We start from the raw sequence: 576,716 nt of genomic DNA on the forward strand, positions 1-576,716 counted from the left end.
TGAGGGATAATCATCTTTTGCTTAACTTTTTTTCACACCATAATGATATTGAAGGTTATTGATGATGAGTCCTGCTTTCCCACATGTTGAAGTTTGAACATTAGAGAAGCACACCGAGGCAAGCATATGAAGCAGAGTTTATTTAAAAAGGGGTAACACAGACTTCTCCCACGAGGGAGAAGGGGGCCATGGCTGGTATCCTGGTATCCCCAGAAGAGAGGTGTTCTGCCCTTTTTGTATGTCCTAGGCTTCCTTTGTTCTCCTGCCTTTCCCCCCTTGTCTTTCTCCTTCCTGTGAAAGTGACTAGGCTCAGGAACTGCTTGGTGGGATGGCTAAAAAGGTGGGAAACAGATGGGCTGAAGGGAGAAGGGCAGAATGGAGTAGACAAGGACACATTAACAACCTTATAGCTGCTCCCTGTAGGGAGGGGAAATTCCTGGGACAGGTTACCTTGGCAACAGGTTGGAGCAGGAGCAAGTTCTTAATAAGATCCTTCAAGGGGCAGTCTCCAACATCCCAGACTCACTCAAAATTGGCCTCCTTGACCCGACCTGACTCAATTTACCTATCTACATTGACTGCCTGTCTAATTCTGGCTTCAATAACAATATATAGTTGCAATATTTGATCCCATTAATTATCACAAAAATGACACTAAAAATAAAGGGTTACTTGATTGGGTTACTTGATTGGGTTATCTCACCATTTTTTTTAATTCTTTTTGCTTATGGTTTTATAATTAACTAAGTTTAAAAAAAGTAAAAATTACATTACTTACACTGCCAATCAATTTAGGAATAAATTAGTTTTATACTTTAAAGTGATTCTCTGGAAGAATGAATGTAGCCGCCTTTTACTGCAATGAAGATGTTCCCAGGAATCATCTTTTTTTCACTGTGAAGCTAACACAAGATGTCATTATCTTGTTTCTCAAGAACACATGGATTCCTTAAATAGGAGCTATTTTAAAGTAACTCTTATTTGGCCGCTGAGATTGTATTACATTCCAAATCTTGCTAATGCTTCCTCTCCCAGATTGAGTCCCCAGTCCCCATATTGTTAATGAATGACCATATTGCAGGAATCTTTGAAGACCCTCAGAATTTTGTTTTATTTAGGGTAAATTTCACACAATAAAATCTGTTGTTTATTTTGAACAGAAATAAGAATGTAGCCCAATTAATATAAAAAATAATGTATAAATTCCCAAACAGCCAAATCTAATGTCAATTTGCATGCTCAATCATTTCAGGAAAGGAAATTTTGCATTAGAGTGAATCATATGCTATTTTCTTTCTCAGTATTAGCATTCAAGTTGAGCAATTTTTCCCAGATATATGTTATAACCAAGTTTCTTTTGTCCAAGAATTCAGAAAGAAGGAATTTTGTATTTTACGTTACTTAAAATACCACCCATCTGTAACTAGATCTCTCAAACTTTTCTGCCAGAAATGTAAAATGGTACAGTCCCCTTGGAAAATAGTTTGGCAGATTCATAAAATGTTAAACATCCTCATCATACAACCCGGTAATCACACTCTTGAGTGTTTAATCCCAGAATTTAAAAAAAAAAAAAAGAGTTTTATGGATATGAAAATCTTTATACAATGTTCTTAGCAGCTTTCTTTATAATATTCCAAACTAGAAACCAACAAAATGTGCTTCTGTGAGTGGAGGTACTAATTTAAAAAAAAAAAAAAAAAAAAGCCATGGTACATCCATACAATGGAAAATAACTCAGCATTAGAAAAAATAAATTATTCATGCAAACAGCAACTTCTCTGAACTGAAGGACATAACATTTTTATGCATATTTTAAAAAAATCTACATATGAATGACTTCATGGAGTTCCTGAAAAAAAGTAAATAAATAACAGGGATGAAGAATTCATCAGACAGAAGTTTCCAGGAGTTGGATTTGGTGAAGGATGGTGCTTAGTAGCGCTTGTAAACAGACTTTCTTGGTAATTTGAAACAATCTGCATCCTGACTGTGGTGGTGACTACACCCTATGACTTTTAAAAGAATGAAAATTCCCACTGTTGAAAATCTGTAAAAAAGAAGTCAAATATTCACCCATGGTTCAAAACAGTTTGAAACAGTTGATGAGCATAGTCTTTAATCCAAACAAAAGGTATTTCAAAAATGTTAACCTATATAGAGCTTAAATGGGACAGACATAAAAGAGATCAGAAAATATAACAAATGTGATACTATGGGACATTGAATGCTATAATATATACAGAATATTTAATCTAAATGCTGATGTTTAAAATGTAAAAGTGAACTATTCCAAAAAGTGTTGTGAGCTTTAGGACGAATGTGTTTAGAAAGGTATGTAGGATAGAAATGTAAAAATCTTAGAATTTTTTTTTTAATCTACCTCATAATTGTTAAAATAGATGTTAACAAAATTCTCAGATAATTATACATTAAAACTAAAATATTTAGGTGTATAAATCCAGAATCTATTAAACCCAAATTGTACTTAAGGGCACAATGCTAAAAGTAAAAATATTTAGTATTTAACTTTAAAAACAGTTTAGTTATTGATGAATGCAGGAGTTTTAGTCATTCTCATTATTTAGTTTTTAATCAATCCAAGTGCATGTTCAAAATCATTACCAAAGATTATTAAATGTGTTTTCACTACTTTTAATTAATCATTAATTGCTTTTGAGAAATGTTTGATTTGGTGAAAAGGATAGTTCCTTTACTTGAATTTTATTATCAGCAAGTGGATCTACTTTTGTCTGTGGTAATATTTTTCCAAGGATAACCCCACATAGATAGGCAAATCAAGACACCAGGTTAAAGGAAGCCACCTTCTACCAATTGTTTCACTTAAAGAAAAGAAATATGAATATTTAACAGAAATATCACCAAACATAACCAAACATGATGATGAAGCCAGAATTAAAAGAGGCAATCAGTATAGATAGCTAAATTGGGTAAGATTGGATCAAGGAGAGAGGCCAATTAGAGTCCAGTCTCTGAAGGACTGAAATGCTAATACCTTCAGAGTCCTTCCTCCACCTTTATCTAGATAACCTGCCCCTGCTGCAACCTCTTGCTAAGGTGACTTGTCCCAGGGATTGTTGCTCCCTACAGGAAGTTATAAAATTGTTAATTAAAGTACCCTGGGCCCTCTTCCTGCCCAGATCACTCCACCTTGGCCCCTCCAGCCCATCTGCTTCTCACCTTTTTGCCATCCCTCTGAGCTTCTCTGGGGCCTAGTCACCAATGTACACAGGAAGGAGAAAGATAAAGGGGAAAAAAGCAAGGGAACAAAGAAGCCTAGAATTTATTTAAAAAAAAAAAAAGACAGAATGCTCTCACTTCTTGGGATACCAGGATGCCCACTATGGCCCCCTTCTCCCTCCGAGAAGAAATCTATGTTATGCCTTTTTAAATAAACCCCACTTTATATGCTTGCCTCAGCGTGCTTCTCTAATGTTCAAACTTCAACAAGTGAGGAAGCAGAACTGGTCATCAATAACCGGCAGTATCAATGGGAAAATAACCAAGCATGATATGGTAGAAAGCACGATATACAATAGCTATAATTACAAAACAATTAGGTGAGAAAAGAAACCAAATGGGTTATCAGTCTCTTTTCTCTACCTACTTTCTCTTTCCTTTGTTCTCTCTCTCTCTAATTGTCATTTGTACTTGTGTGTTTTCTGCTTTATCTTTATCTTTATATTTATTTTATTTGACAAAAATAATGTTTTTTTTACCATTTTCTCTACATTTTTGGATTTTGATAAAAAATACTAATATTGGTAATGTCAAATAAAAACCTACTTTGTTTTCTCCATATTGTTAATAACCTGGATTTACCACTGAAATTATTTTAGCTCTCTTTGAATATAGTTGTGTTACAGGGAACCAGATATATGAATACCTCTCAAGACTTAGTAGCCATATCTGCAAAAAAGAAGATGATAATCGAAGTTGTATTAGTATGCTAAGGCTTGCCTAACAAAATACTGCAGTCTGAGAGTTGTAAACAAGGGAATTTTTTTTTCTCACAATTCTGGAGACTGGAAGTCCGAGATCAAGGTATTAGCAAATTTGGTTTCTCCTGGAATATCTCTTTTTGAATTACAGATGGCTGAATTCTTGCTGTGTCATCACATGGCCTTTTCTCTGTGCATGTCCATACTGCTGTCTTATAAGAATACCCATAATATTACCTTTGTATTTTTAATTACCTCCCTAAGGTCTTGTTCTCTAATTTTAGTTGAATTGGTGGTTAGGGCTATAAGACATGAACGTTGAGAGCATAGACTCAGTCCATAACACAAACCTTGCAAAATTTTTGTTGAAATGTAGATATTTTTGGAAATATACCTGATATATACAAATTCTCCCTCCCCTCCAAAAAAAGAAGCAATGTTAATTGTATTTTACTTTAGAGAGTTAAGATGCAATGGTAAATAAGTTGTATAATTGAAAGATTAGTAAATTTATTACTTAACTTGCAGTGTATATGCAAATAATCCAGAATATGAAAGCCTGAAACAATTACTAATTTACCTCGTGATTTTGTAGGTTGACTATTTGAGCTATATGATTTAAGAAATCCAGGCCAGTCTTGGTTAATCTCAGATAGACTAGTTCAAGTATCTGCAGTGAGCTGGTGGACTGGGTGGGACTAGGAGTTTTTTGATGGTCTTGTCTGGAAAGGCTGAGGTGAATGGGGTCTCTTTCCATTTAGCATGTAAGATTAAGCTTGTCTACATGTATCAAAGGATTCTAAGAACAGCAAGAGAACAAGTTCTTTGTGCAAGTTGTTTTCAAATCCAAGCTTGTTTCTTTTTTGCTAATGTTCTGTTGGTCAAAGCAAGTATCATGAATAACCCATATTCAAAGGGAGAAGAAATAAACTCCACATGATAGGAATATCTGCAATGTCTTGATGTGAATATGCAAAGACTGGAAAGAGAAAAATTTGTGACATTTTTAGCAAGCAATCTTATCTATTGCAGAACCTCTGACCAATGGTCACTAAGGTATTGAAAAATGCCTAAAGTAATTAATCATGATGCCTGACCATCCTGTGTTATGCTGAGACCAGAGATGTTGTGTTAATGAAATTACATTCTTCAACTATTTGGTTTGGTCAAAAATAAACACAACAATGGGTCCTTGCATAAAAATATTATCTGAAGATTTTTCAACAAAATATACTATCTCTCTAGTTAATCCTCTGGCTTTTGGCACCCATTGCCAAATAAAGTATAACAGTAGATTGAAAATTTAATGATTTTGAGAGTATATATTTAATTTATATTAAATTTCTAAAAACCTAAACTTAGGATATTGTCATCTACATACAAAGCTCTACTAGTTTTAAAATAAGATTTTTTTTTTTAGGGGTTGGGGGTGGCTACTGGGATTTGAACTGAGGGGCACTCAAACACTGAGCCACATTCCCAGCCCTATTTTGTATTTTATGTAGAGACAGGGTCTCACTGAGTTACTTAGTGCCTTGCTTTTGCTAAGGCTGGCTTTGAACTCTCATGATCTTCCTGCCTCAGCCTCCTGAGCAGCTGGGATTATAGTTGTTGTGTACCACACCTGGCTAATAATGCTGTTTAGATTATTACATTTTTCTTCCTATTCTCTATTTATTTTATGATCAGTAAATGTCATGTTGCCTCATAGAAGGTTCAAGTTCCAGAATAGAACAGAGTTACATCTTATTTTTTTTCTTTGTTTTAAAAGTGCTTCTTGAAGGCAACACTCACAGGATATAGAAAAAAATGTGATCAGAGTGTTCATATTGCCTTCTTCTCTTGGATTAGAAATGGATCTCCAAATTCTGGAAGTTTTTTTATAGATTTATCACTTGTATGTAAAATCAGAAAGCAGAAAACATGTGTATCACTATCCCCTCTGGCCAAGGTGGCATTTAATGCCATCAAAAATGTTTATAATGTTGTACAACTACCACTTGAATCTAGTTCCAAAACATTTATACCACTACAAAGTAAAACCCTATACCCACAGATGAGTTTCTTCCCATTTCCTCTTATATTCAGCCTCCAGCTACTGCTGATGTACCAGAGCACCTATATGTGCTACATGTGGGTAACAAAGAAAAGTATTCACACTCTGTGGGAAAATGGATCAAGACCACTTCTGAGCATCAACCTGCTTCTGAGGAAGATTACACAGTAGTTGAGAAAGATATAGGAAGTAGAGAAGCTCTGTGGATGTTATCTGCAAGCATCACATTCCTGCTTGACTACCAGTTATATCTAATTCCCAAACATTTCCATCGCTACAAAGTGACATCTGCCACCCATGGATCAATTTCTTCTCAGTCTGCTACAGTCAGCCTCTTGAAACCACCAATTTATGTCTGTCTTTATGGATCTACCTGTTCTATATATTTAATAAACATGGGATCATAAAATATGTAACCATTTATTATTTGATTGTTCACTTAGCATGATAAGTTGGAGGTTCACCCTTAGTGTAGTATGCGCCATATTTATCCTGTGTATTAGGACTTCATTCCTTTTTATGTCTGAAAAATATTTTATGGATATGTCAAAATTTGTTTATCCATTCATCTGTTGTGGAAATTTGGGCTATTTCTACATTTTTAAAACTATTGTTGGGCTGGGGATGTGGCTCAAGTGGTATCGCACTCGCATGCATGAGGCACTGGGTTCGATTCTCAGCACCACAATAAAAACAAAATAAAGATAATGTGTCCACCTAAAACTAAAAAAATGAATAAAAATAAATAAATAAAAAGTGAAACTAATTTCTCTAAAAAAATTATTGTAAATAGTGCTTCTATGAATATGTGTTAACATGTACTGTTCAAATACCTGTCAGTTCTTTTATATATGTACCTAAGACAGCAGTAAGGATCATATTATAATTTTACATTTAAACATGTGGTGAACCACAAAAATCTTTTACTGTGACTAAACCATTCTGTATTCTACAAGATCTTTTCATATTTTAATAGTTAATATGAAAAACTTTGAGAATATTATTGAAAGAATTTGTGTGAAGTAAATATGACTTTAAAAAACTACTAATAATGAGGTTAATGATCATTAATTACCTCATATGACTCACAGAATAGAAGTTAAAGTTGCATAACACTCAGATATCAAACTCTATCATCTCTACATCTATTATCTACCATTCATTTGTCTATGTATACATAATATTTTTGAAGCTAAAATAGTAAGAAATTTGCTTCAGCACATAAACAAAATCTACATTAACAAAAATTTGCATCATAACACAATGATACTGAGAAAGTGCCTAGGTCTTGATTAAAAGGCATTTTAAAGGGCTGATTATAATGTTTTATCTAATTTTCAAAGGCAAATTTAGGAAATGTTCCTTTAATGTAAAACAAAAATTTTGATTCTTGAACACTGATTTTATGGAAACACACATAGAAGTTTAGGAATTTTGGATTTATATTACATCTTTATAAATGTTTTATTTAATTTAAATAGTATGATTTCCTTTTTGCTTTTTCTTTAATAATAGTTTTTAGTAAACTACTAAATTTTTAAGAGCAGTGACAGTATGTTTTTCTAGAGTATGTACAAACTGATAATGAAATTTCCTATTTTCTTGCTCATAATATGAAACTCTGTTCACTTTTTCTTTAAGTTAAATGGCATCATAAAATATTTCACAAATATAAAACTGTTTACTAAGCTAATAAAGTAATTAGTTTGATTAAACTGATGGTCAAATCAAGCAAACAAATACTGTCAACACAATCTGTGTATTAACAGGAAATATTCATAATTTCATACAACTTGTGTCCAAATGCAGTAATTTATGTAGATATATTCCTGGCCAGCCATGAAAAACTAAACAACTCTTTGGAACATGCTAGAAACCAATTAAAAGATAAATCTGACAAATATTAAAGAAAATAAATCACAAATAAGAACCAGATTCACATACATTAATCTACTTGTAAAAGATGTGCCATTTAATCTTAATCTGAAAACATAAGTGACAAAATAAACCAAAGGTGGTAGACAGAATAAGAGCCCAGAGAATCCTCCATGTCCTAATCCATTCACTGGACACTATTACCATATTACCCTCCAAAGCAAAAGGGACTTTTAGATTTAATTGTGTTAAAGACTTTGATTAATCTGCATTATCTAGAAGGACCCAATCAGATCAGTAAAGGTCCTTCATCTTGGGAAACTAGGGAGAAGGAAGTTTGAATGATGCTATGTGGGAAGAACTTGACCCACCAGTGCTAGCTTTGAGGATGGAGAAACAGACCACAAGTTGATGCATGAGGAGCTTCTAAATACTGAAGAATTAAAAGCCTCTCCTGGCTCCTCTAGAAAGGAAGGCTGACACCTTGATTTTATCCCAGTGAAACCCATGGCAAGCTTAGAATTATAAGAATTATAATTATAGAATTATAAGACTAATTTGTGTAATTTGTTGGGTCACTAAGTTTATACGAATTTATTACAGCAGCAAAAGAAAATGACTACACCAGAAATAATGGCAGCAACTTAGGAATAGAAATTCTAGTTGTGCCATTGAGCTGTTGTATTTATTACAGAACTGATTTATTTCTACTATGATACCACCATAAAAATAAGGGCATCGTGATCCCAGATTAGCCCTTATAAATAAATGAGCCGAATAAGCAAACTATGGAAACCTCTGTTAACCTAACTAAAACAATGAAAATAATTTTAGATGTAATAAATGGTACAAAATTGTATCCATGACAACTTTGTGCTAGGTTGAAACCATCAATTAAGTGATTTTCCAAATAAATAGGTAGTTTTATATACTGTACAGGGAAGTCAATGAATCAGTAAATGAGAATAACATAGAGAAACTTGCAAAAATGTTTACTGTCACTGATGAATTATTTCTTTTCACCAGAGAACAAATTAATTGGCATTTTATAAGCTCTTTTGGGTTATATGAGATAAGAAAGTACATAAATCATAATATTAAAAAATATATATGCAATCCCAAAATGAGCAGACCAGAAATAGAAGCATGAATTAACAAATTTAGTACAGTAATTTTACAAAAATTGTATAAAGACATTCAATACAAACAAATTACTTAAAGCAACTGACTACATAATTGACTGAAATAAAGTCATTTTCTTCTGAAGTAGTTTGACTAACATTATTGAATGAACAAAATATAAATTCCTCTTTTGAATCCTCATTCAAAATATTTAAAGAAAAATATACAAAAAAGAATGTGTCCTTTATGAATTTATTTTCAACAAAGGGAATTAGAGTAACTTACTAAATACTAATTTCTATTAAAATTAGCAAACCTGGTAGGAAGTCTCTTTTCATCATTATTTCAACATGTACTTTTGAAAATTACACTTTGTTCATTTAGAATGAAGCAGAAAAAAAGAAGAGAGTAGAAGTTTCAAAGTTCATTAACTCTTATATATATATATTTAAAAATCTCAATGAAATAAATTGATAAAAAACTTTGCTTTAAAAACCCTAAGTACATGTATGAAGACACAAACAGTGTGAATCTACTTTGTGTATAACCAGAGACTTGAAAAATTGTGCTCTCTATGCATAAAATGAATTGAATTGCTTTCTGTTGTCTTGTATAACAAATTAGAATAAATAAGTAATTAAAAAATATTCAGTGCTCCAGAGCACCTATACAAAAATAAATAGGTCTGTTGAGGTAAACAAATATGTGGTTAATACTGCCAAACAAAATAACAATAAAAATATTTGTTTTCCATAGGTAAAGGAATATATCTTTTTTAAAAATACAAAATATATGTAGAGAAAACTATGCCATGATTCTTGCTAAAGTACACAAGCTAAGATTTAATTGATCTGTTGCTTTCATGTTAATTTAATTCTAATAATTAGCCTATGGAGACTGTCTTGCTAGTCAAAAATATGGCTACTAATATTTACTTATTCTTAATAGAGGTAACAGAATCTGCCAAGAAAACTGAAATAGATTTTAAAGAATAGTATAAAATAAATCGTATTTGTCACATTCTCACTAAAAAGAAGGATACAAGTGAAAGTATTCTTAATGATGATTCCCCACTATCTTTGATTAGAAAGTTCAAGCAGTGCTAGGCACAGTGGCCACAATCATAATCGCAGCAACTCAGTAGGCTGAGGCAGAAGGATCACAAGTTCATGGCCAATCAGCAAACTATAAAGGTCCTTAGCAATTTAGTGAGACCCTGTCTCAAAATGAAAAATAAAAAGGGCTGGGGATGAGGCTCAGTGGTTAAGTGCCCTTTGGTTCAATCCCTGGTATTTAAAAAAAAAAAAAAAAAGGTGGGGTGGGGAGTAAGGCTAGGGACTTAATTAGCTCAGTGGCACAGCATCCCTGGTTTTATGCCTTCTAACTAAAAACCAACATTGCAACTCCTATATGTGATGGACAGAATTTTTGTCCCCCCCAACATTCATGATGAAGTATTAATCCCCAATGGGACAGTAATTAGAGGTGGGTCTTTGTGAGGCAGGTAGTTTTAGATGAGGCTAGAAGGTGATAACCTTGTATGAATCAGTGGACTTTTTAAGAGAAAGAGGTGATGTGATCTCTCTCTATGCAGACAAGAAGAAGAGACACATGAGAACAGAGTGAAGGTGACTATCCATCAGAAAGAGCCCTCACTAGATGCAGCATAACTGGCATGTTATGGTGGATGTCCCAGCCCCCAGAACCGTGAGTAATGTATTTCTGTTTAAGCCAAGCCACACAATTTATGATATTTGTTTGAGGAGTCTAAGCTGACTAAGACACTCTGGGTTATAAGCTCTCCTTGGGAAATCATCTGGAAGATGTATTCTCAGCCCTTTTCCAGCTCAGTCAGTACTGCAGGCCAGCCCTGTTTGTTAACAAGATTCCATCTCTTTGTCACAATTTCTATAAACAATAGAATATAGGAAAAATCATGACATCTACAACATCCTCTTGTTGATATCAGAACCTTTCCTACCTTTAGGCCAAGGTGTACCATGTTTTATTTCTGATGCTGGATTGCACTCTCATGAAATCATCTAAGATTGTGTTAATATTGGAGTTTAGTTTTTCAAAACTTTTCCAAGACAGGAAAGGAGGAAAATTATTTTTGCCACTTCAAAAAGTAAAAGCTTCCCAATTTTCTGACTGGAAGAGTCCCAGGGTTTCTGAATTAATAAGAACTGGGAGAGTGCATAACCTCCTTTTCATCTTTCAGGTCATCAGGTGACATTATGGACTGTGAGTGGAACTCAATTTCTACTAGCAAACACGCTTGAATTTTTGTCAGATCTTTACAATGGAAATATGCAAATATTTCACAATTTTCAACTAATAAAATAATTCTATTTTCAATAGTTAACATGATAACTGAAACTTATTTAACATTTAAAAAAAGAAACAATTATTGTATGTGATTTAAAGTAAATACTAGTGAAGGTTTATTTTGTAGTGTTCTCTTCTAGGACACTCTTAAACCAAAGTGGCAAATTAGAAGCCTCAGGCCAACTCCACCAAATCCACCTCACCATTTGTTTTTATAAATAAGTAGTATCAGAATACCAACTCACAAATATGCTACTAGATTGTGTGACAGTTTTCATGCCCCAACAGCACCATTAACCTAATTGATACAAGAACCACATGACTGGCATAGCCAAAACTATTTATAATTTGGCCCTTGCAGAAAAACAAAATTGTGCTGACCTCTGATTTAAATGATATCTGGTATTGAATTCAGTGATTTTACAAAAGTTAATGATATGCAACCACATATTTCTTTACACCTAAATACAATAAAAGCAGATGAGTACTCCATATGTTTATCAAATAAAAATTGCTAAAAACAATCTCATATTTCTACTGTTTTAGATAAAAGGTAGAGCTGTCATTAAACGCAGCATCAAGAAACACTGTCAACAGTCTGTTGCCATTTTGGTAACATAGTTCAAGTGGGTATTAGTGATAAAAATGACTTTAAAAACCTGAATTTTTAATAATTTCTTTACATTATAAATAAAATGCATGAGGACAAATGTCAGTTCAAAAGGGTACTGTTGTGTGCATTAATAAAACTAATCTCCAATAAAACTTTATGGAAACTTGCTTGCTACTGATTATGTTTTTATCATGTAAATTTAAGGTATAACAATAGTATTATGACTGGATATACACATCCACCGAGAAATGCTTACTGTAATTAAGCAGTTTAATACAGGCATCACCTTCTCTAATTACTGCTTTATTTTTTTCTGGCAAGATCACCTAAAATTCACTCTCTTAGAAAATTTTCAATATGTAATATAATTTTATTAATTATAGTCCTCCTACCTGTTGAATGTATCTCTCCATTTCCTCCCCTTCCTTATCACTGATGCGCACCATTGTACTATCCATTCTACATATTTGACTTTGGTTTTTTTTCTTTTATTTTTTAAAAGATTCTACATATAAATGATTTTATACAGTGTTTTTATTTCTGAATCTGGCTTATTTCACTTACCATAATGTCCTTCAGGTTTATCTATGTTACTATTTTTTATCTAGTGTTATCAATCAATTATCTAAATTACAGTGATTTCTTGTCCTGTAAAATGGTTTGGTCACAGCCAAGTGTCATCCATATTATTGACTGGATATTTTAGTAAACTTACCACTTGCTCGAGAATACATATTAATGATATTTCAATATATTGATATTTTACATGAAAATTGGCAGACTTACCATATAGACAAAATAAAAACAATTAAAAAAATAAAATTAAAATTATTGCCCTCGAAGCTTCTCTTTGTTTCAAACAGACATAAGTAATGTTAGGGAAATATTAAGAGGTAATGTCCAAGATTTTTTTGTTGGTTGGTTGGTTGGTTGGTTTTTTGTTTGTTTGTTTGTTTTTGTTTTTTGTTTTTTTGAGGCTATGATGAATGGGCTAGTTTTCTTAATTTCTTTCAGTGGATTCATTTCTGATGTGTTGAAATGCATTTGATTACGGATGTTGATTGTATCCTACTACTTTGTTGAATTCATTAATTAGTTATAGAAGTTTTCTGGTGGAATGTTTTTGATATTCTAAATATAGAATGTGTCATCAGTAATAGAGATAGTTTGAGTTCTTCTTTTCGTATTCATATCCCCTTAATTTCTTTTATCTAATTGCTCTGGCTAGAGTTTCCAGGACTATTCTGAGTAGAGGTGGTGAAAGAGGGCATCCTTATCTTGTTCTGGTCTTTAGAGATAATGCTTTCAATTTTTCTCTGTTTAGAATGATGTTGGCCTTACGTTTAGCATATATAGCTTTTCCAATGTTGAGGTATGTTCCTACTATCCCTAGTTTTTCTAGTATTTTGAACATGAATGGATGCTGTATTTTGTCAACTGAATTTTTCAGTATCTATTGAGATGATCATATGATTCTTGTCTTTCAGTCTATGGATGTGATGAATTATATTTATTGATTGCCATATGTTGTACCAACCTTGCATCCCTGGGATGAACCCCACTTGATCATGGTGCACTATCATTTTAATATGTTTTTGCATGGGATTTGCAAATTTCATTGATAATTTTTTATCTATGTTTCATCAGGAATATTGGTCTGAAATATTCTTTCCTTGATGTGTCTTTGTCTGCTTTTGGTATCATGGTGATACTAGCTTTATAGAATGAGTTTGAAAGGGTTCCCTCCTTTTCTATTTCATGCAATGATTTGAAGAGTATTGGTGTTAATCCTTCTTTGATAGTCTTGTAGAACTCAACTGAGAATAAATCTGATCCTGTTTTTTCTTGATTGATAGGTTTTTGATGGCATATTCTATTTCATTGCTTGAAACTGATCTATTTAAATTGTATATTTGGGGCTGGGTATGTGGCTCAAGCAGTAGCACTCTCTCCTGGCAAGCGTAGGCACTAGGTTCAATCCTCAGCACTACATAAAAATAAAATAAAGATGTGTGTCCACCGAAAACTAAAAAATAAATATTAAAAAATTCTCTCTCTCCCTCTCTCTCTCTCTCTCTCTCTCTCTGTCTCTCTCTCTCTCTCTCTCTCTCTCTCTCTCTCTCTCTCTCCTCTTTCTCTCTAAAAATAAATAAATAAAAATATAAATAAATAAATAAATATATTGTATATGTCCTCCTGATGCAGTTTGGTTAGGTCATATGACTCTAGAAATTTGTTAATGTCTTTGAGATTTTTCTATTATATTGGGGTATAAATTTTCAAAATAGTTTCTGATTATCTTCTGTATTTCAGTAGTGTCATTGTCATATTTCCTTTTCATCATAAATTTTAGTAATCTGAATTTTCTCTTTCTTTTTTTTTTAGTGTGGCAAAGGGTTATCAATTTTATTTACTTTTTCAAAGAACCAGCTTTTTGTTTTGTCAATTTTTTGAATTTTTTTGTTGTTGTTTCAATTTTACTGATTTCAGCTCTGATTTTAATTATTCCCTATCTTCTACTATATTTGGTGTTGATTTCTTCTTTTTCTACAGCTTTGAGATGTAATATTAGGTCATTTACTTGTTGACTTTCTGTTCTTTCAAAAAGCTCAATGTGATGAACTTTCTTCTTAACATTGCCTTCATAGTGTCCCAGAGATTTTGATATGTTGTGTCAGTGTTCTCATTTACCTCTAAGTAAGTATGTCTTTAAATTTCATCTCTGATTTCTTCTGTTATCCATTCATCAATCAATAGTATATTATTTAGTCTCCAGAATTTGGAGTAGCTTTTATTTTTTTTTTATTTTATCCTTGATTTCTAATTTCATTCCATTATGATCTGATGGAATGCTAGGTATTGTCTCTATTATTTTTGTATTTGCTAAGAGTTGCTTTGTGGCCTAAGATACGGTCTATTTTAGAGAAGGATCCATATGCTGCTGATAAGAAAGTGTATTTGCTCCATGATGGATGAAATATTCTATATATGTTCGTTAAGTCTAAGTTATTGATTGTATTATTTAGTTCTATAGTTTCTTTGTTTAGTTTTTTTTTTTTCTTTTTTGAAGATCTATTCATTAGTGAGAGAGTTGTTTTAAAGGTACACAGTATTATTGTGTTGTGGTCTATTTGATTCTTGAAATTGAGAAGGGTTTGCTTGTTATACATACATGCTCCATTGTTTGTGGCATAAATATTTATGATCATTAAGTCTTCTTGATATCTAGTCTCCTTAAGCAGTATGGATTTTTCTTCTTTGTCCCTTGTGACTAAATTTGGCTTGAAGTTCACTTTATCTGATATGAAAATGGAAACCCTTGCTTGTTTGCAGTCCCTGAGAGATTTTTCCCATCCTTTCACCTCCAGTCTGTGGATGTCTTTGCCTATGAGGAGAGTCTCTTGGAGACAGCACATTGTTGGGTCTTATTTTTAAATCCAATCTGCCAACCTGTGTCTTTTGATTGATGAGTTTAGGCCATTAACATTCAGAGATATATTTTGCATTTCTGGTCATTTTGGTTTATTTCTTATTTTTTAATTTGACCTGGTTTCTCCTTTGATTGTCTTTTCCTTTAGTGTAGTTCCTCCCTTTGTTTGTTTTCACTTTTTTTCCCCATTTCCTCCTCATGGAACATTTTGCTGAGAATATTCTATTGTACAGGCTTTCAAGTTATGGATTCTTTTATCTTTTGTTTATCCTGGAAGGTTTTTATTTCACCTTCAAATATGAAGCTCAATTTTTCAGGATATAAAATTCTTGGTTGTCATTCATTTTCTTTTAGAACTTGCTATATTTTGTTCCAGGACCTCCTAGCTTTGAGGTTCTGGGCTGAGAAATCAGTTGAGATCTGAATTGGCCTATATGTAATCTGACACTTTTCTCTTGAGGTCTTTAAAATTCTATCCTTATTTTATATTCTAGGCATTTTCATTATAATGTGACTTGATGTGGGTCTGTTGTAAATTTGTTTATTTAGGGTCCTGTAAGCATCTTGTATTTAATTTTCCATTTCATTCTTCAGCATTGGGATATTTCTAATGTTATTTCATCAAGACTGTGCATTCCTTTGGTTTGTATCTCAGCACCTTCTTCTATCCTGATAAATCTTAAATTTAGTTGTTTCATGTTATCCCATAATTCTTGGAAGTTCTGTTCATGGATTTTTACCATCTTCTCTGGGTGGTCAACTTTATTTTTAAGATTATAAGATATATAAGCCAATCCCCCCAAAACAAAGGTCAAATGTTTTCTCTGACATGCAGGTACTAATTCACAGTAGAGAGAGGGGCTAGGGAAAACTAGAGGTACTTTAGGCAGAGGAGAGTGAAGGGATGTGTGGGATTAAGAAGAATGATAGAATGAATTGTTACTCCATGTACATATATAATTATATCTAATTATATAATTATAATTATATATAATTGTTACTCCATGTACATATATAATTATATGACCAGTGTGATTCTAAATCATGTACAACCAGAAGGATGAGAAGTTATACTCCATTTATGTACGATGTGTCAAAATGCATTTTACTGTCATGTGCACAACATTATAACAAATTAAGAAAAATAATAATGTGAGGAGCATCATTATCCAAAGTACATGTATAAACACACAAATTGGTGTGAACATACTTTATATACAACCAGAGATATGAAAAATTGTGCTGTATATGTGTAATGAGAATTGTAATGCATTCCATTGTCATTTATTTTTTTTAAATCATTAAAAAATTAAAAATAAAGAAAAATAATAAAATGAAATAAATAAGAAAAGAAAAGAGGTAATGCTCAATGGAGACTTTAGTTTTTAAAAACACACACAACAACAGGGCTAAATATGATAGTACTTTATGTATTTAGTGTTCTTTCAGTTTATTTCCTGGAATAGTTATTAAAAATAAACATTTTTTTCTTAGTCCATGCTATGATTTGGATGTGAAGTGTCCCCCAAAAGCTCAAGTGTGAGAAATGATTGGATTGTGACAGTCTTAATCCAATCAGTGAATTAATCCCCTGATAGATATTAATTGAGTGGTAATTGAAGTGGTAGGGTGTGATGGAGGAGGTGGAAATTGGGGGCATGATGTTGGGGTATATATTTGTATCTGGCAACTGGAGACCCCTCTCTCTGCTTTCTGATCGTCATGTGAGCTGCTTCCCTCTGCCACACTCTTCCACTATGATTTCAGCCTCACCTGGTGCCCCTGGGAATGGAACTAGTAATCTAGGGACTGAGACTTCTGAAACCATGAGCCCTTAAATAAACTAGTCCTCCCCACAGTTATTTTGGTTAGGTCTTTAAGTCACAGCAGTGAAAAAGCTGACTAAATCAGTCATCTGTTTATACAAAAGTCATATTCCTATGATTATGATACCCCAGTTAGTTACTGTGGAAATTATAATGATATTAGAAACTGATTATGACTTCCTAATGAGTCAAGCTATAGAACCAGGTTAAACATACAAGCAATAAAAGTAATGTGTTTTCACGCAAAGTCTTGAGAATTATTGAAGAACAAAGGGAAAGAGTAACAAGGAAATGGAAAGATACAAACAAAAATAATGAGCAATTATATTCTGCCTACCAGTGTTCCCCTGCAGTTTCAATCAATGTTTCTCCTTCTGCTTTCTGTTCTAAATAATTGTACTTGTTCTGGTAAATACATCCAGCATGATCCAAAACAGCTGTGAGTACTTTCCTGTGACTAATTAATTAATTTTTACCCTTTTTATTTTACTACTTTATTGTTTTTATAATATTCTACATAAGCTTTTGCTGGGCCAGTCTTGCAGTACCCAAATGATTTCAAGAGAGAAATTTTCTATGGAGTTCAAATATATTAAAGAGTCTCATCTCTGAACAAATACTCCAAAAAAGGAAGAGGCATGCATAGTGGGACATCGTGCGACTTAGGCAGATTTCCAAGCCTCAGATCTACACTCTGTAAAATGGGCATAATTTTTTTTTTACCTGTTGCATAGAGCTGTTGTGGAATTAAATGAGACAATAAATGTGTCAAATAGCTAGAACAATGTTCACCAAGTGCTCAGTGCACAGCACATGTCAGCTATTATAGAAGTAAACTTGGAAATTGCATGTTTATTCAAACAATGCAGCAACCACCAAAATACTTCAATAACCCCTCTCTAGGTTATTAAAAAAATAGAAACAGCTATGCATTTAACAATTACATATCACAGTTTAAAAATACTCATAAGACCAACTTTTCTCTGCAGCGTTGAGGTTGAGTGCTGTTGGCTGTTGCCTGTTTCTTGAAATCAAATCCACTTGGGAGGAGAGCTGCTTGGCAAAAAACAGAATCTCCCCCTTGAACCTTCTGTCACGGCAGTGATGAGGCAAAACGTGCAAGGAAAGCAGACCCCATGCAGGTACTGACAAGAAGCCTGGTCACCAGTTGAAGTTCTATAACAAATCCTCTCAGTTGAATACAGGTGAACTTTTTAGAAAAAAACCTTGTGTTATATAAATCTCTACTGAAGACAGTTATTGGAATTAAGTCTACTGAAACCAACTGCACTCTATTTGCACAGCCATGCTAATTAATTCTAGCACGTATAAAACATATTAACAAATATTCTTAACTAAAACTAATCTGTAGGAAATTATCACCACCTTTGAGAAGACTGTAAGTAGGGAGCCTTCATTGTCCACCGTCAGGGTTTCTACTCACAGATCCAGAGTCTATGAAAGTCTTCATTATTATAGAAAACCAAAATCTTGCTAGGCCAACTTCATATTCAAAACCTGTTGATATTTTTACATAAAAGATAAAACTTGATCTTCATAGCATGCATACAAGGCTGTTTCTCATCTCCACCTTGTCTTTGTACCACACACCCACTTCTCAGTGCTCTTCTCCCACCCTCATCACTGCCCCATACTAAAAGGCTCTTCCTCTGAGGATCCATAATAAGAACCACTGAGCTGAATTAATTTTGTACATATCTGAGGTTACATCAGACTCACTTCTGTCTCAAAGAAGATAATTTTTGTGCTTGCTAAATTATATTTAATAAGCATTTATTCAGTAAAACAATTTAAGTTTTCATATTATTTTCTTAGTCATGAGGTATTTTCCAATAACCTGCCTAAGATTTTCTTTTAAAAATTAAAATGTTTTTCTTGCAGTTTGCCATTTAAGGAAATGTAGAATTAAATCAAGAAACATTGCACACGTTTTTCACATAGTGAAAGATATTGCAGAGAGACAATATGTTGTTGTCTTCTTATAACCATTCATAGCACCTATCATAGAAATCTGCATATTAGTAGATGTATAATAAATTTTTGAATAACAAGTGTGCTTAGAGAATTTCTTTTGACTATTTTGTTGGAGTGATGTAAAAAAAGACTTTTAGAGTCTGAGATTCTTATCTCTTAAGTGTGTAGTAATTGTTTCTTTGCAAGAAAATGTGAATACTACAAAATAATTGAAAAAAATATATTTGTATGTACCCCAACGTGTTTAAACATGGCCACTATCAGCAAGTACTATGTGTGGAAAACTTGATAAGTATTTCAATTTATTCTCCTAAGAGTTTGGGCATCCTTGAGCTGTTATTTCTCTAGAGAGCAATAGCAAAGTGGGCAGCTGCTACTCATATTGGGTACATGTAACAGCTTTCCCACAACTACAATACAAGTTCCTACATAATTGGATTTTTGGATGAGGTGACAATTACTTCCAAGTTTTCTGTCAGTTATTCTCTGGGGTGTTATTCAAAATACTGTATATAACAACTGGCACGATAAATGCCAACCAATCAGAGCACACACACACACATTCAGAACAGACACCAGCCATAAACAACCAGTAAAGCAACATGGCTTAAACTCACTCTGGCTGTGCTGGAATTCTCATTAAAAGGAGAAACCATTTACTTTTTGAGCACCAGAACAAAGTTTCAAAATACACTTTACTAAATATAAAAGGAAGAAAATTCACTCTGGATTCTCTTCTCTAATTTTCTTTTGTCTTTGAGCACAATATTATGCAAAGAACCATTATTGAGGCAGAAGTTGAACTGGAACTGCAAAAAATTTTAAGCATACTTCCTTTTGAGCGTGTAGAATTTTAATAGTGCTTATAAAATAGTGCATGTGAAATATTAACAATACTGGCTTCTACAGAGTGTGATCACTTGGCTAGTAAATGTCAGTTACAGTAAAATAATGTTTTCTTTGGGAAATTTTGGCTTTATGCCACTAGTCCTGTAATTTCTTTCTTATATCCCCACCTGTTTTTGTAAGTTGAGATAAATCATTAAGAGACTTTCAGTTCAGTTTCAAAAATATATAGTAAGTGCTCTAAAACTTCCAATGTTGCTATTGCTACTGTTGTTAGTTTTTTGTTGTGGTGGTTTTTTGGGGGGGAGGAGGGTAGAGGGCTGTTGACAACAAGGTCACAGATAGGGCAAGGTCAAGATAAAGCTATCCATAGAGGGATGGTATGTCACGAGATTAATCAAGCTCCCTTCCCTGGCCTGTGCACATCTGCACACTCCCTCATTGTAGTCATACCTGGACAATAGTTTATACATCTGACTCCCTGTCTCTTTTTTTCTATACACAATTAGGATGCCTCCATCTTTTTTGCAAGACCAGACTCCCAATTAAAAAGAGGATTTTTCCAAATGCTTATTGTATTTTATTATTATCATCAAACAATAATGATTTCAAGTGTTCTTATTTCTCCTTTTACCCTAAATGCTTACTTTTCAACAAAGATCTGATGAAGACATAGGAGAAACCTTACTTCAAAAACACCTTGTGGGTATTGAGCTTCACATAAGGTAACAAGCCACAAGAGAAGGAAATGTTCACATGTAGACATCCACTACCCTATAATACAAAAGGCCATATATGTTTTCTTTTTTTATAAAGGAGAAAGAAACTTCTAGTATATTATGCATTAATATGCACATGATATTTGTTAAGTTGAAATTTCTGTTAATGATAGGCGAAACCTCAAGTCCGGGAATAATGCCAGCTTATTTCGACTCTTTTTATTGTGTTTTCATAAGAGAGTTCTAAGAATAACTGAAGGAATATATTGTATGAAAACAGCCCTATTCAATTTAGTTGAACATTTTCATTTTTATTCATAAAGTTCTTCTTCTTCTTCTTCCTTTTTTATTTTTTCTCAGAATAAAAACTGTGGGTTTGGACCCATTATGTTTATTTTATCACTTTTAATGCAAAGATTATTACTGTAATTTACATATTTCAGTAAGAGCCTAAAGCTTCCTGCTGTGGTTTTTTCGACCAATGTGCTACAAATTAACCACCCAGCTACATTAAAGTAAATGAAAAAAAAAGTTAATTCTTTTCAATATAAGGAAAATTATCTGCCCACAACACTGTATAATTTCTTCGATAAGATTCCAGAAACAAGAAAATAGAGTTTTATGTAAACTACATTAATGTTTCAGTCCCATGCAGACAGTAACATAAACCTGAAGAAATGTAGTCAAATCAATATTGATTACTGAAATGAAAGCAGTAACTTTGAGTCTGTGAACCATGCCAAACTGGCAATAGAAAAAAATGTGCACCAATATTTTGAAGACTCAATAAGGCCTAAATCATGTAGAATTTATTAGCAAGTATAAATGTTCTTCCTCATTCCCCACTGGTGGCATTAACTTGGGGAACAACTGGTCCAGAACTTCAATAGAGAGTTTCCACAAGGAAGCAATAATTCAGTAGCTGGGTTCAGATACCACTACTCAATATGTACCAGCACAGTAACAGAAGTCAGTAATGCTTCGTAACTTGACGGGAGTCCCCAGGTCACTCAAGTGATCCTCCTGTCCAAGGTTATGCATAGGCTTTACCATGACAATGGAATGACAACTTCAAGGGTCAATAACAGGGACCCTTCAGTCCAGATACCATTTCTGTCCTCCATTTTATTCATAATCCTCATTGTTTGTTCTTAGTTCATTCTATACTGTCCCTTAAATTTTATTTTGATCTGTTTCCTTTTGAAGCCAAAATCACTTGGTTAACTAGTATATAGGATATAGAGTAGTTAGTAAATTATTAGCTAGTAATGTAAATGAGAGAATATGGAGTAGCTAAAAGAAGATAGAATAACTAATATTTCAATAACTTTTGGCTTCACATGTTCCCTAAGAATCAATTGTTAACATCAACATTATTTTAATTTAGCTAGCTAATGATGAAAAAATAGTTGATCATTTATTACCATAATTTATAAGAATTAATACAAGGTGGATCATAGACCTATCCTGAAAGACAATAAACTTTCCAAAAAAAATATTTTTTTAAATAAATTTGATGTGAATTAGTAAGCAAGGCACAAAAACACTAAACTCATGAAAGACTGACATATGAAAACTTCATGATTAAACTGAGCACTTTTATTCATCAGAAGGGACCATTATGAGTGAAAAAGAACAAGTCACAGAATAATAATAGATATTTTCAATAGTATGTCCAACAACAACAAAAAATCTTGTCTCCATAAATAAGTAGTAAATCAATTATGTAATGATAGAAAATATTTTAAAATAAAACAACAGACATGAAAATTCTGATTAGACAATGAAAGTATATGTGGCTGTTAAACATATGTAAAAGTGTTTAACACCATCACTCATTCAAAAAAAGCAAATGATAACCATAATATACTGTCAATAGGTAACTACAGCAGTGGCTGAAGTTAAAAGAATGTGATTTTTTATTGTAAAGAACTTTCCAAGAAATAGAAACAAAAGAATAAAGAAATACAACAGAAAATAAATATAGTTCCAGATACAGATATATCACATATATCTTTGGAAGAAATAGCCTAGAAATCTGTATGTACAAAGAGATTTATTATAAAATACGGGATCAATTGATTGTGGAGACTAAGTTCCGGAATCTACCATCTACCGTTTGGAAAACCCAGAAAGCTGATAGTACTTTTTTAAGGTCTGAAAGTGACAAGAGTAATGTTGTACGTTCTAAACCACATTTGAGGTCTTGAGAAGTTAAAGAACTGAGGGCAGAGAAGACATTTCTATCAGCTAATACAGTGGACAGAGAATGTCCTTCACTTTTCTTCTTTACAGGCCATTAACAGATGAGATAATGATCAGCCACACCAGAGAGAGCCTTCAGTTTTATTCAGTCCACCAATCCAAATGCTATGCCTTCCAGAAACAGCCTTCAAGTTATAACCAGAAATAATGTTTCAACAGATATCTGGGCATTCTGTGGCTTAGGTGAGTTGACACATAATATTAAAAATCACACATTCATCCTTGTCAAATTAGCACTCATCTTCACGTCCTTACACCAAACCTACTCTCCAAATAAAGACATAACACGGTTAAATCTCTTTCTAACATGATATAGCTAACCAAAAACACACCAAGCCCTCCCTAAGAAGTGATGATAAAGTCCTGGAGTGATACTAACCCTTCTTGATATATCATAACCTCTATACTATGATGCAAAACTAACTTTATACTTTAATACTAGAACACAAAGTCAGCATATTCTGTTACATGGCATACAAGGAAATGAGAAAAAAGAATACAAAGATATTTGAGATCACACACACCTTGATTACATAGTTAGTTATGTGGTTACAGCTGTCACTTATACTACCATCTTTAACTATTGATTCTGTATTCCCTTGACCTTCAGCAAACATCTTAGCCACTGGTGGCTCTTAACTTAGTTGTGTGAGCCAAACCCTAATTCCTGAGGGATCAGAGCCATAGTAGTCCTGCCCAAATTAGAGTGGTGTTGTCCTTTTTCATTGACCTTAATAACAGGGTATGGTTATTCTAAGAGATGCATTAGTATTGAGGGACTTTTTGCATTGTAGATGTACTCTTCCTTATCTCCATTGTGGACCAGAAGTCTAATATCTTTTTGGCAGTCTGTATCAATCAACCCTATTAACACAAAGAAAGAGATTTAACCGTGTTATGTCTTCTTCAACAGTGTCTTCTTCAACTGTTCATTTAGGTGCATGAAGATTCCCAAATTCTAGGTATCAGCATTAACTTCCAGGTAAACCAAATTGTTGCATATCCTGGTAGAAGCATCCCTCACCTTGGAAGTAAGACTTCTAGACATGTAGATTATAAGTTCTAGGGAACAGGCACAAAGCTTGCAATTGAGTCACTAGTAGTAGTAGTGAGTGGTACTTCCTTCATTTCTAAACCCACTCTTCTTAAAAGGACATTAACCCATGATTAAGGCTTCCCATATAACATAATTACCCCCCAAAAGCCCCATCTCCAAACATCATCATATAGAAGATTGGAGAGCAAAGATATGAATTGGTTTAGGGGAACACAAACACTTAGTCTATAGCAAATTCTAGGCATTGGTTATAAGCAGAGTAATGTGTAGTTGTCACACATTGATGGTGGAAGTGTACATGGATTGGTAAACAATTTAGGAAAGTGTTGGGCAGATATTTCAACAGATAAATAACACTTACTTTATGATCCAGGAGCTAGAAGCCAGCAAGATAAATTAATGCAAGTGGGTCAAAATTAAAGAAAGCCAAACAAAAAAAAAATCAGTGTGACCCAAAAGGTTCAGAACACCTGTATTCCTAAGTCTGAAATGAAAATAATGCACATATCTACCAATAATAAAATGGGTATATAAATCATAGTTTGTTCATATAATGGAATAGTAAATAGTAAGGCAAAAACCACCAAAGTTCCTGTATGCATAACATGGATCAATCTAACAGATATAATATTGAATGAAAAAAACCTAGACACAAAATAATATATAGGACTTGATTCCTTTCATAAAAAGTTCAAAAGCAGGCAAAACCAATATGTGGTAATAGATATCAGAATAGTTGTTTCGGGGTATTATAGTCTTGAAGGAGGCCTGTTTCGTAAGTTCTATATCATGTTAAGTTAGTCTAGGCATCAATCAAATATGTGTACTTTATTATATTTAGATATTTTTCAAATTTTTAATAAACATGACTGTGCTTATTCCTCTAAGAGATTAATGTCTTGATCTTATACATGGTTTCAAAATAATGTATAGCTAAAATACCAGTGTATGTCTTAACTACATAAACTTTCCTATAAAGAACTGAGCTAGAATCTTAAAAAGGAGATGTTACTATTTTTGCTTACATTTGTCGCACTCCTGAAAGGAACTAGGCCTTTCTTATTTTCAGAAAAATAAATATTTTAGGTTCTTTCTATGCCTCAAATAAATCTTGAGGATGTCCTTTGAAATAAAATGATGCTTATGGAGTGACAATAATGTTATTGCCAACCAACTTATTGCAGATTGCAATGAATCCTTGTTAAGAAGAATGGAGAAGGATCGATTATTGAAAATTAAATGTACTTTCTCTACCTGTTGCAATTAATCTAACATAACTGAGCTTGAGTTATAGATTATTTATTTATATAATAAAATAGGTTATTTTGGGAAATAATGAAAAATAAGGTAATTATTTAGAAAACTATAACATTATCATGGATGAGGCTTAGTAATAAGTGGATAAAAATGAATAAATTGATGACTATATTGATTATTTAGAGACATTTCCATATTAAATTATGGACACAGCTATTTAAATGACAAATTAGATACTTTAAATGCCTGTCAAGATACATGAAAAACACGCAAATACAACATTACATAATTCTTATAGTTTATCATATATTTATTGAATGCTCATGTGTACCAGTAATTCTTTTAGATTCTGAGGATATAGCTAGGAACAAAACAAATTCCATGCTCCAGTGGAGACTTCAGAGAACTTACAGTTCTTTCAATGTTTTGGGGCTCTATTTTCCTGCAGTGAACAAGTGATGAATCATAAACAAGGAGAGAAAGAATAAAACTGAGCTTTGGGTGCTGATGACATAATGCTCTATTAACCTCATACACACGTGTGTGTGCACCTGTATAGCCCTAGGGCCGTTCCTGCTAGTCTGCTTTCATAAACCACATTTACTAAAAAGAAAAAAGAAAAAAAGAAGTTTACTTGCTGCACTTTCCCCAGAGACAAGCAACCCTACAAAGAAGATATTGTTGTTACAACATTGATGCAACATTACAGCCTGATTTCAAAGACTGAAAGTGCGTGGAGAACAGCTCTGTGTATCAACTGCAAAAACAACTTTCAACATTTATATTTAAGTCCTACCCAATCTTCTAGCTCACTCAACCTGCAGTCACTCAACCTGCCTTTATCTGAAGATGTTTTTATGAATTACACTAAAATTTGGTATTGGTCATAAGCAAAATATGTGCAGTTTTATGTTTCTGTTAACATTTCTAGGCAAAATTTTATTATCGTCTGCTGGACTTGGTTTATGCTGAAAAGACTAGTTGCCCATAATAGGCAAAATGAAGTACTCCTCTAGTAGTTTCGGTGGTGATAATGGTAGTGTTAATACCAAAAGTAAAGTATGTCTTATTTATTGTTTGACTTCATGTTTGTGTCCCCACAAAATCTGTATGTTAGAGTATTGACTACCAATATTATTTAATATAATGATCCTTGGAAGTGAGGCCTATAGGAGTTAAGTAGGTTTGTGTCAGATCAGGAGGGAAGGGCCCCTTTGAGCTTTGGGTGCTGATGACATAATGCTCTATTAACCTCATACACATGTGATATTAGTCCCATGGTTGGGACTAATAACCTTACAAAAAGAAGAAATATATTTTCCCTCTCTCTCCACCATAGAAGGACATAGTGAGAAACAGCAAAGTGTGCAGGTGAGGAAAAAGACCCACCAGTAACCAAATCTGCCCCTTGATCTTGGACTTCCTGGCCTCCAGAAGTGTAGGAGATCCATGTCTATCAGGCAAAACATCCATTCTGTAGCATGTTGTTATAGCACCCCAAGCTAAGTCATGTGTTAGAGTCTTACTATATGCCAGACAGATATGAGCTAATGACTTACTCTGTCCTTCAATTTATTTAATAAAACTGTTATTATTGCCAGCTTACAGATGAAGAAATTGAAGCAGAGATTAGTAACTTGCTCAAGGTTACTCATTGGCAGTAAATCTGAACTCAGAATCTATTATCTTAATCACAACAACATGGTGCTATCCAGCAAGTTTGTGTTCTGTTGCTTTTCAATTAAAACCAAAAGCTATCACAAATAAACGACCTCTAAAATCCAGAATTATGTATCTCAATCGAGCAGCATATAATCAAGAATAGATAATGATATGATTTTTTTTTAATGTTAGACAAATAGCCTTATTTTGGAAAGAGAGAAACAATTTCAAGGATGATGTTATGGAATTAAAATATTTTATATGTCACTTATGCACTTTCAGAAATGTGCATAAGTAAAAGAGACTTACATTCATTTATTAATCTTCTCATTCACATATGTGAATAAGACATCCTGCTCATATTTTACAAGATCTATAATTAAACAGGAGGCTAAATTATTTATTAAACAAAATATATGTACTGGCATCAAAAAACCAAAATCATGTTTTTTAGTTAGCTTTTTTGCTGCTGTGACTAAAAGAACTGACCAGAACAACTGCAAAGGAATAAAAGTTTATTTGTAAGCTCACAGTTTCAGAGGTCTTAGTTCACCGTAGGCTGGCTCCATTCCTCAGGACTCGAAATGAGGCAGGACATCTTGGCAGAAGAGTGTGGCAGTGGAAGCAGTTCACATGATGATCCAGAAGCAGAGAGAGAAAGATTCCACTCTCCCTATCCAGAATGTTACTACCTCATAGCCATGCCCCCAATAAACCACTTCCTCCAGCCACATCCCACCTGTCTCCAGTTACCACTCAGTGAATCCCATCAGGGATTATTTCACTGATTAGATTAAGGCTATGACTAAATAATTGCTCCTTCAAACCTTTTTGCATTGTCTCACACGTGAGATTTTGAGGGAAATCTCATATCCAAACCATTGTACCATGGTTTAGAAAAATATGTAAACTTATTAATTAAGAGAGGTCAGATAAAGTTTCCAGACGGATATGATCTTTAAATTGATATTGGACAATCAGTTTCATTTACAAGTCAAGGATTTATTAATTCAAAAATTGGAGGTTGTTGGCTAATAGATCATTAAAAAAATTTTTCTGAATTTTCAGGATGTGATTTTTCTTATATAATACTGAAAGAGGTGACAAGATCTAAGATAACATAGATAATATATAAGAAACAAAATATATATTCAATAATATTGATTTAATATATATTTTTAAATATATAATGATTCTATACATACAGTTAGGTATGTATATTGTTACATACTTATAATTATATATAGTTATTATATATAATGATTAGATATATAATTGTTAGATATATATTTTATAGATTTACATATGTATAAATTTCTGATACATACATATTTACATATATGTATTTATTTTATACTTTTATATATTTGTTTATATGTATAGATTTATTAGCTCATCGAATTTTAAAACTGGTAACAGAAATAATGTTGATCTATTCCTTGTTTAAACAATAATTAAACCTCATCAATGAATATGTTGATCGATTATTATTAAATAATATATTAATATTATTGTTATAATTTTAATAATAATAAAAACACCACTATTATGAAAAACTGTAAGGTGCTAATTTGAATTTATTGCATTGTGCACTAATTCTAATTGCAGTGACAATCAATCAATCAATGATAATCAATCAAGCCCCTTAGAGACTGAGAAACAGAAAATTAATATCTTTAAAGATTATGTTTACCCTTATATATGCTTGGACAATGAATGATATATTTTAAATGATATAATATAATTGAATTCAAATAGAAAATATTCAGCTGCTACAACATCCTGTCTGGTAGAGGACAGCTTTTTAAAGTAAGGGTACAAATGGATGTTAGTAGCTAACAAAACTGGTATTTAGATGTAAGTGGCTACAGTATAAAATGTAATGTGTTTTGTTCAGTAATGTCAATGTTTTCAATATGATAGAAATTGAAACTTTATATCTTTTACAATTACAAGGATGAATTCCAGATTTTTCCTTATAAATATTTAAAGGAGTACAATAGTTATAAAATATTTTATAGGTAATACAAATTATTTTAATATCACTTATCTGAAGAATGAGGGCTGATCTATGAGATACTATCAAATAAAACTATGGCCATAAAGACATAATGAAAAAATATATATATCGAGTCAAAAATAAAAAGGCAAAAGAGAATAAGTATTTTCAGTAAAATATTTTAATCTTCAGAAAATGCTAACCATTTTCTAAAACCTGACACTTAATATGGCAAAATGAAGTGCCAGTGTAGGTTTTGATGCAAATGTTTGAACTAATGAGTAGTTGAAATTTTATTAAATCTAGTATTATATTTAGGACAAGATATATAAAAATTATTAAGTCAAATGATACTAAATGTCAATAAGGTCTAGATCACAATGTACATGCTACATATGTAGAACATGAATGCTGAAAAGCATCTTCTGAATGTAACTCTGTATCATTCAGGGTAGTGCACCACAAGCATTCTGTCACTCTAGGTTGGAGTTGATGCATGAACTGTGTTAGACAGCAAGACAGAATTGTTTTCAATGCAATCCTCAGGGAGTCCTTCAGAAAAGGGAAAACAATGATTTTGAAGGTTCATTTCAGTTCCAGCTGGCAGAAATCTTAAAGGTTATTCTATTTTACTCATACTACACAGTTATTTAAATGTCTCCATGTGGAACATGTGAGAGGAGTGTATATTTAGCTACAATGGAATTTTAAAAATGTATTTATAGTGGCAAGGAAAGAGAAAAACTAGGAAACTTTGTGTTGAGTACCACTTGGACTATGTCACATTAGCATTCTTGTTTTACAAATTTTTACTGTATTTTTGTTAAAAGATTGAACATCAAGCCTAAGATATCTAGATCTATCTTAATTGAGCAAACACCCACTTGAATATCTTCTATTCTTTTTGTATTCAGCCAAATGAAATATTTATTGTTTGGGAGCATCATTCTGCAAGTCTAAATTCATTTTGTCAGAATAGGTTTAAAGATGAGTTTAAAAAATATTGAAAGATGAGGAAATTATGTAAAAATAAGCCATTGATTTGAGAAAATTCAGTTGTCAAAAATGACTTTCTTCATAAATTGTCCCTTTAAATTAGTACAACTTAAGAAGAACATAAGACTTCAGACTTAAATTTTGTTAAAATCTTCCAGATGTAAAATAACTGTCAAGTCTGTAATATCTAAATAGCTCATTCTTAAACAAGAAATCTTTCTTTTCTTTTTTTTTTTTTCTTCTTTTCAAAAAGTCTTTTGAGTACTTCACCTGCATAAGGGACATCAGTATTCTATTGACAGGGACAACTTAAAGGACAGGGAACTTGTGCAGTCTTACAAAATCCCATGCTTGTTTTAATGTTCCATTGCTATCATTTTGAAATGCAACATAATTTATGAACAAGTAGCCCCAATTGTATATTTTGCGCTAGGCCATAAAAATTAAGTGACTGGACTTGGCTGATATATTTGAGTGAAGACAGACAAATGTATTAAAACAAAACTCTTGGCTATATAAAACGGGTCTTGATGGCTAGTACACTGATAAAAAATTTGGCATTATTCTTAGAAAAAACACAGAAAAAGAGAAAAATAACAATTGAAATATTTTGAATCATTCCAATAATAATATTCAAATAAATGTCATTTAAAATACTTTATTAAAATAAGATTAGTATAAAGGATTGCATATTGGATGTTTGGGGATTTCAGGAGGTACTTGAATGTAGTGTAACTAGCTTTCTATGAAGTTTCATTTAAAAACACCATCAACACATCAACTATAAATGCTCATAATTACAGAAATGGCTTAAATACAGAGCATGTATTATCTAACTTGCCTTCTTACCCTGTGTCCTCATACTTTCCTGCATAGGACAGTACGCTCAGTAGTACTTTTAAATTCAAGTACTTTGGATTTTTAATTCTATTGGAAGACCACTGGAATTAGTTTTGACTCACACATTCAGATGGGCCTGAGTGAAACTCATCTATCCATCTATTTGGAGAAATACTGATCTAACTATCATCATATCTGTCTCAGTCCATTTGTACTGTTATAATAAAATATCACAAATGGCTACCTTATAAACACACAAAATTTATTTCTCCCTGTTTTGGAGGCTAGGAACTCCAAAATTCAGGCAAGTTTGGTGTCTGGGGTGATTGCTTGCTTTCTGGTTCAAATGTAATACCTTCTAGCTGTGTCCTCACGTGGTAGAAGAGACTTGGCAGCATCTACTCCTGCCTTTTCTATAACGGCAATAATTCCATTTATGAATGCTCTGCCCCCATGACCTAGTCACCTCACAAAAGCCTTCCCCCAGTGCTATCACTTTGGGAGTTGGATTTCACAAACAAATTGGGGGAGACACATACATGCAGGTCACAGAAGTATCCAATAGGATTAAAGCTCAAGATCTTTTCCTACCCGTTCAACATTCTTAGATAAGCAAGAAATGTTTTTGAAGAAATGTTTTGGATAACTCAACATTTTCTCTTGGAGAGAGCCTGCATCAGGCTTTATCAAAATTCCCCTTCAAAGCATGGGAGCACAAAAACCCTGGAATAAAAAAGCCAGATAGGTAATATAACGGGGAAGCTATGGTTAAATCTAACATAAATATTGGAGAAGTTACACTATCTACTCTGACGGAATTAGCACTGGAGTTTAAAGGAAAGAAGTGTTTGGTTTAACATATTTAAAGGGATAGAATTAAATGAGGAAGAAAACTCAGTCATATTGCTAAGTATTTTTTTTTTCATTAAGGCTGTTTTGATTTAATATGTAACAATATTATCAAAATGTGTATTTAAAATTTTGCATTTATGAAGAAAAGGCATTATTTAGAACAATATGAATGTCAAGAATCCTTTGGTTTTTCATATGTTAAGTGGCTAACATGAAATTTTACCATCAAAAAACTGCCATGGAACCAGTACACATTTTTATGTGTACATGTGTAACTTTTTCCTTCCTTAGCATTTAATTTTAACTAACTGGATTATTTTAGGTATCATCTTATTCAACATTTGTAATGAAAAATTTGCTTTTTAATGAAGAATCTGTATTCATCATAACAACAGAACAAAAAATCCTTGGCAAGTTTTTTGTTTTTTTCCATAGAAAGAAGCCTAGTTTTGTTTTATACATTTAGAAAATTGTAAAAATGCAAATTACAGAAACTGCATTTCAAGAATTTGAAAACAAAATAGCATGCAATTGTTCATAGAAAAAAAATATCAGATGTAGTGTCATTGTAATTCCTTTTAAAATCAACATTTTGTGAAGGTTTGTTCTTATAGGAAAATTAAGGAGTAAGCGCACTACAAATATAATCAATGAAATTATTGTTATTTGCTGTTTGGTAAAAATGAATCATGTTTAAAGATTATATAGCTTCAGATAATGTACTAAGGGTAAGAAAACATTTGACATGTAGTTTCAAAGTTGATATCAAAATTGTTAACTAGTAATAATTATTAAAACAAAAGGTACCCTGGTGATGTAATAGAATTGATAATCTACATCAAATTTCACATTAACCAGAATTTGGAAATACCTTGTTTGTTTGCTAATATTTATATGTTACCTTTTAAGTAAGAAAAAGTCCTTTATCAGTAGTAATTTGATAATCTGCACAAAACAGATATTTTAATGAAAAATTATAAACAGATTAAACTCGAAGAAAATTGTGACTACAAAATTATTTTATGGTTTATTATCCCAATTAAAAATAGAATCAAACCAAGTATTATTTATGATTGTGTTTTGATTCTAGTTGTAGATCTAATGACATGAAAAATGTTATTTCCCTATAAAATCAGTAACTTGTGTCTCATATGTACAGCCAGAAATGTATATGCCGCGTTACTATTGTGAAATATAAAACAAATACTTAAAAATTGACTACTTTTACCATGTCCTTTGAAACACATGTTAGCTTTGACACTTGAAAGCTGAGTAATTCCAGTGCTTCCTTTACTATGTGTCACACCTTAATCTATCAGGCAAAAAATGTAATTCAAATGAAAGTCTATGAGATTCTGGAAAGTTTAATACCAAATAGTTCATCTATATATCAGCCCTGCCTTGGTTCTATCTGTGTTTTGTAGCAGGCAGGGGATTATCTATGAGAGAAAAACAATAATAGTTATATTATTACTCTTTTTATTATTATTGTTATTACCTAACTCAGGACATTATTCTGATTTCAATACTTTGGCCATTGATCTATCTTTTTTTATTCCAGGATCCAATCCTAGGTATTACAAGTCTGTTCTTTAAAAATTGTGTCCCATATCTTCTACCCATTTCCCAATTGTGTTTATTCACTTGTTTCTTCTGGGCGTGAACATTTAAACACCTTCTAAGTGGTACCCTCCCTTCCAATAAGTTGTTATGACTTCCAAAGAAACTCACCAAATTGTCTACACCCTGGGTCTTTGCTGACCCTATGTCTATGTTCTCAACTGTATCTTATATATGCTATAAGGCCTTTCCCTATAAATATCTTCCTCTATAAATACCTTAAAAAGTATTCTCTTCCCACCATCAAATTTTACATTTATTATTTTTTTACAAATCTATAAGAGGAAACTTTAACTTCTAATGAAATTCTAGCTATGTCTTCAACTTTTTTTTTCTGAAAATTTCATTTTACAATTCATCAATATTTTCCTGGAAATTTCATCTTATACTTCATCAATATTTAAACTTGAGCAATTCAATTATTCATCCTTCTCCTAGAACCAATTTCTGATACACATCAGTGAATTAATTTCTCCAGTTACTCAAACTTAAAAATTTAAAAACATCTTTCATTTCATACTTTTATATGTTTCTCATGTTCACAAATCTCAAAATTCTATCAAGTTTTCCTTTAAAAGTGTCCTTCGTGCAATCCTTTACATTTCTATTGACCACAGTAACTTGTGACATTTCGGGTTACTGTTGAACATTTGTGAAAGTCTCCAAACTTGCCTTTCTTTATCAAATCATTCTTGAATAATTAATAAATACTCATCAGAGTATTTTTTCACAAATCTATTTTCCAGGTTACTTTTTCACAAATCTCTTTTCCAGGTTATTCCACAATTAAAAATGTTGAAGGAGTTTCACTTACTGATATAGGTCAAAATCTGAACTTTCATTTGCACTAAATGACTGTTTAACAGAATATGACTTCAGTGTACTGTACCAGTGTTCTCCTCTGCAGTCATCATTCTATCCCTACTGGGATAGTCACATACTGAGATCAAGATCTGTTTTTTCAGAGATTGCTTTGTGAAATGGAAACAAGGAATTCAATGAATTTTGACAATAAAATAATCAGGATATCAAATAATAATAATAACCTTTTCAGAAGTATGAAAATTATTAGATTTACAGAATGATTGGGAAGTATCCATCCAAGGAATACTACTGAACCTCTGTCAATATAGGGTCTGTAGCATTTTGACTTGGGGTATATTCCCATTCTTCCTCTCTCCCCACATCAGAGATATGATAGGAATGAGAGATAATTAGTTTACAAGCAACAAAGATAACTGATCTTCTCTGAAGCTCTGTTGAAAACCCATCCCCAGAGTAGTGCCAATAGTGGCACAAAGCCGAAAACTATCTGAAAAAGGTCTGCATGCCTGGGATTTAATATGGGGTTCAGCTCTGCAAAGCAAACACACATTCTCTCCCCAGAACATTACTGAAAACATTTTTTTTTCTAGTATCAACACAAAAACCTAAGATTGTGTGGTTAGGACAGACAAGAGCCTGGCCAAATATTCAAAGGAAACCACTGAATTTTGTATTTTCTCTACAGTTTTGTCTTTTCCAGAATGTCATACAAATGGAATCATTCAGTATGCAGCCTTCCCAGACTGCCTTCTTTAATTGCTTTTTTTTTTTGAGAGAGAGAGAGAGAGAGAGAGAGAGAGAGAGAGAGAGAGAGAGAGAGAGAGAGAGAGAATATATCTTTTTTGAAGATGGACACAACACAATGCCTTTTTTTTTTTTTAAATTTTTGTGTGGTGCTGAGAATCAAGCCCAAGTCCCACCCATGCTAGGGGAATGCTCTGCTGCTGAGCCACAATCCCAGCCCAGACTGGCTTCTTTTACTTGGCAATATGCATTTAGGTTCACTTATACCTTTTCATGTCTTGATTATTTGTTCCTTTTGATTGCTGAAGAGTTCCCCACCATATGGCTTCCTGTGGTTTGTTTTCATTCAACTATTGAAGGAAGTCTTGGGTGATTCCAGGATTAGCGATACTTTAAAAACCCATCTGCAGTATTTTTGTGTGTGCACAGATATTTTTGCATCAATTAGATAAATATCTGGGAGTATAATCATTGTGGTAATTCTATGTTTAGCATTATAAGAAATTACCAAACTGTCCTCACAATAGTTGTACCATTTTGTATCCCATTGTCAATGAATACTACATATCCCGCATTCTGTTCCTATGTACCTTCATCAGTAGTTGTTATTTAATCAGTATTCTTTTTTGTTGTTGTTCACCATTTTGATGGGTGTGTGGTTGTATCTTATTGCTGCTCCTATTTGCAGTTCTCTAATGATAAATTATGTTGAGCATCTTTTCATGATTATGTGCTTTCTGCAAATATTTTCATAGAGCACTTATTCACATCTTTTGCTCATTTAAATTAGTATTTATACAGAACAAAATCCCTCCCATGCATACATAATATGCCAACTCCTGAATCCCAAAACACATAACTTTATGCATGTGATTAAGTAAAAGATCTTGAGATAAAAAGATTAACCTTAGTCATCTGGTTGGACTCAATGTAGTTACAAGGTGTTAGAGTCTGTAAACAAGTCAAAATAACACCTGGTATTTTGCCAGGGGAATGTTAGAGTTCATAAACTGGATGGTGCCTGGCAAAATGCCAGAGGGAGTGGTTTGAGAAGTAACAAAAGCGAGCCATTAAGTGTGGAGATTCCTTATTGGTTAACTGATGTATCTAGTTTATGCTAATTAAGATAAGCTGTGCAAAATGTATAAATACCTCTGTTGTCCTACAATAAAGGGCTTCTACTCCTGCTGTATCAATGTACACAAGTTGTTCGTCACCCCTCCGGTTATTTTGCTGCAGCCCGACTGCGGCAACAAGGGACCTTGAGAAGAGGCAGGAAAATCACAGTTAAATGAGGGGATGTGATTAAAGAAGCAAAGATAGAAAACACAGGGCAGAACAGCCTGCAAGAAGCTGAAGAAGGAGAATGTTTCTCCTTTAGAGCCTCCAGGAGGAATACCCACCTGCTGGTCAGCCTTGGACTTGAGACTTCAAGAAAAGAAAGAGTAAAATTTTATTGCTTTAACACATCAAATTTGTAATAATTTGTTGCACTAGAAACAGAAACTAATACAGGTTATTTATTTTCTTATAGTAGAGTCTTATGATCTCTTGTATCTTCAGGAAGTTTTGAGTTTGTAAATATTTTCCCTATATGTGCTCTACATTTTGTTCTCTTAACTGTGATCTTTTAGTAAAATACAACTTGACTTTGTTTTCAGCCATCTTAATATTGGTATTGTATTTAAAAACTCACTAAAAAACTAATCATGTAGATTATTTTCCTGTGTTCTTCTTCTGGAACTTTGTGGTTTTGCATTTACATGACTTGAATAATCCATTTTGTTTAACAAGTACAACATAGGTCTAGGCTTGTTCTTTTGCATGTAGAAGCTCAGTTGTTCCACTAGTATTTGACTAAGGACTTTCCTTTCCCCTATAAACTGCCTTCCTATTTTCATCACTAGACCACATTTCCATGGATTTATTTCTGGCTCCAATTCTCATTGGTTAAATTTTGTGAATATTTTTTTTCCTGGTGTGATGCTATCTGATTTCCACATCTTTCTAGTAAATCTGAAATAAGACTGGAGTTGAATTCAACCTTGTTCTTCTTCAGTATTAATTTGGTTATGCTAGGTCCTGTGCTTTTCTATATTACTTTTAGAATTAGCTTGTCAATGTTGCCTGGAATTTTACAGAGGTAATGTTGAAATCATACATCAATTTGGGAAAGATTTATATTTTATTGGTACTGATGATGAACACAAAATAGCAAGCACTTCACTTATTCACATCTTTGATTTATTTTATTAGCTTTGTTTAGCTTTGTAGTTTACTGTATACAGGGAGAACTTCAACAATATTCTGTTAAATTTATATGTAAGTACTTCATTTGAATACTATTATACGTAAATACCTCATGTGAATATCGTTCTAAATAGTTTAAATTTTGAGACAGGGTCTCATTAAGTTGCTTAGACCCTTGCTAAGTTGCTAAAATTGGCTTTGAACTCAATATCCTATAGTCTCAGTCTCTGAAGTCCCTGATATTACAGATATGAGTCACTGCCCCTGGCTTAGCTCTCTTGCTTTATAAAAATTCTTTTTTTTTTTCTGTTCAGTTTTTCTTTTATCTTGCTGAATAATCTCTACCATGATAATCTCCTATCAAGTTTGGTCACAAAAACAAAAAGGGGATAACCCTGAGTAGTGATATAGATACATTAATTTGCTTCACTATCATTACTTTTATGCTCTCAGTATGTACTCCATCACATCATCTTTTATGTTTGTTTACATACACACTTAGGAGGAGAGGGACAGAAGAGGTACTGGGGAGTGATACTGGCCAAATTATATTGTTGTTTTTTTTTGTTTATTGTGTGTATATATAGATATGTAATGACAAATGCTAAAATTATTTAAAGCTATAACATAATGTATACAAATTTTTATATAAAATGTATGAGGGGGAAAAGTAAATAAAGTAATAATTACAAATAAAGTAATTTATACAATAAAAATAAATAAATAAATGCAAAGTGAATTCAGGGAATTGAATAATGTTCAATAGTTAAGGCAAGATGATTCTGCACAAAACTTTATTTGCACTAGTGTTTACTTTTAGATAATAAGTCAAGGATACAAGTTTAAATAAAATGTAAAAATATGCTATTATACTTTTCTTTGCCCCTGAGGCCACCAAATACTCTAAAATACAACTATGACCCATGTTGCTTGGAGATGCAGAAGGGGTTACGAGTTTTGTGTCTTTCATAAACAAACCTCTTCCATCAACATTGAAATCTAAACCACATGAGATTAGATTATTAGGATGAACTTTAATCCAGTTGGACTGGTGTCCTTATAGGAAAAGGAAATTTGAGCACTCAGGACGACAGGAGGGTACACACACCTGTGTGTTACTGTCTGAGTACAGAAAGGAAAGTCCATGTGAGGTCATACAGAGGGCCGACATCTAAGCCAGGAGAGTCCTCAGAAGAACCAATCCTGTCAATAGATTGACCTTGAGATTTTTACCTTTAGATCTATACGAAATAAATTACAGTTGTTTAAGCTACCTGATCTGGAGCACCTTTATACAACTTGATCTGAGCTGTACAAAGTATTTTGTCCAAATTTACAGAAATAGGAAATTTAGCATATCTATAATCAGTCTGTAGTCACACGACTCCAAGCTGGTGTCCTCATCATAAGAATCTTCAGGCTTGTAGGAACTAATCTTTTATGTTACTATAGCAGCCAAATTCTTTAAGGGTATTCTATATTAGGTACATTCTATTTTAAATTCTTTTGCCATTGGGATTTTCAGAAATTTATAAATGACTCATATTTTTCATAGTCTACGTATATGAAACAACCTTGCCATGATACTGAGAATTTGATCATAGAGCAAACTCTAAGATGTATGTTGAAGCAAATATAGTATTTATTCTTCAGGATATTCAAGAAATAAAGACAATTTTCCCTACCAAAGGAATCAACAGAAAAAATATCTAGAAAAGATAAAACAAAATGCAATATAAACATATTCATATACATATACACACATAATTTTAAATATTTCTATGAATATATAGATATGTATATAACATATATGTATATATACTATGTATATATATTTGTGTATGTATATATAAAGATATAAATACAGAGATACAGCATTAATGTCAATGAAATGTTGAAACACTTTATGAATTGCAAAAATATACATATTTTAAACTGTGCAAGGAAATAAATTGTTAGTTTCATTTTCATTATTCTTGTTAATTCAAATATTGATGACAAGAATATATGGTGGGCAACATCTCAGATCTGACTTTGCATATATTTCATCTTTATGTTTTATTATTTAATCACAGATCTACTTTATGTGGGCTATAGGATTACCAGCAATCTCTGGGACTACAGTGTATGGTAGAATAACTTAATCAATTAATGCTAGAAATAAATTAATTATATAGAAGCAGAGGCAGGTGAAGCTAAAGAAGGAATCAACAAGAAAAAATATCTAGAAAAAATAAAACTAAATGCAATATAAACATGTGTAGCTTCAGATGACAGAATTATTTTAAATAAATAAAATAAATACCCTAAGAAAGTACACAAGGCATTGTTTGAATTTAATCCTGAGGTAGTAAGACTTGATTTTTTTTTCAATTAAAGCATTGAAGTTTATAATTTTTATTTTTTTATTTTTTGGGGGGAGGGGATGTCTATAAACCATAGTCAATATTATTTTACAGATATTAATTACATTCATAGTTTTGATGCGACATCCAGTTTGCCTGAAGATTTCCTGTAGGAAAATCTTCTACTAATGATTTTATATGTCCTTGTAAACCTGAATAACTTCTTAAATTTGACCACTGAACTATGCTTAAATTAGTAACCAGAATATCTTCCCAATGATGATATTCTGTTGTAACCAATAAAACATGTCAATGAGGAATATTCTGTGTGCATGAAATCATGTGTGCATATGTGTGTTTGTGTGTGTGTGTGTGTGTGTGTGTGTGCATGTTAAAGTGTCTCCTTCTTGTCATCTGCTAACAGTATACCTCTTCTGAAGATCTGGAGAAACCTTGTGGTTCCTACAGAGAGAGCTTGCCAAATCCTCCAGATTTTATTATTAACAATTAGAACAACACATCAACATTTACTATTCTAATTGTAATGCATCTGGGTTTTTCAAAGACCTCTTCACTTATACCTTATACTTATTCATTTTAAGAGCAAAAAAAAAAATGAAAACCCAACATGTATCACTCTTTTTTTTACACACTTTTGCCAAAATTGTGATTTAACAGTAATAGAATTTTCAACAGCTAGGCAATTTCCTCGTTTTTATCCCAAAGTCACATCAAGTGAACCTGAATCCATGATGAATGTCTACATTAAAGCTATCATTGCTAATAGTATTCCATATCATTTGTCTTTGGTTCCGTGGGACCAAATTACAATCACCACATGACTGTAGCTTATCTTGTGATTAATGATGGTTTTACTAAGTCACTGACAGTGAAGCTTCTGGGAGGAAAATTGTAATACGGTTTGAAATTTTAAATTGCACATTTAAAAAATCATTGCCTAGTTTCAAAGATATAGCTAATTTGTGCATAATAGGGGGTAAAATTCTACTCCTTCAAGCCTTGAGAGAAAAATTCCTCAAGATCATTATTCCAAATTTTAAAGGTTGTAAGATGCTATAAATAACAAAACATTTCTAAAAAAGACTCAAACATCTCTAAGAAAGGAAGCTGAGGCTTATCAGATGAATAAAATTTGAATATTCAAAGAAGTGCAGAGATTCAGAAAGAAATCCAGTAGAAAAAAAAAGTTTGGGCAATATATTGAAGAATATTCTGTATGATATATTGTAGATTCAGAAAACTGCTCTGCACCATTTCCTTGAGAGTCATCAGCGCACATCTAAGTCATTAGTGAAGGAATATTATCAGCATCCATTGGACTTTTGATGTTTTCTTCTAAATTACCTCAGCTTTGGAACTAATATAAATTTACATTATTACTACTGGGACTAATTGGCACTGGTTCAGTTTAAGCAAAGAGAGATTTTTAAATTCATTTTGCTTCAGGAAATAGGTGGCTAATATCAGGGAATTCATTTTGATTGCAATTTTATCTCTTTTTCTACATGAAATTCCAAAACCTTTTTGCAAAAATAGCCACACTTAAGTTCCATGATAATAGACTATTTGCAACTCAAATGCCCATAAAATAATCTCAAAACTCTGAAGACAAGTCATAAATGGCTTTGTTGTGTTATACTTTGGTAAAAATAGAATAGAGAAATCTGAAATTCCATTTCTAGCCCTTCTAAAAGTCAATTGACCATATCTTCTATGATTGAAATGGTCAAAATATGTCCATCTTTCAAAAGCCCATAATCATCCAAGTGACTGCAGCACTAACAATACAAGCTCAGATTGTTATGTTATTTCTGTGCTTTTCATGCTAGGTTAGCTATAGAAAAATATTTTTTGGTAGTGTGTTGATTCTCTATGTGTACTTGGACTGAAATATTTCATCTATTGCTTGACATGATAATGACTGAATAATAAGATTATTGCAAAATTGATATTCTCTTGACATTATTGTTCTCCACAGAAAAGGGTCTATGATTATAGCTTCTGTTATTAGTGAGAGTCATCAAAATGTTGGGGGCTGTGTTGTTAAATCTATGCAAGTGATCAATCCTACTTGTGCTCACTCTGCTGTTTAGAAGACTAATTATTGTAGCAATATTAGATGATTTTAATGTGCTAAAAGAGCTTAATGAAGACCATTAAACATTTATTAGAAACATATTTGCCTCTATGAACCTCTAAAACAAGGATATTACTGCATTTTAACCATTTATTTCTTAATGATACTGCTGACATTAATTTGTTGGTGCTTATGAATTTGTTTGATTTTATTAATCAATATAATCATTTAATGCATTATTCCAAATAACTAAAGAAGATGGAATTAATGATGTAGACTGTATAAGTGATGAAAAAAATTCATACTTTACTTTTTCAAAGGCCAAGTTAGAGTCATATGCTAGGCAATTACTCAAAAATATAATAATATACAAAAAAAAACAAGAGAAAAAGAAAAGAAAGTTAATCTATTAAAGCACAGTCTCTAGTATGGCAGCATAAAGGGATCTTTGGACACATATCTTGGTGAAACTGCTGACTATTTTCATAAAGGCCAAAAAGCACAACCATTTAAAATATCAAGAAGTGCTGCCAAGGACATATAGCCAATGAAAATATATTCAAGGGAATCTACCAACATTCATCAATAACAGTGAGAGTCTGGGGTATTTAAACCAAGAATGCTTCCTCTCTACCTCTTCCCAGCTCAGCCAGTGGGAAACTCCACAAACCACTGTGCTTCCTGTCCTCACACCACCTGTTTGGAGCCCTGCCTTCCCAGAAGGGTTGGGATGTTCAATATTTCAGATTCTGCCTGACATGTAACTGAGTCTCATTCTTGGAAAGTGGTGGGGACTCCATCTTTCTATGTAGCTCCTACTGATGTGAGGAGACTCTCTTAAGAGTGTGATAGCACTGAGAATATTGGGGTCTACCACCATATCCCAAGCTCAGAGGAAGTGGTTTCATGCTAGGGAAGCAAATTCAGTAGACCTAGTACTGTTGTTGCACTTCCTCCACCCAGAAGTCAGAGAGAACAGAAATGTTGCTCAGAGAGGAATGTGTTATTGTCCTACACCCAGTTCTAGATACATGGATCAAAGTTGCTTTTTTTTTTTTTTTTTTTTCCTTCTGGGAACGGTGTGTTGAGCAGATAGGAGGTAGGAAGAGAGAAGAAATCATAAAACAAAGTTCTGATCTTTTCCCAAAATAACTGCAATAAGATGTGGAGAAATTGGAGTCTCAAAAACAGTGAAAACTGTGTTGAAAGGAAACTGGCAGGAGATTCTTGGATTCATTAAAGCTGAAGTCCAAACAGTTGGTTGGCTCATTTTCCAGAGAACATATAAAAAAAGACAGAAGGTAGAATCACTCTGGGGTCAGACCAACACTAAAATACTACCCTCTGGAGCTGGTTATTCAAAGAAAATTGAATATGATTGTATCAGTTGTATCAGTCTACAGAAAAGTTTATGTCCCAAGGCATTGTTGTGAGAAATGTGGAACAACCACTTAATGGCGCAACCAACTAATGGAGCTCAATAGTAATATGGAGTCTGCCAAAGAATCAAAGAAAGCAATGCGAAAGCAATTGTTATCCCAGAATGACTCTTGGTTCTCCTCCCGAAGAAAGAGCAAAGAATTAATATTAATGGAATAAAAATACTTCACAAGAATAATATATCAAGTCTCACAAATAATATATCCAGTCCCTCAACAAATAAATAATAAAATAAAAATAACAAGGGGGAAACACAAAGGGATAGCACCAAGAGTTGCTATAATGCATTATCCAAAATGTATAGTTTGTAAATGTCTCTAAGTGATGTTCAAGAAATAAGAAAGCATCATTCAAAAAAAACTGAAAATATGATTCATACACTGAAAAAGTAAACATAACTGTAAAAGTAACCAGATAAAACATCTATCAAGAAGGATTTCAAAGAAGGCATTATAAATATATATAAGAAATAAACAAAAACATAACTAAATATAAAGGAAAGTCTGATGACAATGATTCCTTTAAAAGAAAGTATCAAAAGACAAACCATTTTTAAAAGTAACAAGTGGAAATTCTGAAACTGAAAAATGCAGCAACAAATAAAAAATTCACTACATGGGCTCAATAATTGATTTGAATTATCAGAAATAAGAATTACTAAACTTATAAATAGATGAAATAGAGGTCATGGAAGCTAGAATAAAAAGGAAAAAATAAAGAAAAATTAACAGAGCTTCAGAGATATGTGGGGGCACCATTAAAACATTAACATATACATAATGAGCCTAGCAGAAGAAGTAGCAAGAGTGACACAGAAGAAAATAGCAAAGAAGTGATGATTGAGCTTGATGTAACACCTGTTATCCCAACTACTACAGGGGCTAAAGCTGATCTCAAAATCAAACCCTGTTTTGAAATAAAATTTTAAAAAGATTAGGAATGTGACTCGGCAGTAGAGCACCCTGGGTTCCATCCACAGTACCATAGCAAAAAAAAAAAAAAAGAGAGAGAGAGAGAGAGAGAGAGAGAGAGAGAGAGAGAGAGAGAGAGAGAGAGAGAGAGAGAGAGAGGGAGGGAGAGGGAGAGGGAGAGGGAGAGAGGAGAAAAATAGGGAGAGAAAGAGAGACAAAGGGAAAGAAAAGAGAAACTCTTGAAAATAATAAAAGGAAAATGACTTCTCACAAAGAAACTCCCAAAAAATGAAGAGTTAACTTCTCATCAGAAAAAATCAATGTTAGAAATTGGTGGATTAATATTTGCACAGTTTTCAAAGGAAAGAAAAGCAGAGTGGGAGGTGGTAACAAAAACCAAGAATAGTATATTCACACACAAAAAAAAATTTCAAAAAATAAAGGTGAAGGATACTTTAACAGATAAATAAAAACTGCATTTGACATTGGCTAATCTACTTTAAAAAATTCCTAAAGAAAATTCTTCAGTCTTAATAAAAGTGATTTCAGACAGTATTTTGTTTGTTTGTTCTTCTTTCTTTTCTTTATTGTGGTGCTGTAGATTGAACCCAGGGCCTTCCACATGCTAAGCAAGTGCTGTACTACCCAGCTACATGCACAATCCTCCTCCGAAAGTATTGTGAATCCATAAAAAAGTAAATACCATTTATAAAGGTACTTACTTTATTATAAAAGTCAGTGTAAGTTCACATTTTTTTAAACTTTTTTTTTCCTTAAGTGATTTAAAAAGTAATTGAATAAAACAATTTCAATGGTACAATTGAAAATGTACCATGGAGCCTATGCCTTATAGATATGTAATATATTATCAATAACAATACAAAGGTAGTGGGTGGGGCAAATATTGGATTACAGAGATGACCTTATGCAGTAACTTGAATCCTTAGAAGAGAGGAAGAGAATCAGAAATGATAAATAAGACTAATATAATAAAAGCTATAAAAGAAAAAGGAACAGTGACCTTATTTCTTCAAATATTACTAATTATATCTATTCAGTGAATTAAAATAAAAATTCTTAATTCTTGGTTTCATTTGCAACATAAAAAATGCTTGGAAAAAAGTGGGTTATATTAACTCAAATTAATAAATTGATGGCCTTATTTATCATCTTAAATAACAAATAATTTGGTAAAACATTTTATATATTGACTAACTAGACTTCACTTGATGTATTACAATCGTCACTATAAATTTAAAAATGAAACCTAGCTTACATTTGTGAAAATCAACAATTGAAATAAGCTCTCATAGCAAGTGACTTTGATTTACAAAATGTAGCATGTGATCATTTCACCTCTGTAAATTCTATAATTTTAGCATATTAGCTCTGTATTTATATAGCATAAGCAGTATTTTTTTATCTCACATTAAATGAATGATGGCAAGAATACATTTTTCATGTATGCAGATTTGACATTGCAAAAGTAGTTGAGATGACAGAAAAATTATGTGTTATACTAGTCACTTAGCTCATTGTTTTGCCCCTCTAAAGAGTTATTAAACTATTTCACACATATAAAGATATATAATACTTAATAAACATCCAAGGAAGGGAAAATCACCAAGAAATCCTTACCAATTTGTAGCCATTATTAGCAATAAAATAAGTTTAACACAACCTAAATGAATCTATCATTGAAGTATTTTTATTCATATACAAAAGGCTTCTTGATATTATATTTATTCATTACACTATAGTATGATTTTCCTAATAAAACAATTTTAATGTGTTAAATAATGAGAGGTCAGAATATCAAGATACAGTTTTAAATGCAAAAAAGCATAATTTCTAAAATTATCTTACAGTTTATCTTTTGAGATTCAAAGCACACAAAAAAATATAAGGTAGAAGGTCATCTTAAGAAACACTATACATTATGCCTCTCTCTAAATCATAAGTTGCAATTAGAAGTTGAGATAGTTCTAAATGTGGAATATCATATATGCTTTATAAATGTCTGATATGCTTCATGCTGTTACATATAATTTCTTACTTTCCCATTTTGAAGCCAATGAAGTAGAGCAAATATGAAGAGTAGCTACAGTTCAGTTAAAACTCATTTCTATAAAAATTTGTGTAGGGAGAGTGTTCTATATTAGTTGTATGTTGAACTTCCAAAATTTAACTTTCAGAATATTACTCTGGTCTTCTGCCTTCAACTAACAGATGTTTGAAAGACATTTAACTCATAATAGTATAAGGTAATCTTTGTCACAGTAAGGAGTCAGCATAAGAACATCCCTCAGGAAGGAATATTCCAGATCTCTATTCTTTTATTTCTCTTTAAAGCAGATTTTTCTTCTTCTTTTTTCCTCTCATTTTGACTATAAAACACCTTTCTATCACTTATTTTGCAATTCATTTTATGTTTAAATGAATAAGGGAAGTAGATTAATGTCAAATACACACACACACACACACACACACACACACACACACACACACACATGCACATGAAATCAAACACTCAAGTACACTACTCTCCCACCCTGGTCTTCCTTTACAAAACTTACAAATAGGTTGCTATTTTTCTGAAAACTCCTGTCTTCTGCTCAACCTTTAAAAGAAGACTCCTCAAAGGACAGAGCTTCCTTCTACCCTGCAACAATGTTTATTGCATTATTCCTTCATTTTAAAAATTTGTAGACGTTATCAAAAATTTTTTATAGTTTTTTGGTATGCAGATCTTTCACTTCCTTGATTAAACTTATTCCTAGGTAATTTTATACATATCAATGAGATTTCTTTTTTGAATGATTATTGTTAGTACAGAAACACTATTGATTTTTGACCACTGATTTTATATTGTGTAATTGTATTATATTTGTTGATTACATCAAATAGTGTTTTTTGTTACAGTCTTTGATATTTTATTCTGTATAAAATCATGTCATCACCAAACAAGACAATTCTACTTCTTGTTTATCTCTCCGGATGTTTCTCAGGTTTTTCTTTTGACTAACAGCTCTTTCAAGGACTTCCAATATTATGTTGAATAGAAGTGGGAAAGAGAGCATCCTTGTTTTGTTCCTGGTTGTAGAGGAAGTTTTCTACTTTTCATCCTTAAGTATAATGTTAACTGTAGGTTCTCACATTGGGCCTTTATTAGTTTGAGACACATTTCTTCTACTCCTAATTTATTGAGTACTTATCATAAAAGGATGTTGAACTTCTGTCAAGCACATTTTTTTAAAATCTAATGTGATAAACAGATGGGTTTGGCCCTTCATCCTGTTAATGTGATATATCACATTTATTAATTTACATATGTTGAAATATCCTTGCAACTCAGGGATAAATCTCACTTGATCATTGTAAGTGAAACTTTTAATATACTATTGAGTTCACTTTGCTGGTATTTTATTGAGTAGTTTTATATTTATGTACATCAAGAATATTGACCTGGATTTTTATTTATACATAGTCTGCTCATCTGATTTTGGTATTGGAATGGTGCTAGTCTCATAAAAAGAGTTTGGAAATATTTTATCTTAAATATTCTGAAGAAATTTGAGAAAGATCATTTTTTTAATGTTTAGAATTACAGATATTCATAACTTATCTCTAAAGCTTCATTCTTTATAAAATAAAAAGTAGAATGATTTTCTTTAACAGAAAAAAAGAAAGTTGATTTTATTGTGATTGGATCACAAAAAAAAGCATTGTGAAAAACAGTGATACATTTTAACTAGCATTTTATGTTTCAGAAGCTGTAAGTAACAAACCTTATAATAATAAAAACTCAAAGTTGTTGCCTTCAGCAAAAATAGAGAAAATACATTTATCCATAATATTTGTCACCATTCTTAACTCATAATCACTTTAAGAAAGTGTTGATGCTGATCTATGTGTAAAGATTTTAGATTATATAATGAAGTTCATAACAAGGAAATATAGAGCCAGGAAGACCAGGGTCTATTTTATCTTTGTTGACAGGCCCTTAATGTGGATGTTGTGATTAAGGAAAACCTTGAGGAAGCTACTTAAGCTTGTGTGCCTGTAAAAACCAACTGTAAAGCTAAAAGGCAGTGGAAGAAGACAGCAACATGGTCATGAGAGGAACTTCTGCTGTGTGTCTGGCATCCTAAAAAGTGAAAAGAAAGGGAGAAGATAAGGAAAGATGGAAATGGTATGGATTTGAGTGAGCACACTGAGATGAGCTAAAAATGTCCCGTAGTTTTATTTATAAATTTTTAAAAAGATGCATTGGTGAGGTAGAGGAAGCTAGGAGAAAAAGGAAATAGATATTTTATTGGTTTGCCAAAAAAGAATACACAAGGAACTCCTGCCCCAAATGCTGTGATTCTGCCCATCAGAAGGAACAGGAGGCTTTTAAAGAGGTGACTCAAAGTCTACATTCTACTTGTTCTGTGTTGGAGTTCTAATTCACTAGTTAATCTGGGAGACAGCCATTTCTGAGATCTTCTGCATTACTTCATTTCTATGGAGGGTGTGTACTCAAAGACAGATAAATCTTCCTCAAATAGAGAAAGGTAATCCTATCTCCCTGAGGTTAAAAAGGAAGAGAGATTAGGGATGAGCAGGGAAAGTGGAAGATAAAGAAACATGTCATTGTAAAAGTTGCAGTGACTGAACAGCAAGGTCTATATTCAAAGCATAAAGTGGACCACTGTTACTTTTCCCCACTGTAAACTTCTACATTTCATTTCTAGGGGAAAAATGGACAACAATATCTCCAAGATGCTTCCTGTTGAAAGAGGGTAAAGTTGGAGGAAGTAACCCAAAGTCCTGTTTCCTATCAGGTGTGATGTGGACAGTAAAGGGTATTCAGCATCAGAGCAGTCCAGAGGTCCACAGTGGCATATGGCAGGTGACTGGACAAGGCACACATAGGGCAGGGATCATGCTAAGATAATAATAAACAAGAGAGCAAAGCATTACTTTTTTTTTATTGTAAACAAGTAGCACAAAAGAAATTAGTATTTCAGCTGGTCTCTGAAAATCATAGATAGTAACTCATAATCATATGAGTGAAAAACACATCGAGTTTATCAAAGTGGGAGGTTAGGAAGATTTCTAGGTCTATGAGATCAGGCTGAAATTAACTCAGGACAAACTTGAGAATCTAGAGTCCTTTGTGGTTATTATTATTGGGCAATCCCACCCAAGAACCCTTCCTTTGGAGTCTCCAGCTTTTCCTACTTTTAGTAGGGTTGAAACAAGTGTACATGTTGTAATATTAAAAAGAAATTTTGTTTTTTTCTTTTAAAACTCTATGTAGGACTGTGCTTAGGCAATACTCTCCTCCTAGGTGTTTAAGACCAAGTTGGTCAAAACTGATGTTCCTATCTACTCAGCTGAGATTCCTCAGAGATCACTCTTGGGGACATGTGTAAAGCCTCTTGGCTCCTTTAGATTTCCTGTAGCAGTGATGCCACCTGCCAGGATGGATCAGAGCTTTGCTGACCATATATGGCTTTTCTTGTCAACATTAGGGACATTTCCTCTTCATTAACCCTCTTCTTTGCAGAATGTGCATTGGTTGGCTTTCTGTTCTTTGGGGTCCTCCCCAACTCCCTGATACACTGACCTGGTTACTCACCAGAGTTGCAGGGTCTGAAGATGTGTTCTGTCATTCTCTGGCTCCTGAATGACCTTAGAGGGAAAGGGCCAAAATATTGACTGCTTTTTCCTTGGCCTTTCCTTGACTTTGGTCTCCAAATTTTTAAAAACCCTATACTCTTAATTTTTCCCTGAACTCTATCTTTGGTAGTCTATTCCATAAAATTGGTTTGAAAAACAACTTCATTCAGTATTAGGAATAAGAGGATCTCTGTTCACCTCACTGATTACTTTTTTGCTGAGAAGCAGCTTTTTAGTTTGAATCCATCCCATTTACTAATTCTTGACATTAATTCTTGTGCTATAAGAGTCTTAATAAGAAAGTAGGGACCTAATCTGATATGATGGAGATTGGGGCCTACTTTTTATTCTATTAGACACAGGGTCTTGGTTGTATTCCTAGGTCCTTGATCCACTTTGAGTTGAGTTTTGTGCGTGGTGAGAGATAGAAGTTTTATTTCACTTTGTTGCATATGGATTTACAGTTCTACCAGCACCATTTGTTGAAGAGGCTATCTTTTCTCTCATGTATGTTTTTGGCATATTTGTCTAATATAAGGTAACTGTAGATATGTGGGTTAGTTTCTGTGTCCTCTACTCTGTACCATTGGCCTACCAGTCATTTTGGTGCCAATATCATGCTCTTTTTGTTATTATTGCTCTGTAGTATAGTTTGAGGTCTGGTATAGTGATGCCACCTGCTTCATTCTTCATGCTAAGGATTGCTTAGCTATTCTGGGTCACTTATTTTTCCAGAGGAATTTCATGACTGCTTTTTCTGTTTCTATGAAGAATATCATTGGACTTGCATATCGGATAGAGTACCAATCTCTAGGATATATAAAGAACTCAAAAAGCTAAACACCAAAATAACAAATAACACAATAAATAAATGAGAAGTACCTGAACAGACACTTCTCAGAAGGTGATATACAATAAATAAACAAATATATGAAAAAAGTTGAACATTTTAAGCTATTAGAGAAATGCAAATCAAAATTACTCTAAGATTTTATCTCACTCCAATCATTTAATGGCAGCTATTAAGAATATGAACAAGAATAAGTGTTGGTGAGGATGTGGGGGAAAAGGCACACTCATACATTGCTGGTGGGACTGCAAAATAGTGCAGCCAATATGGAAAGCAGTATGGAGATTCCTTGGAAAACTTGGAATGGAACCACCATTTTACCCAGCAATCCCACTTCTCTGTTTATACCCAAAGGACTTAAAATCAGCATACTATAGAAATACAGCCACATCAATGTTTATAGCAGTGCAATTCACAATAGCTACATTGTGGAACCATCCTAAATGCCCATCAGTAGATGAATGAATAAAGAAAATGTGGTATATATACACAATGGAATATTACTCAGCAATAAAAAAGAATAAAATCATGACATTTGCAGGAAAATTAATGAAGTTGAAAAATATAATGCTAAATAAAGTTAGCCAATACCCCCCCCCAAATGAATGTTAAATGTTTTCTTTGATATAAGGAGGCTGAATCATAGTGAGGTTGGGAAGAGAAGCATGGGAAGATGAGACAAATTCTAAATAGGGCAAAGGGAAAGGAGGGGAAGGAAGGGTGCAAGGGGTGTAAAACTGAGGGTGGAGTGAGATGTACATCATTACCCTGAGTACATGTATGAAGACAAAAATGGAGTGAATATATTTTGTATACAACCAGAGATATGAAAAATTGTGCTCCATGTGTGTAATATGAATTGTAATACATTTTGCTGTCCTATATAACAAATTAGAATAAAAAATAAAATTAAAAATAAATGGAAAAGGAATAAGAGGAGCAAAATATTCATAGGTGGGAAATCATTTTTTAATAGATTGAGACAATTTTTTATTAATTATGTAAAATAAACCAAAACTTTATAGAGAAACAGATTATTATTTAAATAATATGAATTTTTAAAATATGCATAAAGGGGTAAATGATAGCTACTAGAGAAATTTTAATAATATAAAATAGAGCTTCATTAACAAGCTTGCCTAAGCCCATATATTTTCTCAGATATTTCTTTACACTTTCAAGAAACAAATAATTTCTTTCTTACATACATCTTTTTCTTAGCATGACTGAAATTTTTCTAATTTATGTTTAATAATTTATCAAAGCATAATCTATTGACAAACAAATGAACCTATTTTAAGTTTGTACAGTTTGCTTAATATTCACAAATATTTTAGCCTATGGTAATCTCTACCATTAACATATATTAGAAATCAAAAGCTTATTAGATATATGGCTTACAAATATTTTTTTCTTACATTGTAATTTGCTTTTTCACTCTGTATATGTCAGTTCACATCTATAAGAATGGATATTAAAAAATTTAAAAAAGAAGACGAAGAACACAAGTGTGAGAGAAAATGTACAGATTTTGGACCCCTTACACAGAGATAGTGAGAATACAAAATCATGTGGCTGTTGTAGAAGGCATTATGAAATTCTCTCAAAATATTAAAAAGTACACCTACAATGTGATCCAGAAATTTCAATTCTGAAATTGAAATCAGGATCCAAAAGAGATATTAGCACTCCCATGTTTATTAAAACAATATTTACAATAGCCAAAATGTAGAAACAATCTAAACATCCATCAACAGATGAATGTAAAGAAAATGTAATATATACATGAGATGGAATGCTCTTCAGACTGAAAAGAATGGAAAATAAGCAATAGAAAACAGCGTGGATGAATACTGAGGCCATTATATTAAGTGAACTAGGGTAGTCACTGAAAAATAAATATTTCATGATTACACTTACATAAAGTATCTAAAAGACTCATATTCATAGACTCCAATGATAAAATGGTGGTTTCCAGGGACTGGAGGAAAGTAGGAAATGAGTAACTAATCAATGGGTACAAAGATACCATTAATCAAGAAAACTAAGCTCTAGAAATCTCTGTACAACACTGTGCCTATAATCAACAATAATATATAATTCAGTTAAAAATTTAACAGGTATGTCTAATGTCAAGTGTTCTCACCATAATAAAGTAAAATATTTTTTAAAATCAATTAACTATTATTTATTGGCATACTTTGTTGAAATCATCTATGTATCTATTCTCATATCAATACCACTATATTGACTACTGTTACTACACAGTAAATCTTAAAATCAAGGATTGGATGTTTTCCAGCTCTGTAGATTTATTTTAATAGCAAAGTTTAACAGTTATTGTCTCCTTTTCCATTATCTCCTGCATTTCTTCAATTTATTTGTCATATTTCCCTGTTTTATCACACATCTAGGTACTTGGTGCTTTATATAGAATTTAAAGTTTTACGTGAATTTAGTTCTCTAATTCAATGCTGGAGAAGTTTATTTAGGCAGTTAAGTAACTTAATAAATTTGATCTTTTTGAGGATTGTTTTTTAATTTTTCTTATAATTCCAGTCTAGCTATTACTATAGGATTATTTGAGCCCTAGAAAAAATTTCCTGCTAGATCATTTATTGGATGCCTTGACTGTTCAACGACACCACCCTATTTTGGCTGCTGACATTTAAGTATCTCTCGGCCACATGATAACTCTAACAACTATTTGGATCACAGATCTTTAGCAGTTGTTTCTTGTCAAAGCTTGCATTGTTTTACTATATATGCAATAGATGGCAAGAGATTCAAGGATACTCAGAAGCAGACTCAAAGATTTCTCTGTATAGTTGCCCACTCTAGGCACACAGACCCATAAATTCTAGCTGTCACAGCATTCTTAAAGTCTCATCTTCTCTCCTCATTTCTGTCAAATACTTTGCATCCGGTTTCTCCTCTATGTGCAAAAGTCCAGAAAATTTCTCCAAACAGAATGTAAAGCTTTTTCCTTTCTTTTCAGGAATTAATAGTCCTTCACTGCCCATGGCGTAATGTGGGAATGTGTTTGGCCAAATCCAAATGATATTACCAAAATAAATCAGAGGTCAAATTTACAAATGAATGAATTCAATGATCGGAAACAAAGAAGTGTCAAATTATTTTCAGTAATATATTAAATAATGACACCCTAGAACCAAATTTATTACAGGATCTCCATAATGATTCAGTGCATCATGTGTGTGACTCAAAGATGAGAATACTTTCAGTTGCCATATAGCTTCCAATAAATCTTCAGTATATAGTTAGTAATAAAATAAAACTCTAATATAATAAAACATATGCAGTTTGAATCAAAAGTTAGGTAGGAGGATCACAAGTTCAAGACCAGCCTGGGTAACTTAGTGAGACCCTAAGAAAGTTAGTTAGACCCTATCTCAAAATTTTTAAAAAAATAAATAAATAAAAATAAAAGATCTAGGGTTGTAGCTTAGTGGTAGACTTCTTTTGGGTTCAAATTGCTGCCCTCCCCCCAAAAAAAATCAAATCAAAATTTAGGATCACAAAATAATAAATTAAGTTGTGAAATAATTTGAAGTCAATATAAAAATAATAAAAAATGCTTACTATCATTACTAACATTTACTGTTTGTCTAGCACTGGTTTTTAAACACTTTTTGGAAAGAAAATTACAGAAACTCTTGGAACTTTCTGCAAGCATTTATTTATTTTAATTGATTCACATGAGAGTGATAAATGGCAAAAGTTAGTAAAGTCTAAAATTCAAAACTTAAGATATAGAAATTAACTGTTTTGAATTTTGCACCAAATAGTATTTTGCTACTACTATAATTACCCAAATATTTGTCAATATTTTATCTTCTTTTTCTGTTAGTTAACTATCTGCTATCCCTTTTATATTTAAAAAGAGAAAGAATGTTATTTTTTATTGTCATAACTACAAGATCAGAAAACCCAAAAACCAATAGTATTTAATTGTGGGAATGACATGCCATTCCCTAAGAAAAATATACACAGTTTTCCCACGATGGAGCACCCAAATGAAGTTGATGAGTTTTTTTATTTAGAATGATGGGAGAAGTTTCTTCCAGGATAAACATATGTAGTATACGGCACCAGTCAATTTTAATAAGACAAAAAACAAAAGTGTTGTATTATAGTAAATACAATTGTAGTCTTTGAGAATATCCATAGAAAACTAAATAAGAAATAAAGAGAAGAAAAGATCAGGGAGAAAGGAGTGATGAAAGGAAGGGACTGAGAGGGAAAAAAAAAAGAAGAGGCGTAAGGTGATTTGTTGAAAAGGAGAAAAAAAGTACAAGTCTAAAATTTCATTGAATGCATAAAAAATGAAAATACATAGGTAAATATATATTACTGAGAGATAAAAGCAGACAAAAAATAAAGTTTGTAGAATTCACATGAGGAAACAAATGTATTTCAAATTTTTTAACAAAATTAAATGCAGAATAAAACTAAGAGAAGAGATAGATGAAAGATGACATAATCAAGGGAAGCTGCATTCCAAGCCATACCATAGCCCATATCCAAAGTAGCAGGTACACACAGCTTCTCAGTGAGATGGGGGAAAGAGAGATTTCACTAAAATTTAATATTGTACTTTCACAATGGCTTTGGGACACAGAAATTTGGGTGTAATAAGCAAAGAATAAAGACTACAGCAGACATGACTGCTGCACTGGTGCCCAGAGTGACAGTGTCAATTCACCGTAGAGGGAGAGAAAGCACATATTTGTCCAGAAAACACTGAGATAAAGAATGCTGCCTTAACTTAGTTGATGCAGAGGCTGTATTGTGTACTGGTGCTTGAAATGTGTACTCTGTATCTCAGCTTGCCATAGAGAGCTGAGGTGGAGCTATCGTGGGATGAGCACACTGGAGTGGTGGCTCTGAGATCAGAGCAAACATTGCCACAATATCTGGGCAGGTGCCTAAGGCGTGACTTAGGGTGTGCGTGGAGGAGTGTGAGTGAGAAAAGGTGCTGAATGAAATACACTCAGGGGGACTCTAATTGAAAGGGTGAAGAAGAGCCCAACTTGCTACTTTGAATTTGGCAGTTCATGTGACCAGCTGAAGCAGGCCAGGAGTCTGAGTAGACAGAGGTGAGTACACTCAGGGACTAAGTCTGAGAAGGATAGCAGTGTATGGAGAATCAACCAATCTGCACCATGACTGGAATTCTTGGAGGTTCCTGAGATCCAGGCCCACATTACATTGACTACCATAGGGGCAGGCCAATCTAATCCCCCCACACAAGTAGCATTCAACAAAGATACTCGCGGTAGACCAGAGCCCCATATGTTGGAACTCCCCTCACAGAACTTTGCATAAGTTCTACCATGGGAGTGCATCAAAATGGTCTGAATAGACAAAAAAACAGTTGACAGTACTTCCTAATCCATCTACGTAACATGGGTGAAGGGAAACTGAGTCATATTAAACAGCTTTAATATGCTGCTGCTTCTATTGACAGCTCAGAGAGCAACACGAAAACAGGAAGGGGTCAAAGCCCACCCTTTGCTCTCTCTATCAGTATATAAATCAAGAAGAACTGGAAATAAAGAAAGTTGGACATGGAGAGTGATCACTGAATCTGGTCAGCTACTTTGAACAACTCAGTGTAATTGGTTAAGATGTTTTTGTTATTGTTACTGTTGTTTTGCCCATGTGTGTATGTGTTTGTGTGTTAGGGTCCGTAAACAAGTCAAGATGGCGCCTGGCACTTTGCCAGAGGGAGTGGTTTGTGAAGTAATGCCAGCAAGCCATTATGATGATGAGGATTCCTTAATGACTGACTGCTGCTGTATCTAGATGGTGTTGATTGAGTTAAGCTGTGTGTAATTATTAAGATAATGAGGATTCATTGATGACTGATTGATGTATCTAGATTATGTTAATTGAAACAAGCTGTGTATTCAGTTATGTATATATATACCCCTGCTATCCTACAGTAAAGTGGCTCCCAGCTGTATCAACCTTCACAAGGTGCTTGTACCCCCTCCCTCCCTGGCTATTTTGCCCAGCCAGCCAGGCTGTGGCATTTGTGTATGTATGTGTTTGAATTCTTGCTGTGCCAATTTGTTCAGGACATGTATACATACACTTATTTGTTTCTATTTCTCCCATTTTCAGAATTTTTAAATGTAATTATATTTGTCTTGTCTTATCTTTTGAGGATCTGGAGTTTTGAATTGTATACTTTGGTTTGGATTTGTATAATTTTCACTTATTTCTCATGTCTCTCTTTCTCTTTTCTCTTCTATTAATGGCCAAATTCTATTGTTCTTTCTCTTGCAATGATTACTTTTTCTATTTTTCCCTTCCTCATATAAACATCAAATACTACTATGTCTCCTACACTGCCTCCATCCACTTTCAGAAATTATAAACTCTTCTATCTTTCTAACACATTTTATTTCCCCCTATTTGTTTTTACCACTATTCATAACTAGTTGGCTTACATAACTCCTTTCCCCATCACAACTGCTTATTAGCACTTAATAAGCACTTATTAGTGCTGTGGGTGATATAGTTGATAAATGTTTTTAGCTTTAAAACCAGGTCTTTTTTATGGCTACTGCTAACAACTGGTGAAGCCACCATTCCTGGAGTTTTTTTGGTAGTAATTAATATTGAAGGCTTCATAGTAGGAACTGAGTATTTTTTTAAAAAAATACTGTGTAATGTTTGCAACATTAGTTACTATTGTTTATTTGCCCTATTCTGTGAGGTGCTGGGAGCCTATAGGGAAAGTAAAAGTTCATAAGTTAAATACTCTGCTGCTGAACAAAACACAACCAAAAGACAATACACCTTTCTCCACACATAAATCAATGACACTACATCTTCAGCCATACTTTTACACAAAGAATGCAAGAGACAAAACCCCAAACTAATAATTAGACTATGTGATTCTCATCTCATTCAAATTGGGGTAATTATTAATATACTAGACAACACAGTAGAAACCTGCTATTGAATTCCTAATGTAGTTCATGGTTATTTGTTCTTGTTGTTTTTTTTCTTAGTATCATTGTTAAATTCTGACCCCAGCATAGTTGGCAAATAATATTACAGACATTAGAGTAGACAGCAGATATTTATCATAAAATTGTACACTTTTTGCTAGCATTACTGCCACTCCTGGATTTCTCCTCCCTCTAAGAGGGGCTTGAAAGAAATTGGCATGCTTCAAGATTATAGAGTAGAGATCCTGCAGCAGAGAAATACATTTTAACCAGACAACAATGATTTTCACTTTTCATACAATCTGCTTCACCTGAGCCCTGATATTACCCCAACTTAAAGAAATGAGAAGATAAAAACTCCAAACCAACAATAAGAACCCAAGGAGGAACAACCACAGAGAGACCTCAGGTCCCACTCCTTGGCATCTATTCCTAAATTGAATACAAGAAGAAGTCCCAGAACAAATAAGATGACACACAAAAGGACATGCATAAAAAAGAGGTAGGGTAATTCACTTCAATTGATGTGCAACTCTAAGACCTCTGAAACAGGCACACCAATATCCCCCCAAAATTCACAATCCCTAACAAAGAATCACACTGATAGTAAATGGATGAAAGTTCAGAGAGACATTAATCCATAAATGGAAAAATATATAGATCCAGACCATAATATAGAAGAAATCTGGGACAACATTAAGAGTCCAAACCTGAGAATCATTTGGATATAAAGGACTATGGAGATACTAACTAATGTCATAAGAAAAATTTTCAATGAGATAGTTACATAAAATTTGTCCCATATCCAAAATGAGATGAATAACCACATACCAGAGGCTTGTTGGACCCCAAATAGGCCTATTAAAATGAGAAATTCACCAAGACATATGGTAATCAAAATATTTAACATAGAGAATAAGGAAAAATATTAAAAGCTGCAAGAGGAAAACATCAGGTCACATTTCAAAGGAAAACGATAGGGCTCACTTCTGATTTCTCAGTTCAGACCCTAAAATCAAGGATGTCCTGGAATTAGATATTTTCAGCTCTTAAAGAAAACAACTGCCAGCTAAATTTACTATACTCAGAAAAAGGCAGTTTCAATTTTGAGGGGGAAATAAAAACTTTCCATGATGAGAATAAGCTAAAAGAATTCATGAGCATCACGCCAGAGCTACAAAGAATATACAAAGTTAAACTGCACACAGAGGAACTACATATCAATTCCCAAAGCTCCCAAACAGAGAAAGTTCAATAGAATAATATCCCACTAAATCAGAATCAAGAAAAGATAAAATATAGCAAAAAACCAAAATTACAGGAAACCATAAACATATCCATACAAATGCAAAATGTTAATGCTCTCTACTCCACAATTAAAAGACACAAAGCAGCAGAATGGATCATAAAACAAAATCAAACTACATACTGTTTACAAGAGACTCAGCTTATGTAAAAGGATGGTAAAAATATTCCATGCACATGGACCACACAAAACAAGCAGGAGTAGCTATTCTCATATCTGACAAAGTAGATTTCAAGCAAAAATTAATCAGAAGAGACAGAGAAGGCCACTACATTCTAGTAAAGGCAACAATCCAACAAGAAAGTATAATGATAGTTAATATTTATGACTCAAATATCAATGCACCTGTTTTAGTCAGCTTGTGCACTGCTGTGCCTAAAAGATGTGACCAGAACAATTGTAGAGGAGGAAAAGTTTATTTGGAGGCTTACAGTTTTAGAGGTATTATTTTGTAAAAGGTTGGCTCCATTTCTCTCAGGGCTTGAGGTCAGACAGGATATCATGACAGAACTGTGCGGCAGAGGGGAGGAGCTCACACAGTGATCAGGAAGTGGAGAGATTTCCACTTTCCAGATACAAAATACATACTCCATAGCAATGTTTGCAATGAGTCATTTCATCCAGTCACACACCACCTGCCTCTAGTTACTCAGTTAATTCACTGATTAGGTTAAGGCTCTATCCCAATCATTTCTCCTCCAAATCTTCTTGCATTGTGTCACATGTGGGCTTTTGTGGGATACCACATCTACACCATTACAGCACCCAATTACATTTTTTTAAAAGTACTGTCTAACATTAAATCCCACATAGAGCCCAGCACAATAATACTGGTTGATTTCAATATACCCTTATCATCAATAGACAGGCCATCAAAACATAAAATTAGTAAAGATATCTCCAACTTGAATAACTTCATATATCAAATGAACCTAACAGACATCTACAGAATATTCTACCCCAAAGCAGTAAATTTGCTTTCTTCTCAGCTGTGCATGGAACTTCTTCCAAAATAGATCATATTGTAGGCCACAAAGAAACTCCTAGCTATTACAAATATATATAATCTCTTGTATCCTATCAGATCATAATTAAATAAAAATATAAATCAAAAGCAAGAAAAATAACAGAAACCACATAACACAGAGAGATTAAACAACACTCTCTTGTTTGACGAATGAAGCAAAGAAGAAATGAGAATAAAAATCAAGAAATGCTTAGAAAAGAATCAGAACAGAGAAACAACATACCAAAATTTCTGGGACAGTATGAAGTACTTCTAAGGGGAAAATTTATAACAATGAGTGCTTACATTAAAAAATTAGATAGACCCCAAATAAATAAGCTCATGCTACGAACAAGACCTTAAAAAAAGGTGAAAAAGCTAAATTCAAAACTAGTAGAAGACAGGAAATAATTAAGATCACAGCCAAAATCAATGAAATTGAGAATAAGAAAATAATACACAGGACCAATGCAATTAAGAGTTTGCTCTTTGAAAAAAATAAATAAAATTGACAAATCCTTAGTAAAACTAACTAAAAGAAAATGCAAGAAGACCCAAATGAACAAAATCAGAGATGAACAAGGAGATATCACCAAACACCCTTCTGAAATCCAGAGGATTATCAGAAGCTATTTTGAAAATTTATACTCCAATAAACAGAAAAATCTGGAAGATATTGACAAATTTTTAGACACATATGACTGAAGCAAATTGAATCTGGAAGCTATAGAAAACCTAAATAGACCAACATCAAGTAATTCAATGAAACAGCAATTAAAAGCCTTCCAAAAAAGAAATATGTGTGTGTGTGTGTGTGTGTGTTTTATACGTATATATGTATATATGTGTGTGTGTGTGTATTATACACACACACACGCATCTCAGAATTTATTAATCCATTCAATTACTGAGAGGAATCTGAGTTGATTCCATAATTTAGCTTTTGTGAATTGTGTTGCTATAAACAATGAGGTGTGTCTATTACTGCAGTATACCAATTTGAGAGCTTTTGTGAAAATCCCAAGGAGTGGGACAGCTGAGACACCTTTTTCCCAACAAGCCCACCGCATTTCATATTGTTTGTATTATTGGTCATTTCCACTTTTACTGTAGTGAGATGAAATCTTAATATAGTTTGATTGTCTTTCCCTGATCCATTACCTTTATGAATTTGTAGAAAGAACCAATGAATTAATAGATGAGTAAAAGGAAATCTAGTAGAGGAAGGAAATTGTGAGAAGGGAGGGAGGACAGGGAGGTAAAAGGAGAGGGAAGAGGGGATCATGAGCTGAAATCAAATTCAAGGCCTGTATGAGTCTGTCAGGGTGAACCTGACTATGTGTATAACTCTAAGCTCTTACAAAAAAATTACAATTAAAATTTCTTGTAATTTGACCAATTGAGTCTACATTTCAGCTGAAATGATAAAATGAAAGAGTAAACCCAATCATTTTAAAACAAATTATTAAATAGTTCTAACTTTCTTTAAAATAAAATATAGCTGATAATATTGCTGGTGCTAGAATAGACAAAACTATAAATGAAGAAAGATAAGATGATATACCCTATGAATGTATAAGGAACAACTATTTATTTTTAAATTATTTGCATAAATGTATTATGCAAAATATATTTTTAGATTAACTCTACATAGGGAAGAGGAAATGATGTGTTTGTGCAAAGACTTCTGACATTAAAATGTAAATACTACTCATTTAGACTAATAGAGAAAAATGTTCAAGGCATATGTCCCTTATCTTAATTTTTATACATAAGCAGTATTAACGATCAATCAGTAAGCATCCAAACTTAGTTAAGAAACACAAATTAGTAAATCATGAGAGTTAAAATATAATTGGAGAATAACAGAAAAATATTCTGGTTTAAAAAAAAAGTTAGTTATTAAAAATATTCAGGAAGCATAATGTGGTTCAGTTCATGGGATTCATAGATGAAGAGCCATGAGAATGAGTTCCAGATTTGACATTTACAAGATAAGTGAGCTGATTTAATTACTTTGTTTCATTGAACATCCATTTCCACAAATGTTTTTACAAAGGTTAATGATATAATGCATTGTAGAATTCAACATAAGTTCTTTTATATGGCGTGCTTTCACTTAATGTTTGCTTTTTTAAGCATATTCAATTATGTCTTAATGATTTCATAAAATGATAATAATGAATCATATTCATCTATGGAACTAAAATATTCTTATAATAATGCAAAAGTGAATATGGGAAATCAGTATTCTCATATACTGATAAATATTTTCATTTCTAAATATTTATCTTAAGATACAAAAAAGATAGGTAAATTGATTTTAGCTACAAAAACATTTATTGATCTTTTATGTATTATTTTTTTTCCTAATTCTAACTCTATTATTTATTCTATGTGTGATGTTGAGCAAGTTAAGATATCTTTATATGCCACAGCTTCTTCATATAAGAAATGGAGATAGTAATAATGCCTGGTGAGGCTTTTATTATTTGTGATCATCTGAAAATGATTAGTAAGCATTAGTTATTATTTCTCTGGTCAATGATGATAATTACTATTTTTGTTATTCTGAATTACCCAAATTAAAGTTGTGCAATTTAAATGATTTAGGGGATATTCAGTGGGATGGGATTATGATCCATTATCAAATAAGGTGATACAGAAAAGGTTTCCAAATCATTCCCTAAGGAAGCCTGATTCCACAGTGCTTCTCAGGAGTTTGAGGTGGTGCTGGCAGTGAGGTCAGGTTGTCTCACTTCACCAAAACTGGGCTCTTTAATGTAGGACCTGTTCCAATTCCACTTCTGATGTGTTTGTGCAAAGACTTCTAACATTAAAATGTAGATACTACTCATTTAGAGTAACAGAGAAAAATGTTCAAGGCATAATGTTAAATTTTAAAAAGCAGATTTCAAAATATTATACAATCCGTTTTTAAAACATGAAGTGGACACCATGGATGGTTTTTAAATTTCCTATTATGGTTTTCTTGTTTTTGGTCATTCTGTAATATATGCTGAGCAAATTACTATATAAATAAAACACACACACAAAAAAAAACATTTCATGAAGTAGAAAAGAAATATTCCGCAGAAAATATCAATAAAATAATTTCATCTCTTTTACAATGATGTAGAAAAATTACTCCATATCACCATCAGAGATTTGCAAAGATTTGTAGTCTGCTTTTATATACAAAGTACATTTCCTTAGTAAAACATAAGCAGGCATATTGGAATTAATATAAATTGAAATGAGACAAATATTTTGTTCTAATACAAAGTATTTTATTTGATAGCATACTGTGAGACAAATTTCTTAATTACTCTGAGCCCCAGGTTATTTAGTTATAAAATCTGGTTAAAAGAAGTGATGTATGGGGTTAGAGGGAAGGAAGATCATTTAAATAAAGATCTCATTCATAAGAGACACATACAAAAAGTGATTAATTTTTCTATTCAGGTTATGTACTCATTTAACTTAAGTGATAGAAACTTTTAAAATACTCAAATTCCAATATTTGTTGTGGAAAATAACTCTTTTAAAGATACTTGACCCTCGGTTGGTAAAGTGTCTGCATAAACTTGGCATGTTGTGAATTTTTACTTTGTAAAAGGAAAAATTATGTTAATTAAATAGCAGTTGATATGGAGAATCCAAGGTGTACCTACTACTGATCTTTATGGATTTTTTTTCCTTTTCTGTTTGATCACTTCATGGAAAGCTTCCTGTGTTACTAAGAGATTGCTATTTGCATTTTGTATAAATCTGTCTTTGTTAATATTTTATTAGTTGCTATTTTTAGTTTTAGTAAAAGATCATTTCTAGCTCTTTTTTTTTTCTCCAGGCTTCTGAAAGTGGACTTTGCTGCAAATCAAAGTGCTTGGGAAATCTACTGGTTAGGTGCATGTTAAAAATGCTCTTTAAAATAACGTGTTGAGGGCTTTCAGCTTCCAAGTAGTGGCCAGCCTGGCGCACAGTGTGTTGGCAGAGGCCTCTACACCTGTTTGGCTCCTTTGCTCTCTTGCACTCTCTTCCCCTTGTTGGCCACCCCAGCTGAGTGGTGACATTTACTTTCTGCTTTTATTACATGGCAAATAAAACCTGAGCTTAAAGATAGATCCTTTTATTATTTTAACACGAGTTAAAAAGATGTTGTTTGTACAGCAGTTCACCACACCTTTCGCCCACATAGAATACATTTAAAAATCTAAACTATGAATGAAATAGCTTAATTTCTAAACTGTGAAATAGTCTGTAGTGTGTTCTATGAGTGATTATATCTCTTAAGTGCCCTATTATTGACTAGGTGTGGGTCACTGCTCGCATTTTGTTGTTGTTGTTTTTTTGGGGGGATAGTTGTGTTTTATTCTTATAACATCCTCTATGAAGTATTTTGAATCTCCTCATTACAAATCATAAAACTGAGACTCAAGTCACAAACTTGAACATAGTTACACAGCTGTTGTTTAACAGGACTAGAATCCGATCCAGAAATTTATTATTAAAAAGTAAAACAAATTTCAATATTGAACTAAATTTAATAAAAATCAAAGTTCAAATAATCATATTAATGAAAACTATTTTTCTAACCTCATCTCTCAGAAGTAATATGTCCTTTAGTTTTTCAAATTCTGGTTATAAAAATTTGCACTACTGATGATTTTCACAGAACTATACCTAAAAGAGAGCCCTTTCAAGAATTAATTTGTTAGAAAGAAAAGAACATCATCTGGTTCATTGGGTTTTAAATTTTTTAAAAAAAAATTTATTTATTTATGTATTTATTTAGTGCTAGGAATTGAATCCAGGGGCATTTTGCCACTGAGGTACATCTCCATCCTTCATTTTCTTTTCTTTCTTTCTTACTTTCTTTTCTTTTCTTTTCTTTTTTTTTTTTTTTTTTTTTGAAATAGATTATCCTTAAATTGCAGAGGCTGGAAGAATTTGTAATCCTCCTACCCTAGCCTCCCTGATAGCTGGGATTACAGGAGTGTAACCACCTTACCTGGCCTCAAGAATCTCATTGTTTTAAAAGAGATAGGGAACGTATTTTAAGTGGAAATGCTTAGGGTTATTTATTTATTTTTTGACAGAGAAGTAAAGTGGTTTGTTTCTCTGGCATGTCATCCCTTTCAGATTTCTTAATATTTAGTGATGCCCACCCACAACCTGGGACTAGCTGGAGTAACAGTGGGTGTTCACCTTCCTAATAAACTCACGAAGGCACCTAGAGTGGCTGAGTTCTTATTATTCTTCAATAACCACTAAAGAAAAGTTGGATCATGTCTACATTATTCATTTTTCTCAAAGACAATAATTCAAGAATCATATTTAAGTAAAGTAATAAAGAGTGCTAAAGTGTTATCTAACAAAATAAGAGGCAATTAAGTTGTGCTCATTAGAGAGGACACTGGAAAATAGCTCTTCAACTGGCATTTTCTATCCTTCAAACTAGAATATGATTAGTTGCTACCAAATTTAGTGGGTTTTATAAGCATCGCTATAATCACTTTAGAAAAAAATCCTTTGGTCTCTTGAAAGCAATAATGTATATTAAAAAGGTGATTTGGGTATTATATATGCAAAACTCATCATTACTATAAAAAGACAATTAGCTTATTTAAATATTCTGGATAAGGGTGAAGTGAATATATTTGGGGTAAAAAAACCACCATAGTCAACTATATTTGCAATTTTAATAGCTTAAATTTGTTCACTTAATTATTACTAATATGATTGGCTATGTTAGACAGAACTTCTTGATTTTGACTAGTACTAAGCAAATGAAAATCTTTAAATTTTTTTTAAGTTTTTCAGTAATATAGATGCCCTGAATGCTGGTAATTTAACAATGAGTAACCTTACTTAAAAGTTGGTTGTATTGATTTACTTCCTTTGGATGATGGTTTTGCAGTGTGGAAAAGTAAGAACAGAGTTTATTGTTTGTTTAACTTACCAAGGCATATGATAAAATAAGATAACCAGATCTTTGATAAAACAGACATTGGCATATGAGGTTTGATTTCACTACTTGATCATATCAACTTGGAAACTGTTATATCTCCCTTTTTTTTAAAAAAAAAGATGATCATTACAAGTTTATCTCTGTGTCTTATTATTCCTAGGGGCACAAGTTTAAAGGAGAGACAAATACTATTGACTGTCCAATGATCTGCAAATTTGTTAAATGTTTTGAAATCAATTTATGTTCTTAAAGTGGAGTTGCTTTTGATAACAGGAAAATGTAAGTTCCCATTTTCATATTTTCACTACAATTGATTGAATTATTACTTGGTAATATTTTCTAAATGCCACATAACATGTGAAAACCTCTTCACCTCTACATATGCCTGGGAGTTTGCATATTCTCAGTGAAGTTGACTGGTTGTATTTAAATGTGAGAGCTAGTTGCCATAAGCCAAAAAAAGTCAAAAAGAGAAATGCTTAAGGAAGAATGGTTAGCAAATTTTAAAAGAATGACATATACTCTAAAAGACAATAGTGAGTACCAAGGTATAAAATGGGGACAAGGAATGAAGTGTGAAGAAAGATTCATTCAGAGATTGAGAGTGCAAGTGCAACAGATTTTCTTATTCCTCTACTCGGATCTGTCCTTTCTCTTACCTCCCTTGCCAAAGATAGATTTTCAAAATACATTTGAAAATTCATTTTCTAAACAACTTGACCTACATCTAAGACCAGCCCTTTGTCAGTAATGAAGCTTCTACTTTATATCATGTATTAGGACAAAAGCAAAGAAAACCAAGGCAAGCCAACATGCAGCTAAATTAAACTAAAGTAGATTACATAAATGGCCTAAATTATCTGAGCTCCAAGATTAAATTTGTTTCTATGACCTAAGGACTTACTGTGTGTCAGAACTAGATAAATATCTTGTATTTTTTAGATGTTGACTAATTGTCCTAAATCCTACGTTTAGTCCTTTGGTTTTATAAGTGTGAAATGAAACTGAAAATACAGTGGATATATTTCCAAATTATTAAACCAAAAGCTATTTTTTTTAAACCAAAGACCTTGAAGAGAATGAATTAAACATGTTTTGGGGAGAATGATGTGAGTTGCAGACATCTTTATCCAATGCTATTTAAAAGGGTCTTGCTTGCAGGAATTACATGATAGGAACAACACTAAAAAGAGGTTATTTTCCATTTAGATTTTAGCCTTAAGTTTCTTTTCATGGACCTTGCCTTGTTCTGGAGTGTTCCTGCTTCGTATTTCACATATGCCCCCATCAACAGCTTCAGAATTTGATCATTCCTATCCTGTTTGGTAAAACATTACCTCTTATTTATATTTGGGAAATGTGTAGAATACAGTAGGAAATTTCACATTTGGGTAACAATAAAATTCATAGAGTAATATTTCATGGTACAATTGGAGGAGAAAATTATTTTTAAAGTATAGTAGATGAAAATCAGATCTCTGATTTGTTAATTATATTTTGATCAAAGAGGATTGTTGTGTATGTTATAGTCCATGACAAAATGTATTCTTTAGAAGAAATTTTAGTGCTTTTAATTTTCCTAAGTAATTATTTTTACAATTCATGTTGAATTATTATGATATTCTTTTAATCAATAAGGGATCCATCTTTCAATATAATTACATTTATTATATGTAAGATAAAAATGGGACATTCTTCTCTGCATTAGTTTTGATTGGAAAGCCCAGGTTTTATCATTAATATTTTTATTAATTAAGACATTCATTGCACATTCATAGAGTGAATGTTACTCTTATAATTTACTCTAGAATCCATAAATATTAATTGTTTTGGACTTCTTTAGGTTGTGACTAATTTATAATTCAATAGACAATATGAATTTGTAATATATAAATTCTAAGGTTTTATAGCTTATTGTAAATAGGGTAAATAAAAGTATAACATAAATAGAATTATGGAATACTGCACATGTTTTGTGGTAACAATTTCAGAGAACTGAACTAAAAATAGATAAAATTATATAGTGATAAAAGCAGTGTGAGTGTATGTCATATGATAAATATTCTAGCAAAACTTTTAATGGATGAATGATTAGTTAGCTAATTATTATAAAATTCAAGTCATTGAAAAATCTTCTCATTCGGTTTGCTTTGCCAAATTGATATTTCTTTTAAATACTTAAAATATATTCCATTCAGTTTAGACTGGGTAACTGTTGGGAAATGACCTAAATAGATCTTTCCTGTGAAAAAAAATAGTAAGGCTCTCATTTTTATTTGGATCTACCTTGAGCCATAAATAACATTCAAATCTGGAGAAATCTTAAATGAGTTAAGATTTTATACCTTTTAATTTTAATAGGACTAAGAAAATGAGGAAGTGCCAAGGAGTAAATATAAAATAAGGAATTACTATTCTTTTTATTTCCAGAGTTTGATGTGTTAGTTTTTAGAGTATTTATTGAGCATTCTACATTTTTGTTAAACTTAAAAAAATATATAAGCATATTGGGTTCATGACCAATTCATGACCATGTTCTGCTACTTTATTGTAGTCCTGGAGCTTGCGTTTGCGTTGGCCCCAAGAAAAGGACAAATTACCTCATGGCAAGCTGTACAAATAAAGCTTTTACAATCATTTACAGAGCAGTGGGGGAAATTAAGTCATTCGATAGCACATGGTCTTTGAACTTGGCAAAATTGAATAGAACTTGTAGTATAGCTGTTAATATCATGATCAGTTCATTAGAAGATGGGTGGATTTAATTTTTATACTATATATATTAAATACATAATAAAGAGTTCCACACTCCAAATTATTTTTATTGTATTTTATGAACATAATTAAATTGATTGAATCTTCAAAGAACTCCTGATGTTTTAAATTATTAGATGTTTTTTGAAAGCAAGAAAAAAAAACAGGAGACTGAGGCAATGGGTAATGATATCAATTGTAACTGAAATAAAGGACAAAATGAGAATGTAAAAGTGAGAAAATACTACCTAATAGTTTTAAATTTACTTGTCATTATGCTTTTTAAAAATTCTTAAATATATGTTATATTAATATTCAATTTGAATTTTATTGGTGGAGGGAAATGTTAGTATTTGATTTGAAAATGAAGTTTAATAGCATTTCAGGGCTAAAGGTAAAATAATTTTTTTACATCATTTTGTTTGCATGTGATATTGGAAAAACTAATAACACTTTGGATGAAGGAATATTTTGCTTTTTTTAATCTGAAAAAGGGTACTTAGATTAATTAAGTTTAAAAACATGAGGAAAGAAAGCCTTAATTATATTTTCTTTCAGTGTCGACTAATGTTATATTTTGTTGCTTGCTTTTTGTTTTTTTTCATCATTAGTAACAACAAAATAAAATAAAATGTTTATTTTTAACTTGTGTATGTTTATTTCACAGATAACAGAGACAAATAAGATAACCAATACTTTCTCTTTTTTGCAAGAAACTTAAGAAAATTCAATCAGTAAGAATGTGATATCAGTAGAAGGGAAATAAGCCAATCAGAGATGTAATCTAACCTAAAAGTATAAATAAGCCCAAAGAAGAGTTGGGTGGCCCACTCATGAGGGAACAAGCTCCTGGGAGTGAAATCCCTGGAAAATGCTCCATGTGCTTCCTGGTCTTGCTTTCGAAGTGCTATAATAAATTGCTTTGACCACCCCAGAGCAGGGCTCTGTAAGATGGGAGGTTTCCCTGACTAGGTCATCTGTGACTCCCTTACAGGCAGCAGTTCATGCACACAGAGCTTCAGCATATGGAGCAGGGAAGTCCTCTTCCCTGGTGCCTTGGATTCCCTCAGCCACTGCTCTCGCACACATATAAAACACACAACATGATTTCAGTGAGTGAAAATTATGTCCTGTAGAAATGGCCAATTAGAAATCTTCTGTGTTTTGTTGCTCAAATTCAATGTCTTTTGCTATATACTTATTTGTAACTGTTTATCACTGATGACTGAATGACAAATACAGCATCCTTTCAGGATTTTGCTAAACCATGGAATCTGAGAACCTATATCTGCTAACAGTAATATATATACATGGGATCATGTGAGAAGGATTGTGTGTGTGTGTGGTATAACTAGAAAAAGGAATGTTGAAATATTCTTAGGAAAAAGATTTAAAGCAATGTAATCCTAAACTAAATAACAATATCATGGCTTTATTGATATTACTATGAATTCAGAATAAATGAATACTCTTTTATCTATGATTTCTAAGACTCTGCTTTATGCTTAGCTAAAACAGAATAAAAACATCTGTGCAGTACCTGTGTTGGTATCTTCTCAACCTCTTGGCCTCATTTTATGCCTGTTAAATGGATTGGTTGAGAATAACTAAGTGGATAACAAGGCATATAAAAAAACATTTTAAAGAAATAGAGGATTTATGGTTTAATGAACTAAAAAGCTTTTCATCATGAAAGGAAGTTTTGAAGTATGAACCAGACTTGACAGAATGAGTGAATTTTACCTAGAATGAACATGAACAAAGTCAGAGGAGGCAACCTATGAACTGTTCTGTGTGTTACTAAATTGACCAGTTGGATGAGACAGTCAAAAATTGACAAAAAGGGAATTTTAAAAGGCCATATTTGGATGGCCTTCAGAATAAAAAGAAGGGCAGGGTATCTAGAGAGCAATAGATTTTTTATGGAAGAATTTTCTGTTAGGAGTACAGTTGGGTTTACTTTTTAGACAAACTATCTAGGGAAGATATAAAGAAGATTGGATGGGACACCAGAGTGGCAGGAAAATGGGAGACTGTACATAAATGAGTAAGAGTCACAAGAACAAAAACCTGTGCAATGGCAATTAAGATGCCAAGAGTAAGATGAATAAGAATAAGATGAAATGGACTTTGTAAAAGCAAAGAGTACAATTTGGCAACTGGCCCTAAGTGGTGAGTGAAAACGAATTGTGGCATAAGTCTCTGATGGTTTTAAAAATGAGCAACTGAAAAAATGACACTGGAATTAATCCTAAGGAGGTGGTTGGAATTAGGCAGGTGAAGAATTTCTTTCTGAACATGTTCAATATGACTGTCTACTGATAAACCACATGGAGATATCCAACAGGAAAACTGACATGAAGGTCTAGAGATGAAACCAATGTTTAGGACAGTCACTCATTGGGAAATAATTTATTTCAACATGATTCTTACCATTGATGACATGACAGTGCTTGACCTTCCCCAAGAGAAAGACTAAGCAAATGAGGGATTGTTCAGCCCCATGCTCTAGTTGCAATTTTGTATTTGTTAAGAGTTCCCTATTAGGAGACCCCTACTCCCATTTCCTATACCTACTTACTCCCAGCACTCACTATGTGAACATGCACATGTGTACACATATGAGCATTTTCACCATATAATATGCAAGTATTGCATTATCAAAACCTGGATAGGAACACAGGGTCAGAACGTCAATCTCCATTAAATTCATACATGAGATGATGGACACCATCACATCTATCTCAGGCAGTATTTTGCTTCTTCAGAGAGAATCTGACAGCTGTTGTTGAAAAGAAGCCTCACTTCCGCTCGTTTCCTTATTATGACATTCCAATTTTCTTCCTAAGACTTTCTTCCAAGTTCTTGATCTGAACCCTAGAAATTTGCATATAAAGTTCCCTGGGCAGCTATAGTATTGAAACAGCTGCATGATTACTCCAGCAATCATTCTTCCACCTTTCAACTCTTAGAGCACCTGCATTTTTGCTCCTCAGGCAGCACTTTTGTCATACCGCCTTGCAAAGAACTATCTGTGAACTAGTCTTATTGCTGCTACTAAAATTGCAGACAGTGAGAGGGCAATAACCTTTTTCATGCTTAGCATACAGAAGGGACTTAAAAATAGTACATACTTGACAGTTGAATAAATTGCTAACTGAAAGAACAACTTTATCTGTGAAGATTTTTTAATTGTTTGACATTGTTAAAGTAAACACAATCCATTAGATTATTCTCTGAGCTTCATCAAGGGCATACAAAAGTCAAATGGGATTCACTCTTCCAAGAAAATTGAACAGAAAAAATTGCAAGAGTTCCAATCTTTCTATGGAAGATTGTCAAAAGGCATATTATTTCCTTTTGAAGTTTTAAATAGATTGTGAAGAATAAATATTTTAACACTCAAATGAGTGTTCATAAATGATGTGTAATCTATCATATATAGAGAAAAATGATAGGAAGATCAACTATCTGCAGTGGTAATTAGTTAAACAGCTTTAAAAATACAGTGACACATCACTATGGTTCCTTTTGTGCCCTTACCAATCTCAAACCTTCCTTCACCAATCTCACAAATTTCATACGCGCTGTTTCCTCTAATTTGCGTCTTTCATGACAAAGATTTGTACTTCTAGCTAAAGTATGGAACCAACCCTGGATAAAGAAAATGTGGTATATATACACAATGGAATGTTATTCATGCTTAAAGAAGAATGAAATTATAGCATTTGCTGGTAAATGGATGGAGCTGGAGAATATTATACTAATTGAAATGAGCCAATCCCAAAGAACCAAAGGCCAGATGTTTCTCTGATATGTGGATGCCAATTCATAATAAGAGGGGAAGGGCTAGGTAAAAATAGATTACTTTGGATTAGACAGAGAGAAGTAAAAACCAGTAAGGGGGTATTTGTGAGGGGGTATGGGAATACTAGAATGAATCAGACATTATTATTCTATGTGCATATATGATTACATGATCAATATAACTCTATATCAGTGTAACTCTAGAATGAGTTACTCACTCATTCTGGCTATCATGTACAACTAGAAGAATGTGAAGTAATACTCCATTTATGTGTTAGAATGCATTTTACTATTATGTATAACTAATTAGAACAAATAAAAAATTAGAAAATATTTGTACTTCTAAGCAAAACTACATATTTGAATTGTAAAGAAAGCAACTACAAAGTATGCATTCTGCTGTAATTTTATTTTTCATATTTATTGTTCCCAATGCTCATTATATTATTGAATATCTATCCATCTATTTCGCTTCTTTAACAAATATTGACTTGTGTTTTTATTTTAACATATGTAACTATTTGGATTGTTTCCAATTTTTTGCTATTTTCTATGCTACTGAGAATATTTTTTCATTGATCTCTAGGTGAACGTATATAGGAGTGAAATTCTTGGATCACAGGTTATGAATGTATTTAAGTGCCATTTTTCCCCCAAAGTGGTACACTTATCTCCATTTCCAATAGCATCTGTGGGTTTTAGACATGGACATTATTTCACGTCCTCATCAACACTTGGTATTGCAGATTTTGTGTTTGCCAGTTAGTGTGAACAAAATGGCATATCACATTATGATGTGTATCATGTTGCTGATTAAAAATCAGATTGAATATCTTCTTATATGTTCACTGGGAATTGTAGATTTGCTATCATATGAATTTCTTGTATATACATTTTCTCATTTTTGTGAAATTGTCTTTATTTGAGTTACTCATTCTAGCTATTTACAGATGACTTATGTATGTTTCGTATGGTTGCTTCCAGTTCATTGCTTTCTTTTGCACCACACCATAGTTTATACATAATGCCATTGAAATAATCAGTGAGATTGATTAAATTGTTCTCAACTTAAAGGTATTTTTTAAATTGTCAAAAACAATATTATAATTTTTATCTCTCATATATAAATACATATACAATGTTAGTCAGAGGATCACTTTTCTTAGTAGACAACCAATTGTGCCAGCAGACTTTGTTTGATGTTTGTTCTTTTCAATTTATCTTGAATGAAACTTTGTTAAATCAACTGTTCATATACATATACACATATGTATATATTTTAAATGGTCTGTACCTCATATAGTTTTTCTAAGTGCATCAGCATCATATTGTTATCAATTATAACTTAATAATATTTTATGATAACCAGTATGACATATATATTCCATTCTCCATTACCATGTTGTGTTTTAATTTTAAGAGTGCTCCACTACTTTTCCATATCAATTTAGAGCCATCCCCTCTACTACCACTTGCAAAAAATAATGAAGAGAGAGGAAGAAAAATAATTCTTTAGGGGATTTAACTGGCAGTCATTTGAATTTATGAATAACTTAGGGTGGAAATGAGAACTGACTTATTATCTTATTATATATCATTTTCACAATTACGTTTTTCACCTGATGAGATAGTAGTCCATGAATGTAATTGATTTTTTTACTATAATTTTATATTCTACTGCTTTGAAAATATTGCTAAAATTTCCCAGTTACTTATAACCATCTAACATTTTTTGGGGGGAGGGGTTTATAGATAATTATATCTTCACATAATGACAATATTTAATTTTTGTTTTTGTTTTTATTGCCTTTAATACACTGGTTTAGGCATCTAACACAGTGTTGAAAAGAGTGATGAAATCACTTTATCTAGCTCCTGAGTGCTTTCAATGTTATTTCATTACAAATGTGTGCCATGATCATATTGGTAGATAACTTCGAAACACTAAGTAGATCCTCCCTATTTCTAGATTAATAATTGGTTCTATTATGAATAAATATTCAATTTTGATAAATATTTTCTTCTTTTATTAATATAATCAGTAATTGACAACACATTAATTTATCTATCTAAATTTTAAGATTTGAACATAATGTATAATCTGTTATGAAATACATTTGGTTTACTAAAATTTTATTAAGGATTGTTCAATATATTCATGATAATACTGTGATAGCAAGAAAGCTTATAATAAGCTTCTCATGTTTTAAGATAAGATGTCCCCAACTTTATTTCCCATAAATATTTTGTTATACTTAACCTGTAATTTCAATGTCTGTTATTGATCCTTGCAGCTTGTAGTCCAGCAGTTACTGTATATCATAGTTTATTATATATACCATATATCTCATGCTATATTTGACTGGTGTAACAAGTGGCTGGCAGGCGTTGCTGAAGGCTTTATTATAGTGCACACCTCATTTCTGTCCTTGAGGGGAGAGTAAGTTACCTTTTACTGAAAATAAGACAAAACAAAACAGATATGTATTATTGTGTTCTGCATATAAAAGTGAAGTTCCACTAAGTATATCTTTCAGGCTCTTAGTTGCAATTATTTGAACTAGGAGTATACTTCACCCAGTACTATTGCATGCAATTATTACTACTGCTGCTTTACAGTAAATTCAAAGCTGTCACTATCCTGGACAAACTGAAACATATTATCAACCTACATCTACTTTATTATGTACTAAGCACTGTTGTAAATACTTTTATTTCTATTTTTTATTCTAAGGACTTTTACTTCATTGTCATAGAAACTCTTATTTAGGTACTATTATTTATCCTATTTTATAGATGAGAAAAAAATGAGACCTAGAGGGTATCTTAGCCCATTTTGCTGTTATAACAACATATCTGAGATTGGAAAATTTATAAACAGATGTCTATTTTCTCTTAGTCCCGAGACTTGGAAGTTCAAGATAAAGACACTGGTAAGACTGGTGTTTGGGAAGGCTGTTCTCTGCTTCCAAGATGGGATGTCTTTGCTGTTCCCTCTGGGGAGGAGGAAAACTGGGTCCTAACATGATAGAGAGGACAGAAGAGGAATAAGGGAAGGACTCCCTAGTCAAACCCCTTTAGTGTTGTCAGGACATCTGATCCCATTCATGGGGACAGAGCCCTCATGACTCAGTCCCTTTCTACAGGCCCTCCTTCTTAAAAAGTATTGCACTGAGATTTTCAACATGAATTAAAATAAATAAATAGATAAACTACACCAAAACCACAGCATAGGGGTTAGGTACATTACCCAATGTTTTAGGCATTACAGATAGGAGAACTGGGAATACTTAAGACCAATCAGTTTTTGGATTTTATTCTTTCAACTTCTACTATTTTTCATGCATTTTCCTTCTACTTTCTGTGGGTGTATTTCTATCTTATTTTTTCTACTTTCTTGAAAAGAAAACTCAGATTATTGTTTTGAAATCTTTTTCTACAAATAAAATATTTAATACTGCAAATATTCTTAAACTTGAAAATTATAACATTTAAAATTAAAAGACTCATAATTGCCTAGTAATGATTATTCTACTAAAATAATATTTTAATAATATTAATATAATAGATAAACAACTCATATATAAAATTTTCTTATTCTTACAGTTTGATAATTTAGTCTTCATTTGGCAGGAGTATCAGCTATGTTTTAAGTCCCATCAAAAGCATATCCATAAAGCCAAAATGATGAGTCATGAAGACATTGGAATTCAATATATGAGTGTATAACTCAATAACTTAATTATCAACAAATGGTCAAAAGGTACAAACTCTGTGTGTGTGTGCACATTATGAAGGTGAACACATTCTAAAAAATCATCTGTCTATGGGATTTTCATATTTCCTATGCTGTCTTCCTCCCTCCACCCAATAAAATCTATCTTTGAACTTGTAGGAGTTACTAACTCTTATTGTGAGAAAAATCCTTATAGCCTTTACCTACGTGTTCAGATTCATCAAACTATAGTTCAATCTGTCATCCTTTCACGTAATCTAGAATTTTTGCTTGTTGATATCTGCCAGATATGTGTCATAGGCTCAAGAACAGCCCTCAAATATGTTCACACCAGGTGCGACCCTTTATGTTCAAAGGGTCTTTGCTATTGAGATTGAGGGTCTTGAGACAAGGAGATGATCCTGAGTTAATGTGTGGTCCCAATGGGATCAAAGTGGTCTAGGAGGACAGGAAAATGCCAAGTGGTGACAGGAAGATGGAAGCTGAAATAGGAGAGACCTTCTGAAGAGTGAGAAAGTGGCACGAGCTGAGGAATTCGTCAGCCACTCAAAGCTGAAAATGCCAGGAACTGAATTCTTTCCCCAGAAGAAATGAGCCCTACCAACATCTTGCCTGTAGCCCAGGGAAGCTAAATGTGGACTTCATATCTCCAGAACTTTAAGAAAATATATTTATGTGATTTAAACTACAAGGTTTATGGTAATGTTTATACTATCAATAGAAAAGTAATAGCAATGCCTTTGCTAATATGGCTATTTATTTCCGGAAATGAACTCTAGTAGTTACCTGATTAACTGTTGCTTCTCCCATTTCCTCCTTAGGGAAGTCTTTAATGGAAGGCTTAGGTTGAGAATAAGCATTCCCCATTTATCTGCTTTCTTCTTTGCAGCGTCAAGCCTTTCCATAGCACCTGCCCCAATACATTGATGTTTGAGCTTTGAGTTTTGACCCACGTATAACATAAGCTCTCTGAAGGAAAAGCCACAGTCTTATTTATATTTTTATTCTTCAGTCACTAGAATACACTCTGAAATAGTTAAAGTAAATTTTTGTTTAATTGATTTTTGCATATAGGAAAAGACTTGTGAAAGTCTTTGCGAATCTCTGCTTTCATTGACAATTTGAAACTGCTCTAAGTAAACCAAAACAATTTACAAAGAAATATGTATAAGATATATATGCATATATTATACAGATATTATTATAAGAAATATTCTGATTTTCAACAGATATTGAGCTTTTGAATTGAGGATAGATAATTCATATGCTAGATAATCTGTGGAGAAAGTTCAGGGTATGTACTTTTTTTAAAAAAAAATATTTACTTTTTAGTTGTAGTTTGACACAATACCTTTATTTTATTTATTTATTTTTATGTGGTACTGAGAATCGAACCCAGGGCCTTACACATGCTAGGTGAGCATTCCCCAGCTGAGCTACAGCCCAAACCCCAAGAGTATGTACCTTTGATTGAGGTGAACTACAATGATCCTAAGAGTTAGAAAGAGTATTAGAACTGCCAAGGACAAACAAGACCAATTACAAGAATGCATACAAATGAGATATTCTATTGCTGCTTGAAAAAAGCATTCTGAGCCTCATGCAATGCCCATTATTTTGTTTTGAGTTCTGATTTGTTTTCACTCTGATGAGAATAGACCACAAGATGCAGTTACTAAATGATTTAAATATGTTAATGTTTCTGATGGTTAAGGAAACAAAAATGACTAAATTAATGTGCCTTATGTATATGTGTCTGTATATATATATTTATATATATACATACATATATATATTTATATGTATATATAATGATTATATATGTGTATATATATATATATATGTGCACATATTTGAGGGCACTGAAACATTTAGAACATGCTTACATGATAGAATGTTTCTAAATGCATTTTGGTTATATGGATACATGCAGGAAGATCTTAAAGGATACGAAAAAGGGTTTAAGAGCCCTGTTTCCCATTTTCTTACCCACACATTATTAAAGGTATTTTGAACTGATATTGTCTTTTGAGTTTCTAATATTTGCCTACACAGGCATTCTATGACTGTTTCATATTTAAGAAGCTACAATAGAGGGCATTGATTTATCTGAATATGTTTCAAGATATCTTATTCTCAATACTATTTTAAATGTATTGCACATAAGTTTTTACCCTCGTTTCATCCATAAAAGCCATTTTGTTAAAAAGAAAAGGAATAGTTGCAAAAACACCACACGATAAAAATTTAGAACATCAAGAAGAAAAAATTTCATCAGAAACTGCAAAAGATTCTGTTTTGACCTCTCAAGATTATAGTCTAACTTTGGCCATATTTATAGAATAATGTTATATTTCTTTGCAGGTTCTATGATGTAGAGTAGGAAGAGAAATACAATTACACCTCAGTATTCATAGTTTGCACACCTTGGCTTCAACCAACCTCATATTGAAAATAAAATGCTTCTAGTACTGAACATGCATATATATATTTTCCTGTCAATATTCCCTAAACAATGCAGCATAGCAACTATTTACACAGTATTTACATTGTATCAGCTATTATAAGTAACCTAGAGATACTTTCAGGAATACTGAAGAATGTCTGGAGGTTAAAGAAAATATTGCAGCATTTTATATAAAGAACATTGGCATATACAGATTTGGGGTTTTGTAGAAGTCCCAGAACAAATCTCCCCACAGATACCAAGTAACAACTGTATGCATTTTAGTATAAGTTTCCAATTTAGTATAAGTTTCACTTTTTCCTAGAATTCAAAATGAAAAGCAAAGAAACAGACCAACAAATATTTGAGCAGAGACTGAAAAGTTGAGTAGGGTAAGAGAAAGAGTGGGTGGTGGATGAATGGACTCAACTCCATAACCCTGTTTCCTTGAAGTAGCACATGCAATAACAGGTAAAAAAACAAAATTGTGTGAAAATTTCAGCATATCTTTCTGTTAGTGCTTTGAGGACAAAGGAGAGCAGGCATGAAATTGACATCTACAATTTTTTAAAAATCTTTTTTAGCTGTAGGTGGACACAATACCTTTTTTATTTTTTTATTTTTATTTTTTATGTGGTGCTGAGGATTGAACCCAGGGCTTCACACATGCAAGACAAGTGCTCTACGGCTGAGCCCCAGCCCCAGCCCTGACATCTATAATTTAATGAAGCAAGTTAAGGAAAAAGTGATGGGCCTATCTACTCCTGGATGCAGGAGGAGGGTTTTCATTGATGATTCCAGGAGTAACAAGGTCCATTTTCCCCTCCTCAATAATCCATCACCCACATTCCCCATTCTCACCCCACTGAGTTTTCAAAACTTATTGCTTCAGGGGTTTTGATTGAGGAGAAGAGGCAAAATTTCATGGAGAGAAATGAGTTCGGCTCCAGACTTCGTGTTAAAAAAGCAGGTCCCTAAAATGGCAGGAATTATACTTTAAAACCCAGTGTTTCAATATGAAGCACAGAGATAGTTTGAAAATTATACTGTATAATTTATGTGTAAAGATAGTCCATGGCATTCTCCAATCAGAGCTTCAGTGTCTGAGAGAGTCTGAAGTGACACCTTCTCCTTTAATTCCTGGAATTGATCATTTATGTCTTTTGGATATTTTTCTGTGTCAGAATTAGCAGAGGTGTATCACTGTCAAAGAAGTAGCTTTTGGTTTCATTCTCTCCCTCTCCCCGTGTTGCTCTTCTGCCCCTTTCCTTACAGTAGCATTTATTTCTGTGTTTCAATTTTTTTCTTTGACCTTTCTTTAGTTACATTTTACATAAATTTCCTAGTTATTTGAAGCTGCATTTCACATGAATTTTCTAGTTATTTGAAATGGAGTTCAGGGAGTTTTGAGATTTTTATCATTTCCTAATGTAAACATAAGTTTTCCCTCTAAGCACTGATTTAATTAAATCCCACAAATTTTTGATGCATTGCATTTTCACTCATTTTCTAATTTCCCTTAAGACTTGCTCTTTAAGTTATAGATGGCATTTGCTAGAGCTACCATTATAAAATGCCACGACTGGATTGCATAAATAACAAAAATGTATTTTCTTACAATTCTGGAGGCTGAAAATCCAAGATCAAGCTGGTGGTTGGGCTGGATTGCTTTCCTTTCCTTTTTTATTTTTTGGCAATGGAGATTTAACCTAGAGTACTTAACCATGTACCCATCTCTCCTGCCCTTCCTACTGTTTACTTTGTGACAGGGCCTCATTAAGTTGCTTAGGGCTTCACTAAGTTGCTGAGGCTGACCTCAAATTTGCATTCCTCCTGCCTCAGCTTCAGGCTCCTGGGGGATTACAGGTGTGAGCCACCACAGACTGGGTCAATTTCCTCTGAGACTTCTTGCCTTGCCTTGTGGGTTGCAATGCTCTTGAGGCCACTTCCTATGTTGTCCCTTTCTACACACACACATCTGTAGTGTCCCTCTGTGTCCTAAGTCTTAATCATTTCTTATAAAACCACTAGTCATATTTGATTAAAACACACCCAAAAGCCACCACTAACTTAATTACATCTCTAAAGGGTTTATCTCTAAGATCAACTACATTCTCTGGAAGTTAGGACTTCAGTATATGAATGTTGGTGAAAACTAATTTAGTCCATAATATAATTTTTTTAAAAGATGTGTTCTTTGGTTTCCAACTAAATGTAGATATTCTTATTTCTTAGTATTCATAGTTTCTACTTGAATGCACTTAATTCCATTATTATAATACAGTAAACTTTCATTTATCAATTTTCATATTTTAAGCACTCAATTCTTAGATTATTCATATATTTAATAACTTCATATTTTATTGTTCTTAAAAGTGTAAGTTTGCTTTGTTTGATTGTGCCAAATCTTATTCAAGGTGGCTTTCTGTCCTATGTGTGTGTGATCATTTTTTAAATGTTGCTTTTGAACCTTGAGAGATCTGGAGATCCAAGCTGAAGCTGCATCTCTGCAGAGAGTGGTGGCCTGGGGGTCAAGGAGTGCGTGCTGCCAATCTCTTCCAGTGTCTCTACCTTACTTAAAAAAAAAAAAAAAAAAAAATGATTCCCAAGAGTAGTTTGTCAGATTCATACTGATACTGGCATTTGTTTTCAGAGCACCCAACTTACTGTTTTTGCTTAAGGCTCTGAGTTGGTGTCCATTCAGAAGTTTTCTGAGTTGTTTTATTTTTTATTTTTTAACTTGAGGATGAGGTTATATTCTTACTTCTTACATACCTAGTAGTACATTAAGGATAAGCCTCACACATTTTGTCACTAAAACACCTTTCTGGGTCAGTAGTCTGCCACACTTTGAGGGGAGGAAATACTTATTACCTCAGGGTATTTGCACTTTTGTTTTTTCTTTTGCAATGACTTTCACCTACAAACTTCCCTTTCCTCCACAGACACATGCACACACATCTCATCTCCCATATCCCATGTTTCCAGACCTTTCTCACCATCTATTCTAGATTAGGTCCTACAATTGTATGTTCTCATTGTATCTTTTCCTTCATACTATGCAAAACTACTAAAAAAATAATATGAAAATGGAAGTTTTTATCTTTTTGAGATCATTTTATCCTCAGTGGACCCCACAGCTCTTGTCTCTATAAGTACTATTAAGAATATACCTGAAAGGAAGTGAACAAAGAAATGCAGTATGTGACAACAAGTAGGTGAGGGTTTGATTTTTTTTTCACAGTACCAGATGACCTCATCAAAATGGGGTGAATATATTGAATTTGATTTATATATTGCATTTATAAATCACTTAAGTTCCAGTATGACTGGAACTTAGAAGATAAGACAAGAAGACAAGTTCACTTAAAATCTAATTTTGAGTATCTGAGCAGCAATTGAAATGGGGAATTCAGATGTAGAGGACACATTCAGGCGACTCTGTACGACATGAAAAGATATTTACCTTATTACAAATGTTTTTTGCATATAGTTCCTGGAGAAATAGATACCTGATTTGTAGAGATTTAATAAATAACAGATATAAATAGTTACTATAAATAATAACACTGATTATCCTGTGTAATCAAACCCTTCACCTGCTGTGATATGCACTGCATTTATGCAGATCAGCTGTAGGCCTTTCATCCATGAAATTATAGAATGTATAATGTGATGGGCCATGATATATTCAGTGTAATTGCTTATTTATAAAAAGAGCTATCAACAGCCCACTTTAAATAAATTCAGAAATCACCGTAGGGCATTTAGAAATGAATATTTTATATGACATTTTAAAAAGATTATGAGCATTTCTTTGAACAGTAAAATTAATGGCTGTTTGGCTGTTTAAACTCATCCAGTGTAGACTCAGGATAATAGCATATAAACTGTAATTACTGTATTTGTGTTTTAATTAGAAATAACCATCTAAATTACTAGTAATGCAATTTTTTAACTAAAATATGAATAAAGGAAAAACAAATTAATAAGTGTTAAATTTTTTTACAGGTCTTTTTAGTATATTTTTATGATAATTATGTCTTTATTTATATACCTATATACATTCCTACCTGCACACCAATATTTTATTACAGTAACTTTAAAATTATATCTTGACAAAACATATATATATATATATATATATATATACACACACACACATAGTTTTCTTTTTAATTTTTTAATATTTAATTTTTTTTAGTTGTAGTTGGACATAATACCTGTATTTTATTTATTTACTTTTATGTGGTGCTGAGGACTGAACCCAGGGCCTCGCATATGCTAGGCGAACACTCTACTGCTGAGCCACAACCCCAGCCCCCTAGATTTTAATCTTAAATATATTATTAAAAAACTAATTGGGAGGGGCTGGGGTTATGGCTCAGTGGTAGAGCACTTGCTTGAGGCACTGGGTTTGATCCCCAGTACCACATACAAATAAATAAATAAATACATACATACATAAATAAAATAAGGGTATTTAAAAAATGACACTATGTTAAAAAAAACTAAAGTTTTAAGTAGGCTCAGAAATAATGGATCTTCTGTGTCTTTGATTTTTAGTGTTAAAATAAATTTTATTATAATTTGAGATACATTATAAAGTTAGACTTACTCATCACATCCTCCAATTCCCCAAATCAAGGTGAGAGAGCCCCAAGAATAATGATCTTCATCTAAAATTAGCTATAGAAGATTAAATTGGTTTCTCACTCACAATAGTTATTTTCATAGCAGAAAAGAAAATGTACAATTAAAAATTATGAAATTACTGATAATGAAAATAGGTGTTTGCATAAAAATAACTTACTATGCATTGATTTAATAGCCCCAGAGGGCCACAAAGTCGTTTGTGCACTCCTCTATATTATCCGGACAAAAATTATTTTTCATATATTCTTCTTCTCACGCCTTCTCCATGTTGACATTTAAACATCATTAAAGTAGTACAAGATGAAATTTTTACACATTTTAAATTTTCTATTGCTTTTACTCTCACATATAAAGACAAGACTATCACTCACAGAAGTAAACCAAGTTCTACAAAGCATACACAAATAACCTAACACAATGTTGTCTGATCACTTTTAGTCAATAAAATATTTTCTACAATTAGAGAAAATTAGAAGCTTTCTCTAAAATCAGTGGAAGTAATTTTTTTCCAAAGTAGGAAAATCATGGAAAATTAATTTCACATGATCAGGCTAGGCCAGGAAGGACAAATTGAAAAAGAATTACCAAACCTATATTGTTTAATTTTATTTCAAAACTAATGTCGGGGCTGGGGATGTGGCTCATGGGGCTGGGAATGTGGCGTGCTCGCCTGGCATGCATGCGGCCTGGCTTCAATCCTCAGCACCACATACAAACAAAGATGTTGTGTCCTCCGATAACTAAAAAATAAATATTAAAAAATTCTCTCTCTCTCTCTTTCCCTCTCACTCTCTCTTTAAAAAAAAAACTAATGTCAAAGATCAAGCATGAGTATAAAATAAATATAAACTTTAAATAGCATGAAGCTAATAGTCTATTAAGAAGGGTGTTGGCCATGAATATACTTACATGAGACTCATTGGATCTATTCACATAAGATATGGGAATTTTAAAAAATAATAAATTCAAATTTAGGCAATATTTAAAGTTGTAGTAGAGCTTTAATAGCTAAATTAAGTTGTGAAATAATCCCATCAACAATAATAAAGATCAAACCAATCTAAAGTGAAAATACATATAGAGATGATGACTTTTTCAAATAGACTTTTTCTTTGAAGAATAGGTTTACAGCAAAATTAAAAAGAAGGGACAAAGATTTCCCATATTACCACTTTGTCAACATGGACTTCCCGGCTCCAGCAGGGTATGTTTGCTAGGATTAAAGGAACTACATGGACATATCCTCCCACAGAGTCCAGAGTTTACCACAGGGTTTACTCTTCCCATTATACATTCTGTGAATTTGCAGAAACGTAAAATGTCATGTATTTTCTCTCTCCCTTCTCTAACACACAGCAACAATTGATCTTTTTTACTGTCTTTATACTTTCATCTTTCCCAGAATATTATATAGGAGGATCTACGCAGTGGATATACCTTAAACATTTGCATCTGAATGAGAACGGACTTTTGAAATGTGTAGACATTTTTTTCTTAGGTAACAAAAAGCTTGAGTATTTTGATTTTATGAAGACTTACAAGATTTCCAAGTTTCTGAGGAACTGGCAAGGGGATACAGTCCCCTCTGTCTCTATTCATGCTTCCTGAGACACTCTGTTAACTTGGGAATGGATACATGTATACATAACAAAGAAAAAATGTAAAAGAGATATCTTCTCCAAATTAAATCTTCAGTTTTTATTTCAATTTGACTTCTCTTTACTAAATGACACCATTTTTATGAGTGCAGTAGTAGATAAATTAATTATACTCTATTGCATTCAACAGAAAAGAATATATGAAGATAAGTAATTTCAAATTTTTAAAAATAAAGAACAAAGTAATTTTATTTTTATATATAACCATTAAAAACTATATATAACACTTAAAAAATCCTTTAAAAATTTCCTGAATTTTGAGTCACTACATTATATAAATATAATTGAGTTCAATTTATGATACTACATTTTTATACTTAATCTGTTCTCAATTATTACAGAATCTTAAGACTTGTATAAAACTAAAAGGATGCATTTTATATAGTGGAATGGTGATGCATTTATATTTTAAACATCCAGAGTATGTTTCTCAGTACACTTATTTATTTGTAAATTTTATTTGCATTCTATTTCTGGAAAAAATATAGATAAAAATTATATTATTAGATGGTTGCTATTGTAATGACATCTAAGTATTTGAAATTTATTTTTGTTCTTGCTTTTCTTTTATTGTAAAGGCCCTTTATTGTAGAGGGCCTTAATGTTAAAAATCAGAAAAACTATACGACATCACATTAAAAAATGCCTCATTTTTCCTTCCTATTAATGAAATGGAAAATTTCTGTGATGAATAGGAGAACAATACATATGGTGGTCAACATGATACTAAGGAAGTTGAAACATATTTTATGACCAACCAACATAGAAAGGAGATTTCTCATTACATATTCATATGCTTTGTTTTCTGGTTTAGTATTTACTTTACCTTGATATTTCTATGTGCTAGAGGAACACAAGTGGCTTGCAAAGGAATGTACGTATGAAATGAAATTACAACTCCCTATCTCTCTCTCTCTCCCTCCCTCTCTCTCTCTCTCTCTCTCTCTCTCTCTCTCTCTCTCTCTCTCTCTCTCTCTCTCTCTCTCATATACACACACTCATTGCATGCACACACACCTCATGGGGATCTATGGGATATGTAATACTGTTTGCTCTAGTTTATTTTGCTTTACAAAAGCTACAAACTGCAGAGAATTAGATGAAAAGTGAATGTCTTTTTCGAAGCAAAGCATTTTCCCTCAGGACAGATAGGAGGATATTCTAAGTGAATTATTAACCGAAAAGAATTTCAAGAACTTCTTTGCTACCTTGGGCAGGAAAAAGAGGAATAGATCCTCTCCGTGGGGAAGGAGAGTGACATCCCACACATCTCAGAAGAAAAAGTTGTTTTATTTATATTTTCTGAATTAGACAAAGGGAGGTCTTGAAGTCAACTGTGATGAATTGTCTTTAAGAATCTCTCTCAAATTTAGGATTCTATAAATTAAAGAATACCTACTAGACATTTGTAGGGACATGATATTAACACTGACAGGATTAAATGAAGAAAAAAACTCTGTAGTGAAAATTATTAAAAATAAAACTGGTTATGGAGTAAAGATGTGAGAGCAGCACAGCTACGAAGACTCAAGAATGACTGAACAGTGGTCTCCATTCATATAAAAGCCAGTTATATATAGGACAATATTATAGGTCAGAAGTTCCTCATAGTCATGGATATGCCCTAAGAGTTTAGATCAAAGGGGAAAAAAACGTGTCAAAGTGTGATCAAACAATGGAGCAATGTTTTACAAGTATTTACAGAACCTATCAGCAGAGGCATTTAAAAATATTTCATGTCAAATTAGTTTACAGTTTTACAATGTACAACTTTCCACAAACAAACAAACCAACAAAATGATTGCATTAGAATAAGCAAACTCCAAAAGTTTGCAAAATAAAGAAAATGACATTTAAAAAACATTATAATGATGTTTTTTCAAAAGAAAATTCTAATGAAAATCATGTGTTTTCAAATGCATAAAAATACATGAGAATTGTTATTCATAATATAGGAAGTCAATATCTGTGCAGATAATAAATAGGATTACACTTCCAAATAAAGCTTTTAGTTTGAGAAAGGTCTACCTGTATACAGAAGATGATGGGAATGCAGGGTTTTTGCCTTTAATGACAAAATATGAGCTTAAAAAATGAACTTGTTGATTTCGTGAACAGATATCAGCAATGGAATCAGAATCATCATTGTAATTCTGGCTTTTCCAAAACAATAAAAATGTATAAAAATTAAAGAAATTAAAGTGAAATTAAGAAATAATTAAAATGAGGGCTAAAGACATTTATCAGAGGTAAGGGCACTTGCCTGGCATACAAAAGGCCTTGTGATCAGTACCAAAGAAAAGTTACTTTGTAATGGAATATTCTTATTATAAAATATTAGAAAAAAGTAAGTTTAATTTTTTGTGTAACTACAAGCTTAATCTATGAAAATAGACTTTCCAAATCATTAAATTTAGCATTTTTATTTTAATCATATTTTCCTTATTCTCTGTTCCTTGTTATTTTGTTATTTTTCAAAGCTATACTTTTAATACATTTATTTGGCTCAATTGAATGATTTTAATATACTATAAGTGATACCCTATTTGCAAGGCTTTTAATTGTTTAAAAGTTATATTTGTTTTTTAGATTTTCTGAATACTAGAATTTCTCTTAGAAAAGAGTCTGAGAATTTAATTAAGATAGCAAAGTTTAAGATATTTTTCTCTTAATTCATGGAACTAAAAATATTTTTAAATATCGTACTAATTGAAAATGTTCTGAAAGATTTCTAGATTTTTGGACGAGCCATGTCCTAGGCAACAAAGAATATCATGTTCTCATTAAGTGTTAATAGATGAAAAAATAATAATAAAAATAAAAATTTCTTTTGATTATAAAGGGTTTTCAAATTATAAATCCTAATTTGACTAAGAACAATCTCATTAGATGATTTAGATGATTATATAGAATAGCCTGTCTTTGTTATTGACACATTAGACTGAAAATAAAGAAATCTGTAAGTATTACTTTATAAGGGAAAAGGGCCTTCTTTATATATTGGTCCATTTTAATCATATATGACAATACAATCCATTTTAATATAATTATACAAGCAGGAACTGTATCTTTTTCTAGTTAGAATCCTATTTTTGTGAATGCACACAATGATTAGATTTACTGTTATCTATTTATATAGGTACATAGGGGAACTACGTCAAATTTATTTTTTTTCAAGATTTTAAAAAATTTTTGTTCATAGTTTTTCTACAATTCCAACTTGTGTCTAAGTTCATTGCGCTTCCACTGATGTCTGGACCTTGATCACATCAATACTAGATAAGTGCCACAGAATCTAATGATCCTTCATTGTTGTATGTGTGTGTGTGTGTGTGTGTGTGTGTGTGTGTGTGTGTGTATAAATTTATATATGACAGCAAAATGCATTACAATTCTTATTACACATATAGAGCAGAATTTTTAATCTTTTCCTGGTTATATACAAAGTATATTCACATCAATTCGTGTCTTCATATATGTACTTTGGATAATAATGATCATCACATTCCACTATCATTTATAACCCCATGCCCCCTCCCTTTTCCTCCAACCCCTCTGCCCTATCTAGAATTCATCTACTCCTCCTATGCTCCCTCTCCCTATCCCACTATGAATCGGCCTCCATATATCAAAGAAAACATTCAGCATTTGTTTTATTGGGATTGGGTAACTTTATTTAGTATTATCATCTCTAACTCCATCCATTTGCCTGAAAATGCCATGATTTTATTCTCTTTTATTGTTGGGTAATATTCCGTTGTGTATATATGCCACATTTTTATCCATTCATCTATTGAAGGGCATCTAGGTTGGTTCCACAGTTTGACTATTGTGAATTGTGCTGCTATATACATTGATGTGGCTGTTTCTCTGTGGTATGCTGTTTTTAAGTCCTTTAGGTTTAGACCAAGGGGAGGGATAACTGGGTCAAATGGTGGTTCTATTCCCAATTTTCCAAGAAATCTCCATACTGCTTTCCATATTGGCTGCACCAATTTGCAGTCCCACCAGCAGTGTATGAGTGTTCCTATTTCCCCACATCCTCTCCAATACTTATAGTTGTTTGTCTTCATAATAGCTGCCATTTTAATTAGAGTGAGATGAAATCTTAGAGTGGTTTTGATTTGCATTTCTCTAATTGCTAGTGATGATGAACATTGTTTTATATATATGTTGATTGATTCTATATCATCTACTGAGAAGTGTCTGTTCAGGTCCTTGGCCCATTTATTGATTGGGTCATTTGGGTTTTTGGTGCTTAGATTTTTTAGTTCTTTATATACCCTAGAGATCATTGTTCTATCTGATGTTTGAGGGGTAAAGATTTGCGCCCAAGATGTAGCCTCTCCATTCACCTCATAAATTGTTTCTTTTGCTGAGAAGAAACTTTTTAGTTTGAATCCATCCAATTTATTTATTCTTGATTTTAATTCTTGAACCACAGGAATTTTATTAAGGAAGTTGGGACCTAATCCTACATGATGGAGATTAGGGCTTATTTTTTTCTTCCATTAGACACAGGGTCTCTGGTTGTACTCCTAAATCCTTGATCTATTTTCAGTTGAGTTTTGTGCATGGTGAGAGATAGGGGCTTAATTTAATTTTGTTGCATATGGATTTCAGGTTTTCCAGCACCATTTGTTGAAGAGGCTATCTTTTCTCCAATGCGTGTTTTTGGTACCTTTGTCTAATATAAGATAATTTAATTTTGTGGGTTAGTCTCTGTGTCCTCTAGTCTGTACCATCATTGGTCTACCTGTCTGTTTGGGTGCCAATACCATGCTGTTTTTGTTTATAGTTTAAGGTCTGGTATAGTGATGCCACCTGCTTCACTCTTCCTGCTAAGGATGCTTTAGCTATTCTGGGTCTCTTATTTTTCCAGATGAATTTCATGATTGCTTTTTCTGTTTCTATGAGGAATATCCTTGAAATTTTGATCAGAACTGCATTAAATCTGTATATTGCTTTTGGAAGTATGGTCAGTTTGAAAATATTAATTCTGCCTATCCAAAAGCAATGTAAATCTTTACATCTTCTAAGGTCTTCTTTGACTTCTTTCTTAGGGTTCTGTAATTTCCATTATATAGATCTTTCGCCTTCTTCAATGATTCCCAAGTGTTTTATTTATTGTAAATGAGGTAGTTTTTCTCATTTCACTTTCTGAGAATTTGTCACTGATGTTCAGAAATGCCTTTGAGTTATGGAAGTTGATTTTATTCGTCTATTGAAGGGCATCTAGGTTGGTTTCAGTTACTTTACTGAATTCATTTACTAGTTCTAGAAGTTTTCTGGTGGAACTTTTACCATCTTCTAGGTACAGAATCATATCAACAGCCAATAGTGCCAATTTGAGTTCTTCTTTTCCTATGAGTATCCCTTTAATTTCTTTCATCTAATTGCTCTGGCCAGTGTTTCAAGAACTATGTTAATTTTTCTCCATTTAGAATGATGTTGGCCTGGGCTTAGCATTGATAGTCTTTTTGATCTTGAGAAGCTGGTGTGGGCGCTCTGGGGTGGATCTCAGCTCCCGCCATAGTCTGCTGATCTCAAATTTATTTCACTATCTTTTTTTTTTTCTCACTCCCCCTCTCTACCTTTATTCCCCTTTGTCAAATATACTGAACTTCTATTCTTCCCCTCTGGCTATGCTTATTGTGTGTTAGCTTCCACATACCAGCAGAAACATTTGACCTTTGTTTTTTTTTTTTTTTTTGAGATTTTTTATCACTCAGCATGATGGTCTCCAGATCCATCTGTATACTGGTGAATGTCATAAAGTCATTCTTCTTAATGGCTGAGTAGTACTCCATTGTTTATATATACCACATTGTCTTCATCCATTCATCTGTTGAAGACCCTCCTAGGTTTGCTTCATAACTTTGCTATTCTGAATTGTCGTGCTATAAACATTGATCGGGTTGCATCACTGTGGTATGCTGACTTTAAATCAGGAAAAAGGGTCTTTGCTGATGTGATTAAGTTGAGGATCTTGACATGGAGATTTTCCTGCATTATCTGGGTTATGACATCCTTAATAAAACGGAGGGTAAGGCAGTTTGACACTTAAAAAATTACTGCCCGCAATGTGAACAGAGTACTCTAAGCAGAGATTGAAGTGAAGTAGCCAACCAGTCAAAATCAACAGCCCCCACAGACTCAAGAAGTAAGGAATGGTTTTCCCCCTAAACCTCACAAGGAGGACAGCTCTGACTATACCTTCATGTTGGCTCAATGAAAATAGCTTCAAACTTCTCTATTCCCAAACCGAGAGATAACGACTTTTCATTATTTAAACCACCAAGTCTGTGCATCTGTTACTGTAACCACAGGGAAGTGACACAGGAGTGATTGTCACTGTTAAATTTTGCACAATTGAAAATGACCTACTATACATTAAATTAAAAAATGGAATTAGAAGATGTTACTTTGATTTTTTCTGATACCGTTCCTCATGTTTACCTTTGATGAATGTGGTGGCTAATTTTGGTTGTCAACTTGAGTGGACTGATACCTAGAAAGTTGGCAAAGCATTCTGTGTGTGTTGGTGAGGGTACTTTCAGACAGGATGACATGTAACCAATGGCTAGCTGGGAAGACCCACCCTAAAAGGGGCAGCACCCTCTGATGACTGCAGGTGTGGGAGGAAGAAAGGGGAAGTGAGTTCTCCAGAGAACTCCAATCCTCTAGTGTGGCCATGTTTTTCTGCTGTTGCCACTGCACACACTTGAACTCAAGTTCATCAGTCTTTGAAGGCACACTTACACTGGCAACTAATGAGGGGGATTTTAGTTCTTCGGTCTTGGACTAGGGCTGCATCCCCGACCTTTCCCTTGTTTTGAGGATTCCAGCTTCTTGTATGGAGTGGCTACCAATTTCTCAGTTTCTCCAAATTGCTGATGGATATTGTGAGGCTATGCAATACTAATCATGTGAACCAATCTAATAAATTCTCTCACGTATATTTTCTTGGTTCTGTTTCTCTGGAGAACACTGACTAATGAAGTATTGAGAATAATGGGTTGCTGTGGCTTTAATGTTTTATTGATCCAAAATATATGTTGAAGGGCTGGGGATGTGGCTCAAGCGGTAGTGCACTCGCCTGGCATGAGTGCGGCCAGGGTTCGGTCCTCAGCACCACATACAAACAGAGATGTTGTGTCTGGCGAAAACTAAAAAATAAATGTTAAAATTCTCTCTCTCTCTCTCTCTCTCTCTCTCTCTCTCTCTCGCTCTCTCTATCTCTATCTCTCTTTAAAAAATATATATGTTGAAATGAAATAACCACGGAAAAGTTACTAAGAGGTGGGACATTCAATATGTGATTGGGCCATGAGGTTTCACCTTCAGTGAAAGGTCCTCTGCCTTCACATAACCCAAAAAGAAGGCCTTTGACAGACACCGACCTCTCATTCTTGAACTTCTAGAAGCTGCAACTGCAAATTAACAAATTTTTACTCATTATAAATTACCCATTCTCAAGTACTTTGTTATAGCAGCAAAAAAACGGACTAAGAGGTCTTATAAGACGCTGGGACAATCACTAAAAGCTTAAGAGATAAAATTATGCATCAGTAAAACAAGGCCAAGAACAAATTGTTCACCTTGAATTAAGAGGAAAAAAGGATATCCACTTCCCAAAGCAATTTCAGAATGAAAAAATATATAACATTGAACCATAAATGTGAGAATATACTTCCTCTGTATTTAAATCTGAGGGGTTAAAAATTCTGTATCATGTTTGTTTTATGAAAATATAAATTTAGTTCATAAACATTTATAACATATAACTTGTGCATATTGTTTTATGTCATATATAGCACATCTTATATAATCTATGAAAATCATTTTAGTTTTCCATAGAAAAGGATATTGCATATTTTTTCTACTTGAAGCAATTATAATAATTTCTAATGAGAAAAACTGCTATACATAGAAATAAGAACCTAAAACTTTTTGTGTCAAGAATATATCTATGGAGCTGAGATTGTGGCTTAATGGTATAGCACTTGCCTAGCACGTGTGAGGCACTGGATCGTATCCTCAGCATCACATTGAAATTAATTAATTAATTAAAGTTAACAAAAAGAATATATTTATGTGTATTCATTCAAGTATCCTCCCTTAGAGAAATTTCTTGTTTATTTTTCTCTTTTCAAGGCTACAAAACAAGCCACTACTAAGACTGATAGAAAAACACTACATAAAGTATGAGATAGCCTGAGATTCTAACTCAGATTTGATACTTTTATTTAAATTTATTTTTTAGTTTTGCATAACAGTAGAATATGTTTTGACATATTTGTACAAACATGGAGTGCATCTTATTCTAATTAGCTTCTCAGTCTTGTGGTTCTACATCACATAGAGATTTACTTTGGTGTATTTATATTTGTACACAGAAAAATTATGTCAGAATCCTTCCACTATCTTTTCAGTTTCCTGTCCCCCTTCCCTTCATTCCCATTTGTCTAATCCAATGAACTTCTATTCTTCCCTCAAACCTTTGTTGTGTGTTAGCATACACATATCAGAACACTTGACCTTTGATTTTTTTGGATTGGCTTATTTCTCTTAGCATAATAGTTTCCATATCCATCCGTTTACTGGCAAAAATCATAAAGTCATTCTTTTTGTGGCTAAGTAATATTCCATTGTGCACATGTACCATATTTTCTTTCAGATTTGATACTTCCTCTTTACATGAAAACTTGGCAACCTTGATCTTTCAGAATTTCTATTGGAGATCTATAAAAATGATAATAGTTTTGTACTTGAAGGATTACAGAAATATCAAATTATTTTCAGAACTAATGGATTCTAAAAGATAAATATCATTGTAACAGACTACTAATATACTTGTATACCTGGACAATCATCTGTCAATTAATTATAAGGTAAGAAAATAACCATATGTCATTTTGAGTTAAATCACACATACCACATATTTTATTAAAAAAAAATCTCTTTATTTGCAAAACAATAATGATTCTTCTTTGAGGAAATGAAACATGGCAATCTCAAACATTTTTCCTAAAAATATGCTAAGTAAAACGGTATTGCAAAACTATACTTACCATTTTAATACATTGTGACTGATATGATAGAATATAGATATAAATGCAAATCTTGTAACAAATCATTATTTAAATGCACCAAAAATCTCTGTATGTAATAATGGAATCTTGTTATGTCAAATGCTTTTCTTAATTCAATGAATAATTTGTTTTCAATGTCCTTGGGTCTGACAAGACTCTTACAGCAAACAGCACCCGGTAAAGCTTCTTCTTCCTTCAGCAGAGAATAAGCTTTCCCTCTGCAGAGAACAATCTTTCCCTGGGTGATATCCTGGTGTCCTTCCTTATCTATTCCGTGTTATTAATATATTTGCTAATTCTCAGTGAAGGCTTGAAATCCCCCTTTATTGCTTTTTGTTTCTCATTGCCAACATACTCATACTCAACATTTTACCTATTCGTCTGCATTGTATATTCTCTGTGTTTTCTAAATAGAATACGATATTCAGAGACAAACTTAAATTTTTTTTGGGGGGGGAGGCTGTTGGTATATCTCAACAATCAGCATGAGACCCTGGTTACCTTTGCTTGTTTCAAGTCCAACAGAGTTGGCACACAAACAGCTTTGAATAAATAAGTGAACTCATGACTGAATACATAAGTGGAGAGAGAGTAGAAAGATTGAAGTTTAGCATAAAACATTTGGCTAGTAAACATCAAATAATAATTCTGCTATGCTTAGCTCAATTTAGGGTGATAAAAGGTAAGAGTATTGTAAACATTAAAATGTTTTATAGTGTTTATAGTAACTCAGGTGTTTATAATAACTTCTATTCTCTTTCTTACATATGACATAGATACCAGATAATTTTTCTAAAATTAAGAAATAAGCAGATATATAAATTACAATAAAGTATAGAGAAAACAAAAATCTTTTTACTGTCTTATATAAATACATGGATAATTCTTTAAGGAAACAAATGTATATTTTGAAATAATTATTGGATTTCCAACAATATAAATATTAACAACCAAGTCAATGTACATGGATAGGGATTAAATGGGATGAACTTTATGGAAATTTTTATTTTGTGTTTGTACCCTCTTTTTTCAATCTTTCCTTCTATTTCTTTGGAAGACATACACTTTAATCTTGTTTAGCAGTTACCCTAGAAATTTTAGCATGAATCTTTAGTCTATTAATATCTAATATTAATTCCTGTTTTAATTTCATATTATATATTTCAAAGAACTCATATAGAGATAAACGGAACTATGTTTAAAGACTCCATGAGATGTTCCTTTTATTATTATTTTATATATTTCAGATTGATTTGGATTTACTCTCATTTTGAGCATTTATTTAAGATTTTTTTAAGTGTCAGTAAAATCAAACAAGCTTGATGATAACATATTAAGCTCATGAAATGAAAAAACTGGATTATTTTCCTTTTGTTTAATGTCTTTTTGTTTATTCATGGTTAACTTTTTTTTTTGGCCTGAACAAATATCTTTATTTATTTTTTTTAGGATATTTGATGGATATGCAATTCTACAAGTTAGGTATATTTTTTTTTCAGTATTTTGATACCACTCTTTCTACTGGCTTCTCATTTCCAGTATTAATACAGCAAAATCAACTGACCTGTGAATGAATATTTTTTAATGTTTTCAAGGCACTTCTTTCTCTCCCCTCTTGCTCTTTTTCTCTCTCTCACTTTGACAATGATGTTTCAGGTTGCCTTTTTCTTTTGCTCTTAGATTCTTAGGTGTCTGGAATGTTTAAATTGTCATTTTCCAAAAATGTATAAAATTCTTACACTGAACTATTAAGTGGTTTTTTTGCTACATTATTTCTCTCCCTTTCTTAAATCAATTAAATAAATGTTAAAATTTGTTACTGAGTATTCTGTTTCTCTTAACTATACTTCTTTACTTTTCAACCTTAATTTCAGATTATACTCTGAGTAATTCTCAATGACCTATTTCTTAGTTGTCTTTCTAGCTATTTCTAGTTTTAAGTGTCTTTATCCATTGGATTCATGACCCTTGGTGTTTTATTTTCCAGTACTAGAATAGAAAACAGAAATTTGGTACTTTTAGAATTCTTTTTTGCATGTTCTTTGAAAGACACAAGCAAGTTTTTTTTTTTTTAATGTAGCCATAGAAATGAGAATTGATATATCTTCTCTATTGGATACAATCAAGGTATAATCTTTTTAAAATAATATTATCAATTGTGTTTTCTATGTCTCATGATGTCTTGTTTCCATAAGACCCTGGTTACCTTGGCTTATTTCAGGTCCTTTATTTTATTTTAAAATATATTTTAATAGTTTTAATTAATAATGTGGTATGTTTTCTGATCCAGCAAACAATGTTTGTTATCCCCATAGATTGTTCACATGGTTTTGAAAATAAAACATTGGGAATAATATTTCTCACAATGATACCAAAAACGACTGATATTTCTCCATTAAGGACCTTGAATACTAAATTAAGTTCTTTGATATTTGTACTGTGGACAAAAGCAAATCATTAAAAAATAAAGAAGATCATAAGTGACCTAGATTATTTGAGAAAACAGTGGCATGGAAAGCAGTTAGAAGATTAATGTAATTGTCAGGTGCAAACTGCTAATGTGTTGGACTCACACCATGGCATAGGAAGGGGTGAGGAGAGAACAACTTCATCTAAATTAAGTCAGCAAGGTTTGTAAATGCCTGAACATATGTTGGAAGAGAGAACAAATTTAAAGATAATATTAGATTTTTAGTTAATGTGTAGGTTTTAGACTTAAGAACAGCAGGCTTGATGATAATATATTTGGTTTGTGTTTCTGCAAAATATGTAGTTTCAGATGTTCAGCAAATGGTGGAAAATAATGAACTAAAAAATGCAAAATGCAGTTACATGCAAGACCAGTGCATTTTAGAAACAAATCAGTACGTAAAAAAACAAAAAATAAAAACACATACAAGGCTGTATCCAGTTTGACAGTGTAATTAATAAATAAAATTTGAATTGATATTTTGTTTTAGAATGCCTAAATAGGTTGGAATTTTTTTAAATGGAGTAATAATTATAATAACCAAGTTAGTGATTGCTTTTGAGTGGGAAATTAGAAAGGTGGGTTTTGGGGAAAGCATAGATTCCATTGAATGGGTAATATTATATATATATTGAGAAGGGGAGCTTCCTAAATATTGTTTTATTAAGATGATTAATAATAGTTTTTATAGCACATAAAAACCACATGTTTTAACAGTATATAATTTAGCTCCTAGGAAAATATTTCATCAGATTCAAATATTTAAATTGAAGCATAATATAAAAATGTGAATTTTACATAAAAGTACAGTATATGAAATTTTATTTAGAGGCAACAGAGAAGAAGATAAGGAAGATGATACAATATCCTAAAAATTCCAAGTTGCCATGGGTGACAACAAGAATCAATAAGTGAAGACATGAAGAATCTGGTGTACAGGAAGTAAATTTTATCTTGACATGAAGTTAATAGAAATACAAGGGTCTGCAAAATAAAGCAGAAACATCAAGGTTTGAAAATGGGACGTTTGATTTTTCAACTAATAGGTATGCTTTTGGGCATATCAACTATATTACATACTTTGAGTTTCCGGAAAGCGGTACATAATTGGAAGAACTCCTGAACATAGTGATAAAGAATCCCATATTTATGAGAGTATTAGTCTTAGTAGGGCTGCTATAGTAAAGTAACACAAACTAGGTGGCTTAAATAATAGGAATTTATTTCTCATGGTTTTGGAGCCTGGCTGGAAGTTCAAGATCAAGATGGCAGAAGGGGTGGGATCCTGTGAGGGCCTCTATCTTTGATTTGTAGATGGCTGCTTTCTTACTGTCTCCACCCACCCTTTTCTCTTCTCAGTACACATACATATTGGTGTGCACATGACTCTGTTTTGTGTTTGTGCATCTTAATCTCTTCTTACGAGTATACCAGTTCAATTTCATGAGGGCCCACCCCAATAGCTTCATTTAACTTAATTACCTCCTTAAATAACCCACTTCTAAATGTAGTCACAATCTGAGTTACTAGGGGTCAGAGTTTCAACATATGAGTTTTGGGGAAACACAACTCATCCCATATTAATGATCTTTTTTTCAGATATGTCAAGACATCTCAGAAAACTCGCAAATGTCATGATACTTAAAGAGTATAAATAGTAACCTTTTCACTTCTCTTCTTTTTTTCCAACATGACCTGGTGACTCCTGTCTTGTACCAAGATCTTTGTTCTTACTATTGAATAGCATTCAGTGTATGTGACTGGGGGTGAAGTGTGTGTTTAAAGCCAACTTTGACAGGTGCTCTGGAGTCTCCAGAAGATTACTTGGTAGTTCAGTACACTGAATCCAAGAAGAAATTGTACATCAATTACATTGTGATTTTAAAGCCTAAAAATACAGCACAATTGAGTCAAAATAACTTCCCATTGACATGTAAAGTATTGTGTAATGACAATCCAATTAAACTATCAGTGGAGAGAGTATTTATACCAACTTGGCTCAGATTATATAGAAATGCAATTTAATTTTGTTCAGAGCCTGAACAGGAAAAATAAATGTGATTAGAGATTAATGTGAATTAGCTGGTAATGTTCTTATACAGGAGGTGAGCCAGAAAGACCTGATCAAGAGCTGCAGAATATTTAATAATTATATAAGTATGTATATGAGTCCAAAGGTTAGAGCCTGGGGAGGCTCTTTCTCAAATAACATGGACTTTCTGAATGTCACAGGAAGATTTGGTCCTGGATTCCATCTGGGTGTCATGTGTCAGTTGCTGAAATGAGAAATCTGAATGCTTGTAGAGAAGGCTTGGTACCTGAACAGGACTGATGGAGGAATGTGCAACATGACATGGTATTTTTAGGTACATTGCATGTTAAAATTATATAGCTTTTTTACATGCAAAGCCACCTTAAAGGATTTTATTATTCAGAGAAGAATGATTTTCTCTCCTCTTTCAGTTGAACTGTCATTTGAGTCTGAGAACTAATGCTGACCACTTGACAATGTATTGGAACCTATAATCTAGTCTTCCTTTCTTTTCCATTATTTGTCGCTGTTATTTTTATCTTCTATATTATTTTTCAATGTGACCTTACTTGATTTATTTAATTCTTCTTCAAATGCTCTTTCTGCATCCTGGTTTTCTCTCATCACATTATTTAGCACATCTATGTCCTATGATGCGTAAAATATGGAAAATTACTAAGTGAATAATATATATATATATATATATATATATATATATATATAATTCTAGTTTATAAGAAAGACATACGCAAAAAGAGAAAAAAAACTGCACATTTGTAAGCATTATTAAGGAGTCTTCCAATTAAAACTGCTAAACAAAAAACAGTCTCTGTACATTTTCAAAAAGAATGTTTTTGATATATTGATATATTGATTTTCTTAGCTTTGTTCACATATGTTAATTTCCTGAAATCTTGCTGCTGCTCCACATCATATCCTGTGATCTATATTTTCTCCTTTCACATGCAGAACTGTTATGCAAGCCAAGTTTTATTATTTTCATTTTGTAAATTAGGGACTGAATTCTGGAAAGCTTAATTAATATGGCCAAGCTGACATGGCCAGACATAGTCTAACTGGAAAAAATAAAAAACAAGTTTGGTAACCTGCTTCCTACTTCTTTGGTTAGATTTTAAGGATTTAGCTTTACTTACTTATTTGGTATGTATTGAATCTTCATTAAATCAAATAATTGGGGCAAATTCAAATGCATTCATGAAATCCATCCTTTATTTTTGTTCCTTTAAAATCGTGAATTTATAGAGGTAAATTGACACGAATCAACCCACAGTATGTCCCCTTAACTCTCCGTACCTCAAAAATAAATCTCCCCTTTAGAGCTTATTTGCTCAGGGATAAAGAAAAGAAGACAAGAAAACATAACATTTTAAGCTGAAATTTTTCTGTCACTGTGTGTGTATTTTACACAGTTGAGTTTTTCTAGGAAATAAAGCAACACATAGATAGATTTTGTATGTCTAGTGCCTAGGAAGGTGTTATAGGTTTTTTACTAAATGCTTATTGGGTTGAATCAACACTAATAGGAAATCAAAAGAAGATAAGGAGGAGGAGAAAAAGATGAGGAGAGAAAGATTTATGTGTATACATAAGATAATTGTTTCTAAATTCTATAAATACAATGCAGAAAGCTGTCGTGCTAAATGCAAAATGATGCTAATCACACCATCACCGGTGCTGTTTCTTGTTTTCAACTCAGCCAAGCAGCTTTCAAAGACAAGAACAGCTTCCTGACTCCGAGGAATGAAGTGTGGAGCCAAACCTTCCCAAGCACAATGGTCTAATTACACTGAGCATCTGACAAACACCAGAGACTTCTTACACTAACCGAGCAAATAGTCAGTAAATTCAAAGAGGGGAAGGAAAGGGTGCAGAGAGTGTGGGAGCAGAAAATGAAAGAAGCCCTGATCTCTACATAAGCCTCAGGGCTTTGTTGTTGTTGCTCTAACATACTGTAGAATTCACATCGTGCCTTCTTGGAGCCTTATATAGACATGGCACCGTTTCAAAAATAGCCTGTGCTTTTTTAGACCTTTAAAGACATCATCAATCATTGTCTTCTATGGTAATGCTTCAATTACCCAGGAGGAAAAAAAATACAGTAGCCATGGAAGTGACGTCCTGATGTGCTGAAAATCTCAACTAAAAAAGGGCAGTGTTTGCATATTAGCAATGTAAGCAGTGCAAGAACTCTGATGAACCATTAATAAGCCTCTCTCATGCTTTCTAAGTATTCAGGAAATGTGCCGCCTGACAGGCCAGATCTTTATAGGATTAGCTTAATGGTTTGTCACTTTCTGCATTGCTTGCTGCCCTTCTGCCTTTTCTATGCTGAACAATATTATACTGAGCATTCTGTGTGGCCCTACTAGTCCACTGTTTCACCATTATAAGCACCTCCATTTTAGGCACCTACAGTTCACCCATGTTAAATGACAGCCAGCAAAAATGAAGCCCTTGAGACATCACCCTCTACACAAATCACATTGCTTTCTTTTTTTACTGCCAAGGTGGTTTCAAATTGGCCACTCCCAAGTGATCACCCAGAATAATGATTACCCAGGGGTGCTGCACCCTCGACTCCACACCATTTGTATCTATGGGAACCAAACACATGCAGCATCAGCTTCGAGAGGCACACAGGTGCAGCTTGTTTGAACTCAGTTTATGCCAGGCTCCCAGATGGTAGCCAAGGAGTCACATGTGCTAGAAAAAAAAAAAAAAGCCATAGGACATACACATTTTTATCACAGTGAGATGCTTGTGTGTCCCTTCTGCAGAGAAAGAAAGAAAGAAAGAAAGAAAGAAAGAAAGAAAGAAAGAAAGAAAGAAAGAAAGAAAGAAAGAAAGAAAGAAAGAAAATATGTTTATTTTTAAAATAGCAATCTTTCTACAGCTCCTTATATGAACAGAATATGTTTAGTGTCCATTGGAAAGGTTAACTGTGGTTTTGAATTGAAAATGAATTGAAATATTGAGAGGACAGAGTTCATCTATTGATATTTTTATTGATATATTTGAGCTTACATACTAAATATATACAGAGCTATTACTTTCAATATGAAAGATTTCACACTGCAATAAGCCTGTAATTAGAGTTTTCAGATTATCATCTGTGACTGCTTTATGATAAGTACACCAATTCCCCTGAAATGTTTGAGGTGCCGACTGCCCGCACCACTGATTTTATGAAGGTCCATAATCTGTGAATACCATTGAATTTAAACTTGCTTTATACACCATGCAAAACCCTAATATATGCCACCACAAAATCACATTAGATCCTTACTCCTGAAGAGACATACACACATTATTTATGGCACTTCGGGGTTACTTTTCAATTGTTTCAATTTGCCTCAAGGGATTGGTAATGGGATAAAGAGCTTTTCACTACTCAGTCACATATTATGATCCTAGTTGGAGTCTGTAATGACCACTAATGCTTAGTTTGAGAATATTGTTGTCTGCAATCCATTTTCTCTTTGAACCTCATACATTTTAACCTGTATTTTGAAAATTACAAAAATCTATTTTTAGTAATAACCTTTGAACTTTAAGGATTGGCTGGAAAATTGTAAAATGATGAGTTACAATATTTTAGACCTTGATTTTTTTTAACTATAAAGAGTTAAACCACATCACACAGGCACATATATCATTGGAATTGTTTGATGAGACAAAGTTAACCACAGCTCAATATCTACCCCAGCACTTGAGCCATGAACAGTCATAATTCTGTACTAAAAGGTAAAATACTCTCTGCCATGTACTAGAACTGGTTTTGAATAACATTTAAAGAAGCTCATATAGAAGCTCTAAAGAGCTTAAGATCTAAAAGTCAAGGGGCATCTATATAGAAATAGAGATTGATAGCTATAGCTTTGTAGCTGTATATATATTTTTTTTTCTCTCTAGTCTCATTCTCTTATGAATTTGGGATTCATAAGCAAGGATCTGATGGTAGAAAATTCCAAGGGTCTATGAACACCATTAAATATTATACAAATAATTACATTTTAAGATTTTCTAATGCATTACAAAATGCATCTAAATTATTTTCACAAAGTACACAAGCTTTCCTCTGAATCATTAGAAAGGGTGCTTTATGGCTAGATTCAATCGGAACAGAAAAGGGAACAATTTCTGACCAGTAGCCTATCTCTAGGAAAAGGCAACATTTTTAATACTAGACTAAGCATTTGCCAAGATACAACTGGCTGGTTGAAAAGTGATACAATATGGCTTCCATGGCATTGCATCTCTTCATTCCACATTCCACCTCAATCAGCACTGGCTATTAATGGAGGAAAGATCAGATGGAAGATTAAAGTGGGGGCAAAAGAAGATGAATGTTAAAAGAAAAAAAAAAAAGATTCCAGAGACAGGCACACATGGAAGATGCTCTAATACATAAAAAACACACCATAGAATATACAATTGATCTAATCTGATCTAGAAACTCAAAAATAAAAAAACATTATAAATCCCAAGTGATAAAGAACTGTGACTCACTGCTACTACTTGTCTCATGCACCTCTGGGATGAGAAATGGACCTTCATCCAAACAAAGTGTTCTTCTCTTCATTACAGCAGGGGCTTACAACTCATTAGAGATATTCAGCTGCTGAGTCTCTAAGCATTCATTTCTAGATACAGGTTGGCGGGAGTGTGGTTAAGTAGAAGTGATCAAGGCAGGGAGATAAGAAAAAAAAAGCAATCAGAGATCTGAAAGTCCTTATAAAAATGCGTGAGCAGATTTACCAGCAGCCATTCATGACTCAGGGATATTGAATACAGATACTTTGTTGACTTTGAGGCTATAGTGAGTTTTTCACCCTAAAATGTGATTATACTTTGCCTTGAATTACAGTCATTTTGAAATAGGTAACATTTTGAAAGAAATGATGGAAGCGATAGACATTATGTTAAAATGAACATACAAGTACACACATGCATGCACGCGCGCGCGCACACACACACACACACACACACACACACACACACTTCGTTTCCACTTAATTGCACTATTCCTCTTTTCCCCCACCCCTTTCCAACTACTATATAGGCTTTCCATGATTCCTGATTTGAGAAAATGGTAAACATTTCTCTACCAAATTCTCCAGTGTGAAAATAAACAGATTTATGTAAGCGTATCTATTTTGTTCTGCTGTTTAGTGGGCAGGTAATTTAATGGCTTATTGGTTTCAATGGAACAAAAATGTACTTAACTAATCATTTATTCAAACTAATTTTCTGGATAATAGTCATGAGTCAATTTTTAAATTGTAAATATTTTTTAAAATCCATTTAAAGCAAAATTAGTTTCTTTATAAGTAAAGAGAGAGAAAAGGGGGATCTTTCCCTTGGTGCCAGGCATCTAGGAACACCTAATAAACTTTTAGAGGTGAGATGCATAGTACTGAACTGTCAGAACCCACAAAGGTCAAGAAAGCCAGGATAATGGTTTTTCCAGGGTCATTTCCTATGCCAAATGTTCATCACCTGTTAGATTTTATTTTGTTTCTTTGGATTTATTGCTTAGTTTTTGGTAGATTGCTTTTTGAATCATATTTTGATAATGAGAGAATTAGATTTGTTTCCTAGTTTAAATATTATCCATCTGTTTTGTGAAACAAATTGTATTAATTCACATTTCTCCCATTTGAAAATTAGATTTACTTTTTATTCTGCCATTAACAAATTAGTTATCTGAGAAAACTAAAAATCTACTTTACTGTCAGTTGAAGTTTCTGTTTTGAAGACAGAATGTGATCACTGGCATATTTGGTCAAATACTTTTACCTCTTTGTTTTCATGAACATTTATGAAAGTAAAGAATACAAGTAGATAACTTGTATATTACACTATTTAAAGAGAAAATTTTTGCATTACTTATTAGATCCAGTAGGAACACACACATTTAACAAATTGAGGTATCTGAAATATTTTTTCTATATGTATGAGATATAATTTGAAAATATTATTGAGTAAATACCTGCAATGTCAGGCTTATGAAACAAGCAAACTTTACTATATTTTACTTTTAAAACTGGTTTTATTATGTTTGTAAAATGTTCAGTATTAAGGCATAGATTACCTAACCTGAGATATATAGACATAAATTATCCAGTGAGTGAAGATTATGGTAGGCACTCTGGTTTGTCATACCAAATTCTGGAGATGGTTATTTTTACTCATTTTTTTTGCTTCCTGACTCTCCATAAGACAAACTTTATACTTATTTAAGTGCAGGTTCCCATCTCACACTCTACCAACAAGGCCATCTAAGAAATTATCTTCAAGCAAAGCTGATTTGTCTAGTATTTTAACAAACATAAATATTTATTGTTCAAATTACCAATAAACTGCAGAAGAAGTTGGCAATTGCCACATACCAAAGAAAGTACATCTTTTCCTGATAATTTTAATATTAAAAAATTTGTTCATCCATTTTTTTTCTAGAAGCAATCTATACACCGCCTATGTAGCATTATTCTTAAGCAGTATACTTAAGAGTAGCCAACCTATCACAATTATAGCAGTGTTTGATTATATAATTTATTCTTATTTACTGCATAAAGTATCATATTTACTATACTAAATATTAACTTTAAGTATTATCAACACTTCAGTGGAAATATCATTATCAGAAGCACAATTTGTTGGGTTTCGTAAAAATAAAACTATTATATTCTAATAATTTCTGAGTTCATGGGGCTTTCATAACATAAAATAATTTCATGAAAATCTATAATCCAGGATCATCTTTTTTGTGAATACACAAAACAGTAAGAAAAAAAATCATATAAGTCTACAATTGTATATTCACTGTTTTAAATCATGAGAAAAATTCTGAATTAAAGACACATTCTTATTTTTTTCCCTGTCCACTATTGGCTATGGTATTTGAATATGTAAGAAATACATTTATATTTAAGAATGTAATTCTTACATTTATATTTTTCTTCTTAATATGAAGGCATGTATGTTCAGTTATCTTGAAGGAAAAATTATCAAGGATTCCACTACCAGAGAGCAATTCTATACATTTAATTTGAAGCTTATGTCCATAAGCTTTAATCAGCTGAAAAATTTCCTAACTCAAAGGTTCCTCTCTATATATTTTAAAATTAATTTAACCTACTTTTATTTGGACAGGAGGTAGGCTAACACCCACAATTCTGATAAAAATTTACCTATTGGAATATCTGGTGAGCATACACATGTATTTATTATTTATTATTTTTAGTAGTAAAGACATCCACTGAACATAAAATAAATCAACACTGGTAACAAAGCTGATTTCTTTCTGATTTACAACTAGGAAAAAAACACAGGAAAGAATCCAATTAAATAATCAATGTATATAAGCCGTGAAATAAATGAGCCATGTTTCCCATTTTAAATCATTCAAAGCAAAATTAGCTGAGGTAAAAAGCACTTTTCAAATATTTTAACTTCTTATTTTTTTTCTAAACGTGTCACAAGTGCAAAATTTTAGTGTTTATATAGTTTCTCCTCAGGATATTAAGCAATATCTTCAGAAGTACAGTTCATAGGAAAATAGATTTTTATACCTTCAAGGTGAAATAGAGACAAAGATGCTTAAAGGGAATATTGGCTACAACATGGTGCTTAAAAACAATGAGAACATTTATTAAGCTAATATTTAGAAATTTTCTAAACAGCATGTATTATGAAAGTTTGAAGTTCATCAACTAGGAAAACTTAAAATATGTTAACAACTTACAATATTATTTTAGCCATAGTCTTAATAAATGTTGAAGATAATTCAGAAATTATTTCTCTAAGACATTATTAGAATTCTTTTAGGAGACCTCAAACCAAGGAGTGATTTTTAGTTCTGGAATTTTGAATTTTGGGAGAAATGAAAGAAGGTTGTATAAAATCTAGAACTCCATGAGAATTTATTTACATCTGCCTTCACTTTAGGAAGGTAGGAGAGTTTTCCAAGCAATTCTGGAATATCAAGTAGTTCCAATTACTAATAATTTGGAATGTGCTTTTAATGAAATGCATATTCTTGCATATAATTTAGAAATTGATTCAGTTAATTTGAACATTATATGTATGCATTTGTGTCATAATATTCAAATTAATGTTTCACATTTTATAACTTGTACTATTAAAAAGAAATTACTCTAGTAAAATAATATTTATCTGCACATTGTTTGTTTGTTTGTTTGTTTGTTTATTTATTTATGGTACTGGGGATTGAATTCAGGGGCACTCAAACACTGAGCCACATCCCCACCCCTATTTTGTACTTTATTTGAGACAGGGTCTCACGGAGTTGCTAAGCACCTAGTTATTACAGAGGCTGGCTTCAAACTCTCTATCCTCTCTCAGCTTCCAGAGCTGCTGGTTTTATAGGCAAGCGCCACTGCACCTGGCTTATTTTTTAAATTAAAGATTAAACCAATCATTTTAGATTATGGTTACATTTACATTAATATCTTCCCTCATTGATCTTGACAGTAATATGACCCTACACTGCATGAAGGTGTTCTTGAAAATGCCAGAAATTTTATTTATCACAAATTATGTACATGGCCTCTTCCTCCAGCCAATTCATTCAATTTCATATATAACATGTACACACTCTGCAGAAAGCTGTGCTTCACACTTCTTAAAATAGAGTAACTTTTACCCGGTGAGTTTACTATTTTACACAAGAGGAAAGTTATCTACCTCCTCCCTCTAAATGTAATACAATGTAAATGTAAAAAGAAAATGCAATGCATCATTGTGTGCAAAACAAATAGCACAATAATTTGTTGAGAAGGAAAAAATATTTGTAAAGTATAGTATTTGGTGTGATCCTTGTTTGATATTTTATATACAATGAAACATACAAATATTAAGTGTACATTTCAATATTTTCTGTCCACCTCTTTGTGTGATCACCAAGACGATCAGAATATGAAATATCTGCATCCTCATTCCTTTGCAGTCGATGCCATTACTCTCAGTGACAAACATTACATTGTGTTATTTTGAGTTTTGCTTATCCTTGAACTTGGCATAAATGTAATTTTATCATACACTAGGTGTGCTGTTACATCTTGGTTTATTTCACTTCAAACCTTATGTCTGAAATTCTTCCATGTAATAGAATGGATCAACAACTCCTTCTTCTAATTGCTGAATAGTGTTTTAAAATATTCTTCAATTGGAGGACATTTGGGTCCTTTCTATTTTGGGACTATCATGAAAAAATATTTCATTAATATTCTTCTATAAGTAGGTTTGTGTATATGAGTAATCATTTATTTATCTAGAGTGTATATATATATATATATATATATATATATATATATATATATATATTCTTAGAAGAAGTATTGTAGACTCACAAACTAGATATATGTAAATAATTTTCTAGTGGGTTAATCATTTCACACTCTTTCCCACAAGATATATGACTTCTGGTGGCTCTACATCATGACCCCATTTGGCATTGCTGGTGTTTAATTTTCACCTGTATAATATTCCCCTGTGATTTAAATTTGTATTTTTCTGATGACCAATACTGTTACGTGTGTTTATATATCTGCAAGATATATTTTTGAATCCTCTGTCAGAAAATAACTGAAAAAATACAGGCAAATATAGAGCATGGATAAATAGATGAATGGATAGATAGATGACATATAATACAAGAAAAGAGATAAATGAGGACAATAACGTTAGGGACACAAAAATCAAAAACTGTGAAATCCCCAAACACACACAAACACATACCCCATGATTTAAAAAAAAAAACTATTAAACTGATAGTACTGCTTTCCACATGTTGAAAGATTAAGAAATGCCTTTAAATTATAATAAAGTAAGCATTTTTTTCTTAAAAAGCCATATATTTACTTGAGGAGGAGGATGACTGACAGATTTGTGGTTATTAGGAGTTGGTAGGAGAAGAGTTATCTGAAATTTGATGGAAAATTGTAACACAGATGTTTGACTAACTGCAAATAAGGAACCTTAACTGATGGATGTTGAAGATGTGTGTGTGTGTGTGTGTGTGTGTGTGTGTGTGTGTGTATGTTGCATATGTCTGTGTGTCTGTATATATTCTGTGCATTCTGTGCATTCATATTAGGCTCAGTTCAGCTAGGCCTACTTTTTCTTTCATTTCAGATAGAGTTTGTTACAGAAGAAATTGCACACAGACAAAGGCAAGATTTTTGTAATGCTCAAATTGCTCTGCAATATACCAAATGTTTTGGAACAAATCCATGTTTTCAGAACAAGCATTAGAACAGAACTGAGTGCATATTCCATTGAATATAATTTCCAAGACTGACAAGGAATCAACAAGAAAAAAAACAAACTTGGGTTAATTGAGTTAACTGATATAAAATCTTTGGATACCTAGGTAAGGATTGGTAAATATTTTTTACATTGGTAAAGGGCAAGACAATAAATATATACATGGGTGCAGATCTTTGCTGCAGCAGTGCTTCTAAAGTATTCATAGATAAGGTGATCATGAGTAACTGCAAATGTGTTCAATAAAATATTACAAAAGTAGAGGGTAAGCAAAAGTTTTTAAATATTTGGATTCTTTAAAATTTTTATCTGTGGAGAGCTACAATTTTGGGAGGTATTAATAGAAAAATGTGTGTGTGTGTGTGTGTGTGTTACGTATAGTGGGATATTAAGCAAGTTAAAAAGGGATGGATGAGGGCTGGAAAAAGTCATTTTATATCTTTTTCATAAACTTTCCTAACCTGCTAACATGCCTCTGTGTAATACTAACAGTTTGCATTGTAGCTTTCAGTTTTCTCTGTGTATAGAAGTTTACTTTTGTTAGAATTAATAACTGATAATGATCGGGATAATACTAGGAAAAATAGTGATAGAAAAAGACAAATTTTTATGAAAGGTAATCAAAATTGTTTTTAAGGATAAGCAAGAGAAGTTTTAATCTAAAATTAGTCTTGATTTGTCCAGAACATAAATGTATATACTTAAACAAAAAACTTGAATGTGTTTAGCAAGTAGAGTGCTTGGGGAAATGTAATTTGGCTTTTCTTGATTTATGATACACGAGTCTGAAACAAGATTATGAAATATGTTAAAAATTTTAGAAAAAAATGTTCTTGTTATGAACTAATTTGCAAGATAATTATGTTAAAAATTAGAGAAAGTCATGAATCATTTATTGCAAGGAACTGTGCATCCAAATTTAGAATTTGTCTTTCTCTTGTTAAAGAGTAAATTGATCTTAGAAAGCTTGCTAAGACTGGTGAAAAGTATTCTTTGTATTCTGTGTAACATGTTTCTATCACAGACTCCAAATCTTACCAAAATCATTTTCTTTATTAGGTTCTTGATTATTACAAACTATAATAATAAACTCTTTAATAAAAGTCTTACACTCATATTAATATTTTGCTTATTTTAAAATGTTATTGGCACTGAGATTGAACATATAACCAAGATATTATTTCCCAGGTGTCCTTGAGCATACTTTAATCTAGCAGTCAATCTCCTGACAATTCTTTTGATTTTACCTTCTCAAAATTAGTAACAAAACATAAATAAATAAATGAATTCATAATGTTTTTTACCTCAAAAAGTATATTTTATATTTCCCAGAAGACTTCAAGAAAAAATTAATATTTAAAATATTTTACTTTATAAAATAGAGATCATAGAAATATATTTACTTGATAGTCTCCATGTTTTGTTATTACCTCAACACTATTAAGATCTATATAGGAAGAACTTCTAACTTAGAATTCTCAGCCTACTCAAGGTAATATTGTTAATATAAGTATTTCAGAGATTGTAGGTTTTATAGGAAAGATCTGTACATTTGTTGATATCTATAACATACTTATATTTAGGCTTAACTTTTACCAAACACTTATAAGATAGATATATATTATCCTCCAACAGGGAAATGTACTCTCTTCCATCCTGATATATCATTTACTGCTATAATAAGTTAACCAAAGTCTTTTGGTCTCATTTCCAGACAGGTTGCTACCTACATCTGATGCTAGCAGGAAGGCCCTGTTGTAATGCAGATTGGAAGGTCAGGTGATCTCAAATAGAATGCAGATTGAGACAAAAGTATCTAATTTTATTAAAAATATATAAAACAACCTCACAAAATGTACTAGGGAAAATTAAGTTGACCTACATAACTTTGTAAATGACTGATTACTGTATTATTAACGATGAAAGAAACTATAAATTAGAACTGGTGATGAAATTGTTTCCAATAAGTGTATGAGTTACCAATTTTGGAAGCATTGTATATGTTTACTGGAATTGAATCAATAAATAAATGCATGGTGGATGGCTGGAAGTGGGTTTCTCACTGTTGAAGTAGAAGGTTAAAGATTATTAAGGCAGAAGTCTAAAATGTTCCAGGCGGTGATGGATTAGAGTTGGAGAAATCAATAGGAGTGAAGTTTACCTCCATATAAATCAAGATTGCTAGTATAGAAATATTTAATTTATGAATATGTACACGAGAGAGTATACACACAAATATTTTCTTGTTCTGTCAACTAATAGGGCAAAGCAGCAGTAATATTCAGTAGCTATGAACATAGCAATTGACCAAGTTTCCACTACTAACAACATTCTGCAATTCAAGGAATCAAGGGTCCTTGGATAAATGACTGATTTTAGAACTGGATCAGGAAATGTATAATGGGCTATGGATAAATCTATGGTGTCTAAAATTAAGAGAAGTTGTAAATAATATGCACAAATGCACAATGAAGAGGCTCTGTCAAAGGAACAAGGAACCTATTGTAAAGGTCTTAGTGGCCAAAGTTGTAACAAAAAGTAATCTAATGTTGAATTATAACTCAAAAAGTAAAACAAATGTAGATAATTCTATATAGATAAAAATATAATTGAATAAATAAGTACATGGAGGAGAACACACAAATTTATCATGCAAAAAAAAAAAAAAGTCCCAAATAATCCATGAAGATGTCTGCCCTCAAGAAGGCTGCCCCAAAATTTCCTGTTATGGGCTTCCATTCAATGAACAATGTATAGTTTTGCAGTGAAAAACATGAGATACTACCTCAACCAGATTATCAAGGTCAACATGAAAAGTATTATGTAATATTAAGAGTATATACTCTTGATTTTGTTATATGTTGAGAACTGCACTTTTTCTCTGAGATCATTTGTATATAAACTAATGACTCTCATGTACCTATGAGAAAAGTCATGTCTGGGGGATATTTTATAACAATTGGACCAAATCTCTCAATTGGACCAATTGGCCTCAATTCTCACAAGGTCATCAGAAATAGAAAAGGTCAGACAAATCCATAGTCACAAGAATTCTAATTAGACTAAATTTTATAAGGATACTGGATATAATTCTGCAAAAGAACATTGGGCAACAACTTAGGACATCTGAGTAAAGTATGTGCATTATTTAGCTAATAATAATATATCAATATTGGTTCATTACTAATGTAAAATCAAATGTTAATAATAAGGAAAACTGAGTGTAGAATATACGAGAATTCTGAATTATCTTCTTAAATTTGCTGTAAGTCTCAAATTTTCCTAAAATGAAAGTTTAGAATTTGATAAGACATAAAAAGAAAAATTCAATACCTCTTTTGTGCTAGTTGATAGAACAAATAGACATAAATTAGATTAGAGAGGTACTGTACACATGACCAAAATATTTAATCAATATTTTTAAGAGAGTCCAAGAAGAACAGAATAAGTGTTCTCTTAAAAATCTCTGAAATATATACCAAGATATACCATACCCTGGTCCTAAAAATCATGCTTAATAAGTTTAGAGGATTTGAAATCATTTAAGTGTGTTTTCTGATTAGAATGGAACCAAACTAGAAAAATATTGTAGAAAAAACAAAAGCTTTGCCAATATTTTAAAACTAAGCATAATACTCATGGATTGAACAAGTCTCAAGGACAACCTAAAATATATTGAGCTGAACAAAAATCAAATCATAGCATATCAATTTTTGCTTAATCCAGCTAAATCAAGAGAAGGATGTAAAGGCACTAACTACTTAAATTACAAAGAAAGAAAAAAATTATATGAATAATACTAACTTAGGATAAAAACTGCAAAATAAGTCCAAAACAGACAGAAGAGTATAATAAAGATAGGAGTAGAAATCAATAAATCTGAAAATAGAAAAAGAATAAGTAAAATAAGTTAAAAATGTGTTCTTTGAAAACATAAATAAAATTGACACAACTTTAGCAAAACCGACAAAGAAAATGATGCAAATTACTAATAGAAATCATGAAAAATCTAATATCACTTCTAAATTTTAAGACATGAAAAGGATAACAAAAAGATATTATGATCACATTTATAGAGGTAAATTTGACAACTTATATGAAATGGACCAATTCCTCAAAAAACAGCTGACCCAACTCAGGGAGCTGTTTTTGCATTTTAGGGGAAAAAAATCTAGTTGTGTGGACATAAAGATAAGATAAAAATTGAATTTGTAACTTTAAAATGCCCCCAAAGAAATCATCATGCCCAGATAATTTCTTTAGAGAATTATATTGAACAATTAGAGTAGAATTTATATGAATTCTACACAAACTGTTCCATAAAATAGAAGAGGAATAATTTCCCAATTCATTTGATGAATCTCTTATTATCCTGAACTCCAAACTATACAAAGAGGGTAGAAAAGACAAAACAATGTTCCCCCTGAATGTCTACACAAAATGTATTAACCTTGTATTAATGAAAAAAATCTCAGAAAAATGAAGATACATAGTTATATACCATGACCAAGTGAGGATTTTTCCAGAAATTAATAACTGAATAAGTGTTCCCTTAAAAATCTGTTCTATTGAAAAGTAATCAAAATAATCTACCATCTTAACAAAAAAAAGGAAATACCCATTGATACAGAAAATTAATGTGACAAAATTTGCCCCTTATTCATTAAAAGAACTCAAGGAAATTGATAATAGAGAGGAATATAGTTAACTTATTAAAAACAACTACGAAACTCCTATACCTAGTAATGTACTTAATTATAAATGACTGAATACTTTCCCCTAATGAAAGGCAAAAATGTATTACTCTTTTCACACACCAATTAAACACAGTTTTCAACATTCCATCCAGTTCCATTTTGCAATCAAGTAAGTATAGGAAATGAAAGGACTCCAGATCTAAAAGAAAGAAATGAAATTATCACTATTTTAAGATGACATGATTATATGCACAGAAAATTCTAAAGATTCTAAATAACAAAACAAAATTTAAAATTGCTAGAAGGAACAACTGAGCTAGGCAATCACAGCTTACAATATTAGTCTACAAGTAACAATTTTTATTTCAATGAACATGTGGACATAAGAATCAAAAATACAATATCCTTCACGGCCACTCAAAAGAATTGAAATATGTAGTCATAATTTTCTGTAAATTTACAAAAATGACACAAGAGATGAAAAGAGAAGCCACAGACTCATATGAAATATCTTTAAATCATATATCTTCCAAAGGATAACTATCAAAAATACTCAAAAACAGCTGTGACTGTGGTTCAGTGGTATAGCACACTTGCGAGGCACTGGGTTTGACTCTCAGCACCACATAAAAATAAATAAATGTCTATCAACAACTAAAAATATATTTTAAAAAAATATTCAAAGAACTAAAAAACTTAACAGGAAGAAATTTAAAAATTCAGTAAGAAATTGGGCAAAATAAATGAACAGACGTTTTACTCAGTAGGACATGAAGTTGTCAAAAAGTACATAAAAAGATACTCATCATCATTATTCATTAGGCAGATTCAAATTTAAAACATAATTATGTTGTACCTGCTTGAGTTTCTCTAGTTATACATATTGACAATATGAAATAAAGATGCAGAGAAACTGCCACTCATACACTGTCCATGGAAATATAAAACAGTCCATCATTCTGGAAAACAGTTTGACAATGTCTTAATAAAATCACATATGCCAATACATAAGAGCCAGTAAATGCACTTTTGGACATTTACCCCAGAGCAATGAAAATCTGTATACATAAAACATGTACACAAATATGTTCATACTAGATTTGTTTGTAATGCCCTAGCCTGTAAATAATCCAAGCTCCTTCAGTTGATGAATGATTAAATAAACTGTAGTACTTTCATGCTATAAAACATTACTCAGCAATACAAAGAAACAATTCACATGACGACTTAGACAAACCTCTAGAAAATTAATCTAGTCAAAATTCAATCTTTAAATGCTTACATATCTTATTTTTCATTTTATGTAGCATTCCGGAAAAGACAAAATTGCAGAATGGATGAAAAATTAGTGACCAGATGTTGAGCAGGGGACATTAGTGGGAGGGGCTTGATTGTTGCCATAAAAGATCAGTGTGCAGAGCTGGGCAGGCACAGTGGCACATGTCTATAAGCCCAGTGGCAGGATTCTGTGTGAGTTCAAAGCCAGCTCCAGCAACTTAGGGAGGGCTAAGCAATTTAGTGAGACCTCCAATAAATAAATACAGAAAGACAGAAAAGAGAAAGAAAGAAAGAAAGAAAGAAAGAAAGAAAGAAAGAAAGAAAGAAAGAAAGAAAGAAAGAAAGAAAGAAAGAAAGAAAGAAGGAAAAAAAGGGGAGCTGGGGTGTGGCTCAGTTGTTAAGTACCCTTAGGTTCAATCCTGATAACAAATAAATAAATAACACATAAAGTCAATGTGTGGGATAATTTGGAAGATGGGAAAGTTATGCATCTTGAGTTTATCAGTGTCCATATCCTGGTATTGATATTTTACTATAATGTTTCAGGATGCTATCATGGAGAAGATGAAAGCAGAAAATGATGCACAGGATTTTTCTGCATTATTTCTTCCAGTTGTTTGGAAAATTAATATTTATCTCAAATAAAAAAATAAAAGTAAAAGTAAAAAAGAATGCACAAGAAGCAATGGTAAAAGGACCTAAAGTAAATATTGAATATGAGATAATTAAATCACTTCAGAATCATTGTTATATTCAAAAGCAATATAACATATTTTAGCAAAGTACTAATAATCTAAGCAAAAAAATGGGGAAAAATTAAAGATGGAGGAAAGATAACAGTGACAAAAATGCTATTTTTATGTCACTATTCAATAATTTATATCAAAGTAGCTGAAATCTCATTATGAAAACAATTAAGAGATAAAATTAATCTTTTTTCTTAACAATAGAAAGTTCTTTAGAACTTTTATTGTTGGAAAACAATAATATGAATTTATCATTCTCTTCAGCTATGCTTAAGATTGTTTTTTGTTTACTATCAATTTGAGTAAAATAAATTATAATTGTTAAATAACATTAGAGTATTATTGTAATTACCACAAAATTCATGTATTTACTTAGAAAAAAATTTAGCACTAATTTAATAAAATGCTTAGCCAGATTATTTCTAGATGCTTTAAAATTGAGTTATCATTGTTTATTTGTTTATTATGCTTACTTTTACCTTCTGAATTTATATTAGCACACTTTGAAAGTTAAACACTGGGAATGTTCATTAAAATTATGTTTAAAATTAATTAAAATATGCATTTCTATTATGTAATACTTATAAGGTGAATTAAAGTAGATTAATGATGTTAGTTGGAAATTTTATGTCTTTTTCCTACCAAATAGGTTCCATAAAATCAATAACGTATTATCTTCTCTAGATCATGAAAAATATACCATATAATATAATTTTAGCTTGACATAATTTTGCAATAACTTCAATTACCTGCCAAAATATCAATCATGATGCAAATAAATAAATGCAAAGTTATACTCATATCATGAAGTAGAACCATAACTTATGATTATCTTGCAGTGAATGTTCTTAAATTGTCCTCTGGTTTTCATCAAGTTCCACTGAGATATACCCCTATGGAGGGTAAAATATTACATATTAACATTCTTTTAAACAAGAAAAAACGAGCACTTTCTGAGATAAATATTGTTTAATGAGTTATATCACATTGTTAACCCAAAAATATTTTACATATTACAAATTCATATTATTCAGAAAATAATGTGAACATATCTGTAGACATTGAAATCATTTTTCTCTACATTAAGAGTTAAATTTTCTAAAAAGTCTTTTTTAACACTTCTCAGAAGAAGATATACAATTAATCAAATAAATGAGAAAAATGTTCAATTTCTCTAGTAATTAGAGAAATGAAAATCAAAACTACTCTAATATTTCATCTCACTCCAGTCAGAATGGCAATTATCAAGAATACCAGAAATAATAAGTGTTGGTGAGTATGTGGGGAAAAAGGCACATTCATACATTGTTGGTGGCACTGCAAATTGGTGCAACCACTCTGGAAAACAGTATGAAGATTCCTTAGAAAACTTGGAATGGATCTACCATTTGACCCAGCTATCCCACTCCTTGGTCTATATCCAAAGGATATAAAATCAGCATGCTGTAGTGACACAACCACATCAATGTTCATAGTTGCTCAATTCACAGTAGCTAAACTATGGAAGGAACCTAGATGCCCTTCAACAGATGAAATGGATAAAGAAAATGTGGTATATATACACAATGGAATTTTACTCAGCATCAAAAGAGAATAAAATTATGGCATATGCAGGTAAATGGATGGAGTTGGAGAATATTCTGCTAAGTAAGCAAATCCCAAAATACCAAAGGCCGAATGTTCTCTCTGATAAGTGGATGCTGATCCAAAATGGGGGCGGGGAGAAATGGAAGAACTTTGGTTGGGCAAAGGGGAGGGAAGAATGGGGAGGGTACTTGGGGGCAGGAAAGGTGGTGGAATGAGATGGACATCATTACCCTAGGTTCATGTATGACTGCACATATAGTGCAATTTTACATGGTGTACAACCAGAGAAATGAAAAGTTGTGCTCCATTTATGTACAATGACTCCAAATGCATTCTAATGTCATATATAACTAATCAGAGCAAATTTTTAAAAATCAAAAATTTAAAAATAAATACATAAAAATAGGTCAATAATATTAGTTATTCTGAATCTGAAAATATTAATTGTGAAGCGCATATGCATGACTCGGAAGTGAGAGTATATCATGAAATGTTAAAAATCTGTTGGAATAAAATTGTCACATCAACCTATTTTTCTTTGATAGCTATAAGAGCTAAAAGGCTTTGGTGGCATTCCAAAAGATGGACTTTGAAACCCAATGAGCATTGTCTAATGAACATGGAGCCTCTGCACCTACTCATGTATGATTAATTCTGTGAACTCTAATTACGTATAACATAAAATAAACATTAAAAGCAAAAAAAAGCCTTTAAGAAATATATATATATAAATATATATGGATTTGATTTGATGGTTTGTAATGGAGTTTTAACTACTTTGATATACTTTTAAATATTGAAAGTTTTTAATGTAAACCATGTTAGAGATTTTTCTTTTTTAATTGTGTATATCTCTTATAAAATAAAATTAATGAGAAATATAGGATATGAGAACATAGTTATTTTAGTTCAAATTTTCATTATTTATCTAGTCCCTGATAAATATTTATTTTTTAAGCCCACGTATTTTGCCATTACTTTTAATAGGTAAATGTTCACCTAAACATTTAATATTGATGTTTAAGATACAATGTTATCTTAACATTTAGTACATTTTAAATGTGGTTTAGTAACAACACAGTTATTGCTTATACTATTTAATATTCTTTACAATTCATTTATATGTAGTCAAATGGAAGTCTTTGTATCAACTTACTGAAGGATTTGTGTGAAAATCTATTACTAAATAAACTTCTCATATAATATAAGAATCATAATTATTTGCCTGTGTTTCTCTTGAAGATATCTATAGAGCACTTCAGAGGAGGCTGTAAAAGCAGTGAGTTGAAAAAACAACTCATTTGCAGGTATATTTTCTTAATTATTTAACTTTTGCTATTTTATTTGACTCACTTCTAACATGGGGATAATAAACTTTTCTTACAGTGGCATATGATTTAAGAACCAAAAAAGATTCTTGTAAAAACACTTAAAAATTATCTCAATATTAGTTAAAAGCTTACTTATGATGATAAGTCCCTGCTATTGGCACCTGGGATGCTAAATAAATTAAAAATAAATATGATTCTACCTGTTTTTTTCACTTTATTGTTTATATTATTTCTCCTTTTAGGGGTATTTTCTTTTTTAGTACATGATCAAATATGCTAGCAGGTCAATTTTTTAAACAGGTAAATTCAGTACTACAGAACCAGAAATGCAATTTTGTAATGAATATGATTTTTTTTTTAGTAATTTTACCCTTTATGTCTTAATCTACCCAAAGTTTTAACAAACTTTATAAAATTTGCAGGTGTAGCAATGAAAATGCCATTTTATCACATTTGGAATTAGATTGTTGTAACAAGAGGAAATGAACAATGAAGTAGAAATCAATATCAATCACCAAATCTTTCAGAATTTACATGAAATTATACTCATCTAAAGTCATTAGTTTACTGATCAGTTCTTATTTATTTATTTTTGTTTAATTTCACTTGAGAGAAAAATAGAATTGAAAAATTAGCCAATGTTCAGTTCTACAATTGAGTTCAAAGAAGTAAGAATAGTGAATTATTCATAATGTAAAGAGGAGTTTCTGCAAGGAAAAATTATAATTAAGTTTCTGAATCTCTAGTACCTACAGAGTATATAAATATTACATGCAACAAAAGGGCAAATCTTATCTAAGAGATGCCATTGCATCTTTTGGATACAAAATACCTGTAGGTCAAAGCATTCATTTAAAATGAATGTTTTTCTTTCTCAACAAAATACTGAAAAGACTGATACCATCTCTTGCACTTTTAAGCATCATTATCAGTTGAAATCCAACATAAATTAGATTTGCAGTAACAGGTAAAGCACTGTGGTTAAGTCTAACATGTTACACCATACACATTTTCAAAGAACATTAAAAGTTCCCCAATAAACAATTTTAACAATTCTGGTGTCTGATAATCTGTTTCACTGATTTTCTATGTTTTCTTGATTTTCCGAACTAATATAACATTTTTCTTGTAACCATGCATCTACTTATTGATTATAAGTAAAAAGTAATTGAATTATCTGTATAATTTTAAATTACACAGGTCTTTGTCCTCAAGAAGTTTGTGACTTACAGAAAGAGACAAAATTTATTAATTTTTTAAAATTATTTGGTACAAAGGATTAAACTCAGGGGTGCTTTACCACTGAGACACATTCTCAGCCCTTTTTTATTTTTTATTTTGAGACAGGGTATCTTTAAGTCGATTAAATCCTCACTAAATTGCTGAGGCTGACCTTAACCTTGAAATTCTCCTGCGTCAGCCTCCAGAGCTCTTGGGATTATAGGCACATGCAAGAGATAGATAATTTAAAAAGGTAATAATGAGACATGCAACAGATGCATAGATATCTGGGCAAAGATCCATGGAATTACAGAGAAAAACAAATTGTAAAAGCTTTGGTGGTCAATGTTACCTAAACACTGTGTAAATTTTTCAATATTTAAGAAATTAGTCAACAATAACTAATAAGTTTTAGTGTAACTAAAACTGCAGGTGTATTTGTGTGTCTGTGTGTGATATAGAGTGAATGTACTCTATCCAGCAAGTGGCCATCTTTCTTGGCCACTTGTGTTGGCCTGAGTTACTGACTCTACTATAAAAGATTTCATTATCTCTTTAGATGTGTGCATTTCTTCCCAACTTATCTATTTTGATTTATTTTCTCTTGCTATAAGAAAATATCCAAAATTGGAGAATTTACAAAGAGAGAGAGAGAGAGAGAGAGAGAGAGAGAGAGAGAGAGAGAGATTGATTTTGAGTTGCACTTCTGGATCCTGAGTAATTCAAGACTGTATATCCATATCTGGTCAGTTCTCCTACACCCTTGTGCTGCCTCAAATCATGGAGGAAAGTAGAAGGTCAACCAAACACTGTGGAAGAACGCAAAAAGACCTAACTTCTAAGATAGCTAACTAATCCCATAATAGAGGCATTAATCCATTTGCCTCCCAAACCAAAAAGCCTCCTCCTGGACCCATCTCCCAACACCTCTGCATTGGGGACCCCACTTCCATATGAGTTCTGGTATGGAGAGACTATATTCAAACTACAGAATTTCCCATAGCCAGTTTATAATATTCTGATACTTCAACTCTCTGCAGCAAAATCCTTTAAAGAAAGATGTTTAATGCTTTCCTTCAGTATTTCAGGCATCACAGCTCTCTGTGGGCTTTTCATCCAGAAAGTCGTCTTGGCTCTAAAGTAGACAGTATCCCTGTTCCTGTGCATTGCCTGCTGGCCTCACCTCATAAATCAATGTATAATTTTATTCTTTTTCTTGCAGGTATTATCTCTATCTAAAACTATACTATACCCTAGTGATTCTCCTCTTCACTTAGTTTTTAAGTAGTTTTTCACTTAGTTTTATGAGCACAGGAGAATAACTTAAGATCACAGTCTCATTTGTAACCAAAGATAGGACCTCTCTCTCATTTCACAAGGTCATTTCATGAGAGAAGGAGATGATTAAATGGACCTTATTGTAAAATTATATTACATTCCTAAAGGAAAAAAAAGTGGGATGGTTTATTAATCTTCTCACCTAAAGTTCAGGAAAAGCACTTTAGTATTAGTGTCAAATGCCTTTATATTAAATATGACCATGCATATTTTATGAAGTGTTGTATCAGTAGATCAAAGACTACAATATAAAAACATTACAAAGATATCCATTCTAAATTAACACAGAAGAGAGAAATAAGATGGGCTATTTGAACATGATGAGGCAGTCCACAGGGTCTTCTGTCTGACATCTTCAGAGGTCTTCGTAGGGGAAATCATGGCAAATCATGAACCCTGCAGTGTAAAAACGAAAAGCAAACCAAGAGCAGCCGAGGAAGAAAACTGCAGTCATATTACCCCAACAATACTGAATAAAGTAAAAGCCAGAGTTTAAAGCACATTAAACCATGAGAGAGGTAACAACTTGTCTCAATAAAATACAGATGCAGGATGTCTGGTAAAAATTGGGTAAGTAGAAGCATATTTACTCTATTATTCTCTGTGAAATACACTAAAAACAAGACTAATAGAAACTACTTTTTTTAAAAAAATAATAAAACATGTAAAAGGTTTCCTGAAAGAAAGTCAAAACATAAATAACCCTCTTTTCAATATAAATTGCCAACATTATGAAAATGTTAATGTACTATAAGCTATTATTAAATTCAATGAATTCGTCATGAAAATTCAAATCAATTGTATAACTCTTTTTGCAAATGATTCTTATATTTCAAACACAAAAAACAACAGAAGATAATCTGAAAAGAAAGATTAGGCCAAACGTTTGTCCAATCTACCATCACTGGCTCTCCCCAATAGTATTTCTTATAAACAAACAAACAAACAACAACAAAAAAAAACCTTGTAGCTCATCTCATATTCCATCTTTGCTCTTTCTTGGTCTCTCAGCAATCTATTCCACTACCATACCACAACTGGACTGTGAACATTAGAGTAGGGATGCAAACATGCTCATCATGCATTAATAAGAATAACAGCAAGGTGGAATACAGTAAGTGTAACATGATTTTTATGAGAGATACATACCTGTGCATACACACTTGCACACACACACACACACACACACACACACACATCCAGAGGCTAATCTTGGTGTGTTTTCCAAGAGTCAAAATTCAAGTGTTATCCTTCAAAAACCAAGCAAGTGTTATCAATGTCTATGGAAGCTAAATTAAAAAATAGGAAGTGGTAGCTGTGAATTGTGGAATTGATTTCATACTTAAATGCATTCAAATTCAATTTTCAAAAGTTTAAAATATCATGTTGCCTAAATTCAACAGTGATTTGCCTAGTAGTGGAGTTCTGGTAGAGATCTTCATATTCAGTTAGAATTGCTACAAGTCAAATGAAAAATGTTTAAGAGAGACAAATACTTCAAAGTGAAGGTAAGATGGCCAAAGTTAACTGCAATTTATATTTTATACTTTTCTGTGCAAAAGTACACTTTTTTATCATGAGCATATATTGTCTTTTTCTAAAGAGACTAGTACAAATAAAATCATAAAATAAACTAACTAATAAAGTTTCTTTGCTAGTATCTAAAATACAGCATATATTTTAAAAATAGAGAATATTTACCTCAAGACATGCTTACGCCAGCAATTATATAACTGCATATATTTTCTGCATGTTCTGCTAAAATTTAGATTATAATGTTTCATATGACATGTAAACTTTCCATACTACATGACTTTATACATATACTTGAAATGTGGTGGTGATTAACTTGGAATATTCATCCCTCTGCAGTCCTTGATTTCTGCTACACATGTATTCATTCTTCTCAAACTTGGTCAAGACATTCACTTAATTTTCCATCCCCCATGGTGAATGATGGTGCTGAATTGCTCCCTCTCCTGCAGCACTTCCTTCTTCTGCATATTTTGATTTTGTGTGTATCACAAGGAGTTAGTTAGCATTTCAGTCCAAAAGTTCCTTGAGAGCAGAATTAATACCTTATTTTCCTTAATAAGAACTGTGCTGTGCAGAATGCCACAAACAAAATTGTTTTGTCACAAATTTTATTCAAATGAAGTGAGATTAAAAACATTTTATTTCAGGGCCAGTCTGTAAATCAATCCTAGAGCCTAGGAAGAGGGTAAAAGCTGCTGTTTACTGAGGGATTAGGATGGTATTTCTTAAGCACTGGATAACTATTGTCTCATTTAAAACTTCCACAAACCCTATAGATCATTTTTCAGCTTATATACCATATTAAGAACTCAAGTGTCTGAGTTATTAAATTTCTTGGCCAAGTTCTATGATATAGAACTTTTTTATGATATCATGGGTTAAGATTTGAGCCCAGAACAAACCCTATCTGGAAATTAATCTGAGACTCAAGAAAACGTAAGCTGAAAATAATGCTTGTTATATCATTTTATGTTTAAAAAAATGATGGAAGGAGTGTTTTCCTCAATTGTAGGAAAATGAAGATCTTGAAGTAATAAGATTGGAAAAGGGACAGAGAAGAAAATACATTTAGGTGATTAAAAAACAAGTAAAAAAAAATCTCAATGAGTAAAAATGAATGTGGTTCATAAGGTGATATATGAAATGTCTCAGCATCATAAAATCTACTATATTAATTAATTAATTATTGGGATATATAGTGGAACATAATTATTGGAATATATATTAGAATTATATATATGTATGTGTGTTTGTATATACACACACACACACACACACACACATTATAGTTTGCTCCAGAAGGGAATATAAAAAGATTAGCAAACTGGATTGTTGATTGGAACATTCTTAAATATAAAGGGAAATAAATCCAAAAGGACTAAAGAGATACAAAATTATACTTTTCAAGGAAGAGCATCACAGGAGCCCCACAATAGAAATCAATGTGGACAGTTTATAAATATTACTTATTAAAAAAATGAAACCTTTAAAGAATCATAGAAAATCAAATGTCCTAAGGCAAGTTGAATGAGAAAGTAATTTAGTAATTTAATTCTAATATCAGAAAAAGAAGAAAAGACTTGAAAAATTGGCTTCATTACAGAACTTTAAATATCAGAAATACGTATTTTAAATCAATGGAAGTGTGCAAATAAAAATCTGAGGCCTTATGCTTGTCTGAAAAATGTAGGTAAAATGAAGGAATAGTTTTTAATCTTCATGGGATCACTAAAATTAAAAGTCTCATTAAATCACAATTCTCTTAGGTTTTCAAAAAGAATGCATAATATTTTCCAGAATACGAATTCATAAACTTGAATTGGAATCAGGGAATTCTTCTCCCTGTTCTAAATAGGGTTACAACTACATCTTCTCTGTCCATAATCATCTCAATTGGATGGTTATTGTCAATTGTGAGGTAGGCAAAAACTTTATTGCCACGAGCTGCTCATTGTAAATATAAAGACATATAAAAGAAAACTTGGAATATCACTAAGATGTATACTTATTTCCTCAGTATACTTATTTGAGAAGAAAGCATCTCCCGAGAAAGGCAACACTCTATACTAAATGACCTGCCCAGGGCCTTATGGCTCTTGGTCTCCAAGCTGTTTAGCAGCCTGTGTCAAAAAAATTACTTGTTTCAGTCCAATTTCTCTCAATTCAATAAGCCCTAAGCCTCTCAAAACAAAGTAAAGTTAAAATGATTTTCAATTGCTTTGGACTAGAATGTGTCAGGCCTACATTTCATGGACATCAATGGAACAAAGCACTCACCCTTAAACCTTTCTCCTTTTCTCATTAATCAAAATTCCAATGAGCTGATTTCTTTTTTTGTTTCTAATCTAGAGGAGAACTTATGAGAAATGAGATTTTTCTGACTCATGACTTTCAGCTAAGTACTCTGGAGATATATTCCAGAGAAAAACAACACAGCTAATCATCCCACTTAACTCTAAATAATGTGTCCTTGATTACAGATGGTGTTCCAGAAATCTGGCAATCAAGATGCTTGAGAGAAATGAGAGTGTGGCTTTCCGCTCTGGACTCTCTTTCTTGGTGAATGACTGTTCTTACTCTGGTTTATTTAGTCACACATCCTAATATAAGTTCATTGTGTCAGAAAGGTAAAATCACAAGAATTAACGATGGAGGATTTCACTTACTCAGCCGCCTGTCGCCACCTGTCAACTTTCTACCCATTCATCACCTAGCCTGTCACACTTGACATAAGCTTCTGAAGGGCTGGGCGAAGGGAAAGCAGGAGAGGCTGGATAAATGTCTTCATGATCATCTTTAGCAATGTCAGTAGCTCGGCGCTCTCGGTATTTTAGATTTGCCTGTGACAGCTTTTCCACTAGCGCCGAAGCTGCATTCCAAATTGATGTTTGTGGCGGCTTGGATTCTAGGCTAGAGCCATGCCTAAGGCAAGCCAAATTCTACAGTTTGATACCAGTAAACAATATGATCTATCTTTGTGTTTATGTGGATTTGCTGGAGTGGAATGAGGGAAGGATAACTTCAAATGACAGTTGCCACAGGTGATTAATTTTTTTTTTGTCTTTTACAGATTTATTCTGCCTGCTCTAATTTAAATTGGTGTTCATAATGATCCTTTCATTTGGCATAAAAGCTGAAGAGATGCTTTCACTCATGAAACAAATGAACAGGCAAGATGCCATGCACAAAGATGACAACCGAGGCTCCCTATAAAAACGGTCCTGTTATGTGTTTCCTCTTTATTGATGCTCACCTGACCAGCCCATTTCTGAGCAGGAAGTGCAATTGCAATGCACCTCTGAAACTAGAATTGGGAGGAAAGGGATGCTCCTGAGAGTTAGGGATGGAGAGGGGCAGCCTGGGGGCTTCAGGCAAAGAGCCTAAGCTGAGCCCAGAGGACAGAAAACACATTGGAATCAGGGAAAAGTAAATTAACATCATTGTGGCTCAGTGAACTAAGGAAACAATGAATGAAGACTACTAGAAAGGGAGAGCGTAAAGATAGGACAATGCATATGAGAATATTTTAAAAGTTATAAGGCACTGTTCAAGAATTAGTTAAATGTTACTTATAATTCTCTCATATCAAAGAGAACCCAAATGACTGATAATTGAGCCTTTAACATTGACCTTGGGAATCAGAGAGAATACAAAATCTCATATTAACTCTGCTCTGCTTTGTATGGTCTAATCTTAGTCATCCTTTAGGTTTCCATTTTGGCATATATGTAAACATAAAGCAGTAGGATTAGTATATATCAAAATATTTAAGAAACATAAATTTAGAAAAGTTGGTGGCATAGAAATGAGCAACTTTTGAAAGTAATTTTAGCCATCCCATGGGGGAAAAAAAAGGAAAGAAAGAAAGAAAATAGTACAATGCTAAATAAAGTCTCTCAAGTATGATGACTGCCCAAACCACAATTCATTTTTATGAGCTATGGAATAATAAATTGTTTTTCCTTTAAATGAACAAAAAATCTTCTCATATTAAAAATTTTATTGCAGAAATAGCCTTAGAATTTATGATTACAATAGAAAACACAGAATTTTTCACTTTGTTCTTACTCAGTCAATAGTCAGGGGCTGTACTGTGATTACCTGACATACATTCAAACAAATGTGAGCTCCCACATTGATCTATTGCTCTCCGGGGAGCAAAGCTCTCAGAGGCTCTGTTTCTGAATAACAAGGTGAGGGTGAGCTGATACAAACTTCCTTTGAAAGAAAATGTCAGCTATGAAATAGAAAAACAACAGAATTCCTTAGCCTTCTTTAAAAGATACGCAGGCTTGAATTTTCTAAAGTATGTCCTATAGATAAATACTTTAAGAAAGTCAGATGAGGAGATATACACAGGTGCTAACTACCCAATCAATTCTCCCAGGAACAGAAATATGGATAATTCTAACATGTATCCAAAAAATATTTAAGATTTGCAATCCAAAGCTGAGCAATGACTTCTTTGTTCTAATCAGACAGTACCTTCTCTGTTCCCTGAGGCAATGCCTGACATTTATTCAATTGGTAGAAACCTACAAATGAAAGGCATATAGGAAATAAAACATAAATCAATTACTTTATATTCCCTAAAACATTATCCATCTTACACCTTATAACATATTAGCTAGACAAACATTTTAGCTTATGAACTATCTACATCCAGCTTGTCACTTGTCCAAGCCATCAGCATACATTCAATACACGGATTTGGGTTTTCAAAGCCCTTCTGATCATGAGTCTAGTTTTAAAATTGTTAATGATTTTCCCTGTGTGTTCACGTATGTGCGCGCACGTGTACACACACACACACACACACACACACACACACACACAAAACCTTTTTTTGGTATATTCTGATATCATAGCAAATTTTTAATCTATAGTTTTTATTCATTTCCCATTTAGTCTCTATTAAGTCCACAATCCAGTTAGACAAAAAAAAAAAAAAAAAAAAAACAACTCATTTTCTTCCTAACACTCCTTGGATTTTTTTTTCTCTGTTCACACTACTTTCTTTGCCTAGAATGTTCTTGCTCTTCTTCCAGCTCTGTCTCATTGAAATTTTACTTACCCTTCAAGTTCTATGTCAAAGATCACTCACTTATTTTTCTGCATGAAAATCATTTCCCAGACCAATATATTAAAAAAATAATGTTTTGTCAGTTATTTTTTTTCATCATTGTGACCAAAATACTTGATGAGAACACTATAGAGGAAGGAAAGTTTTATTTGGGACTCAGGTTTCAGAGGGCTCAGTCCATAGATGGCCATCTCCATACCTCTGGGCCCAAGCTAAGGCAGAATATCATGGCAGAGAAAGCATCTCAGGATATGGCAATCAGGCAGCAGCAAAAGCACTCTAATCACCAGGGACAAAGTACAAACCCCTAAGGCTTGCCCCCAGTGACCCACCTCTTCTAGCCTTCTCCCTGCCTATACCAACAGTTATTGCCCAGTTCATTCATATGAGTGGATTAATACCCTGCTTAGATTAAACCTCTCCTAGGTTAGATTAAACCTTCTAAACTTTCTTGAATTGTCCTACACATGAGCTTTTGGGGGGACACTTATCTGTAAACCATAACAACACCTAAGAAGACTCAAGGATATGTTCAAACCTAGCAATGGTTTTCAATACTAGAAGGCAAACTGCAATCAGAATCTGTGAAGGGTTTTCACTGGTTAAAGATTTACAAACCTCAAGTGCCATTCCACATTGGCAAAGAATGCTTGCTTGTTTGTTATCATTTGAGGAATGGCACTCTCCAGAGCCTGCAGAAACCAGGAGTTGGCACCTTCCCTACTTAAGGCCCAGATTCTTAACTCCATGGGCTTCCAGTGCATTTTATTAATTTTTAAACAGCCAATTCTATTAAGATTTTAATGGCCAAATATTTTCATTGCATTTCATTTTCTTAAGTGGATTACCATTCCTGGAAAATTGAGGGCTCAGGAAGTCAGAGGGATAGGTGATGAAGCAAAGATTTTGCAGCAATATTATCCAAATAAGACAGTGTTTGTAGGAGGGTTTATAGGCACAAGAATTTGGAGCAGTTTATCTATAGATGAACCAAATGATATAATCACTTGGTTAGAGTTTTAGACAGAGATGATTGCAAATGGGGGGGGGGGAATCACACACACACACACACACACACACACAAACTTTCAATTGAGCATAAAAGCATTAAATGAGTATTTGTGAAAACAACGGAAATTGAACCTGGAGCTATGTATATTAACCTGCTTCTCAGGTATAGATCTGAAAAAGAAAACTAAAGCATAATAAATATTCAAGTGCAGGTGTCTGTGGTTCTGTTTCTTTTTAACTACATCATAAAAATACTTTAGCTTTGTTTTTGAGAATCAAGGACATTGTGTGAAATAAATTTTATGCAACTTTATTTTTGTTTACTATCTAGGTTTTATAATATGTGTTATAGTCCAAAATTGATGCTCATGTTTGATACGGTGAGCCTTACTGCATTTTGACTGAAATTTTCTGACAACCCTCCCAAAGTGAGTTGAATGGTGAATAGGGGACTAAGGATGTGACTCATTTTCTAAATTTTTGTTTTCATCAAATCTAAAAAGAATTTTTCTGTTTTAAAGAAAATTTAAGAAGAAAAGATCTTGAATGACATCTATGAAAAATATGGAACATTCAGTAAAATTATGTTGCAAACATTTTGGATGTGTCCAGCTCTAAGCTGTAGGAAAATATTTGAAAAATATAAAAACATTAGTCCTGAAAGCAGACATCTGACTGTGACACATGACTAGCATTTATTCTAAATTGTACAAGTTATTTTGAATTACTAAAGCAATTGTAGTCCATTCAAAAGATGCTTTGGAATAAGATGTTCTGAAATAAGACAACAGAGTCCAATATCATTCCAAGAAAATTAATAGATTGTCTAGTAAAGGGAGATTTCAGTAAATACTAGGAAACATAAAATATTAGTATAAGAAAGGGACACATAAAAATGGATATTTAAATGAGCTATAAAAGGTAAATCCCCAAAGCTTTTAAGGGAAAGAAAAAAAAAAAAACTTCCAAAGCATAAAAAAATGAACAGCAATCAGTGGAACTAACTGCTGAGATTCTAATAAAATAATTGATAAAATTAGGTGCCATCATGGCATCTGGGGAACTGTTTTGTCATGGATATATGACTAGCTTAAGGTTAAGAATCAGTAGCCACTTTTTTAAACAAAGAAGTGTAAACACAAATGTTCCTTTGAAAGCAGTGCCAGTATATGCCTTATTTAATGTTTTTACAAATGATTTAGAGGAAAAAGAGAAAAAAAAACTAATGTCAAAATTTGTGGGAGACTTTTCTGTGTAACACCAACATGGTTAAAGCTAAATCCTCAGGAATATTTTGTAATATGACCTATAAATAACAAATTAATTTTAATTGGCAGCACTGCATTTATTCTGTACCTAATGTACTTGTGTGTGTGTGTGTGTGTGTGTGTGTGTGTGTGTGTGTCTGTCTGTGTATTGTTTTTCCTTCAAAACTTCAGGCAACTAAAATTTCCAGAAAGCCAAGGAGACTGAAAAGTAAGGCAGCATGAAAAGGAAAGTTTAAGCCCCTCTACTGAGGCTCTGAAATAATGAATTTCCTTCTGATTAAGTCTCGCTTCCTGTTTATACACCCACCTCTTGCATCTTCAGTAGATCATGCATACAGTACTCGATCCTTCAGTTTAGCATTAGTATTTATATTTACTGATAGCCCATGATGCAAAATCAATGAACATGTTTCCATTTCAAGGACAACTGCACTTACGTATTCACCACTGTTATCTTCCAAAATTGGAGTAATAATAGCTACAAAAATGAAAAAATCAATGTATTTTCTGTGTATATTTGCATAAAGTTAGATCATATATACACAGAATAAAGATTTTTTGCAAATTTATGAAGGACCAAGCCCTTAAGAAATAAAGCACTAAGGATAAAGGAAGAGAAGAGGCAAACATTAATGGAGAAAATTCAGATGAAAACCTGTGTATGTTATAATGAAGCATAAGCAATAAGATTTTAATGCAGATTGACAAAAATTATGAGCCAAGTGTATGGCAAAATGGCAAATTATTTTTGAAAGCAAACAAACAGAAAGGAAATCTTAGGATAATTCCATTAAAATCAGGCTTAGATGCTGGGCTCTTAAAATTTTAATAGTTAATAAGTATTAAAATATAAATATCTTAGTGATGTGAAAAAGGATGAGTTTCCTTTTCTTGAGAAGAAAGACATTTACATTAATAGTTAACAAATAAAAAAATGAACAAAGGGTTTATTAATATGAAAATATTATTAAACAACAAAAAATGGAAATGACCAAGAGATGCTTTTAGTGATTGAATGAGGTTGGGGCTAATAAGGAAGGGGACAAAAGTATGATTATAGTGTGCTGTGGAGATTATTATTTAATTGCAGATATCTGGATTTCTCAGTAGCATTTGACAAAGTTTAGCATTCACCTGGAAACATTATGTTTGCCTGACTTCAGAGACAGGAAGCTTTCCTGGTTTTTCCTCTAGCACTGGACACTCTTGAAGTTCTCTTTGTCATTACCCCTTCCTTTGCTGCTTTAGAAAAGTCTTGGTTTCTGCACTTTATTATAATGGTTTATTTCTTGCTTTTTTCTGCCTCTGAACTTGAATACCAATTGTTTCATAACCTTTATAACCTCAAATGTAATTGAATTATATAAAAATATTTCACTGTATGATATGTAATAAATGGGATGGAATAAAATAACCCCACTTTATTATATAGGTAAATATGATAAAATTAGAAATCTGGTTTAATCACTAAAAAGAAAAAAAGAAAAGTCTTGGTTTCTGTGACCTGGGACTTCAAACACAGCTGCTTTTCTTCTCACTGTATGTCTTTCCCCAACCTTCCACTGATTAGCTTTAAATGTTATGATTGTGGATGACTCAAAATTTTAATTCCAGATTTTTCTTCTCAGTTCTGCCATGTACTTTTAACATGATCTCACATCATCATTAGGATGTCTCACAATTATCACAAATACATCACTTGAGAGATCAAATTCTCATTGCCTCTCATCTCCAAACATTTTTCTTTCTGATCTTCCCTACCTGATCAGCGAACTCTACCTAAACTTCATTGTTCATGGTAAAAACACAGAATATTTCTTGAAACCAAACTCCTAATCACCCACCTTTGATCCATGCCTACTTGTGATTTTATATTAAAATGTCCTCTTATCTTATTCTGAGACACTTGCACTGTTTAAAAAATTCTCCTAAATTATATTTCTGGCACTATTCCTGTCTCTCTAATACTTGGCCTTATCAGAATCAAAACTGATATATATATATTTTTTTTTACAACATAAGTGTTAAGGAGTGTAACTCAGTGGTATACTGCTTGCGTTATACATGTGAGGTTATGTTTTTTATTCCAAGCACAGTAAAAATTACCTTAAAAAAAGATTAAAAAGACTCAAAAAATAAGGATGCCCATCTTAAAAAATATAGTAGTCTTAAAATAAATTAATATATTAAACATAACTTGCAAAGTTCAGCTTGATATGAATTATTGTTGAAGACTTATTCTTCACACTCTTTTACATTTGAAAGAGAATTAATTTTTTTTTTCAATTTTTGGAAAATATTAAATCCTTTTAGGCTCAAACCATCTTATTACCTCTACCTGCTGTTACATACTTCTGTCCAATCTCCCTCCCACTACCCTACTCAATCTACCACCTGTCAATATCTGCTCACCTTTCTGGTATTAGATCCAATTATTTATTCATTTATTTAAAACTTAGAGATCATCCCTACAGTATTCCCATGGAATTATACATTACTTTTTAACTACTTTGACGACATTTTTAGACTAGTATTTCATTCTATTTTTCATAAATATTATTTAATTGTTTAATCATCTATGGGAGAGTGGAATCTGACTCACAGCCTAGCCCCCATCAAAAGAAAGTACAAAGTTTTCTGAGATGAGAATTACTTTTCCTGATGATTCCATATTATCTAGCATAGTACTTAATAGATGCTTACAGTATTTTAAATTTTATACATTTATAAATTCTACTTAATGTGCATCCCTAATATAATGGAAATGTGCTAAATCAACAGATCAGAGTAGTTCAAAGGAAGGTATTTCCTTCATAGATTTATGTTAAATAATTACTGTTCCACATGTGAACACTTAGATACAAAGTCAATTACTTTTTCATATAAAAACAATAATTAAATGAAAAGCATTACTTCGAAGAAATTATAAAGGCTAAACTATAGATAGATGAATGGTTGGAGAATAACCTGTGATTTGATTTGATGCAGCTGGGGTATTTTAATCTTTAAAAATTAAAACATTTTAATTATAAAATGATACATTTTCATTCTTACTGAAATTTCTTATTCTGTGTAACAAATTCAATTATGTTTGACTTAACTGGAGTTTTAAAGACATTTTAGTCTATGACCCAGATTAGTTCCCATTTTCAATGATTTGAAAAATCATTGTGGAAAAGTGTGTTTCTGCAGCACCCCCAAATTTTCTGTGTTAAGGCAATTAACACAAAATACATAATTTTTAGTTTAATGTTCAATCTTTCTTAATAACTATAGGATCTGGGAGATAGAAAGCACAACTTTCTTACTCATTATTTTATTCCTAACCACTATCTAAGACAGTGCTTGAAACACAATAAATATTTCTTAATTTAGTTAACATAATTAAGTAGGGAAATGTGGTTCTAGTTTCTTAGGGGACATAATTTAATATAAATAATGCCAGAGCACAACTTAATGTAGTTAACCGTCTCTAGCATCTCACATACAAAGAAACATATAATTTATAATTAATAATAACCACTAAAGTTAAATTTTATAAGCAGAGTAGAATCAGGTATACATATTACTGTGAGATTCGACAAATGAAAAGGAGCAAGAAAATAACATGATTCCATTCCCTGTTTCCTTCTAAAATATCAATTAAATTCCAGGCCAACTTACATATTGCAATTTCAACTTGCTTTGTAAAAATCAGAGAGATATTATCACTTTAAACGATTGTTGAGAGAGATCGCTGAGATTGAAAAATGTCTAGCATTATAACATAAATTTAGATGTCTTAAAAGACCCAAACTTTCAGTTCAGTACACAAATAGTTCTTGTATCCTTACAGCTGCCTAAATGGGAATGACTTAGGGCCAATATTAAGAGTAAAGAACAAAGCTAGGATATAAATACTGCTATAGATAACACAGAGATCCACAAAACCCAGTAGTGCCAAGATTCAGATCACGGAGTTAGAGGTAAAAATCTTATTATCCTCTATCAAATGTTGTTTGTCTCTCCTGGCCTTTTAAATCCTGCTGGGTGTGTCAGATGACCCCTTGAATATTGACTTCTGCTACCAGAAGGAACTGAAAGTGCTGCAAGGAAATTTGCCCTCAATTTTGGCAGATAGGGAAATTCCTACTAGATTTTCAGATTAAAGTTAAGATTAGTTTCCTTAAAATCAGCAAAACAATGCAAAAAAAAAAAACACAAAAAACAAAAAACTCAACAGTCCAAATCTGTAACAATAATGTAATTAGAAGCAAATTAACATTCAAAAGAAATCTTTAGAATTAACACACTGTGCATTGCATTATTTGGTTAAAGATTCATTTTGTTATATTGGCTGTCACTAAATCTAATTACCAGCATGTGGAAAATAACTTCCTTGCCAAATCTGTCAAAATTAGCTCAGCATATAACAATATAAAGACTAACACTGTACTATTAAACATGAATATGAATGTCAATCTCAGAAAAAAACAACATGCTAGACCAATGATGCACACTTGCCACTAAAACTCAAGAGAGTTAGAATGTAAAAATATTTCAAAACTTTGTTAATATGAACTCCCTGATGTTGGTATACACAAAACTACTTTTTAGTGCAGAGGCATACACATACAAATGCACACACACACACTTATCTATATATATATATCTATATGGGTGTGTGTGTATTCACATAAATTATGTCACTTTTTGACATAACATAACATATTATAAAATTTATCAGGTGTAAGTTTTGAATGAAATTGAATAGTTTGTTGTCTTATAAATATTTAGAGAGTCAATTGAAAAAATATGTTATTGGGATGTCATAATGTTTTGATTGTACTATAATAGAGAAATATTGTTTTACTTCTACTTAAAAACTGAAATTATGAAATAAAGCATTGTTCATTTTAAAAAGAATAGGAAGTACAGGTAACAGTCAAGTAATAATGCACAAATATCACTTATAAAGGATATATCAACATGCAAAATATATACTGACAAATTTTTCAGTTATAGTTTGCAAGAATCCATAAGCAAATATTTCTCTTATTTTATTGACCTCAACACAATGAAACCTGTTTCCTGAAGGTGTATTTATATTCTTAGGCAAATTATTTTTAATTCTTGAGGCTTAACCTTAAATTAGATAATATATGTGAAAGTATTTATATGTTTAAACTATAAAGTGTTCTACAAGGGAAATTGAACATAATATCCTTATCCTTGAAAGGAGATGATTCTGGATGGTTCACCTGACTCCTCTATCATGAAGATTCCAGAATTCTTCCCCTGACACACACAAAACTTTATATTTTATAGAATGCAAATTTTCCTCAATTGGAGATTTCTGGGATGTTGAAAGAGTGTTTGATAATCCCAGTTGCATATGTGCTTATAGAAATTTACTGAGGCACTACTGTTAGGTACTAATCATATAATTAGTTTGGTAACTCTTCAAGACATTAAGATTTTTAATGGAAAAGATGTAACTGAATTTTTTAAAACATAGACTTCAGTTTCCCACCTGGCCTGTTTCTGTTTTGTTCCTGCAGGGTGAAGTTTCCTCAAACTCCCCCAGGCTTCCTGTAAGAAGTGTGGCAAACCCTGACCCCACAGGGTGACCTCATACAGGAAGAACAAGCTGGTTTTCTGGAAAACTGCTAAAGCTACAAAGAACTGTGTACTATGACATGAGTATATTGAGTCCAACTGCAGGTGTAAGATGCTATTCAGAAATGTAGATGTTTCATTTTGTACTGGAAAGAGATGATAAAAAGAAGGGCCAGGATTCAGTTTCAAAATCATTCTTTGTTCTGTTATGAAGACAGAATTTTGAGGTTATGTTCACTTTGTTTGGTTGCATTTGCTCTTTCCTGAGGGAATAAACTAGAGCTATCAATAAATGCAGCAACCAAAAAAGAAAAAAAAATCAATCCCAGTGCTATGACATGCCTATAATCCCGGTGGCAATAGAGGCTGAGGCAAGAGGATTACATGTAAGATGCCAGCCTCTGCAATTTAGCAAGGTCCTATCCCAAAATGAAAAAGGTCAGTGATGTAACTTATTGGGTTAAGTGCCCCTGGGCTAAATCTCCATTACCAAAAAGAAAAAAAAAAAAGGAAGAATTGCCAATTAAACTAAAGCATTTTAACAAGAATAGACCCAGGGGGAAGTTTGAAGTAAAAAAATCTGTTGATAATAGGTCTTATTCACAATATTTATTTTTTCAGGTATCATATGTATTAGAAAGGCAACTACACTTTCTTCCAGTTCTTTATCTGAAAAAAAATGAAGTACTTTCAACCATATACAAATGTGGGAATTGTTATACCCACCAGAGATCCATGAGATTTTATTCATCCAAAATGATTTTAACATTCATTGTTATTAGTATTTGGCAGTCAGATCCATTAGAACAGACTTTGTAGCATAAATTAAATTTTTTAATTGCATGCAAACTTAATGTGTTGTATATATTTTTAATGAATGTTTATTTTAGAAGACTTTCACATTCATAGAAAAGTTTCAAAGACAGTACATGAAGTTAGTTCCTGTATACATCACTATGAGTTTTTCCTACTGTTTACATCTTTAATTACTATGGTAAATTTATCACAACAAATGAATGATAAATGATAAATATTAATGAATCAATATTGATTTATATTAGTAACATATGTGACTACAATAATATATAAAGGTATACAATTAATGAATCAAGTTTGGGAAGGGGTATATATCCCCCAAAGATAAACTTAAAATAACCCTTTTACTCTAAACTTTTTAAATTTGGATTCATCAGGGCTTAGTGCTGCAGAAAGGCACATGTGTCCAAAAAATGTACATAAGCCCAAGGTACTTTGGAAGGATATTCTAACAGGACAATGGAAAGGTCCTGACCCAGTGATTGTCTGGAGTCGGGGTCTGTTTGTGTGTTTCCACGGGGAGAACCGCAGCCGATTTAGATTCCAGAGAGTTCACGTGGGCGGCGTGCTTCATAGGTTCTAAAAATAAAGTTAGTTCCTGCTTGAATCTTCAAGTGGCTCATGATTTGTGCCCAGTCAGACTGCGGCACAAGTTGATATGTATGTCACTACTAACTACTAACTATAACTATATGAATATATCTAGTTAGCTATTATTATAATTGCCATAATTAACTAAACCTCAAATTTTATTCTAGTTTTGTTAGTTTTTCTCTACTGTGCCTTTATTTTTTCAGGATCTTATCAAGAATACCACTTTATATTTAGTGATCATGTCTCAGTGAGAAGGCCGAAGCTCCCCTAATCTATGTAATTTCTCAAACTTTTCTTGCGTTTGATGATGTTGACAGTTTTAAGGCATGTTGGTCAGGTACTCTGTAGATTTTTTTTTTAATTGGAGTCTTTGATTTATTTTCAATAAGACAGCAGTTATAGGTTTGAAGTGGAAGTCTAAAGATGTAAAGAACAATTCTCAACACAATATATCAAGGGAATGTGTAATCAACTTGACCTATTACAAACGATGCCAACATTGATGATGCTCAGAACTGGCTAATGTAGTATTTAACGAGTTTCTGCGTTGCAAAGTTACTTGTCTTTATTTTCTTTATTTTCATGCTGTATTCTTCAGACACACACAAACACACACACAAATCACTAAGAATATACTGTAAATCCACCTCCTTAACAAGGGAGGATATTTACATAAATTATTTGGAATTTCTTTTTTTAGAAAAATTTGTATTTGCCTCTTCAGGTACTGATTTATTAAGTCAGTGATATTAATGTAAACATATATATTCATTTTGCATTTTTTATCATAAGTCAATAATACATCACTTGCTTATTTGACTTAATGTTTCCATTTTGGCCACTGAAATCCCTTACAGCTGGCTTCTGTTGACTTCTGTGCCCCTTTGAAATACCCGAGTTGTTCTGATCATTTGGGAATGTCCTCACTTACTGACTTTTTGAGATACACCTAGGTTCATTTTTTATATTCCTTCATCCAGTCCTAGAATTGGCAATTTGTCAAAAAAAAAAAATCCTTGTAGCTTTTAATGAAAATTAGTATTAGAAACAAACATGGAGTGCAAGGTATATTGTTTGATACTCTGTTGCTTCTAGGTGCTCTCAGTGAGGACAGCTAGGAATTACGTGTATGAATGGTAGCATATATCCACACGCAGAATTGTTTCTGCATTTATCCATTTCAACTTTTAAGCTCAGCAGGAATTCCCACTTCCACTTCCACACTGAAGCTGATAGACAAACATGTGGCTCACTGTAAACTTCCTGCCTTGATTATCTATAAATGTCCACTGTAACAGTGAGAAAGCTGGTTCACAACATTCCATATTCATTTCTCTATGGGCCAAATTTCCAGTATACATTTACCAAAAATTCACTATAGTTAACCCATACTGAAGTTCATCCTATCATGTCCCACCACCACCCCCCCCCGCCGAGACTGTGCTTTTAATGTAGTTATATCCAAGTTAATTTTGTGAAAGATGTAAAATCTGTGACTGAATTTTTTTTTTTTTTGTAGTTGGACCTCATTTGTTCTGTCAATATTTTTTTACTATCCTTTCTTCACTAAATTGCTTTTAGGACTTTTGTCAAAAATCAGTTGACCATACTGTGTGCTTCTGTGGCAGAAGCTCAGTTTTGTTCCATTTATCTATGCCTCTATTCTTTGATCGGTGCCACATTGTCTTGTCCAGTGTAGAGTTGCAGAAATTCTAGAAATCAGCTACAGTAAGCTTACAACTTCGTTCTTCTTAAGCTTGTGTCTTCTTTGCTAGGTTCTGAGAATTTCCATCTTAATTATAGAATCAGTTTTTCAGTACCTATTAAAAATATTTTTACTCTAAGATCAGAAAAACAAAATCCTGAGTTAGACTTGGGCTTTCTTTACAATATTGATCGAAAGGTTGTAGCCAGTGCAGTAAAGCAGACAAAGAAACAAAATTTATCTAGACATAAAGAAAAGAAGAAATCATATTTATGTGGTGACTACATGTTTCTACATGTAGAAAATGCAATGAAATCTACCAAAAATTATTGTAAACAATAAGAAAGTTTAGCAACGTTGTAGGATTGAAGATTAATGTAATAAGTAAATTGATCTTTCTTAGAGTTTATCTATTTAGTGTCAAAAAATAATCAGAAAGAGAAATTCAAACATAAGTTTCCTTAAGTAGCATAAATTTAGACATTTAGAAATAAATCTGACAAAAGATGTACAGAACCTATACACTACTATTCATGACCTCATATACCTGCTATTAGAATTGAATTTAAGGGCCTGAATATGTAAATTGTTCAGAAGTCTCCGTGTTGTGAAGAAATCATTTATCCATTGGTTTATAAGATGTGTAACAGGCAATACTATTCAAAATTCTAGTAGAGTTGGGGAATGAACTATGGATAAAACTATTGTTAAAATTTCAAAATAATTAAATGGAATTTATGGAGCCAGATAAAAAAGAATCCATACTTGTGTGATTTCATTTCTATGAATTTTACAAAATATAAACAATTGTTCATGATCCCCCCCCCAAAAAAAAAATCAGTAGTAACTTGGGCTGAGAATGGGTGGAGAGGAAACAGTGTTGGTTGGCGAGGGGATTTGAAAGTGAGGGAAAAAAAACCTTTAGAGATAATGTAATCCATGGTGGGTTGACTCAAGGTACTAAGCTCTGTGGCTGCTCAAGTTCCATATATAAAATGGTGTCGTATGTCCATATGGCCCACACACTTTGAAACATCCTAGATACTTATAATAGCTAATGCAGTAAATAGCTGTTATATTGTTTAGGAAATAATGACCAGAGGAAACACCTGTATATGTACAGTACAGACACAACTATTTTCTTTTTTAAATTTTATCAGCAGTGGCTTAAGTCCATCAATGTGGAACCCATGGATACAGAGGGCCAACTGTATTCACCATGTTATTTGTGGTGACTGATTCGTTGGTGCATGTGCATGTCAAAATTTTCTAAGTGTACATTTTAAATATGTTCCCTATGCTTTTCATTAATTATATGACAAGCCTCAAAGAAAATGTTCCCTTTCCTCAAACAAAATCTTCCCAAGGATAAACATGATTAAGTCTTACCTGTATCTTAATGAATTTACCTGTATCTTAGTGAATTTACATATATATTTTATATACACACACATAAAATATTTTATATAAATTACATAATACTTTGTATTATTTCACAGTTTTAAGAAATAACCAATGGAAAATAATTCCTCCAAAGTTCAATATACTGATGAATCTCTATTTTGTGAAACTTAAGCAAGCAAGACTCAGTGTCTGTAAAAAGGCCCACCTGAGATCATCCTGAGACCAATTTCAGAGCAACAAACACAAGCAGAAGCTAAAACTATGGGGGTGGGGTGAGCAGAAAAATGGTTACTCACCGAGGAATAAAAATCACACAGCTCTTACACTGCATTACTGTGTTCTAGATGAAAAAGAACCAACAATTATCAACCCATGTGAATACAAATTTCAAATATAAAAGTACAAATTCATTGGAACAACTGCCCAAAGCAGGGGTCTTTCTTAGAGTTTATCAAGTAGTTGACAATTCTAACAAGAGCACTCTTGGTAGTTTGTGAGAAGAAAATAAGTTTTCAGGCAAGGACAGATCTATCTTGAAACCATTGAAGCTTAATCAAAGTCCCTCTTTTGCAAGTAAGTTTCAGGCTCTGCAATCCTGGATTCATGCTTGATCGCAGAGGCTTAGACAGGAGGAATCAAATTAGAAAAATAAATAAATGAAATGCTAGATTGTGAAAACTTTTTTAAAGAAGAGGGGGCAAAAGGGAGGGATGAGAATAGCTTTAGGGGGTCATCGAGGCAAGACAACTCATTTAAATAAGGGCTGCAGCAAACATGCTTCTAGGAAATCTGGAAAGAGATAGCAAGAAGGTGAAAAATTATTGGAAAGTGGGAATAATTTTTGGAAGAAAGTTTCAGAGAAGACAGAAGAGGATTTGATTAAAAGCTCAGACTGAGAAATCTGCCTTCATCAAACATATGCATGCTTTCCCCCATCACCTTTCTATTAACAGTCTGGAGAGAACATTGGAAAGACTGCTGATGTTCATTTTCTTGAGGGAGTCGAGTTGAGGCTGGTCATGCTGGATGGCTTCATTTTTCCTTACAAAATGCCAAGAATGCCATCTGCTAATATAGAGGCATTTTTCAAAAGGCACTTTCCTCTGGTGTGTAATTTATTTGTAACACATTTGGGAATCAACAATTATGTTGCAGAATCAACCTGGCATATATATTGTGATCAGTCCTGAAACAGAAAAGTTCCCTCAATGTCTCTTGATTTTAGAGATAAATAGATGGAAATGATTTTAAACTGGCCAGCAGTTCCTCATCACAGTCAGAAGAGGATCAGTTATTCAAGATCAAAGGCTTCACTGGGCCAATGAGTTTTCCTCCACATAATGCACACAATTTTTATAAAATTTCATTATCTTATTTTAATTTATGTATTACCTAAAAAGAAAAATTGGAATGTGGGAAAGAACTAAATAAATATACGATGAAGTAACCAAAACACCTTGAGGAAGGTAAATTGTTTAAGCTGAGTCTTAAAGAATGAGTAGAATCTTCCTAATAAAATCTGATGTGATTCACATTTTTATAGTTAAAATGTTTTAATGTACATGACACTTTATTTAATATATATAAATAAATAAATAACAATCACCATATATAATCACTACTTCTTTAAAATCATTCTCTCTATACATTATCACTACATATGTGTGTGTGTGTGTGTATATATATATATATATATATATATATATATTCTATTGTAAAAGAAAATAAGAAAAAGAAAGAAATGACATTGAGACTCAGAAAACAGTGGTCTAATTAGTGCATATTCCCAGTGTTTTAAGCACTCTAATAAATGTTCGTGATGCCAATGTAATTTATGTCAATTCCATATTCTGGACAATTCACTTGTTAATGGAATATGGTTAGAAGCATTAGAAAATGAAAACAATGTAATAGAGTACCCTGAAAACCCAATCAGAAATTTGTAGATAACTTCCTTTTGTTACCCTGATAGTTAAACATAAATTTTAAAAAAAAAAAAACCTCTTAATGTAGTGTTTACATCACTATAGTATTCTGTTTTATTTTATTTGGACAGCTACAATACCAAGATAGTGATGATTTTAAAAAATTAAGGGAAAATATTTACAATATCAACAAAATTTTTTTTTGAAAAATGAAGAGAGATGTTTACATTGCTAGCCAATTCATTTTCTACATATTCAATTAACTCGGAATCTAATATATCTGAAGTTATGCAATGTACTTTATGAAGTTAATTAAAGCCAACTGCATATAATAATTTGAAAAAAAAATACCTGAAAGAAAATCATTCATCCCATTATGAAAAATAATGTCACAATAGGAAATAGAATTGTGACTGACTTCTTAAATTATTAAACAAAATTTTCTGTAACAAAGAATTCATTTTGTAGTTATGTGACCATATTCCAAGTTACTTAATTTCTCATTTGTGTTTATTCTCTGTAGTGTATTTTTGCATTTTAGGCATATATAATGCTTTGTCTTTCATTAATTAAAAATAGTAATCCTTGTTTCTTCCTGTTTGCACGTATCTTAGGCATGAATATTAGAAATTGAATTATTGTTTGACACAAAAATACATGAAATAATTATTTTAAAATAATTTCAGCCTAGAACAATGAAAATATGGTATATTAAAATATGTTAAATGCATACATAAAAACTGGATTATTTCATTTTAATGCAAATGTGCTCTATAGCAAAACAGCTAGTAGCTTTTGGCTAAAATTCAACTTATTCCCAAGCCCAGAAGAGTTTATTTGATGATAATTTATATATGCCTCAAGCTCATCACTCCCATCTATGCAACTTTACAGTACACGGCTCTGAGTTTATAATTGAATGATGTTAATTTTATCAACAGGAGAGTCTCTTAACAAGTTGTCTGAAAACAAAGGTGTGCAGGAAACATAACTTTCTATATTTAACTTAATTTTTTAAATGAATTTCAGTTCACAGGTTGTTGAAAACTTTTCATCAGTTACTTACCTGGCTTTACTTAGAATTTCCTATGAAAATATATAGTGCAAAGGAAGAACACAAGGTCCCCATGTGGCCATGTTGTCATCATTTGAATTTTTCATTCTATCATCTGATACTGGGTGGTCAGTTTAGAAATTATTCTTATTTTTTGATCCAAAAGTCTTTTTACTATGTGTAACTATTTTTCTCAGGTGTTTGGAAATATTTGCCTCTCCCCAAAGTGCTGAGTAATGAGAAACACAGCCAATTCTTAATAAGTCCTCTCATTCTACCAGTGCAGGGGGGAATAAGTGCTTCAACATCTGTTGCGACTTCACCTCTCAGTCCCTTCCCACCTGCATAAGCAAAGCAAAAGGAATCAATTAGAAGAGAAGAGAGTAAAACAATTTGAGCGAATGTTTTAAATTGCTATTATTTCTAGAAACTCAATCAAGTGTTGTGGCTGAATTCAAAATATTCCTCAAAACTGAATATTTTAACAATTTGAATACATTAATTTTTCCTTCTCCTGGGGGACCCATCAAAAAGTCTAAGCAGTCAGAAGTAGCATTTCAGTGTGCATAAGCCACATAGGAGGATATGAAGACATGGGCTAGGTCCTTCTGCACTCCATGAGGATACAAGTGGGTGGGAAGGCCTTCTCTGGAGCAAAAGTCAGTTCTGGGACTGAGGCATTTCTGCAGATCCTTAGCTAGCCCAGAGCACAGGAATTCATGGCACTTCCTATTACTCTTGGCACTGCTCGCTCTTATGGTATCCAGTGAACAAATAAAGCATCACGCATGTAAGAGGGCTAATAGGTTTCAGTTGATGTCAGAGAGGGAATCAAAATTTCAGTGACAGCTGCAACTTATTTTTAAAATGGACATGTTTCTTTCTCTTCCTCTCTCCGTGCTCCTCCCTAACCTCTTACCCCTCCCTAATCTGAGGGGAAGCAGGATTACCTTTCTTCCCCATCTAAAGCAGAGTTATGTGTCCTTGAGTACAAAGCTATCATAGGAACAAAGTAATCCTGACTTTGGGGATGGCACCAGAAGGTCTGAGAAATGACCATCTCCCAAATTAACAAGTGAATTAGAACTCCAACAGAGAACAAGTGGAATGTAGTCTTTGAGTCACCTCTTTAAATGTTCCCTGTTTCTGCTAATGGGCAGAATTCACAGCCTTTGGGACAGGAGTCCTCTGTGTTTTGTCTTTGCTAGCAAAGCAATAAACCTTCTTTTCCCCTTTTTCTAAAAAAAAAAAAAAAAAAATTCAGTGACAAGTTATCTAGAAAGGTATTTTAAAAAATCCAGTTCTGAATTAGGTAACCAGAGACTAGAGTCATGAGCAAAGAGAACTTCCTAAAGGCCCAGGTTACCAATTAGAGCATATTCTGGGACCATAGCTGTAGCTGCTTGGAACTGTCTGCCTGACTAGAACTCTAAAGCCTCAAGTGTCCTTCAAATAAAAAGAGGTCGAGAGCAGAAAGAAAGGTGGAATAGCAGCAGAGAAGGACATTACTCAAGGAAACAAATTCCCCCTTTTGGAAATCTTTCCAAGACCAATGTAGCTGATGGGGGCTGTTAGAAAGAACAAGGAAGGGAAAGTGGGGTCTGGAAATGGGAAGACAGGCACCAATCTCTCCAGTACAAAGGCTTTTGTTCTTGCTCAAAAGTCCATCAAAATAATCTCCTTAAAGGACTCTCTCCTACTTCACTTGAAACATAACAGATATGCAGCACCACCCTGCAGATGGGCTCTTACCTGTGTGAGGTCCTGCAGAGAGGCCCGACCACTACTTGGACAAGTTTTCCAGGCACTCTTCTGCTTGTGAGTTCCAGATTCCCTCAAATGACTTTTGTTCACTGAAGCCATAACATATCAATTACCCAATATATTTTATTTTATTTTTCTAATATTACTAGTTTTATTTTTTATGGCAACAGTAAATTTTTGAAAGTTAATTTTTTTTCTTTTTTATTAATGTGTATCTTCAAATGGAGTATGTATTCCAATCATTTGAGAAATTTTTATAACTTATATGACTGTCACATGGATGATAGGAGTCAAGAGATTCTCAATCAAGTAGGTGACTTTGAGAACATACTGTAGAATTTCTAGTAGGATGCCCCTATTTCACCTCTAAGCACACTCGCACTGGAAAACTGCAAATTAGCATAAGGAGAGGCCGTGAATGCTATTGGCCATCCTTGGACTTCCTGCTCCCTGAGTATCACTAGTATCTTCTGAAATACTACTTAAACTTTCAACCTCAAATATTTTGTCAACTAAAACTTTTGGTGATTTTTGTGTGTGTGTGTCGTGTTTTAAGAACAAGAGATCTAAGGCTATTAGTTCAGTGACTTAACATAATAAATGCTGAATAAATTTGATTGTCATTTTTGGTTACTATTATGAATTGAAGGAATTTCAACAGTTTTTATACCCCCAACAAATTATCTACAAAATCTCCAGTTGTATCCGTAGTTGGTGCTAGTTCATTATGTGAATTTATTAGATTCTTATGTCAACTAACTGCCTAGGTTTTATTGTAAAAAAGATTAGGCCCTAGGAGGCCAGATTAGATATGAAAGACTTGGTTATCTAAAAGGGAGGAACTGAAGTGAGGCACTAAGCAACTGAAAGAAATCCTGTCTCAAAGTAATAAAAAGGGCTGGGGATGGGAGTCAGTGGTTAAGCACCCTTGGGTTCAGTCCCTGGTACCAAAAGAAAAAAAAAAAATGGGAAGGAATTGAACACAAAAGGGAGAAGAGAAGGTGTCAAGTTGGAATTTGTCACTTTATAATTTGGTCTAAAATTAGCCCTTATAAAAAACTAGTGGCTTGGGCCATTCATAGTAGCAACAGGCACTGAATGTTTCCTCTATTTTACACACTGAGATCTCTTCTACTTTAATGGCATTTTGTGACAAGACAAGTCCACAGGAAAAGATGACTCAGAAAACCTGTTAAGGTTGACTTTCTCATTGCTGCATTTCCTGTTTTCCTTACAGTTGATGTATTTTTGGCAGAGAGTCATGTTATAAACTGTCTGGGGCAGTTGTTTCATGATACTGCATTAAGTTGCTAAAATGAGAGAATTCTGAGTTGCTGAATGACTAAGCAGTGTTTCATCCTGAATAATGATAGACCTACTAGACAGCTGTAACTGGATTTTCCATTGCTTTCCTGACAATAGAGTAGGGTTATGGGGTTGGAAATTCTCTAAATAGATATATACACCATAAACACTTTAGTATTGTTTATCTTCTTCTCAGTGCTGAACTCCAGACACCTAGGATATCATCTTTAGTTAGCTAGTTAGTTGTCTTTGTAGGAAACATTAGCTGTAGAATTTCTTAGCAAGATATGTATCTCTTTCTAGTGGTATGCTGAATTGAAAAAATGAGATAAAGCTATCTTGCAATTTTAAAATTCTTTTTCCTATTTAAGAGAAATAGTTTTCTCAAAAGAGAAACGCATTGCATCTCAGTCTAAAACAAAATATTATGGCTGACAAAAATGCATTAAAATATGTCTATGTTGCTAGAGATGTCCTTTAGAGGTAGGCCTCACATAGGTGAGAACCTGGTTCTATCCCCAGTACAGGAAATATAAATAAATTAGAAAATGAGTCCACATGGCATAGCAAAAAGAATTTTAAAACAATAAAAAAATCTTCATTTCTACCATATAAAATAAGTGTTTCTATTTATTGATCTGGGATTTATTGCCATCTGATCAAAGTACCAAGAAAATACATTTGCATTAAGTACAAGATCTTAATAAAAGTATCCAATAATTACAGTGTAAATTACTCTATTATTTTTTATCATGTGGTCTATGTGAATATACCTATTTCTAATTAATATTTGCTTATAAAATAAGCAGATAAATAAAATAGATATTTTCACAGTAGTCTTGACAACTTCTATTAACTGCTTAAAGTATTTTAAGTGTATTTTATCAAGTTCTGCATGCATGAGGAAAGTTTTTTAAGAATCTACCATAGAAGACTAAATGACAACTCAGACATATGGAGCTTTACTATATAGACTTAAAGCAAATTAGTGACTTTCATATTGGCGAGCATTGGTGGAATTTGACATATGAACTTAAAATTCTGCAGTTATTTACCTTTGTTTCAATATGTATTTTATTAGTTTCTAAAGATACCAAAATGATATTTCAAATACCTCTCCAAGCTGTAATAAAAGCAATCATTCAGCATTCTGCATCAAGGTTTATGGCTTCATCTGGGCAACACTTTATTTTTACTAATGCAATGTTAAAATGATATTCCATTTAGAGATATATTTTCTGTATTCTATATAGAGCATGTTCCTGAGATTTTATAAAAAAAATTTATGATCTCTAAATTGGAAAACAAAGGATGTGCTAAAATTTTCTCTGTAATTTGCTCTTGCTGATATCATGAAATTGGGTTTTATTCTAAATGTTGGGAAACTTGTTTTCTTTTTAAAAAAATGGAATTCAATTCACCTAAATTATTTTCCCCAAAAGTTTAAATACAAAATAAGACAAAAAAATATTAGCAGGATGACAAATAAAACCTCTGTTGACCAGATTTCAAATCCCACTCTGACATAAATGCAGTATATTTACTCAGGAAAGAAAGTAATCTTTTCCTGAGCTTCAAGTTTTTTCATCTGTATTATATATGTAATCATTTCATCAACTATGAAATTGCTATGAATATTGAGAAATGGCCCATAGTAGGACACTCAAAATATGAATGCAAATATGAAGAACTTAAAAAAAATACTTGCAAAGCAGCTTGGGTGAATGTGCTTTATAACTCATAGCTATTTTTGTTATTGTACTATTATACAGGCATTACTTACAATTAAATATTTTATTTTACTGCACTGTTCATCATTCTCCTTACTTTTGCTCTTATTCTTCCTGGGAAAAATTTATAGCTTCTATCTTGCAGATCTTTTGGTCTCTTGCTCCCACACATAGCGAAATCACTTCTAGTCTTTTGTGGAACATGACTATTTTTATCAAAGCAGCTTATATTCCAAGAATATTTATTTTAATGAGTTACTTTTTCAAATGAGTTATTATTCACACCATTTAGCTTTTATAAAGTTCTTAGAACCATGCCTGGCACAGAGGAAGTGTTATATAAAAAGCGATGTTAAAAATATATATGTATGTCATCTTTCTACTTACGTTTTGCTTTTTTTTCCAGTTTAAAAAAAACCCTCTTTTCATTTATTTTTACTTTCTATATGAGAGAGTTTTAACTTACGCTTGATGTTACTTTTGTCTTCTGTTAAAGTTATATTTGATTTTCATCACAGATATTTCTGTTTGTGTGCAAACCTTATCATGAACATAAAAAGTACTCTTCAAATTACCATACTGCATCAGTCACAAACTTTATATTCAGGAGTATACTAAAACCATCTCACATTGGTGATAAGAGGTGATTTCTTCCCAACTCTTGGGTTCAGTGGCCTCACCTCAAAGGTTTCAATTATCTACAATTGAGGAATTTACACCATAGAAACTGGCAAATTGTACAAAATGCATGACTTTCTCAACTTATCACTCTCATTCTCATGCTCTTCTTATGCACTTACCTTTTCTTTCCCTTTATGGAAATTCAGTTAAAGATTTGCCAACATATTTCCATTAAAATGTAACCTGAAAAGCCTGCAAAAGTATAAATAATAAATAAATAAAAGACACTTATTGGGATACTATTTAATACCATAGAAAAGAAAGTGGTCCAGGTTTTCTTCTTTTTATTCAGAAATGTACATAATACCTAACAAATCAGACTTGAACAGTGAGTATTGAATAAATGCTGCAATTTGAAAAAATAGATATGTTAGGCAGAATAACAATAGCTAATGTTTCTTGAGCACTTATTAAATGCCAGACACTACTTCAACTGATTTACAGAATCTTCAGGAAAATGGAATGAATTAAACATTAATGTTTTACTTAATTTTGCCTACAGAGAAATTAGGCAACAAAATGCTCAATTGGAGGTTTATGAACCTAATCTGTAATTGATATTACTTTATACTTGCATATCCTTTCAGGATGACTCAAGATATGACTTTCCTTGAAAATTTGGGCTATGTGGCTGTGGTCCACTTTCCAATATGGAAATAAAAAAAAAAAAACCAGAAATTTAGATGGTTTGCAGGAAGCATCTCTATTTCGATGTATCAGATCTTTGCTACTTTCCTCTACCAAGGACTGTAATTTTACACCTGGTTAATATGTCTAATTTTTGTGAGGTTTCTGGTCTCCAGAAATAGTTGGGACTATAATTCCTGAAACAATACTAGAAAGTAGCTATAAATTTTATAGTCAATATGATAAAATGATGAAAGTTAAAGTTAGGTCGATTTATCATCATTGTTATTATTGTTTAAAAAATTAAAGTAGTCATGATTTTTACATACTATTATATGTATACATTGACTTTGTATATGAATGTCCATCTATATTTGTACACATACATAAAGGCCGTCATTTTATAACTAACACAAAATATACCCAATAATACTTGTAGTCCGTAATTTTATAACTAACAAAAAAAAAGTACCTAATAATGCTCTCAGATGGATTAAAAAAGCATTTATTTGACAAACATATTTTCATCTTGGCACCTGCCTCCTCATGAGCAATCTGTTTCCATTGCATCCAGATCCCCACTCTCTTATCGTGGTCCAGGCTTCTTATGTATGATGTTGCTACTATCTTTCCTGAATGAACTTACTGGCTTTGACATGGTTTGTAAGTCTGCCTATCTATTATAGACATATATATCTATCTCATAGCAAATACTATTATAATGATATTGATGTTACTTGTTACCAAGCAAACATTACAAAAGGAGCCAATCCTCTTTCCTTTCAGCAAATGCAACAGAGAACATAGAATGACATCATCCCATTAGGTCCTTCAGCAATGGGTCAGGGCAGTGGCTGTGAGACAAGCAAGAACTCCTGCAAAATAGACATGACATTTTTGAACTGGAATCCTGACAGTGGCTTCTGACAGTTGCATAGTTTTGTCTGCCTATCACCAACAAGGGAATATTGTGGGCTGAGTATTTTGGAGGAGGAAAATCTCAGCAGATCTTCCACCCATGGTGATTTTCTAAGACACTCATCAGTTACTTTTAGTAATGGAAAGAAATAATGATCAGAAAATGAGTAATGAGAAGGGTTTATGAGTACTTTAAAGGGCATGTAGAAAGCTTCTGACTGTATCCAAGCAAGAGATATTTACTATATATCTAAGCTAAAGCTTTAAATAAGTAGAGAGACATTAATATGATTTTTCTTATTCTAAAGTGCTGTGTCATTCTACAATCTAGCACCTAGACTCACCCAGGCCAAACCTCACTAAACTATTATTTTATTTTTACCAAGAGCAGTCAGTTTTGTGTCCTGGGTAGGATCTAATACAAAGATTCTCAGAACAATGGTCAAGAAAAGCCACGCAGTAATTGCAGAAGGTTGTTGTCATGTATAAAAAGCACAAATTCCTCAAGTTTGCTGTGATTGGAGAGACATAGCAGATTTATTTTTAGACACTGTGACTCATGGACATGAAAATTATGTACTGAGGCTAGTTTGAGAGATATTTTTTAAACAATCATTTAAAATATGTAGATTGCAGTACCTTTTTTTAAGTCTTCTTTTAAATTTTTCATAGTGTTCCCAATGTGTTTGAAAGCTTGACTTGGATGCAGTGTGTTATTTATAGGTATGAGTCATCAGAGCTGTGAAATGGTTAACATGCAACTAACTAACTTACCCGATAGTGAGAAAGTCACCAGGGAAAATCTGGTTTCCACAGAACAATGATTCATTCTAGTATTCTCTTTTATAAATATATTAGCAAATTACATGTTATAATAAATCATGACTTCTCTGTGTGCCCACCTACACACACACACACACACACACACACACACACACACACACACACCAGCTAGTGATAAAATAATAGGAATACCATTATTATCTGTTCATTGTCTTATTACTTGCCAACATATTCAGATGTTATACATGGCCAGCACACATGAATATCTATTTGCTTATGAAGTTGCATCAGAGATGGTGACTTAAATTAATTCAGCAACACTGGCTCCCTAAAGAAAAGCAGAATGATCAAAGGGCACTTCCTGTTTTGTTTATAAGTTAATATGATAAACTTCATGCCCAACTGCTTCTCTATACACTCAATTATATACTACTTTTACACCTACTCCCATGTGGACTCTAAGTGACTTTTCTTTATTTTATAATAATATCTATGATAACTAAATTGATTCTGATATGATAATCTAATTAATAACTCAAAGCCACTAAAAAAATCAAATATTAAGGTAATACTAGTTATCAATAAAGATCAGTCCTAATGAATGTAAGTCGGAATTGAATTTTTAAAAAAATTATTTTTCAAAGACAGAGAGAGGGGGGGGGTGAGAGAGAGAGAGAGAGAGAGAGAGAGAGAGAGAGAGAGAATTTTAATTTTTTTTTTTTTTTTAGTTCTTGGCTGACACAACATCTTTGTTTGTATGTGGTGCTGAGGTCGCACCCATGCCAGGTGAGTGCGCTACCACTTGAGCCACATCCCCAGCCCTGGAATTGAATTTTTTAAATAAATAATATCAGCAGGGATACAAATGAAGTATGGACAATTATTAAAAACCCAATAAAGTAAATAAGATGTGAGTGATTCCTTACCATTATGCCTCCTGCTTTTTAAAGGGCCCATGTGACAATTGTCTCCCTCATAGCATTCAACTTCCATTAATGGTGGGCTCACATGGCATAGGTGGCTATTCTCTTCTGGCTCTCAATGCTAACAGGATATAATATAACAGAACACAGATGACAGAATAGAAACTAGAATCCCAGACAATGTTTTCATGACAGCCAAGAATAAAATAAAGTTGAAAATATCACTCATTGTTTTTTTCTGTTTTGTTTTGTTTTTTCCCCGGCCACAAAAGAAATGTCTGAATTTAATTACAGAAGGAAAGAAAACAATATAATGCAATGAGTTATTTTTGAATTTGCTATCAGGAAGTATTTTTACAAAGGAGATTTTAATTACAATCATTTCAGTGTAGATTCATTATGCATGCCCTCTCAACCTCATTTAGAGGGGTCGATTCAGTTACTTTTTGTTTTGCAATATATACATATTTTTCTCTTTTACGGCACGTTAATCTCCATGTCAACCCCCAATTTTTTTGAAGTAGCCTGAATACAAATAAAATAAATGCATGTATTCATTCACATGAACATTACTAAATGTATCATTGCTAGTAAGTATGTATATATTATAAGCTAGTTACTTTTTATAGACATTTATACATTAACTGATTTAATCACTACAAAACCTCTATCTAATAGATAACTGGTTTTGCTTTTTTTATTTACCCCCTAGAGGAGATAAGGGGTGTATGCAACTTGTAGGTATTACTGAAAGAGTACATTACAGTGTTCTCATATCAGAGCCAGTCTTCCTAATCTCTCTGCCATGCTGCCTTAAGGTAGCAAGGAGAGTTTATAAGCTGATTGTATTTTTACATGCAGAACAAAATTAGAACTTATTTCTTTTTATCGATCCACATATCTTTATTAACAAACAGCCCAATAAATTGACTAAATAGTTTAAGAAAAGAGAAATATATTTTCATTGAGCCTGGTTGTTTTTTATTTTGGTAAATATTTTTAAATAGTCCTATATAAAATTCTGCTTGGTATATAAGTGAGTGAATATGAAGAGAAATGCCTGAAAATAAACATATGTTATAAAGGTAAATTGACACATACATTTTATTTTTATAAATGTCTTGAGTACTATCATAACTTTAAGTCATATGGGGAGCTTAGATTTTTTTTTAATTCAAAAATTAACACAGAATGAAAAACATTCTAAATAAAATGTAATGAAAATACAGATATCATCCTTAAATACTTGGGTCAACCATAAGACGGATTTGTCAACTTCTGAGAATAGAAAATCAGAATGTCCCTAGCATCTCCACAGATAGACCATGCGTTTGTCATAAACGGGAATGAGAGGGTCCCCACTACATTCAGTGAGTCGGGTCACAACCACTAAAATGAGTGAAATAAGGATTATAGGATTAAGGAAGGTAATTAAAGGACATATAAAATCAACTCCATATGTACAATATTATAAGGAAAAGATTAATATTGAACTAAAACTAAGAACCAATGGAGCAGGGAATTGAAAAACAAAAAGTGGGGCAGAGACTCAACAGAGGAAAGAATCTAGAAAGAGGGGTGGAGATGAGGAAAGAAATTGTAAATATTATATTTTGATTATAAAAATTCATTCCTCAGAATGAAAATAAAATATAATTTAATCCCCAATGTACACTCAGCCTGTAAGTATGAGGTCAGAAATCTTTATTTTGCTTTTTATTCTGATTTTGCAGCTCTCCTTTGGCCATCCAAAAGAGTGACTCATGCATATTATCCTTCATAAATTTATTTTGGTGTCTTTGTTTTTTTATTCCTCTCTTCTTCTTCTTCTTCTTTTTTTTTTGAGAGAGAGAGAGAGAGAGAGAGAGAGAGAGAGAGAGAGAGAGAGAGAGAGAGATTTTTAATATTAATTTTTTTAGTTTTCGGCGGATACAACATCTTTGTTTTTGTATGTGGTGCTGAGGATCGAACCCGGGCCACACACATGACAGGCAAGCGCGCTAGCGCTTGAGCCATATCCCCAGCCCATCCTCTCTTCTTTTTAGGGCTAACATGTTAGTATCTAAAAAGACCATGGAGAGCAACATGACAATCAAAAAGTTCTTGCTACAGGTTATTAATTATTCCACTTTTAACACTAGCTAAAGGCATAAACATAATACTAATGACAAGAAAACTATGGTGTGATGTGATGTGTCATTAATATGATGAAACATTTTATTGTGAGATTTTTATATATCATTAATAGGATTTAATATATGGATTTTACATGTAAGACCAAATATTTGTAATTTCTCTGGACAGGAAACAGTTGTATAGTTCATCTTCAAATATAATATTGTAGATATTTCCCACATGAAGGGTTCTAGCCCAAGAAAACAATTTGCTACTGCTATTGCTCTAATCAGAAAAGAATTGAAGGTACATGATATTTAGTATTTTCATACTTCCATTAGAAGTTTTAATGATTAAATTCTACTTCAGATTCAAAATTCCCTTAAGTATGGATAGAAACACAACTACAATTATGTAATATTTACCTATGTATAATTTATGAATACATTTACATTGCATTTTTTAAAATTTTGGATATTTATGACTCAATTGATGATTTCATTTCAAGTATGATAAACAGTGTTGACTTCAAAGGTAAAATTAGCAAGGCCTGGTGGTGCATGCCTGTAATCCCAAAGGCTCAGGATGCTGAGGCAAGAGAATCTCAAGTTCAAAGCCAGTCTCAGTGAAAGTGAAGCACTAAGCAACTCAGTGAGACCCTGTCTCTAAATAAAATACAGAATAGGGCTGAGGATGTGGCTCAGTGATCAAGTGTCTCTGAGTTCAATTCCTGGTACCTCAAAAAAAAAAAGGTAAAATTTAAAAATTAATTACCTTCATAAAGTAGCTTTAAAATTCAACAGATATTGTATGTTAAAAATTAAAAACATTAATTTTTAATGAGATCACTTCATAGATTTTTTTAAAAAAAATATGAATTGATAATGTTGCGTCTTTTGAAGAGTACCTTGACTTTTTACTTTATTTTGATCCTAGTGATATCTCTTGGGTTTTCCCTCAGTGAAACCATAGAATATTCCAAGTCACACGTTTATCATATTCTTAATTTTTAGCATATTATTCAAAGTGAGTGATATATCTATTTATATATTTACACACACAAAGAAAAATTAATTGTTCTTAGGACAACTGAAATACCTACTCATCTATACTGCCTCTCTATTTGGAATTGTTTGCAAAGATTCACAGAGACCTCCACCAACCCTTTTATTTGCAAAGGAGAAGTCTATGCAAATATGGATTTTATGGATCCTGAGAGGCCTCTGACAACACTTGCAATCATCTTGAGTAAATTATCAAACACATTGGACATCTATAGAAACGCAATTAAATTTCTTGTGGGTCTCTTGAGGTTTGTACTGAGTCCTGAATCCAGCAAGTATTTCTTGGTTTAGCCAGTTAGGAGCTGATGTTGTTATTACTTGGAAAAATTACACTGGTTTTATAGCACCTAAGAGGTTTCACACTACATTCTTCAATTAGCACAAATGTTGAATTAACAGAAGAATCAATGGAATAACTCATGTTGACTGATCTGAATTTTACTTTATCCCTTTCAGGATTTTTGTATACCAGTGATACCAATTATTTAGTCTTGAAGGTGTCACTGTGTTTCTCACCAACTTCATATCCTTAAGTGAACTTGGAATAGTGAAGGTCTGAACAAAGTAAAAAGTAGTAACGTGATTCTTCTAGAAAAGGGCATATAGAAACCACTCATATTTCACATGCAGAAATTATTTTCTTCAATCATCATTCCAGCCTTTCTTCAATCAGATGTTTGCAGACAATTGAGATTTTCAATCCTTAATAAGAAGAAATAGTCAGATATTCTGACTACACATCTTAATTTTTCATCCACCCTTGAGAATTAGGGAGCTCTAAATCTATCCTTCTGTTTGGATCTGTGTGATAAACATGCAAAACTTTGTGTTTATGGGCACCTTAGCTCTGATATGGAGAAGATAGGGCATGTTTGTTCTTACAAGTGGTAATAATGTCACAAGATATGCTTGAATAGTAAAAACTGCAGGTATATACTGGTGATAAATTTGATAAATACTTCAATTAAATTAGAGAATTCAACTGATATATATTAAAATATACATTAAAATTTTTCATGAAAGAAAAACTGAAATCCAAAAGATATTCTAAGCTGGTCATGAAATATTTTACCATCTGAAATAATTATTCATTTTATTGTCGAATTAACTCCTGCTAATAATGACAGTATGAGTAATAGAAAGATAATTATGATGGTAGTGTTGTAGGGACAGACTAGGCATCAAAGATAGTAGGAAACAGTTTTAATTGGCTGTAGCCAGGTCCAGAGGGTACAGCTTTTGCTGTAATCAATTAATATCCTGAATCCAGAGTTCAGGTAGTTTCAGAATTTTATACCCAGCATGTAAGGGAAGGGGCTCCGAAGTTCACAGTTTACAGAAGTTCACATAAAAAACGGCTTTTTCTTTCACTGCTTCAGGCAAGTTAACCCTTCAAGGACAACACCTGAGAAGGGGAGAGCTTCTTCTCTTCCTTTCCTCCCACTGACAGCTGTTACTATGGAGCCCAATTGGTAACTTTTATCTTAGAAATGTAGACATCTCTGTGAAGCCCCAGCTCAAGGCCAATGGCCTTGTTTAAAGGATTTGTCTTTTTCTTTAAAATCTCATTTTGAATTTGCAAACACTCTTCTACAACCTACTATACTGGATGCATGTTTGTGAAAAACAAGTAAAGGGGCTTTCAGCACCTGGAGTGCAGATTTTTTCCCGGCCAGAGGCCAAGTAAAATAGAGAAACAGGAAAATAGGAAGTTTAACTACATTGAACTTTTTTGTTGTTGTTGTTGTAGAGACGTTTTTGCTTATTTTCTTAAAATCAATTATGGTGAAGATTTCTGGAGAAGCTTAGTTAAGATTTTTTTGTGTGTGTGGAGGACGGGGGTACAACTACAATTGATACTATCATTTGTTGAACAATTGCTACAAGTGAGCTAACATCCTAAATACTCACATGCATTATTACATCTCAGTCTCTTCACAAGGCATTTCAATTCCATTTCAGAAAAAAAGAAGATCAAGTCTTGGAGATACATGTGGATAAGAACAAAGGTGGAATTTGTAGACAAGTGATGTTATTACAACTCCTGAAATCTTAATCATTATACTACAATGTTTATCAGGTTTTTTTTCTTATATACTTGATAGGTCCAGTTATATACCTTAAAATTTTTTCATGAAAGCAAAACTTTTTTTTTCATTCTTCTTTTATTTTCCCCTAACAAAACAGAAGGGTACTCTTCAGTGGCTTTGCATGGCACAATATCTTGGCTCTTCTATATAAAAAGTCTATTTAGTCACCAAATGTGCTGCCTTTCCTGAATTCTTCCAAGACAAGGAAGTAATTGACAAAATTCTCATAAATCTTTTGTGTACTGTAACTCATGACCATTTCTCTTCTTTGATGTATAATTCTTTTCTATAAAGAATATCAGACCACAGAATCTTGCTTATTTTGATCTCTAATGTCAAAAACATTTGTTAGAGAATTTCCACTGAGATCTATTACTTTTAAATGGTTTTGAATTTTAATCCCTGCCAAGGCAAATGAAAGATTTTCTATTTTATGTTTGAAGATATTTTTATTGTTATTACTAAAATAGAGGTACATTTTGTTTCTACAAAGTATTTGGTCTTAAAAATCAGCATTTTTAGTATAAAACAAACCTCATTCATATTACCTTTCTTAGCCTTGAAATATCAACCGTTTTTGGAGGAGGTAGTATTTGCGAAAACAAGCTTACAGATTTCTCTGTAGGAATATTCCAGATGGCAACACATATCATATGCAAATTCTTCTTTAATATGTATTCCTTCATGCTGCTTTCTAAGAAATTAAAGTACTGTAATATTTTTGATAACCTGAAAAAAATACTTTTCCCTTTTATATATGTCTGCTGAACTGGCTAAGAAGCTGAAGTTTTGGGCTAACCTGGTCCACTCCATTCCTTTCCTAGGGCTATGACCCTGACCCTGATCTTGGCCTTATTCCTTTCTCAGAACCTTCTCTTACTTTTATCTGTTCTTTTCTTCATAGTTCTTAAATTCACTGCTCTCAAATTCTTAGCAACTAATACTAGCTCACATATTTTCATCCCCATAAATTACTCTTTCCATAAAATCTAGTCTACTTTTTTTCTTAACTTGTTTTGTTTTAAAATTTTCTTGAGATAGCATCACTTCTATATGTCAAAAGAATATCCAAATATGAGAAAGTCTTAATGAGTGTTCCATATAAGCCAGTTACCCATTTGCTTTCTGATAATTCCAATCCCTTCTCCTCATACACATACATACACACACACACATACTAAAAGTATAAATTTATTTGAAATTAAAGGGAAAAAATGAAGGCTGAGACACTAGAAAGATAATTCTAAGTTACTGGTCCTTTAGATATCCAGTATATAATTTGAACTTGAATATTTCAGTATAGAATTTGAACTTGAACTTGAACTTGATTTTATAGCAGGTAAAAAGAAATGACTTGGCTTTTATTTCCTTTGGAAAAAAATCAAGATGGTACCACTAATCCTCTGTGTTCTTAGGTGAATTTAATATAGCATTATAAGGTCCTTGCTTACCATCTGGATGGTCATCTAAAATGACAGCAGCCACTTTAAGGAAAAAGTTTCACTTTCCTGCCCAAGGGCCTTTCTGAGAAAGGCTCACCCTTCCCTCATACCAATCCTTAACTGCCAGCATTAGGACCCTCCCTTCTCTGATCCTGAGCCTCCCCCATAAAAGTCCCAGAACTCAAGCCTATTTTGCCTCTCTCTCCTATAGAGAGATGACCTATATTTGTCAGCTCTGAGGAATAAACTCTTGTGTGTATGTCTGCCTGGTCTCAATTTTTTCATTTCTCGCTCACCGGTCTCTCATTCCTTGCTTTCCCTTCAAACATCAGTGAATGTATTTTAAAACGTCTTATCTTGTAAAGCTTAATATAATTGTGACAGGTTTTAATACTCCTTTTTTGGCTAAAGAAAATGGTTTTATAAAAAATATGATTTTTGTATATTATTTTATAGACATTTTCACTTTTTGTTGTGAAAATTATATAATTATCCAAAAGTTAAAATAAAAGATATAATGAAACTCCACACAGTCGTTATTCAATATTTAAAACTATGGAGTCATGGTTAATTGTCTGCATCTATAACTTTCTAAGCACAACTATTATGAAGCAATTTCCAGCCATCAGAGCATATCTGTAGATATTTCAGTGTATAATTTCATGAAACAAAAAAAATTTTATAAACTTAACCATTTCCAGATTAATTGAAATTCATCAACTAATTTCTGTTCAATTTTTCCAAATTGTATGAATTTTTTTTTAACAGCTTGCTTGATCAGGACATAAGTAAGATCCATGCATTTCAACAGGTGGATATACATCTTAATTTAATTTAATCATCTCATTTCATCTCTATTTTTTATTTAAAAATTTTGCTCTTTTTAAAAATAAGCAAATAATTTGTTTTATTTCTAAATTTTATTTTATTTATTTCAGATTTATTTACAGTATTTTACAGAATCTTTAATGGTCTTTAAAAACGTTAGGCAAGATTAAGTCTTGGAAAGAATGTGGTACCTTGCCTGCCAAATGGTAACTCCCTCATAATCACTAAATACAGTAAATCCCTCATGAATATGAGTGACTGTTATGGCATTCATAGTGGCGTAATTGGCATTTTAAATTTTATCTACTCAAAATCAAAACTTACATTATCTACTGATATATCCCATGGCTGAAGAAAAAATTTTGATAGAATTACTTCACTTTATTGAAAATCATTATGGAGTACAAACATGTACCTAGTAAACAGAGAATGGTAAGACTTTTGAACTAAAATCATCATTTTTTTCAGCTGCATTCAACCATGAAGTTTAAGTTGCTCATTTTTATTTCTGTAACACAATTTGATGGAAATGAGTCATTATATTCACTGTAATATAACTGAAAATTTAAAAGGAATTCGACAGTTTTGATGTCATCCTTTATTTAAGTCCTAGTTTTTCTTTGTATGCATCCTGCCTACTACCATTGCTCATCAATCCTTAGATTAAGAAAGAAATGAGTAAAATTTTCAAAGAGAAACCAATAATGTACTTTGGAATTAAAGGATTTCATCTGGAAAGTAAGAACATCAGGGAAAGTTGCCCAATATTTCATTGATAATGGAAGACAGTTATTGTATCAGCAAATAGCAAGTTTATTCATTCATTTATTTGTATTCAATGAGTGTATGCTGTGTACCTGCTACTTTGTCCTGGTGCCAGGAGAAATCAAGAATACAGTGAATTGATGTCATCCTTGACCTTCACTTTTTATGATACTGTGAATAAATAAGTAGGCAATAACAACACAGAGCTATGATGTGCAATGCAGAGTGGTATGGAATCATATGGAAGGAGACCTAATGTATCTTCTAGGGGTCAAGAAAATTTGCTTAGAAATAGTAGCATCTATGCTAAGTCATGAATTGTACAAAAGGAGCTGGCCAGTTAAGGTAGTGTGGTGACTTTCAGAAGAAGCATTAATCTAGAAAGAGGATGAAGCACTTATGAAAGTGCAGTGAAAAGAAGGAGCAATGTGCATTCTAGAAACTGAAATGAAGTCAGTATGACAGGAGTGGGAGGTAAAGTGGGAGGAATGGAGATAACATGGGTGAGATAAGCAAGCCAGGGACTCTTTAGGGCCTTTAAAAATCATTACAAGAAAAAGGATGATTGCCTTTTTTCTAAGAATAGGAAACAACTCAAGGTTAGAAGCAAGTAGATGACACAAAATAATCTCATAATTATTTTAGAAACATCACCCTAGTGGCTCATAGGAAGTAGAATTATATGTAATCAGTAGCAATGTACAAGAACACTTATATGTCACAGTACCCCTATAATTTCTTTTTTGTCTATGACAGTTATTTCCACTGCTTTTTATTTCTTTTCAGGTGAAGTATTTTCTAGTTTGAATATCTTCATCTGTGAATAAAATACTATTCAAAGATCAAGTAAATAGCTTTTTAATTAGTTGGTTAATATTTGAGGTGAATTTTTTATGTTCGGGTTATAAGAAATAGATAGTAATTATGAAATTACTAGACTTTCTATTAAGATGTAGAAAGATACAGGAGAATTAAATTATTGTCTAACAATGAAAAAGATAATTTGCAAAAATATAATTTTTTTGAAACCTTCTGAAAGCTGAGGTTACAAGGCCACCAAAAACACTGAGTTCCAAAATGTGACATATCTCTCCTAAAATGAATAACATATATTAGCTCTTTCATTTTAGACATACATGGAAAAAGGAAATGATATCACAAAGATGGGTAAAATGAAACCAATAAAATTTTAACTAAATAATTTTGACTGTGGACTAATATATTAATTTATAATAAAACAAAAAGAGATTTTGCAGTGCATTCAAACTCCTTTCAATAGGCTTCCTCCAGTGAATGAGAAAGACTTGGGATGGGCTGGACATGGGTAAGAGTGCCTATAAAAGGTACAGATATACAGAAAGTGACTACCTATCACCAGAGTACATGCAAAATATATCAACTGCTCTTTGGACCCTTTTGATATTTGTCAAAGTATGTTATATGCATGTATAAATATGCCATAACAAAACTCATTATTCTGTATATACAAAATACGTTACTAAAAATTTAAAAGAAAATAAAGAGAAGAAAAGTTAATCAACCCACTAGCAGATTCATAGCAAAAATAGAGTTTCAACGTATGTGTAATTAGAGTTTCAAAAAATATAAAAATATTCCTTGTTCTCGAGTTCAGACAAAGATGTACTGTGTCTGGGGAAGAATTGGAAGTAACATCTACCTGCCACGGAAAATGAGTAGGAAGAACTTCTTGATGCATTTTTTTTTTTTATCCCCAGTGCAAAATATGGTCTGCAAACCCTGGGGAAGAGTGAGAGAAGTATCTTTTGTAGAAATGAGTTTGGATGTCATAGTGGGAAAGAACAGCAATGTTGAAAGGCCTAAGGTGAGGCTGGGGAAATATAACTGAGACTATTTTAGGTCCCATCATGAGCTTAGCATGAAAAAAAGCATTATAAAGAGCACAAGAGCAGGAAAAACACTGTCTGTGACATCAATGAATAATAACTAATAAAAGCCAAGGTTTTAGTATCACAATTAAATATGCTTTTGATCAGAGGTCCTTCCACTGGACACAAAGTTGGGATCCATCAGCCACAGGACAAATTTGAGGCATACCAAGTTAAAAGTTTCTATCAAAATTCCAAGCTATTTAGCTACTTACTATTGCCAACACTCCCTCTGCCAACCACAATAATAGCTTGATAAAAGCAAAGGATAGTCTATATTGGACACAAATATTCTTGACCTCAGTTTCTATTACCCTTCTATTTTTGATGACCAGAAACACAATTTAAAAATATATGGATATGTCAAGAAAATAAAACCATAAACTTAATCAAGAAATAAAGCAATCAATATAACCAGACTCTATTAAACCTTAAATATAGAATTTATTAAATTGGGTTTTGAGAATACAAATCATCAGCATGTTAATATATTCAAAAGGTAGATAATGTTCCTAAATAGATTTGGACTTACAAGAGCATAATGTAAACTATATAATGTCAACTGGAAATGCTAGAAATGAAAATATATGATGCCAGAGAACAAGGATTTCTGTGATGAATTATAAGAATCTAGAGAAAGAATTAAGGAAAGAATCAGAGAAAGGACTTGAAGTCAAGAAAATAAGAAATTTACAATTGGCTGGGGTTGTGGCTCAGGTAGAGTGCTTGCCTAGCATACATGAGGGACTGGGTTTGATCCTCAGCACCTCTGTAAAATAAATGTAAAATAAAGATTTTTTTTTTAATTTACAACTTGAAACACAAAGAAGGAACAATTCAGTAAGAAATTAGAGAACAGAATATTCAACATATGTATAATTAGAGTTTCAAAAAATATAATGGTACAGAAAAATCAATGATCAAGATTTTTTCCAATATTAACAAATGGCCTCAAACCACAGACCCATGATGTCATAGAACAACAGCAAGATATACAAAAGAAAAAAAAAAAAAACAGAAACGCTGTAAGACAGCATAATGAGACAGAGGCAAATCAAAGAAAGTCACTTAAATATAACATTTATGTCATTGAGTGCCAAAGATAACAAAAATCCTATGGCTACTCAAAAGACACAAAAACAAAAACACAGAATTTCCAATAGGAATGGAGACAACCAGATGTCCACAGAGCAATACTTTTAAAACATCGAAAGAAGAAGAAACTATTAACTGAAATTTCTATACTGAATATTCTATTTCCAGAAATAATATCTTGCAAAAATAAATGTGTGAATATATAATGTTAAAAACATTTTCAGATATTCAAAATAAAATAAGTGGAGGGAATTTATTTCCAACACACTTAAACTACTAGGTGTATTTAAGGAAGTTGTTCCAAAATAAGAAATACATCAAATGGAAATATGCACTTCTAAAAATGAACAGGTAATACTGGAATGTGCAAATATAGGGATAAATGTGAATTTTAATTTTCCTAATTTAAATTACCTTTAAATATAATTGTCTGTGTTAGTTTCCCCAGACTGCAATAACAAATTACCATAAACTCAATGACTTGAAATAACAGGGAATTGGACTGGGGTTGTGACTCAGTGGCAGAGTGCTTGCCTTGCACATGTGAAACACTGGGTTCAATCCTCAGCACCACATAAAAATACATAAAATAAAGATATTATGTCCATGTATAGCTAAAAATATATTTTTAAAAAACCAAGGGTTTGTGTTCTCATATACATGGAAACTAAATGTCAGAAGTTTTGGTAGAGCCATTCTACCCTGCAAGATGCTCAACAAAGTAAAACGATATTGGGACTAGAGTTGTAGCTCAGTGGTAGTATGCTTGCCAGGCATGCACAAGGCCCTTGGATCAATTCCTAGTGCCAAAAAATGAAACAAGTTAGCAAGTTAATTAATTGAGAAAGAATAAAACAACTTCACAGATATTACTAGAACATTTGGATATTTGTAAAAAAAAAATAGGTAATAAGTTGATAAATAAATAAACAATAAGTCTGCCTTATCCTTATACCATACTATATGATAAATAATTCTAAACTGGTTTAAGATCATGAGGCAAAACCTAAAATATCAAAAATTCTAGCAAAATAAAAAAAAAGTCTGGGGCTGGGGTTGTAGCTCAGTGGTAGAGCACTTGCCTAGCACATGTGAGGCACTGGATTCGATCCTCAGCATCACATTAAATAAATAAAATAAAGGTATTGTGTCTATCTACAACTAAAACATATTTAAAAGAAAAAACAAAGTCTTGACATTTTTTTTCAGGTTGGACACAAAAAGCATTAATCATTAATAATGATACTTTAATAGCACTAAAATTCAAGCATTTTAAGAAAACTGTAAATGAAATGCAAAACAACCAATAACTTAGAAATATATTCACAAAACACAGGAGCAAGAAGTTCTGGTATGCCACTGCAAAGCAGGGGGATTTTAGATTAGAATAATGTACTATACACATCAAAAAAACTACATAATTTTTTTCAAATTTTCACTGTAAAAAATGATAAAATTTTGGGAAAATTTAAACATTACATGACTTCTCATGTATTAAAATATCACATAATACCCCATAAACATATGATTTTTAGTTTTTATATTAAAAATAAATTTAAATGAATAAATAACATGTATGTGATATCTGATTGAAAATAATATAAAAATATTGTGTCCATGTATAACTAAAAATATATTTAAAAAAAAACAGGGGTTTATGTTCTCATATACATGGAAACTAAATGTCAGAAGTTTTGCTAGAACCAAAATTTTTCAGATACTTCAGAAAATAAAAATACATTTAATCAAATAAGCACAAAATGAATGCTCAACATCAAAGAAAGATTTAAACTAAACTCACAATAAAACATCAGAAAGAGCCTGCTACAATAGCCAATTTTAACAATCAAACCAAAGAGAAAATACAAGTCCTTAGTGAATATGAAAAGTCATTATGACATTCATAACTTGCTAGTTAGTATGCCGAATTGTACCACAATTGTGGAAAATAAAGTAGTAGTTTCTTATAAAATTAAATGTGCAATTTTCTTGTGGCTGGATCACCAAAATACTGAAAATAATTCAAATAAATGTATGGATAAACAAATTGTGTTACATTCATTCAGTACTGCTGGAAATTCATAATACTGCTCAGTTTTAAAAAGGAATGACCTACTGATTCATGAAGCTATGTGGCTGAATCTCAAAAGCATTCTTACTAAAAAAGGCCAGACTCTGGTAAGCGATGCATATTTGATTTCATGCTCCTGACACTCTTACAAAGACGAAACCCATAGGCCAGGAAACAAATCAATGGTTACCAGACGCTGGCATTATGGTGATGGATGACTTCTAAGAGGCTCAAGAGAATATTTTGGAGTGATGGAACTATTCTATCTCTTGATTGTGATAATGATTACATTTGTTTATAATTAAGAGAATTAATTTTATGTCAGTAAGCCTGATATGGATTGAATTATGTTGCAATCCCCTGAACTCCTATGTGGAAATCCTAACCTTGAATACCTCAAACTGTGATTTTATTTAGAGATAGATTTTTTTGTTGTTGTTGTTTTCCAGAGATAAAGTTAAAATGAGATATTTAGAGCAGGCCCTAATTCAATAAGATCTTTAAAATAATAATATTTAATATTTATTGATATTTAATAAATAATTGTTTTAATTGTAATAAAACATGAAATTCTGTACATAAAGACATACATAGAAGCAAAAGAATGTGAAGGGACATGGGGAAAAGAAGGCCATCTATAGCCAAGGAGAGAAGACAGAAAGAGACTCTTTCTTCAACTCCCAGAAAGACTGATGCTACCTACTTCTGGCCTCCAGGACTATAGGGCAATAAATTTCTGTTGTTGAAGCCACTCAGTGTTCAGCATCCCTAGCAAATTGATACACCTGATGTTTAAATAACATATTATTAAATATTTTTTATTCCCACAATTTAAAAATAAAAATAATTACTTTTATAATGCAATCATTCAATTAAGGGTATAGAACTTAAATATTTATGCATACATAAAGAATGAAAAGAAAGCTATTTAATTAAGTATCTTTTATATCTTTTTTATTAGCGTTAATACATTTGAGTAGGTTGGCTCTGTAATATCATAAAAATTTCCTTAGAAAGATTTTCACAAGGTTTATATGTGTTGTTTCACCCAAAACTTTGCATTTGTACATTACCTAAGATTTTAAATACTCTTTTAATTGTTACTCTGATATTAATATTCAACTATGTATACATGTCTCACTTGGTATCTCACTTTACATCTTCTTTGTAGAGATCAGCTCTTCCACATGCTTAGGATTCCACAAACATTGCCAAATACTCTTTAAAAAGGAATGTGGAAATGGAGAGAAAGGGGATTGCAATAGGAAAGATGGTGGTGTGTTCCCCATGTTGATGCAAGTTGAGCTCCCTAGACATGCAGTTTTCTAAAGGAAAGAAGGGCTTCTTCAACTCAGCTATGTGTAGGGACTTTAAAGGAGACAGTGGCCAGCTATATTCTTTGATTGGTGACTGGCTGTTGGATATGGTAGTGAATCTAAAAAAAAAAAAAAAAAAGAAGGTCTACTGTTTGATGAGATGAAATATATGTTGCACAATTATGAAAGTCAAAACTCACTACAATTAAAATAGCACTAAATCATATTCTGGTCTTAGATTGCTATATGATTACCAAACTTTTTAAGATCACTCAGACAAAAAAAAAAGGAAGAAGAAGTAGTAGTCTTTTTTAAACTGACAAGTTTAAACACATCAGTCATAATTCTCCAACTTGGAGCCAGGCCTAAGGGAAGCAATGACTGAAGAGTTGAGCATAATTATCCATCAACGTTTTAACCTTAAAATGAATTTCTGCAGACATGTTTAAAAAATTTGTTCCACGTCCAGTGTTTATAATCATAATTGCACTAGAGGCCTTTAAAAAAAAAAACAAACTAATGTAACCTTACTTAATACATTTCTTTACATTGCTGCTGCCCTCTGTAATTTTCTTAATGAATGAATATTTAATTATATTCCGTCTTTATCAATTTTATATTGAGTACATCTGGAGGTCATGTACTAGAACATTTAATATTCAATTTCAGTTTTGAAAGCATATTAAAATAAATAATTTAAATGAGGCTTATTTTCATATATTCTAATACAATTCCATAATATATACAGAAAGTTGGATGGCTTAGCAGATATTGAATGCAATCTAGAATTTTCCACTTTCGGGTCACAACTTCTAAACCAACAAAATGTTGTGGAAATTAAACTTGATGTTGTGAGCTAATAATTTTGTTTGTATGTATCTATTAAAAGTATTAGCTAAAATAAGAAGGAATGCTTCTCAAGTCTTTGAAAAATTTCCCTAAAAGGAGGAAGCCTATTATCTGAACTTCCCGGGGGGTGGGGGGGGCAGGGAATGTATTATTTAATTATTATATAGTTCAGATCTACTTTTAAGTAGGAATACTCATATAGTATAAACTTGCACACACTTTCCCCTGTGGAGAATATAGATATAAAAGCAGGGGGGAAAATCCTCTTAGTGCTATTTTCCTACTGTATACCCATCTCAGGCTTACTTAATATCCCTCCTCATGGCAAATATGCTTCCCTACAATCTTTGCAATCCCAAGATGCTACCTTCACATTTGTCTAGGGTGTGTTTATGGTTTAACAAGAGGATTTTGTTTTTTCTCCAGACCCTGTGTCTTAATTTAAAAGGAGATATCAATAAAAAGGAATATACTCTCTTTGCTTTCATTTTCTGAAAAATCTACTACTGAATACCCCTTGGTTGCTTAGAGAATGAATGGGTCACACAGACCTTCTGTATATCTTCCCTTTACAAAGTTTATAATATAGACAAATTAGGAAAGGATTTAAGTTAGATGTTAGAGTAGCCAGTGTTAATAAACCAGAACAATGAAGTTACATTCTCAGATGTGATTGGGATTATATGAAGGACACAGAAGACTGTTGAGTGTAAAATTAGTTGCCTTTTGACAATGTGAATGAGTGCAAATAATGCTATCAAATGTGGGGAGAAAAAAAAGGCTCTAAGGAGGGACAACATAGTAGACTTGAGTCAATATTAATACTCAGGAAATGACAGTAGCAGCAGAGGTACTATAGCATGAAATAATCAAGGTTGACAGGGCTCAGTTCAAGCAGTGTGTTGTACTGGTCATAAAGCTAAGAGACAAATCTGCAAACAATGATAAGCCCTGAATACAGTAGCTGCCATCATTATTGACAGAGTGGTCAGGGGTTTAATTGGTGACCTAGGAATTACTAATTGGGCATTAATCTTTGAATCAGTCATGTTTACTTATAGAAATGACTCTTTGGTAAGTTGTTTTTTTTTTCTCCTCACAAAGCCAAAGAAGCTATGACTTATTACTTTAGAAGATAAATCTGCTTAAATAGTTGATTTGGCTTTCCAGAGGACAAAAGCCACCAACTCCACAATTAGAAAGATGGCTTAAAATGTCAAGAATCCTGGTAAAGTAATACCTTTCCTTAAATTGACAGTGAGGGGTGAACAAGAGAGCCTGAACCCTTTGCTGAAAGCAGATTTAATTGGCAGGGGTCAGAGAATTTCACAATAATATAGAGTTCCTTAAGGATGCAAAAAAATAAAACTAAAAAAAAAAAAAGTATTCTGAAGAGGGGAGAAAAACCGCCTAAAGTAGGTCTAGGGTTGTCAGTGTCAATCCTCTCCATCACAATCTTGCCTAGGGCTGGTTCTGCCAAGACTAAAGAGATAATGACATCTGTATGGCATATTCGTAGTACTGTAGCATTTTAGTTTACACCTTGGTAAAAAATAAAGAAAGTCTAGGCTTCTTTGTTAGGAAAAAAAATGGAAGAGAAACTAAATTATGTGTTTGTTGTAACACACACATTTCTGTACATTCACTATGTGTGAAATAAATGCTCATTAACCAAAATTCATTCTGAATTTTTTCACTAATTTCCAAATGGGGGAAAATGATTTTGGTTTCAGATCCAGTAGCTAAATCCCAATTGTATTTAATAGGATAAAACATTTTTGCTCCTAATAGAGAACTCTGGGTATTAATAGATATATTTTTTGATTTAAAAAAAAAATCTTTACTCCCTGAGACTTGGGAAAGGATCTGCTAGTTTTATACATATATTTAAAATTTTCTTATTAAGAAATATTTTCAAATTACTACTCTGCTTTTTGAAGAATATCATTTGTGAACTGTTTATAGTATACAAATACATTAAAATAAAATATTAGAGTCTGGACAAAATTCTAAAATATTATACCTGCATTCGGTGAACACATTATAATATTAACTGGATTTTGCACATTGATTTGAATTAGCTGATAGGGTTGTGATAGATTCAACACTGAAAAAGGGCAGATTTCAGTTTAATGTGGTTTGTTACTTAGGGAAGTTTTCAAAAGCATCCACTCTGAAAATTTTATAGTATTCTATCATCAAATATTATTTTTAATTACATATTTCAACATATTTCAAAATTAGCTATTCTTTCATTTGTCTTGAAAGCCAAGAACTCGACACCAGCAACTTGCCTATAGATTGGCTTTTCAGGCTTTTGTGTCTTTGGTGACACAGGCTCTTGAGTCATTCATTGGCTCTCAGTTTCTGTAAAGCAGTTGAAAAAGTTTTACTGTGATTTTACTGCTATGATTCATCTACATTATGACACATTGTTATAGTTCATTGAGTTTGCTGTAGTAGACACCAGGCAGAGAGTAGCCTGTGGTTCATTTACCCATTGTGCCCTGGTGGGCGTGCAGGTTATTTCCAGGTTTTGCTTTTAGACATTTCTTGACAGGTCCTCATATGACATATGCAAGGGTTTCTCCTGGGTACATATTTCAGAGTAATAGAGCATATAAATATTTAAGGAAATAGGCACTGCCCAACTTCTTAGTTTCACAAAGTTAAACCCCCAACTTTTCCAAGACTTACCAAATCAACAGTAATTTAATTCAGAATTTTTAAAAATATTTTTGGCACTTGGTTTAACCTAATATTATCAGGGTCATTTCATTGTTAACACTAAAATGCTGTTACACCTTTGATAGTACAACACATTTGATGAATTTTTTTCTCATTCACTTTAAACTTTTTCCGCCAAACTTGAGAGCTTCCTAAGTTTACTATTTTTAGAGACTTGTCAGAAATCATTACTTCAGAATTAATGCTTGTCCTTATTAGTGGACCAACTAGTCAAATCATAAGTTTGGAAAAAAATTCCACTTTATTCTTTAATTCACATGTACCTGTTAACATGCAGTTGAGGAATACAAAAAAAGGAGACAAATAAATCCCAGAATTCATCTTATTAAAATTATGTAAAATAGTTAAATAAAATTAAAGTGATATTAATTTAACATAATTAACTTGGGTGAATTTTATATCATATCTCATTCTTAATTTGCAACAATTTAATGTAATGAAAATCTACAAATATACATTATTTAAGAATCAAAGCAAATGATAAGTATAATCTTGCAGGAAATATCTTTATGTTTATGTGTTCAGCTCTGGCATTCAGCTTCAGGAAAAAATTAGATAAGAATAACCTCATTATTTTAATTAGACATCATGATCAACATTTTTCTGTGTATTTACTAGAAGAAAAGAGACATGCTACTGAAAAATAATCAGCCTAACATCTACTATTAAAATTTAATTTGTTAAGAGGAAGTAGACTATATTTTAGCAAATAATAATTAAAATGAAGTAAGATGATGATTTCCCATAATTAGTACATTTTTCAAAACAGTATTTGACAAAATAAGCCTTTACTACAATATTGAACAAGGCATATCACATCTAAAATAAATAGTACTTCCCTGCAAGATTTTTCCATCCTAACTTTGAAAAATGTAGAGTCCAGAATAACATTTTAACTATGTTTAAAAATGTAGAGTAAGTAATCTTATTTTGTTGGATAGTTTAGATTCTTTTCTTTCCTCCTAATGATGCATATTAAGGATGGGTATTGAAAATAACTTTCAAGTATTGCCTACATTAAATATGTGAATAAAAGTCCTTTTTAAACGTTTATTATTTCTTACTGAAACTCACTTTATATAGTTCCTCAAGACCAATGCATTCTTTGAAGATAGTAGAGATTTGGCAGAGATAAAGACATGAAAATTGCCATTAAATCTATCAATCTCTTGTATATCTGATTTGATAATATTCTACAAAGAACAAATGTATTGTTCTTAATTTGTCATTTAAAAAAAAAACAGAAATAGTTATAAGATAGGGAAACATAAGAACTACTCGAGTGAATTAAGGTCTTAATGAAGCTATCCATGATATGAATAGTAATTTGAAATGTCTGATGAAATGAATGAGTAGATATTTTTTATATGAGTATTAATTAAACTAGGAAAGGGCATTTAAGTAAAAAAAGACAATCAATGTCATGCTAGGAAAGAGTAACATTATAATAAATAAATTAACTCCATGATAACCATCTATACTGATGTTCTTAGAAAGAACCCCAATATGAAGATCACTACTTAATGACACCACCAAGGTAAAAAAGCATCTTACTTATTTCTAGAAAAAATGAAATGACATTTCATATTTCCTTTCAAACCTAAATCAAGATTTTGCAATAAACATCATAAAGGCAGAGGCTAGAAAACAAAGATAGACATTATCTGGAATGGTTCATGCTGTGCTCTGGGACAGAGTGCTTGCACTCAAGGTGACCTGAATCTCCTGTTTGTTTCCTCAGTAGTCTATTATGTAAGCTCCCAGTATTCTGGCAGTTTTTCTTTCTTTCTTTCTATTTTTTTTTTTTAGACAAAAACATCCAAATTTAGATAATAGATTTTAGGATCAACCTAGCCTAATCCCTTCAGTTCAATATGACTTTTTTTAGATAGTACGGTTCAAGGTTGAATGACAATTACATAGAAATGCCGAGAGAAACAGAGTTCTAACATAAGAAGATGATGTTCTTAAGCTTAATATCAACAGCCCACACACCTACTAAAGTTGTGTTTTTGCAATGGTGGGTTTATTCCTGAATCTGAAATGATGGGTAATAAAAATGGCCAAACTGGAATCATTTTTTTTTAATGGAGGAAAAAAGAAAAGATATTTCATAGAAACTCAATATTGAATTTGCAAAATTAAATCTGGTAATTAGCCTCATAAAAGTGATAGGCTGTCTATTGAATTCCTACCTTCATATTTAAGGGAATAAGAGGAAAAATGCCAGAGCTTTTCATTCTGCCATTTAGTATAGAGTATAGGAATGAATTACAGGATGAATTCACTCAACACTAAGTGTGCCATCATGTATTAACTATTTAAAGTACCCTAATGCTTGTCTTCAAGAAGTTTAAAGTTAAGTAGAAGAGACAGACAAGCAAAGAAATGTAATATAAGGTGCTAGGTGCTGCAAAGATGTAAAGTGGGGAAACAAAGAATAATCTTCAAGTATGTCAGAATCTCTCTGGAAATACATTTGATCCTTCTTGACTTTAAAGAAGTAAATAGAGTTCTGTATTTTTAGTTCATGAGCCAACTTCTTTAATTCTAGCAATGGAAACACACAAGACCTCCTCCCTGACAAATGTTTGAATCTTAAAGCTGAATGTAATTGTCATCTATTTTTGAACTTTTATAAACTATTTGTGGAGAAAGGTTTTGCTTCTTGATGCAAAGCCACAGGCAACAGCAATTCACCACAACTGCTCTCCCTGCTGTCTGAGTTCTTTGAATGAGGCATTGTGTGAAATTCCGACCTCATTAAATCTGCTGTTTAGCTGCACTCTGTGCAGCCACTGCAATTCTGCTCTGGGTCACCCTCCTGCTTGTGAAACCATTTAAGGCAAACGAGATGCCTGAACCATGAGGTGTAACATAATACCAAAGTCAGACAGTCACATTCTTTACTACTTAAGTAAATTTCTACACTCTTTGCTGATCAAACTAAATTCCTGTCCCGTTTTTATTTAGTAGAATCATTCAGACAAAATGTTGCTTCCTTCAAATATTAAATAGTATTGGAGGGCCATATAGTTAAAGCACAAAAACTTATTTCATCTTACTAGAATCTAATGGTATAAAAATTGGAGCTTAGAAGTTTCCCCTGGCAAAGTGGATCAATTTAATTCAAGAATAGAAATTGCCTGATGACGCTGTTAGGACAAATTTAACATAATACTTTTCTATATGGCACTACAATTTCAGAGCAGAAAAGAATCACCCTCAGAATAATTTTATTCTGCTCTAAAATGGCCTGGCCTAAGAAGTCAGTGTGTGTGTGTGTGAGTGTGTGTATGTGTGTGTGTGTGTGTGTAAGAAAGAGTAAGCATGCATTAGTAAATAGATGGGGAAATACATCTGTTAGAATTGAGACCACATTCTCATTTCATATGATTTGACAGTTCTTATGTGGCAGCAATCACTGTTTTTTCTACCTACCTTGGTGACAGTCTCAAATCAATCAGTGACCTAGATAGGAAAGATTTTATACCCCATTACCCAGGCCTTCAGTCATCCCACTTGTGCTGTGACCAAACTGGTTTTCAATTCCAAAAATAGACTGCTGTAGAAGGTGTGAGATATTCCAAACAGAGATAACAATATGGTCAGTTTGGAGTGGGCCTGCAGATTCTTTTTTTTACAAGTATCTCTGATACATTTTTTATTTATTCAAAATACCTCAACTATGTACCCTTCTTAAATTTAAAATAGTTATATATTTGACCTACATTATCAACCTGTTAATATTCAACGTGGAAGCAAAGAGTGAATTTTTAGGAAAGACTTTCTTAAGCTTCTTAAAAATATGTGGGTGAAGGGCCAATTTTGTCATACTTTAGGATGATTTGATAGTATGACTGAAATAACAACTCAGAGTGTTTTGCTTATTTGTGTTATCATATTAAAAAAATCCATGAAAATTAGAATGTATCAAATAAAAACAGGAATGAATAAATTCAATATGTCCACATACCCACCTATCTAAATCGGTTATTTGAAAATATCAGTTTATGAGACATTATAAAATATAGGACAGATTTTAATATGAAAAAAGGGTGAAACAGATGATTAGAAAGTCGTAGAAATTGAGGAGTGTTTAATTTTATGATGATTTGGAATGAGGAAATAAGATCATTTGTGGATTGAGTGAGGAAGATCAACCTTCAATGTGAGCGGACACCATCCAAGAAGCTGGGGACCTGGGTAGAACAAAAAACAGAAGGAAAATTTCCTCTCTCTCCCTCTCTGGAATTTGAACACTCTCCCCCTTCTGGTTATAGATATCAGAACCCTAGTATTTTCAGGCATGGTGTTCCAACACTTCATCAACAGTCTCACAGGTTCTCAGGTACTCCACCTTGGACTGGAAATTACACTATCAGCTTCTTTGGTTCTGGGGCTTCAGATTTGGAGCAGCCTACACTAATGGCATCCCAAGGTTCCAGTTTTCAAGAAGACTTCATGAGATTTCCTCATCTCCATAATTCTGCACAACAATTTTGTAAAGGCAAATTCCTAATAAATATCCTGTCATTAAATATACACATATATAAAACATATACATATAAATATATAAATAAATATATATTATATACATATATATTATATACATGTATAATATATATAGTGTCTTAGTAGGACCTTGATTAAACCAATGTTATACAAGCAAAGCTATAAAATTCAATAAACTTTGAATAAGTCTTTCTAAAGAAGATATCTGCACCCAACTTAGAGTGATTGAATTATTACAAATGTTAATAAACTGGATGTAATCATAGAAGAAGGAAATACATAATATCCATTCTTTTATGAATAGATATATATTATTAAGAAGACATTATATAAAATGTTATTTTCTAGGAAATATTGAATGAGACTTAGATGATAGCATTGTTTCAATATATGATGATTTTTCTGCCCATTTAAAATGCATGTAAGCATCAAGATATTTACAGAATTGAATTAGCTTTCGTTTTCTCATCTCATGAAAATCTAACCAGTAGTCAGAGAACTCCTTGTTAATCAACCGAGGGAAGATACAGTTTTCATTACTTTTCTTTTACAAACAAAACTAGATAAATAAAGCATACATGTAGAAACAATAATCAACAAACATTTTTTAAGTTTCATTATTTCTGGGCACTATTCCATGTATAATATAAATAAAAGACCATTAAAATGGTGTCACTGTCTGCCAGTAGCTTATGACCTAGTGGGTAATTCTTAAAATCAATAATCATCATATACCCGGGTTCAATTCTCAGCACCACATAAAAATAAAGGCATTGTGTTGTGTCCATCTACAGAAGAAGATTTAAAAAATAAGTAAAATACTTTTAAAAAATAATCATCATCATATAAATGAGCAAGTGAACAACAGTTGCACTGGATGCAATGATGGTAAAGAAGATGAAGGGTCAACTTTACACAGTAGAAACAGAAAATGGAAGTATAAAGAAGAGCCCTGAGAAGAAAAAAATTGAAACACTCAAAAAATGTCATAAGCAGATGTCAAGATCGCAAAGTTAGAGAAGGAAGAGAAATAGATATTTCTTGTATTCCATTTTTATATTTTGTGATATCAATCCCATATGTACAAACAGTCAACTTCATGAAACCAAGGTAACAGTATGCAACAGTGCAATTCAAACTTCTAAAACTCAACAGAAAACACATTTTTAATGGAGGAAGACAATACTGCAGTTGCCGAGTTTCTGTTCTCCAGACTAAAAGGCTCAGGAGTTACTCCAGTTGAACTGGGCTAACTGGGCTGTGCAAAATAACCACACAAGAGACACAAATACCTTTTACTTTGGGGTAGCTGTGACAGCTTCTCTGGCCTTAAGGGTTCCTAGGAAGAGAGAATGAGAGCACATGCTGACCCCTTTTACTGAGGAGAAGCTATTCAAATGAGGCAAGGGATCAGGTTTCAGGGAGCTGAGTCTATCTTCATGATTCATGAAGTCTATCTTCAGCAGGTTGACTGACACCTGGGTAGACCACACCAAAGGGCACAGTAAGAGAAGGGAACACACAGGAGGCACTTCCATGGAAGATTCTATCCTAAACAGGGCAAGGGGTTATATTACAAAGGAACAGGTGAGCATAGCTCCACCCATGGGGTTGTAGCAAGACACACCCATGCACGAGACATTGACCCTCCAGCCCAAGAATGGTGGGGAAAGCTCTGCCACATTTCTGTGACCGAGCCCTTCAGCACCCAGCCAGGGAGTGTGACTCAGTCAAGTGCAAGGTTGGTCTCCCACATGCAGTATCTCACTTTTATGTGGAATCTAAAACAGTTCAACTCATAGAAACAGAATAAAACAGTGGACACCAGAGGTTTGGAAGTGGGGAAAGGTGAGATATTTGTCAAAGGGTATACATTTTCAATCATGACATAAGAAAGTTCTAGAGATCCAATATACAGTGTGGTAAATATATAATAATAATGTTGTATTACATACTCAAAATTTTCAAAGAAATAGATTTAAAGTGCTCTAACTCACCTCCCCACAAAATTTAAATGTGTTATGTGGTGAGAGAATGATATGTGAATTTACTTACCTGCAGTAATCATTTCATAAAATGTACATATATTAAAATATTCATACATCTTCAATATGTAAAATTATCATTTGCCATGATGTCAATAAACTGGAAAAATAAAATAAAATAAATCACAGATTATAGGTATCTTTATAAGATCTATTAAATATGATCTACTGATAATAGCTATACTGAAATTCTAGAAAATATGAAGATAAGGAAAAATGAGTCCACTGTCAATGCATCAATTGATAGATAAGATAGATGATAAATAGAGAAAGTTGACTAGTAGACACAGATATACAGAAACATGGGTAGGTAGATTACAATGCAGCTCTCAGTTCATAAGATTTAAGCAGCCTCTACAAGGTTCACATAAAGCCACAGTGACCACATTCTATAAACAAAGAGAACTAATAAAGGGTTTGGCCTTAGCTTAGAGGTTCTCCTGCCATTGAGTAATTTTCCTATGCCATATACTTAGCTCTTGTTATGACCTAATTATGCATAATTCTTTTAGAATAGGATCATTACAACTGTGCTTATGACAATCTCAGCAACCATTTAAAGACATTCACCAAACACACATGTGGCTAAGTAGGGAAATGAAGTCTGTATCCAATTTGATAACCACAGAAGAAATACTGGAATGAAAATATCCTTTGAAAACAGTATTTTGGTTTACCCTAGTCTGACCCAAGATTGACACAAACATTGCATTTTTGAAATATTTAAAGAAAAAACAAATAGTTGACTTTGAAAGCATCATGCCCAGAAATCGCATAGTCTAAAACAATAAGAATCATTCAAGGAAGAATAATAGTTTTATTGGATTCTTAGTTTCATCAAATACGCCTCAGGAAATGGAAGAGTTTATAGGGGAAAAATAGTCTCCCCACAAGATTAAGGGAGCTTAGCAGTGAGGGAATTATATTTTGAGAATTTTCAACAAATTTGAAACATAGGTGCATGTTGATTTGGTAATAAGTTGATGATTGTCTATTTTAGTATCTTGGTTAGTTATCTGGTAGCATGATCAGATCAATATGTCTGTTAGGTAATCTGAATGGACAGAAAAAGTGTTCAATTACTGTAGAATATAAAACTTTCAATCCAGTTAGCTATTTCTCAAGTGATCATCTTTGTAGATCATCCCACAAAACCATCATGAGTAGTGATTCTCCCAATTATGAAAGATAAATAAATGAATGAGTGATGCTTTCATTACTTCTTTTATTTAACTGACAAAACCATATAAAATCAAAATATCATTCAGATAAAGTTAAATATCTAATAACTTATATGTCATCTAGTAATATAAAGTTCTGTCAATGTAAAGCCATAGGAACTTGAGAGAGGCAAAAATATCCATTTTTTCTGAATTGTACTTGTTATCCTCAGGTTTATTCCATTTTTTATTTAATTCTAACAGTTATTATGATGAATGATAGAAGTTAATGTTAACAGCTAAAGATGAGGAGCTAGTTAAGCCTGAAGGTTCTGTTGTGTTTGGAAATTCAACACACTTGACTACTTTGAGTCATGAATATGTACAAAAAGATTATGAAAGAAATATTTGAGTCAATAGATATAGTTGTTCTTATTTGAACATTACACAACTTACATATGTTTTGAAGCATCACCTGGTATCCCACAACCACATACAATTTTATATGTCAATTTAAAAATTAAAAAAAATAAAGAAGATAAAACTTTGATTATAGCATTGAAAGTTATCTAGAAATAGGTGAAAAAAATATTGACAAACTTCTGCTAACAATTGAAGTTGGGCGATGGACCACTGGAGTTAATGTCATCACATAATTGTACTTTTATATGTGGTTGAAAATTCCTACAGTTAAGGTTAAGAATGAATGAAAAATTCTTTAAGATAAATGCACAATGTAATAAAAAGCAAAACTGAAAACCAGGGTTATTTTTTTAATATTATTAGTGTCAAAGAAGTTTTTGCACAGAATCCATAGTTTAGTTGATTTTGAACATTTTGGCAAAGAAATCCTCTTTTAAATAAAATAGAGTATAAATAAAATAAATATAGTATTGGATAAGTTCATTTCACATGAATAAATTATAATGCTTTCATTTTCTAAGTCATTTAAAGAAAACTTCAAAAATAAAGGACATAATATAGAAATCTAGGCCTTTTCCTTCCATAAAACCCAGGAAAATTTTCTGAAGACCTCAACCTACAAGCTTAAACAGATTGGGGAAAAGAAAAGAAGAAAATTTGGAAGTAGAAAGTATTAAGTTAAAAAAGAAATTATACCAAATTATCAGACCTGCAAAAGCACAGTCAATGTTGGAGAAATCAAGAAGAAACTCAGTTTAATCATAAACCTCCCAACGCTGAGAAATTGGCAACAAGGGTTTACTTTTTATGTTTGGTGCAGTAGGGGCTCAAAAGTGATATGATTGAAGGCTGTAAAGATGAAAAAACATGCACTGGTTTTCTTTTTTAATCTTTATTTATTTGTTTGTTTGTTTGTTTATTTATTTTTTATGTGGTGCTGCCTGCCTACAGCTGCCCGCCAGCAATCTTTGCTATTCCATGGCTTATGGATCTATCACTCTCATCTCAACCTTCATCTCCAAGTGGTGTTCTCCTTGTCTGCATGTCTGTCTCCAAATTTTCTTTTTTTATAAAGACACAAAATAATACTGGATTAAGGGTCACCCTATGACCTCATTTTGACCTCATAAAGACCTATCTCCAAACACAGCCACATCCTGAGATACTGGGTTTATGATTTCAACAGATGGATTTTGTGGGAAAACAATTTGTCCCCTAACACTGTGCGTTCTATATTCTTTCCCCAGTCCATGAAACTGGTATATTCTTTCTGCAGCAAAAGAGACAAGGCTCATACTATGGGTAACATAATGATGAATGAAGTAAATAAACTGTATTCTGATTCAGTATACTTTGAACTGTGTGTAGCTCTTCAATTAAATAAGCTCTCACTTCAGACTTACAGAAACTGAGAATTTATAGTAAAGTCTTATTTAAAGGAATTTTCTTGTTTGGGGATGGAAGGTAGGTATAATATCCAAAATACCTGTCTCAGATAGGTATTCCCTAAGGAAATGCCTTGTAACACAAGGTGCAGTGGCATCTTATATTACAACTTTAGAATAATTTTCAGTGAGTGATAGCTTTAGAAATTTTACTATTCAGTTCCACAAGATACTGAGTTGATTGATGCAAATTATTAAACTTTGGCATGAAACATCTGTGTATCAATTATGTATTATTTGAGCTTTTAAGATTGTTAAAAATAAATATGCAAAGCAAAATTCAAAGGAAATCAGTACAACCCCTCAATAAACATACAACAATACACAGGAAAGAATTTTAATACCCCTGATGGATACAAAATTATAATCATTGTTTTTGTTCATTTCAAAAGAGATTCTTCATTAATACCTAAGAAACTGTATACCATGGTAACTCCTTCTTTCATCATTTTCTTATCTCCTTCTTTCTTACTTCTCATCTACATTCTCTCCCTCCTCTTTCTTCTTCTATATTCACATACTTTTTTGAGAATCTTATAAAAGCTATAGTCCCTCTCTCTAGGAAATGCAATTATGCCCTTTTACCCATAGATACTCAAATGCTTGCATACAATCCTCTTTAATTCAGTCTTACCTCAATAATACATGCTTTTATGAGATGCCTACCTAGTAATAAGTGATCATTTTTGTGCCCATAAAATAGAGTGAAGCTAATTAAATTTGTAGACAATAACAACAAAGAAAAAATCAAAAACATGTTTATTAAAGGTTACTTAAAATTTTTTCAACAGAGCTGTTGCTCTGAAAGAATTTGTTCAATGCTTTCTATTATGAGATGCATATTTGTGCCTTCTGAAATTCATATGTTGAGCCCTTAACACACCTACCCCCGCCCCCCCTCTCTTTTCTCTGTCACTCTCAAACTATAGGAGGACCTAGTTAGAAGGCAGCCATCTGCTGTACAGGAAGACAGGCTTCAGGAAGAGCCAAATATGATAATGAACTGATCTCGGATTTTCAGTCTCCCAGACCATTAGAAAATAAATTTCTAGTATTTAAGTGACTCACTTCATGGTATTTTCTTACAGCAACCTTCTTGGACTATTTTATCTTCTAATACTCAATATTCCTTCCAAAGTTTGAGGATACGTGCCTGTGCAACAAATGACTTCTGTGTGAAATGTATATAAATTTGAGTCAACAGATTAAAAGGGCTTATCCTACAACTTTTGAAATTCTAAATTTCTATTGTAATAAGCCATTAGATTTGTGGTATTTTGTTATGGAAGCCCAAGGAAGCTAAACAACTATGTTATAAAATAGTATATAATAAAAAATTATAGCATATCTTTCAGAATATGATTCTACTAATAACAAAACATAAATTAACCACTGGAAAAGATACATTGATAAATAATAGCAGTATGTGGCATATAATAACTAGCTTTCCTTAAAAATGAAAAGAAAAACAATTATTTGAGGAGAGTACTAATAAGTGCAGGTCAATTGATAACATTTTTTATTATAAACATTTTGTAACTAATAATAGATATTTGTATGTCATTAAATTCATCCATTTTTATTTTGTAAGGTAAATATCATTTATATCAAATTAGAAGCTGAATGAATATTACTAGCTATTCTTTGGAGATACAGCCACAATATCATGCTTAATTTGTTTTGCAACTGGTTTGTACAATTCATAACCACATCTTTTGAACCAAAGATTTTTAATGTACACCATGTTAAAAGGGACTACAAATCTTTTATAAAAGAATAAAAAGGACCCTTCATAAGAGTTCTTTGATCTAGATAATATCAAATTCCTTATTTTAACATAAGAAATTGTTTGCATGCATATAATTCTTCCCAATTCATGTGCAGTTTTCTAAATGCCCCTGAGGCTATGATGAAAGCTGAATAGTTCAGAGGTTTTAGAGATATTGGCACTTTTTAATTTATTTTAAAAATGCAGCTATTTCAACCTTCGAAGTCCTCATCTCTCTTATATTTACAAGCAATCAATGGTACTTAAGCATTGTAACAAAGTTTCATTTCAACCATACCAGGAGATATAAAAGGAAGTTGGGGCGCTATTACAGACGTGGCGTTCCAGCTTGACAGGCACACATAAGCCCTTGCACACATAAGCACAATGACAAGCAGGGATTGGAAGTTAATTTAAGGTTCTTTGTTCATTCTTCATTCAGATCATTTTAGTACTGAAACTCAATTTATTACCTAACCTTCATTTCAATATAGCATCTGCTTGCAGTAACACAAACACACCATGTGTTTTTTTATGCTTCTTTAAAGCTGTTTCCATAATAGAAAAGAAAAAAGAAAAAACCTCTAACTATATAATAAAGAAAATGATGACATAATTAACATTCATCTGGGCTTTATGATGAGCCAGGCACTGTTCTAAACTCTTTATGTGTATTAAATCAATTAATACTCATACTAACTCTGAGAACATACAGATACAGATCTGATCTTTCATTGGTGTGTTTCCTTAGCATATTTCATAGTCATTCATGTGCTGACAGAGCAACTCAGACAAAAACAGACACATAGGAAATATATAATTCCTTATCTGTAAGGAAATCTGCAGCTGGAAATGTTTTCTCCATTGCCAAAGAAATGTTGCATCAATGTAGAAATGAAGTGAGAGTCTCGATATGTTCATATGCACTGGGCTTCTTGCTACATGAACAATGAAGGTGACAGTAATGTGTTGGAAATGTAAAAACCTAAAATTTGACCTTGGCTGTACATCTCTCTAATTGTAAATAAACTTAAAGTTATATCAACAATACCTTGGATAGACCTCTGTTTTCTCACTTTACAAATGAAGAATAAGGTTATAATTTTTTTCGTTTTCTAAATGAAAAACATTCATTCATTTGACATTTGATATGCAGTAACTATGACAGATGCTTGAAATACAATGATAAATGAGATATTTTCAGGGTAGTCATTTTATAAAAAAAAATCTTAGTGCGTTATAGGTGGTATACTCCATACCTCACATATTTAATATATATAATTTAATGAATTTGGACAAAAGTATTTAAGGATTTCAGGAAAAACCACCTCAAAATATGCTTCCCTAGCATTTTGACTATTTTGAATTAAAGGCACATGAAAAATAACACAGGTAAGAAAAACATTGTAATCCCTCTTTTTCTCCAAAACAGGAGATGAAATCCCTTATGTGAGTGCTGCCCTCCCCCTCCTGAGAACAAATAATTTTTTTTTCCATCACAGATAGGCAACTGAGGCCAGGAGAATTCGGTATGAACAGAATTTATTAAAATAATTCTTATTTGGGCTGAGGATGTGGCTCAAGTGGTAGCGCGCTCGCCTGGCATGCGTGCAGTCCGGGTTCGATCCTCAGCACCACATACAAACAAAGATGTTGTGTCCACTGAAAACTAAAAAATAAATATTAAAATTCTCTCTCTCTCTCTCTCTCCCTCTTTAAAAAAAATGATTCTTATTTTAATTGCCTCTCTGTTCAACCCAATATTAAAACAATTAGGTTTTGCCAGTACTTTGGGTCACATAAAACTTGCATTAAATAAATTAATATGCTTTTCTCCTGTTAATCTGTTCATGATTATATTGTGTGTGTGTGTGTGTACATACATTTCTGGGGATTGAACCCAGAGCCCTCGTATTTGCTAAGCAAGTACTCCACAACTGAGCTACAGCCCTTAATCCACTTTATGCAAAATTAATTTGCATGCCCAAACCAAAACCTTAGAAAGTGAAAATTTGTCTCTCCTCTAACATGCACACATCAAATCATCAATACAATCAAGGTATAAACAGATCCATCATCTCTGAAATCTTCCTCATGCCCACTGTTTTTGTAGAAATAAAACAATATGAAATTTATTCACTTAAAAATGTTTTAAGTGCACAATGTGGTGTTGTTAATTATAACTGGTTATGTTGTATGTCAGATCTCCATAGCTTATTGGTCTTACATAGCAAAATTCATACATATTGAATAACTCCCCATTTCCCCCTCTTCTCTACCCCTGGCAACTTCTCTCTGTTTCTATTGAGTTTGACTATTTTAGATACTGTGTGTTAGTGGAATCATGTAGTGATTGTCCTCTATGACTGAGTCAACAGAATGAAGAAGCAACCAATGGTGTGGAAGAAAATATTTGCAAACCATGTATCTGATAGAGGGTTAATGTCCAAAATATATAAGGAAATCCTGCAACTCAATAGTAGATTAGCTAGTAACCTAATTTTAAAAGAGCAAAAATAAGTTTAAGAGATATTTCCCCAAAAAGACGTGCCAATGTTTAATAGTTATACCAAAAAAAAGAGATACTTAACATTGCTAATAATCAGGAAGCTGCAATCAAAACCACAATGAGATTCACCTCACACTTGTCAGAATGGCTACAATTTTTCAATATGTTTGGAGTTTGTTATGTAAGATGAATAAGTTGTAGAGATGTACTATACAAGATAAGTCATGGCAAAATGTGGAGAAGTTGGAATACTTGTACCCTCTTAGTAGGAAAGTAAATCGTGGAACTGTTATAGGAAACAATACAGACGTTCTTCAAAAAATTAAAAATATTTATCTAACTTGCTCCAGCAATTCATATATATATGAATGAAATTAGGATCTGGAAGCAGTACCTTCACTATCATGATTGTGGCAGCATTATTTATAATAGCCAAAATATGCATGCAATCAAATGTCCATTGATGGACTAATGGATAAAGCAGGTGGGCTATGTACACAAAATTTAATATTATTATCATTATAAAAAGGGCAAACCTACCATACAAAGTATCATGGATGAACTTTGAGAACTTTTGCTAAATGAAATAAGCCAGTCCCATGTAGTAGTCATATCCTAAATTTAAACTCAAATGATAAATGCTATGGCAGAGACAGGCCAGTTGCTGTGAGAAGCAAAAGGATTTCATTTAAACCAGACTAGGGGAATTATGATAGTCTTTCTGAAGGGGATAACTATAATTTGAGCCTTGAAATTACTTAGAACTTAACTCTGTTTTAGATAGAAAAATATTTCAGGCAGAGGAATCATTGTATTGTTAGGTAGGGAGGAAAGAAATAGCTGTTTACTTGAAGAATACATGTAATCTAGTGCTGTTTACATACAGGAAATAACCTGGAAATATAGAAAACAGAGGTTAAGAAAGTTAGTGGGAATGAGATCATAAAGATCTTTATATGCTGTGCAAAATAACTCAGAATAAAGAACTATTTCCCATTATGTATTCTCACGTGAAAAAATGATATATAATATGTTACAGTTTTGAGAGAAAATACAGATTAGTGTATTAATGGCTTACAAAAATTCTGGAGTAATGAAATTTATTAAATTTGAACACATTTCCCAAATGTGTTTTTTAAATTAATTTGACTATGAAAAATTTTTAAGTAAAATCTTATTGCAAAATGCCAAGCATACAAATTAAAAATGTATAGTTTGTGTAGGTTAATAAAAAAGAGAATTTATTACCCTACTTAACACCACAAATATTATTCTTATTCTGATTTCAAATGTCACATTAGATTTTTCTTTTTAAAAAATGTATGTGAATAGACTGGTGTGGTGGCACACACCTGTAATCCCAGTGGCTCAGGAGGCTGAGACAGAAGGATCACAAGTTCAAAACCAGCCTCAGCAAAAGTAAGATACTAAGCAACTCAGTGAGACCCTCTCTCTAAATAAAATACAAAATAGGAATGGGGATGGGCTCAGGGGTCGAAGTGTCCTAGAGTTCAATCCCTGCTATCCCCAAAATAAAAAATGCATGTGAATGTAAATTTGCAATCAATTCACTTATAGCTGGTTTCCTTTTATTCAAATATATTAAATTATGGCTAAAATGGTTAAAAATAGTCAACCCCTTTGCATTACTCTTTCTTATTTATTGTATGAATCCCACTCTAGATACTCAGTCTTGTTCACAGTTAAGAGACATTATAAATACTGGTATTAATCTATTTGTAATTGTGTTTTGTTGCACATATGTGCACGGTTTTGTTGGTTATAAACCTCAGAGTCAAATTGCTGCATCAAATAATGACATATCCACCATTAATAGATACCACTAGACTATGTTCTTTTTCAGCACTATTTCAGTTTATTCTTCCAACAGGAGTATGCTAGAATTGATTTGCTGCACATGTCTGCCCACAAATGACATCATTATTCTTTTTAATTTAAATCATTCTTGAAGTTGTTTTGAAGTATTTTTAAGTGTTCAATTTGCAATTTGGCTATTTGGATATTTTCTTTTGAAAAAAAAATGTTACTTTTATCTCTTGATCATTTAATAATTAAATTGCTGATTTATTTGGCCAATTGTCTTTCTTCTATTTTATTAATTTGTAGGATGACTTTTACATTCTAAAGACTACTAGTTTGCTAGTTATAACAATTACAAAATTTTGCCTAGTATATTGCTCAAAATTATATTCTCTTATTGTTATCTTTTTTATTACTACAAATATTCATTTAAATTTAAATAGAGGAAATTTAAATAGAAGGTAAGATAGAAGTCAAGGTATATTGCTATTACGTATATCCAATTAATACAACACCATTTTATTGAAAAGAGTATTCTCTTTCTCTTCTGATGAATTTATTTATTTATTTTTTTTGTAAATCAATTGTCCATGTTAGTATAGTTCTGTTTCTGGATGATCATTCTGGGTTTTTATTTATATTTTCACCTTTATGCTAATACCTCTACATTGTTCTGATTTCTGTGATAACAAAATTATGATATATTAATTCTGTATTTATTTAAAAAGCTAATGAAAATGAAGATAAAGGTAATTAAAATATTAATGAAAAAGTTAGGAAGAAGGGTATGATTTCTTGGAATACATTACAAAGTTACATTTTAGATAATTATGGAAATGCAAAAAAACCTCCAAGGTTGAAATAAAAATAGAGAGAGGGAGAAGAGAAAAAAAATATTTATCCTAATGTGCCAGAGCATTAAAATTCTGTCAGTAAGTATAAATCTGAGTAACGTGAAGCAATGCCTGCTACATAAGGGGCATTTCAAATAGGATTCCGGGTAGAAGAGATCTATATTTACCCTCCATATCCATAAAAAAATAAGCTTTCCAAGTTTTATTTAAAGATCAGGTTAGTTACACTTGGCACTTTGTCTCTCTCTCTCTCTCTCTCTCTCTCTCTCTCTCTCTCTCTCTCTCTCTCCTTCACACACACACACACACACACACACACACACACACACACACATACACACACACCAGACACAAATATCTCTAGAATTTTATTAAAATGGCATTTTTATTTCTTGTTCTTAAATTTATAAAATCATATCCTTTTAATTATTCTATTAATATTTTGTGAGCTTACCTACAAGTTCTTGGACAACTTTTTTAGATTTATAATATGCATTTGATATACCTGATAACATTTTAGGTATATAAATTTAAATACCTTTTCTCTGACCCTTCTTGGTGGTATATAGAGATGACTCTTCAGATTGACCTCATAGCCAGTGAATTTGCTAAATAGGTTGATTCATTTTAATTATATATGTTATTTTAGTCAGCTTTTCCTCTGTTGTGACCTAAAGATCCCAAAAGAACAGTTTAGAAGAGGAGAAGTTTATTGTGGGGCTCACAGTTTTAAAGGTCTCAGTCCATAGAGAGATGGCTTCATTCCTCAGGGTCCAAGGTGTGGCAAAACATCATGGTGGAATTGTGGCAGAGAGAAGTGGCTCAGGACATGACAACCAGGAAGGAGAGAGACAGAGAGAGAGAGAGAGAGAGAGAGAGAGAGAGAGAGAGAGAGAGAGAGAGCGCTAGCTCTACTTAATTAGGACAAAATATATAGCCCAAAGACACACTAACAGGGGCCCATCTTCTACAGTCACAGTGTACCTGCCTCCATTTACCAACCAGTTAATCCCCATTGGGGATTAATGCGTTCGTTCCATTAAGGCTCTCATAATCCATCATTTCACTTCTAAACATGTTAGTTCTTTTGGATTTTTCTAAAATCACAAACTCTGTGAATAAGAAGAGCTTCGCTTCTTCTGTTAAATCCTTTTACATTTTTGCTTTCTATTGTTTTATAGAACTATATAGAACCTAGAATAAAAATGTCTAATGGAAGTGATTATGCCAAGTATTATCGACATATTTTTATTCTCAAAGGAAGTTTTAAAATTAAGTTAGATGATGCATGCAAAAGAACATTTAAAAATTTTTTTATCAAATTAAAGAAATCCCTCCCTTTGTCTAGTTGGTTAGGAATTATTATCATTAGTGGATATTTAACTTCATTAAATAATTGGTCTGAATTTTATGATGATAATTATGTTATTTTTTATTAATGTTATGAGTTATACAATTAATTAGTTTTTCAATGTTAAAAGAGTTTTCAGTTTCTGGAACAAAATAAATGTTATTATAATATGTCCTTTTAATATTATTAGATTTCTTTGGACAACATTTTTTGGAGGAAGAGGAGTTTTCTCTTTTCATTTTTAATGAATACAACACATATTTCAATTACATATTTCCTTCAAAATAGTTTATAGTCTCACATTGTTTAGAAAGCTTTTATTTTTGTAACCAAAATACTTGACAAGAAAAACCTAAAGGGGAAACTTTTGTTTGGAGATCACAGTTTCAGTCCATTGACAGCCAACTCCATTTCCCTGGGTCTATGGTGAGACACCAGATCACTGTGGATAGACCCAGTGACGGAAAGCTTGTCAGCTCATAGTGGGGTTAGGAAGCAGAGTGAGGAGCAGGGAAGGAGTCATGGAAGATACACCTATCTAGGGCATGCTTTCAATGATCCCTCCTCCAGCCATTCCTCACCCCACTACATTTATTACCCAGTCATTCAAACTATGATGGACTTATTAGGTTACAACTCTCATAATCACTTTACTTCTCACAATCTACTTCTCATGATCATTTTACTTATGAGCATTCCTTAATTAACACAAAAGCTTTTGGGGGACACCTCAAAACCAAACCATAACATTCCACCCTGGCTCCCAAAAGCTCATTGTACATTTTACTCTGCAAAATGCATTTAGCTCATTTGTATAAGAGTCCCATTGTCTTAACAGTTTTATCATTACCCAGAAGTCCAAGTCTGAAGCTTCATATCCTTTCCAAAAGGTAGGAATAAGAGACCCAGAATAGCCAATGCAATCCTTAGCAGGAAGAGTGAAGTTGGTGGTATTACTATTCCAGACCTTAAACTATACTACAGAGCAATAGTAACAAAAACAGCATGCTACTGGCACCAAAATAGAACTGTAGACTAATGGTACAGAATAGAGGACACAGAGTCTAACCTACATAACTATAGTTATCTCATATCAGACAAAGGTGCCAAAAAACATGCGTTGTAGAAAAGATAGCCTCTTCAACAAATGGTTCTGGGAAAACTGGAAACCCACATGTAAAAAAATGAAATTAAAACCTCTATCTCTCACCATGCACAAAACTCAACTCAAAGTGGATCAAGGACCTAAGAAATAAACCAGAGACCTTGCACTTAATGGAAGAAAAACTAGGCCCAAATCTTCATCATGTCGAATTAGGCCCTGAGTTTCTTAATAAGACTCCTATAGCACAAAAATTAAAACCAAGAATCAATAAAAGGGATGGATTCCAACTAGAAAGCTTCTTCTCAGCAAAAGAAACAATCAGTGAGGTGAATACAGAGCTTACAAAATGGGAGCAACTCTTTACCACTATTAGAACACTAATCTCTAGGATATATAAAGCATTCAAAAACCTTAACACCAATGATAATAATAATAATAATAATAATAACCCAATCAATAAATGGGCCAAGGAAAAGAACAGACACTTCTCAGAAGGTAATATATGATCAATTAACAAATACATGAAAAAATGTCCAACATCTCTAGCTATTAGAGAAATGCAAATCAAAACTCTAAGATTTCATCTCACACCATTCAGAGTGGCAGCTATCAATAATCAAACAACAATAAGTGTTGACGAGAATGTGCGGAAAAAGGCACACTCATACATTGCTGGTGGGACTGCAAATTGATGCAGCCAATCTGGAAAGCAGTATGAAGATTCCTTGGAAAACTTGGAATGAAATCACCATTTGACCCAGCTATCTAACTCCTCATTTTTTACCCAAAGGACTTAAAAACTGCATACTACAGGGATATAGTGATGTCAATGTTTATAGCAGCACAATTCACAATAGCTAAATTATGGTACCAACCTAGATGCCCTTCAGTAGATGAATGGATAGGGAAACTTTGGCATATATACACACAATGGAACATTACTCAGCATTAAAAGAGAATAAAATCATGGCATTTGCAGATAAATGGATGAAGCTGGAGAATGTAATGCTAAGTGAAACAAGCCAATCCCAAAAAACCAAAGGCTGAGTGTTTTCTTTGATATGAATAATGGTGATGGAGAGGAGGGGAAGCATGGGAGGAATGGAAGAATTTTAGATAGGGCAAAGGAGAGGAAGGAGAAAAGAGAGAGCAAGGGGGTAGGAATAAAGGTGGAATGAATTAGACATCATTACCCTAAGTACTTGAATGAAGACACAAATTGTGTGAAAATACTTTGTGTACAATCAGTGACTTAAGAAATTGTACTCTATATGTGCAATATGAAATGAATTGTATTCTTCCATCATGTATAAATAAATAACTTAACAAAATAAAAAAAATAATTTAACAAAAAGGAGGAGGAGGAGGAGGAGGAGGATCAGGAGGAGGAGGAAGAGGGACAGAATCAAAACAAGATTGAAACTCAGTCAGAGAAACAGGTCCCATAACTTTGCATAGAACATCTAGAACCCATGACTGAGGTGTACTTTCCAAAGGGTATGGGCATACCTACACCATTTCCCTTATCTGTTAAAATGTACATGACTCTCTTGGAGCTTGGCTATCTCTACAGTGAGGAGTTTTTTAAATAGATAATCTAAATTATTGGCATCCCTAAATTCCTGTGGTCTCCATTCTAGCCTTGGCTTTACCTTCATAGCATTATGCATTACCCTCTCAGCGTCAGCCTGCAGGGATTCTGACCCTGCTCCAGTTTGCCTAGCCTCCCAGGCCTTCCTTTGAAATCTTGGTGGAAGCCTCCATGACCCTTTGATTTAAGCATCCTGCCTTCCAGTAGAACTAGCATCCATGGATGACACCAGAGTCTGCTGTCAGTTCATATAATATCTGGATCACTTGTACTCATAGCTGCAGTGGCCTCTGAATGGCTGCATGGCTCAGCATGGTGAAACTCCTTCCTGACCACTCACCCCACATGGGCAGGATTCTCTCACTTGAAGCAATTTTCTGTTTTACACCCTTAATCCTGTAGTTGATACACTCTTGCAAATTCCTGATGTGCCCTTAAGCTATATTTCATTTTGTCTCTGAGCAAAGTACTTAGCATATTTTTAGGGGCTACAATATTTTTAACAACCATACCTTTCTTGGCTCCAGCTTTACATGCATTTTTTCTGTTCAAACTGCAAGTATTTAAAATACTTTAGCTCTATTTTCTGCTCTTGATTCTCCAGTAAATCTGCCTAAAATTTCCCAGCAATATCCATGCCACTGACTGAATGCTATATTTTCTGGAAATTTCCTCTTGCAGAGTAATTAGTCCATTACTTTTAAATGAAGCCTCACAGAAAGTCTCAGGACATGGGAAAAAGTAGACAACTTTGCTGGAAGACAAAATGAATAGTTCCTAGTCCAAGATTCAATAAAGGCCTCCTTCTCCACTAAAAACTCATTGAGACTCATCCTGATCTTAATGTCCATAAGTCCTATCAGCAATACTTAGCTCATCTTCTGAGTTCCCACCAGAACTGCCCATTAAGCTCCACTTACAATACTCTAAAGCTTTCCCAGCTTGTATCTCTAAACTTTTCTGCATTCCTCATTCTAACTAGCTTCTAGTCAGATTAGTCACAACAATAACCCCACTCCTGGTAACAAATTCTCTCCTAGTTAACTTTTTGTCACAGTAACCAAAATACCAACAAGAACGATTTAGAGGAGGAAAAGCTTATATGGGGCTCACAGTTTCACAGGTCTTAGTACATTACCCTGGGCCCAGTAGGAGTCAGCACATCACGGGGGAAGGGCCAGTAAGGAAAGCTGCTCAGTTCACGGCAGAGTCAAGAAGCAGGTAGAAGATGCCACAGAGAAGATGTACTCTTCCAGGGCATGCCCCAGTGACCCACCTATTCCAGTCATGTCCCACCTGCCTACAGTTATTATCCTATCAGTCCATTCAATTTATGATGTACTGATGAGGTTACACTTCATCCAATCCAATCTTTTTACGTCTAAACATCCCTATGTTAACACAGGAGCTTTGGTGGGGGGGGATACCTCACATTCAAATCATGGCATACATCTTACATTTAATTCTTCCATGATTTCAATACTAAAGAGTTACAAAGCCAGAAGAATAAAAATAGTGGGCTACGGGCATAATACTAGGCAAATGGGTCCATAGAGTCCAGAAATATATGCACATATATATGATATATTGATTTCAACAAAAAGTGCCAGGGCAATTCATTGAGAAAAACATTATTTTTAAAAAAGTGTTTCTGAGAACTTGAAGTCTATGTGCAAATATGAGTAAACAAGATAAATAGTTAAAAAGAAAGTGAAGACACAGATTGCAAATATCAGGAATGAAACAGGAGATAACTATAAAAACCCTTCAAAATCAAAAGGATGAAAAAGAATAGTATAAATAGTATAATCCTTACACACATAAATTTGAAAAGTTACATGAAACATTCCACTTACTTCATAAGACACTACCACAACTTACCCAACATGAAATAAATAATATGAATAACCTTATTATAATTAAGTAATTTAAATCATAATTAAATACTCACCCCTCCAATAAATCTCCAGTTCCAGATGATTTAACTAGAGAATACTAAAATTTTTAAAAAGAATTAACACCAGCTGAATCAACTTTTCCAGACTCTTAAAGAGACATTTCTTGAAACATTTATAAAAACAATATTACCTTAATACAAACTAAGACCAAGGAAATTTAAAAAAATTACACATTAATATATTTTATAGAAATTGACCAAAATATTTAATAAAATATTATTTAGTAGAATTCAGCAATATATAAAAATATTATACCCAATAATTAAGTAGATTTTATTACAAAGATAGAAGTCTATCTTTGCTTAGAATTCTACTTTAAAAAAACTATGGAAGTCTGGCACAGCGGCTTACTCCTATAATCCCAGCAATTTTGGAGCCTAAAGGAGGAGGATGACAAGTTTGAGGCCAGCCTCAGCAACTTAGTAAGACCCTGCCTCAAAATACGAAATAAAAAGGGTTAGAGAAATAATTTAGTGGTAAAGTGCCCTGGAGTTCAACCCCTGGTACAAGAAACAAAAACAGAATGGGCATCTTGATTTAGGCAACAGAAATTTTATTTCTTAAAGATCTGCAGCCCAGGAAGTCTCAGATCAAGGCAGGTTTGGTGTCTGGCGAGAGTCTGTTTCATAATTTATCGATGGTACCTTCTCACTGTATGCTCACCTGAAGGAAAAGGCAAAGCAGTTCTCTGGGTTTCTTTTGCAAGGGCACTAAAACTGTTCAGGAGGGTGGATGTAATGACCTCAACAACAACAACAACAACAAACCCTCTTAAAACTGTTACCTTAGGATTTCAAATTTCAACATGTAAATTTAAAGGGCACACAAATATGCAGACCTTAGTTAAGTCTGGTTTGATACTTGAAAATCAATCAATACAATCTAGTATGTCAATAATCAAAAAAGAAAAATCATGTGATCATATTAATTGATACAAAAAAAATGATTTCAGAAAAATCCAGTAACTACTTCTGATTAAAGTTTTCATAGACAGATTGGGATAGAAGAGAATTACCTCAATTTTCTTAAGAGTATGAATAAAGAGACTGAATGCTTCCTTGAAAATTGGAAAAAGGCATGAATTTCTGGTCTCTTTACTTGTATTTTACATACTACTAGAAGTCGTAGTGACCCCGATAACACAAGAAAAAGGTCTACAGATAAAAAGTAAGAACTAGAACTCTTTCTATATTCAAATGACATGTAGTTCATATAGGAATAAAAGGAATTTACAAAAACAGAAATGTGAGTTCAATAAGGTAACATAATACAAGATAAAAATATGAAATCATTGAATTTCTATATACTAGCAATGAAAATACCACATGAAATTAAATGTATAAAACATTTAAAATTATACAAGAAAAACAAAACATTAACATAGGATTTATTTGCTGATAAATACAGAATATGATGAAAGAAATCAAAGAAAAACTTGAATAAGTGGAAGACTATATTTATAGGATGGAAGAATCAACATAATAAAGATATCAATATCCTTCAAATTGATATGTATATTTAATACAAACCTTATAGAATTAAAATTGTTTATAGATTTAGGCAACATTATTCTAAAATTTACATGGAAAACAAAGGAACTAGAAAAACAAAAACATTTTTGAAACATAAGAACAAAGACTCAGTTTTTGAATTTAAGACTTACAGCTATGGTCTACAAGTCTATATGGCATACAAATAAATGCAAAACTGGAATATCAATAAATATGAGAAGTAATTTACTGACAAAAATATGGCTTAATCTTTGCTACTTTTACCAAAATTAATTCTCACTGGATAACAGATTGATATGTAAATCTCAGATATACAGGCTACAGTTTGGATAGTGTCTCCCAAAGCCCATGGGTAAAAGGCTAGCTCCCCAGACTGACACACTGGGGAAACAGGAAAACCTTTAGGAGGCAGAGTCTGTTGGAAGTTCTTAGGGCCTTGTGGGACCCCCATGCTCCCCCTTTCTCTCTAGTCTTCCTGGCTTGTGAACTGAGCAGTTTTGTTCTGCCACATGTTCCTGCTATGATGTCTCAGAGTAACAGAGCTACTTGCTCATCAAGTGGAACCTCCAACACCATGAGCCAAAATATATGTTTCCCTTTATATTTTAATTACTTTGAATATTTCTTTATAATTTCAGAAATTAAAGTAAGATGGTACTAAATGTATATATAATATCGATTTTTCTATAAATGTATACCTATGATAAAGTTTAATCTATGAATTAGGCATAGTGTAAGATTAACAACAATTAAAATACTAAAGTAATTATAATGAAAAAAAATATTGTCTTTCTCCCTCTTTCAAAACAACTAATTATATTTTAGCAAATTCAGCAAATGACTTTTTTCTCTCTCCTTATGAAGCAGTTAACTTTCATTTTATTCACTTTAAAAAGCACTTTAAGTCTTCTCTTTGGCATGCAAGATTTATCCACATAACTACTATTTTGCTTTGGGGCCAGTGTTAAGTAAAACAAATGTTACCTGAACACCCGTACTGCCACAGTGCATTAGTGGATTTGATGACCAAGATACCTACTAGGTGACTAATGGGTGAATAAAATACCCAGCATGGATACACAGGACAAAGTGATGATTCACACCTCAGGCTTGATGGCACAGGGGCACAAAATTTCATCCTGCTACTTAGAACATAAGCAAATTTAAAGTTGTGGATTTTTCTTAAAGCTGGGCGCAATGGTACATGACTGTAATCCCAGAAGCTGAGGCAGGAGAATTGAAGGGTGAAGTCGGTACGGCATCTTAGCAGGACCCTGTCTCAAAATAAAAAATGAAAATGACTAGGGGTGTAGCTCAGTAGTAAAGCACTCTGAGTTTAATCTTCCATATCATAATTTTTTTAAATTATGGAATCTTTTATTGCCAGAATTTTTTATTAATATTTTGGACCAAGGTTGATCACGGGTAACTGAAACTAGCAAGTAAAAGCGGATTCAGGGTGATTACTATATAAACTTAAATACTTACAACTCAAGAATCAAAATTCAGATATCCTGCAGACTCTAGCTCACCAAAATAATAAACATCAGAAATTGAATTATAATTAGTTAAAACTAAAAAGGGAAGAGAAATTATACCTAGTCTTTTTAGCATTTCTTTTTTTTTCCTCTTTTTTTTTTTTTTTTTTGCTTGTTGGCTAATTTATTCAGTTATTGCACTATTCTTTTTCTGCTAAGTAATTAGCAGGTCACATTAAAAAAAAAAAAGACTGTTTAACAGAAATGCCTACTTCATTTTAATACCTTCAGGATCATTATCTTTGCTGTGACCTCAGTGTTTTTAAAACAATTTAGAGTCTTTATTTATTCTAAAACATATAAAAGATGTATGGTAATTTTAAAGCTTAGAAATAAAAGAGAAATTGAACATGTCTTTTTTAATAGCTGAAAGTGCATGAAATTAATTTGACTGATATAAATGTGTGCTAATAATACTTCTTCAATTTGTGTGACAAATGCCCCTAAATAATTTATACCAATAACTTTGTTCTCATCTACAAATAGCTAATCCTGCTTACCACATTTAAATCTTCATTACAAAAATATGCTGCTCATTATATGTAGATACGTATGCTGGATGATATGGACCAGTAAACATTTAAGAAAAATAGGAAACCTTCCAAGGTTTATGGTAATAAGTATGACATATGTTGTAAAGAAAAGAACTAGATGTTTGGGGACCTGTACATTAAAACACATTTAAAGAACTTTTTAAAATTTAAAATGAAAGGGAACAGCAAAACTATCCAATCTAGTGATACCTGTTTGTATAATAAATCTGTAAAGAAGTACATGCCAATGCTTCAAATATAGATTCTAAAGTTTTCTACACCGGACATTCAAAGGGACATTCTGAATGTGATCACCCCAACAAATGTTCTCAGTGACTTCCCTTCAAGTCCTATCCTGGAAATCTTCATCCCTGGCCAAGTGTAGGATTTATAACCTGTCAGCCCTCCCTTCTTTAACTTATCCCTGTCACTTTCCCTTCCCATGCTACACAAAACCTCTGCTAGTTCAAAAGTACCTATGAATTCAGTGTAGACACTGTCATAGGCCTTAGTTCCTATACCCACAAAGACACTGAGCACAAATGCTAGTCTGGCCACTTGGAAGTAACTCCACACCACACTTTGTCTGATTCTGGGGAGGAGTCTACTTTATCTCTTGTCCACAATGTAATGCTTTTATTTTTCCTAGTTGCACTCAAACACATGATTCTTTTTAGTGATTTAATTTAAAGATGTCAGAATTTTTAAAATTATACATATATTTTGCAAGTCTTTTTAAGCAGCTGACATTTGGGCCCCATTCTACCACCCCAGATTCCTATGTCATTCTCCTCTCATCCTGTAAAGTCTGAATACAAGGCTTTTCACTTGTCAACAGTTCCTAATTACCCCATCTATTTAATGCCTCTCTACCTTAAATTGCATATATCTCACTGTCTAAAATATGCTTTACTGCCCTCAGTTCTACACCAGGCCAATGTCTCATTAAACTAAGCCAACACATTATGTCTCCAATCTAAAGCAACCATCTATGATACATTTCCTTCCACCTACTCAGAAACTCTTATCTCATTTACATCTTCATCGGATGGCACTTTACATCCTCTTCTCTTTGTTTGAGGAGACACTATGACACACTGAGTAAGACCGCTGGCTATAGAATCAGGTGACTGGATGGTGATTCACAACCCTAACGCTGATGAGCTGTGCAACCTTGAGCCAGTCCCACAAACTCTCCATTTCTCAGTTTCCTCATCTTTAAAATGGGATAAAACAATGTATGGACCATTTTGAGCATTAGAAAATATACACAGAAAAAGTAGAATTGTCCTTAGCACAAACCCAATACTTTGCTTATTATTTTAGCTAGTTGTAAATATACTTACTTAATTTTTTTATAACTTCTAGGAATAAGGAGCGATTTTATTGTCTTTCTATCATCAATGGTTATTGCCTAAATACAGATTGAGTAGCCTTTATCAGAAATGTTGAGGGCCAACACACTTGGGCTTGGAGATTTTTTTTATTTGATATGTGTTCATAGGAGATATATAAATAAATATACACAGTAAGCTATCTTAGGTGTGAGATCCAAGTTTAGATGTGAAATCCATTTGTTTCCTATATACTTTAAGTACATTATCTGAATATCTTTTTTTTGCAATATTTTTAATGTCCCTGTGTTTCAACTGTGACCTATCATATGAGTTCAAGTGTAAATTTATCTATGTATGGCTTCATGTCAGCACCAAAAGGGTTTCAAATTTTGGAACATTTTAAACTTCGGAATTTTGTATTGGAATGCTCAAATTTTAGTGATAAATTCTCAGCAAAATTATAATGGTTTTTCACTGTGTTGTCAGTCTGTATTTTATCAGAAAAAAAAGGTATTACCCCAAATATATAAAACTCAGGTCAACTTAATATAGTGAATCAGATCTTTACAAATCCAATGGAAAGGCAGAAAAGCTGATGCTGGAGAGGTTTTTTTTATTTCTAAATATATAACTCTAGCTATGGCTCATATAGTCAGAAACTTGCTATTGCTGCCCAGAACCAACCTTTTAAGGAATTAGTCAGTAATTGTTACAGTTACTGTAGAGGGTCAACATGGAAGTCTCTCAGGGAAATTATTGGCCACAGAAACATGTCTATGTCTTGTCTCTGTTCCAAAACATATGTGAGTGCAGTTCAGGGATGGCCATAGAAGGTTTTGGTGAGTACTAATTACCTGCCAAGTTGATTCAGACTGCTATATCCAAAATACCATAGATTGGTGATTCAAATTACAACTACTCATATCTTACAGCTTTTTAGACTGAGGAGTTCAAGATTAAGACACAAGTAGACTCAGTATCTGAAAAGGAACGGATTCCTAGTTCACAGGCAATTCTGTTCATGCTATGAGCTAATGGAGCAAAAGGGATGGGGAATTCATTGGGGTTTATTTTATGAGGCCACCAATCCTATTCATGAAGATTTCACTCTGGGGCCTAATCACCTCCAAAAATTTCCAGGTCCTAATAGCATCTCTTTTGAATAGTATTTGAATATGCATTGGGAGGCATAAAGGTTCAGTTCATAAAATATGTGTATATGTGTATAATGTAAAATTTGTCTTTTGATTATCCCGGCAATGCTGAAATACCAAAAGATCTCAGATAGTTTGACACAATGAGTCGGCAGTTGAGTATCATTATTAATTATAATAATAACTGCTAGGCCTTTCCTCCTCCATTGCCACCAAAATAGTTACAATCACCCATCAACAGCATTCAAGCCCCAAGTCCACACAATACCATTTTTAAATTCTATGAGAACCCATCTTTCCTTGAAGTCAATGGCTAAGTGTTGAAAATAATCAGAGACGCAGGCATAGATGAGAATGCCCTGAGTCCACTTTGTTTTCAGATTTTCTTGTTGTGTTCTTAATTTTTTTTAGTGAAGTCTTCATCCTAGATTCTTTATACCAGAATTTTTTGTCTGCCCCTAACCTTTATTGCTTGTCCATCATAGGATCTCTGGAGTTAACACTCAGGAATCCTATCTTTAGACTATCTCCAGCTCTCTACTGGGCCTGAGTATAAAGTTCATGTCAGTTGACTCTGAATATTTGTTTTAGATCTCCTGGTCACAGCCAGTACTGCCTATGGTAACATCTGCAGTCAATCAGGATTCTTTCATTTGGAAGTTGAGTTTCCAAATTCCCTTCCCATTGAAACTCTAGGATATTGGCATCTGTTCACATTGAGTTTCTGAATTTTGTCTCACACTCTTGTACTTGCTAGTGTAATAAAGACAAAAAGTGTGTTTAGTGTGTGAGAATTTACATCCCACTTTGTAATAGTACTTTGAGTTATGAGTAAAGAGAAGAATTAGAAGCATATTAGAAAGTCTAGAACAATTTTCATCAAAGAGCAGAGGGAGAACTATAAAAATAAGTATAGAAAAAGCAATGAGACCCATGTGGGTAGAATAGTTTAAGCACAGAGAGAGAGAAAATAAAAAGACAGTCAAGGACACATGCCGTGTCGTCCTACTCGAGACTGAACATTAACAGGTCTACGGGAGTCTCCACTTAAATATCAGATGTATCATGACATGTAATATCATTTCATCCTTTCAGAAATTTGAAGAAATATTTTAATTGATATTCAACTTATTTCATGTCAGACTTCATTTGAATGGAAAGCACTGCTGATATGGTATAGAATGGATCTGCCTCACCATGTTTGCTGAGGCGTTAGGTGGACACACATTTCAGTATTACCGGAGCAGACCAATTTATCCGCCGCTTCTATTTTTTGTAGATCCTCATTATACTGGAGATGTTTTGTTTCAGTAATTTCCTTGCTGAAAATGGTCAGAGCTATGCCATTTCCTTTGGTGATGAACATTACTATTATTAAAGAGTGTTTTTTGTGGATGTATTATGTACTATGTTGATCAGTGTAGGCATTTTGAGCATTTTATAACCACAAGCCATGATTATTTTGTATAAGGCATTACATTATTCATGAAGAAACTTTCACTTGTCTAACAGCAAATCTGTATGTTTGTCTATTGAGAATTTGTCTAAGAGTGGAAGATATATGTAAGTCCATATGCAGTAATGAATTGTATTGGCCACTCCCACTAGAAGAGAACACATGTGGTTCAAAGGAAGTGAATGAATGCTTTCTGTAACCCTGATCTCCTTCACAAATAAGGGTAGAACTTTTCAAATTCTCTGAATCATTATCTGTAGTATAGCAAGTGAAACATAATCTTGAAGTCATTCTCAACAGGATACATATACTTCAGACACATCTACAAGATAAATAACTTTAGCTAAGCATATTTTATATAACCACTAAAGTTTGTTTCATGCCAACAAAGTCAAAAAATTCAATAGCTCTCCGGACAAAAATGCATTTATATTCATAGAGTTGAAAGGGATCAAAATAACCCTATTATTATAAATTTTGCACAATCTGAGACTAAGAGGATACAAGCCATCTTCTCAATGTCATGAAGTAGATTTTGGAGACAGAATTCAGGACTTGTGAACCTGAGTCAGTGACTTATTACACAATATTTTGTCTAAATTAGTAGGATTTGGAGAGTCAAAAATATTAAAATTTCAAACCTATTGGTATATTTTTCCTAAATTAAATGGTTTAATATCTAGAGTCTTTAATTTTCAACTGTAGGCATGTTTAATTTGAGACTTTGAAAAAGGGTTACTTACACAGCAATCAGAATGATTAATTTCATCAGTATTGTAAGAACATGTTCAATTTAAGTTAATTTACACATGACTTTGAATGCTTAATCTAAAAGAACCTTTAAAGGAAAACTGAAAGCATATTAATTATATCTTAAAATCAAATACTTACTTTGAAATTTTTAATTATTACTAATGCATTTAGGGTATTTTTTTCAAAAACTGTGAAGTTCTATTAAAAATGCAAGCAAACTCCTCTAACAGAAAATGCTTACATGATAGCTAATGCAACATTTTAGTCTCATAACAAACATCTATGTTACAAATAAAGAATTTTTATTTATTAGCCATTAATGTGCCTTAAAGAGAGTTTGGGGATTGGTAAGTATTATTAATTATTAATTATAATATATTAATTATCATAAATAAATAATATAGATTGCTAATTATGAGCGCTTTTTTAAAGATTTCTTTTGTAAAAGGTCCACATCAAAAGGTCTTAAGTAAAATAGTTCTATTTGATACTGATTTCTTTTAATACCATCATATGTTTCAGGGTGGAATGACAAATTTTTGAGGTTTCACAAAATTATTTTTACTTACAAATATTTACAGCATAAACTATACCAAAAATGAACTCAAAACTCAACCAAACTGTTTTATATCTCAATTCCATCAACTGAAAGTCATTAATATCTCTCTAGTCAAGGAGGAAGCCAGCTTCATTTCATGTACCTGTGCTCATGGCTTCTCTTCCCTTTTGTATCCCTTGCTGCCCTACCTAGATCACCGGAGCAGCTACACTGCCTCTTTTCCCTTTACTTTGTTCCTACTCAAAAAAAAAAAAAAAAATGGAGAACACTTCCTCCTCTGTGGCTTGCTGCTCTCTTTAGTTACAAAGGTGCTTGATTAATATTTGTTGAGTATAAAAAGAACAAGGGAACAATTATATCTAATTCCCAACATTCCCCTCATGCCTGACCTATATCATATCACACTTTTAGCAGTAACTATTCTTAAAAGAAAATGTTATGGGAAAACACAAAATAGAAAAATAAATGCAACAAGTGCTAATGAAATAGATAAGATGTCCAAGACCAAAAACTGGTTTCTCTCTTTCCCACAATGGTTGTCCCAGTGCTCCCTCTGGAATTCTGTGGAACTGGTGTGAAATCATTCAGTTCAGATAATGAAAACACAAACCAGAGCCTGGGAGATATGTATTCACAAAAACATATATCTGATAGAAGAATGTTATTCAAAATATACAAAGAATGCTTAGATCATGATAATAATAATAAGAAAAACAGGTTAAAAATTGGGCTAAAGACTCCAGATACCTTGCTAAAGAAGGTATACAGAGATCAAAAAGCACAAGGAAAGATGTTCCATATCACAAATATCTGAGAAATATGAATTAAAACAAAAGGGAAATACCACAATAAACTTATTAGAAATGGCAAAATCCAGAAGACAGACAATATCAAACGCTGGCAAGGATGCATAGAAATAGGAATGCTCACTCCTAGCTGGTAGAATTGCAAAATGGCACAGCCTCTTTGGAAGACAGTTTGTCAGGTTCTTAAAAGTCTGAACATGCACAACCATACTTGACACAGCAATCATGCTCCATGGTATTTATCCAGTGAAGCTGAAAACACATCCACATAAATTCTGCACACAGATATTTTTATCAGCTTTATTCATAATTGTCAAAACTCAGAAGCAACCAAGATGTTCTTCACTAGGTGAATGGATGAAGTGTGGTACATTTAAATGATGGAATATTATTCAGTGCTAAAAGGAAATGAATTGGGAAGCCATGAAAAGAAACAGAGAAAACTTAAATTCATATTTCTAAATAAAAGAGACCAGTCTGAAAAGGCTGCATTTTGTATTATTCTGACTATATGACATTCTGGAAAAATCAAAAGTATGCAAATAGTAAAGAAATCAGTGGTTGCCAGAGATTAAGTGATAAGGGCAAATTCGGCGGCATAAAGGATTTTTAGGTAACGATCTACTTTGTATAATACAATAATGATGTCACTATATGATTATCCAAACCCATAAAATATAAAACATCAAGACTGAAATTTAATATAAACTATGAACTTTGGATGAAGTTGATATAGGTTCATCACTTGTAACAAATGCACCACTTTGGTGGAGAAGGTTGATCACGGAGAAGGCTATGCTTACATAGGAGCAGTGTTTATGAACTATTTCGGTACCTTCCTTTCAACTTTGCTGTGAACCTAAAACTGTTCTAAAAATTACTCAGCTATAAAATCTCAAAATGAATATGCAACTAATAGGAAATTTTAAGTGCCCTGCTCTCAGTCACAAAAGGGTAATTAACAGTGCCCCTCTAGATAAATCAGCCTCATGCTTATTGACACTTATATAATGAAAGCTGGAAAAGGTAGAATAATAGGAGAGATTTTGAGGACAGCCTCATAAACAAGTTCTGGGAAGCGCCTGTTCAACATCCTTTCATTTATGGCTGTTCTTTTGCTGAATGGAACAGGGTGAGAGGCAGGCTTCAGAATGCATTTCTGATTCTCCTAACTTGATGATTCCTTGACTGTGAAGATCCATGTTCTACAGTATCAAAAGACAGCACAGGTTTTTATCTTGCCAATGTCACTGAGATAGCACCTGTGACTTTCTCTCCCCCTTTCAACCTCAAGAAGGACAGTTTTTCTCAGGTCAAATACATTGAGCACGAACTTTTAAATGCTAGCACATTGTTACTTTTGCCCCTATCAGACATACTTCAGAATAATATAAGAATAACTTTTCTCTTAAGGGAGCAGGGTTTGATATTGTCTAGATAGATGAGTGCATTAGGTTAGTAGTTTACTTTTGTGCATTGATTAGTATTCTTCTTGAGAAAACAACCTTGACTCTTACTCTCTGACCTAACCAGATCCTCTCAATTCAACAGGAGTATTCATCAATTACCCTTTACAACAGGAGTCAGATTCCCAAACCAGTGTGTAGTGTGGTCTGACAAGAAAAAAAAAATAATAACAATAACTCAGTGTAGTTATAGCTTGAGTTGTTCCTGCACATTCCCACTTATCCTGAGAGCAATACCTTGGACTTTTTTCATCCCTATACAAACATCAAACATGTAATCAACTCAATACTGAGATATTGATTCAGGGGCAGAGGAACTTCATTTCAGGTGAAATCAAAAGATTGAGTACACAGATGCACTTTTGTGTCTTATGAGGTATTGTTACAATGAGGAAAGATGCAAAATAAAGCTATTACAAAGAAAGCTAGCTAAAACAATACTATGCCATTTGTTTGTATGAGTAAAATTCATTCACTATCAACAAATATTTTCTAGTCCAGAAAATTGTGAAGATTCTCTTTAGAATTTAGACAATTTGTCAGTGTTTTGTTTTAAAGTCATATTTGCTGTTCAGAGAGATGGGCATCATTTTTTTCCGCATGAATAATTACATGTCTGATACAATAAATCAACCTTCCTATTTCTGCTTTTCCTAAAACTTGTATAGTGTATTGACAGAGAGAATGGAATTTACTGACTTTATGTATTCTTCTAGGACAGGAAGACAATATCAAAAGATCACAGTCAATATCAAATTGAGAACTGAATAGGCTGACAATGTAAGCAGGCCACAAACATTAACACTAAGAGTGTGGCAATCAGATACTACAAAATGAGACTCTCTTATTCTGTTCTAGTTAAATAACAAAATATAAAATTCTAAGCTTCCCAATTTATGTAAATATATTTCAGTGCATTTCGTATATTATGTCTTTTAGGCTTTCTTATAATGTAAAAATATTGCTAATAAAGCTTAAATGTACAAGTATTCTAGTATGCAGATTTCTAAACCTACGACATTCTGATTTGTGTAATAATAAATATGTTTCTCCACAGGCTTTGGCATATTCATGAATGTGAAGAGTAGACTGATATATTTTTAGAATAAAAGCAACCTGAGATTAGAAAACAAAATGATTTGAAGCCCCAGTCGCTCACCCACACAGGACCACTGGCCACTGCTCCCACACAGGACCTGTGGCAGCCACTCTTGTATGCACCTCCATCCACCTACATGGGGCTCCCCAGGTCACTTCCATCTTGGGACACTTCAACCACTGCCATAGTCCCCTACACCTAGAAGCCTGCACCTGGCAACATAAGACAGGGTCTGGAGACAGCTGCCAGCCACAACACTGCACACCAAGAGCTGCATCTCTGAACATGCTGCCCAACGCCACCATCTTGTAGAACCTGACCTGATACCCCATCTCTGAAAACAACCGCCTTGATCTTGGGACACCTTTGCCGCCATCTTTATTTGGGATACTGGCTGGGCCACAGAAAGCAATATTAAAATACCTATAGTCCCTAACTCTCCCCTCTCCCCCACAGCCACTAACCTGGATCAGTTAGTCCATAGTTGCAAAGCCTGGTCCTGATCCCATACAAAACAGCTCTATGAAACAGGACAAAACAGCTCTCTGCAACAGGGGTGCATCCCCTTGAGTGTAGCCCACAAGACCTCCAGGGAGAGAGGTTTCTGATTGGGAAATAGAAATGGAGGGAGTGAGTGAAATACAGTTTAGAGACTAAATTAGAGACCAGGAATTGTGAGGTCTACAGCAATATAAGGAGATAAGATCAGGTGCACACATCACATGAGCAAGTCCCAAAGGATATCCTTGGGGTGCAGTGCCCCATCGGGAACCAGCACAGACCAAATTGATACACAGTTGAGTTCTACAAGATTTTCAAAGAATAACTAATAACAATATCTTTCCATGAGGCCAATATCAGCCTGATTCCAAAACCAGACAGACACATCAAAGAAAGAAAACTTTAGACCAATATTTCTAATGAACATAAATGCAAAAATTCTCAATAAAATTCTGGCAAATTAAACACAAAAACATATCAAAAAGATAGTGCATTGTCAAGTGAGCTCATCCCAGGGATGCAACATATGGAAATCAATAAGTGCAAATCATCACATCAAAGACTTCTACTATGAAAACTACAGAACACTAAAGAAAGACATTAAAGAAGACCTTAGAAGATGGAAAGATTTCCCTTTTTCTTGGATAGGCAGAATTAATATTGTCAAAATGACCATGCTTCCAAAAGCACTATACAGATTAAATGCAATTCCAATCAAAATCCCAATGGCATTCTTCATAGGAAAAAAAAAAGTCATGAAATTCATCTGGAAAAATAAGAGACCCAGAATAGCAAAAGCAATCCTTAGCAAGCAGAGTGTGAAACAAAGTGGCATCACTATAACAGACCTTAAACTATACTACAGAGTAATATAACAAAAACCAGCATGGTATTGGCAACAAAATAGACTTCTGATTTGTGTAATAATAAATATGTTTCAATGGTACAGAAGAGAGAACAGAGACAAACCCACAGAAATACCAGACAAAGGTGCCAAAAACATATAGTGGAGAAAATATAGCCTCTTCAACAACAAATGGTGCTGGGAAAACTGGAAATCCATATGCAGCAAAATGAAATTAAGCCCCTATCTCTCACAATGAACAACTCAAATTGGATCAAAGACCTAGGAATTAGACCAGAGACTCTGAACCTAATAGAGAAAAAAGTAGGCCCAGATATTCATCATGTCAGATTAGGCACCAAATTCCTTAACAAGACTACTATAACTCAAGATATAAAATCAAGAATCAATAAACTGGATGGATTCAAACTCTAAAGCTTCTTCTCAGCAAAAGAAACAATCAGTGAGGCAAAGAGAGAGCCTACAGAATGGGAGCAATTTTTTACCACACATACATCAGATAGAGCACTAATCTCTAGGATATATAAAGAATTAAAAAATATTAACACACACACACACACACACACACACACATACACAAAATGAAATAACCCAATCAATAAATAGGCCAAGGAATTGAAGCGACACTTCTCAGAAGATGATATACAATTAATAAATATATGAAAAATGTCCAATATCTCTAGCAATTAGAGAAATACAAATCAAAACTATGCTAAGATTTCATCTTGCTACAGTCAGAGCGGCAGCTATTAAAAATATAAACAATAAGTGTTGGTGAGGATGTAAGGAAAAATGCACATTCATACATTGCTGGTGGGACTGCAAATTAAGACATTCAATCTGGAAAGCAATATGGAGATTCCTTGGAAAACTTGGAATGGAACCACGATTTGACCCAGCTATCCCACTCCTCAGATTACATCCTAAGGACTTAAAAACAGCATACTCCAATGATGCAGCCACATCAATGTTTAAAGCAGCACAGTTCACAACAGCCAAATTGTGGAACCAACCTAGATGCCCTGAAATAGATGAATGGATAATGAAACTGTGGTATATATACACAATGAAATATTACTCAGCATTAAACAAGAATAAGATCATGGCATTTGCAGTTAAATGGATGGAGTAGGAGAATATCATGCTAAGTGAAGTAAGCCAAACCCCCAAACCAAAGGTCAAATGTTTTCTCTGATATGTGGATGCTGATCTATAATGGGGGCTGGGGAGGGGGAGCATGGGAGGTATAGAGGAAATTCAGATAGGTCAAAGAGGAGGAAGAGGAAGGAAGGGAACATAGGAGTAGGAAAAATGGTGGAATGAGATGGACATCATTACCCTAAGTACATGTATGAATATCGTTACCCTAAGAACATGTATGACGACACAAATGGTGTGAAAATACTTTGTGTGCAACCAGAGACATGAAAAATCATGCTCTATATGTATAGTATGAGTTGAAATGCATTCTGTTCTCATGTATACCAAATTAAAATAAATAAATAAATTTATAAAATAAAGAAAAAAGATATGAGTCTTATGATATTCAATGGTTTGCATTAAATGTAAGACATAAGTTACCATATAATATATTCACAATAATGAATACTAAGTTTAATAATATGAAAAGAAAATACCTAAATGAAATAAACAGTGAAGTTTAACCTGAAGTCAGGTGAATCAATGCCTTGAAGATAAAACCAATATAGATTTTCTAGGCATATATACATGTACAAAATAGGCAGTCACTTGGTATCCATTTGCTTAATTCTTTCATGTGCCTAACACATTTGTTGGTGTGATGAGGCACAAAAGATTTTAGTAATGGTCATTTACCAGATGGATTTGTGAGTAAAAAGTAAACACGTCATGAAATAGTTATTAAACGACAATATTTGTTTTCACACCCACAACACAAACAGTTTTTATTTATATTCAGTATTTATTATGAAAATTATATCCTGTGTACAAATAAAAATGTTAGGAATTAGGACTGCTTACTATAAAAAAAGATTCAATAAGTTGATAATTTTATTTCTATTCTATAGTATAGGGTATTGACTTTTTAAAAAGTCAGAAAATAGTTTACATATTTTTAATCAACAAGTTTTGTATAATCTCCTTATCTCTTCCTGTGGCAAACTTATCAAGATGGAAAAATGCTATACACCAGTACTTGAACATACTGTAGGAGCAAACAGAAGAAAATATGAAAGAAACAAACAAACAAAAAATTGGCAATTTCACCTCCATGAAATTTCTAGAAGTCAAGTGGTGGGGAGGTTGTCAAAATATCCCTTCCAAAATGTATGATAAGTTGTTGCATCTGGTCCCTCCTATTTCCAAAATAGAACAATACATAATGGGCTTCTGTGGATTTGGGAGCAGTGTTCTATTCATCTAAGTACGTTGCTCCACTATCCACCAAGCATCCTGAAAAGCTGCTAGATTAGAACAAGGCCTAGAACAACAGGAAGGTCCACAGCAGGTCCAAACTGCAGTGTAAGCTTTTCTGCCACTTGGCCCATATGACCTAGCAGATCCAATGATGCTTGGAGTGTTAGTGATAGACAGGATTGTTGTCTGGAGCCTCTGGAAAGCCCACACAGGAGTCTCAATCCCTTAGGTTGAAGAGTAAAGGCCTGCAGATAAACATTCTTTTGAGAAAACAGCTCGTGGCTTGCTACTCAGCATTAATGGAGACTGAACTTCTAACCATTAGCCACCAATTTACCATACAACTGAGTTGCCTATCATGAGCCACAAAGTTTCATCATCAAATGTAAATAATACTTTTCCGTGAAGGTTCCAACAGGCCATGAAGATGAAAATAAGTTGCAAGGAGTGGTCAAATTGGCTGTGATCCCTATTTCTGCTGCATTACCTTCCTCCTCTAGCCTGCAGCTACAACCTCATGGGGATTTCCACTGATCAGTGGGCAGATAAAGAGAAGAATCTGGCATCATTTATAGATGGTTCTGCATGATATGTGTGCATCACCCATAAGCAGACAAAGGCAGCATTGCATCCCCTTTCTGGAACATTTCTGAAGAGCAGTAGTGAAGGAAGTATTGACAGCAAGCAAAACTCTGAGAAACACATCTGGTTGTTTACTTATGCTATTTGATTTTATGTATCAAATTGAAGTGGTCATAGGGTGACTGGGTACTTAGCTAAAAATCTGGCTGTCTGAGAAGGTGTTTCTGAGTAAAATTAACAATTCACTTGACAGATTGGTTAAAGCAGATTGCCCTTTTCTATGCAAATGTACCACATCCAATTCAATAAAGACCCTAATTGAGGAAAAATGGCTCAGTTAGGGAAAATTCACTCTCTTTACCTGATTCCTCAGGTTGGAATATTTATCTTTACCTGCCATTGGACTCAGAGTAGAACTATGTCATCAGCTGTCCAAGTTTCTAGCTGGCTGACGGCAGATTCTGGGACTTTTCAAAAGCCAATTCCTTTAAATAGTAGGTACATATAGAGCAACACACACACACACACACACACACACACACACACACACATACATCTATATATCCCCTATTGATTCAGTTTCTCTAGAGAACTCTAATGCAATATGCTTCTGTGTAAACAAAGCTAAGGTTAATACTTAGAAAATTGAATTGGAAATATATACTTCCTTTCTTTGATTTTTTAAATCAATTTTTAATTTAAGAAAATCACAGATGTAGAAGCATTCATAAGTTCTCAAGTCCTGAGCAAAGGTTGTTCTATTTGCCTGCATTATACACCATCATAAGTTTCTTTTATCAATCTAGTGCCCTTCCTGTAAAGGTTCAAAGACTGATAAGTGCACTGAATGCTTTTTAAAGTGACTTTTTTTCTAAAGTGTTTTGGCCAAAATGTTCTTCATTGATAAAGATACTTAGTTTTAAGTGCTTTTATTTGGAGCATGAAACTACCATCCAATATATTTCAAAACATACACAACTCTTCAAACATACCTAAAACACGATTATTGTCATAACATGTCATAATGTCAATGGTGCCATTCTTTTATTTGCATCAATTTTGTTTTATTTATATCCAAGTACAATTTATATGGTATGAAATGCACAATTTTTAGTGTATTCTTGAATGGATTTTAGTAAATATGCAATCTATGCAACTACCATATAAATCAGGACATAGAACAATTTCTTCACAACAGAAAATTAACTCAGGTCTCTTTCTAGTGACTGCCATCTAAAAATCTTTTATTTCCATCAGTAAGGATTGGTTTTACTATTTTAAAAATATTACTAATTAAATTACTCATTTTCTATAATTTTGTATCTCACTTCTACTCAACGTGTTTATATTGTTCTTAAGATCTATAATTTATTTTCTTTTTATTGGCAAGTATTAGTCTATGATAAGAAAACATATATATTTATTCTTCTACTGATGAAGGGTTGCTTTGCTATACCAGCACCACATGTGGAAAAGAATATCAACTATTGAATTCTTTTGATGTTTATATCAAGAATTAGTACACTACAATTTCACTTATATCCAAAATTGAGCACAAGGGACTATATGAACCCCCATTCCTAAAATAATTCAAATTTTTAAAAATCCATGAAAAATGGCTTACTAACAGTTGGCAGAAGGTAACACAGTTATCTCCAAGAAGAGATAAATAAACAAGCCCTGGAACTCCTGGGTTTTGTAATCTATAAGTTAGAAGAAAAATTGGGGCATTTAAAATAGATACCTGGAACATCTAGATAAGGTTCACATAGAATTGTTAAAAAGTACAACTTTTGGAAAAACAAAACAAAACAAAAAAACTGTGAGAGAAACATCAGTTTAGAAACTGAAACAGAAAACATTAGTAAACTATAAAATGTAGAAATAGAAACTATGCAAAATGAAATAAAAAGACCAAAAAGAAATTTTAAAAAATGAAGAGTCTACTATGAGCAGTAAACTAATTATTGAAGTCTTTGAGATACAAAAAAATTTATAAAATATTTTTCAGTCTATTGGCTAGAATTCCCAAATTTGATAAAACTAAAAATCCACTTATTCAAAATGGTTACAATAAGCCCCAAGTACAAAAAGCACAAATAATTATATTTAAAACCAGATATAAAAACCTATATATACAAATTAAAATATATAATACAAATTAAAAGACAGAAAACAGTATATTTGAGGTTTAAAGAAAATTCTAGAAAAACACATTTCTATACCCAGTTTTTTTTAAAGAAATACAGGCAATGTAAACATTTTCAGTTACAAAAAAATGAAAGAATTCATTACTAGCATATTTTTTAACAATTAATATTAAAGAAAGATTATTCAAACAGGAGAGGAATTATTTCCAAAGGAAGGGTATATCATCACCAAAGAAAAGTCATTAAAATGTAAATGTATCAGTAAATGCAAAATTTCTTCTTATGTTTCTTTTTATTACATGGGAAATTTTAAAATATAAGTGGGATGATAATAAGTGAAATAATCTATGTAGCCACTAAAATAACTAAACAAAGAGTTATAGATAATAAGGTAATAAACCAGAAAATTGTTTTTTAAATACCATTTAATCTAAAATAGAGCAGAAAAAAAGAAAAAGTAGAACAATGATGAAATGAAATAGCAAAATGGTTACTAGAATATAACCTTACCAATAATACATCAAATATAATTTAAAGTACCCAAAATAAGTGACTGTCAGATTGAATAAAAACAAACATACAAAACCAAGAACCAAAAATATAGCCCTACATACTCAACGTTAATATAAATAAATAATTATATCAATAGTAAGAGAATGGAAAAATATGTCAGGCAAATAGTAATTGAAAAAGGTGACATATTAAAATCAATAAAGTTCAGGATAAAGAATATTACACATGTTATTAGTGATCATTTCATAATTATAAAGGAGTCAAAACATCAAGAAGACAAAATAATATTCATGTTTGTCTACCCAATTCAGAGCTTCAAAATAATCCTAAATGTTAATAACCCTAAATGTTTATCTAATAACAGAACTTCCATATACATTAAGCAAAAAAATAGCATAACTACAAGAAGAAATATAAAAACCAACAATAGTAATACATTTTTTAATCAAATATTTCTCAATAGTTGGTAAAATATGTAGGCAGAAAGTCAGTAAGGATATATATAACACTTTCACATTATTATCAAACATATTCAACTAAATTATATGTGTAGGACATGTCACCAACAAGAGTAGAATGGTCTTTCTTCACATGTGTGAATGGGACACTTTGAAAAGTAGAGAACAATGCTAATACATAAGTCTCAGATATTTTAAAGTAATTCTAATGACAGAATATGTGGTATGACCATAATGGAATTGAATTAATAAGCAATAACAATCATCATATCAAGAAAATTATAAAGTACACAGGTTGAGTCACCCAAATTGATCTAGGGAATCATAGATCAATTTGTTTAATTTCAGTAAACTTTTTTTAAGTAATTGACAGACTCATGATGCTAAGATTTGTAAAAATATGCAAGAAAATAGAAAATATTAAAAACAGAATCTTTGGAAAGGAAAACAACAGCAGCACAAAAGCACCACATTTCAAGTTTTATTTTAAAGCTAGAGTAAAAAAAATAGTATGGTTTTAGATTTAAGGTAAATACTCAGCAAAGGATAATTTTATTATTTACTACATACTGTAAGAATTAAATGGTAAAGAATAATTCTCCAACAAGTAATGCTAGAATTATTAAATTACGTGGAAAACAAACACAAATAAAAAATTTGACATTCATATACATAAAAATATCTGCAGATAGACCTTAGCACTAATTTAAAACCTACCACTACAAAACTTCTAATAGAAAACATAATGAGAAATCCATGTAACCTTGGATTTCACAGCAATTTCTTACATTAGAAACAACAACATGAAATTCATACCAAGTTGAAAATTTGAATATCAAATTGAAAAATTGTACTTAATCAAAATTAAAGGTAAAAAACACCTCTAAAAGAATAAGAACACCTCATAGCCTGGAAGAAAATACCTGCAAATTTCATATCCAATAACAGATTTCTATCCAGAATATACAAAGAATTTACAAAACTCACTAAAAAGAAAATAATCCATCTCATTTAAAAACAGACAAAGATTTGACTATGGATAGAAAGAATGCGCTATATAACACAAAAAGCTAGAAGAAATGATTTTGGATGTTTTCAACACAAACATATGATATATTTGGGGAGATAGAATGTTTATCCTGATTTAAATATTAGATGATGTTTCAAAACATCAACTAGTACCTCATAAATACATTTATGTTTTTATGTATCAGTTAAAATAAATCTATAATTTAAAATGCTCAAAGATTTGTATAATTCATCATACAAAATATATGGTTAACAAATTATGAATTAAAAAGATACACCACATCAAGATTCATTGGAGGAATACAAATTAGAATTGCAAGGACATATCAGTATATATCAGAAGTATTTAAAATTAAAAACTGTGGTATCAAGTTTTTACCTGATCCATAACTGTCCAGGGTATAGATCAATAGAAACACATAAACCATTCCTGGCAATGTAACATATTATAACCAATTTGGCAAGCACTCTGGCAGTTTTTAATAATTTAATATACACTTACCATATGTCTCAGTCATTCCACTCCAAGGAATTTATTCAGGAGAAAGGAAAGTGCATTTTTATACAAAGTGTTTCAAATGAATGTTCATAGAAATAATCTTCAAACTGGAAAAATCCAAACAGCAATCAAAATATTAATGAATAAGACAATTGTGATATATCTGTGGAATAAAATTTATCCAGAAAAAAAATAAACTATCAATCCATACTCCTATGCAGATGATCCCCAATATGATTTTGATGGGAGAAAGCAGAACAAAAACAAAGCAATCTCATTTAGATAAAATTCTAGAAAATACAAACTAATCTGCAGTGCCCCCAAACGGAGATGTTGTTGACTCTAGATTGGATGGGTCATGGCCCTTGTGAAGGAAAATGAACACAATAAAGCAAAACATTGTTAGAGTCTGTAAACAAGTCAAGATGGCGCCTGGCATTTTGCAGAGGGAGTGGTTTGTGAAGTAACACCAGCGAGCCATTAAGTGTGGAGATTCCTTATTGGTTGACTGCTGTATCTAGTTTATGTTAATTAAGATAAGCTGTGTGTAATGTATATATACCCCTCCTTTCCTACAATAAACAGCTCCCACTCCTGCTGTATCAATGTACACAAGTTGCTTGTCACACTCCCCCCCTCCCCCGGTTATTTTGGTGCAGTGCAGGCGGACTGCAGCAAAACATCTTATAATTCTGAGAGTGCTTGCCATGCTCATTATCTTTTTTTTTTTTTTTAAGATAGACACAATATCTTTATATTTATGTGGTGGTGCTGAGGTTCGAATCCAGTGCAAGGTGCAAGGCAAACATTCTACTGCTGAGCTATAACCCCAGCCCTCATGTTCATTATCTTGTGGTGGTAATGTTGTGATGAAAGCTTTATAGGAATATAGTACATCCAACTCTTAAAATTGTGCAATTTAAATATGTCCCATTTATTTTAATACAAGAGTGCCCATTAAAGCTACTAGATGAAATCCTAATGGTTTAATAAAATAATCATTTATTTTCACAGAATCCAACTTTGTGAGGTTCAGGTGATTTAAACCAGATCTACTGGATAGATCTGTTTCACACTTAGATGCTAAACCTGATCATATCTAACTAAAAGTCTGTGGGTAGCATTGAGTGGCTGTGCTTCAGATGCCTCTCATCCACTTTTTACTAGCAGATTCACCAGTGTGGATTCTTCTTATGATGGAAGCAGAAGTGAAACAACCGAAACCTCTTAAATCCTTGACTGGAAATAGTATACAGTTACTCTTGACTCCGTTTGTTAAAGCAAGTCACATAATCAATTTCAAAGTCAAGGGTAAGAAACATGTTCCATCCATTATGAAGGTATAGTAAGGATATGGTTGCAGGTGTGCCTGAGGTTATTGAGCCAATAAGGCAATCAAATACAGATAAAAGATAAGGCATTTTTTCCCAAAGGAGCCAATAAATTCAGAAAAGTACTTCAAAGAAACAAAATCAAATTTCTCTTTTACTTAATAACTTTTACTTTATTATGAGCTCTCATCTTCTGGAACAGTATATGATGTCTAATCATAATGCTTCGATACTAAATTGAAGTTTAAATGTACTTCAAGATTGGTTTTGTAAAATAGATTGTAATGAAAATAATTCTTGAGCATATTATTTTAAAATAAAGCCCTTGATTCTATGAAAAACAAAAATAGAAAATATCCTCATAACCATCTCAGTTAGCTCTACAATCATCTCAAATTAGTCCTCGGCTATTATTGCTATAATGCAAAACTGTTGAAACTCTGAGATAGATAAATTTCTCAACTATTATATTTTTCTAGATTGAAGTCCTCATGAAGTTTATTACTTTAGAACTATTTGGAATGAACATTTATCTAAATATCCTTCATGTTTTCACATCTCCCCCATTTCTTCATAAAGTATCCAAGATTATTTAAAGGTGATTCATATGTACATAGATTTGGGGAAATGTTAAGAGGTATTACTCATCACCATGTACTGGTAATTCTGCTGACTAACACAGCTGCCCACATGGCGTCCTAGTTAGTATAAGAGGAAGTAAGAATTTTGAGTATCTCTTATCTCAAAACACTGTAGTTCAATGAAACGGGTAACTGAGGGGAACAAGTTACATTTGTCAAAGTAAGTTAACAATTTCTGGCTTTGTGTGCAATAATTGTTTCTCTGAGGTGAAACGTGTGGTTTTGGGAAAATTTCAAATAAAACAAAATTCATTTTTCGGTCTGAATAGAAAATACTGCAGCAGTCTTTCTTAGAAGTACAGCCATAGCATTCAAACCAAAAGGACATTTCTTTCTTCAGCATTTGTAAGTGCTTACTGACAACAAGAAGAGAGACTAGGAAAACAAAAGATTGAACTACCTCATCTTTCACATCTGTGTGATTTTCTCTATTAACTCTTCTTTAAAACTGGCTAACTGAAGAATGACTTTCATATACAAAACCAAGTCTGTGTATTTTACTCGGAACCTGCTTGTCAAAACAATATTTGTTTTCTGGCCATTAATGCTGCAGAAAACTGAAGAGGGAAGGAAAATATGAGAGCTTAGAAAACATTCATTACTCGTCCCACAGGCACAACTCAAAAGAAGGTAAACATAAAATAATAATAGTTCTAACCTTGCAGATTGAACTGCAGTAGAAGAGACCAGGCTGTGAGCATCCCACATCTGTCCTTTTGATCTTATTATTATGTGGTGCTGAAGGAGAGAAAGGTCCTGCTGGTAGGGAAAAACAGATCATGGAAGGAAAGGTAAATGTCAAGGAAGAAATAAAGTTAAAATAGAAAATCATAACCAATGGTAACAACATTGGTTTTCAGGGAATGCCAACTTAAAAAAAAAATCAGTTGGAAAACAGAATAAGAATAAAACAGGAGGGATGAAAATGAAGGGGTTACAAAGATCATTTCTCTACAGCACACAGAAGTGCTAACTTGCCAATTCCTTGACTTTTTGGTGGAAAGATATTTTAGAAAAAGCATATCACATGTATAGATTCATGTTTCTCATAAGGATAAAGTGTGTATTTAGAGATCTTCATCCTTTGTCTTTTATTCCATTCATTGAACTATAGTTGGATATTGGCTTATTTTTTCACACGTTGGTTTTTATGCTGATATCTCCATACAGAGGTCTTTGTACAGTTATTTTTGTGTGCCTATTAATTTGTAAAAGAGTAAGGTTTGAATGGAAGGTTCTGAACTGAACAAAAAATACAATCTCCTGGTGCAGGACCATGATGACAACATCAACTAAAACCTCTGAAAGCCCTACCTCCCACAGGCACCTAAATTGAAAGAAAGGCTTGATGTCGGGCACATTGTTTGTGTCTGTTTCTTTAATTAATAATAAAGATAAATCAGAGTGCTTTAGTTCTCAGACATAACAGATAAGGGATTTTATTCAATATGTTCACACTGATGCCCTTGGCATTTACTGATTCATCATTGTTAATTTTCTTTACTCTAAATAATACATGTAGTATTTTAAAATTAGACAGGCATATACTGTAAAGTGTTAAAATGCAGGTTTTTTTTTTTCTGTGTGCCAGAAAGAGGAATTGGGATTGTTCACCTGGCCAGGCTTTGCCCTATGGGTTCATGATAGGACCATTTATATAATGTAATGTAAGACTACTTAATGACATGGGAGAAATTTTATAACATGTCATATATTGGGAAAATAAAGAAAGCTAAAATATACAAGTACTTTAATCATATTGTTTTCAATCAATTCAGTGTGGGTGTGAATATACAGAGAAAAGAAATAATTGAAAAATATCATAGCTAGCTTAATACTTTATTTTCTAGATATTAATAAGAGGAGCTTATATTTTCTTCCTTGTTTGTTTTCTATAATCAATCTGCATGGCACTTGCAATATAAAATTATATATGTGTGTATATCTATATCTACATCTATCTATATATCTATATCTATATCTATATATCTACTGATATAGATATTGAACAGCAGACCATCTTTTCCATTAGGCTGCATGTTAGACTCTCATGGGAAATATTATTAAGATTTTATACACTGCAAGGATATGACTTGCTTTTAGTGTCAGAAGTAATATCTCACCTACAGCTCTGCCTGCCTTACCTGCATTTCCTTATTTTCCTTGCACTGTCCCTTTTTCTCTAAGCCATTCCACATCCCTCAGACTGCCTTGGTGGAGCTCCTTCTGCTGCCATCATTATTATTATGGTATCACCACTGTGTTCATATAATTATTATTAATGATCATTATTATAAATCTCTTTACTTATCAGAAACTTTGCATATTTTAGATTGTTCCTAGAAATATAGTAAAAAATTCATGAAGGAGAAAATAAGAATTCAAAGAAAAGGGAAAAATGGTTTTAGAAGGAAAATTCAGTATGTAGCTTTTTATTAAAAAAAAAACAAAACAACGATGAAAGAAAATTATTAATAGCACTAATATTAAAAATGAATTATTAGATTTATAATAATAATAGAAAAAATTCCTGTCCTCCAGGGTTTAAGAAAAATGATGCATTAATATTTTAAATTTAAATAATACATACATATTTTAAGATGAAAGTATAATTAAGATAAAAGTGATTTTTAAGTAACCAAATTAAAAAGCAAACTGTCATGAAAATAAATGGAATCACAGAATAAAATCACAAACACCATTAACATATTTTATATGCTCAAAATATGCTGCCTGATAAATCTTGGGAATATAAAGGTTTTCTTTCTCCTCCTCCTCCTCCTCCTTCTCCTCTTCTTCCTCCTCCTTCTTCTTCTTCTTCATCATCATCATTACATTTTATAGATGTGAACTCAAGGCAGGAAGGTTATGCCCTTACCTGGAGTCCTGTATCTGAAGGATCTAGAATAAAAAAAAAAATGAAACTTGTGATTCTGTCTCCATAAATGTACTTTCAAATATGTTTCATATTATTTTCATTGGTCTTATATTCCCAGGTCAGAAGACACATTCTTTAAAATACCATTCTCATCATCTAGCATTCCTGTATCTTATCCCTATATTGTATATTTCATTCATTGATCTTGACGTATATGTTGAATATCTGGACTGTAAGTTTCTTGAATGTCACTCTCAAAGAAATCCTAGCTCTGGAGAGTCAATGTGTAGGCAGAAATCTAAATTAAATTTGTTGTTGTTGTTGTTCAGCTAATCTGTTGAAAACTGTCCACTGATGACTCCTATTTCAACTTAGTATTACAGATTTCATTCCATTTTTCTCCTTTTCCCTCTCTGAAAGTAAGAAATCTGGCAATGATAATCCTCCTTATATTTATTTATGGAATCATCTCCTCTTTGAGTACTTAATCTAGTATCATATATCTATCTCTCCTTGTAGATGTACTCATCTAATCAGGGCTTCTATTTGCCACATAGTATCCTCCCATTACTACCTTGCATGAACACCATTTTTCCTCATTGAGGCCCAGCCTTCCAGAGCCAGGTTACTATTACACCTCTCTTCCTATTCCCAGGTGTTATGCTACCTTCCTTGACACTACCTAATGGTTGTTTGACAAAAAAAAAAAAAAGAAAGAAAGAAAGAAAGAAATATGGGGGTGGGAATGTGGAAGAGAGAGGAAGAAAACAAAGGATGCCTTTTATTTTTAAACATTTGTGGTGTATAGAATATTTTTATGGTTCTAGGGCTTGAAACTAGGATCACTGTATCACTGAGCCACATTGCCTGACCTTTTCCATTTTCATTTTTGATTTTGAGATAGGGTTTTGCTGGTTGCAAATTTGCAATCCTCCTGCCTTATCTTGCCAAGTCACTGAGCTTATAGGCATGTGACACTGTACCCCACTTACACAAAATATTAACTAAAAAAATCTGTATTTAACATATTTAAGAAAAAGGACAAATTACAAAATTTCTGAAAACAAATTTTGGAACACTACAGATAATATTCTATGGGCTACTGTGAATACATTTTAAAACATGATCAGAGAAGAATTCATAATTTTAACTATTTGTATCAATGAGCATGGAGAAATAATATTAAGTGAACTAAATACTTAACTCAAGTAATGAGAAAACGTATAATAAAGGAAGCTCAAATTAAGAACCAGGAAGAAAATGATAAAGATAAGATCAGCAATTAAAGAAGTTAAAAACAAACAAAAAAAAAAGTGGAATTAACTTCTAAATTAAAAAATGTTATTTTTGAAAAAAAAACCTAACATTTAAAAAACTACTAAACATAAATACACAAAATCAGAAATGACAAAGGTGGGTTTCTAGAAAAAAAAACAGTAAGAAATATTATAAGAAGACTTTTGCAAAATTTCAGACACATTTAAAACCTCTGTGAATGTATACATTTCTAGAAAATATTTATGATATATCAGTGACTCCAGTTGAGGTAGTGTGTTTAAAGGGATCAGTTTCCATGGTAATAGAGAAATGTATCAAAGAACTATCCACATAAAAGATAATATTCAAATAGATTTATATGTAAATTATTTAAACCTTCAAAGACCAAATAATTCCAATGGTCTCCTCCTTTTCTTTTTAACAATGCAAAATTTGTGGTAGACAGAATTCAAAATGGTTTCAAGATTCCTACTTTCTGAGAGGATTCAAGATGGTGGATTAGTGAAAGCTGCATTTGCAGTTGCTCAATGAGTCAGGATTCAAGCAGTGGGAGCATGACTTCTCAGAGAGGTACATAAAAGAGGAAATTCATTGAAATTCAATATTAGACAGTCAAGTCTCTTAGAGACTTAGAAATTTGAGTGCATTGGACAAAGAACAAAAAAGATTACATTGAAGCCAATCTGTTTCTCTGCTCACCACAGAGGAAAGGAGTTACACAAACTGAAAGAAACACAATGGACAAATTTGGCACAGAAAAACATGTTGAACCAAAAATCAGTTCATGAATCCAGAGGCTGCACAGTGAACTGATGTTTGAAAAGTGGTCTGTGTTTTTCAACTGGCAATGGAGATTTGAGGCAGGAAATCATCTTAAAAACAACAACAACAACAACAACAAGAACAACAAACCCACTGTGCTTACTGCCTCAGGAGCCTGGGAGATCATAGCAAATATTTTCATATTGTCCCGTCTAGAATTAGGCACCAGCCCCAGCCTAAGAGTGTATGGAGTGGTCCGTGTAGACAAAATTCCAATCAACAGTACTGTCCCATTCTATTCTACTTTATACTGCTGAGAAGGGATGTTGGAAGTTTCTTTAAACAACTTGTATTAGGCCACTCCAGCTGGCAGCTTGGTGAGCCACATGGAAAGAGGAAGGGTATAAAAAACCTCAGTCCTAGTGCTCATGTGCATCTCTCTCTCTCTCTCTCTCTCTCTCTCTCTCTCTCTCTCTCTCTCTCTCTCTCTCTCTCCATAGTATAAGAAACAGAAATCAAAATAGTCATATCAACAGTTTTGACCCTTCAGTGGAGACAATTCTTTTCATTTTTTCATTCAGAAATTCTTTTGTTCTCTTTTTCTCTCTCCTGTTACTCACCTTGGTTTTTAAAAATTATTTGTCTCCTCCTTCTTTATAGCTATCACTTGCTAAAATCACTTCTTCTTTCTCACTGTTCACTAAACATTTTAAACTTTCTCTTACCGTTCTATCACATTTTCTTTCACTTAATGAGCTGTTTTCCACGATCTTTTAGAACTACTTGGTTTACATAAATCCTGCCCCTACCATTCATGTTGTTGCTGTTATTTGCACTGTGGATGGTCTAGATGACACCTGCTATTTACTTCAGTGCCAGATCTAGTTCATGGCTATTTATTATTTTTGCTTTTGGACATTGCTGATCCCATCAGTTCCTATTGGTAATTAATGTTGCAGATGTCAGTTGGCCTTGGGTATTTATTTTAATGCGGTATATTCTTTGTTTGTGTTGTTGCTATTGTTTGTCTCTCCTTTTTCTATGGTGTGCTGGGAATCTACTGAGACATTAGAAGTTTATGGAATGGAGACTTTGCTTCTGAGCTAAATCCAGCCAAGGGATGATACACGTTGTTCCACACGAGATTAATCATGCTCAAACTTCAGTAATACTTTAATACAAAGAAGAGAAAAGACAAAACCACAAACTAAAAATTAGGGCCCATATAGGAATGGCCATAAGGGGCCCTCCTCCTTATATTCAACTAATGGACAACTCACAGAAAAAATAGAAAATATTAACCCAAAGACTGTGATATCATACCTATGAGTGGTCTCAAGGTAGATCACTCTTTATCCTTTAGCAAGAGAAGGCTGTACCCTAAAAAGGCTTACATATAAGAGTGAAAAAAAATCCATTCCAACAGAAGTATAAAATCCAAAACAGATTACAAAGAACTACCAAAATAAAATAAAATAAAATAAAGGCAGGGAGGACATGATGCCTCCCAAAGTACATAACTCACCAGAAAATGACTCCTCTAAGATATCAAAGTGAAAGAAGTTCCAGATACAGAACTCAAAAGAAGTTTATAAAAATGATGAATGGATTCCAAGAGGACATAGGAAAAAACAGCTGAACGGATTAAAGAAGTCAGTGTAGACTATGAATGAGAAATTCACAAAGGAGATGGAGTTATTGAAAAGGGATAAAATAGAAATCTTGGAAATGAAAGACAAAATAAATCTAAAAAACAGCTTCAATTGAAAGTTTCTCTAACGAAAGGCTAAAGAGAAAATTTCAGAGCTGGAGGACAAAGTAGGTGACCTCAAACCTTCCAACAGCATAAATAAATAAATAACCATGACCAGAATATACAAGAACTCTGGGATAACACTGATACTAAACTTAAGAATCATTGGTATTGAAGAAGATTGAGATATGAAGGTTAATGACATGGATAACCTCTTCAAGAAAAATTTCCAAACCTTGAGAATGAGATGGCATTCAGATACAGGAGGCATTCAGAACCCTAAGAAGACAAGATCTAAAAGAGTTTCTCCATGACACATTATAATTAAACTGCCTAACATAGAAATCAAGAATACAAGTTTTAAAATCTCAAGAAAAAAATTGCCAGAGGTAAGTCAATTAGAAATATTACAAATTCTCTTCACAAATTCTAAAATCCAAGAGGGCTTGGAATGGTTATCCAAGGCCTGAAATAACATAGCTCTGAGGCAAAATTGCTGTACCCAGCAAAGTTATTATTCAGAATTTACGGTGAAATAAAATCCTCCATAGATAAGCTAAAGCTAAGAGAATTCATGACTAATTAAGCCAAAACTACAGAAAATATTTAAAGAAATAATACACACAAAAGAACTCAAAAACACACTTCAAAACTCACAAATGGACAAATACCATTTGAAGAGTAGCTAAGCAAATGAGAAACAGGACCAAATTAAACATTAGGAATAAATAAAAATGGCAGGAATTGATAAAAATCTGTCTATAATAATATTGATTGTAAATGCTCTCAACTCTAAAATTTAAAGACACAGTCTGACAGAATGGATCACAAAAAAGGACCCAACTCTATGTTGTTTGGAAGAGACTCTATTCACAGGCAGACATTCATAGATTGTAAGTGAAAGAATGGAAATTGAAATACCAGGGAAATGGACCGGCCACTCAAAAAAGCAGAAATATCTACTCTCATGTCTGACAAGGTAGTGTTCAAGCAAAAATTCATCAGAAGTGACAAAATAAGGTTACTTTATACCAAAAAAGGGAACCTTCTAACTAGAAGCTATAATGATAACTTTATAACTTTTATGCTTCAAATGTTGGTACAACTAATTACATAAAACATTAACTACTCAAATTAAAGACTCAGACCACAGAACAATAATACTAGGTGATTTAACCATAATTCTCTCACCAATAGATCATCCAGGTACAATTTCAGTAAAGGCTCCTCAGATTTAAAAAAGTATCATAAATAAAATTGACTTAACAGATATCTATTAACTATTTCATCCAACAATAACTGAATACATTTTTCTCTCAGTTGCCCATGGAATCTGCTCATGAAATTGGAAATCACACACACACACACACACACACACACACACACACACACACACACACAAAACCCAAAAAACAAAAACAAAACTAAACTAAAAACAAACAAACAAAAACTACAGGAATCATGTAAATACATGGATATTGAATAACAAATGCAGGGGTACTTTACCACAGAGTTACATACCCAGCCCTTTTCATTTTTATTTTGAGACAGAGTTTCACTGTTGCTGAGAGCATTGCTCAATTGTGGACCTCCAACTTTAATCCTCCTATCTCAGCTTCCTTAGTAGCTGGGATTATATGGATGCACCACTGAGCCTCTATGATCAATATGTATTTCAAGGATGAGTGAGGTTAGTAAAAATATATGGATCATGGGAGATATTTAAAAATTTTTAGACTCAAGCAAGAATACTGATACAATATAACAGAACCTCAGGGACACTATAAAAATGATTCAAAGAGAAAAGTTTATATATAAGTGCCTACACGAGAAAAACAAATAGAAGGACAGAAATGATCGACATCACAGCCAAAATAAATGAAACAAAGAATAATAGAACAAGACAAAGGATTAATGAAAATGAAGGTTTGGTTCTTTGAAAAGATAAATCAGATGGGTAAATCCTTAGCAAAACTAACTGTTTTAGTCAGATTTTTTTTTTTTATGCTGTGATTAAAAGACCCAACCAGAACAACTGTAGAGGAGGTGTAGTTTATATGAGGTTCACGATTTCAGAGGTCTTAGTCCATTCCTCAGGTGAGGCAAAACATCACAGCAGAAAGGTATGGAGAAGTGAAGCTGCTCACATGGTGATCAGAAAGCAAAGAAAGATTTTAGAGGGAATGCCTTCAATTTTCTCCATTCAGAATGATGCTAGCCTGAGGCTTAGCATAGATAGCTTTTACAATGTTGAGGTAAGTTCCTGTTATACCTAGTTTGTCTAATGTTTTGAACATAAACGGATGCTGTACTTTGTCGAATGCTTTTTCTGCGTCTATCGATGATCATATGGTTCTTATCTTTAAGTCTATTGATGTGGTGAATAACATTTATTGATTTCCATATATTGAACCATCCTTGCATCCCAGGGATGAATCCTACTTGATCATGGTGCACAATTTTTTTGATGTGTTTTTGTATCCGATTTTCCAGAATTTTATTGAGGATTTTTGCTGAGAGTATTGCTCACTTGTGGACCTCCAACTTTAATCCTCCTATCTCAGCTTCATTAGAGATATTCGTCTGTAGTTTTCTTTCTTTGAGGTGTCTTTGTCTGGTTTCAGAATCAGGGTGATGTTGGTCTCATAGAGTGAATTTCAGGAAATAGAAAAAGAGCTCCCTCTTTTTCTATTTCCTGAAATCTGGAACAAGACAGGGATGCCCTCTATCACCACTTCTATTCAATATAGTTCTCGAAACACTGGCCAGAGCAATTAGACAGATGAAAGAAATTAAAGGCATAAAAATAGGAAAAGAAGAACTTAAATTATCACTATTTGCGGAAGACATGATTCTATACCTAGCAGACCCAAAAGGGTCTACAAAGAAACTACTAGAACTAATAAATGAATTCAGCAAAGTGGCAGGATATAAAATCAACACGCATAAATCAAAGGCATTTCTGTATATCAGCGACAAAACTTCTGAAATGAAAATGAGGAAAAACACCCCATTCAGAATATTCTCAAAAAAAAAAAAAAAAAACTTGGGAATCAACCTAACAAAAGAGGTGAAAGATTCATGCAATGAAAACTACAGAACCCTAAAGAGAGAAATAGAAGAAGATCTTAGAAGATGGAAAAAATATACCCTGTTCATGGATAGGCAGAACATCATCAAAATGGCAATATTACCAAAAGTTCTCTATAGGTTTAATGCAATGCCAATCAAAAGCCCAATGGCATTTCTTGTAGAAATAGATAAAGAAATCATGAAATTCCTATGGAAAAATAAAAGACCCAGAATAGCAAAAGCAACTCTAAGCAGGAAGTGTGAATCAGGCGGCATAGTGATACCAGATTTCAAACTATACTACAGAGCAATAGTAACAAAAACAGCATGGTACTGGTACCAAAACAGGCAGGTGGACCAATGGTACAGAATAGAGGACACAGAGACTAATCCACAAAACTACAACTATCTTATATTTGATAAAGGGGCTAAAAGCATGCAATGGAGGAAGGATAGCATCTTCAACAAATGGTGCTGGGAAAACTGGAAATCCATATGCAACAAAATGAAACTGAATCCCCGTCTCTCACTATGCACAAACGTTAACTCAAAATGAATCAAGGAGCTTGATATCAAATCAGAGACTCTGCATCTGATAGAATAAAAAGTTGGCTCTGATCTACATATTGTGGGGTCGGGCTCCAAATTCCTTAATAGGACGCCCATAGCACAAGAGTTAATAACAAGAATAAACAAATGGGACTTACTTAAACTAAAAAGTTTTTTCTCAGCAAGAGAAACAATAAGAGAGGTAAATAGGGAGCCTACATCCTGGGAACAAATTTTTACTCCTCATACTTCAGATAGAGCACTAATATCCAGAGTATACAAGGAACTCAAAAAATTAAACAATAAGATAACAAATAACACAATCAAAAAATGGGCCAAGGACCTGAACAGACACTTCTCAGAGGAGGACATACAATCAATCAACAAGTACATGAAAAAATGCTCACCATCTCTAGCAGTCAGAGAAATGCAAATCAAAACCACCCTAATATACCATCTCACTCCAGTAAGATTGGTAGCCATTATGAAGTCAAACAACAACAAGTGCTGGCGAGGATGTGGGGAAAAGGGTACACTTGTACATTGCTGGTGGGACTGCAAATTGGTGCAGTCAATTTGGAAAGCATTATGGAGATTCCTGGGAAAGCTGGGAAAGGAAGCACCATTTGACCCAGCTATTACCCTTCTCGGACTATTCCCTGAAAACCTTAAAAGAGCGTACTATAGGGATGCTGCTGCATTGATGTTCATAGCAGGACAATTCACAATAGCTAGACTATGGAACCAACTTAGATGCCCTTCAATAGATGAATGGATAAAAAAAATGTGGCATTTATATACACAATGGAGTATTACTCTGCACTAAAAAATGACAAAATCATGGAATTTGCAGGGAAATGGATGGCACTAGAGCAGATTATGCTAAGTGAAGCTAGCCAATCCCTAAAAAACAAATGCCAAATGTCATCTTTGATATAAGGAGAGCAACTAAGAATAGAATAGGGAGGAAGAGCATGAGAAGAATATCACCATTAAACAGAGGGGGGAGGGAAAGAGAGAGAGAAGGGAAATTGCATGCTAAAGGAAGGAGACCCTCATTGTTATACAAAATTACATATAAGATGAAGTAAGGGGAAAGGGGGAAAGAAACAAGAGAGAGAAATGAATTACAGTAGATGGGGTAGAGAGAGAAGATGGGAGGAGAGGGGAGGGAAGGAGAGGGGGATAGTAGAGGATAGGAAGGGCAGCAGAATACAACAGACACTAGTATGGCAGTATGTAAAAAAGTGAATGTGGAACCGATGTGAACCTGCAATATGTGTACGGGGTAAAAATGGGAGTTTATAATCTGCTTGAATCAAATGTATGAAATATGATATGTCAAGAGCTTTGTGATGTTTTGAGCAACTAATAATAAAAAAATAACTGACAAAAAAAAAGAAATTTAAAAAAGAGAAAGAAAAGAAAGCAAAGAAAGAGAGAGTCTCTGCTTTTAAGATATACCCCATAGCCATGGCCCAATTCCTACCTCCTCCAGTCACACTCTACCATTTCAATTACCATTCAGCTAATCCCCTATCAGGGGATTAATTCACTAATTGTAATAAGACTCTTACAACCCAATCATTTCTCCTCTGAACCTTCTTGCATTGTGTCACACATAAGTTTTTGGTGGACTCCTTACATCCAAAACATAACATCAAAAAAAAAAAATTAGAGAAAACCCAAATTCATATAATTAGAGATGAAAAGGAAAAATCACCACTGGCATCACAGAAATCTGCAAGATCATTAGGGACTATTTTGAAAACTTATTTTCAATACATTAGAAAACCTAGAGGTAATGAATATATTTGTAGGTGCATATATATGCCAAAGTTGAATCCAGGGGAAAGAAAAAACACAAACAAACCAATAACTAGCAATAAGATAGAAGCAGTAACACAAAGCCTTCCAACAAATCAGGGCCAGATTAGTTCTCAGCTGAATTCTATCAGAACCTTAAAAAATAACTTGTAATGCCAATGTTCCTCAAATTATTCCATGAAATAGAAAGGAATCCACCATTCCCAAATTTGTTCTATGAAGCCAGTATTACACTCATGCCAAAACTAGATAAGTATACATCAAGTAAAGAAAACTACAACCAATATCCCAAATGAATGTATATGCAAAAACTCTCAATAAAATAATAGCATACCATATTTGCCATCATATTAAGAAGACTGTACATAATGACCAAAATGGTTTCATCCCATGATTGTGAGGATTTGTTAACATATGCAAATCAACAAGTGTGATTCGCCATGTGAATAGAATTAAGTACAAACATCATATAATCATCTTAATAGATATAGAGAAATTCAATAAAATTCAGCCTCCACTTATGATAAAATCACTGAAATAACTAAGTATAGAAGGAATTTACCTCAGAAATATAAATGCTATCTATGACAAACTCAAAACCAATATCAGAGTAAATGGGGAAAAACTGAAAGCATTTCCTTTAAAACTCAGAACTAGACAAGAATGCTCATTCTCACCAGTTCTAATCAATATAGTTCTTGAAATTCTTGCCATAGCAATCAGATAATTGAAGGAAAACAAAAGGTTACAAATAGTAAGAGAAGATGACAAGATATCTATTTGCTATTACTTGACTCTATGTCTAGAAAACCCAAAAAACTTCATCAGATGACTTCTAGAGCTGACAAACAAATTCAGCAAAGTAGCAGTCTACAAAATCCACATATAAAAATAAATAGCTTTTCTATATAGCAGTACTGAATCTATAAAGAAAGACATCAGGCAAACAATTCCATTAACAATAGACTCAAAGAAAAAAAAAACTAAGGAAAATATTTAACCAAGAAGATGAAAAACCTCTACAATGAAAATTACAGAACACTGAGTAAACAAATTGAAGACACAAGAAGATCAAAAATTTCTCATTTTCATCAACAGGCAGAATTAATATTGTTGAAATGTTCATACTAGCAAAAGCAATATACAGATTCAATTAAGTCCCCATCAAAATACTATAATGGTATTCTTCATGAACTAGAGAAAACAGTTAAAATTTCATTTGGAAGAATAAAGGGCCCAGAATAGCCAGAGCAATTCTAAGTCAAGAAAAGCAATGCTGGAGGCATCACACTACCTAATTTCAAAACACACTACAGAGCTATAGTAACAAAACTGCATGGTACTGGCATAAAAACAGGCACATAGATCAATGGTACATGATAGAAGACACAGAGACAAACCTACACAGATAGAGTCACCTGTTCCTTGACAAAAATGTCAAAAACATCTATTGGAGAAATAGCAGCTTTTTAAACACATGGTGCTACAAAAACTAGTTCCGTATATGTAGAAGAATGAGACTACTCCTTATCTCTCACGCTGCACAAAATTCAACTCAAAATGGATGAAAGACTTAGGAATTAGATCAGAAATAGTTCAACTCCTTGAAGAGAATTTGGGGTCATCACTCTAACACATAGGCACAGGCAACAACTTTCTCAATAGGACCCCTAACGCTCAGGAAATAATGCCAAGAAATAATAAAAGGGATAACATCAAATTAAAAAAAAAAAAAAAAACAACACTACTGTATAGCAAGGGACACAAAGAATGTGAAGAGAGAACATATATAATGGTTAAAAAAATATTTTGTTAACCACTCTTCTGACAGAATAAATATCCAGAATATATAATGTCATAAAAAAAAACTTAACATCAAATAGAACCACTCCAATTAATAGATGGGCAAAAGGACTAAACAGACACTTCTCAAAAGAAAAAAATATAAAGGAATAATAAGTATATGAAAAAAATTATCGATACCTTTAGCAATTAGGAAATGCACATCAAAACTACACTGAGATTTTATTTAATTCCAGTTAGAATGGCAGCCATCAAGAATTTGGAAAGATAACCTGATGATTATTATTATCCAAAGTACATGTATGAAGGCAGGAATTGGTGTGAATATACTTTGTATACAACCAGAGATATGAAAATTATGATCTCTATGTGTAATAAGAATTGTAATGCATTCTGCTATCATATATAAATTAAAATAAATAAATAAATATAAAAAAGAATTTAAAAAAATAAATAAATGCTGGAAAAAAATGTTTTTAAAAAGGGTACATTTTATGCTGTTGGAGAAACTGTAAATTAGGACAACCCCTGTGAAAACCAGTACAGAAATTACCTCAAAAGAGTTGGAATAGAAAATCACTGTATGACTCAGTCATACCACTCCTCAGTATTCATCCTAAAGTTGGCATATTATAGTGTTACATGAATACTCATGTATACAGCAATTAAACATAAAATTCTCAATTGCCAAACTGGGTGTCCATTAACATATGAATGAATAATGAAAATATAGTACATGTACACAACAGAGTTTCATTCAGCCATAAAAATATTAAATGATGTCATTTTCTGGCAAATGGATAGTACTCAAGAATGTTAAGTGAAATAAGCCAACTCAGAAGATTGAGGGCTACATGTTCTCTCTCGTATGTAAAAGCTAAACAGAAAAAAAGAAAAAGAAATTGTAGGTGGGGAATCTAATGAAAAATATAGAGGTTAATGCCCAGAGAGAATGAGGACCAGAGGAAAAAGAGAAATAGTAAGAAATGATAGTGTTCAAATTATATTGTTACTTTGTGTACTTATATGAATATGTAACAATTAATTCCAACAATATGTACAATTTTATTAAAAAATTAAAAATATGGTAAAAATGTTTGACACATTCTGATATGAATTCCTAAGATTTATTTTGCCTGATATGTGAGAAGAACTTAAAATATGAGGAAATAGCACACCCCTGGCTCTTAGGTTGTATAGCAAAAGGAGATCATCCTAGGTTGGTCAGATCCAATCAAGTGAGTGTTTTTAAAATAGTTTTCTCTGGCTTATTGGTGGTGGAGGAGACAGAGAAGAGTGTTCTTGTTTGCCTGAGAGAAAAAGAACCAACTGCTACGTTCTGAATTGCTCCTGGGAACCACGCGGAAAGGAAAGGAGCATTTTCTAGAAGTGTGATCCAAAAAATTTAACCAGAACATGGAGAGCATGTAATAGGGTCATAAGAAAATGATTCTACTCACAAGTATAAGAGCTTACAAGCAGCTCTTTCCACACCTATGCCTCCAGATGCAGCGGACTAACTTGAATCAGGCTGTTTTGAAATCCTGAGATGCCAACCCAACTAAAATGAGCCTAAATTCAGACTCTCAGAAGCTATGAGATAATTAATTTGTATTAATTTATTGTTCAGAAATAGAAAACTAATATTATGATGAAATATATGAAACAAATGAGACAAGATGACATTCCACATCTCCAAGTGTGAATTTCTAAGAGAATTCAATACATAGCATCACCTAAATAGTATTTCTGCCAAAGAAGGTTTAAACTAAACCTATGATGAAAAACTAACCAGATGAATTCAGATTGAGAGATATTCTCTAGAACTGATTGTTGTTTTTTTTTTTAAAGGTCAATATCATAAATAACAGTAATGGGGAAAACGTGCTATTTTAAAGGAGATAACAATGGCGCCTCAGTTATATGCAATATGCAACTAAAGATTTGAAATTCTAAAAAAGACATTTTTGAGATAAATGAGTAAATTAAATTTGAGTCAATGTTTTAGTTAGCTTTTTGTTGCTGTGACCAAAACACCTGACAAGAACAATTTAGAAGAATAAAAGTTCATCTGGGCTTTGTGATTCCAGAGGTCTTAGTCCATAGACAGCCAACTCTATGGCTTTGGGTCCAAGGTGAGGTAGCACATCATGGGCCCTGGAGGATAGCAGCTCAGCACATTGCAGAGTCATGATGAAGAAAGAGGGGGGAAGGGGCCACAGGGAAGATGCACTCTTCCAGAGCATGCCCACAGTGATATGCCTTCTCCAGTCATGTCCCACCTACCTAAAGTTACCAACCAGTTAGTCCATTCAAACGAGTGTGGACTCACTCTACAATGGCTCTCATACTCTCATCATCTCATCTCTGAATATTCCTATGCTAATAGGAACTTTTGAGAAACACCTTATATCCAAACTATAACAGTCAATAAGTTATGTTTTGACTTACAGATTTTCTAAGTATGAAAATTATGCTGTAGTTATATATGAGAATGCTCTATCTTAGGCAACATGTGATGAAGTATTTAGGAATAAATTCGTATACTACCTGTAAAATTTCTCCCAAATAGCTGAAAAAGGAGAAACAAATGTGATTAATGTTTAATAGTGACGAATCTAAAAATGTGTCTGGATGTTATTGTAATATTCTTGCAATTATGCTATGGTTTGGTATAGAATTTCTCCCAAGGATGTACATGTTGAATGCTTTGTACCCAGATGGACACTATGGAGAAGTGGTAGAACATTTAAGAGGTTAGGTTTAGTTAGAGTTCTTCTGGTTATTGGGTATATCACCCTCAAAAATACTGGGACTCCAGCTCTTTCTTCTTCCTCTTTCTCTTTTGTTCCCAATAAGAGGTGACTTCCTCCACCATGTACTCTCCACACCATGATGTCCTGGACAGCCACACGCCCAAAGTAATAGAGCCAATTTATCATGGATTGAAACCTCACAAACTGTGAACAACAACAAAAAAACCCTTTCCTTTTTACAAGTTTATTATCTCAGGTGTTTTGTTAGACCCATACAAATCTAACACAAATTATAATACCCTTTCTATGTGTTTGAATTTCAAATTTCAAAATTACTATATAAGGAATGGTGTTTGCTGATGGTTTCAGGGATGTCATTCTATATAAAAATATTTCCATTATATTTCTGGCTCACTGTAGGATTTTTTTTTCTGTAAGAAATGATGCTAAATTTGATAATATTTTGATTTTGGCAGTATAATCACTTAGCAATTTTATTTTAAATCATTAATGTAATAAATATATAATTTTTTAATATTAAAACATTCTTAAATTTCTTGGAGAAACCCATTTATAACTAAAAAGATTAATCTGGAAAATTGATATGCTAGTGTGTTTTACTATTGCACCTTATTCTCAAGTGATATTGGTGTCTGATTTTCAATTTTTCTCCTCATATCTTAATTCATTGTTTAAAATCAGAATATGAGAATTTATTAGAATTAATAAGATTCCCATAATTTCTTTTCTGTTTTTCTGCTGTGTCCACAATAGATTGTGGTAACATCAAAAACAATGTCTGTACTTCTTTCTTTTTTGTACCAAAATTGCCAAGTTGACATATTTCTTTTAATAAAATTTTATTGAAAAAAAAAACAAGAACAAGGTACAAAGGATAGAGAATGGAGATTGAAAAGACTGTTGAAGGCTCATTTTAATAATGTAAGCAAATAGCTTTACTGACAGAGAGAAAGAGAAGAATCGACAATTTTTAGTTTCCTCTGCTGAATAAATCAATATGATACAAATGAATAGTTGAAATGATTCCAGGATTATATTTTAGGAGTAGTTCAGTAACAATAAATGGTGGGCTTTCACTAGTTGTATTTTGATTTACAGATTCTTTCACTCAAAGTTTATTTTAAGGGACTAATTTCATATTTTACTTGATAATACATAAAAACAATTTCTTTTGAGTCTCACAAAATCCTTCTTATGTAAACAAGGCTGACATTATTAACCATTTTATGGATTATATAACTGAGACAGGGAAATTAAAGGATTGTACCAAAGACACACAGTGAAGAAACAGACGGTTTGGGGATGTTTGTGTCCACTTCTTTCTTATGGGTTGAAAAGAGTCCTTTCATTCCCTCCTTCCAAATTTATGCTCTAGTCCTAACCCTTAACTTGGAAAAAGGGACATTGCAGATATAATTAGTCAAACTGAAGTTATATTAGAACAGGATGATATCCAATGTAATTGGTGTCCTTATAAAAAAGGAAATATGTACCCAGAGAAGCCCACAGGAAGAAGACCACAAGAAGAGAAACACAGATGAGATGATCCTTCAGCAAGTCAAGGAATGCCACAAAGTTGCCTGCAGGATGATAGAAAAAGGGGAGAGGAAGCTTCTCTCTTATGGCCTCAGGAGGAATCAATCCTACTGACATTTTATTCTAGGCTTCTAGCCTCCAAAACTATGAGAAAACAAATGCTTGTTTTTAAGTGACTTATTGTGGTACTTTGTTTGGCAGCTCTAGAAAATTAATTCACATGTCTTGCTGTACTTGCATGTAGGAAATTATAATGACCAAAATTAAATAAGCAATGTGTTGTGTGTTTCTTCTTTCTACTTCACTAAAGTTTCCTATATGTTGTGATTATTTTTAATCTAATTCCACATGCAGGAATGATCTAAACACCGTTGAAAAGCAATTTAATTTAAACTTTAACTCTCAGCCAGATATATAAACTTTGAATTTACAAGGGAAAAATCTCATTTGACCTTGTTCTCTACAGCAGCTATACTGTTCCCATAACAACATCTTCTACAAATAAGATTATAACAGATCATGAATAATCAAAGTTTACTTTTATCATTCAGGTATTTGAAATAAAAACAGAGCAGTGATTTTATTTATGTTGATATAAAGTTACAATAATATTTTACACATTTTTAAGCATATTTACATGTTGATATTAAACAATTATCCTTTTATCTGAAATTAAACTTAACGTCCACTGGTTTGATTCACACCCTAACTATGTCAACTAAATAATATCTGATTAACAGAGTTCAAGTACATGGAACCAGAAAAAAATCCATGTAGTCATAACAAAACCTTTAGAAATGCCACTGTAGTTGGTATCAGATAGTAGGGGGAACTTAGTATATAATATAGTTGGCTAAAACACAGTATTTTAATGCTTCAACAGCTGGACTGATATCAGGATCATCCATTGTTATCCATCAACCAATTTAAATGAGGCATTTCGTATTTACTTAGAAGTTATCTATCCATTGTATATACACGAATAGAGACAAATTAAGAATACTGAAGTCCTTTACTGAAGATGGAAAGTTCTGATACCTCATTACTTCATAAATAATATAGTAAGGGTACATTTACTCTCAGAGCTTCAACATGTAGTTTTACTTTTATGGGCATTTTTAGGATATATTAGCTTTCTGCACGTCATAAAGTAGAATTCCTGAATTTCAGACAACATAGTGTTTTTCTTTGCACTGACTATTCTCTTGAGTTAGGATATTTGTCCTCCAGATTTTCAAATACCTAGTAATTACATCCTATTCCACTACAAGTTAAAACAACACTTTTAACTAAACTTTCAGCAACCAGTCTCTATGAGGTAGGTCCAGGCACATTCACGCCATTAATCACATAATTTTATTGTATTTCATGCTTAACTTATTAACTTTATTTGACCTTCTATTTCCTTTTTAAAATTGTTCCAATTAGTTATACATGACAGTAGAGTGCATTTTGACACATTGTACACAAATGGAGCACATTATCTCTTTCCTCTAGCTATTACATGGTACAGAGTCACAACAGTCATGTGCTCGTACATGTATGTAGGGTAATAATGTCTTTCTTGACCTTGTCTTTTCAATCTACTTGTTTGGTATATTTCTGATCTATTTTTATTTACTTTTAAAAAACTACACATTTTTCTACTAGAACCTAAATTTCATAAGAGCCAATGTCTTGTAATTCAGTGTAGTATTCTCTGAACTGAGCACAGTGCTTGATGAAAGATTAATGTCTTAAAAAATTATAATATTTCTGATATGCCTTTGAGGTTGGCCCAAGAAGTGACAAGTTTAAGGACTTCCAGTCCTCCTCAGCCCAAGGGTTAAAGTGTCATTGTTTTGACACACATAAAATTCATTCAAAATCATCCAGCCAAACAACAGAGTTTGGGAAGCTTCTGCTATAGGTTCTCAAATCCTGTGGACCTAGACTGAAGATGCTATTATGTAATATACAAATGGCAGATCCTGTGCTTTAGGTTGCTGGTCAATACAAGAAAATATCTACAACACAGGAGTAGAGGAAAGAGACCAAATTAGTTTACTAATCAGAAGCTATGATAGATAACCAATGATATGGGAGAACATTAATATGCTTCACATCACAGAAGTTTGGTATGGTTTATATTTTTTAATGCTTTGTTCCTTATGTCTATTCCCAAATAATTTATATTACAGAAAGGGATAAATACAAAGTTTTAAAAATTTTATTATTATAATGATTATTATTATTATTTATTAATATAATTTTCATACTAGGAATTTAACCCAGGGTCACTTTACCACTAAGCTAAATAAGCTTAGTTTTTATTTAGCAATAGGATCTCAGTAAGTTTCTCAAGGTCTTCATAAGTTGTTGAGGCTGGCCTTGAACTTGTGATCCTCATGTCTCAGCCTCACGAGTTGTTACAGATGTGTGCCACAGAATCCAACTTTTTTTTTAAGTGTGGAATTTTAAAAAGTGTGGAATTTAACATGCCAACATTCAAACTAGCAGGCCATAAGAGAGTAATAATGAAGATGAATTTGGGGGTAAATATAAAATATTCACAATTACAAATATTATTAATTAAAACACTTACTAAAGCTTGATATACAGGTTGTACAGATTATAGCTTCTCCAAGTCTTACATGATTCAGAGAAGTTTTTCAGAATCAAACCCTAGCAGAAACGTGATTATTTTTTATATTCAAGAGAAAGAATTCATCTGGAAACTAGAAATCAAAGTTTGCAGTCCTATTTTGTTATTTTCATAATTACTTTGTTTATATTTAAATGATGGTACAAATCTGAGATACAATTAGACATCACAGTTTTTGATTTGAGAACTCCCCTCTATTTTTAACCTGGTAAGTCATCACTTTTTCATCTTGCATTTTGGTCATTGTCCAAGTGATATTCCTTATTTAGTAAAATCACATCCTCTTGCTGGATGATTTTGCCATTTATAGATTTATTTGAACATTGATGAAACACTTTTGTTATAAAAATGTGCTTCTTCCTAATTAACTTCATGTTGAATTATTCACATTCATCTTGTTGAATGTTCCCCTCTGATCTATGTTACATTGCATTAATGATTTTGTTGCAAACAACAAATATGTTTCTGGTATCCATTTAGAATATTTAAATGCTAACACTACATCTAAACAAAAATGTCAATATGTTAAGTTCAGATTAAGTATAATGCTAAGCATGGAAGAGATCACCTATATTTAATGAATGAATGATATTACTTATTTTTGATGATTTTAAGATATATAAGAAAAAGAAAATTAACAATTTTTAGAGTATGGTGGAAAAAAAATCCAAATAACAAGCCACAGTTCTTCTTTGGAATAGAGGAATGAGGCAAAATTTACCAGCAGCTTCATAATCAGAATGCCAGTGAATACTGTAGGCTATATTCTGTGCCTAAATATTATGAAAACATATCATAAATGTCTTCCTTTATGCATTAAATATCTTAGAATATTTCTGACATATTTTTTATTTGATTCTGAATATTGTACTCATCCTTGAAATGAAAAATTGTAGTCTCTTGCCCCTATGCTCTGTAGTAGGCAGGATTCTAAGTCAAACACTTATATCATCCCCTCCCATGGCTGTTGGCAGCACCTGTCACTTTCTACTGTCCAGCAAAACATGACCAAGTTATAGAGATACCATTCTAGTCATTAGGATACACTATATGGCAAAGGTTATAGATGGTTATTCTCAGACTGGAACAAGAGATCTTCCTATAGGCGATGAAGAACCAAGTGTCATGTTGTCAGAGAGGATCTGTGAGAGGGCCATGTGACCAGGAATAAGGAGCTGCCAAGAGTTAAGAGCCCCAGATGACCATCAATAAGAAGGCAGCAACTTCAGTCCTACTATTACAAAGAAATAAATTCTGTCAACAATTTTTATGAGCTTGGAAGAGGAACAAGATTTCCAGAAAAGAATGTAGCTCATTCAACCCTTAAATTGACACCCGCCTAAGCAGAGGCCTTATCTGCACTATGCCTAAACTTCTGACTTTGGGAAACCCTGAAATAATAAATCTATGTTGTTTTAAGTTACTTAATTGTGCTAATTTGTTATAACAAATAAAAAACTAATGTATGGTACTTTTTCTATATATTATTTCTACTTAGAATGACTCCCATCCTTTCCATGGCTTCTGTCACACCGAATCCTACTAATCTACTGAACTCATGTCCCATATCATCTCTCAGAAAATTTTTGTCACCTCTACTACAAAATAAATTAGACTCAATCCCTTCCTCTTTCCACTGTCATCATGGATACTTCCTTACATTTATTTTAATGGGTTTTCATATAAGGCTCTTACGTGTAAGAATTATGCCTTTCTCTTATCTCAGGCCCTTCTCTAATTAATTAGAATTCACTGTGCTCCCCAAATCCACAAAAGTGGTCTAAATTCCAAATCTTAAATCATCCTCAATCTCCCAGCTGCCTCAGAATCACACAACTTCTGAGTGAATTCCAGAACAATTGCATTCAAATCGGGATGGGTAGGGAGGCTCTTGACCTGAATAATCGTTCTGGTATTATATAAGTACATTCACCAGGCATTATAAATACATGGAACAGGCTGGGGGGAGAACCTAAAGAAGAAAAAGGTTTTGGCTCATGGCTTTAGTAGTTATTCTGGGTCCAAGTAGTTACCACCAAACATCATGGCAGAAGAGTGGCAGAGGAAAGCAGCTCAGGACGTGGTGGCCAGGAAACAGGGAGAAAGAAGAAAGTGCCAAAGGGAACTTGAAACCTTCCAGGTATAGGGCCATACCTCCTTCAGGCACTCCCCAGTGTCTACAGTTACCATCCAGTTATGCCATTCAAACTAGTATGAACTGATTAGGTTAAAGCTCTCATGGTCTAGTTATTCTCTAAATATTCTGGAATTAACACAAGAGGTTTCTGGCAGGGGGTATCTCACATCCAAACCATGTCACATGGAATTAGCTAAATTGTGATGAATTGACTTACTGTCTCATTTCTTGGTATTTCTCTCCCCACCCCCTCCCAATCTTTTGGGAAGGCCTGTCACCCTGTTTTTGTCTGGTTAAGACACTCATTGTTGCAAACTTAACTTGCAAGTCAGTTTCTCTAAAAAACATCACTCACTCCCTAAACCTTTGACTCTACTTAACAAAATATAGTGTAAGAGACCAGAATGTGCCACTCTAAAATATGCTACCTTGGTATAAGGACCATTTGAGCTGAAGTAAATAGAGAAGAAATGGATACAAGGTAAACTCTCTGCCTTCCTCCTGTTGGCTTCAACACAGGACATAGATTTACAAAGTCAAAAGTATTCCCCCTCTCCACCAGCAAGGGCAAAGGTTGGCCATTAAAGACTTCTTTAGTCTGTTAGCATCCTAGAGACAACTGGAGAAGACTCTGTAATCAACTCCCTTATATTTGCCTTCCCACAATTTGATGACCCTAGACTCTCAAAGTCATTTTACTTTGTCTTATCACTTCTTTAAAAATTAATTGTTCTTTCCTGAAGATACTATAGAAACCATAATTCCTACCACTTCTTTTTTGAATTACTTATGCCCTGGATATTTCTCATGTATAAAGAACATGTAAATCTAAATAAACTTCTATTTTCCCTATGTTAATTTATTTTATTTTTTTTTTTACAGAGGTCCAACTCAGTGAAAAACTCAGAAGAGTAGAGAGAAAATATTTTTTCCTCCACTACAATATCATTAGCTATTCACTGATAGGTATACTTTCCTAGTTACAAATGTACAGCTTGTATCAAATGAACTTTTGTGTCCCACATCGGTATGATAGAACATAGGATATTACACATTTTTTTTTAAGAGAGAGAGAGAATCTTTTTTTTTTTTTTTTTTTTTTTTGTAGATGGACACAACACAATGGCTTTATTTTTTATGTGGTGCTGAGAATCGAACCCGAGTCGCGCCCGTACTAGGCGAGTGCTCTACCGCTGAGCCACAATCCCAGCCCTGATATTACATTTTTTTTCTAAATGAAATGTGAAATAAATATTAGAGTAACTAATATAGAGTAACTCCTGAAAGCTATAGACCTATGACTTCAAGAATATTCCTAAGTGGGAACATTCGAAATAGTTATATAAATAATGACACAGAAAAGTGAAACAGCCTGTGAGGGAACCCCTCTCCCATTCTCAAGAAACATTGATATTTGCCACATTATCACCCTCATTTGAGAAGCCCTGCCCACTGGACAATTATTGTCAATGGAGGTTTGAAATTCTCTAGGTGTTTTGGGGAGTAAAACAAGTTTGCAGACAACCACCATGAAACAGTGAGGCTAATTTCCTTGCATTCCTCAGAGAAATTCATCATCTTACCATGTTTATGATCCTAGATCACAGGCACTGGCAAATTTCTTCACCACAAGAAAACTACAAGCAAATTAATGAGTCAAAGAAATACTTATGTTCTTAATGTCTATATGTACATTCAAAAGTGTTTATCTTTCATGTATTTTGTATTTTATGTCAGGAGCATGTTAAACAACTCTTACATTTCAAGATTACATGAATAAATAACAAATTTAAAAATCTGAAATATAATCAAATTAATATTTGAATGATACATTATGTGGGAAATATTAAGTCAAATCTCTAAACATCAGCCATGCATTGCTACTAACATCAACAATTGTTACCCTCCTGTAAATTTCTATTTTTTTTAATCATAGGATTAATTTTAGATTGAGTAATTGTTATTTTTTCACATTCTTGAAATAAACAGATATACAAGTTAGTTGATAGTCTCTTCAGTTTCATTTTTTGTCATTTAATTTCTTGAGTCTTAACTGTATGTTATCATACTACAGTTAGAATGTTTAAAGAAATGTGTCTCTAACCATATACTTATTATAAAGAATATTTAAACGTCTATTTTTTTCTATTCTGATATTAATATGACATAATACTCCTTCACATTAGCTGCTAATTAAGGATCTTTACCAATCTTTCAGAGAGCAATTATGGATAGTCATGAATGGGTATAAAATGAACTACCTTTTATCTCTCAGTGATTGCACTGGTCAGTATAAAGAACTCTGTAGCCCTGTATTCGATAGAACTGGGTCTCATAACATAGTCATTTCATTTGGCAGATTATAATATGGTGTCCTATTAATGTTGGCTAGATTTCAACCAAATGACTATGTAGATGTAAAAGACTTAATAACCTATTAGCAACTCCATGATTCATCCAGTCCCCCGGGCTTGTTTCTAATCATAGCTTCTAATATTACATGTAATATTAGAATGTGCATATAAAAAATTTAACAAATTGAAACTTGAATGGTTGAAATATATACTAGATAAAAGCTTTCTTTCAGATTACTATTTATTTTATTGTATTTCCATAAACCTATAAAATCCATTTGTTACATTTAGCTTAAATATATATATGTATACACACACACACATACACACATTTTATAACTAGAAAACTTATTATGTTTTTAAGTAAAGCATGTTATCTTAGAATAAACACAAATTGGCTTGTAAAAAGTGCAGTCTAGCTAACTGTGGCTTAAAGGATTAGTATATATTTATATTACCTCTAAATTCTAATACTTATTTCTGAGGAGCTTACCAAGTATGATAGCCAGGAAGATAGGGAAGTAAAAATAAGCTGTGAAGGGCTTCCATCCTACCAGAGACATATCATTCTGTATGACAAATAGAAAAAAAAAAAAACATTTCTATTAACATCTCAACATGAATTAACACTCTGAAGAATCACCAAAAATAGTTTTAACATGAAAATAATATTGAATGTTGTAAACATATCTAAAAATATCTTATTAAAACATTCAGAGACTTGAAATAAAATTTGAGAAACACAATAAAATAAAGCTGTTCTACTTACCTTTATCCATTGAAAGTCAAGTTTACTAAAAGTGAAAACTAGTGGTAAATATAGAAAGAACTACTCATATAAGCTATTATATTATTCAATGCTAAGAAGATGAAATAGTCCATTTTAATGAAACAGCAAAGGTATAAAAGCTGTTAACTTAGAAACAGACTCTGAAATTACTTTGTTTTTTTTTTAATACCTAGAAATTAAAATGATTTACTATGAACGTGTTTAATCAAATTAGATACTTCTATGGTCTTGTCGTGGAGACTGAGAGGAAAATACTCTATTTTTTTATGAGAAACACATAATTCATAAAAAAGTTATTTACTAAATCATTGAATTCTATTACATAAAACCAATTTATCTTAAATATTACAGATTCAACGTTGCCTCAAGCACAAATTTTATTCAAGTATTCATGTGGCTCTAGTAACAAGTAGACAATTTTTGCATATGAAATAGTCTTAAAATTAGAACAATTGTAAGAGAAATTTAGAAACGCTTAGTAACAAACCCTGGAAATAGCAAGTAATGCAGTTGAATTTATTTGAGGGAAATAATGTTTTGAGTTAGGTATATTAATATATAAAATTGCTGACAATTAGAAATAAAGGTGACCCCCTAGTTAAATATTTTGGGTAGATTTTGATTTATGAAGATTGCCACTGATAGCCTGCTTATAAATATTGAAAAGTTATAAAAAGAGAAGACAGTATTTACTATTTGTATTACTTTAATGTTTATATAAATGTTTTTCAACAGAATCAATATAGTTTAATCATAATATTAATACAAAAAAATTAATGTGTGTTAAAATAAGGAATATAAATACCTAAATAAGTAATATGTGATCTTCTGTTTAACTTAGGATCACAATGTTATGCTAAATAAACACATCTTTGAAATGACAATGAACACTATATTTACCTTAGCCAGAATTACTCATTGAAAGATATTTGCTCTTCAATACAATATTTCCTGTGGCAAATTTTAAATATTCCACACAATTAATTTCCCTTATATAAGTGATTTTTCAATGATTTCAAGGAATGGCAATATTTAAATACATGCACCACTCATAACTCAAAAGTTATTTAAATCATCCTTATACCTCTCTGCTCTTGAAAGAAAAATCAAATTTCCACTCGTCCCCCCATAGAGGCAATATTGATATCCAAAATATGTCAATCTGTTAATTCCTTTTTGGGGAAGGATTAAATACAAAATTACTGTTAGTATATAAAACTGTTTCAGAGTAACAGAGAAAAGTTAGCCTGGATATATAGTAGAAAATTGATAAAATTAAAGAATAAAAGTAAATTTTTCAAGTGTGATCAATGAGAAAGTTGATTCAATGGCCATCATTCTCCATGGCTGGATAGCCTCAAGGATATCTTAAGCGTAGTGTGATACAACTAAATAGGCTGAGAAATTGTCAAAGTTGTCCTTCTCATAATGTAGGGCAATAAAAAGTAATAATAATAATAATTTTCTGTCTTTCTTTTATGTTTTAGTTTATCTAACAATAACACTACTTAAAATGTACAAGGTAGCTTCATTTTGATAGTATAGGCTAGGATATGCAGTAGTAATAGTTATCCCCAAACAACAGGAACTCAATACAATAAAGGCTTACTTCTTGCCTATGGAAAGTTGACTGTGATTCTTGTCTGCTCTACAAGGCAATTGTCCTCTATACCCCCAGCAAGTCAAGGATAGTCAATTCAGGCTAATAAAGTCTCCAACAGATTTATATGACCTCCTTATTTGGTAAGAAATTAAATACCTTCACTTAGCAATGACATAGGTCTCATAAGGATTAATCAATTCCCTAAAAATTAATGAGGTAAAAACAACAAATTTACCAATTTAGCAAATAAAAATACACTATGGAACATACTTTTATTAAAAAGTTTTTTTGTTTGTTTTTTTTTTTTTTTTTTAGTTTTCTGATACACTTACATGGCATCCTGTATTTTATCTGGAAATCCTACCAAAAAGCCTAATAAAATGTAATATCAGTATATTCTTTTTTCATCTTATTATAATATAAATGGTAAAAATATCACCAGAATGTTCTGCTATTATCTCTTCTTCTAATATGAGCATTTCTAATTATACTTTGTGTTCAGTTTTATAAGCCAAAGAGTATAAATTATGTTGCTCTATTACATTTTCTACCCTGGCAAATAGAGAAGCCAAGAATGGATATATTTTGTGGCTTAAATGCTTGTCTCTTTCAATAATGTGATTTCAGAAAAATATCCACTTTCTAATAAAAGAGCGAATATAACACATAAAATTTTCATTCTTCATGAGGTGAAACAGTTTAAGTGAAATATAAGAACAAGCAGATCATAACAATGTAATTATTTTCAAGCAGTTTTTGTATTATTTAATAAAAACTGCAATAGCCTGAAAGTGAAAACTAAAAAGTACTGGGGTTTTATTGTTTGTTTGTTTGGTTGACTGTTTTGTAGTTGTTGTTGTGTTGTTGTAAGTGCTCACCAGGCAATGACTTAAGTCTGTAGAAAACTTGACTCATTAATCAGTAGGACAGAGTCAAGGCCATAGATAAACAAGATTCAAAGGGAAAGCATCTATTAGATTACCTTGAAGTGGTTTAGTTACTTTATTTCATAAAAACATTCATGTACTTTCTCTTATCTTCCGAGAGAAAGTGAATAAACACAAGAAAGGAGTGGACAGGACAGATATTTACTTCAGTTAATTCTTGTATTACTATCACATATTAATTAAGAACATATTTCCCACACAAACCAACTCACCCTCTTAATACCACTGGTTCATTTTGTGTATGTTGTATGTATGAGACCTAGAGCATAGCAACCCCAAATGTGAGTTGTCAACCTGAGTTCCTATATCAAGTGCTAATATTTCACAATAAGATACATACATCAGTTAAGAGTAAATATGTAGAAACTTTTTAGAAGATTTTATGACTAATTAAATATTAATGCAATATTACTGTATCTAATATTTTTTAAATGATAAAAATATATTTAGGTATTTTTGCTTTTTGTAATTTCATTTTCTAATAATTACATAATACTAAGTAATAATGAATTAGATACAACAGATAACAAGTTTTTAAAAATATTTTTTATATAGTCTGAGAATCACTAGTCTATTGTATGTTCTTGAATAGGCAGTGAATTTTGAATTTATAAATAAAAAAATTATTATTTAAAGAATAAACTATTTAATTTTAAATAATATGTAAACATATAAATATGCTCACTTTCTATAACATGAAAGGACAAATCATGTAAAGGAGAAAAACAGGAGATACTGAATAGATCTCCACCAAATTTCTAGAGATGAAGATTAGAATATCTTAAAGGAAAAACAAACTGTATGAGACAAATTACAGATTACATTCTGAAGTAGAAGATATCAACAAAATTGAGCATTTAGAATTAGAAAATTTCCAAAATGAGGAAATACAAATTAGTATTAAAAGAAATATGAAAGCCTTGATGATAAGAACAATATATAATGGTGAAAAACACATGTAATTTGATTCCTAGGGGCAGGCGATGAGAGGAGAAAGGAAGGCAAATACTATTGACAAACTGATGATTAAATTTTTAGTTGTTTAATTTACAGATATTTCTCTGTACATATTCATTTGCAAGAATCACAAGAGATCACAAAGCACATTATAATATGATTACTTAAAACAATAACAAGTAGAAAAATTATAACATGGGTGAAAATAACACATAAAAATAACACAAGAAAATGAAAATAATTATAGAAGATTTCTTGACTGAATCTTGGACTCAAAAGAAAATGGAGCAGCTTTTCATGTCACTGGAAACAAAAGAAATCAGAACTAGTTTATTCTAGAATTCTATGCCTTTTGAAAGACTATTTTTAAAGAAAGGGAATTTTTTTTCAACAAAACAATGCATATTACTCATTAAAAGCATTTCAGAATATTAGAAATATATAAAAAAGTCCTTCAAGAAGATGAAAAACAATTGAAATTCTGATCCATTCAAAACAATGAAGTGTGTTAAAAATGTTATTTATAGGATGATTATAAAAGATATATCAGTCTTTTTTCATCACAATAGTATTAATTGTTGAAAGCAAAATATGACACCTAGTTACTATGGAGTTCAAAATATACATAGAACTTAAGTATATAAAAACAGTACAACAAATTTAACAAAAAATGGAAGTGTATTATCATGCTTATTATACTATCTATAAAAATTGTGTCTTTTGAAAATGGACTGTGATATTATAAAAATATACCTTATAAACCCTAAATCATGCAGTAAAGCCAGAAGTAATAAATAAAACAATGCAATAAATCAATTGAAATTTTAAAATACTCCATAAAACCAAAAGAACACACTAAAAGAGAAAAATTGAATTGAATAAAATAATAGCACATAGAACACAAACAAAAAGATATTACTTTTAAGTCCAAAAGTATAAAAATTACAAATATATTAAATATAAATGGCCTAAATACTCTGGTAATAGGCAGACACTGACAAATTGAATAAAAATGCATGATAAAGTTTGAAATTCACTGAAAAGAAAACATAATTTAAATATAATGATAAAGATATATTAAAGTATTTCAAAAAATCAAGGGTTGAATATTCTCCCTGATAGAAGGATGCTAACACACAACAAGGGGAGATGGAGAAAAATAGAAGTTCAATGGAATATACAAAGGGAATTGAAGAGAAGAGAGGGGGGATAGGAATAGAAAAAAAAATTGAATGATTCTGATATAAGGTTCCCATGTGCACATATGAATACAGCACAGTGAATCTCAACATCATGTACATTGGCAAGACTGGGATCCAAATTATAATAGGATATATTCCATGCTTGTATAAATATATCAAAATAGATTCTACTGGCAAATATACCTAAAAAGAACAAATAAACAAATAAAAAAGTATAATATGCAAACAATAATCAAAAGAAAGCTAAAGTACTGATACTAATATCACACAAACTACTTTTTAGAAAATGTCATAGCATTAGGAAGTAGAAAGGGAGAATTTCTGATAAATGTTTATTGATTCTTCATGGAGAAAACTTATTTCTAACAAGTATGCTTTAAACTATTATTAATCAAACAATGAGTAAAAAGAAATCCAAAATTGAAGTTGAAAATTTCAACTTGTCTCTCAATAATTGATAAAACAGACACAAAATTAATAAAGATATGAAACACCAGAGAAATACTGTCAGTTGACTCCATTGATATTAAGATGACATTCACCCCAAAATAGCAAAATGTACAATTTTTCTCCTTATGAACAGAAAATTTACCAAAACTAGCCATTTTCTTGCCCATGGAAAAAAACCTCTATTAATTTAAATAATTTTAATATGAAGAATATGCTTTAGGATTACAAAACCAGTAAATTAGAAAACAATAAGAGAAATAGACCCAAAATTTTCCAAAAATTTGCAAGTAAAAACTGTGGATACCTATTCCAAACTATTACTCTGAGGAAAACAAATCTTTGTTCCTGCCCCAAGCATTGTTATGCAAGTAGAAGACTGTGGATACCAATCCAAATTATTACTCGGAGGAAAATAAATCTTTGTTCCACCCCCAAAACACACACACACACACACACACACACACACACACACACACACACACATATTGGGAAAAGCAAGCTATAAGAACAGAGAACCATAGTTTTCCATAAGAGAATTGAGTACCTATAAGAGAACTGAATGTCTATAAGCATTGTCAAAATAAAATAGAGTGATTTGGTGCTAAACAATTAATAGGGTACAACAAATTAAGAGGGTGAAAAAAAATTAAGATGGTACAAAAACATGAAACTCCATGAGAACAACAAACAAACAAGTTTAAAAGCTAACTATCTAATAAAAAAAAATCAGGAAAGAGACTGTTAAGGAGTCAGAACAAGTTTCAAATTTGGGGGTAGTTTAAAAATTAAGAAAATGGAGATAAAGTTTTGGAAAATTGTAAGAAATTTTATCTATAGATGTGACCTGATTTAAATGTTTGTTCAAATTAGTATGGTTGCAATTCATTCAACCCCCTAATATCTTGAAATTTGAGATTTCTGGATTTTATAGAACCTGAAACTAGAAGGTTTTTTTTCCCCCAAATTGTTAGAAATATTTTTTTTATTCTAATGATCTAGGTTTAGTAAAGCTCACCTACTACTTCTTTGTATAATTATCCACCTTCTCAACTCCCTTTAACTGAGTTCAAGAAATAATTTGATTCAACTAATTCAAAATTTTATAAAAAGTTTGTGGGTTTTTTATTAGTTTGAATTAAAATTAAATAGACTTCAGTACCACAGGGCTTCTTATGTGTTAATTATCTAATAAAATTTTTAAAATGTATAAGAAGTCATATAATACAGCCTTTGTCCTAAATATTTAAATCTTCCAACCTAGTTTTAACAATATTTTTCAGGACAGTGTTTGGGATGAAGACTAATCCTGAAATGTCTTTCTTTGATATTCACAACAAGATAATAAGAAGTTAAATATCTAAAAATTGTTTATGTTAATGCAACCATGAAACAATGAAATAGAATTAATGATTTTCTGAGGTCATTGAAATTCTAAAAGTGATATTCATTTGTGTACATGTGTATTCATAAATATATCATTCACACATACGTGCATATATAGTCCCCTTACTGAAATTCATATTTAACCTAGAATTATTCTTCGCCATTTTCATTAATGAATATTACAATTGTAAACTAAACCTAAATTCTTGATAATAAGATATCTACTTCTACAATAAATTGTCAGATATTATTGCTCTAATGACAAAAAGGAGAGAGAGGAAAAGATGACAGGGTGTGTGTGGGGTCCATCCTCATTTCTCCTAAGGAGATTATATTAATTGACAGTGACTCCCCAGAAGAGGTTAACCATATCTGATTTTGCTTTTCCTTTCCATTGTATTTCTAATTCAAATGGCACTTATGTAAATATTTTTATTCTGTTATATTCCTTGTGAGTTATTTTAGACTTTAATCATGGTGCGATTCTTCAGTTCATTTTAAAAGGATGCTTAAAATATCTTTAGCAGGATTGTTCACAATACACTGCAGTTATGAAGAGTGGACTAATTCTAAAAATTAAAAAGAAACAGTTAATATCTCATATTTTAAAATGTCCTTCCCCTTTCTTTGTCCTCAGGGTGAAGGCGTGGAAAGGCATTATCAATGTTGCTACTTATCTGTACTCCTAAAATACTTGAGTGCTTCCACTTTCCCTAAAATCTGAACCTCGTGTTTCAATCACTAAGTAATAAATGTGTGGGGAGATTCATTCTGGTGCTGAGCACATAATCCAATCAGTGTAATGATTTTTGAGAAAGAAGGGAGCTAGCTGTGTTCACATCTCACTGCTGTAAAAAATGAGATAACAGAGGTATCTGCTGGTAGATGAGCGCCCTGGAGGTACTCAGGGCTCTGCAACAGGCAGAAGGGGCTGGGTGCACTGCAGAAAGAGAAAAGTCTGTCTTAATTTGTACTTTACCCTCTGGCTTCAAATCCATTTTAAAAATGGACTGAAGCAATAACTAAAGGGATTCGTACCCCCCCAATAAAATCACCCTTTTGAATGACAGCTTTGCTGCTTGGGGAAATTTTACCATAATTCAACTGTTTCTATAATGAGGGGAGGCAAATGTAAACTCGGATACCTGGACCCAGCCATTGAACTTAGATAATTATTTCCCAATCAAAAAAAGAACATCCTGTTTTTCTTTGGCATGCTCTGGTGTCTGTTAGCTCTGCTTTTTATAGCTTTAATTGAAATTTCATAATCACAGAGTTCAAATACAGAACAGATTTGAGTCAGTACTCTGGAACAATATCATTCCCTTAGAGCACTTTTTTTTTTTTTAAGAAAAAAAAAAAACTAAAGCTTTTATTAGACTCTGTGTTTCTCCTGCTTCTCTGTATAAGACACTGTTACTCTAAGGATTCTTGCTATTAAAGAAAAGCCTAAGGCTAAACTCAATAGGGAAGTGAGTGGAAGAGGCAGGTGAGCTCACCCAGCTTATGGGTTTAGCCAGTTTATTGGAGAATTTAAGAGAAAAAAAAAATAGAAGGAAAAACACTTGGGATTCAGCAAAAGCCAAGATGAATTTGGACCAAATCTATTGTGAAGTGATGTGTGTTTTTAAAAGAAATGTAATCCATGTTTCTGACTCATTTACAATGACCTTATCAAAATGTCATGTAATGAAAGCTATTCAGAGTCCAATAATTCTTTTGAGCTTCTAAATAGCATTTCAAAACATTTTTCTAGTTTGATTATAAATGAACTCAAATTCTAAAAGGTCCACCAAGGTCAACAAAATTCTCAAGAGTTATCATATTGAAACAGAATTTAAACTTGGTGATTTTTTCTTTTTTTCCTGAATCATTGAAATAGTTATGGGATGTTTAATTCAGTTGGAGACTTTGGATTGCATAATTACAGACAATCAAACAAAAATCAAGAAGAAAGCTCCTAGGAATAGATTTTTTTTCTAAGTTATTTTGTATATCCATTATTCATTTTTAAAAATTATCAAAAATGTCTTCTAACTTTCTTCTTCTATACCATAAAAGGAGTTTCTTAATGTTTCCCTGGTAATAAGAGGTTAGCATAAGATATCATGTTGCAGTGTTGGTGTCCTGATAGTGGTATATGTGTCACATTATACATCCTTTACATTAGTCTGCTGAGAAACGCAGAAGGTCAAGGATGAAGGTTATTGTAGTAATAATTTAGTTCAAACCTTGAGAGTTCAATTGTGAAATTGCATTATAGGAAAGTTAAAATTTTCTGCCCAAGAGGACATTAATATCAAGAGGCAGAACTAGTCTGCACTGACATAAAGATTTTCCAAATGCTTTTAAAATGACTTGCACAACCTTTAACATGCTCACCTCTCTTTATACGAATTGTCAAAATCTGCTACCTCTGTGGTCAATAATCCACAGGGATTGTTTAGCCCAAGACCTGATGATTTCTTGGTTAGAATATTGCAATTTCCTTATAACTGATTCTGTGCTTCAATCCTCCTTCTCTATGATCTCTGTCCACCAGCAGGAAGAGTGACTGCCATATCTGGCCAACACTTCTTGTAAAACCTCTGTCAACATCAGCTGGTTTCCCTACTTGACTTGGATATAAGTCCTCAGTGTGACCTATATAAACCTATAGTGGTCCAGATGCTGGCATCTTAACTGCTTCAGTTATTGCTAACTGAGATGTCATAACATTGCTTCTCTTGCTCTTCCCAGAGTCACCAACCACACTCCATGACTTTGAGCTTGTTACTCCTCTCACAGGAAGTACTGTTCACCCAAATATCTACATTACCCACTCTCTCATTTAGGATTCTGTTCAATGTCACATCCCCACAGGGATGGTTCTTCTCTTGTTCATTTGAAAAATAAAATAAAAGTTGAATTATTCTCTCTGCCTCTGCTTTGTTTAGTTTTCTTCCTGGTACTCAGCACTAACAACACATTTATGTCTCTTTGATCAATGATTCATTATCTACTTCAGTTACTGGACTGTAAATTTCAGGAAAAAGGAGGTGAATTCCTCCAGCATCTCAAATGGTACATAATACATGTGTTCCTAACCATTGTGTTTCTGTTGGAAAGTGTATCTCAGTAGACACATGGGGGTATTCATATGAATATGTTTAAGTACACTTTTCTCCCTTGGAGCAAGTGTAGTTAATATTCGCCCACATGACCACTAAGGCCAATGTACTAAAACATAGAAGATGATTAATAAAAATTATTCTTCCTTTTATACTTTGAAATCAATGGAAAATCCATCTCCATATATCTATCCATGACTCCCAGTCAGGATTTCCCTTCTAATCCTTTCTTACCTATTAAGAAATTAATTACTGGTCTTTCACTATTCCTAGCTGTCAGCCCAATTTTGTTCTTCATGGTTTTGTAAGTGTAAGAACAACAATTACAAACATCTGTTATGAAATCAGAAGATGCATATAGTTTTTACTAAAATGGTATGCATTTTCATACAGTACTCTTCAAATAAGAAAGTAAAGTCTCTAAGTATTGGAAGTTCACCCCAACTTTTTCTACCTTCTGTACAAACCTCTTGCTCTGTAGTCCTCGATGGTTTCTGTGTCTGGCCTATCAAGAAAGGTTTCTGGAAAAGACTGGTGTTCTTATAGCATACAGCTAAAATCTCAACAATGCAATTATCATATTTCTTTAGCTTAGTTTTAAAAGTTATTAACCCTTATAATTTTATTACACAAAATAGACTGTTATTTATTACCAAAAGGAATCAAAATTGTTCCTCAAATTTCCAGCAATTAAGAGCAATGAAATTAACCTTAAAGGTCAAGGAATTTCTAGGAGCTGTTTCTATAATTGTGATGACTTATTGTACCACAAAATATTAAGAAAGATAAGAGGAATTGATGGTGATGATGCCATGTTATCAACAAAGGACTTTCTCACAATAACATATTTTTACTATTTATTCTTTCTTAGTTCTCTGTTATCTCTTTGGACTTAAAACTAGGACTAAGTCTGGTTAAAAACTTACTATTATTAAGGGCAAAATGTCTAGTACATTGAAAGCTGAATAAAGAATAGTTGATTTTCTTACTAAAAGGATAGATAGATAGATAAATTCTGTTTGTAACCATCAGTTATTCAAATATAATTACTTTATGAATAAAAATAGAAAATTATGAGATATACTTCATATGTTCAGTAGAAACATACATGCTCAAAAAATAGTTGACATTGCAATTCCATTTTCATAAGATTTCAAACCTACATATTCTCTCTCAGTTGTGCATCAATGTATTAATAATGTTTCCTGTTTAGTTCTATAATAATTACAGGAAGAAAAGAACTTTGAAATAGTAAGTTCTGAGTTTCCTACAGGATTACTTATGAGGTTGAGAAGGCTGGACATCATAACCATATCATTAAACATATAGACAACAGAAAGCAAATACATAGTCATTCCTTCCATCATTCATCCACAGGCAGAAAATTTGAAGCTCTTCTCTATAAGATCAAATTTCTAAGTAGCAACAAATATTTTTGGATTATTTCTCAAATAACAATATTTAAGGTCAAAATTTTCCAACTTTCCACTACAAGATTCTTCTTAACCAGTTTAAACAGCATTTACCTATGGGATATTAGCATACAAAATCACCAACAAAGAGCAGCTGGATGTCAGCCAGCTACCAGTTTGGAAGCAATGCCTAGAGCAATTCACTTTTGTTAGTTTGGACATGTGGAGTTGATGGATGATGGCACTATACTTGAGCAGCTGGCTATGTAGGAAACTGAAATAAAACTGGTCAAAAAAACAGAAGATCTTCCCTCAGAATACCCAGAAGCACAATTTACAACCTAACTGAATTTCTAGAAAACAGAAAGAGCAAAACAAATTAACTTTTGGAATAATAACCACAAAGTCTCCATGAGCCAAGTTACACACAACTAAGTATCAAACACAGAAAGTTATCAACTTAAAACCACTGCAGCAGGGTACACCATCCATGCCTAAACAACAAAGGCTCAGAAGATGTCATGAAGACTCTTTACACAGGTGGATAAATTAATTACAGTCTTCTAATTCTTCCTAGAAGCAGACAGGCTGATTATTAGAAAGGAAGAGAAAGCCAGCAGCAAAACTAGAGAGAAAATACATTATTATAGCTCAAATTCTTTGTTCTTTTTTGTTTATTTAAATATAAGCCTTTGTTAAGTTTAACATGCTAGATTTGGCTCTGATAAGGTGAATTTATAAGGAAATATTAGATTCCAGATTTTCAAAGTAAGTGCAATTCTCTAAATTAAGCCAAGGCAGCTGTTTGAGGTAGGAACCATACTTGGAAACTATGTTATTTATAACAATGATTGAAAAGTAGAATGTTTTCCAGAACATTTTGGGGAAAAAAATTCATAGGTATTTTATTATAGAGTTATAAAATATAGAAATCATTGTAAATCACTTTTGAAACTGTAATATGGTATTGAAACTGAAAATTTCAAATAGGATAAATCTGTCTGCAGTGAACTAAAACTAGAAGTAGATGACATTTCAAATATGGTAATGAGAACATTTTATTAAAGGGGCTATATGGAAAGTTGTGAATAAGCTTAAGGGAAACCGATAAGAAACGGGGTTAACAATATTGGGAATGACTAAAAATACTTGGCCTTGAAGAAGAATAGGAAGGAGAAATTCCAGGAATCCAGGAAAAGCACCTGTACAAAGAGGGCCTTACAAGCTCAATCAAGCGGAGCTGTGACATTAGGTACAAAATTACAAATGCTGTGCATCAGAGAGGGGATCATGGACACAAACACACTGCCATCAATGGAACAGACGGAAGACACGTAGGAAAGACTTGGTTTCAGGTAAGTATCAAAAGCTATTTAAAAAATACAGAAAAATAGGTCACAACCAAATACTCTGTTTCTAACATAGACATTGTTGACTTTCGAGTTGAGTACTTAATAATATATATATAAAATTCTTAGTCCAGGAAAGACCGGTTCATTCTCCTTCTTTAGTAAATTATTGACTTCATAACAGTTGTTAATGTCATTTTGATTTATCCCGAGTGGAATGTTTGGTATTTTATCAGCTTCATCAGTGGCAAAATATAATGCTATATGTATTTGTTGCAATGTGTGTACAAGGTGGGGACAGGAAATAATTATGAAACAAATAGTCATGAAAAGTAGTCCAACTATTTAAACATGAAATATGACAGATATTAACTGGAGCCAAACATTGTAAATGTAGCTTAGGCCCTGGCAAAATATTCTTCATCCTACTTTTTCTCATAACATCAAATAGTATTTCTTCAATGAATTTTCTTCTTAAATTTATGATAACTTACTGTGTAATAAAATTATAAATTACAGTATAAAATATAAATGAATAAATCTTTAAAAAAATCCCATTAGTCCTTTTGGAATTTTTATAGTTATTTTAATTTGTTGTTTTGGTTTATGTAAAATCAATAATCATAAATATTGAACTCAATAATATAAAATTAAGTAAAACAATTTATAAAAGTTACATTGATTTTAAGTAGTAAGAAAATATCAACATACAAAAATAACTATGCTGTTCCAATATCAAGATATAATAAAGCAGAATATTCAGTTGCAAATAAAGACAACTTTGAAAATAGACAAAAATCATTTTCACTATAAATTGATTATTTTGAAGTTCTACTTTGAGAAAGATTGAGTACAAATCTCATCAATGTTATCAAACTAAGTATAGCTAAAACACCTAGACCTTATATTTTAAACATAGGAAGACTAAAAGTTTGAGAGAAGAAGCAAGAGGGACTGGGAACTACAGAACCCTAGGCACAACTTAACCATGAGTTCCAGGGTTTTCAGTTAGCCACATGTGTCCAAGAGTTAGTGGTAGAAAAGTGGGTGATCAAAAGCATCGGGTATAGAAAAAAAAAAAAAAGTGCTTCCATAAAACTTTGCGATTTCAAATGAAAGGGCCTGGAGTCAGCCAACCAAGACAGAAAACTACCAAAGAATAAATAATCTACTCTAGTTAAACACCACCAAAAAGCCAACCCTAGTGCCACCAGCAAACCCTAAATTGAGAACCTGGACTCTGTCTTTACAATACATTCTAAATTTAAGACGGGAGTCCATAAGAGAAGTCCATAAAATACACTAGGATGGATATGGGCTGAGTTATATTTTCAAAAAATTATATGCTGAAACTATAATGTACAGAAATTCAGAATGTTACTGCATTTGAAAACCTCAGAATGTTACTGAATTTGAAAACATATATTAAAATGAGATCAGTATTGTATGTCCTAATTCAGTATAACTGTTGTCTTTATAAAAAGAGACGAGGACACAGAGGGAGAGACAAGGTATATATTCACAGTGGGGCACAGAGAAAAAAGAAAGCCATCTATAAGTAAAGAATAGAAATCTCAGGGTTGGGGATATAGCTCAGTTGGTAGAGTGTTTGCTTGCATGCCCAAGGCCTTAGGTTCAATCCCCAGCACACACACACACACACAAAAGAGTAAAAATCGCAGAAGAAAAAAATCCTCAGAAACATGAGAAACTAGACTTTTAACTCCGAGAACTGCAAGATAATAAATTTGTTGTTTAATTCATCCACTTTATGGTATTTTGCTATGGCAACCTTAGTAAACAATTCAGAACTTTTATTCTTTTTTGAGATCTGAGTCATTCCCTTCCTCATCTAGAGCCTTAGAAAATGTAAGAAATCCACTTTGCAAGGTAATGAGCACCCACTCTTCTTTCCCCAGCAGAGTAATGTCAAAGGGAACCTACAGAAATGAAAAACTGCTCAGAAAGAAGAAAAGTAACACTCCCAATCAAGGTCCCATGGACAGCAGTAATGAGGTACTTCTTACCCTTCTCACCGTGGTAGTACCAACGGAAACCAAGTATGTGACTCCCATATTCTCCCACTCAGCAATAACAAGGAACCCTATCTCTTCAGTTGTCAATGGAAGCTGACTTCCATACCAACTTGACAATAAAAACGTGGAATAATGCCTTTCTTAGTGACCAGTGTCAGAGAAAGCCAATGGAAGCATAGAATTTAAACAAGAACGTACCAGAGTCTCATAATAAAATACAGCAAGTGCTCAGGTTTAATTTTTTTTTTAAATCACAGTGACAAAAAGGAAAATATCAATTTTAAAGAAAAAATGCAATCGATATATGTCAGCACCAAGATTTCAGAGATTTTAGTACTATCTAGAAAGTATTTTAAAGCAGACATCATAAAATTCTTAAATAAATACTGATAAGCACTTATTTGAGAATGAAATATTATTTCAATTGTTTCATGAAACAAATGAAAAAACTCTCAGTAATGAAATGCATGCAACATGTAAAGAATAATACAATTGAAAAGAACTGAAAATTATAGCATAGGGACAGATTCAATAGGAGAATGAAGGAGACAAAGGAAAGAATAAACTGGAACATAGACTCTGGCTAAATTTTTACCATACACATTCAAATTAGACAAGATTAAACTGAGAAAACTAGACAAGATTAAACTGAGAAAAATCCATGCTAAAACGCAATGTAGGCAAACATGTGAAAGCTAATGAGAAAAATAAAGATCTTGAAAACAGAGAGAAATACCAAAAAATTTTACACCAGAAATAATGGAGATCAGGAGTGACATAATATGTTTCAAATGCTTTAAGAACAATAATGTTAAATCCAAAATTATACATCTACCTAAAATATCCATCAAGTAAAAACTGGAAATCAAATCATTTTCAGATGAAAGATAAACCAAGAGAATTTGAAGTCAGTGAATGAATCCTAAATGAACAGATAAAGCAAATTTCCTAAAAAGAAAGAAATGATCAAACAAGTGATCATGGAACATCAGGAAAAAGAAAAAGTGAATTCAGTAAAAATGTAAGAAAAAACATTTAATTCTCTTGATTTTTCTAATTTATATGTAATGGTGGAAGCAAGAATTATCACACTATCTGATGTGAGTATTCATATATGTAGAATAAACAGATAATACATTGTATTATAATGAGGAAATGCAGAAAGGGTATAGAAAGTTTTCTACACTTTACTTGAACCAACACACTTTGACAAAGTTATATTTACACACACACACACACACACACACACACACACACACACACACACACCATAAGGCAACAGAATCTATTAGACATTCATGGAATACTTCACTCAACATCAGCAGAAAATAATTCCTATGGAATGCCTGAATACCAAGATAAACCATCATGAGCCAAAAGTAAACCTTAACAATACTTTAAATAAATGAATCATTCCTCTGTTTTGTACCTTAAATACAAAATGTGAATAAAATTAGAAATCAATAACAGAAAAACAAGAGGAAAATCTTCAAATACTTGTAATTGAATTATTTAACATTTAGTAAACCAAGAGTCAAAAAGGAATTTCTCAAATAAATAACAAAATGCATTGAACTGAAACAAAAATGAAAACAGCATATCATATGTTGGATGTAACTAAAGCAGAAGTAGAGGGCACTTTATAGCACTAAGTGCTTATATTATCGAAGAAATGTCTCAAATCAATAATATAGGCTCCTACCTTAAGAACCTGGAAGATTCAAAGTAAATTAAAATCAAGCAAAGAAATGAAAATATAAATATGAGAACAGAAATCAGCATATTAAAAAGGAGAAAAATAATTGAAAAAATCAATCAAAGTTATCTCTTTGAAAAAAATAATCTATAAATTTGCTTGACCTCTAGGAAGATTGACAATATATATTTAAAAAGACACAAAATAAGAATATCTGGAAAGATTCTGCAGATACTACAAATTCTGCAGGCATAAAAAAATAAGAGAATACTGTGAATAATACTACCCACAATTTGACAGTTTAGGTTAAACTAGTACTACAAAATACATCATATAAAAAATCTCCAGGGCTACATGAGAATTATATGAAATATTCAAAGCAGAATTAACACCAATTTCACTCAATCTCTTAACATGGAAAAGGAAATAGTTTTAAATTCATTTTGTAAAGTCATTATTGTTCTGATACCATAGTCAGGAAAAAAAAAGCAAAAGTAGTAATGAAAAAGAAAGAAGTAACGCATAGACCAATATTCCATATGAATGTAGATTCAAATATCCCTAACAAAGTACTAGCCAACAAAATTCAGCAATATGTAACAATTACATAGCATGACAGAATAAGGTATATTCCAGAAAAGTAAAATTACTTTAATATTCAAATTTTAATCCATATAGTTCATCATATTAATAAGCTTAACAGTAAAAATCAACAGATCTTGACGTTTGTCACAGAAAATCATTTTAAAAGTTCACCATCCTGCCTGGGTCCAATGGCACACTCCTATGATTCCATAATTTGGGGAAGCTGATGCAAGAGGATTTCAAGGTCAAAACCAGGCTTGGCAATTTAGTGAGTCCCTAAGCATCTTAGCGGGGACCTGCTACTGCTATGAAGAGACAATATCCCAAAGATCCTTATGATAATAAAATAACTCTGAAGAGCAAATATTACACATATGATAAAGTGACCCGTGTACAAGTATACATATCCATTATGCTAACACCATTTCTTGGTTTTGATATTTTGCTATAATCGTATCCAATTGGGGGGAACTGGATTGCTATAAGTCAGATTTTTTTTTTTTTTTTTTTTTTTTTTTTGCTGCTGTGACCAAAAGAGGTGACAAAAACAATTAGAGAAAGAAAAGATTATTTGGGGACTCACTGTTTCAGAGATCTCAGTCCATAGATATCCAACTTCATTGCATTGAGGTGAGGTGGTGAGGATGAACATAATGGTGGGAGAATGTGGCAGAGGAAAGAAGCAGGGAACATGGGAACCCAGACAGCAGACAGAGAGAGCTCTCTACTCAACAAAGGCAAAATATAGACCAGAAGATCTGCCCTCAGGGAACAGGCTTCTTTAGCAACACCCTACATGCCTATAGTTACCACCAAGTTAATCCCATTAATGCACTGGTTAAATTAAAGCTCTTATAACCCAATCATTTCATTTCTAAACTTTCTTTCATTGTTTCACACATAAGCTTTTGGGAGATACCTAATAGCTAAACCATAATATGGATGAAGCACAGATACAAAGTCCTTGTAATCATTTTTGTATCTTCTTATAAATTTATAGATATTCAAGCCTATAATCACAGTTTGGGAGACTGAGGCAAGAAGAGTTCAATCCCTGCTACACCCCCTCCAAATATATATATATATATTTCTTTATAGACTATGAATCAGAATTCAAAAGTAGCTTTTTAAATTTTGTTTTGGTACTAGGGATTGAATCCATGGATGCTTAACCACAAATGAAAAATCTGAGCCACATCCCTGTCCCTTTTATTTATATTTTAATTGTACAACAGGGTCTCAATAAATTGCTTAAGGCCTCACTAAATTACTGAGATTGGCTTTGAAATTTTAATCCCCCTTCCTCCGCCTCCTGAGTTGCTGGGATTCCAGGTATGCACCACCATACCCAGCAAAGAACAGCTAATTTTAGAGCCTGAAAAATATTAAAAGAATTGGCATCCCTAATATTTCAGAGAAATTTTTAAAAACTTTAACAATTTTGTGAAAGCAGTTTATCCCAAAAGCAAGGATTTAAAATATATATATATATATATATAATATGTAAAATTAAAATGTAGAAATCCTATGGAAGAAAGAGAGGGCAACAGATGTTTCTTTGTATGTTCAATAAAAGTAAAAGTATATATGTCCCAGGGAATTATATTGTAAATTAACAGAAATTAGGTAATGTGTACAACTGTCTGTCTTAGATCAGCAATAAAGGTAACTGAATAAAATTTCAAATATAAATTGTTATAAGATGTACATTGAAGAGACACACAAAGAAACCTCTCAGGTTCTAATTTTACAAAATGCTAAAAATGGCTTCTGTTGATCTAATGCAGACACATGCAGGTAACTAAAATCCTTGAATCTTCTACCTCAATATAAAATGTAACATAATATTCATTTCCAGATGAAATGAAAAAGTAAACTGCTTTCACTAACATCTCAGAAAAAGCTTACCCAAAGGTTAGATTGTGCTTTATAAAAAAATATTTACATAAAACTTCACTTTAAACTTTATTAAACTTAAACAATAACATAATTAATGTTTCTCTTAATAGTTTGTAAGTTCCTTGGGGAAAGATTAGATAAATAGATAACACATAAATAAATATAATATATAATCATATTTATTCATGGATCCATATATAGATATGTAACTCATTAATGGCTAATTCCTGATTCTCAAAACAATGAATTATGCAGTCTATACTACACTCTTCATTTAACAGTTGAAAATCTGAAACTTATCAGTTGAATGCCATGCCCAGGGTCATAAGCTAGCTTTGTAAAACAGGTTAAAAAGTGAAGTTGAAAGGAAAAGGATATAAATGAGGTTAAAAGAAAAGCAGGACTAGAAATTTAGTATCTGTTATGTGCAAGTCAATGCATTTGCTGCCCTGTCTTTTGAATTTAGAATGATTAGAAATATTAAATGGCAGGAATCATGCCAGTAAACTACTACAAATAGTAATTGTTCTTTCCTATGTGCAAATTTGTGGGGGTGGGGGAGATGGTTTGGGTGTTAACATATCATCAGAAACAAGTGCTGGTTATTTCTGTGTTATGTTTCCTATTTCTTAAAGAAAAATTCTGCACTTGGCTTACTTTCTCCTAATAGAGTAAACATATAAAAAAGTTTTATATGACTTAAACGTTGATAACTAAAACTTAAATGTGCCCCACCTAGAACCTGGAAAATATAATTATCTTTCTACTTTTAAAGTGAAGGTACAAAATGTCAAGTTAAAGGGAATTTTATTAGGTGCTAAATGTTCTGTCCTTTACAAATATCAACTGTGTATCATGATTAACTCATATAAAATGGTCAAGAGTTTCCAGTGTCTGAGTGAAAACTGAGATCTTTGAAAATGAATTCAGGCAAATGCAACTCAGCAAAAGGAATTGTGCATGTAAGAATTGGTGACCTAAATTCTATTCTGTCATCCCCAAGGTCACAAAGAAAGTTTCATGGCAAATATAATTTGGCTTTCTAGGACTCCTAGCTTCTCAATTACACACTGATAGAATTTTTGCTTAATCTTTCCTGTATGACTCCATAGGGTTTAATGAGGCACAGGAGGACTGAGGAAGTAAATTATTCTCCATTCATCATGCATTTATTCACTCATTAACATTTACATTCATTTGTTCACCAAACATTATTGAGCAAAGTATATTTGCTCAAAGATTAATAAGGCACCATCCAGTGACATATATGCAAACAGATAAGCCCCATAAAGGATGGAAAAGCTAACTCTGAAGCAGATAGAGAAGGCTTCTGATTTGAAGCTTCATCCAGGATCTAGAATATGGTATCATTTATTATTCAGTCCCATAGGCAAGGCATTTATTGAGTGATGAATTTATGACAGACACTAGGATATGTGAGAGAGATTTTTTAAACTAACTATAAATAGTTCTCTACCACAAGGAGTTGATGGTCTATAACAAGTAGTGATCAGTTACATATAGGAACGTAAGCTTCTACAGAGGCATACATTTGGATCTCCTAAACCAGACTATGAGTCAGCGATCAGGGAAAGTGCTGAAAATGTGTATTAGGCCTATCAGTCAAGGATAGGACTGTTTTAGGATTTAACATTCTCTTGGGGACTACCTTTTCTGCCTTATCAATCCACAATCCAAGTAGTGTTCCATCCTGAATTTTACAGGTGGATATAATGCCTTAGGCAAAGCCCATAAAGTCACTTTCTCCTAGCAACAGTGATGCTTCTGAAGTGAGCATACAATCCAGGTCTATAATCCCAGCAGCCCAGCACACTCACTAATTCAGGAATGAATGTAGGAACAAAAGTAATTCACACACAGGGACTCTTAAAATGTCCACAGGTGTCACCCAGAAGAATCTCACTTCAATCTATTGTATTATAGAGTCAGCTCTTCTGGAGTTTATCCTACTACTTCATAGAACTCGTCACTGATAGTAAAATGGACAAAAGAGGAACCAAGGGATGCAGTGGGCCAGAACATTTGTGGAAGATCACAAAAAAGCAATTGACATAAAAGAAAACGTGGATAAATGGATAACTCAGAGAGCTGCAGGAGACAAACATCTGTCCCCCTAAATATTAAGACAAAATAATTTTCATGGTTTGAATGTTCCCTAAGGCTTCATGTATTAAAATTTAACTCTCACTGTAATGTATAAAGAAGATGGAACACTAATCTAACTGCAGTATTTAGTAGTGTTATGGTCATTAGGGTAGAGTCCCCATGATTGAATCCAGGTGGTTTTACAAGGAGAGGGAACAAACAGATACACATATAAACCTCTCTTCTTGTCTCTTGTCATAGGATACACTGTGTCACTTATCTACCAGCCAGAAGACCATCACCAAATGAGGCCTCTAGAACTTTCACTAAAGCAAAACTTCAGTCAAAATAAACCTCTTTTCTTTATAATAGAGTTTGCCGTATGTATTTTGTTATAACAACAGAAAACAGACTAATGCAGTGATTTTAGAAGATAAAAGTCAAAGATTATTGTTCTGGTTGGGTCTTTAATGTCCCCCAGAAAGTTCATGTGTTTGACAATGCAGTAATATTCAGAGACGAAATGATTAGATTATTCAGAGTTGTAACCTCATCAATGGATTAAACTATTTGGTAGATTAATCATTGAATGGCTTACTATGTGGTAATCATAGGTAGATGGTCATGGCTGGAGGAAGTAGGTCCCTGGGGGTGTGCCCTGGAGGATTACATCTTGTCAGTGGCTCCTTGCTCTCTCTCTTCTTCTCAGCTGCTATATAAACTGATCAGCTTGCCTTTCTGCCATGATTTTCTTCCTCACTTCTGGCCGGAAGCAATGGAGCTAGCCTACCATGGACTGAATCTCTGAGACCAAGAGCCCCCAAATAAACTTTTCACCCTCTAAGTTGTTCTCATCAGGTATTTTGGGCACTGTGACAGATAAAAAGCTGACTAACACCTCTACAGTGTAGGAGAACTTTTGGCAGAAGGGTGATCAGGTGGCTTTTGAAAGAGAATTCCATTAGACTGAGAAATGATGAAAAACAAGAAAACAGGAGTCAGATAAATGAAAGAAAGCACCTTGAGCATCATCCAAAAAAGGAAAATGAGAACAAAATCTCAGGTGAAAGGACAAAAATGGTAAGAGGAGAGATGACCAATATCATAGAGTAGAATCAGCAGTACACGGGGACAGAGGTTGAAAGGAACACAGGGTGAATACAAGTTGTCTCTTAAGAGGAAGAATTACAAATGAGGTCAATCATCAAAATAAGTACAAGAAACAGAACAAGGTTGGGTGGAAAAAGATACTGGGTTGTGTTTTAGTAATATTAAACTGAGTCATGTGATTTACATAAGTAGAAAATTTCAATAGATAATTTAAAAAATTGTGGCAGGAGATGAAGTTTTAAAATATTTTACAAATCATCTTAAATAGCTATATATGTAGATGAGTTAAAATGGGATAAGTATGTAAATTAAGATGAGAAAAGTGAGGATGCAGAAAAGCATATGAAAATGCACTCATAAACCTGTGCTTGGGAAGTTAAACAGATGAGAAAATGGTTCAAGGAAGGAATAATTGATAGTTTTATGTTTAGCAGAAATGGGTTTTAAAGAAAAGGGATAAATAAGTAAGCATTTTATTTACAGTTAAGGTGCCTTTGTTATTCTCATAAAAATTTATTGCAGACAGGTGTGATGGTACACGTCTGTAATACTAGGATCTTGGGAGCTGAGGCAGGGGGTTCACAAGTTCAAAGCCAGCCTCAACAACCTGGAAAGACTCTTGTCTCAAAATAAAAAATGAAAAGGACCAGGAATGTAGCTTAGTGGTTAAGTGTCCCTAATAACATGATACCAAAAAAAAGTTGTTTTAGTCAAAAGATGCCCTCAAAATTAAATCAAGAATAGGGGAGCAATGATGGAAATAGAGACATTACTAGGAAACCAAGAGTTTACAACAGGAAGACACAGTGATTTGATAGGACAGCACAGAAAGATTTGGTGTTCCTAATGTGGGATGGATATATATATATATATATATATATATATATATATATATATATATATATATATATATATATGCTTTATGCTGCCTAGAAGGATACAATAGGAAAAAATACCCCTGTAAAATTTGGGAACGAAAATATACAGTTGATGAACAGGGTCAATGATGAAGCAGAGAGAATAAACCCTAAAATACCATATTACAGGAAGGAATTAAGGATGGAAAATAGGGAATGGGACTAAATAGACTGGGCCTAGACAGGAAGGTGGGGATAGCCTTGTATTGCAACGGAGCTGACAAACATGTTGAAAAACAGAAAGGCACAGGAACACAGGGAATTGAAGACAGTTCTCATTCAATGAATGAATTTAATGAGTGAGTGAATGAAAGAAGGAAAGATGTGCTATCATAACTAGAGATTTAGGCACAACTGGTGTTCCAGGTAAACCAGTGAAAGGCATTTTATTTTGTAAGTGTAAAAATGAATGCAAAGATGCACAAGAATGAAAGGTTTTCCCCGTTTCTGTCCAGTAGTGTGAGATTCAGAGCTGAGTACAGGCTAGGGTAAGCATTGAAAATAAAGCGGAAGAAAATTTCTAAAGATGAATTGTAAAGAACTTTGCATGTAGATCTAAGAAATGATTTCTTTCTTTCTTTCCTTTTTTTTTTTTTTAACCTGTGCTAAAGGATCTTTAATGAGGGAAGGGACAGTGTCAGATTTCTTTTAAAAAACATTATGTGAGCAGCTAGATAAAACTGGTAAGTTTAGATGGAGAAAAAAGGCTGGATTCTCCAAGCACTTCTTGAGACAGAATCCACATTTGATAATGGAACTAACGTGTGTTTTAAAGAAAGGAATTGGTAGAGCATGACTATAACAGAAGAAAGAGGAAATTGAAGAAGGTATATATTGAACCAAGACTCTCTCCAAAGCCCATCTGGATTCTTTGCTCATGTGAAAATATACTCATTGAAACAGTCAATTCAAAACATAGAACTTAACTTAAAAAAATATTGGAAGTAGTTCTAATATTCCAGACTGTGTATAAAGCACTGGTGATGCAGACTCAGTTCAATTCCTACTTCCCAAAAGCTCTGTAGCCTTCTAGGAATAAATAAGGTAATAAATAAGAACAAAATGGTATGTTGAGGGCAATATTAGAAATATGCATATAATAGTGTGAGAGTACAAAAGAGAGTTCCTAACTGTTTATGTGCATGAAAAAATGTCTCCCAGAGCTGAGTCTGAGCACAGACTGCAGTTTTTATAGGCTGATAAAGAGAGGGTGTGATAAGGCGAGCTCCAGGAGCGGAGACATCCCAGTTAACAGCAAAATGCCTTCATAGGTTAGAGGGAATTAGCAAGCTATTGGAGGGTTTATTTATGGAGGAATAGCAGGATAAAAATCTAGAAGGTCAAACATAGTGGATATGAAAGGTTTTTTAATGCCATACATTTCCTATTTTCTTTCTATCATCTCAGCCTGTGCATATTGCTATAACAAAACACCTGAGGCTGTAAAACTTATGAAGTACAGAAATTTATTTTCTCCTTTTGTGGAAGCAGGGAAGTCCAAGGGCAAGGAACTGGCAGATACAATGTCCAGTGAGGGCTCTTCTCTGCTTCCAAACTGAGGACTTTTGCTGCATGCTCACATGGCAAGAAGGGTGTTTTAGTCAACTTTTGCACTACTGTGACTTAAAGATTCAACAAGAAAAATTTTAGAAGAGGAAAAGTTTATTCAGGATTCAAGGTTTCAGAGGTCTCAGGCCATGGACAACTGGCTCCATTCTTCAGGGTTCCAGGTGAGGCAGAACATCATGGAATAAGAGTGTGGTGTTGGGAAGGAGCTACATGATAATCAGGAAGCACACAGAGAGTCTCCACTCGCCAGGCATAAAATATATTCCCTAAAGGCACACCCCCAATGACCCACCTCCTCCAACCACACCCTACCTGCCTTCAGTTAATCCAGTAAGGTGATTAATTCACTTACTGGGTTAAGGCTCTCATAACCCAATCATTTGTCCTCTAAACTTTCTTGCATTGTCTCACGAGCTTTTGGGGACACCTCATATCCAAACCATAATAACAAGGAAAAGGCAAAATTATCCTCACTTCCATGTAGTCATAGAGTCCCTATTTCCACTCAGGAGGGTTCTGCTCTCATGACTTAATCACCTCCTAAAAGGCCTTACCTATTAATATCACATTTATGGTTAAGTTTCAATATACTGGGGGGAACATTTAGACCATGGCACCTATGATTATTATGATAATAATATTGAAGGTGAAGAAGAAAATTGAGATGACTATAAGCAGTATTTATTAAGTACTGAACATGTGCCAATGGTTATTTTGCTACAGATTTATAGAAAGCAATTCATTTTTTTTTCTCTCAGTAAGCCTATGTGAAGCTCAGTACTAAGAGCATTGAGAAATAAAAAAAGATGAGACACAGAGAGGTTGAAGATATTGACTAAACTCACCCACTCTTAAGTGGAGAAACCAATATTTGCGGTCAGGCCATCTTTCTCTGTTACATTAAAAACTCAATCATGCTGATCCTGTTGAATACAGAGGAGACTTTCCAGAGTTTAAGTAGATGACATCACTGACTTTTTTATTTGTAACAGTGACCTGTATAGTTGAAAGGATGACTGAAATATTGGAAAGTGGTTATTAGAAACCTGTTGCAATAGCCAGGATGTCAAACCTGAGAATATCACTATGCTTCCTTACAGTCAGGGCAAAAAACTGCAAAGGGATTTTGAGAGTTTTTCAGACACAAGAATTAAGCAGAATTTGTTGATTTGTGGGAGAAGAGTTATTGATGTCAGGGTACAAAAGAAAATGAGGATAGTATTTTTATTCCAAGGTAGGAAAGAATAAGTATGTATAATAAGTATGTAGGAGACAACCAAATAAAAAAAAGAAAAAAGAAACCCCAAAACAGGCATATTATCGATGACTGGCCTTCAGACCCCCAAGAAAAATTCATTAGAAAACAATTAGGGAGTAAGTGAAGTCTCAGGAGAATGGACTTAATGTACAAATTTGGGAGTTCTCAGAAGAGAGCAGGTATTTGAAGATATAAATGTAAACATAATTCCATAAGCAAGGGTAAAGAATAAAATAGTGCTTAAACAGACCACTGTACTTGCAAGAAAACACAAGATTTAGGAACACACACATACACACACACAGGAAAGAGATGTCCCAGACACCAGAGTTGAGCAGGAAAACATCAGCGGAGCATAGGTCTAAGGTTCTCAGGATCCTGAAAAGTGAGTGCCCTTTGGGATTGGCCATGATGATGTTTCCAATTACCTTAAAGAATGCCTTGAAATGCACTAGCTGGAGATACTGTCCATAGTCAGCTATTAAAGTTTCTGTGACCGGCTCAGTGCTGTTGACACAGAAAACTTGATGACTGATTCACAAAGATGACAACCATGTGGCCAAGAGACCAAGAGACTATCAGAGAATGTTCCCTCGAGCCTTGCCCCCAGATGGAGCTGTGTGCTCATCAGTGGAGCAATGAAATGGACTGACGTGGGAAGGAGGAGAAAAGTTCTCCCGAACTGACCATTTGAAAGTTGTTCAAGATGGTATTTTCTTTAGAGGTCAGAATCCATGCTTTGTTATAACATGAAACGTATTAACTAAAATCCTACTCTGTGCCTTGCATTGACAAATACCTTTCTGTACTCTCTCTAATGAAAAGGGAAGGCTCTCAGAAGGTACTAGAAATCTACTCAATAATTGCCCAGATTTAAATTACTTAGAAAAAGTGATCAATATAGAGTCTCTCCTCTAATATGTAACCCATGGAACATATATAACTTCAGGAGAATTTTAGTGTTTTGAAATTACCCATCTTTTTCATATGAAATGGAAGATTGAAACTGCATTTATAAAATGCCCCTGGTTTCTGCAAAACAAATGAGAAATGATCTTCTTTGTTCAAGGTCACACATCGAATTCAATTAGGTATTTGTCTTTAGGAGGATATCCTTAAGCTTGCAGACTTGCATACACACATTCAAAGAAACTCAGAACTCAAAAAAAAAAAGATTTTTTTTCAGAGCTATTAATTTTTCATGTGAAATTTTGATCTTTAACCATTTCTTTTATATTCGCTACAACTAGATCTCATACTTATGTCTGTCTTTCCCTTTCCTCACTTTGAAATGGTTGATATATTTCCATGAAAATGACATCTTTGTTCTTTAGAAAATCATCTCTGGCTTTTTCTCTGCCCAGAATTACAATAATCCTATATTTGTGACATCTTAATCACCTCCACAGCAACCAATTGTGAGGTTAGAAACGGAGGATTAAAACTTCAAGTGGAAAATAAGAAGCAGGAATTGATGAGCTCTTAACACACCAAGATTTTTTTTTTCAAAATAAATATCCTGAAGAACAAGAAAGGATTTTCAGACAACAACTATGAAGAATATAGAGAAAATACAGCAGAACTCTTTTATCAAAGTTTTCCTTGGTGTGTCAGCAGATCCTTTGCAACTGACAGTGCTGATCTAAACGTTTCGATAATAATAGAAGTGTTAACCGTGGTAGGAACAAATAATATTAAACACTGTCAACTGTAACATTTCACTTTCACTGGTCTGATGCAGTCACTGCAAAGAACAAAATGAGACAGAAACTTAACTATTGAGTCATTGGAAATGAGCTTCTAGTAACAATATCAGCAGCAGAAATGCAGATGTTAAAAAGAAAGAAAAGGAAGGGCAGATGGAAAGAAAGGAGAGAACAGAAGAAAGGAGGGGGAATGAGGCGGGGGAGGGGGGGACAAAGCCAATCATGACCTCGCCTATGTCAGTGACAAAAAATTATTTTATATGATATTTTATGTATGTGATAAAGTACTTCAGCAATTTGTATTATTTAAAAATAAATTCTCTTTAAAATCCATAGGAAACATGTTGGCGCCATCTCCATTTTGCGTGGTGAATTAAAAACTCACCTATTTACTCAAGAGACATATATGGCCTTTAAATTAAATGTCTCAGTTTTGTCCTAGTAGAACCCATGGAATCAATCTCATAAGATTAGCATAAATTGTGGTTTAGCAATGGTATATTAACTATTTAACGTTTAGCATTATATTATATTACATAAGCATTGCATTAAACTCATTACAAAAATGTGTACAGTAATATTCTCCACAAATATATTTTAACATTTTGTTTCTCTTCATTGTACTCCACATTAAACTTTTTAAACTTTTTTTTTAGATACACATGACAGTAGTGTGGATTTTGACATATCATACAAACATGGAGTATAACTTCCCATTTTTGTAGTTGTACATGAGGTGGATTTATACTGGTTGTATATTTTTATACGAATGTAGGAAAGTTATGTGTGACTCATTTTAGTGTCTTTTCTATTATTTAATGTAAAGTACAAAAACTTGGAATACAAAGAATGAAAGATATATTCTTAAATATATGGATATAAAGCTTTCATTATTTTCCTAGTGTTATTGTCAATAAATAATATTTTGAGCTGATTTCATGTTTTATATATTACATATATATAATCATATATTTATTTATAACCATGTATTATATAAAATCATCTGGTGATTCACACATTTTCTACTCTTCACATTTCAAAATCTATATATTTTTAAAATTAGCATGTGTGCAGTCACCATTATCTCAGACGATATATAGTGCCATCTAACAGCACAAGAGTTTCATTGCTGCACATGCCTATTTAAGGTAACATAGTCTTCAAATTCAATGAAGATATTTTCATGGATATTCTATCCTAAACCACAAGTATATGATAATAAACATTATAATTGTGTACCTCATAGGCTTCTATCTATTTAATATTTGTCTGCATCTTTATGATATTGAACATTTGCAATTGGGCATATTTATTAAATTTCTAACCTCATGTCTTTAGTAAAACCAAGTCTTTCAGGTTATCTTTATAAGCATAAATAGCAACCTTTGATTGAATTAACTTATGATTGATGTTCCTTCCACAAACAACAAATTATCTAAAAATCAAAATGAGAGGTGGGATTTGAGATTTTGCTTTTAGAGTCTCAAATTAAGGACAACTTGTTCTTTTCTGAAATGTGTTTAAGCAAAACAAAGTTTCTAGCATAAATGGTTAGAAGAATGGAGAACCTAATAAATAGGAAAATGTAAATATAAGACTAATAAAATCCAGAACAAGCTTTCCATCCACAATTATAGCCCTATGGACAAGTATATTACAGAGTTGGTCCTTGCGTCTTGGCTCTAAGCTTTTAGTCAGAAAAAACAAAAAGACACAATCCTAGGTTCATAATTTATGAAAAATTAATATAAACCATAGTTGGAGAGATGCCCTTTTGAATTTTCCGGAAAAGGATATGTTTCTGATGACTTTCTGCTTCATGGCATACATACATTATGACATGGCAGTATCATCATTACTGACTATGGCATTATAATAGGTCCTTCCGTTTGATTGTGTATAAATTGGCTGATCTCCTGAGACATTCTTAGGACTGCCTTACAATGTAGCACTCTACTCAAGCAATCTTGCATTCTCTGAGATTCAGAGCTCTGACTTGAGGTCACTGAAGATAGAACCTAATGACTTCAGCTTAAGAGGTTGAATAGTTGCATTCTCCAACTGCTCCTCCTTAACTGAACCTCTTCTATGCCTGGCAGAGGTGAGGTTAAGACATTGTTTCCAAAATATTTGTTTTCTTTACTCCAAGCTTCTCCCTGATGTCCACTCACACACACTGCTAAACAGACAATGGCTAAGCACAACCAGTTAGTACTGTGAAAGCTTGAAAGCTAATCTATTCTGAAAGTATCTAATTTGGGTGGAATTTCGAGTTCCCCAACACAAATACCACAGAACTGTGTACTAACTCTCTGAATCCCCAAGCTCCTTCAGAAATTTCAGCTCCCCATCACATAGGTCTTGCAGGGGGACAGCCCTCTGAACTCAGCCCTGAGCCCTGAGCCCTGACCCTGTCAAGAATGTTAGGGGTCACATACCAGATGTTGCTCATCAAATGGCTGAAATGTGATAGTGACTTGCTTCTCACCTCACATCACATCACATCACATGATGCTCCTTCTAAAGCCACAGCCACACGTGCCACCTTTACCTTTTATGTGAGTCTTTGTTATTTTATCCCTATCTGAATGCCCCTGATGCTCCTGCTTTTAAAAACAAAATAAAACAAAAGCATTAAAAATGACAACTCTGAAAAGAGTATCTAGGTAAAACGTGCCACAAAAGTCAAGATACTGGAGACTTCCCATCCATAGCCTGTGAAGGTGGGTACATGCTTTCTGTCCTGTTCTTGTAGCATCAACAAGGCTGGAGTTAGTCTGAGATGCTGCTGTAAACCAGTATTTCTAGCAGAAGAGCAACTTAGTCAAAGAAGTCACATACAGGCCTGAAAAAGTTATGACCAGGCAATGATGTTGTGACTTTGAAGATTAGGTGAGAGGAGAAGCTGAGACGTTTCAGGTACTTACTATGTTTACACACACACACACAAACACTCACACACACAAAAAAAAAATTTGGACTGGAGAAAATTTGCAGATAAAATTTTAACCAAGAAAGAAATAATATCACCAATAATAGAAACAAACAATATCAGGAATCAACTGATAGTATACACTGGAAAGGATACAATAGCAAAGAAATGCAAATTGAGAGTTGTGTAACTAAATTGGTAGACTATAGTTTTTAAACACTCAAGATCATAAAAGACAAGAAAAGACTGAGGAACTGTTCCAGTCTGAAGATGATCCAAGACCAAGAAATGAAATGTAACTCAGCCATGACCTGGCCTCTCTTTCACAATTTCCTCGGGCTCCCTGATGGAAAACTGCTCAAGAAGTTCCTATATTAGTCAGGAATCTCCAGGGGGACAGAATCCATAGGAGAAATATATATATATATTTTAAAGAGGAGATTTATTATAATGGCTCTCACAATTGAAGGTTGGTACAGGCCATGATGGCTGGCTGTAGGCTAGAGAAGCAGTAATCTGAGAAGTTGCACCTCTCAAGAAACTAGAAACCTCAGAATAGGAGGCAATCATCAGGAAGCAGCAATCTGAGACTGAGCACCTGCAAACCTCCAGCACAGTTGCTGATTTAAGTCTACGCCCAAAGGCTGAAAAATGTGGAGTATGATGTCACAGGGGATGGCAACAACAAACAAACTCAAAAAAAGACTGAATGTATGGACCATCTTCCCCTTCTGCACCTAGGCATCTAGCCTAAAGGGCAGTGCCTCCCCAATTCAGTGCAAGTGTTCTCTACTAATTTTTCAATCGACAAGACAGCTGTCTCTGGGAACACACAGTCATACCAAGAACTGTGCTTTGCCAATTTCTATGTGTCTTTCAATGCAAATTGCAAACCAAAATTTACCACCACAGCTCTCCATTTCTGAAGATCATGCATTTCCTTTGGAAAAGATCTAAATTTAGGGGAAGGAATGTAATTAGTCAGCTAAGAAGTTCCTACAATTGCCTCACTCCTTTACAATTGAGGAGTTATTGGAAGCAATGCCCCACGAGAGCAGTCAGAATTGAAATATAAATGAGAACTTTCAGTTTTAGCTATGGCATTTGAAGACCTCAGAAATCATAACTCTTGATTTTACAAAAAAAAAAACAAAAAACAGAGCTGAACAATTTTGTTTTTATTAGACCCATTAAAAAACTGAAATTGCTAGACAAATTGTCACCCACCACACCTGTAAAAATCAATGAATCCACAGTCACATATAAGATTTTTACTTGCCTGAACCAGAAACTGCTACAGCCATAAATTGGAAGAAACATGTAAGAGATTACACACACACATCATTTCCATCTCAACTAAAAGAAAAAACACCAACAAAAAGAAACACTTGTGAAAGGACACAAAAGCACAGAAAATAGAGGTTAATTAATAGATCACACAAAACTTTCCCTCACCTTACTATAATTACAACAAAGATCTTGGTTAAAACTGCATATTACAGAAGTGCAAGACACAAATTCTCTCTGAGAAGCACTTAGGGAAATTCAAAGTCAAGAGAGGAGACAAAAACAAGGACACTAGAACAGTTGGAAGACTCTGCTATATACACTTATATAGTTTGCCATGTAGTTATAGCAAACATTGAACAAAACCCAACCACTATGTAGATCAACACATCACAGGAATATGTACTTCATTTTCCATACTCAATAAAACATGTCCAATTTCATAAATAAATACATAATATGTCAAACAGTAAGAACAAGTGCAGTCTGAACAGTCAAACCAAACTTCAGAACTACCGACTCTGACATGTCATACATATTAGAATTTTTAGACACATAATTTAAAATATCTATGATTAATGTTAGGAAATTTGTCACAAAAAGTAGACAACATGCAAAAAGAAATGGTAAGAGATAACTCTAAGAAAAGCATGAAAATAAAACAGAATAAAGGACTTTTAATAGAAAGATTCCTTTTGATGGGCTCATGAGAAGACTGAAGAATCAGTGATTTTAAATATAAATCTTTAGAAATATAAAATATAAAAAGGAAAATAGGATGGAAACAATAGATCACAGCATCAAAGAACTGAGACAAATTACAAAAGATGTAAGATAACAGGCAAATGAAATTTTTATATGAAAAATCATGGCTGAAAACTGTCCAAAATTAAGGAAACCACACATCTGCTAATTTTAGAAAGCATCAAATGAAACAAATACAATCAAAACTACACCATGGCATAGCACATTTGAAACTGCAATACACCAACAATAAAGATAATATCTTAAAAGAATTAAGAGCTAGAAAACACTCTATCCATAAAGAAGCAACAATAGAAATTACATTGCTGTCAGATTAGAAAAGAAAATGTAGCCAAAAAAATTGAGCTGCTGAAAATTTAACAGAAGTGAGAAACAAATCACCAGCAGAGTCCTTTGCCCTAAACAATTGTCCTTCAGAACTGAAGACAAAATAAAGACTGAAACAGATTTCATCATCAACAGACTTGACCTACAAGAGGTGTTAAAATACATTATTCAGGCAAAAAAAAAATTGATATGAACAAGAGAATCATAAACATACACACCAAACCTCAGAAAAAAGAAAATACATGAAATAAACTTTTCTATTTATCTTATTATTAATTGATCTCTAATACAAATATAAACAACGGCAGCAGATTGGGTAATGATAGCATATAAATAAGTAAAATAATAACAAAAATGTCAGGCGATTTGAAAAGGTAATTAGGCATACTCTGATATGATATGTACTCAATGTACTACACATGGAGTACATATGAAGCAGAATAAGATTTTTTTAAAAGTAGAGTTAGCTTATTGAAATGGTATAATAGTAAGATACATAAGCAAATTCTAGGATAAGTTTTAAAAAAATTAAAGTGGTTAAATTTAATATGCTACAATGGAAGTGATAAGAAAATATAAATTTATTCAATTAAAAAAACACAGCAGGGCTAGGGCTGGGGCTCAATGGTAGGGTAGAGTGCTTTCCTCGAAAATATGAGGCACTGGGTTTGATCCTAAGCACCACATACAAATAAATAAATAAATAAATAAATATATTTTTTTAAAAAAGATCACATTATATTTAAAAAACAACAACAGGTGAAAAAGCAGCTTTTGACAATAAAAATATAAAACATTAAAACAGCTGATATTAAATCAAATATATCAATAATTGATTTAAGGATAAATAACATAAATATACAAATTTTAAAGAGAGATTCTCAAAGGAGGAAAAACAAGCTAAATTCATGTTGCAAATTGTTTATACAAATTTTAAATGCGAACACTTTGATAATTTAAAATTAGAAGGATGGAGAAAGGTATATCATTCTAACACAAATCAAAATAGCTATTTTAATTTGACTTAATTAAAAGATCACGATAAAAGAGTTGGGTATAAAATACTGGCAATATGTATATGCATTCCTTTTTTTTTTGGTACCAGGGGTTGAACCAAGGGTACTTTAACCACCATGTCACATCCAGCCCTTTTTAAATATTTTATTTTGAGAAAGAGTCTCATTAAGTCACTCAGAGCCTGGCCAATACTGAGGCTGACTTTGAATCTGTGATCCTCCTGCCTCAGCCTCCCAAGCCGCTGGATTTACATGTGTGTGCCACTGCACAGGTATTTACATATATTTCTAAAGGAATCCAAAATGTGTTTTCACCTCTGTGTCTAAAAATATGAAGCAATAATAGATACTTTTCAAATTAAAAATAGGCAAAATGGCAGTTTAGTTGGAAATCTCAACACTCACCATCAATGATTGTTAGATCATTAACAATACAGTTAGTCTCACTATTATTGCCAATTGGATTTAATTAACATTTATAAAAATACCATGTATAAACATTAGAAAACACACTCTTTTTCAAATCACTTAGAATATTCACTAAGACTGATCACATTCTAAAAAAAAAACAAACCCTTTAACAAAATTGAGACTACAGAATTCATGGTTATGGACAAGATGAATTAATATAATAAATATGTCATTTCTATCCAAAATAAATTATGCTTTCAAATTCATTCCAATAAAAACCCTGACAGGGATTTTATTGTGATTTGGCAACCTGATTCCTAAATGTGTATGATGATATAGTAAAGGGAAAAAATAGACAAGACAATTTTAGAAAGAAAATCATAGCAAGAGACTTGCCTTAATAATATCAAGAGTTATTATGAAGTCCATGTAATTATGACATTATAGAATATAGACACAAACAAAATAACTGTAGGACAAACTAAGAAGAATGAAGCATTTCTCCACTTATGGAACATGGGATATATCACACTTTAATGAAATACTGTATTATTCAATAAATGGTCACAAAAGGTAGTTATAGTTGCAAAACACTGAAATATACTTGTATTTCTTCTTAATACCACACATATAAAGCAACCAAGGACAGATGAACTGTAAATATGTGAAAAGTAAATCTTTAAAAATGTAGGATAAAATATAAGAAATAATTTATGACATTGAAATAGAAAGGTTTATTAAATTAAGTTATATAAAAATTTAAAATATTGTGCAAAAAGATTACCATAAAATATATAAAGAAGATACAAATGAGGAAAAGTCTCACCTACTCATAATTAAAATATCATTAGTATATGAAATAAAGCACTCCATATCAATAAGAAAAAGAGAAATATGCTGTTTTAACAATGAACAGAAGACATAACTAGATAATTTTATGGAAGAAAATGCTAATGATAAATAATTATATAATTGACCATGATAGCAATGAGGGAAATGAAAATTAAACAATGATAATTTCCTCTACTCATAGGATTGGCAAAATTCTTATCACCAAACATAGGACAACCTGAAATTATATCTAATGTGGATGGGATAACAAATTGTTCATCCACTTTGGAGATTTGGAGCAATGTTTTGTGTAGTTGAATATGTACAAACTCTATGATCTACCAGTTGTATGTTCACAATATAGCATACATAGAGAGGACATTAACTATGGCCCTTGGGCATAATCTGGTCATGGCCTTTGAGAGAAAAATAATTTTTATATTTTTAAAGGTTAACATTTTCAAATTATTCACATACTACATAATATCCTAATGTTGCTTCTTAGCCAAGAAAACTTACAATATTTAGCATCTAGTCCCTTAAGAAAAAAAAAATTCTGACCCTTTTTCTAGGGAAACTCTCTTAACTAGGGAAATTTGTACAGTAATGTTCACAAGCATTATTGTTAACAATAATAGAAAAATGGAGACTTTCCAAATATCCATTAACAAGCAAGTAGAATATATAATGTTTTGCTAGACTACTATAAGCAGGGAAACAAATGGACTCAAACTTTGCATGTAAAGAGATAAATTTTTCATTACTGTACAATAAAGGTGTTACAATATGTTTCCATCTATATGGAATTTTAAAAGCATGAAATATAAAACTATTTGACAATATACATGCACTTTATGTGAAGTCACAGAGATATGTATGAAAAAATAAAGACAAGTTTACCATCTTTTACTATGAAATGAAGACAGGCAATTACAGTAAAATAAACATGTTGTTTCAACCATCTCTGTTACATATGGTTCTAAGTCACATTTCTCAAGACTAAAGATCTGAAATTGATACGTTGCTATTAATTAAAGGCATGGCTTTTGTTTGATTTTACCAGTTTCTCTCTATTGTCCTTTTATTCTGTTTGGAGGACCCAATTTCATATGCTCGTAGCACTTAGTTGTCCTCTCCTTGGTCTCTCCTGGCCAGTGACAGTTTCTTTTATTTCTCTTGGCTCACAACAACCTTGACAGTCTTAAAGACTGGCCAGTTATCCTCTACAGTGCCCTGCAATCAAAGTTTGACATTTTCCTTGTTCTTAAACCAGGGCTATGTGTTTTGGAATGAATATTATAGAGGTAATGTGATCTTCTCTGCTCCTCATTTAAGGGGCACATGATGCTCATCTGGCATCACTGATTCATGTAGTTGGTTAACAAAGTTTTTCATAGGTTTCTCCTCTGTACAGTTACTCTTTTTCCTTATCATTACTTTGTTCTTTGGAAATGAGGTGTCAGTGAATCTCTCCCACTTTCAAAGCTGGAGGTGGGAGAGGGTCATGTATACAGATAATTAAGCTCCACTTCCTGGAACTGGAAGTACCTAAGAGTACACAATTCTTCTTTAGAGAGAAATTATATAAAAGCACCAGAGTTATCATATGCTTGAATTGAATACTTTATGGCCATTAATTAGACTTTGCTATACCAATTGTATGCATATATTAAATCAATGATGTTAATCAAACTTTTAATCCTTATGGAGAATTTGAAGTAATACAGTGTTAGAAAAAGGCTGACATACTCCTGGGTACAATAACTGACCTTACCGGGTATAGAGTTTTTGAATGGATGACATTTTTAAGTACGCTTGTTATTATTCCATTTACATTTGTTTAGTTATATATATATTACTAAACAAATGTAAATATATATATATATATTTGGTTTGATTCTTGTTGAGATTTTTTTCCCTTCCATTTAGGGTAATACAGCTCACAATACATTAGATATACATATATATCACATTGCATTTTTTCTAATGTATTTTGAATGCATTTCTTATTCACTACAAATAATTTTTCTCATGACTGTTTCACCTAAGATTATGTTCGTAAGCATAGTATGAAAAAAAACTGAATGAAAATTTTCAAAATTCAATGCTATTTGATGATCAGTGGGCCAAACTCACAAACTGCATCCTACTTTAATTGCAGGTATTGGAAGGCTCATAAGTCTTTTACTGTCATATGAATTGTTTTTGTTCTATTGTGCTGAAAAAGTATTTATTTTCTGTGTGTTATTTAGATATTTTATGTATACACTCAGAAATCTGAGGTTTCTGTTTATGGAACAAACATAGCCTTGAAGTAAGATATTAAGTTACCTTCTCTGACAAATACTTGCTTTGGATTTTATGCAACCTAAATTAATCCTGTGTCTTTTTCCTTATTTGTAAAATGAGTGCAATAGAAAATTCAAATGGTAAAAAAAATTAACAAAGATGCAAGGAAAGGGAACTCCTTGTCTATCATTGGTGGAAATGTAGACTGACTGGTACAGCCATTATGGAAAACAGAATAGTGATTACTAAAAAAAAAAAAAAAAAAAAAAAAAAAAAAAAAAAAAAAAAAAAAACCAAATAGGACTGCTAAGAAATAGAACACAACACAGCAAACCCTCTTCTGGGATTTCCTATACATGCAAAGGAGAGTAAATTACTACATTAAAAGGATATGCTGCACTCCCATATTCATTACCGTATCATTAATATTATCTACAAAATTAAAAAAAAAAACTAAGTCTATGTTAGATGATAAAAGGATAAGAAAATACACATAAACACACATGCATATGCACATGCTGCCATTATACACACACACATGTATAGCAGTTTCCATACGTATATTACAAATATTGCAGTTTATATATGCACATGCACATATACACACATATGTGCACATAGAATAAAATATCTATCAAAGAGGAGATCCTGCCTTACCATTTGGCACAATGTGGTTGAAGCTGGAGGATGATCATACTAAGTAAAAGAAGGCAGACACAGAAAGAAAAATATTGTAGGTCCTCATTTAAGTTTGGAATATGAACCCCCCCCCCAAAAAAAAATTGAGTACTTACTAACTTTTTAGGATTGTTCTAGAGAGAATTTTAATACCTGAGAGCACCAATTGCCAGGCAAGGCAAACAGTGGCAATTACCCTATTCTGGGCCTCCCTCTTTCATCTAGTGAATTAGATAGGACCATGCTCCAAATCCAGCTGAACCACTTACTTTCTCTTTGACTTTGGTGTCCTCTTTTCTAAGGAGACAGTATGCTACTGTTTATCATTGATGGAATAATTCAGTGATGAATCTCACAAGCACCTTGCAAAATTCCTGGCAATGTGACTGCCCAGTACTGTTTTTTTTTTATTTACTTCCTCCTCATCCAGAACACAAACTAGCCTTTTGTGTCCTAGGGACAATTCATGATTATAACTTTTCCCTCAAAAATGTGGCCAAGGGCAGGTTAATAATTACTAGGATCTCTTAAAATAATAAATAAAAAAAGACAAGGCAGAACTAGCTTTATAAGCAATATACTCAAACCATGGCCAAATCCAAGAAGGCTTGGCTTGGCATGCCAGTAAAATTAGCTACTTATTTTGCTAATTTATGTATGTTCTGTCTGCTCAGAGAATATTAAAGTGGACCCTGGGATTAAAGTAAGTTTCAGTCCTAGCTTGTCCACTTAGAGGCTATAACCTTCAGTAAATTAAAGCTCTTCCCTGGGTCTTAGTTTCCTAATCTCTAAGTAGCATTAGTGATACAATTTCACTTGGTTGTTTTGTAAGAATTAAAATGTGATACAATGCAGGGCCAACATATGTTGCCATGTGCGATACATAATTAATGTGTTTGGTAACTCTAAGAATTTACACATGATTGATGATGCTACTGAACTGTTTTTTTATATTGTATCTGGCTCTTTCTATACAACATAGAGTTAAAGGAAAATGATCGTAAGACAAGTTCCTTCAAATTTTGTTTTTGAGTCTTCTCTTCCAACAAGAAGCTTCAGGTGTTGCATCTCACCAACCCCTCTGCCTGGAGCATTGTGGGCAGCATTCACGGTGCCCTGGCTAACTACCAGTACACCAGGAGGGAAACTGGCTTAATTGCCTGGATTCTGGCTTCACAAAACTGCTTTCACACCTAAAGCCTGAGCAGCTCACATCTGTGGCTGTCAGGCTTCTGCCTTGCAGATGAAGAAATCAGCTGTGCCTGGTCCTCCCAGGATACCCAGGGGGTCCAAGCCTTATGCATAAAGTCAAAACACACAAGCTAATTTCCATATAGAATACAAATAACCTATTCATTTAATAAGATAACTCCTGAAATTTACTGCCTGTATTATTTTAAGCTCCTGTGTAGGTAATTACAATCCTGCTTAGGAAAAATCAATGAAACCATTAGATCAAAACCAAATTTCTTTCCTTTTATTTGAACATGTGTCATCTTTGGGCACATTCATAGTACTTTTCTTAAATACACTCACCCAGAACAATTTTTCTCTTTAATGTTGAGATAATTTGTGGTTTTACCTCAGGCTACATGCTGTGTGTTTGTATGTGTGTGTATGCATGCACACACAGATGCAGTAGAGGGCTGGGGAGGAGGAAGGACTTATCAGTTTTTATAGATATAGGTATATTATTCATTTTATAGCTATAAAATGTATATTTTCATTGTTATTCCATCAAAAGGATCACTATTTGTTCATAAGATGCAGGAATCCACAGGAAGCTATGCAATAAAGCACCATGGTTGACTTCCCATCTAAGAGCACCACCAGGGTTCTAATAATGACAATTCTAGTGGTGAGACTTTAATTACTCAGCTATTGCTCAGTGTAGCAACTGTAAAAATGGAAGCCAATGCACATGTTGTGCAATCTTGTAAACTTTCATTATTACCAATTAGAGTAGTTTTGTACTGTTTCAGTTTATCTCAGTGGCGACTACATTTCCCCAGATTTTTCCTCTTTACATGATTATGAGATAGGCTTTGTCACAAGACATATTTGTGTGATATGTACAACACAGAAATACAAGTAAAATAATAGTTCCATATCAGTTATCTCTCTAAGGGGCAGTACAAGGTGCCATGACCATAACAGCTCAATTCCACTGACCTTCTGGTTCATTTTGTAGACCTGTGCTTGCAGCTCCTGGAAATTCACCTGGATTGCCTAGTCAAACTTCTTGGATTGCTGGTACAAAAATGCATGCATCTTTGTGGCTCCCCATAAATATTCTATTAACTTCAGTGAATTGACATTTACTTCCAAACTCATATCTGTAATCCTAAGTGTCAGGGTCTAAATAAGAGGTTGAATTTTGAACTCAACATAAAAATTGTAATCTCTTACTTCTATCTTCACAGCTTATGTTCATCTGTGTTACATCATCTCTGGATATAACTCAAATGTTACTCTGTATGAAAGGTTATAGGGAAAGAAAGTAAAGAGGAATGAGATTGAGGGGAGTTGGGGAAGAAAGGATATGGGGAAGCCCTGAGAGATGAAATCTACCAAATTATGCAATGTACATGGGTGAATATACCCAAGGAATCCCATAAATATACATATACATACACACACATATATAACTACAATGTACTTATTTAAATGACAATATTAATAATACAAGGGAGATAAATATAGTAGAGCAAGAAGATTAGGGGGATAGAGGAGGAATTATAATGCACTGATAAAAATGACATTACAGAAAAATTTTATGAGATCAACTCTTCTGAATTCAAGATTTTTGAATGTTTTTCAACGTTGTGCTTATGTAATTTAGGCTACAAGTTCACACTGGTGGTCAACAATGTCATCCAAAGTATGACACTTATTATTAATTTATAGTGATATTGAGCTCCTATTAATGGTCACTGTGTCTCTTAATTTTTGTTGCTGTCGTTGTTTTAAACACAGTAAAAGGGCAGCTGTCACAAAGCAGTGAAACAGAAATCAGTAATGTTTAATTTGTAACCATTTAGTCAAGGCCAACCTTCTACATAAGTATATGAGATAAGCTTTTCAAGTTTAAGCTGAGAAATCCTCCCACCCCGACCTTCAGGTGGTTAGAAAAATATTTTCAGAGCAGCTATATCTTCAGTGCTCCTGTGCAACAATGTCTTCTTTGTTATCATTAACAATGCATCATATTTGTGAAGGATATGTGATGCCTGAAAATCCCCAGACAAGATGCACAACACACTGGATGAAGTAGCTCTATGAACTGTTAATTCCTCAGGGAAATTCTTTTTTTTTCTTTTTTAAAATTTTTTTCTTTCTTTCTTTGTTTTCTTTTAGTTTTTTTTTATTGGTTGTTCACAACATTACAAAGCTCTTGACATATCATATTTCATACATTAGATTGAAGTGGGTTATGAACTCCCAATTTTACCCCAAATGCAAATTGCAGAATCACGTTGGTTACACATCCACAATTTTACATAATGCCCAATTAGTAATTGCTGTATTCTGCTACCTTTCCTATCCCCTACTATCCCCCCTCCCCTCCCCACCCATCTTCTCTCTCTACCCCATCTACTGTAATTCATTTCTCTCCTTGTTTATTTTTCCATTCCCCTCACAACCTCTTATATGTAATTTTGTATAGCAATGAGGGTCTCCCTTCATTTCCAGGCAATTTCCTTTTTCTCTCCCTTTCTCTCCCATCTCATGTCTCTGTTTAATGTTAGTCTTTTCTTCCTGCTCTTCCTCCCTGCTCTGTTCATAGTTGCTCTCATTATATCAAAGAAGACATTTGGTATTGTTTTTTAGGGATTGACTAGCTTCACTAAGCATAATCTGCTCTAGTGCCATCCATTTCCCTGCAAATTCTATGATTTTGTCACTTTTTATTGCTGCATAGTACTCCATTGTGTATAGATGCCACATTTTTTTTTATCCATTCATCTTTTGAAGGGCATCTGGGTTGGTTCCACAGTCTAGCTATTGTGAATTGTGCTGCTATGATAGCACAAGAGTTAATAACAAGAATCAACAAATGGGACTTACTTAAACTAAAAAGTTTTTTCTCAGCAAGAGAAACAATAAGAGAAGTAAATAGGGAGCCTACATCCTGGGAACAAATTTTTACTCCTCACACTTCAGATAGAGCCCTAATATCCAGAGTATACAAAGAACTCAAAAAATTAGACAATAAGATAACAAATAACCCAATCAACAAATGGGCCAAGGACCTGAACAGACACTTCACAGAGGAGGACATACAATCAATCAACAAGTACATGAAAAAATGCTCACCATCTCTAGCAGTCAGAGAAATGCAAATCAAAACCACCCTAAGATACCATCTCACTCCAGTAAGATTGGCAGCCATTATGAAGTCAAACAACAGTAAGTGCTGGCGAGGATGTGGGGAAAAGGGAACACTTGTACATTGCTGGTGGGACTGCAAATTGGTGCGGCCAATTTGGAAAGCACTTTGGAGATTCCAGGGAAATTCTTTATAAAAATAATTTTTAAAAATCCAACAACTGGTATGGAAAGACTGATGCGCAGCACAAAAATGTTTATAGGTGGGGAGAAAAGATGAGTTGAAATGGACATTTGTCACAGCCAGAACAGTAGATATAGTTGAGCACTGAAGAGACAGTATCAGATTAGAGGTGTCTATTTTACAGATACAAAAGTGTTTTTCAGATAAACATTTGTTCTTCCTGGTAAGTCATGGGGAATCCTTGTCTCAAAGTACCCGGTAATAGTGACAACATTTTTTTTTCTTAATTTATGTTAGATATTTGCTTTATCAGAAGTTTAAAAGATATCTTTACTTTCATCACTGATCGCTCAAAAGGGGTGTACCAAATTTCACAAGGGAGTTGAAGACTGAGGACACTCAGGGTGATGGCAATATGTGTGTGTGATGAAGGAGTAAGGTCATTGAAATATTTATATAGCCATAATCAGCCACGAGAACTTCTCATGGGAAAATTTCTTCAATAAATCCATTGTGTCTTCTGCTAGATTCTTCTTCTACACCTACATATTCTCTTTTCAATTTACAAACTCTTCATACTTCCCGGAAAGCAATGTAGCTTTCTGATAAAGCTCTGACTGTTCCTCTTTAAGTAGTAGAAATGTCACTCTTCCTTACTTCTTTAGCTCATAATAATAAATATTTTAAGTGGGGTTTAGTGACATCTCAGTGAGTCATAGGGTAATCTAGCATTGAATATGCAAGAATGGAGAATAGCTTTCAAGGAATGAATAAACTCTGATTTAACACAAAATTCTAACACAAAATTCTACTTTTTCTGGCAACTAGTTTGATCTCCTTTGGATGCATTATTTTAAAAAATTTTCACAGGAAAAAAATAAATTTATTAGGCTGCATTGTTTTAAAATCTTTTAGTAAATTCTGAGACTCCTAATGTTTATGCTGTGACCAAAATACCTGACAAGAACAAGAGGTGGAAAAGTTTCTTTGAGGGTTCATGCTTTTAGAGTTCTCAGAACATCACGGCAGAAGTATGTGCCAGAAGAAAGCAGTTGGGAACATGCCACCAGGAAGTAGAGAAAGCTTGGATCATCAAGGACAAAATATTTACCTGAAAGGTACCCCCCAACCAGGGACCCACATCCTACAGCTATACCTGACCTGCTTACAGTTCCCATCCAGTTAATCACTGTCTGGGGATTAATGCTCTGATTATGACTCTCATAACCCAATCATTTCACCTCTAAATTTTCTTGCATTGTTTCACACGTGATATTTTTAGGGGACACCTCATAACTATACCATACCAAATGGATATGGATGTGAAAACACTTATGAGTATAGATAAAAGTTCAGATACATTTAGCAATTACTGAAGAAAAATGAGCAGTATAATGTTTTCTACATTTTCAAGGCTCTACCTTTTGGAGCTCAGAGAGGCTCAAAATTAGCAAATTCCAATTATACTTGAGTACTACAGTGAAACAAGTTCTAAGACCAGGAAATAATTGAAATTCTGATCATGTAAATTCCCTTAAACAACTGCTAAAATAGTGAAGAACATCCCAGTGAAATTTCCTCATACTTGGACGTGTAGGACTTCTTTATAATAAATAGCTCCTGAATTTCTGATTAATATAATACTAAATCTGCCATTAAAAAATTTCTAACCATGTACAAAGAAATTCATCAGCTTTTTCCTAATTTCTTCTAAAACAGAGAAGCAAAATCATTAAGCATTTCAGGAATCCCTGAAACAAGGTTAAAAACAGAATAAGACTTTTAAAAAAATTACTCTGAAATAAATAAGGTATTTTAAAAGAAAGTTTTATATATTTTTTTTCAAGAATGTATTGAATTTACAAAACAAGAACAAAATTATGTGAAAAGCAATACTGTGGGACAAGATGATTTCTAGAAAAATATAGCACAAAGATAAATTTAAGAAAACTCCTTTGAAAACAGATAAAAAATATTGAAAGTATGAGAGCTTTGATAAAATGTACAATTAATACAAAAGTACAAAAACTCAATTAATATTATTTTCAGCAAACTAGAGATAATGGAATAGTATCAGGGAATATTTTATAAATAAAAATAATAAAATACTGTTTTTTTTTAAGAACATGCATTCATATACTAAGGAATCTATTGAGTGTCTATAGTAAAAGGAGTGAAGTAAAAACCAAGAAACAAACAAACAAATCCACCCAGTAACACCTTGTCAAATTTAAAGAGAATAACTGGGCCTGTACAAAAATCACTAAAAAATAATTTACACGTTGAATTTCTTCTCAAGCTCATACTTGAAAAGTTGATAAAAGATCTGAACTGACACATTTTCAAATAGGAGTTACAAGTAGGAAACATTGGAACAAGTGCTCAATATCATATTTCACTTGGGAATTTCATATTAAATGAGATAGCACTGTATGCATATTAGAATGGCGAAAATCTATAAAACTGTCACATATCAACTGATATTGATGTCATAAAGCAAAAAGAACTCAGATTTAAAGTTGGTAAGAATTAAAAAGTCATCTCACTTTGGATGAAAATTTTGCAGATTTCCACTACACTAAATATTGTCTTACCATACAATGTAGCAGTAGCACCTCAAGGTATTTTTTCAATTGTGTTAAAGGCTTGTGTCAAAAGGATGCTCAATTTTACATCTTTTATTCAATATAGGACTGGAAGGCTTATCCTGAAAAATTATACAAGAGAAAAAGCTAAAGTACATTCATCTTGGAAAAGACCAAAACAAACTGTCACTGTTTGCAAATGCCATAATCTTATATATAGGAAACCCAAATAAGCCCATTAAACAAACACACAAAACAACAACAAGAACAAACTATTAGCACGAATAAACAAATTCAGCAAAATTTCAGGAAACAAAACAAAATCTACAGTCCATAGAAAGTTATCTGAAATTGAAATCAAGATAGTAGTTCCATTTGCAATACTTACCAAGAAATACTTAAGAATAAATTTAACAAAAGCAAATGACTATATGATAAAAACTATAAAACAGTGATGTAACAAATTGAAGAGGACACAAACACATACAAACACATATACAAAATGGAAAGACATCCCATGTTCATGAATTGGAAGAATGAATATTGTTAAAATGTTCATTGTACCTATAGCAACCTACAGAGAAAATTCAACCTTTATAAAAAATAACAATGACATTTTTCATAGAACTAGAAGGAACAATTGTACAATTTTTGTGGAACCTTAAAAAAAATTCTAAGTAGCCCAAGTCACCTTCAGTGAAAGGAGCAAAGTGGGAGACATTACATTAACTGACATTAAAATATACTCCAAAGCTGTAGAAACATAGACCAATGGAACAGAATAGACATCCTAAAATTAAAGCCATATATCTCTAGCCAATTGATTTTTAGCAAAGTTACTAAAAAATACATTGAAGAAGGGACAGACCTTTCAATAAATTGTGATTAGTAAATTGACATTTGCATCTGGAAGAATGAAAGTGAACACCTTTCTCTCACCAGTTACAAATATCAACTAAAAATGATTAAAGACTTAAGATCTGAAACTATGTAACTACCATCAGAAAAATTATGAGACATGCTTCAGGAAACTGGAAATTGTAAGGATTTTTAGATAAGACCCTAAGATGACAGGAAACACAAGCAAACAGATAGTACTTATCAAACTAAAAAGCTTCTGCATAACAAAGGGAAAACTAAAGTGAAGAAACAACCTATAAGTAAAAAAAAAAAAAATTAGAAGGAAATATTTGCAAACTAAATTTAACAAGAGGTTAGTATTCAGAAGACCTAAGTAACTAAAAAACAATAGCCAAAAATAATTAAGCAAATAACATCACTGAAAATTTGGACAATAGACCTAAGTAGACATTTTCTCCAAAGAAGACATACAAATGGTTAATGGGTATATGAAGAAAATACTCAACATCACTAATTATCAAGGAACTGTAAATGAAAACCACAGAGAGAGATTATCACACAAGACTGGCTATTTGAAAAAGACTAAAGTTAACAAATGCTAGCACAGATATAGATAATACAGAATCTTGCAAACTGAGTATGGGAAATAAATTATTATAGCCCTTATGGAAAATGGTATTGATATTTCTCAAGAAATTTAAGATAAAAGTATCATATGAGCCAACGGTTTCACTACTGGGTATACATCCATAAAAAGAATGAAATCCTGTCCTTTGTAACAACATATATTGAGCAAGAGATCATTAGTTCAAGTGAAATAAGCCAGAAAGACAAGTATCACATGATCTAACTGATACATGGGATATAAATTGATCTCATAGAGTTTAAGACTATAAAGATGATGAGCAGAGGCTGGGGAGAGTAGGGGAAAGGGAGAGAAGAGAAACATGTTGGTCAATGGGGACTAAGATTTAGACAGGAGTAAAACGTTCTGATGTGTTATTGCACTCGGGGTGATCACAGATAATAATGGCATGCTCTATTGCTGAAAAAGTGGAAGAAAGGATTTTGAAAGTTTTCATCATAAAGAAGTGATAAATGCTTGAGGAGAGAGATTTTTTTTCTGAATTAAACATTATATAAATTATACACATATTGAAACACCCCATAGTACCCCATAAGTAGATACAACATTGTGGTTTTGTGTTTCAGTTTAAAATTTTTAATTAAAAAAAAAGTTCACACAAAAATATAATTTTGTCCAAGTATTGTTGACTATAGTGATTTTATTCATAATCACCATTTGTTTCGGCAAATGTGAGAATTAGACAAAATAAAGCATGGCACAAGAAACTAAAAATCTAAACCTAAAAAAAAAAATGTAGTGGGGTTCTAGAATATCAATAATAGAACAGGACTAGAAAGCTTAGGGTCCACAAGGGAGGAAGGACAGAAGTCAGTGGGAAGGAATTAAAGAAAAACTCCTCTAGGCTGAGAATTTTTAAAGGAAATGGCTAAACAATGAAGACAAACTAAATAAGAAGAGAGAAAATACTACTGTGCTCTTCAGGAATAGGCAGCCCTGGGAATCTATTTCCCCACCAGAACTACAATTGCTTTAGCAAAATATGTCTAATATACAACCAGACAAATGAGAAGTTGTGCTGCAATTATGTACAACTAATCAAAATGCATCCTGCTGTCATATATATCTAATTAAAATAAATTAATTAATAAAAATTTGAAAATACATCTAATATAATATGTATCTATTCTGGAACCCAGGATTCTTTTGACTCTCATCACACAGAGTACAACAATCAAAAAGATAATGAAAAAACATAGTAACCAAATATCAAAAAATCCTACATAATAGAAAAAATCCAAACTTACTGAATAAATTACTGAATAAATGAGGCATTAAATGTTTCGTTTCCAAAAAAAACATTTAAAATTCATACAAGAAAAAGGAAAGTGTGATGCATTTAAATGAAATAAAATTAAAACAAACTGCATTTTAAAAGACTTGATAGCAGATCAAGTAGACAAAGATGTTAAAATACAATCTTAATAATGATCAAGAATCATGAAAGATATAGAGAAAGGTCAAAGAAAATATGAATATAACAGAAATATCAGTAAAGAGATAACATGAATATAAATTGAAAATAAATTATTGTGCTGAAAGTGACAATAACTGAAATGAAAAGTCATTAGTGAGATTAAAAGGCAAATTTTAGAAGGCAGAAGAATCAGTGAGCTTGAAGATAGAAAATTGTTTAGTTTGAAAAAGAGAAGGAAAATGATTATAGAATAGTGACGAGAGTCTAATATACCTAACAGAAAGGTCCTTTGTTACTACTTGGGCTGACCTGCAAGAAATGATCAAAGGAGTCTTGCAGGGAAATAAAAAAGGACACTGGACAATAACTTAAAGCCATCTGCAAAAATAAAGGTCTCAATAAAGGTAAATAGATGGGCAATTATAAAAGCTAATTTTGTAACATTGTAAATGAATCCACATGTGGTTTTCTATACAATTTAAGAAACCAGTGCATTTAAAACTGTAATTATTTTATATCTTTTGTACATAATTTATAAAGATGCAGACTTGTTACATCCACAATTGAAAAATGGGAACAAGATGAGAACATTCTTAGCTGGTACAAATTCAATCCAGAGTGCTAGAACTTTAGGATGCTAAATGTAATTCTCATTATAAAACATGAAGAAAATATCTATGGGATGTACATAAAAGAAATAAGAATGGAATTTAAAACATTTTACTTAAAAATATCATATAAGCACAGAAGATGATGGTAATACAGAAAATGAAGCACAAAAAAACTATAAAAAATTTAGTAGCAATCCACAAAAATACAGTTATACTTCCATATACTCGAAATGAACAACAGAAATGGAAATCACAACAATGATTTCATTTGCAATAGCACCAAAAGAACAAAATTCTTAGATATTAACCAAAATTCTTAGATATTGTCTTATACAATGAAAAGTGCAAAACATTGTTGAAAGAAATTAAAGTAGATGTAAACAAAAGAAAACAAATCTAATGTTCATAGTCTGGAAGATTTAGAAATGTTAAAATGCCAGTGCTACCAAAGCAATTTGCAGATTCATGGTAATCCCTATTAAAATCTCAGTGATGGTATATTTTTTTTAAGAAATAAAAACCCATCTTAAAATTTGTATAGAATCTCCAGGGACCCCCAGACAGTCAAAATATCTTCACAAAAATAGAGAAAGTTTGAAAAACTCACACTTATTAAATTCAAAACTCATTTTAAAATGGCAATATTCACAAAAATATAGTACTGGCATACACAAAGACATACAGATGAATGAAATAAAATAAAAATAAATCCTTATATACATGGTCAAATGATTTTTTTACACAGCTGCCAAGACCACTGAATGAGGAAACAATAGACTTTAGAATACATGGTGGTGGGGGCTGGGGATGTGGCTCAAGCGGGAGCGCGCTCGCCTGGTATGCGTGCGGCCCGGGTTCGGTCCTCAGCACCACATACAAACAAAGATGTTGTGTCCGCCGAGAACTAAAAAATAAATATTAAAAAAAAAAAATTCTCTCTCTCTCTCTCCTCTCTCACTCTCTCTTTAAAAAAAAGAAAAAGAATACATGGTGGTGGGAAATTGAATGTCTACATGCAAAATGAGGAAATTTTACACTTTTCCAGCACCTTGTACAAAACTCAACTCAAAATGGATCAGAGATCTCAAGATTAGACCTGGCCACCATGAACTGAGCAACCTTGTACTTTCACCATGATGTTCTGCCTTACTAGAAGACCATAATATTGGGACCAAGTGTCCATGGATTGAAACAACCAAAACCATGAGCCAAAACAAATCTTATTCCTTTAAATTGGTTTTTTCAGGTATTTTGTCAAAGTGATGAAAAGCTGAGTAACACAACATCCTAGTAATGAATATTGTTAATCTCACAACTTGTTGACTATGGACATATTGCAGATCATTAACTTTGTGCTTCAGTTGTCTCAATAGGATAACAATAATGTCCAACTCCTGGGGCTACAGTGTGTCACTGATAAGTATATATTGTGTAGAAGAGTGTTGTTAACAGCAAGCATTCTGGAAAGAGATTGAACATCCACATTAGATAACTGGGTTTAGAGAAGATAATGTTGTGTTCTCAAGTATGGAAATTAGAAGTTTAGGTAACTTGAGAAATTAAAATGTTATAATATGAACACATTAATTATTTTAGTAATATTAAAATAACTAGCAAAAGAAACAGATTTTCACCAGTTAAAATCTTCTAAGGAATGTAACAAAGATGAGTCAAGATGGAGTGGAAATTAGCTTTGGAGTGGAAATTAAATTTGGGGACAGTATAAATTGCTCAGTGGTAGAGCACTCTCCTGGCATGTGTAAGGACCTGGACTCTGGCAACTACAAATCTACTCTCAAATACTATCAATTTGACTTTTTAAAATTCAACTTGTAAGTGAAATCATGTAGCATTTTTCTTTCTGTTTGGCTGATTTATTTTATCATGATATCCTCTGAGTTTATCCAGGTTGTTGCAAATAACATAAATTCCTGTTTTAAGACTGAGTAGTATTATGTGTGTATATATATATATATATATATATATATATATATATAGAGAGAGAGAGAGAGAGAGAGAGAGAGAGAGAGACACTACATTTTCTTTACCCGTTTTTCCATTTCTCTATTTACCTCTATATATTAAGAATGCATCTTCAACAACTTTTTTTAAAATTAATATATATATATATGCCCAGAAGTGGGACTATTGAATCATATGGTATTTCTATTTTAAGTTTTTTTGAGGAAACTTCATATTATACTGATGGCTGTACTAATTTACATTTCCACCAATATTTTTACCAGGTTTCATTTTTATCCTTGCCAATTCTTGTTGTCTTTCATCTTTTTGGTCATAGCTACCCTTACAAGATTGAGATGATATCTCATTTTGATTTTAATAAGCATTTCCCTGATGATTAATGGTCAGATTGAACATTTTGTGTGTGTGTGTGTGTGTGTGTGTGTGTGTGTGTGTGTGAATTTCTTGGTCATTTACGTGTTCTTTTGAGAAAGAATAAATGAAGTATATACAATAAAAAACTGAATTAATCCATACCTTTTTAATCTCATAAATGTCTAGAATGTTTATTTGTATGGTAAAGTTAAATAATATAAAAGCAAAAAATTTAAGTGTTGTTGTCAGATGCTTTGCCTTTTTCTTGATGAGGTTGTTTCTTGCTATAGATTTATTTACATTTTCAAGTTTATTTTGAAGGGGCGGAGAAAGTGAGCATCCTTGTTTAACCTGATATAAACAAAAGCTTTTAAATGTTCACTGATAACTGTGTTGTTTGCTATGGTCTTATCATTTATGACTTATTTTTTATTGAGATACATTTTTTTTCTCTGTTGAGAGTTTTTATAATGAAAAGATACTGAATTTTGACAAATGATTTTCTATATCTATTGAAATGATCATATGGTTTTTGGTTTTTGTCCTTTATTCTATTAATATTAATTTGCATATGTTGAAACATTGTTGCATTCAAGGGAAAAATTCCATGTGATTACCAATAAGACTCTTGACCTTGAGTCTTTGAATCTTCTTTTGGGTAAATAGCAACCAGGAATAAAACAACACTTCAATTTTTTGCTTTTATATTATTTAACTTTACTATACAAATAAACATTCTAGACATTTATGAGATTAAAATGGCATGGATTAATTCAGTTATTTAATGTATATACTTCATTTATTTAGCAACTGTAAACATTTTTGTTGTTGTTATATAGTCACTTACTATACTAGAGTATATTTACATGGATAATAAGAAAAAATAGAAATTTCCCCTACTTGCATGGAATGAATATTCAGTGTGGTAAAATAATTAATATAAATCCAATGGTAACTTTCAAAATTGGGCACTTGGGTGGGGGGAAGTGCATAATACTATGAAGTGAATAATTTGATGTATTTACATAAAATGGTAGTATACAAGAAAGTAAATTATTATTACTCTACACAATTATGACTAAATACTGTCTCACAAATGAACATTTTTCATTTAACAAAACAATTGAATTTGGAGTCTCTGAGACTTTACCCTTTTCTGCTTTGATTCTGTGACTTCTGCTTTTCTTCAGCTGGAAATAAATTTTTAAAAATTGGATGTTAAATTGTTTTGCAATATAATCTATCATAATTATAAGGATATACCTCACTGTACATTCCCAATCCCTTCCTATTTCTTAATTTTGGTTATCTAATTATGCTTGACTTATAATTATGCTTGATTAATATGAAACCAGATTTCCCCATGAGGCACTCGTGTAACTAATGCTTTTTGTGAGTTTTTTTGTTTGTTTATTTTAACAATCTTGTTTGCAATTTAATAACCTGTGTGTTTTTCAATTGACCAGTAACCACAGTTAAAGCTTTACATAAATGAGAAAAATTAAAAGCAGATGAATTCTAGGGAGGGAAAAGCCCATTGAGTATTAAAATGTTTTCCTCTGTCCTCACTCCAATAAAAAAATAAAATTGGCCTCAGGTTGTAGTCTTCCCTCCTTTTTGACTAATATGTTTGGTTCCTTCTCTAATTTCCCCACTTAGTCAAGAGATGCCTCTGATTGGCTTTAATTTACCTTTTTAAAAGTTAATAGTTATTGAAATTCTACTTTCTATTTCCAGTGCATAAGATCACAAAATCCAAAGTGAACATTTATAGCATATGACTGGCACTGAAATAACGTATCTTTTTGTGATATAAAATTAAGGGCTTTTTCTAAAAATGTCAGTGCTCTGAAATCTTGAAACTGGCTCATAAATTATTGAATCATTTCAAATGCTTAAGTGCCTACTATGGTAGGCAAGCATGGTGCTTGCTTCAAGTTTTACAAAGGTAAATATAAAACCAATTCACCCCAGTGGTACCTTTCTAGTAGCTAAACACATAAATACAAGTCTATGGAACACATTCAATGATACTAAGGAAGGAATATTTAATTTATCAAAAAAAAAAGGTATGAGAATGTCAATACAAGAGCAACCCTCCTGTTTTATGAACTTATACCACTCACCTGTGCTAGTTATCTGTACATGCTGAGCCACTCAAGTAAAAGTAAAATCACTTTTACTTAGGTTTCTTCTGTAGCTGCAATGCCTGATCCTCTGGCCTTTTCTGGAAAAGGAAGATTCACTTTGCAAAGTACAAAGAGATATGAAACTGCTGTTTCTCTCCAGAAAACTGGAGAGAAACAGCAGTCAAGAGAAAGAGGGAAGGCGGTGATAACAGTAGCCAGATTACATGTTTTGGAATTTTCTGAGAATGGATCGAACTTTTGATCCTTTGTAACCAAATGGTGATAATTTCCAATGGTAGTCTGTAATCAATTTGTATGATTTATTGGACATTTAAATGAGAACAGTGGCAGACTCTCCCTGCAGTGTTTCAGCAGTACAAAAGAACTGAAAAATTTGGTAGAACTAAAGTAGTAAAAGGGGAAGGATTAGACAGAAAATTTGAGGGACACTACTCAAGTGTAGTATCTTCACATCTTGAATTGTTTGGATGTATCCCCAAAGCGTCAAATAATCACAGTAAAAGATACTGTTATTGGAAAATAGTATGACTTTTGAGTCTCATCTATATTTATTCCTTATGTTCCCTGTTATGGAGATAGGAACAAAAATGACTCATGCCCAGGAAAAATATGGGCTTCTAAGGGAGAGAAGAGAAAGTAAAATATTATGACAGGCAAAGTGTTGGAAGCCATTTACTGGAGAATTTAAAAAAAAAAAAAAAACAAGTAGGGAAACTGAATCTCAATGATGAGTGAGAGGCTAGGGTCAATGGAATGCAGTCAACAATTGTATAGCACCAAGAACTATGACACGTGTTTGCTGGGCAGCAGAGCGTTCTCATCAAAATTAATAAAATTATATCTATGAAACGCACTACTGATCTTAGCTTTGGAATGAAATAGACTTATAGATAAATTTTGGTTCCACATCTTATTTTAAAAGATCTTGAACAAGATTCTTAGAACCTTAAAATGTTGATTTCATAACATGCTCACAGGAGTAACAATGCATATCTTACAAGCACTGAGTAAGTGCTAAAATCATAATTATATAAAAGCATTGTTGATGGTAAAACTATAAACAAGTAACACATTGTATTGTTGCTCTAAACAATTGTATTATTACTCTAAACAAGTAACAAAATGTCTATTATTGACATATTTGTGATACTTGGTTCTAATAAAAGACAACACCTTTCTAAAAATTTGGTGCTTTCAAATTTCAGAAAACACCAGATTGATAATTCTAATTAACTATATGAGAAATATATGTCATGGAAATTCTCCTTCTTGTTCTTTTTTTCCTTTTCTTATTATGTAAATTCAACAAACAGGGTAAATAAACATTTGTCAAACAAAATGTTGTTGAGAAATAAATGCAAATGTTCCAATTCTCTGTTCAACCTATTCCAAGTTATATTAGAAACATTTCAAGTCACTAAAAATATAAATCATCTAAAAGTATAACTGTCTCTCTTTTACTTTTCTGGAAAGATGTTTTGGTTAAAATAAATGAACATTTCTATATGGAATCACAGAGATAGACTGTGAAATGTGTTTTTTCTCCAGACAAATTCTACCTGAGCTTGACAGCAGCAGAGTTATTGATTAGATATCATTGGTGCTGACATATACAGAGAGAACATAATTTCATTTTATTGGCTGCTATGCTGTTTGATAGAATTCATTTTATGAAATGGCTATTGCTAGGCCTTTCATTATAGCCACTTTGAAGAATTTTGTTTTACATTGGAATAATATTTTCTTACACTGCATTGGCTTTCTAATGGCTTACCATTTTAAATAATTTAACAATGACCTGTTTTATGTACTGTAGGATGAGCACTCTACAGATAGATCGGATCTGTTCAGGTATACATTTAATTGCCACACTTCTCCTATAGCTGACTGTATTCTTGAAGAGAGGAGTCATTACTTAGAGGTTTTTATATCATTTGGTATCATTCTTAATTAAGAACCAAATACTAAAATACAATATCAATGGTTTTTGTTTTGTTTTGTTTTGTTTTGTTGATTCTTACCAAGATTTTGAAAGAGAATATTTTTATGTTAATTGGTATATACCACTTTTCACATTTATGCAAGAATGAAAAGACCTTTCAAAGCTACTGAAGTTCATTAACTAAAGAACAATGAAAATCAAAATGATATTTGGAACAAGAAAGCAAATTTTGCTATTCTAATGCTAAAGAAATATTCCAAATATCTTGGAAAGAATACAGTACTATCCAAGAGGCTAAAAGAAGAGCTGTACCTTAATTTATAAAGCAGCCCGTGAATGGCTTGGTTTGGAGTGACATGCTATGAATCAATTCCTCGCAATTGAAAAGGATGATTTGTCTTTTGATTTAAAAAACTGCTTGGAATTTTTCACTTAATAGTGGAGAATGACAATGCTAAAAATGACATATTTTAAAAATTAAAACTGTTATGCAAAATTTACTTTTTTTTGAGCAATCCATATCTAAAATCTGGTAATAGTCTTGACTGAATGACTTGCCAAATGAAGGCTGACATTTCATCCTGTTTATTCTGTTCCCTATGCAGGAGAAAATATCCCATTCATGTTTAAAAATATATGGCCCTGAGGAAGTTAACATTCTCTGTGTTATGCTATAATGATGGTACAGGTCATTTTATAATTGTTCAAACCCATATGAAGTACAAGTACAAGAATGAACCTGCGTGTAGCTGTGGACTGTGGGTGACTATGGTGTGTTAATGTACGTTCCTCAATTGTAACAAATGTACAACTCTAGTAGGAGATATTAAAAATGGGGAAGAATGTGTACGTTTTGTGGTGAGAGTATATGGTAAATCTTCATAATTTCCCATGAATTTTACTGTGAATCTAAAACTTCTCTTAAAATAATCATATATAATTATACATATGATATATATTTTTTATTTGTGTTTGTGAATATATATATACATATGTACATATGTATATATATTATATTACAGATGTAAAATATATATGTATATATATTATATTACAGATGTAAAACAGTAGCAGATAGAGTAAAGAGGTCTGCCCAGTCTCTCCTTTACTGCCTTTTTTTATCTTGTAATGTTCCTCTAATAAGTGCGCCTGCCCGAGAACACTCCCCCTTCCACAGAGACATATGTTCATGCTTAGTGTTAAGCCATTTACAAGAATAATATGATGGAACTTGAAATGGCCAACATTTATCTTAATTTAAATATTCCACAACATATTCCCTGAAAAAAGAATAAGATGGAAATAACCAAAAAGACCAAGTTATTTTTATGACAGGAAAGATATTAATTTCACATATGAGAATGAAGTTAATAGCAACTTTATATACACACATACACATTAAAAATTATCTTTCTACATGAACCATGGCATTTTATTCCGTTTTTGTTGAGTTCTTTAAATAAAGATTAAATCAAAACGTAATGTTCTCTTTTAGTGATAAATAGTTCAGTCCATTGGACTAGCAAAATACTTCCTTCCAAAAAAAAGATATAAAATAGAATTACTTTTAAATAGCTGTCTGTGGCTCATTGTGGAATAGCATTTAAGAATGTTTGCAGAGTCTAAAGCATTTTATTTGATCATGAAATAAATATGTGTGCATGTACTGTGTATCTCACAAATTTCAACCTTTGTGTTGGACTTGAGATTTGATGGTTACATAAATATGGATATTGATTGTTATCTAAAGAGCACCAATGTTGATGTCAGTTATCTGCATGGAGCCAGAAAACAGTGACAAGTCAAAGGTGGCCTTGTCCTTGATGTTACAGATTAACTTCTGATCATGAAATATGTTAACATTTAACACTAATACACTCTTTGAGCATCAACATAGTTTTGTGTTCCCCAGACTTGCAGTTTTGTCATTTCATTTGAAGGCATGGTTTGATGATATTAAACTTGGAGTTTAATATAGAGCCTTCTGGTAACCTCCCCCTGCCTCTCAGTGGGTATGTTGCTTTTATGTATGGTAACATTATCAGGTATTCCCAAACCAGTAGCCAAGCACAATATATCCTTAACCTCAGGACTCTTGTAACTGATGAAGGTCTGGGATCAAGTGGTACATTCTTTGACATGGTTAAGTTATCTGTTGGAGATAATAAACCAATAAAAATATACTGCAGATTCATCTGTCTTGAATCCTCTTTGGTCTGAGCATAAGCTATTAAGAACTCAGTTTTCTATCTCTTTATTTCTCATTACTTGACATAATAAAGAAAATGAAATATATAGAGTGGATGCCTGTCTGTCTCTCCTATTCTTTTTCTTTTTCAATTTCTTCTATAAAAGAGGGAAAAATGAAAGCTCAATAAATATAGCTGAGGGAATGAAGCCCGTGTTGTTGCTACACTGCACATATTCTCACAGCCTTCTAAATCGTAAAATGTTAACAGCAAAACTAAATCTTGACATGTTGATAGCTAAAACCATACTGCAATATGGCACATCAATTGCCTGTTATGTTTCTGAGAACCAAAAAATATTCTCTTCCGTACCATTAACATAAATCATACTGGTTAAATCACTTTAATTCTCCAGGTGTTTTTTTTGTTGTTGTTTTGTTTTGCTTTTCTGGTTTTTGGATGGCACATTTGTTGATGTCAATTTGGATGGGGGAAGGGATATCAGATAAAGTGTAGATTTGTTGTGGACTTATGCCCACAAATCAAACTCAATAAGCTTGTCAGATGAACATTTTACATTAACCAAATAATCACCTGTCACATGACTTTAAACAGTTTCTCTTTTTTCCATGTTTCAGAAGAGCAATGTAGTGCTGTAAGTACCACAGCTGCATGTTTTTTTTTTAACAACTAGTTTTAAAGACTTCCATCATCCTGTAGTTTTCTAATGTGAATTTTAGCACCTCTGTGAGCAAGAAAAAGTACAAGGCTTAATAGAACTTTAGTCCATTATAGATTTCTCTGAAACACTGAATAACTGGAAAAATACTGGAAATGATATTTGTCCCCAGGAGGTAGATATCAATTAATTTCTGAGACATACATCTAATTGAAAATTTGCCTGTTTCTGATTTTTGGAAAGGTGAATATGGTACCCAAAGCAAACAAGGTCAGGACCTCAGCATCCTCTCTGCTAACCACAAGTGGCTGATTCTGTTCAAAGCTGCTCTATGCTCTCACTGTGATGAATATTTTAATCCCTAAAGGTGGCAGCAGCCCATGTTTGGAAATGAACAGAACTCTAAAAACCTCATGAGTTCAAATAGGGTAATCAGACTTTGAATTTGTTTCTTATGAGATTGCTTTTAAATGCGGTACCAGTCCACTGGATTCTGTTTATTTTCTTGGTGCCCAATCTGGCCCACCCCAGTACCCTTATGCTCCCACAGTCTTCTCCTTCTACAGATTGTTTTTTCTTATATTAAAATATGTTTTGTTCCTAAGTATTGGTATAGCAGAGGATTAACACACAACTGCATTTGACAAATGTATGTAAGACCTCTCAATCATAGGTCAATAAGACTCTCCATCTGCTACCCTCCCTACTTCCTAATGCAAATTTAGTTTTTGGAAATACAGAGAAGGACAGTGTCACTTCCATCACAGAGGAATATATTCAAATATTCATAACCCAAGCAAATTAACATAAATTCCACAGAAAAGTACAAATAAAGCAACATTCGAAGTGGAAAGAAAATGAAATGTGAGGGATTGATACTTCTAACAGATCAAAATCTAAACACAACATTTTTTGACCCTGCAGAAGGTGGGAACTCATCCTTTCTCAGCCCAGTATGGCAGATTATTTAATTAATCAATCATGCACCTTGAAGAATGTGCTGCTCTTTGACATGAATGAGTTGAGAGAGGGAATCCCTGGAAGACAAACATGAACAATAGGCACAGATATTCATCAGAGTCCTTACTGGAGCAGTAAAAATAATGCAACTTTGAAACATAGAAACGTAATAGTGGGCAGCAGGAGTTGCGTTTGGCAAGGAATGTTAGAAAAATATCACCACAAGAAAATGGCTTTCTGTGGAATTTATTATTATTCAGCATATGCAAATAACCACTGAAGTTTACGTGAAAATTTATGAAGAGCTACCTGATATGATTCCGTATCAACTTTAAGAAGCATAAACTGTCATAAAATGTTAGCAGGTAGATATACAAGATGCCAAACTCCTCTACTTTTTCCCAAGATGACTCAGTTCCAAGAATTATCTAAACTAAAGAATAGAAAAGATTTCCCATTGTCATAAACTGGTTGTATGATGGTGTGGACTTTGTAACACATCGATATTTATATGCTAACTAAAGCAACTAGTAATTTTTACTGACATATTTCTAGGCTTTTTCAAGAGACATTTCTTCTATATATCTATGTGAATAAAAATAAGAATCATAATATAAAATAGAGATATAATTCACATGCCTCACAATTCAAATATTTAACATATAATGAAATTAGAAGATTTATATCAACTGTAGATTACTTTTAAATACACATTTTAAAAAACTATTCTCATTTTCTCCTCAACCTTCTACATCATTGACAAACATAACTTTGTTTCTATATGCAATTTATTTTCTGGATATTTTATATAAATGAACTCGTGTGTGTGTGTGTGTGTGTGTGTGTGTGTGTGTGTAGTGCATTTTGTTATAGGTTTGTTTTGTTTATCATAATGTTTTCAAGGTATCCATATTGTAGCATTATTCTTTTCACTGTAGATAATACCCCTGTAAGAATACACTGTTTTCTTTACCTGTCCATCAGTTAATAGACATTGTGGTTATTTCCACTCTTGTCCATGTTTTTGTGTTCCATGTAACTTATGCTCACAATGTGATATTCAATGGGCACTTTGGACCAACTGAAAACAGTTTGTCCTCTGCAGACTCTGGACACTGAATAACTAAGGTCAATCAGGTGTAGATTTTATGTCACTGACAACCCAATAAAATCCTGGGTTCTTAGAATTGACTGAGCTTTTCTAGTTGACAATGTTTTGTGCTGCTGTCACACATCATTGCTGGAAATATTAAGTGTTGTCTGTAACAGGACAATTAGAATCTCATGTCTGTTACTCTGAAGTCTCTCTTTTCTTTTAAATTTTGCTGATTTTAATCTGTATTCTTTTGCTATAATTATCCATAACCAAGAGTATAACAGCTCTTCTTAGTTTTGTGAGTCCTTCTAGTAAACTATGGAAACAGAGGGTGGTCTTGAGATCCCCTAAAACAATGTCTTTTGCCAATTTTTTAATTGAGTCATTTCAGTTTTACTATGGAACTGTGAGAGTTATTTTTTGTGTTCTTGATATATGGCCCTTAGCAGATGTATAAGTTGCAAATATTTTCTCCCATCCTGTGGATTATATTTTCACTTCGTTGAAGGTTTCCTTTAAAGCAAAAACATATTTAGTTTTGCTGCATCAAACTTGTATATTTATTTATTTCACTTAATGTGTCTAATTATCTAAGAAGGCTTTTCTTAATCTTTGGTCACAAAGTTTTGCACCAATATTTTTCTGTAATTTTAGTTCTTACATTAAAAATTTGTTCCATTTTAAGTTATTTTTTTTGTATATAGCATGAGGAAAAGATCCAATTTCATTTTTTATATATAGACATCCATCTGTGAACACCACATCTCCAGCTGAATTATCTTAGAAGAGCTTGTTATAAATTAATTGACTGTAAAAATAATGATTTATTTCTTGACACTCAATTGTATTCCTATCAATCTATGTCTACCCTTATGTAATGGACATACTGCCTTGATTACTGCAGTTTTATCATTTCATAATAAGTACTGAGATCATAAAATGTAAGTCCTCCAATTGTGTTCTTTCCAGTATGAGTTTAGTTATAATGAGTCCTTTGAATGCTCATATGAATTTTGGGGCCAATTTCAGCAAAAGCCACCTGGAGCTTTGACAGGAAGAGATTACATTGAATCTGTAGATCAATTTAGAGAGCACTGCAATTGAAACATTATTATGTCTTCTAATTCATGAAGTAGGAAGTCTTTACTTTTATTTAGGTCTAGTTTTATTTCTTTTAATAATGTTTTGTAGCTTTGAGAGTACAAAATTATTCTTATTTTTAAAATAAAATATTCCTAATAATTATTTTATGCTGTTATTATTGAATTGTTGTCTTTTTTCGGGGGGCTCTTCAATTGCTAATATGTGGAAAAAAGTTGTATCCATATTTATCTTGTACTCTTCAATCTTACTGAACTCATTTATTAGTGCAATTTTTAAAATCCAATTTGTTAATATTCTATGTAAAAAGTATCTGCAAATAGAGTTTTATTATTTTCTTTCGTTATGTGTATGTATTTTATTTCATTTTTTGTCTTAATTTTCCTGGCCTAACTTCAATAAATATAAATAAATAGAATTGTGGAGAGGGCAACTGATGCCTTGTTCTGCTTGTAAGCATTCAGACTTTCACCACTGCAAATTATATTTGCTCTGGGTTTTTGTAGATGCCTCTTACCAGGTTGAAGAAATTCCCTGCAATTTCCAGTTCATTGAGGGTTCTTGTTATGAAATCAGGTTGGATATTGTGGAATGCTATCCCCTAAATATTTAGACAATCCTGTTTTTTTCCCTTAATTGTCTTAATATGGTATATGGATTAACCAATTACAGATGTTAAGCCAAATTTTTCTCTTGTTGGTTTTTTACTATTGTTTTTCTACTCTCTAAATTTATATCCACTTTGATCTTTATTACTTTCTTTTGCTTGCTTTATATTTGTTTGTTCTTTTTCTCTCTTAAGGTAGAAGTTAGATAGTTGATTTGAAATGATTCTTTTTTGAATATGGGTTTTTTGCAGTGACACATTTCCCTCTAAGAATACTGACGCATTCCTTAGAGTATGCTAGGTTGTGTTTTTAGTTTCTTTCATTTCAAAGTGTTTTCTACTTTTTCCATTGATTTTTTTTTCTGTTTCTATTTTTATTGATTTATTTATTTTTGTATAATCAAGAGCAAATACAAACAATTCTATGGTCTTGTTTATTCCTTTACTTACACCCACATAGGCAAAAACCTAAATTCTTAGTTTTTCTTTTAAAAGATTAGAGAAACTTCATGTAAACAACATACAGCAGAGAGGGCTACAGTTATAGGGAGCTAATAATCCTGAATGGAACAGTTTTTACCATGATTTGCCAAGTTTTCTGGTTTAGGTATCCAGCAGGTAGCTAGGTGAGGCTTAACTTTATTATTTTTTTAATTAGTTACACATGACAGTTCAATGATCTTGACATATCATACATTTGGATCATATGGGGTATAATTTCTCATTTTTCTGAGTGTACAGGTTGCAGAATCTCATTGGTCATGCAGTCACGTGTATACATACAGCAATACTAGTGTCCATTTTATTCTGCTGTCTTTCCTATCCCCCCTTCTCCTCCCCTCCCCTCCCCTCCCCTCCCCTCCCCTCCCATCACTTCTCTCCACCCAATCTAATGTGACACACTTTTTTTTTTTTAATACTTTTTAGTTGTTGATGGACCTTTAGTTTATTTACTTATTCACATGTGGTATTGAGATTTGAACCCAGTGACTCACAGGTACAAGGCAAGCACTCTACCGCTAAGCTACAACTCCAGCCCCTCCCCAATGAGTCTTGTTGCCCCACTTATTATTCAGAAGCTTATTGCTCAATTTTTTACATATTTGTGAATTCCCCACATTTATTTATGTTACTGGTTTTTTTTATTTAATTTGACTGTAGTAAGAGAGCATACATGTACTCTATCTTGCCTTTTATATTTATTAAGACTATTTTAATAATAGCCTAAATAGTGACATATCAGGAAAAATTTTCCATTTGTATTTCAGCTATTCAACAGAGTGCCCCACTGACTTCTATTAGGTTATATAGCTTTATAATTTTGCTCAAATATTCTATATCTCATTCATCTTCTACCTACTTATTCTATTCATTATAATAAGTGAAGTATTGAATTTTTCCGCTATTATTTATACATTGTCTCTTTTAATCCTGTCAAGTTTTGTTCCATATATTTTAAGGCTCCTTCTTTAGCTGCATATATATTTAGGACTCATATACCTTCTTGATGAAACTGACTACATTTTTCATAACAAAATATCCTCCACTAATATTTGTATATTTTTTGTCTTGTGGTGCAGAGGATTGAACCCAGGGTCTCATACATACTAGGCAATGCCCAACCACACGCCGACCCCTATATTCTTGTTTTAAGGTCGACTTTTTCTGATAATATCATAGTCACTCCAGCTTTCTGATGGATGCTGTTCATACAATGTTATTGATTCAGCTTATTTTTTTCTTTCATTTTACTTTTTCCTTTATCTTGTCTCTTGTTACTTTATTCCTCTCCTTTTTTTGTATTAACTATATATTTCTAATTTAGCATTTTATTATTTGATGATTTTTCACTCAACATTTAAGTTACTTCCCCACTGGTTTTTCTAGGAATTGCCATATATGTCTTAACTTTTCAGAATTTATTTCAGATTTATGCTATCTTATTTCTAGTAAGATATAGAAAAATTTACTCCTATGTAATTTTGTTCTTTCTATATTTGTTATTAATATTATATGTATCTTTACATTACAAATCTCTCAATTCATTGTTACAAGAATGTTATATTCTTATAGTAGCTAAAAGAAGGCAGGATAGCAAGCATACATTTATTGAGTGTGGGATATCAACCTTCTAATTTACCATTTCTGATTCTCTTTATTTATCCCTGTAGATTCAAATTACCATCTGGTATGTATAATTTTCTTAATTCAATGCAAGATTGCACCCACACATTCCTTTAAAAACTTACTTAGATATATTATATTTCTATGTGTTTAAGCTGCAGGATATATTTGCACAAATTGTTTTATAAAATTCTTTTAAAGCAGTGAAGATACAATGAAATAGGCACTTACCAGGTTTTATAATATATAATTCCTTTAACCAGTACTCTACTTGGTTTGGTTTTAATGTGACTTTGAAATATACTCTAGAAATATTTAATTTCATCATAAATAACTTAGAACTTGTATAAGAAATGACCCATTGTGAATAAATATTCCCCCTTTTTCTTTCATGTATCTGGGAATACCTTACGTTAGCTTTCTTTTTGGAGTAACATTTTATTGCACACAAGATTCTTAGTTAACATCTTCTTTTAGCATGTAAATATATTATTGCATGTCTTTTGGCATCCACTGATTCTGATCAGAACTCAGTTGTCTATCTTACTGGGGTTCCATGAACATATCCAATTATTTGTGTTTTTTGTTTTCTAGATGCATTTACCTGATTTAGAGTTCACTGAGATTCTTGGATATATGATTAATGTTTTCTTCAAATCTGGGAAGACTTCCATGATTTTATTCCTACCCTAACTCCTCTTTAAATTTAATAGTGTCCCATGTTTCTCTGAGTCTCTTTTATTCCTCTCATTCTTTCTTCTCTTTCTTCTTCATGTTATATAATCTCTATCAGTTTAACTTCCAGTTTTCTTATTCTTTCTTCTTCTACTTCAGTAATACTCTTGTACCTTCTCATAAAAGTTTCATTTATTTTACTGTATTTTCCTGCTTCTTTTTTTTAACAATTTTTGGATTTTTATTCACATCTTGATTTGATGATGTATTGTCACATAACTCTCTTATTTTCTTAAAAACACTTTTCTTATTTTCTTTGAATATACGTGTATTTATTTCCTTGAAGTCTAAACCAGTATGTCTGTCATATAGGCCCTACTTGACAGTTTTTGTTGCCCTGCTTGACAGTTTCTTTTGCTTCCATTTTATGGGTCACACTTTCTCCAGGGTGTTATTGCTGGCTTCTGTCTTATTTAAGTGATTTAGCTGAACTATTTTTATGAAATTTATTTATTTCATTAAAAAAATTGTTTCATACATCCAAAGTGGGAAACCTCTTGAGCCTTTCCTCAGCAGGCATACCCGGGGGCATGCACACAGCTGTCCTGGAATGAGGGTGATGCTAGCAGGGCTCTCCTTGTCTGGTTCTCTCCTGTGTTCATCTGTGTGCTGTTGATGCTGCTGCTTCCTTTTTATGACACCTACTTGTTAGCCTCTACTAACTGCCAGTGCATTGCCTTATTGTTTTTGATAATGCCTTAGGACATGTATTGCTCAACAGTCAGATTCAATTAAATTTGCCCCTTTTGCAAATTATTTTTATGCCAGTTTTTGAGGTTTGTTATGACTCCAGGATAATTTTGCTTAGCTGTTTTTTTCACCCTGTTTTTCCTGTTAAACTATCTGACCTACAAGTCAGCCTATTTTTTCATGGGGCTCCTTGGCCGAGTCTTCATTGCTCGTTGCCAAAGTCGCCCTCATTTTCAGGACTATCATCAAGCTTAACTTCCCCACACTTTGTTCCAGCTTGTCAGTTACTTTGGAAAGTTTTGTAGGTCTGTGTTCTTGTGTTCTGCTGCAATCCCTGAGCAGAATCCCCAAGTCACTCCTTTAGAACTCTAGTCAAGATAGTAGATATCTTCTGTGGGAAAGAGAAGGACTTGGGCTGGGGCTGCAGTCCCTAAAATTCTGAGCCCTCCTTTCCCTGCACTGAATGTAAGTTCTACACATGAAGTGGAGCAAGAGTGATTGGGGGCCACTAGTCTTACTGAGCCACCCTGAAGGAGAGCCTTTTCCCTACCTGTGAGAGTATTTGGATGAAGGGATTGCAAATGCTTATCTGGAATTGTCTCTTGCATGGGGAAGAATGAAAATAAGAAACGCTGGTGTCCTGTTCTACCTGGAGATATACTATAGCCCTTGGATAGAGCTGAAACAGAAATAAACAAACAAACAAAAAACTCTATCTTTATGATCACATGTGCCTATGGAAGTCCAGGAGATCTTCCAAAATGATGAACTGAAGGTTCAGGAATGTATAAAAGACTCTCTTTTAGATTTTGTCATTTGGCTTTCATCCTTCTTCTTGCTTAAAATGTGAGTGTAGGATATAGATGGAGTAGCCTTCTTATGATGATTGGGTGATCAGAATGGACAAAAATTAAAATACAGATTGTGGGTCCATTGTTCCCTTATAAACACTAACATACACAATGTCTCCCTAGCCCAAAGCCACTGTATTGTCTTATTTTTCTTATCTCCTTCATCTAAGGAATCACTAACTTATTTTTACCTCTCAGTCTCTCAGGTATTCATCTTATCTCCTTTCCTGTCTCCAGTGGCTTAATGTGAGCCTGCATCAAACTCACTTGAAGTACTGCAGTAGTCCCATAAGTTTTCCTCATTTATAAGTTTCCATACAATGCAACATTGGTAAGCATTTTACAAGGTAACCCTTTTTAAAGGCATACTTGACATGTCTCTTCCTTGTTAATGCTTTCAATGACTCGTTTTTCTTTAAACTGCATAGGGTCTACACTTAGCATCGCAGGAAGATTCTCCATAAACTCACTTATAACTATCCCTTTTGGCTCAATAATCTATCAGCCCTAGATATAAAATCTGTACCTTAGACCAGCTGAAGATAGTATTCTCTTACATCTGGGTCTTTGTATCAATTATTGTCTGCCCTACAAGTGCCTTCCCTTTGTTGCTAGGTGAATTGTAAGTCTTAAACATCCTACAAAAATATCACCATGAAAAGATCACTGCATCTTCTTTTGTATTCTAACAATTACAACATTGGAATACATTTTTCTTTATTTTTCTCTTAGAATATAAACCTTTGGAACATCATTTCATTTATATATGTGTGTATGTATGTTTATGCTTGATTATCAGATTCTTTATGTATTGAGTAAGAGAGTTGTTGGCCAATAAGTACTAACAGAAAAACAATACAAAATACTATTATTTCAAACTATAAGCTAATTAAATTTTATTGATGAAGTATTTTATACTAATTCATTGTTTTCCATATTCAAATTGTGACGTGTAGTCATGACACATCTCAGTGTGAATCCTCTATTTACATTGATAAAATATAGTTCCACAGAACAAACAAAAATATGTTTAACAGAAAGAAATAAATATTTAACAAAAGATAAAAAAGTATTTAAATCTAAGATCTTAAGTAAGAACATATGAGAAGTTAATTTTATTATAAAGTCATTAAAAGTTCAGTTTTTAAAAAAGTACACTGTGGAAGCCAGGAAGACTTTAGATTTCTTGTTAAATTAACATCTTATACAGAAATTTTAAACAGTTTTCAGAGTGAAAATCACATTTTTTTGTTAGCCTGTGATTCAATGACCCTAAGTTTATCTCACATTTTATAAGACCAGATCTTTAATGCTAGAGTTGAACTATGGTTTGAGGGTGTCCCCCAAAGGTTCGTGTATGAGAAGCTTGGTCCTCAGGGTGGCCATTTTGAGAAGTACGAGAACCTATGAGAGATGGGGCCAAGTAAGAGTTCATTAGGTAATGTGGGGCACTGCCCTTAAAAGGGATTTGTGTATTTATCAAAGGACTTCATTTAGATTTTACAGGAATTATTATAAAAAGACTAATCCTAGCCTCTGAATCCCTCTGACTTCCTGTCTTGCCAAGTACTCTCTTCTCCATGTGCTATTTGTGGTGTAGCAGTGCTCTCTGCTACATCTGCCATTGTGATGCCATTTTCCATGACACCTCATCAGAAGCCCAACTGATGAAGCTGACTAGATCTTGGCCTTTCAGCCTCCCAAACTGTGAGCTAAATAAACCCCTTTACACATTACCATGCCTCGGGTATTATTTTTAATAGCAACAGAAAACAGTCCAGGAAAATTGAGCTAACCACTAATCTTCCAATCACTGGACAGACAACTTCATATACATTTTAATCCATGTTTTCATATTTTTCAGATTTTGAGAATAACGTTACATAATTATTTCCTCTCTTTCTTTCTATATAAATATATATGAATAAAATTATAGTTGATAAAATATTAATAAATGTATAAACCCTTCAAAAATTGTGTGTGAAGAATAGTCTACATCCTATAAACATAATTTTCATAAGTTTTGATATAAGTGGCAAACACAACTAGCTCTAATTTTCAAGAAATTGAGAATAATTATAGAAATATATGATAGATTTATATAGAGGTCCACATAATTACATACATGACAATAAGATGAAAATAGGTGCCGTGCTATAAACACAAAGCAGTGAGCACAAGAGAATAGTCGATTATTGTTACAAGAAGCAATACAGAGCAAGAATGCCTTATTGATCATAATGGTGCATAAGATAACTTTAAAGGGAGATTGTCCAGGCAGATTCACCAAAGGAAGCATGGCAGCCAAAGGAGTAAAAACAACTTGAACAAAAATGTCAAGATATACTCTCCCTGATATCTTCAGAAAACTGTAAAGTAGTGCATTCAAAGGAAAGAAGGTCAAGGTGATCAAGACTTGGGCCAAAGTCATTGTGGGAATTGATCCTAGAAAGAGAGGCAAAGAGAAATTAATGATGGAGTGCTTTGAAAAGCCAATTCAAGATTTAGACGGATCTATTAAATTGTTTTAAATGAGATAATGTCATCATTAGCTTTTTGTATTACAGAGATCACACCACTGCATTCCAAAGCTGGTGCTGGAGATCAGCAGCACTTCCGAAACCTGAGAGAAGCAGATCAGAAAGCACTGCAGAAGTGAAGGCAAGAGATGAAAGTTTATATCCATTAACTGTGGAAACCAAAAGACTATAACAGAGACAATTACTAAAGGGAGTATCACACTGGCAGTTCACGGTACTAAGCATTAGAATGACTCTCAGGATCCTGAGGATGATGCCTGGGTATTTGCCTAAATGATAAAGGCTGAGCTGATTTTAGATATAGAATGGATCATTTAGGTCAGTCACTTTATTTTGTAATTGATAAAAGCATTTAGATATTAAATGATTTTGCCTTTGGTCTTGCATTAGTTTGTTTAATCCTGAATAGAACATGTTTCTCCTCATTTCAATTTTAGCCTCTTTCCAACATAAGATACTATATTCAGTGCTTTTTACATTTTTCATGCCATGCAAAATGACATAATGGAAAAAAATAGCATTCCAGCTTCCTAATTATTTCACAAAAGGAATTGGGTGATATGTAGCAGACAATGATAGATTTGCCATTTGAAGATGTGATCTAAAATTTATGAGACAATTACTGCAATCTAATCATCTTATTTTTAGGAATAAAAGTTCAAATTTCATCCAATTTTGTAATGTAAAAAAAATGACACTTTTCCCCAGTAATATATCATTTATCATTAGATGTAAAGAAATAGTGAAGTTTTATATTTAATAATGAGACAGATCTTCTTATGTAAGTTCTGATAAAAACATTTAGAAAAAAATGTCTTTCAGTTAATGGCTTTTTCAATTTTGCATATATCAAAATGTGTACGGTTCAAATTTGAAATTGAAAGAAGTTTTAAAATAGGCATTTGGGAGAATATCCTGCCGGACTTTGGTTGTGAGTGTGTGTGTGCATGAGCTTGTGTTCTTTTCTCTGGACTGAAAACATACAGACCTTTCTCAAGGTACTATAAGAAAATTTATACTACAATATATCAGAACCAGTAACAAAATATAATACTATTCGTATAAAAGTGCAATCCACATGAAAATCTTTATGACTTTTTGCAGCTAGCCTATTTGATGGAATTCAGGGGAAGTACTAAGTTCTTGATTATCAAAATGCTTCACCAGGTCCGCTGATGCAGCAGAGGAGAACTGGTAGAAGGGGACAATTACTATTTTTCTAGACTTAAAAAGTTAGGCCCAGCTTTGTAGTAGCAATTTCATTAAAAGTGCTCACTCTATTTCATAAATCTTCCACATATATTTTTTCCCTACTTCTCAAACAAAACTGCTTAGTCTTCTCTCTTCCTATGATTGCAAAAGTGATGTGTTCATTCATCTGAACTTAACCACAGGCCTTGCACTCCGACAATATTTGTCTTTATAGCTACTTTTCCTTGCTCCAAACAAGTAGCTCCTTTTAAGTCAGTCTCTTTCCACAAGCTTCTGTCAGCAAACATGTCTTCAAGGCTTGAAGTTAGTTCTTTTTTTTTTTTTTTTAAATTTACCACCCTTACAGACACCAGCTAACTATAAAATATTCAGTTACCCTGTGTATCTTCATTTCTCTGTCCTGTGACTCATTGACTCCAACAAATATTGAATAATCACAGACATTCATTTCAAATGAGTCAAAATTTGCTTCTAAAAGTAATGAATTCTCTTCATTTTGTCTCTCATTCCAATTTAATTCCTTCTAACCTTGCCCCATCTTTCTAACCCTGGCATGTTCCAAGCCATAAAGGTTCGTGGGGGAGCATGTTGATCAAAGACCTGATATCAGATCCCAGTTGCCCTAAAGAGTCATGCTACCTCTGGTTACAAATAAAGTCATGCAACTGAAAAATTCTTTATAAACTTAGATCTAGAGACTAGAGGGAAATAATTAATAATATTGCACTAAAACATAACTAAATAGAAATAATTTTAGAATATTGTTTGTTAAAAAAATTCCAAACCCCACATTAGCTCCCTGTGAGACAACTTAGTATGTATAGAACCAGATGGCTCTGGAATGCCCTCTTCTTATCACTGTTGAGATAAAATGCTCTGGAATTGTCTTTAAACTTTTAGCCCTAATATTGAACAAGACTATAAAGCACATTACATTTAAACATATCCTATTTCTACTCAGCATCATGCAGATACAACAAATAGCTTTGAAAATATTTTCCTACAAAGCGTCATTAATAAATTTATTATTTCATTAATTCATTTCACAAGTAAGTACCATATGTCCCATTTCTGGCAGGCTCATGAAGAATAATTTCCAGAAGGCTTTACAGATTAAACAAAAACAAAGCTCAAAATGCTAAATAACTTGCTCCAGGTCGCACAGCCAGTACTTAAACACATGGTCAAATCATACCAAGGTCCATGTGTTTTTCATTCCATTCCAGTGACCTCAAGGAGCTCCTGGTTTAGAAGAGGAAATGTACAACCAAATAAGTAGTTTTAAAATATAATACAAGAAGGGGTTTTGCTTTAAAGTCCCTTGGAGTATTCACCTCCTCTGAGACCCTCATAAATCCAAGAAAATGTCACTTAATAATTTTTATTATTTTAAATCACTAGAATGTCTCCTAAAGTAAATGAATTTGGAGCAGCTCATGAAACTCATTTGTAATATTATAGTTTGCATGTAGAATTCTTTCCTAATGGTGTAAAATATAAATGTTTGGCCTTAAGTGCGAATTCTAAAAGAATTGATACTTTTTACTTGGAGCGTCTCAAAATATAAATTTCTGAGTACTGGTCTAGCCACCACTAAAGGAAGCAGATGGCTTTACCTCTCCCTCCCTTGGAGTGACAGAAAGTTATTTAAGGTCTTTTTCTAGGGCAGTCTAAAACTGCAGGTCTCTGCCTTGGCCTACCTTGCTGCTATTGTGTATCCCACTATAGAAGTGTCCATGTTTCTGTGGCTTAATGAAAGGATCCCATCTTTCTCCAGAGTCAATGCTATAGGAAGAGATCATCCTGCTGCTCCTCAGATAACATTGTCCCCCTGCTGTGCATAGAAGGTAAGAAACTGAATGAAATCTCAACTCTCCTTTTTGGCTGGAAAGATTCCTATTTTTATCCCACTATTTGCAGGGGGAGGGGTGTGTGGAAGTGTAGTAAGATTTATCTGTTTTTATTTCCTATTGTATGTGTCTCTGGTTCTGTATAAAGTTCACTTACAGAGAAGAAAAAATAGACTGCATGAGTTTTACTTCAAAACTAAAAAACAAACAAAAAAAAATATTTTCACTGGGTATACACCTAAAGGTGATTACTTCTACAAGGTAGAGAAAAGAATGTGCAAGGGAGAAAGTGTGGAAGAGAGGAATGAGCTGAAGTTTAGGGTAGAAGACTTGAAGGTGTCATAGAGAACCTAGCACTGTAGGAGGGATCTGAAGAAAAAGGAGCAGAAATTTTTAAGCAAAGAAGGGTAGGAAAGAGTAATTCAGGACCACGAAGCTGGCTGTGTCTGGAATATGAGGGTTTAAGACTCCATGTTGGAATATGATCTCTGGAGACACAGGGCAGGAGAAGGTGATGCAGTTCAAGACTGAGGTCACATTATAACTACCATCCGAAAGAAACTTAAACCTCACAATTGGGTTAATTTTCTGATTTTGATTAGCCAGGAAATAAGTTGGAAATGCAGTGAACTCTGAGCAGTAACAGAAGGGTGTTGCTGGCTCTATGACTAAGAGCATTGATATTTATTTATTTATTCAAACAAACCTTTGCTTGCTGCTCCTCTTAAATGTTTGCTTCTTGAAAAATAATTTAATTATTTATGAGACAGATAGCTTATTGGAAAGATATTTTGGTGCACAGCCTCACACTGCCACATTTTTTTCCCATGCAGCTTTCTCATAAAATTAGAGGCATACTGCAAAAACAGCAAAGCACACCAAAGAGAAAACAGGAAATTCTTCTTAAGCCAATATATCATTAACTCATGAAATTCAGCACTGCCTAAGAATATTGAAGTGGCCTGGAATATTTTAAATAAGATTGTAAAGTCATATAAATTAAATTTTAAAGCTATAACTTTATAACATCTCAAACAAATCATTAGACAAAAATATCCAAGTTGATCAGCAAATATATCAGATAATTGAAAGGGAAGACGTAAATATTCAGACAAGTATAGAAAATATCAAATACTTTCTGAAATCCTGCTACAATTTCATAACTTCTGCCTGCATAATAATTGAAAAAAAATTTTTTTGAAAGTTGTCTAATGATGATTCCTGACTATCTCACTATGCAAACCAAACTTCCCAAGGATACCAATAGCAGCAGATATTGAGTCTTTTATCAAAAATGGCCTAGTATGGAGAGATAACTTAGAATCATTTCTCCATATATTTTGTCATTTCTAGGTTATATATTATATCTATTATGAAAATACTATGCTAAAAGTTGTTAATTGCCCTGATTTAGAGAATAACAACATGAAAAATATGTGTACATATTCAGTTCAGACCCAACATCTTTTTCTAATATTTTCTATCTGCTATTGGTTGAATCCATGGATGTGGAACCTAAAGTTATATAAAGGGAAGCTTGCATATTAATTAGAACTATATCAGATGACCTAGCCTTTTTAGTATTTTTGAGTAAGAAATAATGACATGTATAAAAGTATGTTTCCAAAAATGTTATTGTAATTTTAGAAATTAAAGAAAAATATTTGTATGTGAAATTATATTTATATCCATGGTTACTTTTACATGAAAATTAAAGAATACATTAACATATACTGATGAAGATGATGATGTAGGTTTTGGGGAGAAAGGGACAGATTTGTGTTGAAAGGGAAGGTGTAAATATTCATACAAGTATAGAAAATATCAAATAGTCTGCTTGCATAAGTACATTTATATATAATTTCTTTGGATAACAAAGATTGTGATAATAATTACTATTTTCACTGTTGTTTTAATGATACTTTAACATCTAAGTCTTCAAATATAAGAAAATGGGAAAAAGATTTTTCATAAAAGCTTTAATGTGGTTGGTTGAACTAGATGATAGGAATTGTAGAACTACATGAAGAAGATTTGAAAACATAGTTTAAAAACATTGTAATAATGTATATCAAGTGGCATTACTTTTATCATTGTATTACTTCTATCAAAAATTAAGACTTAATATAATTTTACCTATCATAAAATTAATACCACTTTTAATTTCTCTATGTATGTTCTAGAAATTAATTCCTTATTCTTTTACTTAGTTTTTATGAGATTTTTCTATGTTAGAATTTGTACTAGTTTCCATTTGTATCACAAGTTAGGATTTTATTTCTTTTATGTCTCTCCAGCAAACTGAATCTTATCCTTGATTTTATCTCATGAGAATAGAGAACATTTTTACTTCAATCCTTCTGTATGTAATTTAGTTTCCCCTATCCATTTTCATTCTTATATATCTTATTAGCAGAAACTTTTGCACCAGATACCCAGGTATTAACTTTCTCTTTCATTCTCTTTGCTAATTTTCATCCCTCTTTCTTCTGAATTTGAGATAGTTTTTCTAAGAACATCTCCCATCATTAGGTCTTCAATAAAATCGCACTATCTACCCCAGTCTAAATCATGTAGAGGAAAAAAAATCAGCATTATTTCCTCCTCTTTATTCACCTTCATCTCCTCTTCTTCCCCCTCTTCTTCTTATGGTCTGATAGATTATATATTTTCTCAAGGAATTTTAAGGATTTGGGAGATGTAAATGTTTGGTTTAGTTGGTTTGAAGGAGGAGGTTTTTTCAGAATTTGTGCTGTAAGATAATGGCTTTGATCTGGTAGCACTACTCAGATGCCCTTGATCTCCAGCAAAACAATAAAAGTTATCCATTAGAAATTGGAAAGAGTAAATTTTAAAGCTCTTACTAAAGAAATAGTTCCTAAGGATTCTATAGATAACTGGCTAATCACACATACACACACGTCTTTTAACATATTAAAATTAAAAGGGAAGAGTTTTTGGCAAATAATATTATTCTTACAATTTATATGTACTTTAGTGTATGATAACAGGATATAATTACAAAGATAGAAACAAATGTTATTCATGCCATACCCTATTGTATATATTGCTCAGAATATCAATTATTAAACTGTTATGAGTTTTCATTCTGCTCTTACTTTCATTTTATACAGCTGTTGATATAAATAATATGTAAATGGAAAAGAAAATGATAGATGAAAAAGAAATAAGCAGTAAGAACACCCACCTCTACATTTTGCAAGAATGAGAATGATGCTCTGAGCAGTTTTCTTTAATGATTCAATACCTGGAATTATACAATCAGGTCAATCATTGATCAATGAATATTTGGTATAAATTTATTCATATTATTGTTTAAAAATCTACATTTTCAAAGTACTGATATTCTAACAGTAACATGAAATTTCCTCTTTCTTGCTATACAAATGTATAAAAGCCAGACTTATGAATAAGAGCTATGTGATTTCAAGTGGGAAAAATGAAGAATAAGTTTTATACTGTTCAGTGTTTTAAAATATATATACATATACAGCATCTGTTTCATTTTCTTTTGTCAATGATGATACGGGAAAATTTTAAATCTATAAGAACTGTTTTGTTGAAAGATAGGAATGTCACTGTGTACTAGGACAATTGACTAACATGTGTGAGTCCCTAGATTAAATCCCTGGTCACACCAAAACAAACAAAAAAGCAAAAATCCCATTGAATTTCACACAGTCTCTTCCAGCTTCCTACCAAAAATTTAAAACAGAATAAATAAATCACAAGACAGGGACATAGCTGAACTATTAGCTGTAATTTATAACCTTTTATAAATTTACATAATCTCCTTTTATAGCTTTACATAATCTCGTAAATGCCTATTGAAAGAGGTTGCATTTGTAGGCAAGCCTGCAGAGGGTTGTGGTGTGGGTTAATACATATCCATGTGTGACAGCAAAAACAAGATTGAGAACTTTCATATGAAAAGACTCACCTCCAAAGGGGAGGGTAGGGAGGTGAGGGAGAATGGGGACAGGAAAGATGGTGGAATGAGATTGACATCATTACCTAGGTACATGTATGACTGCACATACAGTGTGACACTACATCATGTACAACCAGATAAATGAAAAGTTGTGCTGCAATTGCGTGTAGTGAATCAAAATGCATTCTGCTGTCATATATACCTAATTAAAATTAATTAATTAATTAAGTTTTTAAAAGACTCACCTCTTAGTCCACATTTTCAATACTATGTTCCCTTAATTCTTGGTCCAAAGGCATTATTATGCTAAATCAAGACCTCCCCCATACTACTCATGTTCAGTCTACATCTTTACCATCTCAAACAACTCAGTCACAAAAGCAGGCTCCTTACAAATAAAGTCTCCAAATTCTGTTCATAATGCACGTTGAGGACTTTCATGCTACATCTTCAAAGCTAGGAAAAAAATTCTGACCTAAAAAGTCTATGTTGGAAGAAGAAAATGTTCTAGCAATTGAAATAAGATTCTCCTCTACATCTCAAAAATATCGATTAAGCTCACATCATGAACTTTAAATATAAATAAATATATCATTTTTAATAAAGGGAATGAAGTCATTAAATTGATAAACTTCAAGTCAAAACATAAATTAGTTTGTTGAAGAAGTTGGAAGTCTCTAGATACATGGTCAAATGGAATAATACTCAGCTAATTTGTTTACTGTACAAAAATATTTGTAAGAGTCTTAATATGGAAAAACAAAAGTGACCAATAGGCTTATTATAATTTTTGAGTCAATGATTAATGTTTATATTGAGGAGAAAAATAATTTATGCCACAGAATTGCTTTCCATTTCTATTGTGTCTCTTAACAAAATATGCAAATACACTCTGTTTTTTTCTGAGCTGCATAATGAATCTATGAAAACCATGGCAGAATAGACAAAACTATCACCTTAATTCCTCTACAATAATGATGAGTAATAAACATTTAAGATCTATTAATCTTCAAATGACTGGTCAGAAAACAAACTTTTTTTTTGCCTTCCAAATTGTCTTATAAAATATTGAAATAAATGTTTCTGTCTATGGGTACACATATATGAAATGGACTCAGGTGAAAGATATATGGTAATTTGCCATTCTGTTGCTTTCTGTTGTGCTGAATAGATCAATATGAATGCATTAAATAAAACGTGTATAAATCAAATGCATGCATACCACAGGCATCTTTATGGGACTTGGTTAGTGACAGACTCTCTGGTTTTCCTTCCACATGGAGTCATGTGTTATTTTCACTTTATCACGTTCGAAGTGGTAAGTTTTCTTCATGTTGGAATCATGTATGGCTGTGTCATGGATTAGAAACAAGATAACAGTGAAACACCTGCAAGGTATCATGATTTCTTCTTTCATTTCCAACCAGGCTCCATTCTCACTGAAGTCATCAGCTTCTTTCCATGATGAACAAAACACACTTGATGTTCAGAAGCTTCAAGGATCACATCAGGGCGGATAAAGCTAACCTCTCCCAATATGTGACTTGTTAGTTCAGCTCCCTTTACAGGAACAGTAACGTTTGAAAAACAAAATGTGTACCATAGATGATATTTTTAGGCAATTTTAAAAGCCATAGTTACTGAAAACTTTGGAATTATTAAAAAAATTGATCTGATTCATTTGCTAAAACTTGTTTTCTTTTCTTACACTCATCCTTAATCTACTCATAAAATTACTGTAGTAGACTTTAAATACCATTATATTGTGCTATGATATGAATTGTATGTATAAACTGTTATGATAATATGAATATACTTTTTAAACAAAAAAGAATTTTAGAAATGACCATTATTTCATAATGGAGGTGTTGATGGTATGAAAGACAAACCCACTTAAAATCATGTTTCATGTAGCTAAGATCGTTTCACTGTGAAACAAAACACTCTCCTAAAGCATAGTAGAATCTCAAATACGTGACAGAGATGTTTACTAAAAATAGAAATGGCTCCAGCTGAATTATCAGAGAGGCAATAAGTCAGAATATTCTTAGAGTTCACACACACCATATGACCTACGCAAAGGAGAAGTTTAAAAATAGAAATTTGGCTCAAGAGAGACAAACAATTCCCAGAGCATTCATTTATGACTTCAGTGTGGAAGGGAATAAAAACTACCTTCCTTCCTGTTTTATTTAGGGTTTTCAATGCTGTGATCAAAATTCTCAAAAAAGAACAACTTACAAGAGGAAAAATTGGGGGCTAATGGTTTCAGAGGTCTCAATCCACAGATGGCCAACTCCATTGCTCTGGGCCCAAGGTGAGGCAGTGCATCATGGGGGAAGGGTCCAGAAAAGGAAAATTGCTTAGAGCAGGCAGAGAAGGATGGGGAAAAGGGGCATGGGGAAGATGCACTCTTGCAGGGCACAATCCCAAGTGTCCTACTTCTTCCAGTAGGAAGTCTATTCAAACTATGAAGAACTGATTAGATTACAGCTGCCTTAATAAAATAGCTTTACTTGTGAATATTCCTGCATTAATGAGAGTTTGGGGGAAATCCTCACACCTAAACCGTGATTTTTTTTTGTTTTGTGTATGAGTACATAGGTGGCCACATGCATGCCTGCATGCATGAAAATGTATTTATGCATGTTTACTTTACTTTTTTTAGGTTTTATTTTAGCTTGCACAGATCGAATAAAAAATAACTAATAAATTTCATAGAGATTATTTTGTTTTCTTGGGGCTATAAAATTATATTAAAGAGCAACAATGACAATCTTTATATCCAGTCAAATAAAGAGAACCTTTTGCCAGTGACAGAAATATTCTTTCAGATGAAACATCTGAAAGTATTCCTATTTTTAAGCATGATTTGTTACTGTACCATTTACAGTATTACAGAACATTAACTATAAGGCAAGTTAACATGACCTTATTTTAAGAACTACTTTTATGTTTTATGTATAAGAGTAAAATCATAATAATTGAAATTAATGAAATATAATCCAGATATGCTTTTTGATCATTAGATATTACATATCTATTAAAAATATGAAAGAATATTCTTTTGAATATTGGTAGTAGATTCACAAATCCACTAAATTAAAACAGTTTTCACTGTTCAGTTTCCCATGTGTGTTTATTTGCATAATTAATTTTATTTACTCAAGTGTACACTGAGTGTGACTTGTTGAAAATTAGAGACACGCATTTTTGTTTCTGAGAGTGTAGGTCCTAGGAAATCGCATTAATACAACCATATCAAACCCCACTCAGAAAAGACTGTCTTGGGAATATATTGTTATTTGGAAGGACTAGAAGGTCAAGAATTCTGCAAATATTCCTATGAATGTAGAGAAAAATAAAACACATTGCCTGATCACAGAAAGTGTTGGCATAACTACAACCATCTTCCTTACCCCACCCCAACTTTATGAATACTACTCTTATTCTCAGGAGATAGAGACTTGATGGTCTTTGTTCTCTCCTTAATAGAAAAAAAACGTTGTTGTTCTCTGTTCTTAAGAAACAAAATCAGGTGATGCTTGCTATGCCAGTAGCTAGGGCTAAACCCTCCCCTAAGGGTCCATTATGATCCTGGCCTACAAGTGGTAATGTTCAAGGGGGAGTTGCTGCTGCTCTTCCTCCCTCTCCTTTTTCTTCTCCCTTCCTCCCTCCCCTCTCTCTCTCTCTGCCCAGAGCCACCCATCTGAGGGCCTGACAATAAATCTGCCTATGCCTCTGTCTTTGGTGTGCCTGTGTGATCAGTCCTACAACACTTTTCTTGCAGAAAAACTTTAGTATAGTCTTTTGAAAACAAAATATATGCTCAATAAGCATTTGCAGGTCAAGAACAAAAGAGGACCACCTTGGAAATTCTCTCTTAGATGAGCCTTAGATTTTATATTGTTAGAGCTGAATTTTTTTTCAGAAGCTTCCTATGGGCATTTATCAGCAAAGATATATCTTAAGCTATCATAATTGGTAAAACCCCTAAAATAGTATTTGCAGAGGCTGAATTTCTAAATGAAGATTGATAAATATGAAAGACTGAAGTTCAGCTTAAATTTTGTAGAAAGTATCAGTCTTGATTTTAACAAAAACCACTTTCAAAGAAACATATATAAGATTATCATTCTTAAAACAAAACAAAACAAAACAAAAAAACAACCAAAAACTCAGATAGCTTCTACACAGAGAAGTTAACACTGTTTAAAGACAAACTTAAGCACCTTGAAATGTAAGGAGTTCATTTGAGCAGACATTGATTCATTGGGCAGCACCAGAACAGGAGTGGCTGGGGCTCCAATGAAGGAATGCAAGGGAAAAGTTTCACAAAGTTCATGGAAGCAAGAACAAGAATATAACTGATTAAGGTGGAGTAATAGCCTTACAAATTTCCTGTAGAGGTTAATTGACAATTTCTAATTGGTGAAGTTGCTGGTAAGAGGTTAGTTGGCAGTTTCATTTGTCTAGGATGCCATGATTTACATTGAGTTGGGTTTCCTGTTTCAGCTTCCCCAGTATCTGGGATTACAAATGTGTTTCCCTACACCTGGCCTCAATTAATTATTTTTTTAACAACACGTTACCACAAGTTTTCAGTGGTTTACTCATTTAGTTTGGGACCTTTTAAAACAGTTAACAGTACCCAACATCCCCATATATTTACTTTTTAAAGTAGGTTACTGCTATGAGATTGATATGATGCTATGTGTTCTTTTGTACTTGATGTGCCCTTCTCTCCTTGCGAATTCTTTCTAGTAACTCTGGAACATACTTTACAAGAATTAATAATACTTGGAAATGAAGCCTTTCTGTTTGGGGGGTTAGCTATGTGACTTTATTGCTTTGAAATTTGTTTTCAAAAGTTTAAAGTTTATTGCTTTGTACCCAAATGTGATAATAAATCTCAGTGAAAAATTGTTAGAAACCGGTTTTGTTAAATCTTTCATAATTTTAATATTTAAACAGAACAAGTTCATTGTAATGCTGATGATGGCTAGTGCTTTATAATAAAGAATTCACTGGTATTTGACTCTGGTTCCTGGAAGGGGCTTTTAAAACTTTTCCACTTCCACAGTGTTAGGAGAGTCGTGGTTATTCATAAGTTCTGGGACGGCCTGAGTTCACTGCAAATTGGGGAACTCCTGGTTGGCTTCTAGAAAACTTCAGGATGTTGTTGGTCACCAGAAAGACCAACCACAAAGTTAAAGATTGGAGATTTTGATGTAGTCTGCTTATTGTTTAGGGATAAAGGAGATTTAGATCAATCACAAAGCCAATGATCTAATCAATCATGTGTATGTAATGAAACTGCAATTAAAAGTCTGGACACCAAACCTCAGGGGAGCTTCGGGGTTGGTGAACATATAAAATCCAATATTAATATCTAACTTTGATTCAGGAGGGTAATTATGTAGGGGGAAGCTTTGAACCTCTATGTCCAGGACTCTCACAGACCATATCTTCTGGTTATTTCAGATCTTTATCCATTTCAATACAAATGTGAGCACGAGTTGATCACTTTGCAAAGTTAAATAAAATCCAAATAAAAATCCTAGATATAAAAATAAAAAGCTTGAGGTTAAAAACAAACAAGCAAAAAACACTGGATAAGATTCAGAATGGAACAGACCAGATGTAGAGAAAAAGACATAGCAACACAAATTATCCAAAAGGAAACAGTATGAAAAAGATGAGAAAAAAACACCCACAAAATCAGTGAGCTCTTTCAGCTGCCTCATGTAATTGGAATTAGTGAAAGGGGAGAAAAGAGAGAGAAAAATATATTTGAAGAAATAATAGCAAAGAGCCCAAAGTTGATTTTTTTATTAGTTGCTCAAGACAATACAATGATCTTGACATATCATATACTTGATTCAAATGGGGTATGAATTCTTATTTTTCCACGTGTACAGATTGCAAGATCACATTGATTATACAGCCATGTTTATACATACAGCCATACTAGTGTCTATTGTCTTCTGCTACTCTTCCTATCCACCCTCACTTCCCCTCCCCTCTCATCACCTCTCTCTACCCAATCTACTATGACACATTTCTCTCTCTCTCTTTTTTTTCCTTCCCCCTCACACCATCTTAGATGTAATTTTGTATAACAATGAGGGTCTCCTTCCATCTTCCATGCAATTCCCCTTCTCCCTCTCATTACCTCCCACCTCTCGTTCTGTTTAGTGGTAACCTTCTTCTCATGTTCTTCCTCTCTACTGTTTTGAGTCACGCCCCTTATATCAAAGAAGACATTTGGCATTTGTTTTTTAGGGATTGGCTAACTTCACTTAGCATAATCTGCTCTAATGCCATCCATTTCCCTGCAAATTCCATGATTTTGTTATTTTTTAGTGCTGAGAAATATTCCATTGTGCATAAATGCCACATTTTTTTTATCCATTCATCTATTGAAGGGCATCTGGGTTGGTTCCACAGTCTAGCTATTGTGAATTGTGCTGCTATGAACATTTATGTAGCTGTGTCCCTGTAGTGTGCTCTTTTTTAGGTCTTCTGGGTATAGTCTGAGAAGGGGAATAGCTGGGTCAAATGGTGGTTCCATTCCCAGCTTTCCACGCAATGTCCATACTGCTTTCCAAATTGGCTGCTCCAATTTGTAGTCCCACCAGCAATGTACAAGTGTACCCTTTTCCCTATATCCTCACCAGCACTTGTTATTGTTTGACTTCATAATGGCTGCTATTCTTACTGGAGTGAGATGGTATCTTAGAGTAATTTTAATTTGCATTTCTCTGATTGCTAGAGATGGTGAGCATTTTTTTGTGTATTTTTTGATTGATTGTATATCCTCCTCTGAGAAGTTTCTGTTCAGATCCTTGGCCCATTTGTTTATTGGGTTATTTATTTTCTTGTTGTTTCATTTTTTGAGTTCTTTGTATACTCTAGAGATTAGAGCTCTATCTGAAGTGTGAGGGGTAAAAATTTGTTCCCAGGATGTAGGCTCCCTATTTACCTCACTTATTATTTCTCTTGCTGAGAAAAAACTTTTTAGTTTGAATATGTCCCATTTGTTGATTCTTGATTTTAACTCTGGTGCTATAGGTGTCCTATTAAGGAATTTGGGGCCCGATCCCATGAGATGGAGTTAATTTTTTAAAAATAAAAAATATAATCCTATAACTGAAAGAGCTCAGCAAATTCTAACATGAGAATCATGAAAAAAAAACTACATCAAGGTGCACTATAATTAGAGATTAGAAAACTCAATACTATTATGATATTATTTGTGAAAAAATGATCTATATATTCAAAATAATTTTAATAGAGTCCAGCTAGATAACTAGAAACCAGTAAGATAAAAATTTACTGTTGAAAGGCAAAGAAACCAGAATAGCCAAAATGGCTGTGAAAAAGAAAAAAAAAATTGAGGATGTTGAATCTGATTTCAAAAGTTACTGTAAACTATAGCAATGAGAGAGTCTGTCACTAGCAAAATCACAGAGCACAAATTCTACAAGATTATACAAATATTCAGTCAGTTGACTTTTGACTAAAGTACAAATATGATTCCACATTGAAAACAGATTTTTTTGTGGAATGACGAAACTATTGAAAACTCATATATAAGTAAATGTATTGCTTCCATTCCTCATACCTCATACAAAATTTAACTCAAACTTTACCTTGAACCTATAAAAAACTACAATGACAAACCTAAAACTACAGAATTTATAGGAGAAAACAAAAGCAGCAAATCTTTATGACCATGAGATTCAGGCAAAAAATGACTGAAATACAACCCACAAAGTATAATCTATACAAGAGTAATTGATCTTTTTAAGAAATTCTGTTATTTGAAACAAATTAGTAGGAGAATTAATAGACAACGCATACATTGAGAAAAATATTTTAAGTGATTCAGATATTCTTACATCCAGAGTATAACTATCAGTAGATGAAAATGTTAAGTTTTATTACAGTTGTAATATCAATGATAAAAAAACTGGAAAGCTTCAACTCTCATACACTGATGGTAGGAATGCAAAGTGTCAGTCATTTTGGAATATATGCTAGTAGTTTCTTAAAAATTTAGATGAGCTTATCATACAACTCAATAATACAATTCTTAGGCATTACACAAATATACTTAAACAAAATGTGCAATTTTTTTTTACAGTGGCTTTGTAATCATCCAAGCTGGAAACAACCCAAATATCTTTTGACTGACATATAAATGAACTGTGATGCATTCAAACAATGAAATGATACTCAATAACCTAAGAAAGAATAAACAGGTGATGCATAGAACAACTTGGATGAATCTCAAATACACCATTCTAAGTGAGAGAAGCCAGTTCCAGAAAAGTAAATACTCTATGATTCTTTTTGTATGACATGCTGAAAAAGGCCAATAGAAATTTATACATTTAACTCTAGTTGTAAGAATTACATTTTATGAAGTGAAATCAAAATAATCCAGAGGAAAACAAATTGCAAAGATGATAATATTAATGATAACCACCTTCAATTTATGTAACATTGTTTGGTTTACAAAGGCATTTTATTTGTATTTTCTCATTTTCTCCTCAGTCTCCTGGGAATTTGTATAAATCTGAGTCCTGATTAACAGAAATTGACTCTAATTTAACAAGTTTCTTCCATTGCTTCATTTCCATTGCATATCTCAATGACAGTGATTTTTAGTAACATCATCAATAAATATGGAATTATTGCTACTATAAAATGTCTTTTCCCTCCCTTTTACAACATGTAAGGGGAAAGTATATAGCACATTAAAAACAAAAGTTGTCATTGCACTTTGAATAAAATGCAAAAAAAAAATCACACACACACACACACACACACACACACACACACACCACTAAATTTAGTAACACTGTCCTAAGCAAGTATTAAAACTTGGGGAATGTAGTGAATAAAGCTAGATGGAAAATAAAGAGTCATATGTTTTTTAAAGTCTATACATATGATCTAACCTCTGATTGCCCTATTCCCTTAAGCCACATGCCTTGTAATATATTTTTACAATGTCAGATTTTCAATATCATGTAGATTATTAGAATTTGTATCTACAGCAACCCAAATGTTTGAGACCATACCCAAAGAAATAATAAGAAGAGAATGAAGGGAGGTCTTTATCATTCATATTTATAACCAGTCTGGTTTTTAGCTATTCTCAGCTCCTTTGGTTGTAAATTTTAACCCTGCTCTTGAGCTTTTAATTCATCTATACATTTAGAATACAGTCCCACAATAAACAAATCCTGAGATATATTATATGTGTATATGTCTTGCATTTTTTCAAATAAATTACACAAATGGATTTCTAGAAAAACCTTGAAAGATGCATGAATATATACATATACATGAATATAAATAGCACCGGCACACTGCTACATTTATGTTGAATGTGTTTACATCTATTTTTTTCCATAAGCATCTATGGGATTTCCATGATGATGTTGTTTTAAGGATAATAGGAAGCAAACACTTTCTGGTGATGCAATTAAATCACCAAGCATAAAGATATCTAAACATATCAACTGACAACACAGCGCTGCTACGAGGTAACTGCTCCAACATCTGCGACACTGAAGTTAATCATGACTCCAGCAAGAACATCCTCCATGTGCTGCATAAGAGAGACACTAATTAATCATTAAGTGGCCTTACATCATACAGGCCTGCTGCTTCTGTTTCAAATCAACTGAAGTGGTGCAGAGCAGCAGTAGCAGGAGCAACAGCAGCAGCTCCAAATATTAAACATGAAAGAGAAAGTGTGGATTACTGAAACTCTGAGAGGACGGTAGTTTGCAACTGATACTTGAATTGTTTAATAAATAAGCACCCAACCTCACTTTTCTGATTGATGGACTGTATTGGCCACTTGCCAGAAGCATTTTCTAATTTACACTAATGGGAGGTAAATTTTCCCTGATTGTGGAGGTGTGAGTTCTTGAGACTTCCCACCTTACATCATGAAGGAATACGATAGGATAGATGCAGTACTTTCCAGCCTTTACAGTGGAGGGCATGGTCCATTATTTGAGGGATTCACACACTCTCTACCCTCAGAAATATTTTTATTGGTTCTCAGAAATATTTAACTAGATTAGTCAAACTATCAGGATGACCTCATTTTATGTGCCCCTTGTGAGAGATCTAGGAAATGTAGAAGAGATCACAGATCAAAATAAAAATTTCTAATAGCCACCAACCAAAGGAACCCATTGTTAAAATGTGTGTGTGTGTGAGTGTGTGTGTGTGTGTGTGTGTGTGTGTTCTTCCAGTCACAGGAATAGCTAACCTTTACTGAGAGCTTACAGTGTGCCGGCCACTCTTACAAGCTCTTCACACATATACTCAGTCCTCACAATAATCCAATATGATAGGTACTGCCTTAGTCCATTTTTCTTGTTGCCATTACAAAATATCCAAAGTTCGATATTTTATGAGGAAAAGATATTTAGCTCCCAGTTATGTGGCTGAATGTCCAAGATTAGGCAGTGCCACAGGTTCATCCACTGGTGACAGCCCCCTTGGCTACTTCATGATACCATGGATGGCATCATGGAAAGAGAACATCCAAGAGGGAGAGGTCATATAGGAAGAAGGAAGGCAAGGAATGATTCGGGAACCAGTCTTGCTCTCAAAGGAACTAACTTGGTTCCTCTGAAAGCTACATCAAGGATATAACTCACAATTACCTAATTAATTCACACTAATGATGCCCCTCCTACTAAGGTTCCTCATTATAATACTGTCACATTGGAAATCAAAGACATGAACCTTTGTGGATGCAATCAAACCATAACTAAAAGATAGCAGACATTGTTATTATTATTACTATTATTATTGATAGCAGGTAAACTGAGGAACTGAGAAGCTTAGTAATTTCTCCTTGTACATATATTACATGGCAGAACTTGAATTTTAAATCCCACAGGCATACCTTGCTGTGGAAATTCTCATAAAAATATATGTTTACATGCCACTGGTAGATTTACCTCAAGCAATTGTCAAGGCAAATAGGACCAGAAATGAAGTATTTCTCAGCGTTCTCCTATCCATGTATCCACAAGAAGCCTATGATTACTTAAAGTGGTTCATTGAATCAATCCTCTTTAATATTTTTTTTGCTTCTCTTTGCTAGGAAAGAACAAAATCTCTGTTCTATATCTTAGCCACTGCTGCCTCCTGGGAAAATGTATCAACTTTAACAGATTTCAACAATATTTTTGGTTATCCTTAAGTGGACCCATGATTTTTGTTCTTGGAAATTGTAACTATGATTAGAAAATACTATTAATATCGTTAAACAATACTTTGAGTGGAAGAAGTCAGATAAAAATATCATTCATACTCCATAATTCCATTTATATAAAACTCAAGAAAATGCAAACCAATCTACAGTGAAATAATGGCAATCACTCATTTCTTGGAGAAGGGTTGGAAAGGGCAAGTGTGGCAAAGAGACTAAAAAGTAGTATGGGAGTCTTTGGGGGATGATGGACATATTGTCATCTTGATTGTGATGATGGTTTCACACATATATACATAGTCAAAATTCATACTATACACTGAAAATGTGTGCAGTTTGTGGTATTTTCATTATATGTAAACATATTTTGTTTTAATGCTTAAAAGTCAGAATTCATTGGCTTCTTGTTTTTTTCCTGTTACTTTAACCATATTGCTCATATTACACAGTACTTTTTTTTTTTTTACTTCTTCTTCTGTTTGGGTTATTGTTTCTCTGCTAATGCCTTTCAACATGCTTCAGGCAAGTTTACTGTAAAATTCATGAAAATTAACCTTCAGATGTCTCATTTGAAGTTGTTTCCAAAGAACTATACATAATTTGAATTTATAATTTTATATTACTGTTGCTCATTAGTTTGCATAATATTACATAAGCTTCAGAGCCCACAAATCCTAGATTGCCTCCTGACTGAATTTCTCTTGAGTATTGTTATAAGTAATTAAATCATTGAGGTAAGGAAGTAGTGGTGTTCTATTTTATAAAATAATGCCAAGTTTTTTTTCAAGGTGTTTGTTCCAATTTTAAACACCTCCCAGTGAGATGAAAACGTGTCTGAGATCTCATTGCTCCATATCTTTTCAGCATTTGACATTTCCATACTCCGTTTCAACCTATGTCTGATAAATATTTGGATCCTCCATAGATTTCTTTTTATAGTCTACTGTTTCTATTTATTTTGAGGAATAGGATTTTCTCTCCTTTTATGTATTTAGAGTAAAAGACATTGTCTATGAAAACTTGTAGATAATATGAGGTGCCACATACTTTTGAATTCTTCCAAATAGGGTTCAACTTATCTTTTGCAGACAATCAGTCCAGGAGAAGTGTGGCATTGGGGAGAGAGATTTATGGGGTTTTCATAAGGGCACTCACACAATTCTATTTGTGAAGGCTCTACCCTTATAACCAAATCACATCACAAAGTCCCCACCTACAAATACCAATCGTATTGAGGATTAGGACATGTTTTGGGAGACACAAACATGCAGCCTATGACAGGTACCAAGAATTATATCATAAATTACACTAGTATCTCAGGGTATGAAGGGTTTCAAAACTGACTTTCACTAGTTAAGAGGACTGGATAATTTCCACATCTTCTTTATTTCTAACATGCAGACCTTTATCACAAAGATAGCACTGCCTCTAATTTTGCTAATTTTTCAATTTATATCTTCCTTGCCTAGCTCAATTTTACTCAACTTCTCATCATCTGATGTCTGCTTAAAATACAATAGATGTCTTTAATAGAAATCTAGCCAAAATGTACACTCAACTCTGGTTATTTTCTTTTCTAGGATATTGACCAGTAATTCTTCACTGTCTTGTTACCTAATTTTGTGTTAATTTGAATGTTTTTGTCCCCTCTTCCTATTGTTCTTAGAGAACAGGTCTGAATTAGGTAGTCTATTAGTAAAGGAAGATAAATTCTAATTAATATTTTTTCAAGTAATGTTTTAAATTAAATTATCATACTTAGCATGATTAATTTTTACAAAGTGAATACACTTGTATAACCACATCAGAAAATAAAATGTTTCCTACACTTGAGAAATTCCCCTCATAATTTCTGTGTCCCTATCCACCAAGGTAACCACTGTCCTGACTTTTAATACTATAGATCAGTTTTGCCTGTTTTTGAAATTTTTAGCTCAGGGCAAAATATGATTAAGAGAAACCCTGACACTCTCAAGGTAACTCTTTATATCAGGAGAGACAGATACAAAGGCAGAAAGCAGAATAGAATTGATCTGAGAATTATGGCTGGGAAAGTACTGGAAGGTATTACTAGGATGCAGAATGGACTAGAATCATAAATATAACAAACCTATTATATTTTTTAGAAAATTGACCTGTCAAATAATACATAAGTCTGGACTAAACAAGTCTATAAGCACCCGAAACAGAATCCTCATACAACATGAAGTGTGTTGAAAAAGTTATTTGTTTTCCAATTAGCTTATTTCCTCCTAATGTTCATTTTAGATGTAGCCAAAGAGGATAAATGAACAGAAACAATATGCTGCAATAGAATCAGAAACTATGAAGAAGAGGGGAGTAGTAGCAAAGGAGAAAAATTTGATTTCATTTAAGGAACATTTCCCACAACACCACACACACACACACACACACACACACACACACACACACACACACACAATATCTATCTACTGGGATTTGAGACATAATAATGTTCCAGAAACTATATTGCAGCCCCCATCCTTCTTCTTCCCACATAGTAATACTTATTGTAGATCTTGTCTTTGTATTACCACTATGTAGTATTCTCTTGAGTGGATGGAAAATCTTTTTTTGGAGCTCATTGTTTTTCTAGACCTAAAGATGCCAATTCCAAATTGCGTATGGAAAACAGTGCAGGTCATCTGGGGATTCTAGAGTCTGAACTCAGAATGTCAGCTACAATTGACTGGATTCATTTGGAAAGTGTTTAGTATGTCATAAGTGTAGAAAGAGCAAAGTAATATTGTGTGACCAGAGGAGTTGAATGTAGCATATCAGGAGAAATAAATATTGTTCTTAACAAAATTTACATCCCAGTTTTTGTAGCCCTTTAGAATTCAGATGGGGCCATATTCCTAGATTCGTCCAGTGGCATATAGATGTGAGTGATATATACCTAAAAAGCTTGATATTTTCTCCCTTGTTGAGGTGACCCAGTAAGCTCCTTTGATATAGTTGAAATATGTTGTATATTTGTAAAACAGCTAAGTCTCTATCAGCATGAGTCTCTAAAGAACTCCACAAAGTACAACTTTCTATTTTTTAAGACACTGAAATTTTGAAATTATATGTCACTGAAGTGCTACTTAGCCTATCATTTCTAGTACAGAGATGTTATAAAATATCTCTCATGGCTATTTCCCAAAGCTTACTTATCTAAGACATTTGTGACCCAATCATCTCCTTGGCATGGGAGGTCTGGAATGAGGTGAAAGTGAAAGCATATGTAATATGGATATCTTTCAAAGTAAGGGGAGATGAAACTATCTTTATTCATAGTTTATACCTCCTGAGAAATTGGCCAATAAAATACAAAGTGAATTAGAGGAAGAAAAAAATGTACTCATCACCAGGCAGCAAAATTCTGCCTTTTTAAGGATCTGAAATAGAGAAATAGCTCATCAAAGCACAGTCAGTATCCTAAGGTTACCTGGTTTATCTTCCTATACTGTATGATACTTAAAGTTTTTTAAAATGTTTCCCAAATGGTTTTTGCTTTTCCAAGTTCTAATTTTCTGAAAGTTCAGACATAGTCTAAAGGATCAGAATTAGGATTTTTTACCTTAAATCATCTACGTTACCTCCATAACTTATTTCCTTATTTATTGTCATCGTCATCATACATATATACTATAAGTTCCATTGTGGCCTCACTGCAATAGCATGGCAGAGTAAAATTACAGTCTGTACCTACCTTGTCAGGGTTTGGATCCAGGTTCTATCACTTTTCACTCTAAGGGGGGAATTTGGGACCATCTGCTGCCTTAGTTCCATCATCTGTAATATCAGTTGAATATCAATAACTGCCTCATACAGTTGCTGTGAGAACGACTTGAGATCAATGTCAGGCCCATGTTCAGTGCTCTATAAATACAGCTACTCCACGTCAGCTTGGATCTTATCTATATTGTTCACTAACTTATCTCCAGTTGCCTGTACATGGTTTTATGTGTGGCACCAGAAAATGGTCCAGAGATAAAAATGACTAAACCTACTTATCAATCTAAAAGTAAACACTTTTGTCCAGAAAGTTGAGAATGACTTCAGATATGTGTGAAGAGTCCTGAAAAACATAAATTTATTCATAGGACTTTACAGTAACGGCTTCAATAGCCTTTAATAATGTACTATAAATCAGCTATTTCGGGATAATTTTCTTGGTTCATCTTTGCAAGAATACTTCACCATTAAGTCTGAAAAAATCAATTTAGTACACCACCTATTACCTGGTAATGTAAGTAGTACAATATAAATATTTGTTTGGAAGGCTATGATTGAGGCATTAGAACAACCCATCATCCTGATGCATAATAACTGATAATGATTCCTGCTACCTATTATGCGACTGAAATATCAATGCATTGTTTGAATAAGGTTTTTGGAGCCAAGTACAGAATGTTCATAGCCCACTTTGTGTACTGCTTTTTTTTTCTCTGACCAGACAAAATATTGAAAGCAGATCTCACTCACACCCATGCAAATATGCACATCTGTGTTATTGATCCATGGATAATGCAACAATATAAAAGATACAAAATTTGTTTTATGCTAATACAAGTTAAATACAGATCCGTCCGTTATCCAGTACTGAATTATGCATTATACAAAGCAATCACACCCTGTTTCACCTATTCTGTGTTACCATCATTTTATTGTTACTCTCAACTCAAAAAGTGGATGATGAAAGAAAGAATAACAGAGAATATCAAATCATCTGAATTCCACTGCTCATTTTAAACTCTTGAGACTTAGCCTGAGGGAAAAAAAGATGAAAAATTGAGAGCTAAATTCAAATAAAGTTTCAAGTTTTTCCTGGCTTCAATTTATCTGGGTTATGCAAACTACCATTAGCACAAACAATTAAGAGTTCCTCAATTGAGAATTCTGCTTATTTGATATAGCATTTAAGATTTCTCAGTCTTTAAATTCTTAAATCTACACTATTGCTTATGGAGGGGGAAAGAACACAAACTATTCTCTGGAAAAACTCCAGGCTTAGCTGGAAGACAAATTCCAAATGAAAAATATCATTTTCTCAATACTTCTAGTAGCTTCAAGGAAAGGTGTAATTATAAGAATGAGGCCTAATGTAAATATTGTATAAAACTTCTTAGCTGCATACAAGAGTAGCCTGCAGAACACAGTATTATAATGGGCACATCCTTTCTGGAGAAAGAGGTTCATGTTAATTCAAAAGGTCCCTAAACACTACTGGGAGTCATAATTACAGGTTTTGAGGCAGCTTTTCCAGTAAGATCTGCAAGCTTTAGTAGATTTTCACCAAACACACAAAGGTATCTTTCTTTCTCATATGTACTGAGATTTTATAAAAATTACATCAAAGTTGGCCTCAGGGAAGACCTTGTCACAAAAAAAAATTTCTCTCCTAGCTTTAATTTATTTCTAAAAAAATAGAAGTTTTGAAAAGTATTGAAATGGAATTTATAACTCAGTAAGATGACATCTTGTTAGTCAGAACAGGAGCAATTAGAGGATTTTCTTTTCCATACAACTGTGATCTCCTCAATATATCTCTAAAGTCCTGAAAGCTCCCCTTTCCTGTGGACATGATTATTGTAAGTAATCAGAAACTAATGATTAATTGATGCTTCTCATGCTCCATCCTACACCAGCATTCATTCTCCTGCATATAAACAGCAAAGGAACAAATAAAGCAAAGTAAATATATATATATATATATATATATATATATATATATATATATATATATAATCAGGTTTAAAAAATAGTGACATTAACCCAGGAATAGCTTATGTGGGACTCTATAATTTATAAGGTTCATATGTGCAGTTAAAGTCTGATAACTTATGCCTAAGTGGTGAATAAACCCCTCACTCCAAGAAAAAAATTCTCCTATGAAAAATACTTAACAAAATAAAATTCACAAAATAAATAGTGACAATATAAGCACTTTAGTTAAGTATAAATTTAGTTGAATGTATTATGACTTTTGCATTGATATGTTGGTTAAAAAGTTTTCAATATGTTTAGTTTTCCTATGTGGAAACTATATAATATAATATGATATAATATCTGAATATAGAATAGGGATTTTCAATAAAGGATAAAAAGACCAGTGGGAGGGTGAAGAGTTAGGGGGGAAAGATGGCAATAGGGAGGGTGGATATGAGCAAAGATATGAGCAAAGAAAGATAAATGCATATATGGAAATAACACGCTGAAACACATTAATTTATACAGAAAATGGGTATTAAAAATTATAATTAAAAAAATTATACAATACTCTGGCTTACTCCTGAAAAAAAGTCTCTCATATCTCTTAAATTAAAAAAGAAAATGTTTGGTTGTAATAATTCTTAATCTTATTTGTTGCTTAGTAAAATTGATTTGGCTTTCATTCTTTCACTCAGACATTCAATAAACAATAATAATCACCCAAATGGGGCAAGTATTCTATGGGAAATAATCTAGTCCAGAATCTTCCGTAATTGTTATGATTGTTATAAAAGTTTTCAAGCATTCAAAACTATATAATGAATACTATAATAAAAACATGAATTAATTTCAATAGCAGTTAATATTTTGCCATTTTTTGTCAGAAATTGCTTTACCAAAGCATTCTGAAAGAAATTATAGATACCATGTGGTTCTCACCCTAAATAGCTTTAGAAATGTTGCAGTAAAAAAAATGAAGACATTTTCAATCCAAAAACAATAAAATTGTGACATAAAATTTATGGTATTTCCTTAATGTTATTGCATGTAAAACTTCATATTCATATCCTCCAATAGTAATCAAAATGCTTCTGCAATTCCTTTTCCAAATCAGGATTAAATAGAGGAACACATATAAGATCCATTTGTAATATTTCTTATAGAACATAACATGCATGCAGATTAGTAAACAAATTGTAAATAGGGTGCCAGTGAATTAATAGCAACTGAGCTCAGTTAACAGTGACTATTGTGGAGAAATAGAGGAACTGCACAGAAGTATGGTATCCATGTCTGTTGCCTCCAATTAATATCCCAACCATCCTCCCCAAATTTAACTACTGTCTTGCCTTTCAACAACAAATTGATGTTTCATATTTATTCTTCAAAAGTATCTTGGCTTTCCTTGCTACTTTGAGTAAATATGTACATTTAAGAAATAGTTCTTTCTTTCTTTGTATTGATCATACAAAAAAGTAGAAATTTTTAGTGGTACTATGTATGTAGATCAACTTGAGACAGATGGACTCTAAAAAATTGTGACTCTTCCCTAGTCAATAACCATACTGAAAACTTCCATTTATTCAGGTTTTTCTTTTTTTTTTTTGTAAAATAACATAGTGCTTTGTGTTGAATTTTACCTATCTTTTCTTAGATTTATCTTAGATAAAGGATTATTTTTACATTAATGGAGAGGTTGGTATTGTTTAATTTTCTAGTTATGTTTTGCTGGTACATAAAAACTCAAAATTATTTTTATAATTATCTGAAATTTAGAAGCTCTGCTATATTCATTTACTTATTCAAATAGCATATATATAGAGATTCTTTTGAATTTTTTAACCACACACTAATAACTTACTATTGAGCATTTGTTATCTTTTTAATTTTTTAAATTTTTATTTCATTTTTATTTGTTTGCTTGTTTGTTTTGCACTGACTATAACCACCAGTATAATTTTGAAGGAATGAAATGATGGTGGATTTTTTTTCATACTGATTTCAGATAATGCATTCAAAATTTATCATTAATTATATGATCTGTATGTATTCTGCAAGTATATATTATCAGATTAATTTTACTCTTTGCTATATGATTTTTAGTTGGTTCGTTTGTTTTGGTACTAGGAATTGAACCCAGGGTGCTTTGTCATTGAACTACATCCCCACACATTTTTGTTTATTTCTTATTTTGCCTAGAGCCTTGCTAAATTGGAGGCTGGCTTTTGAACTTGCTACACTCCTGCCTCAGCCTCCAGAGCTTCTGGTATTACAGGTGTGCACAATTGTGTCTGGCTGATTTTATAGGTGTTGAAATTTAGCAAATATTTTTTTCTACAAATATTAGGATGATAAGAATAATTTTCCTTCTCTGTTCTGTTAATGCAGTAATTATTTTTAAGTATATTAAAACATTAAAATAACTTACATTCCTCAAATAAACCCAAGTTGTTGTTTTTTTTTTAATCTGTCATCCTTTATCCACATTTCTTGGTTCAATTTGCTAATGTAGTGTTTTGTATTTTTGTATCTGTGGTCATGGACAGACTGATCTTTACTATTTCTTTATTATGGATTACATGACATACTTTGAGGACACACCAAGTTCATAATATAAGATGGAAACTTCTCACTTTTTTTCCTAGTCTCTGAAAAACTTGTTGAAAGTTTGAAAACATTTATTCCTAGTGAGGAAACATCTAGACCCCACCCACGAGGATATCACTGTACTCTTCTTGGTTTCCATTGTTTCTCTTAGGAGGTTAACTTTCAGTTTTATTGTTGTTCCTTTATTTATAGTATGTGAATTTGTTCTCTGGCTATCTTCATTATCTTCTCTTTGACTTTGGGCATCAGTGTATCTTGCAAACTCATCACGAGACTGTTTGCCTTCCAGCCAACTGGAAAGTGAAAAGACTGTGAAGGACTCTAGGTGGGAGGATTAATAGGAAACTATATGCACCACTTCTACTCATGGTCTGTTGGGATCCAGAAAAGCTCGAGGCCAAAGAAAAGGGGAACATGAGTTTGAGGGAGTTGATGTCACAGATTCAAAAAAGGGCGCCTCAAAGGAAGTGACATTTAAGGAAATGACAATCAGGGAAACAGTGAATCACAGAAAACTCTTGGGGGAGAACTTTTCATGGAAAAGAGTAGCATTAATCCTAAGGAACATAAAAGTTGGGGTTGTTTTAGAAATAACAACAAAGCAAGTGGTGGCTGAAGCATAGTAACAAGGAGAGAGACTGTATAAAAGGTCAAAGAGATGGGTGAATAGTCTGACCACTTTTCCCTTTTTTTATACTTCAAATACATGTTAATGGCATAATATGTTTCTAAGTATAATGTGAATTCAATAGAGATTTTTAATGACCTAAGTTTTAAAAAGATAACTAATGCTGCTGTGGTAAAAATAAAATGTAGCTGTGTAGGAGTGAAAGCAGAGAGCCCACGTAGCAAGCTCTTTAGCATTCCTGGAAGGAGAGGATTCTTGCAAGCACTCTAGCTCAGTTGTGGTGAAATACTGAAAAGGAGGTACAGTTGGTATTGTCTGGTTCTATTCATTCTCGATCACTTCAGGAAATCCTTTGGACTTCACTCCAGAAAAGATCCAGAGTCTTACCACCGTTCACCGCATTGAACCCTCATACCCTGGTCCTTGCTCGTGTCCTCTGGAGTCACGGTATCCTCCTCTCAGCTCTCCTGCATTCCCCTTGCCTCCCTAGGGTGGATTCTCAAATAGCAGCCAGAAACCATTGTAAACCACAGTAAGATTACGATTTCCTCTATTCAAAATCCTCTAGTAGTTCAAATATCATTCAGAGCAAAAGCACCAGTCAGGAGAAGCATCCATGTGGTTCCCGAGAACGTTTCTGTTCTGATCCCTTTATCATCCCATCTGGCTTCTTGTTGCTCCTCTGCCATGGCAGTCATGCTCCCAGCTTAGGGTTTACACTCTTTCCTCTGTTTGGGATGCTTTTCTCATTGATCTTGCATCCCTGCCTTTCTCGTGCCTTTACTGCAGAATTGCATTCTCTTGGAGGACTGTGTGAGCCGAACTGTTGAGGGCAGCATCTGGCCCCATCTCACCAGGTTTTCCATGCACTTACTTCATTGCATGCTTCACATTCTCTTATTTTCTATAATTTATTTTCTAAAATGTATGTCTTTTTACCTGTTTCCTCCACACCCCCATGCTGAATTGAAAGTTGGTATCTTTGTTTTGTTCATTGAGATCTTCCAGTATCTATATAGAGACCAACACAGGAAGGCAGCCAATAAATGAAACTGACCAATTTAATGAATGAAGGCAGGGAGCTAGAAGTCAATGTGAAGGAAACTAATTTCCTCTTTGAGGATGTAGAATTTTATTACAGATAAGAAAACCAAATAAGGAGGAGAGAAGGGTGCTCCATAAGGATCCTGTCGGATAGTATTGGCCAAAGTGCTTTACAGTCAGTACTTAGTCAAGAAACTCAGGAAACCAAGTTTTGGTGTCAAAATAAATATTTTAATTTGAGCTTGTACAATAGTAGAAAAAGAAGGCAGCGTAGCCAAGAAAATTAACTTATGAGTGGTGAAGAGAGCCACGCTGAAGTCTTCCTCTAGATAATTTATTTACAGTTTTATTGTTTGTTTGTTTGCTTCTCTTGCTTATTTTGTTTGTTTGTTTGTTTAATTTTCATTTTTTACTTGTCTGCCCAGTTTAGTCTGATTTCAAACTCTCGGTTACCATACATAACATAAAGTAAGAGCCAGGTTGAACATATAGATAAATTCTCTCACATTTTAGAAGCATAAAGATGTACAAATAATCCCTGGGAACTTTTGAGAGGTTGTGATTCAAAGGAATACTCCATGTGCTCAAGGTGAGAATTATTCCCACTTACGTAGGAACAATGAGTATGCCCATTGCTGATGCCTAGCTGCCATCTTTTGTTGTGAATCCATGGAAGGTAAAAGAATTGAAAAAGATTTTATCAAAATGACTGAACCAGAAAGGAGCAAGAACAAAGAGAAAGGGCCCAGATTAAATATCACCCCATGAATCTGGCTCATTCTGTGGCTGTGGGTTTTTTAGAAGCAGACCTTTTTCAGTTCTTTTGTTCATTTTATGGGCATCTTCCCCACCCTACTTCTATCCTTCTTTCATTCCTCCCCTTTTAGTTTCCCCATTTCATCGATAATCCAATCCAAGTACAAAAACACCACGAATGTTAGATCCTTCAACTGAGCACAATGGGTTTCACATCCTTGGAGTATTCACTCAGGAACTCTTTTGGCACTAAAAACCCTTAAGTTTGAAATCTTTATTTTTCACCTGCAAAATGTTTCAATCAAAATAATAGGATGTCTTTTCTTTCTACCTCCTTTTGTGATAAAACACAGTGGAAAGAAGGACAATTAGTAACTCTGAGCAAGTTGCTCATATTTTATTTGAAATTTGGAATAGCATAAGTAACTAAAAGCTTATCTTCCTAACATTATAGAAAGAGTTCACAACTTATCCTCATCTATTCATTCTTAATATTTATTACTGACCAATCAATATAGTTAATATAAATTTGCCATTGGGAAAGATATATATAATTAAACATGTACAATCATATTTTTAATATCCACAACTGCCAAATGAATTTATGGCTATGACAAAATTTCAATTACAAGTTTACATAACATACAGAAATACATACTAAAATTAATTCCCTTTTGAGAATATTTTCCTGCAAAGAGAATTTTTACATAATATAATTTTCACCCCTATGAAATATTAATCAATTGCATCTGACAACTTTCTTCACCAATCCATCTACCAGGTACCATTCAAAATGGTTCTGCTATAGTGTCAATGCAGCTTGTCCCCTTCAAAACCTATGTGGAGATATGCCTGTTTGCCCTCTCACTTTTCCACCATGAGATGAAGCACAAGTTTCCTGGCAGTTGTTATTGTGCTCCCAAACTTTCTAGCCTCCAGAACCATGAACCAAATAAAGCTCTGTTCTGTACAAATTAACCAGTCTCAGGTATTCTGTAAGGCAATAGAGCATAGACTCATACAGATTCATATAATAGTTATCATTTCAATTTCTTAAAAAAAATGTTTTGCTATTTTTGGTTATTTTGTAATACTGCAATGTAATCAGTTATCTGAGAGAGTGGGGTGAAATAGGAAAGTCAGAACAGCCACGAGATTCAATCATTCCTTAGAAACACATTAATCAAGAGCCACTTCTAAGCTAAGATTAAAGAAGCCGAAAATGTTTTACATACCAACTTTGAATTTTTCTTTACACCAACTTGAAGGCAGGAAATGTAAGCAGGACAAAAAAGGAATCCAAAATACCATATAATGAGCAGCTTTACATCCTGGTAATCACCATTCTCATTTCTCACAGGGGACCTCTGAAACTTGGGCCACCTTCCTTCTCAAAATAAATGGTATCCTATGATGGAACTAAACTCTTGCCCCACGCTTCTGTCTGCACAGCATCTCACCATCCAAGGAGATGTTCTTGCTCCTGCATCACTGTGCATATTTTATACAAAATAACCTTTCTGGCAAGCACTCAAATTTATCACTTCCGAAAATTTTACACTGTCTTGATAATTTTTAACTAGTTATCTTTTGAGGGAGGGTGGGGGACTAGGGATTGAACCCAGAGGCATTTTACCATTGAGAAATATCCCAATCCTTATAAGTTTTTTATTTTGAGATAAGAATTGCTGAGGCTGACTTTGAACTTGTGATCTTCCTGCCTTGTCCTTCCCTGTTGCTGCTGGTATTATAGGAGCGTTCCACTGCACCCAGGGAGTTAAGTTTTGTTCTAAAGATTTTTTTTCTCGTTTCTATTTATGTGCAACTATAATGATATAACAACTTTAAAGACTAAAATCACAAGATTCCCAAGAACTTGATCAAAAACTTTCAGCTTTCTCACTTTTTGCCCCACACCCAACCCAAGAACAACTAGAAAAAGGCAAATATATGCCTTAACTAATCATATAGAATGTCCTGCTTCTAGGTAGCCTACCTGTAGCTTTCCCATGCCAACTACCTACAGTTAGGTACTTGAAGCCTATCTGATTTTTTTTCTTTTTATTGAATCCTATATAACATTAGGATTCATTTTGACAAAATTATGAAAGCATGAACATAATTTGCTCTAATTTATTTCCCAGTATTTCCCCATTCCCTCTCCTCCTCCCTCCCCTGTTCCCTCTACTCTACTAATCTTTCTGCTATGTACTTATAGTGTTTTTTTTTTAATTAGTGTCTTGTGGATATGATGATGAGATTCACTGTGGTATATTAATATATGAACACAGGAAAGTTAGGTCAGATTCATTCCACTGTTCTATCTCTTTCCCAACCCTCCTTCCTCCCTTTAATCCCCTTCCTTTCCTCTATCAATCTTTCTTCTATATTTTTTTATCCCCGACCACCACCTAATTTTGGAGTAGCTTCCACATATCAGAGAAAACATTTGACCTTTGACTTTTGGGGACTGCTATAGCCTTTTTTATTTTGTCACTATAAAGCTCTTCTATCCCCTGTGTGTCTTTGAGTCTCTGTCAAACACAAGAGACTATGGCTGCTCCCTTGCAGTAGCAAACTCTGAATAACTAGCTTTTGTAACTATTTGGGGGTAGTCCTTGCTTATTTCCGTAGGTAATAACATTAAGAAATGCAGATCATGAGAGACTATGATAAAAATTTGAAAGAATAATTTTACTCAGCGAATTTTGCACAACTTCCTAGGCCTGATACAATCAAAATTTTCGGAGTTCCTTAGCTCTATTTTGAGGAAAGTTCTTGTTTACCTGTGTACACGAGTGGTCTATGTGGATGCGACTCAGGATGATCTGCCTTAATAAACTGAAGCCAGACCAATAAAGATGACGAAAAAAAGCTCATAGGAATCAAATAGTCTTTTTAAAGGTAACCAAATTACAGCTAATACAACTAGAATTGAAATGTACCAAGGATGCCTTTAAGCACAGTACAAAGGCAAGTAGGAAAAAGACCTCAGCTGGTGAAGAAATAAAGGTATCTATTCTTAATGTGGCAGAAGTTGGTGAAATATGCAACTCCTGAAGCAATACAAAGCAAAGAAGGAATCATTTTAAGATAAGAGAACAAAACTAATGGATATTCTCAGCAAGCCTAAAAAGCTGTGTTACTGCAATAGTGCAGAGATAATGGTGTCTACCTCTACAATTCTTTTCAATGATTGTTTTGCCAATATACAGTGTAAAAGAAACAAAGACTAATAATTGCTTGTCAGTATTGACGAAGCATGACTGGCATCATGAGAGAGAAGAGCTGGGGGAAGGTAGATGCCAATTCCCAGCTATAGCAGATACTGATAGGCTGTGCTCTGTCCACAGGAAGGACTGAGAATGGAAGGAACATTTGAAGGTCAAGTTAAATAAGCTGTTTACATCTTTCCAGTTAACAAAACACATTTCAAAGGCCAAGGATTTGAGTCATTGAGAAAATTTTAAAAGGTACAAAATGATGCAAGAAGTAACATTAAGAGAGCTCTATGTGCCAGGCTCCATTATAGGTGGCTGAGAGAAAGCTTCACTGTAGAATCTCATAAACCAAAGTTGTCAGCTATTAAGTGTTTTACTATATGGGTGAAAAATAAAGTGCTATACTATACATTCCTCAATGCTATGTAATACAAAATACTCAGACACATTTGTTTGTTTGGTTTTAGGAAATGGGATTGAGGTCTGAGGCACTTTACCACTGTTCTGCATTACCAACCCTTTTTATTTTTATTTTGAGTCAGGGTCTTGCTAAGTTGCCAAGGCTGGCCTTGAACTTGCCATCCTCTTTCCTTAGCCTCCCAAGTTGCTGAGATTACAGAAATGTGCCACATAACTCAACTCAAATTTATGTAACTAAAAGTGTCAAAACAACAACAACAAAACCCCACTAAATACACATTGAGTTCCTGCTGCAAGTTTAGAGATCTAAAGAAAACATGGAGCTGGAAGAACTCAGTGTAGGGTGAGGAAAATTAGATCATCATCTGGATTAAACATGCAGTTACAGGAATTTAGTGCATCTGTACTAATTCTGTAATAGGAATAGCATTTTGCTAGCAAAATCTTAACAACCCAGATGAAGAGCTGGAATAAAATGGGTGAATAGGAATAGGATACTGATAAAAATAGGAGTTTGATATCCACGTTTAAATGGTTTCCCTAGGATTTAAAAATAAATTTATTTTTATATCTTCCCTTGGCAAATAGTATCAGAATTCAAGTAGTTTCCTGAATTAAAAAGTTCTGGATTTTTCTCCATAGGGTTTATGTAGACATGTGCTTGTATTGATAATACTCAAATAACTTGACAATAAAAAAATAATGAATAACATTTAATTATTTCATGGCCAGGCTTGTCACACATTAGCTTTGCAATTATCTGCCTCCATTTCAACAGTCAAATGCACTTGACTGGGATGCTTTCCTGGCTCAGCCTCACTGCAAAACTCAGTGAGACAATGGAAATGTTAGCAGATCCCACTGGTAGTAAACAATTTGATGCTATATATATATTATTATTTTGTTTTTGTGCTTAAGCACCCAGAGCTACCCAGATCCAAGAAAGGTAGAAGTCAGCTTCTGCAGACCTTTCTGCCTAAATGAAAATTCAGTGGTAAAGCATAAACAAGACTTTTTACTCTTGAAAATATTTCTCTGATGTTAAATGGGAAATGTGTCACACTGTAATTTAAAGTATAAACCCATTTTACTTGGTGGCTTCTTGAATCCATCTCAGAAGGATAGTCCAAAAAGTGACATATTTTACGTGTGTCTAAAGCTCACATCAGCCTGTTTGTTACAACACAGCTGAAACTCAGCTTTGACCATTTCATAGACAAGCCAGTGTCCTTCTGAAAAGAAGCAAACACACACATCTTCTAATGTCCTGATATTTTAATTATATTCCTTCTCATTTTTCTTCTCTATATCATCACTTTTATTCAATGACCAATCTATTTTTTGGAATATTGTCTCAAATCACAGTCTAAAGAAAAAAAATCTGTATACAATTTGTCATCCTTCAACAAGAAATGTTCTTCTTAGCTACTAAATGAATAACCCTATTTTATCATTACCTTCTTCTGTCACCTCCTTCCCTCCCAGAATTTAACTGAAGGTCTCATTATGTCTCACCTTGGAGTTTGCAACTGACTTCAAAACTGACGTTGATGCTGTTGTTTCTTTCTACTCAAACCCACCTGCAACACTGTCCCTAAGTTATTTTCCTAAAACTGATCATTTTTCAAAAATTGATCATGTCACTTTCTACATCTCCTTATTACGTACAGAATAAAATCAAAATTCTTTGACTTCACCAAAAATATACCCAAAGCTAATAGCTCATTCTTTTCCTTCCTTCCTGAAACACAGACACTAAACTTTAGCCACTCTGCTACCATACACTACACTTCACATGCCAGGCTGGGTAAACCAGAGATAGGAAATAGCTTGCTTGGTACTGTATATCCAGCCTGACATGTCTCTCCTTTCTCTTTTACGTAGCAAGTCTATACTCACTTTCAGTATGAGTTCAAATTTCACCTTTTGGAGTCTTGTATTTTCAAAGAAGGAGTATTTTTTACCTTCCTCTGAAATCTGAGAGGACTTTGTACAGCTGCTTTGACTTTCCCTGAAACTTCAATTATTCATGTAGGCTCTACTTATACCACAGATTGTGACCTTCTTAAAGGAGACACTTACTTTTTCATTTTTTTAGGATCTTGCTTAGTGTACCCAACACCTAAGATTTGTCCATAAATGCTTACTGAATGAATGAAATGAATGGCCACTTAAATGAAACAATTTTACTCCATATGACTCCATGCCATGCACTCATCGTTTTACTCTCTTTAAGGGTCACAAAAAACTCTAAGAAGTTAATGCAGATGGAGTAATATAAATCCATCTACATTTCACAATAATAAAATGAAATCGACAGCTGGATATTTGTGAAGATCACATAAGATATACAAGAACTTTAGCTACAAAGAAAGAAGAACTTCATTACTCTCCCATCTCTCTCTGCAGTGGCCTCACTCTGGTGGGCAGCTATCCTACATAGTGCATTGTCAGTCTTCAAAATGGCAAATACAAAAGCCTTTGTCACTTTTTCCCATAGAGAAGCATGGATGGCTGGCGGCTCCCACTTCAAACTCTTGAAACATTTTAACTTAAATGTATTCTAAAAAGTACCCTAACTTGAAACTGTAAGTAAGTTTGGGAGATTATTAAATGAAGGGAATATTTCTATCTATAGGTTTAGACATTTTTTGTTGTTGTTCAGAGACAATTGTTCTCATATCAGATGTCGTTTACATTATTTAATATCTTGGCTTCCATAATTCATTTATTATGGCTCCAATTAAGTTATAATTTATGAATTCAGTAAAAATTAAAGTAAAATAAATATTAATGAATTTTAATATATGAAGATTTTTAAAAGTCACTTGAGTCATTTTTTTTTCTGGAATTTACTACAGATAGCCATTCTTCTTCACAAAAGTAAAACAAAACCCAAGTTATTTTCAAAATATCTATCAATTTCCATGCCCTTTAAATATGCACAAAGAAATGGAATACATAGAAAGTACAGAATTTATGTCAAAGGAAGACTTAGGGAAAAAAAAATGGTGCCCACCACTGATTTATCAGTGTATGGAGGGGAAAAGGGAGAATAAACATTGAAAATACACTAATATCCAAGAATTTAAAATCAAACTGAAAGGTTTACCCCAGGATTCTCGTAAGTCCCACTAGGGAGAATGCTTGTATGCTTTTCTATGTCTGGAAGACAGAATCTGATAAAGGTTGTTTGATAAGTTTAACAAAACTTGGCTTCAATTTTATTTGCTGAAAGTTTAAATTTGTCATTTCTACTTTTATTACCTTTTATTTTTCCTTCTACTGTACACTCCTGTTTCTACTATTTCAACATCATGATATTAAAGCTTGCAAGACTAAAATTCTTTATAAGTACCTAGAATTTAAAGGAATTATTCATTAATTTCATGTACAAACTTGTTTTAGTGATGAGTTAATGTGAGCATAAGACTTTCCAAATAGAGGAGGCATCATTTGAAACATAAATCTAGGGATTCAAAATTATCTGTTCTATGCAAACATTGCAATGCAGTTTGTAATACTTCATTAACGTTGTACTGCTATCACCTCAGATAATCTCCCAAAGGGCCTGAGAAAGTGACTACATAAACGATTTGCTGATTATAAGTTAGAATTATTCTTCACTCTTCCATGTGGAAGGCACTAGAAAGGAGAGATTTCCTAATAACAAAATACAACTAAAGGAAAGGAAATAGTCGTAACCATGCTCAATAACCACAGATTTAAATTCCATCAGTTGAGACAAATGAGCTCACAAAAAGCTGAGGCATTTCCTCATTGGAATGAAGAGATTCTACCAACTCCTCACATATTTTCAAATAAATGCTTCTATGAAAAGTTGAATAAGGGAAAGAGCAGGTAGAATTCTGAGAAGGAAATAAGAATTCTTAAATCAAAAATTATAGTATTGAACATGAAGTATAGGATCTTCAAGAGTGGTGCACAATACTTAGTTTCAAGAAACCCATTAACCTATACTGAGAAGCCTAAACACAATTGAATACATACAGGAAAATTGTATGAGAATAAAAAATATTGTACAAATATTAGTTGCTCCCAAGTTATTATATTGACATAATAGAATTCTAATTCTAATTTTGTGGAGAAAATGCATAAAATAAGCATTTGAATGGAAAACAATGCAGTACACAACTAAATGTACAGTTTGACTCCTTCTTTGAAAAACATAATGTATCATAGTATGTATAGAAGCAAATAGAGCCAAATGTTAATGCGGTTATCCCCTAATGGGAGGATCATTGTTGATTTGGTTTTCACATCAGGCAGTCTATTTCAGTGAAATATTTATCTCCTAGAGTCCTTGAAAAGTTCATTACTGTTAAGCTCAAATAAAAGCCGTGTGGAAATGCATTATAAAATATGAAACATTTTGCAAATATGAAAGTTTTAAATTGTGTAAGAAACATTTAAAATCTGACCTTTCGATATGATTGGCCAGAGTTTTGTTAACTCTATATGTCAAATCCCCTTTCTATCACTTTAAATATCTTTCTTTTCCCCCTACCATCAACAAACCAGGGTTCTCACTTTACATACTAGAATCTTTCCTGGAGGAATCAAGAAATATTTAGTCTCGATTTCACTAAAAATCACAGAAGAATTCAACTTCAAAACTCTACAAACAATGTTTCTAATTTGTCTGCATTGTGTCACTGTAATAGTATAAGATGTACTTGGTCTTCATGCCCATTTTCTGACCTAAGGCTCATGAAACCCTTGGAGAAAGCATGTTCTTCATATGCTGATGGATAGCTGTGGTTGGTGGCACCTAGATAACCTCTGGAAGAATGGCAGCAGGTCATAAGAAACACCAAGATATGATGAGAATGTTAGCACTTTTCAGCCTCACCCTCCCACTTCTCAGGATGCAGGAAGGTTGAAATTAAGTTGATCACTAATATCAATGACTTTATCAGTCTTGTATATGTAATGAAGTTTCTGTAAAAACTCAAAGGGCAAGATTTGGGAAGCTTCCTGGAAGACAGTGCATTGGAAAGAGCATGGAAGCTCGGCTCCTCTTCCACCAGACCTCACCCTGTGCTCTCTTCCATAAGTGATTCCTCAAGTTTTATGCACTCTTTTATCACATTATTTAAACCCCAGAAGGGGATGGGTCATAGAAATTTATTATTCATAGTAAGTTAGTCATAACATACCACTTACAACTGGTATCTGAAATGTCTTGTGGGATAGAGCACTTGACTTGTGGGACTTGGCATGATTTACAGGTAATATCACAGTTGAATTGAATTGGAGAACACCATCTGATATCTATAGTAAGAATCAACTTATTTTGTGAAGGGAGCACCCCACTTCCTAACACACATACACACATATTTTGGTGACCATAGGTGCCACATTTAATGAGTGGTATACACCTTGATTCCTTTTCTCTGTCCTTACAGCCATTTAACACTAAAGAACATCTACAATGAAAAACAATAGTTCTATGGCCAAGCAGCTTTGAAAAACATTGTCTAGTATTCCTCATCTTAGAAATTTACTAGTAATAAATTCTGTAAGGAATGAAGCAAAAGAAGAAATAAAGAGAGAGGAGAGGTGGCTCCACAGTAACACAGGTTTATTCAGGATGAACCTGAGGAGGGGGGTCCAGTGGAGACTGTGACCCATCTTCTCCTTACAGCCTGGGGTAGAAACAAGGGAAAGAGGGAGGGAGGAATGTTTGTAGTTAGTCTATCACTAGCGATTGTCAGGGATCCCTGTGGTGTCACCATTATAAGTAACCAGATGTTTTTCAGGATTTCAGTCCCAGATAACAATTACCTTTATTACCTTTCTTGGGATTCCTTTGCATGATGGTGGAATATTTCTTGGATTTTCTTTTCATGATAATGGAGCATTGCCTAGGGTTTAGGTCAAGCTGAATCAGGGACCTCGAGGTGACTCTTGTTTCAAGATAGAGGATATGTTTCAAAATAGTGTTGCCTGTGTCAAGTTCTACCTAACAAGTTCTACCTAACAAATTCTAGAAAACATATTATTTCTCTTCATATGACTTAATATTTGCCCATGTATTTGACCATCAAACATCTTTGTGAAGTAACATTATTTGCACATTTTGGGAAATGCCATTCAACATAATGATGATCAAAGGATTTTTATAATAGAAAAAAAGGAGAACAGTTGTGTTTTAGAAAGACAACTGTAATATCATGAAGAATAGATTAATACTATACAAAAAACAAAGATTTAACTAAGGGGAGTGTGCTGTTATTCAAATAATTTCATGTAGACTACTGTATTAGTCAGTTTTGCATCACTGTGACCAATATATCCAATAAGAACAACTTAGAGGAGGACAAGCTCACACTTTTCATCTGTGGGTCTCTCTTTTGTTCACAGTTTCAGAGGTTTAGTCCAAGGTCTTCCTACTCCATTGTTCTGAGCCCAAAGTGTAGGCAGAGCATCATGTCAGAAGGCCATGTCAGAGGAAAGCAGCTCAGGGCATGGCAGCCTGGAAGAAGAAAGAGTAATATAATCCCCAAGGCAAACTCCTAGTGTTATACTTCTTCCAACCATGCCCTATCTGCTTACAGCTACCAACTATTAATGCAGTCGAGTTGTTAATCCATGAAATGAATTGATCCTGTGATTAGTTTACATCATAATCCTTTCATTTTACCATTGAACATTTCTGCTCATCTCACACAAGCTTTAAGAGGACACCTCATATCCAAACCATAACAACTAATCCACCCTTTCAAATGCTAACCCCAAATTTTCCTTCAATAATTTGAACTCAAAATCATGTTCTCTAGATTCTCCTTCACTGTTCAGAGAATTTCCAATCCAACTCCTGTTATACTTTCATTGTCTTTATTAAACATTTCATGTTTAATAAATGTAATTTCTTATAAAAATCACAAATTGCTTTTTAAAATTTTGACTGTGAGGATAAAGGCAGAGAGGGAGAATCAAGGTCAAATTTGGAAATAGGAAAATTATAAGGGAAAATGAATAAAACACTTAAACCAAATCAGTGATGGCTACAAAATTGTCAGAAAAGGTAGTCATAACTATTGATATCCTGGAGGAAGTTGCATTGAATGTCTATCACCAATTCATTTCTTCCATCCTTACCCTTATTTCCACTTTAAATGACAGTGCTTTAATCCTCAAGATATTACAATGGTACCCAAACAATTCTGAGGCTCAAAAACAAATGGGTATCATGGCTGATAAGATTCAAGTCCTTTAACCCAACAGAATCCACTAAAATCTAGCAATAGTCTACTTTTCCTATTTGTATTTCCTCAATGGCGTGACATAATCTCATTTTAATCAACTTTATGTCTTCAGAATAGCCCACTGAATATTCTAGAACAAAACCATATTCATATTTCTTCTCCTTCTTAGTACCTCAGGATTATACTTCCCAGTCCTCTTACTTATACAAGTAATTTTCAATGGCTTTGGGTAGTAATGATATATGCCACTACTAAGTCAACTATTCAATAGCCAAAGCAATATCTTCTAGTTTTCTCTTCTGTCTGTAGAGACAAAGACACCTATTCTGTAGAGTTCAGCTTGGAGATAGTAGAATCTTTGCCAGCCTGAATCCATGACTGTGTATAGCAAACTCCCTCAGTTGGCTCTTGTCGGAACATATAAGCTTAGGAAAAAGTACATTTTGTCCTGTTAAACCAATATGATGTGGAGGTAGTCTATTATGTTGGTGTAACCTAGCTATTATGGTTTGTACATGAGGTGTCCCCTGCAAAAGCTCATGTGTTAGTTAGTGCAGGAATATTTGGAAGTGAAACAGTTAGAATAGGGTACCTGTAACCTAATCAGCACATTAATCCACTTAATGCATTAATCCTTTGAATGATAACAGTAGGTAGGCTGGATAACAGTGGGGCATGGCTGGAACATGAGCTCTTGGGGATATTTTGTCACTGGCTCCTCACTCTTGCTCTCTTTTTCCTGGCTGCCATGAGCTAAGCAGCTTTCTTCCACCACTTACTTTGGCCATGGTGTTCTGCCTCATCTTCAGCCCAAAGCTATAAAGATTGTAGACTGAAACTCTGAAATTTTGAGGTCGAAATAAACTTCCTCATCTAAGTTGTTCTTGTCAGGTATTTTGTTCACAATGATAAAAACATCTGACCAACATATTAACCTATCCTGGTCTGCAAAAGAACTTTATTAATACCACCTCCGAATTCTTCTAGGAAATGTACTGTCAAATTATTTGCATCTTTTTTTTTCTAGGAAAGAGTGGGGGAAACAAGATATTTTAAAGTAGAATAGAAAACATAATGATTCAGGTTCAAAGAACCCTGTAATTATCCTGGGAAGTCCCCTCTGGTAAAGGTCAGTGTACTGTCAGTAGAGAAAAGAAGCATGGGAGTATTTCTTTGTCTTTTTTCTGTTCTGTTCTTTTCCTCCTTTCTTTCTCTTTCTTTTAATCATACCACATAGCTACAGAAAGGACATTAATCCTGAGAATATCAATCTTCTAAGTGATTAATTCTGCACACTTTATTACAGTCATTTCACTTAAAAGAAAAGAAGTTTGTTCTCAGAATAAAAACTTCTAAAAGGAAAAATGTTCACCAGGGAAACATCAGAAAAATATCAAAGAGTCTGACAGATGAATAAGGAGGAATCCTCTCTATGCTTATAGGAATAAACCTTGCACATTCTTATCTGAGCTCTAGGACTGTTTAAAGTCAGTCTGTTATTGTTATCAAGGACAGAGGATTGATTGTTTTCCTCTGACGTGTTGTCTGACATAAAAAAGATTTTTACCCCTCTCTTGTTTGAAGCTACCTTCTTAAGGAAACTCGCTTCATTTAGTTATTTGAAATATTTTGGAAGAGTGTGAATGTAAAAGGTTTACTAGTCTTTTACTATTCTTCTACCTTCGGTTCTACTTCTCATAGTTTTTCTCCAGTACCAAGATGCCTTCATGCCATGGAAAAATGGAATGATGCTCAACACATTTTAAATTTTTTCCTTCCCTTTATGAGAAATACATTATCTCTCAATTGTATCTCTGACATGACAATACATTCTGTTTTTTTGAGCTCCCAAGAAAGCCAGCTGAGCCATGCACCAGATGAGATAGAGACCCCTGCATGGTTCATGTCATTTAAGGACACTGGAAACAGAGAATGTAGATCAGCAAGGAAACAGAAATATCTTTCTATCTGCTGCAGCAGCTCTGACATTCTCTTCCATGCCCAAGCTCTGATACTTTGCAAAAATCCACAGCAGCTTTCTCCCCCACTCATCCAGGGAAAAATCATATTGACCATCCATATTTTCAAACATAAGTTGTTCTCATATGTGAATATTGGAAAAAGTGGGTCATTTCTAAATTTCATCTTGCTTTAATAGCTTTAGGTTAAAAATGAACATTTAAAATATAGCCTTGGTTTGACCTTTGCTTTCTTATTTTAGATGATCATTGTGAAGGGTTTTAAATAAAAGATGATCATATTAACTGAGGATTCTTCAAAGGTCAGCTTGTCTATTTGTCTGAATAGGTTTGTTATCTTAAAAGACAGTCATGTTTTCATTTTGGGACCATCCATATGCGCCGTAAAATAGTATCCATTGTCTCAAAATTGCCAATTCCATGGTTTTGTTTAAAGTACAAAAGTATAATATGCACTTCCTTTGTTCCTGGCCTTCATAGGAAGGAGCCTGGGCAATGAGGAAACAGTGGCTTCCTTGACCACTGAGAGGGGTGCCCAAAGGAAGTGTGGGGAGAGCACAAAAGAGATTTGACTACTTCCCAATTTTTTTTGTAGCAATAGTTCTCCCCACATTAATAGCATTTCCTTATATTTACTTACACTTACTGAGATTCATGGAAAAAAGAACTGCTTAAATAAAATTCAAAAACTTAACTTTATACTAAAATAAACTGGTTGGTGAACAGTGCTGGAAGATTATCAAGTTGACTTTAAGATACTCGGTGTGCAACTATAGACCAGAAATACTTATTAAATGTCATCATGAGCATGAAGCTGTGGTAAATTAAATATTGTTTGGGGGAAGAGGTACGGAAGAACATATTTAGCATGGATTTCTGAAGAATTTCCTCCAAAAGAGGAACCTCACATGATTCTGCTTTTTAACCAAAAAGAAACAAGCAAAGTAATATGACTACAATGACACTTCATTGATTCCAGGATAATATTAGCATTTCAGTTTTATATATTTACATTGCTTTTAGAAAGCACTCCCCAGCTCTGTTACTCAACAGAGAACCAAGTGATAAGAGATGTGAAAAGATGGTTAGCCCTCAAGGAACTTAAACACCAACAGCAACCAATATATCAACATTGAGGGATTGTTATTTTTGGTGAATAAGTTTATCATCCCCATGAAAGGTATTTATTACCACAATGTGAATCTGCATGTACATTTTTAAAGTGTGATAATCCAACCACTCTAAATACCTTTCCTGACTTAAAAGAATCTCACATTACAATATAGAAATTAAAAAAAAACTGAAATTTTATGCTCTTTCTAAGTGCTTCCTATTGCTACAAAAGTGGTCAACCTGACAAGTTAGAATTGATTTCCAAATGGTTTTATATCATTCATCTCTTTTGGTCACATAGTTCTCTGGGTCACCAAAGGAAAAACAGAGTTTGTCAGAAAGATAATAATAAAATAATATTTCTTTCCATCTAAGTCTATCTTAGTTTCCATTGTCTTTAAGTTAATTGAATTCTACTCCATTTAAAGGCAGGTATCAATTTATTATGTATGGAAATATTTATAATTAAAAACTAAATATATTTTAATATTAAAAATAAAAATGAAATAGTGTTTTCCATGACCTTCTTAAATTTCCCATAATTTTTTTCCTAGGAAATAAAGAAAGGCTCAGGGAAAATAATTTACTTTTTCCTGCCTATACTACTAGCACTAAGAGTCTGATTCAAATTTTATTTTGATCCCATTATATTTTCATGTTTTTATTTTGTATTGTACCTTATATACATTTATAACGTCGTTCAGTAAGAGTGAATGTATAGTAAACTGCCATTCTGAGGAATAGCACTGTTAATCAGTTCAGGAAAGGTCATTCTTTGTTTGCTTATTCTATAAATCATGTGCACATTTCTTCTAAGTGGCTTCAAGATGTGCAAGGTCTCAATTCCACCAAGCAAATAACTGTACCTTTTTGAATAAAAAGTTTCAGCCACTATAATGGAAGAAGTGACATCGGCTCATATTCTACATGCATTCAACTAACAGTAACTTCAAGGGCAAAAATCAGCCTGTAAAAATGAAACCAAAATGACTGGAAACAGAAGGCACACACTAAGTTAGTCATTGATTGATTTAGTTGGGAGGGCCAGGGAACAAGCTGACATTGATTTATCTTTTAATCTAACAGAATAACAACAAATCTTAAAGCAATCAGTTTTAATGGTCTTAATAACTCCAATCAAATTATTCACCTTCCACATTAATATAGGAGGCTGGCTTCATATTTATTCATCAGATTTGTCAAATAAATATCACTGTATGCCAAACTAAACTCCAGTCCTTCAGACTAATAGATCCTGTTAGCATTTCATTTTTAATTGTCCTCTCCTTGTAATTATAGTGACCACAGGTCCCAGTTTTCCAGGCATTAGTCCTCTATGCTTTTGCACTGGCTTAATTTCCCAGAACTTCTCCTCATTTTCTGGAATGTCTTCAGTTGAAAGATAAGGCATCTGACCACCATGCTCCCAACTCTGCTTTTATTATTTTCTGTTTCTTTAGGGCCTATTAAAAGCTTGAGATTCTCTTTCAGTTCAGTGTGGGCAAAAATTTGAAAGAAATCCACAACTTAAGGAATCTACCTGATATTCCCTTACCGACCTAAAGAAAGATTTTTCCCTCAGCTCCATTAGGTGTCTGAGTTTCCAAAACGAGCAACCTGGTGAGATAAAACTTCCCTGACAGCCTGTGCCCTATGTGCTTTTCTTTTCAATGACTCCACTTAAAAAAAAAAATTCTACTTTCTGACAATGGCAGAAACTAAGATGGATCTTGTGAGTGAATTTTTAAAAAGAAAGCTACTTATCTTTTGTTTACTTGACCCAAACTTTCTTAGCATACATTTTAAATGTCTGAGATAGTGGTGTAATGAAATCTCAGCACTGTTTACTTACACTGGTCCTGTTTTGCATTGGTTTTAGGTTCTAAAACAACAAGAATTCTATCAGTGATGAAAATGGTGAACACACAAGAATCTTCAGGACCCTGTTGGAGTCACATTGAAGTTTTCACCATCAAAGTGATGATTCTACAAAGAGATATGTTACAGAGGCCTCCTGGGGCTCTCCAGGAGGGGCTGATAGGTGAGGAAAGGATATACTGACAGGAGCCTCTGCTCAATGGATACCAGCCCAAGTTGATGCCAGGAAATAGAAATCAATGGCCACAGCAATGCAGCTTCTACTGAGTTTCCAACCTAATGGATTGCTCATTTAGCTAGACTGTAAATTTGATCTTGTGTAGCATTTACTTTCTTTATTTAGATCAGGATTAAAACAGAACACCTAAAAAGGCCACATAGGATAAAGAGGCTGTGAGAAGCCTTCAAAGGGATGAGCATTCCCCGTAGATATAAATAGATTGTTGTTTTGATCCATTTAAAAGGTCATCAGTCAACTGTTCTGTTTCTCACTCTCATTTCCCTCCATCACTTTCTCAAGCACAGAGGACTACATCTAAAAAAAAAAAAAAGTAAGAATGAAAGAAAATCACCAACCCAGCCCATCTCTATCTCTAATAGTAAAACACAAATTTAGAACTAATTCTTTACAGGTTTTAATTTTCACTGCTCAGATAAATGCCAGTCTTTTTTTGTTTGTTTGTTTTATGAAAATGCAGCAAAAATAATTCAAAATCTAAGGAAATGATGAATATAAGAATCATCTCTCAGCCATAGGAATTTGAGAAATTATCTTGGAAAATTTGCCCTTTTTCCAAAATCATAACCAGATAAAGCCATTACCTTGAAGTGTTCCGCTCCTCTATTTAAATTTGACGTAAAGGATCTAACAAATTAGTAATTGCTGCTAATCATCAGGTTTTACCAGGTTTACAAAGCCAATTTTGAGGTGCTAATAGGCCCTAATGGGGAAATCAGCCCTCAGTTAAATAAACAAATCATTAGGTTTGCTGTAGAAAAGTTAATATGGACATAGATTGCAAAACAACTGATCTCATTAGTAGCCTAAAATATCGTTCAAATGAATGCTGTACACATTATCTGAACACTGTGGTAGGAAAGATGGCAAGGCCAGAAAAGGAAATTCTATAGTCCTGAACTTTGAGTTATTTATAATCAACTGGAAAGAGATACATGGACATGCCATAAAGCATCAGAGGCGATCCAAGCAAACTGTGCTATACTAACATTTGATGATGTGCCCCTGGTGTGCGTGACCTATGTCTTAAACAACATTTAATATTTAACAAGCACTTACCAAATACCTATTGTCAGGCACCAGATTGAGCAGAAGGTTATGCCAGTGACAAAGATACAGTCTGTTTTGAGGAATGTCTCCAACCTGAGGAGGGAGGGTAATGAGTCAGGGAGTCTTCCCTGTTGGAAGAGACATGTACATTGAGACCTGATGTAAGGACGAGAGAGGCCAGAGAATGAGAATGACAAGGTATTCACAGGAGGCAAATGAAGCGTGTGATATGCCAGAAATAAGAAAAGAGTGTGGTACATTACTGATGCTACAGAGAATTTGACATATATTGAAAACAGAATTTCAGGGATTCAGTCCCAGCCTTTACCGCAATTTAAAGGGTTGAATGTGACATCCAGTAGATCCTCAATAAAAATTGGCTGGAATTAAATTGTGAAGATTCCTATTTAAAATGTCTCAAGGAAATCAGGATCACATTTAAATCATCATTGTTTTTTGTCCTGGACAATGACATTCTCAAATGCTCCCTCCCATGTATTGATCCTATTCTGCATGGTTTCCTTGGAACATTCTACAAACCACATATAGCCTTCTTAAAGCCCCAAATATAAACCACATTGATATTCAAACAACAGGCTCACCATTGAGTTCTCAAAACATGGTCTTTTTCTTGCATCACATGCCAATGAAGGCAACCTGTATTCACTTGGATCTAAAGATTTATAAGCCCTCCCCTCTTAGCTTGTCACATCCATTGGGTCACCAGATTGTCTCAACACTGCCTCACAAATATCTGTCTCTCTCTCTCTCTCTCTCTCTCTCTCTCTCTCTCTCTCTCTCTCCACACACACACACACACACACACACACACACAAATAAATAAGGTATTTTAAAAATTCTCCAGATGGAATTATGCTAACATGTTATGTAGCTTCTGCTTTTAAATCATAATCTAGGTTGACAATTAAGGAACATTTATTAAATTTAATGTATTATTATATTGATCCATAGATTTAATCAATAAATTAAAATTACCTACTGCATACCAGACATATACTTACTGTATTAATAAAGCAAATTTTACCTACACATTTCTTGTCAACTGCTTTCAGATTTTCACTATTAAAAATCTACTCTTGAATATAATTTTCTCCATCTCTCCTTAGATACAAGTGCAAAACAGGGAATACCAGTATTTATTCTTTAACAATACACAGGATATGAAATACTATTGTTTCAAAGCATGTTCCTATTACTATAATTACTATCACTATTACTATTTTGCTGCATAACAAACTAGCCTGAAACTTAATTGCATAAAAGAGTAACCATTTTATATTCACTGTTCACGTGAATCCTTAATTCAGATCATTCCACAACCGTAACACCCATGACATTATGTAGGAAGTTCTAAACAACTGATGATAACAAGCAACTGAGACTTCAAGACCTAAATGCCTCCACATGCTTCTTCACAGTGCAGTCATCTCAGGGGAGTGAGACCTGCTACAAAGTCATCACAGGACTGAGTGTGAATGGTCATGGCCTTTTATGACCTAAGTCCAGAGTAGCAAACCATAGGTTCTATCAATATTTTTGAATGGCTGAAGTCACTATAAGTCCACTCAGATTTAAGAGGAGACAGAGATCCAGCTCTGGATGAAAGGATCATCCAAAAATGTCACAAAATTGTGAAAGTTTTAAAACTACCAAAATGCACACATCCCCAATTATTAATGAAAATGTTTTTAGACATTATTCCTTATACTTGCATCTGTTTAATAAATTTATTTATATACTTACTTGTTATTATTAGATTGTTGCTTGTCATTCTTTGACTAAGGGGAATCTTCATATATATATTATTCCAAATTCTTGGAATGACACAATTTGCTAATATCTTCAATTTGTAGCTTATTTGTAGCTTAATTTTGTGGTAGCTCTTATATTATTAAATTTTAAAAAGCAGTAAAGTATATGACTCTTTAACTTTAAAGATTGATCATTTTCTTGCTCTTTAAATCTTTATGTATCCAAGTTACAGTTATCCTATTATTCTTAATACTAATTATTTTACAATTTAAATTTAATTATGTATTAAGTTTACATAGAATTTGTTGTCAGTTTTCATAACTTCTTTATTACCTTTCATCTCACAATTTTCTTCTTTTTCAATCTTTCTCTAGTTGTACATACTTATATCTGCATAGATAGGTACATGTGTGTATATATATATATGATAAAACAAACATATTTACACATATACATATAGAGATACATACATTGACATCTACATAACATGGATATATGTTTGTATTCATATATGCTTGCATGTATAATAGTGTCTGACCTGTAAACACATGTGTATGTTGGTATGTTGTAGTGTGCTTGCACAAGACCCTGGGTTCAATCCCCAGCACAATAATAATAATAATAATAATAATATACATACATTTATTTATATATGTATATACTTCTGTATGTATGTGTGGACATTCTTGTACTATTACTATTATATCTTTATTATAACTTTTGCTATCTGGTATTGCTAATTTCTAGTCTTAAAAATCATGTTCACTGCTATGATTTATTGGTTCTTTTATATGAATTTTAAGATCAAATTCTTATTCTCTGCTTAGAAAATGAACTGTTGCAAATTCTTAAAATAATTTTATTGAACATATATGTTTACTTAAGGAGAAGTTACTTCCATAGGATCTTGAGATTCCCATCTCTAAATATGCCTATCTTTTCATTTAATAAATATTGTTCAATCCAGCTTTACAATTTTCTCTTTCCAAATGACTTTTCATATTTTTAGGTAACAATATTCTGAAGAAGCATATAATTTTGAGTAATGGGATGTGTTATTGTCATTATTTTTATTCCTATTATTGTTTTTCTGGTACTAGTACTATTCATGTTTGTATATTGATTTGACTAAAGTCAATTATTAGTTCTAATGGTCTGTGTGAATAGCTGGGATTGTTACACAGATAATCATTTCTCTGTGAGTGATGGCAATTTCACCTCATTTTTCTTATCTGTAAATCAGGCTGTGTTATGGTATATTCAGGAGGCACCATTCACATTACATATGATGTTCTCCTTATAGAGATTCATTGTGGCACTGAGGACTATAACTCTTTCATTATTTCTTTGTGTGTTATTTTTTTCTGTTTTGTAGTGACAGATTAGAATCAGATACTAGATGCCCTGATTTGGTTTGTGACATTGCTTTTCAAGGATACGTCTATGATGACTTGCCTCATATTTTTAATTAAGAACCTTCATTTGTTTAAGGGAATTTCTGTCTTTTTCTGTTTTTCTAAGTGTCTTTTCACATGAAGTGTTGAACTATTTTAGATTATATTTTTTAATCAATTGAGATAATCATATGCCTTTTTATTTTTAATCTACACAAATAGATAACTTGTATTAACAATGCTAAACCATCCTTGTATTAATTAACAAGTACTCCTTGGTCAAGATATAAATTATATACTTTGTATATTGGTTGATTTTGTATGACAAACTACATTATACTTTTATTGTTTAATATTTTTTAACTTTGTGTATCTGACTGGCATATATTTTTTACTTTTATCAATTTTTAGGGTTTGTTCTGGTATCAAAGTATCCTTATAAAAGTAACGGGGGGAGGCTGCGTATATAGCTCATTTGGTCAAGTGCTTGCCTCACATGCACAAGGCCCTGGGTTCAATCCCCATCATCATCATCATCATCATCATAAACATTTTCCTATCTAACCTTCATTTTGAAATGCATAACATTGAAAACAAACCAACATCAGAAATAATAGATATACTTCCATAGTTTTTTGTGTTAGGCATTATTCTAGACCTTCATATACATTAATTCATTTAATACTTATAAAAACCCTGTGTTACATTTTATTATATTTCCTACTTTACAGAATACTAAGAGGTATCAAAAATTTAACTTGTTCAGCATCAAACAGATACAAATTCAGTTCTTCAAATCCATCTAACCAGTTGAAGTACACTAAGGTCTCTGCATGGTTCACAGAGAGAAAAGAGCCTAACTCCCAAATGTTGACTGTCACCCATAATGAAAAGCTATTGCTACCTGACAGCTTAATCTTTCCCTTGCTTTATGGGTGTCACCATTACTTACACACATACAGTATTCATATAGGAAGTATTTGCCAACTTGTTTTCTATTTTATAGTCATTGTCTTTCTTAATGAAGTACATCTCTTATGAGCTTTATATCAACAGTATCTTTGTGGTCAAATTGCTTAGTTTATGCCTATCTTAAAATAATTCTATTTTTTCCTGGTTTATGAAAGTTAGGTTATGAGTTTACAAAGCTAGTCTGTTTTTTTTCCTCTTTTTTTTTCGTGAAACATTGCAACTTGTACATAGCTACTTTGCCTCATGGCTGTTGAAAAATCAGCTGTCACTAAAATTTTATTTAAACACACACACATATATATGCCCTTCTTGTCTTGTTATAGTTTTTGAACATTTTTACTGCCACATGTTAAAATACAAATTTATTTTACTTTTGTATACTTGGTATGCAAAGTGCTTTTAATATTTGGTTATATTTATTACATAATATCTTAAGCAATTATCACTTTGAATATTGGTACTTCCTTATTATTTTTAATTTTTTTCTGTAATTCTGTGTAGATAAATAGCAAACTTTTCAAATACGATTTACCTCTTTTCACATTTTCCATACCGTTCTCTTTTTGCCTTCATTTTTTTTAAGGAATATATCCAGTTTTATCTTTCAATTCATGATTTCTTCAAGTATGTTTAATCTACTGTTCACTGAAACAATTGAGTTTTTTAATTAACAATTTTATATTTTGACATATAAAATATGCATTGAATTTTTAAAAAATATCTGCATAGCATTTTGGATAGTTCTGTAGTATCTTAATTTTTTTATTCTACATTATATATTTTATACATTTGAAACATAAGATTTTATTTACCTGATAATGTTAATATAAGAAACTGAAGCCTGATAATGCTCAACTACAACAGCTGATTTCCTTCATACTTGGTAATTATTTTTCTAAATTGGGAGAAAACCTTTTGTAGAAAACAACTTATGGAAACCTGAAAGCCCAAGTGCAAAGTGTTTTGAACCAGAAAAGGCTTGTACTGCCTCTGCTCCAATTGTGTCCCCAGCCTAGCACCTCTCTAATATTAGTTTGAGGCTTTGGTGACTAAATGGTTAGTGTGAATTTGAACACAAGACCTGTATGAGAGTAGGCTAATGACTATGAACTATCTGTAAAGAATATTATGAATACTTTCCTAAGTAGCAAACTTGGAAAGCACAACAAATTTCTTAGTAACATGTACTATTGTTTTTTTAAGTTTTATTGATTTTATTTTTTTAAATACATAACAGTGGAAAGCATTACAATTCTTATTACACATATAGAGTACAATTTTCATATCTTTGTATATAGAGTATGTTCACGCCAATTCATGCCTTTATACATGTACTTTGTTTTATTTTTCATTAGAAATCTTATTACACAAATATACCACAATTTTTCATAACTCTGTTTATATATAAAGTATGTTGACACCTAATTCAATTCTTCGTACATGTACTTTGGATAATGATGCCCATCACATTCCACAGCCCTTGATAATCCCCAGCCCCCTCCCTTTCCCTCCCTAGAATTCATAATCTTCCCTATCTAGAATTCATCTAATCCTCCCACGTTCCCCCCAACTACCCCACTATGAGTCAGCCTCCTTATATCAGAGAAAACATTCAGCATTTGTTTTTTGTTTTTTTTTTTGTTTTTTTGGATTGGCTAACTTCACTTAGCATTAGAGGATATATAATCAATCAACCAATATATGAAAAAAATGCTCATCATCTCTAGCAATTAGAGAAATGCAAATCAAAACTACTCTAAGATATTATCTTACTCTAGTCAGAATGGCAGCTATTATGAAGACACACAACAATAAGTGTTGGAGAGGGGAAAAAGGTACACTCATACATTGCTGGTGGGACTGCAAATTGGTGCAGCCAATATGGAAGGCAGTATGGAGATTCTTAGGAAATCTGGGAATGGAACCACCATTTGACCAAGCTATTCCTCTCCTTGGACTATATCCAAAGGACTTAAAAACAGCATACTACAGGGACACACTCACATCAATGGTTATAGCATTATAATTCACAATAGGTAAACTGTGGAGCCAACCTAATGCCTTTCAGTGGATGAATGGATAAAAAAAAATGTGGCATATATACACAATGGAATTTTACTTAACATTAAAAGAGAATAAAATCATGGCATTTGCAGGCAGTAATATGTCCTATTTTGTGAATATTTTTCCCTAGTTCATCCTTTTACTATGGGGGTAGTCTTTGTAAGGACCTAAGCATAATTTAGGACTCACAGGTTCACAGGTCTATTTGAAGGTTTTAGGGTCTGCTTACCAACTTTGTTTGGGTTCTAAAGCTTGGTCTTCAATTCCATATGCTCTCAAAGTAACATACGGCTCATAGTTCTACTTTCTTTTGCCTGTTTATCTATTTGTGTGTTCACTTGTTTGGTTGGGCCTATATTGAGTACAAAATATTGTTCCTAGGTTATTTATAAATTAAAGTGTTATCCAGAATCTATTTGTTTTGCAGCATGAGAACATTCCTCAGTTACTATTCTGCCAAAAATAGACATGTTACACTGCTGTGTAACGGAAATGAGGGACTATTTTTTATATTATTTTTAGTTCAACAATGCACAAAAAGCAATCAAACATGATAAAGTGTCTAAGAAAATTTAAACATTTTTATCATGTTTTAAAATTTATTTTATAAAAAATTTTAACAGCTTTACTTTTGATATATAAAACTGTACTTTTAGATATATTAAATTTAATTTTTTGAGATTTTAATTTTAATTTATTTTAAACTGATATATAAAACATTACAACTTTCCATATTAATAGAGTGCCATGTTGTATATTGATTAAATCAGATTAAACATATCTATGTCCTCAAACATTTATCATTTCTCTTGTGGTGAAAATTTTCAGAATCCTTTCAACTAGATTTTTTGAAATGTGTAGCACATTGCTGTTATCTATAGTCACCCGAGCTCCTTTCTTCTATCTAACTGCAACTTAATACCCCTTGATCAACATTTTCCCCAACTTTTCTTACCCCTATTCTCCTCAGGCTCTGGTAACCACCATTCTAAACTCAATATGAGATCAACATTTAAATATTATATATATGTCAGTGAGATCAGGCAATAGCTATCTCTTGTGCCTGGCTTATTTCACTTGGACCAATGATACCCAGTTTCATCCACATCCTCACAAAAGAGAATTTCATTCCTTTATGTGGCTGAAGCATATTACATTAAGTAAACATACTATATACTATATTTTCTTTATTACTTCTTCAGCTGATAGACATTTAGGTTGTTTCCATTTATTGGCTGTTATGAATAGTGATACAAAGAACTTGGGAGGGCAGATGTCTCTTCAATTTACTGATTTCATTTTCTGTGGATGTATACCCAATGGTGGGATTGCTAAACATATGGTGTTCTAATTTTAATCTTTTGAGGAATCTCCATAGAGGTTGCTTTAATTTATATTCCACCCAACAATATACAAGGGTTTTCTTCTCTACACCCTTGTCAACATTTGCTATCATTAGTCATTTTCATCTGAGCCATTCTTACTCCGGTGGGGTGATATCTCACTGTGGTTTAGATGAGTGATGTTGAGCACTTTTTTCCATGTAACTGTTGGACATTTGTGTGTCTTTTTTTGAGAAGTGTCTATTTAGCTCTATTGCCAATATTTTAAATATGTGTTATTGTTGTTGCTTTTGTTATTATTATTACTACTGCAATTTTGGAGTTCTTAATATGTTCTGGGTGTCAAACATTTGTTATATGAATAGTTTGCAAATATTATTTCCCACTCTGTGAGTTAGATTTTTACTTTGCTTATTGTTTCCTTTTGATGTGCAAAGCTTTTTAGTTTGATGGAATCCCATTTGTCTATTATTGTCTTTGTTTCCTATGCTTTTGGGGGTTCTTTTCCAAAATTCCTCATCCAAACCAATGATTTTAAATTTGATAAGTCTTGATATATGTGCACATTTATGAAACCATCACCTCAAAATGAGCATATTCTTCAGTCTTCAATATTTTCTCACACTTTTGATACCTCTTTCCTCTCACTATTCTCCATTCACCCTTAGACAAACACATGTCCATTTTCTGTTATCATATATTATTTTAGATTTCCTAAAATTCTATATAGGTTGAGTCATTCAGTAGATAATCTTTTGTGTAGCTTTATCCACTCAAACTATTGAAATTCATCAATATTGTAGCACAACTTCTGTAAAGTTTATTGCCAAGTTGTATTCCACTATAGTTTGAAATTCCTTTCTATATGCTGACACAGGTCCTTTTATAAGTTTGAGAGTTTAAAATATTTTTCCCATTCTGTAATGTCTCTTTTATATTAACAGAAGAGCAGATGTGTTTAAGTTTAGTAATTCTTTTTTATGGTTCACATCTTTTATATCACAGTTAAGAATTTTTTTGCTAATCCAATGGTAAAGTCCATTTTAATTAAAATGAATTAGCAAAAAATATTTTTTTCTCTTCCTTTTAGATAGGGTCATTATGTTGCCTAGCCTGAGTTCAAATTCATGATCATCCCTCCTTAGACTCCTGTGTAGCTAGGATTATGGATTATGTATGAAACTCATGCACTGGCTTGGAAAAAAATTTTTAATAAATGTTGTATGTGGGTGTTTTATTATCAGTTTTAAATACCAATTTCTCAATATTTTTAAGAATAAAACATCTTAATGATTGTAAAACTTCCATTTAATATTAAAACCAAGCATATTACCATATGTGCATTTTCATTTTGTGCAACTTACTCTAACTTTTATTCTATCATATTTATGAGAAAACTAGAGCTGGTGTCAGAGAATATTCTTCTACTTCACTTAACAATATTCACAGTTAACATAACTATGAACTATGTCAGTCTACTATCCATCCCAGTTGGAAACATGCATTCTAAAATATTAAATAATAGCCCAAATCACAGCCAGTTAATTACAAAATAGGGATTAAAATCCAAGTGACTTTTATAGTCTAATTTTCTTTTCTTCAATCAACTTTTACAAGTGAATAAAAACATGTTGGGTCAGATATCAATCCAATTAAAAAATCTGAAAGTGAAACCCTTAAGGATATTGGCTGAAGAAGATTTTCTGAGTATTCCTGAATTCCAAATCATATAAAATCAATGTGCCCCCAAATTTAATTATTTAATGTTACCATTATATCTCTTGTGAGTATTTTAAATTGTTTAATACATATTTCAATGTACTGAATGTCAAAATAAAGGTTAGTACCCATTATTTCAAGTTTATGTTTCATATAAACCATTTCTCAGACTATGTAAAGGAATATTTTGTCAGATTATTAAAATAAGCAAACCAAATATGTTTTATGAAGATTCTGATTATTTATTTTAACTTGAAACTCTGAGCTAAGTAGATCATCTCAAGATTTAACAATGATCATTAATATTTAAATTAATGTGAATAGCATCTTTCACTCAGTGGATGCTAAAGAACGCTTACTGTGTGCAAAGTTACATATATGGCGTTTTGAGGCAAATTCTATAGTAAAAGTCTCTGTCCTTAAGGAATTTACATTTCAAAGAAGAGATGAAACCTTTTAAAAAAATGGCTGCTTTGCTACATAAATTAAAGTTGGTGGCAAAAGAAAGGAACAAAAATGTAATGGAGGCTTTAAAGAGATAAATCAATGAAAGTGTAATAAGGAGTAGAAATATATTTCTACTTATTTTCATACCCCCGTAGTATGTTATCTACACCATTACAAGGAAATACTAAAAAATCTGTGAGGTGGTCAAAATATGAACAGAAATAAACTGACCAATCAGAGAAGAAAGGCTGCTACTATAGGCAAAATGAGCGTGAGCACCACAGGTCACCTCAAAGTCTCTGCCACATTTATTCAGAAGGAACGTTATTTTCAAGTTACAGGTAGACTTCTCCCTGAATTTATTTTTTCTGACTTACAACAAAGCTTTTTATAAACATGATATGAAGGAAAGCAGTATTCAAGAAGGAATGGTACTGTCAGGCGCAGTAGAGCATGCCTGTAATCTCAGTGGCACAGGAGGATCACGAGTTCAAAGCCAGCCTCAGCAAATGAGGTGTGAAGCAACACAGTGAGACCCTGTCTCTAAACAAAATACAAAATAGGGCTGGGGATGTAGCTCAGTGGTTGAATGTCCCTGGGTTCAATGTCTGGTACCAAAAAAAAAAAACAAAAAACAAAAATGGTACTGTGTTGTTTAGTCCCAACTATTTCCAAAGTCATTTCATGGCTTACCAAGTGGATCAAAAGGGCAACAGGCAAGACTTATATTTAACTCCTCAATCATTAAGTATATTGTAATTCAAAAGATTTCTCTCCAACTAAAAAATGGCTTCTTGAAACGCAATCAAGAATGATGCTATATTAGTAACCTTGTACCCAATCTTAATTTGTAAAAATCAAATCATTTACAAAACTTTGAATCTTTTTACTAATAATGAATTACTTAGACTTTGCTTCACAACTACTAGAACACACCATTCCAGAATCACAGCTTCAAAGACAGCCTACAGAATGGGAGAAAATCTTTACCACATGCACCTCAGATAGAGCATTAATCTCCAGGATATATAAAGAACTCAAAAAGCTCAATATCAAAAAATAAAAATAAAAAAATAAATAACCCAATGAATAAATGGGCCAAGGACATGAACAGACACTTTTCAGAAGATGATATACAATTAATTAACAAATATATGAAAAATGTTCATCATCTCTAGTAATTAGATAAATGCAGATCAAAACTACTCAAAGATATCATATCACTCCAGTAAGAATGACAGCTATTATGAAGATAAACAACAATAAATGTTGGTGAGGATGTGGGGGGAAAGGCACACTCACACATTGCTGGTGGGACTGCGAATTGGTGCAGCCAATATGGAAAGCAGTATGGAGATTCCTTGGAAAACTGGGGATGGAACCACCATTTGACCCAGGTATCCCTCTCCTCGGTCTATACCCAAAGGACTTAAAAACAGCATACTACAGGGACACAGCCACATCAATGTTTATAGTAGCACAATTCATAATAGCTAAACTGTGGAACCAACCTAGATGCTCCTCAATAGATAAATGTATTTTAAAAATGTAGCATATATACACAAAGGAATTTATTCAGCAATAAAAGAGAATAAAATCATGGCATTTGCAGGTAAATGGATGGTGTTGAGGAATATAATGCTAAGTAAAGTTAACCAATCCTGCAAAAAATCAAATGCCAAATATTTTCTCTGATATAAGGCAACTAACCAAATGGGGTTGGGAGGGGGAACATGGGAGAAATAGAAGAACTCTAGATAGGGCAGATGGGTAGAAGGGGAAGGGAGAGGGCAGGGGGTTAGCAATGATGGTGGAATGTGATAGACACCATTATCCAAAGAACACATATGAAGACATGAATTGGTGTGAACATACTTTATATACAAATAGAGATATGAAAAATTGTGCTCTGTATTTGTAATAAGAATTGTAATGCATTCCACTGTCATGTATTTAAAAAAATAAAATCGATTAAAAAAATAAATAAATAGGCCAAGGAAATGAACAGACACTTCACATAAAAAATACAATCAATCAACAAATAGATGAAAAAATATTCAACATCTCTAGCAATCAGAGAAATATGAGTCAAAACTATTCTAAGATTTCATGTCACTTCAATCAGAAATTGCAATTATCAAGAATACAAGCACCAATAAATGTTGGTGAGGATGTGGGGGAAAAGCTACACTCATTGAAAGGAAAGAGAGGTGAGGGGACAGGTGAGGAAGAAATGAAAGAAGACAGAGACCAGGCAGAGATACACAGGAGAGTTTATTTGTCAAAATTGACAAATAAAGGCACATCTCTCCATAGACAGAGACAGGGAAAACAGGTTTGGGGTTCAGGACTTTTATGGGGAAGGCTCACGGATTAGAGCCTATGGCTTAATGAGGGTGGTTAAGGGTGAGGTTGGTACAAGAGAGTGGTGAGCTTTTATCAGAAATACTCTTGGGTGAAAAAGGAAAATTTTTCTTAAAATGGAGGCTATCACTTAAGATGGCTATCCAGATGCTAAGCAAGAACCTTAGGCTCATACTATGCAAAGCAGAATGGAGATTTCGTAGAAAACTTGGAATGGAACTACGATTTGACCTAGCTATTACACTCCTCAGTTTACACCCAGACTTAAAATCAGCTCACTATAGTGACACACACACATCAGTGTTTATAGCAGCTCAATTTGTAATAGCCAAACTATGGAACCAACCTAGATGCCCTTCAACTGATGAATGGATAAAGAAATTGCAATATATACATATATATACAATGGAATATTACTTCGCCTTAAAGAAGAATGAAATAATGGCATTTGCTGGTAAATGGATGGAGTTGGAGAATATCACTTAAGGGAAATAAGCCAATCCTAAAAAACCAAAGGCCAAATGTTTTCTCTGATATGCAGATGCTTATTCACAATGGAGAGTGCAGTGGCTAGGGAAGAATATAGGTACTTTGGATTAGGCAGAAGGGAGTAAAGGGAAGGGAATGGGTAGAATGAATCAGACATTATTACCCTATGTACTTATATGACTACATGACTTGTGTAATTCCATATCATGTACAACCAGAAAAATGAGAAGTTATATTCCATTTAATTCTAGTGTTTTATATATAAGTAATAGAACAAACTTAAATATATATATTTTTTTTCCATAAGGCAAAAAAATCATAGTTTGAGTGTCAAAAATAAAAACAGAAAAATGAATCACATCTTTGAGACAGAAAGGAGCAAAGAGAAGTCAGGTGATTGCTGCCCAAACTGAAATCAGAATGACACAGCTTCTGGTACTCTCATTCCAAATACCAATGTATTTCCAATTAACATTCAGAAGGTGATAGACTTGGAGAAAATTGTCAGTAACCCTTGTAAGATGGAGAGGTAAAACCAGAAGTCAAATTCTCTTATTACAGAGATGGCCTAGGAAGTGATCATCATACTCTGAACTTTTCTTTAGGGCACATTGCTTCTTCATTTTTAGGTAGCTGATAAACAGATATATTAACCTGAAAGCTACTTTCTGCATATGGAATAAGAAGAAAGGGAGGTCTATAGCAAGATAAATGAAGAATCTGATTAAACATCCTTTTTCCTTTAATATAAATTTTCTTTATACATACAAATAATTTTGACATTTTGATTCATTTTTCCCTCTCTGGATAAAGACAAGATTGTTTTCCTTTTATGAAGTCAGATTTTCTGCATTTGCAAATTGACCAGTACTTTATAAATCAATATAATCATCATTTTAAACTTCTCTGAAATCTATTCTAATTCTAAATACCAAAAATTTCTTTCCTGAGAGATTTGATTTTTCTAAACAATATTTCAAAATTGTAAAATATTCAATTGTTCATTATGGTCAATAAAAGCAACCCATAGATATAATTTTGTAAATGTGCCCTATGGATATCAATCAGTGAGTTTTTTAACCACTGTCTGACATTCTCATTTCTCAACGTACTTCAAGCTTATTTATAGTCACCTAGGAGAGCTAATTGAATATGAGGGTTTAAGTTAAGTTATTTTTACTCACTGGTTAAAAACAGAAAATGAATCTAAATCCAAAGATTAAAACAAGTAGTTTTATGTTCCAGAGTCAAAATATTTTACCTTCTCTGTTCTTGCATTTATGTATAATGATGGTTCTCTTAGCACATGTAATTAGATATTGAGTACATTTAATTTTCAATGGCCTAATTATTATTAAAAAGTTTTTGGACAGCTTAACAGTTGAAGAAAAGAATTCCACAGCACTGTAGAAGGAATATTGGCTCATGAGTTGGTTTCCTGGGTCCAAATGAACGTTGATCATTTAGTGGTCAAGTGTCTTAGGTAGATTTTTAAAGTTATGAAATAAATATCTTTGAGCAGTAGTTTCCTAATCATTGATAGATAATAATAATACCTCTACCACTAGGTTTATTAAACTTCTAAGAATAATATATACTGAAAAATTAGGATATCAGACATTCATCAAATGCTAGCTATGATCATTAAAAACCCACTTACACAAAACAATTTCCAAATTTACTCCAAATTTCATATTTTAAACTGTTTGTGTGTGTGTGTGTGTTTAAGCAATAAAAAACTAAATTCAGATAATTATCAAGGATTTGAACCACTTGGTGCTTATAATTTAAAAAAATGCTTCTCTCATAATACAAATGCTTTTATTCATAAATAACACCGAATCCAGGAATGTATTTCCTTGTAGCTGTAATTTACATTAAGCACATAATCACTAACATATATAGACTAACAGTAATCAATGCAGACAAAATATGAGTGAACAATATATCCTGATATTCCACTAATTGTTTTGGAAAAGTATAAATTATTCATTTTTAAATTTAATAACATGTATTTGTTAAAAAGCCCGAGACACAAAGAATCCAAGCACTTAATCCATCTTCCATACTGACGACGAATATGATCTTGCAAAAAAAAAAAACACTAAATGCATAATAAATGCTATTCTTCTAAGGAGAAACAGTCGACAGCATTGAGTACTTGTATATATCATTTAATTACAAGATAACCTTCAATTAAGCAAATATATAAGCTTCGAAAAATGATTCAATACAAAGCAACTACAAGAGAAAAGGGGAAAGAATTACTGAACTAAAAAAGAAGAAAAAAAAAGAATTTCATTGAATTTTACCTTTCAAAATCACCAAATCAATATTCCTGAAATTTTCAAATCAGCAGTTCAGATAAATTAGAATCCAAAATATGATGCTGTTCACACTGACTCACAAGAAAATTCTGTGCACATTTTAAACTTAATTTGGCAAAACAAAATTAATGCTACCATATCTATCAAAACCAAAACGAAGCTTAAACTGATGTAGCTCAGTTGAAACAGAGCTTCAAGTGACTTCTGCACATGTGCGTCAAACAAAAGATATTTGTCATTTCTCTTGGAGGTTTTCTCAGCTTTATAGCTTGATATTTCTGTAACTTTGCATTCCTATAATATAAGTGGTTAAAATTTTACCTCCAAAGGTAGATCAAATAAATCTCCATTCCACACTCCACTTCAATCGCTTTCTCTTATTTGATGCTATATAATAAATATTTACCCTCAAGCTCTTAAATTTTATTAATTCCATCTTACAAGATATAATTTCATTTTCTGTAGTCAGAGTCAAAAGGCATCACCTTTCTCAGACTATTTTTTTTCTTAATTTTTTCCCATGAATAATCAATCAGAGAAAAGCTTTCAAGTTTACCACAAATCAATGCCATTGTATAATTCTTTTGAAACAAAGGGATATTTCACTGAACGTTTCTCATGTTTATGAACATGAAAACTTAATGCATGAAAGAGATACCTCACTGATGATCATACTATGGAGAGAAGAAGAATGGGTAACTATTAATAATCAATCTAGTTCCCCATTTCTCCACTTCATCTGTATCCCCCTGAAGCCTTCTCCCTTGCTCCAACAAATAGCAGGTCTCTCTATCCGTCACCTAGTCCCACTGAGCCATTCATCCACCTCTGCACTCTCCTGCCTTCCCAGACCTTCTCTCTCTCTGCTTTTCTTAATCAAGTAGCACATTTCTTTTTCCTCTATGCTCCTCCAATTTAGTGGACAGATACTCCTCTTTCAGAAGAAAACAGCAAAAAATATTTTTCTGGGACACTGTTGAACACCAACAATTCAATGGAATAATGAATAAAGTTTTACTAGTAGGAACCCTAACCTCATTGAGAAACAAGTTTTTAAATCTAGATATGCTGGACCTTCCTCTTCTAATCAAGCAGGAACCATCCCCACTCCCCACCACATGGGGCCTCCAAAGTTAGGTCCAGGTATTACTGAAATTGTGCCTCAGAAAACCCACCAGGCAGTCTCTCAGTATCAGTTTTGAGATGAATGAAATAAACAGTACACTTCTTCTGTCTCCATGTGTGCCAAGCGCTATTCTAGAAGTTGTTTGAGGGAACCTTATCAATACTTCTGCACATAGTGACCATCATAGAAACACCAACTTCCATTGCAAGATTGCTTTCTATAAATACTCTCAAAACCAACAGCAGTCATCACACCTTAGGGAAATACTAGCCTTGCATATACAACTGTGGGATTTAGAAAAGCCAATATATCATTCACACACACACAAACAAACAAACGAACCCATGATTCACTGCCCCATTTAGTTTTATACCAGCCCTTTGAATGCTATAGACAGGTTAAAGAAATGTGGTGTAGAAATGAAGCGTGATTCTCAAGTTCACACAATTAGTAAATCAAAAAGAAGGTTCTGAGACTCAGGTTTTCCATTTTTAATGTTTGTATTGCTTTTCACTTTTAGGTAAACTACAATTTCTTTTAGATAAAGTCCTTTTTTTGTATTAACAAAGTTGGCAAAGGAAAATAAATGTAGGTAAATTTAACAATATGATTTATTAATTTAGATTAATTAAAAATCATCAGGCAAAAAAATATTCTTGGTGTCAATAATTGTTAAGTTATTTTTGCTGAAGTAGCATATCCTATGACCTGCACATATAATAAAATTTTGGGAAATAATTTCATAAAAATCACTATAATTTTCTCTTATAGTTTAAGGAGGCAGATCATTTTAATCAAGTATAGAATATTAAGTATATCATTAAATTAAATAGTTTTAACAAAACTAATTATTTAAATTATTTAGTAGGAATAATAAATGTTAATGATTTCATACCATTATAAAATATATGGAAATAGAAAAATCAATGAAATTAAAACTAAAATTCAAAATGATTCTGCTGTTCAGAAATTATGGACTGAACTTTTTATGAAATATTTTTACACTGCAATGAAAATTTATAAAAGCATTTATGCTAATAAGATCAAAGAAATATGAAATCTTAGGAGACCAGTCCTAAAACAAACATACAGAAATGACATTAGATTATAAAGAGAAACCCTGTAGTTTAATAATTTATTTTGTTAAGTTGTGATTTATAGAAGGATTAGCAGAATTAAATTTACTTCCAAATTATAATTATCAGAGGTCCTACAGGTCTCTTGAACTATTCCTGAAACATTAAAATCCATTACCTAAAATTACGAAATATTGAAAAGAAAAAGAAAAAGCATTTCCCCCTAGAATTGACAATACAGGTTTTAGAAGAAATGGGGGAAAAAGAAAAGACAGTGAACCCCTTTTATTATAAGAATTAGTTAAGCAGTTGGATATATTTAACAGTGAATAAGATATATCACCTAGTCTAAAATAAGTCCTCCTTGGGCATGTCTTATGGTCTGAAATAGCACTACTATAAATGTTCCTAGATCGTAAAGATCCTAATAGATCTTTCCACTCAAATGCAAATGCCTGTGATTTTAACAATTTAGCTTTATTTATCAATTTTACACGGGACTTGGCTTGTTTAAGTGAGGCTCCAGTCCAGTGACAATGGACATATATCATCAAAAAAGAAGGAAATTGTGTTGAGAAGAAAGTGGTGAACATTATGTGACACAGCTTAACACTTGAATCCAACAGCCTCTAAGCTCAACTGTTCAGCTGATACCTCAAGAATGCATGTGATGTCAAAATCAAGGTGCTAATGCAGAGGCAGATCAAGAAAGACATAAGAAAACAGCATGTCTTCTCAGGGAATTTATTTTCTCATTGGAAAAACAACAAAAAAAATATTTGAAAAAAAATAATTTGGTCATTCTGGTTATTAACTGGTAAATTATACCAATGTTCATGGAAAAAATAATTACGACAAAGGCATATTTTATTGGCATCTGTCTAGAATATTCCATTGGAGAAAAAGAAAGAAAAAGTTATTCCAGGTGAGTTCAATTGATTTCACCTATAATAAACGATGCTATTTTGTATGATCTGGAAACTATATATCTACATTATGGTCTGAAGTTATACACGTAGATTCAAATATAGCAAAAGGAAGTGAGCAAGAAAGAAATTCTTTATTATGAGTAATACCAAATGAGGCCTCCCCCACTCCACCTCATTAGTAGATATTCCCAGCTCTCCTCTGATTCTTAACTTTACTCTTACATTTCTTTAAATACCCAATCTGTAACCTATATAATGCAGGTTAGAAGGTCCTTATATATCACTTCTAGATAAAATATCTCCAAAGATTTTTCTCAGATAAGAAAATTTCTCCCTATGATAGTCCTTTAATGCTCTTCAAATATTTTCTTGACAGTAAAAACAAACAAATAAAAAGCTCATATTAACTTTTCTGCCTACTATACTGTATCATGAATGAATAAGTCCAACTAAAATTTCAACTTTCATAATCTTTTTGGAAGCCTTACATGTAAACTCCTTAGACAAAAATCTGAATGTACTAATCCATGTTGCCTTTTTGCCTCATGGGAACATATTCCCCCAAAGAGAAAAAGAGACAAATCCATTTATGGTAATTCAAACATAATTGTAACACTCCAAGGTACAAACAGTCCTGCTACAACCACAATTCTAGATAATAGCTGATAAATTTCACCAGTCTGGAAGAACAAATAAATTTTATAAGACTTGAGAGGTGTACCATCTGGAATACCTTATCAAACTGGAAGCAAAAGTGACCTAGTGTGAGTGCAATTGATTTAAATTAAGTAAACTTAAATACTTAGACATAAAAGTATTTATTTGACTTAAAGTGAAACTATTTTTGTAATCTGTAAAACTCTATCTGCATAGTTATGTAGTTACAAATATGAAGATATACACATAAATTTAGTACAGATACTTAGATACAGCATAAGTGAATGAGCAAGAGTGGTGGGCTTGCCTTTCTTGTTTGGGGCCAGAATACAATGAACATTTTATGCCCCCTTGCCCAGAGGAACATGGCTTTTGAGAGAATAAGTGAGTCTTATTCTCAAGCCTTTCAACATAATCTATCTTTTCCTTCTAAGGAGGATTATACTTTAATTCTAACATGCTTCCCAAATGAGATGTGATCTTAGGTACCAAATGATAAATGTCATTACTTTTCTTATCTGTGGATGCCTGGGTCTGGTGAACTTTCAAAGCTGAGAAAACAGTTGATTGTATATCAAACTAGTAACAGTGAAAAACTATACCACATTGTCCTTCTTATTTTGTCATATCACAATAGGTATATATCACTTTGGTCTGGTTTAATAAAATCCTATTCAAATACACATTGCACAGAGATTCAGAGACATGATATATCTTACAAAATTGGGACTCATCTCATTTGATCAGTCTAAGTGTAATGCCAATAATCACAAAAGTAAAACAAAGTTAAATTGTGACCAGAGAACCTGGTTTGGGTGTGGATAAAATAATTGGTGATTAAAATAACAGATTTCCAAGGCCAAATTGAGCTGAAAGTCTGACAAACTGTTTTTATATACCATCTTTTCTGTGCACTTTCTGTAAATCTCATATTTAATTAAATCTATTAAGTTTGGTACACACAAACCTAACTTTAATTTCATGACACTTCATTCCTGATACTAGAATGTTAGGCATGTTATTACTCTTATGGACCCTCAGGCCAAAGTCATAGGTAGAACTGATTCTTGGTAGAAATGCATCTGGCATTTTATTCTATGAAATAAGCCCCCCAAACAATCTGGATCCTCATGGAATTTACATGAAGCACCAACCCAGAAGAGATTCATCATCACATATCCTAAACTTAGTAAAAAAAAAAAGTTATTTGGCCCTAAATTTATAATTCTCAGAATTTTAGGTCTTATAAAAATGGTTATTGTACATAAATGTCTCCCATTTTTCAAAATGACAACATAATTCAATGAAATCATTATTACAAAATATTTCTAAGTTGAGTTGTAGTTACTGCCAGATTTTATATAAATAAATCACTAGAGCTCATTATTAAAAAAAAATGCCATGATAAAGGATATATAGGAGAGGAAAGAAAACGTGATTATTTATTTTTTAAATATCCATGTGGCATAATATGTCATCAAGTCTGAAAACTAGACTAGAGATTAAAGTAGAGAAAAAGAAAAAAAGAGAAGAAAGGGATAGTTTCAGCTAGATTGTTTTATTTTTTCTTGTTATTATCATTGAGATTCATCAGCATAATTTTAGACCAAAAGGAAGATGAAAATACAGGACAAGGATGAAATCATTTATTGAAGGAATATTGACAAGGCATCAGGAAATCCACCAGGTGATTGGTTTTAAACAGTATGACCACACCTCTGACACAGAGAAAATAAGATCAGTGTGGATAGAAAATTATGAAAGGAGAAAGGCCACAAACTTGAAAACTTTTAGTCTGACAGAATTATTTTATTTAGAAATTAAAGGCAATATCAATTGGTAGCAATAAAAGTAGAAGGAATTTCAAGAGACTTTAGATAAGTAGTAAATACATGAAATATTTTTGATAACCATGAGGTTGAAACATGGATAAGAGATTATGGACATTACAAAATAAACCATATTCTTGTCCCAAAAGAAACACAATAAGTGCAAAGAAATTGATCCCTGTTGAAGTGATATTATCAATGTTAATTACTAAGTAAATATTCAGCTATTGGAATTTCCTGCAAAATAGAAGAGGATGAAAAAACAATGGTAACATCATTGTAAGAAAATAAGTTCTCAAAATGAATAGCAAGTATGTGCGTATTTGAATTTTTTAAGTTAATGTACAATAATAAGAGAAAGAAAATTTGAATAGTGGGAAAAGCATTGTTTCTGAATAGAGAACACATGGATTTTTTTTTGCAAAGTATATTCTTTTCATTAGCAGTCTTGAGCAAGTTATTTAATTTCAGGGTCCCCAGATTATTAACCATAAAATTAAAAAGGCATCCTATCTTCAGCTACCATATAATGGCATGACAAAGAATGCCACAGAGCGGCACTCACACTATATCCTAGTGTCTCACAAAAACTTGAGAGTAAAATTTGTCTAAAGCTATAGTTAATTTGATAATTACCTCTGTTTTCCTGTCTTAATGTTTGCAAACCCTACTTTAAAAGGGCTATGAAAATAACTTTTGTGAAATGTTTCATGGAAAGCAATACAATTTTAAAGACATATTACAAAATTTCATAACTATATCCTTAGCATTAATGATCTCTATAAGTTTTCGTAAACTGCATCAAAATTTATGTGTAGTGAATCATCTATGAAATGTTCTCTTTATAGCCAGAAAATAACAAAGCTTTGAAAAAAGGTTATTGGTGAAACATAGAAGATCTCAAAGAAATAGGCATTGGATCTGATATTATATAAGATCATGTTTAAAGACTGAAAGAAGAGACAAAAGGAAGTTCTTCAAAATGCATTTGGTGCTATTTGGAAAAATACAGCACACACCTTAAAAATCAATAAAGAACTCTTTAATTAATAAATAAGGTACATGTAACATCAGGAAATCAAAATTAAGTTAAAATACAAATAATTCAAGCTAAAAAATGAGAAAAATGTATTATAAGCTTTAAATATCTAAAAAGAGAACAAAAGATTTAAACATTTTACATAAACAAACATTTTGAAGTATTCATTTTTTCATTCAATGGACACATTGAACAGTATCACAGGCTGGGAACTGTGCTAAGCAACAGAGCAGCCAACCAAACACACATAATCTAGTCATAGAGCTTACCAAGAAATCAGATAAGGATGTAAAGAATGGTAAATCAAATTTTAATTAAATAGAACCTCAAAGGAGGTGACAATGTGAAATAGGATGAACAAAACTCAAGAGATATGTAAAATTGAAATATTGGATAATGGGTTATGTGCACTAGGCCTAACATATAGTAGGAACTTAGGAACTGTCTATTGGAGAAGGGTTGATGATCTTAAGGAAGTATCAGTAACCTTATTCTCTCCCTGATAAAGACAGTATAATATGAGAAGGTGGAAAGAATTAAGTATTCCTAATAACTTTCTGCATTAATTGGAGATATTTGGGAATATGGAACTAGTTTTAAAATATAGCAATAACAGCTGAGGTTGCAGCTCAGTGGTAGAGTGCTTGCCTAGCATGTGTGAGGCACTGGATTCGACTCTCAGCCCAGCCTATAAATAGGCAAAATAAAGGTCCATTGACAACTAAAATAATATTTTAAACAATAGCAATAACATACCATGGCACACCTGTAAGAATGACTTAAAATAAAACTGACAATATCAAAAGGTCCTGAGGCACTCAGATATTATTGGTGTAACTATAAAAGGGCATAGCTGCTTTGGAAAAATGTTTGTGGTTTTGTTTGTTTGTTTGTTTTATAAAATAAAATAAACAGTCACCATATGAGCCAGCATTACTATTCTTAACTGTTCAGGGAAGTGAGAAATAAACTTACAAAAATGAATGAATGAATAAATGCATAGAAAATCTATTTGTATAAAAACATTTATGAAAATAAATATTGTATTGGCTTTGTTTATAATTGCCCAAACTGGAAGCAATACAAAAAATGCCTTTCAAAGTGGAAAATATAAAATGATCTGTACATAATATATCCACACAATGGACTGTAGCTGAATTATAAAAAAGGAACAAACTTCTGAGGCACCCAACAACATGGAAGAATTTCAAATAAATTATGAAAAGTGAAAGAAGTGAGAATAGCAAGGCTATATTGACTTCATATTAATGACATACTTGTGAAGACTAAATTATAGAAAGAGAAAAATCAGTGGTGTGGTGTACAGAAGAAAGAGAATTTGACTACAAAGAAGCAGAGGAGACTGTTTGGGAGTAATGGGAATATTCTATTTTTTGATTTGTCAAAAATTGCAGAAATAGACACTAAAAGGTTAAATTTTACTACATTTAAATTACAATACAATGAAACAAAGTCATCTGTGTCATTCTTATGTAGCTGAAATAAAGACTTGACCTTAACAAGTGCTTTAAATAGAGGAAAGAGGTGGGAGGAAAGAAAGATAGACAATGTGCCACTACCAGAACCTTCCTCATTATTTCAAGGGTTAGGTGTATCATTAATGGTCCTTCTTGAAACATAATTTGATTCCACTGAAACCCTATTATCCTGTGACTTCTTCCATAATGGTCATCACTATGTTAAAGGACTAAAACTTTCATATCTGAAGAAGAAATTTTGTTTCTCCTTAGATCTGCTGAGAAAAGCAGGGGTTTCATGCAATATTGATGGAAAAATCCCTAGCTAAAACATGGAAATTAAGATACTTTTATAGGGAAAAGTCAGTAAGTTATACAAAATAATTTGTGATTATATACAGAATACCACAAGTATAAACTTTGCTAAACATAAACACTTTAATTATGCCTCTCTGCCTCCTTTCCCTAGTGAGATAATCATACGAATATTTTTTAGAAAATCTCCTTACATAGTAAACACATTCTTTTGTTTATCTTACCTCTCAACGTGAAACATGCACCTGCATATATTTAAAGGTATTTCCCATATATCACATAGAGATACAAAGAAGATGTTTTCCATGGAACAGCTGTTCCAGAAGGCAAGTTGCAGTAACATGGGAGGGTCAAATGAAAGAGGTCAAGGAGAAAATATTAAATCAATTAGTTCTCTATTAGTCTTCTAGATTACTTTAAGAGTTTGTGTGGCTTGAATGTCACACTTAAACCAAATAGATACTAATCCAAGATACATATTACTGAATTTCTAGGTGCCTGATTATTAATTTTGGGATTAAGCCCATGGATTTCTTAAGGATCGTGAACTCCCTGAAATTGTATGTAAAATGTCTTTTTGCTTTGTGCATGTTTGTGTGTGTGTGTGTGTGTGTGTGTGTGTGTGTGTCTGTCTGTCTGTCTGTCTATCTGTCTTTGTTTTCTTTAAGGAAGATTTTTCATTCTTCTGAAAGTTCAGAATCCCTAATTTAGAAAGTATCAAGGTATATTCACATGGTAACCTTATAAAAGATTAGCATTGCATTATCAGACATCCAGGATACACAAAGAGCAGCAGGTAGAAGAGGGATGGCCCAAGGGTCCAGGTAGCATTATCCAGAGTCCAAACACAGTCCTTCAATGTCTGAGTGACAGACAGAAGGAATATAGTGATGGCAGACACTATGCATGCCCTTTTGCATACTCTTAAACACACACACCTACACACAATTAGAAAATTACCTTATTTTTCTATTCTTTATCCCTAATTGTTAGATTTAGTTTTAGTATTTGTAAGATATACATTGTGATGCAAAATTATTCCTTCAAAAATTTCTGGGCCCTAATGGTCTTGGAAATTATTTTTTTAAAGAATCAAATAAAGTTGAGGTAAAAGGATCATTTATATCTTCAACAGTTTATGACATAGTTGGATAATATCTATCTGGGATAGTGCTATGTACTTGGTGGGGGCATAAGAATAGTTTGTTCAACTTTTCAAAAATTTTCCTTTCATTCCAAGGAATACTTAGCTCCCCAAATAACAAATTGTGTATTTTCAATCTGAGTTCTGAACTGTTTGTTAAAGGCATAAAAAGAATTAAAGTTGATATAAGTCAAAATATCATGCCAATTGCCAGTGAAAGGTTATAGGACATAGAAAAGGTACATGTTGTAACAGTGGCCTTCCCAATAATAAATGTCATAATTGGGTGATCTTTTTCCCCACTGAAATCTCTTCATAAAAAAATTTGAAAGCTCCTCCCTAATCCCTTTGTGTATGAAATATTAAAATTAAGGCATGAGCAGCACCAAAGTTGTTATTTGAGCTGATGAAGGGAGAAAGAGACTAAACTACCCGTGTATTATTTATCTCCCAAACTTAACAAAGTTAAGTCCCACTTCCCTCCTAGGAAAATCCAGAGCTGTTACAAAAATGAAAGGAAATATCATGTGTGGCAAAGAAGTGTCATTCCTTTATGGGAGGGAGCTCAGAGGATATTTGTTAATCCTAAACCGCAAAGGGATGAGGTTACCAGCACAGCTGTAGATCCTTGCTGTGTCTTCTCCCAGCACATCATTTAAAAATATTTGTGGACACAGGAAGAGGGGAAAGCAACTCTAGCCCCAGAGCAGCTGAGGTAGCTACAATCACCAAGTACAACCAGTTCTCCTGGGATTTGCCTGATTTGAGAGAGCAGCTGCTATGTTATTCTAACATTGTTGTAAGAACATGGGTTCAAGGGAAAATCAAGGCTTTCTTTTATTTTAATCCCCTAGGGAGAACACAGAGCTAGAATCTTCTTGAGATTGAAGAAAGAAAAAGAGTGGCTCTGTCCTTCAAATTGAATTAAAAATAGTGGATACTTGATCTTCCAAAAAATACCTTTCCAATATCTGAAAGATCTGCCATTTTCACTGCTGACATTTAACAGGACAATTGCTTCTTACTTTTGAACTGACCATTTTGCTGTTCTTTCCTGGTAACTATGGTGAATGAATTTTTGTTGTCCTGATCACCTCAGAAAATATAGTTTACAGTCTTATAGATTGAGATCATACATCTCTGGGGACACATTTTTCCTATGTTTATATCATTGTTATGCTGTAACTTTCTGTTATCACAAGAGGTCATATAAATGTTAGTAAGTGTGTTTGGTAAAACACTATATTTAGAAATACAGAATTTGCCCAGATTCCACATGGCTATTTGATCATTGCTGCCATTTAAGTTTAGTGTCATACTCAAGCAGATCTCTGTCATGCAGTAGAATTACCAAACAGAGCAGAGGGAATGATAGTGTGAACCCAGATGCAGAAATAAATATAAGTGACTCGGAAACCAGCGGAACACTCTCCAAATTATTTTTGCTTTCTGAGTTCTCAAACCTGTAGATTTATATCAAATGGATGCCTCAACATCTTTGCTTTAAGAAATAGAAATTCTGAAATAGAAAACAAAAGTCAGACAGAAAGTGCTTGAGTGATTACAGTAATGTTCTCAGCCAAAATTTGTATAAAAAAGGCAATGCCAAGAGAAGCACTCATCTCCCCCAGCAAAACCAGGAATTTTCTTAACCTACTCCTTAAAGATTCTATTTATGAACTCAATTTCTAACTACTGTCTCCTCCATTCCAAAACATGAGCTTCATTCTGCCTTATGGCACCTGGAAAAATTAGGCCTGGATCTGCAAATTCTTAGTTGAACAAATGTTTCTAATCTGAAATAAACTTGCAAAAGGATAGCATTCTGAAAATGTGGGAAGCTAAAATAATCATTTTTGCTTATGTTTCAGAAAAAGAAGAATAATTGAGGTATAATAATAAGATATAGGGGAAAAATTCTAATTCATTATTTTGATTGCAAAGGATCAATCTTGGTATATAAATTTAAATTATTTTCTAAGAATATAACACCCATGCAATTTTTTATGGGCCAAAATACGAAATAATATATGGAGATTATGTTCCAACTCATGTTTTTGAGAAAAAAAAAGAAACCTATAACTTACATAATAGCAGGATGAGAATATGCTTACCATGAAATCATCAATGTTACCCAGAGGACCTCTTTTATTTTCCTGTAAGATAGCTACTTACTAAATATTTATCAGCCAAAAAGTGGAAATACCCTATTTGAAAACAGTTAATTGTTATATGAATTAAGAATTATATAAAGCACATTAAATAATTAAAACATGTATTTTAGTTTTCAAAATTAATATTTGGTTTTATCCTAAATACCAGACCTAAAACTATCTGCTTGCAATCAAACAATTATACTAAATAATATAAGAATACAACAATGAAGCTATCTAAATGCATTATAAGATAGTTGACTGGAACTGAGATAGGACAAATGTCACCCAATAGAGTATAAATAACGTGCTGTGGAAATTTTGCAAGACTTACTTTTATTCTTCCCTCAAATTTGATGCAAATGTGAAAAGCAAATATACCTTTGGATGAGACTGTTTGATTTTACTATTGTTAGAAATTAAGTAACACTAAAATCAATGATTACTTATCTGTATTTTATCATAAAGGTGATAGAAACAAAAGATGTTTCGTGAGGTAAAAATAGCACAAAGCTATTAATTTTTAAGAACAGAGGTATAAAGCAAATAGGTAGTATTGACTGTCTTAGAACAAGTCACTTTCTGGTGATAGGTCATAAGAATTATGCAGAAATATTTCACATTCTAAAAGAAATCAAGAAAATACTAGAAGAGCTTGTCACCTAAACAGATTACACTCACCACTAAATAATGATTAAGAAGTGAAATGCTATCCTACTAACCTCAACTAAACTACTACATGAAAGTGAAGTGAAAACTATTCACAGAAACAACATAACATTCAAAGTGAGAAAATATTATGGAAGTGTACCTTTTGATTACCTTTTAAGTCATGACCTTAGGAACAAATTTATCTACTAATAGAACAAAATTTATCTCCAAAAATAATGCAGGCACAACATAGATTTTAAATTAGTGTATAGGAAATCCTCTGTTAGGTGTCCAGGATTAAACTGTCACTTAAATTAGACCGTATACCTAGAAAATTTTATTAGAGACCCTTAAATCAACACTCTTGAGAGTTTAATAAGTTTATCTTTATAATAACAAGAATCAAATATAATTTTTTAAAAGCCACATAGAAGAGTATAAGGAAAGGTTAATTATTAATTCCAAGTCTCTTTATTACAAAGTTTTGGTGACTCATATTTTCATAACTTTTAATATACATATGAATACACATAAACTTTTACATAAATTACCTATTCTATTTTGTTCATATGGGAATTTAATTCCATGTAGTTTTAAAAATAAATGGAAGTCTACAGGCCACATGAGGTTTCACTCTTGATACTGTACAGGTTTATGATTTTTGACAAATCTGTACCATATATCTACAGTTACAAAATCATACAGGATACATTTATCAGCCTAAAAATCTCTATATTCTTCATATCCATCCTTCAATTCTTCCCCCAAACCTTGAGCAACCACTAAACTTTTAAATGTCTCTACAGTTCTGCTTTCCCCAGAATGTTAAATAATTTCAATTGTATAGTTAGCAACATTTCTGATTTGCTTCTTTTACTTAGCTATTTCATTTAAATTTCCTCAGTGTCTTATCATGGCTTGACATCTAATTTCCCTTTATCATTATATAATATTACATCGTCATGTTGTAACCATTGTTTATTTATCCATTCACTATGTTTTACATCAGATTTGGACAATTATGAACAAAGCTGCTATAAACATCTGTATCCATATGTTTGTGTGAACGTATATTTTCAATTCCCTGGAGAAAAAAGGCTATGAGTTTAAATACTGGTTAGTACAGTAAGACTGCACAACTTTGCAATAAACTTCCTCTCTTCCAAAGTGATTGTTCTAGTTGCATCCTATCAGCATTGAATGAGCATTCCTGTCCCTCTTCAACTTTGCCAGGAGATGATGTCAGTTCTACACCTTATAACCATTCTAACAGGTATGTAATTGTATCTTTCTGTTCTTTGAATTAGAAATCTCGTGTATATATATGAGGTTGAGCATGTTTTCATATATTTATTTGCTACCTGTGTATCTTCTTTAACAAGGTATCCATATTTTTTGCCCATTTTACAATTTCATTGTTTGTTATCTTATTATTGTTTTAAGAGTTCTTTGTGTATTTTGGATTCTACCGGATGTGTGTTTTGCAGATATTTTCTCCTAGTTTGTGTTTCTCTAGCATCTTTTCTTGGAAGGACTATTTTCTCCATTGAACTCTGTTTTCTTTATCATCAAAGATCAATTGTGTATTTTTTTTTCTGGGTCTGTTTCTGGACCATCTATTCTGTGTTAGTAATTTATTTGTCAATATTTTAAAAAGTAGCAAACTATCTTCATAAATATACCTTTATTATAAGTCTTAAAATATTGTAGTGTCTGTCTTCTGATTTAATTCTTCTTCATTATATTGTTGGCTGTTGTGGGTCATTGTCTTTTCATATAAACTTAAAATGAGTTTCTCAGTACCTACAAAATAACTGCTGAGATATTGATTAAGAATTTGTTGACTCTATAGATGTTTAGGGAAAGAATCAATGGTTTAACAGTATTGAATCTCTCTACTTAGGAACATGAAATATTTATCTATTTTTTTAGATAGTCTGATTTTTCATTGTTTGTAGTTTTTCTTATGTCAATCTTATACATATTTTTCTGGCTTTGACTTAAGAATTTTTTGTTGATTCTTTTGTATTTTCTATACACACAGAAATTTTGGGTATAAAAAAGGAAGTTTTATTTAATCATTTCCAGGTTGTATGAATTTAATATATCTCCTTGCATGAGACAGCAAGTACTTCCACTATGATGCTGAATAGAGTAAGAATAAAGGATAACTAGCAAAGCTTTGCTCCCTATGCTGCACAAAATTACCAACATTGCATGTGATATTAACCTTATGGGTTTTGTAGATATTCATTATAAACATGAGGAAGTTCCACTCTATTTCTAGTTTGCAGACAACTTTTATCATGAATTACCTTGGATATTACCAATGCCTTTCAGCCTCTATTAACATTACTCTGTTTTTGCCTATTGATAGAATAGCTTATATTATTTGAATTTCAATTATGATGGATTTAATAATTTTATCCTATGGACAGCTTTACCTGCATCACACAAATTCTGATTTTTCTTCTTTCCCTTATAATAGGATAGTGTATGTCATCTTATTTTTAAAGGTTGCAACAAACTGACATATCTGCAATATACCTCATTTGGTTGTGGTGTAAAAATGTCTTTATAGCATACTGTATTTGATTTGCTACTATTTTGTTGTGTATTTTTACACAAATATTTATGAGAGATATTTGTCTATACTTTTATTTATTACTAAGGTAATGCCTGTTTTACAGAATGAATTAGGAAGGATTCCCTCTGCTTCTAGTTTTTGGAAGAAACCAGAAGAATGAGTATCATTCAGTTGGTTTGACTGGTGAATTCTTTCCAAATTTAAAGGAAGAAATGATACTCTGAAGTTTGTGAAGAATTCACCAGTCAAACCAACTGGAGCTGAAGTTTTCTTTTCTGAAAGGCTATTACTTGATGATTCCGTTTCTTTGCTATGGGATTACTCAGTCTTTTCTCCTTATATAATTTTTAGCATTTGTGCATATGAAAGAATGTTCCCATTTCATTTAGATTATCAAATTTTTAAGAGAAGAGTTGCTTATGAGATTCCTTTATCATCCTTTCATTGTTCATGGTGTCAGGATTTATGGCCCCTTTCTCATATCTGACAACACTAATTTCCTCTCTTTTATTCTTAGTTAATCCAGGTAGAGGTTTATCAATTTTAACCTTTTAAAGAACCAGGACTGGGTTTTGTTGATTTTCTCTATTAATATTCTATTTTAAATTTTATTGACTTTTGCTCTAATATTTATTATTGCTTTACTCTGCTTGCTTTAGACATATATTGTTCTTCTTTCTCCAGTTTTCTAAGGCAAATGCATAGATATTGATTTTAAATGTTTCCTCTTACCTAATGCATGGGTTCAATATTGTAATTTTATCCTACTGACTGCTTTTCTTGCATTGTACTAATTTTGATATTGTTTTCATTCTAATTTAGTTCAGTATATTTTTAAATTTATTTTCATATCTCTTTGCTCCACATTTTACTTAGAGGTATGGTATTATATTTCCTTAATTTTTTCTGGAAAAATTAAATTATCAATATTTGCCTACAAAAAATAATAGATAATAGACAAAATTGAGTGAAACTTTCAAGAACTCCACAAAAATAATGCCAGGCCCAGAAGAAGTTTTCAGTGAATATACCAAAACATCAAGAAACCAACAATCATTTTGCCATAGTAATTTTTATTTTCAGATAATATAGATAAGAAAATCTACCAAAATATATTTCTGGATGAATTTATCACTGATATCCAATGCAAAAAAGAATAAAAACTAGATGAAACTTAAAGAATATTCCTAAATCACATGTTAATTATAATGTGGTAGTAGCATAATGAAAAGTACAATACCTTTATTAAGTTGGTTGCCTGTTAAGGTGTATCAGTATTGGAACATCTGTTATTGAAATTCATTATATTAGAAGTGAAGAGGAAATAAAATATAATTTCTAGTAATTCGAGTTACCAAAAGACATTTGAAAAACTCCCACATCCAGTCCAAACAAACCTCTTAATAAAAAGGAATAAGCAACTTTTAACGTTATCAAGAGTACATGTATATTTCAAACTAAAAGTTAAGATCATACTTAACAGCATGATAATACAAGATAGTTCTCAGGTACAGTGAATCCTAAACCAGCAGCATTAGAGGCACCTGGCAACTTGGTAGAAATACAAATTACTTTGTTGTATCCCACATCTACAGATTTAGAAATCTGAGTTGTTATATACAAAAGTTTGCAGATTATTTAGGTGAGAAAATGGCATTAAAATCAGAAACAATACAAAGAAGACTTTAGAGTTACAGCAGTTTCACATCATAATAAAAATGTTAGACAATTTAGCTGGAGAATAGAATTACAAATAAGTGGAAAATTGGGCAGGAGCAATGTTTTAATTTTTAAAGATCATATGATTATGTCTCTGCTATTAATTAAATGCGTGTCCCCAAAGGTCCATCTGTAAATGTTTGGCCCCAGAACTATGGACCTTTATGAGGTGAGGCCTAACAGTGGAAGGGCCTTAGATCACTAGGGATGATCCTCAAAGGACTAAAAGTCAATCCCATATCTTTTTCTCTCTCGCTCTCTTGCTCTCTCTTCCTTCTGCCCTCTCTTCTACTTTCTGGCTCAAGATGTACATACAGACTGCAACACAGGCTTCTACTCTAATGCACCACCCTTACTAGAGGACCAAATCAATGGGGTAGCCCAATCTTGGACCTGAACCTCTAGAACTATAAGCCAAAATAAATCTCGTTACTTCACAATTAGCCTATTCCACATACATGTGAGACTATGCACATAAAACTGTAAACACATATCATCTCTGGAGATTTAGTACTATGAACATGAGATGAGAATGAGCCTCTTTTTTCCTTGCATTCCTTTTGGTATTATTCTTTGACCACATATGAGAAATTTAAAATAATTTTGTTACAGTGACATGAAAAGGACTATTTCAATATCTGAAAAATATTTTCAAATTAGCTTTTAAAGGCAATAGAAACCACAGTAAGTCTAAAAGGATGGCTTCTTATGAAATTAACATATAAAAGTAAACCTCTGAATATAAAACTAAAAATAAGTTATGTTACTTCAATATGCTTTCTATACATTAGACTAAAACATTTTATTAATTACTTTAAAATACTTTTATAAAGTTTCTTCTCAGCAAAAGAAACAATCTGTGAGGTGAACAGAGAGTCTACATTCTGGGAGAAAATTTTTACCCCTCACACATCAGATAAAGCATTAATCTCTAAGGTATATAAAGAACTCAAAAAGATAAGCACCAAAAAAAAAATATCAAATAACCAAATCAACAAATGGTCCAAGGATCTGAACAGACACTTCTCAGAAGAGGATATACAAACAATCAACAAATATAAGAAAAAATGTTCATCATCTCTAGCAATTAGAGAAATGCAAATTAAAACTACTCTAAGATATCATCTCACTTCAGTCAGAATGGCAGCTATTATGAAGATAAACAACAATAAGTGTTGGCAAGGATGTGGGGAAAAAAGGTACACTCATACATTTCTGGTGGGACTGCAAATTGGTGCAGCTATTATGGAAAGCAGTATGGAGATTCCTTGGAAATCTGGGAATGAAACCACCATTTGACCCAACTATCCCTCCCCTCGATCTATACCCAAATGACTTAAAAACAGCATACTACAGGGACACAGCTACATCAATAATTATAGCAGCACAATTCACAATAGCTAAACTGTGGAGCCAACCTAGATGCTCTTCAGTGGATGAATGGATAAAAAAAAATGTGGCATATATACACAATGGAATATTACTCAGCAATAAAAGACAACAAAATCATGGCATTTGCAGGTAAATGGATGGAGTTAGAGAAAAAATGCTAAGTGAAGTTAGTCAATCCCAAAAAACCAAATGTCAAATGTTTTCTCTGATATAAGGAGGCTGATTCATAGTGGGGTAAAGAGCAGGAGCATGGGAGGAATAGATGAATTCTAGATAGGGCAGAGGGGTGGAAGGGGTAGGGAGGGGACAGGGAATTAGCAAGGATGGTGGAATGTGACAGATGTCATTATCCAAAGTATATCCAAAGTACATGTATGAAGACATGAATTGGTGTCAACATACTTTTTATACAACCAGAGATATGAAAAATTGTGCTATATACTTGTAATAAGAATTGTAATGCATTCCGCTGTCATTTATTTTTTAAAAAAATCAATAAAAAAATAAAAAATAAAAATACTTTTATAAAATGATCTTATGAATCCATGAATTAAGAGACTGGTTACATTTACTTAAACACATAATAAAATGAGTATATCCTACATTTGTAAAATAAAACTGTCAAGATATGGTAAGTAAAATAAGAATAAGAGATAAGCCATTCTCTGTTAGTATTATGCAATCTGCATTAGAAAGAAAAGAGGAAATATATACATGAACATGCATAGAACTATGCCGATGAAACTATAAACTCATATCATCTCTGGAGGCGTAGTACTATGGATATGAAGTGAGAGTGAGCCTCTTTTTTCATTGCATTCCTTTTTTGTATTATTCTTTGACCACATATGAGAAATCAAAAATAATTTTTAAAATAATAAGCTATATAATAGCTAAATATCAAAATGACACTATAAATTCTGATAAAAATAATATAGCTAGTATTTACCAAGGTTTACTGTGATAAATGCTTTTCTTTTTTGAAATATTTTTAGTTTTTAAAATATTTTTACCTTTATTTTATTTATTTATTTTTATATGGTGCTGATGATAGAAGCTAGTGCTTCATATGTGCTAGGGAAGTGCTTTACCACTGAGCTACAACCCCAGACCTCAATACTATTCTACTGATTCAGATAAGGTAATTCGTTTAACCATAAAAGCAATCCCAAATGTGGTTACTAGAATCTAGGAGTTAACCACTTCAGTTTTAAGTGAAACAAAGGATAGAAAAGTTAAATCATTGATCAAAGACAAACAACTGGTAACTAACAAATAATTTTAATCAAAGCAGTAAAATCCAACAGTGAACCCCTCAGCTACTAAGCTAATCATCTAGCAAGCCCACAGCAAATGGGAGACTGTCAATAGATGTTTGTTTGTTTGTTTGTTTGTTCTATCTTTATTTCATGATTGAATTGATTCATGGATCAATGTCAATCTAGAAAAGGAAATCTATCAGCAAATCACAGTACTACCCAATTTAACAATTTAACACTTGCTCAAGAGCACAGAAAGGAAGGCAGTTAATTTTACTGAAAGATACCAAAGACATGAAAGAAGCTTATTTGAATGATACATAGAATATTGCTGAGATAACCAATGAGTCATGTTATGAGTGGAAGTAGATCTAAGATTTTGGTAAGAAGTCATAGGTTTGAATTTGAACACATATAAATATACCCAAGGTCACTAAAAACATATTTTAATTTTATTTATACATCTTAGGCAAAAAAGAATAATGTGAAAACTAAAAAGGGAATTTAAATAATCTGCATTAATTATATAATGGTAATGATATAATTTTGTAAGTGAAACATTTTTTCCATTTTCTGAAGATTTTATGTTAATCACAGTATAGTATAAAATACACATAGAATAGTTTCTTTTTTGTTGAACTATGTAGGAAATTTAAGTTGAATTTGTATTATCAAAAGATTCAGAAACAAATCTCTGCAGAAAACTCAAAAAATTTGATTTGAGAAATTGGAAATGATTATATCAGACATTAATAATTAAGAAATGCTGTGAAAGAAAAACAGTAATCAGATCCATGTTATTGTAATGTTTAATTGGCTTTTGTCAAATAAAAATTTATCTGATGCCACTGGCATAAGATAGCAGTGTGGAAAAACAAGCTCAAATAAATTTATTTTAATCAAGTCTCACATATAAAGTTGTATTGCAAAAAAAAACACTAATTCTTTTAGATAATTTTTGAAACATTTGAATGTATCTATATACCTAACCTTTAGTCTTTCCTTTTGTACATAGTGGAGGCTAAATTTAATGATCTAGCTATTCCTCTATGAAAGGCATTTGAAAATAATAAAAATTTGCAGGTTAATAATCCTATATAGAAAGGTCAGATGCCAGAAAAATTTTATAGCACTTTCTAAAAACAACTATATATTACATCAAAACAGTCAATAAAGCCAGCCCATAAATTTGCAAGGTGCCTAGGTTCAACAGACCTAAAATCAATAAAGCCATTGAAATCAATATACCTTTCTCATGAATACAGTCTGTTAACTAATCAGGGTTTAAATGATCCTGCCTGCTGGAATATAAATGCTTCACTGCTCTGCATGTGATATTTGGATCAAACCATCATTCATTAACATGCCAGATTCATTAGAAATAGCATATTGATTCCACAATCAATGAAACGTATTCACAAATTCATGAAAGGATTATTTATTAAAATCCTTTATTACACATAAATTCAACAATCTCTAATTATTCAGATAATAGCTAAAGATTTTCACATGTAAATTTTATATATACTAGAGAAATACAACAAAAGTTTTCCAAGTTTTATGTTTTATAATAACTATTAACTTTTTCTGATCTTAAACTTGAAGAATTTTGACTGTAGAATTTTTAAAAATATGTAAAATCATAAAAGATTAGGTTTATGAATAGTCCCCTCATATTCCAAATAAACATACAAAGACATTTAAACACACACACACACACACATATGTGTGTGTGTATATCTTTTAAAATTAAGTCAAAACAAGCTTTTGCTTATTTTTCCAAAAATTGATAAGTGTACAATTCACCGTTTGTTTCTAAGCAGAAATTAAGGCTTTTTAAAATCACACTTCACCTTTTATCATGCAAATGTGTTTAAACATACACAAAAGAACAAATAGTATAGTAAACCTTTTGTTGTCTATTACTGAGTTCCAACAAGAATTCTAACATTTTTCCAATAATGCTTTATTTATCCCCTCCTTGTTATTTTATTAGTATATGTTAAATAAGACTCCAGTGACCAAACCACTCAACAGGTTTTGATGGAATTAGATTTTTCTTAATCATTTTTATAAACAATGTTTTGAGGACATTTTTCTACAGAAGGAAATACTCATCAAAATCATAATTTCAAATGGTTGCAGAATATTTAAATTTATGACTCACTTCTACTATTTTGAACATTTAATTTGTTTATTTTTCACTACTTTAAATTTAGTTTTTACCTAAGCTCTTATCATTAGAATTTTATACATGTCCAGTTTGATTTCGTTGCAATAAATTTCTAGTATCTGAATTTCTGGTCAAAGGGCATACATACTAACTCAAGAGTACATGCATGATTTTGTGTGTGTGTGTGTGTGTGTGTGTGTGCGTGCGCGCACGCGCATGGGTTTGACATCAGTCTATATTTAAAATGAAAAGGTTAATATTAATGGATTAAATTTTGAATTATTCATTAAAGAAAACTGTGACAAATAACTTTGATATTGAATATCTGAGCTTTTTATAACAAGCAAGGGTTTGTAGTTTGTAGAAATGCTCACATTTCCTTTTTGATGTGTGCATTTATATGGAAAATAATCAGACTATTTAAATTGTCTCTGTAGGTATTTATCAACTAATTCATTTTCCCAATAAATCTATTAGCTAGGACATATTATTACTATTCTCTTGTCTTGAATCTAAATTAGGGAAATAGTGAAGTTGACATCCTGGGGCCATGTCCTATTGATCTAATGCAAATGATCAGAGATTAGAGATTGGCCTCTTATGAATAAAGACTTCAAATATGGTTGTTAGTTAGACTTCCACCAAAGAGAATAATGAAAAGAAGTGCAAAAGAAAGGAGCTGAATTGGAATTCGTTATCAGATCATGATGAATCAATAACTAATAAATACTCAAAGAGACTTGAACCCTATCAAGCAGCAGACCATAAGAAAATAGGATCAGTGTCCTGAGTCAGCTTAAAACATAAGTAAGACAAGATATAAGTAAAGCCACAGTCTTTTGACAACATTAGCTTCAAATATTTTTTTCAAACAATTTTTATAGTAATTTTCAATAGAAATATTGTGGCATTTTAATCCACATAACATACATATAAATATAAAAAGTAATCAGTAAATATTTTTTTCCAGAATTTGGCTCAGCTTTCAAGAAAACACTATTTTTTTTTATTTAAAATTTTAGGTTTGCTTTCTTGGTATTTATTAGTCAGTATTTGGTGACATGTTTCAGAACAATAACAGAATGAATAGTTTGTTCTACTCTCTGTGCTCTGCTAAATTTTCTACAGATTTCTTACAGTACTGCAAATACATCTCCCTAAAAAGTGATTCAGAAGAAAACAAAACAGTGCAGAGACGGAATGTTCTTTGCAAAATTTGTTGTACGAGTCATAAGGAGCAGGTGGTTGATTCAAAGAGCCTTACACTTGAGTAATAAACTATGCAGTACTGAAATAAGAAGAAAATGTGGGAACAGAGAAGAGAGGCTTCTAGAAAACTAAAGAACAGAATTTTCAAGCTGTAGTCAAAAACCCCTGAGCAGGTGACTCTGTAAGTATCTGCCACTGCCTTCTCCTGGTCATAGAAAAGAAAAGAGTCATTTATAAATGGAGATTAGCATTACCCTTTAAATGAAGTCTGGTGAACCAACAGCCAGAGATTCATCCATTTTGTAAAGCCTCCATGAGAACAATGTGACAACAGGGGAAAATCTAGCCATTCTAGAGGAAAGAGCCAGAGTTTGGCTATTGCTGTGATTCCTGGAGAGAGACCAGAAATTAAACAGATTTTCTACATAAACCTAGTCTAGTCCAATAACCCATTCTAACTACAATGGGAAATGAATAATTCCTTATGAGAACATTTTTTAAAGGGCTGAAAATACATTAATATAATAATATATTTTAATGATTTTTATCACCGTTATTGACAGAGTGTGGGTCTTCATAATAAAGATTGTTGAGAATTTAGATTCCATTCAACAGAAACAGGTACAATCCCATATAGATATCCTTTTTAATAGTGCTAAAGAATACCAATTTGAGCTTTGATATCAATGTTAAGTTCTTAAGTTCATTTGGTTTGTGTGGAATTAATCCAAGTGATTCAAGAAGGAGCAATAAATTATGAAACCTCAACCATAAAATGGAGCAGAATAATAATGAGTTAAATTCCCTGGTATATCTACAAGATATGCATCTGAAAAACATTTAGTAGATAAAGAAAAACCATTAATAGAGATGAACTATAGTATTTATCATAAGCATAGCACAAGTTGGAGTTTCCATTGTACCTTGCATGGACTATTCCAGTACTTACTAACTTTACAATGACCCCATTGTGTATACGGCATTTAGAATAAATTCATAAAATACAAATAAGATCAGTTAATACCCTTTTTTTCTTTTAGTTCACAGGAATGTAGTAAAGATCAGTTGTAATAATAGATAAGAAGTGTTCAACAAGTTGCCTACTACATGAACAAGGTCATGGTCATAGCAACAGGGGCTGGAAGAGCTACCACCAGTATCATCATGATCATTGCCATCATCATTATCATTAGCATTATTCCTAGTATTGACTAGCTGCTGTTCATTTTACTCTGAGAGTGGATACCCTACTATGTTCATCTCTGTGACCAGAATTACCTGACAAGAACAACTTAGAGGAGGGATAGCTTATTTTGGCTCATAATTCCTGAGGTTTTGTACCTGGTTGGCAGACTTCATTGCTCTGGACCCAGTGTAAGGTAAAACATCATGGTGGAAGGGTAGGGTAGAGGAGCACTGCTCCATTCATGGCAGCCAAGAAGCAGAAAGAGTAATGTCATGTGTAGCTAAAAAAAAAAAAAAAAAAAAAAATTACTGGAAAAAAAAGAAGCAGAAAGAGAAGAGGGAAAGAGGCCACGGGGAAGATGAATCCTCAGGACAGGTCCTCAATGACCCAATTTCTCCAGCTACAGCCTATCTGCCTATAGTTATCACCCAGTCCATTCAAACAAAGATGAACTGACTAAATAGCTACTCTCACAATCCACTCATTTCATCCCTTAATGTTCTGTCTTAACAGGAGCTTTTGGGGGGCTGCTTTACATCCAAACTCTAACAACTAGTATCAAGCAATGTGCAGGATCCAATATCTTACCCTACTTGTAAGCGAAATAGCCTGTTTTAAGCATACTGGAACAAGACATGAGATTTGGGGGCAAGAGACAAAAGGCGCAGTAATATGTGCCTATAATACCAGCAACTTGGGAGGCTGAGGCAGGAGGATCTCAAGTTCAAGGTTAGTCTTAGCAATTTAGCAAGACTCTGTCTCAAAAGACAATAATACAATCAAAATTTTTGAAAACTTGGGTGGTAAAGCTAGTGGTAAAGCTCCCTTGCATTAAATCCCCAGTACCACAAAATCTTTTTTTAAACAGCAAGTATAGTACTGAGAGTTTGATTTTTGTGTATAAATTCCCTGGCTTCAAGGCAGAGGATCAAACAAAGGGCCTGTATTAGCCCAATCAGGCTGCCATAACAAAATACCACAAGCTGCAGTGGCATCAGTAGCAGAAAATTATGTTAGCACAGTTTTAAAGTCTGAGAAATCAAAGATTAATGTACCAGCAGGGTCAGTAGCTAGTGAGGACTCTCTTCCTGTCTTGCAGATGATCTCCTTCTCCCTGTGCCCTCACATGGTGGAAGATGGAGAGAAATATCTCTTTCTTCCTCTTTTGACGAGGACCTCACCCTTGTCATCTAATGTACCTTTAATTAAACTCTAAACACCCTGTATCCAGATATAGTCACATCAGGTGTAAGGATTTCAACATGAATTTTGGGAATCACCGTTCAATCCGCAGCCAGACCCATAATGGATTCCCACAGGGGCATTGTTGGAAATAATCACTGATTATGGATCTTGTCGATTTCATTCATAGTGAATAGAAGGAAGCTTGCTCGGGCCTAAATATAGGAATCCCATCCTGCAGGGATGTGCACTACAAACCTAACCCTGAGAAATGCTCAGCTCTGGGTAGTCATGGAGAGGATTTTACAGACTTGGTAGACCCAACAAGAATAAGCAGGGCAAGTCAGGCCCATGGCAGCATGCCTCTTCAAATACCAAGGTATAACAGAATCTCAGTCCCCATTTTTCTGTATACCCAGGATCCTCAAGAGAGTCCTGAATTCAACTAAAATCACTCTGTCAGCAGTAGATGTCCTTCTTGTTTTACGGTGGAAGGAAGAAGAACAGCATTCCCAAGGAGCTAATTCTTCTTGGTTCTGAACTGTTAACAGTGAATCAGGGAAAAAAGGACAATTCAGACAGAACAAAGAGCAACAGGAGAAGGAAGTGTACTCTTAAGTCCCTGTGGGTGTGCCATTAAACAGGAGACTTCACAATAAAGCTGTTAAAAAGGAAAAGATATTCAGCTTACAATGGCAATTTTGTTATTCAGATTATTGTTTTCTTGGGTGTTTCATGTGGAGCCATAACGTTCTGTTCTCAGAAATACAAGTGGTCATTCCAATCAAGATCTGACATGATCTTGAAAGTAAAATCACAGATATACCTAAACTAAACAGATTGATGGAAAGAACCAATTTCTTTTTAGATATTACAGGCTTATTCTCAGCAATGCATTAAAGAACAATAAACTCCAGCAGTTAAACTACCAGTTCGAATGCATATGAAAACATTTTAAAGCATAAACAATTTTCTGAAAAAACTTAAAGATTTCTTCCTATAATAAGACCTTATTGCTTATTGATGTATCATTAACTAATGTAAATCATTATTTATTTTCAGCACATATTAATAGATGAATTCTTACACAGATGAGAATGGATTATTGGAATGTACTAAAGGGTTTTAGAAAGAGTGAAATCTCTTTTTAAATATCTTTTGGAAATCTAATTTGCTTTATTTTTTGTATTTAATCATGTTCACATTTTTATAACACATTATTTTACCTTTTTTAAAAAGTTAACAGGAAATATCAAAATTCTATATACTTAACTATTATTATTATGTTACCATAGTGCTCCTTTGTATATAGAGTTAATAAGATAATCATTGTTGGATATTTATGCTATATGTATTCCTGCTATAATATATGTCAACTTTTGATCTAGTACTACTATACTGTCCTGATGTTGCAGAATCACTGGGTTTAGTAATTAATATTTAGTTTGGATATTCATTTTTCTACCGATTGATCACTAATAATGTTACATCTCTTGAAACGAAAGCACCTAGACTCCCTAATTTATGTATTAACAATAAATAAATAAGCCTGTGAACTATAACAAGGTTTTGAGTTTTGACCAAAGTTTGTTTCTAAAATTTATTTCTTTTCATTTTTCTGAGGTGCTTTTCTGTTTCTAGAATGGGGTTTTGTAAGGAATAAACTCAATATGCATATTCCTCCATAATTTAATCAAAATCTTAAAAATAAAATCTTAAAAACGTTCTCACCAAATAGAGATCACATTTCAAAGTATGGAATAAACAGCTGATACAAAATTGTTTAGCTGCATGATTTAATGAGATTTTAGGATTTTTTAAAGTTATAAACTAAATGTAAAAAATTACTTGCATAAAGATTCAAGTCAATTAACTTTAAAGTTTGTTGAAAATATACATTCCAAAGTACCTTTAAAAATAAATAATACTTATAAATATCATCAATAAAACTTAAACATAGGCTTTGTGTAAAATGTAAGTGGACATATGTAATGTGTTTCAAATTCATGGCATACTTAACTACCATAAGGAAGAAGTGGTTATCAAATAATTGTTTAGTTATATCAGATACAAAATTCTGATAAATAATATATTCATATTTTCTGTGCCTGACAGCCTCCCCAAATTATGCTTGATAATATCTAGAGAGTACAAACATGTACACACACAGAGCAAGAAGTATAATCAAAATATCAGTAAATTACTTAAATTCTAAAAGTATTCATATAATTCAAAAGAAGGCAGTAAATGAAAACCAGCAAAAGTACAAACAGGACTAGTAATAAAATGGTAGTCATAAGCCTTAAATGTAAATGGTCTAAACATACTAAATAAAAGAGAGATGTTTTATATCCTATTAAAAAAATAAATCCAACAACAACGTACTCTATAAGAAACCCATAGAAAACAGAATGATAAAGGTTTAAAATAAAATATGTGTGAAACCTAGTTCAATCTGAAGCAACAAAAGCAAATACGTGAATAAAGTTTTTAAAAGATGGAAACAGATATATGAAAAAAATAAATGCAAAAACTGTTTTTTTAAAGCAGAAGACAAACAAAATTCAGACCACAATCAAATCACTGGGAATAAAGATATTACATGAGGATAACAGGTATAATATTTCAAGAAAACATAGTAATTCTAAGTATGTATGCACCAAATAGAAGAGTCTCTGAATATGTAAAACAAATCAGATCAAAATTTATAAAAAAGAAGACAAGCTGAACTAAGAGGCTTTAGCATACTTCTCTCATTAAACGAAAAAAAGAAGTAGAAAGATATAAGGATATAAAATATTTGAATCATATCATATAGAGCGGTGCATCCAATAGAACAGTCATATTACTCTCAAGGACAAGGGATACATTCTCCAAATTGGACTACATTTGTGAGTAACAGAGCAAGATTTATTAACTTAAACATAAATACAAATTTTCAAATCATGTTTTTTACTAAAAAATTAAACTAGAAATCAGCAACATAACAAAAGTAAAGGGGAAATCATTCCCTAAATGTTAGCAAATTAAATCCCACATGACTAAATAATTTATTACAAATATTAAATACAACATATCAAAAGGTAAAGGATATGAAAAATAAATTACAAAGAGAGATGGCTGAAGATGAACCTACAGGAAAATGTGTACCCTTATGTGCACATATCAGAAATGAAAGAGTCCCAAAACAAGATACTATACAAGGAAGAGAAAAATCATCACAATGAAGCTCATTTATTTGTAAAATTAATATGACTTAATATTTATAACAAAGCTTTGTGATGATTAGGAAAAAAAACTCCAGCATTACATTTCATTTGATTCTTTAACAAAAGGAAAGAAAAAGAAAAGCAAATTAACCTCAACAAACAAAAGGAAAGGAAAAATAAAAGTAGAAATCAATAAATTTCAGAAAGAAAGATAACAGAAATAATTAAACCAAAAGTTGTCTCTTTGAAAAATTAGTAAAATTATCTCTATTGGTAAAAAATTTCAGATTGACCACAAGTAAAATCTAAAGAAAGTATAATTTATCTTTAAAAATTAAAGAAAGAAGGTATAATACTACATATCTAATGAACATCCAAAGGATAATAAATGGATAATAAGGACAACTTCATCCATATAAATTCAGCAACTTAGATAAAATGTACCAGTTCATTAAGAGACACAAATTATCAAAGCTCAGGCTAGAAGCAGATAACCTAACTAGGAAGGCAAAATAGTTTTGTTTTTTTAAATCCATACTTGAACATCTTCCTAAAAAATAAGTCTAGGCTCAGGTTATGTAATTGGCAATTTGTGCCAAACAATCAAAGGTAAAATCATCAGTCCCACAAAAGCTTTTTCCAGAAAACAAAACTGAAATTTTCTGATTCATTTGGTAAGGTCAATATTACCCTGATAGCAAGCCAGAAAAATAAGTTACAAGAAAATATGAGTCTATAGAGAAAAAAGTGTTCAACAAAATATTAGAAAATTAAATCCGTCACTATATAAAAAGAAAATTTTTGTCAGGAGTAAGCTGGTTTTATTCCAGTGACGATAAACTGGTTCATCACTTGGAATATGTAACTTACCATATTAACAGAACAAACAGGAAAACTTCATAATAAATCAATACATGCAGGAATATAATTGACAAAATTCCATACCGATCTTGAATTTAAAAAGAAGCAACAAGCTAGAAAAATAGAAATAGAAGAAAACCCTCAATCTGAGAAAGAACATCTACAAAAACCTACAATCATATGGGACTTCACAGTGAAAGCTGAATAGGCGTAAGATTGGGAAGTATGCAATTAAATACTCACCACAGTGATTCAATCAAGTTCTGAAAGTCATAACTAGCGCAATAAGACAAGGAAAAGACTGACATTCACACTGGAAAAACAAAGAAAATTGTTCTCTGGTGACAGAGTTGCTTTTACAGAAAATTGCAAAACATTTTTCAAAAGTTTTCTAGAAGTAAATCAGTTTGGTGAAATAAAAGATCAACATACAAATTCAGTATAATTCTATACACTAACATCAAACAAGAGGAAAGCAAGTTTCAAAAATGCCATATCATTTATAACTTTTAAAAACTTAAATATTTCTAGAGAATTCTAAATATCTTTGTTTAGGATCTGTTTACTGGAAAAAAAAACTGGCAGAATAAATCTGAGAAAGGGCAAACCATATAATCTCACAGACTCAGGAGGCTCAGGCATAAGCATCTCACACTGGAGGCCAACCTGGACAACTTAGTGAGACCCTGTCCAAAAAAAATACCGGTGGGAAGAGGCTGGGGTTGTAGCTCAGTAGTAAAGTACCCCTGGGGTCAATCCACAATGCTAAAATAAATAAATGAATAATTAGTAAATTAAAACCTAGGTAAATAAATGGAGAAAGATAAACTATTTAAAGACTGGAAAACCTAATATAATAATAATGACAGACTTTTTTCTAAAATCAACACACAAATTTTGTATACTCCAATCAAAACGCTAGCCTTTTGAAGATATACAAAAAGGCTGATTTTACATTATATATACAAAGATCAAGGAACTGAACAGACAAAAACTTAGAAGAAACTCCATAAGTTTGGAGAACACCCAGTTTCCCATTTTAAAATACACTATAAATATATATTACTTAAGACACTGTAGTGTTGATGAAAGAATAAACACAGACACAGGACAGAATAGAGATTTCACCAAAACAACTCAAAATGATGGTCAATGGATTTTTTACAAAGAACAACAACAACAAAAAAATCAAATGACAGTTTTTTTTTCAAAATAGTCTGATCAACTGCACATCCATTGGTTAAAAAACAAAGAATGAAAGAAGACAAAATAAAAAGAACCTCACAGAATATCAAAAGAGCAAAGAACAACAACAAAAACCATTATACTACATGATAGCATACAAAGAAAACAGTATATCTTCATGACATAGCTGATTTGGGTATCAGGTCATAATGACCTTTCTGTCGATTTTTCCTTTGGGAGTGCAGAAGTTTCTTGGTTTGATATAATGCTATTTGTTTGTTTTTGCTTTTGTTACCTGTGGCTTTGTTTTCAGGCATCCAGAATATCTTGGCCTATGCCAAAGTCTTAAAATAGTTCTCCTGTGTTTTCTTCTAGTAGCTCATAGTTTCATATATTTAGATCTTTGTTCTATTTTGAGTTGTTTTTCGAATACAGTAAAAAGATCCCTGTAGTTAAAGCAATCCTGTACAAAAAGAACAAACAGTTCCTGACTTCAACTACAATACAAAGTTATAGTATTCTAAACAGCCTGGTGTTTATATAAAAACGGACACACAGACCAATGGAAAGGGAAATGAGCCCAGAAATTAACTGTGAAGCCAAATTATTTTCAACAAAAGCACCAAGAACAAACATTGGACTAAGAATCGTCTTTTCAATAAATGGTACTGGGAAGGACTGAGGTTATGGCTCAGTGGTAGAGCGCTTGCCTAGCATATGTGAGGCACAGGGTTTAATTCTCAGCACCACATATAAATTAATACATAAACAAAGGGGTCCATCAACAACTAAAAATATTTTAAAAATGGTACTAGAAAAACTGAATATACTTATTCAGATGAATGAACATTATCATTTTAAAAGGATATGCAATTATGAATTACACACACACACACACACACACACACACACACACATGCTCACATGTCTCATGCTTTAGCTCCATCACTCAAATATTGAAGCAACAGAGGTCAAGAAGGAAGCCATGATCCAGCAAAACACAGAAATATGCCTAGTGTATTCATAGAAACACAATAGAGAAATTGACCCAGATGGAGTGAGGAGTCCTAGTAAAAATAAATCACAGAGAAAGACCAGATTTGAAAGATTCTTTATCCTAAAAGAAAGGGGAAATCATGACACCATTTGGAGCAGAAAGGTGGCATGATTTAAAAAAAAAAAAAATCCTACAGGAAGAACAATAAAATGCTCATATGCAAATGTGCAAGAATGGGGAAGAATCATAAAAGCCAGTATGCGTCATGTCCCTACACTTGATGATTTTTCTGTTCTTCATTATATATGTGTTGTCTTCTTAATCCTCTCTATAATTGGCTGAGCAAACTTGGGCTGAAAGAAATATTACATAACTTTCTTAAAGACAAGTCTAGGAAGTGGTTTAACAGAGATTGAAACAGACTTCTGTTTACAAAATTGCTTCTCTGGGAATAAAAATGTAGAAATACAAATGAATAATTTATAAACAAATGTCAGGACTTTTGAATGATTAAACAAAAAAGGATAGGAAAATAAATCAAACAACTAGATAAAGGAATAAAGAAGAAGAATAGAAATCAAACAAGAGTAAAGTTTTCAAGGTTTAAGTTAGATTTTTCTTTAAAATTATGTACATTGGGAGCAGGGTTTGTTATTTGGGGCAGAGCTGAAGGAAGTGAGTAGTTTTCTTTTAGAAATTGTAATGTGAATTAACATAAGATATCCTGATGAAAATGTCTGGTACATTGTTGTACACAATTGGGACTATGAAACCAGGATTTGCTAAAAGTCTGTATCACAAGGCTTGAATTGAATGAGTATCTCCATTACAAAGATTTTCTTTACCTTTGTCTCTCTAGAGCCTTCTCTTAATAGCTGCTCATTGAATAATTCTTGAAAGATATCTTTATAAATATTTAGGGATATTTGCTTTGTGAATAACTCTGCAAACCAACTAGAGACATTTAGCTGAAATTACTCAAATCTTTAAGGATAATATCAAAAGACATATTTATTTGCAATGCTGGGGGTCAATCCCAGGACCTTGTATGTGCTAGGCAACTATTCTACCACTGAGCTACATCCCTGCATTCCCTGCACTGCTATTTAAATATTTTTGGGAAAAAAAAACTCTAAATTACAAGAAGAGATTTACATGAAAGAGCTATCACTTCATACCTCACTGTGACTATTAAAATCTTGAAAGATGAAAATTCTTTTATAAACAAAACACATTTATTTCATAAAACGCATGTGTAGTGTACTATTTTTTTTATTTTTAACACCTCTATTTCTTTACAACACCTGCTTTAGAAAAAGATATTAATAAAAGATTTTGCTTGTAACATTTTATTGACACCACAGAATTTTAATGGTTCATATTAACACTGAATGGTTTCCTTAAATTATGCTACATAACAAGTGTAAATTATGTTGCATAAATTTTTCTTAGTGTTTTACATTGAAAGCACATTGTAAAGGGTGCTTTATTCAGCTTTCTGCTCTGAGGATGTTAATTGGTTTAAGCATTGGATTACATTGCCTAGAGAAGAAAATATCTTTTTCTTCTGGTACTCAATTTACATTATGGCATTACTTGCACATTGGAAGAATCCAGATCATTCTATGAAGCTTAATAAGAAGAAGATACAAGTAGGCGAATTCCCATTATGCCATATTCTTAAGACTTTGCAAGAACATCAGGGAACCATTTTTACTTCCTCTGCTTCTTGTCCCATAGGAGGACCAACTACCTAAAAGTTCCCTGGAAATTTTCCAGTATTTCTCTAAGCAAGTCTAGCCCTTTTGTGATTATGAGTGGTAAGGTTATGCTAAGTAAAGGTTTCATGTTCCAGGAGCACATAAGAGAACATGGATTGTCTCTTTAATTGGTCTTTTCTCTTGGTGGGAAACTGGCAGTGCTTTTATGCAGACGCAGGCACATTGCCCCCGCCTAAAAAAAATAGCCTAGAGATGCCATGTCCCAGAACTTACCTAAGGAACCAAATGAAGGATTCCTGCATCTGAGCGTAACTTAACAGTTTTGTGTTTGGAGGCTTGCTTGTGGTTTTGATCTAGGCTCAAAATTTTTCTTTCCTATTTAAATTGACCTTCCCAAGATGACATTCCATGATGATATATTATATTACATAGAAAAATTTCTACTGACCTTCACTTGATGTAAAATAAACAAGTTGATGTTTTTCTTCTATTTTAAATATGATGCATCTGTCAAATACGTTAGATTATTAGCATCTCTCTCTTTTGCATGACATTAGGCTACATCAAATCTAATTTTACTTTTAATATTAGCAGAGGAGAAGACTAAATCATATTTTAGATGAACTTAAGCAAGAACTGACCAAGATTGTCCTATTTGGGTTTGTGGGCTTGTTGCTGTTGTTGTTTGCATTGGTCTGTTTTTGTCTTTTCATCGGTGATTTTAAAGCACCAAATAAATCAAGTTTTTGTTTATCAAATAACTGCTCCTAGCATGATTTCTGTTTTTACTTGTTTTTTTTTCTGTGCATATCATGAATTAAAATATTTGATTATATCTAACATCATCCATGAATATAAATTTTTGTTATACACGGCTTTTAATAGGGTAGTTGGAAATGAGATATTCTAATGTCAAGTATTGGAAAGCACATAAACTGATTATTGGCTACTGCTCAATATGATTATTTTAATCACAATTTCATCAACATGCCTATGTGAATGTTATTGTTTATGAGTGTAGAACAAAATCAAGATAATAAACACAGTTCCCCCCAGGACAATTTAACAGGGTTACAAAACCATGAGAAGATAAGAATCTAGCATTAGAAATGTGAGAACACCACAAAGAGAAAAACAGTAACTATTAAGCCACTTCCAATTCTGTTTTTGAGATAAGTTGGAGAATAAAATGCAAACAGAAAGATTGAAATATGCAAGAGAGGGGGGTGGGAGTTGAAAGGGAAGGAGGAAGAAAAGACAGAAAAGGGGGTAGAAGGAAGGAGAATGCACCCACTGTACTGCCCTACAAAACACCCAAGCACCATAAACTCAATCCTCACTATCATGAACACCCCTCTTTAAATGCAATCTATTTGTCTCCAAATCCTAACTCGTCTCTTACCGAAAATCTTGTGTAACTGCCCTTCTTCCATGTTTTAACAACTCTTTTTAAACTCTACCACTGTTTACTCCTAAATGATCTGTTCTTCTCTTGTGTGTTCCTTGTTAAGATAATTTTTATCCTGTCGCCAGAGTCATCTCTCACAAATAGGCAACTGATCATGGTATTTATCAGACCAGAAGGCGTAGACAATTCCGTCTTCATTCCTCCCTCCTTTGTCTTATGTCTTTTAATTAAACCACAAAATTTCAGTCCTACTGCATTTTCTATACCATCTGATGGGGACCCTGGACCATATTCTTCTTTTCTGTGCATTTTTCCAGTTATCCTTCAACACTTAGATTCATTGTCGACTGTTTCCTGAGAGATTCTTCTTGGCCTCACCCAGAAAAATCATTCTTTTGCACCTAAAAAAATCACATTGTCCATTCTACTAATATGTTTTCCCACTATTTGCCAAATGTAACTAGATTGTTGAACAGTAAGAATTTGAAGGGATTATAAACACAAATTGCTTTTTAAACTGAATTTTGATAACTGCATGTCACATCTTCTTGTCTCTTCATAACATCTCAGACACATGTCACACTTTCCTGGTTATGTTCGGTAATTAAAAATTCCTTGTATTCTTATTCAGTTCTTTAAACTCACATGCGGTTTAGCAGCCATCTGCACCCCTCTCTCTGTTGCTAACCAGATTTTGGTAAAGGGAACTTGAGGGAGGTACAGAGTATTATCTGTTGTTTTATAATTTTCTTTTCCTTCCATGTAAAGAATCTAGTATTAGAAATGCTGGAATACACAAAGAGAAAAACAGTAACTATTAGCCACTGCCAATTCTGGTTTTGAGATAAGTTGGAGAATAAAATGCAAACAGAAAAATTTAAATATGCAAGAGAGAGGGGTGGGAATAGAAAGGGAAGAAGGAAGAAAAGACAGAAAAGAGGAGAAAAGGAAGGAGAATGCACCCACTGTCCTGCCCTACAAAACACAATAAACTGAATCCAAATCGATTAGATTGAGTTCTATCTCTTTGGTGATGTAGATTTGGTCAGAAGAATGGGGGGAAAATGCCATACCTCTATTTATTTAGTTAACATAAGAGTGGATTAGAGTCATTTGCTGGTTCCTCCTGTGACCTTTAGCAGAATCTGACAAGTGAAATTTTCCCTTCTGACTTAACTTCTCATGTCCTTTCCTCTGCCCTAGGTACTAACTCACTTGAATGGGGCACTGGCCTAGCCCAAGGCTTTTCACAGGGAATCATATGGCCCTGTTATGCCAAAATGATGGGGTAAAAACGGAGAAAGGGTCTCTGTTCTCTTCTGCGCTCCCTTTCTCCTCTTCAGTTTTCTTCCTGGTTCTTCTTTCAATGTTTATGAAATTGCATAAATGGGTCAACTGGCTCTTTCCATATTTGCTTTTCGTTCTCCCTCCCTTCGCAAGCATTCTAAATTCTAAAGAAATGCTGCACCCAAATGATGAAGATATTAACTACTAGAGTCACCCATTAGAATATGGGTGACACCCTACACTAGAGTCATCCATTCCAGGAAAAAGGAACAAGAAAAAAGTTTGCTCATGAAACCTCTAATCAGTAATTTTTCTTTAGATTTACAGAATCCAGAATATTTGGTGACCCTCAGAGGACATCAGAACGTGCATCAAAGAAATACACCACTGCAGGATCAATGACCACTCCAGCAGTCACAGTGCTCTGTGGCTAAAAATAAACTTCCTTAAGTTTTCTATGTCAGCTTTTTGCTTGCAGTTGTCAGCTAAGGTGGCCCATTTAGGATGACAGTCTGGCCATTTTCCAATTAGCTATCTCAACATAATAAACTTCCCTCTCTACAACCACCTTTCTTCTCAACTAATTGGTTCCTGTTGTGTGGTGATGTTTATATAGGTTCAGAGTATTTTCATCTCATCTGCTACATGTCAAACAGGGTCTGAAATCCCAATCTCACATTTGTGTACAACATGTAATCTTGACACATCATTATCCTACACATTCTTTACTGGTTTTGCTAGGAGAAAAAAAAAATAGCCCTCTCTACACTTCAAACTACTAACTCTTACTCAGTTCAATAACTCAGCACCCCTACCCTGCCTTCTAATGTTTATAATTCCCTTAGGTATTCTGGTTGAAGTAGAGACATACAAGTTCAAGAAGAGAATAGAAGAATAAATTGTGTGAAGAGCAGAATTCTTAGGAGAGCTTCTTCCCGATTTGGAAAAATACGGAACTGTTTGTCAAAGAGTTCCCCAAATATAAGTATTACTTTCCATTTCGGGGGAAAGAGGAAATTTTCTATTCAACAACCTCACTATAGGCAATAAATATCTGTCCTGTGCACCAGTGAATGAATGATCAGTCATCCTGCTAAGTCCTCAGAATTTACATTAACAAAATGAAATCTGCCACAGAGAATTAGATAACTCAGAGAATTTCCAGAACATTGATAAAAATAAAATTAGAGGCCACATAACAAGAACAAAATTCCATTAAATAAACTTAGCTGCTTTCCTGGAATTTTTCTAATAGAAAACTGACTGTCTATCTGCACTATTGACCAAAAACCAAATCCCAGATTACTCTTCTTCTGAACATTTCCATATTCCCAAATTCAAAAGCAAAAGAATAACTCTAGCACCTACTATGTGATCCTGATTTTAACAATTCATCACACAAATGAAATGTACTGACTTCTGAAGAGATCCATATTCTAACAGACAACCACAAAAATACTGAGAAATGTTTTTGTTTTGTTTTGTTTTGTTGTTGTTGTTTTGTTGTTGTTTGTTTCTGTACACAGTTCAATCATGATTTTGGGCTGATGACATCTAACCAATGTATTAAATTAGATTTAAATGAACCTTATACCTAAGTATACATAACTGAGAGAAGAAATTATGGGTGGCTATTATAGCTCTCATTTCTGAATTATTCATTAGGCTATGGTTTGCACTTATACCTTCCTCCATCTAGTACTGTATTCACTTCATATTCCATTTACTCTCAGGCAGCAGCTTAATTGGTGATAGCTCTTTGGTGAGAAAATGAAAGACTTCCTACTGTGCAGTCCTGTCCATATGGGACAGACATAGTACTTAATTACACTTTACTACTGAAAGTGTTACAAGCATGCTTCTCCCTATCCTTATTCTGTAGCAGCACACATCACTTGTTAACTGAGTCAAGTATTTAGTTGGTTGGTCCAACCAACAAGAGGTAGAAAAGCAAGAAAAAGTTGTTTGATTGTCGCAAATTCTTCTTCAATGGCAACAACACATCCATGGTTGGAAATATTGATTCCCTGTCCTCTAAGACTTCTAAACCAGCTTTGTAAAAAGTCCCAAGAATGGGAAGCAAACAAAAAGTGGCACTCTTTCTTCCACCTCCTGGCTCCCAGACCCATGCAATCTGGCTCTAGGAAAATGTCAATATACCTTGTATGCTATTTAAGAACCTTCTGCACACTCTGTAGGCAAGGACCAATACTCTTTAATGCGTTATATCCCATATGGCTTGTTCCTTATTCTTAAATATGAATTTTATTTTCTATAAGGCAAATGGCCACTTGGTTATAGAATACAAAGTTTAAAAAGTTTTATATAATGAATCCCATGAGCACTAAATTATTTCTGTAGCAAAATAAATTCCTTGGTCAGAGGCCATGTTTTGTTTTTGGTGACAGAAAATAAGAATTTTTTTAATTTATGAATAATATTCCTGGAAGAAATAGGAGGAAAGGAAAAATCCACATCTAGAATAAGAATCACTTACAATGAGGGTAAGCCACTACCCTTTTGAAATAAAAAAGTTCAAAATAACTGTTATGAGTAGTCCCCCCAAATCTCCTGTTAATGCAGGAATATTCAGAGGTGAAATGGATATGAGAGCTACAACTTAATCAATTCATCCTAGTCTGTATGGACTCCTGGGTGGTAACTGTAGGCAGGTAGAGCACAGTTGGATAAAGTGAGTCACTGAAGGCATGCGGTGGAGATTATATATTTTGTCTCTAACTCTTGTTGTTCACTCTCTCTTTCATTGCTTCCTGACTACCATGAGGTGAGCAACTATTTTCTGCAGCTGCCCTTCCGCCATGTGTTTGGCCTCACCTCAGACTCAAAACAATGGAGATGGCTGTCCATGAGCTGAACATTTGAAACTGTGAGCGCAAAATAAACTCTTCTGCCTCTAAGTTGGTCTTGTCAGGTATTTTGGTCACAGCAAACAATACACTGACCTCCTCCTGCTTCCCTAGGTCTAATACACTTAACATTTTTCCACATTCTTGATTGCCCTCTCCAAATTGTGGTACTGTACCAGGAATTCTGTGTATATCTCTAGTTTGGGTAGGTTGGGTACTCAAGAATAGTTATATAAACAATACCCTTGAGGAGGGGAGTTTTGTGTTCATAAGCCTATTTGTATACATTTCCCTGGTCATCTTAGGATCACATAAAATAAGAGCTGGAATGAATACATGAAGAGACTGCCTGACTCAACAAAAGAAAAAGAAAAAAGAAACCTTTCTGATTATTATTGAGAGTTAAGAGATTCCTCTGCAGACAGAACCATCTGCTGATCACTCACATGGGACACAGATATTTCGTGTGTGGGACCCATTTACATAATATTCCCTCAAACCTTGTCATTAATCTTCTAAACTTATCCATACAAATCCTTGATCACCTGGCCCAAAAGTAGCTATAGCTCATAAATTTAAATGAGTCACACCCTGCTCATCTCCTACTCATCTCTCCTTCTAATCAAAGTAGAAAAAATAATCTCAGCCCTCAAAGTTTTGCCTACTGGGAGGAGTTCTTCACTGCACTGTTGTTTGGGCCCAGCCAAATTGTATTTCTGGAGTATTCTATTCCTGGTTGATGCCAGAACATCAAACTAGAGGTATCCACAGATAGGTTTCAAGTGTTCATCTCCAATCATTTAACACAGAGAACTCCCTGAAGTTATAAGAGTAGGAGAAGAAAAGGTGAAAATGCACAGGAATGAGCATATGGAACAAGTGACCACTTGCTCATTTGCCTTTCTCATAACTTCAATATATTATTGACTTTGTTCTCAGCTATGCCATTTCCAATTGTCCCCAAATTACATTTTCCATGACTTAAATAGCTCAGATTATGTTGGGAAGCTGAGGATACATGATAAACTTGTATCTCATGAATGGCTTTAGAGTACCAAAGAGAGGTAAGAGCTATGCTTCAAAACTGTATTTACAATTGGATTTAGCTGTGCTTCAAAACTGAGAGGGGCTGGTACTAAAATTCTCTTATTGGTATTTTTCATGGGTTCCTTTTAGCATCTCAGTTGGTCACACATCACTAAATCTGATGGTTCATATGGGTTAAGTACAGAACTGCTACTGCAGTTTTAATACACTAAATTCCTTTTCTTTTAGAGTCCAGTTAAAAGCTAAAAGCCTAATTATCCAATAATAGTTTGAGAACACATATATACCAAATGTTACATATATTGTCTTCAAAATGCAAATTATTTTTTCTAATTTTATATGGAGCTTAATGCAGAATGTTGTTACTTTGAAAGCAACATGCCAATGAGCTGAAGACTAATATATCCTTCAAAAATTTGCTATTTTTATGGGACTGTGAATTTCTGTAGTTTATCTCCTACCCTCTAACTTGTCTGTTTCTTATTAAAGCATCTACATATCTGCTATTACTTGTTCCCCAGATCCTATTCACATGTGTCATCAGTTAAAAAGACTGGTATAATATTCTGGGAGATGTTGAAATGATAAGGTCTTCTGCAGATGCATTATGGCCCAGAGGTGGATAAATAATTCATCTGTAAAGTTAAATGCTGAGAGTATAATATTTGTCCAGTCAAAATAAATAATTTCCAACTAGTGTTCTCAACTTAATGAAATAGAAAGTTAGCTAAATTGATAACTGTATATCAAGTGCAATGATACCATTATGGTGCTTATTTGTTTCGCTAAGTGATATAACACATGATATTAAAAGCATTAGTTCTACTGTACACTACCATGATTCTCTAAGAACAATCTGTCTTCTATATAGGCAAGCAGGTGACTTGAATTGAGAATAGGTCAAAATTCCTGTATCTTTTAAATCAGTCCTCAACTTTATTACCTTACAGTCATTAGCTTTCTCAGACTAAGGGAAAAGTAGTTTTAACAGTACCCAAATAATGAACCCATTGTCCAATAATCCAAAGCCAATCTGATTATATCCCCTTTCCACTGTATAATTACATTGGTAAATGGTCATAGGTTCTTTTGAGGAAGGCTAGAAAGAAATATTATTTAATATACTTGTGATGTTTCAAACAACAGGCTTAGCTTTGTATTTTATTTTTAAATAATGGTGAGACTCTAAACTTATTTGTGTCAGACAATGGAGGAGGTAATAAAATTGATCATTTTGCAGTTCAATTTAGGCTTCTGTTTGCTAGACTTAAAATTTACCTTTTTTTTAAATCTCTGTTTTGAAAGACCTACTTAAAAAATCAGGAGGGACCTTAGGAGCCCTTCAATTTATTTTGGTACCAAAGACACCATGATAATTTGGATATCAATATCAACAAAGATCTTGGAGATCTAAAATATTCTGATCATTATTCTTTCCTTCCTGCCTATGATTTTCACCATGCTATCTTATCTGGTATTGGAACACTGATACTTAGCTTCTTCATCTATGAAACAGAAAGCTTTTCACTTGATTGGCAACATCTCCCACCTTCATCCCAGGCTGCAAAGAACAGCTGCCATACTACTTTTCAAAGATGTTGGTGCTTTCTGGGTGCCTTAGATATCTGAATCATTTGGGATGTCCAGAGTATTGCATTGAAAGGTAAATAAGTAGGATGCAATAAGTTCTCTCCAATATCCAAATATCCCTAAGTCCTTTCATGCCTTCCTGAATTTTTCTTCAAGAAGGTTTTGTTATCTAATACTCATTCAAGACAGTCTTCTTCTAAGAGATATCAGCCAACTAACAAAGCAAACAGATAAACTCCTCACTGCTCCTCCTAGTACACTGAGTCCTGAATCTCTGGACAGAGGTCATACTTTCTAGCAGCCAATGTTGTGTGAGCCAACTACTTAACAGAATCACATAAACACATACATCTCTTTATTATAGATCTACTTAATATTATCATATGCATGACACAGAGGATAATAATGTTCTTTTCTACTGTAGAACTCTGACTATCATAGTAATTATACCTGCCATCTCACAGTGCTCACCTCAGGTATTTCTCATATGTGTTTGTCTACTGAAAACATCCCAGATTACATGCAAAATATCTAGCTACAAAGGAATCCAGAAAATGTACTTTTTATTTGTCTGACTTCAATAGAAGAAATGAACATAGAGCAGGGGATTGGAAATAATATTTGGTGAGCCAAAATACCACATGATTATATGATTATTTATTTGCATATTAGCCTGCCTATAATCCATTAATCTTCAAACTTTAAACATAACTTCATACCGCCACCATATATTTTTAGACATAAATAACATACAGGTAATAATGCTCTGATTTATCATTTATGAAGTATTTAAATAATTGATTTAGTTTTTACTTGTTTCCTTGATATTATTAAATGCTTCTGTAGGAAAAGGAAATGAGTATAAAAATTCAAATCTCCATTTTTGAGGGCACTGAAGCCCTGAGGATAAATAATTTAACCTACGTCATTATGACCTAAGGAAAGATAAGTCTAGTTTAGCACACCATTCTTGTGATTTCTTGATTAGTGCCTTCTGTTCTCCACCATGCACAAGTAAACATTATAATCCGTTAGGAAATACTCACCTAAGTACAGTCTGACTGATCACATATATATAATCCAAAGCAAGGGGAAGAAATGTGGAATTGAAACATAGGAGATTGCAAACAGAGCCTTCTGGCCAAACCTCAAACTTCATTGTTTTACAAAGGAATGAAATGTGTAGAGCATATTCTTTCCCTTGAATGTTTAATTTGTTATCCGTTTATATGTAGAAATCAGAAAGCATTCCAAAACCCTAGCAGCAGACTGTGCTCTTTCACTGAATTCAAATAGTCCACTTTTATTGAACATTTTACTAAGCTTAGATAAATCAGAGAGATTATCCCAAAGCATTCAGCTCATTGTAAAAAACACCAGAGAGACCTTTAAAAGGATTGTAAAGACTCTCAATCAAACCAGTTCTCACAGAAAATGTGTAAAAGGACATAGGACACAGTTAAGAAGCTGAGAGCAGATCCATTTCCACAGCTACCATTTAAATCCAAGCCTTTGTTATCTCCATCTAGAATTCTTAACAGCCCTCTAAATGTCTTTTCTAGCCTTTCCTTTTCAATTCTACCTGAAAACACTGTTTCCAGATTTGTCTTGAAGAAATTATCATGCTATCCTGCTCCTAAAGCAAAGTTAAGAAGGATTAAAAGCCAAGAAACCTTGGCTCGAGTTCAGATCTTGCCACCTAAAATCTGGTCTTGGCAAAATCAAGTGCAATGAGCTTGTTCTGAGTTAGTCTCTCCCTCTCCCCTATCACCGCGCCCCCCCTGCTTCAATTCTGTGTATGTCTATTGTTCTCTTGCTCTCTCTCAATCAAACTGTTGAAAAATCACTTCCCTGATACATGATGCTTACAACAATCAAATGAAAGGATTAATTTGAAAAATATTGAACAATTTTAATTGAGCCTATCAATTCATAATCCAAACTCAAAATCAATAGACAGCCTATAAAATTATAATTGCAAAAAATATATATTCTGCATCTTTTTCTTTTTTCAAGGTGTAGCTTGTGAAAATACAATTAATTTTGTGAAGTTTTAGGCAAAACATAACCTATTAATTCACAAATTCCTCAGAATGTGTATCTACTAATTTCACAATGCCAAAGTAGTCCCATCTGTAGGATACCTTATTATAATTTAGCATCCTTATTTTTCTTCTCCCCCAAAAAACACATGGGTGTATATGCACACAAACACAATTGATACTCGCACTGTGCTAATCATATTTTATTGAACACATAATAAACCCATTAAATGATTTTCAGGACATCATTAACAACTATTTTCAAATGTCATATTTAAACAGAGACTGTTAGATAACATTGATGATTAAATAGTCCCAAGAACTTCAAAGCCTAGAAATCATTGCACTGTTTTAAAATGCTAAAAATCAGCACAATAATCTTCAATGAAGTGAGGTAATTTAATGGCATGTTGCCTATAGCTTTCTTCTCTTATTACTCTTCTTTAAAGAGTCTAAGCCACTCTATGTACTGTACAATTAGGAATTCCTCTAAGACACATATCTACTGTTATAGAAATGAAGGACTTCAGTATATTTATTTATTGCACAACACGTATAACTCAAACCCATGTTGAAGGAAAAATATAGCCAAATTAGTATCCCTAGAGTTTATTTCAAGTCAATTTAGAATAATGAAAGTCCAGTTACTGACCAAAGTTAGTACTGGGTTCAGTAAAGTGTCCTTACTTTCACAATATGCTATTTCCAACTTTTATCCTTTTTCTTAAATAATATCCTATTTGAAGTTGTAAACCAATTTTATTATCAAATAATGAAATACAAAAATAAAAAGATTGAAAAAAGCATGTGAATATGTGTAAATGATATATGCATTCAGTTATGCTTAAATTATGATAATTATATAATAAACGCATAGCCTACCAAAGCACAGTTTCACATACTGAACTTTATACCTAGTTCCTGAGAATCTATCTTTTATGTATGTCCTCAGTGGCTTTGTCCTTCACATTAGACATAACCATAAGCCAGAAATTTGTATTAAATATATCTTAGTTTGAACTGACAATTTTACAACTCAAGTATGTATCTCTGTTTTTTTATTGTGCATTATAATTATACATAGGAGTTGGCTTTATTTTGACAAAATCATACATCTGTGGAATTTAACTGACTCCATTTCAGTCCTGGTTAGTTCCTCATTTCCCTCTGCTCTTCCTTTGCCCTATTTCCTTCATCCACTCTACTGACCTTCCTTTTGCTCCTTTATTTATTTATTTTCCGATTAATGCTATCTTCATATAAATAAAGTTGAAATTCCCTATGATATATTTCTATGTGAAAATTAAGGGGAAGAAGGATGGGGAGCAGATATTATAAAGTTATAGGGAAGATCATAAGTAGAAGAAGACAATTGAGAGGAAGGGAGGAAGGATAAGAATAGAGAAGAAATTTGCATATAGACAGGTTTTGTAGTGCCACTAGCATGGCCTTTTTTGTTCAGAAATGTTTTGGATTTTCTGGATCTCTAATTTTTCCAGATGAGTATTAGGACTGTTTCCCCCCACACCCCTAGTTTTGGGAAGAATGTTAATGGAATTTTGATGAAGATTGCATTGTATCAGTATGTTGCTTTTAGTAGTATGGACATTTTAATAATATTAATTCTGCCTCTCCAAGAACATGGGAGGTTATTTCCATATTCTAAGGTCTTCTGCCATTTCATTCCTCAGTAGTATATAATTTTCAATGTAGAAATGTTTTACCTCCTTGGTTAGACTAATTTCCAAGTATTTTATTTTTTGAGATTCTCGTAAATAGGATGGTTTCCCTGATTTCTTTATAGCAGAATCACTGTTGGAATATAGAAAAAACTATTGATTTATGAATACTGAACGTGTATCCTGCTACTTTGCTGAATTCATTTATCAACTCTAGAAGTCTTCTGGTGGAGTTTTTTGGGTTTTCAAGATATAGGATTATGTTATCAGCTAAGAGAGAGATTTTGACTTCCTTTCCTATATGTCTTGCTTTAATTTCCTTCTCTTGTCTAAGTACTTTGGCTACAGATGCAAGAAGAATAATGAATAAAAGTTGTGAGAATGGAATTTTAGTTTTGTTCCTAATTTTACAGGAAATAATTTCAGTTTTTCTCTGTTCAATTGTCTTATATGACTTTTATAAGTAAGCTCCTTCTTTCTCTAGATTGTCCAGCATTTTATTTTGTTTTGTTTTGTTTGCAGGGGGTCTTGGGCATTGAACTCAGGAGCACTGGACCACTGAGCTACATCTCCAACCATATTTTGTATTTTTTATTGTTTTTTTTTAAAAAAATAAATGATACCAGAATGCATTACAATTTTTATTACACATAGACAGCACAATTTTTCATATCTCTGGTTGTATATAAAATATGTTGACACCAATTCATGTCTTCTTGTATGTACTTTGGATAATGATGTCTATCACATTCCACCATCTTTGCTAATCTCCTGCCCCCACCCTTTCCTTCCCACCCCTCTGCCCCCATCCTTTCCCTCCCACCCCTCTGCCCTATCTAGAGTTCCTCTATTCCTCTCATGCTCCCCCTCCCAACCCCACTATGAATCAGCCTCCTTATATAAGAGAAAACATTTGGCATTTGTTGTTTTGGGATTGGCCAACTTCACTTAGCATTATCTTTAAAGACAGGATCTCACTGAGTTGCTGAGTGCCTCTCTTTTGCTAAGGTTGGCTTTGAACTTGCTATCCCCCTTTCTCAGCCTCCTGAGCTACTGGGATTACAGGTGTGTACCACCATGCCTGGATTCAGTGTTTTTACATCAATTTCTGCTGGATTTTATTAAAAGTCTTTTCCGCCTCTATTGAGATGATCATATAGATTGTGTTTTTAATTCCTTCTTTTGTTTTTTAATCACCAGGGATTGAACCCAGGGTCACTTAACCACTTACTCACATCTCCAGTCTTTTTTTAATATTTCATTTACAGGCAGAGTCTCACTAAGTTACTGAGGCTGGCTTTGAACTTGTGGTCCTCCTGCCTCAGCCTCCAAAGTTGCTGGGTTTACAGGCGTGCACCACTGTGCCCAGAATCTGTCCTTAATTCTTTCTAAATGATGAATTACATTTTTGATATGTGTATGTTGAACCAACCTCCCATCCCTGAGATGAAAGCCACTTGATCATGGTGCGTTATCTTCTTGATGTGCTTTTGAAGGTGTTCTGTTAATATCTGATTAAAGATATTTGTAACTGTGTTCATCAGGGATATTGGTCTGTAGCTTTCTTTCCATGACGTGTCTTTGTCTGGATTTAGTTATTAGGGTTCTAAGAACTTCACACAATGTATGTGGGAGAGTAACCTCCTTTTCAATTTCATGGAATACTTTGAAAAAGACTAGTGTTATTTCTTCTTTAAAGGTCTGGTATAACTCCACTGTAAAAACATCTGGTCCTGGGATTTTCTTTGTTGGAAGGCTATTAGTTCTGTTTTTTTTTGTATTTTTTATTTATTTTTATTGCTTTTTTAAAAAAATAAATGATACCAGAATGCATTACAAGTACCTAATATCAGTCTTCAGGATTTCTATATCTTCCTGGTTAAATTTCAGCAAGTCATACGCATCTAGAAATTTGTCAATGTCCTGTTGATTTTCTGGTTTATTGAAGCATAAATTTCCAAAATCCTTTCTAAAGATCATCTATATTTCAGAAGTGTCTGTGGTAAAATATCCTTTTGTATCTTTAATTTTGTTTACTTGGGTCGTATCTCTATTTTTAGTCTAAAGATTTATCAATCTTAGTTATATTATAAATGAATCAAACACTTGTTGCACTCGTTCATGTATTGTTTATTTATTCTCAATTTCATTAATTTTGTTTGTAATATTAATTATTTCCTGTCTTTCATTTATTATGAAACAATTTGTTTTTCCTTTTCTAAGGCATTGATTAGAGGCAAAAGCTTATTAGAAATATATATTTTTTATTTTAGACATTCAATGCTGTAAATTATTCTCTTAGAACTGCTTTTATACTATCCCAGAGATTTTAATGTTATATTTCTGTTCTCATTTTTTTCTAAAAGTTTCTTGATTTCAACTGTTATCCATTCTTCATTTAAAATGTATTGTTGATTCTCCATGTGTTTTTGAGGATTCTATTATTTTTCTTGCTGCTAATTTCATTCTATTATGACCTGGTAGGATACTAAGACTTACACTGAGACTTAAAACATGATTCTATGCATAAGTTAGATGCAAAAGTTCCATTAGTTGCTGAGAAGGTAAATTCAGCTCTTCAGGGGGAAAACATTCTGTAAATGTTTATCATGTCCATCTGATTTATAGCATTATTAATATAGAAAATATATTTACTTATTTTGTGTTTGGATGACCTGTCCCTTGGTGATAGGTCTGTGGAAATCATACAGTATGTATTGGAGTCCACCTGGGATTTAATGTCAAGAAGGGATTTTTGTTGCTCTTGTTTTGTTTTTGTTTTTAATGTAATTAGGTGCAATGACACTTGAGACATATATATTGACTATTATTCTATCATTTTTTTGATTGTTCCCTTTACCATTTTGCAGTGATGTTCTTTGTCTCTTTTGATTATTATTATTTTTTTTTGCTTGAAATCTGCTTTGTCAGATGTAAGAATAGCTACTCCATCTTGTTTTCAGAATTAATCTTCATGGGATAGTTTTTCCCATCCTTTTACTTTCATCCTTTGATTGTCTTTGCCTATGAAATGAGTCTCTTGCAAACAGTATATAGTTGGATTGTGGTTTTTGCTCCTTCCTGATAATCTGTATCTTTTAATTGGGGAATTCAGACCATTTACATTTAATGTTATTATGGATATGTGTTTTCAGTTTCCTGCCATTTTCTTTTGTCTGCTATATTTAATTCTGTCTTTATTTTCACTTAGTTGGTTGTGTTTTTAGTGATATACATCTGTTTGAGAGCTTAGGAAGTTTTTATATTCCATTCATTTTGAAAGAGAGCTTTACTGGATTTAATAATATTGACTGACAACAAGCCCTCCTTGATTTACGGTTTGAATTGAAAAGTCAGAATGGGCCTCATTGATTTGCTTCTAAATGTGAGCCAGTATTTTTCTCTTTCAGCTTTTCATATTTTTTCCTTCTTTTTTATGTTAAGTATTTTGATTAGGCTGTGTCTTGGAGAGATTCTGTTCTGATCTTGTATATTTGGGTTGTGTATGCTTCCCGTATGTGGATAACTATCTCATTTCTAATGTTGGTAGTTTTCTGCTAATATCTAACTAAGGAGGTTTTTAAAATCCCTTTAGTCTGTATCTCCATGCTTTTTTTCTGTCTCAATGATTTTCAGGTTTGTTCTCTTGATGCTGCTTCAGAGTATACCAAGGTATAAACGAATAAGAAAAAGTAAAATCAAACTAACTTAAACTGTGTCTAATTATACCACACCTAAGTCAAACCAGGGCTAAATAATAAACAAGTGCGATTAAAATGATAGTACAATTTTATGAATATATTAACCTGTCTGCACAGTGAGAACACACACATGCATACACATACACACATAAAAAACTTGCAGGATGGAGAAAATTAAAACTAATAAAATATAATGAAATGATATTTTAAAAAATTTTTAAAGGTTGACTTTTTTTAAAAAAAGGTTAAAAAGTTACATTTAAAAAAATGTTTAAAAATGGGGGGAATTCAGAGGAGGAAAAAATACATAAGAAAAAGAAAAGAAAAATCTTTATGATAAATAAAGGGTTTGTTTTTCTGAAATGATCAAAACTGTTGGCAGGGATAGATTTTCATTCTGTATATTTATTTTTGCTCTGTAACCTGTGCATGAAGGACCAGTGGTTGTTAAGTCTGTTGTCTTTGTGTTCCTCACCCATCTGCCAGCAATCGTGGCTAGTAGCCAAGGCTGGTTGTAGACGCGTTCTGCTTCCTATCTTGCAGTATTGAGTAGGATAGACTAGGGAGTGTTGACAGACTGTGTGCTTTTGTAGTGGGGTTGGTGTGCTACATCAACTACATTGAAAGTTCCAGAAGCTGGGGTTTAGACTTGGATGAACCTTGGCACTCTGTTGGTGGGTATTGGAGATTTGATCCATCTCCCCCTGTCACTGGGAAGATGACAAATCACTGCTGGACATATGGATCTCAGGGACTTTCCATAAAATCCGTTTTTAGGGTCTAAGGTCTAAAATCTTCACAGGTTTTCTATCACCAGAGTACAGACTCCTTTGTGGACATTGTATCATCTTCCCAATAGCTCTTATGGGGCACCACCAGCAAAAGGAGTTTTCACTCTTTGGTATCCAGACCCAGTACGCCATAAACTCAATTTTCATTGTGCCTGTTTAAGTCACTCTAGTCCAGACACAAGCTGGGGATCATTAAAAAGGATTGCTGAGTCTGCTGGCAACATCCTTTATGAGTTCCTGATCTCCTATCTCTGCTCACTGCTTTGTGACCCTTATAAACATTTCCTGCTCTGGCAACCCCAGTTTCCACTGTGCTGTCTACTTGTGGGCTGAGCCATTTTGATTGGTTTTCACACAACTCCTTCCCCACTGACTCTAGGTCCATTAAGATCTTTCCCCTTCTGTTCCACAGGTTCCCCAAGACTATCTTGTTTTAAATCCACTTCGCTATTCTCTCTGCAGACACTCCCTCTTCCCTCAGGAGCCCTGGCTGCCACCACTGGCAGACAAGGTGGCTCATCTCTAACAATTTCTTACATTTTGCTCAAAGTTTCTAATTTTCTGTATCTCTGTGGTTTCTTTTACTGCCCAGTATTAAGTTTTAGTCAGTTTCCTTGGTTACTTCCCTGGCCAAGGGTAAGTCTTATGATGAGAAGCTGCTGGGAAGTGCCAAGGTATAAAAGAAATTGCTTGTGAAATACATTTTAAAATCTGTGTTCATTTAGGCTTATGTTATCCTGTGATGTACATTCATAAAACATTTAAATGTGTCAATAAATCTGTTTATCTGATGAGTTGGTATAATAGCTATATTTTCCCACCGGTAGATAGCATTTCTTTACATGATTATGCTATAAAGATCTAGTGAGCTAAAGATAGATATTGAAGACATTTTAGTTTTGACCACTATGAATTTACTGAAATGAGCATTATTATAAAGATATCCTAGTACAAATAGGCCAACTTCTTTCCAGAGTAAGTATTCAAAAGTAGAATCACTGGGCCATACAGCATGTGCATGTTCAGTTTCACCAGGAACTGACAATTGTGTAGATCCTGCTCTGTATCATATCCTCGGGATCTTGTATATTCATTTAAGCTCAAATTTACTGGGCTATAACAGAATTCTTTGGGGAAGAAAAATGTTTTGAAACCTGCTAATGCTGTGCTTGCAAGTTCATTTTATGGGGCCCGTTGATTTTATTCTATTTTGGCCATACATTTTAAGGTATATTTATTGGTTCAGTATATTACATGCTTCACTTGGAGTTCCTTTGCATTTGTGTATTTTAATGTATCCTATCTTATTAAGAATAAGATAGTTACTGCTTAATCATCTTCCTTTAACTCTTTTATCATCATTTTTTCTATTACAAATTATTTTACTGTTTTTGATCTACTCCTGGTTTATGATTTTAAAAAATCACCTATTTTCTACAAGATTTCACCATTAGTTCTCACTTCTTTTTTATATCAAATGGCTTACATTATTGTGTTTTAGGAAAATTTTAGGTTTTATAAAAATCTTTCTTTATTCTGAGGAGCAACTATCATATATTACATCATAATAATTAAAAGTGGCAGAAAAACAGTCATTAATAACAAGTCAGTAAGGTCTGGGATGTAGCTCAATGGTCGAGTGCTTGGACTGCATGTGTGAGGTAATAGAAGTCACACCATGATTTAAACAAAGGAAGTCTAATATAAATAATTATCAACTATCACACAACACTGGAACAGTGAGAGGTAAAAGTAATAAGGGGTAAAGAGATCCTAAAGCTTAGATGAATCATAAATATAAGGATTAGCTGTTACTTCCAGGGCTGTGGTGGGGCACCCAAGGAAGAGTTTCCATATCCAATACTGTGCTCCAAAACCTGCAGAAGAGAACATGGCTATGCTAGCTGAATGGCAGAGAAACAGCTGGGGTACCACACCGGGTATCACACTGGAATCACCCTTTGGACCTTACCCTCCTTCTGTTGTTCCAGGAAAAGCTGTTTTTAGGAAAATTTATTGCTAGTGACATTCTATAAGCCTGCCAACACAGGTATGGGGGAAGCTACTTGCCTGGGTGCTGCTGTTCACTGTGCACAGAGTTTTGCCACCACCCACCCAGACTCCTGACCTGCAGACACTGTGAGATGGCAAATGCATATTGAATTGAGCTGCTAAAGTTCTGATAGGTTATTATACAACAATATTCTTATGCAGATGTATACTGACCATCGTTCTGACATTATTCCTAAGGCCTTTTATAATTTTGAATGGTGATAGTGAATGAGAATCCAGGTTTTGCCAAAGCACAAGGATGCTAATAAAGTAAGAAAATTGAAAATATGAGGTTTCAAACACGTGGCCAAATTTCCTCACAAAGCATTTGCTGAATTGTGACAATGAGGAAGGTAGGAGATTAAACTTAAACCCACAACCCTCTAAAACACTGAGCTTAATTGATGGCACTCTTTTTGTATTAAGAAATAAATAAAATGATATAAAGGAGTGGCTTAGCAATCACAAAATGCTTTAACATAAACATTCAAGAGAATTATAATCTAGAAACTGGGATGAAAATATATAGATTAAATATTACCAAAATAGAAATTTAGCTATTAACTCAGCTTAATTTCTGATTGAGTTGAGATGGCAGGTCTCCCTCTCCTAAATGATTAGAAAACTAAAATATGAAATTCATGTTGTAATATAACCTCACATGATAAAATAACATATATATGTATACATACATAATATATATATATATATGTATATGACTCACACATGTCTTTTATACTCAAATAATGAATTTTATATAAAATACATGTTGAAAGGAAATAAAACATCCTTCAATACAACCACCTTTAAGTGACCCAGATAATGCAAGCAAAAATTTAACTATGATTTCTTCACAAAGTATTGGCTAAATTGTAAAAATGAGTAAATTAAATCAGAGGAAATTACCAAGGTTTCATAAGAAAATCAGAATCTGTAAAACAAAAGAGAAATTATAGAACTAGAAATAAGTGAAGTTAAAAACAAATGGGTGATTTAATAACAAACTTAGGGAAAAAAAGGTTAAGTGAACAGAGTAAGGTCAATAGGAAATATTCTAACTGAAACAGAGCCAAAAAAACCCAAATACTGAGAAACTTAGATGAGACAAGTAAGCAAAACTATTTGTAACTGACTTCATGGAGAAGCAACAGAATTAAACAGAAGAAATATTGAGGTAATGAATTTTAAGATTATAATGAAGTATCAAATCACAGAACCAAGAACATCTGCAAATATGTATAGTACCAAATAGTAAAATTGAATTAAATATTATACTTTGTCACAAAATATTCAAAATGCTGAAGAGGAAGAAAACTTAAAAAGCAATGAGAGGAGGATCTTAGCAGATTTTTCAACCCAGATCTCCAAAGCCAGGAGATCCTGGAGAAACATTCACCAAAGAAAGTGAATGCCAACCAAGAATCTTATACCCAGCAAAATTAAGCTTCATATTTGATGATGAAATAAAAACCTTTCATGATAAACAAAAGTTAAAGGCATCTATAGCAAGGAAGCCTGCACTACAGAACATTCTTAGCAAAATATTACACAAGGAGAAATTAAAAAAAAAAAAAATGACAATCAACCAAAGGAGGAACTACATCTACATTGAAGGAAAGGCCAATCAAAGGAGAAACCAAGTCAAGTTAAAAATCAAAAATAATAAACCAAAATGATCAGGAATACAAATCATTTTTCAAGATTAACTCTGAATGTGAATGGCCTAAACTCATCAATCAAAAGACGTAGAATGACAGATTTTATTTAAAAAAAAAAAAAGACCCAACAATATGCTGTCTTCAAGAGACTCATCTCAAAGGAAAAGACAGCCACAGACTGAAGGTGAAAGGGTGGGAAAAAACATACTATTCACATGGACCATGTAAATAAGCATGAATTTTCATCCTCATATCAGATAAAGAGGACTTCAAACCAAAGGTAGTGAAAAGAAATAAAGAAGGACATTTCATACTGTTTAAGGAATTTATACATCAATAATACATAACAATCATAAATATGCCTCAAACAATGGGACATCTATGTATGTCAAACAAACCCTTCTCAACTACAAGAATCAAATAGACCACAACACAATAATAATGGGTGACTGTAAAACACCTCTCTCACACTGGATAGATCTTCCAAATGAAAACTAAACAAAGAAACTATAGAACTCAATAAAACAATAATTTAGACTTATCAGACATATATAGAATATTCCATCCATCATCAAGAATATACACTTCTTTCTCAGCAGCACATGGATCCTTCTCCAAAATAGACCATATGTTATGCCACAAAACAATTCATAGCAAATAAAAAAAAAGTAGAGATACTACCCTGCATTCTATCTTACCATAATGGAATGAAATTAGAAATCAATAATAAAATAAAAAATAAAAGATACTCCAATACCTGGAGATTAAAGAATATGTCATTGAATGATGCATGGATAACAGAATATATATGCATGGATAACAGATAAGGATGCCCTCTTTCACCACTTCTATTCAACATTCATGTAGGAGATAGAAAGAAATACTTAGAGGTCAATGAGAATTCTAATACATCTTATCAAAATCTCTGGGAGACTATGAAGGCAATGCTAAGAGGAAAGTTCATTGCATTAAGCTCATCATTAAAAGAAGAAAAAGTCAACAAATAAACAACTTGACATTGAATCTTAAAGTCCCCAGAAAAAGAAGAACAAACCAACACCAAAATTAGTAGAAGACAGGAAATAATTAAAATCAGGGTGCAAATTAATGAAATTGAAATAAAGAATATAATTCAAAAAGTTGACAAAACAAAAAGCTGGTTCTTTGAAAAAATAAATAAAATAAAATTAGCAAACCTTTAGCCACCCCAATGAAAAGAAGGAGAGAGAAAACTCAAATTACTAAAATTCGAGCTGAAAAGGAAATATGATGACAGACACTATTTAAATACAAAAGAAATTTAGAAATCATTTTGAAAATTTATACTCCCGTAAAATAGAAAATCTTGAAGACACCAACAAATTTCTAGGGGCATATGATCAAACCAAACTGAGTCAAGAGGACATATATAATTTAAACAGATCAATTTCAAACAAGAAAATACAAGACACAATCAAATACCTACCAACCAAGAAAAGCCTGGGACCAGATGGATTCACAGCTGAGTTCTACAAAACCTACAAATAAGAATTAATACCAATACTTCTCAAATTTTTCCATGAAATAGAAAAGGAGGAAACCCTTCCAAACTCATTCTATGAAACTGTATCATTCCTGATACCAAAACCAGGCAGGAACACATCAAGGAAAGAAAATTTCAGACAAATATTTCTGATGAAAATAGATTAAAAAAATTCTCAATAAAATTCTGGAAATTGCATACAAAACATATTTAAAAAATAGTGGTTCATACCAGGGATGCAAGTTTGGTTCAACAAACAGAAATCAATAAATGTAATTCATCCATCACATCAATAGACTTAGATAAGAATCATACAATTATATCAATTGATGAAGAGAAAGCATTTGACAAAATACAGCACACTTTCATGTTCGAAACACTAGAAAAAATATGGATGGTAAGAACATACCACAACATTGGAAAAGCTACCTATGCCAAACCCAAGGCAAACATTATCCAAAATAGAGAAAAATTGGAAGCATTCCCTCTAAAAAACTGGAATAAGATAAGGATGCCCTCTTTCACCACTTCTATTCAACATAGTCCTTGAAATTCTAGCCAGAGCATTTAGACAGATGAAAAAAATTAAAGAGGTACAAATAGGAAAAGAAGAACTCAAACTATCATTATTTGCAGATGACATGATTCTATACTTAGAAGATCCAAAAAAAAATCATCAGAAAACTTCTAGAATTAATAAATGTATTCAGCAAAGTAGCAAGGTATAAAATCAACACACATAAATGAAATGCATGTCTATACATTAGTGATGAATCCTCTGAAATAGAAATTAGAAAAACTACTCCATTTACATTAGCCTAAAAAATAAAATAAAATAGTTTGGAATCAATTTAACAAAAGACGTGAAAGACCTCTACAGTGAAAACTACAGAACACTAAAGAAAGAAATTGAATAACTTAGAAGATGGAAAGATCTCCAATACTCTTGGACAGGCAGAATTAATATTGTTAAATGGCCATAATTCCCAAAGTGCTATACAGATTCAATGTGATTCCAATTAAAATCCCAATGTCATTCCTTATAGAAATAGAAAAAGCAATCATGAAATTCATTTGGAAAAATAAGAGACCCTGAATAGCCAAAGCAATCCTTAGCAAGAAGAGTAATGCAGAAGGCATCAAAATACCAGACCTCAAACTATGCTACAAAGCTATAATAACAAAAACAGCATGGTATTGGCACCAAAATAGGTATGTAGATCAAAGGTACAGAATAGAAGACACAGAGACAAACTAACATAAATACAGAGTTCTTATACTAGACAAAGGCACCAAAAACATATATTGGAGAAAAGATAGCCTCTTCAACGAATGGTGCTGGGAATATTGGAAAGCAATATGCAGTAAAATGAAACTGAACCCCTATCTCTCACCATGCACAAAACTCAACTCAAAGTTGACCCAGGAATTAGACAAGAAAGAGATCCTGAACATAACAGAGGAAAAAGTAGGCCCAAATCTCCATCACATCAAATTAGGCCCCAATTTCCTTAATAAGACTCTTAAAGTGCAAGAGATAAAATCAAGAATCAATGAATGGGATGGATTCAAACTAAAAAGCTTCTTTTCAGCAAAAGAAACAATTAATGAGTTGAAAACAGAACCTATAGGATAAGAGCAGATTTTTATTACAGGGACATCAGAGCACTAATCTCAAAAATATATAGAGAACTCAAAAAACTTAACACCAAATAAACAAACAACACAATCAATAAGTCGGCTAAGGAACTGAACAGACACTTCTCAAAAGAACATATACAATTGATTGACAACTATATAAAAAAATGTTCAACATTTTTGGCAATTAGAGAAATGCAAACCAAAACTGTTCTAAGATTTCTTCTCACACCAATCAGGATGGCATTTATTAACAATACAAGCAACAATAAGTGATGTCGAGGATGTGGGAGAAAAAAGCACACTTTTACATTGCTGGTAGGACTGAAAATTGGTGCAACTAATCAGGAAAGCAGTGTGAGATTCCTTAGAAAACTTGGAATGGAACTACAGTTTGACTCAGCTATCCCACCTCTTGGTCTATACCCAAAGGTCTTAAAATCAGCATACTATAGTAACACAGCCACATCCATATTTATAGCAGCTCAATTCACAATAGCTAAACTGTGGAACCAACCTAGATGCCCTTCAATAGATGAGTGAATAAAGACATTAAGGTATATATCCACAATTGAATATTAATCAGCATTAAATAGAATAAAATTATGGCATTTACAGGTAAATGGATAGGAATATTACGTTAAGTAAACCAATCCCCAAAAAACCAAAGGCCAAACATTCTCTCTGTTAAGTGGATGCTGATGAATAATGGAGGAATGGACATGTGGGAAAAACCCAGGAACTTTGATTGGTCAAAGGGTGGGGGGAAGGGAGGGGACAGGGCATAGGGACAGGAAAGATGGTGGAATGAAATGGACGACTTTACCCTAGGTACCTGTGTGACTTCACATATGGTGCAATGCTTCACGATGTACAACCAGAGAATGAAAAGTTGTGCTGCAATTGTGTACAATGAATCAAAATTTATTCTGCTGCCATATATATACCTAACTAGAATAAATATATAAATTATTAAAAAAAACAACTAGAGGAAAAAAATATATATATACCTTCAAAAGAGTGAAAATTTGAATGGTAAGTGACATAAAAATATATGAGCCAGACCACAATAAATGGCATTTTGAAAATTCTGGAAGCCACTTTTTACCCCCTAAAAGTCCTATACAGTGCAAACATATCTCCAAACTATAAAATCATATTAAAGGTACTTTAAATAAACAAAAAATGAGATAAAAATTTACTTACCAGCAGACGTGTATTTTAAAAAATGCTAAAGTCAAGTATCGTCAGAAGAAAAATAACTCAAGGAGAAAAGATAGAAAAGTAGGAAGAAATTAAATTAATGCTACAAAAATATGTATTTTCTATAGATGTTTAAATGAATATATATCTAAATTCTTGAATATAATAAGGTGATAAAGACAATTGGAATTAGTGAAATTATTTGTATTAGATTATAACACATGGAGTACATATGTTAAAGTCAAGTATTTATTGTAAAATAATTCAGTAGACTGAAGAATAATAAAAGGTTTTATACTAATAAAAAAGAGAAAAATTAAAAATTATTAACAAATACGACTAATCCAAAAGAAAGTAAAAGAGGGGAAAGGTATAAAAATCTCCTAGTTAAAAGAAGAAACAAAAATAAGATTTTAGATACAAATCCAAAGCCAGCAAATCAAATGTAAATGATGTAAATATGCATCTAGCAGGTACTTTTATTAAGAAGGTATAGAATATGAAAATGAAGCAACCATCACTTTTATAACCACACTGAAGGCCCGTTTGACAGCATTTATTAAAATGATACCTTTTGACTAGCAACTTTGGAACTAGATAAACAATATACAGACATCATTACTTATATTCACCAAAAGATATGTGCAAAGTATTGATATAAGTAAGATAATCTGTTATTTGACTTGTGTGAAATTTACTTATAGATGTCACTGAAAGATGTTTGAGGTGGTCATCAAAATCCTAAAGGTGATTTTTTTACTGTGTCAACTTACAACTGATTTTACTGTATTAATTATACAGTCATGACTATGTTATTTAAATATTTGCAGTGAATGCATGTTTAAATTTGAGAAAAAAAAATTCCTGTATACTGTCCCTACAAACATACCTTCATCTTCCAGCATTAGATTAATGACATGACACATAGAAAAATTATACAAATCTCCTTTTGTCTTTTCATAACACACACTTAAATTACTCATAATTCAATCCTGTTCCTCAAATAATCAAGTAGAACTAAGTAAAACAGATTGGCACCTAACCAACTGTGCTATACTTGCATTTTTAGAGATACACAAATTCTAAGGTACAGAATATTTTAATTACAGCTGAGTTAGTGACAGAATTTGGGTAAAAGCTTTGCATATATTTTTCTTTCTTACTGTAAACACTAGTGCTGTGCAACAGGATAAAAATAGCTCTGTTGTAAATGAAAATGAGGTAACAGAGCAAACCCTATGGTCTAAACCTTGCAAGTATTCCCAAGGATTTCCTCTCTATAATCCTTTACTGATAGGTTTATATATAAGTTTATTAGGTTTATCAATCTTCTTTAACACACTTACATGCCGTAAAACATCTGGTAAGGAAAAACAGAACACAGTATTTGGCTTAATGCTAGTGTAGTCAGGATATATATTTCTTATTATATTAGTAACAGGCACAATTCTACAAAACAATGAGTAAAAATGTTTCCTCTTAAAAGCAAAGTACTCCCTTCTTGGAAATAAATTACCCTGCTAGGGCCATCATGGGGCTCCTGAGAATAGGTAATTCACTTCAAATGAATGAACCCTTGACTAAATAGCAAGTGCTTCAGTGGGAAAATTTAAAACTACCACAATTTTCTGCCTCAGTTTCCTTATGTAAAAGGGCTAATATAAATCTCTTATTTTAAAAAAAAATGGAGCTAATACCACTGTATTCATTGGAAGGTTATGAATGTATTGAGACACACAGAAATTTCTTTATGTAGTAAATCCTATACAGATGCAATGCCCCAGGATTAAATTTATCCCTCATCTGTTTTTATTTAATGTAACTTCTCAATCCCATCTGAAATACACCTAACCACTAAATAAAAATACCGCAATGTTCCACCACCTCAGCAACATCATCAGATGAGTCTCTGGAGTCGAATATGCTGGTGGGTTTTCCCTACTATAAAAGGACCATCACTGGTAGGGGCTTCTGAGTTGGAGAGAGCGATTAATGTCTTTTTCAATTGTGCAGTACTTATAAAAGTGAACATTTTATATTCACTTTGGTGCTTCATTTATTCACTTTTGAGAGAGCTATTTTGAACTTGAGCTATTTACTTGTGTGGTTTTTTTTTTTTTCCATTTTGGGTAAAAGAGATTTGTGTGCCTATCTCCTATATAATATTTGAAAAAAATATATATACTTCATGATTGGATGTTCTGTGATTCTTTGAATTCTGGCTTGAATGCAGAGAGTTTGAAGAAGTGAAGTCCTGATTACTGAGGAGTAAACCCCAGGAGCATAGGAACATGTCCGCCTTCCAGCCCTGGCCTGCACTCAGTTCTGCCTCACATCTCTCCTTTCCTTGGCTTCCTTTGGAATGATGGGCAGTCACCCTGATCATATTGGAATGTGCAGCTTAACATATTCTGTTTCCCGTGCCCACTTGGTACCACTGGTTGTATCTTAACAGATTAGCTTTCTTCCCTGAGCCCCTGTGAAGACAATACAGGCCTTCAAATTGCTTTGAAGATTTTCCATAGATCCCTTAAGGTTCTAGACAAATTTATTTAGCAGAAAAATAACTTCATAAGTCCTTCCTCCATGCCCATCTTCCCTCACTCTCCTTCTTTCATCTGGCAGGCATGCTCTTTCACCCCTTGTTCTTTTCCTCTTCCCTCCTAGGACTGCATCCAAACCTAACACAGTGGTACCCGGATGCAGCCTCCTGGGTAGAAAGGGAATGGAGGGAAAGACGACCAGTGACCGAGTGCTTATATGTGTGATCTGATAGACTCAGTAAGGTGTGGTAGATAGAACAAGAGTAGCATGAAGATGAGTTGAGTCCCAGTGTGCCTGGACCTGAGGCTCACATGTAGAACTTATGTAAATTGGTCTGAGGTCTGTTATTAGCCATATGACCTCAGACCAATTTACAAAAAAAGAAAAAAAATCTACATGTGAACCTCAGCTGCTGAAAGAAGTAGAGATAATACACTCTGCCTTGAATGACTGCTTTTTTTCTTGACACATATTTTATACATCTTTTTGTCCTTGTTGTACCTCAGACAAGACCTCTTTCTATCATATATTCCTAACTACTAAAGAGTATTATCCACGCACGTGGGTTCAACTTCATCTTTATGTCAATAAATCAGACAATTTGTATCTATCTCTCAAACCAATTCTCAGCTTATTCTACATGCCCTGAGATTCTCAACTGTACCTCATACTTACAATTTTAAAATCAAATTACTGACCTACCAAGTAACTCGAAAGTTATTCCCTTCCAAACTTTTGCCTCCTTGAAGGGAAAATTTATCATGTCACCTAATTCAAAATTTCTAGAGTTATTCTTGATATCATCAATGGTTGTTTTCTTTTAAATGTTTCTCAAAATTTTCTCAGGTGTATTTGTGTCCGTTCTTACAATCTGAATCCAAGAATCATCTCTGTTGACTCCCTAGGGGCATAATAGATATTTAACTACCTTTAAAAAAATAGTTGAATACTCCAAACAATAGGCAAAAATTTAAAAAAAATAAATAAAATTGTAAATCTGACATTATACTCTATCTCATTTTCTAGGTCTTACTCTAAGAATTGTACATATATTACTTCATTTACATGAGATTATTATTATTATCACTATTGTCATCATTTCACATCTAAGAAGAAAAGAAAAAAAAAGAAGACTTAACTCCAGTGTTTACCTTTCTCTTAGGAAACTGCATTGCTTTCCACTAGCTTTTCTTCACTTTTGAAAGAGACAAAATTTAAGGAGCATCTATGCATCCAGAATATTCCTATTATGCTTCACCTTGTGCTATGTTCAGTGAAATGGGAGAGCTGGCTTGCAGCAGAATGAAAGAACCCATGGTTGAATTTTTAGGAATGCTGAAAACTCAGTGCTAAACACATTTTAGAGATTATTAATTACAAACTTATAATTAAATAAATTATGTTTAAAATAAAGGTAATAATCACTCAAAACTCATCATTTTTAAAATTTGTGTTATCAAGGTTATTTACATCTTTGGTGTTGGTATAGTGGAAATGCACTATAATGGTGCACCACTGCATGTCTCTTTCCAATTCTTCATTTACTGGTTCCATGTTGGTAACATAAAATTGCTCATAGCTGAAGCATGAGATTCTGAAAATGCTGCAAAGCAGGGTTGGATTTCTCATTTCCTAACTCTAATATTAAGAAAATGATGAAATAAACTTAATAGTGACTATTGACATTGCTACTGCTACAACAAATTTAAGGAAATACATTTTTTTTGTCTTCAAAATATAACATCTAATTGTACATGCATTACCTCATTTACATGAGATTGTTATTATTCTCATTATCACCATCATTTTACAACTAAGAAGATGAGGGAAAAGAGGCTAAGAACTATGTAATTTCAACCTATTGATGAAAAAGTGAAGCTCTTTTATGAGTTTCTTTTCATCATTTTCACTTTCACATTACTTTTTGATGTAAATTAAAATCTTACCTAACATTCAAGTTGAGCTTATGTGCTTTCATGAAATGCAACCATAGGTTCCCACAGACGCATTAGATTGTGAAAAATCAACTATTCTGTGAGAATTATTAATTAGAATTGATTTTTAATATTTACTTTGTGTGCCATACTATCAAGAGATAACCTAAATTGATACATGTATTTGTCAAATCCTTTTTTTTTGCATCTATTGAAATGATCATATGATCCTTGTCTTTAAGTCTGATGATGATGAATTACATTTATTGATTTACATATGCTGAACTAAACGTGTATTCCTGGGATGAATTCCACTAGATCATGGTGCACTATCTATCTTTTAAATTTTTTGAGCTTTGTATGTGAGTTGCAAGAATTTCATTGAGAACTATAATTTTATTGCAAGAATCATATAAGAATTATTGCATCTATGTTTATCAGATATATTGTTCTGAAGTTTTCTTGATGTGTCTTTGTCTGATTTTGGTATCAGAGTGATACTAGCCTCACAGAATGAGTTCGGAAGGGTTCTCTCCTTTTCTACTTCATGGAATAATTTGAGGATTATTGTTGTTAATTCTTCTTTGAAGGTCTTGTAGAACTTGGCTAAGAATCTGTCTGTTCCTGGGCTCTTCTTGATTGGTAGACTTTTGATGGTGTCTTCTACTTCACTACTTCAAGTTGATCTGTTTAAATTTGTATGTCCTCCTGATTCAGTTTGGTTGGTCAAATGTCTCTAGAAAAATGTTAATATCACCAAGATTTTCTATTTTATTGGAGTATAAATTTTCAAAATAGTTTCTAGTTATTTTCTGTATTTCATAAGTGTCCGTTGTGATAGTTTCATTTTCATAATGAATTTTACTAATTTGAGTGTTCTCTCTCTTTCTATTCATTAGCATGGAACCAATCTAGGTACTCTTCAACAGATGAATTGACAAAAAAAATGTGATATATATATATACACACACACACACACACACACACACACACACACACACACAATGGAATATTACTCAGCCACAAAGAAAAATGAAATGCTGAAATTTGCTGGTAAATGGATGGAACTAGAGAATATCATGCTAAGCAAAATAATCCAATCTCCAAAAAATAAAGGCTGAATGTTTTCTATGACATACAGCTGCTAATTCACAGTAAGGGGGGTGATATGGGGACAGAAATGATAACAGTGAAATGGACATTATTAACCTCTGTGAACATATGACTACATGACTGGTGTGTTCCTATGCCATGTACAACCAGAAGAGTGAAAAATTCTCCTTCATTTATGTATGATGAGTCAAAATGCATTCTACTGTCATGTATAGCTAGTTAGAACAAATAAAATAAATGTATTTTGTTCTTCAAAATTCCAAAATAGTATTTAACTATATAATTTTATAAATAAATAATCATTTAATAAATTTGACAAAATTGGTAAATTCTTACTTTAGCCTATTTTTCAGCTCAGAAGTCAAGTACTTTGTAAATAATGGTGAATCTTATTTTTCCATATTTTATACATTATTTTTATGTAGCTGACAAATTTTTATGGAGCTTATGGATTTGATAACTATTTGATATGTTCCAAGGTGCTCTATAATCTTGACATACCCTTGACATACCCTTTCCTTGACATTGATTCCAGGAAAGAATATTGGAAAACAAATTAAAGAGATGATTATTTATTATAGAAAAAAATGGAAGACGATTACCACAAGAGTCATTTAGCACAAGTAAATGGCTCCAATGTTTTTGAAATAACCATATTCGCTTTCTGAAAAAGTGAATAGGTTGCTAAATTGATGAAAAACGATATGTAATTGTTTCAATAAAACACGTGACTCATATTTTATGTAAAAAAACTGTGAAATATGGATTGAGTGGTAGTACCAATATGTATAATTATGTGAGAAAGATATCAGCTCAACAGTGAAGATTTTCAATCAAATGGTTTGTGCAAGAAATGGAAGTTTCCGGATTGATCCATCACTGCATGTGTGTTCTACCAAGTGACAACTGTACACTGGAAGTGAGTATGTAATTGAAGAGTTCAGAAAATCAGATGAGGATGTCCTAGAATCCATTTTCCCTTATATTTTTGAGTTAGTTTCAAATGTTTGTATAAATTATAAAATATTCATTTCTAAAAGGAAGTCCTTAAAATTTTCCTGTAAAAATATGCTGATAGCTAAGAATGCCCAAGCCAGTTGTAGCATTTTGAGGACATTAATGAATCACTAGATTTTTTAAATATAATATATCGCACTATGTATCTCAAAAATATCCCAGATGGTTAATATATTATTCTAAAAGACTAGATGGGAATCCAAACAAATAGTATTATATTTATATAAAATAGAACTTTTATCCTCTAGGATTCAAAAAGGGACTTAGCAGTTGTCAGTAAATGATGCTTCTGTTTTACTTGCAGTACTTTCAATATTTTGATGTGATAATTTAGAATTGTATTATTCTTGAACTATTTTGCTCTTAGAAATGCTCACATCAAATAAATAACTTGCGATTGCTGACCATTTGTCATAATCTGCCCACAGTGAAAGAGGTAAGCCTGGAGGGAATTGAAAGTAAGTACCAAATGATATTGAGGAAAGCTTGTCAATAGAAAATCATGCCTATTAAATTCTAAAAGCAAAAAGTTATCCATTATAGTTACTTTCACTAAGTGAAAAATAAAAACAATGAAAATAAGTGCATGAAACTGAAGCTCGTGGCACAAGTATCACATCAATCATGTACACACAAAAATATTAAAAGGCAAAATACTACCATGGCTCAGTGTCAACTAACCAATATGTTTCATAGTTCTTAAACATCATCTCATCCTCCAGTGGTGGATGACTAGAGTGCATTTGGTTAGTTAGAGTGCATTTAGCTTCAAGTAATAGAAAACCTGAATAATGGTACTTATACAAATCAAAATATACTTTTCTCCCACAAAAAACAAAAATATATCCACAGGAAGGCAGTTGCTTACCATGCTTCTGCTGTGCAATATTGCCATCGGAAATTCCTCCAACTTTTCTGCTCTGCATTCTCACTGTATTGACTTCTTATTCTGTTGAATCTTAGAATCACATCCAACTCTAGCCTTGTGAAAAAAAGAAAAAAAAAGAAAAAAAAAGGCAGTATGAAGGAATGGACTATATACTAATCCCAGGCCAAGCAGGAATTTAGAATTTCCTTTTAGTAGTGATAGCAATAATTTCCCAAGTATATGTGAAAGTAGGATATATAGAAAATTGAAGAATAAATGAGAAATATCAATTTGATTGCACTTGGTTTAAACTGCACAGTAGTTCCAGTAAATCACCATTCTCAGCTACAGAATCAATATGTTTTAGCTCTGGCATGGATCTCATGTCATGACCCAGCCCGCCCTTTTACTTTACAAATAAAGAAACCGAGATCCAGACACCTTAAATTATATTTTCAGGATCAGGTGTGCAACAAAGTTGTGGGTAAACAGCAGACACATATTCCTAGCAAGAACATATTTTTAGGTACCCATAGAGATCTGTACACAAACACATAAAAAGACTCTCAGTCTAATGGCTGGATTGGAAAGCATCCAACTCATTGTAATGGTGCTGAGATCTGTGTGGGAAACATATTCAGAATTTCTTTTCATCCTCATCCAGATTCTAATATTAGATTTAAATGTTCTACATTAAATAATTGATTCCCAGTCTTTGCAGGTGGAATTAAGTACAGTAACACAAAATAATCGGGAGATATTTAGCATTTAATAGCATCATCATTATTTGCCTTTCAAATATTTTTCATTTAGGCTGATTAGGGCTTTTAAATTTTTTTTCCTTTGGAAAGGCTGTCTACAAAGAACTGGAAAAACAGGCAACTATATTTAAATGTTATATTTTTTTCCAGGACTATGTGTGTAATTGTGCCACCCCAAGTATTTAGAGTAACATCAACAGATGATATTTAAAAATAGACACTGAATCTATAAGAAAATGTAAAAGTATGCAGACTTGCTGGCATCAATATGCCTTAGGTTGTAGTGGATGATTGGTGCAGATCAAGGAGGTCAATTCTGCGTGGAAAATGCATTCATCCCACATAAAAACCCCACAATAAAACAAACAAAACCAGATAGATATGTGAACCTGGGAATAATAAGCAGTATTTTCAGATAAGACAAGTGATCACTACACACAGATTTTAGCAGTGCTCACTGTATTATGATTGACAGCTATAAAACAGGAGAGGCGAGTCCAGAAGTTGGAATTTCCTGAGAATGCTTTCGACAGCTTCAATCACCTGGCTTGTAAAATGAGAGTGACAAAAGGTTTACTTCATTGTGTTATTGTAAAAACTAAATAAGATAAGGCAAAGACACCTATACAGGGCTTGGTATACTGGACACTTAGTAACTACTGAAATTACTATCATTAACAAACCACATCCTACCATTTGCTGTACATCTACTACACATCCTGGAAGTGGCCCTGTTGTTAACTCACAGGAAAGAAAAAAAGAAACATTAAATCTCAGCACCCTGGCTTGCATAAATATTTCTTATACTTCTTAAATAACACTGCTTTAATTCCAAAGCCCTTTTAGGGGCAGTTCTATTTAAAAGGCATCAACAGTGTTCTATTCCCATTGTTTACTGTCGTTGTTAACTGTCATAAAACCAACAGGTTTACAAAGAAGAAAAGAAAATTCAGTACTTTATTATTTAAAATAATTTATCCTGTTTAACTCACATTTAGAATTTGAGTATCAGATATCACTGGCTATGTTTATTCTCATTTTATTCCAGTGCAGAGGCTTCCTGTTACCCCAGATATGTTGAGGAACTGGCAAAAATAGCATTCAAATTAACCATCATTGTCATTGGAAATACTTGTTCTCCAAATATAGCTCTGCATTGGTTTTTACCACCACAATAATAAGGATTTGTGCTAAGCACTTAGGGTGTTTGTGTATGTGGAGGGGTAAGGGGAGACTGTTGAGCACCTGTGTATTTATTATTATTCCTTTAATCCTAAAATAACTTGGAACTTGGTGTTGTGAAATCCGTAGGTACCAACCAAGATGAAAAAACATCATTGCCACATAGAACAAGCCCTTAGAGGAGTAGGTGCCATTACTTTTTCTGATAATGTTTACAAAAAATTGATAGTATTATCTCCCTCTATATCTTGGCTTTTAGCCTTCTGGTAAAATTTAACACTCAGGTTTGTCTTATGTATGTGTTAGAAAATACAGCAACTTGCAAAAATTACACATTTGTAGTCCTGGACTAAACTTCTAATAAATTACTCTTGCTTCAAAGAGGAATCCATACCTTATTCAGCTTTGGATCTGCAGACTTTGATACAGTGCTGCTGGCTCATAGTAGACTCTAAATGGGTAACTTACTGCATTCAATTGAATTATACCACTTAAAGTTGTCTTTAGGCAACTATTTTTATAACTATCCCCCTCTGGTTTTACTAATTGAATTCAGGTAATTTGGAGTGCAATTCCAATTGTTGGAGATGATGGCATTTCTATTCTTAATTACCAGTAACCTACTCTTCTTCTCTATAGATGTTAATTATTGGGCTTTTAATGTCAAGAATGACATAGATCTGGAAGCCAAATGAAATCTCTTTGGTTTGGAAAAGAGACTGAACCTATATTGTTCTGGATGACATTATCACACATAAACCTTAAACATATTATTCATGATGACATACCTCATAGTCTAATATCACTGGCCTCATTTCTATCATAGGAGGAGGATAGGAATAACATCCCAAGTGTTAATATACCAATTTTTCTAATTCATTCATGTTTCCACTGATATTTTTGTACCCAAGAAATAAGCCATGGAAAAATTTCATTAGTTTCCTCTTAAAACATGAATCTTTTCTGTTGAAATTTATTAAAGTTCTATTAATCCTATTTCTCATCATCATTGTAGTAATCTTTTACTAATAATAAGAATCAATTATAAAATCTGAGGATTAATTATCTCATCTAATATATTGAACTATTAACCAATTATCATCCATTTTACTTTTCCCTTTTTGATAAATATCCATCCTTAGTACATATTATGAAATTCAATCATACAATAATGAACATCTAAGAACAAGATAATATGATGTGGCCTTGAATTATACATTTCAAGGAAATTAGCAGTGGCTAGTTTTTATATTTTATAGCTGAATTAGACTTTGTAAATGAATTGTTATAATTTCTCTCTTTTATAAATAAAGAAACTGATGTTTTATTTGAGCAAATGATTGCCCAAATCATGGTCAATTGGTGAGATGACTCAAATTTGAAAGCAGACTCTCTCACTTTAAATCTAAGCATTTTATTCACAAATCATGTGGCCTCTTAGAAAATAATTGATCAGAGAATGTGTATCATGCCATTTGCAGACATTTAGGGTTATTTTTAAAGACTATTGACAGATACTGTCAATTACTATTCAAACAATCCCATATATCTAAGTAGTTTATTGATTCAAACATTTTGTGACAATATAAACTTGAAGTGTTAGCTAAAAAAACTAAATACTAAGAAATATAAAGCATGTATCATTGATAAAGATGATGCTAGAAAGAGGCATAGAGGATGGAAAAGAAGTAGTTTGGGAAGAAATGTGTATATTTTACACATTTACTCAATGTGTAGTATATATTATCCTTTATATTTGGTTTCTTCAGATTTATAATATAACATTGTTTACTAACAATAAAAGCTACCATTTTGGGGAGACCACTAAGGGCTGTTTTACTACACCATTCAAGAGGTTTAAAACAACCCTTAAAGGTATATGTGTGATTCTCCACATCTTACAAAAAGAATGTTGATATACAAAAAGACTGAATGGCTAAGCAGAAGAAATAGAATTAGAATCCAAGTATGCTTAACAGTCACTATAACCATCCCCTATGAATGAATAACTTTTGCCTTTTTCCAATATATCATTCTTTCTCCTTGGGTTTGTTTGGATCTTCTGGAAAGGAGATGCCAAAATAGATATTGCCATTCGAGAAATTTATCTTGTGCAGTAAATGTGAAAGATAGTGGTAGAGGGAGAAGGAGTGGGCATAAAGAGACTCCAGGGTAGGGTTCAGATCTGAACCTCTGTGTACGGGGTGAGGCACATGGGAAAGGAGGGATTCAACTCTGGTGTAAGTATGAGAAAGTCTGAGACCCAAAGGGAGCTCTAAAGCATAGATGGTCAGGCAAGGAGTTCTGACTTGACCAAACCCTGATCTCTCTTAAAGGATAGTCACAGTGCGGACCTCTGAAACTGCTATCTCCCACACAAGTTCCTGAACAGCTTCGATTCTTATTTTTCTTGCCTAAGATTGGGACATTATACCAGATTCAAAGTCTTAGCATTTTTATTTCACGAGTTAGTTACTAAAACCCTTACGTAATTTCCCTGGTACATAAGACCTCTAAAAAACATTGTATCTATGAAAATAAATGTGGAACCTTAAATAAAACCACTTTCAACATTTTAAATGTTCTAGTTTTAGACACTTATTTTTTTTTAGATTTGAGACACTTATTTGTTAGATTTGAGATATAAAATAGATTCATAATTCATATTATAAACATATGAAAATATTCTTTTGTAATATATCATTGCAGATTTATCAGACTCAACCCTGGATTTGCTTTTGTGGGTACTAGGGATAATCCTAATCCAACTGTATCAACTGTGAAATATCCATGAACTACACCAGGTCAGTCACTAGTATTGTAGAAGAAATATAAATTTCAAGGGTAATATTCCTCTTACTTTTTTACATTGTCACAGTCAGTTAAAAAATTCTAAACCAAGTTTCATTGCAAAAGTGCTGCTCAAATATCATGAGAATTTTAAGACTGCTATCTAGCAGGACTCTATTTTCCCATCTTTATCGAATAATTCAAACAGAAAATAAAATGTGAAAATTTCTTAGTTTAGACCTGAGGAGATCATGAGATGATTAAATTAAAATTTGTTGTATATGCAAAGCTATTATGAAACAAAGTGATTATCTTTTCTCAATTCTCACTAACAATTGATCAAAGAAAAATTAACGATTACCATAAATAATTTAGAGTACAAAATTTTCCTATATTCAGGATTTTTATTCTGTAGAATTGGTCACTTAGGTAATAAAATCTCTTTATGTAAGTACAGATAAGATCTATTGATTGATGCTTTCATTCCAAAGTATTGTTCAAAACTGACCACATGTCGGAGATTTACAGTGTAAAACCATCAAAAGTAGTATAAAATAAAAATCCACACTACAAGAAGTGTCCATTCTGGCTATAAAATAATAATGCCATCAAAAAGTTAGATAACAGAATATATGACAGAATAGGGTATTCCAAATCTATCAAACCTTGAAAAAACAAATAAGCCTGCAAAATCTGTCAAAATCAATTTTTTTTTTTTTTTGGAGTTTTGGAACCAAGCCAAATAGAAGAATCAAGTGAATGCTTAATGAAGAAAAAAGAAATGAAGACCATTTTGTTGTATCCAAACTTACCCAGTTACTGTCCCCTATAGTACTGTTTATCACAGTCTTGAAGATGAGAGTCCATCTTATTGGCACCAGTTATTCATTTCATAAGGAACAACACAAACCTTATTCTTACAGAAATGTGGCTGTGTATTTTGTCATGCCTGGTGGGTCTCTGAAGGTGGCTTAATGTATTTCATCTGCCTCAAGAGCTTTCACAGGATTGCAGCAGCTTCCTGGGGGTGTGTGTGCTGAAAGTGATTAGAGGCAAAAGCAGTAGCCATTACCAACTGGAGCGATATTTGTAGTAAATAGCAGAACAAGAACTAAATAATATTTGTAGTAAATAACAGAACAAGGAGCTTGGGAATGAACAGGCTGGGAAAGAGAAACTCAGGGTCACCTTTTGAAAATATTCCACAGTTTCTGAGGGTACAAAGACGTAAGTAGCCAACAAGATAACACGTACATAACAAAATTAGTTCAGAAAAGAAACTAAATGAACAACTACCACAAAAAGCAACAACAAGTTCCATGGAAGAAAAAGAATCTGACTTCTCAAGTTAACACATTGTAGTATTCAAAATATATATTTTTCTTTTTTTATATCTTTATTTTATTTTTATGTGGTGCTGAGAATCAAACCCAGTGCCTCATACATGCCAGGCAAGCGCGCTACCACTTGAGCCACATCCCCAGCCCTCAAAATATATATTTTTCAATTAAAATGATCAGAAATACAAACAAACAAGAAATTTCACTCTGCTTATAGGAAAAAATTAATAGTAACTGCCACTAGGAAGTCTTGAACCAGGACTTACCCAACAAATATGTTAAAACAACTATTTTAAATATGTTATTGATGCTAATAAATCATAGAAAAGAACTATAGGAAATTAGGAAAATGATGTCTCACTAAATGTATCAAATCAATTAAAAGACAGAAATTTTTTTAAAAGACCAAGTGGAAATTTTAGAGAAGTGCCAAATTCTGAGACAACACAATAACTACAATAATGCCCCCACACCCTGCCCAGAGAATTAAAATGGCAGTGTTGAATAGGAAAAGAAAATAAGTGAACTTTAATATAGATCATTTGAGATTACCCAGTGTGAGCAACAATAACAACAACAAAGATAAAAAAAAAAAAACTTATTGGACTTTCGGAAGTCTAACACAAATAAGAAGCCAATAAGGTGTGAGAAAAAGGAGCAACCCAAAGGATGTTTGAAGAAGTTACAGCTGAACCCTTCCCAAAATTGATGAATTCATGAGTCTTAACATCCAAGAAGCTCAACACACTTGAGGTAGAATAAACTTAAAAAGATCCATACCAACATACAATAAAATTCAATACATGAAATTCAGGGTCAAAGAGAGAACTTGAAAACAACATGGGAGAAGTGAATTTCTTCAAACACGCGACCTTCAATAAAATTAATGGCCAGTTTTTTATCAGATGCCATGGAGGCCAGAAAGCAGTACAAAGGCATAAAGTGAGAGGGGAAAAAGAAATGCTTTTCAGCCCTAAATACTACATATGACAAAACTATCAAAAACAGGGGAGAAATTGAGACATAAACTAAATTTAAAGTAGTTTTTCTCTCATTGAGCCGTCCTATATGAAATGTTAAAGGAAGTCTTTCAGGTTGAAGTAGGACACAAAGAAGCAACCTGAATTCATATCAAGAAAGAACTTCATTGGTAAAGGTAACTGTGTAGGTAAATACAAGTCAGAATTCTTGTATGTTTCATTTGTGACTCTTTTTTTCCTATAAGATTTAAGACACAAGTACAAATTAATTATAAGTCCATGTTGATAGGTACACAGTGTATTAAAAGTAACTTGTGGTAATAATAATTTGTGGGTGCAGATATGCAGAAGTAAACTTGTATACTAATGAAAATGAATTGGTATTAATTGGAACTAGAGTGTTATGCATTAAGCCTAATTGTAATCTGAAAATTAACTACTAAGAAAATAAGTTAAAATACATACAATTTTAGATATGAGAAGGAGTAAAGTCTGTCGCAATAAAAAAATAACAATTAAACACAAAAGGACATAGTAATGGAGGAATTAAAGAACAAAAAAGATATAATATGCATAAAACAAAGAAAATATCAGAAGTCATATATATTACAAATTATATTAAGTATATACAGATTAAATTCTCCAATTAAAAGGCAGAAATTGGGAGAATGGGGTTTAAAAAAAAACTGTTTGCTGTCTATAAGAGAATAATTTGAAGTCCACAGATTTAAAGACCCAATTGGAAAGACAGAAAACTATATTCCTTTCAAATAGAGACCAACAGAGAGTTGGTTGGCTCTAATCATATAAGGCAAAGTAGACTTCAAAACAAAAATTATTTCAAGAGACAAGAAACTATTTAGTTTATATTATATATTAATAATATTGTCAAACTTTTAAGAATATATAATAACACCAAGTATGTGTTAGATTTTTGTTTGTGTGAGCAAAATATCTGACATGAATGACTTACAGGAGGAAAACTCTACTTGGGCTCATTTGTTCAGAGGTTCAGTCCGTGGTTGACTGACTCCATAACTTTGAGCCTGAAGTGAGGGAGAACACCACGGTGGATGGGTCTGGCAGAAGAAAGCTGCTCGGGACATGACAACAAGAAAGCAAAAGGAGATCTCCACTCACCAGGGGCAAAATATAACCCCCAAAGGCAGGCCCTCAGTGACCTTCCTCCAGCCGCATCCTACCTGCTAAAGTTAACACCCAATTAACCAGTGTCTGTACATCAATCCACTATGTCACTATATCAATCCACTATGTCAGTACATCAATGCACTGATTAGATCACAGACTTCATAAACTAATCATTTCACCTCTGAACATCTTCCCATTGTCTTACACCTGAGCTTTTGGGGGACACAAAAACCAAAACATGGATCAATCTATTGATTAGGTTGTAGCTCTCATAATCTAATCATCAGCTTTGGGGGGACACCTCATATCCAAACCATAACAAAGTATGCACACACCTAACAACAGAACTCCCAAAATATATGAAGTAAAAAACTGACAGAATTAAAAGGAGAATTAATCCTACAACAATAATTTCAACCTTCTATAGCTCATATTCAATAGTGAATAGAACTAGACAGAAAATCAACATAGATATAAAGTATTTGAAAAATACTATAATCCAATCAAAATTAATGGACATATATAAAACAGTCCACTAAACAAGAGCAGAATACATATTTTTCTGAAATCATGTGAACATTCTCCAGGATGGACTATGTTCTAAGCCCTAAAATAAGTCTCCATAAATTTTGGAATGTTTCCATTAAATAAGTAATTTCCTCAATCCCAATGGAATAAAACAAAATCAAAAACAGAAGAAAATCTTAAAACTTCACAATTAAGTTGAAATAAAACATGTTCTTCAAAAGCAATAAGACAAGACTAGGGGTTTGCTCAGTGACAGAGCACTAGCCTAGCAAGTTTAGGCCTTGGGTTCAGTCCTGAGTACCACCAAAAATGAATTATTAAATAATAATAAATAAATAAACAAACAAACATACATACATACACACATACCCACACACATAAATATGATATGAAATATACACATGCACACATAAACACACACAGATTTGTATATATATGACAGAGTAAGTCACAGGGAAAGTACATTGTGCTTTTGAGATAAATAAAGAAACAAACAAACAAAACAATGAAACCCATGAGATACAGTGCAAAGAAAAATATATGCCTGTGAATCCAATGTTAAAAGAGGAGATCCTTTTTAAACAATAACTCTGCATTACATTATAAGAATCTACAAAACTTATTCCAAGACTAGAAGAGGAAGGAAATGATAAGATAATAATACAGATTTTAAAAGAAAGATAAGAAAATCAATAAAACCAAAGTCGGTTCTTTGAAAAAAATCAACATGTTAAAAACTGATGTGCATTTAGACAAACTTATAAAGAAAAAAGACAGATTATTTAAATTACTAAAATCAGAAATGAAAGGCAAGACATTACTGCTGACCTCATATAAAAAGAATTGTAAGAGAACACTATGAACAATTGCATGCCAGAAAGTAAATGAAATGGACAAATTCTTGGAAAGAAAAAATTACTAAGCTGTTTCAAAAATTACTAAGAAACACAAAAGACCAATAATAAGTACAGAGATTGAATCAGTAACCCGAAACTTTTCAACAATGAAAGCCTAGGATCAGATGAATTTTCTAGTGTCTCCTATCAATTGTTCAAAGAATTTCTGTAAGTCTTCTCAATCACTTCAGAAAAAATAAAAAAAAGAAGAAAACCTGGACGTGATCCATGGAGCCAAGATCACCCTGATAACAAAGTTTCACAGGCAAAACACAGAGCCACTGTTGCTGTGTCTCCGTGTGGTTTGTCCCCCAGGGGTTCATGTACTAGAAGACTGGTGTTTAGAGGAAAAGAATAGTCTCTACAACATATGGCCAGTGAGGAAAAGAGGTGGGGCCTAGTGGGCGAAAAAATATCATGGGGGCATCACCCTAGGAGAGATTAATACTCATCCTGAGGCTTCAAACAGATTGATGGGTCCCTCACATGGTGGGACTCACTTTCTAATTTGAGTTATACATTTTTAATCTGTCATCTAATCTCCAAATCTAAATCACTTGGTTAGACTTCCAGTTTTCAGTCTAAGAACATCTGGTGCAATGATTCCACTCTGATATTTAGTATAAACAACCTTTACCTTATAGAAAGGTATCAGGGAAAACATGTACTAGTTCCCCAAAGTGACAGTGGCCAGACCTCTCTTTAGCTAGGCCAGTTTCCTTACTACACCCTTTCTCTGTTCATATATAGTGAGATGATCTAAGATAGCAACAAATCCACAAAATAATAGTTAATAAGTGAATTTATCAAAGTGGTAAAATATAAAATCAGCTTACAGAAATCAATTGCATTTCTACAGCTCAAAAATAAAGACTATAAAAACCATTCTACTTATAATAGCATCAGAAATTTTAAAAAGGCACTTGGGAATCATTTTAACCAAGGGGAAAAAAAACTTGTACAATGTCAATTATAAAACATTTCTGAAAGATACTCAAGAGGACTTAATTAAATTAATAGGTATCCCATGTTCATAAACTGGAATATTTTTTAGACCTAATAAGAAATGCACACACTCAACCCAACACAATCACTAAGAAAACTCAACACAATCTCTATTAAAATCCCAATTGACTTTTTTTGCAGAAAGTGAAAATTTAATCCTAAAATTCATATGGAATTTTAATCAATAGCATATAACAAAACAATCTTATGAAAGAAAAATAAAGTTAGAAGTTTGCATACATCTAAGCTTTAAAACTTACCACAAAGATTCAGTAATTAAAAGAGCACAGGATCAGCATAAGGACAGGTGATCTTCATGGAATAGGAAATGCTATCGCAAAATATGGCACTTTGGCATACAAAATACTTGAAGATGAAGGAAACCAAGAAAACCACAGAAACTGGAAAATCCCTTAGACTTTTTCCTACCCTGCTACTGATGAAAACCACAGAAATTAACATTTCCCTCACAAGTTTCTCCCTTGAAGCAGCCCATAAAACCTGATCACTCTCTGGCCTCCCCCCTCATTTCTCCCTTGAATTCCTCACGTGACAAGTGTTCTGTCCCATACTGGAGGGAAGGAATGTCACAGAGACACAAAGAAGAATCTGAACAAATAAGTCATGCTAAGTTTCCTCAGTTTATCACCATTAGATAACTTTTGTTCTCCAGTCACATTTCTACATAAAAGGCAGTTTTTCCATATTCTTTGGGTCTTCATTTCTGAGGGTTCCCATGTCACATAAAGCTTTCATTATGTAAAAGTATATTCTTCTCTTGATAAAATATCTTTTGCTCGGGGGATCTGAGCCATAAACCTCTTTACAGGTGAGGAAAAAAATAATATTCTTCATGCCCTCCCACAAACACATTTAGATCAGTGAGACAGAATTAGTAGTCTAGAAATTAGCAAATTTCTGGCCCTTTCACTTTGAGAGTAATGTTGTTTTAGTCTTTCTTCTTTTCTTTTTCTTTTTTTCTTTGACCAAAAGACCTGACAAGAAAACACAGAGGAGAAAAAGTTTATTCTGGCTCATGGTTCAAAAGGTAACAGTCCATAGACAGCCAACTTCATGCCTCTGGGCCCACGGTAGAGCAGAAAATCATGGCAGAGAGAGCTCTATTTGCTCACCAGGGACAAAATGTGAGTCCCAGAAGTCCTCCCCCACTAGCCATAACCTATAAGCCTACAGTTAGCACCTAGTTTAATCCATCAGTGGATCAATTCACTGATTAGATAAAGCTCTCATGATCTGATCATTTCATCTCTGAATCTTTTGTATTGTCTCACACAGGAGCTATTGAGGGCACCACATATCTAAACCATAACAGAAGTCAATGACATTCTCGAGGAAAAGAATAGTCTCTACAACATATGGCACTGGGACAATTAGATATCTTCATGTCAAAGAATGACATTGAATTTTTACCCTACCCAACATATAAATATTAGCATAAAATTAATCAAAGACTTAAATATAAGATTTAAAAGTATAACTCTTAGAAGAAAATTTTAGGGAAAATCTTTTTGACTTTCGATTTGGCAATGGTTTACTATAATCCCCAAAGCACAAGCAATAAAAGAAATAAAATAAAAATTGGACCTTATAGCCGGATGCAATGGTGCATGCCTGTAATCCCATCCACTTAGGAGGCTGAGGCAGGAGGATCACAAGTTCAAAGAAAAAGTGAGCATGCTAAGCAGCTCAGTAAGACCGTGTCTCTAAACAAAATACAAAACAGGGCTGGGGTTGTGGCTCAGTGGTCAGGTGCTCCTGAGTTCAATTCCTGGTACAAAAAAGGAAAAAGGGTCCTTATCAAAATTAAAAACTATTGTGCATCAAAAAACTCTCTGGAGAAGATGAAAAGAAGTGACATAGGATGGTAGAGTGTATGCTTAGCATGTGAAAGGCTCTGTGTTAAATCCCCAACATCAAACCAACAAAAATACATATATAAAAACACAAAATAATAAGTATAAGTAACCCTATGGAGAAATTAGAGCTGTCATATTTTGCTAGTAAGAATGTAAAACAGTGCCACTACTATGAAAAATGGTATCTTTTTAAACATTAAAAAAAAATACTTCATGAAGTCGAATAATAATCCTATTCCTAGCTTCTTCCCAAACAATTAAAAATAAGTGTTCCATAAAAATGTGTACAAACAAATGTTCAAAGCAGCACTATTCTAAATAGCTGAAAGATGGAAACAATATAAATATCTACCCTCTAATTAATGGATAAACAAAATGTAGTATATCTATACAATAGGCTACTAGTCATCCATGAAAAGAAATAAAACAATGATAGATGCTACTATATAGATGAATCCCCCAAACCTGCTAAGCTAAGTGAAAGAAGGAAGACACAGAAGGCAATGTACTCTGCGGTTCCATTGATATGAAATATCCAGAACAGACAAATCCATAGAGACAGAAAGCACATGACTAGTTACCAGAGTCTGCAGTGGAGAGCAATGGGGATGGGAGAGTATGGATGTTTAATGGTTGCCAGTACCTGGGGGGAAGAGAGAAATGAATTTTTTAATAAATAAGGGATTTCCTTTCTATATTTTGGAACTCAATAGTGGTGATATTGAACAATACTATAAATATATTAAAAGTCACTGATTGTATACTTCAAAATTGTAAAATGGTGAATTTTATGTCATGTGACTTCTACAATTTGAAAATATATAAGTGCAAATTTGTGTAGCACAAAATATTTCTATGGTGGATATCTGGCCATGGTATATAATTTCTACCAAACAGTTGGGATAAAAAATCATTTTCAAGCAATAGGGCTTCAGAGGAAAGAAAGATTGCTAAAATAATGAAAACTAAACTTTCAAGGATGTGGAGTGGGGAAGTCCTGGGGAGTTTGAATGGGTCACCAGGAAGGAGCTGACACTCTTTCCAGGAGCTAGTGATGTTCTTCAGCATGGGATGGCTTAGCTCTTGATACCTCCTGAAGTAGAATCACTGCCTGAAGCATAAATAGCAGATAGGTGAACAAAAGGCCAAATATTGGCTGGGAATGTAGCTCAATTGTAGACTACTCTGTGCCAGGTCTTGGGTTCAATTCCTAGTAGCAGTATATATACGTATAAATTAAAAGGCCATACATTAAAATGTTTTTGTTACTCAGATATTTTTAAATGAGAAAAAATTCACCTAAAATCTGAATCTCACACTCCAATTAAAAATAAGAAAAATATCTTCTTACAATGAGATCCAATGTCTAAACATTACAAATTGACTAGGAATAAGTAAGCATGAGTTTTTTTCACCATGAGCTAGAGAACACCCAGTTGTGTTACTTGTCTTCCAGGCATTTGGATTTGAGACATAAAATTACATTTTTTAATCTCTCTTTAGTTTATACTGTACCATAATTCTAATATGAATTCACTAAGGATGACCTTGCCATGAACCTTAAGGATATAGATTATAATTTCAAAAATTTGAGTCACTGTGCATCCCATAGAACCTACGATACCCTGTGCTATAGCCATTCAGTTTCACTTTTACAATCAAGCCACACATCCTTCCTTTATGAGATGAGCAGATTTATTCTTTCGTAATCCCATTTCAGGGGTTTATAGACCAAATGGGACACATGTCCTAGGAAATTTTACTGTGGAAAATATCTGTTCAGAAATATAAATTTTCTGTTTAAAAAACAGAATTTAAAGAAAGTACATCTCTTTTTCAATCAGTTTTATAATAGAACCCTAGCATATTTTCCCACCTTCAAAATATCCCAATTCTATATATTTGTAGCTGAATATATTTTTGCTCTGACACAGCTGGAAAAAACCCTCAATTTAGCAATTTAGATTTAGCAAACAATTTGTGCATAATATGGCCCATTTGCTTTTGGTGTTATTTCATCATGATTTTAGAGCCAAAAATACTGCAATATAAAAATCAGCAATTGAGACTGTGCACTGACTCTGATGAACTGGATTTTCAATGATGTTTTGTTTAAAATATTATCCAGCCTGCTTAGAATGTATAATTTCAAAAATGTCATGGCTTAAAAGGTAAGATGCCCCTTACTGTGTCTAATTTCCATTACAAATGCGTAGGACACAAGCTGTGATATCACTCATAGCCTATGTGAGAACTTAACCCTCTGACCCACCTCACTCTTCTCCTTCCTTTAGAACACTGAATCAAGGCAATGCCTGTTAAATTTATAACTTAATCTGTTTTAATAGTATACATCCAGGTTTTTCCAAGTTTTTCAAATGGGAAGCAAAATATCCCTTATACTCCAAGACTCTTGTCCTCTGAATAGAAAAAGAACAAAAATAAATTTCACTACAACTAACAAGTATGAACTTTTAGGATCTTCCAGGTGTGGCAAGGGGCCAAAATGAAGCATCACCTTCAGGTTTGGTTTAGCACTAGCGGAGAATATAACTTATGTGCACGCTGCTTTCTCTCTCTCTCTCTCTCTCTCTCTCTCTCTCTCTCTCTCTCTCTCTCTCTCTCTCTCTTTCCCTCCCTCCCTCCCTCCCTCCCTCCCTCCCTCCCTTCCTCTCTCTCTCTTTTCTCCACACACACACACACACAAGAACTTATGAGAAAGGATCATCCTGGAATCAAGACCTCCTGCCTTGAGCTTCCAGTGAGTTCTTGGAAGCTAGTAATTACCTGACCTTGAAGCAGTTGTTTTTTTGCTTTTACACTATTTACCTGGTGTCTCCCTGGTTGCAGCCCTGCCTGATCTACTAAATAAGCTACATTGGTTTTAACATTCTTCCTACTTTGTGAAGTAAAATTATTCCTTTCATCCATCTATCCATGTGCCCATCTATGACCCATCCATCTGTCCAACTATGATGTAAGGATCTCCTCCAATGTGGTAGACGAGGTTGCTGGGCATACGATGTTAAGTAAAGTCTTGGTAAGTGCCTACAGAATATTTACAACTAAGTCAGAGGAAAAGGACCCATTAAATCCATTTTTTTCTTCAATGAATGTTTCTGGTTTATAAAAGATAGGTCAAATTTAGTTACACAGAAAACATAGACTGTTTGGACTGCAGAGTTTTTCGGTGCAACAATACATGCTGTAAAACGAAAGAAAACAGACTGAAATTAAAAATAGTTATGATCAAGCAAACATCACCAAATTAGAGCAATGTTATTGTTTAACATACCAACGAATATACACTATCAAATTGGAAGTAATTTTATTTCAAAGTTTAAAATGTCGTTTCCAAAGGAATCCTTATTGAAAATTTGATTTAAAAAAAAATGTCCTGAGCTTTTCCAAAGGAATCCTTATTGAAAATTTGATTTAAAAAAAAATGTCCTGAGCCAGGTGCAGTATTGCATCTAATAATCAGTAACTCTATAGAGTCTAAGAAAGGATTGCAAACTAGAAGCCAACCTCATCAACTCAGTGACACCCTGATTCAAAATAAGAAATAAAAAGAGCTAGGAGTATAGTACAGTGGTAGAGTGCCCCAGGGTTAAATCCCCTCTAACATAATTAATTGATTAATTAATTAATCAATTAATTCCTGAAATTGAAACAAACTTAATTTAGATCCTTGTCTAAAATGTGTACCTGTACCAGTCATCTCTCATATAAAAATGTATATTATGAATAAAAATATTAAAATCATTTTGGATGTTTTATTGCATACGGTACAGAAAAATCTGTCACTATCTGAATGGTTTTCAAGCCTACACTGTACTCACTTTTTAAAATGTGTCCTTATATTTGGGTGAAAATAATATTCTGCAGATATTAGCACATCTAGGTAAACATAATGGTTGTGTAGTGCCCAGGATTCATGAAGGTTCAGGTGTGGGACAGTAATTTATGGGGATAACTGGAGGGAGGTTTCTGTGGACAGCAGATAAATGAAAAGATTTAATGAATAGGACTAACAGGGAAAAGGATGGTGGGGATGAGGATGAGGGGATGAAAGGAGGTGAGGAGGGAATCTATTACTGTCAAGTTGCAGGCTAAAGACTTGGGGATGAAAAGCAACCTATCATGTGCAGGGGACTACAGTTTTCCACATGCTGCTCCAGTGAAAAGTGTGAACCAGAGATCATGAGAAATCAGGCATTTGACTGGCAAGCATCATATATGGTTTGAAAGTCAAGGTCAGTTGGAAATGTCAAGTATCCACATTGCTAATCAGTGAATAAATATTGAAGAATCAAATAAATATATTAATAATGAACATTCATTAACAAAAAATTGTGTGTATGCTGCCCACTGGGGTTATAATGGTAAACCAAAAGGATTTTGTACACAAAACTACAACTTATATACTTATTATTTTCTTTATCTACTGGGAACATTATCTTACCAATACTCCCAAGCTTTATTGATAATAAGAATCCACAATAGTATTTTTAGAAATTCAGGTTCTTGGGCTCTTCTGCCTGAAACTCATGCAATATTGTCTGTGAAGGGCACAGAGAGTCTGGATTTTTATTAAAATTCTTTGATAAGATTTGTGTGGAAAATCTTCACATAGAGGGTTTTCCTTTTTAGTAATTTCCTTGAAACAGATGTATCAAAATTAAATTCTTTTATATATAAAAAAACTTTTCTAAAGCAAGACCATTCTATATATTGGAGAGAAGAATTATAATAAAAAAATAATTTATTAGTATTCCATAGTAAAGGCAAGATTTAAATTAGCTATTTCATAATTATATCAAACCATTTTATAGTATTGAATAACCCCTGAATCAATTAACCATAAAATGCTGATAACTAATTTTCTTCCTGTATTTTCTTTTTACATGATTGAAAATGTAAAGAAATTATAATTTTATCATTTTATAAATTCCAAAGATTAATTTTTATGTTCAACCTAATTTGTATGATAATGATATTCTGTCAACCTTAATTTTTATTCTGAATTTTCAGGTGATTATAGTATATGTAGTCACGTTTTCCTTTGTACTTTGCTAGAAATTCTTAAAATAGGTGACATTTTAATCCAGAGGTGATGGAGAAAATATATGTGTGATATAAGCTGTGTGATACTTTCATATAGCTCCCAAAGTACCTTGCAATTCATCTACATGACAGCTGTTATTGAAGCTTAAGATCATTAGCACAGGAAACTTGGCAAGGACATAGGACTGAGTTATAAATATTGGCTTCAGATGTCATTTCAGGACAGAGTAAAATTCTCTCAGGATGTAGTAGCATAGATTATATGAGAAAACTTGGTTGGATCCAAAGTTAATGTGAAATTAATGAATCAGACCAAAGGAAAAGATAAAATAAAATTTGAATTCATATTGTTTATAGTTTTAAAGATTTTGTAATAGAGTTTAAAGTGTTTCATCTTTTTTGAATAACTTACATCTAGTCTAACATGATACAAGTAACTCTACTTCTCTAAGACTTATTTTCCTCCTGAGTAAAATTAAGTTAGTATATTGTGTGTGTGTGTGTGTGTGTGTGTGTGTGTGTGTTTGTGTGTGCATGTGCGCACGCGCACACAGTGCCTGGCACATACTGAGTTCTCCTTCCTTTTTCTTTTTTATAATTTACTTTTCTTCATCTTTATCCTCTTCTTAGTTTTCTATATTAGTAATAGTATCATGTTCATACATCCAGTGACATTATACCTTCACCTCTGCTTTCCACAGATTTTTCAGCTGCTAGAGTCCTTTTTAAAAAAAAAAAAAAATTGCATTTTAGGGGTTGGGGTTGTGACTTAGCAGTAGAGCGTTGGCCTAGCATATTCAAGTCCCTGGGTTTGATCCTCAGCACCACATAAAAATAAAATAAATAAAACAAAGGTGTCATGTCCAACTACTACTAAAAAATAAATATAAAAAAATTGCATTTTAGTTACTAGAGTAGCTATATGTAGAGTAAAAACAAAATTGTAGATCAAGTCACTTTCCCAGTGATATACACTTTGGATAATAAGTACTCCTTACCCAAACATATATCCTATAAATCATTTAAGGTTCTTTGAGATATTGCACATACTCTGACAAGCTAAAATATAAGCAATGAAAGTAAGGAGAAAAAATATAAGATGAAGTCAGGGGAAAGTTAATACACCAGTGTCTGTGATAAAATAATGTGTAAGAATTAGAACAAAAATATGCCTTTGCTTCTCCTATGAGACATTAGAGATGATAATAACAAAAAAATTATAATAATAATAAAAAAAATAAGTCAAAATTATGTTTTGTGAGTTACAGAAAAAAGAAATTTTAGCTTTGCTGACATAGGAAAACACAGAAAATTGCATGTGACAATTTCCAATCCAATGTTTAGTATTGTAACTTAGAGTATAATATTAAATATTAGTATTTAAAGTACTGAACAACCGATCCTAACTTGTATCAAATTAATAATTAGATATTCACTTTAAGAAACATATTCTCATGTGTGTGTATAATTAATAAAATCTTTTCAACATTTATCTGGCATTTCTCATGGTCTTAAAATATCTGGTAAAATATATCACTATAACTGGACCCAACACAATTACCATTTTATTAAGAAAGATGATAAATTAGGGTGGAGATTGCTCAGAATAAAAAAGAGTTCTATTTTCTGCCCTCAGAAGTGACATTTGCTTTCTGTTCAACCACTATTATATAGGTTAAATTTTCTCTTTGGCAAAATGTGAGACCGTAACAGAAAAATTCAACATCCCTTTTCATCTACAAATTCCAATGAGTTCTTGCTGACTAACATTTAAGCAGCCATACTTCATTCATTTTCAATATGCATTTTGTGGCTGTCTTTGTATGTTCAGGTTACTGTGAAATATACCATCATCTTGCTGACTTCTAAGCAACAACAAACACTTATTTCTCACAGTTCTCAAGGCTGCAAGTTCAAGGAGCTCAAGTAGGTTTGTTGTAGGCCTACTTCCTGATTCACAAACAATTGTTGTCAACGTCCTGATAAGGTGGAAGGGGTGAGGGATGTTTGTGGAGTCACCTTGGTAAGGACATTACCCCATTCATTAGAACTTCCCCTTCTGATATTACCAAGTTAGGGCTTAGAATGTCAACATATGAAGTTAGGGGTTAGGAACAATTGCTAAAACAGGCATATCAAAGTTGTTTATTTGTTTTTTCAATTTTCACCTGATACAAATGAGAGTTGTCTCCTAAAATAAAAATGAAGTTATTAATCAATAAATCATTAAATGATTTTACCTAAAAAAAAATTTGTAGCTTATACCAATAAGCAAAATGAAGCTGATAAATATCACTCTCATCATCTGAGGGATGCATTATAATCCCTATTTTAGAGATATAAAAACTAATGTCATAGAAGTTGAAATGTAGAATAGTATTGGCAGAGGCTAGGGAGAGTAGAAGGGAAAGAAGGAATGGGAAGAGGTTGATCAATGGGTACAAAGTCATAGTTCTATAGGAGTAGGAAATTGGTGTGCTTTTGCACAATAGGGTGACTACAGAAAACAATAATGTGCTGTTTATTTTTTTAAAAAAAACTAGACAAAAGGATTTTAAGTATTTTCATTATAAATCAATTTTGAAGATATGTGTTTTATCCGACTTAAATGTTTGTAGGTAATGTATGCATGCAACAAAATATCACCAGTACACCATAAATACATATAATTTTTATTTTTATGTATCAATCCTTAAAATAAATTTAACTTTAAAAAAACTAATGACAAGAAGATTTAAGTAAATTTCAAAGATTATGTATCTAGTAAGATGGATTATGGGTTCTGACTTCAAAATTTTTATTGTTTTTCCAAATAAGCAGTGCTATTGATGACATGGACAGAGATAAGGGTCATTGTGAATAGACAGATGATAGGTTATATAGATAGATTAGACAGACATATATAGGAAATTCAAAAGACATTCTGAAGAACCAAACAGTTCTTGATGGTAAATCTTGTCAAATTATTCTACATAATTTAGAAAGGTCTACATGTGCCTTTCTAAATTTTTTCTGCCACCAACTTTTCTAAGAAGTTGTCATGTTCCTTCAGAAAAGAGGAAGAACATGAAGAGTTTTTAAATAATGGTTGGGTTAGTTATAAAAAGAATAATTCAGCAGATACCATTTATAGGCCTCAAATTTGATACCACAAAGGCATAAAACTCTCAGATTTCAGCTTCTTCATATGTAAAATGTAGAGATAAATCAAAGTTCTTAAGACCCTTTTAAGGTCAATAGTGTTTTAAGATGTTGTTAAAATTCTTAGTTTAAAAATAGAATAAATGGAAAGCAGTATGGAGATTTCTTGGAAAACTGGGAATGGAACCACCATTTGACCCAGATATTCCCTCTCTTTGATCTATACCCAAAGGACTTAAAATCAGCATACTATAGGGACACAGACACATCAATGTTTGTAACAGCACAATTCACAATAGCTGACCTGTGGAACCAACATGAATGTCCTTCAATAGATGAATGGGTCAAAAATCATGTGGCATATATATACACAATGGAGTATTACTCAGCAATAAAAGAGAATAAAACCATGGTATTTGCAAGTAAATAGAGTTAGAGAAGATAATGCTAAGTGAAGTTAGCCAATCCTCAAAAATAAATGCCGAATGTTTTCTATGATATAAGGAGGCTGATTCATAGTAGGGTAGGGAAAGATAGCATGGGAGGAATAGATGAACTCTAGATAGCACAGAGGGGTGGGAGGGGAAGGGAAGGGGCATGGGGTTAGAAATGATGATGGAATGTGATGGACATTATTATCCAAAGTACATGTATGAAGACATGAATTGGGGTGAATATACTTTGAATACAACCAGAGATATGAAAAGTTGTGCTCTGTGTGTATAATAAGAATTGTCATGCATTCTGCTGTCACATATAAATAAAAAAATTAATTAAAAGTTAGAATAGAATAGATACAGGAAGAAGGGGAGAAAAGTTCAGTGTAATTTAAAAAACTATAGTTAATACGGAGTAATTTTACAGAAACAGAAACACTCACTCTCTTCAGGACTTTGTTCTTTGTAGGAAACATATTTCCAAAAAGCAGATCATGGCTCCCCTGTGAGGGACAGAAATCTAACACCTGTCTCAATCATTCTTATGTCTTAATCATATCAGCATGGCTACAAACTAGCATAGTCTAATCATAACAAATAAATTCTATAAAAATAAATATTTCTGATTAAAACATGCTCCAAATTTTGTAAGATCTATTTTAAATTTAGAGCTAAAATTATCATAGTACTTCTAGTGCATATATTAAAATGGTGAACTGCTCTACATGTGAGGGGATGTTTTTATTATGATGATGAATGAGTCTAAATCCTCAGTAGTGCTAACCCATCTCTTAAAATGTAGGGAAAAATGAATCTTCATGTGGTCCCCAAATTAAATTGTTGTATTTCAAAAATATTACATGATAAACATAAATTACATAATATCATAGGTGATTTTTAATTTTAAAAAATCATTATAAATGCAGTAACTTTCAAGATAACCAATATCTGTAATAATCTAAATTTAAAGATCTTGTAAGAGGAAACCTGAGAATATTTCATGTCTATTAGGTTCTGAACATTTGTACTCAAAAGCAAGTACCATGAAGATTTAAGGCCCAAAGCAAAAATTAAATGAAACCACACTGGAAATCCTTAAGCATTCCTATTAAATACTTTTCCATTGGTAATTAACATCATCAACATCAAGACTGAAGAATCTATGACCCATGGTAAAATGTTTTTTAGATACTGAAGTTGAAGGCATACCATTATCACTAACATTGAATTTAAAAGGACAATTAGAATGAGTTGCTTTTGACAGAGATGGTCATGTCTGTGACTCAAAGCCTCAAACATTTCACAATGACATATTTATGGAATGTTCATGTGATTAAAAAAAGAGTCAGAATTTTTACATATTTACACTGCTACAATTTCATTCATTTTGTAACTAAGGTTGGGAATAGAACACAAAACTTGAACTGGACAGCCGGACGTCACTGTCAACCACAGACTTGCATTCCTTTTCTATTTATACCGTTTGTTTACTTTTTGCATTTCCTTAGTTAGGACAAGGACTTTCTGCTTCTAGTCAATTTCACTCTTATTTTTGGCACATAAGTAAATTTTCCAGTACTTCTGGAAAATGTTACATCTAACAAATTCTTTGCAAAGAGATGATGGAAACATTCCTATTGGGATTTAATAAATTCTGTGTTTACAGTTGTCATTATGACCCAAGAGATACCCACACAGAGTATTTAAAAATATGTCTCTCAGTAGTCTCTAGCATGAGAGTAATTAAATGGTACCTTGTTTCCTCATTCCTCTCTACCATTACCTTCCAATTTTACTACTCCATTCTTTAAAATATAAATGATCTTACCTGGCAACAGCTCATACATACTCCAAACCCTCCTGAATTTTCTGAATGATTCATTGAAAATTTCTGTCCATGTTAAACCCTGAAGAACTTAATCTGGTCCCCAGTGAGTGCAGTTAACTCTAGTCTCCTGTTAGCTAGCAAATTATTTTGTATATATCACATCCATTGTATTTAAAACTAAATTTTGAGGTGTAATTACCCCATAATTCTTTTCAAAAACTGACAGATGATAAGATGATTTTTCTTTATAATAATTATATCTTTATGGATTAAACAAACTCAGTTATTGGGGATTGTAGGAATTAATTCCCAGATCAATCCTTATCCAACATCTTCATTAATCATACTTGCAAAAAGAAGTTACCTTATCAAAATTCCAGTGTTTAGTGTTATTATTTTAACTAGTGCCCTCAACTTTATCTACCAGCCAGTTGGAAGTAAATTATTTATTTGGTGTAAAGCTTAATAAACAGAAAATTTCCACATCAATGTAGCCAAAATAAAATGCATAAGAAGTTATAAATACAGCGTGAGGAGGAAGGAAAGGCCTTTCCGTCTGGCAACCCTCAATATGATCTTGAATATATCAGGACAGAGATCATTTTGCCTCAATCTATAGAAGATACTCTTCATATAAAACCCAGCATGCTCTCTAAGCAGCACTAAAAGACCATTGTCCACCAGTATCTCCAAAAACACCCTGCATCTTAAAAATATGGTTTTCTCTCTCAGTAATTTTCAATTCTTAAAGGTCACAATTGCCACTTTTGTACAAACATATGACTACTAAGATTTCTTATATCATTACAATGGAAATGCTTGTAACTCCCGTGGTTTCTATCAGTTTTAATGCCCTTTTGTAATCAGGAAGTTACTCATCAACTGTTGCCAAAATTCACTAACACATGTCAGGAAGTAGAAGATTGAATTAACCTTTTAAAAGAAATCCAAAATTATTCTCAATTAATAACTTTTCCCTTTTGGTTTATATGAAGTTGATATAAGTAAATACAGGAAAAGTTTCTCTTATCTGAAATGCTTGGGATAAGAGGTGCTTCAGGTTGTTGCTTGGAACATTTGAAAAAATACAATGAGGTATCCTGGAGATGGAACCCAAGTCTAAGCATGAAATTCACTTTATATTTCGTATATATCTTATACACATTGCCAAAAGATGAATTTATATAATATTTATAGCTTGCCTGAATTTTGACTTAAAAGACAAATTTTGACTGAAAACCTATCAAGAAAACAGAAAGACATGAGACAGTCTAAGAAAAAATATTTGCCACCTAAAAAATGAATCTAGGATATGTAAACTTTCAACATCTAAATAACAATCTGTGTGAAACAGAAATAAAAGATAGCTCGCCTAAAATTATATATAAGTATAGTTTTCCTTTTGTGCTGTTAAGTCAGTGCTGAAAATTGTTTTGGATTATAGAACATTAAGATTTCAGATTAGGAATCCTCAAACATGTATTTCCTTGTATTTCTGTACTTTCAAATCAATCCTAAACTGAAGGAGATATAAAAATAATTTTATATAACAAGATTTTTTATATAATCTTCCAAAAGTTGTGTAATTTTACATTTTAATTTATTATCCATTCTGAATTTATTTAGGTGTCAGGTGTGAAGTTAGTTCACAATGTTGGAACTGATAAACAGACCTGTGACTTGACATCACAAGCATGATCCACAAAAGAAAAGTTATAAATTGAATTTCATCAAAATTAAAAACATTTGCCTCCAAAAATGATAAATTCCAATCGGGCTTGGTGGTGCATGCTTTTAATCCCAATGGCTCAGGAGGCTGAGGCAGGAAGATCTAGAGTTCAAAGCCAACCTCAACAATGGCAAGGATCAGAGTACAAAGCAACTCAGTGAGACCCTGTTTCTAAATAAAATACAAAATAGGGCTGGGGATGTGGCTGTGTGGTCTAGTGCCCCTGAGTTCAATCCCCAGAACTAAAAAAGAAAAAAAGAAAAAAAAATTGGGATTCATCAAAATTTTAAATGTCTATCCACTGAAAGACTATCAAGAAAATAAAAAGACATGTGACAGACTAAGAGAAAATATTTGCAAACCACCTAAAAAATGAGTCTAGGATATGTAAAGAACTATCAAATTTCAACATTTAAATAACAATCCATTTAGAAGATATGCAAAAGAAATAAAGAGAATGCTCACTTAAAATGATATATAAGTAGCACATGAAGGGATAAAGAACATGATTAAAAATGTTCAACATCACTTGTCATTATGTAGATGTAAATTAAAACCACATGAAGGTATCACAATATACTTATTGGAATGACCAAAACTTAAAACCTCACCATAAGAAATGCCAGCCAGAATGTAGAGAAAATTCATCTCTCATTAACTGCTGATGGAAATATAAAATGTTATAATAATTCTGGAAAATAATTTAGTAATTTTTTAAGAAAAAAAAACCATACATATACAATACAACCTAGTAATGGCATTCCTATGCAATTGTCCCAGATAAAAGAAAACTTGTATATCCTCAAAAAACTCAAATACACCTCTATGTGTAAAATTCCAAAACTGGAAATAAAATAAACATGTCATTCAACAGGTGAATGGTTAACAAAATGCCATACGTCCATATCATGGAAGTCTACTTAGCAATATAATAGGATACTTGATGCATTTGCCATTTTGCATAGATCTCAGGGAATTACATTGAGTGCAGTAAAGAAGATGGTCTAAAAATAGGGTCATATACTGTATGTTTCCATTAACATAATTCTCAAAATAACAAAATTGTAGAAATGGAACCCAAATCAATAGTGACCAAGGGTTGAGTAGGTTGAAGGGGAGGGTCAGATGAGACCATAATAGAATACCAAGAGAGGAATCTTTGTGGAGACAAAACAGTTCTATGTTATGATTGTGACAGTGTTTACACAAAACTATACATGGTTAAATGACATACAAATACAAAGGCACATTCCTAGACCTTGAGTTTTACTGTAATTATGTAAGGCCTCTCTGTACATTCATTCCAATTTTCTATGAATCCATATTTATTTCAAAAATTATTTTGAAAATCTTATTAAAAATATTGCTGCACTATCTACTTAGCTACACTAATTCTTCTTTTAGGTTGAAGTAAACCCATCAAAATTATCACATAGACTCTATGTTATACTTGGTACTTATCCTAAAGATGAAAACATCAAGTGATGTTGTTAAAAACTAAATGGAATACTGAACCTGAACCTCTCTTGCTCATATGTAAACCTGCATCTGCTCACACTCTTTTAAAAAAAATTATTTGTTTTAATTAGTTATACATGACAGTAGAATGCACTTATATACTTTGATATATCATACATAGATGGGATATAATTTCTCATTTTCTGAGTATGGTCATACAGTCACATACATACACAGATACAGTAATAACTGTTTCATTCTACTATCTTTCTTTTTTTTAAGAGAGAGAGAGAGAGAGAGAGAGAGAGAGAGAGAGAGAGAGAGAGAGAGAGAGAGAATTTTTTAATATTTATTTTTTAGTTTTCGGTGGACACAATATCTTTGTATGTGGTGCTGAGGATGGAACCCGGGCCGCATGCATGCTAGGCGAGTGCGCTACCGCTTGAGCCACATCCCCAGCCCCACATTCTACTATCTTTCTTATCCCCACATCCCCTGCCTTCCCCTCCTTTCACTTCCCTCTACCTAATCTAAGGTAACACATTTTTTTTTTTTAACAAACTCACACTCTTATTGACTGATTGATTGATTAATACTAGGGATAAATTCAGGGACACTTTCATTCTATTATACATTTCCAACTCTTTATTTATTTATTTATTTTACTTTTTAGATAGAGTCTTGCTAAGTTGTGCCAATTTGTGAAGATCCTCCTGCTTCAGACTCCTGAGTTGCTGGGATTACAGCCTGGGGTACCAGGCCCAACCCACTCCAACTCGTAACAATAGGAAGCTATGATGGAGAAGTGGGTGTTGACACTCTGCTCCTGCCCTCATTTATATGGTCCATGATCTGCCAGGATCAGCACCAGTACTAGAATAGTTGATGAAAGAACTTTATCTGCTGACTAGAATGACTTGACTTTGGCATGAGAAATGTGACCCATACTGACCACTCTATGTCCTTTTAAGGTTGCTTCAATTTTTTTGTCATTGACAATTTGTTTAGCAATTTAGAGCATCTGGTCACATGGATAGTGTTAGCCTGAGAATTAAATTAACAGCCTTTCATCACTCTGGGATCAAAGAGTCTCATTTTTCGTTTCTTCTACTTACCTAAAGCTGGGTTGCATCTCTATCACCTTATATTCTAAGAACCTGATAAATACTATGAAGAAAGGGAAAATATCTTAGTTTAATTTATTATAATATTTTCATTTGAAGATATTAAATTTTAAAAATACATCCTTTTGATCCTTATGTAAAGTGAATTAAGAGACTGAATATAAAAATATTAAATATGTAAAATTGCTGACATTTGACAGTTTAGGCCTACAAAATTTATCATTTCATATGGTTGACTCAAATAATTGAACTTGATTAATATTCACTATATATTTGACTAACTGGCTAGTTGACCTGTTTCTTATAGATTTGTCTATTTATATCTGTGTCTTTATATAAATGTTTAAGGTCATCCTTTTCCTGAATATTGCAATAGAATGTATATACCTACAGTAAAATTTATGAAATGCCTTCTTTTTTTTGCCAGCTTTAAAATAGGATGATATTACAGAAATCTTGCCCTCTTTCAACGTAATGCCAATATAAATAAAATTGAGGCCATGATTTAGAGCATCATTTATCACGATATTGTGTTGTTGAGGATTATGTCTCTAAAAGGATTGCAAAGGCAAATCTTCCACTTCTTTGTTATTAACTGACCTGTTTTGACGTCACTTACTCCCATTTCAATAACACTATATTTTAATTCAAGAATCCATTTAACATTTGTTAACCTATGAGGATGCAGAATGATTTCAACAGACTATCTACATTTGACACATGGAAATGTTCAGCTTCAAATAAAAATAAATACTATAAAATATTGATACTTTATTTGCCAGACTTTTGTGTTTACAAAATATCCTAAGTGGAGATATTTTATTTTTGTAATAATTTCCTTTTTTCTTTTTGCCTTTTTCTGCATCTGAACATGAAATATTTCATGATCAAGTTTCATCCCTTATAACTTCACGTTTCTTGAAAGCTATACACTATACCCATGTCAGGAAAAACAGAGAAAGATCTTAAAGCGAAAAGAAAATAAACCTGAATAGTAGATCTATAAAGTTCAGAGCTAGAGACCCCTGATAATTGAAATGTCCTCCCCCAAAATATTAAGAATTTTATTTTTCCTATCAAAACATGTATAAAAAAGGATCCTTTAATTTTTATAAATTATAATGTGTGTTTCACACAATTTATTATCCAGTTTGAAATGTAAACTAGAATTTGTCTACACCAAAAGGAAACTGCCTACAAATAAGCCTTTTTTTTTTTTTTGTACTACCTTAGAGGCCAATGCTCTGTCACTGAGTTATATCTCCAACTCCGTATTTTAAACTTTTCATTTTACCACAGCAAAAAGAAAGGGGAGTGAGGTAGAAGAAAAGAAAGAAAAATTTTATTTTTATTTAGGTGAAATCCACATGACATGAAATTAACTATTTAAAGAGTGGTATTTAGTAAACTATGAGATATAATTTTATAATTTAGTAATTATAAAATGGAGTGGCATTTAGTAAATTCACAGTTATACACTTTGCATATCAAGTTATAAATATTTACATCAACCCAACCGAAAATCCCTAACCAATGAAGCAATCACCCCTCATGTTCCACTGTACTAGTCCCTGAAAAATGCTAATATTCTCTGTATGGATTTAACTCTTCTGCATATTTCTGATATGTCCAGTCTGGGTTCTTTGACTTACCTTGACCTTTTCAAAGTTTGTTTATCTTGCAACATTTATCAGTACTTTATTCTCTTTCTATGGCTAAATAATAATCTGTTGCATGCATATGCCACATTTTGTATATCCAATCCATTTGAGTTGCTTCTACCTTTTAACTCTTATGAAGAGTGCAGCTATGATCATTTTTGTATAAGTACAATGTTCCTCAATGTACAATGGTGAAATTCCTTTATAAACCTTATGATTAAATTTAAAATATCATAAGTCAAAAAAGTGTTTACTACATCCAACTACCAAGAATCATAGCTTAGCAAAATTTCACTGCAGAGCAACAGTTATTTATTCTTGTTACACATAGCTGACTGTGTACTGTGGGTTACTGCCACTGCCAAGCATCAGAAAACAGTATCATACTGTATATTATTATCCCAGGAAAATATCAAAGTTAAAAACCTGCAATAGTTTCTATTGGCTTTCACTTTGGCACCATTGTAATGTTAAATTTTTTTTTTAAATCTTAAGTCAAACCATCATACTTAAATGCTGAGAACCATCTATTTTTTTTTAATACCTGGTAATATCTGTATTTGTTCTTTCATCCTTTGGAGTATATATCTTGGGGTAGAATTTCAAGATCACATGATGATTCTTTCAGTTTTTTGAGGACCTGCTGTATTAGTCAGGGTTCTCTAGAGGAACAGAATCAATGGCAAGAATAATTATAAAAAGGGGATGTATTAGCTTTGCTTACACACCGGAAGCTGGGTCATCCAAAATGGCTGTCTGCAGGCTAGAGAGCTGGAAGAACCAGTAGCTGCACAGTCCAAGAGGCTGAAACTCTAAAACTAGAGGGATCAATGGTGCTACCCTTGTCTGAGACCAAAATCTTCTGGAGAATCACTGGCAAAATCCACTTTGGAAGAGTGAAGAAGTGAGAGTCCCATATCCTCAAAAGATCTCTGCAGCAATGAAGTAACCATTCAAGAAAATCAAGCTTGCATCTGCTGCTGCTTCCTTGATCTTCCAACTTTTATTCCATCTAAACCATCATCCTATTGTATGGTGCCCCCTGTGCTTAGGGAGGGTCTCCATTTCAGTTGGCTTTCACACATGTCAATCATTCCTAGACACACCTGCATTGACATACCCATAAGCCTCTTAATCATTCGGTTCTCTTAATCCAATCAAGTTGACAATTTAAATAACTATTATACCTGCCAAAATGTATCATTTTACATTTCTACCAAAAATGTGTGAGGATCCTAGTCTACATCCTTTCAGATACTTGTTATTGTTTTTCAGTAAAGATGATCATGGTTAATTTAACTATTTTAGTAGGAATGAAATGATACCTGTGTTTTCGTGTTCATTTTTTTTAATGATCAATGATTTTAAGTATCTTTTCATGTGCTTATTTGCCATTTTTGTATCTTCTTTGGGGAAATACATAACAAAATCTTTTGTTCATTTTAATGGAAATGTTTGTCTTTTTGCTGTTATGTATATAGGGATTCTCCCAAGATCCTGCAAATATTAGACTGTCATCAAATATATAATTGAAAATATTTCCTCCCATTCATTGTTTGTTTTGTTTTTGACTTTTAATAGTGTCCTTTGATATCCAAAAGTTTTTAAGTTTGATAAAGTACAAATTTATTTATGTTTTGTTTTCTATTGTTTTACTTTGACTATCATATCTAAGAATCTATTATTAAACCTAAGGTCATAAAAATTTATCCTTATGTTTTCTTCTCAGAGTTTATTAATTTTAACTCATACATTGAGGCCATTGATCCATTCTGAGTAAACTTTATATATGGTGTGAAGTAGGGATTTTGTGGTCTATTAAAGTACATCTCATGTGTATTTGAAATAATTCCAACAGAATAGAGAAGTTACTTACTGATTCTCGGTAAGTAAATTCAACTTTTACTAAGGTATATTTTGATTAAAGTATGACTATTATGACACGTGGAATTAGTTGATACTACTCTGGAGTTACACAGAATTCAATTAAGTGGAGGTATTCAGATTACTATACCTGCTTAAATTGTTTGTGCAAATCTTGTTAGCATGGGCCTACATGTCATAACATAACAGGGTAGCTTCCACATTTATAATAAATGTACTTGTTGATGTGAAGTAATCAGATCAGAAGCAACAGGGGTCAAAGTCCCTTGTCTGATTATAGTCCCTCATTCTTTATAGGACTTTTCTTTTACAAAGTGCTCTTCCTCACAATGTTTTATTTGAGCCTACTGTTAACCTTTGAGGTAGGGAGAACATCTATCTTTTCATCATTTCACATATAAGAAAACTGAATCTTTGGGGCTGGGGATATGGCTCAAGTGGTAGTGCGCTCCCCTGGCATGCGTGAGGCGCTGGGTTCGATCCTCAGCACCACATAAAAATAAAAATAAAGATATTGTGTCCACCTAAAAGAAAAAAAAACTGAATCTTTGAAAATCCAGGTAATTTTTGAAAGTCACATCAGCAATCAAAGTCCATTTCTTGGAATCTGGACCAACATTCCATCCCTTCCCTTCTCTTTTCTACTTTGAATTTTAAGCAAATTCACAAAAGTAGTTTTTCATAAAGTAACTCATTACTGAAAGTCATGTCTTAGAAGTGATAAAATGTTATGAAACAATACTTTCCCTCTAAATTTTTCTGAAGCACATATTTATAAGCTTTTAATATAATAATTTTATAACCAAACAGTGCTGAAATGATGAATTTTTATGATCAGGGTCTTGGTGTTTCATCCTAAACTTCATAAAGAAAAGTTTTTGTGATACAATTCATTGAGTTCAGATGCATTTAATAAAAGCATTAGCAAAAGGATAAGCAATGTAAGAATAATCTAGGAAATAAAATCACACTGGCAATGAAGAAAAATCAAAACACATGTTGATTATGTAATATTTGTATTCATATGTATTGCTGGTGAGAGTGCACAGTAGTTTTTAAAATTTGTTAAAGAGATCCTGACTAAAAAATTTTCTAAAGGTATGTGGGAAAGACATTGATTCTTAACTCATCATCAAGTCACCATATTAATTGAGAATTGCCCTGTGCTATAATTATGACAGCATGACAATTCAAATAAGACTTAATCTTGTCTTTAGTTTATAATAGTAGAAAGGTGGCAGACATATATGGAGCTAACTAGATCACGAAAGCATATGACAGCATCAAAGTGATGAGCTGCCCTTCAAGCTAATGAATTTCCTCTCCCTGGAGGTGTTCAGGCAAGGCACAAGCAGACCTTCCCCTCCATGGCATTGTTATAAAAGGGAATGATACATAGCCAGAGAGTGGCAGTGAATCATTTCTAAGATCCCTTCCAATTTTAACAGGAACTCTAAAATAATACAGTTTACACTTAAAGCTGTAAAATAAACCTCTTCTCAAAGTGTTTGCTTGCTGTTGTGTTCCTTCCTTGCTTTTGATTTTCTTTATTCATTATTCATCTGTGCTTCTGAAACATTTTTATTATATCTTGAATGAAACATTTTTTTCCAAGAGCAATAGCCTGGCATGTCTTTCGTACTGGGAGTTCCATCCAAGATACATCCTGCAGTTATTCCTAGCGACTTTCTTCAGTTTTTCATTAAACAGTCCCCTAACATTTGATGAAACTGATTCCATCACCAGAACACCCTGCAGTCAATGCAATCACATTATTATTATACCCTGGATCAAAGGATTGCATAAAAACTGAAGTATGGTGTAATTAGTAGCTGAAAGCCTAACTAACAAATGTAAAATAAATTTTAAGGAAATTTAAAGTGTTATTTGGCACTGATTGGTACCATATACAGCATGTCAAATTAAAGAGCATCCCAGTATGCTAACAATGTGTTTTCAAGAAGGTGAAGAGGTTAATTGTGTTGTAAAAGGAATTTCCGAAAGAATGCATCATCTATTTTACATTGAAACCTCAATTTAATATGGCAGAAGGCCATATTACTGAACTTTGAAGATTAACAAGTAATTGATCAAAATTTCAGAAATAAGTTTCCCTATTTATTGGCTGTTGGAGCAGTATATATTATTATGTATTTCATTCCTAATTAAATCTAATAAATTGAGATGACCATTGTTTTGAATCAAAACTCTTATACATTTTAAGTGAATAAACTTATTTATATAAAATTTTCTAACATAATTACAAATAAATTTTATATAAAATTGCCCAGTCATGTGGAGAAAATAATTTTTTTAAAATTTTTTTTATCATATTGAATGAAAACTATTATTATTCATGCTTACAATATTAACTTCTCAAACTAAGAACTGACTACATCTTAATTGTCACCTATGAAAATATGTAGAAAATTTTATTACTTTATATAAATAGCTGAGTTTCTTTTTCTTATAAATCCTATGGTATGTTTTCACACTAAAACATGTTTAATGTGTCCTGTTTTCAAAGAAATAGAATGCACAGTGAAGACTGATGGATTATACGGGGGACTAACATTAATAAATTCTGACTCTCACATATGCCTTACTCTTCAAAGAATGCAACCATCATCCTTCAGCAAAACAAACAAGTTATATAACATGGAAAACAATATCAAATGCAAATGTCCATTAAGAATGAGAGGTCTTAGACTTTCCAGCTGCCATAACAAAACACTGTAGACTTAATGGCTTAAACAAGAAAAATTCATTTTCTTCACAGAGCTGGTGGCTGGGAAGCCAAAATTCAGCTGTGAAGTCTATCTTCTCATTTTGCAGATAGAAGCCTTCTGTGTGTATCCTCTCACAATGAGTAGAGAGAGGAAGATAGAGGGAGAGAGCTCTTTTCATTGTTACCAAAGAAATCTCAAGTCAAAAATAGCAAAAGCTATAAAGCAGAAGTATTGGTTCATGTGAGGAAGGTGTTTCTTAATTTCCCTCTCTACTAAAGAAAAAGCTTGCTTTGTCAGCTCAAATGTTGCTACCAGAACCCGAAGGTCTCAGTAGTTCTCAGTTCTGCCTCCTTGGTATTCACTTCATTTTCAGCACCTTTCTATCCCGGCTCACAGTGTCTCCTCGTCCTCTATTCTTTTCTCATCCATGTCACTCTGAGTAGAGTGAATGTCTCTACCCATAGTTCTCTCAGAATAACAAAGAAGAATCTTTTCCAGAAATCTTAGGAAATGTTACCCCTTGATTCCTTGCTCACATTCTGAAACGAGGCTGTGAATAAATAACAGTGGACAGAAGAAGAGATTCAGTAGGTTATCATTATCTAAAAATGTTTTTCCTCTGTGGTTGAGGAGAGGTTCAGTTTCCTCTGAAATGTATGGGCCATAAGGGAATGACAAAACCCCAACAAAATAAGGATATGTTTTTATCAGGAGGAAAGGGGAATAGATTCAGGAAGCCCAGCAGAAAAGGTAGATGATGCCTGTGTCACACATCTCTTCCTTTGTATGAACCCTCGATTTGCCTTTAGAGTAACACATAGAAAAACCATTTTTGTAAAGATCAAAGTCTACAAAAATTATAGAACCAACTATTTTCTTTCTTCCATGTAGAAGCCCATCACTAAATGAGTTCATTACAAGAAGCTGCTTTCCACACCATTCAGTATTCCAACATCCATAGAAAATGACCCAAAACATTGCCGAGTACAATCGTTTTGATAATGTACTCTATCAGCTAATTCTTAAATAAAAATCTTAAAGGTCAGTGGCCTTCTCTTCAAATTAAGACTAGATAAAGATTCATACAGCTGCTGCACTAGTCAAATCATACCTCACAATTCTCACCTTTCCAAAGCAATTGTAGGCTGTAATTTCTCAGTTCAGGTTAGAGTCTTCTAATTGAACCCCGAGGAAATTAGCAGGAGTCTAAATAAAAGCAATTGGTCAAAGAAAATGCAAACAGATGGAAAGGTACAAATTATTAATTTGGCATTAAGATGTTTATGACTTTGGGTTCTTTATGCTGAAATCATGTACACTGTGTAGGAAAGGCCATTGGACCTTTAGTTAGGACTGCACTGATCTTTTTTTTTTTTTTTTTTTTTTTTTTCCTTGCAGATCAACTCTGCCTTTCTTCAGCTTGGTCTGTTGTGGTTTGACTATGAAGTATACCCAAAATTTCCTGTATTAATGCAGGGATGTTCAGAGGTGCAATGATTAGATTGTGAGGGTTCTTAGACTGGGAGAGCTGTAACCTAATCGGTTCATCATATTTTGAATGGAGTGAGTGGGTGGAAACTGTAGGTAGGTAAGGCTGGAGGAAGTATGTCACTGGGGAGTACCTCTGGGGTTTTTCCCTTGTCCCTGGTATCTGTCTCATTCTTGTTCTCTCTCTCTCTCTCTCTCTCTCTCTCTCTCTCTCTCTCTCTCTCTCTCTCTGTGTGTGTGTGTGTGTGTGTGTGTGTGTGTGTGTTTTCTGACTACAGAGCAACTTTCCTACACCATACTTTTCTGCCTACTTGGTGTTTAATCAGAGTTTTCATTTCTGTCATCAAAGGACTTAACAAGATCACTTGGAGAAGGAAAAGTTTATTTGGTGCTCACAGTTTCAGAGATATCAGTCCATAGAGGTCAGATTCCTTTGTTCGTGACCCTAAATGAGGCAACACATCATGGCAGAGGAAAGCATCTCAGAACACAGAGATCAGAAAGCAAAGAACTCTGATCACCTGGGACAAAATATATACCCAAATGTATGTCACCATGACCTATCTCTTTCAGTCACATATACTTGCCTAGAGTTACCACCCAGTTAATCCATTCAAATGAATTCATGCACTGATAGGTTAAAGTTCTCCAGAGCTAACATTTACAACATTAAACAGAATAAATTCTAACTGTCTTGAGCTATGGAATCAGTTGTCCAAAGATCAAACCTCTGAAATCATAAGCCCAAAATAAATTTTTCCTCCTCTAAGTTGTTGTCAGGCAGTTTGGCCACAATGATGAAAAGCTGACTTCATACAGTCTGCATTCTAGTAACTGACTTTTATGGACTGAATTGCCTTTTTGATTATGTGTAGCCATTAAAAGATACCAACAGGAAATAAGATGAAAAGTAGAAAGGAATGTCATGGAAGTGTTTTTCTCAGCTCCCCTCTCCTGTGTCTCTTTAAGTAATTACACAACTCTTATTCAGAGGCATTCCCCAAGGAGCTACCTTCTCCAGCTCCAGTAACAACTTCTTCCTCTTATCCTTCCAAACTTAGATGTGTTCAGTGCTCCCCATTATGATCACCCCCAGGTTGGGCTATTGTATTCCTTACGCCAATGCTCATACTTTATAACCTACTCACCTAAACACACTTCAACCTAATCTGCTAGAATGTCTTCAAGACCATGACTGACATCAGGGTCAGCTGGAATATAAAAATATAAGAGAAAGAACAAATTGTGCTCAACAAAAAGTGGGAATGGCCTAACTAGAGATAAATATTAAGGTGAGAAATTAAATCAACAGAAGAGTGCCAGCTGATACAGCACCTAAAACCAGAGAACTTTAGAGTTTGGCTTACAAGGAAAAAAGTAGGAAAAATTATTTTGAGTAGAATCAGGGAACGTTTAAAATATCATTGAATGACATTTGTTATGTTGTTCAGGGTGGACTGGTGATAAAAAGACAGAAAGATTATAAGAACATTTAGAAGCTCCTAGGGATATCCAGATAAGAACTGCACTAAACCTGAGAAGTAGAATTGCCAAAGGAGGAGGAGAAGGAGGAGGAGGAGGAGGAGGAGAAAAGAAAGAAAAGAAAAAGGAGAAAAAAAGGATCCACAAGATCTTTTAATTATGAAGAGTGAGGTATAAAGTAGGATGGAATATGTAGGGTAATCATATAATTTATGATACAAAAAAGAAATGTTTATCATTAATATTTAAGGAAAGATGGTAGATACATACCAGAATTTACCCCATCAAACAGGCATACATAGTCTGTCTAAACAAAACATTTCAAGACTATAAGCTTGAGTTTTTTAAGCATAGATTGCTTTTTTATGGGAATCATGAAGTTGAGCAATAAAGCCAATTATGTGGGAATGTGGGTGACACATTAAAAGGTTATTTTGGACGTAAAGTCAGAAATTCCCAAACCAGTTAGCATTTGATGGTAAACAAGACAAAATTAATGGTCAGTGGAGAGCACTAGATGAGAAATATAAATTGGAACCTTGTAAAGACGAAGAATGAATCTGCCCTACCAAGAAGATAATTTTCCTAATAGAAATATATATTCTTTCTCTCTCTCTCTCTCTCTCTCTCTCTCTCTCTCTCTCTCTCTCTCTCTCTCTCTCTCTCTCTCTTATTTATGTATGTGAATTATTTTCTCTCTTCTTCAATCTAAGATCCTTAAGTGGTATTATCTTCTAATTGCCTTCTGTACACCACTAGTTTTAGCAGTGTTGGATATCTAACAAAAGTAAGTATTTTTGGACTTAAAGACTTGTTTTACTTAAGCCACCTAAATAGCATGTCTATCACTGTGTCTCTATCCTGCTGTGGCTTTGCCATGCTTCATCCTTCACCTAAACAAATCTTGCTAAAACTCAATATGTATTGCCATGTAGAAATGAAGAAAAGTCCATGAATCAGTGTCTGGCCAGGGTCTAAGCTCTGGTGAGATTCTGATGTTACATGAAAATGAGTCAGAATGCAAACTGTGTTGCACTAAAAGTCTTAAATGTTGTCTGGGCAATTGGATGGGCAATAGTTTCATTTTAGGACTGGTTGGTGTTACATGTTTAAGAACTCTCTTTTTTTCCTTCCATTTATTTAAAGATGCTGGTGAATATTATTCCTTATTTTATTTTAATAAGATGTAGAGAGGTAATTTTTCCATATACTTGTAACATTTTGATATTCCAGATCAATTTTTGTCCTCTGGCAAAGCAAGTATACCATATCTGACTACTTATTCACATGTTTTTAGCAACTGGTTTGGGAGATATAAGTTATAGCTTCCCCATTTATCATATTTTTCTTAAGCAGAAGCCATTGTTTTTCATCATAAAGCCTACTCCCTGTTTTATATCCAATTGGCTCTGCCCAATAAATAAATATGAAGTAGATTTCTGAGAGCTCCTTTCATTCATCACTTGGCCAAAATTGACCAGCATTTGAAATGTTGCTAGATAGAAAAGAATAAGGTTTAGATTCTGAAGGCCAAGGAATACAAAAATAAATTAATAAAACTTTGTCCCTGACTGCACAGTTATAAATTTTTATTGTGACTTCCTTAAATGATTGTTTTGCCACAACACTGTATGTCAGAAATAAAAATGCCTCAAATGCTATCGAATTTCTATTTCTTTCCTGCTCCTCTTTCTTCCTCCTATTTAAGACATCTATTTTCAGAATATGTCAATATTGAATATTCATTAATTTTCAAAGTCCTGGGTTTTTGCCAGTTTAGATTTAGTTGATGTTCCATTACACTGTTGAGCAGATTTCATGGCTCTCTAATCAAATTAGCTCACTTCTAAACACAAACATTTTTATAAGACATTTTCCCAAAGCAATTGTGACTTAGTTCCCATCTTATTTTTTAAATAAAAAATTGAACAGCGGGTTATTAAGTTCAGCACATCACCTGCTGTGCAAAGAGACTAGCGCACAGGAGTCACAGCCAATCTTCCTCCAGCATGTCTCACACACACTGGAGATCAGAGAGTTGTTACACTACTAATATTCAAAGCCCCTTGGATTTCAATTATACTTTATTTATTATCTTAGCTGCTCCACTGTTTGCAATGCATAGTAATCCTCTACACATTCACTGCTTCTACCTTAATGGTTGTGAAGTATCTGCTATGATGCATTTTGTCATTTAATATTAGTTTTACTATGCAAAACACAGCTAAATCTTGACAGGCACCATAAAAATCCATCGTAAATGAACCATTATATTGTATGCTGTCAATGTGGACTAAAAAAAAAAAATACAATGCCACTCCACAAAGCTTGCAGAAGCAGCAGAAAATAGTGAGTGATGTAACTTCCAAAAAGGACCCACAACTACATTTTATAGGCTGAGAGAATTTACTGTTATTATAAACGAACAATCCGGATATGGGATGAAGATAACTGGGGAAATTGCAGCAGTTAAAATTCAGTCCACAAAAGAATTTTCGAATTTCTAAAAGGGATTAAGTTTTTAACAAGCCTACCTTCTTGGATTCTATCTTGTACAAGCTTAGCTAATAGAGAAGAAGAAGAACTGGTACATGCTTGACCACAAACAAGGCAAATTGAAACTCACAATGCAAAGAAAGCATAAGTCCCAGATGATGGCAGTACATGCAGTGGTAGAAAATGCAGGCTCAGGGCCTCTTGATAAGGGTGTGCTCATGATTCCTGGGTCCTGCTATTCTTTTCAAAGTTTCCAAAATATAGGTCTGTGAACCAACTCTGTTGTGATCATGCAGAGCAGTAAGTTCTGGATCTTGGTAATTGACAAGGCCCTGGGTGCAAAGCTGTTTTCCTATTTAGTTTATGTTTCCAAATTGCCATAAGGGTAATAAATAAACAGATTCAGCTGCCCTATCCAAGAAATCTCCTGCTGAAATTTCCAAGCACAGTATGTGTTTTTAGCAAATGTGTTGGGTGAATCAGATGTAGATCCAGGCACTGAAGCCACAACTGTGCCACTTTCCAGATGTTTGGGGCCTTGCCACCTGCCAACCATTTTACTGGTATGGCCTCTATTCCTTACAATTCCTGACCTAATGAAGTGCATCTACTTACCTCTCACCATTTAGCACCCACTTTTCATGTGTGAGCATCAATGTTACTAAAGTATAAAAGCTACATAACTTCTTTAACTCTCTCCCAAACAGGATCCTATCTTCTCCAGATAATTCAGCACCCAAAACCAAACAAACAAGAAACTGCTATATTAAAAATAAATGGCTATTTTTAATATTAAGAGTTACAGCACAGAATTTGGACTTGGATTAATTTTATTTCTTATGAGAAGGATTTGGTTCAAAACTATCAATACAGAATATTTTTAAAATATAATACATAATATATTTACATATGATAGACTTGAATATAGTTTGTTCCCCCCCCCAAAAAAAAAAACAAAATTAAATCTCAATGAGGTAACCTATGGAAATCCAACAATAGCATCTTGTAGAGAATGACATAATCTTTAATGCCACACATAAAAATGTGAATCAGATGGTAAGACATTTGCCCAGAAAGTATATAGCTCTTTTTAGCAACTGGTCTGCTGGATGGGAACTCTTTAAAATTTATTTGGACTTCAGTGACGTGAGAATTTCTACTTTGCCATATATTTAATCAATATTCAGACATCAGAGTTGATCCTATGTTCATCATGCAGTTGTGTAACATACACAGCTCATGGCTTTTGGGGGAGGGGGCAGTGATGGAACTCAGGGGCACTCAACCACTGAGCCACATTCCTAGCCCTATTTTGTATTTTATTTAGAGACAGGGTCTCACTGAGTTGCTTAGAACCTTGCTGTTGCTGAGGCTGGCTTTGAATTTGTGATCCTCCTATCTCAGCCTCCCAAGCCACTGGGATTACAGGTGTGTACTACAGCACCCCAGCTCACAGCTCATGGCTTTTAATGGGCTTGTTTAGATCTGTAGATTATATCCACTTATTTTACATTTCCAGTTTTATTTAGAGCTAAATATTAAAAGCCATCTTGCTACAAAATACACAGAAATGCTGGGTAAAATAAAAATAAGCTATTTTTAAATATAAAGAAGAAAGTAAATCATTCTGATATTTTGTTCAAAAATTAATGATTTTAAAAGAAAAGGAGGAAAGCTGTACTGAAGTCCTCACAGTCCTGAGGTACTTACTATTCTTAATAATCTGGAGTCTTGATTGTTAAAAACAAAGTCTGAGAAAAAGATAAAGCATCAGAACCCAAATATAAGGGATGAAATGAATCACTAGAAAAAGGCAGGAATATTGAAAGGACTTAAACTTAGGGTTCTTGGTGGAAAAGTACAATAAAATAGAAAAAAAAATCCTGATTTCTAAGAATCTACGTATCAGTCCTACTTTGACATTGATATGGATTTGAATTTTTATTTCTTAGAAGTAATAAAATCAATTTAAAATAATTATGTTGTTCATGTATTGATAGACCCCAAGACACTGTAAGAAATCATGACCAAGGTCTTCAGATGGCACAAAGAGATAAACCCAGCTGGATATAAAAGTATAATATAGAAAGAGCTCTGTCTACATGAGGAATGAGCAGAAAGAACATATGGCTCGTTTAAACAGCCAAGGAGTTTAGATGTTCCCAGGTAAAGATCTTGGAATAAGTATGGGATAAGTTTGGATAAGTATCCCCCAAAGATCCATGTGTTCAAGGCTGTTCCCAGATCAAGGTGCCATTGTGATGTGGTGGAGAATTTTAGAGATGAGGCCTACTGTAAGGTCTTTAGGTCATTAAGAGCAGGCCAAAAGGAGACAGGAGAGCCCCAGCTCTTTCTCTTCCCCTCTTTTTTTACTTTTAAGCCATGAGATGAGCAATTTTACTTCACCATAAGTTCCCAACAACAAGTGCCACCTTGCCTAAGGCAATGGAGACAACAAATCATGGACTAAAACTCTAAAACTGTGAGAAAAAAAATAACATTTTTCTCTTTTTAAATTGAACATCTCAGGAATTTGTTAGAGTAAGAAGAAGCTGACTAATACAGGAAATTGGTACATAAAAGTGAGTTCTTTGCCATTACTATATACTTGATGATCTGCAAGATTCTTAGAAATTGATTTATAGAAGTTAGAAATCTAAGTTATTATTTTTTGCTCAAAATGATTACTTTTGAAATAAATGCATAGCTGTAATACATTCACTTTTATTATTGCTTAGTATTACATTGTATTCATTTGCCAACCTGTTGATACTAGTGTTGACTAACCCAAACAGAATTCCAGGATTAGAAAAATAATCCTTAAAAATATTTATTTAGAAATAATATTTAATAATTAAAAATAAACAGGAGATTTGACATTTTTTTAAAGTTGTAAGATTAATCAGAAAGAAAGAGTAAAAGGTCAAAGCCCTACAGTCAGAATGAATAGGTACAGCAATATTGAACCAGATATCTAGGAAGAGAACAGGCATAATGGGGAATTTGTAGAACATCTTCAAGTTTTCATCAAATTTCTTAAAAAGAAAAAACAGACACTAGTATTGCTGTGTGTATATACATGACTGTATAACCAATGTGATTCTGCAACTTGTACACTCAGAAAAATGAGAAATTATACCCCATTTGATTCAAATGTAAAAAATAAAGAAAATGTTTAGGATGCACAAAAAAATCAAGTGGAATATATTATGATTAAAACACATTAAGGAGAACAAATAATGCCAAAAATAAAGCCATTTCAAAAAATGTGGCTGCAAAATTTTAAAAGGAAAAAAATCAGATAAAGCATGACAAGAGCAGAGACATAAAGCAGGTCATCTGCAAGGAGATGACAACTTAGAAAGGCAGATGATGTATAAATAATAATAGGATACATGATATGATAGAACAGTATATTGCTTAGAGAGAAGCAAATCAGAATTTTAACACCAATTAAATAATCTTTCATGTGTGAAGGAAATAAAAATAATTTTAGATAAGCAAACAAGAATCTTACCAACAACAGAATCTTACAAATGGAATTCTAAAAGATATAATTTAGAAACAAAGAGGAAATATCCCAGAGGGAAGAGCTAATTATCAAAAAGAAATGTAGAGAAAAGATATTTGTATTATATAATATAAATAATCATTTAGCATATAAAATATCAATTTTAATATATGAAATAACAAAAGGTTAAAAACCTACACAAGATTAACAAGTATGTTGTGAAATTATGTTTAGAATTCAAATATTCTCTAATTTTTTATTGTACAGAAAGAGAGTTAAATTTTGTTTAAATATTAAAAGTAAATCTTACAAACCAATGTTGGTTTAAGAAAGAGAAATAATAACAACAGTAATAATAGAAGTAGCAATAATTAATACAAACAATTTCAGACAGGGAGAAAGTGAACAAAGTGAACCAAAATATGTAAACAGTGTAGTACAAAAATAATTCAAAATGTATCAGAAATTAAAATAAAGGTAAATTGACTCAGCCAAGCATTAATAAACAAAGACAATCAGACTGTAATTAAAAAGAGAAAAGGCTGTTCTATGCTATTTATAACAGTTATTCCTAAAAACATCATAGGTTTTAAAGTAAAATAATGAAAATGATATACCAGAAAATACAGAACTAGGGAAAGCTGATAGAATGTGGCGTCACAGAAACACTGAATTCCAATGCATAAAATAAGATCTGTAGCCACCAGAAACTAAAATAATTCAAAACTTACCTGAAGCAACAACAGTCTTAAAACAGGTAAAGCAAAAACTGACAAGATGTAATGAAAATTTAAATGATTTACAGTTTCAGTGATAGATTTCAACATTGTAGTGATTAGTATTTGGAACAACAGCAATTACTAACAATACAATATATTATACAACATAATTAATTAGCTTGGTAAAATACACATACATAGAACCCCAGAAAATTAACATTCAAATTTGATACTTTATGAAAATTGACAATCTACTATGCATATGGCACGTTCTATAAAATATGGATGATGGGTTTTGATAAAAGAAGTGAAGTGAAATCAGTATCGTTGATCCTGTAAAAAGCAACTTTGGCTATTTTGAAAACTTTTTTCCAAATAACAATAATCAACTGGTAATCATAACAAAAACTTAGAAAGATTTAGAGTCCAATGAAAATAAAAATACATTGCATGGAAAATTGTTGGATATGGAAAAAAGTAGAATTCAAAAATAAATACAAATTCTAAATGCTTCTGCTAGAAAAAGGAAAGGCTAAAAATATGTAAGTCTTCTTTTACATGGTGTCCCCAATCCATTCTTATGTATAATGTGCTTCCACTTTATAATCTCCTGGTTAGACTTAGTTTATGCTCATATTATTTCCAACTAACAGGAAATGTTCATCTTTGGGTTTGGCCACACCTCCTCACTAAACTTCACAGCCCAAACTTTACCCAGTTATGTAATCTAAGCTGTAAACTTTACAAAATCGGATACATTCATTTTCCTATTCTTTTCTTTCCAGAAATTCGCATCCATCATAACCTATCTTGGGCCTTAATAACCTGGCAGCATCTCTAACAGCACTGTGGAAAGGACATGGGTTCCAGTGTACGTCCGTCTGTGAAGAGATAAATGGACCTCCTGAGTTTGTATGGACTCATTTTACAGAGATACACTGGATTCTGAGGCTTTTAACTCAGATATTTTCTTTGTGGTGATCAAAAAAGAACATCTTTCTTAGTCTGCAAGAAAAATTAGAAGACCCTGCTTAAGATCACTACCTTAGACTAAATTCAGAACCTGAGGGAAAACTTTCCACATTATAATCAGCCACCTCTTTGTGCTAACAAATGAACTTTTCCCACTCCACCAATATTGGAAAACAAGCTGAGGATTTCCTCTCCTTTTTCATTCTTTCTCTTCTTCCACCTTCCCTCTCCCCCTTCCTCTCTCATTCTCCTTCATAATTCTCAGAGAAAATAAAGATCATGCACTAAGAAGTCCCAGAAAGTCCAAGATTAGTTTGAGGAAATATGGCATCTTCTGCTCAAATACCTTGTATCCCTTATAAAATTGAGATAAATTGCTGGTGAGGTTGTTTTGTTGTGATGTATATCCACTATTTTTTTCCTTTAAGAGGATATGTTAGACGTAAACAACAAAGGAGATAGCTCTGAGCAGCTCCAAAAGAATTTCTACATTTAATAACCAGTTCTCATGGTCATGTTCAATAATATGTTCCACTTATCGATTTTGTTTCCTCCTCAAAGTAATTTTATGATATAGATTCTGATATTTTATCTTTATTTTACATTGGTGGAAATGGAGACACAGAATGGCTAAGTAATTTACCAAATGAACAGAGAGAGAGGAAAAGTCAAGATTTGGATCCAGACAGTTGGGTTTCAGAGCTCATATTTCAAACCCTATTACATATACTTATATTTTGAATTTCTGTGGATATCCTAATACTTTACATGAAGATATAGGCATTGATGAGCTCTTTATGGTCTACAAAAGGCTTCTGAGATAAATCCAATATTAGTATCTCTCACTTTGTCCCAACCACTTCCTTCATTACTCTACTAAACCACATTGTGTCTGCCTTTACTAGAGACTTCTTGGTATTGGGAATCTAATTGTTCAGAGTTAAGAGTTGCTATTTTGTAAACAACTGTTTTTTATTAATTAATGATATTCTGAATATCATTAGGAATACAGTCCTGAGCTTTGGAATAGATTGTTTTTAAAGTTCAAACCAGGCCTATATGTTCAAGCACATTAGGGGCATAATAGTCTCACTGACCATCAGTTTCGTCTTTTGTAAAATAACAATATTAGTAGTACTGACTCCACAATTCTGATGATTAAGTTAGATGTCATTTAGAAAAAAAAGCTCAATAGATTTTATTATAGACACTTTAAAAATTGAATACTTCACAGAAGCAATTACTGAATAATTTGCAAAGATTACACAATTACAAGGATTTCAGATAATAATCCACATGAAAGTGATTTACTGTTTAAATTTATTTTAGGATATTCAAATTAAACCATTCTACTCCCCTATAGTATGTTTTTTTTTATAGGAAGCCAGTACGACTCTCCAATTTGTTAAAGTTTGATACATCATAGTTCAGTGCCTTATACATCTTAATATATTCAGGAAAGCCCAAGAGAAAATGGTGAAAGTTCAAAGAAACCAAATGCAATAAAAGAAAGTGATTCTTATAAAGTGCTAAGGAAAACGGGTTATTGATTCAGCATCACCCTGACTGTGCCCTGTGATTCTGGTGTTGTTTCAATGAAAACATAAAACAATATACTACACAGAAGCTACAAATGCCCTGGGAGAGGGGCAGAACCGAGAAGTACAGGAAACCTTCTGAGGATACTTGAATTTATACAATTTGCAAAACAAATAAATTATCTAAGTACCAGTCAAACTGATCCAATGCTGTTTTCACGATCCTAATGAACACACACTAAGCCAGGGCAAACCTGTAATATGAGAAAATAATAGGCATCCATTTTGTTGTGAAATAGATTTCCTTTGAAGCAAAAGAAAGGCTTAGATATACCCCTAATAAGACATATTTTAACTGAATGTTTAATGGCTAACTTCAGAGAAACCAAAGAAAAATAATATTATAGAATAAATTCTAAATACAATAATGGATCTGAACTTTCAGATTCAAAATACAGTTTTTAAACAAACTGATTTTGAATTTTATGGTAGAATAACAATCTCTCAGCACTTTCAACAGTTAGATTGTTCCTGAAATATATAATAAACATTTGTAATCCAAAATGATCCTAAGTGCTCACTTTCACATAAGAGTCATGAAAGAGTCAAACATTTGGAGGATACATTGCTTTCCTATATTATTTCCTTTTTTAATATTTATTTTTTAGTTTTTGGTGCACACAACATCTTTATTTTCTTTTTATGTGGTGTTGAGGATCGGACCTAGTGCCACGCGCATGCCAGGTGAGCGAACTACTGCTTGAGCCACATCCCCAGCCTATATTATTTCCTTTTTAAAAAATCTCTAACTTCATATTTGCTTTATTATGTCTTGATCAATATTGATTTATTCTGAGTACTACTATATTAGGATTTCAAGGCTTTTTCTTATAAATGTTTGAGAGCTTAAAATTTACATTCTTTTTTTATGATTTGAAGAGTATCCACAGAGGATTTTTTCATGTTTTAGGCATTAGTGGAATTAAATAGCTAAACTTTAATATAATTATTAAATTGTAGTTAAAATTTATTCTGTTTAATGTTGTAAATGTTAGCCAAAAGCTTAGAAAAGGGAAAATAATATAGTCTCCATAATTATGGCTTAAATTATTATTCAAACTTTATTAATATTTATAAATATCTAAGACCAATGGGTATAAGGCTCAATAAGGATAAGGTCCTCCTACTATTTGAGCACTATGCTATATAATAATAATTATCAAAATATGCTTTATCATTTATCTGACTGCTCAATTGCATTTATACATAACTGATCAATTTTCATAATCATTATTAATTGTGGAAGTAATAAATATGTATTTAATATACACTAAACTAATAGAATTTTAGCACATAAAGCATATAATGACGCCTTTAAGTTACAGCTAGAATTCTTATCCACACATTAAGATGATAATAAACCTATGAGATTCTCACAAAATTTAACAAAAATTCACATGACATGTTCTTATGAGTAGTATTTTTATGCTAGCTAAATGTGATCTAACATAATTACTTGATCATTGCTCAAAACAAAGTTGAGGGTTGTCAAAATTATGTCAAAAGTATGCATTTGGTCTTCAGCTTTTCAAATGCTGAGTCTGAGACTAAAACACCTGAACAAATATTTGATAAACTCTGAGTCCAAAGCCAAACTTCTGTCCATTCATAGCTGGTAGATAAAATACTGGTAATTATAATTATCTGTATAGTATTTTTAAAAATGTATTTCAGCTTCCTTTCTTCTTTTTCTTCTTTCTTTTAATTGTGTTTTTTTTTAACCTTTCTTTCCTAAAGAAGTTCACCCTAAATCTATCATGTGGTACATAAGAAATATCTACAGTGGAAGGTAGAAGGTAGAGTTGAAGGAAGGTAGCTACTACAGTGGTCAGAAGCAAACTGTCAGAGACCAAGTAAGGTGAGAAGGATGTCTTCATGGAAAATAACATGGCATAGGGAGTCAGAGTTCAAGAGGATGAAAAGGATGTCCCCCAAGGAAAGGCAGAGCCTGCATGGAGCCTCCGTCTGGGTGAGCCTCAGTTTTGGTGCTCAGTTTGGGCATCTATGCAGAAGGACTTAACATAGGATTAGAATGCTGGGTGACAGAGTGAACTGGTATGGGGGTTCAAAACCAAAGCACAGTGACAAGGGATCAAAATCAGGGGCCAAAGATCTCTGGGAGTCAGAGCCCATCATCTATATGGCAGAGGAGAACAACATAGAATATAAGAGCATGCGATGTATAGAAAGCCTCTTCTCCAGAGGGACCACTCCTATTTACTTAATATTTGAATATTAAATCTTCCATCTTTTTAGAAATTGTAGTTCTTTGTCCTTGTTTATGCTCTAATCTTCCACTGATTTTTTTTTCACAAAAGGCAATTTGAGGAATAGTTAGAGATGATTCAAGGAGGAATCATGAGATGTCTGCCCTTGTAAGTTATATTTGTTGCATTATTCTAGAAAACTTAGTCTCTGTTTACATTTCCTCATTTATAAAACGAAATGAATGCTATTTTTTTTCTTTCCCAGACTATGGAAGTGCTAAGAAGTCAAGATTTCCTTGGAAAAACCTCTGTACTTGATGTATACTACATAGGAATACATGATTTGGGAGGATTTTGCCCACCATACAAAATAGAACCATTTTTTGACTCTGAAATGATGAGGCATTTACACTAAAATCCAGAACTAATCTTCTATCACTGATGTACATTCATAACTTCCATAGTGTTATTGAATGAGCAAAAGAAGATAATTTGGGCCCATAGAAATGCTAACAGATTATGATTTGCCCTTTTGTTATACAAGCTGTTTTCCTTAAATTGCTTTTCTGATGTAAAATCCAATTCACATGGTATATACAAGCTGCATGAGATTTTTATCTACAGCAATCATGTAGCAATTGCTTTGTTTTTTTCCCCTGTGTTAATGACTTCCCTTTATTAATAATAATTTCTTCTAATTTAAGTTTAAGGGTGGATGACTGTGACAGTTATGAATGATTTTTAAGTAAAATGCATAAATAATTTTTTCAGGTCTTGGAATAGAAATGCCCTGAAGTTCCAATTCCAGCATATCAAAACACTCAGTATAGGATTTGGCAGCTGGAAATTCTTAGGAAAATCTCGGCACTTGTATACATATGCTTTGACAGGCTAACACAGTCTTAAAGGAAAACTGGATTGAACTTCTGATAGATGAGACATAACCCCTTCAGCTCAGTTGAGACCCAGCTCTACCTGTGTTCTTATCCCAGATCTAATTCATGCATTCATGGATTGGCTTGACTCTAGAAGGTATTGAGTTTGTTCATGATTTAACACATCCGCCAAAGTGAAAAAACTTAATAAATTGTAGGAAATTAGGCATGCTGCTAAAATGACTTGAGTAATTTGAAACTATATATTATCGAGCATATCTGTAAGTAGGTGACAATTATGTTCCCTGATTACTGAATCACAAAAGAACAAGTGCAAAAGAAAATAACATGATGGTGTGTTATTCTTGCCAGACCTCTCCATATGAAATTATCAATAATTTTTAGTCAATAGAATTGTTGTAAGAGAAAAAAAAAAAGGTTAATCTAGCTGCCCCCAGGTCAAAATTAGAGGCAGATGCTAAGCAACTCATTTCTGATCATATTTTCTAAAAGACATAGAATTGACACTGTATGGTTTAATGCATAGTCTTAATTACAGGATATAAAATGTTCGGTAAATGAGCCATAGTGCATTTTCCACTTTGTTAGTTATTTCAGTAAATAAAACCTTTAAAATGAAGCAAATTTTTAGTTAAGCCACAAGTTACATTTCCTTGAAAAACTGCATAATCTAAAGAATAATGCACTGATTTGTGAGTCCCATATTCTGAATCTATTTAGTTCTTTGGATATCTTACATGATTCTATATAAGTTCCTTTCTGCACATTGAGTCTTTGTGGCTTATAAAATGAAGACTAATACCTGCTTCAGAATAATCAACTGACCGTGGAGATTTAAAATACTGATTTGTAATGTACATTGAGCTTTTGGAAGCAAATGAAAAACAAAAATAACCACATGTTTTATTGTTATTGCTACAAATTCTGTTCTTACTCTTGTAGCTTATATTTTCCTCAACAATAAATTTATGAAAGAGGTTATTTGGGAAAAAATGTATCTAAGGCAAAACTCTATTCATTTATTAAGTTAGCCACCCTAAAGACACTTCATTTTTTTTCTTTAATTTGTACATGTCTTAAGTTCTGTTGAATTACTAAAGAGGACAACTACTTTTACTTTATGCTTGGGAATATCATTATAAATTCCACTCTACCTTTCAAATTTAAAAAAGAAAAAAAAAAGGAGGGGGTTGAGAATAAGCTTCCCTGAACTAGGGCATATTCTAAATGAAATTACTTAGGCTGTAAACACTCTCCAAAATGTTTTTCATTTTCATTTACTACATGAAATAACACAGCACATGACCCAGTACATTCTGATTCTAAATAATTAGTAGAATGGAAGATGCTATTTTTCACAGAAAAAAAAAAGGTAAGCAAAAGCTTTTAAATCTGATTTATCCAGACAAACAATTTGAATGCAGAAATCTGTGGCTATATTCAAATGGCAGAATGGCATCCGTGATGCTCTCTCTACACCAAACACCCTGTATTAGCTCTGATCATCAGTGCCTCCAACTACTAAGGCTTGGGAGCTTATTATATTTGCCTTTTGACCTTTTCTCCTTTTTATTGATTTATCATAAATGAAAGATAATTAACATTGCTTGTCATAAAAACCCTGAACAACCATAGCTAGAAAATTGGCACTAAACACTTTGAGGCATATATTACATTATAAAATACTGAAAATTGTGATATGTTGTAATTCACACCCACAAACGTTTATCTTTAACAATCAGGAAGAAAGCCATTTGAATTCATTATTGGAAAGTCCTGGATAGTTCTTGCCATCATTTGATGTGTACATATGAATAAATCATTAAAAGGAAAAGAGGAAGAGCAAATAATTTGGTAGTGATAGACAATATTAACCATTTAGCAAGTGTATCAAGCTGAGTTCAAATTTAAAGGCTTAAATTTAAAGACTCATAAGTATTTTGTTTCCTCATTCCTTTTCCTTTCATTCGTGGGCAAAGAATAGTCCTCAAAAAATCATCTCATTGAAACCAGTGAGATAATACAATTGAGTTAATTCTAATAATCAGTATTCAATTATGATATCGGTTAGAAAATAAATTCACTGTTTTGACTCATGAAGTGGCTTTTAACACTTCACTTCTAAGAACTTTCATTGTAACACCAAAACTTAAGGACACCAGCGCACAGATTCCCTTCCATGGTCATCCTTCTCCTGTCTTTATTATGGGCTGAGTTTTGTACTACTCCCAAAAAAATCAATAGGTAGAAGTCATTTATATCAGAATATAGCCATAAATGGCAAAGTTAAAAGGTGATTCAGGATGGTAGGCCCCAATAGGACTGGCATCTTTATACAAAGAGGAGACTCGGACATAGTCAGAAAGAGAAACCAGAAATTTAAAAAGTAGTATGCGCAAAAAGATGGCCATGTGAAGAGCTAGCAAAAAGGTATCCATCTACAAGCCGAGCAGAAAGGCCTCAGAAAACAACAAAGCTACTGACATTTTGATCTCAGGCTCCTAGCATCAGAACTGTTATAAAAGTCCATTTCTGTTGTGTGCAACACCTCATCAGAGTGTTTTGTTACAGCAGCCCTAGCAAACAAACATGAAATATTACAGCCAGTTCTGGATGTTTGTTTGTGTGTGCTTCTCCCACTGATGACATTATTGGGTGTTTTATTTCAGCCAACAGTCAACAAGATTAAGTAAATCTTTGAAAGGAGTCCTTGGAATTTATACCATCTGATGCTTAACAATAAAAGACAGTACAACGACTCTCCCATGGGTTCCTTCTCAAGCAAATTATGGTAAGAAAAAACCCTACACGGTAGGGGAAATCACTCCTAGTTCTTCATACTTTCCTCTTAATGACTAGGTGTCAGGTTCTCTGGATAGTAAGAGACCAAAATCCTGTCTCACTCCCAAGTAACACTGATGACACAGTGGTACGAAAGAACAAGGCTTCCCTAAAACTTAATAACCCCAGGAAAAGAATGAATAACATTGCTTTGTTCTACACCAGGTACAGTAGTGTGGAATAAAGATTCGCTGTTCTCTTGTGAGCAGTGCAAGCTTCTAGGATTGAATATGCCCTGGAATTCTTTTATAACTCATAAGAGCAAGGGAAAGTGCCCTAAAATGAGAGACCATGGATCTTCTATAGATAGAACATATGGATTCTGAAGTGATTCACCAATAAAATATGAGGCCATATTTGAATCTTGTTTTTCTACAATAGGCCATGACTGATACATAGAGGCTAGAGTTCTTTAAGTCCTCAGACCCAAACTTACAGTCTTAGAATGATTTGCCATACATCCTCCTGCCTGGCTTCTTTCATGACTCACCTCTCAGTGCACGCAAGCACATACTCATACTTAGCAACATTTGTTTTCCAACTCATACTGCATAGTTTTAAACCTGTTTCTCCTTTCCTTTTCTTTTAGACTCACAGAATTCCAGCTCCATCATCTGGATTGCCATAAATATTATTCCTGTCCTTTCAATACATCCTTCACACAATTAATTTCTGACAAATATTCATCTGTAAAATATTATTTACTTACATAATTTTGTTGCTTCTTAATCTTTATTTAAACTTTTAGAATCAATGTTAATCTCTAGCTCCAAATATGCAGGGTCTAAATGGTAGCACTGGCTGAAATTACAATTCTGCTACTTATTGACCGGGAAATTTGGGACAAATTATTGAATTTTAATGATCCTTAGTTTCAACATTACTCTTTTGATAATTATTTATTAACTGCATATATGAACCAGGAAATTTTATAAATATGCAGAACTAAGTAGATAATGAAATACGCAAAATTATTTTCAGGAAGCCTGCATTTGGGTGTGAAAAACTTCATCTGAAAATTCACATCTAAAAAGCAAACTCCCTAGATGAACCTCATAGGATAGTTGTAAACAATGATAAATCATGATTAAAGGCTTTAATATTGTGGCCAGCATCAAGTAACTAATTAATAAAATCCTAATTTGCCTTACATGAGCAATACTTCTCTTCCTCTGGGAATGACCTTAAGTTGCTACAAGTTATGAGAGTATCACACTAACAGGAGTAGCACAGATGTGGTCCTCTCAGACTTCTAGGAACTGAATATTTGTTTCCTGGAAATATTTTAGTATTGAAGCTAAATCTCTGAAATCACAGTTTGGGGAGGTGGAGCCTATAGTAGATAACTAGATCATGAGAGTGGGAGGCCTCTTGAATGGGACCAGACAGGAAGAACAAAAAGGCTCATTTCCTTGCTTTCTGCTCTCTGTCACGTGAAGATACAATGAGAGACACCATCTGCAAGTTCAAATGTCAGCCTTTGCTGGGTGCAAGGGCACAGGCCTGTATTGCCAGTGGCCAAGGAGGTTGAGACAGGAGGATCGTAAGTTCAAAGCCAGCCTTAATGGTAAGGTATTTAGCAACTCAGTGAGACCCTGTCTCTGCATCCCCTCCAAAAAAGTACAAAATAAGGCTGGGGATTTGGCTCAGTGGTTGAGTGTCCCCGAGTTCAATCTCTGGTATAAAAAAAAAAAATAGAAGAAGAAGGATAGAGAAAAAAATGGTAAGCCTTCACTGGACATGCGATCTGCATGCAACTCAACTATGGACTTTCTGGCCTCCACAACTATGTAAAGAAATCCTCAAAGAACCTTCAGAGCCTGCTTTCAAAATAAATGTTCTTAATCCTGACTTGGAATCACATTGCACTGCAAGAATACTCAAAAGATCAAGGGCTGCCAACACCAAATTTCCCATAGGAAAGAAAGGGATGAAGTCCTCAGTGCTGAGACAAGTAGCATCCTCACTTATCAAATAAAATGAAAAAGAGTGTTTAAAAATCATTATTCAATGTTTTATTATACAATATATAATACTACACTGGTTAATTGATAGGAACAATTTTTAAGAATGTAGCAAGTTTTATTAGAGTCATTATATAACTATCAGATTGATTATATTTACCAGATTTGGCATTTGTAGAAACATACTGATTACCATTAAGTATAAAAAGCAAAGTAATGATATTCCTTTAAAATCTTTCATAATTTTAAGTATTAAGTAGTGTCAATTTTTCACTCCAATTGGATCTTCCAGTGGGTAAGAATCAATTCTATTTATCTTTATAATTCTCAAGATGGTAAAAGGAAAAATGTGTTGCAATTTCAATATAAAGAATGTGCTACTTGAGGCTGGATTTATCAACTAAAGTGATTAGTGTTAGTTACCTTCCTTTCAGCTTCTTAATCTTTGAACAGTACCTCTACACACCATTTTCATTATTTTTTATATATGTCACTTTGCTATTGGCTTTCTGAGAGAACTTAAGTTTGACCTGCACCTCTTCAGTTAGAAAAACCACCCAAACATTAAAAATTTAAATAAAGACAGCTTGGAGAGGACAATATTCTTTTAAAATTAATTTTATGCCAACTGTCCAGAATTTAGAGTTTCTAAGACAAATATTTAGAAACTATGATTCTATTTAATAAATCTCTTTGCCCATCAAGAGGGCAAAAAGTTTCTCCTTTTGATTAAAGATCAAATCATTTTCTATGTTAACATTTTTTGAAAAATAATAGATATATTGACAAATTCCCTTAGATAACTAAATAATTTTTAAAAATTGTCTCTAGAATTTATCTTTGAATTTTATGGGTAAAGATCATGAAGTACAGCTGATAAAATATTTTCCTGATAAAAATACTAAATAACCACAAAAAATACTACTAAAAGTATATATAATTTCTTGCATTAAGTAATACAAAGAAGCCCAAAAGTAACAAGAGATTATGTATAGCATTACTGAACTCTCTCTCTCTTTGACCCCAAGTCATAATACAGAATCTGAATGAGCTTCATGATTCACATGAGTGTCCACAAATTATCTTTCCTGATTAACAGGAAGTAAACATAGTTTTTAATGAGGTGACTAATGGAGAGGATGGTCTTTCACAGAAGAATATGATACAAAGTATGAAGTTGAATTAAAGGAATGATTTCAATCATTACATCACTAAGCACTGTCTGATAACCCACCATGATCCCTATCTCCAACCTGTAAACAGAGCCATGATATAGAAAATTCAACCTCCAAAAATATGCAGGACATGATCCCTCTCACCTGTTCCACACCTTTATGAATATAAAGATATACCCAAAATCTCACATCCTAACTCAGAGAAGTCAGATGTCAAGAACAAAGGAATAGAATTCAACATAATTTACTTCATGTAATACCAAGAAAGTAGATAAACTACTACTAACCATAGCCCCATGAGAATGACTCTGGGAAACAGAAAATAAAAGTTAAAAGAAAAAAAAAGTCTGAAGGGAAAATAAAGCATGCAAAGCAAAAATAAAAATAAAAATCCCAGGGAATAAAAACAAATATCCCCAAAGAACATCTCACTAGGGAAAAACTTAACGAAAATATATATCTATATATTTTTTTAACCAGAGAATTAAAAATGGAAAGAAAATAGACCTTTCTTTGAGATAAAAAAAAAACTGAAGACAAATCAAAACCATGCCAGAGATAACAAATAAATTATAATAATTTCAAGGAAAGGAAAATAAGCCACTAAGCACAATAAATTCAATGATGTAGATGAAATTAAGTAAGCATAATAAATTTAGGGAGAAAAAAACACAAACACATAGCTGACAACCATTCATTTGATTAGACTATTCACATTACCACATTTCTCACTCAAAGCAAGAATTTTTGCATTGTTAGGTTTTATAAATATTTATATACTTACGTAAAAATTACCAAATAAACAGCATATATTGAGCATAAAAATGTAATAATTTTGATATATGCAAGTATGTTTTAACCCATAAACACAATTAATCAATATATACTTTACAGACAAAAGTTCCTCAATGTCGTTGCTTACTTTTCTATACTTCCTTAAACTTTTCCATCCTAACAACCACTAATTTTGTCTTCTTTTAAACACTAAAGATTAGTTTGTATTTTCTACCTGCTCACCCAAACACAAATCACACAATATCAATTCATTTTGTTTGTCTTCACTCACTTCACACAGTCCTTTTTAAATCCATCACTGTTGTGTGTATCAATAGTTCATTCTTTCAATGCATAATAGTATCCCATTTTATAGATACACAACATTTTGTTTATATTTTATCTTGCTGATGAACACAAGGATTGTTTCCAGGTTTTGTCTATTACAAATAAGGCTGCTGTTAACATTCATGTAGAAGCCTTGATGTGGACACATGCTTTCATTTCTATTGGATAAATGATTCAGAGTAGAATGGTGGGGCTGGGGTTATGGCTCAGTGGTAGAACATTTCCCTAGCACATGTGAGGTACTGGGTTCAATTCTCAGCAACACATATTTTAAGTGAAATAAAAATAAATAGACAACTAAATAATATTTTTTTGAAAGAGTAGAATGTTTAGATTATATGGTAAGTATAACTTTTTAAGAAACTATCAAAGTGAATATAGCATTTTACATTCCCACAGCATGAGAGAATTCCACTTTCTCCAGTTCTTGACAATATTTGGTAGAGGCAGTTTTTCTTAGTCTTGGCCACTCTAACAGTACTGTTTTTCTGTCTCATTGTGGTTAATGAGATCTCCATTGATTGCATTTCTCTAATGACTATGATGCTTAAAGATTTTTTCATGGTGCATGTCTTCTATAGTTAATTGTCTGATTAAATATTTTCTCATTTTTATTGTTTAAAATAGGATTATTTATATATTTTAGATAATAGCCTTAACTGTAAATATTTTGGAAATACATTTTTGTAATATTTTTCTCTTATCTTTCCATTCTCTTAACAGCATCTCTCAAAGAGCATTTTTTTTTACAATGGATGAAGTCTAGTTCCTAAACTTATTTTCTTCAATGCATCATGCTTTTAATGTCTTATTAAAGAAGTTTTGGAGTTAGGGAGGTAGCTCAATGGTAGAGCACTTACCTAGCATGTGTAAGGCCCTGGGTTTGATTTTCAACACCACAAAAAGAAAACAAAATTCAAAGACCCAACTTTTTGCCAGACCCATGTACACAAAAATTTTCTCCTGTTTCCTTTTGTAAGTTTTATAGTTTTAGGGTTTTTATTTATATTTATCATCCATTTTAATTTAATTTCAGTTTAGAGTGTTTAGATAGGTAATAGAAGTGGGTTTTATTTGCTACTTTGTTGTTGTTTATTTGTATATGAACATACGATTCTTCCAGCAGCATTTGCTGAGAAAAGTATTATTTCTCCAATGAATTGCCTCTGAAACTGACAAACATTGGTCATCCACCTGTGATTGTATATTTCAACTTTAAATCCTGTTGATTCTACTAACCAATTTGCCTATCTATAGCCAACACCTATATTTAATAATATAATTGTGTATTAAGTTTTAAAATTCAGTAGTGTTAACTACCATGTTTATTTTTTTAAAAAAATCTGTTTTGTATATGTCCTTTCCATTTTTATATAAATTTTAGAATCTGTCATTTTCTGAAAAATATGTTATTGTGATTTTGATTGAGATTAAATTGAATCTATGTCCTTTAACATCAATTGTGATTTATCTGTTGATCTTTCATAGATATTCTTCATCAGGATGAAGAAATTATTTTCGTAGCTTGCTAAGAGTTTTATCAGCTATAAATTGGGGTTGCATTAAATGCTTTTTTCTATGCCTATTTTGGTGATAATGTGCCTTCTGTTTTTGGTTTATTGAGTTAATTATATTGATTGATTTTTAATATAAAACTAATTTTCACTGGGTATGACAGTGCATGTCTGTAATCACAACAACTGGGGAGGCGAGGCAGAAGGATCACGATTAGGGTCCAACCTCAACAACTTAACAAGATCCTAAGCAACTCAGCAAGACCCTTTTTCAAAATAAAAAAAAAAAAAAATTGAAAAGACTGGGGATAGTGCAGTGATGAATCTTCTCTGGATCCAATGCCCAATACAAAAAAGAAAAAAATCCTAATTTACAATTCTTGGGACAAACCTGTATGTTTATGTTGGCTTATACTTTGATATACTACTGTACCTAATTTCTATTTTTTGTTAAGAATTACTGAATCTATACTCGTGAAAGATATTAGTTTATACTTTCCAGTTATTACAATCTGTCTCTGATTTTTAAGTGAGGTAATTCTGACTCCATAGAATGTGCTGATAAAGATCGATTTATCATAAATTTTCTGGAAGCATTTGTTTAGGTATTATTTCTTCCTCAACTGGTTAGAAGAACTGAACTGGAAAGGGATCTGGGACTTGGAGTTTCCTTTTTGGAAAGGTTTACAACTACAAATTCAATTTCAAAGATGATAGCACTCTTCAGTCTATTTATTAATTTAGAGAAAATCTGATACATTTAATGAGCATTGGGAATTTGTGCCTTTTAGGAAATTTATCTACTTCATCTATGTTTTAAAGTTTATTGCCATAAAATTGTTCAAATATGTTCTTTTACTATCTTTTTAATACCTCATGGAATTTGTATTGATGTCACTTCTCTCCTTGTGATATTGGCAATTTGTTTTTTATTTCCCTGTGTGGTCTGGCTAGAAGTTTATCAATTGTTTCATAGAACTATTTTGGTTACATTGATTTTTCTGTATTGTTTTTGTTCTTTCTTATTCTATTGATTTCTACCCTTATTCTGAATTTGTTTCCCTGATTGAGATCACTTCATTCTTGTAGTTAGAAAAAAAAACATGAAAAAGAATTAATAATACCAGATGAAATATTCTAAGAAAATACTTAACATATTATATACCAGTTAATTATCATTTTTCCAAAGCATGTTTTTTATCTTTATTTTATGTGATGCTGAGGATTGAACCCATTGCCTCACATATGCTAACCAAGCACTCTACCACTGAGCTCTAACCCTAACTCCTCAATTATCATTTTTAATATTTGAGCATGAGCACTGATTTGAGAACATTTTCTTTTCTAATATAAGCTTTTAGTGGTTATAACTTCCTTCTGATTATTACATTAGTGCCATGCCATAAACTTCAATGTGTATGCATTTTCATTCACTTGAAAACAATTTTCTTTCTTCTTTGATTACCTATAAGGTTAAAGTTTTTTATTTAGTTTTCAAATATTTCTGGGTTTCCAGAAATGATGTGGGGTTATTGATTCATAATTTAATTATCTATGACCAAGGTATGTTTTGTATGATTATATTTCTTTTAAATTTATGACACTCGTTTTATGATCCAACATATATATATATTTTGATAAATGCTATTCATTTTAAAAGCATGTGTAAGATTACGTAAACACAAAGATGAAATTCCATAGATAAAACTATTATATAAAACTTAATTCTCAAGATCTATGATCATAGAATTAATATACATGAAATATATATTAAAAATCAAATCAGACAAAAAGATACACAATAACTTAAATTTATCTTATTTCATATATAATCCACAATAGTTTTATCAAAAAAGACATTTTAAGTAATTAATAATACAAGATAAAATAACTTATGCAAATACTTAACACAGTATTTTACCACTTAATGATCATTTTTAATATTTGTTTAAAATATAAATGTAGAAACAATTATAGTCATTCATGTAATCTTAGCATAAACAATGTTATAATAATTTTCTCTCTGCTAAATTGTATAATGAGATATGTGTATATAGTTGAAATCATGATTAATCTTCAGATAATGACATTATATTGCATAATGTTTGTAAAATAAAACAAGAATCTATAGTCTGTTTGCTTATATTTATTATAAAAATACAAAAAGAATACAATTGGTATGGTAAATTGCAAAGATATTTTGTTTCAATGATAAATCTCAACATGTCTCAGAATTAAATCTTTATTCTTTCCTCCTCTCTTTTCTAGTTACAGTTGACTAGTTTAAATGGTATCTTTTTAAATGATAGGAAATTAAAATTAATAATAGAATAATAATTTGCAAAATAAAGTGGGTCAGTACATGCCCTGGTGAGGACAGAAACAAATTGTATTAGATAACTTAATTATTTATTTTTCAACATTGAAAAGATTCAAATCTCAAAATCTCAACTAATGGGAAAATTTTTGTTTGTTAATTTCCTTTTCCTTATAAACAGAGATCAAGATTTTATTCAAAAGAGGAGGCTTACAGCTCCCTGGAGATTGCATATTGAGGAATAAAAGTTACCATTAAGTAACATTTTCTTGAATGCAAAAAGATTCTTGAGAACAGAATAAGAGTTACCATGGGTACAATATTCACAGAAAGAGTATGATAGCTCTCTGGAGATTGCATACAAGGAAATAAACATTGTTATTAAGCAACATTTTGTTGAATGTTTAAGAATTTTTGAGAACAGAATAAGAATTACCATGGGTACAATATTTGATATACATTCTAACACATTTTACAGCGGAACCTAATAATCACAGAAATGCCTTTAAATATTATTTAGGACCTCTGCTTTCAATCCTGACATGTGAAAGGCTTATAAGTTGTCACTCCCATCCTTGTGAGAATCAAGTTAAACAAAGTAAAATCTTTCATTTCACTCAGGCTCATTGGAAAGAAACGTGCCAAGGGAAACTGACACCCCAAAATGTGGAGGCTCATGTAAATAGAGTGAATCACAGTACAGCTCAGTTTACATAGAACAAAAACAGATGGAGCTATAAACTGATAATATTTAACTGGTACTTTTGACAAATTACTAGAGGGTGAGTAGGTAATAGTGTGAAAATGAGGAAATTCTTGGGGTTGCAGTCCCACAATCTCATAGGTTTCAAAGAACCCTAACAGGTTTGCACAGTGATAAGCATAGAAAATCTTTCCTTGTTTTCCTAATAGGGAAGATAAAGTAACCAATTTAGCATAAACTTAGTCCTTTCTATAGCATATCCAAGCCTATATTCAAGGGGAACACACATTATCAGAATCCCGTCATACCTACAGGATGAGCATTCCGAGCTCACCTTATAGAAAATAGGGGCAAAACCAAGAAGCACTTTTGAACATTATAAACTACAGACACAGACCTATTGAAAGATTAAGATTGAATACAATTTTAATCTTAATTATATAATAAGAATTTCTTCCTCTCCCCCATACTATGCCTTACATCAATAGGTCTCCAAGAAATCATTGTGGATTACAACTGAAATGGAAGCAAAAGACACTTTCTGAAGAGGAGAATAAAGGGAAGCTTCAAAAATCAAGAACAAAGACAAAAATAGGAACAACAGATAGTGTGGGTATAGCTCAGTGGGAGAGTGCTCACCTAGCATAAGGTCCTGGGTTCAATTTCCAGCACCACAAATCAAAACAAATAATAACAACTTTTTAAGAAATAAAGATATAGAGCTATAGAGAACATTGAACACAGTCAGACTCCTAGCCATATTAATATAAAACGTCACATTAAAACCCTAGTGACCCTAGTTCTTATCACCCCATGGACTAAAACCCTGGTGACCCTAGTTCTTATCACCCCATGGACCATGATTTGAGAATATTCCAAAATTCATGACACAAAAAACTACTGACCCAGAGAGTTCAGGTAATATCATGAGGGATAAACAACAACAAAAAAAAAATCTAAACCTAGGTACAACATATTCAAATTGCTACAAATAAGGACAAAGAGAAAATCTTGAAAGTCAGAAGGAATAAAAACACTTTGCAAAGATTAGAGCACAGCAAAAAATAAGAACATATTCAATGATTATAAGATGTAGATAAGTGAAATAAGAGAAATGTTCTACAACCCAAGAAATGATAATTGTTATAAAATAACTATGTGTAAAGCAGAGCAATTGAAAATAGACTCTGATTACTTATAAGTGTATTTTTTTAATTCTGGGGAAACCACTAGAAAATTTTAGTAAGAAGCATAATTGATATGCACAGAGAAGAGAACAAATAGAATTATATAAAATAATCAAGTAACACCAAAGCGGGCAAAAAAAAAAAGAGCAGAAGGAAAACAAATCAGAGCATTAGTGTAGTATAGAACATGATTACAAACCATGTAACTGTTAATTCAACCATATCAATAGTTGTTTCAAATAAAATAGTATAAATACACCAAGTTTTAAAAAGAAATCATCAAAATGGGCAAAATATAAAAGACCCAACAATGTATTGTTTATCCACTGAAAGGAATAAAGAACCCATTTTAAGTATGAACATAAAAATGTTAAAGAAAAGGAGAAAGATACATCATGCTAACAGTAATAAAAAGAAAATTGGAATAGCAATATTAATGATACTTAAGGAAAGAACTGGAAAATAATCAGTGATAAAGACAAATGTGCATAATGATAATGTGGATATTTACAGATGAAAAAACAATCTTTTAACATGTATACACTAAAAACAGAACATCAAAATATGTGAAGCAAAAACTAATAGAATTACAAAGAGAAACAGTTAAATGCATAATGAAGTTGGAGACCTCAAAAACCCTCTTTCAGTAATTGATAAATTGAGACATTTTTTCTTCCAGGTATAATTTTTAAGCAGGTAAAATTAGCAGTCTCTGAGTTGTCCAGAGTTACTACCAAATACAATCTCAAATGTTCAGTTTTCAACAAATATTTACAATACTTCAAAGAAGCAAAAAAAAAATGTGATCTACAAATGAAGAAAAAAATTAGACATCATAAACTGCTTTTAAGGGAGTGAATTTAGCAAAGACCTCTAAGCAGCCATTGTAACTATGTTGGGAGACATAAGAAAAACTATATTTAAAGAATGAAGAGAATAATGTTTCATCAAATACAGAATAGAAATACAAATGAGATTACTTTTTAAAATAACCCTAGAATATAAAATTATGATGGAAATGAAAAATGTACCACACAGACTCCACAGCAAATTTGAGTGGACAGGAAAAAAGAACTGTCTATCTTGCAGATAAAGATAGATCAATAAAGATAATGCAATCAGAAAATAGAAAAATAATTTTTAAATTAACAGAGCTTGAGAAAAATGAGGGACACCATTAAGTGAATCAAAACACAAACTATGGGAATACCTGAATAAGAGAATAAAGAAAAAGAAGCAGAAAAAATATTTAAGAAAATTGTGACGTGAAACTATTAATTTTATGAAAATCATTAATCTACCAAGATTTATTTCCTAATAAACTAATTTCAAGAAAAAGAAAAGTCAACCCACAGAGTAAGAGGAAATGTTGCAAACAAGCATATCCAAAAAGCGATTTGTATTCAAATTTTTATAAGTATTTATTGCAATTCAATTATAAAAAATAACCAATCCAATTAATATATAGAATTTTTTCTCCAAAAGAGACACTCATCTATTCAGTATCCACATAGAGTGAACTAAATATCATTATTCATTACAGAGATAAAATTGAAGGCACAATAAGATAAAATCACACCCACTATATGACTAAAATAAAACAGACAATGAAAGATCTGGTGAAGATTTAGAAAATCTGAAAACCCAAATTAGAATCCTCATATATTACTGTTGAGAATATAAAGTGGTGAAGCCAATTTGGAAAATAGTCTAGAATTTCTGCAAAATTTTAGAAATAGCAAAATGCCTAACAATTCCACCCCTAGGCATATGCTCAAGAGAATGAAAACACACATTCACTCAAAAACTTGTATATGAATATTCATAAAAGTCTTATTGGTAGTATTCAAAATAGAAGCAATCTAAATATCCAATGACTGGTGGATGGATATATAAAATATATCACATAAATATGATGGGATAATATTCAACAATAAAAAAGAACCAAGTACTGATACATACTACAACATGGTTGAATCTTCAAGGCATTACAGAGTACAAGAAATTCTTTACAAAGACTATGTCACATTATTCCATTCACAACAAATATCCAGAATAGGCCAACTATAGATGCAGTAAGTACATCTGTGGCTGATGGTATGAGTAGGAATGGGGAGCAAATTCTAACATCTATGGGTTTTCTTTGTAAAATAATGAAAATATTCTGAAATTCAATTATGGTGGTGGCTACAAACTTCTGAATATACATAAAATTATTGATGCATATATTTTTAAAATGTGAGTGGTATGATACATGAATTATATATTAATAAAGCTGCTAAAATAATTTTAAAAATAAGAATGCAAAAGAATTATAATACCAATTAGGTAGATGGAAGAATTTACAGAAGTCAGGTGCCTCTGAGATGCAGTTCAGTTAGCTCTAGCCTCCTCAGCTGCACGTGTACAGGACTAAAATTTGGTTTGACAGAGTAGACATGCAACGTGATGCTCTTTCTCAAGAACAATCTTTCTTTCCTCATTTTTGCAATACTTCTAGATTCCTCTGAATTTAGCCAGTTTCATGTCCATTTTTCTAAGCATTTCTTCCTCCAAGATAACAGAATTACACCTCACATTAAATTTAGTCCTCTTCCTATTAGCACAGTAGCTGTTTGTGTTTCCTGTCATCATTACTATCTTTGAGCTCTATCAATCAGAAACGTGTTGCTTGAAGTATTGATTCAATGCTAGAGTATTATTTGAAAGCATCTTTCTTGATTATTCTAGTTGGCATTCTCTTCTAAGCATTACTTAAAATGATGCTAAGAAAATATCTCAGGAAATTTTAGTTAATCATGGTATGGTATAGTTTTGTCAAAGATAAAATCCTCTTGTTCAATTTGAGATCCTTGAATTGGCTTGGGGATATCCACCACATTTAAATAATCTTCTGAATTATCACAGACCAGGTATGCTTTCTGAAATTGTTTTATAATACTTCCATGCATAATGGGGCAGTAAAACTGAGTATCCCCATTTATATTTATTATACTAATACTTCTATTTAATGTATAATGAACAAAGAATATTGAAAGGGTAAGTTCAGTATCTTATTGATGTCCCATTGACAGCCAATTAAAATAAGAAGGCAAAGTTTAAATTTCCCACATATTAATAGATAAAATGAAAGCTAAAAGGCTCTCTTGAAAAAGTCAAATATCTGAAACAACCTGAGCTTCCCCCATATTGGTCACAGGCACTACCACATTTCATACAATATATCTAGTCAACTGAGCTACTATTCTAATTAACCCAACTTGCATAGCAAGCCTGAGAGAAGCCCTAAAACAATAATTGGCTTAAACTTCTTAGTTGTCTCAAGTCACTGCTGGGCCTGGACTGTATTTCATGGCCACTAGACACTCAAGGCAGTGCCAGGCACAAGGTCAAGCCATCACTGCTGAAGATACACCCAATGTGCTCCACAATTCTGAGGTCACAAGCTCCATTGTTTGAGTGGCCACATAGTAAGTCCTTCCTCCATGCTATGTGTATCACCCACCTAGGCTACTATACTAAGCCCTACATCATTTGGCCCCTGCTTATGAAGGGCTCTCCCACCGTATTACCATATGTATTGTGAGTGAATTCATTGAACACACATACCATACCAAGATTAACATGAAGAAGATATAGGGGGACAATACTATGTTACCCAAAGGGAACCAAAGTCAATATAGCTATGAAACTGAAACCCCCAATACACATCTTCAAGAGAGAACTGATTATTACAAAAGCTATCTTATAAACATGGTAGAGACAATTGATCTACAAGATTTGCAAATTTCAATGCAAGAATACAAGTAGTTGATAAAAACAAGGTAGTGTGATGCCTCCAAAGAAACTTTATAATAAGCCTTCAGCAACAGTCCTCAAAGAAAATGATACTGATTACATTCCTGAAAAACAATTCACAAGAATAATTATAGGGACACTGAATGAAATTCAGGAATAGACATATAATTCAATGAAATTCAGAAAACAATTGATGATATTTTTGAGATAGTCACCAAAGAGATGGTGATCTGAAAAGGAATCAGTCGAAATCTTGGAAATGCAGAATTTGACAAGTCAAATACAAAATACAATTGAAAGCTTCAACAGCAGACTAGATCAAGCAGAAGAAAGAATGTCTAAACTTGAATACATGTCTTTTGAAATATTTCAGTCAGGCAAAAGATTTTTATTTTTAAAAAAAGAAAGAATGAAGAAAATCTCTGAGACATTGGGGACACCATTTAATTAATAAATATTCTCATTTTAAAGTAACCTGAAGTAGAACAAAAAGGGAAAGGCATAGAAAACATATTCAATGAAATAAGAGCTGAAAACTTCTCTAATCATGAGAAAGAATGGACATCCAGGTACAGAGACCCACTGCACACCTGATAGACATGACCAGAAAAAATCTTCACCACAGCACATTATAATCCAATAGTCAAAAGTACAAAACAAAGAGAAAATTTTAAAAACTACAAAAGAAAATTGCCAGGTCACATTTAAGAGAATTTCCATTAGAATAATAATAACACATTTCTTAAAAGAAGCCTTTCAGGCCATGAGAGAATGGAAAGATATATTCCACATCCTGAAAAAAAAAGAGCATCCAACTAAAAATACTACTTCCACCAAGGATGTCCTTCAGAAATAAAGAAGAGATGAAGGCCTTCCAAGACAAATTAAAATGCAAGGAATCCGTCACCACCAGCTCAGTTTTAAAAGATGCTTAAGGATGTCTTACATCCAGAAGTAAAAGAAAGATAATCAACATCAATAAGAGTCAAAATATAAAGAATACTAGAAGAGCAGATACACACAAGAAATAGAAAAGAATCAAACCTTATCAATATAGTAAGGCAGCCTGGGACTGCAAATTGGTACACCCAATCTTGTAACGGTATGGAGATTCTTTAGAAAAGTTGGAGTGGAACTACAAGTCTTAAAACAAAGGTCTTAAAACTAGCATGCTATAGTAATGCAGCCACATCAATGTTTACAGCCGCTCAATTCACAAATGCTAAACTATGGAACCAACCTAGATACCCTTCAATAGATGAATGATAAAGAAAATGTGGTATAAATATACAATGGAATATCACTCAGCATTAAAAGAGAATAAAATTATGGCATTTTCAGGTAAATGGATGGATTTGGAGAATATTACACTAAGTGAAGTAAGCCAATCCCCTCCCCCCCCCAAAAAAAAACAAAGCCCAAATGTTCTCTCTGAGAAGTGGATGATGATCCATAAAGTGGTGGTGGGGGGGGCAGATAGGCATGGGAAAAATGGAAGAACTTTGATTGGGCAAAGGAGAGGGACATGTAAGGAGAGCGTTTGGGTACTGGAAAGATGGTGGAATGAGATGGACATCATGATTTACTTAGCACCTCACTTTTCCTGAGGCTGGCTTTGAACTCGCAATCCTCCTGCCTCAGCCTCTTGAGCAGCTGGTATTACAGGCGTGTGCCACCACATCCTGCTAGTTTTATCAAAACTTTGAAGAAAACCAAATACCAGTTCTTTTTAAACTTCTCCAAAGAATTCAATGAGAGAGAACCATTTCAAACTCATTCTTTGAGGTCAACCTTATCCTGATGCCAAAACAAGACAAAGACACATATATACACTCGAAGAAAACTATAGACCAATGTTCCTTATGAACATAGATACAAATATTTACAACAAAATTCAAGCAAATTAAATGCAACTGCACATCAAAAAAACATTCACCATAATCAAGTTGGAATTATCCCAGGGATGGAAGACTGGTTCAGGATACACAAATCAATAAACTTAAAACAACATATCAACATAATGAATCACAAAAATTATATGATAATCTTAATAGATACAGAATATCATTCAATAAAATTCAACAATCCTTCCTGATAAAACTCTGAATATATCAAAGATCCTACCTCAAGACAATAAAAGCTCTACATGACAAACTTGACTACCAATATCATACTAAATGGAGAAATACTGAAAATATTTCCTCTAAGACCTGGAATATGACCGAAATTTCAGTACTCACTGCTCATAATCAATGTAGTACACTGAGTTTAACTAGAATGGTTAGGCTAGTTCTATAAACTACAGATAAATGTTAGATAGATAGATAGATAGATAGATAGATAAATAGATAGATAGATCATATATATACTTATTTGAAATAATATTTAAAAAAACATTGTTTGATTATCCATAACTACTAGAGTTTTTTCCTTGCATTATATAAAATATGCTGAGGAAATCTGGAAATACATGCTATTTTACTCCCAAAGAACCTCCTTCTTAGAAACATAAGAACATGTAAGAAAGGATAATATACTTTAGAATATACTACAGAATTTTTATGTGAGGACTCTGGACTGCTCAGCATAAGAAGCACTATTGCCATGTCAATAAACATTTTGGCAATGTAATTTTAAGACTTTCACAATTGTCCATCATATTCACTGATGTACCATGATTTGGTAAGCCAATTCCTCATTGATGCTATTTTGGTTGGTTTCCATCTCCAATAGAAAAGCAACTTTTCCATTGTGTGAAGTTTCTGAATTTTAGTACCATTGACATTTGGAGCTAGGTAACCCTTTGTTATGGAAGAATATCTTACTCATTACAAGAAGTTTAGCAACATCCATGGCCTCTACCCACTAGATGCCAGTAACACATCCCCACTCTTGCCACGACAAAAATCTCTCTGGCAATTGCCAAATGTCCCCGAAGTATAAAATCAGCACTGGTTGAGGAATCACTGCTCTATTAAAAGTACATTTTCATTGTCTTTCTAGCTATAAAAATAATAAGAACTTATTGAAAAACATTCATAATACCAAAAAATAAAATAAAGAAAAATTAAAATTATCAGCATTTTATCTTATCCACATATATTGACTTCAAACATTTCAGTACATTTCAGCACATTTTTCATTTGTCTGGTACTAAATTTAAATAATATGATAAAATTAAAATCAAACATCTTCAAATTTTCTTTCAAAATTCTAAATTATCAATTCTACACATTATTAAATATTCCTCTAAAATGTGAATTTGAATGGCCTCTAGTGTCCAATTGTATGACAAGTTTCTTTCTCTCTTTCTTTTTTCTTTCTTTTTTTCCTTTTTAGTTTATGGAAACTATCCTGAACCCAACTCAAGCTTCAGAGGAAGATATAATGAGTTCTTTGTCTAATAAGAAAATGATCCTGAACAAAGGTCTTTTTATCATTTGTTTAGTAGAAATCATATGGAGTGAACTTATTGTCCCTTAGGGATTCAATACACAGTCTTGCTATCTTCTGATGTTGGTAGTATTCTGCTCAGTAAGTTTAAGTAAAAATAATTCAAATCCACAGAATTTAAAGTTTTATTAACTAATGGAAGAATCTATTCTAGCTAAACTATGATTATAAATTTAACATGTCTATGTTTTACTACTGCTCTAGTTGCTAGAGTTATAGATTTATCATATATTTCAACCCCACCCTTAACGTGTTAAAAGGTGTAAGACATACATATGGGTAACTACAATGTATTCTGACAGGACCTGAGGACAACATGCAAAATGTAATGGACATTCAACAGTAACCAGTTCAGAGGGAGAAAGCAGATTGAGGCTGGTGGAGGAGCAGTGTCTATGGTCCCCTTAGAGGAAGGACAGAATTCGGACATGCCATAAAAAGTAAGGAAAGGGAGGAGTGACCGGAACATGGAAGAAGGGCAGATTGGAGAGCACTGGAAATGCCTGGGATTCTACACAGAGGTGTCTGGGAGTGCAGAAGGAGACAGCAGAGAAGCAGAGGGAGGAAGAGGGAAGGAAAGCAGAGGAAGTCAAGGAGAAACTACTCTTATCAGGTGCCGCTGCCCTTTACATATTGCTTATCATCACTGCTTTGCTCAGTGTCTCCTGGCTCACAATCATGAGACCAAGACACTGGGCCCTCCAGCTACTAAATGGCAGAAATGGTTGCACCACCAACAAATGGCAAAGACTAGACAAAAGCTGAAGGCCGACTCCACTTCCTCTACTATCAAATGGCAAGTATTTTATTAAATCCAAATAAGCCTAAAAATCCTTTCTCTTGCCTTGTGTTTTCCTGCTAAATCCATCAGTGCACTTGTGGGCTCTGAACACCCATTTTGTTGTCTCCACCATGATGTGCTATGTTTATTCATACACATCTACCCACTTTCCTCAACCCACTTCCATAATGTGCTGAGTTTCTTGGGGACCAACAAAGTTATCTCCACCATCTCTGTGGCTTCAATGCCCGTTAAGTGTCCCAAATATTCACTGATTGCATAAAATTGAATCCAAGCATGGACAATGAGACTAGAATTCCTACCTTCTCTCATATTGTGGTCAATCTGCTTCTTAGTCAGAGAGACTATAAAAATTGAGAAAATGCCTTTATTCAATTTGTAGATGTATGTTCCTAGTGAATCCAGACTTTTCTGAGATCCTCAAATCAAAGAAAACTTGCTAATAGCATGCTGCATGTGGGAGTGAGGGTGTTAAGTCTGCTTTAAATGTTGGGTTTAAAATTGGATTGATTTTTGTACTAATAGTGCAATTTCCAGGTATTTGTTTTAATAACAAACGGTACATGAAATGACTGCTATTCAGCAGTAAGTTTATAGCTAATTAGAGGAACATCTCACTGATGCAGGCTAATGAGAGGAGAGCTATTACTGATCAGAGTGTGAAAGTTTCAGGATAGCCTTATAAAATGCAGTTTGCTTAGTTCTGTAAATATATGTTGTTTATTTACAACAGCCCATAGATTACTCAAGTGCATAATATGCTGGTATATTAGGAGAAATAAAATCTCTCTAGCACAAGTTCTCTCTAAAGTGCTCTATCTGCTATTAAACTTTTATTAAGGACTGAGATAAAACAATTCTCTTTGGAGTAGGAATTAAAGAGCCTGCTGATGACCAGTGAAGTGAATGAGGATGAGACAATAAGAGAGACAGCCGTGTTTCCAAGGAAAGCCTGACTGATCAGTGCCCATTGTGCTCTGACCTTGCCCTTCCCATTCCCAGAGGTATTTCAGGTCACTTCACACAAATGGATAACAGAACAGCTAAATGTCCTGGAGTGAGTGCGGCAGTGTGTGAAGATACAAAGGCCACTCTCGTATGGGTGTCTGAATGTAGGTTTTGTTGTTAGCAGCCTCTGAGCCAGAGAGCCAAGTATAGTGTTCCACAATGAGATGTGAGCTTGAAAGAAAGACATGTGGTCCGCAGCTTCCATGGGGCTGGCAATGGGGTAGACAGACAGTGAGCAAGTAATGGCAAGGACAAGTATATCCAGCAAGAGCCTACGCTGGATGGACTACCAACTAAAGGAGGAGCTAAAAACTGGAGGCATGAAAGGAATGAGATCTTTTAATAACCAAAATCTCTGGCCGCGGCATTAACCAAAACAAAGAGATGATATTCCAGTGGAGTCATTCATTGCTTTCACTTTAGTGGTTCCTTTTCTTTTTCACTGGGAGTGATCTGACTGAATCAGTTAAGTGTTTACATTTTGAAAAAACAGAAGATATGTTCAACTTTCTCAACAAAACGTTCAAGTTAAAACTTAAAATGTATATAGTATTAGAATTGACATGTAATATTCCTGTTAAAGTATTTCTTACATATCAGAAGTCAAAATCAGCTCAATTGCTGAAAATGTAGTCCATCTAAGAATGCGTCATAATCAGCTCTGCCCCCAAACAATGGCTGGGCCCTGCAGAGTAAAGAGCACAAACCATGAAGCTGAACAGCCCTGGGCTAAAGATTGCATTGTTGATCTCACTGAAGCAGAGAGTAGAATAGTGATTGCAGGAGGCTGAAAAGGGTAAAATGGAAGAGGGTATGAAGAGAGGATGGTTAGGTTATAGGAGTACAGTTGGATATGAGAAATGACTTCTTACATTACATTCTTACAGAAGGGTAACTGGTTAAAAACCATGAAGTATATATTTTAAAATAGGTTTTGAATCTCTGAACACAAAGAAATGACAAATGTTTGAAGCAAAGGATATGCTAATTGTCCTGATTTTATCATTACACCTTGTGCATATATACAAATATATGTGTATATATGCATGATATGTACATATATATAAAATCACATTGTAATCCATGAATATGTATAATTATTACAGTTCAAATAAAATGCATATATATTTGTGTGTGTGTGTGTGTGTGTGTGTGTGTGTGTGTGTATGGCTTGACTTTGTCACCTACAGATTATGTGAATTTAAGCAAATTACAAAGATTCTGTGACCTTCAGATTTCTCATTTGGCATAATAAGAATGTGAACAACTAAGTGGTCTTATGAGGGTCAAGTAAGATAGTACTTGGATGCTTTATATATAAAATATATATTATAGGATGCTTTATATAAAGAAGACAATTAATGAATCATATTGATGAATAGAATTATAATTGAGCAATAATTAATATTTATTTACTAAATAGATTACCAAAGAGGATAAATGTTGTATATTATATAAGAATGCTCAGTGAAACAGAATGTTTTACTATATAATTTTGTAACACTAATTTGGAAAGACAGAGAAAAGAAGAATCAAATTTCTTTTTATTTAGACTGGATTTTGTTTGTCTGGTTATCGAAAGTGTTGAAAGACCTTCTGTTTTCAGAATGACATCAGTGACCACTCTAATGACATATTCAGTCTTTTCTTCCCTACTCCCCAAGCCCACTGACCTCAAGTCTTCATACATTACTCCATAAATAATTATTGAGCACAGTTTTGGCTACAGATATATATAATCCTGACTAGTGAAGAGAGAGATATTAAGAAAGTGAAAGAGCACTTAAAATACAATTACAAATATTAAGAATTGATTGGAAATAAAATGTGAGAAATGTGCATAAAGAGAAGGTTGAACCCAGACTGAGTAATAAGGAGAGGGGGTGAAAATGATATAAGGTTATAAACATTTCCAGGTAACTCATGTGTGAGTTTATATGAAACCAATTATTACTGAATTTACCCTTTTTGCAATGGTAACAAATGAGAATATGTCGATTACAGATAGATTTTGAGTTGGAACTTTTCAAATCATGGGCCTGGGTACTGAGTAGAGAATTCCTTAGTTGGAGAAGGAGAAGAAGTGGCTAGAACCTGGGAGAGGTCACTGTTATGATCTGAAGGGTGGCTTTGACTAGGACGTGTCAGGTGTATAAGCCTATCAGGTGCATTTTTCGGGCAAATCTGGCAGAAGCTGCTGAAGTATGGCACCTTTTGGGGAAGGCACTCAGAATCAAGGCTGAAGCTGGGTCCCCTCTCTGTGTGTCATCAGCTTGGTCACTTTCTTCCCAAACAGTGGCCCAGTCTCCATATTTCCCCATATTTCTCACATATTTCATTATTTTATTCCTTTCTCCAACTGCTGTGCCTATTTAAGCAATTACGAGTACTGCCTCCTTCTTCCAGTAATCTACTGAGATATTCAAGCAATTAGTTAACTGCATTGACATTAAAAACAGTGATTTTTCTGAGTATTTACCTTCAATTTTAGAAGTAGTTTTCTAAGAGTTCAACTGAAGAAAAAACAAAGGAATTCTAAGGAGCTGAAATATAGGTATTTTAGACCATTAATGCATTTGGAAGCATAAGATAGTGCTATAGACATTGAAAACTATAAAAAATAATTTACAGACATATTTCTTAAAAGATTAGTCTATACTCATGGGTAAATTCTCTTCCATCTGATTTCTCCTAGTGTACAGCAATCAGTTGCCAGGCCACATTTTTTGACCAAAGATTCCTACCTAAACTTACCTATGTTTTCCTACCATTTCTTTTTGAACATGCAGACAAGGCTACACATTTCTCTCTCAGAAATGCTTCCACTGCAGCCTACAAATTTTAGCAGATTGCATTTAGTTCAAAATATTTTTAAAAATTTCTCTTAAGACTTCTTACTTAACCCATGTGTTACTGATAATGTATTATTTAATCTGTTATTACTTAAAGAGTTTCCATCTTTCTGTGACTGGTTTCTAGTTCAATTTCACTGTGATATGCATGTATACTTTGTATGGTCTCTACTCTCTTAAATTTGTTAATGTGTTTTTTTTAACATTTTTTATTGGTTGCTCACAACATTACAAAGCTCTTGACATATCATATTTCATACATTAGATTCAAGTGGGTTATGAACTCCCAATTTTACCCCAAATGCAGATTGCAGAATCACGTTGGTTATACATCCACAATTTTACATAATGCCCAATTAGTAACTGTTGTATTCTGCTACTTTTCCTATCCCCTACTATCCCCCCTCCCCTCCCCTCCCATCTTCTCTCTCTACCCCATCTACTGTAATTCATTACACTCCTTGTTTATTTTCCCATTCCCCTCACAACCTCTTATATGAAATTTTGTATAGCAATGAGGGTCTCCCTTCATTTCCATGCAATTTCCCTTTTCTCTCCCTTTCCCTCCCATCTCATGTCTCTGTTTAATGTTAGTCTTTTCTTCCTGCTCTTCCTCCCTGCTCTGTTCATAGTTGTTCTCATTATATCAAAGAAGACATTTGGTATTTGTTTTTTAGGGATTGACTAGCTTCACTAAGCATAATCTGCTCTAGTGCCATCCATTTCCCTGAAAATTCTATGATTTTGTCATTTTTATTGCTGCATAGTACTCCATTGTGTATAGATGCCACATTTTTTTTATCCATTCATCTATTGAAGGGCATCTGGGTTGGTTCCCCAGTCTAGCTATTGTGAATTGTGCTGCTGTGTGTTTTATTGTCCAGAAAGTGGTTTATCTTTCTGACTATATCATTTGAGCTAAAGAAGAATGTATATTATGCTGTTATTAGATTGAGAAATCCATAAATATCAATTAGATCTGGTAGATTGATAGTGATGATCATCAGAACAACTGTATTTTAAACCTATTTTGTGCCTGTTGGTTCTGTTAGTTACTGAAAAAGGGTGATTGCTAATGTTTGGGTACGTGTTCACCAAATACCTGGGTGTTAATGGCTTGACATCAGTTTTTGGTGCCACTGGGAGGTGGCAAAACTCTAAGAGGTGGGGCATAGTAGAAAGAGTTAGGTCATTGCAGGCATGCCCTTGAGGGAGACACTGGGACCCTGACCCCTCTCCCTGTCTCTTCAATTCCTGGCCATCATGAGGTTAACAAGCCTCTTCTACCAAAGACTTCTGTCATGACAGATTGCCTTGCCATAGGACCCAAAACAATGCCAATTTGGATTGAAGTAAAAAAAAAAAAAATCCTATCTTTCTTATAAGTTGTTTATCTCAAGTATTTTCCTACAGTGACATAAAACTGACTAATACAATGGTATAAGCTCAACTACAATAATAGATTTAGCTCTCTTGTACCTCTATCAGTTTTTCTCTCATGTATTCTAATACTTTGTTGTTATACGCATACATGTTGAGGATGGTTATATCTTCTTAATGAATTGACCCTTCTATTGTTATGCAATATCCCTCTTTATTACTGATGTTTTTCTTGTACCAAAGACAGCTTGGTCTAGAATTAATATAGAAACTCTAGCTTTCCTTTGATTCAATACGATATATATTTTAATATGACATATATTTCCTCCATCGATTTACTTTTTTTGCAGGGAATACAAGGGATTGGACTGAAGGTTGTTTAACCACTGAGAAACATACCCAGATCCTTTTTTGTTTTATTTTTTATCCTTTTTTAGTAAGACATAGAAGGTCTTACTATATCCTTAGGGCCTTGTTAAGTTGCTGAGGTTGGTCTTGAACTTGAGATTGGCCTGTCTCAGCCTCTTTTGTCACTGGAATTATAGGTGTGTGCCACCATGCCCAGACTATTTACTTTTTAATCTACTGGAGTGTTTATATTTAAAGAAAATTTCTTGCAGACAACATAGAGTTGAGTTAGTATATTTAGACTATTCACATTTAATATAATTATTGTTTTAATGGGACTAATATCCACTAAATTTGTAACTGTTCTCTATTCTTATGATTATTTTTTTCCTTCCACTCTTTTTCTGCCTCCCTCTGGTTTTGAGCATTTTATATGATTCTATCTTATCTTGTCTATCACAAATCACTTACACAAGTTCTTAAATATTTTAATGTTTGCCCAAGTTTTTGTAATGTACAGTTGTGATTAATGTACACCCAAGGTCAAAGAACACTATTCCATTTCACATATAGCGCAAAGATCCTCTAACAGAGTAGTCCTCATCTTTCTCCTGCTATCATGACATTTCTGTCCTTAATTTTACTTATCACCATCACCTAATACATCGTTACTTTTATTACTTTTAATGATGATCTGATTCATTAAGAAAAATTTAAAAATTGATTTTTAACACTACTTATTCTTTCTCTGATTCTCTCCCTTTCTTTACATACACAAAAATTCTGATTATTTAGTTTTTTTTTCCTTTTCCCTAACCAACTTCTAGTATATCTTGCAGGGAAGGTTGGCTATAGTCAAATCCCTCAGATTTTGCCTGAAAAAAAATCTATTCCTTCTCCATTATGAAGGCTAATGCCTCTGAATATAGAATTCTAGATTAGAATTCCACAGTTCAGACGATTTGTGTGAGCCTCTTCTTGCTTGCATGGTATCTGATGAGAAGAACCACTGTAATTCTTGCTTTTGTTTCACCATCTGTAAGGTGTTTTTATTTTGTCCCACCTCTGGATTCTTTCAAGATTTTTTTCCTTCGTGTTTTGATTTTATAATTTAATTATGATGTAATTAGATGCAGTCTTTTTGATATTTATACTGTATGTTGATCCCTGAGCTTTCGAGACCCATGGCTTGATGTTTATAATTAATTTTGAAAACTTTTGGTGGCTATTATGTCAAATATTTCTTTCTCCTTTCTCTTTTTCTCTTACTGGCCTTCCAATAATACTATGTTATAACTTTTGTAGGTATCCCACAATTCTTGACTGTTTTGTTCCACTTTTCTGTTTCATTCTTTCTTTCTATTTGAATTTCATTTGAGGAAGTTTATATCTTTAAGTTCTCTGATTCTTTCCTGGGCCATGTCCTATCTACTTATGAGTCAATCAAAGGCTTTCCTCATTTTCTGTTATTCTGTTCTTGATTTTTAACACTTCCTTTTCATTCTTTCTTAGAATTTTCATCTATTTATAGTACTTAACTATTCTTCCAGCGTATCCTTCTTCTATGAGATTCCTTACCCTATTAATTGATCATCAATATTATAAATCCCTGTCTGATAATTCTAAAAACTGTGTCTTATCTTACTTTAGTTCTGATGCTTCCTGTCTCTTTAGATTTTGGATATTATTGCTTTATTGTTGGTGGTACTTTGTCTACTGCATTTTATACCTTATAGCACAAGACAAGTTGTCTTGTAGTTTTTGTTAAAATCCAGACAATGCACTGAATATTAAAACTCAGATAAATTGACCTTTAGTGTAAAGCTTTATGTTAAAGTAGCTAGGAGTTGTGTAGTGATTAATATTTGCTGTACCTGTAGGTGCTAGAATTTCAAATTCCCAGAGGCTCTAGGCCTCTTTTGGAACACTTACTTTTTCCCTCTTTTGCCAGGGTCATGAAGGGATCTTTCTTGGCTCTTTGAGAACCTGGTGATGTTCTTAGAGATAACACCTATGCGATATCCCAAGAGCTTCCTACTCTCAGTCTAATTCACATGTAGCCTATTCAACTTGTCAAAATTACCATTTAAGTCTCCCTACCACGTTTATGGCTCCAGTGTGTCTACTCTGAGTAACAGATGTTAGCTTTTACTTTCTACATTCACTTCACTCTCCAGACTCAGAGATGGATATTTGCCCTGAAACCCCAGCCCTACAATAGACCCAAGAAAACTTGATGATTTTCGTTTGTTAAGTCTTTTTCTTGTTGTAAATATGAAGACTTCAAGATCTTTCCATATTGAAACTGAAACCAAGAGTATTTTTCATTCCTTGTTTTATTCAGTAACTGAAGAGCATTTGGCAAATCTGATCACATATCCTTCTGGAAATTCTCTTCTCTCCTGTCTTCCCTGCCATCATTCATTAAGATTTTCTTCTTTTTCTGCCAGCTCATTCTCAGTATTGTTTTTCACCTTAGTCTGATTTTTGGTGATGGAATTCCACTTTGTCTTAGTTTCTTTAGCACTGTAAACATGCACAGAATTCCTAACCTCTATCAACATTTCAAATACAACCACATATCATTTTCATATCATTTTCAATTATCGATTTGGACTCCTGCTAGTAGCCATACCGAAGACCCTTCAGTATAAGACATCGAAAACTAATAAAAATAATAACTCATAATATTATTCTGATTCTTATTTGCCTTCCTTCATTTCCTATTTTGACAGGGACTACAACCATTCAAAAAACAACCAAATGGGCAAACCTGATGACTTAACCTCTCTCAAGTGATGTTCATATAGCTCATATGCATCTCTCCACTGTCTCTTGGCATATACTTTTTTCTGTCCTTCATCATTTTCATTATTTCTTATCCATACCATGATAATAAACTTATTATAAATAATCATCCTAAATAATCATTTATTCTAAATAATCTCTCTTGGTCAATTCAGCTTCTATACTTACACTGTGCCAAAAAAAATTCAGATTATATGATAACCTGGATGGTATTCCTCTACTCAAATACACTAGACTTTGGAAACAGTAACATAAAGTGACAGTCAGTCGTTAAGCATGGTAATCAAGGCCTTCCTTTATCAAATCATTCTGGTCTAATTCTCCAGTCTTACTTACCTCCTGTCATTTTTCTAAACATGTGGTTTACTCCAAACATTCTGAATCATTGAGAATTGACTGAATTACACTATATTTTAATATGTTTTTCTATTTGTCATTAATGTTCTGCCTCTGGTTTTTTTGTTGTTGTTGTTGTTGTGTTTTGGTTTGTTGTTGTTGTTGTTGTTGTTGGCTTGGATAATTTCTACCTGAGCATTTAAGATCAAGTGCAAGTATCACCTCTTCAGAAATCAACCTCTATTTCTTCCCGTTGCAGTCATTCCCATATTTAGTAAGCCTTCTCTGTGCGCCTCAAGACTTCAAACATGGCTTGGATTAGATATTGAAACAGAATGAAAAAACTTGTAAAATTCAAATAAATTCTAGAGTTTTGTTAATAGCAATGTACCAATGTGCCTTTTGTAGTTTTGACAAATGTATCACAGAAATGTAACATGGTACCCATAGGGAGTCTCACACCTAGATGAGAACTCTTCATACTATCTTTGTATTACATAAATGTATTTCCAGATAAAATATTTATTTAACATATTCAAAGAAAAAAAATTTGCACTTACTTCTCACATAGCAGTTATAATAGTACTTGAGTGACCTGTGATACAATTCTTATTTCTCTAGCCTCTTTTTTTTTTAAAGAGAGAGTGAGAGAGAGAGAGGGGGACAGAAAGAGAGAGAGAGAGAGAGAGAGAGAGAGAGAGAGAGAGAGAGAATTTTAATATTTATTTATTTTTTCTTAGTTCTCAGCAGACACTACATCTTTGTATGTGGTGCTGAGGATCGAACCCAGGCGAGCGCGCTACCGCTTGAGCCACATCCCCAGCCCCTAGCCTCTTTTTTTTAATAAAATTTGGTTAATTATAGCACTCACCTCTGATACATATTCTGAGATATAAATCAGAGCAGCCATGTAAAGAACTTACCACAATATTCTGTACCCAGTAAGCACTAGTGTAGCATTAGCTATCAACATTATTACTGAGGAAATAATTGATTTTTCATATTTATAAATTCCATTGGACTTTGAACTTTTTATTTGCATGGTATTTGTCCAGCAGAAAACACTTAGTAAATATTTGTGAAGCAAATATTGAATGAAAGTATAGATTTTAATTTTTTCCTGTTCTCTCCCCAGATATGTTTTTTTTCATAATATAACAGAAATAAATTCCCTGCCAGTTGGTTTACTTCAAAGACTAGAATTCACTAGAATATCACCATCGCTTGCTCTCTTACTGAACTCTTTACCACCTCAGACCTTGAAAGAAACTGTGTTTTATCTATCACCTTAGAATTCATGCCCTCTATTTATTCTACTACACAAGAGAAATATAAACTGCAGAAGTATATATTTTAGCCAACACATCTTTCAAAACTCAAAGCTCTCATTTTTTTTTGAATTTCTAGCTTTATGTGCAATCAGAATTCAATTTGCTCCCAGGTAGATTGTATTCTTTTTAATGGACAGGCTTCAATTTTAAAATGAATAAGTTGTAGCTGTGAAGTGTCAAGACAATCTGAAGTCATAAAATTTGCAAAGTAATTTGTAAAAAATTAACCACTGAAGATTAATTTAATAAAGTAACTGAATTTTAAGATAAACACATACTGAAATTACATATAATCTAGATGCTAAATTATTCACTAAGTATTCATTAACTGAGGGCACACAAGTAATGATTCCTTTTAACACCATTCTTTCATTTATTATTCCATACCTCCTAGTATCATAGATGATGGAGTCTATATTGTATTTATTCTATTTCTACTGAGTCTTAAGATTTCATCCTAAGCATCATTTTTCCTGGATAACATCCTCACTCACACTTGTGGATATGCAGCTGCATGTACACACACATGCACACACACTCACAAATCAGATCTGATGTTCCTGCCATGTGTTCCTGCACATGATGCCTAGTTTTCCACAAAAAAGTACTCATTTTAGTGTCATGTATATTGTTTTGTCTGATGTGCTACATTTAAAAACTCATGATAAACCAGTCATCTTCAGGTTCCTAACTATATTTCTAGTTAAAACACAGTAAGAATGGCTTAATTCAAAATATGAATTAATTAATTAATTGAAACAATTTTTAACTCATAGCAAAGGTGAATAGTTGGCCCCAAATATGTAGTGCTTTTAAGCTAAATTGAACTTGGTTTTATAAAAGTGGGTGCTTGTGTTTTACTTCATATGATACATGATCTCAAAGACAAACATGCATAAATATACCCAAGAATTTACTATTCTGCCCCTATTTCCAACCACTCACAGGTCAATTTATCTTAGGTATTTGGTCCATATTGTAGGAAAATGTTTGACATAGGCCTTTTCTTTCACTGAGGTAATTCTACAAACTCGTAGGATTAAAGGTGCTATTATTTGACAAATTACTGTGGTGAAAGTTAGCTACTTCCTTTTGCTATTTCTACCCAGTGAACCCAGATGCAAAACTAATTTATTTCTGGAATAAAATTATAGGAAAGTGAATCCATAAAAATTATAGGAAAGTGAAGAAGCTATTTCTTTAAGAATCTTCATGATATCAAATTAAATTGCTGGAGGCATCATAAAAGAAATCCTTCCTACTTCTCAATAGCAGTGATGACAACAAAAAGCACTAGAGCACCTGTTCATCTTTCCTCCAAACTTAGTAACCTCAGTACCCAGAGAGGATGAGTTAGTCCTGAGTTCCCCAGTATTCTAACACATTTCTATGAGCATTCATCAGATCACAAAGTAATTATCCATAAATGAACTGATTTCTCTTCTGAATTAGAACTTTCTCATGAAGAGTCCATATCTTACCAGCTTCTAGAATAATCCCCCTTAATCACTATATAATTCTAATAATTCCTCCCATTACACTTACTTTATAAGAATATTGTAACTAATTCATCTTTTATTTAACTCTAATCAGCAATACAATATTTATGATCAATTACCTTTCATCTTCCATTTTTGCAGGACTTTCTTCTTAAACAGCAAACTCATCCTGTGTTCTTATTCTCCTGGTATAAGATAATTAGGCATGTAAAACCAGGAATAAATCAGTGGATAGATAAATCCAGTTTTCTTTATTTGAATATATATTAAAAATAATTTCAAAATAAAATTTAAATCCTTTCCCACCTAAGTGATACATATTTTCCTGAAATTTCATGAAACCATTGGGGAAAAATAAGATAGTAAAGGTCATCCAGAGGAAAAGATATGAAAACACTAAGTCAATCAAGATATTTTCTTTTCTAATTTTGAATGAATCATTCTCCACCCAAGAAAACTTATATATTACTTTCTTTTACACACTCTCTCTGACTAGGGGTTTCAGATGTCCTTCTTTATCCTCAGAAAGAAGCAAATGCATTCCTTCTTTCTAAATGTCCTTGGAATAAATCAGTGAACAACAGCTACAAGAAAATCATAATCCATGACCTCTTAGAAGTGATATGCTATTGAGGAGAAGTAGATAAGAAAGAGTAAACAAAATAATTGGTATGGTAAAAGAACAAGGTTGGATTTGGGAAAACCTCAATGTTATAAAATTTTGGAAAAACTAATCAAGGGAAAGAATCAAACTGATAGTCCCTCCTCTTCTGATTCTTATCCTCTTATTGCCTTTCCTGACTAATTTCTTGAAACTATTAGGTAGTACTGAGCAAGGCAAATGATCAAGCACAGGAGAAGAATGTAGGAGAGCAGTGAGATTAACACCCAAAAGCACTGAGCATTTGTAGTGGTTTCCATCATAAGGAATAAGGGCACTTTAAAAAATTGACTAATGCAAGACTAAGGCAGGAACTTTTTAAAAAAATTAGCCTGAAATATTTCATTGTACAAGAAATTAAATAAGTGCTCAAAGAATTATAAAGACTCAGAAAAGACATAAATAAGCCAGTGAAAAGTGGCTTTCACTGGCCAAATATCGAAGAGTTTAAGCACAAAAATAAGTTCTAACAATGTAAGAATATAACCAATTATACAAAAATATAAGAAACTGTGAGTCCATATAGTTTAAACAAACAAATTAAGAAATTGAAATATTGGTGAAGAATGAGTAATCCCAGTGGCTCCAAAGACTGAGACAGGAGTGAGGCCCTAAACTACTCAGTGAGACCCTGTCTCTACATAAAATACAAAGTAGGGCTGGGAATATGGCTCAGTGTTTGAGTGCCCCTGAGTTCAATCCCTAGTAATCCCCACCCAAAAAAAGAATGAGTATTCAATTATCTTCTGATAAATATCTAATAATTACAAAGAGAAACAACTTTCCAATGAAGGATGCTGGTAGGCTCAAACTTAAATAACCAACAACAATATCATCAATGAGACAAAACACAATTTTATCCATATTATAGGATCCAGTGAAAATAATATCACTATTGTTATATTGCTGCTAAGAACTCTTGATCATAATTTAATTATAAACAAACATTACACAAAACTAAGACTAAGCTCATTCTGCAAAATGAATGGCTTACAATCTTCAAAAGTGTCAAGATCCTAAAGATAAATAATAATATTTAATTTAAAGGAAAATAGTGAGCAACTGTAACATATTAGAGAATGAAGGACACATAACAAATAAATCCATCATTTGGGAAAATTTGAGTTAAGTTTAAAGATTAGGCAAATAGCAGTGCATTGGTGTTCATTTCCTAGACTGGCTATCGTATAGTGACTATGTGAAAGAATGTCATCTAAGGAAATAATACATACTAAAGTACTTGCAAATAATGTACCATAATGTCAGAAATACATTTTACATAATTAAAAATACAAAATTATTTATGAATGTGAGAATTTAGAAAGTGAAATTACATAATTAAAAATACAAAATTATTTATGAATGTGAGAATTTAGAAAGTGAAATTAATCAGATATTATCAATAAAATATTATAAGTTTTACAGCTAACCATCTACCCTTTCTCTGTAATGCTTTTTCTTAATGCTTTACTTTCATATTCTTTGCCTCATTAAAATTTTATGTAAGTTTCTACAAAAAAAAAACATAAACATAAATGAATCTTTCTTCTCATAATATTGGTCATATTTTTTAAATATTAGAAAAAAGTTTCTTACAGTTTCAAATTTGCTATGGATAATCAACACCCATTGTAAAATATTAGATACGTTTTTCGTTATGTTTAGTTTTGTTGTTGTTGTTGTTGTTTTCTTTTCTTTTTTACAAGAACTTTATAATCATACATAGTAGTTGGGTTCATCCTGACAATATCACACATGGCTGGAAGTTGGTTTTAGTTCACTTTCCCCTTCCATTCTACCTCTACTTCCCCCTTCTTCTTTCTCTACTCTGCTAGATCTCCTTTTGCTCATTTATTTATTCATTTTTATTGATTCCTTTGACTTACACATAAAAGTTAAATTCCATGTAGCATATTTATATGTGCACATAATATGCATTTCTTAATAATTCATTTTGCATTGCCTCCCTTTCCCATCCCTGCACTCTGCCTCTCAATCTCCTTCTTCTACACTCCTGATCATCCCTATATCTTTATATTATCCTATTATTTCCTCCTTTTTTTTTAATTTAGCTTCCACATATGAAATCTTTGACCTTTTAGTTTCTGGATCTGGCTTATTTCACTCAGCATGATGATCTTCATTTCCATCCATTTACCAGCAAATGCCATAATTTCCTTGTTCTTTATGCCTGAGTAGAACTCCATTGTTTATATATGCCACATTTCCTTATCCATTAATCTATTGACAGGCACCTGGGTTGGTTCCACAATTTAGCTATTTTAAATTGTGCCTCTATAAACATTTAAGTGACTCTATTGCAATAGAATGCTGATTTTATTTCTTTTAGAAAAATACCAAGAAGTGGTATAGTTAGGTCATATGGTAGATATCCATATTTAGGTTTTTGTTTTGTTTTGTTTTGTTTAACGTATTTATCTTTATCTTTTTAAAATTCTTACTGATAGATGCCTTTTGTTTTGAAAATGGGTTACTTTATACATATTTCTCTTTAATAACTATAGTAGTCTACATTCCCACAAGTTATGTAGGAAGATGTCAATTTTCTCCATACTCCCAACAACCCTATTTACTGATTGATATTCAAGTTCATTTCCTTATATGATAAAAACTAACATAATTTTTATGGTTTAATGTCAGGAGCCGCTCTGGACAGAAGCTATGTACACACCTTTAAGTCCTGAGTAAAGAGGTACTGACCATCACAATGCAATTGGACCTTACCTCGGATCGGATAAGAGAGGTGCAGCTCCATGAGTGGGTGTCACCCCATGGGGTTGGATTACACCCACTTGTTTATTGTAAAACCCCCCCTTGCCTAATTTGAATGGCTTCTCCCCAGTAAAACCCAGGATTGAGGCATGTTCCTCGTCTTTCTTGCCTATCTTGCCCACCTTGTGGGAATTGTGGCTGAGGAGAGGTCACTGAACCCAAAGAAAAGGTATTTTCTGTGTCTGGGTCTTTATTTAGTTCGCCAAAATTCCCTTAAAGTGACCCTGACCAGTTTAGTCATGTGGCTCAACAGTTTAAATGTAAAGTGTCCCAGAAACGCTCATGTGTGAGACAATGCAAGAAAGCTTAGAGGTAAAATGATTGAGTTATGAGAGTCTTAACCTAATCTTTGTGTTAATCCACTCATAGGGATTAACTAGATGGTAACTGTAGGCTGGTAGAGTGTGGCTGGAGGAGGTGGATTCCGGGGACCATGCTTTTGGGGAATATATTTTGTCGGTGTTGAGCAGAGCTCTCTCTCTCTGCTTCCTGGTTCCATGTCCTGGGATGTCTTCCATCACTCTTCCACCATGATATTTTGTCTCACCATGAGCCCCATGGAATGGAGCTGGCCATCAATGGAGTGAAACCTCTGAAACCATGAGCTCCAAAGTAAACTTTTCCTCCTCCTCTAAAATTGTTCTTGACAGATTTTTCAGTCATGACTCCAAAAAAAGCTGACTAAAAGAGTTATCAATTTCCAAAATGCACAGTGATGTCATATGACTTCTTGCTAACATAAAACCATTATTGAAGGGGCCTACAAAGACTTTAAGAAATTAGCATTCCTAGTGTTTTTGAGGACTCTCCATACTGCTTTCCATAGTGGTTGTACTAGTCTGCAGTCTCACCAAAAATATACAAGTATGCCTTTCCCCCAACATCCTTGCCAGCAATTATTATTGATAATTGTCATTCTAAGATGAAATCTTAGTGTAGTTTTGATTTGCATTTACTCAAATGCTATAGATGTTGAACTTTTTTATGTATATTCTTGGCCATTTTTGTTTCCTCTTTTGAGAAGTTTCTGTTTAATTCATTTGCCTACTTATTGATTGGGTTATTTATTTATTTTTCAGTGTTAATCATTCTGGATCTAAATCCCCTATCAGAGGAGTAGCTAGCAAAGATGTGCTCCCATTCTGTAGGCTCTCTTTTCATGCTCTTAATCATTTCCTTTGCTGTGCAGTAGCTTGTTAACTTGATCACATCCACTTATTGATTTTCAGTTTATTTCTTGCATTTTCAGGATCTTGTTAAATAAGTTGGTGACAGACCAATATGATGGAGTGTTCACTCCATGTTTTCTAGTACCAGTTGTAATGTTTCTGGTCTATTTCCTACATCTTTGATACATGTTCATATGACTTGTATGCAAGGTGGGAGATAAGGTTCTTATTTCATTTTGTTATATAGAGCTCTTCAGTATTCCCAATACTGTTTATTAAAAAGGCTGTCTTTTCTCCAAAATATATTTTTGGCACTATTTCCAAGTATCAGATGGCTATGAGTATGTGGGTTTGTCTATGTGTCCTGTAATCTCTTTCAGTGGTTTCCAGGTCTACATTAATGTCAATACCATGCTATTTTTGTTACAATAGCTCTGTAGGGTAATTTCAGATTAGGTATTATAAAACCTGAATCACTTTTTTGCTCAGTATTGCTTTGGATATTCTGGGTCTCTAATTTTTCCAAATGTATTTAAGAACTGTTTTCTAATTCCATGAAGAATGTCATGGATATTTTGATTAAGATTGCATTGGAATCTATATATTGCTTTTGGTAGTATTGTATTTTTGACAATATTAATTCTTCCTATCCAAGAACATGGAAGTTCTTCCATCTTCTTCAATTTCTTCCTTCAGCATTCTATAACTTTCATTGTAGAGCTCTTTTACCTCCTCTTTGTTCTTCTTCTTTTTATTTTTATTTATTTATTTGTTTGTTTGAGGTTGTTGAGAATAGGATGGTTTTCCTAATTTCTTCCTTGGTTGAATCACTCTTGTAGTAAAGGAAACCTACTGATTTATGGGTGTTAATCATGTATCCTACTAATTTGCTGACCTCATTTATAAGCTCTTAAAGTCTTCCAATGGAGTTTTTTGGATTTTCTACATATAGGATCATGCCATCAGCAAACAGATAGTTTGATTTATTTTCCATTCTGTATCATGTTTGATTTATTTCTCTTCCCTGATCATTCTGGCTAATGTTTTGAGGACTATATCAAATAGGATTGGTGAGAGTGAACAGCCTTGTCTTGTTTCTGCTTTTACAGGAAATGCTTTTAGTTTTTCTATATTCAGTATTGTGGCAGTCTGGCTGGGCACAATTCAGGAGCCACTTGTCAAAAGAAACTAACTTTATTTTTAGAACTACAAACGCCAAACAAAACAGCTCCTCAGGAAAAAACCCTCAGAGCCCAACTGCCACCACCGGCTTCCACAAGCCTCTCACCCACACAAGCCTCACCACCTCCCACAATCCTCCTGCCCTTGAGGCCGATTGGCTGGGTTGCGTGGGCAGAGCCAAAGAAGTCCCCCAGTGAGCAGCTCTGTGGTCTGAAAGGGCAGGGAAACAGCCCAATGAGCATCACCACAAAGGAGACAATCAGCTAGATGTTGCTGGGGCCGCTGTGAGCCAATCATCAGCCGGCAGCTGGAAGTTTGCTGGCAGCTGGAAGTTTGCTGGAGCCCCTTTGGCTGTGGCCTTCAACACAGTATGATGTTGGCTTTGGGTTTGTGGTAAATTTATGATGTTCAGGTAAGTTTCTTCCATCTCTAATGTCTCCAGTATTTTTAATATGAATGAGTGCTGGATTTTATCAAAGGACTTCTCTGCATCATATGATTCTTGTCCTTAATGTTAAGTGATGAATTACACTTACATTGAGTTGCATATGTTGAATCAACCTCCAGTCCCTAAAATGAAACCCACTTGATCATAGTTTATTATCTTCTTCATGTGCTTTTGAATGTAGCTTATTAATATTTAACTAAGGATTTCTGCATCTATGTTCATCAGGAATAAAGGTCTGTATTTTTCTTTCCTTGATGCATTTTTGCCTGGTTTTGGTTTCAGGGTTATACTGGCTTCCTAGAATATTTTTGGGTGTGTTTCCTCTCTTTCAATGTCATGGAATTATATGAGAAAGACAGGTTTCAGTTCTTTTGCAAAGCTCTGGTGGAACTCAACTGAGAATCAATCTGATCCAAGGTTTTTCTCTTTTGGAAGGTTTTTAATTTCTGTTTCAATTTTATTACTTGATATTGGTCTGTCTAGGTTTTTGCTATCTTCCTTGTACAATTTAGGAAGATTATATGTGTCTAGAAATTGGTTAATATCATCCAGATTTTCCAGCTTATTAGAGTATGAATTTTTTAAATGTTTTCTGGATTTCAGAAGGGTGTGATGATTCTTCTTTTTCATTTTTCATTTTATTGATTTTGTTCTTTTTTGTCAGTTTGGCTACTAGTTTATCAATCAATTATCTTTTCAAAAAACCAACTCTTAATTTCATTGATCCTCTCTATTGTTTCCTTATTCTCAATTTCATTAATTTTGGGTCTGATCTAATTATTACTGTCTTCTACTTACTATGGAATTAGTTTGTTCTTTCTGTTATAAGACCTTGAAGTGTAACATAAGCTTATTTATTTGGGATCTCCATTTTTTAACATAGACACTGGGTGCTATAAAATTTTCTCTTAAAACTGCTTTCATACTGTTCAGAGATTTTGATTTCTTCTTCTTCTCTTCTCATTCATTCAAAATAATTTCTTTATTTCTATGCTTATTTCCTCTTAGATGCATTCTTCATTTAAAAGACAATAATAATCTCCATGTGCTCATGTGGTTTCTTTCTTTCTTATTTTATTTTTTGTACAAGGGATTGAACCCTGGAGCACTTAACCACTGAATTTAAAATATATATATATTTTATATATAAAAAATATATATATTTTTTTTTTTAATGGGATCTCACCAAGATTCTTACTGCCTTGCAAAGTTGCTGAGGCTACTTTTTGAACTTGCAATCCTCCTGCCTCAGGCTCACAATCTGCTGGTATTACAGACATGGTTTATCACATGGAATTTTATTCTTTTTCTTGCTGTTGATTTTGAGTTTTATTCCATTATTATGTAATAGGATGAAGGGTATTACATCATCATTTGTATTAGCTAAGATTTACTTTGTGACCTAGAATATGATCTATTTTGTAAAAAGTTTCAGGGGCTACTAAGAAGAAGGTAAGCTCAGCTATTTAGTGGTAATATATGCTATGGATGTCTGTTAGGTCCATTTGAGTTATTGTTTTATTTAGTTGGAAAATATCTTCATTAATTTTATCTTTTGATGACTTGTCTATTGGTGATAAGTATACATTGATATCACCCAGTGTTATTGTATTGGCATCTATCTAAGATTTAATTTCATGGAAGTTTTTGTTTTGTTTTGGTTTTTGTAATCAGGTGCGCTGACATTTGGACTATAGTACATACTATCATTATATCTTCTTGTTGAATTGTTTCCTTTAGGAGATTCAGTGGCCTTCTTTGTCTCTTACAATTGATTTCTGCTTGAAAGTTGCTCTTTAGATATGAAGATAGCTGTCCCTGCTGGTTTGGAGGCCCATTTGTGTGGAATTTCCAGACACATCCATCCTTTTACCTTCAGCTTGTGGATGTCTTTCCCTATGAGTCTCTTGTAAACAGCATATTGTTGGATCTCAGTTTTTGATCCATTGTGCTAATCATGCCTTTTAACTGGGGAGTTGAGAAATTTAATATTAAGTATTAGTATGGATATGTCTGGTTTCCTGCCATTTTAATTTTTGCTATATTTAATATTGTCTTGATTAGCATTTAGTAAATTCCTCGTCTATTGATCTTCTCAATTTGGAAGATTTGGGGTTTGTTTATAAGTTCCTCTGTGCACAGTATGTCTTTGAGTATTGTTTTTAGTATTGGCTTAGTGGTAATGAATTCTTGCTGTGTAAAAGTTTATCTCCCCCACAAACTTGAAACTGAAGAGCTTACCATGCTCCATGAAGTTTTCTTCATTGCACAGAGCTTACCAAGCTAAATATTGCAGGTTCCCCATCTACCAGTGTGGCTGCCTACCATTAATGAGCCACTTGTCACAACTGCCAAATCTCCCAATGCATCCACCTCAATCTTGGGACACCACAGTTGCCACTATAGCCATCACCATTGGGCACCAGGCAGCACCTGGAGGCAGCCAATTCATTAAAATAATATCAGAAAATTTCCAAAAACTAAAGAATGAAATGAAAAATATAAGAGGCTTACAGGACACCAAATGTACAAAATTACAAAAGACCCACACCAAGGCACCTTATAATGAAAATGCCTACCATACAGAATAAGGATAGAATTGTAAAGGCCAAGAGGGAAAAGTATCAGATTACATATATGGGGAAACCAGTTTGAATTTCAGCAAATTTCTCAACCCAAACCCTCAAAGCTAGAAAATCCTGGAACGGCATACACCAACCTCTAAAAAAAAAAAATGAATGCCAACCAAGAATCTTATATCCAACAAAATTAAGCTTCAGATTTGATGATGAAATAAAAATATTCCATGATACAGAAAAGAATATACAACTAGAAAGCCTGCACTACACTACATTCTCAGCAAAATATTCCATAGGGAAGAAATTTAAAAATGCAATGACAATCAGCAAAGGGAGGAACTACACTAAAGGAAAAGCCAATCAAAGGAGAAACCAAGTTAAGTTAAAAACCAAAAATTAAACTTGAACCTGAAATTTGTTGGTTATAGTAAACTTGGATGGCAGTTGTGTTCTTTTAGAGCTGGAATATCTGCAATATCATTGCAGGCCTTCAATGATTTTAGGGTCTGAATTGAGAAATCAAATGTGAGTCCTATTGGTTTGCTTCTAAATGTAACCTGACATTTCCCTATTGCAGCATCGAATATCCTTTTTTATTTTTCTATGCTAGGCATGTTGATTATAATGTGTCTTAAAGCCTGGCATGGTGGTGCACACCTGTAATCCCAGCAGTTTGGGAGGCTGACATAGGAGAATTGCAAGTTCAAAGCCAGCCCCAGAAAAAGTGAGGCACTAAACAATTCAGTGAGACCCTGGCTCTAATGAAAAATACAAAAAAGGGCTGGGGATGTGGCTCCATGGTCGAGTGTCCCTGAGTTCAATCCCTGGCACCAAATAGTAAATAATAATAATAATAATAATAATAATAATAATAATAATAATAATAATAAATCTTAAAGAATTTCTCATTTGATTAGGTCTATTTGGAGTTATGTATGCCTCCTGTATGTGGATGTTTATCTCATTTCTAATAGGGCAAATGTTTTTTGTAACTATTTGAATGAAAATATTCTTACACATTTAGTATGTATCTCCATGCTTCCTTCTATCCCAGTGACACTCAGGATAAATATCTTGATATTGTCTAAGGACCTTGTATATTCTGGTCATGTTCTGTCACTTCCTTTTATGGCATTCTGTGTATCCAAGTTAACATGCCTGGTCTTCAAGGCCTGAAGTTCTGTCTTCAAGGGCTAAAGTTATAATTTCTACATAATATAATTAGTAACATTTTCAAGTGAATTTTTACTTTGATTGATTGTGTCTTTTGTATCTAGGAGTTCTAATTGATTTCTTTTCAAGGTTTCTATTTCTTTCTTGAAGTGATCTTGAATGTGCTGTATTTGCTCTCTTAATACATTCCTTATGTCTTTTCCTAGTTCATTTAACATTTTAATATTCAGTTTTTTTATATTTCTCTGGAATTTCATCAACTTCAATATCAGTAGTATCCTTTGTTGGAATATTATGAATTTGGGGGGAAGATTTCTTTGCCTGTTTTTTCATGTTTTCAGAGATCTTGGACTTGGGCATCAAATGAGATGTGTTCCCTTCTTCTTTTTCTTAACATGCTCCCTTTTGTGTGTAATTATCTTATTTGTTCAGGGACTTCTCTCCGTTTTTGATATATGCATACATGCCAATGGGTGGGACCTGAGATCCTTCTCTGATTGTTCCTCCTTGGGTCCTGGTTGATGATTTGGGGTTTTTGTCTCCTTGATTTGTTAAGTTGTAATGCTAAGGGCTCAAGTGTTGCTAGATTGTGGGTGGGGTAAGATTCACTGTTGCTTGGATGAGATGTATTTCTCAGCAGCCAGGATCTTCACATTGTGATCTTCCCCCTTAGAGGGAAGGGAGAGCCAGGAATTGCACTAATGTCAGCAACACATGTATAGCCTTAAGATAAATATTTAGTGTATACTTTGACATTTAGTATATATTTGACTAATTGCCATCTATACAGAAATGGTTAGGTCAGTATTCAACAACAGTATCAAAAATTTTAAAAATTTGAACTAGATCAGGCATTTGACAGTAGGTGTTTCCTCCACTGACCACTGTATTAATAATCACAACAATTTGAGATAGGAACTATATAATCCATATAATTTATATTATTTGGTGTGATTACATTTCTTAAGAGAAAATAAAGTAGGATATCAAGAAAATAATTTGAAGTATTTGAAGTGATCAGAGGAGAGACAGTAGCTAGGGAGCAGGGTTTAGCTTTAATATGTTAATTGAAATAATGAGGAAAAAAGAAAGAGAAAGGAAGAAGAAACATTTTGGTTGCTACTGGGGGAAAAAAGGAGAAGAGGAGATAGGAGGGCCCATAATCTAGTGTAAATGAAATAGCAAATGTAAGATCAAAGCAACTCTAACCCTTGTGTAGTTGTTTCCCACCTAAATCGAATCTAAGCAAAATAATCGCAAGAGAGAGCTTTTAATATATATGTGTGTGTGTGTGTGTGTGTGTGTGTGTGTGTGTGTGTGTGTGTGCGCGCGCACGCGCACATGCGCATGTGTTTGAGCATTCAACCATATCTTTGCAGTGAGAGCATATACAACCACACACCCACATAAACACAAAATTATAGCAAAATCATTTTAAAAAGTGAATAATAATACAATAAAAAATGTTGTTTGGATAACCCTAAAAAAGTTTAATTTTAAAAGTTAAAAAATGAGAATATGGAGGGGAAAAAGAAATGAAAGAAAAATTTTAAAAATCTTAATGAACAATAAAGGGCTTGTTTTCACTATGGTAGTCAAATCTGTCCACAGGAATGGATTTCAGTCTTTATATTTATTTTTGGTTCTGTATTTTTTTTTCCATTGTTCATGTGTTCCCTGCCTAGCTGCCAGCCAGATGTAGTATTTCTCCGCCTCCAATCTCCCCATATTGGGTGGGTAAACCTGGGGAGTGTTTGAGGAATTGTGTAATCCTGTAGTGGGGATGATACAAAGTTCTAGATTGGAGTTTCTGGTTGTTGAGGTCTGGACTTCCATAGGTTTTGGAATTCTGTTGGTGAGTATTTGAGATTTGGTCCACTGCCCCTATTGGTATGGAGCTTCCTATCTCTGCTGGGCGCCTGGATCTCTGGGGCTTAAGAACAAATCCACTTTCATGGCACAGAGACTAAGCTTGGAACGGGTTTCACCTTCATCACTGTGGATGTATATTACCAGATATCTGCCCTGGAGTACAGATGTGGTTTTGAGGCCTCAGTAAGCCTCTTTGCAATAGCTCTTCTGGGGCACCAGCTATTATGGGATTTTTATCCCTTGGGATTCAGAAGCTGAATGCTTTAGGTTAAAGTGTTCTCTGTGCCTGTTTCAGTCTCTCTGCCTCAAGCGCTCGCTGGGAAATTATTTTGTCAGCTGCTGGTAACTTCCTTTATTAGGTCCCAGTTTGCCCCATCGCTGTTTAGGACTTTGCAAGCTGGGGGAAGGGTGTGGCTTTCTGCACAGGAAGTCATTTTCCTCACCTGTCCACATGTTCTGAGCTCAGCGGGCTCTGCGGCAAGGATCAGGACGGTTGTCCGCCCTGGAAGAATGCTTCCCCCGTGGACCACCATGGACTTCTTTACACTGAGAAGCTTATCCTCCCCCAACGCTTCATCCACTAAAATCAGCCTTCCTCTGTAAACCAAAGGCTTCCCTAAGTCTGTCTTATTTTTTATAATTTCTTTATGCGTCTCTTCTCTGCACCCTGCTCTGCTCTGCCAGCAGCAGGAACTGGTGTGTCTCTAAGGTATAATTTCTTATGCTCAAGTTATCCACTTTCAGAAACTCCATTTTTTTTTCTTTTTGAAGTTCAGTGCTATGTTTCAGTGAGGTTATTTTGTTACCTCACTGAAGAGCAGGTGCTGAAGAACTCCTTTCTTCTCTCCACCATCTTTCTTCTATCTTGTCTCATTTATTTATTTGTTTGTTTGTTTGTTTATTTTTAAATGAACAATAAACTCTAGGGGGCAGGAGATAAATATTTGCTTTTCTCTAACATTTGAATTTTGGTGTGAGTAATAATTTTGAGAAAAAAACACAATTTTATCTGAAATTAAACATACACAAGGGTAATTTAAATGCTTTGTGAAGTAACATTCTTATATTGACCTACAGATTGTATGATCAAATTAATCTTTTACTACACTGATTTACTAATAGATATACATGAGATTTTGGTCACTAGAAATCATTTATCTTCAAGCCAGTTGATTATATGTGTGACAAATTTACATTCCATTTTATTCAGGACCACCAGACTTTGACAAGAAAAAATTGGTCATACATAAAAAAGTGCATGCTAATAGATTAGAGTACATTAAAAACCCATATTATTCTCACACAAATATACTATTCTTTGCAGTCTTAATACTTAATTTTGCAAAACAAAAAAAGATTATTAATTCTATTATTTGTAAATCCAAAAGAAAAAAGTATGATATATTTATAATTACTTTATTAAGTATACCTCTGTACTAACAAAACACTTCATGTTTCTCTAGGTGTTTATGATACTCTAATACACTTACAGTTTTCCCTATTTGATGACAAAATGAATTTCCAACTGATCAGCTTCTTGTTCTGTGCTTTTAAACATGACTTTTTCTCACTGCCAACATGCCCCCAGTGCCAGTTGCCAAAGAATGTATTCATTTTAAAATTAATCACAATGGTCAGTGGGTCGGTGGTCACTTGTAGCAGATTACCTGGAAGCTACTAAGTACATTAGGATGACTTATAAATGAAAAATAAGTGAAATTGATGTAAAATGCACAAATATGCCCTATTAATCCACTGGGGAATCTCAAATTCCTACTGGCCTAAACCTCTAAATCTAATAGCCATTCTTATACCACATGAATTGAGGATAAATTTAATAGAAGTGAAAAGCTTAAAAAATGTCTTAAATACCTGATTAATTAATAAATGAAACATCAATTAATCACTAGAATTTAGAGATAAAATGAGAGGGCAGAATGGATACAACAATAGATTTAAAAGTACCATAATACATGTTATAATAAAGATTTATATAATGAGGGAACTATTAAGAAAGTGGGAAAATATTTCAAAGCAAATATTAGTTTCAGAACCACACTACTTACACTATGTCAGTAAGACCAAAGGGTTAAGAAATAGGATTAACAGTACTAGGAGAGAAGAATATACTGGAAATATTTTATTAAGAATTTTGATAACATATAATTATGTGCCTACATAAACATTTTTAGAATTAATAAAATAAAAACTAATTCTGAAATAATTTTATGGAGCAGTGATAAACATGATATAAAAGTTAATCATGGAGAATAATAGACCAATAAAATTGTAATGTACTTCTATACCCATGAAAACAAAATAATACATTTTAAGCCAATTTTGGAAAGCTATCAACTTATTTTTAAAATGCTAACAATGGATTTATCCAATGAACAAAAGAAGCTGCTTTAAATATAAAAATGTCAATATAATTCACCATATTAGCAGATGAAGGGAGTAAATTTATCATCTCACCAGAAATATTAAAATCAAATATTTAAAAAGTAGATATCTATCCATAATTAACAGTCTTAGGAAACTATAAATAGAAGCAAACTGAGTCTGATAAAGTTTATCTATCAATAATTAGTAGCTAAAACACTTATAAAGAAGGGCTCTCAAGAACATTGCTTTTAAAGTGGGAGGAAGACAGACATCATTACCTATCCAATTTTGTCTGAGAATCATGACACTGAACTATATTAAACAAGGCCATAATTAAAGTCATGAGAAATTAGGGGAAAAATGACTAAATTACCATTTCCTAAGTGGGACTAGAAAAATAACAGGAACTATTAAGAGTTGAAGAACATTGTTGGGTATAAGTTTAATTTATAAATTTCTACTCCAAAACAATATATGTTAGCCAGGGTATTTAAAAAAAATAATTTATAATAGCACAAAAATATAGGATGTGTTGAATAAATCTAACCAAAATATAGAAGAAAATCATAAAATTTGCTAAAACACATGAAAATCTACAGGTAGGAAAGGAAACTATACCCATGGATAAAGACAATGTTTTAAAAAAGAATGTTAGCTTTCCCCAAATAAATCTATACATTTGTAGAGATGAAAAAGTGTGATACCATTGCTTGCCATTGCAAGTCATGACCGACACTCCTATTTTAAAGACAGATTAACAAGAGAAAAGTCATAACGGATTTTAATCAAACATGACATGGAAGCATTTGGAAATGAAGACTCAAAGATCTAGAGAAAACTGAATTTTATGCTCAGATTGGATGAAAACTGGACTGGCACATTGATACATGATTGGAAAAAGGAGTTTGACCTAAAGATAATTGATGAAAGGAGAAACCCAGCAAGTCCTGATTATTTGGCTTTTCCTTGGCGTTTCTTCCTCCTAGGTACAAGATAGGACCCCTTTTAAAATGATGATTTTATGGTAATTGTTAGACAAATATGTCAGAGAATTCCTTTTGGCCAGCTGTTACACATAAATGCAGGGAAATATTAGAGCAGTATTTCTAGATTTTATCATTGGCTCTCTGGTATTGGAGTTCTAATTTCTATAATCTGCCTAGAGGAAGAGAATTCTTATTTTTATGGCTTTCCTTGAGGACAAAGGGGAGAAAAAAAAGACAGAAGAAGGTCAGAAAGAAACTCTTCTTCTGGAGGGTCTTTAACATCCTTCAGTTCATAGAATTCTGCATGTCAAACCGCCATACTTTAGAGTACCATTATCTGAGTCCTAAAACATTCCATGCAATTCTAATGAATATTTAAATTTTTTTCTAGAAATTAATAGGTAAATTTTTTAAATTATGTGAATAATTTAAAATTTTAAAACCAATGAAGTATTTTCAAGACTTATTTTAATATTAGAGTACTTATTAAGAGTGAAAAGATGGTGTAGGAATAAACAAAAGACTATTCTGAATGAGAAATCCACTCAAACAAAAGCTAACTTTATGATAGAGGTGGTGTTGCAGATTATTATTATTAATTTTTTAATAAATGATAATATGACAAATGGTTATTCATATTAGAAAACATGAGTTCCCATCACATAGCATGTACAAAAACCAATTCTGGGCATGATATGATAATAATGAAAATACATTTACAGCAGTGCATAATGGATGGGTTTTTTCAATCAAGTCTCCCCAAACAAATATTATAAAGGAAAAGGTAGATAAAATTTTCTGCAGTAAAAATAAAAGTTACTACAGAAAAAGTTGAGTCGCCTCAAAAAAAAAAATATAATCTAGAGGCTCAAAAGGATTGGTATCCTATATAGAAACTAATATGAGTGTAAAAGCAACCCACTCAAAATAGGTTAAATGATATAGAGAGCAATTCAAAGAGGAATGCTACAAAGCAAATAAATGTTGAACAGATGCCTAACTACTTTGGTAATCAGGAAAATACAAATTGAAATAGCAAAATGAATTTCTGGAAAGATGGTTGAATAGAAGTGGCCAATTTTTGCTTACTCTTTCACAGTAGACCCAGAACAAATAAATGGACACATTTCTAAGGTAGGTGACACTGAAACCTAGCAAGGGAGACATGGAAATCCCTTAAGACACTGAAACATTGACAGTAGCGTAGGGGGTGAAAAGAAGTGATCAGCAATGGCAATCCTGATCACCTAGCTAGAGAAGCTCCCTGTTGAACAAGAAAGGGTGAATGGAAAAATCCCATAGACCCCATCACAGCAGAGATCAGCTACCCTACTAACAGGAAAGTTCCACAGATTTTACAGGCTTGAACCCCAGTTAGGGGAACTAACTGGTCTATACTAGAGCTTTGCTTCAGAGAAGAAATTTCATTACCTCCTTTTCTACCCCCAGAGACTAGGTTGCTGGAGCAAGACAACTTATTAGGGGAAAAACCAAACTGCTAGAACACAGTTGGCTCCAGTATCCAGAACCAGAAAATGTACATTTAATGTTCCCACCACTACTCTCTACATTGTTGCTGCTATCATTGCACACACTTCTCATGCCATGGTATGAATCATACACATGTTCCCTACCAGTTCAGCTGCTGAGTAAACATCCAACATGATCCATGTTTCTGATGCCACCACTTTCATTGCAGGAATGACCACACATGTGCACCCCACTTCAATACTATACATACCACACTCACCTCCTCATCTCCCATGGAGCCCCCAGAGACAGAAGGGATTCCTGATCCTTTACCACACACTACATATAATCAAATCCATTGATTTTACCTGAAGAAGCTATAAAGAGACTACATTGTGTCACCCAAATGAAATCAAAAGCAATGGAGGTCACAAAATTGACACCCAAAAGAACATTTTTAGTAAAAGGCATTTACTTGAAAAAAAAAAAAACAGCTTTTATAAATAGTAGAAAAAATAGATCCACTGATGCATAAATCTCAAATAGAGGTTCTAGATACATGAAAAAACAAGGCAAATTATGTCTCCAGAGGAACTCAGGGGAACGCTGTGTCTCCAAAGATGTAGCAACAGACTCCAAATAAAAGAATATTGATGAGATGCTTGATAAAAAAATTCAAAGAATAATTATAAGGAAGCTCAATTAAATTCAAGAGAATAAAGAAAGATAAATGAAATTAGAAAAAAGAAGTTCATGACATGCATAAAATATTCAGTAAACAGTGATCTTGAAAAATAAACAAAAATCTTGTAAATGAAAAAAAATCAGTAAGTCAAATGAAATTATAGCTGAAATTCTCAACAACAGATTACATCAAGCAAAAGAAAGAAGATTTAAACCTGAATATTTCTTTTGAAATATCCAAGTTTTTTTAAACAAAACAAAACAGACAATAAATGAAGACAATCTCCCATACATATGGAACATAAAAATGAGTGCTTTCAATTTTTCTCCATTTAGAATGATATTGGCCTGGGGCTTAGCATAATTTTTTACAATGTTGAGATATGTCCCTGTTATCCCTACTTTTTCTAGTGTTTTGAACATGAAGGGGTGCTATATTTTGTCAAATGCTTTTTCTGCATCTATTGAGATGATTATATGGTTCTTATCTTTAAGTCTATTGATGTGACGAATTACATTTATTGATTTCCGTAGGTTAAACCAACCTTGCATTCCTGGGATGAACCTCACCTGATCGTGGTGCACTATCTTTGTTTTTGTATTTGATTTGCCAGCATTTTATTGAGAATTTTTGCATCTCTGTTCATTAGAGATATTGGTCTGAAGTTTTCTCTCTTGATGTGCCTTTGCCTGGTTTTGGAATCAGGGTGAAACTGGTCTCAAAAAATTAGTTTGGAAGTGTTTCCTCTTTTTCTATTTCCTGAAATAAATTGAAGAGTATTGGTATTAGTTTTTCTTTAAAGGTCTTGTAGAACTCGTCTGTGTATACATCTGGTCCTGGGCTTTTCATGGTTGGTAGTCTTCTAATGGTGTCTTCTATTTCATCCTTAAAATTGATCTGTTTAAATTGTGTATATCATCCTGATTCAATTTGGGCAAATTATATGACTCTAGAAATTTGTCAATGCTTTAATATTTTCTATTTTATTGGAGTACAAGTTTTCAAAATAATTCTAAATATCTTATGTTTTTCTGTAGTGTTTCTTCTCAGTAGAAGAAACAATCAGTGAGGTGAATAGAGAGCTTACATCTTGGGAGCAAATTTTTACCACTTACACATCAGATAGAGCACTAATCTATAGGATATATAAAGAACTCAAAGATCTAAGCCCCAAAATAACAGCCCAATCAATAAATGGGCCAAGGAACTGAACAGACACTTCTCAGAAGGTGATATACAATCAATCAACAAATATATAAAAAAATGTTCAACATCTCTAGTTATTAAAGAAAAGCAAATTAAAACTAAGATTTCATCTCACTCCAGTCATAACGGCAGCTAATAAGAATACAAACAAAAATAAGTGTTGGTGAAGACGTGGGAAAAATGGCACACTCATACTTTGCTGGTGGGACTGCAAATTAGTATAGCCAATCTGGAAAGCAGTGTAGAGATTCCTTGGAAAACTTGGAATGTAACCACCATTTTACCCAACTATCCTACTCACCAGTCTATACCATAAAAACAGCATACTACAGAGACACAGCCACATCAACGTTTATAGCAGCACAATTCACAATAGCTAAAGGGTGGAACCAACCTAGATGCCCATCAGTAACAAATGGATAAAGAAATATATATATATCTCACATTGTGTGTGTATATATATACACACACATACATATATATATATATATATATACAATAGAATATTACTCAGCAATAAAAGAGAATAAAATCATGAAATTGCAGGTAAATGAATGGAGTTGGAGAATATAATGCTAAGTGAAGTTAGCCAATCCCCAAAACCCAAAAGCTGAATGTTTTGTGTGATATAAGGAGGCTGATTCATAGTTGGGTTGGGAGGGTAAGCATGGGAAGATTAGATGAACTCTAGATTGGAAAAAGAGGAGGGAAGGGTAAGGAGGGGGCAATGGGTGTAAAAAAGATGGTGGAATGAGATGGACATCATTACCCTAAGTGCATGTATGAAGACATGAATGGTGTGAAATATTTTGTATACAATCAGAAATATGAAAAAATATACTCTGTATGTTTAATATGAATTGTAATGCATTCTGCTGTCATATATAACAAATTAGAATAAAAAAATAATTTTTTTTAAAAAATGAAGACAAGAAAAAAAAATTGGGGCAAACTATTTAGTTCAATAATAGCTGAAAATTTCACAAGCTTGGAAAATATACGGAAATCCAGACACAAATAGACATATACAGGAAAGATCCTCATCACAGAATATTATAGTCCAATTGTCAAAAGTACAAGACAAAGAGAAGACTGTAAAAAAACAGCAAAAGAAAAGTGAACACTTACATTTAGGGGAACTCCCATTAGACTAACAGCATATTTCTCAAAAGAAAGCTTACAGATCAGCAGAGAATGGAATGACATATTCTAAACTTTCAAATAAATTTCTTCTTTCAAAGAACACCTCCCCGCAACACACGCATACCACTAAAAACAACAGACAACAAAAACCTTGCAAGAAGACTATGTTAGCAAAGTTCTCCTTAGAAATGAAAAAGAATCACTTTCCAAGACAAGAAAAACTTGAAGAAATTCATCAGTTACCAAAGATAAAATTCTAAGATATTATTCCATGCACAATCATAGCAGTGAAAACATCAGTCAATACCATAAGATGGTGAGTACATATTAGGATTCATACAGCAAGTGATAGTGTCCTATAGTCATCATCTCAGGGTGCCATGACAAAATACCATGTCCTGAATGGATTCAACCACAGCCATTTATTTCTCCCATTTATTTCTCGACTCTGATAAGTGTAAGATCAAGATTCCAGTTGCTTTTCAGTGCATACTTCAATAGCAATTGAAAAAGAGTTCTAATGTTTCTTCTCATAAGTGTATTAACCCATCATGAGCTTCAACTGGGGAATTTGTGGGGCCCAGAATTAAGTTCATTTTATGTGTATATGTTTTAAGCAGTTTGAGAGCACTATAACAATGTATGTTATAGTTGATGGAATGTATCTATCCAATCTCTCAAATTAATCATAGAGAAAATTTTTTTCAAATATATACACAAAGAGACAGAAGCATCATATGGCATAAGGAAAATGATGGAAATAATATAAATCTCTATTAATAGTAAGAGAGAGAGAGAGAGAGAAACCGTAGGATATTTACGCAATCTAATATAGTCTCAGTGTTACCTAACTTTGAATACAGGACCATTGTAGGAAGCCACTGACTTAAATAATTTGCTCAGTTTATAAATATATACAATATTGAAGTCAACTCAGTATAATTTATTTTTCAATTTACTAGATATTAAATCTGACAATATTGTCTGTAAAATATAGCAGAGCTATCTTTTGTTGTTGATGAAGCACTGAGCTACTATAAATCCTTTTCAAAGAAATACTCCTATTCAAGTGTTGAATGGGCAACATTGTGTGAACATGCCCTTTGAATCAGATCCTGTGACCTCATAAGGAATTTTGATAAGTCTATGAGTAGCACTGAACGTGAGATTTTTTTTTGCTCACGAAGCATATATAATACTAGATGGACTAGATGATGAATGAATGGTCTCCTCTCAGCTTACACCAGGGCATACAAGCACGCACACACACATTCTCCCTGGCCCCCACCTTGCTCTCTCTCCATTGCAATTAATCACAAAGAAACTTTAGTGGTAACTACATGAACAAGTATGCAAAACAAAGAACATCAAAAATGATCAGTTCAAGCAAGTATCTGAATGAAAAAGTACAGTTTTGCTTGCATCTCCTTTTCCAGTATCTCCACCTGGTGTGCCAACCTTAGCATATCAAATAAGCAGAGTACATTTTGAAGAGGGTGGAAGTCTTATTTTATGCCAAGAGTAAGGCAATCTTATATCTGCTCTAAGAATGGATTAAGTAGTTACAGACAATTGTTAAGCTACTAAAATAATCATGAAGAAGAATACATAGAAGAACAGATCCTTGCAACAAACTCTTGTTAATTAACCTTGCGGCTGGGAGATCAATTTGCATAGAGAGTCTTTGAAGCCTGTCAGGTATGAATTGAACCACTGAACTGCTACATTTGATAATCTAGCCATTGAGGTTCCCCCCACCCAAGATGTTTTTTCAGCCTAACAGAAAGCTTTCTTCATATAAAAGTACTCATTTCTAATTAATTTTCTACTATATTTAACACAGGCAAATTTGTGACTTTCAAGAAATTAACAAAACATCAAAAACACAGAGATTATTAATTATATATATGAAAGAAGAAACATTTTAGTCATCATTTAGGTTTAGGCTTAGTTCTCAAAATCTGAAAACTTGAGAAATAAGTATCCTGGGACACTTACAGATGAAAGTTAGCTAATGATAATGAGACAGTATTATAAAAAGCTTTTCCAGTATTCATGCATTTAAAATTTTCAACAGCCATTCGAAGTAGACAATACAGCTTTTCTCATTTTATACAGAGGGAAACTGAGGCCAAGAAACCAATGATATATTGACCAAGAACATGGCCTGCTCAGAATATGAATCCAGATAGCCTGTTTCTCAACATATTTCCTTATTCACTCTATCTCACTCACCTAAAATGTCTACACTGCCTCTCCTAAGGTGTTTCTTTCCATTTAATCTCATTAAGTTAAAGAACAACAACAAAAAATCTTAGTGTGGGTTTGTGGCAGTTAGTAATATTTAAAATTAAAAAAATTGTCAACTTCTATCTTTAAAAGAGCAATAGAGATATAATAGGGAAAAAGAATATAGAAAATGAGAAAAAAAAACAAGAAATTGAGTGGAACCCCATTAAAGATTAGCAATGTTTATAAAAACTGTGGCAAATATAGAACTGGACAAAAATTATTTAATAAATTTCTAAATATTTAGAATTGAGAATTCTAAATATGTAAATCTATGTTTTATCATCATTTTGATGATAAAATACATTTTTTTCTTTGATATGGAGCTACTGATTGGTTAAAAAAAATCTTTTATTAAAATATAAAAATGTTTAGAATTTTTTAATTTTTGAGAGAATTCCCCATAGATTCAATCCCATTGAGTTCAACTTGTCTTTATTAAACTTTTACAACATTCTCAATTTTATTTTTATCAAATTAACAAATATTGTCACATTTGCATACATATGCAAAAGATTTAGAGAGATTAAAAAAAGTCAGATCAGTGGGACCATCAGGCCAAGTAATAAAGGATCTCACAAGATCAGACTACAGGAAGGATTTGCTTTTAAAAGGGCTCAGTGGGAATCTGTCCTTAAAGCCTCATGTATCTAGCTGCAAGTATCTATACCAACTAGGCTAGCAAGTTATCTGCAGTAAAATAGAAAGAAATCTATACATTAAAAAAGAAAGAAAAAAATTCACAGCAAAGACTCAAACTTTCGAGATATGTCCATTGTTCTAAATGTCTTTTCATTTCTTTCAGGACAAAGAATCTTGATGTGGGGTTACAAATCAGCTTTCTGATATGAAATCTAAGAGGATGATTCCAACATAATCCAGATGAGCAGAGTGACAGTTCAAGGAGAAACTGCATAACACATTTGCAGAGCATTTTAGGTACAGAGTGGAAGAAGAAGACAGAAAAACCAGTTAGGTGAGCCAGAAGGAGATATAGTGCTCAACAGGCAGAGAAGGGTATAATATACCAAATAATCTTCTAAAAACATTAATTAAATATCGAATCCATGTACAAGACACGGATGATGAAATAAAATATGAATTGGGATTAAAAATGACATGTCTGAATGAGCCATAGGAATTCATAAGGGAAACAGACATAAGAAAAGCTTAAAAAAATTTTTAAAAATCCGAAAAATATCCGAAGAGTTAATGAGTCTGATTTAATAGATCTTTTTATTAAGCCTTATGTTCTAAAAAATTGTCTTCTATTAAAGCCAACTTTTGAATATTTATAAAAACTAACCTCATAGTGAGACACAAAGAAATCTACAGGACAAAATAAATACACAGAAAGCATACATAGTAAGCATACAATCTTGTTCCAAATGCCATAAAACAGCAACAAGCACAACAAAAGCACCAACAAAACAAATAAACAAAAAAAATGACAGGGCAGATTAAAAAATTGTTTCATAAAAAAATCCTAGGGTAAAATAAAAGATCAAAACTAAGTATTTAAAATAAAAAAGGTATTATTAAATCATATTTTTATAACTCAAAATACCTTATAAACCAAGGAAAGTTACAATAAAATCATTTCTTACTCTAGAATAAATTTGATTCAATAAATTCAAGAAGGATAAACAAAAGAAAACAAGGATTAAGATATTAGCAATGAATTAAAAGTTACTTTTAAATAATAAGGATATGAATAAATTCTTTGAATTAGTAATAAAATTGATAAGTTGAATTAGTTACTAAAAATAGAGAAAAATCTACATATATTCTGTTAAAAGAACCAGGCTATAAGCAACAACAACAACAAAAAAAAGGCAAAAAAGAAAAATAAAACAATGTAAATAACCAAAATATATTTCCCAATATGAAACTGATAAATTAGAAAATCCTAATGTAATATATAATTGCAAGGCAAATAAAGTGACCAAATTTGGACTCAAAAAATTAGTATATGAATAGGTGAATGATCATGTGAAAAGAATAAAAAAAAAATTAAAGAATGCTTCACAAAAAGTCAGTCAAATGGTGAATTTCAGTTTCTACTTCCACATATAAAAAACTTAAAGGTGAACATCCCATCCTAACAAGAAAAAAGCTAAACAGACTGAAAAATCAGCCACCTTTCTGGGTAAGAAGCGTGAGGACACAGAGCAAACTTCTGACCTCGAGATTTGAAAGATAAACAGGAAAATACCGTGAGTCAACGTTTACTGGAGCAGAGGCTCAGGAGCAGAAAATATGAGAACCAGTGCCTCACTAGCAAAACCTGAACTACAACTGAAGAATTGCTGCAGACTCAGAACCGGCAGTGCTGAGTTTAAAACCTCCAGGGAGACACAGTCATAGGGCAGCAACCACACTTTTGTGAGTTTTACTTTAGGAGTGTGAACAGGTTCTCACAGTAAATATCAGAGAAAAACTCCCCTGTAGTTCTGGCACTAGGAGTATAAAAGGAGCCATTTCTAACATAGTAGAGCACTCTGTTCTGTTTGAAAAGGCCTGTCCTCAGGAGAAACCATTTAACCAGCACTGACTGGCCAGGCTGTTATCAGAGCCCTGCATACCTGGGGTGAGGAAGATGTCCCACTCTGGTCAGCAATAGCCTTTCATGAAGTGAAAGAGAGATGCCCAACTCCAACCTGTTAGGCAGCAGTTAGAATGAGCAGTGGGTGAGGAGGAATCAGTTAATCAACATTCCTGCCTCAGTGGCACAGCAAGGTCGGAAAAGAGCTCTTTCATGACCCTTGGCTGATCACAGACCCAGAAACTATTCCTCTTATGAGAGGAAGAACATTGACAAAATCAGGGGTAAGAACCAAAGGCAGGGATATGTCTGTTCAAATGGGATCTAACTGCTACAACATTTAAAACAGGACCCAACACAAACAACACAGACCAGAAATTTCCATACCTAGGAGAGCAGGTTGATTAAAAATGGATTCCATCAACCATAAATTCTGCAAAACAAGTTCCAAATAGAACTTGTCAGCTACTCTAAGATGACCAAGAGTTGCCCTTAGGTGGTTACCTGATATAGAATGTCATTCCAGGACTGGGGGTGATAATTGGGTGGGACCTTCTAATAATCTCCATTCTATACCAATAAAGGCAGGGACACAAAGGAGTGAGAGTTGCTCTCTTCTCTGAAGGGACCCACTCTTTTCCTTCAGAGTGTCTTTTCCCCCTTCAAGTCTCAAGTCTTGCTTCAAATTATCTCATGCAAGAGCACAAAAGCCATCAACACAGCACAATCTAAGCAGAAGTGGAGTGTTATTTTTAAAGTCAGGTATCATCTTATCTCTGTCATCACAACCCACTCTAGCCTTCCTCTCCCACCCAAGGGGAAGAAGAATGCAAAATTCTGATGAAATTCACAGTTCAGAAGCCTGCTATTCTTTAAATAAGTTCTAATCAGAGAACTATAGCATCCTTCCCTTCCCACCACAGCTCACCACCACACCACTCAAGGTTTAATCACAACTTATCTCACCACCAAGGAAAAATTATAAATCATTCTGAAGATAAAAAGCACAGTTCGAAGAGATGGAACTGCATGTGGCTGGAAGATTGGAATGATGAGACTGGTAATTCAAAACAACTAGGATTAAAATGCTACAGTCTCTAATGGATAAACTAAATAACATGAAAAACAAATGGGAAATGTAAGTAAAGAAACAGAAATTTAAAGAATGGCTATTAGTATACGAGACACACCCAAGGAAAAAATCTCTGAGATTGAAGACATTTCAGTGGAAAACACATTGATCTACATCCGTACCCTTTTCCAATTTGTTATTTCTTTGAGACAGAGTATTGCTAAATTGCCTTGGCTGGCCAAAAATTTACAATCTCCCTATCTCAGCCTCCCTGCTGGGATTATAGTTATGCATCACCACGCAATGCACAGAACTGGAGGTGATTCTTAGGTGGGACCTTCTAACAAAAGTAACATAGACCCCAAAAAAAGTGAGAAAAATTAAAATTTATATGAAAAGTCCTTTATATATATTATATATATGTAAATACATATATATGTAAAGAAATAAAGAATAATGGAAAATTGTACAACAAACACAAAAAGAAATGTGTATACTGGAAATAGAAGAAGAAATTATAGAATTTAAAGACAGAATATTTATAATAATGATTTCCCCAGAATAAGCTAGGTATGGTAGTGGTAGATATCAAACACCAAACCACAGTGTAGAAATCTCAGAGAACACTAAATACAAATGGAAATACAAATGATTGATGGTAGGGGGGAATTATACCTATGAATACCATTCTCAAATTATTATGAAAAATAATGAAAATAATTTTACAGAAAAATAATTACAAAGAAAAAACTCTGAAAGAAGGCAGACGAAATAAAACTTATGGAGGAAAACAAGGATTAGAAGTAAATCTTACTTCTCAAATAAATCTTACTCCTCAGAATCTACATGAAGCAAAAGAAAGCCAAATATTATTTTTAAAGTTTCAAAAGGAAAAAAATGAACCTAGAATTCTGTCCTCTAAAATGATCCTTCAAGAATTGAAAAAAAGTAATAAACTTGAACTCATAAAAAAGGAAATTAAGGAGAAAACAAGATTTCCTCAAACAAATATTAAGGAAAATTGTTGCCAACCAAGCATTCTTTTAAGAAATGCTAAAAAATTATATAGAGAGAAGGCAAATAATGTAGGATAAAACCTTGGAAATACATAAAGAAAAGAGAAGCCTAGAAGAAGAAAAACCTGACCAATTTAAAACTTTAATTTTTCATACACTCATTTCATTCAACAAACACTGTTCAAAAGTAATAACATCCAAAAACATATTGAATTATCAACACTAATTTAAATATCATATAAAACATATACACAGTTGTGTATAATTTTATATATAAAGGAAAAGATTCACAGTAATGACATAAGGACAGGATTAAAGAATGAGTATTTTTATTATAAGGTGTTCACACTAACTGTAAAATGTTACAGTATTATTTGAAAATGGACTGGTTCAATCGTAAGTGCACATCTCAAATTCTAGGGCAACCACTAAAAATGTGAGTTTTTTTTAAACAAAATATAACTGAGATGTGAGAAAGGAGAGAACACCAAGGCACAATTTATGAAAGAAATCATTGGTAAGGTGGACTTCATTAAAAATAAAAACTTCTGGTCTGTTAAAGATGAAGTCAGGTGAATGAGAAGGCAAGCCAGAGTCTAAAAGAAAATATTTGCAAAAGACCTCCAATAAAGGGCTATTATCCAAAGTATACAAAGAACTCTAAAACCTCACCAGTAAGAAAACAAACAACCCAGTTGGAAAAAAAAAAAAAAAAAGATCTTAACAGCATCTCACTAAAGTATACAGATGGCCAATAAGCACAAGAAAAAATGCCCCACATCACATGTCATCAGGGAAAAGCAAACTAAAACATTATAACAACAGCGAGGAACCACTGCACATGCTTTTGAATGAGTGAAATTGGAACACTGACACCTCCAAATGCAGGTGAGGATGTGGAGCCACAGAAACTCTGATTCATTCTTGTCGTCTCACTGCTAACTCAGCAATGCTTTTGATCTCTGTTTTTGTAAACTAAAATGATAGTTTAGAAGATAGTTTGGAGGTTTCTTACAAAACATCCTCTTGCTACATGATCCATCAATCACATTCCTTATTGTGTACTCAAAAGAGTTGAAAACTTATATTCACAAAAAGCCTACACAGACGTTTGCAGTACCTTTATAATTGCCAGAGCTTGGAAACAACAAAAATTCTTCAGTAGATAAATGGATAAATAGACTGCTCCCTCTGGACAATAGAATACTATTAAAAAGAAATGAGCTATCAAACCATGGAAACACATGGAGAGATCTTAAATGCATATTAATAAGCGTAAGAAGCCAATTTGAATAATCTACAGTCCAACTGCAATGACATTCTGGAAAAGGCAAAATTATGGAGACCGTAAAAATATTAATGGTTGTCAGGAGTTGGAATTTGGGGAACAATGGATAGGCAAAGCACAGAGGATTTTTAAGGAAGAGAAAATTATCTGTATGATACTGTAATGATGGATACATGTCATTATACATCTGTCCAAATCTATAGAATGTAAAAATACCAAGCACAAACCTTAAAGTATATACTTGGGATTATTATCATTTGTCAGTATAGGTTTATTAATAGCAACAAATGTCCTTTGAAACTTTAAAAAGATAATAGTGTGAGCTATGCATATGTTGAGGCAAGGAACTATCTGAATTTCCCCCTCCCCCCCCTTTTATTTTTTAGTGTGTGTGTGTGTGTGTGTGTGTGTGTGTGTGTATCTAATACTATTCTAAAAAATAAAGTTTAAAAAAAGTCAGTCAGACACATGGATTTTCAATTAAGAAATGTTTCTAATGCCAAGTAAATATTCCTGAACACAGGAAATAGGACATTCTTGACTTAATTTTATGAAGCTAGTTTTACCCACACTAGAATCATGAAAAAGACAAGGCAAAGAGAAAGGAAGGAAGGACAGAAGAAAGAAAGGAGGACGGACAAGGAGGAAGGAAGGGTGGGGAAAGGAAGGGAAGGAGAAATGAAATTTTTAAAAGACCACACATTAATGAAGATAGATATAAAAAACTAAATAAAATATAGGCAAGTTCATTTCAGTAATATACAAAAAAAAATACTATGATTTACTTGTTTGAATAGAGAATGTTTGTTTTAATGCTAAAGACTCTACTCATTTATTTGTTAATGCCAATAAGCCAAGGAAGAATGAACTCCAGTGATCAACTTGATAGAAGCTGAGAAGTCATTCAACACCCTTCTTCATTCTTTCTTCATAGAAAAACTTTTTAAAAGCAATGAAAGAGAACAGTTAAGAAGAAAGAAGAAAGTTTTTCTCAATCCTTTGGTTAATATAATTCATAAATGGAAAATACTTTGAAGCATATATTAAATTCAGAAACAGTAACCATTAGCATAAGTACTACTGTTTAATAGTCCTCTGGAATTTTGCAATAAAGTAAACAGAAAACAAAAAAATAAATATAGAGTATAAACACTGCAAAGGAGATAAAAAATATTGTTGATTTCATATGATTTACTATTAAACACCCAAAAAATAAAATTAAAAAGATTTTAACAAATAATTTTCCAATTTCATATTTTCTAACTGATGATTTGTTGTTACAGGGTCCCTACTCTTCTTTTAAATTGTTTCCTAAAATTTCACAAATTTTTGAATGACTAAGTGAAAAAAAATAGAAAAATCAAAAGAAAACCTAAAAATTCCATCAAAGGGACTCAAGTATAATGAAAAGTTTTAGATTATAATCGCTGTAGAATTTAGAGATAATAACTAGATGATTGTACATTTAATTCACTCTGTATAAAGTTTTAAAAATCTTCCATTCACATTTTATATGTGCATGCCCCCACCTCAATGTAGAGATGGATTTAGTGTATTCATATAAAACTTTATACTATGAAGGAACTAGAAGAAATTTGCCTGAGCTTGATGACCTAAGCATAAACGTGGAAGAAGAATACTTTGAGGAAATCTTAGAGATCTTTATAGGCACAAAATTTTAATCCTTCTATATGTCAAAACATTACAAAAATACTTAAAGTTTAAATTTAAAGGCTAAAGAAAACATGGAAAAAACATAGGAGCCTTTATAGACTTTAATATTGCTCTATAAAAAAATCTAATTGATATGACTCAGAAAAAAATGAAATGAGGATAGGAACAGAAATTCCATATAAGAGAAAAAACTAGTCATCATGTGAAGTCATATTCAATTTCATGAATAAAGTAAAGAATACAGAGTAAAAATGCTGCAAACTACAGCCTTAAGTTATAAATTATATAAGTTACTATAAATACAGTACCAATTTTCACAGTTGTCTGTGAGGCTCCCATGTTTAAAAATTGCTGCTTTGCAACAGTATTTGTTGGGAAATAAAGGTATATAGATTTAATACTAAGTAAAACAATGTCCATAATTTGAATGTTGAGTAAAACAATGTCCATAATTTGAATGTGTACCTATCTGAATGTTTCAGTGAAATGAAAATTTGTATACACTGCTGGTGAGTGAGCACTGATAAGAAAGTTAATAAAGACGTTTAGTAAGTAATGAGAGATAATATCATTACCAAACAATTATATTTTCAGAAGGATTCTATCAAAATCATCTGAAATATGTAAAAAGACATGCTTAAAATATTTATTATGTTATTATTTATAATATCATGCAGAAACATATTTTAATCCCCTTGAAAAGCAGATTGGTTGAATAAAGGATAAGTTATCAATGCAGTTAAACATCAAGCAATCTTTCAAATTATATTTCAATAATTTTGGAAGAGCAAGATAGAGTACTGGTAAAGCAGATCCCAGTCCCTCAGCTCCTCCAGCCCTCAATCTGTGGTCTGTGTGAGGTTCCCATGTTTGAAAATAGCTGCTTTGGAACAATATTTAGAGGGGAAATAAAGGTGTTTAGATTAAATGTTAAGTAAAAATTAAACAGATTGTAAAACAATGTACTTAATTTGAACGTGTTCCTATTTGTGTAAAAATGGTTTAAAATATTCCTTTGATACATGATAGAATAGTTTTTTTAAAACATTTTCTTTTTCCAATATGTTGAAGGGAGGCTATACTACATTTTAGTAAGAGAAAAATTCATAAACCCCTCAGAAAGAGCCTGATGGCACAACCATAAACCAGATCTGGGGATTTGGGGCATGGAAGGAAGTAGCCTGAATTACAATCATTACCTGCTTGGTGACCTCTATTTAAATTGGATCATAGCAATATTTTCAATGAAGTCCTTCCCTAGGTTTTTTGGAGATTAAGAAAATAAATTATTTTCTTTTATAAAGTAGAAAAAGTATTTATTTTCTCCCGGTGTAGGCTAGAATACTACACTTTTTATTTTCTGCATAATTAGAAAAGACTAATTGCATAATTGGGTGAATATTGATTAAGACATTCCCAAGAAAAATACAATAAAATATTGGGAATATCTGAGAGAGAAATTATTCATATGATCATGCATAAGTTGTTATATTTCATATTTCTCTGTAATTTAGTGATGTATAAAAATAAATAATCATATATTTATGATATAGAAGTATATATATATATACACAAATACAACTCAGAGATCAACCCCACCATCTCTTATGGCTGATATTCCTCTAGCATATATGGAAAAGGGGTAAGTTTGTTAGGTAATCTATGATGTATCTTTTCCATAGTTGCCATTTGTTCAAATTTTTGTGCCTTTGTGTTCCTCTGTAGACCACTGTTTGCTTCTTGCCCTTCTTGCCAATTTCAGTCTAGACTGGTATATTCTAAGAGAATATAATGTGAGTCATATATGTAATTTTGTATTTTGAGTAGCCACATTGAATAAAAAAGTTAATTTTAATAATATACATTTATTTAATCTAATATATATTCAAAATATTAGCAACTTAGCCTGTAATCGGTTTAAAAAGTAATGAGATACATTGCTATTTTTCAGACCAAGTCATGGAAACGGGTGTATATATGACACTTACAGCATATTTTAAGTGAGAATAGCCATAATCCACGTTTTTAGAGACCACATGTACCCAGTGGTTGCCATATTGGTCATTCCAGCTCTAAAAGTTCTTTCTATGTCTTGACTCTTCTCTTCCATTTCCTACAATCCTACTTGAAACTATCCATTATATAGCTTCATTCCAAAGTTCTTCCTCATAAAGTTATTTTTTTATTTCTTTTTCGTGTAGCTCTTTTGCACAAACCTCTAAACTTGTATCAAAAGAGTTCTAATAATCTAGGTGGAAATGCAAGGTATGAGGTAAGGAAAATATTACTCTATCACATTATTCAAAGAAAAAGACATACAAAGGAGTTTCAACCTTACTTTGGTATTTTCTCGGTTCCTGCTATGCCACCAACTCTCTTGCCTGAAATTTCCTTAATGAGCACTTTTACCCTTTAACTTCAAACACATGACTCTCTACTTACCAACTGAGAAACTCTACCCCTTTCCTGTAGGAGCTGACCTTGCCTTTGAATGTTAAGCAAAATATAGCTTGGAGATTGAGATGCCCAAATGAGAACTAAACCTCAGACTAAAGTCACACTCACAAAATACTGGGGTCTCACAAAATAGTCTGGGATGAATGGGAACATTCAAACTAGGGACAATTTGAGTGTTACCCACCTGCTTAATTATAGCTGTCAAAGAACACACACTCACATATACTCACATACAAACACACACACACACACACACACACACACACACACCTCACTTCCAAAGACAGACACAACTCTCTGTATGAAAACAATTTAACCCAACTTATAAGAAGATAAATTCATATGTGTCTTATAATTTACATGGCTACTGTTTAACAACAGAGTAAGTACATCACCTTCATAGCATACACTTCAAATTCTGTCCCCTCAGATCAACTAACAGGAATAGGATGCCAGCAATACTTAAGCTAACAATGGCAGCTTCCTTACCTGATCAAAAATCAGGCCTAAGCTATAGAGACTTTGAATTTTGCTTTGTGGGGGTACTGGAAGAGCAATTTTTCTCCTCAGCATATGTCACTTAGGGATTGTAATCTGGTTACTCCTGCTTCATAGGTTGAAGTGTCTCATAGCTAGGTCTGGTGTATAGCCAATACTCAGTAATCCCTAGTTAATATAATCTGAAGAACGATTATGAGGATGACATGGTCATTGATTTACTCTATTTACAACAAAGACTTATTGTATTTGTCAGTTTTGCATTATTATAACAAAACACCCGAGATCATCAACTTATAAGAAGGAAAGGTTTATTTTGGCTCCCATTTTTGAGATTTCAGCTCATGGCCAGGTAGACCCATTGCTTTTAGGTCTGTGGTGAGGCAGTGCATCATGGTAGAGAACACATGGTGGATGGAGGAAGCTGCTTATTTCAGGGCTTCTGAAAGTGTGAGAGTGAGAAAAAAAAAAAGGACTGGGTCCTTATATTCCCTCCAAGGGGATGCTCCCTGTTCAACTCCAGGGCTGCAATTACCCCAAGCATTCTGTTTACCAATCCTAAAGGAAGAAGTTGGAGACTCAATAGAGAAGTTTGGGACATTCTATTACTTTTGTACTCCTCAAGCCAGCAGACAGTGGAGGTTGGTGCTGCACCAAAAGTAGGCAGAATATGGGATAAGCGCTGGTGGCTCTCTTCAGATGTTTTTTGAGTACATATTTTCCTTTACAACCAAAGTCACTCTATTTTGATCCTTACCTAAAGATTGGCAATAAGGGAAGTGCCCACCTTCTCTCTTTCCATTTATTTCATTATCACATTTTGGGGGGTTTAAGGGGGGTGGTACCAGGGTTTGAACTCAGGGGCCCTTAACCACTGAGCCTCACCTCCAGCCCCTATTTTGTATTTTATTTAGAGACAGGGTCTCACTGAGTTGCTTAGCACCTCATTTTTGTTGAGGCTGGCTTCGAACTGATGATCCCCCTGCTTTAGACACCTAAGCTGCTGGGATTACAGTTGTGCACCACCACACCCAGTCGTTATCCCATTCTTTACAGTCCTTATCTCAGTGCAAGCTTTCCGAAGCCCTAACTAGTGTTTACTTCAACACTCTCACATAAGCAGAGTACTCCTAACTAGGTGTCTCCTCTAAAAGGTTTTATCACCTCCCAAGGCATTATAGACTAGGGACCAAGCCTTTAACACATGGACTTTTAGAGGACATTTATCCAAACCACAGCACCTATTTTATTATATTTTTCATAGAATGTACTATAAAAGGAAAACATTTGTTGCTCCAGCTTTTGCATTCTCTCTTCATGAAGGCATTTTAAGTGGTAAAATTGTTTTTTTCCAAATAATTTAAAATATTAAATAGTAGAAATATTTTATTGGGCTGGGGATGTGGCTTACACGGTAGTGCGCTCACCTGACATGCGCAGGGTGCTGAGTTCGATCCTCAGCACCATATAAAAATAAAATAAAGATGTTGTGTCCACCGAAAACTGAAAAAATACATATTAAAAAAATTCTCTCTCTCTCTTAAAAAATAAATATTTTATTATGAAATATATATTTTTATTCATTTCTATGTTTCCTATCAATTTATATTTCAATATGAAAAGTCAAAATATATCATTTTAGTGGTTTTAGTGGGACAGATAAACATTCTAAAAAATAAGTTTATATGATTGCTTCATATTCTACCATAATTGTATACTATACCCATGGCCAATAAACTATACCAATCTAGTTTCAGCTTCAGGTAGCTGTAAAAACAAATTGGCTTAGTAAAATCTGGTTTTTCTCTGTTTCCTTAAACATTTTATGGTTGAGTAGGATCTGTAGGATTTGTGTTCCTTGATCTAATGAAAAATGAAAGAAATATGTTCAAAAGCAAGCTTCTTTAGCTAAAATACAAAATTTATATAATAGAACAACTTTTCTTAATGTAACTAATATAAAAGCCAATTATCAATGTTAATTATAATCTAATGCAATGAATAAGAATGCAGGTTGTGAAAGAAAAAAATCTGGATGCAATTTTAGAAGTTATAAATTTTTCTATAGACCTCTGTCTCTTTCTGTTCCTTTCTTTATCTTCACACAAGTTTTTTCTTTAAATGCTCTTACTCAAATCACTCCAATCTTAAAACAAGTAATGAATAAGCAAAAGTCCTGCTGGATTATCTTTGCCTCTATCACTAACATACCTCTTTCATTTCTTTCCCAGCCATACTTTATTTTCCACTTCCCATTCACTATCCACTGTACCTCTCATCTTCATCCAGAAGATAACATTGCACTTTGATTAAAAAAATAAAAACAAACAAGCTGAAGGTGAAGTCAAGTGAAACCCATTGTGCATTTTTAGTCTTATTTCGCTTCTATTCTCCATGGGCATTGAACCCTTGACCATTACCAACTTCTTGGTGATCTCTTTTCCTGTCTTATACGACATCACTCTCACTCCTACCTATATCTAAACAATTTTCTCCAAACATTTCTCTTTTTCACTCATCTTCAACTTTTAATAGTCTTCAGTGATCTATGATCAGTCAAAACGCTCCATAATAGATTTCATTAATTCTCAAGTTTTCTATTACCAGATATATTGCCATGATAAACAAGTCTATGCCCCCATACGTCTCTTGCTTGAACTTCAAACCTGCATTTCCAAAACCCTTCGGATATCCCCACTTATATATTCAACAGGAGAATTCAAGTTCAAGACATCTAAAAAGTAATTCATCATCCTTTCCATTTTCCTGCTTCATGCCCTGTATTCCCTATCTTGAGATAGATAACAGGACTCCCAAAGTCAGAAATCTGAGAGTTACACTGATTCTCTCTCCTTTAGCCAATTAATTCTGAAAATACTTTTTCCTACAGATATCTCACCAGCATCTTCTATCTTCTTTATTCTCTTATTGAGGATTTCCTCATCTTTTACCTGACCTAATGATTTCTCTAGTTTCCTGAGCCTTCACTGAGACCACTTTTGCATCCCACACTCCCTGCTACCAACAAAACACACCCCTTCATTTGATTCTCTTGATAGTAGTAATTTCATTTTACAAAAATATAAATCAGAGTAAAAGTAGTTTTTACTATCCTGCTAAAATCCTCCAGCATCTGCAGTTACACTACAAAGCTTTTTGTACAACATAAGACTTTTGATGATCTTTACCTTCCCACTAAGATAAGGGCTTCTTCCCACCCTGGCTTTTTTCATTTTAGTGAGATGAAACTTGAAACTACTATTTTAAATTTCCAAATGTTTTCCTGGACTTTGATATTCTGTTCATGAATTGGAGTTTATAATAAGATGTCAAGTAAGAGTATTTTCAATATTAAATCAATCTGTATTTATCATGATTTATAGCCAATAATATACACCCATTAGCCTACATATAAAATAATATATGAAGAGGCATAAATTATGCCATCAATCCTCCAGGAACATAGATGAAGAAAATCAATGAAGGAGGCTTAGAGAAAAATTCACAGAAGATGGTGGGGGGGACCCCAGTTAAAACTGCAAGGGTGATAAATATTTGAAAGGCATAAGGAAATTGAGGGAAGTTGATTATGCCTCTTCCAGGAGAAGCAATACTGTTGACAAACACACAAAAGTCATTGTTGCTTGTGGGATGGTGAGAAGACCAACGGACAGAAGAACAGAAAGCAATCCAGAAAGTGACAGAAGTAAAATTTGAATAAGTACATGTCACCAGAAAGCAGAGGACCTTAAAATTTATAGACACAGTTATTAAAATCCTTAAATAGAATAGTATTGTGACTATGACACAGAGTTTAAGGAGAAAAAAGCATTCACTAAGCTAATGGAGATGTGTTAGCAGAGCATGAAAGGACATGAACAGAGAAATAGACCATGGAGTCATGAAGAGAGTGAGACCTTGACACTGGGAGATAAGCAAACTGCATAGAGTATGATGGGAGAGGACTTAAACTGCAGGGAATATAAAAACTAATGGAAAAAAAGAAAAAGAATGGACAAAAAGGGAAGTCACGCATGCACAGGACCCAGCTGTGTTGTTTACCTACACTGCTTAATTACAAACTCAAAAACACTTAATTGTTTACAAAAGCCGTTCTTTCCCCCCTGCCCCCAGCATTATTGTTTAACTGGTGTTCAGATCTGAGGTCTCTTTGCTGGTCTCTGCTTGGATGTATAAGGAAACTACATTCAGATTGAGGAGATGAGGTTCACCTATCTGCAACCTTTCCGGAAATGGCAGGAAGGCCATGTCTGTTGGAACACTGGTATCAGGATGCTTCACCTCTCTCATTATTATCTCTACAGTAATCTCTCCAACCACGTTGTCAGACTACTTACCTGACAGTCTGGGCTTTTAAAACTTAGGTCAAGACTTGGTATGGTGTTCCTTCTGCCAGATTTGCATATCAAATCTAATTTCTCTCATCGTCCAGCATGCTTTCCTGCTACTTGTTCTTCTTATTGTCCCATAATTATGTGCACAGTCACCCTACGGCTTTTGTTGACATCTGTACTTTTCCTAAAATGTTCTTTTAAATTTTATCCGCTCTGAAAATATTAATGTTAATATTAATATTGTGTCAAAGTTCATCACAGGGACTTCATATTCACAATAGGATGGAACGACTCAAGGGTGTCAATTTCAAGGAAGCATTGTTCATGTTGGCCAGTTATGTGGTCTAATTGCCACATCAGCACGTAAGACGTTTTAGCAAATATAGCACATTAATACTTCATAAAAACATATTAGGACTGAATTACTATTATTTTGACAGATGGAGAAACTGAGGTTCAGAAATATTAAATGGTCCGGCTACTACACAACTAACAAGCAGTAATATAGGGCTTATGGAACTCCAAAAAGCCATCGCACATTATGCTAATTTTTAGAAATAAAAAAAAAGCAATTCTGATAAAGATAAGGTAAAAGCCAGGACTTGAGTGCATGATGACTTTTCATACTCTTAGTTTAAAGCAGGGCAGTAACAAGAATAGTATCCTAGGGGAAAACATGCTATAATGGTGCTGTGAGATTCTTTAAAATGAAAAAGTCCCTTCAAAGACACCATTTTCAGCTGAGCCTTCAGGCAGGAAACTTAGTTTTCACTTTACAAATGATAGTCACAGACCATGAACACCTTTTTAAATGCTATTTTTCAAGGCCAAGAGCAAGCGTTCCAATTATAAAAGAATTGATCTTGTTAAACTTATTCTTAAATTTTTTATTTCCCTCTTTGGTTAATTCAATTTCCCCTCGAATGCATGAATCATCAAGACATAATGTGAACATTCAGCCACAATGGAAGCGGATGTTACACTATTTGGTTGTGCCCGATAGAATTCAGACAGAACAGATTGAGCAGGGGTCAAATGAAACTCACTTAGCTGGGTATCTGCAGCAACCATCATGGCCATTGTTTTCTTATTTTTACAGGACTTTATAAAAAATTTCTTTTAATAAAGGAGAAAGCACATCTGTCTTCAGTTGTTTAATCCAAAATGGTAGCAAATTTATAAACAGATGGGAAGCCAACAATTTTCTGTGCTTAACCACAGAGCAGGGATTATGCTAGGAAGTTTTCCTCATCTCAAGCAATTTTCATAACAACTCCACTAGGATATGCATTATTTCATTTTTACAAATGAGAAAAATAAAGCTCAGAAAAGTTAGGTGATGTACCCAAGTTTACACAGCTGATCAGTGATGGCAAATTAAGAATTTGAATGCAAAACTACCTGACTTCAAATTCCATTCTTGTTTAATCCCTCTAAAGCTTTGAGTTTCAGGATCATTTGTTACCGTAGCCAAGAAACTGGATATTTGAAAATAAACACTGACCACATAATATCATAAAATAGAATTTGTAACTAGAATCGGAAAGGGTACAATTTGGAAGCTTCTGAAGTATGGGGCTTTGAGGGAGGAGGAACAGGAATGGGAGTCATTTGTGCTCCTTTCTCAGGGAAGGAAATGGGAGCAAAGCAGACCCCAAAGACCCTCCTTTCATCAGGATTTTGCTCATGAAATATTTTGGAATTGTCCTTCTTCTTACCCCCTACCACTTTAACCCAGAAAATTCTGACTGCACATTTGCCAAAGGGGTTTTTACTATGGTAACCTTCAGGCCTACACAAAGAACACAGTCAAAACAAATAGCTCTCTTTAAATGTCATTATGGGGAGTAAAATTCTATGTGGTGTATTAATGGGCCTCCCACAGCTAAATCCTAGCATACCACTTTGAAAAATGTCCCCTGTGGGTATCGCTTAAACCAACAAAAGTGAGGGAATTTGAGAGTTAAGAGAAAACCCTGATCCAGCTCTGGTGAAAATTAATAGAAGACAGAAAAGTATGAATAAAGAAGTGAGAAATGAGGGATAGAAATTAAATTTGCTTTGTTTTAATCCTTCTTAATGTTATTTTAATGTGGAAGGCCTAAAGAGAAGGCTAACCATTTTTTTTTGTTATATGCAATTTCCTTATTTTTGAATTTAATAAATCTTTAATGGAAGTAGAAATCCTGCCTTTGGCCTAAGAAATATAAAGAAGAGAAATATGTATTTCTTTCCCAACCATCAGATAGTATTCATAAAAGATCAGAGCAATGCCCTAAGCAAATAATATATATATAGTTTTTACCCAGCATGCACTGCTTACCTGATAAATATGTTTGTTGCTCATTTTTTAAGCACTTATTAAGGCATAAGCTAATTTCCAAAGCTTATTAAGAAATGAGTTGGCATACCTAATAGATCTCTAGAGAAAATCGGACTCATGATACAAGTTTATCTTGAGGACAGGACTGATGTATGGTTAGAAATCGTCATAAAAATATTTTAATGCTTTCACTAATACTTTATTAAACCTACTACTTTTTTTGCTTATTGTACCTTTTTCAAGGCAAAGAAATTAGTTCTTATTTTTCTTCCCTCTGCCTGGGAGCCTGAGGCAGCTTGTTTCAATTTATGCTTTGACTCCCTAGGATAGCTGAGAAGCTTTGCTGTCTATATCCTACAGGGAGAAAAACTGACATTGAGCACAATCCACACTGCCTATGGCCAGGATGCTTATGGAATGGTAGGCTTTAAGCTCTCTCTCTTCTGTTTCCACACTTGTCTCCTTTCTTCTACATATCTCCCCATTGACTGCATTTCTAAATGGTCTCTGCAAAACCAAATTAAAAGAATAACACAATTTAACCGTGTGGTACCTATCTTAGTCATTTCATGTTGCTATAGCAGAATACAACAAACTGAGTAATGCATTAAAAAATAGAAGTTTTTGCCTTGCAGATTAAGTTTCCACATGAACTTTGTGGAGTACATTCAAACCAAAGCAGTGCCCAACACAAAAAGAAAATCTGTTGATATTGGAGGCTTAGCTTGTATTTCCAAATCCTGGACTTTAGACAGCAAATAAAAATAGAAACGCTGACTACCTAAAAGATAGTCTTTGATTTATTTTCTATAACTGAATTAAAAAGTCACTCTTCACTCCTTTCTGAGAAAAATCAGTCAAAAAGTGACTAACGCATTATTTTCAAATTGTCTCATAAGTTTCAACTCTGGAGAGAGAGGAATGGGTTTGGTGTAGAATTGATGCCTAAATGCCCTCAACCAATAGGTGAAGACCACAATGCAGTCCATCATAGTATCCCAAGTCTAAGTGCCTGTGACTACTTCTTTATAAATATTTTATTATTTAATTACAAAAGAATTATCAAATCAGACTCAGAAATAAAGTAAACTTGCATATCTTCCTGGTAGTCCTCTATTATGTAAAAGTATGGGTTAAGTTCATTGAAATGAGTCCTAAAATTGTATTAGTGTGTGCTTAGTAGAAAGAGCACTGGGAAAATGTCTGGGCCCTAGCTCTTCCATATGCATGAAGTAATTTTGGTGATTTCATCTCTTTGGACCTTTTCTCTCAAATGGAATGCTAATAAATATCTTACAGAATTTGTCACTATTATTTAATGATTTAATATCTACTTGTTAACATACAATTATTTTATCCCTTACCTTGTGCCAGACAAGACTCAGGGAATAAAGTATTGAACAAAAATCTCCTACTTCTTATACTTCAGAGTTAGTTAAGAAAACAAAGTTAGAGCAGAGTGAGAGAAAGGAAAAATTAGAGAGAAATTGGTACAAAATTACATCCTAGAGGTAGCCAATGACAGATCAGTATAGAATAACTTTGGAATGTGTTCTAATGTGTTGAAAGTTAATTGAAGCTGACAGAGGCAGAAAAGTCATATGATTCAATTTACCTTTAAAAAGATTTACTCTGACTACTGAGCAAAAAAAATAAATAAATAAATAAATAAGAGGCAACAATTGAATTAGGGGGAATCACAGAGGAGTCAATTGTAATAGTCACAGCAAGAGATGCTCACATCTTAGACTGATATGTTAGTGCTAAAATTCTTCACACATTGTTGAATTTAGGGCATATTTTAAAAGATTCAGTCAACCGTGCTGGCACATTGTTTACAAATGGAGTTGGTAGGAGAGATAAGAATCCATCAATCTTAGCCTGATTAAGAGCAGGGACACTAGTGCCTTCACACTGGTAAACACTGATGCTCATGAAGCTTAAGTTTCAAGGATCCCACTGACACAGAACCTTTCTAAGGTTCTTGTCTGATCTTAAAATATGTTCTTACGTTCATATATGCTTATGCTTCCAAAAACAAAATGTACTACCACTGATTAATACCTCTGTCTCTTTACTCTGTGTGACACCACTCCTAAGAACAGTTGGCATTACAGTGGTTGTAGGTATTTCTGGATCCAGCTCAAAGAAAAGTGAGTAAGGGATTGTGGTGAATTTTTAAATATGTCTCCTCCAATAAATCAATACTTCCTTTGTCTAGACCCTTTGGTTGAGACTCCTCAGCAGGTCTTCTTGTCAATAAATAGAGTCTATTTCTCTATCTCTTGAACAGAGATTATTTTGTGGCTTCATTTTTACCAACAGAAAGTTGCAGAAGTGAGATTTTTAAGCCCACTTGAAGACAACATGTCGTTTCCACTTTCAATCTTGGAATGCAGTTCCTGTATAAAGAAGTCCAGGATAGTTTAAAGAGATAGAACATGTGAAGACACAATGTTATTAGTGAATGAACTACCGTATGGAAAGAGGAGTCACCTGAAAAAGATCCAAGACTCTCCAGATTGACAGTAACAGCAATGCCCTAGATACTGAGTGTGAGACCACCTTTGGTTTTCAAGCTTCAGTCAAGCTTCCTCAGCTGACACCACATGCAGCAGAGACAAGCTATCCTCAGGGAGTCCCAAAAGCTCAACCAAAAGAACAGGAAGGAAGAAAACAGGTTACTGTTTTAAGCCACCATGTTATGGGATTTCTTTGTACATAGTAGTAGATAATTGGTATGAGGGTAACTGTGTATTTTCCCTCCCAGTGGAACACATTTATGTGGAGTGCAATCACTTTAATATATGGTTAGATTATTGCTTTCTTTCCAAGCACAGGATTTGGTTCCAGGAATACTTCTGTCTCCCATTGTACTGACACTCCTGGCACCATGACATCAACATGCAGGGCCAGAGATGCTACTGAAATATGAATGTGTCCTGTGATGTCTGGCACCCAAAGTATGTGAGCATTGGAAGAAAAACAATGCTAAAATGCACAGAACCAGAAAAAGCATAGGGAAAATTCTTCCAAGGATTAGTTGTGTAAAACACTAAGTGAAGTATTAGATTCTTATAGATGCCTGATCAAGGTGAAAATTATTAAAAACATAGTATATAAATTAAAATCTACCATGTATATTTTATTTTTTATGAGAATTTCAACACAATGCAATTTTCAGGAAATATTCTCTTGTATAACACAAACCTGTATCAGAAACATAAAAGGTTAAGTATTTTTGAAAAGGATCATATTTGAAAAATATCATATAGAAGTTTTCTCTATGTGACTATAGTTTCTGAAGGTGACCATTATTTTTAAAAATTCATGACTTAAAGAATTAAAATTCATTTTAATGTGTTTTAGTTAAATATTTATGTTTAATTTTATATGTTTAAGAAATAATTAACCATGCAAGAGGTAAGAAGAAATTATCTTTTTTTGTCTAACTGGAAAATATAAAAAAAGGATAAAAATTATGTAGCAAAAAGTATACAGAAATGTTTGGAGCAATTCTTTTAAAAATTTTGTTTTTGTAGTATGCTTTATGCTTTCCAAAACAAAATGTACTACCATTGGTTAATGGTGCCTTTACTTTATTTGTTTATTTTTATGCAGTGCTAAAGATCCACTCCAATGCCTCACACATGCTAAGCAAGCACTCTGAGCTACAGTCCCAGCCCTGGAGTAATTGATTCTTTATAAAGTGCTCTATTATCTCTTCTAGATTTTCTAATTTTATATATGTTTGAGCTTTTTAAATTTTGTAATTTTTTGGCAATTTCCCATTCTAAAAAAAATAGTCAATTTGTCACCTGATTTTGAATTTGTAACTTATCATCTTTCTGAGTAAAAGAACTCTAAATATTTCACTCCTGAAAAAGACAGGTTATAAGCTTGTTGGTGACAGTTACTAAAATTTGAAGACTGTGTTTAATACCGAAGACTTAAAACTTGTAATGTACTACCCAACAGCTTTCTATTTCCTTTCCATTGGAGCACTAAATGCATCCTCAGTGTATTATCCTGTAAAGCAGCTGAGCTGTCACTGCTTTCCAAACCCTTGAAATGTAAGTGCTCATCTTGTCTGTCTCGGACCCCACTTAGGTACCCAAAGACATACAAGGGAAAGAGAAAGGGAGACAATTTTGTCACAGTTGTCAAAACCTGAGGCAAGACAACCATCAATACACAGGATGACCCAGGAGCAGTAGCCAACAAGCTCTCACTGGGCAGCTCCTTCTAACAATGACAAAAGCCAGTACGGACAGACAGCGGTGCTGTGACATGTTGCTCACCTGAAGGGCAATCAGTGGTGGAAGACACTCTTCCATCATCCTCTGCTTCTAGCAGTGATGGCTGCTCCACAGACTAACAACGAAAACATTGGTCTCCTCCTCCTCCAAGCATTGCCAATACCTGCATCAAGTTGAAAAACTAAAGAAAACCAACCAATGTATGATCAAAACTTGCTTTTTGTCTTCCTGATAATTTTTAGTTCTCCTGGAGCAAACATGTAAACAGAAAAATCAAGCACAAGAAAATGTGGAAAATTAAGCCTAAAGATTAATACATCAATTTACAAACATACTTCAAACTCCCAGGAATGAATTTCACCAATGATACACATGTGTGTGCATCATAGATATTAGGTTAATTTGATATTAGAATTACATTAAAGAAGTAGTGTTCATAGCATTTTAAAAGCAAATTTCTGCATTTAAGAGGCTTTATTTATCCAGTTGTAGATGATATATTTTTAATATGGAATCACACTGTTTCCATTGTTCATCTCTTCCAGAACCATGAAAGAATTTCATCAATTTTCATTTTCATTATTCTTCCACTTGGACATCTATCTCAGTTTGTAAACATTTTCTGGTCTCTTGTATGATTTATAAAGTGTCCTTCCATGAATCACTCTTCAATATTAACAAACTGAAACCTACAGTGCAAAGATCTGCAAAAAAAGAAAAAAAGATAAAGCCTGAATTGTCTATATTTTATAAATGAGAAAGACAAGGATTCAGATAACATTTGAATATAATCTATATGTGATTGTTATACATAAATATTATTTACATGTTTTGAAATGAAATAAAAATTTATATATATATATATGTGTGTGTGCGTGTATATATATATATGTATATATATATATATATATATATTTATTAATTATTTTGAGAAAGGATCTTGCTAAATTGCTGAAAATGACCTTGAGCTTGCTATTCTCCTGCCTCCTCCTCATGAGTTGATGGGAACACAGGCATGCATCACCATTCCCAGTCTGCTCACATTTATTTTAAGGACATTTAGGGTTTTTTTAAAATTTACTTATTGCCATCTGAATCAAAGGATTTGATCATTTCTTTGACACATATACTTAATACTTGAAGGCAACCCCAAAATATAGGCTTCTACAGAATATGAAAACTAAGTTGTTTAAAACCTATACCCTGAATAACATTAGATAAATTCATTATAGTTTTCAAGTCAAACGTTGAATTATATTGAAAATTTTGAATGCCACATGTCCTAAGCCTAAACCCATTCAGTACCATGTGACCCAAATTCTTAATTTCCAGTACTTACTGTGCCAAGAAAAAAGCTATTTGTTTATTAAAATAATTATGGTGTGTTATTAAAGTAGTAGCTTCATATTTCCACAAAGTTTTACTTTTCAAACTAATGTTTAAAGGTTCTACCAATGATGCTATACAAGAAGGTTTGCATTCACATGTATAATGCCTATATTTCTACAAAATCAGTTCAGTATATCTGTATGTATGTATTTGTCTAACTTATAACAATGCCTTTAAGGGTCCAGATAGAAATCCACTAATTATTTTTATCATTTCACATAGAGTTGTGCTTTGAGTTTCAGAGAAAATGTTTTTAAATATTGAAATCTATAAAACAGACCTAAAAAGGTCATTAAATATCACAAATAAACATTATTACTAAAATATGAGGATGATTTTTAAGAGAGAAAAGCAATGTTTCCTTCCTCATACACATCAGTTAAGATGGCGTGTGATCTTAAAGACTTTGTCTCCTTTCAGTTATCACTGAAGAATAAATTTGTGGAGAATGAGCTGTCATTAGGAAAATTTTCATTTTATATTTTATTAGTTTCAGTCATATCTTACCATAAGGTTCCAGAAACTTTAAAACATATTTTAAGTTTGAAAAATATCAACATGTTATTTATGGCTTTTCCAGGTCAGCTTTCTGGTTGTAAACCTCTGTTTAAAAATAGGATCCTGTACTTTTTCCCCTGGTTATAGGAAAACAGTGTCTGCTTAGGTAACCCGCTGCAACAAAAGAGCTACAGGCTATTTCCTTCCTTTAGAGTTCAGATTCAATGTGAGGAAAAAGTAAAGTATTTGCTCTCCTTATCTAATTGCAATCCAATGAGATTTTTGTTCTTAATATGTACCAAGAATCAAAATATGTACTGAATCTAAAACAATCAACAAAAAGGACTGTTAATTTTTTTAAAAATTCAAATTCACACTTAGTCACAGAGTTCTAGTGGGAAATACGCAACTTGTTTAATTATTCTTGGTAAAAATCTAAATATTATCAACGAATTTTGGTAGAGTAGTCAGTTGATGCTGAGGCTGGAAGTTTACAAGAACCTATGCTTCTTTATTCAGTACAGTCATTGACTGAGCTGTACCCAAACTCAACACTGTCTCCCTCTCTAGGTTGAATCTCTGCAGGATTTTTCAAACAACTATGTAAATCAAAAAAGGTCCTTCTACTAACCTACATTCACAAATAAGTCAGAATATAACCATGTTGAGAAAAAAATGGATTTCCTTCCTTACAAACTGGTATGAGAAAAAATTGTCATTTTGTGTGGGTATGTGCTTTGTCTTAAGCCCTGAACCAAAGTGAAGGGAAATAGATTGGTTCTAGTTACCATGAGGACCATTCATCAGAATTAAGATCCTGGTATTGTAGAGCTGGAAGCTTCCTAGAGAGGTCATCAAGACCAGCCTCTTCTCTATTAATCAAAAGGAAAACCAACATACGCCCCAGCATGCACTATGATTTGCAATTTGAAGTTGACAGAGTATAGATTTCTGAGAAATTGTGAGTAAATTACCTTACCATTTTCTGCCTTAGTATCACCATCTGTAAAATGAGGACAAGAATAATTTTCAAAGAGCCATTGCAAACTGACCTGACATTCATAGAAGAAAAGACATACTAATAAATTAATGTAACAGATTTAATTTATGACTACCAACCTTAGGGTATAAAGAAAAATGCATGCTTAAATATTTCTAACCATATTTTGCTTGATATTCAAAAACAAAGGAACTAAATTTGAAAAACCAAAAATAATATGCATTAGAGAATATCTAAAAATAGTCTTACTGATATTTGATAATATTTCCTGATCCATATTTGAGTTGCTTTTCATGTCATCTTAATGTCTCTAATTTCAGAACATTAAGCAGAATAATAGGCCTCCTGTTGTAGGTCCAATGTTAAAAATAGGCTGATTATTATAGAGATGTGCAGGGTGGTGCTGAGAATATTGATTAGCCAAAAATGGTCATGTTCCTAGAAAGGAATGTGGTTGTGAATCAAACAGAGTATCTCTTCAAAAATTACGTCTTGATACTTAATCAGGTTATGCAACTTCCTTCCTCCTCTCAAAATACTGTCCAAACTGTAGCTGAGTAGCCCTTGCTGGTCAGCATCAAAGCTGACAGCATGACCCCAGAGCATGAAGACCTGTTTCAGTTTCACTGGGTTCCCTGCCTGTCTGCAGAAGGAGCTCTTGTGTAGATCAGAACGAGAAAATTCTTTTCAGACTCAGATTCTTCCCTTCAGTGGCAGAGTTGAAGATTTGGGGGCTCAATTTCAGCATAGTTAACTCCAGACATTAAAGCACATGGAAAAAAAATGAAAGATGAAAATAGTGTGCCTTTGTGTTCTATTTCCAAAAGCCAGGGAGGATGGACCCCTATACTCTCTGTGAATGCAGATAATATGAGAGAATAGGCAGGTAGATATATTATTGTCTTCCCTCCCTCAGGCTCCAGAAAAGATGATTACTGTAATAACCATGATATTTTGCTCTTCACTAAATATCAAAAGACTCTGTAAGATTTAAATACTGAAAAATATGGACATCAACTCTTTTAAGTAGCTATAGTTTCTAGTAGTAACCTTGTTTTATCATTTTGTTGAAAGAGCTCATCTGCTAGAAAGTTATAACTACAGGATGCCTCTCCTAGCTTCACTCAATGAAACCAGTGTACATACTAACACATTAATTTTAATATGCCAAAAAATTTTCTTTTATTTCTGAACTATTCTTTCTTTTACACAATAACAAGAGAAGTAAATGAAGTAACCCTGATAACAAGAATTCCAGATCAATGAACCATGTTCAAGTGATTCTACCCAAAAAATATTTAGAATCAGAAAAGTTGGATTTAATGTGGAGGGGAGGGGGTTGCCAATGCAAGCATATGCCACTTTCTAGCACTCCACCCAGGATAACAACATTGATCAATCACAGGACATGCTTTATTGCAATTTTATCCTGGTCGTCCCATCACTGCCCTTACCCAAAGTCCTTGTAATCTTTTTATTTTTCTCAAAACATCATTCTAGGTAATCATCCTTTTTTTCTCCAAAAGTGGTTTGCAAGGGAAAACCAATGTAGACCTCATTAAACTCCTTCACCAAAAGGGTACTAGGGATTGTGAACACTATGAGATTCCTTATATCCTTATATCCTTCAAAGAAAACATCAGGGCTTCATGTTCCTTCTCTCCCACTGCAAGAGTTTTCTAGGGCTTCCTTAAGAAAACACCACAGAGTAGATTATTAAACAACAGAAATTTATTTCCTCACAGTTCTAGAAGATGTAAGACAAAAATTAAGATGTGGGTGAGGTTGGTTTTTCCTAAGATTTCTTGTCTTGGCTTGGGCATACTCATTCTCTTTCTGTTTCTCCACATGGTCTTCCCTATGCATTTCTGTGCCCAGACTTCCTTTTCTGATAAGGAGAGCAGCCACGTTTATTTAGAAACCACTCTGATGACCTCATTTTAGACCTGGTCTCCAGAAGTCCAACAGTACAGTCACGTTCTGAGATACTGAAAGTGAGAGCTTCAATATATAAAATATGGAGAACACAGCTCAGTGAGTGACATGTTCTTTGAAATTCAGTACTTGAAATTCATTCTTCAATCATAAGCCCAGTTTCACATGATTATCAGCATTTGCCTTTTATTTCAAATGATAATGTGTTTATACTGAGGAAGTTCAGCTGAATTCTTTCAGTCAGCTGCGACATCATAGCCTGGCGTCTATGATAAATTTTATATTAAAATATTTATAACATTCTTTTTCTGTTGTGACATGTAAAGATGATGTCAAGGTTTGCAATTGTCTTTGCTAGCTGATTCGGATTTCTTTGTTGAAATGACCTCTGACCTTGAAATGTCTGCCTCTAACGTTTCTTCTCTCTTCCTGCTGTTCTCAGCTTTCCACATATCCAGTTTCAGGATAATTTACACTATTACAAACTAATCTTCTGTCCTCTCTCCCTTTTCATCTTATGTCTTGATACTGATCCATCCCTATTCCTAATCATTTTACTTTCTTGAAAATCATTGTTCAGCAAGCAAAATTTCTTAGGGATATAAAATACTCTTTCCTGAGAACAGAGCCTCAGTACCTACGTGTTTTCAGGTGTTCCTATACATTATTTAAATAGAAAAATCATATTTCTTTTGACAACAAAAGAATGTGTATTCACAATGAAAAAAAATGGCAAGAGCCTATCAGTTACCCTTAATTGTTTGAATTTACTAAATGTATCTTAGCTACATTCATTCTATGACCTCTTAGCAAAGTTTCATGAAAAGTTAAAGTTGACATTTGGCCCACAAATTGGTAGATTTTATTAATTGGAGAAAAAAAAAGGAAAGAATCATTTAGAAATATCCATGGAAGAATTTCCAAATTAGTGAAAAATCAAGGCTGTCATTACCAGAACAACAGGATGGACACAATGCTGGGTATTACAAATCCATAGCAATGTAAAAAAAAGACTGAAAAATAAAACATTTAATGCTCTTTCTTCTCCTGAATGCTCATTTTTATAAATTCTTCTGTTACAATGAAAGATCCAAACAAGCCCATAGCCTGGCAACTTTAAGAAACAATTAATTGATAACATAGATAAGATTTAAAGTAAACCTTAAAATTAGAAACTGAAATGTCTGGCATTGCAAGGCATATTTTATTGTGCTGTTCTTTTTAGAAACAAGTCCTTGTGTCCTAAATCAACTCAGTAACAGAGGATGTACAAATATTATAGAGATACTTCAAGTTGAAACATAAACACAGGCAGTTAATTGTAAGATTCACCTATTGAAAAAATTTTTTAAAAAATCTATTCACCTGGTTACATTTACTTTTGGGGTTTTAGCATGGAATCAATTGTTAAGTTTACTCTTTCCATTTATGAATAATTTTTTTTATCTTTACTGCCAACTACATCCAACAAACATGAATGTACTAGAACTTTGAATATTTATCAGAAAACAAAATGCACTTCTTCCCTGAGTCACCTTGTACTTGTGCTGACAGATTGACTCACAGTCAGACTTGATGCTTTATGGTTTTGTTGGCCAGACTTCCATCTGCACGACTGTTCAGGGTATAAGAATATCCTTGCCTTGGCTACTGTTCTTTTCTGCACAGATTTACTTGTTCTGTGCCCTTTACTTAACCTTGATACAAAAAATAAGCCGATTCTAGGCATATTGCCTTTGACCAAACAACATTTTATTAAATATGTGCATGCATGCCTCTGTGTGTGCAATTGGAACAGCCTAGGAGCAATGCCAAAAGGAAAAGTCGCAACACAAGTTTGAACAGCAAGTGTCTTTGACTTATTGCTGTGATTATACTAATTGCTCATCTACTTGGTGGGAGGTTGCAGGAAGCTGTTTTGAAGTAATCAAGCTGAGATGGGCCCTTCTATTTATAATAGTTCTGAAAATTTTTATCCACCAAAAAGACTTAATTGCATTTTTCTTCTTTAAAATATAGACTCATTCTCCCTTCTTCTTGCCATTTCCATTGCTTTAATCCAGTAATAAAAATTTGATGGCTTCTTAGTTATTAACATGAATAAGCATAAATCATCCTTCATTTCATAGATCTGAACACAATGCACTCAATATTCATTAATGAATCTGTAGTGCAATACAAACCATTTACAAAATAAAAGTAATTCTTTAGATAATCTTTTGTGCAGGGTAAATTTTTTGTGCATATCATTTTTATGAAAGTAGTTTGGGTTATGAAAAAAAGACAATGATGGCCTTTTCTCAAGACTTGGGTCTTTATTTATTTAGTCAGTATTTTATTGTTATGATTAGCATTGTTATATCATTGAATAGTATAGAAGCAGCAGACCTAAGTCTGTTTTAGCACCATATGTGCTACTTAACCCTTGGCTCTTCCACCCTGATAAACAAAGACTGCACTGTGATCTGGGGTGAGCATGTGAGCAATCACTCAAACCCAGAGACTCCAGCTGTGTTGCTTCCTAACACTATAGATCTCGGGTTTCTCTGGGCCATGGTTTACCAATCAGTATAAACTGGATATTAATATCCACTTGAAAGCTGTTGTGCACATTAAATATCTAGTATCCATAACATTTATCACATAAAACTGACAGTAAAATTTACAGTGACATTCCTTTTTCCTTAAATCCTGTCCAAATTATATTACTTACAATTTTTTTTAACTGTTTGGGCTTCAAAAACTATTTTTTTCTGCCCCTTGTCCATTCTCTTATATTTTTAATTCCTCTCTAAATGCTTAGCAATTACAAACAAAACCAATGATATGAAACCATTTTAAGAAACACCTACATGCAAATACGTAACTTTAAGTTCACAAATTAAGATCTGATAAGTTACATAAAATGAGTCATGGAACCCTTCAGTACTGGAACCTGGAGAAACCTAAGAGATATCTCATCTAATTCCTTCATGTAGAAGAGGAAGTTACAATCAGAGAAAATAATTGACTCATTAAGAGCACAGATTGTGGTATTTCTTTTTATATAGTCATGTGCATTCCAAATAGTTATATATTTTTTTTTAATTTTACTTTTGTGTTATGTTAAGGCAAAAAAATATTGAATGTAAAATAATCTATTTTCAGGTATCAATCACACAGTGGAAGGTGATTAGTTTTACGTATGTAGGGTGCACATGCACATGAGGACATTTTATCTTCACAATCGTTTCTCAATGATGCCGAACTTTTGTGTCTGTGCAACACACACACACGCACGCACACACACACACACACACACACACACACACACATACAGTTTAGCTCTCTGGCATTTTTGAATGATTGGTCCAAGTGTAGACCCTGGAACACACCTGCACCCTAACTAGACTCAATCTGTAAAACTTGAGAAAGAACTCATCACAACAATATTGGGGAAAGATCAACGAGTATAGTATTTAAACTCTTTAAATAAGCTTTAAATTGAAGCAAGACTTGTAGATGAGAAAATATCTCAAAATTGAATCCAGTCTTTGAAAAGTGGGAAGGTGTTTAGGAAGATGAAAATAGCATCTGTAATTAGTAATCTGAATTCAGGCAGGAGTTAAGGAAAAAAGGAAATTCTCTGTCCTTTCTCCTAAGAATGTCTCTCCCAACTTCCCCAAAAGGAAACCCTCTCTTCCCACAGGGATTAAAGTAACTGCTTGAGGATTGCTTCTGGCAGCCATTTCCTCATAAGGTTGATGGAGAGTTGACAACACCGGTGCCTGTGTTTTAGTCAGCTTTGTGTCACTGTGACCAAACGACCTGAAAAGAACAATGAAAGAGGAAGAATATTTTATTTGGGGCTCATGGGTATCAGAAGTTCTAGTCTATAGATGACCTAATCCATCTCTGAGCCCAGTGTGAGGCAGAACATCATGGCAGAAGATGATAGAGGAAAGCAGCAATAAGGAAGCAGAGGGAGCTCCACTTACCAGGGACAAAATTTGTACCCCAAAGGGACACCCCCAGTGACCTGTCTCCTTCAGCTACCTGCCTGCAGTTAACCACACAGTTAATCCATATCAGTGGATTCATGAACTGATTAGGATAATGCTTTCAAAACCCAATAATTTAACCTCAAACTTTCTTGCATTGTCTGACACATGAGCTTTTAGAAGACAAATCGTATCTAAAACATAATGGCATGCAAATAATTAACTATAGTGAAAAAGAAATATTGGCACTGCTTGTCATTGAACAAGATGTTTGTGGTATGTTCCTTAGGGCAAAATAATAGAAACATTGAAATATGTTGTCTATGTTGGGCACTGGTAGCTATCCCAGTGCCCAACTGAGACATTGATGGCTGAAATGCAATTATTTGACATTCTGATTTTAGATCACTAACTTAGCACATTTTAATATTCATTATGCAAAGAAAATAAATTGGAAAAAGACTTTGGATATGAAAATCTGGAGTGTAACAGTCATATAAGAATATAATTTGGTTTATTTTACAACTATTGGGCATCATTTTTAATTGGTTCTCATAATAACTACATATCAAGCTATCTAAGTCTGATCACGAGTTTGTTCAATAATAACTTGCACATAGCTCATTGGTTTCCCCCGCCCCCAAATGGCTCTCTTATGAATTCAAGAAAAGCCCTAAGTAAGAGGAAGAACTTGAGGATGCAAAAAAATAAAAACCATCACAAGCCTTTTTAAACTGTGTGTTGTCTTAAATTCCACTTTTTGCCTTTTGAATAATGGTTATATATTTTTTTTTTGTAACTCTCATGGAGCCTTGGACAGAAATACACAAGATATTCAGTATCTATGACTTGGGTAATTGGCTAATCTATTTCTTCCTCTTTCATCCTAATGGTTGTTCAATAAATCATATGGTAACTACTATTGTTGCTGTATTGAAGTAGTCAAGTGAAAGATATCCTTTCTCCCTTGGACAGTATTTTCTGCTCACACAGCACACTTGTCAAAGCCCTTGAGTATTTCAATGATAGTCATCAGATAAACATATAAATAACTAGATAAATAACTGACAAAACACAATACATGATTTGGAGATAAATGTAAGCACATCACAAATTGAGAGATTAACACTTGGTTGGCATCTTTTAGAAAATGTTCCTAAACTAAGAAGGCTGCATTATTAAAATCAGAATTTGGAACAAAATTTTACAATATTTAAAAGTTCCTGTTGGTCTGTGACTATTTTCTAATTGTCAAGCAACAATAATAACGTAGCATGATTCAGTTCTGTAAGAACATGTAATGATTAAATAATCAGCAAAATCAAAGAGTCTTCTCTTTGTGTTATGAAGGATTTGAGTTGCCTTGTAAATAAGAACACATACATTTCAAGTTGCAACTAAGACCAATGAAACCTAATTTTTTGGAAGTCTTTTTTTTTGGAGGGGGGGTGGGTACCAGGGATTGAACTCAGGAGGACTCAACCACTGAGCCACATCTCCAACCATATTTTATAAATTTTTAATTAGAGACAGGGTCTCACTGGGTTACTTAGCACTTCGAGATTGCTGAGACTAGCTTTGAACCCACCATCCTCCTGCCTCAGCCTCCCAAGCCATTGGGATTACAGATGTGTGCCACTGTGCCAGGCTTAATTTTTGGAAGTCATAAAATGATTATCATATTGGATATGAAAATCATAATACCCAGTTCTCCTAAAAAAAAAAAAAAAGATTGTAGGTGCCATAAACAAGACACCTATGAATGATAAAAAGATCAAAATGAAAATCTTGGTCCCTGAATCATGACTAGTGAATGCAGATACTGTGTTTTGTTTTGGAGGGGTGATCTCCTATGTTAGTGGGCCAGATCCATCAGGCCCATTGACAGGTCCTACTGTTCTTATCCTCAGTATGACACACACCTCGCAGGGGTGATGATACACAGAAGCCAGGCAAATTTCCACTGTGTGTCATGATCATGAGAAAGGCAGAGCCGGCTGTTGCTGACAGCCAGTGATGGTATTAACTGGCCTTCGGGAATGGTAGGAGCGGAAAACTCAGTCAACATATTTTAACCTTCAGAGTGATTCAGGCACATTCTGATCTCACCAAATGGGCTGATAAGAGTGAAGTACAAACTTGGCATCAACAGCTGTTTCCAAACAACCAATGGGAGGTGGGGCAAAGGAGCACATTTTTTTTTTTTCTGTTTTTAGATACAGTCAGTGCCTTTCAACAATTTTTCCATTGCATAAAACACAAAGTGTTATCCTTTAAATATATCAGAATACAGCAAGGCAATGCAAAAAGGGAAGAAGAAAATAAAGAATATATGAAAGGCTATGGGATGAAACCAAGCAGGTTCTCAGGCCCCAGCACTATGTGAACATTAGATTATGCAGTTGATTCAATTTTAATTCAAGTCAAGCTGGTTCCATGTTTCACTTAAGATTCTTTTGTCCTTTTTTGCTTGTTGCTTATCGTGAAATCTGATCTATTTGTAGGTTTAATGCAGGGGACAGGGGAAAGACTGACCTAACCTTAGTATTATAGGAGATTGAACTAAATGTGGGAGTGAGAGCAATAATTCCATGGCTTCCTACTTGGAAATGGGCCCAGCTTCAAGAAATAAAAATAGAAGTGTCTGAATGTAGCTAAAAAGCTCAGCCACATGGAATTAAAATGCCAATTCCCTTCAGCTTTCTTGTTTCCAGTCATCAGAATTCCAAAGCCAACAAATTAAAAAGCTCCTTCAGTCAAGTATCTTTTTTGGTAAGCCATCACTTGAAGTTGCATTGATCCCAAATCACTGCATATTTAGTAGTTCCAACCTGGATGTTCCCATTGCTTTAAAATAATTATCAAGTGGCAAATGTAAATAAATAAGTAAATGCAATTGTGCATAGGGCCCTGAAACTCCAATTAGTTGATGGTCATCCTTGTGATTCTAAAATGCCTTTAAATTACTACCTTCCCCTTTTTTAAACTAAACACAACCTTTTAAATTGAAATAAGAAAAAAAAATTTCCTAATGTTTTACCAACCTCTGTTTCTAATTTGCCTGAGGGCCACGTTTAGCATATTTTCAGTATCATATATTCAAAGTAGAAGAACTGGAAACAAAAAACAGATTTAGGAAACCAAGATTTACCATTTGCATGAAATGATAATTTGGGGTATCTTTTGATGACTATATACATTAAGTGTTTTTATGACTGTTTCCATATTTCACCTCTGTCTGATGAACTATGGATATATCTTGATGCTTTTAGAAAGACTGAATTGCTCTCTCCCTCCACTGTTGATTTCTTTTGCTTCAGTGGGATCTCTTTGAAATCAAGGGGAGCTTTTTGTTTAAAAGAGGTATTTAGGGTGCAATGAGGAGTAAGAATCTGACCCAGGCCATTTTAAACTCATGTTTATCCAGCATTCATCATTTTCTCTTCTAACATATGAATATAGTTTCCAAAACCACAAACCTCACAAGTGTTTAGATCCCAGACTTGTAAACAGGTTTGATTTCCTTTTATTGAGCGTCTTCCTTCCTCATCCCTTATTGCATTCAGCTGGCTCTAATTCCTTTCCATGTACTTAAAGAAATGAAATATTTTTTCTGAATTAAGAGTAATCATGTGTTTGAAAAGATCAATCCTGAAACAACAGAAAAGTGAATTGTTTTCAATGAATCTGTTTACAGTGACTGAGCAACTAGGGTTTAGATGAATAAATAAAAGACCAGCAATTTTATTGAATTATATTGTTCAATTTCAATTGTGTCTCTTAACATAAACAGCTCAGTGATTGATGTATTATTGAATATTCGGGAGTGTGTCTGTAATGAATATGTTTATGAATGACCCTCTGAGAGTAAATCAATGTTAGAAAGATATCCCTGTTGATTTGGAGCTTAGATGACTGCAAATCAAACTTTAAAATGTGCAGATTTTAACAGGGAGTACTTTAAAATTTAAGAGGGAAAATAAAACTATCTGAAAAGCATAAGTGATTTATAGGAAAGAAAAAAAAAGAAGGAAAATTTTTTATTGATTTTTTTTAGTATTGGAAGCCATTATTTTGAAGCCTTCTTAAGAATATCACCAACATCATCATGACATAATCAAATAAACAAATATTGTAAACTATTCGTGCTTTTCTCTAAATATTATGCAGTTATTAACTGCAGAAAAATCCCCTTATTATTCTACCCAAGGGATCAATTATCACTGTGAAAATACTGCTTACCTTAGCTACAGAACCACACCATTTCTTGACCTGCATATATCTCCAGGTATCCAAGTTGATTGACAAAGCAAGGCGTCAGTATCTGTATTAAAATACCCAGTTGCAAAATATTTCAGTTCTTCCTCTTATAAACTTTATGATCTCCTTCAATTGCTCTGTATTCTAACTGCCCGTGACATGGTCCAAGACACTAATAAATCCCAGATACCTCCTACAATCCATGAAATGGCTGTTTATAAACCTCAGGCACAAATGGGATGCTTCCATAATTTCCAATTAGGAGAGCACCCAGGAAGCTCAACAGACTGTTGTCCTCAGTCATTAGAATATACAATCTGTTGCTATAGCTCAGGATTTGGACAAATAATGTCTCTGTAACAGGATGATAGAATGTGACCCTTCAATGACACCTCTTCTTGCTCACATCTTCCAGTGTTGGCTTTTCCCAGATTCTATAATCAATCCTTTTTTTTTTTTAAACTCTATAACCATAAACTTAGAAAAGCACTCAATTATATGTGTTCAATACCTAAATTTCCAGCCTGAATTATTTTCCAAGTATCTTTTTGTTTGTTTGTTTTGGTACTGAGGATTGAACCCAGGTCCCTCTACCACTGACCTATATCCCCAGCCCTTTTCTTTTGTTATTTTGAAGCAGGGTCTTACTAAGTTGCACAGGGTGTCTTTGAACTTTTTTTTCTCTTCTAGTTGCTGGGGTTACAGGCCTGTGCCAGCAGACCTGGTATCTTATGTTTTCAATTGTCTGCTACCTACCCTCAAAATCAACATTTTCCTTAAGCCAGGACTTTTTCCAGACTCTACATTTGTATAAATGTGCCAAAATTCTCCAGGTCAGCTTGAAATGCAGAAGTGACTTTTCTATTTGCTTTCTGTATCCTCCTCTTACCAACCCATTGCATTTGCATTTCACTCTACAATTTATAAATTACACATTTATATTCAATGAAAGAAGCATGTAAAGTAGAGGCACATGCTGGCCTCGGAACTTTCTAACCATAATCTAGTTCACAGACCAGCAACATGAATATCCCCTGGGAGCTTGTTAGAAATGCAGAAGTTCTTCCCCATCCCCAACTAACTGAATCAGAATCTGCATTGTAACAAGATCCCTGGGTAAATGGTATTTCACAGTTTTTAACCATTGTTCAGGAATGCCCAAATATGCTATTAATGTGGTCCTCAGACCAGGAGTAGCAGTAGCATTATCTGGGAACTTACTCAAAAATGCAAATTTCTGGACCTTGCTTCAGATCACTGAATCAGAATATCTAGAGGTGAGGCCAAGGAATGGTGTGTTTACAACTTCTCCAGGTTATTTTTACATACGTTTACGTGTGCAAAGCATTAGGTACCAATTTGTCTCTCATCATTTCCTTTCTTTCTTTTCCTACACCATTTCCCACATCTAACTCATTATTATTTCCTCTTTTGGGATATAAGCAAGTAGCCATCTTATCCTTCTTTAACCAATTGATCTAGTTAAATATTTCTTTGCATTACTCATTATGCATTCATTCATTTAGTCAACAATTATTTCAGTGTGTCAGAAAATGGGTTCATTTTAAAAATTCACTGGTTCCCCACTGCTTTCTAAATAAGCCAATTATCTTCACATACTGTTAATGGACCTGACAGTATCCTCAAATTCTCAGTATTTCTCTACATTAAGATTTCCTTTAGATGAAAAGTCAATGGGAAGATTTCAAAAAAAATCCACTAAAACATAATGGGGCACATATCTAGGTGAGATTCTATCTCTAGCAGCATGAGCAGAACAGGGGTGGAGTCCAAGTCTTTGCAGTCTTAGGCTCTTCCTATCTAGAGTCAAAATTTATCGTATGAAGTGTTTGGATGTGACCACCTGGCAGAAAAAATTTCATGAATATGTAGAGAAGAAACATGAACCCAGGCAGTTTCTCACCATCTGGAGGGTGTTCATTGAATGGTGGACAATCATTTGGTACTAGTATCACCATGAAGCTGCATAGATGAAGAACCTTAAACATGGCTGAGAAAGACTATAGGTGGAGGTCCATAGTCTGATTTGCCAAATGTTACAAATGCAATAAGCTTTAGACACCTTCAAATGACCTCCCATCTTATTATAAATCAGATAAAGGATGTGATAAGATGAAAGATGTGACTAAACATCTTACACTAAATCCAATGGCTTACTTGCTTGATATGATGCTCATTAAGAACTTTACAGCAGCAATTCCCATTTCTCACTATACTCTAAAGTCATCAATGGAATGTTAACAAAACTCTATACTAAGTTCCCATATCCAGAGACTATATTTAATTGTTCTGTAGTAAGGACTGGGAATATTTTTCAATTTTATGTTCCTAAGCAATCTAATATGTAATCAGGATTGAGAACCACTGCAGTTATTCTATTACAACACCTTTTAATACAATAG

At 33.1% G+C, this 576,716-nt stretch overlaps 1 protein-coding gene across 7 annotated transcripts; it reads right to left on the reverse strand.

The window, feature by feature from the left end:
• Positions 1–194,030: 194,030 nt before the first annotated feature.
• On the reverse strand, positions 194,031–442,102 carry LOC144366018 (uncharacterized). Of its 7 annotated transcripts, XR_013424811.1 has the most exons (8): positions 441,876–442,102; positions 436,331–436,444; positions 316,516–316,575; positions 241,484–241,559; positions 218,499–218,521; positions 216,279–216,379; positions 213,652–213,755; positions 194,036–195,227 (listed from the first exon to the last, which is right to left on the reverse strand). XR_013424811.1 is itself a non-coding variant. In XM_078019032.1 (7 exons), the coding sequence occupies exons 2-6, from the start codon at positions 436,355–436,357 to the stop codon at positions 213,710–213,712; spliced, it is 273 nt and encodes a 90-aa protein (XP_077875158.1). In that variant the 5' UTR covers positions 436,358–436,444; positions 441,876–442,102; the 3' UTR covers positions 194,031–195,227; positions 213,652–213,709. The 7 variants fall into 7 exon arrangements, 3 of the variants coding, with proteins under 3 accessions (XP_077875158.1, XP_077875157.1, XP_077875156.1); XM_078019032.1 differs by lacking the exon at positions 316,516–316,575 and having other exon boundaries at positions 194,031–195,227; XM_078019031.1 differs by lacking the exons at positions 194,036–195,227; positions 213,652–213,755; positions 316,516–316,575 and having other exon boundaries at positions 215,977–216,379; positions 436,331–436,439.
• Positions 442,103–576,716: the final 134,614 nt, after the last annotated feature.

Source organism: Ictidomys tridecemlineatus, chromosome 8, assembly GCF_052094955.1.
Source record: "Ictidomys tridecemlineatus isolate mIctTri1 chromosome 8, mIctTri1.hap1, whole genome shotgun sequence".
Classification (NCBI taxonomy): Eukaryota; Metazoa; Chordata; class Mammalia; order Rodentia; family Sciuridae; genus Ictidomys; species Ictidomys tridecemlineatus.

Bases quoted from the DNA above. Each gene is read 5' to 3' on its own strand.
- LOC144366018 (XM_078019031.1), bottom strand. From the start codon at position 436,357: ATGGCAATATTGCACAGCAGAAGCATG. The intron at 241,560-436,330 runs GTAAGCAACTGC...TTTGTCATACAG, and splicing joins TATTGCACAGCAGAAGCATG to AATGATATGTCTCTGGTAGG. The intron at 218,522-241,483 runs GTAAGCTCCTCA...TTTTTATTCTAG, and splicing joins CTTCCTGGCTATCATACTTG to ATCCTTCAGATACAGGACTC.